The sequence below is a fragment of the Lepisma saccharinum genome, chromosome 3 (genome assembly GCF_977018435.1).
Source record: "Lepisma saccharinum chromosome 3, izLepSacc3.1, whole genome shotgun sequence".
Taxonomy (NCBI): Eukaryota; Metazoa; Arthropoda; class Insecta; order Zygentoma; family Lepismatidae; genus Lepisma; species Lepisma saccharinum.
The window spans coordinates 27,722,604-28,299,319 of NC_139231.1; the positions used below are offsets into that span (position 1 = coordinate 27,722,604).

The following is a 576,716-nucleotide window of genomic DNA, read 5'->3' on the forward strand; positions in this document are numbered from 1 at the left end:
TAGCAACGAAAAACAAAAGACAGTAGATCAATAAGTGAAAAAATATATGGACATTTTAAATAGTGACGTCCGAGTTTCATTGAAGTTATCAAAATCCTAATTGCTATTCGTAAAGTGAATACTAGAATGCTTCGTTGAAGTTCAAGTAAAAGGCTTGCTTCAAATGACAAGATTTGTTTTATTTCTATTTCCACCATTTCACACGTGAAAAAATCTGTTTTAAAGATACATGCACTTTCCTATGCAGTAATAAGCAGGGACGCCGACTTGTCAAAATTATTGGGGGGGCTCTGATCACTGAAATAAATGAATGAATGACTCACTCCCTCCCTTTTTTAAAAATAAAAATTACGTCTTCGTGTAGCAGTTTTTAAGCAGCTATTATATTCCTCATGCAAATGAATGTAACATGAAAAACGTTTAGAAAATGTTTCAAAGTCTCTTTATGTCTTTTGTGTCTGTTCATTTGTTTTTTAGATAACAATTAACATTTTTATTGAAAAGTATGTATTTTCATTAAGAGACCAACCTAACAGTTTTATGCCGGCCTCGGTAGTCGAGCGTGTTGGGTGGTCGACTCAACTCGCTTTGATCCAGAGGTCTCGGGTTCGAGTCCCGGCGAGGGCATGGGTCTGTTTTAATGTCCGCAACAGACATGTGATGGGTTGCAAATAACCATAGTGTTGACGTACCCATAAAATAACAAATATTTACAATATTTAACAGTTTTATTTAATTAATTACATAAATGCTAACACAAATAGCAGGAAAATAGTTTTACTTTTTTGTTCTTGCTACAATATTTAACTTTTTAAATTTAATTTTGCAATAATAAAAAAAATAGCATGTACACTAAGATATAAAGTGACATACACAACAAAAACATATGAACATGATTTCAAAATAAAGCAAAAGTTGCTCTACTTATTTTTTTATGAATTCATTAACGAGCGGTCTGAGGTCCAAATTATCAAGCACAGTTTGATGTGTGTGGAGTACTGCTAAGCTGCTTAGTCTCTTCTGCCTCATTGTAGATCTCAGATATGTCTTTAGTTGGGGAATAGCACTGAATGACCTTTCGGCTGTGGCTGTCGTCACCCGACACCCGAGACCTCTGGATCAAAGCGAGTTGAGTCGACCACCCAACACGTTCGGCTACCGAGGCCGGCATAAACCTGTTAGGTTGGCCTCTTAATGTAAATACATACTTTTCAATAAAAATGTTAATTGTTATCTAAAAAAACAAATGAGCAGACACAAAAGACATAACATTTTCTAAACGTTTTTCATGTTACATTTCATTTGCATGAGGAATATAATTGCTGCTTAAAAACTGCTATACGAAGACGTAATTTTTATTTTAAAAAAAGGGAGGGAGCGAGTCATTCATTTATTTCAGTGATCAGAGCCCCCCCCCAATAATTTTGACAAGTCGGCGCCCCTGCACAGCGATGTCGTTGAACCGTGGAAAATTCGGGCTACCCCAGCGAGACAATGCATGCAGTGGAGTCCAACCTCGCGTATCCATAATTTTTAATCCGATAGTACCGTGCGTTCAGTTCCTTGCGAGGCCAAGAGATCGGGAGAAGAGTGGCGGGCGGCGCTAGCGGAGATGCCAACATTTTTGACCAGTAACGTCCCGCTTAAGTATACCCTCGAAAGCGTTTTGCTTCGCTCGGAATCGTTTGGATGTTTCGAATTTGCAACACTGTATCAAGATTACGTGCAGACTAAACCGTTAAAAGTCAATGGTTTTCCTGAGCATTGTTTGCAATCTGAAAGCTCCGAGCTTGAGTTGTTCTTTCCTTCGCGACTATAGGTGCCCTGAACAGAGCTGCGAATGGAGTGAGAAACAGACCTTGAACCAAGAGCGTGTTAATTTCGTACTATGTGAAAGTGTGGTTTTTTGTTACTTGCCATGCTACTTGTTTTTGTAATTGAAGTGTGTGTGTGTTGTGTGGAAGTGAGGCGATTGAAATGCCAGCCAAAGTTCACGTTAGAACAAAGAATATTTATGTATGACACTTACTTGCGTGAAAACAGACTCATGGCGAGACGTGTGTAAGTAATTTGAAAGGAAATTCTCTAGCGTTTCACCTCCAGGTAGAGAGATGGTTAGGCATCTTGTCCTTACATTACGAGAAACTGGATCTTTAAATTTTAGAACCCCTAAGCAAAAACGACGGATTCTAACAAAAACCCTACGAAATCATTACTTGTGGGAAACTTTAAAAATTGAGTCTACCGAAATAACCCTCATAGTATCGCGACGAACTAAAAGACAATATAAGGGTAGAACTTGGAAGAATTGTGGAAGAAGAACCTTTGCGTGTGAATCAAAATTTCATCAAACGATGCTAGGAATGTGTGAATGTAGGTGGACATCACTTTGAACAACTTTTATAATACAGGTTAGTGCTCGTTTAATATAAATATCTGCATGATAACGATATGTCCATAAAAATAAGCGGGACGTTACTGGTCGAAAATGTCGGCATCTCTGCTAGCGCAGCCGGTCACACCTTTCCCGATCTCTCGGCCTCGCAAGAAACTCGACAAACTGTAGTACCGTACTTGTAATGACAAATTTTGTTACTTATAGAGCTACGAAATACGTTGAGCTCTTTTTAATTCAAAGTTTGATAATTCGAGGTATTCGGTAATTCGAACAGAAGTTTATTCCCATTGAAACTATCTTCAGTGACGAATGTTTTGGTTAATTCGAAGTTGGATAATTCGAGGTACATTCGGTATTTCGAACAGAAGCTAATTCCCATTGAAACCATCTTCAGTGAGACATGCTTTGGATAATTCTAATTTTGGATAGTTCAATTATTTTCGTGTTGCCCTGGAGTTTGAATTAAATCTAGTCCACTGTAGTAAATCAAACATAATCAATGCAATCTCTCTGGTCGCGAAAGACAACAAAAGATTAAAACCCACCGTCGATTTCTCGAAAACTATATAAAAAAACATTTCTCAATTGAAAGCATAGCCAATGCTAATTTAAAGTGACAAGTTGTTTCGATTTGCAGATCATCTGTAACTGAGAGTAAAATAAATGAGGCCAATTTTTTAAATGTTGCTCTACCTTCATAACCAGCAGAATCCGGTTCCATCTAGAAATGTAAAAAGTATTTAAATATTCAAAACTAATAAAATGTAAGACTGTGGCTTCCAATGCATTACATGCTTGTGTGTTCAGTACTGGAATCAGTTTGCTATCAACGATAAGGATCAGAGAAGAAGACTGATTGAGTGACTCAAAGTCAATTCATGTTGTTTTATTTTCCTATTATCACAATATTGTCTTTTTTGTCACTTCTGTTCATTTTTGTGCGGTCCCTATGCTATAACCTAGTATAACCTAGTGACAAATCCTCTCCATGGGTAGAACCAGTACTCAAAGTGAGTGAGGATGCAGGGAGATGGCACCCTCCCAGCTAGCAAAATTTTCGCAAGACATCGACCCTTAGTTGTAACGGGCGATTCACAGAAAACGAACACATTTCTTTTCTAATTTATTTCAACAACAATGTTGCAAAACACAATCTGTTATTCCACAAATGTAGAGTAACTTTGGGAGATAATTACCCTCTACAGCAAATGCTGAAAATATCCTCCCTGCTGCTCCAAGTCGGGGTTTGGTGCGCAGTCTCCGCACGGAGAGCAGAGGGACCAATTTTTTTTTCGAAGCGATTGTAAACACTGCAGATTACCAGTAGCGTAGGAACGTTTTTCATTTGGGGGGGGTACAAAATTCAGCCTCCCATATATATAAACACACGTACTACTGCACCTAGAAATACATGTCGGGGGGGTCAAACCAAGTGTTGCAATAATAATAATAATAATAATAATAATAATAATTATTATTATTATTATTATTATATTTAATTAAATTAAAATATTAATTAAATATGTAAGTTAATTAATATTGTATTGTTGTTATTACGTGAATAAGTAAAAGATAGTAAAATAATAGAGATATAACAGCATCTAGCTTGCATGTAGTTAAGATCGGCAAGATTTGCATAAAAACAACTGCCCTGCCAAGGAATTTAATGTCAAATAGAAAAATAATTGAATATTTATTGAATAACAAACTAAAAAAATTACAGAACTCAACATATCCTTGCTGGTTTACGCCTGCTATAGTGAAAAAATTAAAGCTAAATCTTACCACAGGTTAAAATGGAAGAAAAGTATTACAAACAAAGAATACCATAGGGAAAAATTCCTTCTGCTCCGCGCACAGGTTAAGAAAGACATAACTGTAGCTCACACTAATTACATAAAGCAGTCTGAAGACCAGATAAGTGCCGACCCTTCTCGATTCTGGTCCTATATCAAAAGTAAAAAATCCTATCAAAACTGCGAAGTTATTAAAATCGGCGCAGACATATTGACAGACGAAAATGACATCGCGAATGCCTTTGCAACTTTGCATATATAGTAAAAGGATGTTGCCATATTTTAAAATATCCCCTGCTGCAAATTTTTAACCTTTCCCTCGATACCAATACTTTTCCTTCAAGATGGAAAACATCGTTAGTCTGTCCTATCCCCAAGTCTCACCAAAGATCAAACTTAGAAAATTATAGACCGATAGCAATCCTTTCTAGTCTTGCTAAAATATTTGAACAAATCATTTACAAGAGAATGTTAGCACACGTCAATCCAGTTATCTCTTCTTATCAGCATGGATTTATTCCAAAGAGGTCCACCGTAACAAACTTAGTTAACTTTACCCATTACGCATGCAATGTACTAGATAACACAGGACAAGTCGATGCAATATACACCGATTTTACTAAGGCATTTGGCAAAATTGACCATGATATATTACTACAGAAAATTGCATCATTCAATATTTCACATAATAGTACTTTAAATTTCTTCGCTTCATATTTAGCCGATCGAACGCAAACTGTAATATACAGGAAAATCAAAAGTCGTCCCTTCACGCCACATTCTGGTGTTCCCCAAGGGTCCAATCTTGGACCGCTTTTGTTTTTATTACTTATCAACGACTTACCAAATTGCATACAAAATTCTCAAAAGTTGCTTTTCACCGACGATCTTAAGCTTTTCCACGAAATAAATACCTCTGACGACTGCTTGAAACCAGTGGCGGTCCCTCCATGGAACAGAGGGAACAGGCTGTTCCCTCCTACTTATCGCCCATTGAAGCTATTTTAATTATCTATATTAACATAATAAGAACACTTCTTTCTCCCGAAATCAACACGCCGAAGAAAACTTTCACCGTGATTAGACGTTTGTTTACTTCACCTACCCTCGTCGTTCCACCCTCTAGTGCCTGACGCCGAGTATTTCCGACCACGCGCGAAGGTAAACGATCCTCATCACACCTCCCCCACCACGGAAGCTGAACTCTATAGCTGTTCCCTACGAGAGACAGCGAATTCGTTTTCCTTCGAGTTTTTGCTATGTGCTAAAGTTTAATTGCGTCGTAGTGATAGTTTTGAGTGTAGCAAGTCTATAGTTTCCTAATCTCATTGCAAAATTGCGTCTGACATTCATAACGAACTGGAAAAATCTTCTACAGTTAATCGTCTGCTAAATGCCTTGGCTAAACGCTGCGAAATAGCTTCCGAGGGAACAGCTCGCATCCACCTGTTCCAACAGCCCAAAGACCAGGCGCACGCAGAGGCAGGACAAGAACGCAATGTTGCGAGCGTAGGGTTGAGATTGTTGTATGATCGACAGGCTGAAGACGAAGTTTTTAGTTCATTGAACTTTACAGAAAAGACAGCAAACCAGACCTACCCTAATCGAATTAAAAACAAAAACTAAATCGTACACAAGGCATTTTATAAAAAGTGTTGTCCTTGTTTGTTCCCGAGAAGGGAGTTTGGAACAGTTTGGGTTTTGTCACAATTTCTACAAATCTAGCGGACGTCATGAAAAAACTCGGCCATCTGAATGCCATTATTGCATTGAGGACGTTTGAATTACAAGAATGCTCAACTCTACAAAAAAGTCAACTTAATCTACAAATAGAGAGATGAAACAGGTTTCGACAAAACATTTTTTCTCTCTGATCACTCATAAATTGCTTTTATTATTATTTTGTTTGTTGCGTATCAACAATTTTGTTTTTAATGTTATTTTTACATTATAGGATCATATTTGCTTTAACACTGTTACTGCCCAAATTTTTACGGGCTTCATGTATGTTACTTCTGACAATTTGTAACATATGTATCGTATGTTTATTTGGTCAGGAGGAGTGCCAACAGGGGAGATTATGGCGCAGGTTGCGCTATCGAGATTTGGGGGGGTCCCTTCAAATAATATAAAATTCAACATTTATATCTTTTTCCAAAATATATGTAAAAATTTTACACCTTAAATGCACCAAATTTAATCCATTAGATGAAGAAAAGAAAGTGTTTAAGGGTATTATCGAAGTGGGGGGGGGGGGTGAGAAATATCCAACTCTTACATATTAGGCCTTAATTGACACGGGGGTTCTGGGGGGATTGTGAATTTAACTTTGGGGGGAACAGTATCCAATTCTAGGTCTTAGATTATTGCGAGTATTTTAGTTAGAGGGGATTGAGCCTTAAATTGAGGGCAATTATACAATTATTGTGTATTACTATTGTCTTAGACAGACTATTGCGGAAATTCTAGTGTGGAGACAGAATTAATTTTTTGGAGGAGTCATAATCCACTCTTCAATATCAACAGTAAGTCTAAAGTAAGGTCTAACTTTGGTGAAATCTCAGATTGTCAAGAGATTTCTGTAGTGGAGAGAGAGTTCGAAAATTAAATTTTGGAGACTGCATTTAGCGATATGATATCCACACGTTTTCGACCCCGAACGTGCCAAAGGGGAGGCTGGAAAAGATTAAATATCTCGGGATCTTAATAAAGTATTGACATCCCATTAAATTAATATTCTTGAAAGCCTGCAAAGGAAAGGATTTAAAGATTTTCTTGCTCGCTTCGATCTCAATGATAATATGTTACTAGGATGCGTGTTTGGCGCTTGAATGAGGTGAATGTGAACTTTATATATTATAGCTGCATTACAAGACAAGATATATTCTCGATTATGATGAACGATTTTAGGGATGGTCTTGAGTGATGGGCACCCCTGTTTAGGAAGGAGGGGCAGATCAAGTATAGTGTTCTGTAAAGCTAAGAAAGAAGTTACTTTCAGTAGACACGCTGTTGTAATTAAATATGTTGTGGGTATTACGATCAGTGGCGTAGCGTTATAGTACGCCCGTACGCCCGGCGTTCCCAGATTTAAAATTTCAAAAATGCGTAAATGCTGTAAATATAAAGTAAATCTTGACTAATTTCATATATGTCTGACCTTCATGGCATTATAATAGCTATTTTTTGCGATCCGCTTGCAATGCTCCACTAACAACACTCGTTCTAGCATTTTTTTCAATGCCTTTCCTGGCCGGACGCCGGGCAGGTTCGGCGTAAAGGACTCTATATTCCTTGCTGTCTATTTGGAGGGAAAGCTTGGATCTCTACAGCACGCGCGCAAATGCTCTCTCGTACGTCAGCGTATGGAGCAGAGGGCTACGGTGATTGGTTCATGTGACCCTTCCTGCCTTCTGAAGCAGACAACAGCGGTAGAATTCCTACCTTGTTCTTCGCGCTCGTGCCACTCGTGCTATGTGATGCTACAATACGCAATATTGACTGACGTAACTTTACCGAACTCAAATATACCACTTCTTAATGGCCACTGCATTGTATAATTTATCGCACGAACAGCGATGTGCATTAAAAACTAAAAGATCAACACAGTTTTTGTCAAATAAGTTGGTGAAGTCCTCGTGCAGAAGTTCAGCCTGTGGCTGCTCTACCACTTAACCCGCAAAACTATTCTTTCTTCTTATTATTATTATTATTTTTTCGTTAGTATCTGTCAATGGAAATGTTTAGCATTCATTTGAAAACTCTTAACATCGAATGATCTCTGGACAAAATTATTTTAAAATGTTTATGAACATTCTCAAGATGTAATAAACAGTGGCCTGAATTACTAATCGGCACTGTTACGTCAGTTGAGTGTATTATAGTTGAATCATCCACCCACTTCCGTGTCAGAGTGTTTTGCACAGCGTGCCAAGATGACAGAGGCCCTTGCTTCGAATCCCGGGGTCTACACGGGTGTTCTTTGTGAATGTCCCTTCTTCAATATCATCACTCATATTCATATTCGCGATTAACCAAAAGTGGTAGAAAAGCGAAGTAAAATAATTCAAATCAATCAGTAGTTGGATCACCCACAACAATGACGTCTACTGTTGTGCAGAGGCGCTTCTGATTCAGGTAGGTTTCTTAATGACTTGCGTCATGCAGAAAGGTATAAAAAGGTATAAAACACCAGAGTTCAAAACATTTGTGGCATAGTGAGGCATCTAATTTTCTAGCTAAAACATGCATGGATGATGTTTTATTGAAAACGAAGCTGACTTCACGCAAATAAACAATACCTGTGGCGGCTAATACCATAAGTAAATTATTAAGCAAGAAAGGGCCGGCTCTTCCTTCCTTCGTACTTGGCGTTCCCACCCGAAATGCCTATGCTACGCCACTGATTACGATATGGTTTAAGGGCACAAATTATATGATTTGGAGGGGATGCGCCATTGGCCTTGGGGAGGCACCCCTGTATTTAGTTCATTTCAATAAGGGTTGAATTTTACTTGGTAAAATTACGGGTATGGGAGGGGAGGGGGCAAGTGCAGGTCACCTGTTCCCCTGTCTGATTTAGCACCGCACGCCACTGCTTGAAACTACAGGAAGATGTAGACAGAGTGATTTCTTGCTGTAAAAATAACAAGTTGGATCTTAACCCAACAAAATGCAGCGTAGTCACTTACACAAAACGCAAAGCGCTTTGTGTGTTTCCATACCGTATTAAAAATGTACAAATCACGCGCAAAAATGAAATTAAAGACCTCGGAGTGACCTTCGACACCAAGCTCAAATTTAATAAGCATATTGAAACTGTTACTAACGACGCTTTCAGAAACTTAGGTTTTTTTAATCCGGTCAAGCCACGACTTCACGAAAATAGAACCAGTGAAAATACACCCTCGTACGGTCAAAACTAGAATATGCGTCAGTAATCTGGAATCCCACTCAAATAGACTTAATTCATAAACTAGAATGTATTAAGTCCAAGTTTCTTAGATATCTCAAATTTAAAGTCTGTGGAGAATATCCAACATTCGATTCATACGATAATCTAGTCTCAGAGACCAACTTCAGCAAACTAGCACTCCGACGACAAGTAAATGACCTGCTCTTTCTGTATAAAGTAATTAACGGTATAATAGACGATTCCAACTTATTATCAGCCATATCATTTAATGTTCCCAGTGACAAAACACGTCCCAAGCACAAAATCTTTCATTGCCAGAGAGCGAAAACATCAATTCTTTCTACCTCTCCGGTGCGGAGAGCGTGCAACTCTTTCAACACAATTTCATGTGTAAATAACACAATTGATATTTTTGCAATGGGTTCATACAATTTTCAAAATACTATTACTGGAACACTGAATCTATTGTAGTAATATTATCTAATTAGAGCACTACAATTGGGCTCAGCCTGTTGAGCTCTATCAATAAATAAATAAATAAATAAATAAATAAAAGTTAGATCCAATTAACGAAAAGTAAAGTTTCTGATTAATATTTTATGGATATTACCATTAGTTGTGTGCATAAATGTTTGGAACCTTTCATAGCCGTATGAGCCAAATTCCTTGCCTTTCAATAAGTTCAGCGGAAATAACCATCGATTATATAACAAATGCTAAACAATTATATTTTGATTATTTACTTGTATTTCTTGGTAAGTGTTTCGGGGAAGTGTCCGGATCCCCTCCTAAATACAATGTACATCCTTGATACTTACCTATAATGTGAAGCCATGGGAAATATTCTATTTTAGAACAGCACACACGGATATCCTGTTATTTAATGCAAAATTTGCATAACTATTTTTTTCTTTGTTTTTCTTAGAATTTATGTTTTTTTAAACAGATTTTAAAACCAGATAACAATTCTGAAACATATATAGCTCTGGACTTCGTTCTGGGCTTATTTGAATTTAACAGAACGAAAAATCAGGAGTTCGAAATGTGAAAATTGCGAACAAAGATACATCTATTCATTTTAATATAGGTTGAGATTAAAGGGGGTGAGGAGGATCTTGAGCCACCCCAACCAGGAATAATCATCTCCCACCCACTGGATACAGAAACCACATTATTGAATATATCATACGTATAGAGTTCCACTTCAGTTCATTCAAATTTTAAATTCCCATAGCTACGCATAAAAATATCTTTAAACAATTTTTGGCAGAAGTGTACCACATCCAATGTCTTTTAGAAGCCATGTATTTGGTATTTACTTAGCATCTGTAGGGCATTCTATTAAAAAAAAGAAAAAACTGAGTTGAGATGGTTACCGATCAACTCGTAAAAAGTCTAACTTTGAAATATTTGTGAAACATTTGACAAAGCATTTATTTGTTATATATTTAGCTGTACCTAATGACACTCTTCAAGCACTGAAAGTACTATCATTACATATACAAAACCGCAATCCTTCAGATGTCAGAGGAAGCAAGGAAAGGCTTACGCTCAAAAGTTGTTTTCTTTTCGTTTCAATCCTTGGTGGACAATATGAAGAACCGCCCAAGGTTTCTTTTCGTATAGAGTAGCATTAAATGAAGATACTATGACAAACTTTGTCATAAGACTCATGCTGGTGAGAATTAATTTGCTTTATACTCAAGTGAGTATTTGTAAGATATTTGATTCAGGACTACCAACCTCAAATTGCTTATTTAGCGTAACGAGTTATCTAATTTATTGTTTGCACGTGAGATGGCAGCAGTAGGCGGTAATACATTTTAAAGTTCTTTTGTAATACCAATTGTACTCAATAGATGTCCTCGGTTGACACTTTGTACAGAAATAGTCTTCTTTCTTACTTTTTTTTAGTCGATTGGTTATTAAAATACTCTTGTAAATTATAATTTAATTAAGTAATAACATTATGCAAATAAAGCAAATTGTACTATTAATATATTATCTGGGATTTATGCATTTATCTTGGGAAGAGTGAATGTGGTAGGGAGTACGGCAGAATCGGATTGTTTGGAAAACCCGAAAAAAGAGACTGAACGAAAAAAGATTCTGGAGGGAGAAGGAGAACAAATGGACGAGTAAATTGGACAAGATGAGTGAAATCGAGGGATATCCGCTCAATCATGGACGTACGAGTTGAACTGAATAGCACGATTTGAGCACGAAAGTTAACGTTTGATGTTTTGATAGGAATATGAAAACGATGGACGCTTTTACGAAAGATTCTTGTTCACGGTTTTGGATGCCGCATCCAGATACTTAGTTGTTTATCCAGTTGTAAATAGTAATGCTCAAATTGTCATCGCGAAATTGATAATTTATTTTGTTCATCTTAGCATACCTATGCAGGTATTTACAGATAACGGACCACAATTTAGGTCAAAGTTGTTTCAGGAGGCGATGGAGAAGCGGGGAGTAAAGGTTGCATATACTCCAACATATCATCCTTCCTCAAATATGGTAGAACGTTACCACAGTGAACTAAATAGGCTTATGAGGGTCTTATGTTTCGATAATCATGCGAAATGGCCTGAGAGGATTGAGCAAGCTCTCTTCCTTTTGAATAATTCAGTATCGTCACAAACAGGTTTCACTCCTGCTGAACTGAGACTGAATGTGAGTAGAAAATTTGTAGACTTTCATTCTATGCTTGATGATGTTGGGAATGGCACTTGGGATTCAAAATTGCTGACGGCAAGTTGGTCGAGTTCTTCTAAAAGACGAAATAAGCTGAATCAAAACAATGAGAGAAGATTCAACAGACCAGCTATTAAAATGGGGGATTTAGTATTTGTTAAAAACCATCAACTTGGCAACTTAAGTGACAAGATTATCAAAAAGTATTGTGAACTTTACTTAGGACCGTACTTATGTATAAAAAATACCAATGATTCTACGTTGAATTTGGTAGATTGCATAACTGGAGAAATATTGGAAAATCATTCCATTGAAAATTGTAAAGTGTGGAGTTGCACTGAGGAGAAATTAAGATATTGGTTGCAGAAGGTTATGTCTATGGGATTGGATATTATTACAGATATTAAGCCTAATCTTTTAGACTTTTGCAAAACTGATCATTCTAATAAAGATGTAGTTCAGTTGTAAGGGTTAGTGGCGAAGGAAGCTTCGTGGTTGCGACGGCCACGTGAGTTTATGCCAGCGGCTGACAGTCTTGTCAAGTGGGCATAATCTTACGACAGGTCAACATATGACTGAAGGGGGTATTCAGGAGTCAGTATCTATTAAGGTACTTCAGGAAAGGGTGACAAGTGCGAGCTTGGGCTTCTTACTCTCTGGTAGAAGGCATGCAACTTTATCTTGTAGCAAGATCAGATTCGTGTAAATAAGGTATATTATAATTCATAATTAGCTATTATGTAAATCTTGTGCAGTATGTCCAATGTCTGCGTGTGTACTTTGAAGTGAAATGTTTGTAAGATGTTGAATTTTAGTAAGAGCTGTTAGTGTAATGGGTTCAACCCTTGTTGGGCGCCATTTATGACAAACTTTGTCATTAGACTCATGCTGGTGAGAATTAATTTGCTTTATACTCAAGTGAGTATTTGTAAGATATTTGATTCAGGACTACCAACCTCAAATTGCTTATTTAGCGTAACGAGTTATCTAATTTATTGTTTGCACGTGAGATGGCAGCAGTAGGCGGTAATACATTTTAAAGTTCTTTTGTAATACCAATTGTACTCAATAGATGTCCTCGGTTGACACTTTGTACAGAAATAGTCTTCTTTCTTACTTTTTTTTTAGTCGCCTGGTTATTAAAATACTCTTGTAAATTATAATTTAATTAAGTAATAACATTATGCAAATAAAGTAAATTGTACTATTAATATATTTTCTGGGATTTATGCATTTATCTTGGGAAGAGTGAATGTACATAACATCTGAGGTAGGGAGTACGGCAGAATCGGATTGTTTGGAAAACCCGAAAAAAGAGACTGAACGAAAAAAGATTCTGGAGGGAGAAGGAGAACAAATGGACGAGTAAATTGGACAAGATGAGTGAAATCGAGGGATATCCGCTCAATCATGGACGTACGAGTTGAACTGAATAGCACGATTTGAGCACGAAAGTTAACGTTTGATGTTTTGATAGGAATATGAAAACGATGGACGCTTTTACGAAGGATAAGTGAATTTCTTTTCGGCTTGCAGGAATTTAGGATTGATATGCGCAGTGACTATGTAAGTACGTAAAATTCTTTATATTTAAGTGACTACCAGATGCTGATGTAAGGATAATTGAGAAAACCACCAATCATCGCATTCTGTATTATGCTAGCATTCGTGTGCAACGGGTTATGGCCATAACATATTCGCGTAACGCAATACCGCAAAACATGGTCGGTAACAAAAGATTCTCAGAGTAGCTACGTGAAAAGTATATCGTTGACTAGTCATAATAAACATTTATGAACAACATAGGTAATCTATTCATATTGTCTGTAAAAGAGTATTGATTTCTCATTCATTGGCTTGTATGTAGCGCAAAGGCGTAATTAGGTCAAGGTCACGTGACGCATGTTATCATATGATTTAGCTCTTATCAAAGTAGATGTTGAAATCTCAGTAAAAGTCGTTGTTTATGTAACCAACGTCTCATTTAAAAACAAAAGTCTTATGATAAGTTCATTTTGAATTCCGGCTGATGTTTATTATTTTTATTACGCATCCATAACTGTAAGAGATGCATAGAGTCGGGAAAGATTGAATCAAAGGTACACCGCCATCCTTTGAGTGCCATTAAAGTGTTGTCTGTCACAGATCGGTGTACTTCTAGAAAGTTTTGAGCAGTGTCAATTTAATTGTTTCATACAGACACGAGAAAAATGTAGGTAGTTGATATTAACATATGGCCTTTGTTCAGCGCTAAATGATAATTGTGAACCTTAATATACGAATTCTTTTTCATGTTAATTAATGAATAAAGTTCCTATTGTTAACTCGCGGTGTTGCAATTTAACCCATAGAGTATCTCAGTGTGTAGAATTTATTAGCATCTTGTGTACTAATACCAGTTTCTTTCCAGAAGGGGGAAGCCCACCTCCCACTTTTTTCATCCTGTGAATTGTCTGTAATAATGGAATTATGATGATTTCTAGGGGTATACATTACTGTTAACAAGTTAACCAGTTTTGGCTTGAATTTACATTTTCAATCTTCGGAATGAACAGTCCCATGGTAATTTCAAGGGAATCTTGTATGGTGGCATAGGCCTTAAGTAAAGTTCTAGTTTCATCTCTTGCGTGAATTGTCGGTGGTTTTGATCCCAGGTGGCATACCAGTTTAGTATAACTGGTCACTTTGAGAAATGAAATTTCAAAAGCATGAGATTCCGTATGAATAATCAGAGGGATTATTTAAGTTTGGTCTAACTCAGCATATAGGGTGTGCCTAAAGAAGGGGTACATTTTAGTTACATGAGAAAGTCAGATAGTGTTATGAAATTTGATAACTAACAACTTGAAGACTTAATCAAATTTGGCTTAACTTAACGTACAGGGTGTATCTAAAGGAAAGGTATAGTTTGTTAATAAATAAATGAAAGACTTTGTGAATTATTGTGGGAGTTAGGCTCCACATTACCTATAGCGAGCGTTTATTCGACAACGAAAGGTGGTTTCCGTAGGAAGTTTATTACATTTATTTGGAATCACATTATATGAACATAAGTTTCACTTGTGGTCCTCCAGTCATAGCTTCTAGCGCTACTGGCGAGACGAACAAGAACAGATTGAATGGTTAGGAATTTAGTTGGGAGTTTCGGGCAAGGTTGAAATATTAGTTGGAGGTTCTTGTCACGCGGTGGAATGTAGGGAAGACCCCTCCACTGGCGTATACGTCTCATATAAGATATGAGACTCAGTGGCTGAGTGGCTACAGTTGTAACTTTACAAAAAAAATTGAATTTTTGATTTTTTTTAATATAATTTTCCTTGAATTAAAATGGGTACTGAGAAGGAACCAGTAACTCTTGAGGCCCTCTTTGCTCTAGTTATGCAGAGCAAGAAAGAGACTCAAGAGAACCTTCTAAAATCAAACGAATCGCTCAGGTCTGAGTTACAAGCGAGTCATGAAAAGACTACAGAGCTACTCAGATCTGACCTGGCTCAAATGCAACGAGATACCGCGGTTCTTATTTCAAAGCTGAAATCTGAAACTGAAGAACTTCGGCTTTGCGTATCCCAGTATCGTGTGGAGTGTATGACCAGGGCAGAGGCGGTAGAGAAAAAAATATGATGCATTATCTAGCAGACTAGATGATGAGGTAGATCATGAAGTTTTGGATCGAATGAAAATAGGGCAGATGGAACAGTTTGAGATCTTGAAGGGTCAGATAGATGAGAAGATCAGAGATAGAGTACAGGATAGTAAAGGGGAAATGGTACAGGTGGCGCTGCGAACGCGGGAAGAGGTTGAAAGTCTAGTAGATCGCGTGAAGTCTGAGAAGATTGAATCATCTTCATCTCAATTGCTTGTTCAGGAAGACGCAACCCAGTATGGGGTGAAAAGTAATCTGGGTGGTGACATGATGTCAACAGAAATACTTTCTACCCTTAAATCATTAGATATGTCGATGGGAAAATTCAATCACATGATCACTTGTTTAGAAGATAGACGTTCTTTGGGGACGAATCAAGATAGAGTGGAAAATGAAAGGCATCTTTTGAAAGGGGGTTTGATCTCCCGAAAACGTGGGGTTGATAAGGCAACTTCGACGGAGGATTCGGATGCTGAGGTTAACCATGTTATGTTCAAACTTGGATCTCACCAAGTGAGGGGGCCAACAAGTAGAGATTCTTCGAGTAGTAACGTGGAAATAGGGGAAGGGGCTTCTTCTTGTATTAAAAGGAGATCTATGGAATCCCGCCACAGAAAATCTTTGAAGCATAAGGATAAGGTAGACCTAGGAGAGGGTGGTGATCAGGATAATTCAGGTGTTCGAGAGGTTCGTCGTTCGTCACCCAGGAATGTAGTTCAGGTTAAGCCGCAAGACTTACTGAAGTTTCCTAAATTCAATGGTATTATCACAGATGTCACTCCAACCGAGTTCTTAGAAAAGGTCGAGGAACTTTTGAGTTTGTACAATTTAGACGAAAATGAGTATCTTAATTATGTCCCAAAATTATTGCTAGATAGTGCTAAAGTATGGTACAATGGAAGAAAGGCTGACCTTCTTTCATACAAGCACTTTAAGGAGGAGTTTATTGGACATTATGAAAGTTCGAGGTGGCGTAGCTCTTGCCTAGCTAAGATCTTGAATTCCCCTTATGTTCGTTCTTCAGAGGAGAGTGTCTTGCAATTCTTCTCTAAGAACTATAAATTACTTAGATCAATTCAACCTAATGCTGAAGAAACACAAATCATTGCTCAGCTCAGTACGTTATTACCGTACAAATTGAGAGAACACTTTGTAATGGCTGACCTTTCTTCATTCTCTGATGCAATCCATGCAATCGAGAATTTCGAATCCTTAAAAGAGGTAAATTTGAAAAGGAAGCCGAATCCTTTCTCCAAGCCAAAGAGCAACAAGGTAGGGGTAAATAAGGTGTCTATAAATTCTCAGGATGCTGATGCTTCTCTTAAGTGTGAATCTCAAATTCAGAAAAGGTCACCGTTGGCGGTCAGGAAAGATGGGCGTACTAGTCCAAAGTCAAAAATTTTTCGAACTGGTACTACCTTCATTCCTGAGAACTCGTGGCAGGGAAACGAAGCAGATCTCACATCGTAGGGGGTGATGTGGGTGATCATAAAAGTAATCCTCCTATAAATACCAGCTCGTCCGTAAATAGGGGTGCGAGGGGTTCTGGGATTGACTTGTCTGGACCCATGTTGGAAGACAAACAGTTCATTGGTGATAGCATGTTTGTCAGATTAGCTCAAAAGTTTGGTGACCATCAAGTCAGTATTGATGAGGACGGTAACCGTCGAATCGGTTTGTCAGTAAGTGGTCAAACCTCCGAACAACTAAAAGCACGTATAAGGTCCGCTCCTAGATTGGCTGAATCTGTTGTGGTCATGATAGGCACAAATGATATTTTAAAATTTGGGCCTGGTGATGAAATTAAAAGAAATTTGAAGGAGATTGTTGATCTTTTAAAGGAAAGAGTTAAGGATATTACACTTCTTTGTCTTCCACCCATTCCGAAAGTTATGAAATCCAAAGATAGTATTGTCTGGCGTAAATGGCACGAAATTAACGAGTTCATTCGCTCTCTTAAGGAGGGTGATATTGTCAAGGTACATGACTTGAATTCGTTGTTTCTGATAGATAATGCTAATATTCGTGAGGAGCTGTTTGAAAGTTTCTTAGGCAATCCTTCTCATAGGAGAATAGATAAAGTGCATTGGAACCGATGGGGCATGTTACTAGCGCTACAGTATTTGAGACAAGTAGGGGTCTTACGGAGTTTAGGTAGGAGTCAACCTAATCGTGAAGCTCAACGCGTAGTGGAGTCAGGAGTCCAGTATGAGGGTGTGCAATCCCCGGAGTCAGTTGTTAGTAGAGGTTCGGAAAACGTCAGGGGAACTTTCGTCCATGCGCAGGGGGCGGGAGTGCAGTAACCATTCCTGCCATTCGATTTGTAAATATGTACAATAGTGATTCTGATTCAGATTTTTGTGATCAGATTAGTTCTAAAATACCGATTAATGTAGATTTTCATAATAAAGGTTCTGCCCTGATAAAGGTAAAAATTCTTGATAGGGAATTTAACGTGCTCAGTGATAGTGGGGCTGAACTGAGCTTGCTGTCCTATGATGCGTGGAAAGAATTGTCTTCCATTATTTCTAGGCCAAGATTAGAGCCTGCTTCACACATCAGGCTGTTTGATTATACTGGAACCAAATCAAAACCAGTAGATGGAATCACTAAGTTAATGATTAGTTTAGGCGGGCATGACGTATTTGTTCAATTAGTGGTAGTAAGGAGTTTAAGTGTACCACTGTTGTTGGGTTTAGATGTTATCTACAAAATTCACGGTGAACTAAATTTTGATTTAAATACCTTTTTTTATAATACACCCAATGGTAAAGTTTTCCTGAGGTTTACTCCACTAGAACAGGTCGATCCAAGTCCTCAAGATTTAAGTATAAGAGAAGTTTTTTGTTCACAAGGCTCCTCGAGCAAATGTTTTTTCTGAATTCGGCGACCAGATCAGACAATCCTTAGTTCTAAACGAATCTCGTTCTTCGCAATTAGTTGAAATGTTACAAGAGTTTAAAGACATGTTTACCGAAGTACAAGGTTTATGCAAGGATATGTGCATAGGATGGAGCTAGACACGAACGAACCCATTGTACGAAAAAACTACCCATTCCATATGCTTATCGCGCAAAGGCGAAGGAACAACTGAATCAGATGCTTGAATGGGACGTAACAGAACTTTCTGATTCAGAATACCATTCACCTTTGCTGGTTGTTCCAAAACCCAATGGTGCTATCAGGTTATGTGTTGATCTAAAAAAGATCAATTAGCATGTCAAACTCAAGCAACTTGCACCGCTGAAGATTAACGAGTTACTGACATCATTCCAGGGATGCAAATACTTCATATCCCTTGATTTGGGAAATGCCTATTGGCAGGTTCCCCTCGATCCAGACAGTAGAAAATTTACGGCCTTTTCGTTTGATGGGATTTTATACCATTTCAAGAGAGTGGTGTTTGGCTCAGTTATCAGTTATCAGTGTTTGTCGATGTGATGAACCGTGTTCTGGGATCCTTTAGCGACTTCACTGTTGTATATGTCGATGACATAATCATTAAATCCCAAGATTTCGAGTCCCATCTTGAACATGTAAGGTTAGTGCTGTCCAGATTGAAACGTGCAGGATTTACATTGAAAGTGGAAAAGTGCAAATTTGTGGTACAAGAGTTAAAGTTTCTTGGCCATGTCATATCCAATCAAGGCTATCATAAAGATCCAGGCTATGTGGTAAGCATAGAACAATTACCAAAGCCGGAGAACCTAAAACAATTACAGAGGATTCTGGGTTGCTTCAATTGGTTGAGCAAGTATATTGGTAACTATTCAATGTTGGCACACCCCCTTTATGAACTTCTCAAACAGAAAAGTAATTGGAAATGGAGTGTTGAAGCGGATGTAGCTTTTAAAGAATTAAAAGAGGTAGTCAAAAGGGAGGTTACTTTGTTTTATCCGGACTTTGAGAAAAAAAATTACATTCAGACCGATGCGTCTTTTGTGGGGATAGGGGGTTTCTGCTATCAGATGGTAGACGATCACATCAGACCCCTGGGGTTTGTAAGCAGGTTGCTGAAATTGTACGAAAAATCTTATACTTCGACTGAGATAGAAGTTTTGGCCATACTCTTTACGATATCAAAATTCTCCTCCTTTCTCAAAGGAAGGCAGTTTATAGTAATCACTGACCACAAGGCGCTTATCTGGCTCGAGACCGCTCATACCTGGAACGCCAGACTCACCCGATGGTTTATACAGATACAAGAATATTCTTTTGTGGTGCAGTACTGTAAGGGATCAGAAAACGTTGTGGCTGATACTCTTAGTCGTAGTTTTCCTGGTGGGACCCTCTCAGAGTTTAACGTTAATTGTTCAGGTGCTCTGTCCTTAGGTAGTTTAATCTTAACCAAGGAGGAATTGGTTTCGGCGCAAAGGGAAGATCCCTACTTGAAAGAAATTATCTCTCACGTATTGGGAGAGGTACAGTCCAGTGTGTCTCGCTCAAGGTCTTGGGGCCAAACTTATGTTGTAGAGGACGAAATTTTATATATCAAGGATTTTCATGATCCAAGTAAATTGAGGATATGTGTACCAATACAGTTGATCGGTAGGATCTTAATACATTGTCATGATAACTCGGGACATTTCGGCGTAGCTAAAACTCTCGCTCTGATTTTCAAAAGTTTTCATTGGAAGAACATGAAGAATGACATCAAAGATTTTGTCAGGGACTGTGATGTTTGCGAAAGAACGAAACCCAATAAACATCCGTCAAAATTTTTTTCAAGGTCTCATATAATTCATAGACCAGGCCATACTTTGTTTTTGGACTTACAAGGACCGTTCGCGTCGGGCATAAAAAGGAAAGATTCTTGTTCACGGTTTTGGATGCTGCATCCAGATACTTAGTTGCTTATCCAGTTGTAAATAGTAATGCTCAAACTGTCATCGCGAAATTGATAAAAATTTATTTTGTTCATCTTAGCATACCTATGAAGGTATTTACAGATAACGGACCATAATTTAGGTCAAAGTTGTTTCAGGAGGCGATGGAGAAGCGGGGAGTAAAGGTTGCATATACTCCAACATATCATCCTTCCTCAAATATGGTAGAACGTTACCATAGTGAACTAAATAGGCTTATGAGGGTCTTATGTTTCGATAATCATGCGAAATGGCCTGAGAGGATTGAACAAGCTCTCTTCCTTTTGAATAATTCAGTATCGTCACAAACAGGTTTCACTCCTGCTGAACTGAGACTGAATGTGAGTAGAAAATTTGTAGACTTTCATTCTATGCTTGATGATGTTGGGAATGGCACTTGGGATTCAAAATTGCTGATGGCAAGTTGGTCGAGTTCTTCTAAAAGACGAAATAAGCTGAATCAAAACAATGAGAGAAGATTCAACAGACCAGCTATTAAAATGGGGGATTTAGTATTTGTTAAAAACCATCAACTTGGCAACTTAAGTGACAAGATTATCAAAAAGTATTGTGAACTTTACTTAGGACCGTACTTATGTATAAAAAATACCAATGATTCTACGTTGAATTTGGTAGATTGCATAACTGGAGAAATATTGGGAAAACATTCTATTGAAAATTGTAAAGTGTGGAGTTGCACTGAGGAGAAATTAAGATATTGGTTGCAGAAGGTTATGTCTATGGGATTGGATATTATTACAGATATTAAGCCTAATCTTTTAGACTTTTGCAAAACTGATCATCCTAATAAAGATGTAGTTCAGTTGTAAGGGTTAGTGGCGAAGGAAGCTTCGTGGTTGCGACGGCCACGTGAGTTTATGCCAGCGGCGGACAGTCTTGTCAAGTGGGCATAATCTTACGACAGGTCAATATATGACTGAAGGGGGTATTCAGGAGTCAGTATCTATTAAGGTACTTCAGGAAAGGGTGACAAGTGCGAGCTTGGGCTTCTTACTCTCTGGTAGAAGGCATGCAACTTTATCTTGTAGCAAGATCAGATTCGTGTAAATAAGGTATATTATAATTCATAATTAGCTATTATGTAAACCTTGTGCAGTATATCCAATGTCTGCGTGTGTACTTTGAAGTGAAATGTTTGTAAGATGTTGAATTTTAGTAAGAGCTGTTAGTGTAATGGGTTCAACCCTTGTTGGGCGCCATTTATGACAAACTTTGTCATTAGACTCATGCTGGTGAGAATTAATTTGCTTTATACTCAAGTGAGTATTTGTAAGATATTTGATTCAGGACTACCAACCTCAAATTGCTTATTTAGCGTAACGAGTTATCTAATTTATTGTTTGCACGTGAGATGGCAGCAGTAGGCGGTAATACATTTTAAAGTTCTTTTGTAATACCAATTGTACTCAATAGATGTCCTCGGTTGACACTTTGTACAGAAATAGTCTTCTTTCTTACTTTTTTTTTAGTCGCCTGGTTATTAAAATACTCTTGTAAATTATAATTTAATTAAGTAATAACATTATGCAAATAAAGCAAATTGTACTATTAATATATTATCTGGGATTTATGCATTTATCTTGGGAAGAGTGAATGTGCATAACATCTGAGGTAGGGAGTACGGCAGAATCGGATTGTTTGGAAAACCCGAAAAAAGAGACTGAACGAAAAAAGATTCTGGAGGGAGAAGGAGAACAAATGGACGAGTAAATTGGACAAGATGAGTGAAATCGAGGGATATCCGCTCAATCATGGACGTACGAGTTGAACTGAATAGCACGATTTGAGCACGAAAGTTAACGTTTGATGTTTTGATAGGAATATGAAAACGATGGACGCTTTTACGAAGGATAAGTGAATTTCTTTTCGGCTTGCAGGAATTTAGGATTGATATGCGCAGTGACTATGTAAGTACGTAAAATTCTTTATATTTAAGTGACTACCAGATGCTGATGTAAGGATAATTGAGAAAACCACCAATCATCGCATTCTGTATTATGCTAGCATTCGTGTGCAACGGGTTATGGCCATAACATATTCGCGTAACGCAATACCGCAAAACATGGTCGGTAACAAAAGATTCTCAGAGTAGCTACGTGAAAAGTATATCGTTGACTAGTCATAATAAACATTTATGAACAACATAGGTAATCTATTCATATTGTCTGTAAAAGAGTATTGATTTCTCATTCATTGGCTTGTATGTAGCGCAAAGGCGTAATTAGGTCAAGGTCACGTGACGCATGTTATCATATGATTTAGCTCTTATCAAAGTAGATGTTGAAATCTCAGTAAAAGTCGTTGTTTATGTAACCAACGTCTCATTTAAAAACAAAAGTCTTATGATAAGTTCATTTTGAATTCCGGCTGATGTTTATTATTTTTATTACGCATCCATAACTGTAAGAGATGCATAGAGTCGGGAAAGATTGAATCAAAGGTACACCGCCATCCTTTGAGTGCCATTAAAGTGTTGTCTGTCACAGATCGGTGTACTTCTAGAAAGTTTTGAGCAGTGTCAATTTAATTGTTTCATACAGACACGAGAAAAATGTAGGTAGTTGATATTAACATATGGCCTTTGTTCAGCGCTAAATGATAATTGTGAACCTTAATATACGAATTCTTTTTCATGTTAATTAATGAATAAAGTTCCTATTGTTAACTCGCGGTGTTGCAATTTAACCCATAGAGTATCTCAGTGTGTAGAATTTATTAGCATCTTGTGTACTAATACCAGTTTCTTTCCAGAAGGGGGAAGCCCACCTCCCACTTTTTTCATCCTGTGAATTGTCTGTAATAATGGAATTATGATGATTTCTAGGGGTATACATTACTGTTAACAAGTTAACCAGTTTTGGCTTGAATTTACATTTTCAATCTTCGGAATGAACAGTCCCATGGTAATTTCAAGGGAATCTTGTATGGTGGCATAGGCCTTAAGTAAAGTTCTAGTTTCATCTCTTGCGTGAATTGTCGGTGGTTTTGATCCCAGGTGGCATACCAGTTTAGTATAACTGGTCACTTTGAGAAATGAAATTTCAAAAGCATGAGATTCCGTATGAATAATCAGAGGGATTATTTAAGTTTGGTCTAACTCAGCATATAGGGTGTGCCTAAAGAAGGGGTACATTTTAGTTACATGAGAAAGTCAGATAGTGTTATGAAATTTGATAACTAACAACTTGAAGACTTAATCAAATTTGGCTTAACTTAACGTACAGGGTGTATCTAAAGGAAAGGTATAGTTTGTTAATAAATAAATGAAAGACTTTGTGAATTATTGTGGGAGTTAGGCTCCACATTACCTATAGCGAGCGTTTATTCGACAACGAAAGGTGGTTTCCGTAGGAAGTTTATTACATTTATTTGGAATCACATTATATGAACATAAGTTTCACTTGTGGTCCTCCAGTCATAGCTTCTAGCGCTACTGGCGAGACGAACAAGAACAGATTGAATGGTTAGGAATTTAGTTGGGAGTTTCGGGCAAGGTTGAAATATTAGTTGGAGGAACAAACAACAAATGCTACAATGTCTTACGCACAGACAGTGCGTGTCACTGTACACCAACTGAAGATGTTACTTTCACAACACAAAGAGGGTGGGGAGCAATACCAAGAGTGTTCTCACTGGGATTTGCTGAGGGCGATAATCACAGACGGTTTTCAAAAATGTCTGCCGTTCACTTCTACGCAGAGATGACAGCGACGAATCAAGGATTGTCGAGTACGAGCAAACAAGCCAGGTGTATCTGCGGCGACGTTGATGCGAACAACGGGGTCCTCAGCTAATGTGACACGTGTTTCGTATACGAGGGTTTTCATTTCTCCCCAGAAGAAAAATCTAGAGGGTTAGAGATCTGGCGACCTCGGTGGCCAAGGCAGAGGCTCATCCCCACCAATGAACCTATTGCGAAACACGTCATGCAGGAAATCGTACATTACGATCGAAATGAGCTGGTGCCCCATCGTGTTGGTACCACATTTCTTGAAGCAGTGCCAAAGGTACGGTCTCCAACAGTTCAGGCAGAACCTCACTAAGAAATGCATGATACATGCGACCATTCAGGCAAACAGGGAGAATGTATGGTCCAATTAAATGATCATGCACTATTCCGCACCACACATTCACTGAAAACCTGTGCTGGTGATGGGCCACAAAAAGTGCATGTGGATTGTCAAAGTCCCAGACATGACTGTTTCTACTATTGAAGACATCCATCCTGGTGAAAATGGCTTCATCTGTCCACAATACCTTTGCCCCGAAGTGAGGGTTTGTGTCCAGCTGATGCAACAACCATTGGCAAAACTCCATACGAGGGCGAAAGTCATGAGGTAACAGTTCTTGTACTTTCTGCAGTTTAAAAGGGAGCATTCCTTCCTCTGACAACACTCGCTAAACATTCACATGGGACGTGTTTCGTGCTCGAGCGAGCACGCGCGTACTGGTGCCAGGATGTTCTGCGACCGCTGTTAACACATCTTCTGCAAACTGATGTGTGCGTACACTTCGGGGTCTTCCAACTTCCTGCCGCGGTGGTAACACTGACCCTGTTTCACGCAGTCGACTGTCCACTACCTGAAAGAAGGCGTGAGACGGTAAACGTCTATGTGGAAAGCGTTCTCCATAAAGACGCCTTGCCTCACGGCTATTACCACGTGCCGCTTCATACATGAGATGCATGTCTGCTAACTGCTGGGTCGTATACGCAGCCATCTGTGTAATAGGGAGCTGGAACTGCAAAGTATCGTTTTTGTTTAACACTGGCACACTGCACAAATTGGCCGTATCACCGTACGAACACCACAGACCAATTGTTGCGATACTTGACTTGCCCACTCCACCATGTCAAATTCTATCAATACTACATACGAGTACTCTTCAATGCGTATGACAACCTAGAGCGAACTGCTGATCATATCCCAGCACTTGCAACACGACTGGGACGACTGCCGGAGAAAACCAACCCTTCGAGCTCCTCTCGCGGGTACAGCAGTCATGAAGATCAAACGAGAGCCAGACTTGCCTACGCAGCGCTTCCAAAACTGGTCTCTTTTACGTCACAGTGATCGCGTGCGAACACTCTTGGTATTGCTCCCCACCCCCTTTGTGTGGTGAAAGTGACATCTTCAGTTGGTGTACAGTGACACGCACTGTCTGTGCGTAAGACATTGTAGCATTTGTTGTTTGTTGTGTGTGTATGTGTGTGTGTGTGGGGGGGGGGGTATTACGTAGTTGTCGCGTGTAAAAATACACGTTGTCGCAATCATCTGATATTGTGTTTTTCTTTCCCTTTTCCTGGTGGAGTAATGTGTCTCTCGTATGCCACATGACATGATTCGTTCATTCCTCGCGTGTAACTGGGGTATGCAACCGTGCTCAACTTTTTGGATCTTGTGTTCCGTGCTCATGTTTTGATGTTTGAGGTCGGGATGTGTTGTCTTTAAAACATTTCTCATTGTCACGGTCCTTCTTGCTGCGTTGCATACCCTTGCCATGCATTGTTCTTGCTGGAAATCCCCAATTCCTTTGAGGACTCCATTGCGCATGCGTGCAGTGAACTTTTCATAGTGACTTCCGGACTGAGCACATACGTTTCCTTTATGATTCCCTTGGAACCGCCTCTCTATCTGTGATAGTATTTGTCCCAGTTAGGTGTGACGTACACTTTGTCACCTTTCGAGGCTCCTATCTCGGAAACGAAGCCTCAGTCGTAAAAATGGAACTCACACATTTTGCTTGTTTTCGTGTGAGGAATCACCTCCCAAGTGTTGTAAATGACCTTTAGAAACACCCTGTATATATATAGCCCAAATCCCACCACTCACTGACATGAATGTTCTCCATGAAGAAAGCTCCGGAGGCGAAAAATGCCCAATTACGACCCCCCATGAAATCATCCCAAAAGGCCGAGAAAATTAAAACATCGCTCAATCAGCCCTTTCTTAAGGGTGAAAATGCCCTTTTTTCACGTCCTTAGCAACCGTTGCCACGGGCATTTCTTTTGCACACATTGATTCGTTCAATTCTTAATTGTCGAGATACATTATATTTCTCACAGATCACACACAGATGAGTGAACTTCCGGTTTTGAAAAGGTGCCTCAAACAAGGGTGACATCTACATAAGAAGAAGATTTAGTCCAGCCAGATACAATGGACATTTCCACTCAATTTTTTTTACAACAATTTTAAAAACTACACCCTGGAAAAATGACCCCTGCAAGTTCTCGCGTTTCTCTGCGTCCAGTTTAAGGCAGAAACGAGACTTCCAAAGTTGCGAGGCTAGCGTTGCGCTGAAAACACGCCGCCGCCATGTTACTACGTCACTCCTTAGGGAGAGCTCGCTTGTCGTCTGCTTCGAGCGTCCAGTTCCGGATGGGTAGCCCACGGTGAGCGAACACGTGCAGCAGTTTCACAAATCTGTACCGATTTAAATAATGGAAGAAGGAGCGATAGGAGAAAGGAAAGCTATGCTTTATAATGATCATTCTTCTATGAAATATCCCTGCTGCTCACGTGCAAAATAAATGAAAGGGTTCAGCTGCGTGTGTGTTCTCAGGCCATGCGAAAAATATTGCTTATAAAATTGGTTGCTGACCAGACACTCAAAAATATTTTTTAAACTTAAATTTATCGATATTTACCGTAACCTATGTAGTGCAAAATATGAATTTTCACATTCTTCAGTTTATTTATAAAGCCTATTTAACTTTCTTTTCCATAATGCAATTTCAGTTTGTGTTCCATTTCTGTTGCGCAAATTATGATCAAATATTTTTGTGCAGATAAGAGAAAATACACTGAGAAGATTACATTAGTTGCACAGCACATATCTATACTTAGTTTATGTATAATTATTACAAGAAAATAATGTGTATAACCATGGGCGTATATAAAGGGCATACTAAAATTGCCAGTTTCCTTATTCTATCCGCTTGTTCATAAAAAAATTCCGTCGGACTTATTTCATTCTCTTAAATTAGAGACGTATAGGACGGGATACGGATGGGAAGGAAATTTCGTAATTCCACACACCAGATGGGACTGCAGACCAATATCTGCAATTTCCTGATAGTCTCGGAATTTCTGCGATAAGAAACTACATTGAGACTGTCAAATCAGTTATTTTCTCCCCCTCGAATCATATTAAAGAAATTTGGTTCTTAAAAACGTAGTGACACAAGATGAACAGAAAAGTATCAATACTAATAAGTAGTGTGACTACATACACTGAAATGAAATACATATACTGAAATGGTACGATATAATTATTTTGAATTTTGTACTGCGAAAAAAGCCGCCTCATCTCGTTAACCCGAACGCATTAATTGGTTGGTTCACAACTTCGCCACTAAGGATCCTATCGAGACGACACATGGCAGCCTTGGTCTCGTTCTCGTTGACAGTAGTAAATGTCTGTCTCGTGTTTATTTGTAAATGTATCATTGATAGTGTCGTCTCAATTTATAAACATCCGTCTCGGGTTTTGGAGGGCAATTCTCGTTCTCGTCTCAAGTCTAGAAAAATATAGAATTAACAACGTACAGTAGTAATGGCAGCACTATGTTCCTACGCGTCAGCAAAATTCGATGCGACAGGTGTTATGTTACATCCGGTCGTAGCGGGCCACGAGCGATGTTATTGTTGAGTCAGCAGAACGTGTCTGATCACCTTGAAGACATCGGAAGCGGTGGGGGGAGGGGGTCAATGGATTTGTCACGTTGTTTCTTGATGTATGCTAACATAACACGTGCATATGTTTGTGTGTGTGTGTGTGTGTGGAGGAAATGCGCGCGCAACGATTGCGTATGATGGAAAGACATGAAGAAATGATTTAAAGATGGCGCCGAAGGTGCTTTACCCCGAAAGTTTAGCGGCTAAGGTTATTGCTCTGTAAAACAAGAGGCGTCGAGGGTTCGATTCCTGGTAGAGTCAATATTGATTGATTGATAGATTGAGTTAGTTTTTTTAAGTCCGTTTTATGCACGGCAAAACTAATCAGGAGTGGAGCTACAGTTGAAAAGTGGTGATTCGGACCACTATGTGCCTCCACCGAGTATCGAACCTGGGACCCTTTGATTACAAGGCGACGATGTCAATATTGAATGGTCTCGATTAGCCTGTGTGTAAATAAAGGCAACAAAATGGTTGAGTTCGAAAATCGAGTTGGGTTAGTGGTTAATGTTGTCAACTGGCAATGAAGAGGTCGCGGGTTCGATTTTCTAGGTAGTTAAATTAGGCCAATTGTTTAGTCCCGCCATTATAGGAAATAGGATGTTTATGCTGTAATGAAAAGGCCCCGGGTTCGATTCACAATGTCAAATTGGCTGATAATGATGTTGTTTTAAAAAAAAAAAAGAAGTGTGTTGAGTCCCCATTAGTATTTAGGCAGGAACAGATATTAAAAATCAAAACAAAATGCCTTTTGATTACAACGCAAAGACTTTACCGCTAATGTATAAAGATAAATTAGAATCTGTTGTTTTGCCGTGTGGGGCCCCAGTACCGATTAGCTTAAATGCATAAAGAGTAGGTAAAATAACCAAGATGGCTGTCACTATTGTTTTGTGATCAAAGAGGAGTCACAGGTTCGATTCAATCAAAGGAGGCAAGATTCTATGTTTCAATTCCATGTAAAAGTCTAAAGTTATGTTTCGATTAACCTCAATGCATAAAGAGGAATTAAACAAAAAACAAGCAAAATGGCGACAGATGTGATAAAAGAAAAATTGAATTAGTTTTTTATAGTGACAAGAAAAAATAGCGAATCATTGTTAGAAATAGAATGAAAATAAAGATACTTGCCTTTGCGTGTCCAGCGCTGTGCAGAAAAGCTCTCATGCTTTATCTCCGACAAGTCCACAATACACATTTTTTTTATTGTATAGTTAATTATTAATGTTGTTATCAACACAGATTCTTACCAGTGTGAAGAAAAGCTCTCATGCTTTATCTCCGACAAATCCACAATACACACTTTTTCATTATATAGTTAATTATTAATGTTGTTATTAACACCGAGTTTTACCAGTGTGAAGAAAAGCTCTCATGCTTTATCTTCGACAAGTCCACAATACACACTTTTTCATTATATAGTTAATTATTAATGTTGTTATTAACGATTGTTACCAGTAAAAATATAAACCATGAGGATTTTTAAAGGGGTGATAAGTGAAAAAAATCCAAGACATATATTTTATCCCTGTTTATTACCAATATTTACAAAATTCAAAAGAGCCGCACACACACACACACATACACACATACATATGTAAAATGTTTATATTGTGTCACCAGTTTATCAGCATGTTATTTAACAAGTTTTTATTCTTCAAGTTTGTTCACTCACCCACATAAGGAATTGTGTCACTATCATATCCATTTTCTGCTGCAACCACTGAATTAAAATGTTTCACTATTTTTTCCACAAGCATGTTCTCGCAAAAAACAAACACTTCTTTGGAAAGTATTTTTCCGTCGATGTTTTGTATAGACAAAGGCTCAGGTTTTGTACATCCATGTAGATGGGAAAGCACAAACTTCTCCTTATTACATGCATGGACAGGGGAAATATCTGTGCAACCGAAACATTGTTCGCGAAGGTCGAGAATGCAAGATTCCACACAGTTTCCAAAATATGATTTCAGATACGGCGACACTGTTTCACACATAACTTTCGCATGCTCGATGCACACAAATATCTTCATAAAGTTCCGCCACGAACTTTCTGCGATGAACACTATCTCCAGGGAACCGTAAGCTGGTTTCTTCCTTATAATGATCTGACGGCGATTGTACAGTGTGGTTATCAGCAATTCATGTTGCTCACTTAGTGGGTAGGAAACACGAGGCTGCTCACCTGGAATAGCGATGTAATTGTCGATTACTGGAAACAATTCCTGAAGAGCATGCCACTCCTGCAACTGTAGTTCAACACCGGCCGCCCCGCTTCTGTGTAGCCTGACCACAGGTTGGAAATCCAGATGAGAGGAAAGTCCGATTGAGATAACTTTTGTTTTCGAAGCATTCAAATAGTAGACGTGATCAAATAATATCGACTGGCGTATAAGACTAGTTACTTGTTTTTGTTCTTCAGGTAAATGCTGATCGCTCTCTTTCTGAAGAACCCCCTTGAAATTAGTGTACGGTTGAAATCTTTTTTTCAGCGGCATCGAAATAGAGGATTCCATGACTAAGAACTGCGAGATACTGCATGTCGCAGCGTGCAGGTATACATTTGAAGAAATGCGTGGGTGTGTTTTTGAGACGCATGCGCGCGTAGCAAACCAAGCATGTGCTGGACAAAAAAGGTGGAGGGGGCGGGGCATTACAAAGATCAATGGTGAGAGAAAAATCAGCAGAATATCATAAACGTCATATTGAGAAAATATTGGATAACAAATATTAATTAATTTAATTAAAACATCAACCGCATTGTCGATCTGAAATTAGGTTTATAGACAGGGGGCAAAATGGAAAATATCGACGATGTTCTAGTATTGGATTGTTTCTGTATTTCCATCGGTATAATCCTCCACCACATTTGAAGCATACTGTTTTATCCTCTTTTTGAATGTAAAATAATCCTGCTTCGGACAGAGCTTCTACAAACGGGAATTCTTTTGATTGCCAGTTTCTGAAAGAGGACAATCTAGCATTGAAAGATCCCATCTCTGGATATTGCGTCATTGTTCTGTAAAGACACAAAACAAGATAAATATTATAAGTAAGCTGTTGTAAACTGTAACGCTACAAAATTATTAATATACTATTAGGACTATATGTAACTTGTATAAAATTTCAAACAGTATTTACTGTCAATATTTTCTAGTATACGTACCGAGTATTATAAATTTAATTTACGAGTCAGCAAATAAGTTGATATAATATTGTCGTTTTTTATCGGTACTGGGAATAAAATTTGAAATTTATGCATGGGTTTACCAGAGGCTCTATGGAATAAATACAGAAAACAGTAATGCCCACAGTACACAGACCCGTAACTTTGTATCTGATGAGTGTTGTACGTATAGAATTTAGAGTTATTTTCCAAAAATCGCAAATGGTTATGCACATGTGGAGGTTTTCCGTAACTATCAAAAAATTCCCCCCGGGAGTTACTGTCTATGTAAATTGCTACCCAGTGCTTCCCGGGGCTATCTTTGGGATCTGTATTTACAATCAACGCTGCTGGTAGTTCCACATGTACAGGTAATTCATTAGCTGCGAAAACCCCAACATGATGATTGTCAAAGGCTCTATTTGATATTAACCCGTGAAGCAAATTTAAAGTCGACAGCATTGCTGGACACTAAATAGTAATATTGTGCAACTCACCTTTTTATACTTCAAAGTAGACGGTACACGTCACAGTAGATTCCAGAACCAATTTGATCTGGGTCACCAAGCTGTTTATCGTTGTTGAAACAATGGAGAGCTATCTAACACAACGCAGATGCTCGGAATATGTAGGCGGGGTTTACAAACGCGCATGCGTACAATGCTATCTGGCATTTGTTGTGCTGTTGTAAAATGAATTTTGTACTATAAGAAAATTGTCTGTATGTGTGTGTGTATATATATATATATATATATATATATATATATATACACACAGACACACACGCATATTTATTTATTGATGAAGTGTATATATATATATATATATATATATATATATATATTACAATATAATATATATATATGTAATTTGAAGATACAACATATCAGTAAAATCTAACAACTAGCAAAATATTCATAACATTCGACTTTTATATTATATGTAATTTAAAACATTCTTCACAGTTTGAGAAATGGAGTGCTTGTGGAAACACCCGTTCTCTGCAATATTGGCTGGTCCATCAGGATGTGGAAAGACATATTTTGTGAAGCATTTTCTCCAGTGTTTACCCCAAATGGTAAATGTAAAATTCAACAATATTTTGGTGTGCTACGGGGAATGGCAATCTGCATACAATGATTTCCCTGGTTTTGTACAATTTCGGGAAGGAATGCCTAATATTGACCAATTTGTGCCAAATTCTGGACCTCATCTTATTATTATCGATGATCAGATGAGGGAATGCGATCAAAGAGTCACAGATTTATTTACAAAAGGGTGTCATCATCGTGATATTAGTCTTTTCTTTATCACTCAAAATCTATTCCATCAGGGAAAAGGGAATAGGGATATATCTTTAAATAGTCATTATATTGTATGCTTCAAAAATCCAAGAGACAGAGCCCAAATTAATTATTTATCTAGACAAGTATACCCGGAGAATCCAAATTTTATAAAAGATGCATATTACAATGCCACCGCTGAACCCCATGGATATTTGCTGTTTGATCTGAAGCAGAACACTCCGGAAGAAGTACGTTTTCGGTCGCGGATATTTCCCGACGATGATATCAATTATGTATATATTCCTACAAAAAAAGCAAGCATAATCACTAGTCGTTTATTCTGTCATCATGGCTCCAAGAGTGAAACACGCTAAAGTGCTCCAAGTTTTGTCGGATGCTAAACCAGCTCTTCGCACAGCTATATTACAAGCTGCTGATTCTTCCTTAGTTAATTCAATCTGTGAGTGTTGTTACAATGTTCTAAAAGGGAATGTTCCTCTTTCAACACCTCAGAAAACAAGATTGAGCCGGTACAAGAAGGTGATACGTAATCTCTCTGCCAAAGGACACTCTACAAAGCAGAAGAAACAGATACTAGTGCAACACGGAGGATTTCTACCTGCGTTATTAGCCCCTTTAATAGGAGGTGTGTTATCAAGTTTATTTAAGTGAAAAAAAAATCTGAACATGGAGCATGCCAAAAAAATGGTTATAATACCTCAAGAATTTATGGATAACATGAGACATCCTGTTATGTCTGCACCGTCTACATCCTTATCGCAATTGGATCAGGATATGCAAGTAATTTTGAATCTCAAAGGTCTTTCGGATGATGAAAAATGGAATCGTTACAGTATTGTGCTCCAAAAATTTCTGTCTATTACTCGAAAACAAAGAGAACCTGTGTCGCTACCGATTACAGAATCTACTGAGAAGTTGACTGATATGAAAGAAGAAATTCTAGCTGCTACACCTAGCATGTATCGTAGAAAAGCCGAACTGTTGTATGAACGTCTTTTACATAATAGTAATATTGATTGGGATAAATATGGGGCAGTTTTTATTAACAATAATAAAATTGAAGGCTCAAATATTGTCGATCTAGTATCGGATATAATTCGACCACGAAAAACAAGCAATCCTGTTGGGTGGCAACTATTCAATAGAGCTCTGGCGTTATCTAATATTCCTCAAGAATATATTGGAAACCCCCGGAGACAGGAGTTTATTCAACAGATTGTTTTTGGCAACCCCGGACGCCATGTTCCGCTGTCCGGAGCTAACCAAGAAGAGGCACAAGAATTAACAGAAGCAGAAGAAGAAGAAGAAGAAAAGGAACCAATTTCTTTTGTATCATCATTTCCAGGGCACAAACGTAAACGTACTGTTCCAGTTTGGTCAAGATACAAACCATGAGCGAAAAAATATTAGAGAATATCTGGTACAATCCATCTCATCCAGCATCCTATTCTACAGCTTCAACACTATGGAAAGCTGTAAAAAAATCCATACCATTGTCAACAATCAAACATTGGTTGACAAAGCAAACTGCATACACTTTGCATAGACCTGTAAAGCGTCGATTTCCGAGAAACTTTTATTTTGTGCATAATATCGATGACCAATGGCAGGCTGACTTGAATGACATGCAGAGTTTGCGGAATCACAACAAAGGGTACAGATATATACTCACAGTTATCGATATTTTTAGCAGGCATGCTTGGGCTGTCCCTGTAAAAAATAAAACTGGTGTATGTATAAAAAAGGCTTTCCAGCAAATTTTCAAACAAAGCAAAAGAAAACCTTTGAAATTACAAACTGACAAAGGCCGTGAATTTACCAACAGTATTGTGCAGGAATATCTCAAAAAACAAAATGTAATTTATTTTACAACAAAGAATCCTGATATTAAAGCTAGTATTGTTGAAAGATTCAACAGAACTTTAAAGGAACGCATGTGGAAGTATTTTACTAAGCAAAGAACCAGCTGTTATGTTAATGTACTCCCAAAGCTTTTGAAAGCTTATAATCATAAAATTCACTCGAGTATTAAAATGGCACCAGCAGATGTTACTCCTGAGAAGGTTTTGAAAGTATGGCACAATATGTATGACAAAAAACTCAAATCTGATTCATCTCCACTATTGTCATTGAAGATGCCATTCAAAATAGGAGATACAGTGAGAATAACAAAAACCAAAAAACGCTTTGACAAAGGTTACATGGAAAATTGGACAAGAGAAATATTTGTGGTGGAACGTATTTTGAAAAGAAATCCTCAAGTGTATGAATTAAAAGATCTACAAGGACATAAAATCGATGGAACATTTTATACGGAAGAGTTGCAATTGGTCCGCTTACCGGATATGCATGAAATTGATAAAATCCTTGCGACCAAAGGTAAAGGAGCCAGTAAAAAGTTGTTAGTTCATTGGAAAGGTTACTCCAGATTATTTGACAGTTGGATTAGCGCATCGTTTTTGGAGTCAAAAAAAGAGAGAGAGAGGCATAATTTTTTGTAGGTATTCTCATCAGTGGTACAAATAACCTTCATAACACATCATGAGAAAAGCAAACGCTTTCTACCTTACTTTGCCTAGTAACAGTTCCATGAAATATTTCCCAAGTAATACTCTAACTAATTACACCACAAAGCTTCAGAACCGTGTGGAGTTGGACACCAACAAATGGGAGATGGCATTGGTAGAAGTGCATTATCCTTATTCAATACTAAACATTACAAGATTTAACAACTATATTCAATATAAATCTATGGATGATGTCAAATGGAACGAACTCCGAATATCCGAAGGCTATTACGCATCTATAAACAGCATTGTTGCAGAAATCAATAAATATTCTGAAACATTAAATTTTAGTCTCCGAAATCATCCTGCGTACAAACATGTGACTGTTGATATATCTACCAAGCAGAGAAACATAAATGTACGATTGTCACCTCAACTGGCTCGGATATTAGGTTTTAAACCGACCGATGATCTATCAGAAGTAAAAATTGGACGCTCGCCTCCAAATGTTGTGAGAGAAATTCCTTCCCAGATGTATATTTACACAGATATTGCGGAATCACATATGGTGGGAGATGCTGTCGCCCCTCTATTACGTATTATAAACATTAATCCTATGGAACATACTTTTGGAAGTGATGGTGTGCAAATTTTCGATTCACCACATTACATCCCAGTGCAGAAACATAATTTCGAACAAATAGAAATTGACTTAAGGGATAGCACTGGTGCACACATCCCATTCTCCTTCGGACTAGTGTGTTTGAAACTTCATTTTAGACGTTGTGGTGAAAAGCTCTGATTATGAATGACCCATATTTTCAATACTACCATCAACAAGCTGGATCTGGTGTGGGTAACATATATTACGGTGCTGCCTATCAAAAAGGGCATGGCATTGGAAGTTTTCTTGGAGGACTTTTTCGGTCAGCTTTGCCTCTTATCAAAAAAGGAGCGAAAGCTGTAGGGAAAGAAATGTTAAAAACAGGGGTAAATGTGTTAGGTGATGTTGTAGACAAAACACCCCTAAAACAGTCACTACAATCCAGAATTTCGGATGCCAGATCAAATCTTAAAAGAAAAGCTGAAACAAAGCTAAAGGAAATGATTGGTTCAGGTTATCAGGGGCATAAACATTTCAAAAGGAATCACTCTGCTTCGGGACAGCGAACTGGAAGGATCGCTCAGAGAAAGAAGAGATCCAGTGCCAATACAAACACCAAGAAAACAACCAAGCGCAACCGTAAGAAAATTCAAATAACATCAGATATTTTTGATTAGATATGGCGCTAATTAGGGAGAAATCATGTGAGTGTTTTAAAAGTGAATTGGATATTTTCTCGGTAAAACCTACTCAGACAAGCATCTTAGAACACCACACTATCGGATACAAACCTGTTAGTTCTCTGGCAGATAATGCCCCCACCGAGTTTGTAATACCTGGACATGGTGATGATTATATGGATTTAGCACACACAATGTTGAATATAGATGCCAGAATTGTAAAAGCGAATGGTCAGTTATTGCTACCCACAGATAAAACAATTGGACCTGTCAATGATTTTCTCAATGCAATGTTCAGCGAAGTACAAATCTACTTAAATAACAAACTCATCTCGTTTCCATCTCACATGCACCCATACAGGTCTTATTTTGAAAAAGCACTGAACTATGACATATCTGCAAAATCATCTCATCTCCAAAGTGCATTGTGGTACAAAGATACAGCAGGCGCTTTTGATAACGTTTCGGAAGACAACAAAGGCTTTACAAAACGTAACCAACTAACAAAACAGAGTAAAACATTTGATATGTTTGGTTACTTGCATTCTGATATTTTCAATCAAGAGAAGTTTTTGATCAATGGAGTGGAAATGCGAATAAAACTGATTCCTTCGAAAAACACTTTCTGCTTGATGGGATTAGATGACAGTGAAGGCAAAGTGGAAATTCTGGATGCTACACTATATGTGAGAAAAGTATCGGTCAGTTCATCCATCAAACTTAGTCACAATCGCATATTGCAAAAACATACAGCAAAATACCCTCTAACAAGAGTACAACTTAAAGCTGTAACTATTCCAAAAGATATTGTTTCAAAAACAATTGACAATGTGATACTTGGACGTCTTCCGAAACGATTAGTTGTGGGGTTTGTTACCAACGATGCATTCAACGGCACTCTGTCTACAAACCCATTCAATTTTCGACATTTCAATTACAACTTCTTTACTTTATATGTTGATGGAGTCCAAATTCCCGGCAAACCACTTCAACCAGACTTTGAAAACAACAAGTACATAACAGCATATCACACATTATTCTCTGGAACAGGGATACACTATATGGATGAAGGAAACAATATATCGCGTGAGGAATACCCCCAGGGATACGCATTACTTGTTTTCGATATAACACCAGACGCAGCTGCAAGTGCCATATCCCACTGCAGTCTTCAACGGCAAGGGGCTGTTAGCTTGGAAGTCCACTTCAAATCGGCTTTGGAATCTACTGTGACTTGTGTTATCTACTCTGAATTTGACGCTCTCATGGAAATTAATAATCAAAGAGATATTCATCTGGATTAATTGTATAACAAGGTGAGTTGCACAATATTACTATTTAGTGTCCAGTAATGCTGTCGACTTTAAATTTGCTTCACGGGTTAATATCAAATAGAGCCTTTGACAATCATCATGTTGGGGTTTTCGCAGCTAATGAATTACCTGTACATGTGGAACTACCAGCAGCGTTGATTGTAAATACAGATCCCAAAGATAGCCCCGGGAAGCACTGGGTAGCAATTTACATAGACAGTAACTCCCGGGGGGAATTTTTTGATAGTTACGGAAAACCTCCACATGTGCATAACCATTTGCGATTTTTGGAAAATAACTCTAAATTCTATACGTACAACACTCATCAGATACAAAGTTACGGGTCTGTGTACTGTGGGCATTACTGTTTTCTGTATTTATTCCATAGAGCCTCTGGTAAACCCATGCATAAATTTCAAATTTTATTCCCAGTACCGATAAAAAACGACAATATTATATCAACTTATTTGCTGACTCGTAAATTAAATTTATAATACTCGGTACGTATACTAGAAAATATTGACAGTAAATACTGTTTGAAATTTTATACAAGTTACATATAGTCCTAATAGTATATTAATAATTTTGTAGCGTTACAGTTTACAACAGCTTACTTATAATATTTATCTTGTTTTGTGTCTTTACAGAACAATGACGCAATATCCAGAGATGGGATCTTTCAATGCTAGATTGTCCTCTTTCAGAAACTGGCAATCAAAAGAATTCCCGTTTGTAGAAGCTCTGTCCGAAGCAGGATTATTTTACATTCAAAAAGAGGATAAAACAGTATGCTTCAAATGTGGTGGAGGATTATACCGATGGAAATACAGAAACAATCCAATACTAGAACATCGTCGATATTTTCCATTTTGCCCCCTGTCTATAAACCTAATTTCAGATCGACAATGCGGTTGATGTTTTAATTAAATTAATTAATATTTGTTATCCAATATTTTCTCAATATGACGTTTATGATATTCTGCTGATTTTTCTCTCACCATTGATCTTTGTAATGCCCCGCCCCCTCCACCTTTTTTGTCCAGCACATGCTTGGTTTGCTACGCGCGCATGCGTCTCAAAAACACACCCACGCATTTCTTCAAATGTATACCTGCACGCTGCGACATGCAGTATCTCGCAGTTCTTAGTCATGGAATCCTCTATTTCGATGCCGCTGAAAAAAAGATTTCAACCGTACACTAATTTCAAGGGGGTTCTTCAGAAAGAGAGCGATCAGCATTTACCTGAAGAACAAAAACAAGTAACTAGTCTTATACGCCAGTCGATATTATTTGATCACGTCTACTATTTGAATGCTTCGAAAACAAAAGTTATCTCAATCGGACTTTCCTCTCATCTGGATTTCCAACCTGTGGTCAGGCTACACAGAAGCGGGACGGCCGGTGTTGAACTACAGTTGCAGGAGTGGCACGCTCTTCAGGAATTGTTTCCAGTAATCGACAATTACATCGCTATTCCAGGTGAGCAGCCTCGTGTTTCCTACCCACTAAGTGAGCAACATGAATTGCTGATAACCACACTGTACAATCGCCGTCAGATCATTATAAGGAAGAAACCAGCTTACGGTTCCCTGGAGATAGTGTTCATCGCAGAAAGTTCGTGGCGGAACTTTATGAAGATATTTGTGTGCATCGAGCATGCGAAAGTTATGTGTGAAACAGTGTCGCCGTATCTGAAATCATATTTTGGAAACTGTGTGGAATCTTGCATTCTCGACCTTCGCGAACAATGTTTCGGTTGCACAGATATTTCCCCTGTCCATGCATGTAATAAGGAGAAGTTTGTGCTTTCCCATCTACATGGATGTACAAAACCTGAGCCTTTGTCTATACAAAACATCGACGGAAAAATACTTTCCAAAGAAGTGTTTGTTTTTTGCGAGAACATGCTTGTGGAAAAAATAGTGAAACATTTTAATTCAGTGGTTGCAGCAGAAAATGGATATGATAGTGACACAATTCCTTATGTGGGTGAGTGAACAAACTTGAAGAATAAAAACTTGTTAAATAACATGCTGATAAACTGGTGACACAATATAAACATTTTACATATGTATGTGTGTATGTGTGTGTGTGTGTGCGGCTCTTTTGAATTTTGTAAATATTGGTAATAAACAGGGATAAAATATATGTCTTGGATTTTTTTCACTTATCACCCCTTTAAAAATCCTCATGGTTTATATTTTTACTGGTAACAATCGTTAATAACAACATTAATAATTAACTATATAATGAAAAAGTGTGTATTGTGGACTTGTCGAAGATAAAGCATGAGAGCTTTTCTTCACACTGGTAAAACTCGGTGTTAATAACAACATTAATAATTAACTATATAATGAAAAAGTGTGTATTGTGGATTTGTCGGAGATAAAGCATGAGAGCTTTTCTTCACACTGGTAAGAATCTGTGTTGATAACAACATTAATAATTAACTATACAATAAAAAAAATGTGTATTGTGGACTTGTCGGAGATAAAGCATGAGAGCTTTTCTGCACAGCGCTGGACACGCAAAGGCAAGTATCTTTATTTTCATTCTATTTCTAACAATGATTCGCTATTTTTTCTTGTCACTATAAAAAACTAATTCAATTTTTCTTTTATCACATCTGTCGCCATTTTGCTTGTTTTTGTTTAATTCCTCTTTATGCATTGAGGTTAATCGAAACATAACTTTAGACTTTTACATGGAATTGAAACATAGAATCTTGCCTCCTTTGATTGAATCGAACCTGTGACTCCTCTTTGATCACAAAACAATAGTGACAGCCATCTTGGTTATTTTACCTACTCTTTATGCATTTAAGCTAATCGGTACTGGGGCCCCACACGGCAAAACAACAGATTCTAATTTATCTTTATACATTAGCGGTAAAGTCTTTGCGTTGTAATCAAAAGGCATTTTGTTTTGATTTTTAATATCTGTTCCTGCCTAAATACTAATGGGGACTCAACACACTTCTTTTTTTTTTTTAAAACAACATCATTATCAGCCAATTTGACATTGTGAATCGAACCCGGGGCCTTTTCATTACAGCATAAACATCCTATTTCCAATTAGTTCATTTTCTCTTTGTGCACAAAAAGCTAATCGGAACTTTTAAACAAATACAATTGAATATCCAATTTTCACCAACATTGGGAATCGAACCCTCAACCACTTGGTTGAAACATCTCGCGGAATAAAAAACACCCCCCGCGCCGCGCCGCCCCGCTCCGCCCCGCGCCGCGCCGCGCCCCGGTTCGCCGCCGCCGCCGCCGCTAAACACAAAACGCGGCCGCCATATTGATTTTATTCAAATACTATTTATGCACAGATGGACTAATCGGGACCTATAATGGCGGGACAAAACAATTGGCCTCATTTAACTACCTAGAAAATCGAACCCGCGACCTCTTCATTACCAGGCGACAACATTAACCACTACCCCAAGGCCGCCATATTGATTTTATTCAATCACTATTTATGCACAGATGGACTAATCGCGACCTATAATGGCGGGACTAAACAATTGGCCTAATTTAACTACCTAGAAAATCGAACCCGCGACCTCTTCATTGCCAGTTGACAACATTAACCACTAACCCAACTCGATTTTCGAACTCAACCATTTTGTTGCCTTTATTTACACACAGGCTAATCGAGACCATTCAATATTGACATCGTCGCCTTGTAATCAAAGGGTCCCAGGTTCGATACTCGGTGGAGGCACATAGTGGTCCGAATCACCACTTTTCAACTGTAGCTCCACTCCTGATTAGTTTTGCCGTGCATAAAACGGACTTAAAAAAACTAACTCAATCTATCAATCAATCAATATTGACTCTACCAGGAATCGAACCCTCGACGCCTCTTGTTTTACAGAGCAATAACCTTAGCCGCTAAACTTTCGGGGTAAAGCACCTTCGGCGCCATCTTTAAATCATTTCTTCATGTCTTTCCATCATACGCAATCGTTGCGCGCGCATTTCCTCCACACACACACACACACACAAACATATGCACGTGTTATGTTAGCATACATCAAGAAACAACGTGACAAATCCATTGACCCCCTCCCCCCACCGCTTCCGATGTCTTCAAGGTGATCAGACACGTTCTGCTGACTCAACAATAACATCGCTCGTGGCCCGCTACGACCGGATGTAACATAACACCTGTCGCATCGAATTTTGCTGACGCGTAGGAACATAGTGCTGCCATTACTACTCGTACGCAAAGGCTTATCATTATAAATACAAAAAAAACTTTCTTAATATTTTTTTTTTGTTCCTCGTTTCGACGGTACAGCCCTCAAAAACTAAATATTATTCTGCTTATATATGCAAACCAAACTGCAGGTTCAGAATTACCAGGAATGAACTGGCGTTGTAATTATTATACACAAAATTCATGATTTATCTGAGGAAGTCGCGTCGCATGTTCCAGGTTTAACTCGACCTGGGCATGACTGTTTCCTTGTGAGTGACATTTCATTGAACTGGAAATTGTTACATGGGAGGATGTGTGCTGGAGACTTTGGGGACAGTTAGGGGGATGCTTCTATTGTTAATGTTAGTGTTGTTCACGAGACGAGGCATGTTCCGTCTCGTCTCATAAAAGGAGATGGGACAAGTGAATGATTTTGAAATGAGATGGGACAGAAGAAAAAGTTCCTATCTTATCGTGGCTGGTTGGGTGATACTTAGATTGTGCAGTTGGTGGTAGTGTGTGTGTGTGGGGGGTGTACTCCTGCACCCCGACTTCGAATACTGCTTGTAGTTATTAATCTTCATTGTAGCGATTAGCCAAAAGTGGGAAGAAATGTGATGTTAAGAGATGATACATAATAAATTAACCATGCGTTCTCATCGTTGCGGTTAAACAAAGTGAACGGAAAAGCGACGTAAAAGTAGGCTAAATACAAAAATTTGCAATATATATTAACTGAAGAAAACTGTCATTTACTGTAGGAAATTTAAAAACTTACCGTACCTTTTTATACTGTATCACCTCTTATATTGCAGAAATTGGCATGTAAACCAGTGTGTTCTAAAAGTATTATCTTAAAATTTGTGAAGAAAATATTATGACGAAAATAATTGTAATTCCAGAAAAGGCATTCCTATAACATTAAGTTCTTGCCAGTCAGAACTAACCTATGTATTCGCAATGAACAAGGCTGTTCACGTGTTCAACCATTGACTGTTACAAGGTTTGCTTTGTCACCCTAATGGGAAAACCCTCCACCGAGTGGCTGAATTATAGTAAATACTACTATACTGCTAGGGCATAATTCATCTCCAAGAAATGGAGCACAGATTTTTGCACTGGAAGTTGTAAGATACTTGTTTTACACAGTAACAATTGAATTTTCTGTCGCTTCCGCGGCTCATGCTAAGTTGACGGGACGAGCAGAAGCCCCGCCTGCACGCATTTCTAAGTGATGACGTCAGAGGACCTCTTGTCTGTAGAGAGGACGTTTTCAAATCCGTGACGTAGGAGGTGAATTTCAGCGGTGTTTGAAGGCGTGTTTCTCGAGAACCGAAACAAATATCGCCGAGATATTTTGCACATCTCATGTTTGTGTCATTATCTGTAAAATGAATGGATATAAAACGTTTTTCATGTCAAAGTGGAAATGTCCATTACGTATATATTGGTATAATCAATGCGAAAATATCTACATCATGCTTGTTTCAACTTAACGTTTAGAGGTATAATAACAAACAATTCTTTAGAGCTTGCCGTGCTTGTTGTTGACCATGGAAACGGATGTTGCTAGGGAACTTAAAGTTTATTCTCACACCGAAAACTACTGTACGGGAATTATGCTAGACTTTTCGAATTTCAAAACATGACGGAAAACAATTATTTTTCAATTACGTTTAAAAATGCGAAAATGACAAGAGACATAAAATATTGCTTATCCGATTTAGTATCGCTATTGAATTCTTTTATACAAAACATCCTACTAACTATCTTGAAATGGATATTACTTACTTATTTTATTATTAAGAAAATAGACAATATTTGCAACATATTAAAAATAGACAATATTTGTAACATATTAGAGCCCAAACACACACAACATTACGTTGAAAACTTTTCAAATAAGCAAACTACGTTGGCGAGAGCAAAGTTACCTTGGGTGAGAGCGCGAGATGCTTGCTTAGGCTTTTTCAAAGGGTGCAAATGCCCGTTTCATACTCCCTAGCAACGTCTGTTTCCGTCTAGGGGCTTCAAATCCGCCATTTTTCCCTCATGGCTTTTACAACTTCTACATACAATAATTAAATTTGAAATTGACAAACCTTCTTTAAATATTTTTCTAATTACAAACGAAATTGGAAAATAGTTAATCATGGCCGCGGTGGCTCAGTCGGTAACGCGTCTGACTACCATGCTAGAGGTCCCAGGTTCGATCCCTGGCCGGTTCAAATCCGGGAACTTTTCTAACGATGGAAGCGGTCCCGGCGCCCACCCAGCATCGAATAACATGGGTACCTGGGGGGTAAAGGTGGTCAGGGGCATGATGCTGATCACATCACCCCCCCCTCACGACCGGATCAAGAAAGTGTGGGGCGTTACCCCCACATCCCCTATACGCCTTCATGGCGTGGTGCTATGCACAGGGGAGCACTTTACCTTTTTACCTTTTGATATCTAAAATATCAACAAATCTCCTGCATATGTTTCGATTTTTATGGATCGCACTGATTAATGTAAGCGCAGATGTTGCAATGCTAGACTAAAAATGTACACGGTCATATTCAACCGAGGCGACACATGGTGCCCAAGAAAATAATAACAATTAAAATAACATGCACTTTGTATCTTTTGGTGCTTAGTTGAGAGTTATTAATTAGTGCCTTCGAAAACTTTTTTTATTATCCTCGAGATAATCACCATCACATATGATTAAATTCCTAGTTACAAAACATGCATCAGACAAGAGTGACATCTATATAAGAAGATTTAGTCCAGAGATAACATAAACAGTCATGTATAACTTACTTAATTAGTACTCAAAATTCTATACATCATGGTTATTTTAATGAAATGTTTTAGACATGTAATACTGTCATGCTAGCCATGCCTGTAATTGAACTTGGAAACAGACGTTGAAAATAATACCTTAATGTCATATTTTTCAAGTAGTGAAGTCACGTAAAATATGACTCGTATCAACTGTCCATACCTTACGGAAAATAAATTTTGTTAGGGGAGTTGACTACCAGAAGAAAACTAAGAGTATGGCTGATGTTTAAAAATTATTCGATGCACAATAAGAGATTCCAACAATATACTGTAGAAAATTATGGGCTGAATCTGTCAGGTGAAGATAACATATTTCCTTAATTTTCTTCTTGAAAAAACAAATTAACATTGATGGATAGTAAGTTAGATATAACTAGATTTACCTTCACCGTAAGTTAGGTTTCAAGTTTTGTGCAGTATATATTTAGTGTGTTATCTTAAAAATGGATATTAGGGAACTTAAAGAAGGTTTATTTTCACCCCGGAAACTAGTCAGTGAATTATGCTACACTTTTCGGATTTCAAAATATGAGCATCAAAATTTATTGCAGAGGAGAGGTAGGAATTTGAGGGGAATGATGGAAAACAATTAATTTTCATTTACATTCAAAAATGTGAAAACGACAAGAGAATTTGCTTTTCTGATTTGGAGCGAATTGACAATACCAGAAGCCTCTCCGATTTTGTTAACATTTCGCGTACACACTAAATGAGACTTTGTAATCACGAATATGATGTTCATTTGGGGTTCACGTCTGGAAATTGTGAAATAAGTGAAATTTAGCTCTCCCTGATCCAAACACAAATTCTGGATTTTTCCACGAAAACAATGTTTATTGCAATATTTTACGTTTCAGAACGAAAAATATGTTCTTGATATTACCACGCCATAACCTAACCTAAACTAACCTAACCTTACCGTGAATATGCTAATCGCGATCACTTACAGATTGAAAAATTTTAATTTAGTAATACTATATCTTCAAGGAAGATGCCATTTTCGTAACTATCAAATTTGTATGCTCAATGCACTGTTGCCACACCTACTTTTCATCAAAGATTTAAGGATGTCGAATCGATCCCTCTTAAAATATGTTTGATACATCGTTGGAAAGTTTATGAATCAAGGATTCCATAAATGTAAAATTTAAGGTAAGGAAAGAATCGGAATTGGAAAAAAAGTACTATTAATTGCCCCCCCCCCCATTCCGGGCTCCGCCCCTGGGGTAATTGACCTCCTGCCCCCTACCCCTACCGTGGCCCCGCCTTTTTCTATAGAGTCCCTTTTAATGAAAACAGTGAGAAATACGAATGAAAACATGATTTTAAAAAAGTTGAATTCTATTTGAAATTCGTATATATATTTACGTTGAATCATAATTAGTCCTTGTCCATCCTCTTCCATACTCCATTTCACGATCTGTGATACATTAACAACTTTCTTACTCTTATCTTCTGCCATTCCTGCACGATCCATGATTTCCAAGTTTCAAGTCAACAGTCTTGCAACGCTGTAGACAGTGTAACCGATTGCGATTGTCAATTGTTTATGTCAACAAACATGGTTTACATACTTCTATATGGAGAATGAATGCCAAAATGAAGAAGCTTATTAGATAACTCCTACAGCTCAATAATTAATTTCATCACTGGGTAACGCGTCTGTCTACCATGCTAAAGGTCCCGGGTTTGATCCCCGGCCGGTTCAAATTCCGGGAACTTTTCTAATTATGGAAGCGGCCCCGGCGCCCACCCAGCGTCGAATAACATGGGTACCTGGGGGAAACCCTGGGGGGTAAAGGTGGTCAGGGGCGTGATGCTGATCACATCACCCCCACTCACGACCGGATCAAGAAAGTGTGGGGCGTTACCCCCACACCCCCTATAAGCCTTCATGGCGTGGTGCTAAGCACAGGGGAGCACTTTACCTTTTTTTACCTTTTTTACTTCACCCCAACATGTGAACATCAGAAAAATCACCATGACTAATTATTTAGTGAGTATCAGAAGTAGGATACAAATTATAGAGGCTTCCGGTATTGTCAGTTCTAGCCTCCTATTTAGTGTCGCTATTGAATTTGTGTATACAAAACATCTAACTAACTATCTTGAAGTGGATATTGGTTACCCAGTTTATTATTAAGAAAATAGACAATACTATTTTGAATGTTAGTACCATATTAGAGCCTGAACACACATAACGTTACGTTCAAAATTTTCCAAATCTACGAACCACATCGGCAAGTGCACGAAATGACGGAAAAAAATTAAATGTGAAAATGACAACTGACGTAAATACTGCTATTCCAATATAGTGCACCTAATAAATTCGTTTATATGAAATATCTAACTATTTTGAAACGGACAATATTTATCCAGCTTATTATTATGAAAACAGACAATAATATGTTGAATATTTGTACAATATGAGAGCACGTACACACATAAAGTTGCTTTCTAAGCTTTTCAAATAAGCGAACTTATACACATGTTCCCCTTCATCCAATACAACATGCAGACTTTTTCAGTCATTAAGATCTATGAAGAACCCCATCTATAATATGATTACGCCCACAACATGGCCGAAGGTCACGCATGTGAGCGTACAAGACGTGGCCGCCGAAAGTACGCGAGTCTTTTGATAATAATAATAATAATAATCTTTGACTCGAAAGCCCTGGAAGGGCCTGGGCCTATCTCCTGACTGCCAGTCTCCCTCCCACAATCCTACCTAGATGTGTGGAGTTCTTCAACCGGTAATGGAGTAACTCGGGGTCAGCACGTCGAGCTCTCAGCCGTTATAGGAGATTTCCGAGACCGGATTACGCTACTCACTCGTAGCTCTCCGATTGCCTCATGATGGTGGGTTGCCACCGGTCCTATACACAGGTTGAAAACCCAGAGACTGAACCCATAATGCCTTGCAGTCGGAGCAAAAAACACACTGCCTTCGACTGCAATGCCACAGAGGAGGACATAACATAAATTTTAAGCAATTGATAATCCAATATTACACAATTTTTCTTAATTAAGTTAGTTTTTGATTTTGTAATGATAAAATGTAATGGGATATTCTATCTGTATTTACAGCCTACAAATTTTTTGTGATAACAAGTTACACAAAATATGTTTCCATTCCACAATGCACTTACAAAATTGCCACAGAAGTTCCTGTTCGTGGCATTCCCTTCACTCGCACTTCTGTCAACTCTCATGCATAACAGCAGAGAAAGGGAGAAGATTGAGTCGGCAGAAGGAAGCGGTACACACTGCTGCAAATGCTGGTGACTGCAGTCGCCCCCCCCCCCTTCCACGTGTTCATTGGTGGAGCCGTTTCGCATCACTACATGCGAAGAGACTTGTTTTCGTTCACTTGTTACAGAGATATAGCTGGGACAGAGTATACATACTGATACGTACGTGGCTCAAATGACAAGTGATCTTAAAAATCCCATACTCGATTGCCAATAGAGCAGGGGCTGTAAAACTTGTTGTCGTTTCGTATTTTTTTAGATCCTTTCGTAGTGATTTCGATAATCAAGTGTTTGGCAATACTGGACTTGGATACAACTGAGGAAAATTAAAGTTCCTGATTAATGTGTTATGTATATTACAGGCCCGTACCCAAGAACTATATTTTGAGGGAGGGGCCAGACCCATAGCCAAATTTTCATAAATGTTCTCTCATATTATACACTATATATATATATATATGATATGATGATGATGAGTTGTCTGCCGGAAGGCAGGTCTTTTGACCGGAAGGTCGCTGGGCAAGGTGAACCCATGGTGGTTTGCCATTGCCTTCCATGGGATAAGGATGAAATGGACATTTACAAACAACCATGCATGAGCGGGATTCGAACCCGGGACCCCTAGCATCGCAGCACGATGTGGTAACCACTCGGCCATGGGGTCCGATATATATATATATATATATATATATATATATATATATATATAATATGTGTGTGTGGGGGTGTATGGGAGAAAGTGGTTAGAGAGAGTGGTTGTTTATATTGTGTAGTAGTTGTGGTGTGTTTGTGTTTATATTGTGTTATAGTTGTGTCTTGTGTAGTAGTTATGCTGTCTAATGTGTTTGTGTTCGTCTTGTGTAGTAATTGTGCTGTCTAATATGTTTGTGTTTGTCTTGTGTAGTAGTTCCTCCATTCATATTGGGGGTTAGGCATAGAGCTGACAACTCTGCACTGTAAGAAGACATGTCAAGAAACAGCAATATAAGGCCATGGATGTTCCCAAGGTAAAATATTCTGGAGGTAAAATAGTCCCCCGTTCGGATCTCCGGGTAGGGACTACTTTGGGAGGTCCCTGGACTAAGGATAAGATCTACATTAGGAATAAGGATATTAAATTAGGCACCTGGAATGTTCTGAGCCTTTACCGGCCTGGAGCATTTCAGTGTACAGTTAATGAGATACTTAAGTATAAATTAGATGTAGTAGCTGTCCAGGAAGTTAGGTGGCCAGGAGAAGGGAATTGTAAAACTAAAAATTATACTTTTTTCTATGGTGGTACTGAAAATCATAATTTTGGAACAGGCTTTTTCATAAATAATAGAATTATCTCGGCTCTTAAAACAGTAGAATTTATTAATGATAGGATATCATATGCAGTTTTACAGGGTAGGTGGTGTAAAATTATTTTAATAAACATACATGCACCAACGGAAGATAAAGATGATAATACTAAAGATGATTTTTATACAGAGTTAGAACAGGTCTTTGATAAATTTTCTCAGTATGATATGAAAATTCTGTTAGGTGACTGTAATGCACAGATTGGCAAAGAAGAGACATTTAAACCCACGATTGGTAAAGAAAGTCTTCATGAATTAAGTAATGATAATGGTATAAGATTGATTACTTTTGCAACCTCAAAGAATTTAATTGTGAAAAGTACCACTTTTAAACATAAAGATATCCATAAATATACTTGGTCTTCTCCAGATGGTAAAACTCATAATCAGATAGATCATATTCTCATTGATAAGAGAAGGCATACTAGTATAATTGACGTTCGTACACATAGAGGTGCTGACTGTGCCAGTGACCATTATTTAGTAATTGCTAAATTAAGAGAAAGACTCTCAGTGATACTGATACCATAAACCGAGAAAAAGCAATCCATGGTTTGATAATGATAATGAATGTCATAATCTAATAGAAATAAGAAATCAGGCTAGACTTAGGTGGTTAAATAACTCTCATGATACAAATCTAAACAATTATAACAGAATAAAGCGAGAAGTTAACCGCACGTTTAGAAGTAAAAAAAGAGATTACTTGAAAAGCAAAATTAACTAAATTGAAACAAACAGCAAAAATAAAAATATCAGAGATTTATATAAAGGTGTAAATGAGTTTAGAAAGGGGTGGCAACCTAAAGTAAACTTGATAAAAGATAAAGACGGTGATTTTCTAGTTGACCCAAGTGATATTCTAAACAGATGGAAGAACTACTTCAATGACCTTTTAAATGTCCATGTAGGAGATAAATCAGAAGTAAATGTAGTACACACAGCAGAACCTTTAATTCCAGAACCTAACTTGACTGAAGTTAAAGATGCTATTAAAAGGCTAAAGAATAAGAAAGCACCTGGCATTGATTTAATACCAGCTGAGTTAATTAAATATGGTGGAAATTCATTAATATGTCAAATTCATAAATTAATTTGTTTAATATGGAATAAAGAAGAAATCCCTCAACAGTGGAAAGAATCCATAATTGTTCCTGTGTTTAAAAAAGGTGATAAAATGAACTGCAATAATTACCATGGAATTTCTCTACTCTCAACAACATACAAAATATTGTCTAACATTCTTTTAACAAGACTAACACCATATGCTAATGAAATTACAGGTGATTATCAATGTGGATTTAAACGTAACAGATCAACTACAGATCAAATTTTTCACATCAGACAGACACTTGAAAAAAAGTGGGAATATAATCAAAATGTCCATCAGCTATTCATTGATTTCAATAAAGCATATGATTCGGTGAAAAGAGATAAATTATATAATATATTAGTAGAGTTTGGAATACCTAAGAAACTTGTTAGTATGGTAAAAATATGCACCAATGAAACAGAAAGTAAAATTCGTGTGGGTATTAATATGTCTGACAAATTTACAATTCAGGATGGGTTAAAACAAGGAGATGCATTATCTCCATTGCTCTTTAATTTTGCCTTAGAATATGCTGTTAGGAAGGTAAAAGAAACTAAAGAAGGACTAAAATTAAATGGTGTGATTCAGTTGTTAGCATATGCAGATGATGTAGACTTACTGGGGGATGATGTGAATACAATTAAGAATAATGTTAAATATTTTTCAAAACTGCTAAAGAGATAGGTTTGGAAGTTAACAAAGAGAAAACTAAATATATGCTTACAGGCTGAAACCAAGTGTTAGGTAATAACCAAAATCTAATTATTGATAAAAACTCGTTTGAACCAGTTTCCAAATTCAAATACTTAGGAGTAATATTAACAAATGAAAATTATATTAAAGAGGAAATAAAAAAGTAGGCTTAATTCAGGAAATGCATGTTATTTCTCTCTTCATAAACTTTTGTCTTCTGGTTTAATATCTAAGAAACTAAAAGTTCAAATATACAAAACAGTAATTTTGCCTGTAGTATTATATGAATGTGAAACTTGGTCCCTTACATTGAAAGAGGAACATAAATTGAGAGTATTTGAAAATAAGATCCTTAGTAAAATATTTGGGTCTAAAAGGGATGAGGAGACAGGTGAGTGGAGAAGGTTACATAATTTAGAACTACATAATTTGTATTCATGTCCAGACATTATTAGAATAATTAAGTCAAGAAGACTTAGGTGGGCAGGCCATGTGGCACGAATGGGAGAGGAAAGAGGAGTTTACAGGATTCTTGTTGGGAAACCTGATGGTAAGAGACCTGTAGGAAGGCCAAGATGAAGATGGAGGGACAACGTTGAGATGGACCTAAGGGAAATCGGTAGGGATGGAAAAGAGTATATAGATCTTGCTCAAGATAGGGAAAGATGGAAGGCCTGTGTTGCTGCAGCCATGAACCTTCGGGTTTAAGAAGGCTAGAGAGTTAGTTAGTTATCTGTACACTTAGTGTGTATATATTGAATTTATATCGAATTTTTCTTAATTGAAGTTATTTCGTGTATATAAATTTCTTCCTTTAAAAACTTTGAGTTATTGTAATTTAGTTTTAAGAATATTCAGATTATAACTACAACTTTTTAATGCTTTTATGGGCTTTACTTTTTCTTTGATTAGGTGAGAGCTTTGTTGAAGAATGTTAGAAAAATATACATAAGAAGTTTGTGTGACAGCTATTGATATATTTGTCAACTTTACAAAATTGATTTATTGATAACTGTTATAGATGTGAAATTTGACGAACTGAATCATTTACAGAATACAAATTCAATTCGTTATATTTTTTCTCAGAAACTGTTAGGTTTAGAAACAAAATTTTATACAATAAGATGTGATTTTGATTTTTGTTGTTTAATGTGATTTTACTGCCAGTTTCAGCTAATCGCGAAGATGACGATTGGAGATGAAACTGATGAAGGGACACTAAAGAAAGAACATTTATGCTCAGACCAGGTTTCTAACACGGGAACCCTGGAGTTGTAGCACTCTGTGCTAACCACTCCAGAAAGGTAATGTGATCTACAAAATCTTAATCAGTTACGGAAGCAGTATTAAAAGTCAAGGATCGACACGTGTTGAACTTCTAATATTCCAGAAGCTAGTAAAGCTGTAGGGAAGAGCGGGTCTGGTTGTAACGCGTCCTGGTTTAACAGAACTAATAATTTCTGTACTATTTGGTACATGGCGTTGATTTAGGCCAGGTTGTAACAAAAAGTGTGGGTCTGGGTTTAACATTGTAATTGAGTCAATTAGCTTATCTTGAGGCAAGGAACTTTCTAATATTCAACAAAACTCTTAATTTCTATCGTGAACTTAATTGTGTAGAGGTGTGATCGACCCGTGATCTATTTTAAAAGTTATTCTGCAAATCGTTCATCCCATTTTTATGTTAGGCATTGTATTGTGACATGTTTTTCTAGTATGTCAATTTTCTGTTGTTTCACTGTACTTTGATGTACATGGGCATAACTAAAAGTTTTTGTCATCTATATTCTGATATTTCTGTGTGTTCATCTATAAAGCAGGACATCACAACCAACCCCTTGGTGTAGTAGGTTGAAACAATTGCAAGGTGACTTTTGTATTTTAATTACTCACAAACGGCTCATAGTGAGGACAGTTGCCGCCCACGCCCCCTTAATTGCCACCTCTGGTTACAGACAAAGGAAAACATAGGTCAGACTGTGTCGCACTGTGCGAAGCACAGACAATGCATTGGACAACTGCTCTGTTTTGTAGTGTTATTACTGTTGTCATAGGCATGCGCAGGCCCTCTGATTAGGGTTTTATATCTCTGTTTTAGTTTCACTGCATTGATTTTTTAAAATTTTTTGGTGCCACCCTTACTTTCCACCCTGCCACTTTTAACCCAAACTTTCTCCCCTTCTCGTCCTCTTACTTTCCACTTTCCTCCAATAAAATAGAAGGCTGGGCAACCCTGTTTATGTCCTTGGTACATTTTCCCTTGTTGTGTCAAATACCAAAAGTTTTCCAATAACCTGTATTCTGTTCACTTGTACTCTTTGTTTATTTTAAATCTTGACAACAGACAATGTTATTCTAACATTTTGTCAACAATGGAGAATGCAAACTCAAGAATTTGAGGTGGAATCCGTTGATTTTATAAAAAAGTTATCCTCCCATTACATCATGCAATAATTTCGCAGTTTGAACAACAAGAGGACATTCGCATATCAGCACTTAAAAGAAAGTTTGGTAATCCTTTGTTTTGACACTAAAAATAAAACACATTTTGTATTGGAATTTTGCATTAAAATTAATGCCATGCAAGCCTAATGCCTTTTATGCAAAGCAAGTTGCTTGCTTTATCAAAATTACGCTTTTTCACAATTGTAAGTCCATATTTAATTCCATATTTTGATTAAAATAACTAAATATATGTTTACATATCTAACAGTTTGTTAGTACATGTAAATCCGTTCCCTGGTTATGACCGTCCATCCATGACAACTATCATTATCTCAACAAGAAAAATGTTTATGGACTGATAAGACTTTCAAATAGCAGCTCAGGACAGCATAAATTTACTTGATCGACTTAACGGGTCAAGAGACAACAATCAATATAAATAATTTAATAATACCTCAGAAACAAGTAAATATTATGATTTGGAAATGCCTACAATTAAATATATTGCAAACGGAACTTTTATGCGGAATAATTCTTTTATTCTCCTGTCCGTCTGTCTATTAAGTAGAAAAATTGCATTGCAGTTGAAAGTTTTTATGAACTAAGAAATTATTATAAAAATTCAGTTTATCCTTAGATGCCAACATGCATTTCCAAATGTGAGATGCAATTCCATGTCCCAGTTAATTTTGAGAACTCTGTTATAAATGCATAAAACTTAGTCTTAGCATATTAGAAACATGGTGCTAGATGGCATCTAATAAATTAATTACAATTTTTGGGTGCACCGGCACAAAAGGCTATTTTGTACTCTTTTAATATCCTCTTATCTAAAGCCTTATTTGAAACTTAAAAAAGGATTTAAAGAGCCCTTTGAGAAAGGTTAAAAATTCAAGATTATAAAGGACCGCACAGGACATTAAGGAGAGGCTAAAAACTTTCTCTGAAACAGTGTAAGAAGCCCGCTCATTTCAAAAAGCTAAAAACATCTGTTAAAACCTTGTCATCTCCTCCCACTATAGTATAGGATTGTTTCTTTTCCTTTTGTATGAGTCTCGTTCATTACAAAGATTAATTTGTGATATGCTGGGCCAGGCACGTATCCAGGCTCAACATCTTTTTTTAAAGGGGTATTGATATAACCTCACAATTGTATGTTTAAGGCCAGTGGTGGCAATTGGGTTACAAAATGGGGAGGGCAGTGCAAGGAAAGTTTACTTTATCTTGATAGACAAGGCTTAACATTAAGAGGCCATAATGTTGAGGCAAAAAAATTAGGAACAATTATCCCCTAAATCATCGTCACTATTGAAGGCTGTAATTTTAATCAGAACATTAAATCAAAACACTTTTTACCATTTGACTCCTCTGTTTCCATGCAATAATATTGTGTGCTGGAACGATCTGAGTATGTGTGTTTGTCCATTTCTTCTCATCAGGCATCAAAACATCTATAGTGTCTTTGAGAGTTTTTACGAAGTTGTTATATATAGATATCCACTCTACAATGTGAGATTCAAACTGTGGGCTGCGAACTAGACAGCAATTGAATAATTCTCTCTGATTCAAGCCTGAACACCACTAATGTGTCTTGTCCTCCCACGTTTGCAGCTCTTATAAAGCTGAAACCCACCAAATTGTTCACATTCATGCCTATGCACTGCAAGTGTTTAAAAATGTCTGTCACAGCTTCCGCTGTTTTGTCATATATCGGCACAAAACAAAGGAAATCTTCTCGAATACAGCTGGATCACGAAACAATTAATGCAGTGAAAAAACTTCTGTTCCCAACACATCTATTATTTCGTCTCCAAATATGATCAAATGCTTACTCAATTATCTCCAGTGACATGCCCAAGGCAGGGTTGGCAGGGTCATACAACCATTTGACCCAGTATTCCTTAAAAAAAGAACGTCAAAGACAGGAAAAGATGGCAAAATGAGGACTGACCACCAAAAATAGTATGTGTAACCCCTCCCCCTTCCGAAAATCCTGGGCATGCCACTCTTTATCTTGGACACATTTCTTAAAATCAACTCACCAGAAGTTTTTTATCATTTTGTATTGGAGACTGAAGTAAGATGATAACAGGGTGGCTGCAAACTAGCAGGAATGAAATTCCCTGACTTTTCCAGGTTTTCCAGGACAAAATTTACATTTTTCCCTGACAATTACAAACTAAACTAAATCGATGTTTTTGCAAATGGAAATAATAAACTTATACAGATCCACGTATGGTTTTGTTAAGAACCAATATTATCTTCTATGAAATTGACTTAATTTATCTATTCTCTATGATTTGAATTCAAACTGCAAAATAGTGAATTTGGAAAATTATTACAATTCACAAGCTAGGGAAGGATTACGAAAGTTTGTCAAAATAAAATACTTGATTATTTTTAAAGTTACGACTAAATGAGATAAGAGTGAAGAGTGATTGATTAAGAAATACAATTTGTAATTTATCAGTCTTCTTATACATTCTCGGTATTATATGTTGATATTTCCATTGAGGTTTGGAACCCTCTGCTTGCGAGAACCATGAGTGCGGACTCGTTTTTCAATGCATAAAGCTACTTCTCTCTTATCTGTAAAACAAAACACTTAACTCTTTCATATAAGTGAAACAACTGAATCGAACAAAATAAAGTGTCATATTTTCTTACATTATCAATAGGATTTCTGCTTCAGTACAGTATATCCAAGTGAAGTACTGTGAAACTGACAACATGCAGTTATACCATTAATGCTGACGAAAAGGGTATGTATGTATTAGAAATTTAATGCAAGGAATTTATAGAATTGCATTGTATAGGTACCTGATTTAGCTAACCAACACATTAAAACAGGAACACTCTAATAATAAAAGCTTCTGAAAGTTCATATACGAGGGGCATCCTGAAAAAAGCTGCAATGGTGCCTATACGCAGCACTAGTGGTCGGAAAGCGACACACACACATGCAGGCAGGAAGAAGTGGAAAATAGTTGTAATCTGGTACAGTTGCAATGCAGCCATTTTAGGACAGTTCTATGTTAAAGATTGCAGCTCTCATACAGTCTCCCACCGACTGCAATGTAGCCTACGTGTAGTAATCAGATTCTTGCATGCTCAAATTTGGCACAGAGCCACCAGCAATCGTGTGTGAGGTGTGCAGACCAGACGTCGTGAGTGATAGTATGGTCAGACAATGGTGCAGACAATTCACGGAAGGCCAATCGAATGTGCACAATGCCATACAGCTGAGTACACACGGGCCCTTTGCATCACTTCAGGTGAGATATCTTGGACCACTCCCTGTACAGTTGTGGCCATGAATGTACAGACTTTCATCTCTTTGTTTAACTGAAGAGGTTTCTGGCAGGGCAAGGATTTGACAGCTACACTGCGGTAGAGATAGTTCCAGTCTTTGCTGTCAGACACATATACCATGGGCATACACAGTTTAATGCCATGCTACGAAAAATGCCAGAACAACGGTGGTGATTATGCCGAAAATTAGGTTAGGACTCACTGTTACTAAAGCAATATATTACAACTGATATTCAATTAATTATAATAGTGGGCTAATAAAATTATTTATTGGACTTTTATTTTTATTTATGCCTAATCGGTAGGGACCTTGATATTTTGTAATTTTTTTCAAATTGGTGTATTTTCTTATTTTTTATTTTTTACTATACGGTGTTAATTTTCCCAAAATTCACATTTTCATTTTAGCGCATTTTCTGGCAAATATCTGAAATTATACCTTCATGGTGTTTTTAAGCTACTGTTTCAAATTGTAAGTCACATGTCTTATGCCTCTTTGTGGGAGTGTGATATCTTGAAAGTTATTTTCGGAAAGTTATTTTCCATACCCCTTTTTTAAATTTTTAGGTAAGGATTTTAGATAATGGAATTTTCCCTTTTTAAAATTTTTAGGTAAGGATTTTAGATAATGTAATTTCCCCGTATATACTGAAGGGTGCATAATGACCGTAAGTGGCGACGCACCCAAAAAATTAAAACCAATCATCTCACATGACAGATACCGATATATTATGGCACCAAACATTGGCATTATCTTTTTTTGACTTGTTAGTGTTACGTTTCCCAAAATTCACGTTTTTGTTTTAGAACATTTATCTGCCAAATATACCGAAACTTAATACTCCATTGTGCTTTTAAACTATTATTTTAAATTGTAGATCACATGGTCTACATATTTTCGTGACAGATTGATATGTTGGAACAGATTTTTGAGGAAGTAAAAGTAAAGTGCTCCCCTGCACATTTTCATGAAGGTGTATAGGGGTGTGGAGTTAGGGTCCCATACTTTCTTGATCACAGCTGAAGGTGGGGGTGATGTGATCAGCACCACGCTCCTGGCTACCTTTATCCCTCAAAGTGCCACGTCCTCTCACGTGAGCATCTACCAGCTTAGCACAGGGTAGAAACAATGAGATACCTCTGGGCACAGATCAGGGTGACTAACACTACGAATATATGGAAAGAAACAATAGATTTAACCCACTACAGAGGGTACAATTCGTAATATATTCTTGAATAATCATGTACAAATATTAGATAACTATGGAAATCTTTTCGTACATTATTTTTCTTCTATTTTTATTTCTTATTAATTGTAGCCAATCTTCTTCTTTGGGCTTTTTCTTCTTGTAATCGCTGAGGCTTCTTCTTCTTATAATTGCTAAGGCTTCTTCTTCTTGTAATTAATAAGGCATCTTCTTCTTATAACTACTAAGGCTTCATCTTCTTGTAATTACTAAGGCTTCTTCTTTTTGTAATTACTAATGCTTCTTCTTCTTGTAATTATTAGATATTGTGTATTTTTCTTCTTTGGGCTTCTTTGTCGCTCTTATCCAAATTGACGGAAATATTAAGAAAATCGATCTCCCAGACAAACAAAGAGAAAGAGGCTAGTTAAAGATCGCCACCTGGCCGGTGCTAACCTTAACTTGGAGCTGTAATAGATGTGCCTACCAAAAGTGCTTGGGTGCCTGCCGTGAAATAGTGCTACACCTGGGAAAAACAACCCAAATGCTGCACGAAACTCTTAGTTCATGGGAACCGATATAGACCCAGAATCGTACATACAATTTGACTTCTTTACTTTTATATAATGATCACTTATGCTATTACTGAATATTAATTACCCTTTCCACCTTATTTATATCCTGTTATTGTACTAAGTTCATTTATTTCTTTCATTATAATTAGTATTAATATCTACAATCATTATTTCACCACATAAGCGCTTTCCTTTTTCTCTTTTTACAATGGTAGACGTTTTCTTGAGTGCTGCCATCTCTGGCCCACTTTCTAGACTGCTTTATGCATCATCAAATATAAGAGTCGTTCTTTTTGCATGCTGCCATCTATGATCCTCTACCTCAAACAACAACAATGCAGTTTGTGTACGTGACACAAAATTCCCCTCCTTTGGGTAAAATTTTTCCTTCGTAGAAATTTCGTATGGAAGGAAAAATTTTCTGCAACATCCATTCTTACTATTCACTTCTCATTATGTGTTCTTTTCAACATTTGTTTAACGTCTTCCATACAATTATATCTTTTTACATTATCTAGATTTTCTCTTCTTACTTCCTTTGTCACCGTATCTTGTATAACTATAGTATTCCTAAACGTATCTAATACAATATACGGACCTTCATACTTGAAAAAAAGTTTTTTAATTGTGTGATCAATGGCCTTACTTATTGGGTGTGTTTTATAATAAACTATATCACCCTTTTCTACTTGTATCTTCTTTCCTTTCACTTCCTCCTTTGACGTCCTCTTCTTTCTTTTGTTATACAAGTCATTGAAAAATTCTTTCCTTGTTTCCCTTTCCATAACCTTCTTTGACCATTCTAAATCATCGAAAATCATCGGCTCTGCTTCATATCCCAAGAAAATCTCTATCGGGCTCATATTTGCCTCAGCTGATATAGAGTTATTTAATAATTGAACTATCCTGTTAATTACTGCACACCACCTTGTATGATGATCATGGCAGTACATTCTAAGTAATCTCACAATCTCTCCATTGTAACGCTCAATTGGATTGGAACTTGGATGATATCTTGTAACATTAATCAAACTTATCCCTTTGAAATATAGATACTCCTTGAAATATTCTGACGTAAATTGAGTCCCGTTGTCTGTCAGCATTTTCTTTTTGCTACCATAACGTTTGATGAATCCTTCATCCAACTTCTTGACTATTTCTTTGGCTGTAGCTTTCTTTAACGGATAGCACATGAAAAAACTTGCTACATACATCCACACACGTCAATATATACAAAAAACCCTTAGACCTAGGTAATGGTCCTATTAGATCTATAGAAACCATGTCTAATGGCCATTTAGCGATAATATGTAATTCTTCTCTCCTGAATTTTATCTTTGAGGATTTAGTTTGTACGCAAACTGTACAATTTCTGACATGGTTAACAACGTCACTCTTCATAATCTTTCATACGTAAAATCTCCTAGCTAATCTCAACGTTTTATCAACTCTGAAGTGGCCAGATCCTTCATGCACGACCTCAAATACTCTTCTTATCAAGGTTCGTGGTACACTTATTCTTACTTGGTTCGGATTCTCATAGCTAACTTGGAAAACAATGCCATTTATAGTTTTATATCTGCTCTTTATCTTAGACATCCTTCTTTTCTTGTTTCCTTCCTCTCCTTCCAACACCTTGATAATATCCCTTAATTCCTCATCTTCCTCTGTTCGAAATTGCCATTCCTCTTCTTTAATACCATTTACTTCTTCCTCAGCGATAGCATTGATTTCTAGCCTAATCACTTCCTCTGGTTCCTGATTTCTCTTCAAAGGTGCTCTGCTTAAAGTATCTGCAACATGGTTTTCCTTTCCTTTTATATCCATAACATCAAAACTGTACTGTTGCAGTAAAATCGCCCATCTCAACAGCCTTGCATTCCACTGTCTTGCAGAATTTAACCAAACTAGACTCTTATGATCACATACCACCTTGAATCTTCTGCCTTTCAGATATGCAGAGAACTGTTCTATTCCAAATATTATCACCAGACACTCTAGCTTGCTTATCGTATATGCTCTTTCGAAGTTCTTCAAGCTTCTGCTAGCATATTGTATCACATTCTCTTCGTTGGAGTCGTTTCTCTGAAATAGGTATGCTCCCAATCCAATGTTCGATGCATCTGTGCCTAAAAAGAACATTTTCCCAAAATCAGGTTGGCTTATGGCTGGTGCTTGTATAAGGTCTTGCTTAAGTCTTTGGAAAGCCTCCTCTTCGTCTCCTTCCCATTTCCATTTTATATGTTTTCTGAGAAGTTCATATAATGGCTTGGCTTTGCTTGCGAAATTGTGTATAAATTTCGATCGCCAATTACATACTCCAAGGAATCTTTGGAGTTGTTTCCTTCTGTTTGGCCTTGGGAACTTTCTTATCACGTCATTTATGTCTGGGCACATCTTTATTTCACCTCCAGATACTACATGACCTAGGAAACGTATTTCCTTTCTTGCAAAAGAGCATTTTTCCAATTTTACAGTCAATCCTGCTTCTGCCAATTTACTTAATATCCAATCTATTTTTTCTATATGTCTCTCCCAATCTTTCGTATGTATACACATATCATCCACATATATAGCAAGCCATTCTGTTGTTTCTATACTAAATATTCTGTTTAGAGCCATCATAAAAGCTGATACTGATGAATTTAGACCGTATGGGAGCCTTCTAAATTGAAATAACCTTGATCCATATCGAAACGCTGTATATTTTCTAGACTCTTCTTCTATTTCTACCTGAAAGTATCCCAAAGTCATATCAAATGATGTGAAGTATATGCTGCCTGAAAAAGTGTGTAGTAATTCATTTATTCTTTCTACTTGATTTCTGGGAAGTAGCACGTGTTTATTTAGCTCCCTTAATTCCAGTACGGGCCTCACACCTCCGTCCGAATTGTCTACCACGTGCATTGCGCTTACGTGTACGCTATTGGAGTTCTCTATTATCCCCCAACTTAACAATTTATTCAATTCCTTTTCTACAGCTTCTCTCTTTGCAAAGGGTATAGGATATTGCTTTGACACTATTGGACTCGCTGTGTCTACCTCAATCCTATAGGTGTATACATCCGTCACTCCTGGGTGTTGGCTAAATATTCCCCTATGTCTCAACAAAATATATCTTAAATTTTCTTTTTCATTTTCCGAGATCCAATGACACTCATCCACTTTGGCTTGTATTTCTTCTTTCGATGCCTTGTATTTATGGTCCTCTATTTCGACCTCTTTTTCATATTCACCTTTTATATTTTCATTTTCAATTATATCATCGTAGTCTTTCTTCTTATACACTGCATCATGTTTCTAATATATAAGACTTTGATTCCTAATGCCTATTTCGCTCTCGGAACCTTTTATTTCATCCTCCATAGGGATATCTACTTTCATGTTCTCCATTGATTCTAGATTTAGCCGTTTTTCTTTTATGTGTATGTGTCCATTGTAATTTTCTAAGAAAGGTACTCCTAGGATTATATAACACCTCAAACCCTTTATCACCAAAAAATTTACTTCGAAATTAGCTCCTCTGATGCTCATCATGATGCGTACCGTGCCCTGAATTTTGTATTCTTCATTTCCCGCAGCCATAACTAATCTGACTTTGTCCTTTTCAGAAGCGTCTAATTTTGCTTGTGGGTATTTCTCTTTAATTCTTTGCCAACATTTATAGCTCATTACTTCGACAACGCTCCCACAATCGATCAAGCATTTAACCTTAATTTCTATTATTTCGGCTTCCACATACAATGATCTTCCAGGTTTTAAGTTTTCAAAACTCGGCTCTCCAATTAAAAATAATTTCAGAATTCCTTCTTCATTTATCGTATATTCTCCCTTCATATATTCATCATTTTCCTTTGCTCTCACACCTGGGAGTTGCTGCGAGAGCTCTACAAGTTTAGCCTCTCGACCGATTCCACGTTCCTTGACTCCTCATTTACCTGCTGCCATCCAGCATTTCCTACTTCGTTCTCCCCTTGGCTTCTGACTAATTCCACTGCTTCTCTTCGCTCTTCATTTACCTCAGTATTTCCCCTCTCGTTCCTCTCATTGTAATTGTTTCCTCTAGGTTGCCTTTCTTCTATCTCCATCCTTCTTTCTGAGTTTCTTTGATTCACATTTTGCCAATAATCATTTCTTCCTCTCTGTCCGCGGTTTCCTCTCCACGGTCCTATATTCCTTCTATCATAATTTCTTTGCTCTTCCTGAACATAATTTCGCCTTCTGCTGTTTCCGTTATCTTCTAAGAATCCTCTTTCTCTGCCTCCATATGCATTTCTGACCTCTATATTCCTAATTCCGAATTCTTGTTTCCGGAATTTCTGCTCTGGACGTTGTTCCTCTTCAAGATGATGCCTCTTAGGATAATATCTACCTTCCTTTTCCTTATCCCATGACCTTTGAGTCTTTTTCAGCATGTCATCTGTTCTGAGGTAGCCTATCAAGTCTTCAACCTTCCTTATCTTTACTACAGCCACCGCTCTTTGTGTCCATATTGGTAGCGTTTGTATCACTTGTCTAACCAACTCTTCCTCGTTCCATTTTTCATTCAAATTTCAGAAGCTACTTAATGTTTCCCATGTGTGTGCTTCCAAACTCTCAACCTTGGACCAATCGATATATTTTCTTTTCAATGTATCCAGTTGCCTTTCCTTAATCTCCTCACTGCAATAATATTCCAAAAATCTTTTACTAAACTCTTCGAATGTTCCAAACTTGTGCTGATTTAACTGATACCAGCCTGCCGCAGACTTTTCAAAACATTCTTCGATAAGGTCTAGTATCATATTTCCTGGTATCCTCATTAGCTTCACGTTAGTTGTCAGTTCCTTCAGGAATTTTCGTGGACACTTATCAGATATATTTCCATTAAACTTGGGCAAGTGTTGTATTTCATTAGGCTTAGGGATTCTTGTCTTATATCTTTCCAGTTCCAAATTACTTCCATTTACTTTGTCCAACCATCTTCCATTGTTGCTCCCTTCTTCACTACTTTTCCATTTCCTTTTCTTCCTCTGATGATTTCTTTTACGCTTTATTTCCTCCTCTGTAGTAGATTCGTCGCTACTACTTTCCTTTTTTATTCCCCTCTTTTCATACCCTTCTTTTCCATCATTTCCTTCTCGATTGAAACCTATTGGTTTATCTTGTATTCTCATATCCTCTATTTTAGGGATTATTCCTCTCCATTGTACTTTATTCTCTTTCTTTCCTTTATCGATCTTACTTTCGAGGGTTTGCATCTTCTTATTACTCTCCTCTAATTCTTCCCTAACTTCTTGTCACTCTCTATCATTTCTCTAAATTTCAAAGTTTCTTTTACTATTGTTTCTTCTGTCACAATCTTCATTTCTTCTACTCTGTTTTCTACTTCATCTATTTTGGAAATGTTAATATCTATCTGCTTCTTATTTGCCAAAATTTTGTATTCTAAACTTGTACTCCTCTGCTTGCATTCTTCATTCACTCTTGAAGCTTCCTTTTCGATCTTTCTATTAGTTTCTTCATGTCTTTCATCTGACATCCTTATCATTTCTTCTATCTTTCTCTCAAATGCTTTCCTGTTTTCTTCACATACTTCTGCCATCTCTTCTATTTTTCGATTATTTTCTTCCAACCTTTCTTTAACTTCTTTGCTGTTTTCTTCTATTTTCTCTTCCAACCTTCTGCTGTTGATCTTGACTTTCTTTTAATTCCATCATCATTATCATCAATATCTCCATCGTGTTTTGTTCTTCTTTCTTTCCTTCCTTTTCCTTTAACATTGCTTTCCTGCATTCCTTGCATTCGTATCCTTCTCTCTTTTCACATATCTTCTCATATTTTTCTTTCTGGATTCCTTCACATAACCAGTGTTTCATTTCTTCACATACCTTACACTGTATTATTTCTTCCTTATTTCCTTCTTCGCCACAACATATATATTTTCCTTCTTCCATTTTTGCTTTACTTATCTTTCCAAATTCTTATTCTTCGCGTTATTTCAACCTCTGGTCTGTATCGTGCCCCACACGTTGGTCGCCATTAATCACTGCCACGTCCTCTCACGTGAGCATCTACCAGCTTAGCACAGGGTAGAAACAATGAGATACCTCTGGGCACAGATCAGGGTGACTAACACTACGAATATATTCTTGAATAATCATGTACAAATATTAGATAACTTTGGAAATCTTTTCATACAATATTTTTCTTCTATTTTTATTTCTTATTAATTGTAGCCAATTCTTTGGGCTTCTTCTTCTTGTAATCGCTGAGGCTTCTTCTTCTTATAATTGCTAAGGCTTCTTCTTCTTATAATTAATAAGGCATCTTTTTCTTATAACTACTAATGCTTCTTCTTCTTGTAATTATTAGATATTGTGTATTTTTCGTCTTTGGGCTTCTTTGTCGATCTTATCCAAATTGACGGAAATATTAAGAAAATTGATCTCCCAGACAAACAAAGAGAAAGGGGTTAGTTAAAGATGGCCGCCTGGCCGGCGCTAACCTTAACTTGGAGCTGCAATAGATGTGCCTACCAAAAGTGCTTGGGTGCCTGCCGTGAAATGGTGCTACACCTGGGAAAAACAACCCAAAAGCTGCACGAAACTCTTAGTTCGTGGGAACCGAAATAGACCCAGAATCGTATTTACAATTCAACTTCTTTATTTTTATATAATGATCACTTATGCTATTACTGAATTACTGAATATTAATTACCATTTCCACCTTATTTATATCCTGTTATTGTACTAAGTTCATTTATTTCTTTCATTATAATTAGTATTAATATCTACAATCATTATTTCACCACATAAGCGCTTTCCTTTTTCTCTTTTTACAATGGTAGACGTTTTCTTGAGTGCTGCCATCTTTGGCCCACTTTCTAGACTGCTTTATGCATCATCAAATATAAGCGTCGTTCTTTTTGCATGCTGCCATCTAATCCTCTACCTCAAACAACAACAATGCAGTTTGTGTACGTGACAAAAGTTTCCTCAAGGTACCAGCTTCATATGATGCTGGGTGGGTGCCGGAGCAGTTTGAATAGGTGGAAAAGATCCCAGTTCTCCCCCGCAGGGGATCGACCCCGGGTCTCTCGCATAGTCGTCAGACGCCCTAACGACTGAGCTCCATTATTACTCGCTCGACAAATGCCGATGGTGCGCACTTAGCTTGGTAATTCAAAACATATCTCGTGCGACAAATACGAAGATGTTGCTCCTGTGTGACGGTAGATACCCACTCAATCTCCTGTTAGAACCCTGACACTTTGCTCTGTGATGCAAATGGTTTTGATAGAAGTTGAAAAAATCGTGGGAAATACATGATTTAATGTGGCTATTAGAATTATTCCATGTACGTATAACTCTATAGTTTACTCTTGAGTAAAATGTTGGAAAACTTGCATGTTCTATGTACACAAACATGACCTAGAAAAGACAAGAATGTTGGATTTCATGGAATTTTCCGTTGTTTTAGGACATTTCTTTAAAAAAAATCGCTAAAAACACCAACAATTTGCATTTTATGCCAAATTTGCATTATTTCGATATTTCGAATGGGCGAAAAATGTGTCCAGACATCACTGCACATTCCTAAACATAACTTCGCAGCAATTACCATTTTTCACGGTTTTGGTGTTTGTGAAAAATCAATGTCCCTACTAATTGGAAATTACTTTCTGGCCACCTCTCGTATAAATCAGTAGATGGAAAGTGAAAATTTAGCAGGGCTGGCAGAGAAAAGTCAATTCTTGGAGAAAGTGATTTGCTTTTATGATTGGAGTAAATATGATATTAAAATATTTACGTATTTATTATTAGTATTTTATTTCATAATATTGGACATTAACCTTACTTAGGGAGAGATTAATGACCATCTCTCACGAGTTTAAACAGACAGGACAGAGAGTGGTGTTAATTTCATTGCAATACTAGTCTTGTAGTAAATTTGAAGTTGGGAGTATGCACTTGCCAATTTTTATAACGTTCACCAATGCAGATTTATGTTTCACTTTTTCGTGATAGTATTCAATATATATCCCGTTTGGTTGGATTCTTCTTGATATCTAAGAATAGTGCAATGTCATTGTAAACGTATGATAACTTGTGCGAAACCAGTAATACGTCAGGATGATGAAAGAAGACCTTCGTAAGCACTGCTACATTAAATAAGGTGAGGTGAGCCAGAAGAGTAATAAAATTCCAGCAGCATATTTGCAGTCTAAAGCTCTTCTTGTTTATGCATGCGATTTTTGTTGGATGTTGCAGTCCATGCAATTTCTGTCGCATGTTGTAGTGAGATAGTTTGTCGGGTGGCGATATTCGACAAAAATTGTATGCAATGGAACCTATTTGTTTCCATGTTCCTTCAGTTTGCCCAACAAAATGCCTTACTACTACGTTCGACAACTATTGGATGGCGCCACCCGCTCTTATCCCCTCCATCTGTTTACAAGTCCCCTTACTACTCCCATACGGACAAGATAATTCAATGCATTTTCCACGTAATATTTAGAGGCTTAACCTTTACTCCCCCCATGATACCATATGGTATCATGGTGCTGATTACGAAATGAATGTGCTTTTGGACCTTCATGTTTGGGTGGAAACTCTGACACAGGTCTGGAGAAAGCCTGGGAAATTCATACTGATGACCAACCTCCCTCCCCTCTCCGCAATATATTCATGCCACATTTCCGAACAGAGTTTCACATTTTGGCTCATTATTCAACTTTTGTGGAACCCAGAAACATGAAACATGTTTCAATCTCTTTGGAAACATCCATTCTTTAAAGAGCATACTAAGGTTTGCACCTTCTCCCTAAAATAGCGGGAGAAGAGGGGGAAAACTCCAGATTTTTGTTGTTTTTTTTATTGAAATTTGGGGGTTGCGCCCCCCAAGCCCCCTTCCTCGGTCCGGCATTCTGAATTGTACACGGTTGCATGCTATGATGTTTTATCTGAAAAACAAAAATTATCCGAAGTAGATTGCTCCCATAGTGACAGAGTTATAACAATTTACCTCCAAAAATGCAAATTACCTATTTTTCCTTAAACAAATCACATTTTGGCTTATTATTCAACTTGTATGGCACCCAAGAACATGAAACATGTTTCATTCTCTTGAGAAATGTCCATTCTTTGAAAAGAATACTAAAGTTCGCACCTTCTCCCAAAATAGCGGGAGAAGAGGGTGCAAACTCCAGATTTTTATGTTTTTTCCATTGAAATTTGGGGGACGTGCTGCCCCCCCCCCCTAAGCCCCCCTTCCTCAGTCCCGTGTTCTGAATTGTACACGGTTGCATGCGCTGATGTTTTAGCTGCAAAACAAAATTATCCGAAGTAGATTTCTCTCATACTGCTCGAGTTATAACAATTTTCCTGCAAGGAGTGTTCGAATTGAAAATTCCCGCCGAGAAGCCCGGGTGAGAGAAATTTCTTTCTCTTTCTCTCTCTCTCTCCCTCTCTCTCTCTCCCTCCCCTCCTGCCATCACTGGTTTCTGGGGCCGTGGTTGACCACAGAAGAAAAATTTCAGTTTTCTTCTTTCTCCTTTATTTTCTGTTTGTTCACTATACGGGCAACACTTTGACATACACAGGATATGTACTATGAAGATTTAGATTTTAGCAAAAAATCAGTCGAAGTCAAGGGTGGCTCGGTGGCTCAGTTGGTAGAACCCTGATTCAGGTCCTGGTAGAGCCTGCAATTTCTGCCTAAAATGTCAACATATGCAACATCTTCTTACTTTCTCTTCTCGACATTCATAAAAATTTTGGCTGTCTACGGTAGTTAAGTGTTTGAATGTGTTTCGAACCCAGTAGGCTTAAACAAAATATTTTTTTATAGCATGAAATTCTCAGACTGCAAATACGAAATTTGGTTCTGGCAAAATTAAATCATCACTCAAAACTTTCATTTTATCTATACAGCTTACTTCTGTTTTAATAAACCGCTCCAATACCCAGTACTGCTGAAATACTCACTTTAGAGGGAGAGAGACCTTCGATCTCTTCGGCCCTTGACCCAAACTAGCACTACACTGAGGACCCGGATGTTCCAGTTCCGCTGTCCTCAATGTCCTCAGCTTTGGACCTGCATTGGAACTAGTAGTAGACTTCGTTACTTTATGGTATTTAGTCCTTTTCATTTTTGAATCACTAGATCTTATAAAGCAACCAAAGGATGCTGACTGATCACTAATCGACTGTATGAATTGCCACACTTACCTCTGAAGTCTCATTAACAAATTCTGTTGTACAGATCAACTGGGAAATTGAATCCACGTATTTATATCCTCATTATATTCTAGAACGTTCTGCAGATAAAACGATTCATTAAAAATGTCAGTAGTTCAACTCCTTCTCTTATTCAAGAACATTCTCTCTGTGGCTTCCAGAGATTAGAAATTACAACGAATCACCCTATGTGTGGCGCTATTTTTGTTGTGCACCTTCCAAATGCTGACAAGTCTCTATATACTGCTCAAGTGCACTGCGACAATACCGAAACAGCAAGAAAAGTTTACGTGCAATATTATCAACAACAGGGTTATAGAATATTCTCCATCTTGCCCCCATAATTATCTATCTTCTTAAATCATCGTCACATCATCCAAGGAGTCAAAAACCTAATTTTATCTAGTGTAAACTGAAAAATTTCCTGGATGGAAGGGCTCTGAAGTCTCATTAACAAATTCTGTTGTACAGATCAACTGGGAAATTGAATCCACGTATTTATATCCTCATTATATTCTAGAACGTTCTGCAGATAAAACGATTCATTAAAAATGTCAGTAGTTCAACTCCTTCTCTTATTCAAGAACATTCTCTCTGTGGCTTCCAGAGATTAGAAATTACAACGAATCACCCTATGTGTGGCGCTATTTTTGTTGTGCACCTTCCAAATGCTGACAAGTCTCTATATACTGCTCAAGTGCACTGCGACAATACCGAAACAGCAAGAAAAGTTTACGTGCAATATTATCAACAACAGGGTTATAGAATATTCTCCATCTTGCCCCCATAATTATCTATCTTCTTAAATCATCGTCACATCATCCAAGGAGTCAAAAACCTAATTTTATCTAGTGTAAACTGAAAAATTTCCTGGATGGAAGGGGGGCTCGAGTCTCCTGATTCCCACCTTGGGTACGTGTTATTAACAATAATAGGGTTATAGAACATTCTCCGTCATGCCTCGATATTATTTCTCTTCTTAAATTATTGTCACATTATTCAAGAAGCCAACAACTTCATTTTATCCAATGTAGACTGAAAAATTTCCTGGGGGGGGGGGAGGTTGTGTCCCCTGTATCCCACTTTGGATACGTGCTATTTTTCAATAATAGGGCTACAGAACATTCTCAGTCTTGCCTAGATAATTATTTCTCTCCTTAAATTATCGTCACATTATTTTATTTCACACCACAAGAACCCAAAAACCTAATTTTATCTAGTGTAAACCTAAAACTTTTTGGGGGCTTGAGCCCCCTAAGCCCCCCCTTGGATACGTGCCTGTGCTGGGCAATGGAGCAGCCATCTTGAAGGCTCATCATAATCTCCTTATTGAACAGGACTTAAGCACATAACAATCAATAATATATCATTTTACTGCAACATAAGCAATTTATTTACACTCAAGAATGTGAGCTCATTAACAATTTCATACAGAAAAATATATAAAAACACACTAAATATAGGAACTTTCATAAATATAGCAATACTTGTGAAAGCAGTAGAATTATTTTATATCCCATTTACAGGTACACGAATAACAGTTTTTATAGTTGATTCTTGACACACTTACTTCAGCATACCTGTCAAGTACATATTATGACTTTCAAATTGCTCACTGTATGACTTTCAAATTGCTCATTGTAAGCATTATGAATTTATTCCAGGAACTAACACTCTGCTTTCAGAATAGAAAATAATTTAAGTGAATGTGAGAATTACAATAACTGGTCATTCACATGGTTGCCAATATCTATGGACACCAAACTTGTATCATTATAATCTTGTTTTTTTAACTAAAATACAAATAAAAAAATATTAAGAGCAAAAATATGTATATGAAACAATCACATTTACCTGCAATTGTACACAAGTTTTACAACTTATAAGCAAAAAATAGATGGTGTTCAAGTTCAAAGGTGCATTACAAAATTTCTATAAAATTTAATCCACTGGCAATACTTTATAAAATCACGCATAGTAACAAGGAACAACATACTTGAATGTCATGGTCTCCTCCACACAGCAAATTACAAATCTAAGTTAACAACATTTCAGTTAGTCTCTTGTGTGGTGAATTTGATCTAGAGCCAAGGTTCCCACCCGAGATATGTAGCCCCTAAGACCCTGAAGTCCATTGCCTGTTCTACTAGACACTCCACCTGCAAGAATAATAAAACAGAAATTACATAAAATAATGCTTCAAAATAATAATAACACAGAGAATCACTTCTTCTAGGGGTCTATGAGGTGGATTTTTTTTTTTTTTTGGATAGGACGAGAATTTTAAAAAAATCCTGATGCTTGGATAGGAAATGATCATATTTTTCTCAATAATTTTCTGAAAATTATGAATTGTACACAGTATTCTCCCTGAACTGATTTTTTTTTTCCTGGAATGAAAACTACCAATGCCAAGAAATTTTGATAACGTTCCTGAAATCATCACTGAAATCAGATTTTTTTTTCGAACCTGGTAGCAACATTTTGAGAACCCACACCCCCCATCAACTATATGAGGGATTATTTTTAGGACTGGTGCTATCATCTGGATAGTAGTTGCAGTAGCATAATGCAATGGCCAGTGTATAAAATTTCATGCAGGTGATTGAACATGTTGACTGTTTACATTGTGTATGCTGCGATTTTCAGATGTATCCGAAAAAGTAATGACGAGTGTAAATCAAATTTTGTGCAAAGCTCAGGAAAAGTGCAACCCTGACAATGATCGCAAAAGTGTTTGGGGAAGAAAGTATGAGCTGTACACAGGTGTTTGAAAGGCATGCTCAATTCAAGGACAGTTGGACATCTATTGAAGATGACAAAAACACAGGAAAGCCTCTCAGTTGAAAAACATCTGACATTGTTGACAAAGTTCAACAGCTCGTTCTTGAGGACCAACATCAACCCAGTGATTACCTGGCTATTGAGGTGGAAATGGTCATGGAACATGCCAACAGATCCTGATTGCTGAATTGAGCATATATCGTATCAGCGCCAATTTCCTGGCAGCTGATCAGAAGCAGCAGCATGTTTCTGCACAGTGCTTTCTTAGGTTGCCTTTGAAAATATGCCACTTTCTTGTCCATGGTTATCACTGGTGAAGTCCAAACTTACCAAGACCAGAAAAATCATGGGGATTGAGCACAGAGAAGTCATTCCAGCAGGTGTAATAGTCAATTTCACCTACTACTCTGGTGTTTCAAAGTGGCTGCATGAAAATAAAATGTGCAAATACATCAGACTGAACTTGGCGACAAAAGAACTGGCTTATGCATCACAATGCACCATCTCACACTTCCTTGTTCATCAAATAATCTAAAAAAAACAAAAAAACAGTGAGATCGTCACCTACCCGGCAACTTTTTTCTGTTTCCTGACTGAATTGATTGATTGATTTGGTGTTTTAAGTCCACTTTATGCACATTAAGGCTAATCAGGACTGGACCTACAGTTTAAAGTGGGATCCAAACCACTATGTTCCCTCACCGGGAAAAACCTGACACCCCTTGTTTACTGTTTCCTGACTGAAGATCATGTTGAAAGGTTTGTTGATATGGAACAGAAACATCCAAACAGAAACACAGGTAGTGCTGGGCACCCTCATAGGACACAACTTCTATGCTGTATCTTCTGCAAAATGGCAGAATTCCTGGGACTGGTGTTTACATGTAGAAGGGGACTATTTTAAAGGTTATGGTGGCCAATATGCCCAAGGTGAGTTTTTGACCTAATAAGAGCTCAAATCTAAAGAAATTTCTATAGTTCCTCATAATTATACACATCAGAGTGAAAAAAAAATATCGTAACGGTGCCCTTTTAACACATCTTATTACTAGACCTCTGACTTTTAGTTTCTAAAAACCTTAAATTAGGCTCAAAAAATCCTGAAATAGGTTGCAAAAAGACTTAATTTGGTAACAAAATTCCTGAAAAATACTGATTCGATTCAATCGTTAAAAACAAAATTTCATAAGAACCGTAATAACCAAATATTAATTTTCTAAACAAATTTTCATTTCTTTATATCATTTGCAAAATTATCTACAAATTATTATAAAACTGCACTTGTGCTGTTAGAAAAAGTTACTTGTGATATGAAAAATGAATTAAGTATGTATAACACTAGTCAACATGAAATTTGTTACAAGGAATGTGAATGGTGTTCTAAGGTAAGTCGATGGTGCTGAATTCGAAAATGAAATCAGTTTCTTCCTATCGGGCTCAGTTTTCTTGTTACACACTAACCTGTACCTAATGCAATTCATGAAAATTCTGCCTATTGGGCTGTGATTTAACCTATATATACTCTACAGATATTGTTGAATAACAGTCATTATATGACCATAGAATGACCAGCACGTTCATAAGGCCCTGGACCTTCCTCCAATTGCAACAAACCAAATCGTGAATAAGAGAGAGGCATGGCAACACTGTCGATGAGTCATGTCCGAACACATAGAATCACAGTGGTGTTTGTTGTCACGTGTGTCTCAGCATTGTTGAGTTCTGACGGAGTGGGAAGTGACTGCCTTTGATTAGGTTGTGATTCGAAGTTTCAGAAGTCGTGTGTAGTGTTAGTGCTTAAGAAAATGCCTCGTACCTGCGTAAATAGCCACAATTCGTTTTGTTATATATGTGGAGAGTTGACATTTAAGTCTCAAAATTGACGAATGACCCCTCTTATAAAGAAGTGATATGAACTTTATTTTGGGTGTAAAGTTGGGGACCAAGACAAAACATGGGCCCCCCACATATACTGTTTGACCTATGTTACACTTCTGAAAAACTGGTTAAAAGGATCACGTCACATGTCGTTTGCTGTTCCCATGGTTTGGAAGGAACCAACAGATCACACAACAGACTGTTATTTCTGTCTGACCAAAATAGCTGGAATCACGTCGAAAACAAGGAACACTGTGCAGTACCCAAATTTACTATCAGCCATAAGACCTGTATGTCACAATGAAGAATTGCCGGTACCAAAGCCTCCTGAGAATGTGACTGTGAGTGAAGATGATTGTCGTGACCAACACGGGGAAGAAAGTGCAAGAGGTGAAGAAACTGCTATTGTGGGAAAAAAATGGCCTCTTCGCAGTAAATTAGTGCCTGGACAGAAGAACATGGCGAACACTCCTCTTGTTGACCCCAAAAATGTGTATCTCCCTCCTCTGCACATAAAATAGGGACTAATAAAAAACTTTGTGAAAGCCATGGACAGAACTTCACTAGGATTCATGTACTTGCAACAGAAATTCCCAAGAATCAGCGATGCCAAAATTAAAGAAGGAATATTTGTAGGGCCTCAAATAAGGGAATTGATGAATGACGAGAATTTCATTCAACAATTAACAGATGTTGAATAAGTGGCATGGTTGTCTTTTACCTTTTACAAGTGTATGTAAAAACTTTTTAGGCAACCATAAAGCAGAGAAGTATCGCGATATTGTACATGGACTAATTAGATCATACCAACGAATTGGATGAAACATGTCTTTAAAATTACATTTCTTGAACATTTTTACAGGAAATCTGAGACCAATAGAGAAATTCTGAAATTAGATCTGCATTCAGGGGCCCAGCAACTTCTAGAAACAGCTTGTTTTGTTCTTGTAACATTCACAAATATTTTTTTTTGTAGACCAGTGATTTGCTGCACAATATCGGGGTGGCTACTCACTTGGAATTTCTCAAATTCCGGGAATTACGCGTGAATTATTGGCTCTGGAAATTATTCATGAATTTTGGCAAAACATGAAAAAGGTACAACTGGATGTTTTCTCTATTCCCATTTTTTCTCCGTAGATGTGAAAAATTGCAACGTTTATTAATCCAAATCCAATTAAATATAAACATGTTTATAAATGCCCTGAGGCAAGTTTCTCTCAGTTTAGCTTTCATTTTATTTTATTTTCTTTAGGAAGAAAAAGAAAGCTACATGGAAAATAAAACAAAATTTTCTCAACCCGTTAACATTGTTAGTGTCTTTTGCAGAACAATCTATCTGACAAATGGATGATTATTACAAAATAATATATCTTGAAGTTGATTAGGTAAATTTTTTGGTACATTGGAATCATACAAACCCTTTACATTGTTAATATTTTTTTGTGTGGAAGGGAGGGTGAGAGTTGGTAATACATAAGGTTGGAATAGAGAAAACATCTGCCTGTATCCTTGAATTTTTGGAAAGTTCGCCTTGAAAACAAGGATTTACACTTGAATTTTATCATGGTTCTAGTGACCACCATGAATACTTTTGCGTTATCCACACTCAAACTCCACCTTTTGTCTGTGAGGATCATTTCACGTGCTGAAAATTATCTTTCAACAAAAACATAGTGAGTACTGCAATTGTAATCAAGGGGTTCTGGGGTCAATACCTGGTGGAGGCACATAGTGGTTCGGATCCCACTTTAAACTGTAGGTCCAGTCCCGATTAGCCTTACCGTGCATAAAGTGGACTTAAAACACCAAAATCAATCAATTAATCAAAGCAAATTTGAATGCTAAAACATTACTTTGCAAGGCGTGAATGCCAAAAAGGACCAAACTGGCACGAGAGTGAGAAAGGCCACACAGATCAGAAGTTTGCACTTGGGACTGTGCAGTCAGTAGAGACAATTGGGTGCCAAGACTGAAAATGGAGAGGAGGGGTTTGTGGCAAGGACAGTTTACTTTATCTTAGTAGGCAAGGCTTAGCATGAAAAGTCTATAACAGGGGCAAAAAGTAGGGGGGAACTGTCCCCTTTTGCCACCACTGCCTGCAGGTAACAGTGACGTCAGACATTTTTTGTTTTGTTTAAGTTTTGATAAACATCATTTACTTGAAAGGAGAGAAATCCACAGAAACATGTTTCAAACATGCTAGTCATTGAATTATTTTGCCACCAAACCTAGCAAATACCTCTGTGAGATATGAAAATCCTGTAAAACCTAAAGAAATATATAAAAACCTAAAAACAAAGGTTTAATTTAGGCACGTAAACCTAAAATAGGTTCTAACAAGCAAAATAGGTTATTTTAGGCACCATAAAACTTCGTCAGTTGTTTCGTTTTTTTAATGAAAAGCTGATATCATTTGTTATTTCTTATTTACCTGCAAAGGAAAAAATAGGTTAAAAACCTAAAATCCGAGGTCTACTTATTACCCAAGAATAGAGTTCCTGTCTATAGCACTGAAACAGGTGGATGTGGCATTATATCTACACAAGATATTATAATTCTGTGTGAAATTAATTTTGGTTGGAAATAAGGCTAAGCAAATGACACTAAAAATACTTCTTTAGTCAATACTGTTTGGTTTCTATATTATTCATACTGGTGCATTTTAATAATTTAAAAGATTTTCTTACCAGTTATAAAGGTAAAGCACATACACGTTTTATTGTGTCAGTCTGCCAGAGAATGACTTTAAAATATATTTTTGATTCATTTATGTAATAAACAAGAGCTAGTGATAAAATCAGTAGGGAATCTGGCTACAACACAGGAGACCCAAGTTTGATTCGTCCCAGGGTGGGAATTTTTCGGGCAATGGAGCAGCTCTTCGGTAAACAGCATCTAACAAACGGGTACCTGGGGGAAAAAGTTGGAGGTGGCATCGTGTTGATCACATCATCTTCACAAACGGCAAGATTGTGATTGTGTGGGGCTCTACTAGTGATGGGCACCATCAACTAACTTACCCCATTGACTAATTAGGCTTTAGTCGAACTTTTAATTGACTTTTTTTTTCAGACTAATGTAAGTCGAAATATTTACTTATTTATTATTTTGAAATTTCTCAAGGGTACGTTATGATGAGGCAGGCTAAATGGGACTGAATCTGAAGTCATAAGATACAAACTATATTATAATATATTATGATGTATAAATTTGACTATATGATAGTTAACGCATGAAAGCCATCTTGAAGGCCCGACACATTAAGTTGTGGACTTACGATGTTGCCACCAAAGGTTCCGGCTTCAAATCCCGGACTAGACATGGCACGCCAATACACAGGATTTTTAAGCGTGTGCGTGTGTGTGCACGGGAAAGGGGAGAGGGGGAGGAAAATCGGAAAATGTAGAACAAAGAGAAGATGCAAAATGCTGTTTAGGTATCAGATGTGGCTGCCAATGTTATGGTGTTATTGCAGCTAGACATACAATTATAGATTTACTATATTATGATTCAAAGTAACGGAAGATATTCAACTCACTGACAGACACCCAAAGAGTTAGTAAAACAGTCTCTTACACACGCTGTACACACTTAGTGCTCACTGTTTACCATCAATTTTTAGAAATATTCTAAAATTACTATATTCCGTAAATTAATAATGTTTTTACCTGAGAAAATTTACTAGTGTGTTGTGAAATACGGACCCAAAAAGATTTAATGTTCAATGATCATGTGCTACCATAATTGGTTTTGTTATCTAATGCACCAATGCGATCATTAAGAGATGAAAAATTATAAACCAATTTTTGGACTTAAAAAACAGGGTGCGATGATCATGTGATTAAATACAATATGTTTTCTTAATGCTACGCCTTCAACACCAAAAAAAGTAAACTCTTTTTGCCCCCCCCCCACCCCTACCGTTTTCGCACCCAATCACCTACTGTTTACCAATATCACTAACCAACCATGATAATTCTATATATAGAAAATAATATATGTTTTTTAATTAAATGATATGTATCAGCAATGATTCTTGTAATGAACATGTCTGAATGTGAGTTAACCCAAAAAAATGATTTTTTTCATTGCGACTGCAGTTCGATGAAACTCGAGACAGGCATTAAAAAGAATAGACTGTTCCGACTAAATCTGGACCTCTGGTAAACTTGCATCAATAGTGATAAAACTAAAATTACCAAATATTGCAGACTGCAGTGTCCTGGAGCCTGCCTCTTTTCACAAACAACAACTGATTCATTTATGCAAGGACAAAATCAAATTTCTTGCAAAATCTTTCGTAGTTTTTTATAGCTTCACATTAAAACATTTCATAGTTCGAAGGGAGGAAATGGGCCAATTGCCCAGTTCTTAAGTCCATGGCTGGACATCAGGTGTTCCTTGTGAGTGTCCATTCACCAATTTCATAATCATCATTCAACCTCATCCTTTTGATTATCCAAAAGTGTCAGAAAAGCGATGCTAAATAATGAAAATACAAATTCAAATCACAGGGGCTTCAACGCAGCCTTTTTGAGGTGCCATTACTTCCTGGTACGAAAACAAGGGCTTCAAGTCAGATCATAATATATATGTGCTTATTTTGTGGAGTGAAACGTCGATAAGGGAACAATTTGAAAGACCAATACAGATCTCGATTGGGCTCTTAGTACACAGTGGTAAATACATACCTAAGAATTATTTGTCATTGCAGTGACATATCCTCTATCTTTCGTTATTATTTTCGTCATTTTACGCCGCTTTCCTGCCTCATTAGACTAACTGGGGTGATGAGAATGAATGGAGATTAAAGAAAATTGAAGAGTGGAAACTTACAAAGGAACACCCACGTGCACACCAGGATTCGAACCGGAGCCGTCAGTGGCGAGAATCTGAATCGACTCAGCCACCGAAGTTTGCTAGCAAATTTCTACCTCAGAGAAAAGGATAGTGAAAATCAACATAATATAGCGACTGATCAAGTGTGAGATTGTGCTGAACAGTGTAAATTTTAGTATTAATCCCACAAACATAAATAGCATTTATTTTTAATTAATGGATTTTATACTATGTTGAGAGCTTTGCGCTTTAAATATTGTGATGTCTTTCTTTCACCAACCACGATACATAGGGATGGTCACTTGCCTGTAAGTTCCAGGAAACTCTTGAAGTCTGAATGCATATCCCTTGAGAAAGTACAGCAAACAAAAATAGCGACATAAATGACCACAGCCATCACCCCCTGGAGGTAGGGTGATGTCACAGTACGGGCACCTTCCTTTTCTGTGGCACAGTACCCTGTGATGGAATTTTCCAGTCGCTGACCTTTCCAAGATATGCCCTCCTGCTCACTTCTCAACAATAAGCCCTCTGGCCACTACTTCAGTAGTCGATGGTTCATTTGAAATCTGAATGAGTCTTATTTGGTTTCGACTGAATCAGTCTGAAATGTAGTCAACGGATGGTTCGACCTCTGGTAAACTTGCATCAATAGTGATAAAACTAAAATTACCAAATATTGCAGACTGCAGAGTCCTGGAGCCTGCCTCTTTTCACAAACAACAACTGATTCATTTATGCAAGGACAAAATCAAATTTCTTGCAAAATAATCATCATTCATCCTCATCCTTTTGATTATCCAAAAGTGTCAGAAAAGCGATGCTAAATAATGAAAATACAAATTCAAATCACAGGGGCTTCAACGCAGCCTTTTTGAGGTGCCATTACTTCCTGGTACGAAAACAAGGGCTTCAAGTCAGATCATAATATATATGTGCTTATTTTGTGGAGTGAAACGTCGATAAGGGAACTGACTGAATTTAGTCTACTAATATTAGTCAAATGACTAATTTGACTAGACTACTTCGACTAATATTAGGCGACTAATTCTTTTAGTTGACTAAGTTCGATAAGGGAACAATTTGAAAGACCAATACAGATCTCGATTGGGCTCTTAGTACACAGTGGTAAATACATACCTAAGAATTATTTTTTTCATTAAAGTAATTATTCTACTGATAGTTAAGCAACATTTTTCTTCCAGTTTCTGTGTGATAAAACTATGATTAAACACAACTACTTTCCCAGATTTATAGCTATAAGTGGGTGGGACAGATGAAACATTGCCACTTTACTTAATAAGAAATTTATTTTAATTTCTGTGAATTGTCAAATGATGTAAAATAAATTATTTAAGACAAAGAGAGAAGGTAATTGAGCTTTGAATATTCTAGTGGAGTTTAGGGGAAATGTAACAGTTAAAGTAGAAATTTAATGTTTTTTGGTGTCACACATGGGACACAATAGAAAACAATAGTAAATAAAAAAAAGTCAAAATAAACGAACAATATGTAAAATATCTTCTACCTTCTAACCTAATTATGTATAACACCTGCATTTTTATGCAAATGACAATTTTAGATTTTTCACTCACAAGATGTGATAAAGTTACAGCACTGCATTTAATTTTAAAAATTGAGATTCAGGGGTACTTTGAGATAGAAATCCCCAACTGTATATTTAATAAATATCACTATTTGTCACATTTCTAATGTTCATGTTAAACAAACACTTTTCTGATTTACAACTACTACATTACCTGCTGCTGTGCTGTAAGAGTCTTCCCTTTCATTTGAGCTCTGAGGTCACCTGCAGAACCACTGACAATAGAACGGACTTTCCTGCAAAAGACCTTCTCTTTGCCATGACCCGCCTCGAGTTCTTCTTCCATAATTGAAGCAGGATTGTCTCCCTCAAATTTGCGTCTTGCAAGTTGTATTTTTTCGCGAGGGTACCACAAGTAATCACTCTCTTCTGAAATTACAGTTAGTATTAAATTACTACTTGCATTGTGAGGCATCGAAAGTAAAATACAGTGTCATTTTAAAACATGCAACCCTAATTTTGAATGCTTATAATAGAAAAGCTGGGAGAGAGATTTACACTGGGTTTTCAGCATTATGAAGCCTCATCCATCCAAATAATTTTAAAACCGGTGACCAGACATCCTCTTTTATCCGGACTTGTCCTTCTCCTTAGTTGTCTGTCCGGTGTCCGGGCGGATTTTTTAGAAATCACTAAATGTCCTCCTTTTTTGGAAAGAGTATAGGATTAACCACAGCAAAGCATCTGGGAACTGAACACTATCACTTTCCCGACTGAGTCATTAGTCAGGGGCGGATTGAAAGGCACTAAACACCTCTGAAATAGGCAGTCAAATAGGCTAGAATTTTGACTAGAATTTGAATTTAAAATTTTGGGAGTGTCAGCACTTTGGCTATTTTGCTCCCGTCACAGTATATGGGGGCCAGCCCCTTACCTATACAAATAACAACTCTAACGTTGCATAACTAAAAAATTTAAAATGTTCTGACTTGTTAAAAGCTGAGGCTGTAAAGGGGCACTCAGCACACATAAGGACAAAAGAACAGGACAATACAAACAAAATTATACTGGCCATGGGGCCAGTCGCCAGAGCCTCGTTAGTCTTAAGTCCAGGGTGCACTAACGTGGAAGTGAGGTTGACATTTGGGTGTACTACGTGGAAGATCACCCCTTACACCCCGCAGTCAAATAGGCACCAAAATGGTTAAAAAATAGGCACTTAAAATGGCACTGAAAAGGCACCTTAAAATTTAAAAAAAAAAGACATTAAAATAGGCAATGAATGTGAACTTATTTCATTTTTCGTCTTACAATGCACAGTTATACTGTATTATCACTTCAGTTTATACAAAGTGTGCTAACGGTTAACAAATTATTAATACTCTTTTGATCGAAATCACATTTGCAGGAATGTAATTTATTCTCACAAAAAGAGCTTGTGCTAATGACTGTGCGAATTTGAACAAATAATGAAAAAAAAATTGCACCACTGTAACAAATAAAAAAATAATAATTAAAACAATGTTCCAATTGAGACCCTCAAATCTGGCGAATACCAGATTCCAGTCAGTACAACATCAACAAAGCCTTACATCTTTCAATATAGGAGCGAAAGCCAAAGGCACGTAAGAAAAGCTGAAGTATGCAAAAATTGCAGAATAGACATTTTTGACACCATTAGGCAAAATAGGCATTTATAGGCACTATAAAAATGTGTTTTCGGACTAGAAACACCATGAAACGAACCTTAAACGTTAGGCCCTATGTTTTACTACAAAGGCATAAAAAAAGGCAAATAGCCAAAATTCCGCACCCTAGTCATTAGTATTATTCTAACTTGTTGCTTCGCATGTAGTCTGTGCAGTTCCTTTTCGATTGATTGATTTGGTTTATTTTACTTCGCTTTTCTGCCACTTTTGGCTAATCGTGAAGATGGGTATGAGTGATGATGATGATTTTGATGAAGGGACTCTCAGAAAGAACACCCATGTCCAGGCCGGGATCGCTGGCATTATGGCACGGTATGCTAACCACTCCACCACGGAGATCGACCAGTTCCTTTTCGAGTCATACATACGCGATACAGAAACGTGTAGTGAGAATTTTGATTGTTAAGTAATATTTACTTTCATGAAATAACGAAGCAAAAGTGTAAATTCAACAAAGATCTATCAAGAATATATCCAGCTGTAAAGGCTGGAAGAAACGAATATGGGGTAAAGTGTAAGGTGGCTGTCACTTTCCCCTGCTGTTGAAAGTGTATTAGGAATGCTCGTGGCATTAAAATCATATTCCTCTACCCAATCTAAATTACCTAAAATTTTAATTTGGTTTTTGGAAATAAATTAATGCGAATCTTACTTGTTGCATTTGCATTCTCTTGTGGGGATATTTCATTCTAATACCCAAGAATTAGAAGGAGTAATATTGTGTGCTTCAAAATCAAATTGTAGATATTCTTTGTCGTTTGTTAATAACAGATTAGGAGATTGCTTTCTTTGCTTAAAGGTAAGAGGAAGTTACTGAAAGAGATCACCTGAAAAGTATCTGTGAGCAAAATGTTGGTAAGATTTTTTTATATTGATTAAATTATGAGTAATGGCAAACGTGTTGACATTTTTTGCGGTGTCTCTTTTTCATGACTTTGTCCTCATTTTTCGCCATGCTCTGTCCTCTTTTTTGAATGTATGTGTATGGTCACCCTAATTTGGTTGCCAATGCAATCCAAATTAATGGATGGATCAAGCCAGGGGGATTGTTTCCCAGAATGTTAGAAAGGGATAAGAAACTCTTGAGGGGACTTAATTTGCAATTTCTTGACTGACACCTTAATCTGTAATTTGCAATCAGTAGGGGTCACATGCAGCACTTGATGGATTTAGAAATACTGAATTTATTGGAGCAGACACAGTCAACATGTACCCAAGTACTGATGATACAACCACATGAAAAATCATAGCATGGTGCATCTCTATATTTTACATGTATCCTTTAGATTTCCATTGTCATTGCATTAGAACAGTGGTTCCCAAACATTTTGACTTGTGGTGTACTTTTCCAGAGAGAAATTCACCATGAAGCACTATCGTTGGCCATCTGCATTCCTGACTGTATCTAACTGTATTTTTTCACATTGTTGGTTGAATTTTTGTTGAATTTCAAAATACTTAAATTATGATCTGAGTGGCCACGGTGGCTCAGTCGGTAACGCATCTGACTACCATGCTAAAGGTCCCGGGTTTGATCCCCGGCCGGTTGAAATCAGGGAACTTTTCTAACGTTGGAAGCGGCCCCGGCACCCACTTAGCATCGAATGACATGGGTACCTGTGGGGGGGGGGGGGGGGGTAAAGGTGGTCAGGGGCATGATGCTGATCACATCACCCCACTCATGACCGGATCAAGAAAGTGTGGGGCGTTACACCCCCTATATGCCTTCATGGCATGGTGCTAAGCACAGGGGACCACTTTACTTCTTTTTACTTTACCTAATTTTTCCATTTAAAGTCATTAAAAAGGGAGCTTTACACAGGGGTGCCCATCCCCCCTCAAATCATGTCATGCATCCCCCCCAACCCATGCCATAATGACCAGAAAGTATTTAATTACATTTCTACTGAAGGTAACTGTTTTATTAGCTTTACTTAACAGTACACCCCTCCCTCTAAACAGAGGTGCTAATCTCTCTGCAAGACCGTGGACGCATTATCCCCCAAAAATCGTTCATCCACCCAAAATACTCGTAGTTTGGATGAATATGTAATAACTGATTTACATTATAATATAATTTGAGTATTTAATACAAATTCTTGCACCAGTTAAGACATAAAATTCAACATAAGCAAGCCAAATAATGTGCTGTAGCTGTCTGTTAACCAAAGCTGGCTTATTTGTGTGTGACCGATTCAAATTTTGTTTCACGAAACATATACAGAACCCCAGATAGAAATTCTTACTGGGGCGAGAACATAATAAGGTGCCTCCTTCAAGGAACTCGCCTCCTCTGTTTGGGGAAAATATAATTATTCTAGTAATCCATTGCAATAATTACAGTGCAAATTTCCATTCCTAAAGTAAAATCATTCTGCGACAAGAAGTTAGAAATGAAAATTTGACATTATTTATTTTTCTGCTTTATCAGATAATGTGCAAGGTGTTACTATGAAGTACACTTAGTACAATTATTAAAGCACAGTTGTCAATAATACAATGTGATTGCTAACAGAACTACATCATCAAAACGATGCACCTATTTTAAATGAAGCCGTATACCAACACTAAGCTTTATGTTCTACGGAATCATATTATTAACCCCTAAGGCTGGAATTTTAATACCCAGAAGTCTAGCGCCTGGGCAGTAATTTTAAATTCTGAAACACTGTAGATTCGCAGAACATTGTTTAAAATGCTGAATCTTCGGAACCACTAATGCAATTCAATTGAAACTTTCAACATAAGTTGGGTTTATTTATGGGTTTATTAAACCTGCAAACGTTGTTCAGAAAGTATACATACAATAATACAATACAAAACAATAATTTAGTAATGTATAATATTGAATAGTCAGCACTCACATTATGTTGTTACTTTCCTGAGCATCAGTCCCTGTTTCATTCTTCTTTTGCCCTTAGAAGTCCAATTTTGTGTGAAACACCTTGAAGCATGTATCATTGCACAAACCAATATTACAGTCAACACACCAGTAAACCATGTCTCTTCGTTAGTTTTGTTGCCTGATAAGACTTGTCAATTTTTTTCCAATCCCACTTCACATCCAAAGCAGCAACAGGTGACAAATCTGTTTCGTCAGTAGCACTGTTTTCATTTGATTGTTGAGATTCCACTTCAGCGTGGTCTAAATCACTTTCCTCACTACCTGATAATAATCTAGAGGATGAATCATCACTTTCTTCAATAATTTCACGAATTTTATCGCTCACAAGACCCTTCAATCCACTGCTCCCCACCATCCTTTTTTTATGAAAAATTACTGCAAACAAGGGACAAACAAACGTAACTTTCGAAACATTTTCGCAAAATGACACTAAGTGGCAGTAAAATACAGTCTCACTAGCAAGCAGAAGAAAATTTGTTTCTTCATTTAGAGCCATGATGCGGACGTATGGTGTACGACAAACAGCCCATGGTAGAAATGTGTAGGTCAGTATGCTGTACGTCAAACCGGCCTTAGGTGTTAACCCATATTGAGAATATTGGTTATGTCTTGTACTGCAGCTACAGTATAATTCTTCACACGTATGTCATGAAAATGCCAAACACACACTTTGGTAACACATGATTACAAGCGAAGTGAGCAAGAAACATTTTTACATCTAATTCTTCGCAGGCTTTCAAGAATATTGTGTAATTGTGTAAGGTTTGATTCATTTCTTATCCACGGTAATGTTTAAGGACGATATATATAACCTCTATATGTATTTCTTTTTATATCTGAAATGTATACAAAAATTATTTTGGTGTGTATAAATCCTATGTAAGACATTTACTGTGCACTGTAAAAGGGCAGATGCCTGTTGTGCGCAGGATAATAAATAAATAAATAAATAAATATTAATTTAAAGTGCCAACAATTTCATAGGTTCCTGCAATATTTATTCTTTTACACCTTCTCTTTTTGCACGTTTGGTGCCGAAAACGTGTGCACATCATATCACTAAATTTCATCACCCCAAATTATTTTTTGAACCTTCCCCCCTCTACACAAATCTTTTGACAATCTAAGATTTAACACTTTATTAAAAGCTTCATATCTCCCACCCCACCCCTCAAATATAATACTTAATTCTCCAACCAAATTTTCCATGCCAATTTTAGACTTACTGCTGATATTGAAATTGACGAGTGGATATTGTTCCCACCAAAATAATTCTCAGATTCCACAACAGAATTTCTGCAACAGACTAAGCACATAATAGTAATATACAAGAGTTGAATCGGATATTGTTCCCCCCAAATTTAATGTTCAATTCACCACCAGATTTCACGTGTCAATTTGAGTTCTATTATGTAAAAGTTGGATATTTCACATTACCTGTTATAATTCCCTTCGTTATTTATATAGCAATAATGGTTAAAGGATAATGCAATTCAATTTGTGTTGAATTTCCATCACAACCTCCCTCCCCCCTAAGTTTGGCAAATGCACCATTCATCCAGAAACCCACCTGTGCGGACACATTTGCCTTAATACATCCTTTCCCTCATCTTAATGGATTAAATATGGTGCACCTAAGTTGTAAACTTTATTTTACATATATCTTAGAAAAATATATAAATTTTGAAGTTTGTATTATTTCAAGAAAAATCCCCCCCTCCAAATTTTGATAGCACAGTCTGAGCTGTAATCACTCCCCTGTGGGCACCCTGGCTTCACAAATTGTTTTCTCAAACATTAGTCTTGCACATGTGTGTTATTGACATAAAGGCAACGATACTTTTATCTAGTGCTTACAGAGATACTTTTTTTTTAAATTTTGAACTGTTGTTTTACATTAATTAATTAAATTAAATTAATGCACAGATAGGCTAATCGGGATGAATCTAAAGTTTAAAGTGGGATATGAACCACTGTGCAATGTGCTTCCACCAGGAATCAAACCTGGGATCCCTTGATTACAAGGTGGCAACATTATCACCACGCCATCTGGGAGACACCTTACACAGGTACTTAACCAAAAGACAAAATTATTATGATGGAAGGCATTTTAAAGCATTTGGGAATGTTCAACATCAAGTTCATGATTGCCAATATTCTTAATGTTTCGCGTGGGTAAACTCACTCAGGTTCATGATAATGCATGATCAGCGGTGCTGCATGAGTTTAAGAATTTGTACCCAGTACCTACCTATTCATACTGTGGCTGTACAAATTCACAATTTTGACATCTTGCATATTTATTTTATATTTTTTCCTATGTTTTTGCAGAGCACTTGGAGATTCTTTGTAGAACATAATTTAGGAACTGTTACTTTAGAAAGAACTGTAATGAAATGTAGGTACATACCTCCTGGTTTGCCAGTTTGTTGCACATGCTGTCTGTAGGCAAAATCCATCCAATCAACAGATGGCTCTTGAACGAAAACTTCCATAGTAGCCAGCAATACATCATGATTTGTTCGCAGTGCTTGAAGTGTATGAACCATGGTCTCTTTCAGCAAACCTGAAAAAAAGTTGCCAAGGAAAAAAATCTTTATGTTCCAGAAGTAAGCTCTAGGCTTAAAAAATGTTACCCTTTTAAATGTTTCTAGTTGTTGTACTGTTTGAGTTATACCTGCAGGGGACCAGTTAGTGGGACATCTGACATGTGAGAGTATTTGATTTGTTTTGCTTTAAATCACTTCTCTTTAGGGATGGAGCACATTAATAGGTACTCTATTAGCAGAGAATGGATTTATATGTAAATATATACCTTCATATGATGCTAAACTCAATGATGTTATTTTGTATTATCTTTGCGAATTGTGGAATGTAAGCTTGAAGAATACAATTTTTATTTTTCATATTTTAACTTTTAGCACATATTTTAGTTAAACTTACAATTTCTACATTATCAAACATTTTCTGATATACAGGGTGTCATTTTAATGGCACCCACGGACCACAGAAACGTGTAGAAGACATTAAAACAAACAACTTATCTCAGGAACATTTTTCTCTTTGGTGCGTCATTTCGGTGCTACAGTTATATAAAAAAAGGAAAAAAAAATGCCACCTGAATACTGGCAACCCAACAAAACATTTGATTGCATTTGAGACGTTATTTCCTGTCCTGAAGCGATGCATGCCAGGTTTGCCAGGAACACACATATTCTGTGAAAAATGACAGCTACAACCAGCCACATTATGTACCGTAAAACGAAGCGAGAGAATGCACTCTATAATGTAACCCAACAGGAAGTGAACCAACAATACGAAAAATGATAGAAAAACAACGTATTCAAAAGGAAGTGGTAATTCCGGATTTTGTCTCTCAGCCTACTTGCCAAATATTTGCAAAACTCGTTGCCAAGTTCACATCTACAGTTTAGTCTACCAACTTCGTCCTTCTGATACTGGTTCAGGGTGGTCACTCCAGAATCATGATAAAATTCAAGTATAATTCCCAGTTTTCAAGGCAAACTTTCCAAAAATTCAAGGCTACAAGTAGCAGTTTTCTCTATTTCAAACTTAGGTATTACCGTCTCTCACCATCCACACACACAAATATATTAACAATATAAAGGGTCTGTGCGATAACAGTGTATCCAAAAATTCTAATTAAATTCAATTTAATGGTATATACATATAATTTAAGGTGCGGAGTTTACATTTGCCATTTCGCATACCCATACCAGAAATACATCTACAAACACAAGTCACAAATGTTACGGGATATAGTAATCTACAAAAAAATGTTATTTGTATAAGAATCTCAAATTTTTCTAATCAACTTCAAGGTATTTTATCTTGTAAACATCTTCCGTCTGTCAGATACAATTGTCGTTTGTTCTGCAAAGGACACTAACGAAGCAAATGGATTGTGAGAATTCTTCTATTTTCAATTGGGCTATTTTCTTTTCCTTCCTCGATAAAAATAAAAGCTAAACTGTGTAAAAATAGTCCCAGGGCATTAATAAATATGTATAAATGTAATGTAATTGGAATTGTTAAAAAGATGCAATTTTTCACATCTACGGAGAAAAATTCAAGCAGAATTCAAACATATTTCCTGGAGCCAAAAATTCACGCATAATTCCTGGAATTCAATGAACTCCCGGTGAGTAGCCACCCTGTGGTTGTCTGTGACACACTGAACAGTTGACAAAATAAAAATGAAAGAACTCAAAGTTCCAAAGGTAAGTAACACACTACACATTCATATTCATGGCATTATGAGGATGGAAATACAGGTATATAAGTTGTAGTAAAACAAGCTTTCCGACGACTGAGTTTATCCACACAAAGGATACACATATAATAGTTTGCAACTGTGAATATGGCTATATATTTTCTGTTGATTAAATATTAGGTTGTTACTGTGGTTGTACGTGCTTTAGCCATAATGTAACAATGTGAACCTTGGACACTTCTGTTATCAGCACAAAAATACCACAATGCATGTATCACGACAAATGGATGTGTATATATAAACCTGTAGATATCAACCTTGCAACGAGATTTACAAATATTTGACATGTAGCTGGGCATAAACAACCATATGTAAGCTGTAAGTTCAATAAAGTTTGTTGTTGATAATAATATTTCACATATAGGCTGAGGGAAAAAATCCGATGTTACCACCTCATTTTGAATACACTGTTTCTCAACTACTTTTTGGATCATTGGTTCACTTTCCCGGATGACTGCTGGGCTTCTGGATGGTAGGCCATGTTATCCTGGATGTTCAGTCTACTGGATGCGTTCCTCCCTTAGTTTTACAGCTCATAATTTGTGTGTTCCTTGCAACACTGTCATGTGCTGTTTCACCACAGGGAATGTCGTCACAGATAAGATCAAATGTTGTGTTGGATTGCCAGCCTTCAGGCTGGAGGTTCACATTTCAGCATTCGAAGAAAGTTACATAATCCATTGTTTTGGTAACAAAAAAAGCACATTTTGTATTTGAATTTAGCATTACAATAATGCCATGTAAGCTTAATGCATTTTATTTAGTTAGCTGAGTCGCTTGCTTAATGAAAATTGCCATTTTTCACACTTGTACGTCCATATTTAATTCCATACTTTGATTAAAATAACTAAATAGATATTTACATATCTAACACTTCTTTGGTACATATAAATCCATTTCCTGTCTATTAGTATTAACCAGGACAGGCCTATCAATGTATTGACAAATCTATAATTAGCCTGTGATTTAGTGTAAAAAATGTTTTTACACTAAATTTTTGTATTTTTATGTATAATTCATATGCCTAAGTTTTGTAAAATGAATGTCTAAACAAATGGTTTCTTTCAAAAATAAAAAGCCATTGCAGTAATCTGTTACATATTTTAATTAAGGAAGTGAAAGAACCATCCACGATATTCAAGGAACTTCTGTAAATTTATACCGGATGGGTAGATCTTCAATATCAGTACTTCTGTACTTTATCAGCAAAAATTTCATATTAGTCCACCCCCCTTTTCTTGCATTTTTGGATAATTGCCACAATGAGGTTGAATAGTGATTAGATGTAATGAATGAAGGAGCAGGCACAAACACAGATGAACAGGACATACAACACAGAGTTTACAGAGGACTATAACATATCCTCGTTAGCCAGCAATAAGGCAGATTCCAGGGTGTACTTCATGACAGAGGCTGACATTTTAGTGCCTTCAGTAAAGGTCACCTTTTACACCCCTGGGCTCATTTCATGCAGTGGGTGATATTTGAAGGAAATTTTCCTGTTAATATTCTTACGGAAAGCAACACTGGGATTCAATCAGCTTCTACCAATGGGTAATTTGGGAGGAAAACATAGTTGGAGCATGGTGCTCATCACATCATCTCGAAGTGACACTGTGTCTTTGTGCACTGTACAATGCACATGGCGAAGGCTTTATATTAAAATAGAACAAATGCTTGTCAATCTCACTTTCTGTTAAGCTGTAAGATGTTATGTGTAAAGATCTGTCATTTAAATATGGGAGGTTTCAAGAGAAATCTGAAATATTCTGGTAGATGAAAGTATTGATGATTCCAAGCATAAAAGGCAGTATAAACATTGTCCTATTGCCAAGATAATGTATGTGAAACATACATTACATATGTCACCTTGCATAAGGCAAGGTAGAAATGACAGAAAAACACTACCCAAAAAACTCTCTTGACTGGTTTACTTTAGAATTAATACAGCGCCAAGTCTGGTACATCTTATAACTTACAACAAGTTTTCAAAAATGCCAGCATTTACATCAATGCACTTCTGAATTCATGTCAAAACAAGTCTGGTTGCTTGGCATTCCCTCATTTCAGTAAAAGCATCATCCATGATGCTTAGTGTGTCTATCGTCATCTAATAAAGCATGTCACACCACACGTTTACAGACAAAAATGGGTTTCTACAGTTCTATGTGGGTACCTGTTTTCCAGAGATGTCTATTTCTTGCATTGTTAATTTCATTCATGTGAACATAGTGTTATCTGTGAAAAGTATAAATTGCAGTACTACCTATTATGGTTAAACCAATGACAAAATTGAAGCCGTTCCTTGGGACAAGATGAAATGCAAAGAAACCATCTGCATGCAATGTGCACAATACACCCACATGAGGACACACATGGTATCCTGGTAGTCAGGCTCAGCTGTAGCTTGACAAAATTTGTTCCCCCATCATCAGCATTTTGTGCAGTTACACATTCCAATGACACAAACATTGTGTATATTCTGCATGTGTGAAGATGTGATGCATTTGAAAGGTCACCAACACTAATACAACTATCAACTGAACCTCCCTTATCTTTCTGACACATGTCCATATAAAAAACTAAATATGCTGACCAAGGCAGTAATTTATTTTATTAAAAACATAAACTAAACGTAACGTTTCAACCTTCTAGCAAGGTCTTCTTCAGTCTCTGTATCAAGTACAAAAGTAACAAGATACAAAAACAGGGCCTTATATATACACAAACATTACTCCCTCCAGACTATTTAGAAAGTTGTTTGGAACTTTCTAGGAGGTGACTTTCACTTTCACCAACTTTACTTTCACCTCAAAGGCTAAACTCAATTACTTCCATATAGAATGTGGTTGGATTTTTAATCTCATGATCTTTTCCCTTCATTTTTCTTCCTTCTCCTCTCCTCTTTCTCTCTTGTCCTTTCCACTCTTTCTAACAACTTCTTCCATTCTTTGTTTAACTTCAGTCCCCCATTCCAGTTCATTGTGTCTTCTTCACCTTTCTTCTCTATTTCCTTGGCTTCCTTCCATTTTCTCACTAGCATTCTCTTCTCCCTTCCTATCTGCTTAGCCTCATCCCACTCTATGTCATGTCCTGTTTCTCTCGTGTGTTTAAATATTGCATTTCTCTCTCTCTTAAGTCGTACATCATCCCTATGTTGTTCCAACCTGTCTTTCAGCCTTTTCTTCGTTTCTCCTATGTACACACTCTGACATTCTTTACATTTCACTTCGTAGATAATCCCTTCCTCTTCATCTTCTCTGTTTTCCTTATTCTTCTTAGCATTCCTCGCTATTCCTAAGATGCTTCTCCCTCCCTTCCTGTAAGTTTTAATTCCCGCCTTCCTAAGCACTTTGCATATCTTTTCTGTGGTCTTCCCCATACTCCTTATTCCAAACCTTCTCTCTTTTTCTTTCTCTTCCAATTCTTCAGGAAGGGAGGGAGAAGCATCTTAGGAATAGCGAGGAATGCTAAGAAGAATAAGGAAAACAGAGAAGATGAAGAGGAAGGGATTATCTACGAAGTGAAATGTAAAGAATGTCAGAGTGTGTACATAGGAGAAACGAAGAAAAGGCTGAAAGACAGGTTGAAACAACATAGGGATGATGTACGACTTAAGAGAGAGAGAAATGCAATATTTAAACACACGAGAGAAACAGGACATGACATAGAGTGGGATGAGGCTAAGCAGATAGGAAGGGAGAAGAGAATGCTAGTGAGAAAATGGAAGGAAGCCAAGGAAATAGAGAAGAAAGGTGAAGAAGACACAATGAACTGGAATGGGGGACTGAAGTTAAACAAAGAATGGAAGAAGTTGTTAGAAAGAGTGGAAAGGACAAGAGAGAAAGAGGAGAGGAGAAGGAAGAAAAATGAAGGGAAAAGATCATGAGATTAAAAATCCAACCACATTCTATATGGAAGTAATTGAGTTTAGCCTTTGAGGTGAAAGTAAAGTTGGTGAAAGTGAAAGTCACCTCCTAGAAAGTTCCAAACAACTTTCTAAATAGTCTGGAGGGAGTAATGTTTGTGTATATATAAGGCCCTGTTTTTGTATCTTGTTACTTTTGTACTTGATACAGAGACTGAAGAAGACCTTGCTAGAAGGTTGAAACGTTACGTTTAGTTTATGTTTTTAATAAAATAAATTACTGCCTTGGTCAGCATATTTAGTTTTTCATAATCATGGAAACAAGGCTTAATGGTGTTATAAATGTCCATATAACTTCTATTTTCTTAGAATCATCGATACTTTCACGCATCGGAATACTGAAGATTCCTCCAGAAACATCCTGCATTACTTTCTTTTTTTACATATTAATGCAAGCACCATTTGGATTGTTTTCCAAAGACATCTTTCAGTACATAGTTTCTTTTTCCTACAGTAAAATCTACCTGAGCTATCTGGTTATATAGATTTTATATTTCCTATTTCTACTTCTGGTTACCTTAACTTGTCTTGGGGTTAATTACACTGATTAAACAGATGACAGAACAAATGCGATGGCATGCTACTACATACAGGATCCGCACCAAGGACTATCTCATGGCATATTAAGCCAACCACTTCACCAGAGATCAGTATAATCACAGAGGTGAATATATCAGGGACTACGCAAGAACTTATAAAAACCTTTCTAGGTATTTATAGACATTGAAAAGAACACGAAATGAATTTGAATTTAAAATTTTGGGTGCATCAGCACTAAGGCTATTTTGCACCTGTCATGTTATATGGGGTCCAGCCCCTTACCAGAATTAAATTAACATAATTGCAATGTCGTACAACTAAAAATTAAAACATTCTGACTTTGATTAAAAGCTGAGCTGTAAAGGGGCACACATAAGGACAAAAAACAGGACAACACACAGAGTTATACTGGCCAAGGGCCAGATGCAACACGAAATGCATTTAAAACACTACAGCCTATTACTTTGCTGCTTAGGAATAAAATACACAAAACAGCCATTATATACCAGTATTATATAAAAGATGAGCATATTACCAGTTTCCATCAGTGGCTTCATCAGATTTACTATTTGTGGTGTTAAGCGAAATGGAATAAGTTCGGGAATGCCCAAGAACTGAGTGGCTGTTCCAAATGCATGGCCAAAATCAATTCCTATTACTTTTCCGGTCTTTTCTGACACTAGGAAGTTTGAGAGGTGACGGTCACCAATTCCTAGCAACCACTGAGAAATGCACACAACTGCATGACTTGTCAGAAAGTTTTGACGAAGCAACACAAATCCCTCAGGAGATGAACTTCTGCTGAGAAATGCTTTTCTGGAAGAAATAAGTAAAAAATTCTCATTGATTTGTACCGATTCTAATTACTGTTAAATAATAGCAAATTCCATATGATTAAGTATAAGAATATAGAGGTATGAAAACTCAAAGAAACTGTTATGCTTGAAAATAATTATGTAGAATTTCAGCAAAAAATGCAAGCTCGACCAAGACCCAAGACTCAAACCCCGGTCTTTGGCATACTATGCCATTTCTCTACCAACTGAGCTACTGAGCTGGCATCGCCCAATTTTCAGCTGCCGCTGTTTTACCTGTGTGAAATTGTCTCTGCCAGTGATACCGCAATGAGATCTGTTGCCTTTAAAACACTGTAAACATTGATAAAAAAAATTGTCTTACAAAACATTTGCTTGTAACAAATGCATATGAAGACTAACATCTTATTTTAAATTATTTTAGCAAACCAGTTTCGTTCATTACTGTTGAAAGGTAAAGAAAAGTAACTGTAAAAATATCTATTAATTGAAGGGCTCGGGTGTAAAACATGGTAAGTGACATTTTGGTCATTTCTGAGTTCATTAAGAAAAATGGTTGTTATAAGCTATTGATGAACGAAAAATGGTTGTTATAAGCTATTGATGAACGAATTGAGAGCATGAAAGGGAAAATATAAATTTTACTACAACATCGTCCTGAAGCTTGCCAGTTGAATGCTCATTCACACCAAATTCCACCGGATGCAGAGCCGAGCAACAAGAATTTTCCACTTGGCTCTGCACAGTCAGCAAGGCAACGGCCCTCGCCAGCGGTGAGTGCACCTCCAACTGTAACTTTCCACCTGCACCTAGGGATACCCCAGGTGAACAGTTTGAGGTGCAAAGTCCACCACGTCACCGCGAACTTTCTATGTATAAAAACCCCTGGAGATGGTAAATCGATCTCTTTCAATCTCCACAATTACTAGCAAGTCGATCGACGAGACCACGATATCTGCCAGTTGAAAGATCGCGACTTACGAGGTGGCAATGAGGAAACAGTTCAAGAAGCAGTCCGGACTACGGAGAATCATTAGCCTAAAAGCCAGCCCAAGTCCGGAGAATCAGTGCTCTGTCAGCCAAACTGCCAATAATCTCTCCAGCGGGCACCCGTCTCCATCTGACTGTTGCTCATGCCAGAAGCCGAGGGCCAGAACAACATGCAAGGGGGGTGAGTAGCGTTCAACGACTTAGGCTCCCAACAATCCTTCATCCACACCATTCAGGGTAGAGATGGTTCAGCTAGATCAATCTAAAAACCTATCTTATTTAACTGAGCTACGTCCCGGCATGACTCGATCCCGTGCCATACCCGACGTCACGCTACACTATACTGTAGATAAATTGTTTTCGTGTTGTGTTTACCAATTTGATAAGGCTTCGCTGAGTCCAATGCAAATTGTATAACATGACAATTCCACTCGAAAATTGAAGGATGGCACATTTTACTTTGTAACTCAAAAATTATCAAAAATGTCACTTACCATGTTTTACACCCAAGTCCTTCAATTATGTTACCCATCACCTGAAAAAGTTCCTGAGTTACAGTTACTTATTTCATAAAGTAACTATGGTGGAACCCCGATTATACCTTCCTGGATTTTATATTTTCCTGCATTATACACTCAATCTTGATGGTCCCAACATAGGAAAATGTTACAGATTTTTCCCTCGATTTTACATTTTCCCACATTTTAAGTTTTTTCAGCATGGTTCCCTGAAAAACATAAACTCAAGGTTCCACTGTAGTTACTTCGTATTTTGGGAAATGAGAGATGCAGTAGTAAATAGTTACAGAGAAACTTAGCACTCACTTTTCTGCGAAGCTGTTTTTAGTCGTTCTATTAATTTCGGTGGCCACTACCACCATGCTTGTTGGAACTTGTTGCACTATTGCTTGATGAGCCTTCTGTTGTTATCATTAGTTAACATTAATAACAACAACAACCCGTTGTGCAACAGTCCATCAGGGCCAGGACCTGCCTACCAACTGCAAGCCTCACTCCCACATTCCTCACCAGCTCATCAGAGGTGGGCGATCATCCAACCAGTTGCAGGGTGAAGTGTGGTCAGCATGACGAACCCCCAGTTGTCGTTGCAGGTTTTACATGACCGGGTTACACTACTCACTCATAGCTCCCCAATTTCCTGACGATGGTGGGTGGCCACCGGTCCCATACACAGGTCAAAATCTGAGGAGAAAATTTGTTATATGTCCCCCCCCCCACACCCCAACTTAAACCAGCGTGCATCCCATAGCTCAAGCCTAAAGCCTGATGCTTTAGACCACACAGATATAGTGCAGGACAACTAGTTACCATTACAGAACAGGAAAAAAATGCTATTTGGAACTGCATTGCAAGTAATTGTTACTTCCAAACATTACTCTTACAAAGTAATCATTATAAATGTCTTAAATACGAAGAAACTAGTACTCACTTTACTATGAACAATAGAAGCATGCCAAGAAACAGTACAACAAGTTCCAACGAGGATGGTGGCAGTGACCACTGAAATTAATAGAACAAAGAAGAAAAAACAGTTTCTCGGATAAAGTGAGTACTAGTTTCTCTGTATTATTCTACTACCACGTCTCTCCTCTCCTAGTTATGAATATTCATATTGATGCAGGTGCGACTTACTCACGTAGCATAAATTATCAGTACAATATAAAAAGAAAAAAATATTTTATAAAATACCTAAAAGTACTTACGTTTGTGAGTATATGATTTCCGTGAAACTACACTACCGACAAAAAGTTTAAGACCACCATGAAAAACGGCCAAAAAATCAGTATGGAGTGTTGTATGGAACTAACGGTTCCTGTCCAAGAAAGACGTGACGATGATACACATGGAAAATGCAATGTAGTCTAGTTTGAACCTCGCAAAATGTGAAACCAATTTTTTTCCGAATGTGTAGCATGTGGTTGGCAAAATGGAAAGTGACAAAAATGTTGCTGAAGCTGGCAACATTGCAGCTGTGTGCATGAAACCGGTCAGTACGGTAGCCAACCTCATGCGCATCCTTATCAGTGGCTCAGGGTCAGTTGCTGTTCATGCAGGCGACATTGCGACCCATTATTGTGTGTGAGGTGTGCAAGGTAAGTGGAGTTGTATGAAATGGCCCGTCATCGTGGGGAACAGGCGAATTCAGTTGAAAAGCGTGCTGTAATATGTGCACTGAAAAATGAAGGTTATTCGGAACGCGAAATAGCAAGAAAACTGAATATTTCCAAGACTGGTGTTCATTGTGAATTGGAAAGATACCGTAAAACCAACAGTCATGCTGACCGTGCACGTAGTGGAAGAGCTCGTGAAACGTCTGCAGCTGACGATATATATATATTACAGTAACTAGCAATTGGAAGAGGCGCCTAACAGCACCAGTCATCACTGCTTCCGTGAATAACAGAAGAGTGACGCCTGTGTCTGTGTCAGCGGTGAAGAATAGGTTGCGTGAAGAAGGGCTGCATGGCAGAGTAGCTGCTAGAAAGCCATTGTTACGACGTGTGAAAAAGACGAAACGATTAACCTGGGCTAAAATGCACCAAGGTTGGACTGTGGATAACTGGAAACGGGTACTCTGGACCGACGAATCCAAATATGAATTATTTGGCAGCAAAAGGCGAACCTTTGTGCGTTGAAAGGTCGGCGAGAGAATGAAAGAAGAGTGTCTTGTTCCCACAGTGAAACATGGGGATGGAAGTGTAAGGGTGCAGGGATGTTTTGCCGGAAACCAGATGGGGGACCTTCATAAAATTCAGGGAACATTGGTAATAGAAGGGTATCATCAGATATTGGTGCACCATGCCATCCCCTCTGGTCGTCGTTTTGTTGGTAATGGGTTTATTTTTCAACAAGATAATGATTCGAAACGTACATCCAAATTGTGCACGTGATATTTGGAACGCAAGGCAACAGAAGGGGCATTACTTCTCATGACGTGGCCACCACAGTCTGCTGATCTTTCACCAATTGAACTGCTATGGGACCAAATCGATAGGGACATCAGGAAGTAGGTACCCAGCAACACTCAACAGCTATGGGAATTCTTCATCAACGATGCCTGGCATCCATCAACCATTCAACCATCCTATCTGGAAAAACTATTGGAGCGCATGCCACGTGTTTGCGCTGCTGTCATTAAGGCCCATGGCGGACATATTGATGAAAACAAAATATGAGGTGACATTAGTATGTATAGTGGCTGTACCTATGTTTGTACATTGGCAAACAGAATCTTACATCTGTTTCTTGTACATTAATTACGAAATACATTCATTTCTACTGATTTTTGGCACTTTCTCCTGGTGGTCTTAAACTTTTTGTCGGTAGTGTACGTTTCGGAATGTAACTACTCCCTTCATCAGGCAGATAGGCTATGCCAATTTAATTATACCATTGGCTGTCTCTTGATCCATGTCTTGTATGACGCAGCCAATGGTATAATTAAATTGGCATAGTCTATCTACCTGATGAAGGGAGTAGGTACATCCCGAAACGTAGTTTCATGGAAATCATATACTCACCAACGTAAGTACTTTTAGGTATTTTATAAAAGATTTTTTTCTTTTTATATTGTACTGATAATTTCTAGTTTGGGAAAAACGAAAACATGCACACCAGCTTGCTGGTGAGTATTCAAGGATTGATCATTCAGCTATGTTGAAGATTTTAATCATGCTCATAACACAATGTGTTGTAAATCATATGTACTTACTACACTGAACAATGTATTTATTACCTTTTAAATATGCAGTACAAGGTGATGAACATCTTCCCAATTTAAAAACAATACCTAACCAGTTTATGGTTGGGGAATGTAGCCATGTGGGCATTGATTTTAAACCCTGAGACTAACATCCAAGTTTGCTGAGAGGAATAGTTTGATTTAGGTTATACCACTGTATGCAAAACTTAATTTAAACAGCGTTAATGCTGTTTTCTCTGTCTACTAGGCACTGTCTGCTGCTATACAAGCGACATTGGCAAAATAAGCATTAGTGGATATTCTGTTCAGTTTCTCATCAGAAGTATCACTTTTTCTCTAACAATACCATTTGCTTTTTTTAAAAAAATTAAAGCAAAACAACTGATTAAAATCTCTATGAATATCTATGCTTCATAGAATTAGGATGATGCAAGTGCTACAATTTTATCATGTTTGTGAAAGACATTCACAAAAAATGCATTCACAATTGGAAGTGGCTGTAGGAAGGCCAAGACGAAGATGGAGGGACAATGTTGAGATGGACCTAAGGGAAATCGGTATTGATGGAAAAGAGTATATAGATCTTGCTCAAGATAGGGACAGATGGAAGGCCTGTGTTGCTGCAGCCATGAACCTTCGGGTTTAAGATGGCTAGAGAGTTAGTTAGTTAGTTAGTTAGTAATTGGAAGTGCCAATAATTCCAGATGAGTCAGTAGACACCCTTGTACTGTTTAGTAAAATTTTTGAATGCATAAAAATTACAAAATCTTACATATAATGAAAAGTGTTACTTGAAGTTGAAATATTATGTTCGCTTTATACAATGAATGATAACCATTGGATTTCTATGTCAATGGAACATTAAAAATTGGTTTAATACAATTAATGTTGTTTCTTACCTGAGGAGATTCCAAGGAATCTGATTTACAAATCGACTAAAACGATTTGCTAATTCCTCTATCTTGCAGTCTTTAACAGCACATCTTCCTAATTCTTTTTCTGCACTGCAAAGTGATTAAAAAATAATAAAATTGCATAGCCAGTCAAATACAGTTAATCAAAAATCAAATACATGTAGAACGATCTAAAATGAATATACAAATAATGTAATCAAGGGTATCGGGAGGGAGGGAGGTTGAACCAATCCGTCGACACCCCTTGGAAATTGGCACCATTTATTTGAAGTTGCAAAAAAAGAAATGATTTTTTCTATTAATAACATAATAACCAAAGTAAAAATACAAGAAAGTTATTAACTTTATGTATACTTCATGTAGTTCCAACTTAATAACAGTAGAATAACTATGCATTGTAGTTCACCAACTGCATGAAATGTAAAAAGACAATAAAAAAAATTGTGCTGGTTATTTCACTTGTCTAATGGATCAAGTAGAAAAGTTTCCCCAATGATATAATATTATTATTAATAATAATTGGACTAAAATTGGTTTATTTTATTAATTATAATAGTTATAATTGTATATTAATACTCATAAGCATGATAATATTTATTAGTATTGTTATTATCTCCACTATTTTAGTTTTCTCAATGGCTTCATCCCCCTACAAAATTTTCTGGGGATGCCGATGATTGTAACAATTAAAAGTTATTGAAAATATTTATTATTATAATAAATGAAGCATTCCACGGCAATTATATGCATAAATTTTATCAGAGTCGTCTTGCTTAGAATACTCAAGAATTATGAGAGTAAACCAGAAAGTAAGTTCTGATGGCTATTTGGAATCAACAAGAATATATTTGCAAACCATTTATATTGCCACTTGATGTACATAGCACTACTCTTTTACGTAGTTCCCTCTATTTTACTGAGGCACTTGTCATAGCAGGATACCAGCTTTTGCATCACTCAATTGTAGAATGATGTGGCTGGCAATGCAAATCACGTGGTAACAGCTTCTCTGACCTTGCCACTGTGGAACCGCAGGCCACCAAGGAATAATGGATGAATGAGTTAAAATTTTTGGGTGTGTCCGCACTTAAGGCCATTCGGCACCCTTCAATATATTTGGGGAAATATCCCCTTACCTAAAATTCTGACTTGAGTGATTATAACAAGGGGTGTAAAAAGTCCCTTGGGAAAATTAAAAGTGCAAGGTTGTAAAAAGACCTGCGCAAGACAAACACAATACATTGAAAAGTCAGAAAAAAACTAAAAGCCTCCTTACAGACGGTGGAAGGGTCCAGCTCTTCACAAGAAACTAAAAACATTTGATAAAATACTGTTGTCTCAACCCAACAGGGATGACAAACAGCTGGAAAGGTTAAAAGTCTGGCGGAGGTATGCAAGATTGGCACATTCAACAAGAATATGTGGAATACTTAAAATTATTGCAAACACGACACAACGGAGGGTCCAGCCCTTGCAGCAAGTGACCATGGGTTAGACGGCTGTGTCCAATACACATTCCGGTTACAAGGACTTCTTCTCGGTGAGAGGGACGGGACGAGGAACGCCAAGCACCTATGGCGGGCTTAATAGTGTGAAGCTTGTTCCCCGTTTCCGTATCCCACTCGGCCTGCCAAGTGTCAAGAAGGAAACAACGAAGCAAATTCTGCAGGTCGCTAGCTGGCAAAAGGTGGACGAGAACGTCGCCATCTGCATCAGCAGACTTAGCGGTAGCATCAGCTGCTTCGTTCCCCTGAATGCCCATGTGGCTAGGGACCTAACAGAAGCATACATCGGCACTGGCAGATAAAGACACAAGCCATCTAAAAATGTGTTGCACTACCCGATGCCGGGAATACGGCGAATCCAGGGTCTGCAACACGCTGGTCGAATCACTGCACACAAGGGACTTTCTTCAGACCATTGACATCTTCAAAGTCCAGTGCCTTTAGAATGGCGTACAACTCTGCCGTATAGATGGAACAGGCAGGATGTAGCGAGTAACTGGTACTTTGAGAGTCTAGGACGAAGGCACAACCCACTGATTCGACTGTCTTGGACCCATCAGTATAGAACACATAAAAATTGGGATGCTTCGCACGAAGTTCTAAAAAACGTTGCTAGTATACGACCATTGGTGTTTCTGCCTTTCGAAGGGCAGTCAGAGAATAATCGATGGAAGGTGCAGGGAAGTCCCAGGTTGGGAGAGGCGGAATGAGAGGAGAGACGCCAGGAAGATCACTGTCAACACCAAGTGCTGACAGGATATCGTCTGCATGAACACCAAATGGTCTAGTGACATTAAGGTGGAGTCTGTACATTGCCAGCCTACTATCATCTGAGACAGTGTGATATGAAGGATGTGAGGGGATAGAGCAAAGATGGAGGAAATAGTTCACTATCAGTCGCTGTCTTCGCAAAGACAGCAACGGCTCGGATGCCTCGACATACAAACTGGTGACTGGACTGGTACGGAAAGCAGCAGAACACACATGAATACCAGCATGGTGGACTGTGTCTAGAATGCGTACTAGATAGATAAGTGGGCAGACGAATACACAACACATCCATAATCCAGATTCGACCTGATAAGTGAACGGTACAGGCGGAGCAGTACCGTTCTATCAGCACCCTAAGAAGTATGAGATAAACGCATAGAAGGTTGAGAACCCTCAGACAAGAGAACTTTAACTGGCGAAGGTGAGGTTGCCATGTTAATTTCTTGTCGAAAATGAGGTCGAGAAATCGGACCTCATTCACGAAACGTAGGGGAGCTTTCCCCATGTACAGGTCACGGTCAAAGTGGCATGTACGTTGACGACAGAAATGGACGTACACGGATTTCTCAGAGGAAAAGCTGAAACCAGTTTGGGAGGACCACTCAACCAAACGGTTTATCATCATTTGGAGTTGACGAGAAGCTGACGCGAGATTCCATGAGCAACAAAAGATCGTGAGGTTGCGTACATAGAGGAGACCATGTACAGGGGCAAGAATGTTTGCCATAACACTGTTCACTGCTATGGCAAACAGAGTCACACTAAGTACACTGCCCTGCGGAACAGCCGTTCTCTTGAAGATCCGAAAAGGAGTTCTTAACACATACGCAGAAAGAACGAGCGGATAAAAAAAATTGAATAAAGTATGCCATATGGCCACAGACACGCCAAGCATGAAGCTGCTTGATTATACCACGTTGTGTCATAGGTCGAAGAAAACTGCTACTAAATGTTCCTTCTTCAAGAAAGCATCCTGAAGGTGCATTTCCAGCTGAACCAGATGGTCTAGCGTGGAAAGGTTGGAGCAAAAACCAAATTGACCTGTAACTCGAAGCTGTGGTGCGTTCTTTGCCTGGTTTCAGGATGGGAACAATAATAGCCTCTTTCCAGGAGGAGGGAAAAGAGTTCTCCAACCAAAGCCTGTTGAACACCGTGAGAAGGAAATTTTTTGCTCTACTGGACAGATGACGTAGTATCTCGTAGTGGATCCTGTCCACTCTAGGAACTGTGTTTTTTCGAATCCCGAAGTGCCTGTATGGTTCAGTGTTAGGACTTTGAAAAACTAGAGGATGTTGTTCCTTCTCACGGCGGAAACAAGGTGTGTAATTTTCTGAGCTCGAAACATCAGAAAACTGCATGGCCAAAATATTTGCTAGGTCTCCGGATTCAGTGTACAACGTCCCGTCGTGCTCCAGAGCACTCAGAGGAGTGGATGCATCTCCTGGATGCGACGAACTTTGGTCCAAACAGCTTTCGACGAAGCCTGCTTCGTCACAGAAGACACATATTGGACCCAGCATGTCTTCGTACTGGCTCGAATTAGCAGACGGGCACGGGCATGCTTAATGCAAACTGCTCAAGGTTTGCAGCAGTGTGGTTCCTGTTGAACCGATCTAAGGCACGGTTGCAGTCCTTGTTGGCTGCACTGATCTCTGCAGTCCACCAGAGGACTGGGCGTCGCCTCGCACGTCCACTGGGATGTGGAAACCGTTAAGGTTCCATTGGAGACAATAAGCCATAGCTGTAGGTATGATAGTTACCTTTTAAGGCGTACTCTATTCTTAATCCCTGTCACCTTGATAAATTCTTCGTCCCGTATCATGTCCTCAGGTAAGGACACAGAGGGCGAAGGGGATGGGGAAGGGGCAGCTTTTAGCTGAGCTTTAAGTCTCAGGGTGGTGGATGCTGCCCTGACTGGAGAGCTAGTGGACTTCAACACCTTTACAACTATTCAATTGACAGTGAGGTTCAACCTGAACAGGAAAGTCGCCCAAGGTCTTAAGCTTAAGAAGGTTGCTAGTCTGGCGATCTATACTTGTCTGGATGAGGAGGCTTCAGTTTCGCAGTTTTTTGATGTCGAGGACATCACATCAGCATAATCCACTTGCTTTTTTATAAGAAATGGTGACAGGTCCTTTAATATTTTAGCTCCATTTTTCTTTGTGTTAGTAGACTCATCGTTACTATCTGTCAATTCAACTATGCTTATTACAAGATAACATGGCACTGTCGTGACGTTATTTGTCTTTTCCAAAAAAATTAAGCGGGCTCGAAGGCCGTGCTCATTTTGGGGGTTTTCCCCAATTTGAAGGTGATTTAGTTCCCATAAACTGTATGATTTATTATAAAGGGTTCGTAAATTGTTGCCTCAACATGCTCTCTATGCCGAGGAAGGCCTACCCCCAAAAATGAAGGCTACTCGAGGACCAAACCGAAATCTCCGACGCCACGTTCGCGACTCCAACTACCCCACTACCCCTGCAGCCAACACTGTCCCATCGGCACGTGCAACTCACACCTTGGGATAGTGTTTTTTTTATCGAGGTTATCTCCTCTAGCAGGAACCTTACTTAGTTACAGGGAGGTCAATGGGATGGAGATGAATGATGTGATGGAATGGTGAACTTGTGAGTTATGGATATGAAGGATGAATGAAATGAAGAGATCATAATAATGGCCTCCCTACTAAGCTCCCTAGCCCCGTCAAAGCAGTCTTACATGGAGGGGGCCACCAAGGAAGGAATTCAGATGCAGGAACACATGAAAATCACTTGAGGTATAATCAAACTGTTTTCAGTTAAATGCCATGATGAGATCATGCATTGTGATAGAATGATGCAGATGGGTACTGTTATGAATCGTCAGCCTGGCTAAGCATGTCACATCGCTTACTGTGGGTCGTTAAAGAGTCTCATTCATCTCTATACCATCAAATCAATCATGGCATGTTCTCCATCCATCTCACAAAGACAACGATAAATTTCAGCAGGTTGTAGCTTGATAGGCTATACTAAACTGTTAGCATTAGTGATATTCAAAAGTACAGTGGAAAAGAGTCTGAAGTAGGACCTGGCACAAGTGGTGTGACGAGAGAGATGGACAAGGAAAAGAACTAAAGTTCAAATCATAAACCCTGAGACCTTCTGTAAACAAAACCACCTGCATGCCGAAAGCATTGCAAACTCATAGAAGTAAAATAATCCACACGAAAATCCAGCGTTGTTACAGGATTCATTACGTAAGGTAAAACAATGGCCAATTTGTAGTATGGGATACGCTGCCGCAAATGACGTCTCACTTTAAACCCAATGCTCTTTCTTTTTTTTACTTATTGCTTCACCTTTATGGTTAACTCTTTGCACCAGTAATCACTTCCCATAAATTTTGGCTTCTTTCTTGCATGCGAATTGAATATATTTTACTTGCATTTTTTTAGACAAATTGATATAACATGGTAATGTATATTTCTAAGGATGATATAGATAGGAGTGTATTTGAAAAATGTTTGTAGATTGTATGTAAATTGTATCTTAGGTAAATGAAATATATAATGGGCATAAACAGCCATATGCAATGCTGTAAGTCCAATAAATATGTTGATGATGATGATCAAAACAAGACAAAGAAAGTTTGTAAATTTATTGCGGTTGGAAACTTTGACAAGCATCCTAATAACGATTTTTGTTCCGCCAAATGTAGTGCACTTCGTAAAATAACTTGGTGACATGGCAAGGCAAGATAAGTGTGAACATTTTGTAGTAATACGCATTGTAACTTTCAATGAGCTTAGAGATTTGTGTACATAATGATATTTTATAACATTGGTTATTTTCTAAAAATAATCATGTGAACAGCAAGGAAGTAGTGCAACTTAGTAATATTGCCTGACTTATCCTTAGAAAAATAACATGCCGAGTTCTATGCGTGCGGGAAGGTCTCCGTGTTCTCCGAGCTTGTTTTCAGAACACCAGCAAGGACAGCCTTTGAAAAGGGATGAGAAACAGATTCTACTCAATATTTATGTAACGTTCTGTCAGTGGTATCCTGAGAAACCAGTAAATGAAGTGGTTAAGTTGGTATCCCAGTGCAGTGGAGTGTCAGTGTCTGCAGTTTTAAGGGTTATGAAAGAGAGAATGACCAGGAGAGTAACAATGTACGTGGGTGCATATTCCTCTGATGTTTTGAGAGCGGGTTCTCACATTCAGAGGCTCTTATATAAAATGAATAGGTGCGGCGAACTATGAGTGTAACAGCAGATGATTGCGGTTATGAATCAGCTGACGCGGAGTGATACATCGAATCGGTGAGACCGTTTGTTTACAGAAGGTCTCAGGGTTGGTGATTTACACTTTAGTCTCCTCAGATTTCACACATCCTGCATGGTCCGCAAAATGCCACCATACACTTTAGTAGAAAATAAATATTTTTCTTTAAAATTTTGCACCAGTATGCGAAGCAAAACTGCATTTTGTGATTCAACTACAACTATTTTAATTATTCTGATTATTTCATGCATAAAATTCTGGATATTTTGAAAATAGAGCTCTAGTGGATTTATACAGATGATTATACCACCAGTGCTTTGGTAGTATAATGGTAAATAAAATCGCAAATTTGGTTCATGCTTATTACTCAAAAGTAAAAAACTCCATTCCAAGAGCACATTCAAAACCTTCAACAATGTGAAATGGAAGAAAGCATTCACAAATACCTTAATTTTCTCTGGTTTCAGAAAACAGGGCTAAAGTGAATGTTCAGTAGAGGGCTTCATTTAGTTATGCGATTAAACAAACATTCTGAGTATTTCTCAGTAAGTACAGCAAGCGATAGAAAAATCTGGTATTTTTTAATGATATTGGAGTTTCTTTAATTTAATTCATGTTTAAAGTCAATTTTCTCATCCCAAAATTTTGACACAGCATACCTTGAAGGATAATTCATTCTGGTAAATAAATTTTATATTCCATGTTTAAGAGTTAATTTCACATTATTCTTTGACTAAATATGGCAAGAAAATGTACCTTAAATCTTTAAATAACTCAAAAAATTAACATCATGGTGTACAATGTCACATTTCGTTCTTCCATCAAAAATGAAATACGCATGTCTCTACTTATTTATCAACATTTATAGTCTGAACTATGTGAAATTGTTTCAGCGTTCAGTATCAGTATCAGTGGGGAATTCATATTGGTTCAAATCATGTATCATATGTTTCAAGTAATACATAAAAAGATAACAGTTACTTACCGCTGATGTAAAACTCTCTCGTTACAGTCTATAAGCCTCTTGAGAGTTACAGTGTCATCAACCCATTCAATAAGACCAACACGTGTATTCAGTGGCATCACCTTAAAGAAATAAAAATAATAAACTATATTCCATGTATCTGTTCAGCAACTTCGAAAAGTAAATTAATTGTAGTAGAATTTAACATACAATTTCTTAGTTGTCTAAATAGTAAATATAAAGATTCCTGTTCAAGGAATTGACTGCAATGCCTCTGAAGGAAAACATGTGTCTTAGAAGTTGCGTTGTTTTTATTTCAATACACATTATTAATATAACACTAAACACACAATACAAATACAGTGGAACCTTGATATTATGTTTCTCAGGGTACCAATCTGTAAAAAAAATAATAATAATTAAAATGCAGGAAAACGTCAAATCTAGGAAAAATTTATAACATTTTGCTATGTTGGGACCATCAAGATTGAATGTATAATGTGGGAAAATGTAAAATTGGGGTTCCACTGAAAGAGTAAATGGTTAATGTTACAGTCTTCATTGTTGTTAACTTTTTTAGAACACCCTGCAGTCTATTGCCTTTGTAGAAATGGCCATTGCAGAGGAAGCAGTATTTACAATGTAACCATAATGTTCTCAACGGAAGTTACCACAAACTGGCAAATCAAAATTTCACTGATGCAGATTTTTGTCAAACTAATCAATCAGGTTAATATTTGCATAAACTAGTATAATAGGCTTATTCAGTTTTACAAATTTTATCACTGTATCTGTATTTTTCTGATTTTAGATCGCCTTTCTACCACTCTAACCCAATCCTAACAATGACAAGGAATGATGATTAGATGATACTGATGAAAGAACACTCACAAGAAACACCCATGACGTCACTATCTGTTCACAAGGACTAGCAAAAGTACTACCCAACATTATTAATTCAAGAAAGTACATCTAAGTGTAGGCAGTAAAATTGCAATTGTAACTATAAATATGTGAAAGAGAAAAGCTACACATTAAAACTGCCTAACTGGTATTTCCATCAATCTTTGTATACAATTCAATACATGGACCAAAGCTTTTATCAGTTTTACCTTGTATGTGAATATTGAAAGCTGTCTCTCATTACACACACTATCTTGCTCAAGAATATTATTCATTATGCCAAATAGCTGTTCAATTCTTTGATCCTGCCGCAAATCTTCACCTCGTTTTACTAAATACTTGTGCTCTTGACCATCATTCCCTAATATAGTTAGTCGTATAGGTTTCCGTATGGATTCCAACACAGTTACCTGCAAAAAATTCAACAGTTTACATTATTGAAGGTGCATTTCATGAAATTTCAAGAAATTTAAAAAAAAATATATCTTATTAAGTAATTTGCAATTAAAAAGCACTATGCAGAAACAAAAGGTTTTTACCTTTTGCACAAGTCATTAAAACTTCATGAAGGTGACCAAGTACAGTTTCTTATAAGGGGCACATTTATTTCCATTGTCAAAATGCTTTCAATTTCAATTTTCCTTTATGTTTATGAGTATTAGAAAAAGAGAACAATGAGTTCTAATTTACAGTTTTCTCCACAGTTGAACTTGTAAGCATATATTTAAGTGAATTATTAAGCTACACAAGGCTTATTAAAAATAGCATTAATAAATGTGTTTGACTTCCATGCATTATTTCCTATGGAGAATGAAAAAGCTCCCCCTTTAAGTTTTCAGGGTTCAGAGCAATGTTTTGCAGTTTTTTGTAGCTTATTTTTCTCATTTCTGTCCATGTGCTTTGTTCAGTTATCTGAAGTGACATGTTCCTAGAGAACTTTATAACGCAATTCTTCCATAATCCCCCATGCAAAATTCTAACTTCTGCCTTACAGCAGGTTACATAGATCTACCCTCTCATTAAGCTCCCAACACCCATCAACCTTAAATACAAGGAAAGCTCTTAAACTTTCCAACAAGAATCACCATGCAAGTTATGGAATAGAATGATAATGGGACCAAAGTTGCTGGAATCCCTCAAACTTGGTCATACTTCATCTAGGTTTGTGTTAGAGACGAATCTTCATTGTGGTAAATCTATTCATTGTGTTTTGCTAGCCATATGCATTGCCATCTTTTGGTAAAAAAAAAACAAATCACTGCGATTTTTTTACTATCGTGTAAGAATGAAGTTTTAGGCCCTTAAAGTCTTCCTAGAGCAACATTTCTTAACACATTTCAATTGCCGATAATATTCTCTCTTTAACACACTGGTTCACAGCCTAGCGAATTGTGCACGGAAGCGTAACTAAACACTACAGTATCAGTATTGCTTTCAGCATCAGCTCAGCATTATTTATTATATAAAAAATACAAGAAAAAAGAAAAATTAACAAAAACACTTACAGTCTGCCCAAATCCAGCGATGGTCACATGATACTGAGGTAGAGGTTTGGCTTCTCCAGTATATTGTCCAGGGATTTCAACACTGCTAGTGTACTTGAGCGATTGGAATTCACTAAGCCATTCACTGTACTCTTTTAGTGTGCATGCCTTAGCCATAGTTTTTCTAGCTTCCTTGAATTCTTGTACATCTTTATGGATGTGTTTCAGCTTATCCCTGGCCTGCACAAGATTTTTGGAAGATAAAACACTCTGGAATCTAGGCTTAAAATCTTTTAGTGCACCATGCTCCTTACCAATGATACATAAGCCATCAACTTTCTCGTTCCCATACATCTCCTCTATAGACGCGTTTACAGAAGCTTTCAGGTTCTCAAGGGTTGATTTTGGGCTCCTGATGGCTTTTCCCAAATTCTCCATTTGGCTGCTCAGAAGGGTCTCTGGTGCACAAACATAACCCAGAGCTTTCAACACTGTTTCCATCAGAGTTTCGCAGCAAATCACTGCTTTCAACCTGAAATAAAGAATTAAGATCACATGCAATGATATTCGTGACTTCCAAGTTGAATTTTACTCTGAATACTCAACAGTAGGGGTGTAACGATTTGAAATTTTAGCAGATACTAATAAAGTGCCAATGTATGAGGTATGACATCATCATCATCATTAAAAAAAAAAGCAAAAAAAAAAGCACTCCTACGTTCTGGTACTTACCGAATTAGTGTCTGTTGTGGCCATCACTTTCAAAGCAGTTCCCTTTGGCATTGACACACTTCTGCATTCGCTGCTGCCACTGTTGGTAACAATACTGGAAGTAATTTTGTGTGAGTTCACGTTTTCGTCTTGACTTCTTCAACTGAGTCAAAAAGTGTTCCCTTGAAGCCAGACTTTAGTTTCGGGAAAAGAAAAAAGTCACATGGTGCCAGATCCGGCAAGTAGGGGGAATGTTCTATGACAGTAATATTTTTACTCACCAAAAATTGCTTGACAGACAGAGCTTTATGGACCGGTGCGTTGTCCTGGTGCAAAATCCATCTGTTTTTCCACAATTGAGGCCTCTTTCTCCTCATTTTTTTGCGAAATCTGGTCAAAACCTCAATGTAGTAGTTCCAAACTTAAGTTTACTAGTTCAGCCACTGCATGCACACTCAATCTTCGGTCACTTCTGGTACTCTGTTCATGTTTGTGTCAGTAACTGAAGACCGCAGCCTGCCTGAATGATCCCTGTCTTCAGCACTTTCCCTCCCCTCCGAGAAATATTTATGCCACTGAAAGACTTGTACTCTGGACATACAAGTATCACCGTATGCCTCGGTCAGCATTCAGAATGTTTCTGCTGGCAACTTTTTAACTTTCACAAGAAACTTGATGTTAATCCTTTGTTCCACTTTCAAACTAGCCATTTTCCACCACAGCACGGTTACACGTGTTCAAGGAATTATGCCTCACTCGGAACTGCTAAGGTCGGGCGAGTCTACACTTCATTCAAACTAATTTACTGCAACTGCTTCCATTTATGAAATATATATTCAGCACGTTTTTTTCTTTTTTTGTGTCAGACCTCGTAAAATTAACTGATACTGATAACCGACATTCTATTGATGTGATATAAAATTGAAAATATGCTTCATGACTAACCTCAACAGTTCATCTACTCTTAATGTAACAAGTGACAGCAATAGGCTTTGTATTAGGAAATGAAAATTCATATTTAGACATTTACTTTACACAGCAAGGTATATGTATGCAGTCATAAATATAAAAACAAGATTGCAAAATTTTGCACCAACTTACAGGGTTTTTTATAGAAACATTAGATGGATGAAATTCCTGGACATATTATCGATAATGTGACAATCAATATTCAGCATACCAATTAATCTATCCCACCCCTGCACTAATAATTTAAACATTTTACACAAAGATATAATTTAAGAAAATCAATTTTCTTGCATAAATATAAGTCAATATTCCAAATGTTTGCATTATCATTGTTGTCAAACTTAAGTCTGAAACTTGACCATGGCAGTGTGACATTGCATTGCCTGTTACAATAATTTATATAATTGCCATAAGCTTCAACTTACTTTGCACTTTTAGCTTTCCATCTCTGCATATACCACATGTAAACTGAGAAAAATGGTATTTTAATTTACAACTAGTTTAAACACTTCAAATGCACTGTCATGTCTGTAACCCACATCCAAGAACCTCTTTTCTTTCTTAAATCTAAAGATATGTGATAAATGTACAACATGCACAAGGTTAATTTTTGTGAAGTTTGTCAATGCTGCTGACATCCCAAGTAACCACAACCATTGGGCCAATGTCAGTTTTTACGCGGGAAAGGTTGGCTTTACATTGGTAGCCAAATTTAAGTTGGTTTTACGTTGGGCCAACGTTTACCCAACAATGAAAAAAACGAGTCAAAATCAGTTTTAAAAACAACTTTCTCATGTTAAAACAACTTTCAGGAGTGTAAAATAAATGACATGTAGCAGTGTTTCTTTTCGAATATTTCAGTCACAGCACATACTGGAAATATAATATATTTTTAATGAAAGTAGAAGCTATTTTTAACTTTCAGTCACTCACCAGTCCTTTGTCAGCTGCCATGGATGAAAGATGTGTTGGAAATTTGTTATTGTTTGTCACTTTAGTTGTAGTAGAACAAGAACATTCTTACAGGTATTCTTGTGAAGGTGGTTAAGCAATGTTATTTGCAGACTAAAGTCCATGAAAGGTGGAAATCTAAGTAAACTCTAGAAAGTTTTTTGTGCTACCACTTGAAGGTATGGTGCCTTGAAAACAATGATACCATATGAATGAGAAAGTGCTGTGTATTTCTTTTATTTTCACAAATAATTTGTACTGTTATTTACATATGGCCTCACAATAAATTATGTATGTATCATAACACAAACCTATCTAAACTTTAGTTTTCAGTATGTTGGTAAAACTGGGCCAACGTTGGAACAACTGCTAAAATTAGCATTGCCCAACGGTATGTTTTACGTTTGGCCAACCATTTACAGTATGTTGACCCAACATTGGGCCAACCACTTTTGGTTTCTTGGGATAGGTAGTACCAAACGCCTGATCTTAGAAAACAACAAGACTTCAAATGTATTTAACAATGAAACAATAAGGCAGTGATGTGTAATGATTTTGTATAACTGTGGTTTGGAAGGTCATATGTATGAGTGTTGGGAATGACAGTTGATTTTTCAAAGTAATTTTTACATTGGAATATATGGGGTGTCTACCATGGAACTACAGTATTTTTAAAAGTCTATTATTCCTTAATTTCAATTCATATTGGATTTGGTACGTATTACTCACAATATTAAATATTAAAAAATATTTCTATTAAGAACACAATAAAAATATCATACAAAAGCTATTTTACTTACGTATTTGTGAGTCTACTCCTCGAGTTAGCTACGTTTTGGGGAAGGGACTGCCCCCTTCTTCAGGCGTTCTTTTAAGGAAATGCAGGGTAAAAGGGACATAGTTTTATCTGATAATTTTTTCCTCAATCCTACCCGTCCAACCTTTCCTTGTGTGAATTCGACGACGCAGCATGGCAGTATTGCATGCTTAAAGAACGCCTGAAGAAGGGGGCAGTCGCTTCCCCGAAACGTAGCTAACTCAAGGAGTAGACTCACAAATTCCTAAGTAAAACAGATTTTGTATGATATTTTTATTGTGTTCTTAATAGAAATAATCCTTAATTTCAAGTACTACAGGTCTTGTTCTGGACACAACAGAAGCAGTCACACAGTGAATCATTTTGAAAAATGGTGATTCTGGACTGGAAAGAGCAAGTTGTGTAGTAAGCAAAACAAAATGGGTCAGCCAAGAGTAACAAGACTTGAGTGTTCAAAGAACACCATGGCAAAAAATTTTCTCTAGTATCACAAAAAGACTGAAGCCTATTTCCAACACATATATTTCAATCACCTTTGTACTATGTTCTCAGCAACTTGTCCCCCTTTATCTGGCTGGAATTTATAGTTCTCACAGCTCAATTGGAAAGGAAAATACAGAGCTCTTGGGTAACTCTTAGCCAGACGGAGGATTAGCTCTTCAAGGCAGTTGGCTATTTGACTGTCCAAACATGCGAGTATCTGATTTGTCCATCCTAAAAACATCCATTCCGGTACAGTGGCACTCTGAAAATGAAAACAGATCATCAGTTAACAAAGAATACAATGAATATTAATTATACTTACGCATAAGTAGGATCTCATACTATCATACTTATTGTAATGTAATGTAAAAACTATCAGTTTGAATTAGGGCTGAACTGATGATAATGTACTGGCATCAGAAAGTACCAGTCACCGATACCAGCTACTTTCCACAATCTGAATGTTTTGCAAGATCAACAACAATGTCATGCGACACTGTTGTGGAGTCTAAATATCCTGGAAATTATGCAAAATGCATAATTTTCTATATTTATCCAACACTGTGGGGTAAATGAATGCTGTGATGAAATGATTATCTTGTGTGAAATTATGAATATTTTAGAGCTATACTCTAGTAAATTGATATTTCATAGTTCCAAGGGAAAGCTTATATATATTGCACTTTATAAATACTCTGAACTGTTACAGTTTTCGATCAGTGGGTAGTCGTGAGTTGTCTGATTGATTTGGTTTATTTTACTTTTCTTTTCTTTCACTTTTAGCTAATTGCAAAGATGAGGATGAGTGATGATGTGATGAAATTGATGAAGGGGCAGTCACAAAGAACACCCATGGCCAAGCCAGGACCCATGGTGTCATAGTATGTTGTGCTAACCACTTCACCACAGAGGTTGGCTTCAGCCCTAATCTGAATAAAATTACCAATAATAGATGTAACACTCGAGTCCAGGTATCCTGCATACTTTCATCCAGTTCAAATATCCTGACAATTATGCAAAATGGGAAATTATTCATTAACTATGACCAGATATTGGTGTGTCAAATGTGGATAGTTTAATTAAATGAGTTAAGTAAAAATCAGATCTTGAATGCCTTTAAATCGATATAATGTTCAATCATTGATATCAATAGTTAAGAGAAGTGGCATCACTATCAGAAAGCAGTATCAACTCTCAACCCTCCTATTGTATAGTAGGTACTTTGTTCTTCTATAGTTATCTTGGGGGGAAATAAAGAGCAGTGTCAGTTATAATGTGTAAAGTAAGGCCGAAACAGTCATCAAAACTCTATTGGCATTGGCGATAACATTATATTGATGAGGTAAACTATATCTGCTGCAGATAGAAATATATGCCTTGAAGGCACATGAGGGATGTGGAGTACAGTCCCACACATTCACAATTTTAGCCATTTGAGGAGGTGATGTGATATGCACCAAGCTCCAGCCACTTTTAACCCCTAGGTATCCAGTTATTAGAGGCTGGGTTACCCCCAGAGCTGCTTCACACAGGGACGCTGCTAGAAAAATGTCCACCTGAAATCACCCATCCTGGGAATTGAACCCATGTCTCCCATATGGATAATTGCATTGGTGAATCATTAAAATTTCGCAATGACTTTACCAATCTGATATTTCTATAAATAGCTCTTTTGTTATAATTTTCATGAATGTATGCATGTATAGCTTGGTTTTCCAAAGTAAATATCAAAATATGTGGTATTTTTTGTATGAACACCACTGTATTCACTTGATTACATATATTAACAAGATTCTAGTTGTTCATACAACAATTATCCGCCGGACCTCTCGCATGCCTGTAATTTCATTTACGCTAGAGCCATTTTAAGCGTGGGCTTTTCAAACTAGCCACGAAGTACAAAAAATATCATAACTCGAGAACTAATTACTGGGGAGTTCACTGCTCCTGTGTGCTATAGGGCCAACCGTGCCTGAATCAGACTGATACTTCTTGAGTAAAAAATTAAAACATTATATACAGCTGCAGTGTTGCCAGCTTCATGACAATGTCTGGAATTTTGCTTTTAGGTTGGCCCTATGGATGCTGGATAGATCAAATTTCGAGGGAAGCACGATAAAAGACCACACTATGAGGATATGTAATGCACGTGCCACAACTTTGAAAAATACCGAAAATTACGGGGTTCGAAAATTTTGCGTAATTACAGAAAATTTCTAACTTTGGGCCTTTGCCCCTGCTTTCCCCCTAGACCCTTTATTGTCGGATGTTACTAAAAATGTTGCTTTTTACTCACTCTTACATTTAGAATTCAAATTGTTCAAAAAAGATGTAGTGGTTTATCTCCAATTTATCCCATAGTAACAAAAGGGAAACAAAGGGTCTTTCCGAACGGTGCTTGTTAATAATAGTAACAATGGATGTATTGTTTTGTAATTCAAGTATACAACATCTTGAGGCATAAACTAATGAACAAAAAGACGGAACTGAAATCTAGTATATAGTTTACAAGAAATCACACGTTTATAGCTGCCATGTGCTAACACGTGGTCAGGGCAAATTTCGACAATCGAGCCTTTGTCCCCATGTCCCATCTGAATCTTTGTCGGGCATTGCTTAAAATCTTCTTTTTGACTCATTCTTGCTTGTAGACTTTAAATTTCTTAAAATGATGCAGTAGTTTTGAATACACAGCCACATTTAGAAATCTATCCCATAATAATATGGTGGTAACAAAGGACTTTTTCAAACTTCGCTTGATAATAGTAGTAACAATGGATGTATTGTTTTGTAATTCGAGTATATCATACCTTCATATGTATACTATAGATAAAAAAAAGACAGAACTGAAATATAGTGTATCGTTCTCAAGAAATGGCACATTAATTGTGCTCGTCAAAATATAGACCATTCAGCGTTAAAGGGTATACATGTGGAGGTCGAAATTTCCACCATCAGTCGGCTAAAGGTTAATATTGGATCGGTATATTTTATGTTCTTTATATTGGTATCAGCTAAAATTTGATATCAATCTATCTCTAGTGTACAGTAGACAGAAAAGTGATGAGAGTGCAAAGTTGCAAAAGTAGATAAAATGTTATACCTTGAACAATTACGTACAATAGAATGATTGTTGGATATGCCTAGTCAGCCCACAACAAATATAGTAGAACAGTACATATAAAAGTTTCACAACTAAAGATTTTTATTGAACAAAAATGTAGAATATTATACATCTATGCAGAGTAAAATATTATTCCACACTAAAAAAAATCACTACTTTTGCATGAAATCTTCCCATACTCACTTCTGTCTTGAATGTTTCAGATAAGTCTTCAGCTAACTCTGGTAGTTGAAGGAGAACAGAAAATAGCTGCCTAGCTTCCTGTGATCCATGCTTCATTGCATTCAAAATGGACTTTACAAACTGTCTACCATAGGTAACACGCTGATCTGTGTAAAATTGAAATACATTTTTTGTCAAAAATTTTCATGAGGGTAGAAATTTTTTTTAGAACTAAGTAAATAAAATTATTGTATAATATATTTATTTGCAATTTTACCAACGAGCTGTTATACATCTGACAAGCAGTTTGAAAATGAGTTTTGCAGTTCTCTTAGTGGAAGAAATGTCCATTCGGCTAGCAAATGGAATGATGCCAAGATAAAGACTAACCTATTTGACCTATTTTCAACATTGAGACATTTATTTTGCACACGTATAATCATGGACACTTGTGGGTTGTAATGATCCTATTGAAAGTCAATAGGTTTGTTAAAAGCCAGAAATGTCTGTGACTGTAGCAGGCTGAGGAGGGCTTCCTTGTAAAATCTTGTACCCACTTGTGCATAGATTAACAAAGTTGCTGGGTGCGATAAGATGAGATGGACATCAATCGTGAACACACGTGGGCAACACAACACAAGCCCGACAGAGGATGAGTCCAGGCGGCAGAGTCTCGCTTGCCTCCATGACTGCAGGTACCAGGGTCTACTACAGTACATGTAAGAGAGGCTGACATTTGCTGTTTCATCTTCAGGAAAGTCCATAACTGTTTTAAACTACAGTCGGCAGCATTTTCCCTCCAAATGGCACAATGAACTTCTTTTTCCCAAGCATATCTTATGCCCTGTGCCAACATATTCATGAATGTGAAAGTAGTCATCTTTCCAATTACTTTATTGTTTTTCATTGGTGCACAATTAATGTTTATTGCAATATCAGCACATCATCATATTAATCACCCTCATCAACTTCTCTAGTGAGACTGTTTGAAATATGGCGATAAAAATGAGCAGGTGCCAGAAAAAAAACAGTGAAGTGGGAAGATTATATTGTATTGCTTATTCATAAACTCCTATTTGCCTGAGGAAATGGTGTACTTTTACTCCATTAAAGCAAACACCGAATATGGATGAAACAATAGACCAAAGTTTCACACCTCAGCAAAATAAAAAAACAATAACTGAAAATGATGCACCTGATGTCCATTCTAGCAACCTTGTGATTGAATCTCAGTTGCCGAGGCACTGGCCGTGATGACACTTTTTGGAACAGATCATGTCTGATCCCCAATGCTGATTTGAGCTCCCCACAGTGACTAATTGGTTGACATGAACCAAGGCAACCTCATGCTGAACATTAACATCTGCTCAATGACTTTCCAGGTGCAACATGCCCATTCATAACTGATAACCACCAAAACTCTATCTTTGGTACACATCTGTTTGTCATGTCCACTGCAATAACATGGCCACAAGCTTTACAGTAATTGCTTGCTTCTGCCTTCTCATGCACATTTCCTGCATACACTTTGAAAGTCAAATGTCACACATTGGGAGCAGAAGACTGCCAGTAACTGTTGCAGCCATTGTTTTCCCTTCCTAAAACACATTCATGAATCACACCCATATAACTGTTACTTAATGTGTTCATTAGATAATTACCAAGAATTCCAACCAACTATATGAGCAATCAATTTTCTTAGGAATACACATGAAGCCTTTTAATAGCTTCAAACCCAAATTTCTAGAACTTTTTTCATTAAGAATACACACACCTCTAGATTCGCATCTTTCAAGAGCTCTTTTGCAATACTTGGCAAGCTGTAAGTGAGCACTGGCAAGGCAGGTCTCCATTCCAGGGGAGTCTGAATGCTGAGAAAACCCTTCTTCAGATGTTGTCACAGCTTTTTTGAGGCACTTAAATGCATATTCCTCCACTGCTTTCAATAGTTCCTCTGGGCTGAAAGAATCACAAAAAATAACAAAAGAACACCATACATTCAAGGATTGTGCAAGGAGAAATATTAAAATTCCATCTCTTGAAACGTGCAATTAGTCACTTTACTAAATCTAGATTTGAGTACAATTATGTTTTAGAGAGGATGGGACATATAGGTAAATTGGCTTATTAGTAACAGTACCTGTAATTTTACTGACTGACTTAAAATTGAGCAAAATTCTGCACTTGTTATTAATTTTATACATATCAACATGAGATTCATATGTTCCAGTGTTCCAGTTTTGTAAATATGCAGTTCCCTTTTAAAAGCAAAACCATTGCAGCCAGATGGTTACAAACAGTAATTGATTAAAATAGGTAACTAAGCGACTGCAATAGCATGGAAAAATATATTATATTTAGACACTAACTTTGCAAAAACCAGATATGTATATTTTGGATTCCATGGATTAATCGGTACTCCATGAGTATCATTACCTCGATATATCTATAAATATCTTAAAATTTAATGCAATATCCTGCCATTTTGTTGCAATTTTTATGGATATATTCTACATGCCTTGTAATGAAACGTGATATTTCTTCTAAATACACCTTTCATTACATATTGTATGTGAAGCATCTCTCATATAAGTGACGTGATTGTTGGTTCTGCCGCCAGATGGCAGGTATATCAAACAGCATTTGTTACTTGCTGCCCCTTGTGACAAAACTCTGTACTACCTTTGCAAGCTTACAGCAGCTGAAAATTCACTTTCACTTGGCACATAAACTACAACAGGGAAACATCGCATTCTTGATCGACGTGGCCCGTTAGGCCTACGTGACCATACAACAAGTTCCACGATATGTAGCATGCAGTCCGTTGATGCTCAGGGCACTATTTGAATTTTTACGAGCATGCACATGTACTTTCAAATTACTATACCTTGGATTGGATTATTAGAACAACTGTACCAGGTTCTTTTTAAGTGATATTTAGTGTAAATTACAGGTACGTGAGTTAGTTGTATATTGAACTTGTGATAAATGAACTGTGAACTAAATACACATCGTGTCACGTATGAACATTACAATCTCTCTCGCTGATCAATACTTTGCGATCGAAAAGAACTAAGAAGTGCCAATGATTTAATATGTGATGAAAGATTCATTGTTTCCCCTGAACTTCCAAGTTAACTATGCACCTCGTCAATTCAATCCCTTTTTCTACATTTGCATTGAAAATGTAAGAACGTGCTTGGTGTTTCATGCAAAACAGGCATAAAAAGTTGTAAAGCATTTTTGACTGTCAAAAATTGAGAAAATATAAGTGCTTGATATATTTTCGTCGACTAATAAATTGAGCTATAATTTCGTATACATCGCTTAGAATTAAAAGAAAGCAAATCACGTCAGTTAAACATTTACAAAAAAAACAAACAATTTTTTCAATCTTTTTATGCTTATTTCCATTCCCAGTAGCATTAATTTGAGATACTAATTTATAAATGAAAAGCATGATAAGATATATTCTCAAGCCATTGCATTAGTTCTTTGCTGTAGAATCTAGTCAAATTAAACGTACAATAAATAAAATGTAAAATAAACTGCATTTTAAAATGTGTGGATAATTGTATATAAATTTTGGTTCACGCATTGATCTGTGTTATGGAACAAGCATAAATGTTCTCATGTAAATATCTAACTTTGTGAAAGTATAATTGAATTTTTGAATTCGCTGAATGTTGTAAAATACTTTACGCAGTCAAAAGAATACTTGTTATGAATGACCATTTGTTATGAGAATTTAAAGAATAAAAATGCATGTTTAAAGGTTATGAACATTTGATATATTTTGCGTAGCAAAAATTTGTCTGAAATTTACAATTCATGATGGATTAAAAAAAGGAAGTGCATCATCTCCATTGCTCTTTAATTTTGCCTTAGAATATGCTGTTAGGAAGGTAAAAGAAACTAATGAAGGACTAAAATTAAATTGTGTGACGTAGTTGTTAGCATATGCAGATGATGTAGACTTATTAGGGGATGATATAATTACAATTAAGAATAATGCTAAAACATTTTTCAAAACTGTTAAAGAGATAGGTTTGGAAGTTAACAAAGAGAAAACTAAATATATGCTTACAGGCTGAAACCAAGTGTTAAGTAATAATCAAAATCTAATTATTGATAACAACTTGTTTGAACCAGTTTCCACATTCAAATACTTAGGAGTAATATTAACAAATGTAAATTATATTAAAGAGGAAATAAAAAGTAGGCTTAATTCAGGAAATGCATGTTATTTCTCTCTTCATAAACTTTTGTCTTCTGGTTTAATATCTAAGAAACTAAAAGTTAAAATATACAAAACAGTAATTTTGCCTGTAGTATTATATGAGTGTGAAACATGGTCCCTTACATTGAAAGAGGAACATAAATTGAGAGTATTTGAAAATAAGATGCTTAGGAAAATATTTGGACCTAAAAGGGATGAGGAGATAGGTGAGTGGAGAAGGTTACATAATTTAGAACTACATAATTTGTATTCATGTCCAGATATTATTAGAATAATTAAATCAAGAAGACTTAGGTGGGAGGGTCATGTGGCACGAATGGGAGAGGAAAGAGGAGTTTACAGGATGCTTGTTGGGAAACCTGATGGTAATAGACCTGTAGGAAGGCCAAGACGAAGATGGAGGGACAACGTTGAGATGGACCTAAAGGAAATTGGTAGGGATGGAAAAGAGTATATAGATCTTGCACAAGATAGGGACAGATGGAAGGTTTGTGTTGCTGCAGCCATGAACCTTCAGGTTTAAGAAGGCTAGAGAGTTAGTTAGTTATTGCCTCCCCGGTGGCGCAATGGTAGCATCGTCGCCTTGTAATCAAGGGGTCCCGGGTTCGATACCCGGTGGAGGCACGTAGTGGTTCGGATTCCACTTTAAACTGTAGGTCCAGTCCCGATTAGCCTTACTGTGCATAAAGTGGACTTAAAACACCAAATCAACCAACCAAATCAACCAACCAGTTAGTTAGTTAGTTGCGTAGCAATTAAAAAAACATCCTTGTTTCCCAGGTAAATAAGTGCTTTGCAAAAGATTGCAATACTTATGAAATAATAGTAGACTAGGAAAATTGCTATTCAAAAGGAACGCACATACTACTGCCATTTGCAAACAATGTTGCATACCGTTAGTGTTTGCGTCACTTACTGGTTATAGAATACCCAAGCTTGTAAGTGTGATTATTTCAAATTTGTGTTGCTAGTTTAATTGAAACAAAAGAACAAGGGAACCATTAACTAACCTTGACACTGTGAGGTCTAGTTCATGAACGGCATCACTTTTGTTAGATGATTTTTATAATTGTCTTTTCTTGAAAACACGTAAATAGAGGGGAAACTGAAGCCACTTGCCCCCACTTATTTTTGAAGCATTTAACCCCAGGCTATTATATTGTAGCTCCTAGTAGTTAAACAAATTACACACCATAATTTGCGATCATTCGGTTTAATTTTTAAATCGATTAACATCTTTTACCTATTCCGACACAACTTCCTTTAACATCCTCTGGGTACTTAGAATTTTTCAAGTAAATATCTAAATGTGCAGCTTCATTTGCATTGGTCATCTGCTAAACATATATTTATTAAGGATATGATAGGTCTTCAAGGGTCATTTGGAATATTTTAGCAGATTGGTAGAAAAATGAGTATCAGTAAATTTTATGTCAGTTCTTTATCAGTGTCTGCCCAAATTTTATCTGGCCCATCCCTACTTATAACTTGTTTAAGTTTATAAAAATTATAACAAAATAACAGAATTTCCACTATGTTGTATAGTATTTATTTAAATATTACATTGGCAGGGCCTCTACACTGCAAGGTAGAAGAGGATGGATTAAGTATGTAAATTGCATTGGTAGAAATACCAACAATTTTGTCAATAATCTGACACACTGTTATGTCTATACTGGCTGACACTGATACATTGATTAATTTGTTTTCTCCATAGTTTTTGCATCATAGTGACATCTTTAATGTACCATCGTTGCATATAGCAAATGTCTAAATATTAAGTTTATTTTTCATACCAAAACCTTTCGGAATAATTTAGTTACTACAATAATTAATGGGCTGAATGAATGATTGATTGATTGATTTAGTTTAGTTTACTTCTCGTTTTGTGCCTCTTGGCTGATTTCCGAAGATGGGGATGAGTGATGAAATGATGAAATTGATGAATGGACATTCACAAACAACCAAGCCTGAGCGGGATTCGAACCCAGGACCCTTGGCGTTGCAGTGCGATGTGCTAACCAGTCGGCCACAGGGTCCGGCTGAATGGTTTGACATGAAGACCCATAGCAAATGTGGAGTTACCATCCCACAAATTTCAACCTCTTGTCATATTGAAAGTGATGTGGTCAGCATCATGCTCACACCTTTACTCATCCAGTGTCCCCCCCCCCCCCGTTATCTAATTGGAGGCTGGATGAACACTAGAGTTACTTATAGAGGGACAATGTCAGAAAAATTCCCACTAGAGATAATGATTTCTGGGAATTCAACCTGGGTCTCCCACATGGCAGTCAGACACCCTACTGACTGGACCACAATGGCTCTAGTTCATCATTAACATTTGCAAGATAATGAACAATACGATTATCCGAATTTCATGGATAAATTTAAATATAACCTTAACAAATAGCAATGCTGTAACTGCGTACCAGTTTGTATGTCTCATCCATATATTATTGTGAATAAATACATATAAAAAAGGACTTACTCCTCACTAGAAACTTTCAATCTTTTTCTAATGCTTCCGTACTCCTTTGATGCACAATCCTTTGATTCTTTTGTATGAAGATAATCAGCTACCTTTCTTGTTACTTCATACAAACACTTTGTTAACTGGATATTCAAGAGAGGGTCTTCTATTTTTGGCATCTTCACAACAGGATCTACAATTACAAAGCCAAAATAGGGAAAGGACTGCAATATTTTATCACTATATATATAACTAAAAAATATATGAGAAAAAAAGTGGAAGGAAACAAAATAACAACAGGTTAGATATTTCCTGCACACGTGCAGATCAGTAACAAAAATAAGGACAGAGCTTGAGGAGTGTACAACAAAAGAGCTGCATTCAAATGTGCTTGATTTTTTCTTTTTTTGGCAAAAGGACTTCCTGCAAATGATATTCATAAAGTCAGTGATCAAAGCTAGGAAAACTTACACATAGGACCCCCCACCCCTTTCCCATTATCCCCATGTTAAAACAGGAGCACCACCTCAGCTAGCCTCAAGGCTCAAGCAAGCATCTCCCCACCTAACAATTTGCACTTCAAGCACTGTGTAACACAATGTTTTCTGCTTATTGTGAGAAGTGTTTGTCAGCTAAAGCTGCACACAACTGGGCTGATAAAATCTCAAATTACGAATTAAGTCTGGCCTGGTGATCTTCTTGCGATTGTGAAGGAAGCAAATATGTGAAGAGCAAGGATTCAAGCTGACAAGCAGGTAACAATTAGATGTGTACAACTGCAATAGGGAGCTCTCATGGTTTAGCCTACATTTGTTTCAAATTCTAACAAATGTGCTGATAATGGGTGCCAATATGACGAAGAGGCTGAAAGGTGTGAATTTGGCTGAGATAGCAGACTACAAAGTTTTAAGGAAGTTTCGAAAGGTGTGAATTTAGCTGAAATAGCAGACTACAGAGTTTTACGGAAGTTTCAAAAGGTGTGAATTTGGCTGAGAGAGCAGACTACAGAGTTTTACAGGAGTTTCGAAAGGTGTGAGTTTGGCTATAGCAGACTACAGAGTTTTAAGGAAGAACGAAAGGTGTGAATTTGGCTGAGAGAGCAGACTACAGAGTTTTACGGAAGTTTCGAAAGGTGTGAATTTGGCTGAGATAGCAGACTACTGAGTTTTACGGATGTTTCGAAAGGTGTGAATTTGGCTGAGATAGCAGACTACAGAGTTTTATGGAAGTTTCAGGACACTGGTAAAGCAATGACATGAATGCATCAATATAATGGGGATTACATTGAGAAATAAGGACATGTGCATGTGAAATAAGAAATCTATTTCAAGTTTATATTTATTTTAGTGATTTCACTATTTAACACACACATCTGAAAATAATAAACGATTTTCAAGTTTGTGTTTATTTTAGAATTTTTTTTATAGCCATTTCTGGCCTGCAAACTTCCTCTCATAATGGCCAATACTTATTTGTTACTATTAATTGGTAGGCAACCATCCTTCTGAGAAAAAAACAACTGCAATCATTTACGAAAAAGGCAAAAGTATTTGTTTTTGTTCACTTTTTCTTCCAGCTGCTATGTATTACGATTTTCAACTATCTGGTGATTCTATGTGGTTGAAGTTACGGATTAAGTTTGTCAAGATTGAAGATTTTAATTTGTTTTATTTGCATACATGTAGAAATGACACTGGAAAAGTATTAGGACTCAACTGATACCAGTGGTATCTGTATCAGAAAGTATCAGTTTGAATTTATTTACCTATACTAAACAATACTTTTCCTACATTTTATATTTGGTGGAGTCTGCAAAAATCAGGCACAGATCACATGGGGAGGGTGAAAGGGGTGATCGCCCTTACCAACTACCATGTCTTGGATATATTATTATGCCTAAAAATATTTAAGACTTATTCGTTCTGTCTTTTTTCATCACCAAGTTTAACAGGCTCAAGAAGTCCACTGTATGCTCATGATAGGTTAATCGGAACTGGACCTACAGTTTAAATTTGGATCACAACGAGTCTACAAGGTGCCTTAAAAGGGAATCGGACCTGAGACCACTGCAGAGAATGCATTTTTATTTCCTTGTTTATTCTCTTTACTCCTCATATCTGACCTTCAGTTTACCATGACAATGGGAGGAATTATGATAACAACAGAGACATAGCAAAGGGGTGGGTGAAGGGGCCTCGTGTCCCATGGGCTTATTATTATTTTTTTAATGTAACAAATAGAGGTGAGAAAAATAAATGGAAAGAGCAAATTTTTGTGGGCGATAAAACTACAACATTCAGTTTATTAACCGTTTATAATTCTAGTGAAACATTACAATTTGAATAAATACGTCAACTATTTCGTATTTTAAATAAACCGGGTGGTAGGAGTCTGATTTTAGAATATTCAGGAAGCCAAACAACAACAATGAAACATTCTCTTAGAAAGGTTGGTAAGTATAAACACAATTTTTGACTTCTCGTAATTTAGCAGTTCGAGAACATCGAGAAACATTATACACAGCAGAAACGACCAAAAATTCAGGAAAATTGACAGATTTGTTGAACTTCCTTTCGACATATGACCAATTACCACAAGAACATTTCAGACGTACACAATAAAATGAGATTCACAATAATTATCCACAGTCTGAAATTCAAAATAAACTGATACAGGTAAAGAGCAACAATGTCAAAATGGCTATATTGAAAAAGAAGTAAAATTAGCTAAGTCCAGAGATTTACTAACTTCACGTTCAGTTTCAATATTTCTTTCTTTAAGTTTGAAACTTCTTCTTTTACAATCTAGATTATTTTGTAAGTGAACCTGACCTAACACAAAACATGCACAACAATGTTTAACATGCAACAGTTATTGTTCGTTGTTGAAGCTCGTTACGGTAGCTATGAAACTACATCTAAAAACTGACGACCAGACACGCATAAGAATTATATTGTACTAAAGCTTCAGTATCGAATTTCTGTTCAAAAGTGGAGAGATGCTATCAGCTGCAGGATAGTATGTAAGTTTTTGAATTGTATTATTTTCAGTTGCTTTTTCTGTAATATCTGGCGAATAGCGACGATGCAAATTTAGTGATGATTGATTAAATTAAAGAAAGGACACCATGCCCCGATCGAGATTCAAACATGAGAACTCCTGTGACAAGATTGAAAATCTGCCACTTAACACCGAACTTGCAATTTTATGTTATTAATGCTACATTCATCTTGCTTATTTTACTTAGCTTTTATGTCACTTTTGGCTAGTCGCGAAGATGAAGATGGCAGAACACCCATTCCCAGGCCAGCATTCGAACCAGGGACCCTATTAATGCTGCACATGTTCAAAGGTGTTTGTCTGTAAAATAGATAAACCTGTGGCCAATAGGTCTTAGAGCTTAGTGTGCCAAAGCCTGCCAACCAGATTTCAGTTAGATGGTGCCCAGTGAACTCATACAATCCCATCCCCTCTGCTGTACACAGTTTGATAGATTAGATTGCAGAATGAATGCTAGTTATTCTCATTACCTGCTATTTTATCTACTAGTTATATCCTGTGTGTAATATCTTGTGCTAACAAAATATAACACACAGGATTTTGCTGAAGTAACTTGGATTCTTGCTGTAACACGATTATGCCTTGTTTCCATATTAAACACACTATAGTTGCTAACCAAGGCAGGCTTTTTAAGCACTTTACACGCTAAGTTTCCACCCTATATCTCATGGATTCTTGTTATTCGGATGGCAAAAAAAAACTGTAGGATCTCTCCCGATAAGGTTTTTCCCTACCGTTTGGTAGGAGACTTCGTGGAACCACCTAGGACAATGGACCTACCTCTGCATTGGTGGCCTTATACTACGTGTGATAGTACATGAGGATTTCCAAGCTAGTACGAGTGCGTCTGCTCTGCAATATTGCTGAGTCTGGAAGGTCCTATGTTTGCTCAGTATCCACTGTTGTTATGCTAGGGTGAACTTGGCCAGCTTGCCATAGTATAATTACAGTAATAACAGTAATCCCTGAGATTTTCCCTTGTCACTTCAGGAATGAAGTAAGTCTTGATAGCCAGTGTGTATGTAGGTATGCAGATAGTAGGTATATAATGTAAGGCCACTAACGGTTCTTCCTTTTGGGTCTGCGAAGTAATTCCTTAAGCTTGTACGTTAGGTTGAGCGATTTTTATTACCTTAGATTTAAACACGTCAGTATTTGCAAACTCAAAAGGAAGAATGGTGTATTACAAGAGATTGCTGTGGACATGAAAGTGAGATCTTGTTATACACAGATAAATTGACATTTATATCGAGAGAATTTTCCAAGCGATATATCAAGTCAATCGCAGTTGGTTCTCCGGCGCAAGGCTGTAAGGTACAAATGACCTTGCATCCCTCTTCCATCCCTCTTCCAACTGAAAAAAAGAGGCCCTCACAGATGGTAGAGATGTTGACAGCATTGTGAGGCTTTGAACTGACATCTACCTGTACCGATGCTAGTTGACCCCATCTTTTCAGAACCTTGAGAAACATAGATTGCCCACGAACCATATCAGATGAAAAGCACATCAGATGTCTAACTTCACGGCCTCAAAATCAACAATGCAAGGATCCATTCTAGGTCCCAAATTGTGAAATCTAAACTTGGAGTTATCTCTCAAAAAAATTAGGAAATATTTCGGAGATCAAAAGCACAACAGACTTTGAATATCACGTAATAATTGTTATGGAAGGTAATTCAAGAAAAGAGTTGGAAAGATAGACCAGTACTGCGATAAACTCTCTCTAGGACTTGTCTGATATGGAGAAATTGACGATTCAAAGTAACTGAATGTGCTACTGGAATGGGTGGATGGGTGTTAGTATTGTGTAATAAAACACCTTTTAAACTAGATTTGCTGGCATCTATGAACAACCTCCACTCTCCTGAATTGCAATTAATGTTGAAGAAATTCATGACTGCCAGAATGTCTAGACAATATACCAAACCGCCTTCATCTGCAAAAAACTGAACCAATTCTGCTTCTCGGTGCCTGTACCAGGAGAATCTCGTATTAGGACACAATAAATTCTTTGCATGAAGTTGTGATCCTAACAACTGTACTGCGCCTTAAGGTAAATTCAGATCCTGAACCAAATCATTCAGTTCATGCTGGGTAAATGGCACTTGGGTTTCATCCTCCATACTGTCCGGTTGGTACATTTCATCACTTGTATCACTGGCTGAACCGGTGTCTGTTGGGGGCCTGACATTGGATGGTGATGGCACAGGGATGGATTCACCATGGGGCAATGGTCTCATGGCAGATGGAATATTGGGATAGATAATGTTACGCTTACTGGTACTAGTATAGCCCACAATCTTCACTGTGATTTCTTTGCTTTGGGTACACCGAATGGCAGTGATTCCCTTTTCCAGTTTCTCAACCCCTCCTCACATGCACTTTGTGAGGAGCCTACGCTTTGTCCTGATCTCCTAGGTGCATCCTGAAGTATTGAATAAGCATTTTTCACGAAAGGCGTAATATTTTGCCTCTGTTTTCCTGTTGTATAACGGCCACATATGTAGCAAAATATATCTGGATGATTAACACAACCACGTGAAGCCATTGCACATGCCACAAAGAAACACCTGAACGGTCATGTACTCAATACAATGCACCTGGGATCAGTCCCTGCTTTGCACTGACTATACCGCATTTGTTACAACCTGAACCGCTTCCCAGCACTAGCTGATCGCTGGCTTTTCTAGCATAAACTAGGCAGCGTTGCTGCTGCAGACTGCGTGAACTCCGTGCTGGGGAAAGCCAAAGCCAGGCAGCACATTAAAATAGGCAACAGCGTCTACGTAAGCGCCTCTCTTCTGGCTTCCATTCGCTCCTCACCTGCCAGCAGATGACTTTTTCCTCATTTCTCATTGGCACCAAAACTGTCGAGCGATCGCTAGTGCGGGAAAAGGGACAGGTTCTAACAAGCGCGGTATAGTGGGTGTTATGGCAGGAATGGTGTCGCATGTGCGACCGTCATGTGACCCCTATAGAAAGAAGGGAGCGGTGGTGTACGGTATGAGTCAGTTTCATTCTTGTAATCAGCCACGTATTTATGTTTATTCCGTCCCTCCAGAGTACATTTTCCCACATTACAAATGTTGTCATATATCAATGTCATTAAAAAATTACGTTCTTTTACATTTTTGTGATTTGTGAAAAAACCTCACGTGCTATGGAATTTTGAGGTCATTTTCGGAATATGCAGAAAAAATCCATTCCGATATACCTCTTCATTTCAAAACAAGAAAACCTTGCATATTAGTGAAATTTACAGGACAACACAGAACAAGCCCCACAGAGGTTTATACTGGTTGCGAGTCCAGACGACAGAGACTTGCTAGTCTGCAAAATGCAGTACAGGGTGCACTACGTAAAGGGCCACTCCTCATACCCCTGATCATTAAGGAGATGTAGCCATGGAAAAGAGTAGTCACTTATCTGAAGAGTGACAGATTACCAAACAATTCTAATATCTCCTATTCTCCATTATTTCTGACAACACAGTTGCCTTGGTCACAGGTTTCATCCCTAGTGGGAGCACATTGCATAGTGGGTTGTAACTCATCTTAATTAGCCAACCATTGCATAAAGTGGACTTACAACACGTTTTGCCTTCTAGACTATCAACTTGGGAGGGATTTCTGAACCAAAAATGTGTGGCAGTACACCAGAGAAGAAATTAACCTCACCTAAACTTTCCCAGGCTCTTGTTATAGACTGCATTTTTTCTGCACCAGCTGCAACTGTGGCTCTGCATAAACAAGTGCTGCATAAACCTAGCTGCCACTGTACCTTTAGACTGGTGTCGTCACTTGCTTGCAGCTGAAACAAAACATGTGCATTACAACACAAATGAACCACGTATACATAGAAAGTTTAAAATTCTACGGGCAATTGCTTTGCATGTTCTAAAGGGTCTTCATAACAGCACTATCAAGTTGAAAACAGTAAAAAAATCAACAAATTAACCGTGCCAAAAAAAAAAAAAAGGTAAAGTGCTCCCCTGTGCATAGCACCATGCCATGAAGGCGTATAGGGGGTGTAGGGGTAACGCCCCACAGTTTATTTGATCCGGTCGTGGTTGGGGTAATGTGAACAGCATCACGCCCCTGACCACCTTTACACCCCAGGGTTTCCCCTAGGTACCCATGTTATTCGACGCTGGGTGGGCGCCGGGGCCGCTTCCAACGTTAGAAAAGTTCCCGGATTTGAACCGGCCGGGGATCGAACCCAGGAGCTTTAGCATGGTAGTCAGACGCGTTACCGACTGAGCCACAGCGGCCGTGCCAAAGGAATAAATATGTTATTTATTTATTGAATTTGTGTGCATGTGTGTGTACTATTCTCATTATGGTCCATTGCTTTTTTACTGTTTTTAACTTGGTACTACAAATACATAATACACTACATTGCAAGAATCAATGAGTTAATTATTTACACCTAATACTGAATATCAAGCATACAGTAATAAAACCACAACTGAAATTGATCAGACAGAAAAGTGGAAGAAGCTCAAAACATATTACAGGTTCACCATGTGTGTGTGGGCTGCTTGTGATCATCTATCCTTTTCTGTGGAGGGCATCCTGATTCTATGTAAGCTCACCTGCACTTACATAGTATGTTGTACATGCAGTTCTTGTTAGGTTGTACAGAGTTTTCTGATTTAGTGTTTGATAGTATACTTCTTAGCTGAATGATTTCCTAAGTTGGAATTTGAACAATTTCTACTTATTTTTTCTGATAACACAGGGAGGTATGTTATGCATATTAGGGATGGCCAAACGGATCTGGGTCTGAAAGTTTCGGATCTTGATCCGAAAGTTCCGGATCTGGATCCGGTTCCAAGAGTTCTGGATCTGGATCTGAATCCAAGAGTTCCGGATCCAAAAATTCCAGATCCGGATCAGGGTCCGAAAATTCCGGATCCAGGTCTGAAAGTTTTGGATCTGGATCCGGATCCGAGAGTTTTGTATCTCAATCCCATTATAATATTACCACACCTTAAAAGGTATCATCAGCTAACACACTCGTGCATAAAAATAATCTTACTTGTTTAACATAAAATGTCAGAGGTGATTTTGTAAATGCCATTGAAACGAATATGTATTCATTTGAATGTATTGGAAATGAAAACACACATAAATGTGAGACATTCCATTCCAGGATGAAACCTTTAACACATATAGCAAGATAGAAATGTTATACAAAAATTATACAATTGTTCTACAGTTACAGTTTTACAAATTAAAATAAAACATTATAATATATGCAGTGTTATATATTTACAAAGTGTAAGACTAACAAGGGAGGTTATCTAAGTGTCCCCCTCCGATTTCCACGAAACTTGGCAGGCGTATAGTCGGGTCCAAAGGAAGAAATACGTGTTTTTTTGTTTCAGCTAAAAAACGGTTTTAGGGGGCAAAACCCCCTAAAATGTCAAGATGAGGACAAATTGAAGTGAGGATCTGACCCCTGTGTCCCTCCGATTTCCATGAAACTTGGCAGGTGTATAGTATGGCCCAATGGAAGAAGTACGTGTTTTTTTGTTTAAGCTAAAAAACGGTTTTAGGAGGCAAAACCCCCTCAAATGTCCAGATGAGGACAAATGGAAGTGAGGATCTGACCCCTGTGTCCCTCCGATTTCCATGAAACTTGGCATGTGTATAGTGGGGCCCAATGGAAGAAATACGTGTTTTTTTTGTTTCAGCTAAAAAAACGGTTTTAGGGGGCAAAACCCCCTCAAATGTCAAGATGAGAACAAACTGAAGTGAGGATCTGACTCCTGTGTCCCCCTCCGATTTCCATGATAATTGGCAGGTGTGTGTATAAATGGGCCCAACTGAAGAAATACGTGTTTTTTTGTTTCGGCTAAAAACCTGTTTTAGGGGGCAAAATCCCCTCAAATGTCAAGATGAGGACAAATTGAAGTAAGGATCTGACCCCTGTGTCCCCCTCAGATTTTCATGAAACTTCGCAGGTGTATAGAGGGGCCCAAAGGAAGAAATACGTGTTCTTTTTGTTTCGGCTAAAAAACTGTTTTAGGGGGCAAAACCTGCCTCAAATGTCAAGATGAGGACAAATTGACGTGGGGATCATCTGACCCCTGTGTTCCCCTCCGATTCCCATGAAATTTGACAGTGTATAGAGAGGCCCTATGACCCCTGTTTCTTCCTATGCCATATTTACGTGGTTTCGGGGTCGGATCCCCACTTCAATTTCTCCTCATCTTGACATATGAGGAGGGGGGGCCTCTATACACCTGCCAAGTTTCATGGAAATCGGAGGGGGAAACTTCGACCTCCCTTGTAAGTGTATTAATTAATTACAAATTGCGCACGCGCGCACACACACTATATACGTGTATATATGTGTATGTATGTATATTATATATATATGTATATTAGCAGGTAACACTATGTTATAAAGCACATTCTTACTTTCCAAAGAAGCGCATGTGGGATGGCAAAATGGATCCGGATCCGTAAATTCCGGATCCAGATCCAAAAGTACCGGATCCGGATCTGAAAGTTCTGGATCTGGATCCCAAAGTACCAAAAAATTTAGGATCCGGAACCAACCGGATCCGCCAGGATCCGGATCTGGCCATCCCTAATGCATATTGTGCCTTTTGAGTCTGTCTTATCTCGCTGTTTGTCTGTGGATGGCTCTTTTATTTATGGTTGGTGGATACCCATTGAGTTTCATTGTTTCTATAATGCGTCCCTGTTTTTGTCGGAGCGTTGCCGGATTTGAGCACATTCTTCAGGCCCTTGATCTTAATGGATCATGACGTTCTTTGTATTCTTGGGAAGGTTTGATTTGTAGTGTTGGTATCTCCCAGTGTGAGTTGGCTTTCGATACACAGCTTTTGATATTTCATTTCTGGACTTATCTACTAGGACATCTAGTTGGTGCTTAATTTGTTATTTTACCATAGTAAACCTAATTGATGGATGCATACTATTCTGATGCTACCATTGCCACCAGCTTCATGGTTTCCAAATTCTTTAGCAAACAAAATATCCTTACACTTACATGCTCCATCATATGAGTCACGCATCTGTTTCTTCATTTCTTAATGTCCTTTTAATATGCACTTCACAAAAGCAGACTCACTGATCATGCCTTTGCTGTCAAGATCACAAGCATGAACCTTCTTCCTTTCTTTCCTCATCGTACTTTATTGCTAAAAATAGACTGACTCCTTGTTGCAAAATGTTGATTGTTGTAGTAACACAAGAAATTTGAAAGGGAGAATTTTTTTATCAATGTCAGTATATTTGGTAAAACATGGAGGAAAAACCTTGATTATTGAAATTGGCAAATACTTAATTCTATATTACACTAACACCATGGTATATTTAGGCATATATATTTGGATCCAAGATGCCACAGAATCCAAGGTACATTTAAATTTTCAGCATCTAAAACCTGAAAAAAAAGATGCACTTTTAGATTCGAAGAAATATGTTATGTCCCATTTTAGATGTTACAATTTACCTCACTTGTCTTCTGTATGTACTTCTTGGCCACATGGAAATTGTTAGATGACACTGCTAGCTCTACAAGGGACAACCACATGGAGACTTTGTCTTGCTTAATTCTAAGTAGGAGCTTTTTCTCTTCTCCAAACTGATCATCCTTAATTCCCGGTTGTATCTTTTTTTCCAGTTCCTTCTTCAAAAGATTCAAATATGCACTCCTGAAAAACAGATTTCAAAATTGTTCATAGATTCCAGCAAGTTTCTGTGATAAAAACATAATTCCTTTGCATGTTTGTAAACATTCTCACATTATCATCTTCATTGTTTTAATAAATGGTAAAGAGAGCTAAGTGGCACTTGGTTAGATAGGCATCACAATTAAAATATATTTATTTCCTATATGGGAAACATTCTTTTATACAGTGCCTTTTTTGGTCAAGTGCCCGTGGAACCGCAGCTAGGATGGTGGAAAGTAAGATCGCATCTGCTGACAAAGAGGATGTAATATCTGTGTAACTGGAGCTGCTAGGTATGTAATGAAAGAAGCTCGTACAATTACATTGACAGTTACAATTAAAATTAGGACGCACCTTGTTAATACATGAGGTATTGGAAATTATGTCCTCCTGCATCTACACATTTACGGCATTTTTAAAGGAAATTTTCACTAACACGTATCAGTTCCTCTTCCAAAATTACTGCAATTTCGCTCCTGATATTTTCTTTCAATTCTTCTAATATATGGCTTCAGGTTTGAAAGCTCGGTAGATCACCAAGCAGACATTATGAAAATGTCTGTTTCTTGTGCAAGGTGCCAGAGGGATCTGATCGCACTTCAAAGTCGTCTAGTATCTCCTCATTAAGCACACGCCTTACACACCCTTCGCTTCTTATCAATAACAGACCCTGATTACCTAAATTTGTTCACAAGTATCCGAACACTGTCTCTGTGTGAAACAGGAACATCTGGGAATTCTGCTGCAAAACATATTTTAACTTCCCTACAAGATTTTGTAATGACGTGCATAAAAATGCGTTGTTTCAAATTGTACAGATAGCATGGCACTATTAGACTGCAGAAAAGCACCAGTAATACGTAAACTAAAAGACAACAATCTAAAACACTTGTTAACACCTTAACACTTCACAAACACGTGCAAACTGGACACCAGCTATCTGGATAATGAAGCACTGGACACATCCAGTGCAAAAGTCAGCGTACAGCTGTGGGTCTAAATGCCGGCAGATGTGATATTACTTCCCGCTGGGATAGCTGCTGTTCCGCAGGCAACTCGACCAAAAAAGGCACTGTATTGGCAATTGTTTTCACATGAGTGTTTAAAAACTAGTTTTTCTCATTTACATAATTGTTATTTTGTAACAAGCTAAGAACTTCTCGAATACGTGCTCTTCCCACAAACCAAAGTAGGCAACGGGCACCTCGACACAAAACCTTTACATCATGCATTATTATTATTTTATCGGCAGAGAGCGGGAAGGGCTGCACTAACTTTTGGTGCAAATGGGTGCTTTCGATTTGAACCAACGTCATCAAGCGATAGATTTTCACCTATAAATGAAATTAAATAGGGATTGGACAGATCAATCAGTACTCTATCGTTATTGAACTGGTTTCAACCAGTTACCATTGGTGCAATAGGAAACTGTGAATAAGCTAACAAATACAAGTGTTCACTGGTGCTCAAGTTAACACCATTTAGAGCAAGTTTATAATGTGTCTAAATACTCAGGAATGCAATTCTGTTTTTGAACATTATTTCATGAAGATGTCTTACATGAAATATCAACACATATAGAATCACGGATATTTCTGGGTTGTAGCGACCCACTGATTAGCATCTAAGACTTGCAACAACTCCACATCATTTATCAAAATACCTCCAGAGCAACGCAGCAAAACATAGTACAAAATATGGCGAGACATGTTCTAAATGTATGCAGAGGGCACTTTTATACGATCCACAGTTGCAATGACCTCGCCAGTAACTACTAGTTTCAAATGTATAATGAAATTGTAAGAGCACATGCTTAGCTACCAATCTTTATGCTGAACTCCTGAAAAATGTAATAATCTAGAAGGTTCATTCACATAGACACTGTGATGAATGTGACAAATTGTAAGTTTGTTAATAATTCATATTGATATGTTTAAGAATATTGGATTTTAATGTATCGTTAATAATGTGTTGGTTTATCTGAATCCTGGACAATTAAAATATGAACTGTATTGTAAGTGTGTTATTTGGAAACCACATTAATGTATCTTGTCCAACACAAACTGATGAAAGTAAAATTCATCTGTTTTTCTACATACAGAGGAGAAAGTGTAAATTAAGGTGGTGTGGTTCCCTGCCTTAAAAGAAACCTGAGAAGTCCAATTAAGGAGAGAGAGACAAACTCTTATCAACCTTAGGATCTTTTCACCCAAGTCAGTAGGTGCATGTCACCGTCTACTATGAATTGTGGTGAAGTGCCTTTAATAATTTGTTAGTCTATTATGATATTACAGATTCACCCTGTGTACAAATTTACCTGTAAAACAGCCTTGTTTCCCAGTGGTTCAACGAATCAAGATGGCATGGCAAATTTCTAGATAGAAGTGTTATAAACATAGAGATATTCTTCAAGTGCTTTTGAGGATCCGTAATGGTTGCAACGGAAATGCAATTCTGGAATGCAATAATGATAAAAATTAAAAGCTATACCGTTATTCATGATTGGGAAAAGAGAGACGCGGTAGTATATAAATACGGAGAAACTAGTACTCACTTTTATCCGCGAAGCTGTTTTTTCTTCTTTTTCGATTAATTTCAGTGGCCACCCACTGAAATTAATCGAAAAAGAAGAAAAAACAGCTTCGCGGATAAAAGTGAGTACTAGTTTCTCCGTATTTATACCGTTATGTTTGGCACACAAAGATAATGTACTATGTAGAAATTACAACAAAAAAATGCAGGCTCGACCAGGAATCGAACATGGATCTCTCGCATACCATGGCATTGGTCTACCAACTGAGCTACTGCTGTTGCAACAGTAAAAAAATCAGGCAAATGCAGAGCTGGCTTGGTAGTTCAGTTGGTAGAGCAATGGCATGGTATGTCAGAGACCCAGATTGGAGTCCTGGCCAAAGCAGCATTTTTTGCTATTTCTACATTAAAAGCTATAGCAGCTTTAATTCTTAAATATGCAATGAAAGAGACAGTCCCCACTTAATATTTTACTATTGGGTACGAAATGAAGTTATTGGTGAAATAACCCTTTCTTTGACATCACAAACTTACAATTACTCTCCATATGTCCCAAAATTTTAATACAAACACACACACACACACACACACACACACACACACACACACACACACACACACACACACACACACACACACACACACACACACACACACACACACACACACACACACACACACACACACACACACACACACACACACACACACACACACACACACACACACACACACACACACACACACACACACACACACACACACACACACACACACACACACACACACACACACACACACACACACACACACACACACACACACACACACACACACACACACACACACACACACACACACACACACACACACACACACACACACACACACACACACACACACACACACACACACACACACACACACACACACACACACACACACACACACACACACACACACACACACACACACACACACACACACACACACACACACACACACACACACACACACACACACACACACACACACACACACACACACACACACACACACACACACACACACACACACACACACACACACACACGGTTAATTTAAGACTACTTTGCTTTTCTGCCAATTTTGAAAATTGCGAGGATGAGGATGTGTGGTGATATGATGAAATTGATGAAGGGGCATCACAAACAACATCTATGCTCAGGCTGGGATTCGAACGTGGGGCACCTGGCATCGTAGTGTGCTGTGATAACCACTTGGTGACAGAGGTCGGCTATTACAAATATAATACTGTTTATTGATGTTATACTTTCGGTTTGAAAGCGGCAAATGCTTATTTGCAGCTATAATGTGCAAAACTGTAAATGTCAACAATGGTAAACACTACTTTGTCAGTCTAGGTCTGGTATGAAAATTTTCAGGCTCATTGTTTCATATTAACATTGTTGACCATTTATCTTATTAGAAAGTTTCCGACACAAGATGTGATAAATATACATAAGGTTGTAAACCTAGTTTCAAGGACCAGATTGTTACGCACATCGTATGAAAATTTGCCTCCCTTGACTTAAAAAAAAATTATGGAATAATTTTGTATAGTTTTCCATAAATGGGGGAAACCCTGGGGGGTAAAGGCGGTCAGGGGCATGATGCTGATCACATCACCCCCACTCACGACCGGATCAAGAAAGTGTGGGGCGTTACCCCCACACCCCCTATACGCCTTCATGGCGTGGTGCTATGCACAGGGGAACACTTTACCTTTTTTTTTTTTTTCCATAAACGAAGAACAAGTTCGTTGTTACTCTTGATTTGGAGCTAGATATCAAGAATGATATATCCCTTGGCAGAAGGTTGACCAACACCTCCTTTCCCTTTGCACACACACAAAACTGACAATTTGGTTGTCCAGAAATATATGACCGTCAATAAGTCAGCTTTTTGTTTTAAAAATTTTAAATGATGCAACAGCTTGGAAAATAGATCGTTACAACCAGTGCTCATGGATCATATTAGTGGTTAGTCTTCCATTGCATTTTTTTCACTGGCTATAATTGTAATTTGGTTGTTTCGGTCAGATTTTTTCTTAAATTTATTTTACTCGGGTTCATGAAATTGCATATTTTGAGTGCTGTTTTACAAACAGAATTGAGAGGAAAATATTTTGGGATTTTTTTGCTTAATGCCGTCATCAATCAATTTTATCTATGCTCGTCTTTCTCTGTGTTTCAATAGGTCTTTGACTTCTGACCGCTCATTTTCTACGCACTAAACTGGGTTATGCATCCTCTGCAATGGGGTTGAAGACTGTTATTGAACCATGGGTTGAGTGTTACAGTACTTCACATCAACGATCAAGCTTCGGTCCAGTCAAGCTCCGCCCCGTTCACGCTTGTCAAATATTCTTTCCACTTGATCATCACCGGACCGCGAGCTGAGCATGTTCAGAGCAGACCTTGACCGAAATGTGAATGCTTCTATTTAAAAAATATTCAACAATATTTGACCGGACCGTGAGTGGAGGGTGATCTGAGTATTGATGTCCACTTATTAACAGAAGACACAAAACACAAAAGACCGTATTGAGAAATTTACCAAAAAATATTGAATAACATCTCTCTTACAATCAAAATGTCTTGTGCATGCCCTTCCCCCACTCCCTCCAGAATAATTTGATGGAACATTGTACAGCTGATGTCTTACCAGTGGCAGCCACAGATCATCTGCAAATACTTAAAGAATAGAAGATACCTTCTCCAACTGAAGAACCCCAAATGAGAAGAGGCTTCACAATTAACCATGGACATATCAAGAGGGCAATTGCCCTTTAGGCATCTAAACAATAATCAATTAATCCAAGTTAATAGTGATTACACTCAACCCTTCTGATGCTACAATCATGTGACCTTAATCATGTTAGGACATCTAAAACCTTTTAATACTGTATATCTTAAATGAGATTAGCAGGTGAACGAGTTATCTCCCCACCAACAGAGATAACAGTAAATATTTGCAAATTGTGTGTGCAGCCTTGCCTTAACTTACAAATATTATTATTAATGAGAACATTTTGTTTCTTCTGTGGCTAAACTTCAAATTACTCAATATTTACATGTAATACACATACATCAGTGCTCTTGAGAATGGTGTATGTGTCTATTGAAATGCTAGCAAATTAAAGTCGTTTACCCAGAGGGCAAAAAAGTAGTTCTTGCTAATGGTATTATTTGTGAGCAATTCAGGGGGGGGGGGGGATAGGCATATCTTGCAACACCCAAACAAATAAGGAACAAGATTATTAACTTGCTGCAGAATATAAGAGGAAGTGTTGGGGATGTATAAGAGTTTTACTTTCTAGCTGTCACCTATTATTTTATTTTTCTCCTGTCAAAAGAGGATCACCAACCTTATGGAAAAACTTAAAAATTCGAATGGTATGAAGGCATCATTATAGTGTCCATAGGAGAATATAGAAACAATTTTGAACCTTCATACATTATTATTTGCCCCCTTTAAAAAGATTATAGGCACTTACATGCACGATAGACTTTGTATGCAGCGATTGTTATACCCTGAAATGTTCTGGGATCTATTTGTTACATGTTGGAACCCATACATTTCCATTTTAACTTAGGTCCAGAGCTGCTGTTGTCCAGTCGGTAAGGCATCTGACTGCCTTGCAGGAGACCTGTGCTCAATTCCTGGGGTGGATGACATAAGGTTGGAATATAAAGATCTTGTGCTTGCATAAAACGTTCTCTGTGGTTCACCCAATCTCAAATAAATGGATATTTGGGGTCAACCTTGGGGAGTAAAGGTGGCCAGAGCATCATGCTGACCACCCTCTTAACAAAATCATGGAGCCCTGTCTCCACATCCCGCTATGTTCCTTCATGAAATGGTGTAATGAGCATTTAGAATGTTACCTACCTACTTTAACTTAGATTAGAAAAAAATGTTAGATCAAGAGGCACTCTTGAAAGTCAGTGGTGGCAGGTTTTACATAAACTAATACAATAATATAACTGTTACTTAAACGTGAGCAATAATTATCTACTACAAATTGCTTGTAGGATATCACTTACCTGCAGTTCAGCGACCCTTTGTAGTTTCTGAAGTTTAGATGCTCTGACTTTGTATGCCAGCCTGTTAAGGTAAGACCATTCTTCCAGAAACAGAGAGAAGTTCACATTAGTGTGATATTTAGCTAAATCGACAGTGCCATTTTTTATGCACAAGGCAGCCAGTTCTTCACTGAAGTGATTCTAAAATGGGAAGAAAATATATTCAAATTACAGTTTCTTAACAACAAAATAAGGGAATGAAATTAAATTATGTAAAAATTATTAAAGCTCTTCAATTAATTGTTTAGTGTACTATCTAATAAATATCACTTAGCAGCAATTGAAGAAGAGGGACTGACCATCATCTCAGGATAGAAACACAAGCAGAAACATGACGATAAAATGTTATACTACAGTCAACATTTCAAAACCATCATTTCTCAGCTAAATACTTGGCCAAACTAATTGATACTGGACCTACAATTTAAAACAGAATGTAGTCCACTGAACTGTGCCTGTACTGAAACTCAAATCTAGCATTTACCACTATGCAACAAGGGAAGCACAACAAAGATATGTAATGTTTTTGAAACTGTTGACTGCAAATTCAGTTTTAAAGTAGTGCTGTTTGTATGTTACCAAGTTGATGAACAGTTAGTGCTAGGGTTGAACAAAGACCACTTCGACCTAGCACAGATACTAATCCCAATACTTGGAAACTGAAACAATTTGAAGTATTGCACAGGTCCAGTTCCATACTTCCACATTGCAATGAAGAAATTCAGAACTTTACTTGTGCAATACTAAAACCACAATTAGTGCACTAACCATGAATTTCAATTTAAAGTAGTTCAAAATATATATTAATTTTAAAATAAAGTTTCTAATTGGAACTATCCTACATCTACCACAGTATTGCTCTAAAATATTCTGTACTTGCATATGAAATCACTATAAAAATAACCCTTAGTGTAACAGCCCATGAGGGGCCAGGGCCTACCTACCAACTACCATCCTCACTCCCACCAGAGGTAGATCATATAACCATTTATGGGTTGACATGTGGTCAGCATGACAACCCTGCAGTCATTGTTGTAGGTTATGCTACTCATTTGTAGCTCCCCAATTTCCTCACAATGGTGGGTGGCCACCAGTGACATATACAGGCCGGAAACTCAGGAAAACCTGTTAGCTTCCCCCAGGAGACTCGAACATGCATGTGTACTGAAGGTGGAGTCCAAAGCTTGCACAGCCACAGGGTGGGACATGAGATAACTATGCATTTTGCATAATTCCCAGGATATTGAACCTCCACAAATACCCTCCTTCGTATAGCCTGCGAAATTCCTGAACCCCCTAAAAGTATTGGCCAGTATCGGTTATCAAATGTGAATATACACTTTCTGATACAGATACATCAGCATCAGTATTTGCTCAGGCCTAATTAGTACTCTTGATTTTGGTGTATGTCTTGGATAAAAATAGGAACTGTTACTAACCTTTAAATGCTGCCTTTTCACTTCATCTTTCCAACATGTTTGCATGAAGTTGCAAAACTGATTGCTGTCCCTACCACCATTGTTCAGGAGCAGATGAATCTGGGTTGAAACCAACCATGGGAACAGAAAATCCTGTTTCCTATAATAGAAACAGATTGACTCCAAATAAAAAAAAAAAACAAAAAAAAAACAGATCGACTCCAAACAAACAAAGTGTGTTGTAATGATAGACGTAGCAATAAAAACATACGTATAAGGACAGAGCCGATACAAATTGACTAATATTTGTGGCACTGACATCATAATGTATTTGTTTGAAATTTATCACCAATACTTTTCAGGACTCAAGGTATTGGGCCGCAAAGAGTGCAACACCTTTTCATGGAGCTTATATCCTCAAAAATTATACACAATGAATAGTTTGTTGGTCACAGGTGAATTTTATGGTGAATATTAAATTTTGTAAATATTTTAAACAACTTCAAATTGTTACTGGGTCATTCCATACCATTTCGACCAATTTTGAATTAAATGTTGTATCACCATTTAAAAATATGAATAATTTAACCACTTATTTATAAATCATTGAAGTGTTCAAAATTGACATTGAAAATTACATTTTTTTACACATTTAGCTTCAATATATAGAAAATTGTTCATATATTATGCAAACTATGAAAACAAGCTTTTAAATTATTTACCGAACTTGAAGACTGGTTTATGTACGCCTCAACACATACTGCTGAGGACCATGTTTCCTTCCCGCTATCAGGAATATGCACACCCACCCAACCTGCTCCTCCCCCATGACAAGAAACCAAGCACGGGCCTTAAGAAGCATTCGCAAAAAAAGACTGCCTATGCATGCGAACAAGCGCCATTCCATGAAAGCAGACGACGAGACCGAGAACCGTCGAGTACAATGCTAAAACCCCAATGCACGGTAAAAGAAGGAAGCACTACACCCACATGAGAACGGCAGAAAGTGAAAGGACCACGTCAACTAGCACCGCCACAAGCACAAGAAGAAGGAACTACGCCGCTTGCAGCAAGACAGTACATGCCTGACGAAGCCACCAGATGGGTGGCGAAATAGATGGCGAGAAATATTTAAAAAATAGATGGCGAGAAATATTTAAGCAGAAAAATGAAAAGTAAGCTTATCAGAGTAAATTAACTATCTCCACGTAACCGCCAAACAGATATCTTTAGATAGAATGTGAATCATCCCCCTAACCTGGGGGAATGGTGGAAATACAAAAGTACAAAGCTCAAACTGCGCGCTCGTGAGCTCAATCTTTTGTTCCTTCAGAAGTGCTACAAACAAAGGGTGCTCTCCAACCTTCTTGCGTGGAAACATATATCTCGCTCCACGTCTGTGGCAAAGTGCAAAAAGCGGGCCAGTTTCATATGTTGCGTTCCCTAATAAACCAGATGCATAGTGCTCTTAGTGAAGTGTGTTACAAGTTGTGGTCCAGTTTATATGAGTTTAGCTACCACATGGGCTGCTCCTACTTCGATGAAATTTTGCACAGCAAGCTAAGAAAATTCACATATGACAAGCTCTACACCCTCAAAAGAAAATTCGCTAAGCTTGGTGGAACATGGAATCCATCCCCCACGACAACACCCTCCCCCTCATTTCACGGGCCAGACAACCACCCAAAGATCATAAAACTATCCAATTGTGAATTCCCCAGCGAGTTACAGGGTATCATAAAATTCGGCTTCAAGTTTGCACTACAAGAATCCCTCCCTGTGCCAGACATCGTAGCCTCTGTGGATAAAGCCACCTTCCTTGCTGGAACACCAGAAGAGGGGGCAAAACATAAGAAAATTGTGTGCAGCAGTGGCGTATGCTGGGTATAAAATCTGGGCTATCTCTTTTTATCATAATGTTCAAATGGGAGGCTCTTTTTCGTTCAATTTCTTGGATTTTAAGGTGATGTGACATTGCGATTAAAATACATACATTACAATTTACTAATAATTATTAAAATATCACTGTTTCATTAATATAAAAACAATAAGGAAAACATTTCAAATATCTCATGGTTATTTATAAAATATAGAGGCCCATATTGTGAAATATTTATGTAGGCCTATGTGTGAGAATAAAATATACGCGAATAATAAACTTCTTAACTTGAATATTTAATTTGGACAGGAACTCCATTCTTCCCTTGGCAACCTCTGTGGTAAAATGGTTATTAGCACAGCGCACTATGATGCCCGGGGTCCCGGGCTCAAATCCAGGCATGGACATTGGTATTCTTTGTGAATGACCCTTCATGAATTTCATCGTATCGTCACTCATTCTCATCGTCGCGATTAGCTAAAGTGGCAGAAGAGCAACGCAAAATAACAAATCAAATCCATTCTTCTCTTCTTTGCGATGCCAGAGGCCTGCATATCTTCACGATTTGAAGTTTATCCTCATGCAAAAGCAGAGTAAATTGTTTTGGCAATAGTTCGTTAATTATGTCATTCATTTTCGTTCACTACACGACGCAGCACAGATCATTCAAAACATATATATGTAATTCACTCACTCAATACACTTAAGAAAATCCACACAGTAAGAAACCTAATTTTCTTAAACTTCCTTCAACGCGATTTCCACTTGCAAAATTCCCTTTGTCATCTCCCGCCAGTCATAAACAAAGCAGCAAAGGGGTTGAAAACATCGTAAAGCGTGGTTGGTTGAAGGTCAGCGGCCTGTGAGTTCTGCATGTGTTCGATGGGACAGTGTTGTTTTGGCCTAGACGACAAATTCCCTATCACATGCCAGCCACTCTTTTCCCGTTCCTGTAATAGTAGTTTAGTTTGAAAATTTCCCTTAGCTGGGAAAATCCCATGCTAGTTAGCGCATTGGCATCGCTGTAAGGTTTTACCGCCGTTGTAAAATGAAGAGTTCCCTGTCTAAGAAGCCACTACAAATACGTAACTGAGCCTCCAGGAGCTGGTCGGGGAAGAATTTAACCACTGAAGTCTGGTGGCAGTTTTAAAGGAAAGGAGTCCATCCCCATGTATAGAGCGAGCACAAGGAAAACAAACCTTGGATGAAAAATTCCTGTGCAGCCTTTTCTTCCGTTCAGCTCGGGCCATAAGAAAGCATGGTCCACTCTCCCCCTCCTCCTCGAATGGAGTACGATGAACAGGAGTCGCAGGTTTTATACTATTATTTTTTTCCGTGGTCGTTGTTTGAGAGTGAAGCATCAGTAACATTTGATAGTCGATTATTTTCTGTATTTAATCTGGGCTTCAGCGATAGCCTAGGTAGCCTTGAATATACGTGCCTGGTGTGCAGCCATCCTTGAAGAGCACCTACGTGCCCCCCTGACTCCCGTGGTATGCATAAGCTACACTCCAAACTTAGCAACAAACTTCGGAAATTAAAAAAAATGGCTCTCCAAGAACATCCGGTGAATGCATGTGGACAAAGGAAACCAATACGTAATAATCACCAAGGAAGCTTATTCAGCAAAAATGAAGGAAAAACTCAATTCAGAAGGTTACAGTTTACTTGACTCCTCCCCCCTGAGCAAAATATGCCAAGAAATCGAAACAGCTCTCGACTCATCCCCCCTATTCACAGAGGAGGAGAGGAAAAAGTTAAGTTCACGACCCGGATATCCCTGTCGTCTACGACATCCCAAAAACCCTGGAACCCTCCTTCGTATAATAGTCACCGACTTCAAACACCCAGGAGACCACCTTGCTAAGTAGTTACAACAAAAGATCAGTGAACACAACCACCATCTGAAAACTGTGTCTGAAACAACCAGGAAATAAAAGAAATGGTCACTGGATACCTGGGGGCTGACAGAATAAAAATGACCAGCATAGATGTCCAGGAAAAGTATCCATCCATACCAAGAAGCCTTGCCATAAGTGATACCAGGAAGTAGCTATTAAATAACACAAAACGCCCGTATGAGACTGAACTAATCATATCCATGATGGTTGTGGTAAACGCGGTTTAAAATTACTTACGTGAAATTTATAAGATTTCGCACTTTTTGCACAATTGCACAATTTAATGGTTCAATCCTATTAATTTCGAAGATCCACTGTCTTCATTCACAAAAGGGTACGGCGTTTAAAGCGGAGATGGTACCACGTCACTGCATTGTTTGTTCCCGGGTGGCGGTAGTTGCGATTTCTCCCATTCGGCGGCACTGGCGTGCGCATCTTGGTTTGCGTTGTCTGCTTCCTGTTGTCAGGTGGCGTTGCCAGTTGGGGGTTGGGGGGCTGGGCCACGTGGCTGGAGGGGGGGTCGAGTATGTGCACCGCATCTTTTCTTTTTCAGGTCGGGGATCTTTCTGAGGACAGGGTGCCAAGTTGGGTGTGCCTGTCCAGGTTCAGTGCTGGTTTCTGTTGGATGATGGCATGGGTTTATTTGATAGTGTTTTCTATGACAGAGCCAGTTGGGTGAAGTATGGATATGGAGGAGATGGTGTGGTTAGTGGAGTGGAGGTGTTGGGAGAGGCCTGATTTTGGTGTGTCGTTTTTGGCATCTTTTACATGTTCGTTAATCCATTCTTAAACGGCACGGATGGTTCTGCCAATGTAGGTGTTGTGGCATTGGCATGTGGTCTTGTATCGGTATCGGTAAATTTTATATCGGTACTTTATCAATTGGCATCCCTAATTTTGCTTCTATGGATCACTTTATGAAGACTTTTATCTTAAAATATTCAAGAATTACATCAGGACATTAAAATTGACGTTATAAAATAAAAAATTCCAGTTGTTTTATATGACACAAAATAAATGGAAATTTCTAATTTTGCTTAGACTCCACTGAAGTGTCATGGGACATTTTTGCGGACCCTGTGAAATATCAAAATATCAAAGAGGTATGGGCTGGTACTGGTAAATAAATTCCAACCGATACTTTTCAATATCGATACCACTGATATCAGTTGATACAAATACATTGGCCTATCACCTCAGAACTAGTAAGAACACATTTGTACAGACATAGAAACTGAACAGAATTCAACACATCATTCATGATATTTATGCGAATGCATAAAAGTTCATGTTAAAAATTGTAATTATATTTGTCTCTCAAAACTTGCTTTTCTTTCTCACAAATTTTATGTCATTAATAATAATTCTAAATAATAATGTAAGGTGGTCCAATATGAAATGTTTCAGAGATACAGACATATATATTTCACCAATTCCAACAATTAAAAGTGTAACAAATATATGCAAAGGAAAACATTTGTTAAGAATCTGAAAGATTTATAGAACAGATTGGAAAAGCCTCTTACCATGAATCACTCCAAACTTCTTCAAAATTGTTGCTTATTTGGGTTTTGACAGTCTTGTCTAAATTTTCCCACTCAGAAAGGCTTGCCAAACTCTGAAAAATACAAGAAGCCCTCATATGTTAAAATCTTAACATATGTTTTCAACTACAACATGTTATAAATATGGAGAAACTAGTACTCACTTTATCCGCGAAACTGTTTATTCTTCTTTCGCCGATAAAGTGAGTACTGATTTCTCCGTATTTATTATACTACCATGTCTCTCTTTTCCCAATTATGAATACAACATATTGTTTAAAACTCACTTTGTGTTGATAAACTAATTGGGACTGGATCTACAGCTTTTAAGTAAAATCTGAATTGAGACCCCTTGAATACAAGGGAACAGCACTTGTCACTTGCCAATCGAGAAAGCCCTACACACAACACACACACCAACCACACATACCTACATAAATGTAACATTTTATCATGCATGGACTCGTAAGGAATCTTAATTCCATGACAAAACTGAATGATGAAAGAATCATTCTGTACTCTATTGTAAGTTATTTATAGGAATAATGAATTGTTAAACCAATAAACTGATATAACTATATCAGCTGATATTAATCACTTAATGTCACCTAACCCTACCTTATAGTAGGCCTCCGTATACTGGTCTTGCTCTATGTCAGTGAATTCTTCAGAGTCTTCAGCCATTTTTAGAACTTTTAGATAATTAGTTTTAGCTTCACTCCAGTTCCCTGCTGTTTCAGCATCTAATGCTCTTTTCACTTCATCAGGACAGTTCAATTTTTCATGGTATATTCCCCGAAGGACATCATATTCATCAATTGTTTTGTATAGCCTGAAGGAAAAATTAAAGATGAAAAACAGTAAGACAAAATTTACATTGGGCTCAAGGAATTCTAGTCAAATTATTTTCCTTACACTTAAACCTGAAAGCAGAAATGCTGGTAATGGTAAAAATCCACCACAGATGTTGCAGGAAAGGACATGGATGGTGGCTTTTGCCTGGGGAGAGCATCCACAGCCGTCAACCTCAGGACCAACAGAATCAAATAGTGCTATTCCACCCAAAACCTGGACTTCACTGTTGCCGTCCATATGAACAATCAAAATATCCCTTTCAACAACTGCTTCCAGGTAGTGACCATCCAACCCTGACACCAATTCACCAGCACTTCAGTATGAAAAGGATGAGAGAAGGCCTACATATCAGCAATGAGTGCAACCAAACCTCCTGGCCTGAATAATATACACACAAAACTGAAATTGAAGAAACCACAATTTCATTGCAGTGTAAATGTAAATTTTGAATAAAAACTGGAACATATTAACTACAATTCAAATATATTATGTCCAATCTATACATCCATGGACGTCTTAATTATTTACACACAATTTTTCAGTGATCTTGAACATTGTCATTTTAGTCCAGTTTTTTGTATTCTTGTTTATTTTATTATAAAATTATTGCAAAATGTTTACTGCAACAAGAGTATCAATCTGTTGAAACATACCCTTAAATATAGCACTGATGTGAATCTAGGTTAAATATACTGTTAATATGTTAAATATGGATCTACTTGACTACATCATAAATTGCAAAAACATACTTACTGTGCAAGGAGTAACCACAAATCTTTAGTTTCATCTGTGTTAATCTGCATTCTTGCTCTTTTGGAAGATTGAGGCTTCTCCTCCTGCTCACTCATCGCTTCTATAATTTGTTCTTCCAGCAAAATAATTCCTAAACTAGTGTGTCCACTTGTTTTTGAAACTGTAAAGAAGTTTCATAAATAATCTTTGAGAGCAATGACAGCTGAGAATTGCACTGTTACAAAAACTCAAAATGTGTTCTATCTTAATACAGTTCATTATTCTAGGAAAATGATTAAACAATACATCTGTGCCTGTTTCTATCAGTTCAATGTTTTACCTTGCAACTGCATGTCTTCCAGAGCTGAGTTGATACTACTTTGAACCTATACTGATACGAATGACAATACTCTTACAGATTCCCACAGATGACGATACTTTAAAATTGTAACATTTCACAACAGTTCAGAGTATTTATAAATTTTAATGTACAAGTTTTCCAATGGAACTACAGTGGAGCCCAGATCTTAAATTTTTTCCACATTATACATTCAATATTGATGGTCCCAACTTCCTTCCTTTTACATTTTCCAGCACTTTCAGTTTTTGCAGTTAGGTCCCCTGAAAAATGTAAAATCGATGTTCCACTGTATACTGTGCCAATCTACCAGTGTTTTGTTTTAAAATATTCATAATTTCACACGAGAGATAATTCTATATGAAAATCCATTTCTCTCCACAACGTAGAAAAATAAAGAAAATTATGATAATGCATAACTACCGGGATGTTTTAGACCTTGCAGTAGTGTAGTAGTTGCATTTTTGTGGAACCTACAAAACACTTGGACTTGGGAAAAGATCAGCTAATGACGATACATTGGTTTGATTTCTTGTTTCATAATTGTTTATTTTTCTTTTCCTAAGCTCACTTTATGCATAGATAGTCTAATTAGGACTCAAGCTACAGTTTCAAGTGGGACTTGAACCACTGTGCAATATACCTTCACAAAGTATTGGATCAGCCCTAAAGTATCCTTAAAAACATTGCTGATAATGACAAAAACATGATGATCATTAATTTCTTCAAAATGTCTTAACAATTGTTTTCAAATAATTTTATTCTGCCATTTCAGGGTTCCCACTTATCTTACCAAACTAAATTCCCTGTCTTTTCCAGCTATTTTCAAACAAATTTTCAGACCATTTTGCAATGCTAGTAACATATAAAAGTTCAATCTTCAACTTTCCATGCTGATCAAATGGCTTGAATTTATCCAACACTGTTGAAAATTGTTACATACCCAATGTGACCAACTCATGTAAACAGTTTGCCAAGGTGGAATAGAGAGCACAAGGTGGAAGATTGAAGATTAACACGAGATACGCGAATGGCAGTGTAAATAAGCGCAAAGTAATTTGGAAAGATGAACAACAATATAATCCATTATAAGAGGATGAAGAAAATATATAAAACAATAAATTAATGTAAATACTTAATAAATTAAATTGGTGCTCATATGTAAATATACCGGAAAACTAAAGAAGTGAAAACACTGGTACAAATTCGTGCCTTTTAACAGATCTTGAATCTGTTAGCTTGATTTACCATCCCCTTGGTGGAACTTTTGATTTATACCAGTGGCGGTGCGTTCCAGTCGCGAACCACATTACCTTTGGTTGAGCATCCCAGCCATTGCACCTACTTGGATGCACGTTTCAGTCGTCCGGCACTAAGTATACACTTTGTTGGACTTATTTAGCGTTGGTGTGTGCCAGTCAAGGGAGGAGAGTAGGATAGTGCCCAAAGCTTCAGGGAAAAGAGCTGGGAAAAGGATAAAGGAATTCCTCAATCCTCAAAGAACAGAAATAGGCGGCACAGACATCAACCCTCACCCTTGAACTCGTAACCTTCTAGGACTTGGGTGTTTGGTTTGAGTTGGTGTTTTAAGTCCACTTTATGCACAGTAAGGCTAATCGAGACTGGACCTACAGTTTAAAGTGGGATCCGAACCACTATGTGCCTCCACCGGGTATCGAACCCGAGACCCCTTGATTACAAGGCGACGACGCTACCACTGCGCCATCGGGGAGGCCCATAGGACTTGGTGTGAATGAAGAAAAAGTGAGGTGTTACCAGCTTGTGAAAATAGAACTTAGTGAAGAGGGAAAACATACATATAAAAATAACAGAGGAATTGGAATAAAGGATCCACGTTCCAGGGATTACATAAAAGTCCAGAAGGAAGTCCAGATCTGAATTCCCACAAAGAAGGAAGTCCAGATCCATAGTCCCACAAAGAAGGAAGTCCAGATCTGTATTCCCACAAAGAAGAAAGTACAGAAAGAAGTACAGAAGAAAGCATATACGAAAAAAAGATTATACAAATTAGAAAGAAGAAGTATATTTGTAAAATAATACAAACTGAATGTAAATTAGAATCAGAGAAATACGTCGCTCATTATGTAAATATCCAAATCCATGTATCCTTGTTTAGGTAATATAATCGTTTAAACATCTCCATTGGAAGGCTCCCTGTCTGGTTTCATTCTCAAAAAGAACCCTACCCTGAAGATATTGCTTGATTGATTTAGTTTATTTTACTTCGCGTTTTGTGCCTCTTGGCTAATTTGCGAAGATGGGGATGAGTGATGAAATGATGAAATCGATGATTGGACATTCACAAGCAACCAAGCCCGAGCGGGATTCGAACCCGGGACCCTTGGCATCGCAGTACGATGTGCTAACCACTCGGCCACAGGATCCAGCCTACCCTGAAGATATATTAGCAGTGGTTTAATATTAAGATTTATGTACCTTGCACAAATAGAGGTAGCAAAATGAAAAAAATATATAGAAATATTTCTTATTCAAATATATTCAATCAAGAATATTGTTAGACAAAAATGGGAAATGAGTTTTTTCAGTCTCTAATATTGATGAAAGCAATTTTACAGACTTTCCACATTTTTGAATGGTTTTACATTCCCAGATTTTTCGTGATTTATCTAGGTTTCAAAACCCTGTTTCTGATGAAGGCACTAGGTAATGTTGAAGATATTTGAAGAATATGATACAAGAGCTAAGGGACGTATTCAAGGAGGCAGGTGCTCAGGGGGCCAAATTTCGTGTATGTATTCAGACTTTTATTTAAGCCAACTGAGTTCGACACAGCTCAAGCATTTAACTACGACAAAAGGGCAGCCGAAAATTTTATGAATGTTGAGAAGAGAAAGCAAAGAAGATGATGCAAAGCAAGATGTTTCATATGCAGTGGCGGATTACCAAATAGGCCCACTAGGCACGTGCCTAGGGGCGGCAAATCTTTTTTCCAGAATATCAAAAATAATAAAAAGTGTCTTACGTACACAGTGACAATTTAGACCTATGAAACCAATGTTTCAAATCAATGGTTTGCAACACTATCGCTTCATATGAAAGAAACCTTGATGTATCGAATTTATGTGTTATGAAGAAATGTTTCATCTGCTCTGCCTCCTTCAGGCGTCAATCAATTTGTTTTTAACCCGTGCTGTGGCTTTTATCGCTTACAATGACAATGCAAGCCGACCAGCCTTTGTTGGTTTGTTTTTGTGAATACATACCCCCTCGATCTTCCACTAAGCGTTTGTTAATGACCAGGCAGGAAAGAAGACTGATTGTTTGAATCTCCCATCTGTAACAATGCCAGTCTAAAAAAAAAAAATAAACACATAAACACTGCTGATAAGTGAGTGATTGAGTGCAGCTTTCGCCTGGACCGCAACTAGTTTTTGTCTTACTGTATTCTCTGGCTGGTGCATTCAGTTTGTTGCTAGTGCGTTTACGATTTGGTGTTGTTTTTTTTATGCAGCAGGCAGAGTGAAGCGAAAGTTAAATTGGGCAGCTTATCGTAAACTTGCAAACAAAAAGCGTGAAAGAGAAGCAACCTTAAAGAAAAAGCTTGGTACAGTGGACACGTTTTTTAGGCGAAAGGAAAGTAGTATAAAATACCCTATTATAAACTCACGAAAGGAAGAGCTCCCCTCAAGCAGGTTTGGCTACACTTAAAACTAGCTCAACATGCCCATATGAGTTTTTTGCTCTAGTGTGGAACCCTGCCTAATCCAAGATTTTTGTAAAAATGCCCTCGGGAATTTTTTGTGAAAGGAAGAGCCTCCTCAGATTGATTTGCCTACACTTATAAAAGGCACTTCTGTGAGATTGTTGTCCATAATTCTGTCAAAAATATGCCCCTCTTGATATTGTTTTTGGCCACACTTAAAACTATGCCAAGATGCTCATAAGAGCCACCCACACACACACCCACACCCACCCACACCCACACATATTTACTTCCGGTTCACTTCCGGTTTACTTCCGGTCCACTTCCAGTTTGCCTACTTCCGGTCCACTTCCGGTCCACTTGTGGTCAAGTTGTGGCCTATTTCTGGTTTATTTATATTGCATCATGCTGTGCAACAAATTATTATGCAATAAATTATTAGATACGTGTTGTTTTCTGATTGGATGCTTATGACATAATGTGATGATGTGTTTTATTCTGATTGGCCTATTGTTTCAGATGTGTTGTTTTCTGATTGGTTGCTTATGACATAATTTGATGATGTGTTATATTCTGATTGGCTTATTGTTTCAATGCGGTCCGTGCCTAGGGTATATAAAGAGATTTTGTATTGCATATCAGCCAGTATTGTAAGAGCTGTTGAAGAGAAAGGTTGTGTTGTTGCAGTGCTGAACCCAACTGATATTTTTATCCAGCATAGAGATTTGATTTGAACCCCAAGAAATTTTATATAAATACCAAAGCCAAAAATATTAACACACATACACACATACACACACATATATATACACACACACAAATCACACTGCTGAACCCAACTGATATTTTTTATTCAGTATAAAGTTTTGAATTGAAACCCAGGAAATTGTATATAATAAACAACAGCAAAAATGCCAAATCAAAAATATTGCAATCAGTGCAATAAAAATATATTTAGCTCTAATTGGGCCAGACACCAAAAGATTTGTAACCCAGACAAATACAGAACTCCCACAAAAATTTGCCCCAAATGCAATAGAAAATACAGCATGCAATACTTCACATATACACATAAAAATACTTGCTCTGTACAGTCATCAACATTGCCCCAACAACCATCTACATCTGGTCTGAAAAGGAAGCATGAAGCACCTCTTAATGCCAGAGCAGCAAAGCAGCCACGCTATGCACCACCCATCCATAGCAGTTTTAATAGCCAATTAAGAGATTATCGGTTTGTATCAGAGCCAAGATGTGGTATTAAGAATTTTTTGAACACTATAAATCCTGATGTGCAGGCAATTCTAAATGCACAAAATGGCTCTTATAAGCTGTCCCTCAAATTGTTTACACAATATAAGAAACCAAATGGCACAAAATTTACACAGCCCCACATAACAGAAACTGTACCGGTATATTCAAATACAAATTCAGACAGAATAATAAGCAGGTTGATAGAACAATTGAATATTAAACACTCTGAATTTGCGGCAAAAGAGTCTGGATGGAGCCTATGCGGCTCTCCACACAAGTTATATGTTAATATTTCTGAATTCAGCCCATTGCAAGGATCTACATATCTGCCATTACCTGATAATATTAAAAACAGAAGAGCCGTGGTTAATATAGAAAATACCGACCAGAAATGCTTTTTGTGGTGTATATTAGCTGTTTTGTATCCAGTTTCAAGGCATCCTGAGAGAATAACTTATTACAAACAACATGAACACAAATTTGATGATGCAATGGAGGGTTTAGAATATCCAATATCTGTTCAGAATATTGATAAATTTGAAAAAAAGGCCAGGCATATCAATGGCAAACAATTATCTATTAATGTATTTATTTGTTCCACTGGCCGTGGCAATTGCTTGATAGAACCTCTCAGAATCAGTACATTTGATGATGATTCTGCTGTTCCGATCGATCTGCTCTTAATTGAAGAGGATGGCACATATCATTACACTCTGATACATAATCTTGAAGCTTTAGTGAGAAAGCAAATAGACAAATCCAATATAATATTCAAGTTGTGCAGAAGATGTTTAAGTGTATTTTATGGTCAAAAAATGGTGAAAGGGGTTCGTGAAGAGAGTGCAGAAATTGCAAAAAATAAGTTAATTGAGCATCTGAAATACTGTGGCAACCATAAACCTGTTCATATGGTGATGCCCAATCCAAGTGAAAATTGCAAATTCAAAAAGTTTGAAGCCTTGTTGGAACACCCAGTATATATTGTCTGTGATTTTGAATCAAACCTCAAACCCCTTGCATTCTGCAATCCAGATCCTGAAGAATCTTCATTTACACCATACCAGCTACATGAACCTTCCAGCTTTTATTATGTGGTTGTACAGGATGGTGTTGTTAGTAAAGAATATTCATACATGGGAGCAGATGCCATCAAAATATTTGCACATAGAATAGAAAATGAGTGCCATGACATAGCATCTAACATCTTATTAAAATCAAAACCCATGTTGCCTTTAACAGAGAAACAGATTGAAGATTTCAACAATGCAGAAAAATGCCCGGTATGTGATTCTGAATTTTCAGATACAAATATCAAGGTACATCACCATTCTCATACAGATGGTCGATATAAACAGGCCCTGTGTAATAGCTGTAATATTAAGATCAAGAGACCAAAATTTGTCCCCATATTTTGCCATGGAGCATCCAATTACGATTTTCATCATCTGATCAGATATGAGGGGTTTGACAAGCAGAATTTAAATATTTTAGCTGAAAATGATGAGAAATATATATCTATTAGCAAAATAATTAAAGTTAATGGTGTTTCTATTCACATAAGATTTCTTGATTCTTACAGAATTTTATCTGCTAGCCTGGCTACACTGGCCACTCAATTATCTGATGATCAATTCAAAATCACATGTGCATTGTTTCCAAATCAGGACCTGAAATTAATTAGGCGGAAGGGCGTATATCCATATGATTATGTTACAGATTTTTCTAAATTTGATGAGTGTTCCCTGCCACCACAAGAAGAGTTTTACAGCAAAATCAGAGGATCTGGAATCACTGATGAAGATTATCACCATGCCCAATTGATGTGGAACAATTTAAAATGCCAGACATTTGGTGATTATCACATGGCATATTTAAAACTTGATGTGACCCTCTTAGCTGATATAATGCAGGCATTCAGAAAATCTTCTATGCAAAATTATAAACTGGACCCAATATATTTTTTCAGTGCCCCGGGCCTAGCATGGTCTGCAATGTTTTTCAACACTAAAAAGCAATTGGATCTGATCCCAGATCAAAATATGTATCTGTTTATGGAGCAAGATATAAGAGGGGGGATGGTGCAATGTTCTCAGAGATATGCCAGAGCAAATAACAAATATATGCCTGATTATAATCCAGAATTGCCATCAAATTATATACTGTATGTAGATGCAAACAGCCTCTATGGTTCTGCCATGATGCAAAAACTGCCATATGCAGGGCTTGAATGGGTTGAAGATTTTAATATTGAAGATCTTCAGGACTTTGATGACAGTAATTATGGCCTCTTCTTAGAGGTTGATCTGACAATTCCTGATGATTTGCACAACAAATTTTCTGATCTGCCCCCAATTCCTGAGGTTCAGTGCTCACCTGGCTCTAAACAGAAGAAGCTCATGATGACTCTGGAGCCAAAACAAGGCTATGTCATATATTACAAAAACCTCCAGTTCCTGATGAAACATGGTGTTCAAGTGACCAAACTTGGCAAAGTTTTGAGGTTCAGGCACTCAGAATGGTTGAAACCATATATTGATACAAACACGGAGCTTCGAACATCTGCAAAAAGCCAATTTGATAAGGCCTTGTTTAAATTGATGGTCAATTCTGTGTATGGCAAAACAATTGAAAATGTCAGAAAACATACCGACGTTAAAATAATTACTGACCCCAGCCTGAGCAAAAAAATGGTTGCAAAGCCTAATTTCAATTACAGAAGAATTTATGATGAGCACATGGCACTCTTCAACATGAAAAAAAAAAAAATTAAGTTTGATAAACCTATTTATGTAGGGGCTGCAATATTGGAATTGGCCAAATTACATATGTTAATATTGTATTATGATGTGCTGAAACCTTTTTATGGTGATAATGTAAAATTGATGTACATGGACACGGATAGTTTTATTCTTGATATTAAAACAGAAGATGTTTATAAAGATATGACCCAGCCTGAATTGTTTAAATATTTTGACACCAGTGAATTGCCAGGCCATTTGAATATTCAACCCCACAACAAAAAGGTGCCTGGCAAGTTAAAAGATGAGACACTTGGTGATGTTATTGTGGAATTTGCTGGGTTAAGTGCCAAGATGTACAGTTTTAAAACATGTAGTGGTGTTGCTGCCAAAAAGGCCAAGGGTATTGGCAAAGTAACTGTTGAAAAAGAGCTCCAATTTGAAGATTATAAAAATTGCCTCAAATTCCAGAGTTTAATCAGAACATCAGAATCCAGAATTCAGAGTGTGGATCACTTATTGACTTCAAATGTTGTAAGAAAAGTGGCTCTGGACCCACATGATGATAAGAGATGCATTTTATCATGTGGCATACATACTTTACCATGGGGTCATTGTGATTTGAAAAATAGGAATCAATGCCCAATCACAGAGCATGATTTGAAATAAATAAACATGCCTATGAACTTATTTGGGTTCAAAAAACAGGCTATTATGGAGCTGCCAACACCACAACCCTCTTCTGATATGCTGTCTAAACTAAGTGGCTTGTTAATTATTCATCTGAACAGCATACTTACAGATGTTGATGATGAAACAGGTAAAACATTGTACATATTTAACAATAATTTAAATTATTACCAATTACCTGTAGGTGGACAATTGCAATTTATTACAACCCCTGAGGGTGATGTTAAAATTTCAATAGGGAGAAATATTTATAGAATTAAGCACTCAAACATGGTTTCTGGCACTGTTTATACTGTTTCTGCTGGTGACTGCTTATATATTGAGGTCCCGGGATCATATGACAAGCTTATACCCTTTTTTATAGAATTAAGAATTAGATACTCTATAATAAATAACCAATAAATCAAAATGCCCAATGATATATTTGGCCATACAAGACATGAAGATCACAGTGATGAGATTTTGATGCTTGATGTCAGAGTCAAGAAATTAAGAAGTGATTTACAAGCTTTACAAACTACACTCAATGCCAGTCTTCAATTAGAAATTACAAATTTGCAATCACAATGCATGGACCCTCTTCTTAAAATTGATTCTGAACTCAAATTATTGCTTCAGAAATATACTGATTTGGCCACATTGGATAATTTTCAAAATTTAGAAGAAGCTGTAGCAGCTCTTCAAGCCAAATTTAAGACCCAGGCTAACAACTCTGAGCAATTGAAACAACAATTGGAAGAGCAAATAAATAATGTCCAGGCACAGCTCCAAACAACTGTCAAAAGCATAAAATCACAAGAAGATTTTGATCTAGTGATTTCCACTCTAAAAGAACAGATTCAGTCACTCCAAATACCTAATCTGGACCCTCTGAACAATGCCATAGCCGAGGTTAAAGAAAAAATTGAGACACTTGAAAATTTTATGAACAACTTGCCATCTTCTGATGCTTTAAGTGCAATAACTCGGAGTGTGGCAAATATTAAGCTGCAACTTGAAACATATGAAGATTTTGGAAAAATTCAAAGTTCCATAACCCATCTTGAAGGTACAATAGCAGCAGTGCAAAGTGATTTGGCAAATGTATTAGAATCCAGATTGCCTGGGATTGTAGATACCCTTGTTAGTGCCCAGCAACAAATCACAAAGCTTGAAAACCTCAACACTGAATCTGAACTATCTCATTTTCATCACTTGATTGATGATATCCAAACAAAACTTGAAATTTTACAACAATCCACACCCTCTCAGGCAGATATAGCCCTGCTCCAAAATGCTATGCAAAATGTGGCTCATGCTTCTGAATTAAACAATGTGAAATTGGCACTTGAATCTTTGCAGAATACTGTATCAAATCTGCCTACATCACAGGAACTTAAAAATATTAAGAGAGCTGTGAATAGGATATTGAAATCAGAAGATATCAAGAATATCCAGACAGAGATCAAACAACTTACTCAGACAGTGGCCACTCTACCAACTAATCAACATATTAATGAACTGCATGCCCTGTTTGAGGATATCAGAAGACAGGTCCATGATCTTACTGCTCAAAATTCAAAATTGGCAATTGTTGAAAATTTACAGCAAATTGTAGCTAATATCAAGCAACAGCTAGGAAGCATGGAATCCAACCAAGCAAATGCTCTGTCTGTTTTTGCCACCCAGCTACAAGAAATTGTGCAACAATACAAGAAACTTGCTGTGGACATAAAAATTAAGCCAGGCCATGATGATGTTGTTAGAACTATCAATGAGCACCTTGAATCTGTAACAAGCAGATTGCTCACAGCAGAAAAAGAAATAACAGGCATAATCGAGAATCCAAAACATACAGTAATTCTTGAATTGAACAGCATCCCCAACAAAGAATATGATTCTCCATTTACACCAGGCGGAAAAATATATATGCTGTCCCCTGCACAATTTTATTACCAGTTTTTTGTTGGGGGCACACTGAGACCAATCAAGATCAAATATTGGCTTCAACCACAGGCACACCACTACCCTACCTTATCAATAACAAATGCTGAAAACAAAGTAAAAATCACCAGTGTAGAATTGGAGGATTTTACAGACCCCAATACATTAGAAACAGCCTATACTGAAGATGATGGCTCTTTGGAATTTAAAATACATATTGGAGACAAATTATATTTAGAAAATCCTGCAGTCTCAGCTGCTGAACACCCTATAGTTGCAATATTCTTGTTTACATATTATGTCTAGAAAAATTATTGTTGATGAATTACACAGACAAGCCAGACATAATTTTAAGAGGCTCCCAGTAGTCACAAAGGGCATAGATGATTTATGGCAGAGCGACTTGATTGAAATGGCAAGTGGACAGTTGAAAAACTTAGACAAAATCAACAAGGGCTACAAGTATCTACTCACTGTGATAGACACATTTTCAAAATTTGCCTGGGCTGTGCCACTCAAATCCAAGACTGGAAAATGTGTTACAGAAGCCCTCAGGACAATCATCAATCAGAGTGGAAGATCCCCGCGCTATTTGCAAACAGATAATGGCAAAGAATTTTATAATTCAGTGTTTCAACAATTTATTAAAAGCCAGGCAATAAAACATTATTCGAGTTACAGTGATCTCAAAGCCTCAATTGTAGAGAGATTCAACAGAACCTTAAAAAATCTTATGTATAAACAATTCACACTTCAAGGTAATTATAAATGGATTAATATTCTTCCAGAACTTCTACATAAATATAACAACTCGGTCCATTCCACAATCAACATGAAACCCTCTGAAGTAACTTCATCTGATGAGCAAAAATTGATCAGCACTGTTTATTATCCTAAATATCAGCCAACAACAAGAAAAGCCAAATACAGGGTGGGTGATCAAGTAAGAATCAGCAAATATAAGCACTTATTCAAAAGAGGTTTCACAAGAAACTGGAGCACAGAATTATTTACAGTGGTTCAAGTTAAACCTGGGACCCTTAATACATATATAATAAAGGATCACCGAGGAGAAATTCTCAAAGGCAGGTTCTATGAACAAGAGCTCAGCAAAACTAAACAGCCTGACACATATCTCATAGAAAAAATTATCCGCAGAAAAGGCAACAAGTTACTTGTTAAATGGTTAGGACTCCCAGAACACAGCTGGATCGATGCAAACAAAATAATAATATGAACACCTGGGATGTTATAAAAAGGCTGCCAGAACCTGAACAGCAGAACAAGAGAAATGGCAAATTGCTACCTGATAATATTAGGTGTCTTATTGTTGGGCCATCTGCTTGTGGTAAAACTACACTAATGGTTGATAATTTTTTATTGGCACCCAACTGGTTAGACTGGAAAAACAGGCACTTGTATATCTTCTCTAAGAGCTTGGAACAATTAAAATATCAGCAGCTGATGAAGCTATATGATGGATTGGATATAGCCACTTTTGAACCAGATGTTAAGCCACTTCATGAATGTCTCGATAATTCTGTTGTTGTGTTTGATGACATTATACTGGATAATCAAAACAAGGTTAGGAATTTCTTTACACAGGGCCGGCACAAAAACATTGATTGCTTCTACCTGGCACAGACTTTTTCTAAAATTCCGAAGCAGCTGATCCGAGACAACAGCAATTTTATATGTGTGTTTCATCAAGACCATACCAACCTCAAACACATACATGATGAATATGTAGGTGGGGACCTGAGCTACAATGATTTTTCCAAGATTTGCAGCAGGTGCTGGAACCAGGACAGTTATGGGTTTGTCACAATTGATATGACAAGAACACCTAATACTGGTAAATATAGAAATAAAATTAACAATTTTCTAGACATTGAAACATAAATAAATAACCATGAAAAGGCCAATTATTGACGATCTTAAATTAAGAGATTATCTTGTAAAAAGATTTAAAGGATGGAAATCAGAGAACCGAGGAATTTATGAAAAACACAAACAAACAGAACAGCCCATAATTGATGCTATTGGTGAATTAGGTAAAAATATCAAAACTGTTACAGAGCAAAATCAAAATTTGATCACAGAGCTTGTACCTGTAGCTGCAAGAAACATATTAGATTATCCATTCACCCCACTTTCCAGTATTCATACACCTAGTCCTATTGCTCCTAGAAGAATTGAAGCTACTCAGGATCCTATTGAATTGGGTCTTCTTGCTCAAAAATATTTAACCACACCTAAAGACAATAAAGATGAGGTGTTTGGCTTATATGCTGGCACAGAGCGTGATGGGAGCATCATACATAGAATTGGCAATTTCAAAGTAACATTTATGGGGGATGATCTGATTGTTTATTCAGAATCTCGTCTCGGAGAAAAAGGTGCTTTTGTTAAGTACCCCGGAACACCTGGATTGTGGGAATTGATGACTCGGAAAAGGCCTGGCAGCTATACAGATCAGGATTATGAGGATTACAAAGAAATATTAATAAAATCAGATGCTCTATACCAGAACAATGATCCCACCCAAAAAAGAGTCAAGTCGAGCAGTGGAGCAAAATACAATAATTTAATCAAGCCCATATGGTCACAGATCAAGACTGGCAGTGGAATCAAACAATACAACACCCTGCCTAAAGAATTTGTGTGGGTTGATGATGTCAGGAAACTTGTAGATAGGTTATTGGTGATAGCTGGGGAGGAAAATGCAGGGAACCACAATTTTTACAATGAAAAGGTTGGAATTATGGACATGATAAGCACAAAATTGTCTAATTTTATAGTAAATGACACTAAGGGGATTGGATATCTCATAAAAATTATTAATACTCTACCACCTAAATTTTGGAATATTTCTGAGGGTCGGGGCCTTGTTAATGACATTATAAACAAGCTGCCATTTGAACTACATATTCCAGGCTATCAGTATTGTGGTCCAGGCACAAAATTGGATCATAGATTAAACAGAGGTGATCCTGGTGTTAATCCTTTAGATGCTGCTTGTAGAGACCATGACATAGCATACAACACACATTCTGATCTTGACAAGAGACATGTTGCAGACAAGAAATTAGAAGAGGCTGCATTTGGCAGATTTGTAAGCAAAGATGCTTCTTTAAGTGAAAAAATAGCAGCATTGGGAACCACCATAGCTATGAGCACCAAACAAAAACTGGGGTGGGGGTTGTGAATATGTATATAATAAACCTACAATGAAGGCCAAGGGTGTTATGTATCAAATACCTTATGCAGGTCTCAAATCTCTTGGGCCTATTGACAGTCTTTTAACCAAAAAGCAGCGCAAGAAAAAAAATTCTTGTCTTGCAAAGGGGCATGGTATGAAATTGTTGCTTAGTACCCCCCAATTAAAAAAATTACAGCAATCTAGAAAAAAATCACATGTGGGTGGCTTCATATTTACCATCCCTGCCATCTTAGCTGCTCTCGGGGCTGTTGGGAGCTTGGCTGGGGGATCAGCTGCCATAGCAAAAACAGTAATAGATGCCAAGAAGAATAAGGCAGAATTAGATGAGCAGAAGCGCCATAACCTGGCAATGGAGAAACAAGGCAAAGGTGTTAAGAGAGCCATGAATAAGTTTAAAAAAAACAAGAGCCGCTTACAAACCAAGATATTGAAGCTTTAATCAAGCCACTGGGCATCAAACATTTTAGAGGTGTGTACATGTCTGATTCTTTACCGGAACAACCACTCAACAAAGAGTGTGGCATTGTTAATTTGGATAAGTACAAAAATCAGGGCACTCACTGGATTTGTTATCTTAAATATTTAAAAAATGAGGCATTTGTGTTTGATTCATTTGGAGGTGTTCCTCCTGAAAATTTAGTAAAATATCTAAAATCAACTAATCTCTATTACAATAATGCCCGTGTTCAAAATTTCAAAGATGTTAATTGCGGACATTTGTGTTTATCTGTTCTTAGATATATGTCTCAAATAAATAAACCATCAATTGAAGATTTTCAAAAAGCCTTGTGGTATCTGAAACATCATGGGGGTATTCCATCTCACCAGCCAAAATTCAATATTGAAACTCAAATTACATGATGATATAGTATATCCCAAAACAATAGCTCTCAGAGCATTTTACGGCATGTACTTGATCCCTAATATTACACACCACAACAACACAATTGCAGTTGGGGATCAAAAAATTGTCATTACTCCAGGGCAATATAATCTGTCCACTCTAAATGCTCAATTACCCAGAGGTGTAGTGTTAAGTCAAAATTCTGTCACTCACAGAGTAGAAATTGTATCTGCCACAGAAACAGTGAATCTGGGTACTATAGGAGAGCTGTTAGGCTTTGAGAACAACACAAAACTTGAACCAGGCATCAAACACACTGCTATGAATATACCTAAATTCTTAGCCATAGAAACTCTGAATATTCACTGTAATATAGCAGAGGGTATGATCACCAAATCAAATGGCATAGGCACTCACAAACAAACCGGCATCATTGCAACATTCAAGCCTAATTCTGAATTTATGGAGCCAATCATCTACAATCCATCCCCAACATTATATTTTCCTGTGTGTCATAATAGAATAGATTATATTGAATTGATGGTCACTAATGAAAAAGAAGAATTAGTTGATTTTGCTGGAGCCACAACAACTGCAATCATAGAGATTAATATTTAAATAAAAATACATACAAGAAAAAATGGAAAATATTGAGAGTTATGAGCTACAATCATTCCCCCCAAACAGGAGGACATTTGCAAATTTAAATCAACCCAACACAGAGATTGAGGTTGATCTTGATGTAGGGGATGGCTTTATACACCCCCACAGAGCAGATCTATACATCAAATTTGATGTTGTAAAGCTCGATGGAACAGATTATCCGGCAAATTCAAATATAAGATTGGTGGACAATTTTGTGCCACATCTATTCTCTGAAATTGAGGTCAGAAAGCATGGCGTTGTTATAAACAGAGTGGATTATCCCGGCATTACCTCCACAGCTTTGGCCACATTAAAATTATCCAAAACCGAGGCTTCATACTACAAAATCGGTGGATTTGAGGCTGGTGATAAAATATTATCTAAAAACCACACTGTGCTGTTCCCTATGCGCCTATTGCCAGGATTCTTCTCGGATTTCAAAGATATTATGTGGAAGGGTGGGTTAAGAATTACATTTAGAAGAGCTGCCAATGATTATAATGCTTTGATGAGGTACAGTACAATAAACCCTACAGGAGAAGCTCTGCCCAATACCCTACCTGATGCAGGCAAATGCATTATTCAGACTATGGAGTTAAGAATCCCTGTTGTTGAATATGAGGCTAGTTATGCTCTTAAATACAAAGCAGATATAATAAAAAATCCACAGATTCCTCTGCAATTTTATACATATCAATGTGTACAGAAGCCCGCAACTGGTACATATTATGAGTTTGATGCTACAAATTCATTCTCCAGTATACAATATGACATGCCAGATTTTGTGGTGGTATTGTTTCAGACTGGAAGACACAATAATCAAGAAAAAAATTCAAGTAAATTTGATAGCTGCAACATCAAGAACATATATCTTAAAAATGGCAGAAATGAGGTATTTCCTAGAGAAAATTACAATTTAGACATGTCCAAGGATGATTTCCTCAAATTATATGAAGCATTTACATCCTTCAAAAGGGTCACTACTGGCAATACTGACATGTATTACACACCAGATGAATTCAAAGCACAGAGACCCATGTTTGTAATCAACACTTCAAAAAGAAAACAAGTTGTGGTGAATGACAGGACAAATATTAAAATTATCTGTGAATTCCATGAGGCATTACCTGATGACACTATATGTAGTGTTATTCTCATAGGTGAAAAATCATATGTTTATGATGTGAGAAATGAGAGAGTCACGGAGCAATTCTAGAAGGCCTCTGCACAATGCATTGTCTTAGTACTAGATATGCAAGTTGGGCCTGGTGCCCAATTAAAATATTCGGGTTAACATATTAATACTCTGAACTTAAACCAGAAATAGGCCACAACTTGACCACAAGTGGACCGGAAGTAGGCAAACCGGAAGTGGACCGGAAGTAAACCGGAAGTAAACCGGAAGTAGACCGGAAGTGGACCGGAAGTAAATATGTGTGGGTGTGGGTGGGTGTGGGTGTGTGTGTGTGTGTGTGGGTAGGTGTATCATGGCCTAGTTTTAAGTGTGGCCAAAAAAAATATCAAATTTTGACAAATTTATGGACAACAATCTCACAGAAGTACCTTTTATAAGTGTAGGCAAATCAATCTGAGGAGGCTCTTCCTTTCACAAAAAATTCCCGAGGGCATTTTTACAAAAATCTTGGATTAGGCAGGATTCCACACTAGAGCAAAAAGCTCATATGCTCATGTTGAGCTTGTTTTAAGTATAGCCAAACCTGCTTGAGGGGGGCTCTTCCTTTCGTGGGTTTATAATACAGTCAATACTACTACTAAGGAACAAGTGATTTCCGAAAGCAGCTCAAAAATTGAAGTGGAAGAGGCTACATCGAGTGAACTCTGTGAAACGCAAAATGTCGAAAATATTGTGGGTTTAGTGGAGGAAGAAAGTGCACCTGAGGTAGTGTCCCCCCAGTTCGTAGGAGTTCCTGATTGTGACAGTGAGAGTGCAAATTTCGTTAGTGACGATCCTGCTGAGTGGTGTCTGAATGAGTCTACAATTGACATTCTTCTAAGACGTGGAATTAATCAGAATCCTGAAAACAATTTTTCTAAATCGCAAAGACTCATAGCAGGTAAGACAAGATTTTTAAATAATAGTGATTTTTTTCGTAAACTTGTAAATATCGAATACATTTTGCAGAATTATTTGGTATATTCGTGCAGCACTGGTGCCGTTTATTGTGCGTCATGCACGTTGTTCAAGGGCAAGACAAACATCGCAACTCACGGCATTTCAGACTGGAAAAACATTCTAGCATCACACGAAAATTCTGAAGAACACAAAAACTGCGAGTTGGCACTCTTAACAAGGCAGAAATCTTTTGGAACCTTGGAGAACTTCTTGTGTCATTTCTGAACGCGCAGCTAACCTTCAGGCTGCATATGAAACTGATCTGGAATCAACCTTTCCAAACGAATGTGTGCATTTTGCGGGGCTTCTGAAGACCAGAGGAATCTGTGACCGCCAGCAGAAATGTTAGCCTTTATACGGAAAGAAAAGCTGCAGTCTGTTTCCAAATGTGGACATTGCATTAAGAATATTTTTGTGTACTGCTGTAACAAACTGTTCAGCTGAATGTTCGTTTTCGGCCCTAAAAAGACTGAAGACTTATCTCCGTTCAACCATGTGTAATAAAAGACTGAACGAGTTATCTATTCTCCACATCGAAGCAGACATCTTGACTGATGGACACATCAACTTTGGAAGAACTTATACACGAGTGTGCAGCAACCAAAGTGAGGTGGAATCATTTATGACTGGTGAGTGGTGAATTTAATTTCTCAATACATTACATAATTTTAGGTATAGCACATACAGAAAATGAATTGTTTGTTATTGATTTTTATCCTTTGTTTTCTTATTTCAGTATGTTCACTAATTTTTATATTAGCCTGTAAAAATACTGCAAATAAGTTACTACTTTTCTTTTGAGAAGGGCGCACATTAAGTTTGCGCCTAGGGGCAGCGAGGAAGCTTAATCCGCCACTGTTCATATGTAGACATTTTAGCGGAAATTTCAGGCTCTGCCAGGACCTGAACCAGCTGTCTGCATCCACTTCGCAGCTCACAGTTTGAATCTCCCATTGCCAAGTGGATTGTCCTTCCCGTGCATGTGTAACAGCTTCGTAGAAACAGTCGGGACACCATAGATGTTTTGATGTCTCATGAGAAGAAACGGACAAACATGTTGTGATAAAAATGGCAGCCTTAAATGGTGGCTACGATTTAGGGGATAGTTGCTCCCCACTATGGCCTCTTAATGCTAGGCCTTCTCTACCAAGAGAAAATAAACTTTCCTTATTCAGCATTGTAACATTTGACTGGCTACACACTGTACCAAAAATTTGATGATTGTAATGACTGCTGGAATGCATTTCATGGAATAATGCATAGCTCTGATTCTAATGGGTTCTATTGGGTTCCACTGCAGGACCGGAACCTTTTTTCTCACAAAAATTAAATGAGGTCCAAGTTTCGTATTGTTACACTGAAAAAAGGTTCCTGGGCCGTATTTTAATTGTTACTGAAAAAAAGGTTCCTGTTGGTCCTGGGATAAAGGTTCCTGGACCGAATTTAAATTGGTTCGGAAAAAAGGTTCCCGGACCGTATTTAAATTCATCCGGAAAAAAGGTTCCTGGACCTTATTTAAATTGAATTTGGAATAAAGGTTCCTGGACCGTATTTAAATTGATCGGGAAAAAAGGTTCCTGGACCAAATTTAAATACTATACAGATAAAAAGGTTCTTTATGGTCTAGAACCCATTTACGCTTGCTGATTTTCTCCCCTGGACCGGAATTGAATTTATTTAAAATTCCTGGACCTTGAACAACCCTGGATTCAAGGACAGATTCTGGAACCTTTCGATGTGGATAAAGGTAACATTGATTCATATTTGGAGTGGTTTGAACAGATTTGTGTTGCTAATGATATTCCAAAGGAAAAGTAAATTAGTAATTTCATTTTATTTTATAGAGGAAATTTATATTATGTTTTAAGAGATTTAGTTACCCCAGATTCTGTTGCTAGTAAATCATATGAAGTAATAAAAGATGTATTGTTGAATTGCAGAAAGATACTGATTTCATTCATTTCATTTCATAACAAAGCCCAAACTTTCTCCTATAACGGAAATTGTCAAGAGACTGTTAAAAAAAAAAAAAAAATACAAAGTAAAACAAGCATAACTCACCTATGGTTACATGTTCTGGAGTCAAAGGAATTTTCCCCACATGGGCAATGCCTACTTCAAGGATGGCACCCATTACTGCTGGAGTGCAGTGTGATGTGTTTTCTAGTATCCTGTTCAGGCAGCCAGTTGCTTTGGACAAAAATTCACTTCTATTCTCTTCACTTGATACCTCTTCATAGATTCCATCAAATAAAGATACAAAAGCCTGTTTTGCAATACCAGCATCTCTCTGAAAATAATTTTAAAATTAACAAATAAGATCTTTCAGAACATCTCATAATAAAGGGTATGTAATTTATCGTAAGACTACTGAAAAACCATTAAATCTATTAGGTGTGTCAAAAGTACATTCTAGGAAAGGTCCGATATGAAATACATGTCAATACTGATAAAGTACAGATACAAAACTTGCCAATACTGATTTTCTAGCAATCAATATGAAAATGTAAACATTCTCTGGTCCCACATCATGGCTGTGGGGTCTAAGGTGTCATGCTTTGGGATCCTGATATTGGACACGTGCAGGTTTGAGTCTCCTGGGGTGAAGTGTAACAACTTTTCTCCTGAAATTTCGTAGGGAAATTGGGGAGCTACAAATGAGTAGTGTAAGCCAGTCATGGAAACAAACAACAATGACAGGGAAATCATCCTGCTGGCCACACATCACCTTGTAACTGGTTGTATGATCTCCCACCTTGGCAGGTTAGGGAGAGGTTCGCAATAAGTAGATAGGTCCTGGCCCACACGGGCTGTTGCATCACAGGTTATTGTTATAAACATTTTCTGAACATGAATCGTTCAATAAATTCTTTATGTAATGTATGTAAATCAGGTGACTGCAATGTGTTCTACTTTGAAAAAGAAAACTGCTCAGCTGCTTCATAAAATCCGGAGGTGTGAACTATATGTTTACATTCATAAAATTAACAACAAAATGGCAGAATTATGCTCTATATTACAGGCTATTTACAGATATATCAAATCAGTAAAATTATCGATAATTCTACAGACATAACAATATGATGATGTGCCTTTACTGACTGATAACACTTGTGTTGCAAGGTTTTTCTTTTGTGGAAAGTTATAGCCAATCTTGAAAGTATTTCTTCGCAAGGTAGGTTAGTTTTTGTACAGCAAATTTTAAATCTTTTATATTTCATCTGGACATTGATTGAATAACATAGCCAGATGTTGAGTACACCTGGTACTGCTCTCTGGCATGACCAATGTTACCAGTACACCTCGTAATTTCGAAAAACATACTTTTTTATGAACATGCCACAATTAACCCTCACCTGTACTGCATAAAAATGCTTAAGTATTTATTGTTATTATTATCAGTTTCATAAATACCCACACAAACCGTTGATACACATCGAAATTTTTTACAAGTGACTCCATGCTGTCTTTTATCCACATTTGTTTTTACTTCTTACAAAAACTTTTTTGCACCTTACTAACTTTTTTCGCATACTGAACGTTCACGTAGACCATGGTTTTCTTGTCCAATGTTTACAAAATATCCACATAGATGAAGTATACCGCGGTACTCAGTCATTAGGACGTCCGACTACCATGCAAGAGACCCGGGTTCAATCCCTGGCAGGGGAGTTCCGGGATTATTTCCACCTGTTCAAGCGGCTCCGGCACCCACCCAGCATCGTATAAAGTGGGTAACTGGAGGAAACTCGGGGGGGGGGGGGTAAAGGCAGCCAGGGGCATGGTGCTGATCACTTCACCCCCATCTTCGGCTGTGATCAATAAAGTGTGGGGTCCTAGGTCCACAGCTCCTATACGCCTTCATGGCATAGTGCATAACACAGGGGAGCTCTTTACAGTTTTCTTTTTACTTTACCACATAGATGAAGTCAATACCCAGTTTCATGTCGCTATCGGTTCTTATACAAAAGTTACATATGTTCAAAGTCTTGGTTATGTGACTTTTTGAACAGTCTGTAGTTGAATCTCGACATATACACATGTGCCATTATTCACACAGAATGGTTCGATGTTTGTAAATGGAAGAACATGTAAAATATATTACCTTCACAAGATTCTTCAGTGGTACAAGGATTGCTGAATGTGGGATTTCTATGTCTGGGAAATCTCCAATCCGATACTCTCTGCTGACATTAATTTGCCTTTCTCTCTGGATTTTCCTCTCCTGCTTTAACTCCTCTCTGCGAATTCCTCTCTTCACCTCTTGGCTGGCAAAGTAATATCGTCTCTTCTGCTCATCTTTGAGAAACCTTCTTTTCAATGGAGATGGAGTACTTGGCTGCAATGGTGTGTCTAAATAGAAGAAAATGAAATTTAGGTTAAATTATAGGTTTCTCATACATATTGGCAAAAAAGTTCTTTTTCTAGGTACTTTTATGAAATTCTAGACAACTATCTAGTGGTCTAGAACTTATTTCAACCTGCTTTCTAGAATGGGAAAATAAAAACACTCTTCTGTCATTTGATACAAGAACTAAAAGGAAAATATTACCGCTGAGTTGATACCAATGCTGATGTATAGTTATAGGAAAAATGTCAGTTGGATATTATTCACAGAAAATGGCCAATACTTTTCTGGAGTTTGGGTATTTTGTGAAGTCTGCAAAAATGTCACACAACACTTTAAAGGAGTCTGATTATCCTGGAAATTATGCAAAATGCAAAGTTTTAATTTGCTTTGCTCCAGTGTTAAATGAAATAATCGGTTTTATGATTAAATGACTGCTGATTTATATCACTGCACTGGACTCCTTATAAATTACTCCCTCTGTCCCATAATTATTGTTCGGTACACCTTTGTTGGTTGTCTCATAATATTTGCCCGATATTCAAACTGTGACATTGGTGTATACAGAAGAAGAACATGAAACACGGGAATGAGTCATACAACTTTATTACTCTGCAACGTCCACCCACGCAGTGCTCAGCACCACGGCGCAGGAGTACTGGTACTGGCTGCGTTCAACACGCTAAACACTGCAGTTGGATGGTCGGCAAAAGTTACCCATATGTGCTAACTGATTCAGTCGTAGTACAAGGACTCAGAAATATCTTAGGGCTTGCTAGGTGTAAAGAAAGACTAAAACAGGTTTATACATATATATGTAACAGTTTATTATAATCGTATCACAAAGATGTCCTTTAGCACACTTACTCAAGTGTCTTTACCTTTACCCTTACCACTCACTTGCATCAACAAATTGAACAGTATAAATGACAATAAAAATGGCTAACCATCTCATGTCATAAACATTCACACTGTACTCAGAATTTGAACTCCAGGCCTTTCTGCCAAGTACTTACTGATTTCAAAGAGTGCTTCTCGCTGAGCTAATTTACATTTTTTTCCATTTCACATTCCACTTTTCTGGTTTTTGACCTTTAATTATCATGTCCCAATAATTGATAACATTTACCAAATACCACGTCCACGCAGGGTCTAATCCTGAGCTAAGTTCATCAACGTAGAGGTGGACCCGTTAACATTTACAGAATACAGCGACCACGTAGGGTCAAATAAAAATAAGCGAAACTAATAACCGTAGAGGTGGATCCGTTAACACATTTAAACATTTAGCATGCATTATTCATCCATACCTTCCCAACAAAACACAATACTGCGACTTCGCAGGGCTGTTAAAAGTGGCGACCTCGCAGGGTCGTTACAACTCAAGGATGAGTACAAATTGTACTTTCCATCTGCCTCTTTGTCATTCCTGTACTACCATTTTGGCATACCAGACTATAATTATGGGACAGAGGGAGTAATATTAATCAATATTCTCAATAACTTGTAATCATTACAATGTTCAAATATTGGTATTGGTGACAATTGGGAAGAGTATTGGCATTGGTATTTGCTAAGGTGGTATTGGCTCAGCCCTAGTAAATATATAAAATATTAGTGAAACCAGTAATGACTCATACCTCTAAACAATTTACTGTCTCTGAGGAAAATGAAATTTCATGAAAAGAACAGTAAGAATAAGGTGTAATGTACAAGAATGATCCATAACTGTGTAAAAATAACCAAAAACGGATAATAAGGTGTAATGAACAAATATATAAATTTACACTTGAGGGACAACACAATGCAAGATTCATAGAATGACAAACACTTACGGAGATTTTACACCAAAATTACAAGCAACATAGGTCATGTGTAGAGCTCGGATTTGTATGTAATTAGATATTCCATACCTTTCTAGATACATACCTTGAATAGGAAAATGTCAACAAATTATATAACTGACATGATCTTGCACAAGCTTTATGTTACATATTTTTACGTCTGCCAGGATATTACATATTTTACATATTTGCTAATATACTTTACATAAAACAACATATTATGTTCAACGTCTGAAGCATGATGAAGAAAATTTTTGATGTCATATTTTCTAATCAATGAGATGCTAAGTGCTTACAGTCAGCTAAAATTGACTGCCAAGTCGAAAGACAGGCTTTAAAGAAAAAAAAATTACAGGAACTGTTATTCATCAAAAGATGCTGGAGTTTCTACCCCCTGCCCCCTTTTGTTTCACTTCTAGGTTTAGGAAAATACCTATAAACTTGGCATCGGCGAACAAGAAAGCTACTTCCTGTACATAGCAAGTTACAAAATAACCACTTTTGTACAAAAAGTACACAAGTAGCTATGTATTTTCACTAGATTGTTCTTTCTGTAGATGCTTCTTTTTACAATTTGTTTTGAAAGTTACAAAGAGTTCTCTTACATATTTACATCTTATATAATAATTTGCGATGTGAAAAGTAATTAATAGTTGAAAAAATTGATTTCTTAAATATGTACACGTTGCTGTGCTTTTCTGAGTTTATACATTTGACACAAATTTTAATTTGAACAACTTATGTCCTTAAAATTATGTTGAATATGTTCAAATAAAATAAATATCTAGCAGAATTCTTGAAATTGTTTGGATACTCGATTATTATTAATATTACATATTCTTTGATACTACATATTTAGATACATATCCTTTTCATAATACATATTTAGGTACATATTTTATCAATTATTGTTAGATATTTATGTACTTTGATGTTACATAAAAATCCGGGGTCTAGTCATGTGTCACTTGAAAAACAGCAAACTGAATGCACGCTTACAAAAAATGTCATGCTTCTACAGTGTGTAACGTAGTTATTGATTGGTTCATTCTCAAGCTGCATGTGTTGCATGTTATTAGTCACTTTGGTTTTAAATCTCCCTTAGATGCAGGTAAGGTAAGGTAAGGACAGGGAAAGTTCCCTGTGCATATAGCACCGTGCCATAAAGGCACATTTTTAGGGGATGTGGGGGTAGGGCCCCACACACTTTCGATCTAGGCCCTTTTGGAGGTGATGTCATCAGCACCATGCTCAAGTCACCTTTACCCCACTCCCAGGGTTGCTCCCAGCTACCCGTTGATTTGAGGCTGGGTGAGCTCACAGCCACCTTCTGAGGGGACAAGGCCGGAAAAAATTCGACCTTAGATCACCCACCACGAGTATCGAACCTGGGATTCCCGCATGGCAGTCAGTTGCCCTACCAACTCGACCACCACCCTTAGATACAGCATATTCATAATTTCATCTGGGACATGGTGCCAAGTTCTATGGTAGTCATACAATTTTTGTTAGCTTTGTTAATTAGCACATATACAAGACTTAGAATATCAGAATAGTTATTAATTTTTACACATGTACCCATAGAGTAAATTAAATACTATTATTATTCATGAAAATGAAAAATGAAGACTTGAACAGGAGTTGAATCTGGATCTCCAGCATACTGTTATTCTTCTACCAACTGAGCTAATGAGTACTGGTTTCGCCCGATATTTCAGTTCTGCTGTATTACCTGTGTAGAATTGTCACAGTAAGCAAGAGACCCTACTGAGTCCTGATTGAGCCAGCTTTTTCACTGAAATTTCTACATATTAAAATACGATAATTTGGAATTAAATTGGATCTCAGTTACCCATGTGATACAAGTCAAAACACATTAGCTAAAAGTGATGAATCATCACCCAACTTGAATAATAAATTGGGGAAATTCATGTTATGACAGATCAGGGTTGCTACGATTTTTTGATTATGAAATTCCCTGACATTTCCAGGTTTTAAAGTCTGAAAATTTAATTCTTCCAGACATGTTTATCATCATGATTTTTAGCATTTTGTAGGTTTGGTGCGTATTACTCACAATTCCAGAATATAAAAAGGACATTAAAAATTAGGGATGGGCCGATATGAAATTTTAGCCGATACCGATAAAGTGCCGATATAAAATTTACCGATACCGATAACCGATATTCTACCGATCCGATATAAAATTAGAAATGGTCCTTGAAGAACCTGAAATGATCATTGATCTCCTTAATAAATGTGTGTTTCAAGGTGACTGCAGTGAAAAAGAAGTTGAATATTTAGACATTTACTTTTTAGAAAGAAGGGCAGGGAGATTATCCATAAAAATTACAACAAAATGTTAGAATTTTGCACTAAATTATAAGATATTTATCGATATATCGGATCGGTAAAATAATCGGTAATTTTACCGATAAACCGATACACCGATATGCCTATATCGGCCGATACCGATAGAGTACCGATTAATCGGTCCCATCCCTATTAAAAATTAACGTTAAAAACTGTACTTACGTATGCGAGTATGTTGTTCCTATCTTCCTTTTTTAGAACTACGTTTTGGAGACTAACTATCCCCTTCTTCAGGTTCGTATGAAAAAACTAGGTACTTCACATAGTACCATGTCGAAATATAATAAAAGGATTGTGACAAGGGTTTGTGTGGATAAAGCCTGGAAAATTGCACCCAATATCGGTTTCCACATCACTCCGGAAGTTATCCAAGCTGCTCGAGAAGAACGAGAATTTACGTTGAATTTGTGACCCAATAAGGGGAAATAAGGAAATAAAGGGGAGAGGAAAGCATTCGTGGAGGAGTGACCTTCATGTGGATTAGGAAGCACATTCGAGCAAGTTGTATATTGTGACACACACAGGTTTTTTAGTTTTAACATGAGAATAGGTTAATTGTGCAAGTTTTTAGTGAACGATGGGCTTTTTATATACGTCTGGGGCAGGGATATAATATCTTAAATGTATCCACACCAACCCTTGTCCAGCTTTTATTACATTTCGACGTGGTACTATGTTAAGTACCTAGTTTTTTCATACAAACCTGAAGAAGGGGATGGTTAGTCTCCGAAACGTAGTTCTAAAGAAAGGAAGATAGGAACAACATACTCGAATACGTAAGTACAGTTTTTAATGTTAATTTTTAACGTCCTTTTTACATCATGATTTTTGCTTTTTGACCTTGTGTTTTTAAATTAAATATATAATCCGTTAATTATTATGAATATTCACTTTCACAAACTTTTCTTTACCAAATTTCATTCTACACACACAAGAAAACATGAAAATTCGAAGAGTAAAATGTAAAATTCCAAATGGCATCAAATGTATTGGGTGCTACAATCACGTGCATCTAGCCTTCAGGCTAAGGTAACAGGGTACATTATTTCACCATTAACAGATCTACACAATATAAAAACACAAGAAAAAGTTCATAAACCATACACAATTTTTCATTTTCTGGCAGATTTATAGTGTTGTGAAAATGGCTGCTGTCTTGCTTACATTTATAAGTACACAGCTTCTGCAGAAATTTTTGTTGCATATAGGAATTCTATAGGAAATGCCAACAAGACTAAGATCTATAAAATAATAGACAATAACCTCATCTTCACCAACCTTTCTGATAATTATGATCATACTGTCAATGTACTTTAGTTATCAATCAGATATCTGGACTGCAAGTTTTACTCGTACTTTGATATTCTTTCTAATATCTAGTATTATAAAAGCAAAAAATTATTACAGAAATTAGAAGGAACCATAATTTCGCACAAGACTGAGAATCATAAGAATGAAAGAAACAAGTTTCTGAAGTGAATCTCTTTTGGGAGTGGAATCACAAGAACCGAATCCAGAAGTGGAAGTGAACTACTTGTTCATCTTGCAACTTTTTCTCTTGCAGACTCCAAAATGCACGTAAATTCCAGATGATCTGCAAAATTTCCTAACATTTCCCTGATTTTTCCCTGACAAGCCAAATTCCCTGACATTTCCCTGTTTTCCAGATGCATAGCAACCCTGCAAATAGAAGTAGTATCACATTTGATAAGGATGTGTCGAATATGTAATATCAACTATTGTAGTGATATGGATATTATTTAAATGTAATTGTAAAGTTTTATAGTAATCTAGAGAAAACACATTGGTCAAGCATAAATTGTGAGCACATCAAAAATACCATTCTGACTAGAAAAAGTACCATAGAATTCTCGAATTAAAATTAATTTTAGATTTAGAACAATAAGATCACATCATTTACCTGCATTTGTGGATGTACCTGAAGCTGCATTTCTTGATGTGCTCCCTGCAAGTCTAGGTGTCTTGGACAAGCTACCCATAGTGAAAAGTAAACTTGACTTGTCTGCACTGAAGCTGGAGTCTCCGAAACTCATGTCGAGTGTATTTGCACTCCCCGAGACATCATCTGTAATAAAAGAATGAAGTGACATAAAGAATAAGCAGTGTTTGTAAGTGCATTACCTAATGATCATCAGGAGCAACAAATAATCACTAAACAAACAGAAAGAGATAAAGGTATTTATTACTGTTTTGCATATGTTTATTTCAATTTACATTGTATTCCTCAGGGTGTTTACAATTCCATAAAAACAAATTTCCCTGACTCTTCCAGGTTTTTACAGACCAAGAACCAAAATTTTCCAGGCTAAGTAATTAGGACAATTCATGTATCACAGATCACTACATTTAAGCTAACATCACACTTAGAACTCCACCAAGACTTTAGAATATTTACTTCACATGTAAAAGTGATAACAGCAGGATTGACTTACAGTTGTATAAATAAATCACAACAATTGTATAATACACATTTATAGTAAAATTTAGTCATACAATCTGTATTAATTCTAATGTCTATGACACACAATCCAAAAATTGCAACAAGTAATACAAAATTCCTTTAGCCACTTAATGTAGAAGATTTCTACATTAAAATAGTTCAAAACATGACCTTTTCCTAGAATATTTAATATACACTCCTCACAAAAAATTTGGAATATTGTTATATTAGGCACAAAATGTTTCGAATGTTGTTCTATTAGGCAATGGGTGATAAGCATGGTGGCATATGTCGGCAAAAACACGAGAACGTCCAGCAGACAGATGTCATGTGTTCTTGCATTCCAAGGCCGTGCTTATCACCAATTGCCTTATAAAACAATATTCTAGGGATGGGATCGTTAATCGGTACTCTATCGGTATCGGTCGATATCGGCATATCGGTGTATTGGTAAAATTACAGATTATTTTACCGATTCGATATATCGATAAATATCTTATAATTTAGTGCAAAATTCTGTCATTTTGTTGTAATTTTATGAGTAATCCCCATGCCCTACTTTATAAAAAAGTAAGTGTCTAAATATTCAACTTCTTTTGCACTGCAGTTACCTCGAAACACACATTTATTAAGGAGATCAATGAACATTTCAGGTTCTTCAAGGATCATTTCCAATTTTATATCGGATCCGTAGAATATCGGTTATCTGTATCGGTACCGTATTGGTATCGGCCAAAATTTCATACCAGCCCATCCCTACAATATTCCAAACTTTTTGTGAGGAGTGTATAATTTCTTGCTTGTTTTTTTCTTTGTTCAAAAACTTACTTTTAGTGCACTATTACAAAAATGTTGATTTTCCAAGACATACAGTAAATTTCCCTGACTTTTCCAGGCTTTCCAGACTGGCAGACACCCTGATTCTTACGTACTGTTAACACCAAAAATAGAAGGAAAATGCACACACAGGAAATATAAGGGTCCAGATTGAATAAGGTCTCTAACAGAAGAGAAACCCAGAGCACGCTAATTTTAAAGACTGGTGAAGCAATGGTGGTCAATCATGGGAAAGGATCAAAGGACGCAATACTGAACTTGTGGGAAATATATTTTTTCAAGTACAAAGAATAAGGCATGTTCAATATATAATAAGAATTTTGCAAAAAAACCTCTGTTAATAAGCCTATGAAGACAAAAACTAAGCATCCTTCTTCCACTTCAGACCCCTCTATTCATGGACGTCCGCAGGATTTTTTCCAGGGAGGGGCAAGGAAGGTATTTTTTTTCCAGGGGGGGCAAACAAGGTAAATTTTTCCCAATAATAGTGTTGTTTCCTCAAAAAACATTGCTTAAATTTGAATTTATCATATTCATGTAATAATAAAAACATATAATTGTGGCTGAAATGAAATTATGTGACAAATATATAATTTTTGGTTGACTTTCATTTTCCAGGGAAGGGGGCACGGCCCCCCCCCTTGCCCCCCCTTCCAGACGCCCATGCCTCTATTACTATCAGAAGCACCAAGAAGACGAAGCAAAATCCCAGTGTTAACTGCGGAAGCCCCATAATATACGACATCACTCATGGTGTGCAAGGAACAAGATGTGTTCAGTGATTTATTTCCTGCATGCTGAAGGGGGTGATTTTATTGGCTGCATAGTCACTGGGGATGAGTCTTGGATTTCACCCTGAAAGCAACAGAGTATCACCATCTTCTCCCAGGCCTAAGAATGCGAGATCGGAGCTGTCTGCAGGAAAAGTGATGTTGAATGCTGTTCAGGACAGGGACTACCTGACCAAAGACAAAACTGAATAGTGCTTTATTGAAGGATCATTTGAAATTGGCAAGAAGAAGAAAAGATCTTGGATGGGCATTTGCTTGCAACATGAGAATGCCCATCCTCATCTGCTGCTACAACTCCTCAGACCACTGTTGGCTTATGAATGGAAGTTATCACCCATCTTTCTTATTCTTTTTTTAAGTAAGATTAATATTAGATTAATTGGCACTCTATCAGTATTGACCGATATAGGCATATTGGATTATTACTTTATTGGTAAAATTACCGATAATTTATAATTTTACCAATCCGATATATATATATAAATCAAAGAAGGTAAAAGGAAACACTCACCGGACAGTAGAAAAATTCAAAATTTTCGCTAACTTCGTAGCATCATCAGTGTGAGGAGAAAGAGATGGAACCGGAAGTTGGGGCCCTGCAGAGTTGCCAGGTCCCCATCGAAGAAGAAGCGGTGCGTAGAACGAAAGAAACACTGTTTGGCTGGTTGGGGTAGGAGATGGATGATCGCTACCCGGAAGCAGTCGTTGAAACTGATGTTGTGGTGGTTGGTGTGCCAACACCTCTGTTTGCAAAACATGGGAGAGGACCTATATATTGGGCATGAGTGCAACCACTCCACCTGGCCTGAACAAGGCCACCCAGTAATGCCCATCCCATACCCACCTTCCCTCCCAAGCCATCCCATCCCTCCCGCCTTCCCTCCCAACTCATCCTACACACTCACAGTTTACGACGAGCCTGGTGACGAAACAGTGTTTCTTTCGTTCTACGCACCGCTTCTTCTTCGATGGGGACCTGGCAACTCTGCAGGGCCCCAACTTCCGGTTCCATCTCTTATTTATATAAATATATAAATATATGTGGTCGAGACGACCTACTATAACGGCTGGGGATACGTCGGGCTGACCCCCCGACTATTCCAATACTGGTTGAAGATCTCCACGCTTAGAGGTGACGAAGGAAAGTGTGGGAGGGAGACCGGCAGTCGGTAGGTAAGCCAAGGCCCTTCATGGGCTGTCGCGCTAAGGATTATTATTATTATTATATAAATATATATATATATATATTTATTTATTTATAACTTAGTACAATACTGTGTCTTTTTGTTGTGGTTTTTATGGATATAAACATATAATCTACATTTAATACTTTTTAAAAGCAAATGTCTAAATATGCAGCTTCTTTTGCAATTAATGTATTTAACCAGGTTCACTGTAATGGATTTTGTTTTGAAAAAGAATCATAGACATTTACTTTAAATAACTCAGGTATATGATTTATATTAGGGCTGAGCTGACACCGATTACCAAGGTATTAGCATCAGTTCTGGAAAGTATCAGTTGGAATTCATTTACCAATACTGGCCAATACTTTTTTGCCATTTTCGTCTTTCACAGGGTTTGCAAAAATGCATCGTAACACATTTGCAGAACCTAACTATCCTTCAAATAATGTAAAATTAGAAGTATCTGTTTATTTAGCACCAGTATTGTGTGAACAACTGGATTTTGTGATTATGTAACATGTATTTCTTGAATATTTTAAAGCAAAATTCTTGGTATATTTATGCACATAATTGGAGTGGATTGCCTACACACTAATACATAATCAATATTTTGAACAAATTTTAATTGTTACAACTTTCAAGAATTAGTATGAGTAGGAATCAGTGAGAATATCGGCACTGGTATGGATATTAGTTCAGAGTGGTTATCGGCTCAGCAATACTTTACATACATAAAACAGTAACAAAATGACATAAATTTTGCTCTAAATTATAGGCTGTTTATAGATATATTGGTAAATTAGCAGGACCAATATGCCTTAGCCTGCAATATTAATTGGACATTATCGATTGACTAATCCTTTAACTATACTTATTCTAACACTATGTTTCGAGAGAACATCTCTTCTCTCGTCTTCAGGTAAAATTTATTTTGCTGGTGATTGAAGTCGAACCTACGACAGATCTGTGGTTTTAATACAAATCCAGAGCTTTAACCAATTACTCCACAGCATCCCCTATGTTGGTCAATAATGATAAAGTACACAATGATCCATCCCATCCCTAGTATACTTCCATAAGAAAAGAACTAAGAACCCATTTCCTTGGCATAAGATTCATAAAAATTATAATATAAACAAATTGTACTCACTTAGAGCTGCAGTAGGTTGAAAAGCTAAACTTCTCTGTGTGGCTCTAAGCCTACCAGCAAATGACTGATCAGACTGACTGCCTGTAAGAGTGTCTGGTTGGCTCAACTGACTTGCTAGAGTCTCTGCAAACAAAGGTGCCATGGATGCATGCTGAGCTCGCCATGACGTCAGTAAATGGTATGGCTGTGGGTGAAGAAGTAATAAGATAAGAAATACATGTAATATTCACTAAACAAACTGCATTAAAAAGTTTTTTAATAACTTGTCTGAACTTTCAGTGACATCATGATTAATTGAATTGAAGATGTTTGGTGCGTCAGCACTTAGGCTTTTTGCACCCGTCATATTAAGTGGGTCCCGCCCCTTGGCATAACTAAAATCAACATCTGTCTTGGAGGACTAAAATATCCTTACCTAATTAGAAGCTGGGGGTGTAAAGGGGCACTTATCACATATAAGGACAAATACAGGACAACACAGCTCTACGGAAGATTATACTGGCCATAGGGCGAGATGCCAGAGCCTTGTTGGCCTGGATAACTTTGCAGTTACCAGGGTTTGGTACGTGGAAGTATGGTTGACTTTTGGGTGCCTTACCAGAAGGTCAGCCCTTACACACCTTTCAGTGACATCATATTTGTAAAATCTGGGACTAAAATGATATGTGATAATGTATGATGGACACTGGTGCTTTTTTACTGCAGAATGGATAAGCACAGACAATCTGCAAAGATCGGCATGTTATTAATTTATAATAATTGTTGTTATTGATTATCAACATTTTGACACTCTTACACAAACTCTTGGCAACATCCATGCTTGCAGCATAAAACTTATTTTTTAACATTATCATTTGCAACATTACAAAATTTTGTCAAAAGAAATATCCTGAAAAACATCTAAAGAAGCAGACACAAGAAAGTTTTTTTTTTCCCAGAAAAGATCACATACTGTCAACAGTACTTCCCCTACTACTCCTAAGACATGAATAGGAAAACATAATTTGGAGCTAGGTTTATGATGTTGTTACATTATTGTGTTTAAACTGTTACAAGCATTAGTAAATTTTCCTTCTTGCACATTTCCTGCACCACACGACATGAGTACAGAATAAAGTTAAACTTACTTCGAATTTACAGTCAATCAGAGGATGCTCAAATATCTTCCTTGTAAAATCTGGAGTTTTCTCAGCAGCTTCTAGTAAAATGCAAGTGCCGTAGCCAAGGAAATTCTGCTCTGTTGCAGGATGGTACATTTCACTGAGTATGGAGAGCAGGCGCTGAGAAGTGTCACTCGGAAGCTGATCTTTACTGCTAAAAAACTCATAAGTTTTATTTTGAAGCTCTTCGTTTGTATCAACAAGGCCTTCGAGTAAAGCTCTTCTGCTTTCCTCTTTCACTGCATGTGCTGCTTCCTCTTGCTCATCACAATCACTTGAAAAAATTAGTGAAAATAACTACCAATCATTTTTGTTAGAGATGGGTCAATATGAACATTTTGACAATTCAAATAAAATATTGGTACAAAGTTTTCTTTCAACATGTCTTTGTGAAAAAATTGCTTTATTTGCCTATTGATTTCAGTGACTCACTGTCACAATTTACAGAGGCTGCTGTTTGACTGTGGTGACAGTGAAGCACCAAAATCAATAGGCAGATAAAATAATATGTTGCAAGAGACACACAGAATTATTATATTTTTGTATAAGTAGAGAATTCAACCGTGTATGTGCTATGGATTGAAATTATTCTGATATAAAAATTACTGCTACTGATAACCAATATTCCTACCAATATAAAATTGTTAATATGACTCATTAAATAATGTCTGGAACTAGGTGATTGTGGTGGCCATTTTCATGGGGGGGAATAAACCTACATACGTTGACATTTGTTTTACAAAATCAGAGTGTACATGAAATAAACCTTTGATTTCTTAAACTAGTAACAAAATGGCAGAATTTTTCATTAAGTGACAGGGCAGTGTAGTATGTTCTCGTGTTACCTAGTTTACTGCTGGTAAATCAACTTTTTGCAGATAAATAGAAAATTGCCAGAAAACTTGAAGTTGTTTTTGTTTTACTTGCATTGGTGTTATATTTCTATCAGGGATGGGACGACATGAAATTTTGGTCGATACCAATGAAGTATTGATATACTAAATTTACCAATACTGATAACTGATATTCTACCGATCCGATATAAAATTTGAAGTAGTCCTTGAAGAGCTGGAATGCTTCACTGACCTCCGTAATAAATGTGTGGCTTGAGGTGACTACAGTGCAAAACAAGTTGCATATTTAGACATTTACTTTTTCAAAAGTAGGGCATTGAGATTATCCATAAAAATTATACAAAAGTGGCAGAATTTTGCACTAAATTATAAGATATTTACAGATATATTGGATTGGTAAAATAATTGGTAATTTTATCGATAAAATGATACACCGACATGCCTATATCGGCTGATACCGATAGAGTACTGATTAATCTGCCCCACCCTAATTTCTAATATATATAATTAATATAGAATAAATAAGAATTAATGCAGAGTAAACCAGGTCAAATTTTCAGAATATGACACTATGACAGGCTATATATATATATGGATATATTGGATTGGTAAAATTAGGTAATATTGCAATTGCCCCAAGTCATTGGCATTTACTGATAAATTGATGCATCACTGTGCTTGTATTGATTGATACCGTTCATTATGTCCCATTTCTAATTATTATTTCCATGTTAAATTCAATTCACAATTTGATTTCCAAGTATGGTGCAATTTTGGAGATAGGAAATGACAATTAAAGATCATGGTTTTCAGTCACTAATTAAACTTGACAGGAATTTTTTGTATGAGAAAGGCCACAGGTTTGAACACCTGCAGTCTGTCATTTGAACATTTCCACACTATCAACTTTAAAAGTATACTACTGGTTAGGACAAAATCTACATACCTGTACTTTTCATAACTCCACTTCAGTATATCATACATGATACTCCTGCAACTTACATTCTTGTGGGAAGTAAATTTACTCACTTCTTTCAATAAAACAAGAAACTGTTCTGGTGTCAGAGTTGGACCCAATTTATGAACTATTTGCAATGAAACCTCCTGGCTATCAACATCTCTGAAAATATTTCAAATGCATATTTAACAAGCTACACAAACATCTTCATAATACTGTGGAAAGTACATAACAATAAAAGCAAAAATCTTTCAAAGGAAATTACAAGGGAAAAAGTTCAGCAACACACAAAACACCCTTAACTGGTATGATCTAAATCAGTGATCGTAATCACTGCACTTCTGGTGCAGTTTCAATAGCTGCTCTTTTCTATTTCCTAGACACATGCACTATATAAACCAGAAACATGGGATGAACTATGTTGTGTTTGTGGTGGGGGATTCCTGATTTTATTCTTTCCTCTGCTGATAAATCCAATAATATATTTGAAACATTAGACATCAACAACCAAATACAAGTCTGCAAATTTTGACTTATTTTGCGTTACTTACATTCTTTATCTGGAGGCACTCACAGGAAAGTAATAATTAAAATTTGGGCTGAGCCGATACCAATGTATTAATTGAATTTTAATTAAAAATACCAGCTAATAATTTTCCGGCATTTGGTCTTCCACGGAGTGAACAAAAATGCAACGCAACCTAATTATCCTGGAAATTATGTAAATTTCGAAGTCTTCATTTATTTTGCACTAATATTGTGTTGAAAAAACTGTATTTCGTGACTACATAAGAGGTACTTTCATATTTTGACATAATTCTTGAATATTCTGAAGCATCGGTATCTGTGATAATCGCCAAGACTATCGACATCAGTGTCAGTATTGGCTCAAAGTGGAATTGGTCAGCCCTAATTAAAAACTAATCACCAAAACCAACTGATATCTTTCAAGAGTAAGTCTCACAAGGAGTCTGTAAATTGCCATGGAACATTTTAACTGAGTGTAAATATCCTGGAAATTATACAAAATACACAAATTTGATTAAATTTGCACAAACGTTGTTAGCAAATGGTTGGAATTACCTGTCGCAGCTCCACACTGGGACTTTTAACATGTCATTTTTCAAAAACCTGAGATGGCATTCCAATTCAGTCTTTTCCTGTTTATTTATACAGGGTGTCAAAAGCAGGGACCTGTAACGTAACCCCACTTGTAACGCTGTCAAGTTACGAACGGAACTATCGATATGCGTTACAATGGCATTAGCGTTCCACACAGTACCGGACAGATTGGACCTACCTACAACCTGGGTAAATTAGGCATACCGTTACTCAACGACCCATTCGCATCAGGTACTGAGTGGAACGGGTCTCGGATGGAACGGGTACGAACGTAACCGTACATACTGTACCAGAACGGTGGCTACTGGGTACGAAATGGAACCACTGGTTGGTAACAGGTACTGAAGCACTATGACCAGCACTTGTTATTAAAATACCGGTACATGGATAGAAATAGATGAAGCGGGTAACATTTGTAACTGGAGGTCACGGTACGTACCTTAACACATACTGAGCGTATCCGAATTAAGTTTACTGTCAATCAAAATTCCGCAGCAGCAAATGGAATACCGATAAAATTACACTCCTTTCTTCAAAAACTAATTACAATAACTTTATAAAAAAGTAATTCGTGGTCTTTCTGGATAATTATTTATCAGAAAAATATGTATAAATACTATGTAGTTTATCTTTTATTAATTTGTTAATAATGGTATCAGCTATGCAAAAATTTCGAAGACCGTCACTCTGGCAAACTATTAACAATAGAAAACATTAGATTTAACAAACTCATGTATAATATACTAATTACATCGACCTGCGCAGAAGGTCGATATTTGTCCTGCTGGCAAGCTGTTAATAGGAGGCATGTGCAGTAGGCACCATTAGGTAAACCTGCTCGTGTGAAATATAACAATTACGACGACCTGCGCAGAAGATGGATATTAGTATTTCTGGCAATCTATTAATAGGAGCCATGCGCACCACTAGGTAGGCACCATTAGGTTTAATATAAATAGAGAAGTGAAATTCGGTGTGACGGTAGCTTATGCTAATTAGAGCATGGCAAATCAACACTGTTGTGGAAAACCAAAAGTTAAAAGTTAATGGACGCCATATTGAAAACAGTTACGTTTTAAGAGAGAGAAGTGAAATTCGGTTTGATGGTAGCTTATGCTAATTAGAGCACAAAAAATCAACATGATTGTGGAAAACCGGAAGTTGATGGACGCCATATTGAAAAATGTTACTTTTTAAGATAGAGAAGTGAAACTCGGTTTGACGGTAGCTTACGCTAATTAAAGCATGACAAATCAACATGATAGTGGAAAACCGGAAGTTGATGGACGCCATATTGAAAAATGTTACTTTTTAAGATAGAGAAGTGAAATTCGCTTTGATGGTAGCTTATGCTAATTAGAGCATGAAAAATCAACATGATTGTGGAATACCGGAAGTTGATGGACGCCATATTGTAAAATTTTACCTTTTAAGATATAGAAGTGAAATTCGGTTTGATGGTAGCTTATGCTAATTAGAGCATGGCAAATCAACATGATTGTGAAAAACAGGAAATTGACGGACGCCATATTGAAAAATTTTATTTTCTAACACAGAGGAGCGAAATTCAGCTTGATGGTAGCTTATGGGAATTAGAACGTGGCAAATCAACGTGATTCAGGAAAACCTGAAGTTCATGGATGCTATATTGAAAAATGTAATTTCTTAATATAAGGGAGTGAAATTCGGTTTGATGTTAGCTTATGGAAATTAGAGCATGGCAAATAATATGATTCTTGAAAACTGGAAGTTGATGGTCGCCATATTGAAAAATGTTAATTCTTAAGATAGAGCAGTGAAATTCGGTTTGATGGTAGCTTATGGGAATTAAAGTATGGCAAATTAACATGATTCTGGAGAACCGAAAGCTGATGGATGCCATATTGAAAAATGTTGTTTCTTAAGATAGAGGAGTGAAATTCGGCTTGATGGTAGCTTATGGAAATTAGAGCATGGCAAATCAACATGATTGTGGAAAACCGGAGGTTGCTGGTCGCCATATTGAAAAACGTTAATTTGTAAGATAGAGACTTGAAACTCGGTTTGACAGTAGCTTATGCTAATTATAGCATTGGAAATTAACATGATTCCGCAAAACTGAAAGTTGATGGACGCCATATTCAAAAATGTTATTTTTTAAGGTATAGGAGTAAAATTCGGTTTGATGGTAGCTTATGGGAATTAAGAGCATGGCAAATCAACATGATTCTGGGAAACCGAAAGTTGATGGATGCCATATTGAAAAATATTATTTCTTACGATGGAGTGAAATTCGGTTTGATGGTAGCTTATGGGAATTAGACCATGACAAATCAACATGGTTTTGAGAAACCGAAAGTTGATGGACGCCATATTTAAAAATGTTATTTCTTCAGATAGAGGACTGAAATTCGGTTTGGTGATATTATGGATATTACTGCTATGGTAAACCTGACGTTAACGGAAAAGTTTTACTTTAATATTCTTCTTTTCCTTTGGTGATTGCTTATGGTAATTAGAACATGGTCAATTTATATGATATTATAATACCGGAAATCGATGGACGGCATAATGGAAAATGCAATTTATTAAGATGAAGAAGTGAAATTTGATTAGATTATTGCGCTTGGTAATTCGAACATGGACAATGCATATGCTGTTATAAAACTGGAAGTTGATAGACGCCATGTTGAAAAAGGAAGACTTTTGAGTGTCGATTTAAGTTTTATTTATTAAAATTAAATATGAATGAAATTAATTAAAAATTTCTGCAACTTTTACCAATCACGTCGACGATGATGAGTGATGATTAGATGAAATTCATGAATGTTAATTGACACTCACATAGAACACCTATGGCAAACCTGAGACTTTAACCCGGCAACTTCGTCAACTATAGCACTTTTACATTGATTGATGATAGTAGCCCTACATGTACAAATTGACATTTATATTTTACATCTAATCTCACACTTTTACTCGTTCGAATCGAGAAGTACAAGTTACATACAATTCAATGCTTTGTGACGTGTTAAAAATTTGGTGCTTACTTGTGTGTCACAAAGTATGCATTATCATAAGTCAATTAGTGGAGTTACAACAAAAAATAAATGATTTTCTTTACTACTGATGATATTTGTTCCAATGAATTAACGACACGAGTTTTCAATATTTGAAGTGTGAATATGTAAATCACTTGCAAGAACACGTGACTGATTATTTTATGCAATGAGGAAGGCTGATGATTACATGAAATTGAATAAGGGATATGTCAAGTTTGGACTCGAATCAAAAAGTTTGTTGGTATATATTGTTGAAAATCAATTCTCAGATGTTTTCAGCAAATTTACAATATTTTTTTAAAATAATGTAATTGCTTTTATTTGGATACATGCTAACATAAATTTATTAACCCAGTGATAGCGTACATGATTAGTTTAGTGCAGAAAACCTGGTGTAAATACCTCTTACGGTTTTCATGATATACATTTTCAAAGTTTGGGTTGTGCGACTTTTGAAACACACTGTAGTATGCACAATTGCTAGTACGTAGTTTCCTGGCACCTAGCTTTGAAGAAAAAAATTTGAGCACTGTATATATATATATATATATATATATACGTACGTACGCAATTTTCTACATAACGTTAGAGCAGAAATGGCATTGCAAATAGTTAGTCCAGTTCCCATATTATATTATCATAGCAAAACTCATGTCATGTGGTAATTTACTTTTTCACAAAAAAAAAAAAAAAAAAAAAAAAACTTTCAGTATTTTGATTTTGAATTTTAGAGTTGAAGAATGTTTCATAAATATATTCCTTAATATGGTTTTGCAAATGCTTTGAACAAGCTTTCAAATAAAAGAAACCTCAAGTCTCTACCATTTTTTGGTTTTCGATTTATAGTGATTTGAAAATTGCATTATTTCCCTTACGTAACTTTTTTTTTTTTTAGCAAATAGTGTCTTTCTTTGTGAACTTGTAACACTGTAACGAATCGACAGAAAATAAAATTATATTTTTTTGGACATGTATCATAGTCCAGGGGCATATGTCAATATTTCTATAGCCCGTGGGTTTTTGAATGAAGGGAATATATGACTACCAGTAATATGTTGCTAGTGTGGTACACAATAACGTACTAACAGGTGTTTTGCCCGTAATTTTGGCAGAAGGCCTGTGTGACGTCATAAATCCAAGATGGCTACCGCTTCATGCACTAACTAAGAAAATCCATCATAACTCCTTTAATAGTGGTTTTGGAATTTTTTTTAAAGATACATGTTTTGTTCAGAATTGAATAAGGAACAAAATTGATTCTTAGTTTTTTTCATATCTCGCACTGTTATAGAGATATATCTAGTGAAACTATTTCGTGCCCTTTTCTGCAAGGTTTCTATGCATATTTTACACTTTACTTGACATTCTGGCGTCATGCTACGTCGTTGCAAGGTTGTGTAGCTGTTAGGGATAACTTCATCCCATACAAGCCTCTTTTTTTTTTTTTCGTCAAGAAAGTATCTTCTATTTTCTTATTTTTTGCATGTGTGTCTTTGCACTAAAAGAATTTGTTAATTTCATGCATTTTACTCTATAGTATAGCTACCATATAACGTTTTGATTAATTTTCACTATGTTTTATGCAGTTCTGTCACTTTAATAATAAAACATTTTCTCATATCTTAGTTATGCTTAACTTTTGGACACTATTATAGTTATAACATTTATAATAATATTTTTCACTTTTTAAATAATAACAGAAAATGCCTGTGGAAAAATCTGATAATCAAATTCTAAATCAGGATATGGACAGTATGTGCAGAACCTCCAAGGTGGCCATCTTGGATTTGACGTCATGTATGTAATACATGATTGCATGCCTCCAAATGAAAGCATTCTTCATACACATGTCTTCCCTTCGTGTACAAACCCAACAAACTTACAAATGGTCGAAATTACTCCTAAAGGAGTTAAGGAGATTGGGTCGTTTTTGTTGGTTAATGTCTGCAGAGGCAGCCATCTTGTATGTATGATGTCACACAGCAATATGCCACAATAGTAGGCATCAACAAAATATCACAGGCAGTAATTTTCCCCCTTTATATGCCAGAATGTTAAGTAAAGTGTAAAATATGCATAGAAACCTTGCAGAAAAGGGCACGAAATAGTTTCACTAGATATATCTCTATAACAGTGCGAGATATGAAAAAAAAACTGTAAGAATCAATTTTGTTCCTTTTTCAATTCTGAACAAAACATGTATCTATATAAAAAAATTCCAAAACCTCTATTAAAGGTGTTATGATGGATTTTCTTAGTTAGTGCATGAAGCGGTAGCCATCTTGGATTTATGACGTCACACAGGCCTTTGGCCAAAATTACGGGCAAAACACCTGTTAGTACGTTATTGTGTACCACACTAGCAACATATTACTGGTAGTCATATACTCACTTCATTCAAAAACCCAAGGGATTACAAAAGCCCCTGGACTATCATGTGGTCCTTTAACATATATTTTTTTCAGCTGATTTTGAAATTCGAAGGTGACATTTATTACTTACACCACAATAGTAGGCATCAACAAAATATCACAGGCAGTAATTTTCCCCCTTTATATGCCAGAATGTCAAGTAAAGTGTAAAATATGCATAAAATCCTTGCAGAAAGGGCACGAAATAGTTTCACTAGATATATATCTCTATAACAGTGCAAGATATGAAAAAAACTGTAAGAATCAATTTTGTTCCTTTTTCAATTCTGAACAAAACATGTATCTTTAAAAAATTCCAAAACCTCTATTAAAGGCGTTATGATGGATTTTCTTAGTTAGTGCATGAAGCGGTAGCAATCTTGGATGTATGACGTCACACAGGTCTTCTGCCAAAATTACGGGCAAAACACCTGTTAGTACGTTATTGTGTACCACACTAGCAACATATTATTGGTAGTCATATACTCCCTTCATTCAAAAACCCACGGGATTACAAATGCCCCTGGACTATCATGTGGTCCTTTAACATATATCTTTTTCAGCTGATTTTGAAATTCGAAGGTGACATTTATCACTTACATGTATAATTTGAGATGAAATGGCCCAATATTGAAAATAAAGCAAATCTGATTAATTACATTTCAGAGTTAAAGTAACTAAGCTGATTATTTGCTGTCATTTTTCATTCCTTGAATACAAAAAATATATAATTATTTCATTTCCTATTCATTGTCGGTGTACAAAATATATACTCATTTTACGTAAGTAATAAATAAGAAAGAATATATATAAAAGTGAGTAAGTCACACAAACCTGAAGTATGAATTATGCATTTCAGAAGCAGTAAGTGTAAATCTTCCACAGAAATCAATAATTATTAAAACAGAAAGACACCATGAACCTTTCTATTTTAGTCACTTAGATCACTTTTCTGCTCCTACATTAATTTCTATGATGAGGAAGATATTAGACAAGGAACAAACCCAATGACTCAGCTGTGCAATATGTTTAATTATCCATCACAGAGGATGCAACGCAGGGACAGGTAATAGTAAAGTGCCATCTTCCCTTGACTGCTTTCCTGGTGTATTTCACATCACTTTTCTGCCATTTTTGGCCAATCATGGTGATGAGGATGAGTGATGATTAGATAAAGACAAAGAACTTCATGCACAAGCTGGAATGTAACCCTAAGAACTTGGATGGTGAGATTGCAAGTCGACCACTTAACGTGCTCAGCCACTGACTACGGTCAGTGACTACGGCTAGCTGACTACGGTCTAGAATGCCAGATAATAACTATCATGGGATTCCATTATGCAGACTACATGTCACCCAACAACAAGATGCTTGTCAAACTTTGGCTCTCAAAAGAGATTTTGCATCATGGAATTTAGCGTAGTTTCATCATGAAATTCAGTATAGTTTAACACATGAAAAATAGATTAAACGTCTCTTTAACAATAAAGGAAAGTTTGTGCAAATGGACATAATATAACATCAACTTGCTAAAATGTGTGGGTGATTGAATACATAAGGCTTTATGTCTATAATAGTATACAAACCTGTTAGAAATGAACTGTGTTAGCCCCTTGTCCATTAATTCTCTGTATATTTCAGGATGGGCCTCCACTCTAAGCAAAATTATTTTCAAACCCAACATTTGGTAGTATCCATACATCCTTGGAAGATCAAAGAGTACAGTATTCAGAAAGCTGAAAAAAACAACAGACAAATTACCCCAACAGGAAATTTATACTTCTATTTTGTAAGCAATGAGTCAAAAAAAGTAAATGCAAGTGTTAAGAATAATATGGGAAAAGAGTAGAATGAAATGGTACAGAAGAAGCAAGCGAAATATTGTGATTCAATTCTATTAGTAACTGAACCTCACATGTAATTATATCCATTACTTTAGAAGATAATTTTACTGATCCAATATTTACATGCATGCACAAATGGCATGTACATAGACATCCTCCCCCTTACTTACCCTTTATCTCCGGTAAATTGTTTGGTGATTATGACGGAATGGAACACACATGGAATTTTCATTTGCCATGGGAATGTCTATAAGTTTAAGGCTTCCAGATGGCAAGAAACAACTGCTCTTCGCTGGTGCTTTTGTATGCAGGAGGAAATTACAAAAATGGTGTTGTGAAGCTCACTTGATCAGTGTGGTAGCCTTGAGGTCATTTTGTAAATAAGAGTTGATACCTCATGTAAATTTGAGCTGTTTACAGTCGGTCCTGTAATTTTTGTTGGACTTTTTAAGGTTTCTTTCCACTCTCCCTCGTAATTTTAGTTCATTGTGGTCTCTGCACAGCCCTTGTTATGATACATAAAGACAAAATTAGCAAACAAGGATTTCAGATAATTTAAATGAAGCAGTTTTCTAATATATTTCTTCGTGCCTTTCATCTGTTAATAGTTATATTTAAGATGGAACAGATTGTAGTCAATTGGTCCTGACCAAAATAAGCATATTGGTGTATGAGTTGAATTACTGATAATTTTTACCTAGCTAATATTGTTATAAGTACCCTGTAATTTAGTGCACAATTATGACAATTTGTTATTATTGTTGACCTAAAATGTATAATTCATATGCTCTTGTTTCATAAGGTCTACATTAGGGCTGAAAAGATACCACATTTGAACCTATACCAACACCAATTATGATACTCTTACACATAGGCACACCCAGAAATTTTCTAAGGGGAGGGTTCAACCAAATAAAGAATGTGAAAAAACCTTGAGTGGTTCTTATTCTCAAGCAGCAACTTTGGATGAATTGCAAGTGATTAATAAATGCTGCTGTGCCATTCCAAACAGTGATCCTGTTATTTGAAAATGACGCAAGGATGAGAAATTATCTACTATAAAATTGTGGAAAAAAGTGATTTTCTGTATTACATGATGGCCCCAGGGTCGAAGGTGGGAGGGGCAGATTTGAAAATTGTAACAATTCATAGTTGTTCAGAATATAAAACCCAGTGTAAATATATCTTACGGATTTAATGTTACAGGTGACCAAATTTTGGGTTCCGCAACTTTTGAAACTCTCTTTTATTATGAAATTCTAATTTTGCAGTTTCTGGCTCAGCCATGTGGTACAGAACCGAACATCATCAATCAAGTAAAACAAAAAAAGTAGCTAAGATGACCTTTGAATTTAATACATTCATAAAGAATACAAAACACAGAAACAGTGTAATTTATGTAGCTTTTCACCAATTCTATTCCTTTTAATAATTTCAAAAAAGACAACATTGTTATATCTGCGTACTTTTGATCATTGTTGCTGTTGCTGTGCCACAATGAATTTTGTAAGACAGAAGAGGAAACAAGAAGCAAATATTTGGTACAACACAATGACAATATTCCTGAAATGTATACCTTACATGTGATTTCTACAGGGAAGCAGGTTGTACATTTTATATGATGATCATAGGCATTTAGATAAAAATAATACATACAAAATTTCTACGTGCAACTTAGTAAAACAATAATAATGAAGTTTTTAAAATTCAACATAATAATGAATCTATTAGGGTGGATCAAATGAAAACGGAACAGGGGCCACAGAATGAAATCAACAAGGATTATTTCAAAGGTAATCTCCAAAGTTACACAAGTACTTCTCCCATTCTTTCACCAAGCGGTGAATACCCTGCTCGTAGAACTCCTTTGGCTGAGATCGGAACCAGTTGCAAAGATTGCCCATGACTTCACTGTCCGAGTGGAAGCGCCGACCCTTCAATGCTCTTTTCAATGGACCAAAGATATGGAAGTAGCATGGCGACAGATCAGGCCTATATGGTGGGTGTTCCACCACTGTCCACACAAACATCGCCAATGACAAACATCGCCAATGTGTTCTTTGTAACAACTGACGTATGTGCCACACGTTGTCATGCAGCAAAACCACTCCAGAGGACATCAGGCCGGGCCGTTTGGCCTTGATTGCTGCTCGGATGATACTGCTGCCCGACCACCTACACATATCACGTGCTCATGCGTGACTATCTAGGACAAGTCCATTATGCAGTAAGGGTTTCCTTCCTTACCTCCCACTCTATCTCTACACAGGGTTGTCGCCACACACATACATAAATATAATCCAATACATCCACTGTTCTGTTTTCATTTGATCCACCCTCATAGAAATTCTAGAAATTGTTATTTTCTTGAAATAATTGTGTCAGTTTTTAAGACTCTGGGCTGAGTTGGTGTAGGGGCAGTAATGAGACTGTTAGCTGCTCATTGGTAGGATTCTGGTATCTAATAAAATTACTATGAAAGATACTTGACACTGCAATAAAAGCAATAATTGACAGTTTGAAAAGAATTTTCAGTCTGTCTATGCATTTGCTCTTAGGCAAACTATGAGAAAAAAATGATGACAACATTTACACTTTCCCCTTCTTCCCTGAATGCCAGTCAATTTCCCAACAGTAAAAGGTAGGACTGAACCGATACTGATGCTGATGTATTGGTATTGGAAAGTATCAGTTGGAATTCATTTACCAATGCCAGCCAATACTTCTCTGACATTTTGGTATTTCACAGAATCAGTAAAAATTCTGCGCGACACTTTTGCAGTCTCATTATACTGGGAATTATGCATAATTCAAAATTTATTTTTACTTTTCACCTATTTTGCATGAAAAACTGGATTTTGTGATTAGATAACATCTATTTTAATATACTGAATGTAATTTTTGAATATTCTAAAGCAAATTGATGCATGTAATTGAATATGAATATACACACACTGATACTGATCAATATTTTGAACAACTTTTATTCATTGCAATTTTCAAGTATCTGTGGAAATCGGTAAGAGTATCGGTATCGGTTCAGCCCTAGTAAAGAGTATGCAATGAACAGGTAAATTAGCATGGATGATTCTAATCCAGTAACAACTATTTTTCTTTTCCTCTTTACATCCCTAATTTCTGCCATTATCACACCCAAAGGTTTTCCATATACTATTGATGTCAGGTCATTAGTATTGGTCCAAAATTCCAGATATATGTACAGAATTGCGTAACAATTTCAATGCTTTAAGTGGGCATATTCTACCCCTCATTAAAAATCATTAATTGCCGGAGAATTTACGAAACTGACCATGTGACAATGCACTTAAAGGTCCACCAAAAACATGGTAACAGAATTATTAATTAATTTTACATTCTCCTAAATCATACACTTTACCTAACTGATTTTAAAAGAGTAACAAGTTGCAAAATTTTACAAGATTCTCCACTGTACATTCTTTATGCATAATTTCTTGAAAAACATATGAACAAGGTTCAACTTGGGTTCAACAATCAAAACTTATATGATTTGATAAAAAGAGATGAAACAAACCTGTCTCCTATGATGTTGTAATGCTTCTGTATCCCATACAGGCATGTGAAAAATTTATCTTTTGTTTTTTGTAATGATTTCAGAGCAGCTTTCACATTTTTTAAAAAGGTAGCATCTTCTTCATTGGTCAGCTCAATGCTCTCCTCTTTATCCAGGTATCTGCAAAGTACAAACATGAACAACAAATAAATTACAGTCAAACCCCAATTTTACGTTTTTCAGGGGCCTGTAAATAAAAAAACTTAAAATGCGGGAAACATAAAAAGCAGGAAAGCATAAGGGAAGGGTGAAACTCAAGTGTCAGTAAGAAATGACTACATAATATACTTTTTAGGGGGTATATTGTATCAAAAATTATTTAACAACAGGAAAGAAGTATGATAATGAATTTCTAAGGACAAAAGCAAGACATGCTGTGAAAGTCAATGACGGATTAGCGGGACCCACTTTCGAGGGTAGTGACGGTGGATGACTGCTTCTAACTGCTGCCTATTGGGTTCAGTTTATGCATCTGATCATGTGAGATCTCTTAGAAGTCCTGGGTAATTGGAGGGGGGGAGGATCATTTATAGCTGGACCCCAAGTATCTCTATATACTGTAATCAAAGTGTCCTGAAGACGTGCAGAATGGTTCACATGCCACTTTGAGCTGCATATGTATCCAGTCCCGATCAGCCAAACACCATGAAGTAAACAAAACAAGCTTTGTCAAACTTACGCATTTTTAGACATCACAATAAATTATCAGTGATGCACGCAGGATTTTCAAAAGGGGGAATGAGGTTATGTATACCTTTTATAGTAGTCAGCCCTCACTTTGCCATCTTTTCCTGCCTTTGACATTCCTTTTCTTTTTTTTAGAAATACTGGCCAGAGGGAGGGAGCTTATGACCCTTTGGGCATGCCACTGATTGTTATTTACATCCATGTCAATTGACGATTTATTATTGGATTTAGAAGTCTTGCGGAAGGCAAACACTCCTTTAAACAATAGTTTCCCAATAAAAAAACTTGTTTTTTTGTCTTCCCGTCAATGTTTAATATTGCGTGATTTATTTTCAGCACGTGAATGGTTCCGAAGAAAAGCAGCGATTATATTATTCTTAGCATCATGTGCATTTCCTTCCTGCACTGTTCTGTGTTCAAGGTGTTTATCAGAAGGAAGAACAAGAAAAAAAGAAAAAAAAGCTTTATTTTTTCTAACTCCTCGCTTTGTGTCTGGTACTCATGTTTCCTAATCGTGAAAACAAAACAACCTTTGGAGAGGAGATTCAAAACAATGCCGATTTTCTTCCCTTCAGAGTGGATGAGTCATATCTCTGGAGCCACGAGAAAAACATTTGGCACTGGTTGCCAGCTGCCTGTTGCTCGCAGACACACCTCCCACCGGTTTGTAATGTAAGGGAGGGAAGGGGGAGACAAACAGGTGGTTGAGCGGAGCTGAACAAGTCTTATCAGAAGTGTGCTTATTCCCGGCCAAGTTGCAGGATCACTGCTTCAAGCTCTCCCATGTTGTCAATGTCAATGCTTCAGACATATGAACAAGAGTTCCCATGCGGGGCATTAAAAAATTAGGTAAAAAAAGTTTAAGTGTTCCCCTGTGCATAGCACCACACCATGAAGGTGTATAGGGGGTGTGGGGGTAACGCCCCACTTACTTGATCCGGTCGTGAGTGGAGGTGATGTGATCAACATCACACCCCTGACTGCCTTTACCGCCCAGGGTTTCCCCCAGGTACCCATGTTATTCGACGCTGGGTGGGCGCCGGGGCCGCTTCCATCGTTAGAAAGGTGCTGAATCCTTCAATTACTGCATAGCTCTGCACAGTGGTCAAGTAATGACCTCATGTTGGGGAAGATGGGAGTCTTCTTTTTTTTCACTTGCAGTATGCTATGCTCGTTGAATGTGCGCATTCAGGTTGAACAACAACTGTATAATTTTAGATGTCAGAGGAAAGTCCTTTCGCCTTTATGTTAATTGGTTAAGTCGTCTCGTGTAAGGGTGCTCAGTTCCACAGGAACAAGAAAATCGGGGCAGATATTCTTGGCACTTTTCAGTAATTACAAGATTAGTGATTAATGATGGACAATATCGGAAATTTGATATTGCGATATATCGTCAAGAAAATATTGTCACAGACGATACAATACTATATTTTTTCATATCGTGATATCAGCAATATATTGTCTCCACGATATATATCGCTGACATGATATACATCGCTAAAATATTGTGATGATATATCGCCAACAACACAATATATATCACCAAATATGATGATATATTGCCAACACGATATATCACCAAAATATCGTAACGATATATCGAAGACACGATATATATCACTAAAATATCATGACAATATATTGCCAACATGATATATATTGCCAAAATATCATGACGATATATCACCAACATGATATATATCGCTAAAAGTGGATGATATTTTTTCAATATAGCGATATGTCATCTGGACGATATATCACACAACACTACTAGTGATGATACCATAGGGGGCATGAGAAAGTAAACACCCTCCCTGCAAATGAGAAAGAGGTGAAGGGACATGAGAGCAAATGCCCCTCCCCCTGTAAATGAGAAAAAGGTGAAGGTAAAGTTTCCCATGCACTTTGCACCATGCCGTGAATCATATATATATATATATATATATATATATATATATATACACACACACACAGGAATAGGGTAGAAATGGTGCCAGAAGGGCGGATAAATACAAATAATGAAGGAGACAGTAAACACTTACCACACGAATAGAAATAATTCAATATTTCGCGATCTGAGTCGCATTTTCAAGAAGGTAGATAAAAGATCGACGACACTTTGAGTAGAGGCACAGAATACTGACCGTAGCGTCTCTACGGTCAGTGTTGCCAGAAACAGTTCCTTTCAACTGTTTCTGGCAACACTGACCGTAGAGACGCTACGGTCAGTATTCTGTGCCTCTACTCAAAGTGTCGTCGATCTTTTATCTACCTTCTTGAAAATGCAACTCAGATCGCGAAATATTGAATTATTTCTATTCGTGTGGTAAGTGTTTACTGTCTCCTTCATTATTTGTGTATATATATATATATATATATATATATATATATATATATAAAAATCAAATAAGGTAAAAGGAAACACTCACCGGACAGTAGGAAAATTCAAAATTTTCGCTCATTTATAGCATCATCGGTGTGAGAAGAAACAGAAGACGGAACCGGAAGTTGGGGTCCTGCAGAGTTGCCAGGTCCCCATTGAAGAAGAAGCGGTGCGTAGAACGAAAAAAACACTGTTTTGTCACCAGGCTCGTCGTAAACTGTGAGTGTGTAGGATGAGTTGGGAGGGAGGGCGGGAGGGTGGGTGAGGGTTGGGCATTACTGGGTGGCCTTGTTCAGGCCAGGTGGAGTGGTTGCACTCATGGCCGATATATAGGCCCTCTCCCATCTTTTGCGAATAGAGGTGTTGGCTGGTTGGGGTAGGAGGTGGATGATCGCTACCCGGAAGCAGTCGTTGAAACTGATGTTGTGGTGGTTGGTGTGGACGGCGACAGTGAAGTCCAGGTTGTGGGTGGAGGAGCGGTAGTTATTGATGCGGAGGTTGAGGGCCGTTGATGTTTCCCCCAGGTAAAAATCACCACAGATGTTGCAGGTGAGGATGTAGATAAGGTTTGAGGCATGGCAGGTCCCTTTGGGATGGAGGGTAAATTTGCCAGTGGCCGTGTGCACCTGGAGGGTGTGAGAAGTGATGAGGATGGGACAGGTCTTGCACCTGGGTCGGTTGCATTTATGGGCAGGGGGGTGTTGGATGTGTGGTGAAGGAGTGTTGTGGACCAGGATGTTTTGGAGGTTAGGGGGGCGTTTGAAAACCACCCTGGGTTTGTCGGGAAATATGTTTTTGGTTTCGGGATCACTGTGGAGGATTGGGAGAAGAGAGTGCAGTGTGTGCCTGATTTTGTTGAGGTGGGGATGATATTGGGTGATGAGTGCAGGTGGGTTGGTGGCAGCAGGTTTCTTGGTGGTAGTGGTATGTGAGGCAGCTCGTGATATTTGCTTGGTGACCAGGATGGAGGGATATCCACGGTTAACCAGGGCCTGGTGTAGGCGGAGGTTATAATTCTGGCGGGAGGTGGGTGAAGTGTTCAGGCGCTGTCCCCTGAGGGCCAGAGAGAATGGAATTGCTTTTTTGGTGTGGAACGGGTGGGAGCTGGAGAAGTGTAGGTATTGCATGTGGTTGGTGGGTTTTATGTGGATGGAGGTAGTCAGGTGTCCTCAATCGATGTGCACGTCCACATCCAGGAAGGTGATCTGGTTGGGGGAGTGTGTCCAGGTGAATTTTAGGGAACGGAAGTGGTTAAGTTGGTCCAGGAAGGCTGACAAGGATGGTTCTCCATGTGTCCAGAGCATGAAGATGTCGTCGATGAAGCGGAAACATCAACGGCCCTCAACCTCCGCATCAATAACCACCGCTCCTCCACCCACAACCTGGATTTCACTGTCGCCGTCCACACCAACCACCACAACATCAGTTTCAACGACTGCTTCCGGGTAGCGATCATCCACCTCCTACCCCAACCAGCCAACACCTCTGTTCGCAAAAGATGGAAGAGGGCCTATATATCGGCCATGAGTGCAACCACTCCACCTGGCCTGAACAAGGCCACCCAGTAATGCCCAACCCTCACCCACCCTCCCGCCCAACTCATCCTACACACTCACAGTTTACGACGAGCCTGGTGACGAAACAGTTTTTTTTTCGTTCTACGCACCGCTTCTTCTTCAATGGGGACCTGGCAACTCTGCAGGACCCCAACTTCCGGTTCCGTCTTCTGTTTCTTCTCACACCGATGATGCTATAAATGAGCGAAAATTTTGAATTTTCCTACTGTCCGGTGAGTGTTTCCTTTTACCTTATTTGATTTTTACTTAGCCCTTTTGGCCCTCCTTGCTTTTATCCATATATATATATATAAAAAGAATGTAAAAGGAAACACTCACTGGACAGTAGAAAAATTCAAAATTTTCACTAATTTCATAGAATCATCGGTGTGAGGAGAAATAGACGGAACCAGAAGTTGGTGCCCTGCCGAGTTGCCAGGTCCCCATCGAAGAAGAAGCGGTGCGTAGAACGAAAAAACACTGTTTCGTCACCAGGCTCGTCGTAAACTGTGAGTGTGTAGGATGAGTTGGGAGGGAGGGCAGGAGGGTGGGTGAGGGTTGGGCATTACTGGGTGGCCATGTTCAGGCCAGGTGGAGTGGTTGCACATATGGTGCATATATATATATATATGGATAAAAGCAAGGAGGGCCAAAAGGGCTAAGTAAAAATCAAAGAAGGTAAAAGGAAACACTCACCGGACAGTAGTTCCAGTTCCGTCTCTTGCTCCTCACACCGATGATGCTACAAGTTAGCGAAAATTTTGAATTTTTCTACTGTCCGGTGAGTGTTTCTACCTTCTTTGATTTATATATATAAATCACTATGCTTGGGCAACCCCCTTGCTCTTTTGGCCCAAATACGCATTTTAATGACATTGTGCACTAAATTTGGCTACTCTCAGAAAATGTTCCCGCACATTTCATTTATTCAGTCATTTTTCCTGGCCCCATCACTTGACAACATAGGAGTCACACAATATGCAGAGAGAAAACATTCTTTGCCTCACGAAGAAGAATCATTTATCCCAACCTCGCTCCCCCCTCCCCCACACAATTGATTTGACACGAATTTTTTTCCGTCAGTGAGTAAAATATCGCTCTATCTGCCCATAGAAAAAAATGATCACTTTAGGTTGTGCATTTTCAGCTTCATTCTGATAACCAAATGATATAGCGTTCGTGAAAAAACTTCAGAATAAAAATAATCGAACTACATCCAATCATATTTCCTTAGGAATCTAAACAAATTTCCATTGAAGAAAAAGTGCAGTTATTCTCCAGTATGGCAAATCCTTAATTTTTTTCCATTTTCAATGTTGCAAACAAGAAGAAAGGAAAAGTTTTTACAAACAAGTTCCCGTCAACTATGAAGGATTCAGTAAATGTGTGGTCAAAGAAGCGAATGTTGATCGAGTCTCATTGTCAATTTTCCACCTGTGTTTTTGTGGAGGGGAAGGGAGAACAAAAACACCTCAGTCACACACATTCTGTCCAAACTCTAGGGAAGACAGCATTTAGAGAGAATCGGTTTGACAAGAGTGCGCTTGTTGTCTGAAGCTGCGGCAGAAGGATCGGCCCATTTCATCTTCACGGGGAATGCAAGAAGTGCCGTTTTCCCTTCCTGTCCCTCAAGGGAGGTATGACAAATTCAAGTTGTGCCCTGCCTCCCCCCCCCCCCCTCGCATTCCACTGATCATGCCTCTTCGCTCCCTAATCTCGCATGAAAGTGTAATATCTGGAAGTTCAAGGTCGCGTGGTGAATGAAACGGCTGCAAGAGCCAGGAGGAAGAAGTCGCGTAGTCAACAGAACAGGTTTCTGTCAAATTTAAGACAACGTCACGGCTCAAAAAATGTATAAGGTGGGAAACGGGGGTTAGAGCGAACATAAAATCTAGGTGAACACCCTATTATTTAACATGGCCTTTGCCGGGGCCTGACTGGATGAACGTATTAAGCAGGAAAACGTATAATGCGGGAACGTAAACTCGGGGTTTCACTGTACTCCATTGTAGAACCTTCAACTGTAAGTGAATGAGTTTAACAAATTACAATTAATGTTTCACCCTATATGTTTATACATTAGGAATGGGCCGATATGAATATTATTATGATACTGATAAATTAGCAATATAAAATTAAATGATACCAATATCAAACACACTACTGATCCAATATAAATTTGCAAATGTTCCTTAAAGAACATCAATGTTGCAATCACCTCATTAATTTATGTATGTGGCCAGATTACTGTAGTAGGTTTTGCTTTAGAAGAAGAAACTGCATATTCAGATATTTAACAAAATCAGGGTACGTGAATTTTACCTTTAAATTAGGGTTGAGGTACAATATACTCTTATCGGAAATTATCAGTCGGATTTTAATCCCATACTGGCTGGTACCCAGAGTTTTGAGTATTTTGCAGGGTCAACAAAAATGATGAACAACACTCTTGCAGAGTATAATTACCCTGGAAATTATGCAAATTCAAAAACTTTTTAAAATATTATATGAAAAATAGCTATGGTGATTAAATGCAGCTATTTTTATATTCTGATGCAACCCTTGAATATTTTAAAACAAAAATAGTGCTAAAGAGATGCAGTGAAATTACATATTACATAGTAATATTACTCAATATCTTGGTAACAATTTTATGATAAAAACATATAATTCATATACCCTAGTCTTCTGAAGTAAATGTCTAAATGAAAAGTTTATTTTTCAGAGGAAAAACCTATTTCAGTCAACTGGAGGTTAACAAACCAGTCCTGTTCTCCAAGGAACATTTGCAATGTTATATCTCATCAGTAGAATATCAATTATCAATATCTATATCGGAGGAAAAATAAAAGGTCCATCCTTACTAGAAACATACATGAAATGGGTTTCAACTGTATTATATTAAATATAGCATATTATACTCAGGCCAAGATATATTCCAGCATCCATTCACAGTGTAGAAAAGTTATGCTGATAAAAATCTGTGTTTCTTGCTGGCCACTTTGTACAAACAGGCAGAGACACACAGATCTAATCACCTGTTTGGCTGCAAGCATGGAATTAACTAATATTTAGGAATGTTATAAATTCACATAGCAAAACGAAAAATCAAGCACAAATCTAAAAAATTGCTAAGAATTTTCAACATTAAAATTATGCATAAAAACACCACATTGACATATAAAATAAATTTACATTGACACCATTTGTGTTAATCGAAAAATGGACATATCTTGTATAGATGATGAAATAAAAACTTGCTTCAAAAATAAAGTCATTCCTGAATGCAACACAAGAATTATGCTTCTTATATTTCTGTTCCATGCACTGAGTTAAATAACAATTTATATTAAAAGGGGGGGTCTGTGAATTCAAAAGTTTAGTTCTCTCCTTTAGAACATTTAGAAATTAATCCATTGATTAATTTTATTATTAAAAGTTACAATGGGTGATTCAGTACTGAGGCTATTTAGTTCTTACTCCTTTACTTAGTAAAATTAACTACTTTTGCGTAAGTGAATTGTAAATTACAACAAAACTTTGTGAATCCCAGTCACAATATTTCGTGCTGAAACAAAGAGCGACCCTCCTGTTGCTATGCTATTTATTAACATGATTATTAGGAAATAGGATGCTAGAAAACATACATACTACCTAATTTTTAATTTTATATACTGAGTGCTGATGAGAATGTCTCTGCTGAATTTTAGTGACCAAAATAAGTTCCACGGTATAATTATTCTTCTAACATGTACATTCTCATTTCTGTATATGTTACTTCTTAAAATATTTTTATTATTCATGACAGTAGTTCAATTGTGATCACATTGCAATTCAAATTTTCTTTTCTGGAACAGCATAACACTAGGGGTCACTTATGAACCATTTGCAAACGGTACTGTACACTATACTCCTCTTCCACTTACCATATTTTTCTGAATTGACAAGGATCAATTTCATCAGATCTACTAGCATATTCATGTTCCTAATGATTTACGAAAGTAACCAATAAATAAAGTAAAAGAACTTACTTCAGGATCATTCCAACAACTTCTGCTGCAGATAAATATACATCACTGGTTCCACTATCCAAGCATTTTAAAAGGACTTGTAGGAAACTATTTAAAAAAGAGTTAAAATAAAAATTAAACTATGCTAGTGGATAAATATATATGATATATTTATTTATCTTCTATTTTCCTTTAAGGTTCATTGTAGGAAAGTAATGAAATCAATAGCAAGAAAGCCCAATATGGAATAAGGTCAGGAACATATGCCATGAATAAGCATTAGGAGAAGTAGACAGATGCAAGAAAGTAAGAAAAATAAGTAAGGAGGTGCAACAACATCAGGTTCAATAGCACCTGAAATGTTTAACAAAGTGAAAGGTGAAAAAGGTAAGAAAGAGGAGGCAGTGGAGATGCAACAAAGTCAGAATCTTGTATAGCAGAGAGATATTAGAAATAGAAATAGGAGAGTGGTCACAAAGATTACCATCAGAAATATAGGAGAGGCACATGTGCAGGATCAGAAGCATGCAAGAAGCACAAGAAGAACAGGATCAGGAGCATGGGAGAGGCACAAAGACAGGATCAGGAGCATAGGATGGGTACAATTAGGACAAGACTAGGAACGTTAGATGGGCACAATGAGAACAGAATCAGGAGCATAAGAGAGGCACAAGGATGGGATCAGGAGAACAGAAGGAGTACAACAAGGACAGGATCAGGAGCATAGCCTTGGCACAATAAGGACAGAATCAGATAGGTGGGAAAGGTACAAGAACAGGATAAATACAGAGCGTCCCACTCGTAAGGGGCTCCGGAAAAAGTGTTATAAAAATCTTAATAAATGAGGATATGAAACCAAATTTGTACATGACATAACTTTATGGTTGAGAAATGAAGGTACATTACAAGAAGTGCTGGAAGTGACCTCCCCCCACCTGTATACACAGTTTAACACGGCGCTGCATGTTCGTGAATGTTGCTGCCAGAGTATTCTTATCTTTCCGCCTTATCGCTGAAAGGCCAGGGATATTGCAGTACACGTGGTACAGTGATGAAGCGTGGTTCCACTTGTCAGGATACGTGAACTCACAAAACACACGTTTATGGAGTAGTGACAACCAGCATGCAATCGTTGAGGAACACCTTCATTCACAGAAGGTGGGTGTGTTCTGTGCATTATCACAGCGGCACATCATCGGGCCAATTTTCTTTTACACTACTGTCAACAGTGATGTGTACCAGGTATTGTTTCATGAATTTGTGAACAAGTTGGATGACGAGGAACTGACACTTGGCTGGTACCATGCCACACGTCTGACACGAGTATGGCTGCGGTGGAATCATTTTTACCTGACAAGAGATATTTCGAAAGGATTATGGCCCCCAAGGTCACAGCACTTGACCCCCTCACTTTTTTCTGTGGGGTCACCTTAAAGGTAGACAAACCATGCACCATCGACAAGCTACATGAAATCCAGGCAGTCACGCCGAATACTCTGGCAGCAACATTCACAAACATGCAGTGCCGTGTTGAACTGTGTATACAGGTGGGGGGAGGTCACTTCCAGCACTTCTTGTAATGTACCTTCATTTCTCAACCATAAAGGTAAGTCATGCACAAATTTGGTTTCATATCCTCTTTTATTAAGATTTTTATAACACTTTTTCTGGGGCCCCTTACGAGTGGGACACCCTATAATAAAGTAGACAACAATCACGGTACCAGGAGCATAGGAAGGACATAAGAATGTGAGAAGGAATATATGAGAGGTACAACAAGAGGAGGATACGGAGCATGGGAGATGCTCAAGTGAGAATTAGGAATGAAGACACAAGGTCAGGACCAGGAGCATAGGGAAAGCACAATAAGTACATCATATAGAGTATAGGAGAGTCACAACAAGGACAGGATCAGGAGCATACGAAAGGCACAGCAGGAACACGAGCAGGAGTAAATGAGAGGTATGACAAGAACAGGATTGGGAGGATAGACGCAGCATGACAAGGACAGGATTGGCAGCATAGGAGAGTCCAACAAGGACAGGATCACATGGAGAGGAAAGGAACAACAAGAACAGGATAAGGAACTTAGGAAATGGTAAAATGCACACGAAAGGATGAGCAGAAGGACAGTATGGACACAACAAGGATAGGGTCAGGAGCACTGTATTGGCACAGCAAGAAAAAATCAGGAAGAAAAAAAAGGACATCTCCAGGAGCAGCACAATAAGAACAGGATAATGAGCACAGGAGGGCACAGAAAGGACAGGAACACAACAATAACAGAATGAGAAAAATAGGAACAGCATGACAGGAGAAGCACAAGGATAGAAGCAGGAGCATAGGTGGGGAACAAGGACTGGATCAGGAGTGCATGAGAAATAAAAAGAGAGCATATTGGTGGAGCAAGGACAGGATCAGGAGCATATTAGTAGAAAAAGGACAGGATCAAGAGCATAGTAGAGAAAGGACAGGATCAGGAACATATTATTGGAAAAAGGACAGGATCAGGAGCATATTATTGGAAAAAGGACAGGATCTGGAGCATATTATTGGAAAAAGGACAGGATCAGGAGCATATTAGTGGAACAAGGGCAGGATCAGAAGCATATTATTGGAAAAAGGACAGGATCTGGAGCATATTATTGGAAAAAGGACAGGATTAGGAGCATATTAGTGGAAGGAGGACAGGATAAGGAGCATATTAGTGGAAAAAGGACAGGATCAGCAGCATATTAGTGGAAAAAGGACAGGATCAGGAGCATATTAGTGGAAAAAGGGCAGGATCAGAAGCATATTAGTGGAAAAAGGACAGGATTAGCAGCATACAGAGGTTGTTCGCTTTATATCCGACCATTTTCGATTCGGTGCTGCCACCTGGCATTATCATGCTTGAACTATGGGTCTGCTGGCGGGAGAGTGTTGTGTCTGACCTTGTAGGTGCGCGAGTGTTGGTAGTGAATGTTATCAAATGGCGCCGAAAATCAACCGGTATTGAGAGGGTTACATAATGGCCCTTTTCCATGCTAAGTTTTCACACGTACGCATTGTGAAACAGTGTCGGGAGAATGGGTTAACACTCGGGGTGACTACTGCAAAAGGTATTGTGGCCCATTACACACAACAGGCTCTCCTTGCGAAACAATCACCCACAAAAACCACCAGGAGAAGGGCTGCAAGCAAAGTGTCACCCGCAGTGCGAAGGATGATCCGTCGATTGGCGTGCCAAGAAAACGTGATATGGCCCCGACTCAACGTGATATCGCCCACAGATTTCACCTCGCACCGTCAACTGTGAACAAAACAATTCGCAAGCGCCTCAGGTTGGAGTGTGTCCGGAAGGCCCATGTACACCACCTTCTACCGCATCACATTGCCGAACGGAAGACGAAATGCAGGAAACTGTATGAAAAGTACCTGGCGGGTGGTGGCGGCGCGGTATCTCTTAAGGTGAGTACCCGTCAAAAATGGTCAGATATAAAGCGAACAACCTTCTGTATTAGTGGAAAAAGGACAACATCAGCAGCATATTAGTGGAAAAGGGACAGGATGAGAAGCATATTAGTGGAACAAAACAAGGACAGGATCAGGAGCATAGGGGAGGTGCAAAGACAACACCAGGTAGGGAGGCACAGAGACAACACCAAGAGCATTGAGTAGGCACAACAAGGAGAGGAGGAGTATAGAATGGGCACAATAAACCAGGACCAGGAACACAGAAAATGCACAACGACAGGTTCTGGAGCATAGGATATGTTCATGAAGTTCAGGGTCAGAGTAGGTGAGGCACAATGAGAGGATCAGGAAAATAGGATGGGCACAATAAGGACAGGACCAAAACATGAGAAACAAAGGGGAGAGGGGGGTTATGAGTTTGAGACGAACAACGAGAACGGAATTAGGACCATAAAAAGGAACAAGGACAGAATCAGGAACATTCAAGATGAAAAACAATCATATTCGGGAAATAGGAGATGCTCAACAAGGACAGACCTGGGAATATAGGAGAGGAACAAAATGGACATAATCAGGAGGAAAGGAGATACAAAAGGTCATAATCAGGATTATACATGAGGAACAACAAGGGAAGACAGGGACTTATGAGATGCACAAGGAGTTCAGCAGCATTGTGAGCCACAACAGGGACAGGATCAAGAGATGCAGGAATAGTGGATCTGGATATTAGGAGAGGCACATCAAGAACAGGATCAAGGGTTTAGCAGAGGAGTATCAGATGAATGTCCAGAAAAAAAGAAGAGTTTCAATAGGAAAAGTACCAGGAGTATGGAAACGGTGGAACAAGGTCAGGATCAGATGTATACAAGAGGCTGAACTAACAGGAAGTAAAAGAGAAGAGTCGAAACTAAGAATATAGAGGGAGTACAACAAGGTCGGTAGAAGTGCAGCAAAGTCAGGATCACGAGTGTAGCAGAGTTGCAATAAGGTTAAGAATGGAAGTCATGAATCGAAGCCCTGCAACAGGTTAAGTTTTCAGCAGGTTTTATGTATTAATCCACGCGACAACAGGGCTCAGAATCTTCCCTGCCAATCTTGCTTCAACCGGCGAGCTGTTCATATCACAGACAATGAGAAAATCTGCAGTATTGCCAACTGCTCAACAGATGTAAAACCTGTATGTGTATGTCTAACAGAATGTATTTTTGCTTATTTTTGTTTCCTGAACCATTCAATTTTTAAAGGACTTTCTGTGCATAAGTTATGTAATAATTGTGTTCTGTCATTGCTTAATATAAATCGCGAAATATCTTCGAAACACGAGAGAGTGTGTGTGTGTGTGTATGTGTGTGTATGTATGTGTTGAGCACGGAAAAAAAAACGGGGAAAAATGTATAAGTAAACAACAGGCCCCTCTTGAATGTAATGGTGAGTTATTCTTTTTGCTTTAGAAATAAATACATTTGTGAGAAACTTGGTTGCTTCATTCGAAATATACCCGTTACTATAAGACACACGTACTTCAAGTTTACACAAAAAATAATGATTTTTTATTGGTGATATTACACAATGTAGTGTATTGTCTGCTATTACTCTGTTTGGTTTCAATTCATGAATCACTTTGCTAAAACAGGATTCAAATCTTGGTCTGTCCATTTCTTGGTAATAATCCACCCTTCCCTTTCTTTGCACACGGAACAGTAAACATGCATCTTCAACAAAGCCTTCATTACTGCCAATGTGTGAAAGTTTCCCCCTCCACCTTTCCCGTCGGTCAACCCAGTGCTCAGCCAGAAGGGTTCAGCCCTTCAAGGAGAGATTACCGGTGGTTTTGCAAGGTGGTATCCTCCCACGCTTTGTTCAATGTACGCCGCATTGATTGACAAATAATAAACATGTTTCTTCTCACGGCGATATCTTTTAATACTACGGAGATTCTTGTGTTGCCAAACAAATAACTGTTTCCTTATTCTGCAGTCAAACAAACCCCAAATAACACCCTAGACGCAGTTTCTGCGCACATTGACGACAAATCCCTCACTTGGCTGCGACATTTGAAAGTTCATTGCGGTGGAGTATAAACCACGTGCACTTTCTTCTAGTCCCATCTAGTAGTAGTTTTTATTGGGCTGATTTGAATACGTCAAAGTTGATAATATCCTTGTCGAAAAGTTGGTCGCATGTCCTCAAAAAAAAAAAAAAAAAAGCCACGCGCAACAAATTGTTATAGTACAAATGCGGGAGTATCAAATTCATTCACTTAATAATCAAAAGGATCTATTAAGTAAATATTGGTCAGGGTTCCAATTTGTGGTACTTTAATGACTTTTTTGGATAGTCTGTTTTAGTATGAATTTGGACTTAAAACGTCTGTGGTGTAATTAAATTATTGAAGCTGTAAGAACCTCGTTAGTGGTAATTCATTACACAATTTAAATTGCCGTTGTTTTTTGATGCAGGTCGTCTGAAGATTTAGTGATAGTTATATGAATGTTGTATTTGATTGAATTGATCACGGGCAATCTCTGTTGTGTAGTCAGTTGATAATAAATGACCAAAAAACTTTAAATTTATCTTATCTATGTATACCAAGAAACCAAATAGTTAATGTAGAATTAATTGGGTAGATAAACTTTGGGGGGGGGGGGGGTGTAATATTGTGGGCAAGAAAACGGGACTTGTGAGCATTAGTAACACAACTTTGGGAGAGAAAACTTAAATAAGTATTTTGAAGACTAAGTTTCTTTTGTTAATTTAATTAGTATTGTTTACAACGAGTTTCAAGTTCATTCTGCACGTACGTGTTAGGCTTGCGGATCCCATCTACGGGACTGAAGTGAGATGAACATTTCATTAACTTCACGCTCATTATTTTGTACGTTGGTCGGCGCAATATTAAATAAACAATTCCACTCCTCTGGGTCACCTTCCACTAAATTAGAATATTTGCATGAGCGCACCGATCACGTTACATGGGGTGTGCAACACTGATATCACTGATTCCACCTGCTATGCAACATGTTCCAGTCCCTCTCGACTCACATTTGACTTTAAGTGTTCCTTTCGCGCAAACCGACAGCCCAGTTGGAAGATCTGTGGTTCCAAGTTCGTCTGCTCAGTTATTGCAACCAATCATATGTATTATTTTGTCTATATATTGCAAATTAAATAACTGTTTTGTGGCAACTATACATCTCAACGGAATTATATTCTGTGCAAACGTTTGGGTTTACATGTGTAAAAACCTGCTGCAAAGTTAACTTGACACACAGCTTAGTGAAGTACATTAGTCATGTTTAGGATAATAAAAAAAGGACAAAAGGACAGGAGAGATACTATTATTGTTACCATTGGTTGAACAAGTAAATCAGAATCAGGTGTAGGAAGGTTATTATCATGAGTAGTGAAACAGTGCAAGAGTTAGGAGTATAAGTGGCCAAAAGGTGCAGCCTAGTTAAGAAGAGGAGTGGTGGAAAGGCATAAGAAGTTTGGTTTTGAAAGAGAAGTAGGATGAAGGTGCAACAAAACCAGATTCAGTAGCAGTGGTCAAGTGCAACCACAATCCTCAAATGCAACCACAATTAGGATTAGTAGTAGTGAAAAGTTGCAACTAGATAAGGATTAACAGGTACACATAGGTGACACACAGTTAATATGAGTGGTACTGGAAAGATGGAACAATAGTAGTACAAGGGGGATTAGTACAAAGGCTGTAAAGAGTTTCTACAAGATCAGACACAGGATTAGTGGGGGGAAAAAAAGATCAGTAATGGAAGTGGAAAAGAGGTGCAATAATATTACGTTCAGAAGCAGTAGAGGTGCATCAACCTCAGGATCACAAGTAAATAGGTGTAACGGTCACAATCAATGGTGGAGAGTTAAAAGAAGGTTGGGATTAGTGGAAGGTGTCACAAAGGGTATGATGGCAGTGAAAAATACACAAAATATCAACTTCAATTTTCTCTTATCACATGCTGTATTTATAAAATTTGCTGTTAGCTGCAACAACAAGAAAGATGTAAAATGGGTTTCATCAGTGGCGGCTCGTGGGGTCTGCAAGGTGTAGGGCACATTCAAAATATAGGTTACATCTTAGAACTAATAGAAGTCATACCAGCGGCATTTAATATATATCAAATTAAAAATATGTAATACTTTAGAAAAGTTTACCTTGTTATTTCATTTCTTGTATATCACAAGAAAAAGGGGGGGGGGGATTAGCTATTTTTTTGTTGTTATGTTCTGCTGTGTTTTTATCTTTGAACAATGAACACTTGATTTAGGCAACGCTGTGGTTTTGGTGTGCCTAATTCTCTGGCCAACAATCAGTCTTGGTGATTTAAAATTTGACTTTGTAATATCTCACTTGATAAACCTCGACAAGACTTCCCCACCGCCTCCTTCTTCTTCCAAAGTTCTTCCATTCCTTTCCTTTGGTATGCTACGGTAAATGGACCCAGCCACCATCTAGCGGGAAACCGAAAAACAATGCCCCAAGTGTGGGTCCTGGGTCTCAACAATATTGTGACCATTCGCAATGAAAACACCCATAAACCCCCGGACCTCCCCCACAGCTCAGAATGCAGGAATGATGTTAAAGCAGTGAGGCAGGAAGTCCACAGGAAGTAGTTTCGTCCAACTATTGTGGCCGTCCTTGCTCAGATAAAGAGTGCGTGCAGCAAAGGAAATAAAATACAAGCTTTGCAAACAAGTATAAATCATTATAATTGTAGTTCTTTTTAGATACATAAAGGATGGAGGGGAACGTGGCTGTGTGACCTAAGGGTTTCATTAAAAGTAACTTATTGAAAAATTAATGAAAAACTGTAGTTTGAGTAAAAATTAAAAGTAGAGGACACTGACATTCTGCCCTAGTTTTCAACCATCCAAATTCTTGTAGGAACACAATTTCTTGTAGGAATTGTAGCTTTCCGGGTGACGAGATTCGAACAAGTGTTCTCGGGTTACCAGTCAGGTTAATTCAATGTTAGCATCCAACGTTTCAAGTGCATACATAGCTCTCATCATCAAGAAATGTTTACTTGATTAGCAGTGTAACTTTAAATACAGGAGTATGAAGGGGCGAAGCTTAGACTCTGTCCTGTAATTGGTTCGCTCTGGATCTTGGGTGTTTTATTGGATGATGTCATACTTTTTCGGAGAAATGAGTTCCAGGAATGACTGAGCTGGAGTTGGAGGGTCATAGGATTTTATTTGCAGACACCAAGATCATAGCCAAATGTGTCAATTACTGGGACATAAGAGTAAAGGAAGCTATAGCCATTCCCTGGAAATGGGACTCCAGCTCAGGCATGCCTGGAACTCTTTTCCAAAAAAGCACGACATCTTAAAAAAAAAAAAAAAAAATTCCACAGCAAAGCAATAATAGGACCGAGTCTAAGCTTTGCCCCTTCACACTCACATATTTAACATTATACTGATAACCAATTCAACATTCCTGATGATGAGAGCAATGGACTCAAAACAAGGGATGTCAGTCAAGTCATATTAACCTGGCTAGTAACCTGAGTTTGAATTTCTTGTACTTAGATGTCTGTGAATGTCTACTTCAGACATATTGTAACTTTGAGTTGCTGTTGGTTGACTAGACATGTGACTAGTGTCATCCACCTCCAACTGAGACAACTAATTCAAACAGAAATGGTACTAAAAAGTCTTTTTAGAAAAAAGTCTTGACCTAAGATTCATTCCATGGCAGCACTCTACATTCTGAGCAGTCAAGTCAGTCTTCTTTCTCATACTAGTGAACTCACCGTGCTTTTCCTGTAGAGCTCCATGGTTCAATTTCATTTGCAACTAAAATTGCTGTAAACTGAATTGCAAGTTCATGGTCACGTTTGTTTGCACTTGGAGCATGTAGTTTATTAAAAAGAAGTTGATGAGGTACTTCCAGGCATGGCTTCCATACTTCAAGCAGTGTCCTAGAAGAAATGCCATTCAAAGTTCTTCCTTCATATACAAATTATAGTGCTACTGACTCACATATATGTCTTTTGTATCTCAACAAAGCTAATCCTCTAACACTTTCAGCTGCAAAAACACCAAATTTCATGTTTAGAAGTAATTTGTGACTGTCAATGAATCTAGAAATGAACATTCATAAGCAATTTATTCCTTAAACCTCAATATGGCTAATCTAGCTCCTAAGATTCTTACATAGATAACCTTCGTCAGAAAAGTTCCAGGACTGATATTGTAAAAAATAATATATTCAACTTACAAACTAATGGTCCTTGGTCCTGTCAAAGTAGTTCCTTCTGCTATCTCTACACAGTGAGCGTTTATGGAAGTCTCGGAAGCAAGCAGAGAAAGTCTCTTCTGGGATGCTTCACAGCACATTTTTTTTTTGGATTGCTGGAATATCATTATGCCACTTCCCTTTCAGAAACATTTTCACATGAGAAAGCCGAAAGAAAATGCATGGTGACAAATCAGGCAAATATGGAGGATGTGGAAAAGCAGGGATAAAATGTTTGGCCAAATATTCTTGATACAGCAGTATGGGGCCTTGCATTATCATGCAAGAGAAACTATTGCCCAGATACCCACAAGTCAGGTCAATGGTGCTGAATTGCCTCACACAAATGTTTCAGTACCTCAATGTAAAATTTGTGATTCATCGTCTGTCCTCGAGGCAGAAATTCAAGGTGAACCACACCTCTTGCGTCAATAAATGAGATCAACATAGTCTTTGTTTTTTATGATTGCCGCTTCACTTTCTTCAAGACTGGTGAACCATGACCTTGCAATTTGGCACTTGATTTGAGGGTTATATTCATAGCACCAGCTTTCATCTTTGGTAATAATGTTGTGTGCGAACATTGTTCTTCTGGTTTCCTTCTGATTCTCTGTCAGTGTGTTTGTGTGTTTCAATATTACAGTTTGAGAATTAAAAAATCAATCATTTAACTTTTCTGACAAAGGTTATATTTATCTATAGCTAGTATGCACCTTAAAAATTTGGCACATATGCACAAATGTATGTGTGCATGAGTGAGTGCACGCATGCATGTACACAGTTTTACATTTTCTCACATTTTAGGTTTTTAATCTTGGTTCCCTGAAAAACAGAAAATCGAGGTTCCACTGTATGTACCTTAGTGGAGACATGTGTAGCTACATGCAATTAAATACACTTGAATTTTGAAGTGAATGCCATATTTTTAGGTCTTTTCTGAGTCTTTAGGCTAATCAGGTCTTTTCTGAGTCTTTAGGCTAATGATGATAATGAGGATGAACAATGATCAATAGATAAAATTGATAAGAGGACACAGATAAAAGAACACCCATGCCTAGGCCAGCATTTAAAACTGTAACTTCGGTGACAAAATCATAAGACGACTGCCAGCACAATCCAAATTTTACATACATAAAACCATTTTCTATGCTAAAACCTCTCCCTTTTGTAGTTTAAAATAAACAACAAAAGACTTGCCCATATTTCTTTGTGTAGAACACAGCAATGAGATAGAATAATAAGGATAGACTGACAGTTGAAAGTACTCTGTATATCTAAACCAATGAAATTTTCATACAAGTAATCAAAGACGGAATCCTTCATTAGAAGGTCGAAATGTTAACATTACACTATTTGGGAGGCATGACTACAAATTCCTATTCTGGTTGTTTTACCTCGCTTTTCTATCTTTTGAATTAATTGTAAAAAAAAAAATGTTAGTGACCTGCAAGGTAAAAGGTAAAGCTATTGCCTGTAAAAGTTTGTTCAATTTGGAGTTGGGAGCCAGATATTGTCTGTTGACAGAGTATTGTGAATGCAGTCGTGAAGCTGCTGGAATGTAAGGAAAAAGTGATCTATTGTCCAAAAGGTCAGGAAATAATGGATTGGATTTGATTTATTTTACTTCGCTTCTTGTCCTACTTTTGGCTAATTTGCGAAGAAGGGGATGAGTGATGATATGATGAAATTGATGAATAGACATCACAAACGTCCATGCCCAAGCCAGGATTCGAACCCAGGACCGGGGAAATAATGGAAGATGACATACTGACTATGTAATCCACAAATAAAGTATGTCACAACAAGAATGCAAGATTTAATTTTGTAACTAAACACATCATTCATTTGCAAATTGCTTATACTTTTTAATCACAACAATTAGGAGTGGAATACAATAGCTGAAAAATATCCCCCATGACTCTGCTGGAAAACTCTTCTTCTTTAGATGAAAATTTCAATGATTATTCCACAGAATCATGTTCCTTCGTGCAGTGTTCCATGACTACTACTGTGTCTACATGACAGATTTGAAAGTTACAGTGCCGCAAAACTGACAGACTGAAAATGGTACCTGTGTTCATGTTGAGACACCCTACAGCTATGTTGAAGACCTAAAAACAAATAGGGTTAGCCAACCATGGACCTTAGGGTTTTGTTATTATTATTAATATGCATTAATCACATGTCAACACGTGGGAAATGCACTGAATTCTTTACTTACTTCATCAAGTCCAAATTATGTCTGAAAACATCTCTTCTATCATGACCAGCAGTTGCTACTAGAAAGGCCAGCAACTCACTGGCTAATTGCTTCTCAACTACAGAATTCACAGACGGAATGGACACCTCATGCCACGATAGCAACATCGATACCTGAAATTGTACAAGAGATGTTTCAAGTTCACTTTATGCTCAGATCTGCAGTTTAAAGTGAGATTTGAACTGAACCACTGAGTAATATCATCCACTGCGAATGAACTTGACCCCTTGATAAAAAAACAACAGTGTTACCACTAGGCCATCACAGAAGCCTTGAAGTTGTACAGAAGTAGTGAAAACATAGTTATAGAAACTAGGCTATCATTTTTACCTCCCCACTTTCATACACAGACACACACAAAAACTCCTAATTGTTTTATTTTTATTGAAGCAGTGTTGAATTGGAATAAAATATATGACCCAAGACACCCATTGATTTGAGGCTGGGTGATCACCCACCCCCATGAATTGAACCCGGGTCTCCAGCATGGCAGTTAAGACACCATATCAACTATACTACCACGGCTTTTAAATGACAGGCATAGAATATTAATTTTTGTTTCTCGTTATGGCTACATATCAAGCTATTACAAGGGCTAAGCCAATAATGATGCCTACTTTCCTGGGGTTTTGATATTTTCCAGAATCAGGAAAACTGCCATGTTACACTTGCCCAGTCAAATTATCATGGAAATTACACAAAAGAAAACATTTTCATTTATTTCGCACCAGTAATACATGAAAATGAATTTTATGAATAAATGATATCTATTTTAATATTTCCATGTAATTCTTGAATATTTTGAAGCAAATATGTCATAATTTGATCCACATAATTGCAGTGGAATACTTACATATTCATATTATTCCCAGTATGTATATTGAACAATCTTTTATTGTTATAATTCTCAAGCATCAATATTGACATTGGTGAGTATTTGGAAGAAACTAGTATTTATGTAACTAGTTGTTACATAAAAATTTGCAACAACTACACACACCGATCTTTCCACACATACTTACCATATCAGCAACAACATAGTTGATATCCTCTCCAAAGCATTTGTCCACAATGACCTGTGTAATGGGTATAAGCCAATGTTTAGCATAAGGTCGAAAAATATCTTGCACATTAAGGATCATCTTTGCAAGAAATACTTTTACATTCTTATGAGTGTTTACATTTTCAAAAACATCCTTTATGCTGTTCATCCATGCTGGTAAAGGAGGGTTCTGCAATGAAAATAAATATTACAAAAAAATCACCTTGAATATACACATTATGGTGTTGATATGGTTAGCAATGAACAATATCAATTGACATAAAAATTACAGTATCGAACGAAATCAGCTTCTTATATAAAATGGTAGTATTCCCTGTAATAAAACATATTAATATGATGCTCAACTGAGTTCTCACCATGTATTAAAGGTAACCAATGCAGGGTTCCCAAATGTATTTTCCCTGAGCTTTCCAGAATTCTCACATTTTTTTTCAGAGTACTAAATACCCAGTACATTACTATTTCATATATATATTTTACATTGACTTCTCTCATTTCCCCTCATAGCCATGCCATCCTCCCCTTCATTATTAGTATTACTGATCTGATATATTTATAAATAGACCATACATTAGTGCAATATTGCACCATTTTTTATTATTGTTATGAATAACAACATATAACTCATGTCATGGTTTTGTAATGTAAATGTCAAAATATGCAATCCTCTTCAAAAGCAAAACACACTGCAATCACTTCGTTACATACAGTAATTAAGGAGGGGAATGAACCACTTGTGGGATATTCAAGACTGCATCAGATCAGTAGAATATTGATTATCAGTAGGCCAATTAGTAAATTTTATTGTCGAGATGTGCACTGGACAACTGTACAAAGCACCTCAGAGGTGGAGTCAAATACGATAACATTTTGACAAACACAAGATGTTTTATCACAGAAATGTAGTGAAAAAATGAGTTAAACATGGGTGGGTCTCTGGCACACTGTGACATTGCTCCATGTACTCAGCCACACCTTGGTTATATCATGAAATTTGTTTTTGCTGTCAAACTGATAAAACCTGCCTAATGTATCCTATCTCAAATTCTTAGGCCCACACCAGAAATCCTGGTTTAAATTTATATTTTCTTATTATCAGGATGTACTGTACTGACAAATTACCTTCAGGAGAGATCTATGGGCCCCTCAAATAGCAAAAAAAATAGGTCCTGTGTACTGGCAACATCTGCACTCTTCCAATGAGAACACATTTCACTTTGAGGTCTCTAGTGATGTTCCAAGGCAACTCTGCACCTTAGCCTCTACCCCCTCTCTTATGTATTTGAATGAGGCTATCATGCATGCAAGTTGGTTGTCTCAGTTTCATGTCTTTCTCTCTCGTATATCATCATCTTTGTTACAAAGAACAATTAGCAAGTCTTGTTAATTAACACAAGTGTATGGAATGATAGGAAACAATTTAAATATTGTGACCAGTAAAGTCTCATTACAGGATTAACATACTGGGTGTTTTATAATTCCCTCTGGGATTTCGGAAGTCAGTTCCTCAGAGGCCAACTCACCCATGGGAATGACAGCATGTCAGTGAAGAGAGTAAATATCCAATTTTTTAACCCACCTTACAAATGTTCAATATGTCCTCCTTTGGTGACTTGATAGGTGTAAAACGAACAGATAAGGTGGGGCCATCACTTGAGACTGTGGACCGCATACGGGCAAGATTACAGATTTGACGCCTGTCGAGTTACCATGGGAGGACATGTTGAACATTTGTAAGGAGAGTTAAAAAATTGGATATTTATTCTCTTCACTGACATGTTCTCATCACCGTGTGCGAGTTCACCTCTAAGCATCCAACTTCTGAAATACCAGAGGGAATTATAAAACACCCTGTATGTTGGGACTGTACTAGGTGACAAATGTCAGTAATATTATGACTGTTGAATATTAGCTAAGGGATGGTATTGGAGCTGAGCTGATACCAATCCCATTGTAGAAATATCAGCGATGATGCCAGTGGAATCTGTATCAGAGAGTATTGGTTCAAATTTAATCACCGTTACCAGCTGGTACTTTTACAGAGCTTGGGGATCTTGTTGTAGGGTCTGTAAAAAATGCCACACAGTACTTTTGCAGAGTCCATATATTCTCGAAATTACACAAAATGCATATTTTTCATTATTTTGGTAACAGCATTGTGGGGAGAAGTGGATTTTGTGATTAAATAATTATCTAATGTGAAATTAGAAACATATTAATGCAAAACTCTAGTACATTGATATGTTATAGCTTCAATTAGTATCAATTTTCAAGAATCAGCACTGGTATCAGTACCTGGCCAGAGTGGTAACAGCTCACCCCATTGCAACTTACAAATCAGAAGATAATTCATTCTGTCAGCTTCTGTGGCAGAGTGGTTAGCACAGCACTGCAACGCCAAGAGACCCGGGTTTGAATTCCTTGGCATGTTCTTTGTAACTGCCCTTCATTAATTTCCTCATTTCATCACTCATCCTCATTTTCACGATTAGCCAAAATTGACTTATTGAAATTAAAATTGTAGGTACATCAGGACTATGATTTGCCTGATATTTCGCTGTCACTGTTTTTAGGGATACTGCAACAGGATCCATTGCCTTTGAAAGATTGATGATGTTGACAGTATCAGATGAATGGCCTGCAAGAACAGCACAAGCAACTGACTCATAATGTAGAACACAAATTAGCAACAGGAAAATTTACCTCCCCTTCGGATTTCTTGTAAATATTATTCTCCTCCATGTGTCTAATTACTCCGCAAATTGTTGCCATACATTCATGATTGTTGATGGAATCATCCTCTAATGTTACCTCAATCTGATGAACTGAATTCTGAAAGAAAAATTAATAACAATAATATTACAGCATTGTAGTGTACTGTAGGCTATACTCCTACTATTTCACATAAAACTTTCTACACTATTAAAGTATGAGCAAAGAATTTACTTTCTTCAAGAAATGTCAGTGCCTACAGAATACAACATACCGTATTTTTCAGATCATACAATGACTTTCTTTTCCTTCAAAATATGTCTAAAATTTAACAGTCACATCGTCTGAAAGTCTATCAATTCATGCCAAATTGAAAGCTAGTGAAATTTGGATTCCATCCCAATGTGAGGTTACAGGGGCAAATGTCCTTTAAGGAATGTTGAAGGCAGGAAAAGCTCGTTCTGCATTTACTAGTTCAGTGTTATATATTATCACAGTCGTTCAGTTGGAAAAAGACCAAAGGGAAATTTTCTCCTGATTAAAACAACTTTTACAGTAAATGTTTATGGTAGTTAACAGTTTTAAGCTATACAATTCTGCCTGCACAGAAAAGATTCTCATGCAGTGGCATATTTAATTTAAGTGACAAATTAAATGTAAGGTGTATTCCTTGACAATTCTGGGTTGTAATAACCCCATACGTTTCAATGGAACCATTACAATCCAGAAGTGTCTGTGACCGTACCAGTAAGTTACCTGTAGTTGAGAATAAAGTGTGGTACATTTCTATTATCAACTGGCATGTCAAAATTAAAGAGTGCATCTTACGGTAAACCTGTATATACACTTTGTAGTACAATTTGAAAGTTTTAGCATGTGTATTACTGTTACATCATCATCTCAGTGTAGAGGGTACAACATAAACTCTAATATACCAAGGTTCAGGGTACAACAAAAGCTGTATACACACACACAGCTATCCCCTTCAAGTCTTGACATGTGTATTACTGTTAGTAGGAGCCATGGTGGTCCAGTAGGTAGAGCACTTTGATTCCTCGGGTGGGGGGATTTAAGATTGGAATTTTTCTGGTCTTGTGCCTGATAAAGTGACTGAGTTCACCAAGCCTTGAGGTAATGGTGTACAGAGTGTTGTGCTAATCACATTACCTCCAAATGGTCGAGATCGAGAATCATCAACCTATGTGTAGAGGCATGAATATTTCGTTTTTGACGAAAACACAAAATGTGAAATAATACATTGTAATGTTAAATTTTCATGTTTCTGAAAGGTATGAGGTGCATTTTCCTACCCTGTTATGACGGTTTGGAGTCATAATTCCCTTGTTCATACCTAACCTATAGAGATTGTTCGTCCATTGAATGAATGCACTTAGTGGTTTGTAGAATTCATGAGAGATGGTGCCAGCATGCAGAACATAACTGCGTTAGATGATTTGTTTTTACTTCCGGAACACAATCGAAGTAAATTGTTTGATAGACAAATTTTGTATATTCGTTCATAAGAATTCGTTAATAGTGATTATTGATCCCACGCATCATTGTTGTACTCATTTTGCAACTTCATTATTAACATTGCCTTGGTTGTGATTAAGTTTTAAACAATTGGCCAGATGCGAGTCCGCGGTGATGGATAGCTCGGCAGACCATTGCATGAAAGTTGCATTCTGCTGATGCTACACCTTTATTAAAAAAGCATATCCTGCGCCGAGGTTCGATTGGAGATGGAAGTTATCGATTTCGATGCGCGGTGATCGAAAAGGACTTCCGGTGAAAAAAAATGGAGTGATGAAAGAGAAGACACTGCAGTTAAGGAAATTGTCATTGTTTCCAGTTGTTTCTGTATGAATCCGATGTCTGCTGTTATGATAAAACGGCGGATGAAAGCATGGAGTAGAAGTACAATGCAGAAAAACGTTGGAGGTGAGTCGAACTCTTGGCTCCCAGAGAGGAAAAGAGTGGACTCGTGCATGCCGGATTCTTCGTTCCCGAGACACAAGGTAAGGAAACTAAATTTCCTTAAGTGACATTGAGAAGAAGAAAATTCTCGCAAATCGTGGTACCTACGGATATGCAAAGTTCGTTAAAGAGATAGCTATCTCGCGTGTGTTGTAACTTATGTGACACGGTACTAGTACTCGCTACGAACCATGCGGTAATCACAAAATGGCCGTCGACGCCAGTCAGAAAAAGGTTGTGTGCACACATAAAACGAACTATTCTCGTTTGAGAAACGTCTAGTACATGCCAAAATAAATTAGGAACATGTTCCAGGATTAGTTTTACGTCTATTCTATGAAGCAATATGGGCTTTTGTAACCAACTTTATGTAACATAAAATGTGCATGCTAACACTTGTATGTCACGGGTCAATGTAAAAGACATATTGGCAACACTTTTTTTTTTTGTTAAGAGAAAACGCTTGGTAAAACGATTCGATCGTTAGCTCATTTTGAAAAGCAGCTCTTTATTTTTATTTCTTTAAAAAATTAATGTAATATTTATAATATTATGGTTGTTGGAAACGATCATGTAACCGTCCATACACGTTGGGTAAAAGTTTAAATTGGAAGGTAGTCAAACTGTGTTATAAGTGTATGTGGCCTAACGTTGAATTAGTTCAGACTGGATGATGTAAAATTAAATGTTTTAATGTACTGAACTTACATACTAAACAATGGTCACTATTTTATTTTTTTATTCTCTCATTTTTTATATATACAACAGTTTGAATGACCTTTAAGATTTAAGATCACACTACAGAATTTTGTGAGTAAACATTTCGTTTCTTGTAATAAACATAAGCTTAATATAACGTTCATGTGTTATAATTTCAACTGTTTGCAAATGAACTGTTCTATGTTAACAATAACACATAATTATGTATGCTAATTGCGATATTCCTTTTCAGTGGGGGACCTTCATGTGCATACTGATTGGGATTTGTCTTTGATATATTGTGGGGGTGGATCTGGTGAATTGACTATTAAAATTGAGTCATGTTTCTATGTCTATTAAAATAAGTGAGCATGTACGGAGGCTATTCAGTATCATGGTAAATTGAAGAAAAAGGGTGGAAATTTTTGTTGTAGCTTGGACACCTGATATACAATAAAATTTCTGGGGACCCAAAAATACTGTTTGCTGGAAAATGTTGATGGATATCCTGGTACATTAAAATTAGGCACAGGGTGTTGTAAAAGTTAAGTGACCAAACTTTGAATTTAATTTATTTGTTTGTACAAGTTTGAATTATCATACATATACTATTCTTTTCATTGCAAGTCATAGTACTGTGAAACTCCAAACAGCGTATCCGGCGTCACCGTACGGTAGTCATATGAAAATCTAATTGAGTCGAAATTTTGTGAAACTTGGGTGATTTTTGTTGGTTGAGGGTTGATGATAGGGTGTTCATATGATATGAAGGAGTGGGCTACCGCGCCAGGGGCGTACCGTTTTACTGTTTTGTCATGAAATGATGCAAAATGAACTGCAAAATGCAAATAGACTCAAACACGAAATTTAGTTTATTTACTGACGTGACACTTTCTGAAGTCAGAATTATCCTGCGAGTTATGCAATTCACAGAAAATGGATCCATTCTGTTGTAAATATTGAGAAGCAAAATGGACTTCATTACACAAGAATAAACTTAATATTTTGGTAAGGACATAACTGTGCTATTAGAAGGGTTATGTTTATTTTGTGTAATAGTGCAGTTTTTAAATTAAATTTGGGATTATATTCACATTTTAAAAACCAAAATGTCATTTTATATACTGCTTTTTCGCCGGTATAACAGTGAAATTTTATTTTATTTACCGCTTTTGAACCTGAAATTGACTGTGTTTTTGTACCGAAATTTTGTGTTTTTATTTACCAAAAATATGTGCCTCTACCTATGTGCCCTGATGAGCACAGGGAACTTTACCTTACCTACCTAATGTTTCAGACAGCACATTGAAATACATACTTTCATACACTTAACGTTTTAAAACTCAGAAGACATTTACATATTTTTAACAATTCAATACCATGACAAAGTAGAAACAACATACTATCAATGGGTATATTTTTTTCCTCTTCTTCAAAATCATCTAGATATAGATGTTATGTTGCCATCACACACTTCATACAATTGTACATTCCTGTTCACATAAAGTGGTACATTTTATAAGCTTGAGGTGTAAGGGGTGTTCCGTCCATGTAGTGCACCCAATAGTCAACCTCACTTCCACGTAGCACACCCTGAACTGCAGACTAACGAGGCTCTGGCGACTGGCCCCATGGCCAGTATAATTCTGGGTCGTCGTCCTGTGTTTTGTCCTTATTTGTGCTGAGCACCCTTTTTAGCCTCAGTTTTTAACCAAGGTAAGGAAATTTTAGTTTTCAGACATGCTTTTATTTTTGTTATGATAATGGGCTGGACCCCGTATAGTGTGATGCGTTCAAAATAGCCTCAGTGCTGATGCACCCAAAAAATTTTATAAGCTTGGACAGTTGAAGTATGAGCCCCATTATCTGAACAAGAGTCTACATACTCCTGAATAAACACTGACCACATACAGGCACCAAAAATTACCTTGCCATGAAATAGGACATCACATATCCCACCAACAGGAAAGTTTTGCTATTAGTGCATTAAAATATTTAACTTTCTCTCCTTGTGCATTTTAGAGATGGGCCTGATTAAATTGTTTTATTTATATTAGTATTTTTATTATTTAGCATCTTTTCTCTTTACATATTATCCATAGAGTTGGCAGAAATTTCATAACAATTCTTCCCTAATAAAATAAATATTGTGGCAAAATACATTAGTTTCGCATTATTAAAATTATATTGCTACATCCCTTATTAGTGCTACAATGAATGTGGCTGAAAAACACCATCAAGTAAATGTAATGCCTAAATTTGTTTTCATAGTTTATGAGAATTAACTCAAAATTTAATAACTGATAACACTCATGACTAGGACTTGGCTGATGTACAGGGCCGGATTAAGACTAAATTGGGCCTGATGCTTGAAATCTTTGGTGAACAATAAGCACAATGACGTTATAGTTACGTCACAATGCAAAGAATAATAGTAACTGTATAATAAGTAACGCTGTGTCTAGGCGTCCAAAATTGGGGCTATAAATTTAATTCTAAGATTTATTTTCAGGTTAATATAGCAAAAGAAAACTGTTCAGCTTTCAGAAAATTCTCGTCGGTTTTCATTTGGGACTATTTCAGGAATGGGCCTAATGCTGCACCATCAATAGCACCCTGCTGATGTATGGGTGTCAGCATCAGAAAGCATTCAATTAGTATTTAATCACTTGATACAAGCTGATACTTTTCTGGAGTCTGAATACCTAATCGGGCCCATAAAATGACTCACAACATTTTCATGGAGATAAAGCAAAATGCATAATATTTATTAGTTTTTCAACATTATTGTGTGAAATCTGAATTTGTGATTAAATAACAATTACTATATTATTACGATTATTTAACGTGTTAAGTATTGGATGGAATTTATTAACTGATACTTTGCTGGTGTCTGGGTGTTTTGCGGAATTTGCACTTTCACAATGAATTTTATGCAAAATGTATAATCTTCATTATTGTTTCAACAATATTGTGGATATAATGGATTTTGTGATTCAATACTTATCTTCTGGAAAATTATGAATAATTTAGAGCAAAACTGGTAATTGTTATGGTATAATTTCAATAAAAGCCTTATATATTAAAATATACAAATTTCTGAACTACCTTAAATTGTTACAATTTTCCAATGGCATATTCTGCCATGGTTTACTGCTGGTAAACCAATTCTTTTCATGTATATAGAAATTGCTGGAAAATTTGAAGTTGTCAGACTTCTGTTCTTGTTTTACTTGCATGCCTACATTGGTGTTTTATTTCTATTATATCCAATTAATATATAATAAACATATACAATAAATGAGAACTGTTGTGGTAAACCAGGTCAGAATAGGCCACTGCATTTTTCAGGTATTGGTGGGAGTATTGGCATTGGTACTGTGACGTTGCGATAAAATACGCAATCTCACAGCATATATCAAGAACTTGTGTTTAGCAACACCTAGTTCTCATTCACGCAGTCAGGTGGAGATCCTGCCTGACAGCTTCAAGTCATCCTGCCATCTTGTAGCAACTTCTAGAATTAACTCTGTAGTTCGTGTTCAGATATACGGGGAAAAACACTGTTACCTTCCTACAGCTGCATCGCCTTGTCCTGGTGCAGTCTCGTACAGCTTGACTTGTTCTCGATGTTTCGGAAGCGAGGATAAGATGCCATTGTGTATGGCGAACATCACCATGTGGTTGGATAACTTTCGATTTTACTATAAGTGGTAATGTAACAACGATTACTAATTACCACGTAGGTATAACATTTCAAGGTATGTAGGCTTAACCAGTGATACAAGAACGATATGAAAATAAGTTTAATACCAGTGCATTTTTCCTCACTTGCAATTGTCGACATACCTTGTGACCTAGTTATCGATGTTCGACAAAACTGTTAACATAAACAAACACGAGAACAATTGCACCTTGCTTAAGATTATTTCTGCAAACTATTTTCTTGTTGAACTTACTGATAATCAAGTGAATTCTGAACTTTGATATTTATTTATTCCCAAGAAATTTAACTAAAATAGTAAACATGACGTAACGAAAATGCATAAATTAAGATTGGATGTGCCTCATTCTTGCAATTGAACGTGAACTAAAACTGTGATTGAACAGAGCGAAGAACAAAAACTGAGCTTGCTATCAAGTAAATCAATTCCTCATTGATTTAACCTTAAACTCCCTTTGATTAACACATTTCCTTAAAGTAGCTCCAATTATTTAAGATTAACGAATTGTTATGGCACTATAGTTACTGCATAAGAAAGTTGTAGAAAGTATGCTTTTGTAAAAGTGTTCGCAAGGTGCATGTTTTAGTGCAAGAGTATTTAAGCTCGTTTCTGAATCACTCACATTATGCAATGCATGTGCTTGTTTGTTGTAATTGTAACCTAATTATGCATTACCTCGCTGGGCGAGTTTTTGTTGTGTTTGAATGAATGCATGCGTTAAAGCATATGAAATTATTGTTGTTGTGAAGTGAGTGCATTTATTCTGTAATTGTAACTGCATTTGGTGAAAGTGCACATTCCTTAAAGACAAGCAACGACGTGTTCAATTTATATCATATGTTGTACAAACAAGTATCTAAATGAATAAAAAGGTCACTTTGTTAATTAATTTGTGCCTGATTATTGAATAATTCTCTTGATTAATGATATGAGCAATAGCATACCAGAACCAATCTGGAAATTAGCAGTGGTTTAGTTTTTAAGGTTACATAAATAGTGCATGGTAGATGATAATGTTTAGTATTATGGTGTGCATATCGCTTGTTGCGTCTTACTATTTTCCTTGCATGTAAAAATCAAGACTACATGCATGCACAAGTGAACAAAGATCGTGTTTGCCTTGAATTACGATTAACAAAACGAGAACAGATTTGGCTGAGGATTATTCAAATTGCAGTGTTAATTAATGGATGCATTGAGCTTACTCCGTTCGGTCCCTAATATCAAAAAGGGCTTGCTTCCTTCTTGCTTGCATAACCTATTTCTTGCGGTACTGCATGAGATTTGTGCATAGTAAGGACGAAGCAAATTAATGATTGTGCATGCTTGTCCTGGTTTTTATAATTTTGTTGACGATTGAGATCTTATTTCCGACTGCACGCTTCCCAACATATATTATCGGAACGTTCAACATATTGAACCAAGGCTACATGTCACAGTACTAGTTCAAAATGATAATGTCTAAGTCCTAAAATTTATATAAAAAGGTGAAACACATTGAAGAAACAAACATGCTGCTTGCTTTACATATATGTCTAAGAAAAACGAACAAAAATTGTACCTGTTCCCCTCTTTCAGCAAGACTTTGTTCCCCACTCATCTGCTCAATTGGCAATCTCTTGACAAGGCTGTAGCTGAAGTCAAACTGTGTCACATCTTCATTTAATGTGCTGTTAAACAAGTACTGAGTGGGAATGTACTTCAAAGATGGATTTAGTACTTCACCCTCACTTTCTTCTTTCCGCAGATCCCTTGCGCCCCTCCGAAGTAACACAAATTTCTTTCTTCTTTCAGGTATCTCCTCAACAAGCACTGGAAACACGTAGGTGGTTGATGTATTGACAAATTTGTCCCAAGGAATCATTTTGAACAAAAACCCGACGTAGAACTTCTCTTCGTTCTTCATATTGCTCACTATTGCAGCACGGGCATTGTATGCCGAGCAAAAACATTTTCTGTACAGCTCCATTACATTATCATCATTCATCAATTCACTCGTTGTGTCAATACCAGTCTCGAATAATACCTTAACAGCCGAACACAAGTCCTTTACTAAATCATTAGATCCATAAGATTCCAAAACTTTACCCTTTCCTTCTGGCGTGAAGTGTTCTTTTGACAGCTTCGAGAAGAGCATTTCCAACATATTAAAGTTCCCTATTTTTGACACAAGCTGGTGCTGAAGCTTATGCTTGACTTTCCTTTCGCTGTTAGCTTTCAATGTTCTAATAATTGGTGACCCGATGATCTCAGCAAAAAATGACTCAACGACACTTGAATCAGCAGACCTTAACAAAGAAATGACAAATCGCTGCACAATTTCTAGTCTTGCTTCAGGCTGATTATCTTCATCTAGGAACTCTTTATAGATAACCTCGATGGATTTTAGTTGGTGGCTTGTGTTTAATCTGCAAGAAAAATAAGAGAAAAGTGGTAACCTATAATGAAAATACACCTGATATTGGAAAATTGCTGAGCATAAAACAAAGTACAGACATTTCTATGTGAACTTAAAAGAATAGTAAATAAAAAAGCATTGGATTGACTGTAATATGAAGGCACACAGAGGATGTGAAGATAGGCATTCTGTCTAAAGATATCTCTTTGGCAGTTATGTGGAGATAGGTAATTTACTCTAAAAAGTTCGAGTATCATTTTTCCACGCAGTTTTTGTTTGCGATCGATTTCGCCAGCTGTCTGGTGGTTTTGTCAGGCATGTACTGTCTTGCCGAGGGTGGTGTAGTTCCTTTTTCTCTCACTTGCAATCATGGGGGCACTAATTGATGTGAACCTTTCACTTTCTGCTGCTCCAGCATGGTACTTACTTCTTTTGCCATGCATCAGGATTTTGGTAATGTCCGTTGCCAGCCTCGTTGTCTGCATCTGTGGGAAGGCATTCATTTTCACTAGCATGCGCAGGCAAGCTTTTTTACAAGCACTAAGTTCCATGCTTGGTTTTTGAGGTTTTCGTGCAGGGATAATGGGTTGGGTGGGTATGCATATTTCTGATGGCAGGAAGCCAGGTTTCATTGAGGGCTCCAAGGTTGGTGTTGAGGTCGGTGAGAATGGTCACTGTAGTTTTTTTTTTTCGTGGATCTCACTTGCATAATTACTTTAGCACAGTTTATGTGAAAGGCCCACATCAACTAGCACCTCCATGAATGCGAGCAGAAGAAAAAGGAACCACACCACTCACGGCAAGACAGTACATGCCTGATGAAACCACCAGCACACAGGTGGCGAAATCTGTCGCGGACAAAAACTGCTTGGGAAAAATGAACTTTTTAGTGTGAAGATAGGGTTCACATCCTCATCATGGATATAATGACATGATTTGATCAGCACCAAGCTCCAACCACCTTTATTCTCTGGCCCTCCACCTCTCCCAACATGTACATATTGATATGAGGCTAATTTAGCCAGGGTGTTTCTTTTAGTAGGCAAAATTTATATTTATTCACCCATCACAGGAACTGGACTCTGATTTCCTACATGCCAGTCAGATGCACTGACTGAAGGCTCACCTTAAAATGTTATAAATCATTTTGAACATAAAAAAAAAGATTCTTCGGTCAAGTAGTTTAAAGATAAATGTACTTCTTACGTCAATTTTCAATTGTGATGATGTCAGTATGGTACCAGTATAACCTGGTTTCTTTTAAAAGTTGTTTACATGATTAGTAGTTGTAAAGTAAAGTGCTCCCCCTGTGCTTAGCACCACACCATGAAGGTGTATAAGGGGTTTGGGGTAACGCGCCACACTTTCTTCATCCGGTCGTGAGTAGGGGTGATATGATCAGCATCACACCCGACTGCCTTTACCCCCGCAAGGTTTCCCCCAGGTACCCATGCCATTCAACACTGGGTGGGTGCCGGGGCCGCTCCCAACATTAGAAAAGTTCCCGGATTTGAACCAGCCGGGGATCCAACCCAGGACTTTTAGCATGGTAGTCAGACGCGTTACCGACTGAGCCACCGTGGCCATAAATTAGTACCGTGCATCCATTTCGATCTTCAGCCGAGAGATCGGGAGAAGCGTGGCGGGCGGCGCTGACGGAGATGCCGACATTTGCAGCCTGTAATGACCGCTTATTTTTATGGACATATGCAGACATTTATATAAATATTGCAAAACAAGCACTAACCTGTGTTATAAGAGTTATTCAAACTGATGTCCACTTACATTCACACATTCCTGGCATCATTTGATGAAATTTTGATACACACACAAAAATTCTTCTTCCATAATTCTTCCAAGTTCTGCCCTTATATTGTCTTTTAGTTCGTCGATGCTATGAGGGTTATTTCGGTAGACTCTATTTTTTAAGGTTCCCCACAAATAAAAGTCACATATGGTAACATCTGGCGAACGTGAAGGCCATAAACCTCTAGAAATTATTGTCATCAAACACCTCCCTTATAGCATCCAAAGAATCAGCGGCAGTATGGGTTGTGGCCGAATCTTGTTGAAAATACCCATATTGTCTCTCATTATCTGATAACAACTGAAAAAATGGCGCGAGTATTTGTGTGCAGTATCTCTCTCAATTTATTGTCTTCAAACAATATAGGCCCTATTATTCTTTTTTTTTTTTTTTTTTTGCACTTACAGCACATACCAATTTTTGCATCATGTAACTGAACTTCGTGTATTATTCGGGGATTTTCAGTGCTCCAGTATCTATTGTTCTGTGAACAAACATGACCACGCAAGTGAAACCATGCATCTTCCGAAAAAAATATTAACTGTGGATCAACAATACCATCTACAATATTCTGCAAAACCCAATTACAGAAATTTACTCTACTTACGTTGTCAGGGGGCCATAATTCTTGCACTATAGAAACTCTGTTCGGTTTTAATTTTAATAGCTTAGTGGCTGTATGTGCTGATGATTTTGACACGCCCATCTCCTGTGAAACACGGCATAGAGGAGAACGTTCTAACACTGCACCAATTTCATCGAGTTTTGCTTCGGTTAGAATCCGTCGTTTTTGCTTAGGTGTTTTACAATTTAACGATCCCAGTTTCTCGTAATTTAAGGACAAGATGTCTAACCGTATCTCTATGTGGATGTGAAACGCCTGGGAATTTCTGTACAAATTGCCTACGCACGTCTCGACACAAGTCTGTTTTCACGTAAGTGTCATACATAAAAAATATTTGTTCTACGAGGGGGGGGGCTGATAAGTTCTCGGCCTGACCCCCCTTCCGCACATGTCATCCTGAAATCATACATTGCATTTGAACCATTGATCTTTTGGAAGTTTAAGTGCCAGCTGGGATGATCGTATCACTTCCTTTACAGGCCACTGATTGAAGCATGGAGCAGTCAAATGTGGAATTTAAAAAGGAGGAGTTGCGAAGTATCATGAAGTTCTTCTTCCTGTATCACAAGTCGCTGAAGGAAATCCATGGTGGCATGCTAGACACATTGGGTGTACATTGACCATCACACTCCACTGTGAAGAAATGGTGCTCAAACGTTAAGCGTGGTGATTTTTCCACAGAAGATGGTGAAATGTGTGGGAGGCCAGTGTCAGTGTCAACTCTGGAAAAAGTGGATGAGGTTCATGACCTGATTTTGAGTAACAGACGAATTTGTCTTCAAGCGATAGCTGAGACCTTGCACATATCCAAACAAAAGTGTCTCGTCTCACTGACACAACACACTGCAATAACACAAACAAGTAACGGCAAGTAACCAAGAATAACACTCTTGCGCACAGTACGAAATTAACACGCTCTTGGTTTACATCTGCTCGCCACTATATTCACAGCTCTGTCTTCATCTAGTCGCGAAGGAACAAAAAACTCGAGCTCGGAGATTTCGGATTGCAAGGAAGCTCACGCAAACCATTGACATTTGACGGTTTCGTCTGCAGCGTAATCTTGATACAGTGTTGCATATTCGAAACCTCCAAACGATCCCCATTTACACAAAACTCTTTCAAGGATATAAACTTAAGCAGGACGTTACTGGTCAAAACTATGATTAAAATGTTTTATTATCTGTGGCTCTTAACATAGTTTCTAAAGCGTATTTTTTGTGTATATAAGAGCAGAACTTGGATGAATTACAGATGATAAATTATAACACAGGTTAGTGTTCGTTTTGTCATATTTATATAAATGTATGCATATGTCAATAAAAATAAGCGGGCATTACAGGCCGCAAATGTCGGCATCTCCGTCAGCGCCGCCCACCACGCTTCACCCGATCTCTCGGCTGAAGATCGAAATGGACGCATTGTAGTTGCATATATCAAAATAAACAGCTAGAATAAAGATAGTTCAATACGGTGTTTATAAAGGTTTCATAGAGAATTATTTATATTTACCTGATGATTACAATGAAAACATTAAAAAAGAAAAAAAACATCATTAAAATTATGACATTTGGAACTATGTATATTATCTTATTAAAGTTGCAAAAAAATTTGTAACAGGTATACTACACTGACTGACAGCCTACCTTGGCTGCCTGAGTCCCTGCCTTGTAAAAATGAATGTAGCGATACACATGCATCAGAATTCAGATCTGTAGCCACATATGAAACCCTAACTGATAACAGATGGTGTATGATTGCATTTGTGCATTTAACATGGGTAGTTTTACCGCAAATACAAATCAAAGCATACAAAGGCATACTTGGCTTTTAAATTTAATGACTTTTCTGCACAAGAATTCTGAAACTCCTCTGTGAACAAATGGAGTCCACAGCTTACCTCTCACAGAAGACTAGGACAGGCTGGCTCTTCCCTTCAATGTGTTTGGCAGCCCTACTTCAGTGTTGGTTAGTGATTCTGTTTATTTTAGTAGACTATTTGATTAACAATAAATAGTATTAACATGGATGTAGATAGACTACACATAATGATATGCAATTAGCTCCAAAAATGGAACCATGTTTTCGGATGCATAAGATTGTTGAGTTTCTTTCAAAGATATGTTACAATTTCAAGATAAATTTTCGCACCACATATTATAACATATCTCACCACAGTTACAAAGTTCTTCACAGTGAACATTTTCAAAAAGTAATTGTCAATAATTCTGCTCTAATGTCACTGCCAAGTTAGATTGTTAACATGTATATGCGTGGGATGATCAAAACAAAGGTTTTTCTGATCTACTACAACCATGTGACAAATGGGGCAACAAAATACTAACTAATCAACATTTAATACAGGGTGTCCCATGAACGGCGCAACTGGGAATTAAGAGTGGCGTTACTTTGTAATCGAAAGCTGTACATACATAAGTCATAAACCAAATGTTAGCCCTGTCCAAGTAGATATTTTTAAACATAGAAACAACAAACGGGGTGCAGTGTTGTTCATGCAGTGTTGCCAAATGTAAGTGAAAGTGTAAATTTATTTTTCCACAAAGCATGGAAAATTGCATGTCAAACATTCGTACGGAAATTTGGATGTCAATTTTCACCTTGGGTAGGTGGACTATTTCGCCATCTATAGTTCAGAGAAGAAAACCGATCGTTTTCGCGTATAGCCAATCCTGAAATGCCTCGTAAAGGCGTACCGGTCCAAATGGGTGTTTTAAAAAAAATATGAGGTACAGTGGCAACACTGTTGATGTTTGAAGGCAACAAAAGGTGTGTTTAGTGATGGTCTATGACATGGAAATACTGGAAACAGGAAAAAAAGAAAATGAAAATTATGGTGAAAAAAGTGTTACTTACCTACTCCTGGCAACCATGCAATGTGCGTAACAGGCAGTGTAGCTTTACAAAAGATGTTGAAAATGACAACCATTTTCCCTGAGCCATTCATCAACACGTTTTATCATGTTGGAAGCAACTTTATGCAAGGTTGATTGGTTTATATTGTTAATGGCTGTGCAAATGTTTATTTTTAGATCATCAAGTGTTCTTGGGGTTATTAATGTAAACTGTTTGTTTCAAATAACCCCATAGATAAAAGTCTGGAGACCTCAGATCCGGGGAGCGACTGGGCCATAAGGTTTTGCTTATAATGTGATCGCCAAAAAACTCTGCCAACATGTCTAAAGTTTCATTAGACGTGTGACATGTTGCGGAGTCTTGTTGAAACCAACAATCACGTTCCAACAGAGAAATAAACTGTGTGATAAGGTCACGATAAACTATTCCTTCAACTGTTGTGTTGAAAAAGAATGGATCGATTATTTTTCTCCGCGAAATCGCGCACCACACACCGATCTTTTGTGGATGAAGTGATTGTTCATGTAACAAATGGGGATTGTTACTTGACCAGTGTCGAGAATTTTGACTGTTGACATATACATTTAAGTGGAACCATGCTTCATCCGTGAAAAAACCCTTATCCAAAATATTCACACTATTGTCTCTAATAAAATTTCTAAACCACTGGCAGTATCTTACACGTGCACCTTTGTCTGCTTCCTTCAGTTCTTGCACAGCCTGTACCTTATATGCACGTAGGTGCAATTGTTTTAACGCTCGGTGAGTTGTTGTTTTTGATACACCTGACTGTGCAGCAAGTTTACGAACAGATTTCCTGGGAGATTGTGATATTCTCTGCTCCACATCCTGCAGCACACCTTGTGTCAAAACTGGTGGTTGTCTGTGGTAGGGTTTGTCATTAACTGATCCTGTTTCACGAAATCTGGAAACAAGTCGATATATCGTCGAATTTTCTGGAACACTGTTATTCGGATATTTCTCGCGAAACACAGTTTTTACACTAGCGTATGATTTTGAACAAAAATAATATTCCACAATGAACATTCTCTCTTCCAAAGAGTACTTCATTTCACAGAACAATTCTAATCTTCCCCTACTAACAATGCGAAATGCACGGCTCAAACAGTTCTGAGTACACAACTAACTGATTCTTTTGTTCTCGTTCGGTGGGCGCTCTTATCGCATTGCATGGTTGCCAGGTTTCACCATAATTTTCATTTTATTTTTTCCTGTTTCCAGTATTTCCATGTCATAGACCATCACTAAACACACCTTTTGTTGTCTTCAAACATCAACAGTGTTGCCACTGTACCTCATAATTTTTTTAAAACACCCATTTGGACCGGTACGGCTTTACGAGGCATTTCAGGATTGGCTATACGCGAAAACGATCGGTTTTCTTCTCTGAACTATAGATGGCGAAATAGTCCACCTACCCAAGGTGAAAATTGACATCCAAATTTCCGTACGAATGTTTGACATGCAATTTTCCATGCTTTGTGGAAAAATAAATTTACACTTTCACTTACATTTGGCAACACTGCATGAACAACACTGCACCCCGTTTGTTGTTTCTATGTTTAAAAATATCTACTTGGACAGGGCTAACATTTGGTGTATGACTTATGTATGTACAGGTTTCGGTTAAAAAGTAACGCCACTCTTAATTCCCAGTTGCGCCGTTCATGGGACACCCTGTAGATACAGTTGTTCCACCTTGACGTAAGATAGTAGACATTTCCTCAGAAACAATTTGGCAAGTGCTAAATTTTGTATATATTTTTTAATATATTAGACATGGCACTAAGCATTGCTGAAAATACAGAAGATACATTTTACATAAAATATACGTAATAATCGCCAATACCTTTTCATATAATCAAGCAAATGTTTCTGGATTTCAGCCTCAAGACGATGTTCATTATCAGCAACAGAAATTAAAAGCAAAAATTTCAATAATATCCTACTCCCAGACATGGTCATTGATTCCAAGACCTTTGTAAATGCAGATAGATATTCTGAATACTCCAAACTTCCTAAAGGAAATTCTCTTGATGTTAGAGGTATATTCTGACTCTTCATACCATTTAGGGCAACCCTGAAATGAGAGAAGGAAAGCTGTAACATATGTCCCATAAGCAATTCCTCTCAAAAAGCAAGTTTCCTTTAAAATTGATTTGGAATCAAATTTCATACAAAAATAATAGAGAATTTATGCATTAAAAAGTACATAATTTTGTGTACATATACTCCAGTGCATGTATACTCACATGTGTGTATGGTTGTTTTAGGGTAGTGTAAATGTATGTTTAGGGCTAAAATACTCGTAAACTGAACTTGTGAAAATTTTTAGGTGGGGTGTTGGGAAAAATTTGGGGATTCTTGTGCATGTTGGATAAATCACTGATTCTACATTTGAGAAAGAACTATGACTTTGATAAATTTATTTGACAAAACCCTTGATTTATGATGCATGTATTTATAGTGTAACCTTGTATTGATAAAAAAAACTTACAGGAAAATGTAAAATCGGGATTCTGCTGTGAATTAAAAAATAATAACAAGAAGATGGTACAATTTTAGACTAAAGTGCTGCAAATTTGGAATTTATCTGTAATTAGCACTTGAAAACTGTTTTAAAACAAATAAATACTGATCTTTTCACTGACAAACCAATACAGGAAAACCTCGTTAATACGATATTGGTTAATACGAAGTACCCTTTAATCCGAAGTTCTTCCCATTCCCCAGCCGATAAGATAGGATTTACAATGTATTTCAGTACGGATAAATCGAAATACGGATAATTTTTAATACGAAGTTGTTTACAAGACCCTCGAAGTAGACACCTGCCTAAGTCGACAAGAGAAGATCGAATGTGGAGAGAGCTTGGACGTTATTTTAACTTGACCTTGACATGTTTCCTTGTCCTAAGAGCTGCTGACAACTCGAGGGAAGCAGCCCGAAATGCCCGCTGGACATTGACATTCTTTGTCAATGTGCATGGCAGGTCAAGCTCTTTCCCTGCTGATATTCACCAGTGCTAGATGAGAAATGCGAGATAAGATCGCAGGAATGTTCCAAAATACAAGACGCGTGGCGCCTGGAAGTCTCACCCATCTGTCTAGCTCTGAGCTCGAGATACAGCAATTTCCCGTGAGCGAGCAACTTTTGGCCTGGTAGCCGACAACTTCCGGCAACCACTTTTATTAAAAGCGTGTTCTTTGTGCCCTGTAGAACTTCATTAAAAAAAAGGGAAACTGTTACAGATAATCAAAGCAGCATAGGCCAACTAAAGATCATCAATCCGCTTAATGTGTTGTCATTTAGGTTTCCCGCAAAAATTGACGTCGATCTTACGTATGTTGCAACTCCAGTTTCCCGTTTCATACGTTTCCCAACTGTGCCGGTCATAAAATTTGCCAAAACAGTGTTTTGTTGTCTGAGTGACTTCTCCTCTTTTGCTATCAGCAAACGGAAGGGGGGGTCCATTGCTAATTGTTTCCGCCACAATTTTCTTGCTCGTGTGCGCACACGGGCTCCTTTCCTTTGGCGTCTAAAAAATAAAAACCAAAAAGTTCTGAATACCTTCTTCAAAACGAACAAAACCGCATGATAAGTAAAAGAAAAGTGACCCCCTTCCTTCTCCTACAACAGCTCATTATCCACCACTGGTGTGCATGGTAATGCGATAATTGCAGATTTCAGGTCCCTCTTTGTTGTTTGAATGCAGCTGTCTGGATAGGAAATATTGCCCCTATTATTGTCTGTTGCATGGTAAAAGGTAATACAAGGATCATTTTTTTTTTCACACTGCTGATAAAAGTTCGGTCTTCGACAACTGGACAACTGCGTTATCTTTAAAATGCCCATGATTTCCCTTCTGCCACCTGCTGCTCTAACTTCCAGCCGGTCTCATTGTGTTTACGCTGCAGCTGGCACCAGTGTTTAGTCTAGCGTCTGGAAAGCTCTCGCTTGCCCATAACTGCAATGACTCATCCAGTGATAAGCGTCATTGTTTTGAATCTCACAAAGCCATATAATCCCTGCTTTTCTTCAGAACCATTAGCGTACTGCTGTTAAAAAAAAAAAAAAAAAAAAAAAAACCCGCAATGCTCAATGTAGGAATACGAGAGGAAAAGTTTTGGCGGAGCGAGTGTTTGACCTCCAGAATACTCCTGAAACCTACAATAAATTGTCGATTAATCTGAAAATAGGCAAGTTTCGTAAAGCTTGTTTTTAGTTCATTTTATGCTGATGAGCTAAACGGCATTAAATATACAGTTTAAAGTGGGATCCAAACCAGAGTGATTATCGAGTGTGGCACTGTTTAACGTGTCCTAGGATACACATTGGGTGCAAACAGATCGCAAGTTGTGTGTGTACTTTTTCAGAGTGGATTACAATGCAAGTTGAGGAAGAGTTTGAACTGATCCCTGCAAAGGGGGAGGGGGCGAATATGAACTTAACTGAAGCAAAGAATACGTGACTTTTTTTACGATGTGTTTTAGACAGCCGAACCAGAATGAAATTTACAGCCCCGATTTTTTTGTTTTGTTTTTTGCCAGGGAAAGGTTGTGTTCTCTCCCAACAGAATCTTCTCTTACCAGTTAATCCTGTAACAGACAATGTTCTAGTGAACGCACATAAAATCCAATACTCATTCTGTCCGATTATCTCCCGTCTCTTGCTTGTGCCAGTGTGACTACCATCAAGATTCTTCCGAATTTCACTTCTTGCAATAACCGAGATTGTTTTCCTTTCCCTAGGTCTCCGTGCAAACGGGTTTCTTATGAATAAGCTCCGTGTTCTCATTCTGTGTAACATTTTTTACACTTTCTTTAAAATGTACAATATTATTATATTGTACATATAAAGCTTACTTTCTGAGCTACCACCAAGTATAAAACATCCTTTGTGGGGGGAATTTATACTCTACTTTATTTACACCTGAAAACAGGCGCCATCTTGAAAAGTTTGGATAACTCGAAGTCGTTTAATACGAACTTTACATTTTTTGGTCCCTTGAACTTCGTATTAACGAGGTTTTCCTGTACATTGATATGTACATATCAGCTGATACAAAATACAAATTTGTTTGTTGCACCTCTACTAAATGGATAATATTCTTTGATTCAAGTTTCTGAAATAATTTTTAGGATATCTATACACTTCTACTTACTCCAATGATGGATTTTGATCTTCTTCCCTGTTAGTTAAGAAAGGAAGCAGGTCAAGACATTTCTTCTTGAATCCAAGGTTGTAATGAGGATTAGCAATGAGCTTGAAAATCCACTGTTTGATTTTTTCATTTTCAGAAACTGCATTTCCTCTTATGCAAACAAGCTGACACACAAGATTTAGTAGTAGCATTCTCCGGTCTTCAGATCTCCCGCTCCAAACTTCAAGGTCCTTCCAGCAAGCCAGCACAGCTTTTACAATCCCATCCCCTTGACTGAAAATATATTCAACATTCAAAAGTATTTCACAATAGAGAAAGAGTTGGTAATCAAAAAGCAAGTGGAAAATTGGGCCCCAAACAGGCTAAACCTAGAAGCCTAAAATTCCACTATACTGTTTACAGCTAACAAATATGTCTATTCCAAGTATTGTAAAAAAACTAGGGATGTGATGAATCTGATTTTTTTTATGTATGAGTACCTAAAAGCATATTCATAGCCTTCAGCTATGTGAAATGCAAGAAAGCAAAACCCTTACACACCTTTATGGGCCGACAGGAAAAAACCCTTACACACCTTTATGGGCCGACAGGAAAGAACTGTATGCAGAAAATGAACATTGGATAGAAGCTCCAATTAAATCCTACAGCACTCAAACAAAATTGTAGGGTAATTCTTTTCCTTTAATGGAAAAATAAATCAAAAGGATTTATTTCTAAAGTAAAGCTGATATCAATGTGTATACTTTTATTGACTCCTGTGAATGTGGATGTTTGTATATTTTTCAACAATTAAAGTTAAGCTGAATAATAGTTACAGGGGAACCTCGATTTTATGTTTTTTACAGGGATTTGGGATTTGGTAGAAAAATAAAATGATGGAAAATCTAAAAATGTTATAGCATTTTGCTCTATTGGACCATGAAGATTAAATGTATAATATGGGAAAGCTAAAATCCAGGAGTACAAAATTGAGGTTCCAGCATATACATTAAAACATGGCACTTTACTATATCAAGTATAGTATAGTTTCATTCTAAAATACTTTAGATATATGTTGATTTTGTAATGTTATGTCAATTCATGATCAGGGTGGCTACTCTAGGACCATGATGAAATTCAAGTATAATTCAAGGATTTCAAGGCAAATTTTACAAAAATTCAAGGCTTCAAGCAGATGTTTTCTCTATTTCAAACTTATGTATTACCACCTCTCAACACACACACACACAAAAAAGTAACAACATAAAGAGTTTCTGATTCCAATGTAACAAAAAAATCTAATTCAATTTAATTAAGCAGTATATTGAAAACATTTAATTTGAGGTCCGTAGTTTACATTTACCATTTCACATACTTAGATTCGAAATACATCTACAAACACAAGTCACAAATATTATGGTATATATTCTAATCGGCAAGAAATTAATTGTCTAAGAATTTCAAACTCAAATCTACCTAATCATCTTCAAGATATCTTATCTTGCAATAATCTTCCTTCTGTCAGATTGTTTTACAAAGGACTCTAACCAAGTACAGTGGAACCCCGATTTTACGTTCCTCGGTTTTACATTTTCCCGCATTATGCACTCAATATTCACGGTCCCAAAAGAGCAAAATGCTATAAAATTTTCCTCGATTTTAAGTTTTTTCAGCTTGGTCCCCTGAAAAACGTAAAATCGAGGTTCCACTGTAAACGGATGAGGAGAATTCTGTTTTATTTTTCATACAGCAGTCGTTTCCTTCCTCGATAAAATTAAAAACTAAATTGTGAAAAACTCTGCTCAGGCCATTTATAAATATGTATAAATTGAATAGGATTTGGATTGATAAAAGTTGCAATTATTCACATCCATGGAGAAATTTTCAAGCAGAATTCACGCATAATTCCCGGAGCCAATAAATCACGTATAATTCCAGGAATTCAAAGAATTCCCAGTGAGTACCACCCTGATGATGTTTAAAGAAGCTGAATTTCCATGCTACAGAATTAATCAGTATTTCAGCATTTTCAATAACATCCAGGAAGACTTTGAGGCTCCAAAAAGTGTTGTGTGAATAAATAAACTTTAGATTTCATGTTTAAGAGTATATTTTGTATTATTTCATGACCAAATTTGGTAGAAAATGTACCTGCACTGTAATCTCACATTTTGTGTTTCCAGGGTGGCTACTCTAGGACCATGATAAAATTGAAGTATAATTTCCAGTTTTCAAGGCTAATTTTCAGAAAATTCAAGGTTACCAGAAGATGTTTTCTCTATTTCAACCTTGCCTCTCAACACCCATACACATGCACCAGAGGCGCAACCACGAACTTTTGTCTGAAGGGAGGGGGGGCAAGTACCAAGTACCTTTTCCTCCCAACAATTGTTCATGCATTTAAGACTAAATCCATTAAGAGAAGTCTTATTTCTGTCTCTGGCAATTTACAATGCATTACAGAAAACAATCATATTGCGAGGGCCTCCCCGATGGCGCAGTGGTAGCGTTGTTACCTTTCAAGGGGTCCCAGGTCCAATACCCGGTGGAAGCACAAGTGGTTCAGATCCCACTTTAAACTGCAGGTCCAGTCCCCATTATCCTTACTGTGCATAAAGTGGACTTAAAATAATAAATCAATAATAATAATAATCCATCATATTGCGAGTGAACCGAACAAGAAAATTTTTAATCTATTTTTTTGCAAACTGAAAACAATGTTGATTTAATAGGGTGCAAATCATTTCACGAGGTGCCATGGCATTCTCTCCCTTACAACTTTTATCATTTAGATTGTTCGGTGGCCAGGCTCCCGCCAGTCTCTAGCTATGGCTCTGAACTTGATGAGACTAAGAAAAGCAGGTATTGCAAGTGAAGTGAGCGAGAAAATTTTATAAAAAGTATTTTTATTTGCATAAAATTTTAAATCGAGGGGGATGATTGCCCCTCTGTGCCCTCTGCAGGTGTTTGCCCCCCCTTGACCTCCTAAGAATTGATTTCCATTCAAGGTTGGTAGGGGGGGTCCCCTGCTCACTGTGGTTGTGCCACTGATATGCACACACAAATATAGTAACAATATGAAGTATCTGTGTGATTCCAATGTATCCAAAAATTCTAATTTAATTTAATTAAGCGGTATATTGAAAACATTTAATTTGAGGTCCGTAGTTTGCTATTTCACATACTCAGACTCGAAATACATCTACAAACACAAGTCACACAAATGTTATGGTATATATTCTAACCTGTGAAAAATTGTTAATTGTGTAAGAAATTCAAACTCAAATCTACCTAATCATCTTCAAGAAATCTTATCTTGCAATAATCTTCGGTCTGTCAGATTCGTCTACAAAGGACACTAACAAAGTAACCAGATCGAGAGAATTCTGTTTTATTTTTCACACAACATTATTTCCTTTCCTCGATAAAAGTAAAAACTCAACTGTGAAAATCTCGCCTCAGGGCATTTATCAATATTTATAAATTCAATGGGATTTTGATTAATAAAAGTTGCAATTTTTCATGTCTACGGAGAAAAATTCAAGCAAAATTCACGCATAATTCCTGGAGCAAATAATTCACGCAGAATTCCTGGAATTCCCGGTGAGTAGCCACCCTGGTTTCCATCAAATATGAATTGTGCACGTCCTTAACTATGCTATTTGGTGTCCATAATCTAAGAAGATAAACATATTATAGGCAAACATCATTAAGTGCCTGTAAGCCAGAGTCTATATTTCTTCTTTTCTATGTCAACAAAGAAATTGGAGATTGGGAAAGAACATTAAGCATTGGACTACAAAAATACTACTTTTTAAAGCAACATCAAACTCTTAACCTTTTTTCTAAATATCACCTAGAGACACGATTGTTATTTCATCTAGAATACTTGAGACGCATGCATACCTTTTTCTCAGGTCTTTATTCTTTGCCAAATGTTGAACAAGAGAAGTAATGATGTCTAACTGTTGGGCATTTCCTGATATAGTTTTTTCCACAAGTAAAGGAATTGCCTTTTCGGGTGATTTAAGAAGATGTGTAAATATTGTTCTTTTAAATGTGCTCAACATATGGGCTCCATGTGTAACTGATGTTAATGTTCCTGTAGTTTTGAGCATTTTCTCATCTGTGATTAAATTTATTAGTAGTTCCACCTGAAAACAAAAAGGAGTTTAAGTTTAATTCCTGACTACATACAAAATTTAACTTTTTTTATTTACTTAGGATTCCAGATAATGTTGATGTGAGTGTAATAAACATCCTCAAAATATGAAAGTACAGTCCTGTGCCAATTAATTATTGGAAAACAACAATAACCAAACCCCCCTTCCCACACACACACACAGATATATACAAATGATGAAGGAGACAGTAAACACTTAACACACGAAGAGAAATAGTTCGACATTTCGCGACATATGTCGTATTTTCAATGGAGAAGAAAGATAGATCGGTGTCACATAGAGTAGAGGAGAGGCACAGAATACTGACCGTAGCGTCTCTACGTTCAGTGTTGCCAGAAATAGTAGATAGAAAACAAAAGTACTTTCACCAGTGTTTACTGCAAGGTGGGTGGGTAGTTTCGGGGAGGAGAGGAAAGGGTTACTGGTTGGCTAGGTTGAGTCTGGAAAGGGGGGGGTATACTGGCGTGCATGCCTGTTATATAGGCCCTTTCCCATCGCTTGCGGAAAGACGTGTCCGAGTGGGGGTAAAAGATGGATTATGGCAACATGGAAACAGTTGTTGAAGGTGGTATTATGGCTGTTGGTGTGGATGGTAACTGTGAAATCAGAGTTTTGGGTGGAGGAATGGTGATTATTGATCCTTAGATTCAAGGGAATGGAGGTTTCGCCCAGGTAGAAGTTGCAGCAGATTTGGCAGATGAGGGTATAAATCAGGTTGGATGAGTGGCAGGTGCACTTGGGGTGAAGGGTGAACTCACCTGGGACTGTGGGAATCAGGGGGGTGGGGGAGGTGATGAGTATGGGGCAGGTCTTGCACCTGGGTTTGTTGCACCTGTGAGCTGGGGGAGTGGTGTGGCAGGGGTGGGAGTGTTTTGGACCAAGATGTTCTTGAGGTTGGGTGGGCGACTGAAGACGACACTAGGTTTCCCTAGGTTTATCCCGAAAGATGTCCCTGGTGTCAGGGTTACTGTGGAGGATGGGAAGGAGGGAGTCGATGGTATGTCTGATTTTCGTGATGTGGGGGTGGTATTGGGTGATCAGAGCAGGGGGATTGGTTTTGGGTTGTTTGGTGCAGTTGTGGGAGATGGCTCTTGTGATCTGTTTGTTGATGAGGGTAGAGGGGTAGCCACGGTTGGTTAGGGCTTGGTGCAGGCGTAGGTGGTAGTTTTGGCGGGATGAGGGGGATGAGTTGAGTCGTTGGTCTCTGAGAGCTAGGGAAAAAGGGATGGCTTTTTTGGTGTGGTAGGGGTGTGAGCTGGAGTAGTGGAGATACTGGAGGTGGTGGCTGGTTGGTTTGATGTGTATGGAAGTTTCCAAGTGGTCTCCCGTAATGTGGATGTCCACATCTAGGAAGGTCGCTTGGTCTTTAGAGTGAAACCAGGTGAATTTGAGGGTAGTGAAGTTGTTCAATTGGTTTAGGAATGTAGTGACATCCATCGGGAATTGTGTGCAGTGTTCAGACGGACGATCTTGTGGAACGCGTTAACGAGAAAGTGAGTTCCAATCGCAGGTTTCCAGAAGTGTCTGCGAAAACAGTGCATCGAATTGTGACTGACAACCTGGGCTATCACAAATTGTGTGAGATGGGTACCAAAAATGCTGACAGACGCTCACAAAGAGCAAAGAAGGACAGCTGCACATGATTTTTTGACCTGCTGGAGGGAGGATGGGGATGACCTCTTCTCGCACATAGTGACGGGGGATGAAACGTGGATATTGTATGCCACTGGGGAGTCGAAGCAGCAGTCAATGCAATGGCGGCACTCTGGTTCTCCTAAAGCGAAGAAATTCAAACAAACACCATCAGTTCACAAAATCATGGCAACCCTGTTTTGGGACCAAAAGGGTGTGATTTTTGTGGAATTCTTGGAACCAGGACGAACAATTACAGCAGAGGTGTATTGTGAAACACTGAATAATCTGCGTCGTGCCATCCAAAATCGGCGGAGAGGAATGCTACACTCTGGAATTTTTCTGATCCATGACAACGCCCACCCATACACAGCTGCTCGTACTGTTGAGACAATTCAAAGATTTCGATGGGAACTATTCAATCATCCCCCTTACAGCCCCGACCTTGCCCCCATCGATTTCTTTATTTATCTTCACCTGAAAAAGTGGCTTGCATTGAAGCGTTTGAACTACAGTGACGTGTTCAAGACATCAGTTCTGGACTGGCTGCATTCTCAGGCGGCAGATTTTTATGCAGAGGGTATACGGAAGCTTGTGCCACACTATTAGAAATGTCTGGAGGTTAATGGTGACTACGTGGAAAAATAGCCAAGGTATGTACTTGTTTATCAATGACAATAAATTTCTTCTCCTATCATTTTCTTGTTTTTAAAAAATATCGGCCCTTTTTTTGACATATATTATTTGTTTGTTAGTGAGGATGTCTTTTACAACTTCTTAGTGAATAGTTCCAATAATGTATGCAGTTGTAAAAATACTATTGGTGTAAACTGCAGTCTGCATGTCATAACAACTGTACTAAATTTTCCTAATATCTCTTCAAAAAAGCTATGTCATTTAAAATAATACGTCGTGATGGTTTTTGGGCTCTTTCAAAGATCTTTCCAGGCAGCTTTTAAATAGCTAAAAGGTGTACAGGACGAGAGTACACGTCACTTAGAACAACAATAATAAATAAAGGTCTATGCTGCTTGGCATCGAGACATAACAATATACTTGGACGTCTTTGATCTTTGTCGGTAGTGGCTGCGTTCTCATATGCGACAATGACTCATTCAGAGTATTACAATAAACAAAATTTGCGAAACAAAAGGCAGCAATCCGGCTAGAGGGAATCAGAATTGACACTCTCATAACTTCACAAAAGCACTCATGCTATTCTAGTTTAGATGTAGCTACTACGAACTATACACTCACTTTGTGAGGACTATTGTATAGTCAACGTGCTTTTGATGAAGTTGTGTGTATCCGAAATTGTGTAATTACTGTATCCGAAATTGTGTAATTATTATAAGTGATGTCTTCCAAGAAACTTTCTGGGGCTTAAACCAGGAAAAGAAAGAAGATAACAGAGAAAGAGGACATTTTAAGTGCAACAATTTTATCGAAGTTTTTCAAGAAAAATGTTGAATCTACAGATGCTAACAAAGATTCTTCAGTGCCGAAAATAGAAACCACACGACTGTGAAGAGTCAATCAGCAACTAGGTGGTCTTCAAAAGCAAACACAGTACAATCTCTAAGTACCCAATTTCCGGATGTCTGTGCAGCTTTGGAGGAATTATGTGACCTCTCAAAAGAGTAACCCGAAACAGTACACGGTGCCAAATGCTTCCTACACAGCCTTAAGAAGTTTAACTGTCTTGTGTTCTTATTCTGCGGGGCTGATAGCCTTCGAGCTATTAACGACGTTAACCTATGGCTAGAAGAAAAGTCTGTTACAGTAGATATAGGTGTTAGTCATTTACAGGGACTGCAAAGCTTTCTGTCTGCCAATCAGGAAACAATTGTGACGAACGCTTTTGAGAAAAGCAAACAGATCTGCGAAGATATGAAAATTGCAAGTAGAGAACAGCGTCCCAAAAAGAAAACCAAGTTTTTCGATGAAGTTGCAGAAGATGAAAGTGTAGCCATAAATGAAAAACAAAAAAATTAGGAAGAGCTTATTTTATGCATTGGATTCAATTTTGTCACAAATAGGCGATCGATTCAAGCTAATGAAAGGAGTTTTGGAGGATTTTTCCGTAATTATTCCAAGCAACATGGCAGTTATGTCAGAAGAAACGTTGAGAAAGGGAGTCTTTGATCAGGCTTTATTATACCCCGAGGATATCATCGGAAGTGAGTTACTTCATGAACTGTTGTTCTTTAAACATCATGCGCAAGCATTTTTTTAAAACTTTCACTTGGAATGCTTGTCAGAATTGTCACCACTTGCTGCTCTCTCATTCATTCATAAAATATCATGTATTGAATTGTACCCAAATTTTGTCACTGCATTAAAAGTATTTTTAACTCTACCGTCATCTATTGCATCTTGTGAAAGGAGTTTTAGTAAGCTAAAGCTTATAAAGAATTACTTGCATTCTACCTTGAGTCAAGAAAAGCTGACTAACCTGGTTATTTTGTCTGTTGAGAAGTACAGAGTTCAATCGCTTGTGTTCGATGATGTTATTAATGACTTTGCTGCTCGAAAGGCAAAAAGGGTGAAACTGTAGCTAGTATGTTCGCACAGGAGAATTGTCAAATAATCATGTACTGATCGTAGTTCTTAATACGTTTCTGTTTTTATTGTTGTTGATTTCAGCTCATCAGTATAACATTTTGCAGTGTAAAGAGGTTTTACTTTATAAACATTACATTAATACTGAATGATTTTAGCTAGTTTGTACAATGACTTTGCAGGGTATTTGAAAGGGTTTCATGTATTTTAAAAAACATTACATTAATGATCTTTCTTAGAGATTCTTCTGCTACCTAAGAACATTGATACGGGCAACGAGGTCCTCGGCTGACATGACAGGTGTTCGTAAATGAGGCGTTTCATCTCTCCCCAGAGGAAGAAATCCAGGGGCGTAATATCAGGCGATCGAGGTGGCCATGGCACAGGTCCTCCCCTGCCAATGCACTGGTTGTGGAATACGGTATTGAGGAAATGGCGCACATTCCAATCGAAATGTGGGGGTGCACCGTCATGTTGAAACCACAGTCTTTGTCTCAGTGACAAGGGCACGTCCTCTAGTAGTTCAGGCAAAACCTCACTGAGAAATGCTTGATACGTGGGTTCACATAGGCGAACAGGGAGAATGTATGGTCCAATCAAATGGTCATGCAGTATCCCGCACCACACATTCACTGCAGATCTGTGCTGATGATGTGCCACTAGTAGTGCATGAGGATTTTCATGTTCCCACACATGACTGTTTTTACTATTGAACACACCAGTTTTCGTGAAGATAGCCTCATCAGTCCATAGTACCGTATTCTGAAAATTGGGGATAGTTTCAATTTGATGAACAAACCATTGGCAAAAGTCCTCACGTGGGCCAAAGTCCCGAGGTAAAAGGTCTTGTACTTCCTTCAATTTGTACGGGTGCATCCCCTCTTCTGCCAGGACTCGCCACACTTTCACATGGGAGATGTTTCGTTCGTGGGCTAGTGCGCTCGTACTGGTACCTGGATGATCCATCACTGCAGTTAGTACATCTTCCACAAACCATCGCGTTCGCACACTTCGCGGTCGTCCAACTTCTCGATGAGGTGGCAACACTGATCCTGTTTCCCGAAGTCGAGTGTCTAGTTTGAAATAAGGTGTGCGATGGTAACACCCTATTTGGAAAACGTGCCTCATACAGACGCCTTGCAGCACGGCTATTACCTCCAGCCTCCACATAAATCAGATGCATGTCCGCCAGCTCTTGGGACGTGTATGCAGCCATCCCTTACACCAGGCTACAAGTGTTTATGGCCGTTAACACTAGTACACTTCACAGAACACGATGGGCTGTGGCTAAGAATTAACACATAACACTGCTAGGTCAAATGTTTGCCCAACACTACTGTCCAAGAACCTTACGTCTTTCCATTCAACCATGAATGTTTAACAACCTGCTGCTGGCACAGCACCTTAAGCACGAATGGCACAGACACGTGCGCTCCTAGCAGGAAATGTGGTACTTAACGTCAGATCACACGGACACCCATCAGCCCTTCAGGGTTTGCAACCTATGAAAGTTCATTTTTTCATTTTTACATCATGGTGCCCTTCGCTCAGGAAATTTTTTGTTTTTTGGTGCCATTCAACACATGCCAATTTTCGTCGATACCAGCTCATGCAGAAAGCACACCCACCCCACTCCCGTCAACATCTTCAATCGCGTCCTTTTGGGAATCCCGACATTGCACAACATTGCCGCGTGATTTTTTGACAAGAGTGTACCCAATTTCTTAGTGGACCGCCCAACACCGACGACTTCTCTCCACCCGTTTTGCCATTATTCACTTCGGAAAATCATTTTCCCATGTTTTCAAACGTCAATAACTAGGCAACAAAGCAGTTTCCGGAATTTCGTTACATGAACTTTCCACCTTATTTTCACTCATACAATCAACTCCCAAGCGTTGTAAGCAAACTTACGAAACACCCTGTATATGCTATTCATATGGTAAGATGTATTTTTTTTTTTTGCATGGATTAGTTTCATTTCTAGGATTTTTTATAATCGCACACCCAGAGGTCAATAATGATCCTTGATTCAGAAGAATACGTGTGTGTATACGTACAAACAACTCGTTAGTTGTAATTGCTACAATTACATACAATTGCAACAATTATTAGCATAAATGAAACGTCAATTTGAATGAACGACATTATTTAAGTACGGCACAACAACAAATGCTTCTACCCCTCCCTTAAAAAAACAATGGAAGAAGTTCAACAAGGTGAGTGTAGGGGGGTGCCGAAATTTATTCTCGCCCAGGGCACAGAAATCTCTAGCTACAGCTCTGCCGCAGATGTAACATCTTCTTTTTTTTTACCACTCTCCTAAGTTCCATTCACCATAAATTTGTCCTATGTATAGGGTTTTGGATCATTACTGCTTTTCTGATTTCTCTCACTTTCAAATGTTGTACTCTGTGTAGTACTGTAGGTTCTAACTCCAACATTAGCAAAAATAAATCATTCACCTGAAGACAAGCTAAGAGGTGCCTGTTGAAATATAGTGTTGGCTGAGGTGTAAGTAGTGGAAGCACTAGACAATGGATGGTGTCCAATTAACAATGCATGGCAACTTTTAATGAATATTGGGACATCAGTTCAGTCATGGATCATTGTCATTAAAGAAATGAACTACTTGCTTGTGATTTTAACGTGCATGAATCAATATGTATTTGCAAACAACAACTGTATCAAACATTAATGATGGACATGCAAACTCACCTTATCATCCAGTAACAATGACAACTGCAAAAGTTTCTCTCCATACTTTTGTGCTAGAGGTTGTAGTTCTAATGCCTCCTCACAACTACTGCCAGCCAGTGCTTTAAATATATTTTCAATTAAGGTCTTTCCCTTTGAATCACCAAGCACAACCTCTATCTGTAACACAAAAGGAAAGAAATAAAAATAAATATTGAAATTGCCAAATATATTGGATAGGTTAAAACAATAAAGTTGCCAACTCAAATTCTAGATTACTTTGGATATTCAAATAGAAATAATTCTGACACAGTGTATCGACGGGGAGAAGTAAAAAATTATCTGCACTTTAGACATAACTTTCTTTAGTTTTGCTGCACTGTATTCAGTGACCGCTTGCTAAAAGGTGTATCTTTTGTGGTTACGTTACAGAAGTTGATCTTAATGGGCCACTCCGCTGGTAGTGTGCACCAAGGAAGAACAGAGATGAGATCAGTGATCCAAATTCTCTGGTCTGAAGGTGTGTTAGGGGCTGAAATTCATCACAGGTTTTCAGTACAATACGGGGACAGAGCTCTACCCCGTAGAAGTGTGTATGAGTGGATTGAGAGGTTTAAAAATGGCTGGACAAGCTATAAGCATGAAGCAGTAGCAGGACACCCATCAACCTCTACCATTAAGAGAAAGATTCAACAAGCTCAAGAGATGATTCTGATGAACCGACAGGTGGCCATCGATGAGGTAGCATATGCCTGTGATGAATTTCAGCCCCTGACACACCTTCAGACCAGACAAATAGGATCACTGATCTCTGTTCTTCCTTGGTGCATACTGCGAGTGGAGTGGCCATGTTTATTTGGTAACAAAATAAAGAAAAATGGAGCGATTAAGATCAAACCTCTGCCACATAACCACAAGAGTGCAACATTTTAGCATGCGGTGGTTGAAGGCAGTGCAGCCAACCTAAGAATGTTATGGCTAAAGTGCAGATAATTGACTTCCCCTCGTAACTGAATCATTTTTAACATAATAACTGTAATATGCATTTGAATATTCTTCTTTAGAAATGCTTAATTACAGCTGGTTGAGACACAATGTGCCTGAAATATTATTAATCTAAATATGTTTATAAATTAGGGTTGGGAAAGATTAATTAGTTCTCTCTTTGTGAGTTTTTATTATGATTATTTATTCAAGTTCTGTATTGGTATCAGCTGCTATAGGCATATCCGTTGATTTGTAAAATCATAGATAATGTTAGTAATCTGATGCATCTATAAATAGACTGTATATCAGTGACAGACTCTGCCTTTGTTATTATTGTTATGGATATAAACATGTTATATACTCTGATTTTGTAAAGTAAATGTCTAAATACACAGTTCCTTTTCTACAATAAAATCCATTGCAGAACCTTCATTACATATATTGAGGAGATTAATATGGAAAGAAAGATAAAAAAAGTATATCTCCAGTATAAATTTTACAAAAAAATGTACGCATTGCCTCTAAACCAAGAGGCCAAATCCACAGCTTACACTAAAATAAAGGGGAGAGGGAGAGAGTATAGTATGCAATATACCCTTTCTAATATAGGAAGGAATAAGTTACAAAATGATTTGTTTTATTATATATCTTAAATATTAGAGATGGGCTGATATGAAATTTTTCCTGACGATCAAATTTACTGATATTCTATTGGTCTGATATAAAAGTGCAAGTGCTCTTGAAGAACACAAATGCTTTATTAAACTCCTTATTAATATTCTAAAAAGAAGTACTCGCTTATCTGTGAAACTGTTTTTCTTTGCATTTTATTAATTTCGGTGGTCACTGCCACCATCGTATCAGTAAACTTGTGATATTGTTCCTCTACCTTTTCTTGTGTATGGTTTTGTGGCACACTGCTAGGCACGGTGTTGTTAACCGATCGTCTGTTGCTCCTTGGTAGCAGCTGCTCCAGCACAGAATGAAAAGAACAGTTCCGTTTTTGTTTAAGCCACTTTATGCACAGAGGGGCTAATGACGACTGGACCTACAGAATAAAGTGAGATCTGAACCACTGTGTGCTTCCACCGGGTATCGAACCTGGGACCCCATGATTACAATGGGCAATGTAACCACTATGACATCAGTGAGACCAAAAACAGTTTTGTGGATATGCGAGTACTTTCCTTCCCCAAAACACCTCAATTAATGAATGTAATCAGTAGACTGCAATGGTTTTTGTCTTTTGAAAGAGATTCTGCATGTTTAAATATTTACTTTACAAATACAGGACATGCAAATTATACGTTTATATATCTATAAAAATAATAACAAAATGCACTAAATTATTTGTTGATTTATTCCATTAGTAAAATTACTAGAAACTTTAATACATCAATGTGCTAATATTGGCCAATGCTAATGGAGTACCGATTAATCTGTCCCAACCATATTACATACAAACCATAGATAACCAACCTCAGCAATGTTCTCAAGCATCCCTGTCTTCTGAAGAATCTCACAGCCTTCAACAAAGAGGTTCTGCCTCAAAGATGAACCTTTCTTGAACATCACAGGCAAGTCCTTAAGAATCTGGCAATTTTCCTTAAAGAAGGAACTCAGCGAGTTGTAGAAGCCATACAGCCTGTGCGCCGGAACCTTCTCCTTCATTGATTTCAGAAGTTTCCTCATCTCACCAGGCAACTGCTGCATCAACTCCCGGTTCTTCATATTGAAACCCAGCTCTGTGGGCTGGAAGACACAGTCAACAATGATGGTCCATAGTTTTTCGCCCCACACTGAATCCAGCACCTGATTCAGTGCATCTGCATCGTTGTTGTTCATTACAACAACCAAGAAGTTAAACAGCCTTACAAGAATGGTGCATTTGAGTTCAATGAATTTCTCTTGCTCTCTCGGGGAATAAATAATATTTTTACTTGTCCCTTCTTCGTTGCTGCACAATTTCACTGCCGAGTCAATATCACTTCTGCTTAAAAAGTCTATAAAATACGGAACAGACTCGAGCAACTTATAGTGCTTTTCTTCTTTCAAGATGCGTGAAGATTTTATATATGTACGCTCAAAAAGCCAATGGTAAGAATCAAGAGCAGCCAACAGTAACTTCAACCAATACATAACTAGCACTATTCCACTACCATCCAGGTCTTGCAAAGTGACAATCTGTGCTATTCCCTTCCTGTGGCTGCTTCCACCAGCCTCAATTATGTTCAGAAGAGCATTCTCGCCATGCTCTTTAAGGTACAGTTCTATGAAATCTGTAACATGCTTGCAACCTGCAAAAGAGAAAAATGAAATAGGAAAATTCTATGATCAAGCTAATACAATGACCAATGTTGATACTCTGATTCCCACAGACACCTGAGGTGTTTAAAGTTGGTCAGAAACAACAAAAGATTAGGACTTGGTGTCAGAACCTGCGGTGCTGAAATCATGAGTTGAACACTCAATGTGGTTCACCACAAAGGAAGTTCAATCTGAACTTTTACACACACAATCTGAACCTTTACAGACACACAACCTGGTACTACAGTACCAATTTCATCCAACTGAGGTGATTAATAACTAGGACATGGATTCCTCTGTATTTACATATTTTTTTAAACACCTAGCAGACCTCTGCGAATTTGAATGCGCATTGCACCGATCATGTGTTTTGGGATCCCCTGACAAATCTTTCAGCACATAAAATTACATATTTAAGTTGTTTTCACATAACATCAAAGATTTCAATGCTAGAGCATGTTTAGTACATATTTTTCTTTCAAAATAACATAAAGCATGCCCTTCAGCTTTCAGAGGCCTCAGTTTAGCAAATCTGGGATTTACCTTTTTCTGACACACTCAACTTTACAGCACACTTACTTCAGTTTTATAAGTGCATATTTTCACTATTTCAGTGCATAAATACATAAATATTTTACATGTTTTTACCACATAAAAATCCGTGCCCTACTAATAAGAGTAAACAGTTAATATATCCTTCAGGTAATAAGTCTGGGTTAGTATATGCTTACAAATTGGACATGATCTGTCATTATCATTTGGTATGTATGGAAAGAAATTGCAGAGAAAACGTCACTTGACTGCTCAATCAAGTTTTACATGGGAGGTGGAAATCCTGTGCATCCTTGTTGGTCAGTGTAGGAGCACAAGAAAATAACGTAACATGTTCAATTTTCATCAATGACAATTTACCTTTTAACCAGAACTTAATACTACCGACTGATTGATTTGTTGTTTTAAGTCCACTTTATGCACAGTAAGGCTAATCGGGATGGGACCTACAGTTTAAAATGGGATCCGAACCACTGTGTGCCTCCACCGGGTCTTGAACCTGGGCCCCTTAATTACAAGGTGATGACGCTACCACTGTGCCATCGGGGAGGCCTATTAATGCTATTAATACCATGTAATATTACCTGAAAAATATTCAAACTGTTTTATGATGAAGACTAATGTTTACTACAGGTCTCGCGCCACAACTTGAGCTCTGAGGAGAAAGTATTAGAGTTGACCGCGGAGGCAGTGACAACCCTCATAATGAGTTCTCTGCCCTTCAAAAGCAGTGTTTGCAACCACACTAATTTCTTGCTATTCTCAATATATGTTACCAAGAGCATTTCTTAGCAAAGCTGTATATACACTATGTTCTCTAAATTGAAAAGAAAAGAGTATATCGACCTTAGAAAAGAGTATATCGACCTTAGAAAAAAGTATATCGACCTTCTAACTTATTATGGCCATATTTACTTTGTACACACTGCTGCCAGCTCCTCTCCCCCCTCATTTCCTTCTCTCTTTTTTTCGTATTAGAAGTTATTGGGTTAAAACGTCTGTCCATCCCTCTGACATCATCAATGTGTATATACGTCTCTTCTCTTCCACCATTGCCCCCAAACACCATCCTTGCCACCATCGATGTCACTTCCCTCTACACCAACATACCCCATGCCCATGGCCTCCGCTCCATAGAATTCTACCTCAATAGCAGACCCAAACCTTACAACTCCAGCAGCAACTTCCTGACCCACCTAGCCTACCTTGTCCTCACATGCAACAATTTCACCTTTGAAAACCAACATTTCCTACAGATCCGAGGTACAGCCATGGGCACCAGAATGGCCCCATCCTATGCAAACCTCTTCATGGGCAAACTTGAGCAAGAGTTCTTGGATACCCAACCCCTCCTCTGGCTCCGCTTCATCGACGACATCTTCATGCTCTGGACACATGGAGAACCATCCTTATCAGCTTTCCTGGACCAACTCAATCACTTCCGTTCCATAAAATTCACCTGGACATACTCCACCAACCAGATCACCTTCCTGGATGTGAACGTGCACATCGAGGGAGGACACCTGACTACCTCCATTCACATAAAACCCACCAACCACATGCAATACCTACACTTCTCCAGCTCCCACCCATTCCACACCAAAAAAGCCACTCCATTCTCTCTGGCCCTCAGGGGACAGCGATTGAACAATTCACCCACCTCCACCTACACCAAGACCTGGTCAACCGTGGATATCCCTCCATCCTGGTCACCAAACAAGTATCGCGAGCTGCCTCACACACCACTACCACCAAGAAACCTGCTGCCATCAACCTACCTGCACTCATCACCCAATATCATCCCAATCTCAACAAAATCAGGCCCACACTACACTCTCTTCTCGCCATTCTCCACAGTGATCCTGAAACCAAAAACATATTTCCCGACAAGCCCAGAGTGGTTTTCAAATGACCCCAACCTCCAAAACATCCTGGTTCACAACACTCCTTCACCACACAACCCCCCCCCCCCCAGAATATAAATGCAACTGCCCTAGGTGCAAAACCTGCCCCATTCTCATTACCTCTCACATCCTCCAGGTGCACAGGCCACTGGCAAATTTACCCTCCATCCCAAAGGTGCCTGCCATGCCTCAAATCTGATCTACATCCTCACTTGCAACATCTGTGGTGATTTTTACCTGAGGGAAACATTAACGGCCCTCAACCTCCGCATCAATAACCACCGCTCCTCCACCCACAACCTGGACTTCACTGTCGTTGTCCACACCAACCACCACAACATCCGTTTCAACGACTGCTTCCAGGTAGCGATCATCCATCTCCTACCCCAACCAGCAAAAACCTCTGTTCGCAAAAGACGGGAGAGGGTTTATATATTGGCCATGAGTGCTACCACTCACCCTGGCCTGAACAAGGCCAAACAGTAACATCCCCACCTCACCCCACCTTCCCTCCCAACCTATTTCATCCCTCCCTCCCAACACATCCGATGGGGACCTGGTAACTCTGCAGGACCCCAAATTCCAGTTCCGTCTCTTTCTTCTCACACCGAGGATGCTACTAAGGTAGCAAAAACTCTGAATTCTCCACTGCCCGGTGAGTGCTTCCTTTCCGCTTCTTTCATTTTTATTTAGCACTTTTGACCCTCCTTGCTTTTATCCATATATATAATATATATAATGGATAAAAGCAAGGAGGGCCAAAAGGGCTAAGTAAAAATCAAAGAAGGTAAAAGGAAACACTCACCGGACAGTAGAAAAATTCAAAATTTTCGCTAATTTCATAGCAACATCGGTGTGAGGAGAAAGAGATGGAACCGGAAGTTGGGGACCTGCAGAGTTGCCAGGTCCCCATCGAAGAAGCAGCGGTGCATAGAACGGAAAAAGACCTGTTTCGTCACCAGGCTCGTCGTAAACTGTGAGTGTGTAGGAAGAGTTGGGAGGGCAGGAGGGACGGGATGTTTGGGAGGGAAGGTGGGTGAGGGATGGGCATTACTGGGTGGCCTTGTTCAGGCCAGGTGGAGTGGTTGCACTCATGGCAGATATATAGGCCCTCTCCCATCTTTTGCGAACAGAGGTGTTGGCTGGTTTGGGTAGGAGATGGATGATCGCTACTCGGAAGCAGTCGTTGAAACTGATGTTGTGGTGGTTGGTGTGGACGGCGACAGTGAAGTCCAGGTTGTGGGTGGAGGAGCGGTGGTTATTGATGCGGAGGTTGAGGGCCGTTGATGTTTCCCCCAGGTAAAAATCACCACAGATGTTGCAGGTGAGGATGTAGATAAGGTTTGATGCATGGCAGGTCCCTTTGGGATGGAGGGTAAATTTGCCAGTGTCCGTGTGCACCTGGAGGGTAAAAAGCAAGGAGGGCCAAAAGGGCTAAGTAAAAATCAAAGAAGGTAAAAGGAAACACTCACCGGACAGTAGAAAAATTCAAAATTTCATATCGGCCCAACCCTAATATATATATATATATAAATATACACACTAATGATGAAGGAGACAGTAAACACTTACCACACGAAGAGAAATTATTCTATATTTCGCGATCTATGTCGCATTTTCAAGTTGAAGATGAAAGATCGGCGTTACTAAGAGAAGAGGCACAGAATACTGGTATATATACTGGTATTCTGTGCCTCTTCTCTTAGCAACGCCGATCTTTCTTCTTCAACTTGAAAATGCGACATAGATCGCGAAATATAGAATAATTTATCTTCGTGTGGTAAGTGTTTACTGTCTCCTTCATCATTAGTGTTTATCTGCCCTTCTGGCACCTTTTCTGATCCTATTCCTGTGTTTTATATATATATACAGCGTGTCCACAAAAACACTCCTCGATTTTATTTGGTTATAAAATGAAAACTTTGAGGAATATTGTGTTCATTTTTTGGGTAAACATGTAAAAACTCATAAAGTTTCATGTGATTGAATTTCATTACAGACACTCAATGTGTGCCCCACCTGTCACACAGCAAACATCTAGGCGATAATCAAGCTCATTCCAGACTCTGGAAAGCATATCGGGCGTGACTGTGTTTACAGCTTCTGTGATTCTGTCCTGCAGAATTTCAATGGATGCAGGTAGGGGAGGTACGAACACTATGTCTTTGATATACCCCCACAAGAAAAAATCGCAAACACTAAGGTCCGGTGACCTAGGAGGCCAGGGAAGAAACACCTGATCATGATGTCCAGCACAACCTATCCATCTGTTTGGCAGGACCTCATTGAGAAAGTTACGGACGTTACGATGCCAGTGCGGTGGTGCCCCATCTTGTTGGAAAAGGTAGTCACCTACATCAGTAAGTTGAGGCATCAACCAGTTTTGTAACACATCCAAGTAACTGTCGCCGGACACAGTTTCGCCTTCAAAGAAAAAAGGATCATAAACTCTCTGTTCAGATATGGCACAAAACACATTACACTTAGGAGAACCACGTTGTATCTCCAGCGTGGCGTGCGTGGGTGTTGGTTCCACACCAAATTTACGCCTGAACGAACGTTGGAACAGACACGACACTCTTTGTTTGTGTAATTCCAACACACACCAACTTCGTTGCTGTTTTGAAAGCGCCATCTAGAATTTACTGCCCTCTAGCGGAAAAATGGGTCAATTTCACAACCTGTAGGGAATAAATAACTGTAGGAGTTACTACAACTTCTGACACCATACTTACAAACATATTGCAAAAAGTTTTCATTTTATAACCAAATAAAATCGAGGAGTGTTTTTGTGGACACGCTGTATATTCACTAAGGGACCAAAATATTTTATGTGAAAGGCCACACGAAACTGTGCTATGACGATGGTTGCCATTAGAAGCCTCTCCTTCCTTTTCCACTTGTAGTGGTAAAGGCCTTACAACATCTTTGTCACACTGCCATGTTTTGGCACCGTATGATGTTCGTTTATGTATGTTTCGTCTAAATAGTACACAGCTCTTCCAGTGTTTGGGCAGTCATAAATATCTCTAAAGAAATCGGCACGGACAACAATAACATCTGGTTTCTCTATCAAAACCTCCTATTGGATTCAGTTCTTTAATAAGGAAACAAAGATCAAGTAAACATTTCCATAATGTAACCCAAAATTGAAAATTGATTTTTTTCTCGCAACTTCTTTGATAAGTGTAGATACAGTAATGCCCGCAACGTACGAATCTCTTAGAAGCCTTCTAATAATCCCTTTTTACGGTTTGTGGTGGAGTGGTTAGCACAGTGCGCATTGACGTCATAGGTCCCGGTTTCGAATCCTGGCCTGGGCATGGGTGTTCTTTGTGCTTGTCCCTTCGTCAGTTTCGTCTTATCATCAGTCATCCTGATCTTCGCGATTAGCCAAAAGTGGCAGAAAAGCGAAGTAAAATAAATAAAATCAATCAATGAATTAATAACCCCTTTACCCAAATTAGATTCATTGGTTTGGTTTATTTTACTTCGCTTTCTTGTAACTTTTGGCTAATAGCGAAGATAACGATGAGTGATGATATGATGATATTGATGAAGGGACACGCACAGAAACACTACCATGTACAGGCTGGAATTCAAACCTGGGTCTCCTCACATCGTAGCACACTGTGTAACCACTCCGCCACAAATCTTGGCGAGTATCTTGGGAAACGAGGTTTCTCCCACATTTCTTGCCTGGCTTTGTAATGCAGAACCCACTTTTTCCGAATTATGCAAATCTACATCTAAACTGAGTGACCAGTTAATTGTTTACATCTGTAGATGGCAACAGCCTGTCTTTTTCATGACAAAACCCATATGGCCCCCTCGGATTTCCACTCTCCCCAGAGCTCAAGTTGTAGCGCGAGACCTATAGTCAAAATATCAAGTGACTACAAAACATCAAAATGCAGTAATCCAGACAATTGTGAACAACTGGGGACAAACTTCCTATTGAGTACAGAATGACTGAAAAGGCAATTGTGAAATCCATGCTTTGATACTGAACTGGAACTACCTGCTATGCCAGCTGTACATCTTTAAAGCAAAGTACAAGTATAAGTACACAAATAGTTTCCACATAAGATAATTTCTTTTCTTGAATCATACATACCTTTGACATGCGGACCTAAACTATATACCATGGCCATGCATCTATGGCGGCACTCTGTCTCAACGGATCCACATTTTTCAAAAAGCCAGTTTACAGCATCTTTCAACACAACCCCATCAAATTCTGCTGGTTTCCTCCTAGCTCTGTTTGACTGTGCAAATGGAAAATTAATTTAAGAGTTCAGAAAGCATCTTAAATATTAATATACTTGCTCAAACAAAATTTGTATTTTTAGAAATTATTAGAGATCATACATACTGAATGGTGATAAAAGTCTGATAAACACTAAAAATTATTCTGCACTTTAAGAACACAGAATTGAAATACGCACTAAAATTTTTTAAATGATTTGTTATTATCAACAGGAAGGAAACAAATAATCACAATCATAACAGACAAGGTTTGAGCTTTCTCAATGGTCAAATAACAACAACAACAGCTACAGAAATAATTTCATTTAAAATAAGTAAGTCAAGCAACATGTACATAAAGAACAGGGAGGAGGAGTTAGATAATGAAGAACAAAGGAGAGGAGGTGGTGGTTTACAGCTTTAGCTATTCAGGAGACTCAACAGTATTTGTTATCTAACATGGGAGTTAGCAACAAGTCGTCAAAACATTGGAAAATATATATAAAAAAATTATCTGTACTGCATTTTTACAAGGAATTTTGTGTCAACAATGACAAATTTTCAGTATTGGAACAGCTAGGTAAAAATGGTTATGAAGTTTTTACAGATATTGAGTAAATATTGATACAATTTGTGGATTCTGAATAACTGATAGTGGGCTGATAGGAAATGACAAAACACTTTATGAATAATCTGACTGATTCATTCATCCCCCTCAATAAATATACAAGTTTTTTTTGTTTTTTTTATCAGAAACTTCATTACAAAATCATTCTGTAAGAATTAAACTATAATATTCATATAAATGGGTATCTATGGGGTAAAGTAGCCACAGGATAGTGCTTATCACATCACCACCAAAAATGGTCAAGATTAACAATGTGTGGGGTTCTATCTCCACATTCCATTATGTGGCATGATGCACTGTACGAGGGGAACTTTACCTTTACTTGTTGAGTGTTTAAACATTTTTAATTTGCTGATCATTTCAATCTACTATAGTAGGGATGAGTTCCAACATGAGTTTTGGTATTGACTAAAATACAAATTTTGAGATACTGGTTTATTAATGAAATTGGCTGTAAGTTTACCGATCCAATATTTCTGCAAATAATATATAGTTTAGTATACTACTCAGTTAATTTGTTGATTTTTTAAATGAAAATACAAGTTTTTTCATGTAAAATAATTATGCAAGTTAAATTATGGATTTTCGTCTGTTAGAGCAACACTTTTCAGACACAACAACTAATTAGATGATTTATTCAAGTTTGTTATGAAAAATCTGTTACAGTACAATTCTTCTCTACAATATATCATTACAAGTGTTTTGGATAAAGAAAAAGCATATACTGTCAAGAAAAAACAGAAAGAACTCTAAGGAAATATCTTACTACAAACCTTGTTAAACAAATCAGCCTTCTCTCTTAAAACTCGCTCAATATGATCCAAGGCTTGGGACACTTGTTCCTTTGTTCCAAGAGCAGAATCATCCTCTTCAGAAAGTGCAAGGCACTTTACAAAGTGATACAGAAGCTCAAACCAGAACTGATCTATAATTGATTGTTCCTCTCTCAATGTAGTGTACAAATTATTCAAGGCAAAAGCTGCACCTGTTATAGGAATAAAACACGAGTATGAACTGTATTCTCCTTTGCAATTATATCATAGCAATCTACCAGTTTTGCTTTAAATATTCATAATTCACTTGAGATGATAATTTAATCAAAAAACCCATTTCTTCTCACGGCATTGTTGCCAAAATAATGAAAATTATGCCTCCTGCATAATTTCCAGGATATTTAGACTGCAAAAGTGTCATATTTTGTGTCATTTTTGTATATTGCATGAGACACTATCTGTGATTAACCTCCAGTTGATGCTTTCCAATAGCTACATCACTGGTATTGGCTAATACTGATACATTGGTATTGGTTCAGTCCCAATAAACTTTTATGTACTTATTGAAAACTTAATTGCAACTCTATTCATATATAACTATTTCACAATATGTATTATTGCAACATAAAAATTAGGAATGGGACACATTAATCAGTACTCTATCAATATCAGCCGATATAGGTGTATCGGTTTATCAGCAAAATTACTTATCATTTTACCGATCGATATATCTATAAATATCTAATAATTTAGTGCAAAATTCTGCTGTTTTGTTACAATTTTTATGAATAATCTTCATACCCTACTTTTTTTAAAAAATAAGTGTCTAAATATGCACCTTCTTTTGCACTGCAGTCACCTGGAAAACAAATATTTATTAAGGAGGTCAAAGAACTATTCAGGTTCTTCAAGGACCATATGGAATTTTATGTCGGATTGGTTATCAGTATTGGTTAATTTTATATCGGTACTTTATTGGCATTGGCTCAAATTTCCTATCAGTCCATCTATAATAAAAATTAATAAAGAAAATATAAAATTTTGAAGGATCTTCATGATCAAACTACAAACCTTTGTGAATTGGCAAAGTTGTTCTATAGTTACCTATGCACAATACCAATTTACTAATACTGCCCATGGTAAGTGTGTCAGTATCAAAAAGGTTACTGGTCAAAGTCTAAATGTAACACAAGCTGCACAAGTTTAAATAACCTGAAACTAATCAATATCTATCAGTATCAGGCAATATCAATGTATTGGTTTATACATAGTGAATTTCTGATCTAATGCTTTTGATAGGACTAACAACCCCAAATGTCAGATCTGGAAGAGGAACTGCTGATCACTGGTTCCTTTCTTTCCATATTGCTTTTCTTTTCATGGCTTCTTGAGCATCCCATTGCTCAAGCTTCTTCATATCCCATTGGCAATTTGTGGACTGCTCAACAATGACCTGATACTGCTTATGTTCAAGAAGTTATCGAGCTACAGACAAAAAACAGTGGACTGCTGAATTTAATAGGAACAAAGAAGACCTCTCCCTCTGGTATACTAACCATACTTTATATGCTACATCATGAATGCTTCTTATATTCTAATAATATGAATAAAATACTAATAAATGTGTTAGATCACTAAGCTTGCTCATTGTAAAATGTACACATGATACAAAATTAAATTGTAGGGATGGACCAATATGAAATTTTTTCCGATAACAATAAAGCACCAATATAAAATGAATTGATAATGATAATCAAATTCTATCAATCCAATATGAAGTTCAAAATGTTCCTTGAAGAAAATTAATGGTTCATTAACCTCCTTTATTAATGAATGTATTGGGTGACTGTGCATTTAAACATTTACTTTACAAAACTGCTATAATGAATTACATGTTTTCAAACAAAAAGTAACAAAATGTTAGAATTGTGCACTAAATACACAGGATTGGAAAAATTATCAGAAATTTTACCAATATGCCTATATTGCGTGGGCGGGCATGACTCACTGCAAGAAGTTGAGTTGAGTTGGTGTTTTAAGTCCACTTTATGCACAGTAAGGCTAATCGGGACTGGACCTACAGTTTAAAGTGGGATCCGAACCACTTGTGCCTCCACAGGGTATCGAACCCGGGACCCCTTGATTACAAGGCAATGATGCTACCACTGCGCCATGGGGGAGGCCCTCACTGCACCCTCTCGATGTGCATTGCATGTTGAGCGGACACAGGCTGACGCAATCCCTGCCTGGTTCTTTGCTGGGCGGAATCCACAAATCAAGAACATTCATTATATGGATGTTAAATTACGAATTTGCCTACGTGGTAGAGTGGTTAGCACAGCGTGTTATGATGCCAGGGGTCTCAGGTTCGAATCCTGGCCTGGGCATAGGTGTTTCTTGTGAGTGTCCCTTCATCAGTTACCATATCATCACTCATCCTCATCATCGCGATTAGTCAAAAGTGGCAGAAAAACGACTCAATGAAAAATCAAATTAAATTGCATATTTATGAAAGAAAAAAGAATACTGCCTTTGAAGTATTTATTACAAAATGTACGAAGGGGAATATTTTGTTTAATAGATTTTAAGGTTGTCAGTAATTCAATCAACATGAAGTAGCCTGGATGTTACATAGGCTGTCTTGTGTAAATATCACAAGATAAAAGAGGCTATGAATTGGTATCTAATAAAACACGAAGTTAAGAGTTGAAATTCAACTTGGTTTAGGACCACGCTATAACCGCAGTGGAGACTTGTCCTGTTAAATTTGAATCCTACCATAACACCTTTGAATCTTAAATGAGAAAGTGGGTGGAGCAATACTACAATCCAACTTTGGGAAATTCATTTTCTGATATGGATAAGCACTTTCAAATGGGCACCCTAAACTATTTAGTACAGGCTAAGAATGCTTTCTATGCCCTTCATGTAATTGTAAAACCACAGACATCCAATTATATCTGACCTAGATTTGCCATTAACTATTAAAACATGGTTACCAGTCCTACACTATGTTCCCTGTTGTTTGAAATTAATAAACCTATCAAACGGGAAGTCATTTGACAGCCGTTCACATGTAACATTTTCGAGATTTTTCCTGAGCAGCCTTTTCGTGCAGTGACATTCAAAATTCGAACATTGTATTATCAGTTTTAACAATATTTTCCTGTAACAAAGTCAACCTATGTATAATAAGTGTTCCTGTATGCCCTGTCTGCCCCTGCTCCCGACACCCGTGCTCGCAGTGCAGTAGACGGCAGCAGTCATCGGCTGCTCGCCTGCTGTAAAATCACACTGGGTACTGATGAATGCAGGAAAACTTCCCCTTCAGGGTGGAAGTGGGCAGATATTTCTTCCCATTACAGCAGGCGGGCCGTGGGTGGGCAATGGATCATATTTGCAGACCTCAATTATCTTGGCAGATACTGTTATAGCACCAATTAATCTGCTTCATTCCTGTAATTTATAATTTACTCTTAATACAATCTATAATTTACTCCTATTACAATGCGAATGGATTGCATCCAAGTAACAATATTAACAGGTCTCACCATATCTTTTTGAAGGGCTAGGATGAAGACTAAAGGAGTAAATCCTTTTCAGTATACTTTTAATGTTTATTGGAGCTGCCTCAAGTTCTTTTGCAGACAACTGTTTGATTGACCAAGTTACAAACTCCTTGAGGCATTTTGCAGAAAAATCTCGAACAGCACTATCAGTGGGATGGGTAACTCCTTCCTGTAAAGGAAGAACAGAAAAGCAAATACCATAAGTACCATAAATTTGATATACTATAAACTTCTCAGGATAATAAGTTGCAGCACAAAAATAAATAAATAAATAAATAAATAAATACTACGGATTAATGATAATGGTCAGAAATGATAATAGAAAATTGATTTACTGGTAACAAGTGTGCATTATATTTCTAATAATAACTATCTGGTAGAATTGTACAGGTTGTGCTGTTGTTAGGTTATTTATTGAAAAGCATGCTGGAAGTCCTACAATGTACACCACATCCTGCGTTGAAAAAACACCTTTCATCACATATTGCTTCTTGATTTTTACCATTATCTGGACTGTTTTTCAAACTGGGATATAAAGGGTGTCCCAACAAGAACACTGGATTTAATAACATGAAAAAATATTTTAATTTCATGAAATGGCATATTTTCTACATCATTACAAAGGGTACATGTTGCCAGTTAGGTAGGCTTACCATATTTTTTTGGGTCCAACCCAGGACATATTTGCGATCAACTCATTACTGCTTAATTTAAATTATTTTTACAAAAATAAATAAAAAATAAATTGAAATTACTTAAAAGCCTTAACATTTTATTGGAACATTAAACTATTTTCAAATGTTTAATTGAATAATACATTTTCTGATGTTTAGAAACCTCTCTGTTTACTCAGTTGCACTTTTCACTAGACATGACTTTTTTCAGAAATGGCTCGTTTGTTTTAATAACATCATAAAATTCACAACATGAAAGTTCTGAATTAATTTTAACATTCAGCAGATGTTTAACAGTAGATACTAGAAGTCTACCTCTTTCTGCAGACCAAATGTTTCCCATAATTGAAAATACTCTCTCAACTGGAGCAGATGTTCCAGGCAAACACATAGCAAACCCAACCATTTTAGAAATGTTGGTACATGAAATATCAAACACCATAAAAATTGCTTACCACTTCTTTTCAATAGTATCTGGTACATTTTCAGAACTTGAACCCCAACCTACCTTTTGGTTTTGAATTACCTTGTTCAACAAGGTTCATCAAATAGGTCATCAATATTTATGGCATCTTTCACAATTGCATTATTAACTTGTGCACTCTCTTGTAAATCAGACCAGGCAATTTCAGTTTGTAAATTTATCCACTGAAACTTACCAACTTTATCAAAACTGTTTCTCCACAACTCTAAGTACTGAATATTAGAATTATAAAAATTGTCTACGCTTGAGAAGAATTTCTGTTCCTGAACATCATGATTTTCTTTTAGAGTGCATAGCAATTCTTTGGTAAAAGATGGTATAAATTTATGGTTGTTTTTTTTTCCTGAAGTTGACAAATTAATTAAGAATATGTCTGAAATGCTCCTGTTGCTGTGATAGAATTAGCTTCCAATTTCAAAACTACATTATTAAATAACTGTAGAGAACCATACAAAAATATCAAATACAATTCAGTTTCTAGATTTTCAAAAAAATCAAATAATAATTTTCGGCATTTGTCGAGACAGGAAGTATGATTTTAGCACATCAAAAATGGCAAGAATTCTTCCTGTTACAGACAACAAACTAAGGAACCTTGTGCTCCTATGGGAACAAATGAACATGTGAGAGGCAATGGGATTGCGTGGAGTGGGGGAAAGCAACTGCAGTTACCAGCCATCATATTAGCATGCACTGCTTCGCTCTGCTCACTCGAGCCCCCCCCCCTTCTTTTCTCTGCCGCTATGTGCAACCTTGTTCCACAGATTCTGGGGATAGTGTTTAGCTGAGGTTCCATAATAAATTGGTTCATAAACTAAATCTGATGGTGCAATAGTCCTTTGAGAATCACTGCTATCTGGTTCTCTGCACCAGAGTCATCTCCAATTTCTTTCAAGTATCTCTCCAGTCACTCACCAGTAGTGTTTCAATCATGATGGAGCTTTCCTGGCTTCTAAGTTGATATGCACTGGAATACCAATGAGTTAACTGAAGTACTAGTGGGTAGAAGAGCTGACGTACTACTTGGTCTGGATCACAACCCAACTTAATAACTGGCAATAACAGTTTTCCAAATATTTTAGATAGCTTGTCTGGGTTTTTCATTTCATCCCGATTAGCAATTTGTTCCTTTGCAAGCTGTACACCTAGAAAGGAAAATAATTTATTTATATTTATACCCTTCTTACTTTGCATTGCCTCTCTGTTAGTTTTACTAACCGTGAATATGAGGATATTAGATTAAATTGGTTACTTTTACTAACTGTGAAAATGAGGATATTAGATGAAATTGATGAAGGTACACTCTAGAGCTATGCCTAGATTGTGACTCAAACTTGAAACCTTTCATGGCAAGGTGAGTCAACGTTTCAACATGGAGGTGGCTGGAAAATATTTTAGTAGCACAACACAGCAAGAATTTGATTGGGATGATGAAGCACTGTAGTTTCCGAGATACAGGTCACATTAAAAAATTCTAGAGAATTCACTACTACATACAACAAATAACACTTATTGTAGATTAGGCACACACAGGAGATGTACAAAGTATGCCAGAGATCCGGGTTCGAGTCCTTGTCGAGCATGCATTTTACGCTGAAAATTTATACGTAGCAAATAACACTGTATATGAATATTTTTGGAGAGAATTATACATGTTATGGATTCAAATAAAATTTATACAACATGACTGCAAATGACTACCTGAATCAGAGTTTGTTATAATTTTTGGGTACAAAATGTCAGTTACATACGTTTTTACAACTAACTAATTACAGTTTTGAAGTTTTTGTGCTGGTCCATTTCCTATTTGTATCAGTGTTATTTTAGTTGCATTTCTGCAAATTTGAGCTAGGTGTGATGATTAGGTTGATTGGGCAACAGAAGAAATAGATGAAGAGACACTCATAAAGTAACACACATGCTCTTGTCAGGGCTAAATCTGGAACCTTCAGTGGCAAGATATACGAGTTGACTGCTCAGTTCACTCAATGCCATCTTTAATTGGTGTGCAAGGAGTGACTTTCTGCTAAGGCACCCAAAAGTCAACCTCACTTGCTCGTAGTACACCCTGGTAACTGCTTCTATGAGGCCAACAAGGTCAACGGGCAGTAAAATTATGTGTAGAGTTGTGTTGTCCTTTAGCTGTCCTTGTGTGTATCGAGTGCTTCATTACAGCCTCAGCTTTTAGCATGCAATATTAATTGGACATTATCCATTGTCTAGTGCTTTGAACTACAGTATTACAAGGCTCATTCAATACATAACTGGAAATATGTTGTAACAAATATTTATTACAAGCACCAAAAGAACTACAGTACTATGCACCCCCCCCCCCCCCCAGTTCAGAAAAAAAAATATTTTGGATGCCTGCGTAACCACTTATGCACCGCTGACTGGACTTCATCATTATTGTGGAACCTCAATCCACTTAGTCCATATTTCAGTGGGCCAAAGGTGTGGAAATCGGATGGTGCAAGATAAGGCAAATATGGAGGGTGGGGTAAGCACTCAAACTTTAGGTCCTCGATAGTAGACAATGTGACACTGGCAGTGTGTGGTCTTGCATTGTCATGGAGCAAAAGCACACCAGTGGACACCAGATCACATCATCTCTGCAGAATGGCTAGTTTCAGTTTTTCGCGCAAACAGTTGGAGTAGGTGGTACTGTTTACATTATGCTTCCATCTGGGAAGCAATTTCACTGACAGTAATATGCCGGTTCTCCCATATCAAGTCCACCACTTGCGCAATGTTGCTTTCCGTGACTGCAGTGACAGAGCAACCTGGACGAGGAGAATCTTCAACACCTGTTTGGACTTCTCAGCCCACTCGTACACTTGTGATAAACTCATACAGTTGTCATTGTACTGAACTGTCATGCGGCAATGGATTCGTATCGGTTTCACGCCTTCACTCAACAAAAATCTCACGACACTTCACTGCTCCAGCTTGGAGCACTCCTGTAAGGGTGCCGCCATCTTATGTAAGTGCTTCCTAGTATCCCGTGTGCGAGGCAGGCGTGCCAGCCCCAGCTATGAATAGCTTAGATATGTCTTCGCAAAATAACAATCACGGTCGTATTTTAGATTTTTTATGCTACTTTTCCGGTTATTTATTGAATGCACCTTGTACTTATATAATTTAAGCATGCAATGTTAATTGGACATTATTTATTGCCTACTGCTTTAAACTATACTTATAACTTATATAATAGGTATAGTTTAAAGAACTAGGCAATGGATAATGTCCAATTAACATTGCATGCTAATGTAGAACCATTGTCACTAACATTCAAAGAACTATTAGCTTTAGCTTTTAATAGGCAAGGATATTTTAGTCCTCAGAGACAGTATAGTTTTAGTTTTCTTAAGTAATGAATGAAGGATTTTTTTTAAAAAAAAATAGTTAGAAAGTGTTTAACAACCCTATTTTTTTCTTTCTTGCTCTTCTGTTTTAGTTAAGGGGTTATCCCTGTATTGCAAGACAGGAAAAAAATACTGTGTGCTGAAATGCCCATAATTTAAACATCAATTAATCAATCAACCATCTTTAACTGAGCAACAATAATGGCAGTAGTGGCTGAATTGATAAATGGAACACATCACAACAGAAATTGTATGACAATACAAAAGCTACAGTAAACTAGAAATCCAAAGTATGTCTCAGGATTAGAAAATTATAAAGTGTATTTTGGATAACCAGTAACGGACACATTACAACTATAAACTGTATGTACTTATCCCACTGTTAAAAGTAATGGTTATATTTTTCAAGTAACTGTAACTAGTAACAATGATTAACTGCAACTCAGTTTGTTTCTTTTTTCAGGTAACAAGTAATGAAATACACAATTAATTGTATGTATACTTTAAGGCATTTTTCGGTAATGCATCGAGATCAAAGTGACATCTATGGAGAGACGTTCGTATGCCATTGCACATTATTTTAATCGGATACATCCATGAAGAGCTGTGCATTATGAATGGTTGTCGCGAACAATTTACAGTGTGACGCTTCCATTGAATTAAAAGTCCTTCACAGTGACAAGGCTAATGTTTATGTTCATAAGGAAGTTTATAAACAGAATATGTGACCCTTGTCATCTGATAACTAACTTTGGACAAAAACTGGTTCATAACCTTCCCATAAGTGTTCTGGTGTTCTTCCCTTTTGAAAAAACTCTGTAAAAAGTACCTTCTTCCATAAGCAAGGATAAAAAAAACTGTTTATTTAACAAATCCAAGTAGCCCTAAGCATTTAAGGTTCTGTTGATGGAAAATTGACTAACCAATCGTGTTCCACACAGCACACCACACCATTAACTTACCAACACTAACCATTCAGCTTTGATCTGTCGAAAATGGGTTATCAGATAAAAATCATCGAATATTCTGTTTATGAACTTCCTTATGACCATAAACATTAGCCTTGTCACTGTGAAGGACTTTTAATTCAATGGAAGCATCACACTGTAAATTGTTCGCGACAACCATTCATAATGCACAGCTCTTCATGGATGTATCCGATTAAAATAATGTGCAATCAGGCACGTATCCAGAAATTCTTTTCAGGGGGGGGCTAAACATAATTTTTGCAGGGGTATAGATAACCTCGCACGGTCGATAGTGGCGATTCAGTTCCAAAACAGTGGGGGGGGGCAAGAAAAGTTTACTTTCTCTTCGTCGACAAATGTTAGCATTAAAAGCCATACTGAGGGGGCCAAAAATGGAGAGCAACTGTCTCCTAAATCTGCCACTGTTGAAGCTGCTGTTTTTATTTATTTATTTATTTATTTTTTTTCAGAACGTGATATCGGGACATTTTTATCACTCGACTCCTTTGTTGCAATATATGGACATTGGGTTTGTGCCGAAACGATCTCAGTATGAGTATGTGTGTTCGTTTCACGAAGCTGTTATGCAATGGACAATCCATTTGAATGTGTTCTCCCAGGTTTTCATATGATCCTTTGTGGTGTTATCGCCTGCCTTCGAAACGTAACCTTAACAAAAATCCTAATTTTCCATCCATGTGACTTGGATCTTCAAGATTTAGGAAGAATTTAGACCGAAGGCACACACACGTTGTTTGCAATTACCCAAACAACATAAACACCGTAGCAGCACGACAGGCTGCACAAGCCTGTGTTCGATTTATGAAATCCTCAAGCGTCACGCATAGCTTGTAGCTTCGGTGTGAAACCTCGCTCGGTGGGTCAATCTCATTGTCACCTTGAAACGGCAGCTCGTGTTGACGACAGAAGAATAATATCTCCTCAACCGGTGGGAATTCCCCTTAATTTTATTCTATCTCCTTTCTCTGTGCTTGTTAATTAAACAGGCAACATCTTACGGTTACGCCATCGAGATTTTTTTTTGGGGGGGGGGGGATTTTTTTCAAATAATATAAAATTTAACATTTATATCTTTTTCATATATTTTCATACATTTCATTTTTACAGTATATGTAAAAATTTTATACCTTAAATGCACCATATTTAATCTATTAGATGAAGAAAAGAAAGCGTTTAAGGGTATTATCGAAGGGATGGTGGGGGTGGAGAAATATCCAACTCTTACATATTAGGCCTTAATTGACACGTGGGTTCTGGGGGAGATTCTGAAATAAACTTTGGGGGACAGTATCCAACTCTAGGTCTTAGATTATGGCGGGTAGTTAGTTAGAGGGGAATTGAGCATTAAATTCAAGTGGGGTATCCAGTTCTTGTGTATTATTATTGTCTTAGACTTTTGCGGAAATTCTGGTGTGGAGACTGAGAATTATTTTTTTTGGAGGAGGCAATATCCACTCTTCAATATCAAAGTAAATCTAAAATTGGCACGGAAATTTTGGTGGTAGGATTGAGTGTTACATTTAAAGAGGGAGATAGAAAGCTCTTAATAGTGTGTTAAATCTTAAATTGTCAAGGTATTTCTGTAGTGGAAAGAGAATTCGAACCTTACATTTTTGAGTCTGCATTTAGCGATATGGTATCCAAACATTTTCGACCCCAAACGTGCCAAAGGCGAAGCTGGAAAAGGGTAAATATCTCGGGATCCTAAGAAAGTATTGACGCCCCATTAAATTAATATTCTTGAAAGAAATGGATGTAAAAATTTTCTTGCTCGCTTCGCTCGCAGTATCTTTGGCGCTTTAATGAAGTGTATGTAAAATTTTTATACTATAGCTGCATTACAAGACAAGCGATATTCTCAATTATGATGAACTATTTTAGGGATGGTCATGAGTGATGGACACCACTGTTTAGGGAGGAGATCAGATCAAGTATAGTGTTCATTCAGTAAAGCTAAGTAAAAGCTAACTTTCGGAAGACACGCTGTGGTAATTAAATAATTTGTGGGAATTACGATATGGTTTGAAGGCGCGAATGATATGATTTGGTGGGGGGGGGGGGAGCGAATGACATGATTTTGGGGGAATATGCCATTGGCCATGGGGGAATAAGCTCCCCTGTTTTGGGCTCATGGTCGAGCTTGCTTTTTCCGCTAAAATTTCCACATATGCAACATCTTCCTTTCTCTTCTCGACATTCATAAAATTTTCGGCCTTTATGGCGGCCTCATTGTGGTAGTTAAGTGTTTGTGTGTTTCCAAAACAGTTAAGTCCTTTTTAACACATGAAACTCTCGGACTACATACACGAAACTTGGTCCGGTCACTAATAAATAGTCACTCAAAACTTAGATTTTCAGTCGATCTGTGCAGCTTATTTCTTTTTTTAAAAAAATGATGCTCCAATGCCCATTACTTCTGAAATATTCTCTTTAGAGACCTTCGATCTCTTCGGCTCATGACCCGAAACTAGCACTACACTGAGGCTCCACTGTCGGCAATGTCTTCAGCTTTGGATCCGAACTTGTACTAGTAGTAGACTTCAGAACTTTCCAGGAAACTGTGTCACTAGTCCCCCCCCCCCCTCGAATCTCTACATCTTATAAAACTGTCAATAGACACTGACTGATCACTAATCGACTGTCACACTTACTTCTGAAGTCTTATTGAATGATTCTATTGTAAAGGCGTTATATTCTGGAATGTTCCGCATATAAAATGTTTAGTTAATACTGGCAGTAGTTCGACCCCACCTCCTATTCAAGAACGTTCCCTCTCGAGTTTTCAGAGAATTAGTAATCCAACGAATCGCACGACTCATGGTGTTACCTTCAACAGTGCTTTGTTATGCAACTTCCAAATGCTGACAAATCTTTAAATAATGCTCAAGTTCGTTGCGACAACACCGAGAGAGCAAGAAAAGTTTGCATACGATATTATCAATAACAGGGTTATCCTTCAGGGTTCTAGAACATTCTCCGCCTTTCCTCGATAATTATATCTCTTCTTAAATTATAATCACAATATTTTATTTAACCTCACAAGCCAGAAACCTAATTTTATCTAGTGTAAACCGAAAAATTTCGGAGGGGGCTCGAGCCCCTGGTTAAAGATACGTCGAAAAAACCTTCACCATTGCATTTCTCGTGAAATTCTAGCCCATTTTGATATGTCGCACGACCCCCTTCCCATTTAAAATTCTGTAGTTGAATTCAAAATGGCGGACATCAAGATGGCCACCGACCATTTTGGTGGCGTCAATGTGGTTCCCCCTTGGCCAGATAACGATTGGTCATCGCCAATTTCAAATTCCATGCCGCAGTGGCCTTGTACTGAGGGTGTTAAGTGACTTATTGAGCCACCCTGTATAACTGAGGGACTTTTCAAAATGAGCATTTGTGATGTTAACAGTGTTACTTTTCAAAAGTAACTTCCTGAAGACTGACTTACGTACAGTGTTTGTCTTCACAGAAAATTAAGCAAAAAATGCAGGCTCTACCAGGACTTGAACCCTGGTTTCTGGCACATTGTGGTATTGCTCTATCAACTGAGCTACAACTAAGACAGCCCTGGTATATATAGCTCCAAGTTGGGAGATATTAGACACTGTTAATGTCATCAGTGTTTTAAAGGGAACAGATTCTGCTGTGGTATCAATGACAGAGACAACTTCACACAGGTAAAACAGTGTCAGCAAAAAAATATAGGCAAAACCATGGCTAGCTTAGTAGCTCAGCTGGTAGAGCAATAGTATGCCACAGACGTGGGATTGAATTCTAGTTGAGTTTGCATTTTCCACTTAAATATCTATGAAGTGCATCTCCTGTGTGTGCCACATCATAAGGTAGCATTCATCTTGTTGTATGAATATGTAAGTACTTGAGATGTTAAATTAAATTATTTGTAATTTTCTATAACTCAAATGATAATTCCAACTTCAGAAAGTGCTGTGTCTGTAAATAAACCCTAATTTTGTGTTTTAAGGGTTTATTTCACATTTTGCAGTTCATTTTGCATGATTTCATGACAAAATATAACGTGTTACTTCACATTTCATTTTTCCAGTTTAAAAAAAATCATATTTCTGGGAATTTACACTAATGGATACGTGTGGTGAAATTGCGTGGTGCTTGAACATGAAATCTGAACATGAAGGGCAATGTGCACTTCCTACATAAAATATTAAGTTCCTTTGTTCATCTGAGCAACGGTTACAACTCTAATAAATAAAACATATTGTTTCCTTACCTGTGCCCAACATGAACATCACAACTGCATGAAGCAGCTCACATGCTGACACTCGAGTTCGCCTATCACTGGAATTGAGAGCTAATTCAACAATTCTTGGCAAAAATTTATCTGTAAGAAAAGAATTTGTATATATTTAGACTGGTGCATATAAAGCTGTTATCACATAACTTATAATCACATTGTGAAGAATATACACATAATATAAAACGTAAGCGAGTTACTAAAGATATATCCTCGAAACTTACTTGTAAATGTTCTATTAATTTTGGTGGCCTCTGTCACCAGCGAGTTACTAAAGATATATCTGCAAAACTTACTTGTAACTTGCTTACGTCTTATATTATCAACCACGTTGTTCATTCCCCTCAACATGAATACACATAATAATTTGCACAGTTAATTATATCGCTGAAATCAGAATACACATGTATGAATTATGTTCTCCTACCACTCTATAGTACAAAACAAAACAACACTGCATATTTTTTCTTATATGTATGCATTGCTTGCATTGTAGAATTATTTCTCTTGTAGCCTACAGTTGTTACAAGAACAAAAACACAGTTTTTGTTGAGACATTTGAAAAGAAAACACGTTCTGAAATGTCACACCAAAAACTGTTTTTAAGATTGTAACAACTGTAGGCTACAAGAGAGAACAACATTGGCTCACTAACGCCTTCAACTAAAACACCATCAAAGAAGCAACAATGAAAAACAATGCACTCTAGATGTCAACCTAAAGATATTGTATAACAAAAGGATCATGGTAAAATATAAATGCCCTCTCTTCTGGTTAATTTTAATCTTTCTTATACTTCATCTGAGTAAGAATTTGTGTACTACCTTGTTCAGAGGTCTTTATCCTCAGTTTTCCTCCTCTTAATTTTGATTTCATTAAACTCTTTTCCTATGAAGGTATAATTATTGCAAGCATATGCTGCTCAAATTTTACTTTTACTTGTTTCTTTCCATAAAACTTAATTTCAATTATCTGTATTGGATATAAGGACTTTATGGATATCCTATTTAACAAATAAAGTAGTTTTTTTAAAAAACATGACCTGAAGCTTAAATGGCGATGTGATGCAAAAAAGTACTCTTTGGAGATCAGCCAGGCTAAATCAGCACTTACATAATATTGAAAGTACTCTCCTGAGAAAAATTGCTTGACTGGATTCCAAGCTAATTGAAAATGTACAATCGAAACAAAAGTCACATTCTTAAGCACCTCTGCAAAACTTACCAAGATAAATACTAGGCTTTATGTCCGTGAAAGGAACTGAGAACTTCAGATGAGTGTTTGAATCCCATGCCACTGCTTCTTCCGAAATACTCTGCATGTCCACTTTAAGCATTGACAGGCACATTTGATTACTGAGATTTCCAAGAAAACATATGATTTTGTTCTGCAATTTTGACAACTGTGTGTCTTTATTCTGAATTTCTTTCAACTTTTTCCTAGCAACTTTTCTTGTGCCACGTCTTGACCTCTCTTTTGTCATTTGAATATTGACATCAGGATCGCCACTAAAACCTGTAATATAAAATGTATACACTGTGTTATTATTATGATATCAACATATCTCTATTAGCATATAAGTTATAAACAATACATCTTATTGCTACACTGAACTGATACACATACCAAATGCTGATACTCTTAACCAGCCTGTCAAACTCAATTCGTAAGCAAGGTCGCATGATGATATCAAAACTCTCCGAACTACACCTCAAACCCAGACTCCTTGAAATCCAAAATTAAAGAGTTTGCCCCCTCCCCCAGAGACTTCTAAATATTCAGTGAACATGTGGGTAACAGTTAACAACACAAGAAAGCTTGACTTCCCCCTTATTCAGCATCGGCATATTATATAAATTATATACAGAGATTCATCCACCCCCAATGTCAAAAATTAGCAACTGGAGAGGGATGCAGGAGCCAGAGGGGGTAATTCCCCCTCATGCCCTTCAAATACCATCCTGCTTAGACCTGAATGATTGATTACATACGTGTGTGCGTGTGTGTGATTGTAATGAAAAATATTCTAATTATAAACCTTAAACAGTGGAACCGCAATTTTAGGTTCCCGCATTATACCTTTTCCCACTTCATATGCTCAGAAATCCAGGCCCCAGTAAAAGGCTGTGTTAAATAATGGGATGTTCACTTCGATCTTATGTTTGGCCTAACTCCTGTTTTATACACTATCTACCAAAAAGTAATTGGGCACCTATGATGGTGGTTAATTTAGTATCTAATTTCAATCATTTAGTATCATTTAGTGGGACCACTGGTGGTTGTTCGTGGCACAATGAACTCGCAGCCATACTGTACAATACTAGACAATGAAATGCTCCCAACCTTGTGGCGTTTTTACGGAATGGACCCCTGTTACTTCCAGGATGACAATGTTAGGTGGCATGTTTCGGAGGCTACTATGCAGTGGTATGCCGACAACAATGTTCACCGATTGGTCTGGCTTGCACAGAGTCCTCATCTCAATCCCATAGAACACCTTTGGGAGGCAATGGACTGGCGGGTGAGGTCTCGGGAGATGCAGCCAAATTCCATTGTCCAACTGAGTGAGATCTTGCAAGAGGAATGGCGACACATTCCAATGGACGTCCTCCACAAACTAGTCGAGAGCATGCCTGACAGAGTGGCTGCTGTTATTGCAGCAAGAGGTGTCTCCACGAGGTTCTAACAGGGTTCGCACCACCAGACAACCATTTTGTACACGTGCCCAATTACTTTTTGGTAGATAGTGGACATTTTCCAAGCTGTACCATGTCATAAAATTTTGCCAAAAGGCTATTCTGTTGGCTGAGCTACGTACTTCTCTCACCTTTTCCTTGCTTTCACAGCTGTTTCATTCGCCACACAACCTTAAACTTCCAGTGACTAGGCTTTTCATGCAAGAGGAGGGAGCGAAGAGGCATGGCTGAGTAGGGTGGAGGGTGCACATATTGCATTTGTCACACTTTCCTTGATGGACAGGAAAGGGGAAAAAAGATACTTCTTGCATTCCCCATCAAGATGAAATTGGTCGATCCTTCTGCCTCACGATTGGAGGACATGTGCACTGATGCCAAACCGATTGTTACTAAATGGTGCTTTCCTAGATTTTGGACACAATGTAAGTGTGTGACTGGGGTGTGTTTGTTTGCCCTAACCCCTCCACAAAAATGACAGTGGAAAATTGACAACAGGCCTCGGTTACCATTCGCTTCTTTGCCCAAACTTTTACGGAATCCTTCCTAGTTAATGGGGAGGAAAGGGAGGGGAGCGGGACTTATTACTTGTTTAGGTTTACACATGACATGACAAGAACATGAAATTAGGTGCCACTTACTTACGAAATTCCTTTATACATCATAGTGACATATAATTAATTCAAATAGCCCATTTTATATCATTTTCAGGATACTAAGATCCCGCAAAAATTTTGCATGGCATTTTGTGAACCCCATATTATATCAGCTGATAGAAATACCAACATTAGTATCAGTATTGGCTCATCTCTAATGTAGATGAATGCATACTAGGTACATACCTCTGCTGCAAAGGAATGCATCAAGAGAAGGCAGCACCTCTTTCAGCAAAGGGGAGAAAGTATCCTGGGGTATAGAAGTGTTCCACTTTTCCAAGGCATCAATTCCCAACAGAGCAATGGGGATATAACTCCTCCCAATACTAAAAACTTCCTACATGTAAAAAAAACAGTAATATCAAATAGAAGCAGTGTAAGAACAAAATTACAAAATCAGAAATGTAGTTGTGAAAATAAAAACTATAAATTCTGAGAAACCTACTATAAAATTTGTACTATTAAGATACCTACAGATACTTATCAATTTAATGGAAACACCTGGAGGTGGAAACACGTCAGATGTCTGGGTTGGCAACGGGCAGGAGGCGACCGCAGCAGCGGGCTGTATGTGGTGGTGTGGTAGGGCAACCTCCGTACTATGTCGAGGAGCAGTAGAACAGCAGTGTGCAGTGAACTGAGCTGACGGTTATAGTGAAAAATGGGCGACCTCTCTCATTTCCAAAGAGGGCAAATTGTTGACGCTCGGTTATTTGGTGCGAGCGTTACAAAAGTGGCAAGGGTGTTGGGTGTGTCGCAAGGAACAGTGTCCAAGGTGATGATGGCCTACACAACTCATGGCAAAACCACATCAGCGCAGAGGAACAGTGGTCAGAAGAAAACCCTGAGTGACAGGCCACTACGAACTGTTGTGCGACTGTGGTGTAAGAGATGGGAGGAACTCAATCAGCACCTCCCACAGTCTGTGTCGACATTCACAGTCCGCCGCGAATTACATGACATGGACATACGGGGTCAGGTTGCATGGGGGGAAACCAGTGATAAGGGACCATATCGCGTTAGCTCGACGCAAATGGTGCCGCGAATATGCAACATGGACCGCTGATGACTGAAAAAGTGTGATATGGTCGGATGAGTCAGCATTCACCTTATTTCAAACCACGGGTCACGTTTATGTCTGGTGGATTCCCACAGAAGTGTATGATCCCCAGTGTCTCCTCTCAACCATGAAACATGGCGGCGGCTCTGTGATGCTGTGGCCCGCAATATCCTGGTTTTCAGTGGTTCCCGAGATGATGCTAACCGGTCACGTCACTGCCCGTGATTAAGTCACCATTTTAGGGGATCACGTTCATCGGATGTTGTTTCCGGGCAATGACACCATATTCCAGGATGATAATACGCTCATTCACACAGCTGGAGCTGTTGAGGAGTGGTTTGAGGAATATCGGGAGAAAGTTGAACACCTCCCCTGGCCTGCCCAACCCCCGGACCTGAACATAATTGAACATCTGTGGTCCGTTTTGGAGACACGAATCCGGCGCAGATGTCCTCCTCCATCCTATTCTCACGGAACTGAGTGCTGCACTGCATGAGGAATAGTGTAATATTTCGCTTGCTAGCATTCACGACCTCTATGACTCCATTCCACATCACATCAGAGCTGTTCTGAGGGCGAAAGGTGGTCCAATGCCATATTAATCTGGTCAGTTGCACTTTTTTCAGGTGTTTCCATTATATTGATAAGTATCTGTATTCATAATCTCTCTTGTAGTCAAGGTTATTACAAGCATAAAAACACAGTTTTAATAATATATAATAATTCTACAATGCAAGAAATAAAAAACAAAGAACAATCTATGTTATTACATGAAATATAATTTATGTTGAGTTAAAATGTGACTTTCACTTTGTTCCAACTTGTTTTATATTAAATAATAACTAGGGCTGAGCAAGGAACTTATTCACAAGATTCATTTATTTGCACAATATTTTGACAGTTTCAGTCTTCATCAGAGAGTAATAGCAAGGATGCTAGGTTAGAAGTTAAGAATTAAAATATTAGGACTTATCATCTGGCATAGCATTCTAGTTATTATTTACCTGACAAAGCCTGAAAGTCATAATGTTGTGTCAAAAACAAATATTGTAAGTGTTATGATATATTTATTATTGTAAATAAATTCAGCTGTTTGCTAGTTCAATTAATGTTAATACTGACAATTAATTTGCATTAAGAAATTTTCTTGGATTCTGAATGGAGAGTTAGGAAAATGGTTTCCACACTATCGAGAGAAATATCACTCTCGTCTTCTGGGATTGGAGTGCAGTGGAAAGGGTGATGCAATACACATTAACATCTAAGATGAGAGTGACATTAGCTCTCAAAAGCTCAACATTTTCAAGAACTCAACTAATCGATATCTTGAGAAAATCTCTTGAGTCAGTACCAATGCTGATGTATGATATGGGCTGATATAGGTATTTTAATATTCTGATGTAATTTTTGAATATTTTAAAGGAAAACTCTGGTTGATACTTATAATTATAGTTGAATACTCACTCAATATATGGTATTAATCAATATTTAAAAAAATGTTTAATTCAATTTTCAAGAATCAGTATCGGTATTGGTGAGAATCGGTAAAAGAATGGAAATCGGTTCAAAGTAGTATCGGCTCAGCCCTAATAAAAACACATTACACAATGATGAAATAAAACTGCAAAGTCTTCATTTCATTGCATCAGTCTCTTTCTAAACATTCATATATACTTTTAGTCCTCTTCCATTAGCATAATTGAAATTCAGGTTGGAAAACCACGTAACAGGTTTTCATTTCGAAACAATTTTTAAAAAAAATTCTTTCCCTGTTCTTTAATAAGTAAGTGCAACAAGTCTAGTGCAATTAGTTTACCCTTTAGTTTGGACAATCTCGGAAGGGTTTCAGGAGTTATACACTTATGTTTGAACAGGATTTTCTTGGTTCAGTTACCTACTTATCTTCAGTTACCAAAAAAAACAGAAATGGGTCATTCCACGCCAAATCAACAAAGAAAAAAAAAGTGTAATTTCTGACCCGACCATCTCGGATTTGTCTGAAATTCTACTATTTGTTCATGAAGATATGAATTCTGAGAAATTGTAGCTTCCTGTGTGGTGTAGTGATAGAGTTTTGGGGGCTCGAAAATACAAAAAATTGTCGATTTTTAGTCTGTGCTCGAGACTTTCATGAATAATTGCTCTTACCCTAATTGACATAGAGAGCTGGTTGTAGTCTTGTTTGAAAGGACATGAAATAAGCTTTCCAACGGTGTATCACATCACTATATTTAGAATAAAATATTTTCAAGGTCATCCACTTTGATCTTGAACTTTTGAAGATGCATATCTGCGATATCCTTGGAACTGAAATATATTGTTAACACAAGGTTACACTATAACATAACCAAATTTGAAGTTGGGACTATTATGGGATAATTAAAGAAAAACAATTTAATTAGTATAAGAGTATTTTTCAGCCGGTCATTTCTAGTGGGAGTTTGCAACACTGCACTCCTGCATTGCAGACTTGCTAATCTGCAATACTTCTGCAACTAGAAAGTGAAGAATGTGTGCAGCAGTGTTGTTTGAAACAAGTGTGGTAGAATGTTGAATAGACAGTGTGTTTAGTGTGACAGTTTTAATTTGAGTTGACTTTTTTTAAGTAAGATATCTTGATCACCAGCATCATGGCATCATCCAGATTAGAAAGCCTTGAAGATTTTGAGATCTGTGGAAACCTTGATAGTCCACATTTTGAAATTAATAAGTATCACCTGCAAATTAACACCAAAGCAGGAACAAACAGTGGATATCCACAGACAGATCAAGACTTGAAACATCAATGAAGTCTGCCGAATTCATAGAAATTCTAGTCGAAAAAATGCACACCTGATCGGAAATTCTTTCATGCCAACAAGTTTAATTTCTGAAGCATTTAAAAGAAACAGTTCTTGATAGGCACAACATTGTACTTTGTGATTTTGCAGAAAATTACTCCTGTGTGATGCAAGATGCCTTGCAAGGTTTTCACTGGGAGAATGGTCAAGCAACAACAATACATCCATTCACTATTTATTATGGAAATCTCAATACTTCGACAATCATAACTCAAAATTTGGTTGCCATATCAGATAGCATGATAAAGCATTAGTTCACTTACTCCAGAAAGTACTTATTACATTTTTGAAGGATAAATTTGGTTCTGACAACCTGGTCAAGATATTTTACTTTTCTGATGGAGCAGCAGCACTCTACAAAAATTGCAAAAACTTCATCAATGTTGCCTACCATGAGGATGATTTTTCTATGTTGTGTGACTGATTTGCTAAAGTTAATTCCATTCCAGGAATCAAAAAGGTTCATGCAGTAGTTCCTTTTACAAAAGATGTCATACATATGAAACGTTATTCTGCATGTGATGAATTTATAGAATATCGTTTCATAATATGTTAAAATGCCTTAGAATTCACAGACATTACTGGATATTTTACTTGTGTATATAATAATAACTGGTGGCTAGTGTGTGTTCATAAAGTGTCTGAACACACCGGTGATTTACAAATTAACTTTCTTCGACCTCACGGACCATCAGGATCATTTTTATGTCCCTATTTGGTTTAATTGGACATTTGTTGGGTCCCAACGTGCAATGTTCTAACAAAAGTGGATCCTTCCACTGCTACAAGAAGAATGTACACTTTAACAACGGATGAACGCCAGCTAGCCATGCAAAGACTGAATGAATGAATGAATGAATACTGAAGAACAACCTGTGAACTATGGTGCATGTAAGTTATTTCTCAGGAAACAAACATTCTTGTCCATTTTTCACTACTGTAGATAATCATATTATTCTTAAAAGTAAATAACAACAGTGTTGCAAACTCCCACTAGAAATGACCGACTGAAAAATACACTTATACTAATTAAATTGTTTTTCTTTAATTATCCCATAATAGTCCCAACTTCAAATTTGGTTATGTTATAGTGTAACCTTGTGTTAACAATATATTTCAGTTCCAAGGAAATCGCAGATATGCATCTTTAAAAGTTCAAGGTCCAAAGGTCAAAGTGGATGACCTTGAAAAGATTTTATTCTAAATATAGTGATGTGATACACCGTTGGAAAGCTTATTTCATGTCCTTTCAAACAAGACTACAACCAGCTCTCTACGTCAATTAGGGTAAGAGCAATTATCCAGGAAAGTCTCGAGCGCAGACTAAAAATCGACAATTTTTTGTATTTTTGAGCCCCCAAAACTCCATAACTACGCCACACAGGAAGCTACAATTTCTCAGAATTTCATATCTTCATGAAGACTACCAAATAGTAGAGTTTCAGAAAATTCTGAGATGGTCGGGTTGTGAACTTTGTTGATTTGGCATGGAATGACCCAAATATCTAAAAATATAACTCCCAGGCTACTTTACGCAGCCACATGTCTCCATGTGGTGTTCTCTGATTAGCAGCAAATATTCTATGGAAGACCCGCTGGTATCCAAAATAAATTTCAGCCTGTAAAACCGATAGTGGAGGAGAGCTTAGCAGATTTTGTACCTAGAAATGAAAACTAGACCTTTCTCATTTGGACAGACATATTTATTGGCCATTAACAGACATTATGGAAATTTCACAGGCACAAACAAACATGTATACACTTTTTACAATTGCAACACTTACACAAAATTACACTTTCATACTTACAAAATCGGGAAACCAGCCGACGGATGCACAAAGGAACCATTTATCTTATCTAGGGGCTTTGTTTCACGACAACACTCACTAAGCTTGGCAACGGCTCATTTTTTGGAGAAAAATGACTTTGATGGCACACAAGCACATGTTTCTGGACATTCTACAGCCTCTCCTGACTGTCATGGGAATTATAGGTGTTGGATGTGTCCTGCAGGCTTGGATAAATATGGATTCACTTCACCATGTATCCGATAGTTCAGCTAACACAACTACGTGGCCATATGCGAAGTGATCAAGAATCGTAAACTACGCATTTTCCCGATTAAGCACTTTTCAGGACACCTGAGTCCCGATTTTGGTGCATAGATAGATTTTCCAACTATTATCTGCACTGTTGGCCTATACTAGGCACTCGAGGGATCTTGTCTCACTATAACGCCAGTTAATAGGAAGTTTGGGGCCATTGTGCCCACTCGCGTATATCAAAAATGGCACACTCGTTTCTAGAGATCTTGCTCGGTCGAAATCTAACACACAAGAGAGTGAGAGACAACCTCGCACCATAATAAAGAAATTTGCTACTTTCCTCGTGACATCACAGCTTGGAATACCTCCCATTGGCTGGCTGAGGTCACATGTAGCTTGGATCAAGTAGTTACAAGTCTGGCCACCAGGTGTCAGACTTGTACAGTAAAGTTCTAAGTTCCTGGAGGTATTTATAAAAAAAACATAGATTTTTAGGGTGTTTTAGGCATATTTATGCTAGCTGACTTAAATGAATGGTATTTTCAAGATAAGGGGGACATTCTGCACCTGCACAAATGTTATCTTAAAAAGGTGTGAACAAATAAAAATTTTGTCTAACATGCAAGTTAGAGCGCATGATGTTCATGAATGAAAAATGGATTTTGCATTGTGATAATGACTTACTTTGCTGAGAATTGCAGCTTTTACTTGCTTTTAAGCTGGTTCTCATGGTTTTTGGGCATTACCTTTGATTTCCGCTTGTAGTAATAATAAACAAATTGGCTTCCCATGGCATTGTGGTCATGGTAGCAATGAGCCTTGTACTTGAGTGGAGTAGTGTGGTGTTTTGTGTGTATGCCCAATCCTTGATTGGTCATAAATCAATAAGTGAAATACAGTAACCCATAGTTAACTACTCACAATATGTTTAATTAATTTTAAATTAGGGCTGAATAAATATCGGTCACATATCATCATTGGAAAGTAACAGTTTGGAGTTTATTCACCAATACTGGCCAACTCTTTTCCAGTGTTTAGCTGTTTCACAGAGTCCACAAAAATGCCATATGACACTTTTCCAGTCTAAATATCTTGGAAATTATGCAAAATTCAACATTTTCATTCATATTGCACAGTATTGTAACCGATCCAATATACAGCATGTTTTAAAAGTCCTGCAGGATCCTGAAAAGCAAGATTCTGCCATTTTGCTGTAATTTTTATGGATAATCTCAATGCCCTACTTTTTAAAAAAAGTAAATGTGTAAATATGCAACTTCTCTTGCACTGCGGTCACCTCAAAACATGCATTTATTAAGGAGGTCAACGATCCATTCAGGTTCTTCAAGGACCATTTGGAATTTTAAATCGGATCGGTAGAACATCAGTTATCGATATCAGTAAATTTTATATCGGAACTTTATCGGTATTGGCCAATTTTCCATTTTGGCTCTTCGTTAAAAAAATAATCTTGTGATAAAGATACAGCTAATTTAACATGATGGAATTACTTTTTAATCGTTCTATTAATTTTGGTGGCCCCTGTCTTGTTGCTATGCTGCTACACATGCATATTAAGACATCTTTGAACATTATAATACACAGTGTGTATACAAAGTTTTTAGACTGGCTTAATAAAAAGTGTAAATATGTGAGACTTGCCATAAGCCTTGGTTACTCTTCGATGTACATCCCTCCTAAGTCCACACACTTAGTTGCATGGCTGTACAATTGTTGGATACCCCTGCGAATATCTTCTTTTGGGATTGTGTTCAAGTGCCTCGTCACAGCTTCTTCAATTTCCAAAATGGTGTCAAAACGTTGGCGCTTCAGGAGGGATTTCAATTTGGGGAATTAAAAGTAGTCAGCCAGTGACAAGTCTGGCAAATAAGGCAGGTAGTTTAACACAATCACTTGTTTCTCTGCCAAAAACTGTTGGACAATAATTGCCTTATGGTTTGGCACATTGCCATGCTGCAGGAACCAAGCACCGGATTCAACCAGCTCAGGTCTCACTCATCGTTATCTCTTTTCTATCTCTTGTTTATTGCAAGGGAACTCGAAAAATCTTGACAGCATCACACTGGCGCCAGCAAAAGTCGGGAGATAATCGGACAGAATGAATGTTGAAATTTATATGGGTTTACTACAGCATTGTCTGTTACAGAATTCACTGGAAAGATATGATCTCTTGGGAGACACAACACAACCTTTCTCGGCACCAGACTAAAAAAAAAAATCTGGGTTGTAACTTTCATTCTGATTCAGCTGTCTACAAATACACCATAAAAAAGTCACATTTTCTTTGCTTCAGCCAACTTCATATTCATCCCCCACTCCCCCTTTCCAGGGAGCAATCCAAACTCTTCCTCAACTTGCATCTTAATCTGCCCTGAAAAAGGAAACACGCAACTTGTGATCTGTTTGCACCGAATGTGGATCCAAGGATACATTAAACAGCGCTGCACTTGATAATCACTTGGGTTTGGATTCCACTCTAAACTGTATATTTTGACACGATTAGTCCATCAACATAAAATGAACTCAAAACAAGCCTTATGAAACTTGCACATTTTCAGATATCAAAATGAGGGATTGTTATTTACTCTCACGTTAATCAACGATTTATTGTTGGAATTAGGAGTATTCTGGTGGTCAAACACTCGCTCTGCCAGAACTTTACCTCTTGAAAAACTTTTTCTCTTTATCTGTTTCAGCATCCATTCTTACATTGGGCATTGTGGGATTTATTATTTTATATCACGTGAATGGTTCCAAAGAACAGAGGCGATTATATTAGATATCGAACTGTGTGTGCATCATCAAGTTGTTTTAACTCTTGTTAATCATTCTGGATATCTAATTTCCTTATCGTCAAATCAAAACAGCATTGCAAGATTCAAAACAATGACAAATTTTTTTCGTGCTGGATGAGTCATTGCTGTTATCAGCAAGTGACAGCTTTGCAGATGTTAGATGAAGAAACACTGGTGCCAACTGCAGCGTAAACACAATGAGACCGGCTGGAAGTTTGAGCAACAGGTGGCTGAAGAGAAAATACTCCGCATGTCAAAGATAATGCAAGTGTTGAAGACCGAACTTCAATCAACAGTGTGAAGAAGAAAGAAATGATCCTTGCTTTACATTTTACCATGCCAAACAAGAAAGAGTAACCTGAATTTCTGCAATTATCGCATTGCAGTGGCAGAGAATGAGCTGTTGTAGAAGGGAGGGGGGTTCCTTTTTCCTCTTTTTTGATTTGGTATTGTAAGTCCACTTTATGCACAATGAGGCTAATCAGGACTGGACCTACAGTTTAAAGTGGGATCTGAACCACTATGTGCCTCCACTGGGTATCAAACACATGACACCTTTATTACAAGGCAGTGATGCTACCATTGCGCCATCAGGGAGGCCCACTCTTTTTTTTTATCCTACGGTTTTTGCATTTTGAAGAATGCATTCAGAACTGGTTGCTTTACTTTAGACACCAAAGGAAAGCAGCCTTGCCCGGAATCTGCCTGTGTGTGCACACAAGCAAGAAAATCATGGCCATAACAATTAGCATTGGCCTCCCCCTTGCCCAGTTTGCTGACAGGAAAACAGGGAGAAGGCACTTAGCCAAGATACCACTTTTTGGCAAATTTTATAACATCGGTACAGTTGGGAAATGGGAGTTACGACATACGTAACATCGAGGTAAAATTTTGCATATACCTAGATGACAACGTGTTAAGCAGGTTGACTATCATTAGTTGGCCTATGTGGCTTTATTATCTGTAACAGTTTCCCTTTTATATAAAGTGCTACAGGATACAAAGAAAATGCTTTGAATGAAAATGGTTGCCGGAAGTTGTAGGCTACCAGGCCAAGAGTTGCTCGCTCACGGAAAATTGCTGAATCTCAAGATCAGAGCTAGGCAGATGGGTGAGACTTCCAGGTGTCACGGGTCTTTATTTTGGAACATTCCTGCGATCTTATCTCACATTTCTCATCTGGCACTGGTGAATTTTTCCAAAGTGGCACATTCAGCGGTGAAGGAGCTTGACCTGCCATGCACATTGACAAAGAATGCAAGTCCAATGGGCCTTTAAGGCAGCTCCCCCCGAGTTGTCAGCAGCTCTTAGGACAAGGAAACATGTCAAGGTCAAGTTAAAGTAACATCCAAGCTCTCTCCACATTCGATCTTCTATTGTTGACTTATGCAGGTGTGTACTTCGAATTAAGCAAGACCAGTTTTCTTGAAGAGTAATGTAAACAACTTTGTATTAAAAATTATCCATATTTCACTTATATGTACCAAAATACATTAAAAATCCTATCTTATTAGCTGGGAAGGAGGTTTTCCTGTACATAGTTTTACAAGCAAACTTCCAAAAATTTTCACATGAACATAATACTTGAAAAGAACACATGTGAAATTGTGCCAAAATGAGTAATAGATAGTTTAGTCAATAAAAGGAAAAGAATACTTCTAATTAGTGCTACTATGAATGTGACTGACTACAGTGACAATCTATGCACATTTAAAACTAGTACTGTGAGGGTCTGGGGGGGAAGGTCTCTGGCAAGGCAATCAGCATGAAAGCTCAGAAGAGGCCATTGACGACACTGTGACATGGAGAGAAAATGATGCCTTCAAATAAGCACTGCCCCTGCTGTTTTTGATTGATTGATTTGGTTTATTTTACTTCGCTTTTGTGCCACTTATGGCTCATTTGTGAAGATTAGGATGAATGATGACATGATGAAATTCATTAAACACTCACAAACATCCATGCCCAGGCCAGGATTCGAACCCAGGCCACCTGGCATCGTAGTGCGATGTGCTAACCAATCCAGCACAGGGACCAGCTGCCCATGCTGTTTTAAAGGGAGCTTCGGAATCTCCAAAGCTAAAGTAAAGAAAAGAAAGGGTAGGGGGAGACCCATATTCATGATGAAGCCAATCTCTATAGGACAGATAATCCAACATTGAAAAGCCCTGGTACAGGGTGTCTACCAAAATAACAAGTCCAAAATTCTCTACTTTTATATGACTTTTTCTAAATTATTTTTCGTTTTCCTTAATCTTTATACAACTCCAACTTAGGAAAATTTGGAAATTAGCACTTAAGAAAATAAATATTTATTTAAGGAAAAAACCCTACCAAAAGGAGAAAAGCCCATTGACAACACTGTAACATGGAGAGAAAATGATGCCATCAAATAATTTGGAAATTAGCACTTAAGAAAATAAGTATTTATTTAATGAAAAAACACTCCCAAAAAAGAAAAACCCATTGACAACACTGTGACATGGAGGCCAGCTAAGATGAAAACTGAAGCTGTATTTATCTATTAACCCTTAAATGCATGAATTATTTTTTGTCAATGTTTTTCTTGTTTTGAATCTAATATCTGTTGTTATGTACTAATAAGTGATTTGGAATCATTTTTTAAAAGTTTTCATTCTCCCTTTTCAAATTTTGCCCCGTTACCATATGGTAACGCTATGCATTCACCCCTATGAATTGATTTATTATTAAAAACTTAGAATTATTTGAATTTACCTTAAAATTACTTTCAAAATTTGATTATTTTTTAAAATAATAAAAATATTATAGATCGATTGTACATTAATCTCACATTTTCTGAGCTAAAGCAGCTCAGGTATCTATTTAGTACATAATGATTACTCTATATTCACATATTGTTTATCATTCTTGAATATTCACTTGTCATAGAAACTTTGTATTGAGTTGAATTGAAGTTTTTAAGTCCACTTTATGCACAGAATAGCTAATCGGGACTGAACCTACAATTTAAAGTTAGATTGAAACCAATGTGCCATGTACCTCCACCGTGTATCGAACCCGGGACCCCTTGAGTACAAGGCGACGACGTTACCACTACGCCTTGTCATAGAAATGTATGAAACATGGAACGTGAAGTTCAACCACATATTTCATATGTCCAATGCGAACACTACTGGTGGACCACCAGCATACCACACATCTTTCAAAACCTTCCTTTGTGTTGTAATGGGCCACCAAGCTCTCTTAGGTGCAACACGAAATGATGTCATATAGTTTTGAGCGATATCCATCCAAATTCAAGCTGGGAGAATTTTTGTCTCGGGAAATTCATGTAGCATATGGATGAGAGTAGCTGCAGTCTTTCTAAATTTGTTCTCAATGTCAATGGAATCTTCATATACTATTCTGTTGATAGATATCAAAACTAAAGAGGTATCCACGGAAGGTATTCAAGCACCAGGCAGGCTTTGTAACCAAATCTTATAGGTTTACCTGTAATAAATAGCTTGCACGAATGTTTTCCATAATACGGAATCACAGACTCAAGAAGGCTGAGCTACTGAACAGGCACAAAATGTTCCATGAAATAGTAATCTATTATTAGTATTATTTTATTATATTTATTATTATTATTTATATTATTATTAAAATAAATTATAAATTATAAGCAATAGAAATAAATAAACCATGCAATAGACGAGAAAATCCTATACAACTTAAATTTCTTGCTTTACGTGCAATAATAAAATAATAAATAAAGTAATTCTTGAAAAGGCCTGTAGCTACTGTATCTGCATAGCGTTACCAAATGGTAACGCCACCGTTATGAGCAAAAATCGAGCAAGTGATGCAAATTCTTGACCAGAAAACTTCATAAGTTTTTAATTACATGTGTTTACTAAATGCTGAAAACATTCAGAACTACATAATGAAAGACAATCAGAAAAAAAAAAACTATATTTACTTTCAAGTGTATGACATATTGAATAAAAAATCGAAGGTCAAAACAAATACATCCTCTCGCAACAATGCCATTACCTGGACCAAAACAAATGGTCTCAAATGCAAGCTTTATGCTTTCTAGAGCGACTTCTGGCACTAGGTTTGCCTACACACTCAATACAGACAAGCCTCTAGCACGAAAGTCTGCGAATGTTGAGCGTTACCATATGGTAATGCTATGTGTTTAAGGGTTAAAACATCCTGGACTGCATTTGGCAGAACAGCGTGGCTCTGGTGTCTGGACTCACAGCCAGTATAATTTTATGTGGGGCTGGTGTTGTCGTCCCTATATATTTGATTGTCCCTTCATCCGTCTTATTTTACTACCATTCATCCTCATCTTAGCAATTAGCCAAAGGGGCAGAAAAGTGAAGCAAAATAAACAATATCAATCAATCAGTCATTGTGATAGCAAATATTCTTGACCACAAGTATAATTTCATGAATTTTTATTGACTTCTTGACCTACTTGTTGATTTCTTTACTTTTTCTTGACTTTCACAACTTTCTTGACTGGTACACACACCTTACGGTATTCCAAGGAAAGGTGTGGGAGTTGACTGATAGGCCAGCACCTTAACACTGCAAAAATTTTAATTGCTAAAAAGTCTCAACATCCGCATGGCTTCTAAAATGTTCAAATATTACTGCTACCCTACTTAAAATGCAATTTGCTTACACCTACTGACAAAATGTACACAATAAGAAAGCCTTACCTTCAGAGCTGGAGTGACCAGAGGAAGTAGTGGGATAACCAGTTCTACTGGAGCAGCAAGGACAACTTTCAAACAAGAAAGAAGCAGGTCACGATTTTTGTACTGTTTCAATCTAACCAATAGTTCTTGCATAAACTTCAAGTGCACTTCAAAGCACTGCTGCCTTCTATCTGATGTTATATTGCCTTCACCTCCAATTACACCATCATCCAATCCCTGTAAATATTTGTGAATCAGTATTTTGAAAAGAGTACTGTTACTTTTTCAGTACATTTCAACAATAATAAACAAAATTATGGGTTGCTAAAGATATATATGAATAAAATTTAAATCTTCATGTATATATTTATTGCATGCTAAAGTTTTAAGTACAGTTGAGCCAATACAACTTTGAACCAATAGTAATACCAATACTTGAGAATTGTGACAATTTAAAGTGGGTCAGAAACTTATAAATTTTAATAAGATTTCCTATCAATCTAAAAGAGTTTTGCTTTAAAATATTCATAATTTCACCTAAGATAAATACTTAATCACGATATTTGTATCTCGAAACAACATGGTGTCAAAAATAACGAACGTCATGCATTCGCACAACTTTTAGAATAATTAGACTCCACAAAAGTGTCTTGAGCAATTTTGTAAACCTCCACGAGGCATCTGCACTCTAGAAAGTATTAAATGAATAAATTTTAACCAAATCCTTCTGATACCGATATATACGCTCAACTCTAGCTTAATTTTTTTAATTTCTAACTCAGGATTAATGTAATATAGAAAACCCGTGTAAAGTATTCTATGTTCAAGATAGAAACAAGAAAAAAAGTGCTTTTATTGGATATCGGCATGGAATGCAAAAAAAAATTTGGGATCAAGTTCCAGACAAAGTAATGAAGCTTTACCAGGATTTTGAGCTCTGAAGTCATGTAATTAAATCCTAAATATCATGTTCTGTTTACATTTAAAATAAAATTGATGTGGATAATGGCTAAATCATAAATTCTTCAACTTCCAAGCATCAAACATATACAGGGTGTTTCGTAAGTTCGTTTACAACGCTTGGGAGGTGATTGTACGAGTGAAAATAAGGTGGAAAGTTCATGTAACGAAATTCCGGAAACTGCTTTGTTGCCGAGTTATTGACGTTTGAAAACGTGGGAAAATGATTTTCCGAATTGAATAATGGCAAAACGGGTGGAGAAGTTGTCGGTGTTGGGCGGTCCACTAAGAAATTGGGTACGCTCTTGTCAAAAAATCACATGGCAATGTTGTGCAATGTCGGCGCAAGGGATTCCCCAAAGGACACGAACGAAGATGTTGACGGGAGTGGGGTGGGTGTGCATTCTGCGTGAGCTGGTATCGACGAAAATTGGCATGTGTTGAATGGCACCAAAAAACAAAGAAAATTTCCTGAGCGAAGGGCACCATGACGTAAAAATGAAAAAAATGAACTGTCATAGGTTGCATACCCTGAAGGAAACACAGTATGCTTAATGGAGATGTGAAGGGAAAATCATCACAGACTGTTTTCAAAGTGTCCACCATGTACTTCCAAGCAGAGGCGACAACGGTGAATCAAGGATTGTCTAGTGCAACCAAACAACCCCGGCGTTTCTGCTATCGATGCTGCAGCTACATTGATACGGGCAACGAGGTCCTTGGCTGACACAACAGGTGTTTCGTAAACGAGGCATTTCATCTCTCCCCAGAGGAAGAAATCCAGGGGCGTAATATCAGGCGATCGAGGTGGCCATGGCACAGGCCCTCCCCTGCCAATGCACTGGTTGTGGAATACGGTACTGGGGAAATGGCGCACATTCCAATCGAAATGTGGGGGTGCACCATCATGTTAGAACCACAGTCTTTGTCTCAGTGCGAAGGGCACGTCCTCTAGTACAGGGTGTCCCACAAACTGCGCAACTGGGAATTAAGAGTGGCGTTACTTTGTAACCGAAACCTGTACATACATAAGTCATACACCAAACGTTAGCCCTGTCCAAGTAGATATTTTTAAACATAGAAACAACAAACGGGGTGCAGTGCTGTTCATGCAGTGTTGCCAAATGTAAGTGAAAGTGTAAATTTATTTTTCCACAAAGCATTAAAAATTGCATGTCAAACATTCGTACGGAAATTTGGACGTCAATTTCCACCTTGGGTAGGTGGACTATTACGCCATCTATAGTTCAGAGAAGAAAACCGATCGTTTTCGCGTATAGCCAATCCTGAAATGCCTCGTCAAGGCGTACCGGTCCAAATGGGTGTTTTAAAAAATTATGAGGTACAGTGGCAACACTGTTGATGTTTGAAGGCTACAAAAGGTGTGTTTAGTGATGATCTATGACATGGAAATACTGGAAACAGGAAAAAAAGAAAATGAAAATTATGGTGAAAAAAGTGTTACTTACCTACTCCTGGCAACCATGCAATGCGATAAGAGCGCCCACTGAACGAGAACAAAAGAATCAGTTAGTTGTATACTCAGAACTGTTTGAGCCGTGCATTTCGCATTGTTCGTAGGGGAAGATTAGAATTGTTCTGTGAAATGAAGTACTCTTTGGAAGAGAGGGTGTTCATTGTGGAACATTATTTTTGTTCAAAATCGTACGCTAGTGTAAAAACTGTGTTTCGTGAGAAATATCCGAATAACAGTGTGCCAGAAAATTCGACGATATATCAACTTGTTTCCAGATTTCGTGAAACAGGATCAGTTAATGACAAACCCTACCACAGACAACCACCAGTTTTGACACAAGGTGTGCTGCAGGATGTGGAGCAGAGAATATCACAATCTCCCAGGAAATCTGTTCGTAAACTTGCTGCACAGTCAGGTGTATCAAAAACAACAACTCACCGAGCGTTAAAACAATTGCACCTACGTGCATATAAGGTACAGGCTGTGCAAGAACTGAAGGAAGCAGACAAAGGTGCACATGTAAGATAATGCCAGTGGTTTAGAAATTTTATTAGAGACAATGGTGTGAATATTTTGGATAAGGTTTTTTTTTCACGGATGAAGCATGGTTCCACTTAAATGGATATGTCAACAGTCAAAATTCTCGACACTGGTCAAGTAACAATCCCCATTTGTTACATGAACATCACTTCATCCACAAAAGATCGGTGTGTGGTGCGCGATTTCGCGGAGAAAAATAATCGGTCCATTCTTTTTCAACACAACAGTTGACGGAATAGTTTATCGTGACCTTATCACACAGTTTATTTCTCTGTTGGAACGTGATTGTTGGTTTCAACAAGACTCCGCAACATGTCACACGTCTAATGAAACTTTAGACATGTTGGCAGAGTTTTTTGGCGATCACATTATAAGCAAAAACTTATGGCCCAGTCGCTCCCCGAATCTGACGTCTCCAGACTTTTATCTGTGGGGTTATTTGAAACAAACAGTTTACATTAATAACCCCAAGAACACTTGATGATCTAAAAATAAACATTTGCACAGCCATTAACAATATAAACCAATCAACCTTGCATAAAGTTGCTTCCAACATGATAAAACGTGTTGATGAATGCCTCAGGAAAAATGGTTGTCATTTTCAACATCTTTTGTAAAGCTACACTGCCTGTTACGCACATTGCATGGTTGCCAGGAGTAGGTAAGTAACAATTTTTTTCACCATAATTTTCATTTTATTTTTTCCTGTTTCCAGTATTTCCATGTCATAGACCATCACTAAACACACCTTTTGTTGTCTTCAAACATCAACAGTGTTGCCACTGTACCTCATAATTTTTTTAAAACACCCATTTGGACCAGTACGGCTTTACGAGGCATTTCAGGATTGGCTATACGCGAAAACGATCGGTTTTCTTCTCTGAACTATAGATGGTGAAATAGTCCACCTACCCAAGGTGGAAATTGACGTCCAAATTTCCATACGAATGTTTGACATGCAATTTTCCCTGCTTTGTGGAAAAATAAATTTACACTTTCACTTACATTTGGCAACACTGCATGAACAACACTGCACCCCGTTTGTTGTTCCTATGTTTAAAAATATCTACTTGGACAGGGCTAACATTTGGTGTATGACTTATGTATGTACAGGTTTCGGTTACAAAGCAACGCCACTCTTAATTCCCAGTTGTGCCGTTCGTGGGACACCCTGTAGTTCAGGCAAAACCTCACTGAGAAATGCTTGATAAATGGGTCCACATAGGCGAACAGGGAGAATGTACGGTCCAATCAAATGGTCATGCATTATCCCGCACCACACATTCACTGCAAATCTGTGCTGATGATGTGCCACTAGCAGTGCATGAGGATTTTCATGTTCCCACACATGACTGTTTTTACTATTGAACACACCAGTTTTCGTGAAGATAGCCTCATCAGTCCATAGTACTGTATTCTGAAAATTGGGGATAGTTTCAATTTGATGAACAAACCATTGGCAAAAGTCCTCACGTGGGGCAAAGTCCCGAGGTAAAAGGTCTTGCACTTTCTTCAATTTGAACGGGTGCATCCCCTCTTCTGCCAGGACTCGCCACACTTTCACAAGGGAGATGTTTCGTTCGTGGGCTAGTGCACGCGTACTGGTGCCTGGATGATCCATCACTGCAGTTAGTACATCTTCCACAAACCATCGTGGACGTCCAACTTCTCGACAAGGTGGCAACACTGATCCTGTTTCCCGAAGTCGAGTGTCTAGAGTTTGAAATAAGGTGTGCGATGGTAACACCCTATTTGGAAAACGTGCCCCATACAGACGCCTTGCAGCACGGCTATTACCTCCAGCCTCCACATAAATCAGATGCATGTCCGCCAGCTCTTGGGACGTGTATGCAGCCATCCCTTACACCAGGCTACAAGTGTTTATGGCCGTTAACACTAGTACACTTCACAGAACACGATGGGCTGTGGCTAAGAATTAACACGTAACACTGCTAGGTCAAATGTTTGCCCAACACTACTGTCCAAGAACCTTACGTCTTTCCATTCAACCGTGAATGTTTAACAAGCTACTGCTGGCACAGCACCTGAAGCATGAATGGCACAGACACGTGCGCTCCTAGCAGGAAATGTGGTACTTAACGTCAGATCACACGGACACCCATCAGCCCTTCAGGGTTTGCAACCTATGACAGTTCATTTTTTTCATTTTTACGTCATGGTGCCCTTCGCTCAGGAAATTTTCTTTGTTTTTTGGTGCCATTCAACACATGCCAATTTTCGTCGATACCAGCTCACGCAGAACGCACACCCACCCCACTCCCGTCAACATCTTCGTTCGCATCCTTTGGGGAATCCCTTGCGCCGACATTGCACAACATTGCCATGTGATTTTTTGACAAGAGCGTACCCAATTTCTTTGTGGACCGCCCAACACCGACGACTTCTCTCCACCCGTTTTGCCATTATTCACTTCGGAAAATTATTTTCCCACGTTTTCAAATGTCAATAACTCGGCAACAAAGCAGTTTCCGGAATTTCGTTACATGAACTTTCCACCTTATTTTCACTCGTACAATCACCTCCCAAGCATTACGAAACACCCTGTATAATGGAGTATCATTTTAATGTGACAATGTAAAATGTCCGCCTTGATAGTTTCAGCCCATAATCATCTAATTCATTTTCATATATCACTGAGTGTATGTAAGATAGACCAAACTACATTTTAACATAGAGATGATGACTATGTTCACTCAAATTTCAATTTCACTGCATCTTTCACTTCATGATCCATATTTAAGGGCCCACAACCACAGACAAATTATGGTTATACATAGTACCACTGGCCTTCGGGTGTATACGGCTTGTTTTGCCTGTTCAAGCAATATTCGCTCGAGCGAAGACACTCTCAATTCTGTACGCTATATAGCATCTTCAAAAATACTAATCTAAAAATGTTCATAAAGGTAACAAATTAGTTTCAAGTTATTATAACAATAAATTACAATATCAGTGAAAAATTAGCATTGTACATACCTTGAAATATTTCAACCTTCTGCAGATTTCAAGACTAATGCACAGTAGCTTGTAAAAGCCACTCACAATTGGTTTCTCAGAGGAATGCTTAATAATTATGTAACTGAAATGTTGGACCCACTTCTCAAATAACTCTATGTTTGCCTTTGGAAGAACCTCACTGCAAAAATCCACCAAGTTGATGAAAACCTGGAAATCTTTTGGGGTTATTGCTTGCATAGTTGATTCAGGGTCTGAAGATGTAATGGTTATCTCAAAACCACCATCACCAATATTTTCCTGGAAGAATTAAATAAAAGCAGGTTGTGATTCCTTTAGAATTGGCATGCATCTCTGATCTGTGAAAAAGGTCTTGGAATTTTGGTTATGTTTGTATTGTTTATTAGAAAATTGAGCTTCTCAGAAGGTTTAAAAGCTAAAAGCTGTTATAATATCCTTTATACTTGCAATTACGAAGAACAATCACAAAGTAAGTTCTCTTTGCAAGTATAGTGGAACATCGATTTTACATTTTTCAGGGGACCAAACCAGAAGGACTTAAAGTGGAGGAAAATGTAAAATCGATGGAAATTTTTTAACATTATTGCTATGATGGGACTATCACTATTGAATGTATAATACGGCAAAATGTAAAATCTGGGAACGTAAAATTGGTGTTCCACTGTATTACCAGAACACTGTACTATGCGCAGAAAGATATTAGTGGTACAGGGTCTGGGAGACCCAGGTGAACAGATAGAGGTATAAGCTCCTAATTAATATGTGTGACCAGGTGACTGCAGCGAGTTTTCCCTTGGAAAAGGAAACTGCATCTTTAGATATTTACTTTAGAAAAAATAAGGCATAAGAATTACACATTTATATTCGTAAAAATAAAAACAGTAAAGCAGAATTTTGCACCAAATTGCAAGACAGTTGTAGGACATATCTGATCAGTATGATAGTGGTAGAGATTAATATGTCCCATCCCCAGTCAATAATATAATTCACAATGTTATCTTCATGTATCAAGAGACAAGTATTATCCATTTAGAGCAAGGACAAAGTAATAACATATAATCTGAGTTCATATTTTATGTAATCTTGAAGTACTCAGCATTAAAAATGAAAACTTCAATACAAGGTTCCTAACATTTCACAAAAGTTCCCATTTGCATCTTCAGGAAATGAAGGACTTACATCAAAAGGTTACCCAGTTCATTATCAGTGAGAATTGTAGAAAAGATACAAAGCAACTTTTCATTTAAAAGGCTGAACAATTGACAATTTATGACCCGGTAACAGAATAAATACTTCATTTTTACCACTGGTTTGTGGTACCCTGTTTGCACCAATGAATGGATTGGATTACCTTCAAACATATATCCTTCGACCCCTGAAGATGCAAAAGAAAGTTTATGAAAAATTAGGAAACCTTTGATAAGTATTTATATTTATAGTCATTATTTCAAGATTGTAACAAATAGAAAGCAAAATTATGAAAATGGCCCAGAAAAAAAAATAAAGCAACCTGAACAGAAAAATCAAGATGAATGTAGCAATAGTAATAACATAAAAATGAAATATCTTTAAAGAATACAGCCAGAAAATGGGAACAACTAGTGTTGGGTACTTACAGGACAATCCACTACTCTTGTCCTCAGATCAAGTTTCTCAATGATTAATAGAACAGATGATATGAAGTGGTCATATAATTTTACTGTAACTGCTTGTCTCATAGCTGTTGGGAATGCTGTAATATAAGGAAACAAGGTTGAATATTATTAAAATATATAATTATTGTTATTAACTTCACTCCAAGACAAACATCAGGCAGCATTAAAAAAAAATATAGTGAAAACCCAATTTTACATTCCTACATTGCACATTTTTCTGCTTTATACATTCAATCTTTATGCTCTTATTGGAACAAAGCGTAATAGAATTTTCTGGATTTTACATACTTGTGCATGTGTGATATTTCATTAGAACAGTTATTTTAATACTCCTTTAGGTTAGGGTCTGATACCATGGATGATACTCTGATTCCCACAGATAATGATACTTGAAAATCGTAATGATTCAAAGTGGGTTAGAATATATTTATAAATTTAATATGTAAATTGTCTACTGGAACTATATTGTAGAAATATACCAGAGTTTTGCTCTTTTTTTAAAAAAAAAAATCACAATTTCACATGTGATAATCATTTCAATCCACATCCTTCCATTTCCACAAAAAATAATTACTGATACCAATGCATTAGTATTGGCTCAACCCTACTTATTACATACAGGAAAACCTAGTTAATATGAAGTTCAAGGGAACAAAAATGTCAACTTCGAAATAATGACTTCGAGTTATCCAAACTTTTCAAGATGGCCCCTGTTTTCCAGGTGTAAATACATTACAGTATAAATTATCCCATAACGGATGTTTTATACTTGGTAATAGCTTGCAAAATAAGCTTTATATGCACTGTATAATAATCTTGTAAGTTTTAAAGAAATTGTAAAAAAATGTTACAAAAAATGAGGGCATGGAGCTTATGCGGACACAGAGATTCCTAGGAGACGGTAACACCATTTATCCGGTGTAGTTATGCAACCTGTTATGCACAGGATGCACGTTGTGGGTAGGAAAATAGAACATGAAAAAGTTTTCACCAAAAAAATAATTAAAAAACTGTATTTTATTTTAATTGTGCACAGTTGTTGATCTTCCATGAAATTCTTACAATTCTGGTTCATGAAAAACAAATTTGCACCGAGACCTATCGAAATGAAAACAATGTCTCGTTTATTGCAAGCAAAACTTGAAGAATCTTGACAGCAATCACACAGGCACCAGCAAAAGTCGGGAGATAATCAGACAGAACGATCGTTGGATTTTATATGGGTTTACTAGAGCGTTGTCCCTTACAGGATTAACTGGCAAGATAAGATCTCTTGGGTTCTTGGGAGAGACAACACATCATTTCTTGGCACCAGAAAAATAAATAAATAAATAAAGCAAGCAGCAGGGCTGTAAATTTCATCCTGGTCTGGCTGTCTAAAATACATTGGTAAAAAAAAGTCAAGTTTTCTTTGTTTCAGCCAACTTCATATTCATCCCACCCCCCTCTCCCTTTCCAGGGAGCAGTCCAAACAAACTCTTCCTCGACTTGCATTTTAATCCATCCTGAAAAAGGAAACATGTAACTCGCGATCTCTTTAAACCAAATGTGGATCCGAGGACACATTAAACAGCGCAGCACTCAATAATCACTCTCATCTGGTATGAATTCCACTTTAAACTCTATATTTAGTCCTGATTAGTCCATCAGCATAAAATGAACTCAAGACAAGCTTTATGAAACCTGCACATTTTCAGATATCAAAATGGGAGATTGTAATTTACTCTCACGTTAATCGATGATTTATTGTTGGTTTCAGGAGTATTCTGGAGGTCAAACACACGATCTGCCAAAACTTTACCTCTTGAATAACTACTTTTTTTTTATCGGAGTCAGCTTCCATTTCTAAATTGAGCATTGTCGGATTATTTTTTTATAGCACGCAAATGTTTCTGAAGAAAAGCAGCGATTATATTATATCGAACTTTGTGTGCATAATGAAGTTGTTTTAACTCTTGTTTCTCTTTCTGGAGATCGAATTTCATTATCATCAAATCAAAACAGCCATGCGAGGTTTAAAACAATGACTTATTTTCTTCCCACTGGATGAGCGACAACTTTGCAGACACTAGACGAAACACTGGCACCAGCTGCAGCGTAAACACAATGAGACCGACTGGAAGTTAGAGCAACAGGTGGCATAAGGGAAAATCCTAGGCATTTTAAAGATAAGAACAAACTTATATCAGCAGAGTGAAGAAGAAAGAAATGATCCTTGCTTTAAGTTTTACCATGCAACAGACAATAATACGGGCAATATTTACTATGCAGACAGCTGCATTCACGCAAGAAGGACCTGAATTCTGCAATTATCGCATTGCCGTGCAGACCAGTGGCAAAGAATGAGCTGTTGTAGGGGAAGAGAGGGGAGGGGGTCACTTTTTTATCCTACATTTTTTTGTTTGTTTTGAAGAATGTATTCAGAACTGGTTGCTTCACTTTAGATGCCAAAGGAAAGGAGGAGGGATCCACTTCCACCCTTGCCTGTGTGCGCACACAAGCACGAAAATCGTGGCCGAAACAATTAGCATCGACCCCTCCCCTTCCCCCTTTTGCTGACAGGAAAAGAGGGAGAAGGCACTCAGCCAACGGAACACCTCTTTGGCAAATTTTATGACATGGCACTGTTGGGAAATGTATGAAGTGGGAAACAGGAGTTATGACGCACAGTTGGGAAATGTATGAAACTGGAATTATGACATACTCGTACGTAAGACTGAGATAAACTTTTGCGTAAACCTAGATGACAACACATTAGGCAGGTTGACGATCTTTAGTTGGCCCACGTGGCTTGGACCAGTTTCCATTTTTTTATGAAATGCTACAGGGCACAAAGTGTTACCAGAAGTTGTCGGCTAACAGGTCAAAAGTTGCTCGCTCACGGGAAACTGCTGAAACTCGAGCTCAGAGCTAGACAGATGGACGAGACTTCCAGGCACCACGCGTCTTGTATTTTGGAACATTCCTGCGATCTTATCTCACATTTCTCATCTGGCACTGGTGAATATTTCCAAGGTGGCACATTCAGCGGTGAAAGAGCTTGACCTGCCATGCACATTGACAAAGAATGCAAGTCCAGCAGGTATTTCGGGCTGCTTTACCCCCAAGTTGTCAGCAGCTCTTAGGACAAGGAAACATGTCAACGAAAAGTTAAATTAACATCCACGCTCTCTCCACATTCGATCTTTTCTTGTTGACTTACGCAAGGTGTCTACTTCGAATTAAGCGAAACCAGTTTTGCCGAAGGGTCTTGTAAACAACTTTGTATTAAAAATTATCCACATTTTGATTTATCCGTACTGAAATACATTGAAAATCCTATCTTATCGGCTGGGGAAAGGGAAGAACTTCAGATTAAAGAGTAATTTGTATTAACCAATATCATATTAACGAGGTTTTCCTTTAATATGTAAATCTGTGACAATATTTATGCAAAATTCTAGTACCAGGTGGGCATAATTAAAATTGCCCTTTTCAGGGTCTTTTGGAGTCTGTTCAAAGCATCAGATTGCAGCAAAATTTGGTAGAAAGGCTATGGTATCCTGGGGAAGCAATTACTGATGAAAAAAAAAAGTTCCAATTTTCACTACCAGGTGCAAATGTAGAACTATATTAACAACCACCAGAAGTCAGACACGCAGACCTTTTTTTTTTTTTTGGTTTATGTCATTACAGAAGTCTTTCATATGTGTCAATATCAATGTCTGTTTGGAAGCATAAGACAGCGAGATCAATGATTTATCAGCAAGATGTTGTTCACTGTGTGTCCTCCTCCGTGGCTGTGTGGTCTAAGGCACCTTGCTTTGGATGGCGACTGCGGGACGGCATGGGTTCGATCCCGGGTTCAGTCTCGGGAAATTTCAACCTGTGTATAGGGCCGGTGGCAGCCCACCATCGTGAGGAAATTGGGGAGCTTCTAATGAGTAAGCATAATCTGGTCGCGGAGAACTACTATAACGGCTAGGGATATGTCGGGCTAACCCGCCTGACTATTTCAATACTGGTTCAAGATCTCCACGCTTAGAGGTGATGAAGAAAAGCGTGGGAGGGAGACCGGCAGTCGGTAGGTAAGCCAAGGCCCTTCATGGGCTGCAGCCCAAAGGATTATTATTATTATTATGTTGTCCACTGTGTACCATATATATAATGTCACATTTGCACCTGGTGGTAAAAATATGAACATTTTTTCATAAGCATTTGATTTCTTATGCAGTCTAGCACTCTAGGACCATGATAAAATTCAAGTATAATTCCCGGTATTCAAGGCACAACTTTCCAAAAATTCAGGGTTCAAGCAGATGTTTTCTCTATTTCAACTTTACACAAATATAGTAACAATATAAAGGGTCTGTGTGATTCCCATGTATCCAAAAATTTTAATTCAATTCAATTAAATGGTATGTATATTCAAAATATTCAATTTTAGGTGCAGAGTACATTTACCATTTCACATACTCAGACTCGAAATACATCTACAAACACGTCACAAATGTTACAGGATATACAAATCTTCGAAAAATTGTTAATTGTATAAGAATTTCAAACTCAAATTTATCTAATCAACTCCAAGATACTTTATCTTGCAATAAACTTCCGTCTGTCAGATAGATTGTTCTGCAAAGGACACTAACAAAGTAAATGGATTGAGAGAATTTTGTTATAATTTTCCACGGAACTTCATTTTTTTTCCTTCCTCGATAAAAATAAAAGCTAAACTTTGACACACTTGCCTCCTCAAGGCATTAATAAATATGTATAAATTCAATGGGATTTGAATTAATAAGTCCCAATTATTCACGCAAAATTCCAGGAGCCAATAATTCACACACAACTCCCAGAATTCAAGGAATTCCTGGTGGGTAGCCACCCTGTTATGGTCTCCAGAGCCTTTATACCAAATTTCACCACAATCCGTTGCTTCCAAAGGGCTCCAGTGGATTCTGAATAGGACAACTATTATCTGTTCATAGTAGTGTAAACTCGACATTAACGATAATAATATAGGACAAAAGAAAAATAATACAATACTTACGGTATTGAGCACCTTCAGTAGGACGCAACAGTGTATTCCACAGCGACAAATAACCCTTATAAGTTTCTATTTTTCTGTCAGGGTTTGTATCCACCATTTGCTCCTTTTGCAATTCCACATCATCAACAGGAGGGTGAGAACAGGTACGAATGATTCCTTGGTACACTGTGAATATGATATATGCATTAATTTTTCAGAATACTCTGTATTTTGAGACAATATATTGATTGATTGATTGAGTTGGTGCTTTAAGTCCACTTTATGCACAGTAAGGCTAATTGGGATTGGACCTAAAGTTTAAAGTGGGATCCAAACCACTGGGTTATCAAACATGGGACTCCTTGATTACAAGGTGACAACGCTTCCACTGCGGCATCGGGGAAGCCCTTGAGACAATATATGTTCATTTTGCTCAAGAATAAGACTAAGGATGCAACGAAGGGAGTATATACAGAAATTGGCACAAGCATTGAACTTGGGAACCCTTGGGGAAGCCCTATTCTTAGTTTCAGAAAAATAAGTTTGTAATCACATACAACTGAATACAATTCTGAGTAAAAAGATGTTAGGTGGCAGAACAATGCTCTCTTATGAAGGATAACTGAATTGAATTGAACCTGCTATCGTAGCAGAACCAAAGGAACATAACTCTGAAAATGTGGAGCTCTATTTGGAGTCAGATCCACTACTAATCGTTAGCAGTAAGGTGGAGTCATGTGCATCGCCAATTTACGGACTCTTTTTAAGAGTCAAGACATATTCCTAAGAATACATTGTTTCCTCTCCTGTAAATTTGATAAACTGGAGTTACGTCCCTCTGGTTCTCACATGATGCTATGACAGTAGTAGAAACTTATGGTATCAACTGTATTCAAATAAGATTCAAGGAAAACCTTCAAGTTCAGTGCTGATAGCCTTTGTGCACACAATGGGCTCTTAATATATTTTTTGAAACACTCACTTTGTAGTGGTGTGGTCAGCAAAATTTTCTACAAACCCTGGTTAAGGGTTGGATGGATCATTCTATTTGTACTGTCAGCTAGTTCACCATTCAATCTTGTCGCAATTCATAAAAGAGGTAGAACAACAACATAAAATAGATGAAATAGAAATAAACAACATGAGTTGCACAGGGCAAATTACACTTACCTACACCTTCTAGGAAGTTATCCAAAAATGTCCCACTTTTACCAAGATTATAACATGTCAAGAGCAATGCACGGTAACACGCAAAATGGTAGTAATATGTTACTCTTGGAAATTTTTCTATTAAGAGTACAGCAAGACGTTGCAGTGAAATAATTTGTTCTTCTGTAATGATTTCAAGATGGCTCATAATAGTTCCCAATGATTCAATGTAATTCGGAAGTTGATTCAGCATACTTTCCGATATATCAACAGACCTAAAAACAATAATAATAAAAATAGGATAAAATACTTATTATTACACACAATACACAATAAAAAAATAGATAAAAATCGATGGAATAGTTTACCCCATCATAACTAGCCAGTGTAGGCATATTGGTGCATTACTTTACTGGTAATTTTACCATTCCACTATATATATAAAGTGTCTGTAATTTAGTGCAAATTTCTGCAAATTTTGTTACTAAACACCCACATACACATAAAAAAGGAAGGAATGGAGCCAGAAAGGCAGATAAATAAAAATAGAAGGATACAATTAACACTTTCTTCACACAAAATGAACATATATTTTGTGGCCTGGCTGCATGTTCACTGGAGGGGAAAACAGATGGCATCCTATTGCAGTATATCCAGTTCATGAGGGAAGACAGCAATGGGCATTAGAGAGAAAGGCACTTTCAACAGTGTTTGATTGCTGGATGGTGGATGCATGGTTACTGAGCAATTAGGGTGACTAGCACACATAAATGCTATGTAGGATCTCTCCCAGCATTTCTAAGGAGATGTGTTACTTGTTGGTAGATACAGGTTATTCGGAAACAGTTGTCGAAGTTAGTGGCCACTGTCGTGGGTGGCAATGGGGACATTGACATTTTGGTTGGATGAACCTGATTGTTGATTCTGAGGAACAGGTGGGTTGAGATTTCACCCAGGGGAAAATCAACAATAAATCTGGTACATATACCAGGTTTTAAAAGTGGCAAGTACCTTTGTGGTAGAGGGTGAAGTTGCCTGTGGTAGTGTAGATATGAAGGGTGGAGAAAGTGATTAAACTCAGCAAGGCCTTGCACTTCACTTTTCTTTTATTTTTATGAGGGGCAGGGTGTGGAGGTATGGTTGGGCATATTTCAGGCCAAGATGTTTCTGAGGTTGGGTACCTACCTGCTAGTACCTAAATTTCGACCTGCTATTGTTGCCACTTTTTCACAACCAATAAAATCAAAAGTCATAAATCCATGAAATTCTGCACATGATCAATATTGGTTGCAAATGACAGATTGACTTGGCATCAGTCATCAGACGTCTAATTATGACACTCTGATAATTAAGGCACTCAGAATAATAACGACAGATCCCAACCAAAGTTCATTTTCACAAAAATGACTTTTTCTGTTTAATTTCAAAACTCGGGAAATTTTTAACATTATGACGTAATTTTTTTAAGTTCTTTTAAATATGGTTTTTCAAGTTTATATGCAAATTCTTGAACCATTGTGGTTAATAATTTCACAGATTTTGTGCTGTTTACTAGCAAAAAAAATATACACAAGTGAAAGAATAGGGTAAAACTTATTTATTGAGTTTACTTTTATTTAACATGTTGTATTAATCCAGTTCCATTAACAGATTTTTACATTCCTCTTCAACATCTACACCATCATGAACAAGATTTTTTATAAAAATCATGATAGACGGGTAGTATATATTTCAATAGTTGCATCAGGTCATTTTATTTTACTTTCTTCATTTTTCTCTGTTAACTGTACTTCTGCTGTAACTTAAACAATGAAACATCTAAAGTTTCACCTCTTTTCCTAAAATTAACTGTTTGATGCACGTCAATGTCAGAATAAGATAAACTAAATTTTACAATATCAGGATTATCATGTTCCACAATAATGGAAGTTGATTGATTGATTGGCTTTATTTTACTTCGCTTCTTGTGCCACTTTTGGCTAATTTGCAAAGATGGGAATGAGTGAAGATATGATGAAATTAATGAATGGAAACTCACAAACTTCCATGCCCAGGCCAGAATTTGAAGCCGGGACCATTGGTGTTGTAGTGCAATGTGCCACGGGGGACGGCAATGGAAGAAACTTTACGTAAAAGCAGAGGAGCACCATCAACACCTTTTTTTCTGATGACAAAGTTTGAATTAACAATGTTTTAACTGTTTCTGCATAACTTCAGTTTGTTTATTATCCATTCACTTGAGTTTTTCACTCGTTTTTTTACCTCTTTTCAGAGATTCTGGCATAACAACACACTCAGTCATGGACGCTGTCATATTGTATACAACGGCACCGAACTCGTAGCGGACATAAACAAAAACACACACAGTTGGGATATGTCATTATTTCACTGATAATATTTTCATTTTCCTTACGAACGAATTTTAAAGGTGGAATATGAGAGTTTTGGCATATCCCAATTCTTTTGATACTTCAGCATATGAAAGGTAGGTGGCAGCAGTATACCGTCATACTTGTATCTCAAAATTCGAGGTCGGTTGGGATCTGCAGTCATTATTCTGAGCACCTCAATTTCTTACATAGTTTTCTCACTCAAAAGTGCATTTCTGTAATAATTTTAACGCTGCCTTCTGTCAGTTATTAAAAAAAAGGTAAAGTGCTCCCCTGTGCTTAGCACCACGCCATGAAGGCATATAGGGGGTGTGGGGGTAACGCCCCACACTTTCTTGATCCGGTCGTGAGTGGGGGTGATGTGATCAGCATCACGCCCCTGACCACCTTTACCCCCCAGGGTTTCCCTCAGGTACCCATGTCATTCGATGCTGGATGGGTGCTGGAGCCGCTTCCGTTAGAAAAGTTCTCGGATTTGAACCGGCTGGCATGCGTTACTGACTGAGCCACCGCGGTATTAATTTATTTAATTTTCTGTGTGGAATAAATTGATAATGTTAAGCATTTAAAAATATCTCAATGGATGAGGCTTTATAATGCAGCAAACTCATTGTAAATATTCGGTAAATTTTATATCGTTACTTTATCGGTATTACGAATTGTTTTAACTTTCCAAGCCATGAAGAAAACTCTTACGGTTTTCGTGGTGTATAAATTTTCAAAGTCTAGGTTGCATGACTTTTGAAACACTCTGTAGTTGATCTGAGATGTGGTGGAGAAATGGAGGTGGTTTGTAGGTTTTATGTGATAGAGAATGTGAACTGACCTCCAGCAATGTACATGTCTACATCCAGAAAGATGACTTGGCTGGCAGGATAGGACCAGGTGAGTTTGAAGTTGTTGAGCGGAATGGGTTAATTCAAGACGATAAAATCTGAGACACAGGAGTGGTTTCAGGGGTTGTATGTCCACGAACTCTTTCTTGATCAGGTCTGCCCATAAAAAGGTTGGCATATGAGAGAATTCTGGTGCCCATGTCTGTGCTGTGTATTTGCAGGAAGGCCATGGGCATGAGGAATATTGGTGTAGAGAGAGGTGGTGTCAGTACTGGTGTTACGGAGATAGGAGAGAATTCATGACTTGCAAGAAATATTTAAAATTTTACATCAGATGGTTAGAATATTTGTTATTGCTATTGGACACCATGAAAAACACGGAGTATGGGGAGCCCCATAGGAATGGTGAAATCAATCTCCCTAGGGGGAGACAACCCAAAATAGAAAATCCCTGGCTGAGAGGCTGGTCCACAGGCACTTTAACCCTTTCGAGGTGAAGCCTCCAGATGACAAAAGTAACTGAAGGACGGTTGACGAATATTTTGGCAATCACATATCTTCGTAATAAATGTTCAATAAACAGGAAACCGAAAAAAAAGAAAAAAAAACACTGAATCTTTTTGGCTTTAATCTCCAAGCATCCACCTCACATCTGCCATCATCGCCGGGTAGACTCTGACGTCATTGTCATGTCACCAGGCAGATTGTTAAAAGACACACAAAAAAAGCCCACGTGTTTTTCAATGCTTTATGAGTTAAAGGGCTCCGTCTTTCAAGTTCTAAACAAGCGTCATTTCTACGCAGTAAATTTGGCTCTGGAAGGAAGAAAGGGATTAGAGATTGTTTGTCCTGTGTTTTCCACTTAGCAATAGGTGGGGAAGTGGGAGGAAGCCTTTCCGTATAGCGTTTCTCGAGAGTTAGCGGCATCTGTGCAGCACAGGTGGCTACGTTCTTCGCGGGAAGGGAGAGGCATGGGTGAAATGTAATACGCACTTGCAGGCAAGGAGTTTGGCTGCACAAATCATTCTCTTGTTATTGGACTATGAACGTGAGTGCTTCTGAAACCTTGTCGTGAGAAGAAAGAGTCTTTTGTGATTGCATCTCTTCGACCAGGAGAAATTAGTGACTTGTTGGAAGCGGGGTTTGACACGGGGGATGAAACAGAAGTTGAATATATACAGGGTGGTTCAGAAGATGATATGCAGGGAGGTTCAGATGATATACAAGGTGTATATCGAGAAGAACCAGAAGAGGAAGAGGGGGGGAGATGAAGAAGAATTACAGGAGAATGAAGATAGTGGTGATGCGAGTGTGGTGCATTGGGAAGAAGTGAAGAGGGGGATAGACATCGGGGGGGGGGGGATGTTTTTCCTTTCTCTGGACAGCCAGGTGTAAGAGTTCGTGCCCTTGCGAACAATCCTACTCCTTTTCAAGCTTTCAGTTCGGTATTTACCAGTGAAATATTTGATATTCTTTCATTTTTATATATATATTTACTATTTGTACTATCATTTTGATACTACGTATTCGTCACTATATAATTGATTGATATTATTTTACTTCATGTTTTGTGCCTCTTGGCTAATTTGCAAAGATGGGGATAAGTTATGAAATGATAAAATTGATGAATGGGAATTCACAAACAACCATGCTGTAGCGTGAATTGAACCCGGGACTCCTTGAGTTGCAGCGCTATTTGCAAACCACTCAGCCACAGAGTCCGGATCGCCTTTATTATATAACTTGGTTGCAATCAGCAACTACTGGCGATTTGTCCAGATCAATGGGCAAATTTCTGATGGAGTTTCCGGTCAGTTGTAATAAACATTCTCCTTGACCTTGAGTTTTCTTTTTTTTTTTAAAAAAAATTACTATTTGTATTATCGTTTTGATACTATGCATTCGCCATTACATAACTTGAGGCAATCAGCGACAAGTGTGGTTTGTCCAGATCAATGAGTGCTACCAGATGGGAGCTAGCCAAACTTTGAAAAAAAAAAAAAAATTCCTGTCTGTTGCTTCCAAAAATGGGTACACATCGACATGTTTACCTTACTGAACGAAAGCCTTGGAAATTCTGAATAAAACGAGCCCTCATTGGCATTTATCGTGTTATTACAACTTTTTTAAAAAAAAAAAATTTCAAATGTTACATTTTGCTTAAAATGATCCCTGTCCTTGAGGAATTTCCATGCATGACGAATATTTCATCATCCGCCTCGAAAGAGTTAAAAACTATTATTACAAACTCTCAACAAGGAAAGGCTGGACAGGTTTATGGATGCGGAACTAAGCATGTACCAAGAGCACTCTACACACACAGGAAAGTGGAATGTTATGACTACTAAAACCCAGTAAAATGCAAGAATTATTTGAAGAGAAATATGAAAAATATAAATTAATTGGTTCTGTAACAGGAAATTAACTCACATCATAAAAGACTGTTCTGACCTCTGCATCATCAAGGAAAACATATGTGATACCTCAGAGACCTTCATGTGAACTTTACAAGCAGCCGAAAACAGACCAAATCCTTTAATTGCATAGCCAAGTTCATATGGTTTAACTTCTGTCTTCTCCATGCAGTTTTTGAAATCTGTTACAAAGTACTGAAATTAAAAAAATGTAAATTTACATTCACAGTACAAACAAGGTTAAAATTCACTTCTTAAACAAATATACTGCAATTCCATGTAATTTGATGTGTCACCAAAATGGATAAACAAATAAATTATGTTTTTTCACAAGTTGCACAGAATTATGGTATATTTGTGTAACTTACCAAGTGAAGCAGGCTGAATTTATCATTTCATTTATACATGAATCTTTCCATGTCAGGTGGCCTAAATTCAGATATGGTTCCTGATCGACCCTCTTCAATTTTAATGGAACTTCTACAGGTTGTGCAAATGTATCCCACATACATACAACTGTTGTGATGAATTCACCCCAAACTTTAGTAAGCTGTAACTACTGAATAAATTACTTTGCAAGGCTGGCATTTCTCCAGTTCATGGGCTATGGGGGTCTAGGACATTTTGGTTCTGGGACATTTTGATGCCACACACACTATGGTGCCTGGGCATTTTTGTGCTTAACATTTGGTACCTTTATCTTTACACACACTTTCACCTCTGAAGTCTGGCATTCACTTTCACTTTTCAGTGACTATAAATACTGAATGTGAGTTACTTCCTCATCGTTTAGAAAATGGCTTCATTAGTGAATAGCTCTCATGGTGGAAAGAAACTAATTCTTAATGGATTTTCGTACTTAAACTCTTAATTCATTTTACTGTATTATGTCATTTTAAAAATCATCAGGCTTTTCTGCCCCACCCTGTATTTGAAACGAACACCAGCCCAAAACTTAACAAGAATTCTTCAAGATGGTTTGCAGATGGGACATTTAAGGTTGCACCTACTTTACTTTATCAGCTGCATACTATCAACGTGCAGATAGAGCACTTGGTACTTCCAGAGTTATACGTCTTGATGGCAAACATAGGGTAGGATGAACATATTATAGGCAAACAAGTAGGTGGAATTTCTGCCTTCTAGCTTGTGAAAATGAGGATGTGCATATTGAATCTTATTGTCAACCATGCCACTTTTAAGACTATTTGACATCTCCTCCGACTCTTTTATATCTTTTCCTTAACTCATGAAAATTAGGATTCTCGTGAAAGTGAGGATTTGGACTTGTGAAAATGACCCTAATCTTTCATACCCTTTTACAGCTTCAATAAAATAATAATAAATGAAACAAAATGCCCCGACACCATAGTGTCAGGCACCAAAATGTCTCGACTCCCGGGCTATGGGTGTATCGTAAAGCTGTTTAAATGGTGTCCAGCATGCTCAGATATTATTTACAGCACTCAAATTATAAAAAAAAGGAAACTGAAATCTGTTCATAAATAGTTGAGAAACAAGCCAAATAAAAATATGGATTCCACCATTTTCAATCCGATATGGTGGATAGATGCCAAAATGAAATACAAGGTTTTTAGCCAACTTGGATGTGCTCTCTCCAGTGATCAAATTAGAAACCTCAGTTTTGAGATATAGGCTTCTGAAATTGGGTTCAAATTTATGAACTAAATTGTGAATTATGGGGGAAGGGGGTTAAGCATGGATAACTCAATAAATATTTGAGCAGGCTGGACACCATTTAAACAGCTTTACAACACACCCATAGCTCATAAACTGGAGAAATGCCTGCCTCTCACAGCAATTTATTCAGTAGTTACAGCTTGCTGAAGTTTGGGGCGAATTCATCGCAACATTTGTATTTGCCGCAGCATTGAAAAAATGGCCTTCACAGCAGCAGCCCTAGTGCCCAAACAAAACTACTTATGAATCTGAACTTTGCAGGTTTCCATGTAGGATACATATGCAGAACCTGTAGAAGTTCCATCAAAATTGAGAAGGTCGCGTAGGGAGCATATCTGAATTTAGGCCACTTGACATGGACTCATATGTATTAGTAAATATTAAAGTACTATATCATGATCTTCATATGTGCTTGTGCAATAAGAGACAAAAGTGTATTGTATGTACACTCCAGTTCAGATAAAGTGGGTCATTCTTCAATTGTTCAACCCTACAAAAAGTGCCACTTCACTTGAACAGGAGTGTGCAAAACAAAACTAGAGTTTCCAAAATAATTACTTTTTGTCATTGTAATCATTCCATTAATGGACAAAAGATTTGTATCACTGAGCTAATTAAAATAAGATAAATTAACATCATATAAGAAATTAATTTGTGTTGGTATTAATGTGTGTGACAAATTTACAATTCATGATGGGTTAAAACAAGGAGATGCATTATCACAATTGCTCTTTAATTTTGCCTAAGAATATGCTGTTAGGAAGGTACAAGAAACTAACGAAGGACTAAAATTAAAAGGTGTGACTCGGTTGTTAGCATATGCAGATGATGTAGACTTATTAGGGGATGCTATAAATAGAATTAAGAATAATGCTAAAATATTATTCAAAACTGCTAAAGAGATAGGTTCGGAAGTTAGCAAAGAGAAAACTAAATATATGCTTACAGGCCGAAACCAAGTGTTAGGTGATAATCAAAATCTATTTATTGATAACAACTCATTTGAACCAGTTTCCAAATTCAAATACTTAGGAGTAATATTAACAAATGAAAATTATATTAAAGAGGAAATAAAAAGTAGGCTTAATTCAGGAAATGCATGTCACTTTCCTATTCATAAACTTTTGTCTTCTCGTTTAATATCTAAGAAACTAAAAGTTAAAATATTCAAAACAGTAATTTTGCCTGTAGTATTATATGGGTGTGAAACTTTGGTTCCTTACATTGAAAGAAGAACATAACTTGAGAGTATTTGAAAATAAGATCCTTAGGAAAATATTTGGACCTAAAAGGGATGAGGAGACAGGTGAGTGGAGAAGGTTACATAATTTAGAAGTACATAATTTTATTCATGTCCAGATATTATTAGAATAATTAAATCAAGAAGACTTAGGTGGGCAGGCCATGTGGCACGAATGGGAGAGGAAAGAGGAGTTTACAGGATTCTTGTTGGGAAACCTGATAGTAAGAGACCTGTAGGAAGGCCAAGACGAAGATGGAGGGACAACGTTGAGATGGACCTAAAGGAAATCAGTAGGGATGGAAAAGAGTATATAGATCTTGCTCAGGATAGGGACAGATGGAAGGACTGTGTTGCTGCAGCCATGGACCTTCAGGTTTAAGAAGGCTAGAGAGTTAGTTAGTTAGTTAAGAAATTACAATCCACCTTTGGTCCTGACTGTAACATTAGTATGAACTAACGCACAGAATACCTTATTTAAAATTTATCAATACTGGCAATTTGATTTTGATTTGATTTTTGTTATTTAGAATTGTTTTTCTTCTACTCTAGACTAATCACAACGATGAGGATGAGTGGTAATAAGATGAAATTGATGAAGAGATGCTCACAAAGAACACCCATGTTCAGGCCGGGATTTGGACCTGGGACCCCTGGCATCGTAGCATGTTTTGCTAGCCACTCTGCTATGGAGGTCGACCAATACTGATCAATGATGATGATCTCATGTAAAATGGTAGACATCTGTTACATAACATGAAGATATGCATCATTTACTTTTTCAAACCATGTGAAAAGCTTCTTTAACCAATTTGAAAAATATGAATCAATACTGATTCTATGGTTGGCACAAAAAACTTTATCTTACTACTGTACTATACGAATTATCCATTTTTCTCCTCCCACATTTATTTACCATAGACTGTTTGAAGTACTCAAAATATTGTATAAAAAACAAAAAAAATATGACAAATGCCAATAACACAAGTAAGTGTAAGATACTTATATTATTTATCATAAATTAGAAATTCAGTCAACAAACTTCAAAGAACCTATCCATTTCCTTAGCATACCAGAAAATTTGCTTGGTCAGCTACTTCATTCCTTTCTGTCAATTTCTGTGCAACAATTCTTAAAAATGCGTACAAAGCACCAACTCCAGCTCTATGATCATCTCTATTGGAGAACTCTGCCCATTGCTTCAGGTACTTAAACCAAAGCCTACAATCTGAATAGAGCCGATCTGCTAATTGGTCACAGTGTTGGGTGATAAGATCCAGAGCAGCTGAAAGGCAATGAAAACATTATATTTCTGATGAAAAAAAAAAAGAATTGTCGGCCTCTATTTCATACTGTATTTGGTTATTTAACATCACTGTTCTACCTCTCTTAGTTTAATTATCTCAACAAAGATGTACGTTTATAAGGTGACATACAGTATTGCCGGAGATAAATTATACCAAAAGTTGGCAACACTTCACATACATAGTTGGTATTGTGTGATACATAGGTTCTTACAAAGAACAGCTACAGTGAAAGGCAATCCACAATGGTCTTGAGTATTGGACAGAAGTGGTCTGTTGTCGAGCATTATTTCTGTTCATGAGGAAGCAGCTGTTGAGGTGGGTCACTACCACACTGTGCCCTTTCTTGGAGATTTCTGGAAATCATGCTCGAAAGTTGACTACACGTGAAAATCCTCCCTAGTGCATTAAGAAAATTGCGGTAATGTTTGCAAACTTGCAGGTTCATATTCAAATGTTTTGTGTACAGTATCTGTTGTTGTGTTGAAACATACAAGCAGTGATTCAGATGTTATGTTGATACAAGTACCATTTTTCATTAAACTTACAAAATAAAATAAAACAGTACATGCCCTGTATTTTGGAACACTTTATTTCTGGCCATACTGAAGATAAGAGAACAGATTCAATTAATAACCCATGATTTGCTCAGGATTTGTCCAATAACCTTCAGAAATTATAGTGTGTACACAAAGTATCGGACACATTTTAATTATTAATAAATCAGAAACTAATAAAGATACAAAGAAGCTGGTGGTAATGATAGATAACCTTAAAAAGCTTTATGTCCTATATCAGTACGCTTTGGTATGTGATCTTTTTGTCGCACGGAGCTTTATTTTCATCACTTTTCCCCTTTGGGGATATGTGGCAGACATTTTAATAAGGCAAAAGTGATGCACATATGAACTGAAAACCAGAATAAACAACGCGATAGCTACTGTGGATGTCGACATGCTGACCTGAACATGAGAAGAAATCAATTATCATCTTGACATTCTCCATGTGACAAAAGAAGCACATATAGAAGTGTACTGATACAGGACATAAACTTTTTGAGTTTATTTATCTACCATTGCCACCAATTTATTTGTATCTTCATTAGTTTCTGATTTATTAATAATTAAAATGTGTTGCACACTTTGTGTACACTCTGTACAAATCATGAAAGATCACACAATGCACTTGGCTACAGAACACAAACAAGGAAAAAAAATGCAAGCAGTAGTAGTCACCATATAGTGCACAAGTTACGGGCTCTTCATTCGGCTATCACTACACAAAAAACAAGATAGCCATAAATTAGTGCTGAGTCAATTCCTGAGTATCAGTTGAAAGTAGAGTTATCAGTATTGGAAAGTATCAGTCCAAAATTTAATCACAAATACTAGCATATACTTTCCAGAGCCTAGAAATTCAATGGGTATGGAAAACCATGGTAGGCACTTTCCAGGATCAGTAAACCTGGGAATTTAAAACAAATTCTCAATTTTTAAGAAGTCCATTGTAGAATGATGCAAGACTATTGTGTAGACACATACTATTTAAATAGAGCCAAATTTATCTTCAGAGTATCCAAACAGGGTGACTACTCTAGGACCACGATAAAATTCAAGTATAATTCCTGGTTCTCAAGGCAAACTTTCCAAAAATTCAAGGTTACAAGCGCATGTTTTCTCTATTTCAACTTAAGTATTACCGCCTCTCACCACCCGCACACATACACATGCAAATATATTAAAAATACAAAGAGCGTGTGTGATTCCAATATATCCAAAAATTCTAATTAAATTAAATTAAACAGTATATACAGGGTGTCGCAAAACTCTTTCAACAACGCTTGGGTGCTGGTAGATATCATAAAAACAAGTAACTTTTCCCTATAAAGTTTACCTCGAAAGCGCTTAGTTTCTGCGCTATAAGCGCTTAAAATCTATCCTGTATGTATGCAACCCAACACAGCAAACGTTTGCTCTAACATAACTACCAGGGGCGCGTGGTAGGGTTGCCACTAGCTTTCCTCGTTAAGAGAGACGACTTGAAAACAACAACTTGGGAGTCTTGCCTGAGCAAAACCCAAAACATTAATGATACTTGCGATGTTGTAAGAAGCATTGACAGTATTTATAAACTCACCAAGACAAATGATGGACAGACTGAAATAAATTCAAGATTACTCATTCTAAAATATCTCCATAATTGATTGATTGATTTGGTTTATTTTAATTCGCTTTTCTGCCACCTTTGGCTAATCACGAAGATAAGGATGATATGATGAAATAACAAATGACACTAATGTCTAGGCCAAGATTTAAACCCGAGCTACCTGGCGCCGTAGCGAGCTGTGCTAACCACATCACCACGGAGTGTATCGTGTGTCATGCAATATCAACAATTCCAAGGGACACGTGAGATAGGGGAAATCCACGAACGAACAAATGTAAACTTGATCAGGGTGGCTACAAACAAGCAGAAATGAAATTCCCTGACTTTTCCAGGTTTTCCAGGACAAAATTTACATTTTTCCCTGACAATTACAAACTAACTAAATCGATATTTTTGCAAATGGATATAATAAACTCATATAGATCCACGTATGGTTTTGCTAAGTACCAATATTATCTTCTATGAAATTGACTTCATTTCTCTATGATTTGAATTCAAACTGCAAAATAGTGAATTTGGAAAATTATTACAATTCACAAGCTAGGGAAGGATTACGGAATTTTGTCACATTCAGTAAGTTTAAAATAAAATACTTGATTATTTTTAAAGTTACGACTAAATGAGATAAGAGTGAAGAGTGATTGATTAAGAAATACAATTTGTAATTTATCAGTCTCCTTAAACATTCTCGGTATTATATGTTGATATTTCCACTGAGGTTTGGAACCCTCTGCTTGCAAGAACCATGAGAGCGGACTCATTTTTCAATGCATAAAGCTACTTCTCTCTTCTCTGTAAAGGAAAAACCTTAACTCTTGCATATGAGTGAAACAATTGAATCAAACAAAATAAAGTGTCATATTTCCTTACATTATCAATGGGATTTCTGCTTCAGTACAGTATATCCAAGTGAAGTACTGTGAAACTGACAACATGCAGTTATACCATTATTGCTGACGAAAGGGTTTGTAGGTATTAGAAATTTAACGAAAGGAATTTATAGAATTGCATTGTATAGGTACCTGATTTAGTTAACCACACATTAAAACAGGAACACACTAATAATAAAAGCTTCTGAAGGTTCATATACGAGGGGCATCCTGAAAAAAGCTCCAATGGTGCCTATACGCAGCACTAGTGGTCGGAGAGTGACAGACACACATGCACTGCAGCCGTTTTAGGACAGTTCTAGGTTAAAGATTGCAGATCTCATACAGTCTCCCACCGACTGCAATGTAGCCTACATTGCACGCTCAGAATTTGGTACAGAGCCACCAGCAATTATGTGAGGTGTGCAGATCGGACGTCATGAGTGATAGTATGGTCAGACGATGGTGCAGACAATTCACGGAAGGCCAATCGAATGTGCACAATCCTATACAGCTGAGTACACACGGGCCCTTTGCATCACTTCAGGCACTTTGGACCACTCCCTGTACAGCGCTGGCCTTGAATGTACAGTCTTTCATCTCTTTGTTTAACTGAAGAGGTTTCTGGCAGGGAAAGGATTTGACAGCTACACTGCGGTAGAGATAGTTCCAGTCTTTGATGTCAGACACATATAACATGGGCATAGAAAATTTAGTGCCATGCTACGACAAATGCCAGAACAACGGTGGTGATTATCCCAAAACATAGATTAGGACTCACTGTTACTAATGCAATAAATTACAACTGGTATTCTTGTTTTATTTATGCCTAATCGGTAGGGACCTTGATATTTTGTTATTTTTTTTAAAAAATTGGTGTATTTTCTTATTTTTTATTTTTTACTATACAGTGTTATTTTTCCCAAAATTCACATTTTCATTTTAGCACATCTGGCAAATATCTGAAATTATACCTTCATGGTGTTTTTAAACTACTGTTTCAAATTGTAAGTCACATGGCTTATGCCTCTTAGTGAGAGTTTGATATCTTGAAAGTTATTTTGGGAAAGTTATTTTTCATACCCCTTTTTTAATTTTAAGGTAATTAATTTTTAGATAATGGAATTTTCCCCGTTTATACTGAAGGGTGCATAATGACCATAAGTGGCGACGCACCCAAAAAATTAAAATCAATCAATCTCACGTGACAGATACCGATATATTATGGCACCAAAAATTGGCATTATCTTTTTTTTGACTTGTTAGTGTTACGTTTCCCAAAATTTGCGTTTTTGTTTTAGAACATTTATCTGCCAAATATACAGAAACATAATACTCCATTGTGCTTTTAAACTATTATTTTAAATTGTAGGTCACATGGTCTACGTATTTTCGTGACAGTTTGATGTGTTGGAACAGATTTTTGAGAAGTAAAAGTAAAGTACTCCCCTGCACTTTTCCATGAAGGTGTATAGGGGTGTGGAGTTAGGGCCCCACACTTTCTTGATCACGGCTGAAGGTGGGGGTGATGTGATCAGCACCATGCTCCTGGCTACCTTTATCCCTCAAAGTTTCCTCAAGGTACCAGCTTCATATGATGCTGGGTGGGTGCCGGAGCAGTTTGAATAGGTGGAAAACCTCACTGTTCTCCCCCGCAGGGGATCGACCCCGGGTCTCTCGCATAGTAGTCACATGCCCTAACGACTGAGCTCCATTATTACTCACTCGACAAATGCCGATGGTGACCACTTAGCTTGGTAATTCAAAACATATCTCGTGCAACAAATACGAAGATGTGGCTCCCGTGTGACGGTAGATACGCACTCAATATCCTGTTAGAACCCTGACACTTTGCTCTGTGATGCAAATGGTTTTGATAGAAGTTGAAAAAATCGTGGGAAATACATGATTTAATGTGGCTGTTGGAATTATTCCATGTACGTATAGTTTACTCTTGAGTAAAATGTTGGAAAACTTGCATGTTCTATGTACACAAACATGGCCTAGAAAAGACAAGAATGTTGGATTTCATGGAATTTTTTGTTGTTTTAGGACATTTTTTTAAAAAAAAATCGCTAAAAATGCCAACAATTCGCATTTTATGCCAAATTCGCATTATTTCGATATTTCGAACGGGCGAAAAATGTGTCCAGACATCACTGCACATTCCTAAACATAACTTAGCAGTTATTGCCATTTTTCACGGTTTTGGCGTTTGCGAAAAATCAATGTTCCTACTAATTGGAAATTACTTTCTGGGCACCTCTCGTATAAATCAGTAGATGGAAAGTGAAAATTTAGTAGGGCTGGCAGAGAAAAGTCAATTCTTCAAAAAAGTGATTTGCTTTCATGATTGAATGATTCGAATAAATATGATATTAAAATATTTACGTATTTATTATTAGTATTTTATTTCATAATATTGGACATTAACCTTACTCAGGGAGAGATTAATGACCATCTCTCACGAGCTTAAACAGACAGGACAGAGTGTGGCGTTAATTTCATCGCAATACTAGTGTTGCAGTAAATTTGAGGTTGGGAGCATGCACTTGCCAATTTTTATAACGTTCACTAATGCAGATTTATGTTTCACTTTTTCGTGATAGTATTCAATATATATTCCGTTTGGTTGGATTCTTCTTGATATCTAAGAATAGTGCAATGTCATTGTAAACGTATGTTAACTTGTGCAAAACCAGTAATACGTCAGGATGATGAAAGAAAACCTTTGTAAGCACTGCTACATTAAATAAGGTGAAGTGAGCCAGAAGAGTATTAAAATTCCAGCAGCATATTTGCAGTCTAAAGCTCTTCTTGTTTATGGATGCGATTTTTGTTGGATGTTGCAGTCCTTGCAATTTCTGTCACATATTGTAGTGAGATACTTTGTCGGGTGGCGATATTCGACAAAAATCGTATGTATCAATGGAACCTATTTGTTTCCATGTTCCTTCAGTTTGCCCAACAAAATGCCTACGACGTCCGACAACTATCGGACGGCGCCACCCGCTCTTATCCCCTCCTTCTGTTGACAAGTTCCCTTACTACTCCCATACGGAGAAGAAAAAATGATAATTCAATGCATTTTCCACGTAATATTTAGAGGCTTAACCTTTACTCCCCCGATGATACCATGAGTAAGGTCGTACTGGCTCGATGATCCCATATGGTATCATGGTGCTGATTACGAAATGAATGTGCTTTTTGAACCTTCATACTCTTATGTTTGGGTGGAAACTCTGACACAGATCTAGAGCAAGCCTGGGAAATTCATATTGATGACCAACCTCCCCCTCCCCGCAACATATCCATGCCACATTTCCGAACAGTTTCACATTTTGGCTCATTATTCAACTTGTATGGCACCCAGGAACATGAAACATGTTTCAATCTCTTTGGAAACGTCCATTCTTTGAAGAGAATACTAAGGTTTGCGCCAGATTTTTATGTTTTTTTCATTGAAATTCGAGGGTCACGCCCCCAAACCCCCCTTCCTCGGTTTGGCGTTCTGAATTATACATGGTTGCATGCTCTGATGTTTTAGCTGCAAAACAAAACTCATCCGAAGTAGATTGCTCCTATAGTGCCCGACTTAACAATTTTCTGAGCAATATGCAAATTACCTATTTTTCGTAAAAAACAGTGTTTCACATTTTGGCTTATTATTAAACTTGTATGGCACCCAAGAACATGAAACATGTTTCATTCTCTTTGGAAACGTCCATTCTTTGAAGAGAATACTAAGGTTTTCGGCTTCTCCCCAAAAAAGCAGAAGAAGAGGGGGCAAACTCCAGATTTTTATGTTCTTTTTCAAGGAAATTCGGGGGTCGCGCCCCCAAGCCCCCTCCCTCGGTCCGGCGTTCTGAATTGTACACGGTTGCATGCTCTGATGTTCTAGCTGCAAAACAAAACTTATCCGAAGTAGATTGCTCCCGTAGTGCCCGAGTTATAACAATTTACCTCCAAAAATGCAAATTACCTATTTTTTTATAAAAAAACAGTTTCACATTTTGGCTTTTTATTCAACTTGTATGGCACCCAAGAACATGAAACATGTTTCATTCTCTTGAGAAATGTCCATTCTTTGAAAAGAATACTAAAGTTCGCGCCTTCTCCCCAAAATAGTTGGAGAAGAGGGGGCAAACTCCAGAATTTTGTTTTTTTTTTCCATTAAAATTCAGGGGTCGTGCCCCCCAAACCCCCTTCCACGGTTCGGCGTTCTGAATTGTGCACGGTTGCATGCTCTGATGTTTTAGCTGAGAAACAAAACTTATGCGAAGTAGATTGCTCCCATAGTGCCAGAGTTATAACAATTTTCCTCCAAAGAGTGTTCGAATTCCCGCCGAGAAGCTAGGGCGAGAGAAATTTCTCTCTCTGTCTCTCCTGCTATCACTCGTTTCTGTCGCCATGGTTGTGTTCCGCATAAAATGGGCCTAAACGTTGAGGCCGAAACTTACGAATGAGATTTCCTGTTCTTGTGCAGAGTTCCATAACGATATATTTAAATAAATAAATTTAAAAAAAAAAGTCAATGAAGACTAAATTCCCTGACATTTCCCTGACTTTTTTTGACACCTCAAATTCCCTGACTTTCCCGGTTTTCCAGGTTATCCTGGTCTGTCGCCACCCTGTTGATGTGTTTGCTGCCTCATTTCGAACACGCAGACTGTTATGTTATTACAATTTATTAGAAAATTATTCCTATCTGTGCTTTCGTTATTGCTAATTGTGTGCCTCTCATAAGGAAATAATTGCAATGCTCTTTTAATTTAATGATTGATTGATTGACTGATTTATTTCCTTTATTTTACTTCTCTTTTTGTGCCACTTTTTGCTAATTTCCGAAGATGGGGATGAGTGATGATATGATGAAATTGATGTATGGACACTCAAACATCCATACCCAAGCAGGGATTCGAATCCAAGACTCCTGGAATTCTATCGCGATGTGTAACCACTCCGCCACGGACCCCGACTTCCAATTTAATGAAAAATGTTGTTTAGACATTAATAAATTCACACATTAAAACTAGTGCTTATTGAAAACCAAAGCCAAGAAATGCATACTTATATCAAGCGCTGAACTGTAAAGGGCACTCGTATTGCACATTTGCGTATTATTTACATTTGTTCGTTCGTGGATTTCCCCTATCTCACGTGTCCCTTGCAATTGTTGATATTGAATGACACACGAAACACTCCGTGGTGATGTGGTTAGCACAGCTCGCTACGGCACCAGGTGTGTCTGGTTTAAATCCTGGCCTAGACATTGGTGTCATTTGTTATTTCATCATATCATCCTTATCTTTGCGATTAGCCAAAGGTGGCAGAAAAGCAAATTAAAATAAACCAAATCAATCAATCAATTATGGAGATATTTTAGAATGAGTAATCTTGAATTTATTTCAGTCTGTCCATCATTTGTCTTGGTGAGTTTATAAATACTGTCAATGCTTCTTACAACATCGCAAGTATCATTAATGTTTTGGGTTTTGCTCAGGCAAGACTCCCAAGTTGTTGTTTTCAAGTCGTCTCTCTTAACGAGGAAAGCTAGTGGCAACCCTACCACGTGCCCCTGGTAGTTATGTTAGAGCAAGCGTTTGCTGTGTTGGGTTGCATACATACAGGATAGATTTTAAGCGCTTATAGCGCAGAAACTAAGCGCTTTCGAGGTAAACTTTATAGGAAAAAGTTACTTGTTTTTATGATATCTACCAGCACCCATGCATTGTTGAAAGAGTTTTGCGACACCCTGTATATTTAAAATATTTAATTTAAGGTGCGGAGTTTACATTCGCCAATTCACATACTCAGACTTGAAATACATCTACAAACACAAGTCACAAATGTTACAGTTTCTATACTAATCTACGAAAAATTGTTAATTGTATAAGAATTTCATACCAAAATTTATTTAATCATTTCAAGAAATCTTATCTTCCGTCTGTCCGATATTGTTCTGCAAAGAACATTGACAAAGTAAACGGATTGAGAGAATTGTGTTTCATTTTCCACGCAGCTTTCTTTTCCGTCCTCGATAAAAATAAAAACTAAACAGTGAAAAACGTGACTCAGGGCATTTATAAATATGTATAAATTCAATGGGATTTGGATTAATAAAAGTTGCAAATTTTCACATCTCTGGAGAAAAATTCAAGCAGAATTCACGCATAATTTCTGGAGCCAATAATTCACTCAAAATTCCCAGTGAATAGCCACCCTGTGGAAGAAATAAAATCTGCACGCAGGTTAAAACTTGAAAAGCTTGAAGGGAAAAATTTTGTGGAACCCTGATTTCACGTTCCTGGATTTTACATTCTCATGCATTATACAATTCAATCTTATTGGTCCCAACTGAATAAAATGCAATAACATTTTTCTCGATTTTACACTTTATTGCATTTTGAGTTTTCTCATCCTGGTCCCTTCATAAACATAAAATTTTTTCACTCTAGAAATAACACACTATTTTTGTAATACAAGGTGAGACCATTGGACTTGTTATTGTATATTTGATTGAAGTTTGGTTGATTTAAACACACACACAGCGGATGTTTATTATTATTATTATTATTATTATTTCATTGCATCTTATTGATGTGTTAAACTTTTCTCCTGAGATTTCAGCCATCATGAAGAAATTGGGGACCTACGAACGAGTAGCGAATCCCGATCACGGAAACCTAAAACAACTGGGGGTTCTTCGTGCTGACCACGTGTCAATTCATAACTGCAAAAGATATTCATTCCCTGGCTCCCATAGGCTGTTGCACCACGGGTTGTGTGTTTTAATTCGCTTTATGTATAGATAGGATAGGGACTAAACATGCAGTTTGAAAAGGGATCCGAACCACTATGAAACTCCACCAGCTATCAAACCTGGGACTCATTGACATAAACACCCTGCCCTGAAGTATTTTTCATTTATGATTCTGATGACAGGGGTCATGAAGCTTTACCCTGTTAAAAATTTGAAGCCATTAGTCAAGCTTGATACTGCATATGCATAATGATTAATACGCCGAACTGCGCCGAACTGAACATAAGAAGTTTTATTTCCCTTCTTAGAAGTCACACAGACACAATACGATTGAACAAAAAAGAATTAAGTCACTTCACAGACTATCTCATACTATGAAAAATTAACGTGGACATATTTGAGTATGACAATGTTTGGAAACAAAACATTTTAACACTTCCCCTTACTCAAATATGCATACATACATATGACCATATACATATGACCATAATTATTTTAAACCTAACTGATACATAATTGTCATGCACAATTTTAGATACATGTTTTGTTTATAAATCTGCAATCATATCATTCGTTGGTTGATAAACCAAATGAAAATCTCCTTGTTGAACAGCATCCCTAATATAATGAAGTCGTACATCAATGTGTTTTGTATGCCTATGGTGCTGAGAATTTTCAACAATTTCATGAGCACTTAAATTATCATTAAAAATTGTAATTGGCACCTTAATATCAATTATCTGTGATAACAAATTTTTCATGAATTGTGCCTCTTTGGCAGTATCACCCAAACTATAATACCCTGCCTCGGTACTTAAGTAAGCAACAATTCGTTGTTTCCTCGATTCCTAATTTACAATTGAACATCCAAATTTTACAAGACCACTGTATGATTTACGATCTACCAAATCATTAGCCCAGTCAGCATCTGTGTACACTTTTACTTCATTTCCACCTTTTTGAAACTTAAGTTTATAATCTAGTGTACCTGCCAAATATCTCAAAACTCTTTTTGCTGCAACCCAATATCTTACATCATAACAATTATTGAATTGACTGAGTTTACTACAAGCAAAAGCAATATCTGGTCGCGTACAAACTGCCAGATACATGAGACTACCTACCAATTGCTGATAGGGAAATTTGGTTTCACATTTCTCAGCTTTTTCTAATTTTACATTTAGCTCCATGGGAGTTGAAACTGTTTTAAAATTATTCATACCAAAATGTGTAAGCAACTGTTTAGTATACTTCTTCTGAGATAAAGTCAGAGTATTCAGTTTCTTATTCCTGTCAACCTCCATTCCTAGACAATGTCTTACTGGTCCCAGTAGTTTGACATCAATTTTTTTTTCAGTACATTGATCAACATTTTGTTTCACATGCATCTTCACTAAATACAAAAATATCATCAACATATAATGCTACAATCATCTTTTTACCCTTTATAAAAGTAAAGTAAAGTAAAGTGTTCCCCTGTGCATAGCACCACGCCATGAAGGCATATAGCGGGTGTGGGGTTACGCCCCACACTTTCTTGATCCGGTCGTGAGTATGGGTGATGTGATCAGCATCACGCCCCTGACCGCCTTTACCCCCCAGGGTTTCCCCCAGGTACCCATGTTATTTGATGCTGGGTGGGCACCGGGGCTGCTTCCAACGTTAGAAAAGTTCCCGGATTTGAACCAGCTGGGGATCGAACCCGGGACCTTTAGCATGGTAGTCAGACACGTTACCGACTGAGCCATACTTTAATATCAACCTGATAATCTTGTGGTTATTCCATATAAATTGTCTCATTTAAATCATTATTCAGGAACGCAGTACTTATATCAATATGCTCTATGTCCATATGGTATTCCACACCAATAGCAAACAAAAGTCTGAGAGTAGAGTGTCTTCCAACAGGTGCAAACGTCTCTTCATAATCGATACCGTATCATTGCGTAAAGCCCCGTGCTACTAATCTAGCTTTGTATCTATCTACATCTCCATTTACATCTCTTTTTACTTTATATACCCCTTTACTTTTAACAACACTCTGGTCCTTTGGATGATCTACTAATTCCCAAACTTCATTTTTCAAGAGTGATTTATATTCATCATTCATCCCTCTCTTACATTTGGAATTTTCTTTGCATGTTGTGGCATCTTCAAAACTTACAGGTTCTTCAAAACTGATAAAAGATGTGTCAGACAAATAATAATCCCCTATCCAAATTGGTAATTGTTATTTCTAACAGGTCTACTATTTTCTTGTTCTACATTTTGAGATCAATTACTATCTACATTTGAACATTCAGCAGTTTCTGAATCTGTTACTTCTGATAATTCACTGACATTACTATCTACAACATTTTGACTGTCACTGTTTTTAACTTGTGATCCATTAAATGGTATCTGTACAGTCAGAGGTAAAATTACATCGGAAGGCATGTCAGTGTTTTTGCCATTCCCTTTGGAAAAAATGCAGTTTTCTGCTTCCCCTCAATGCAAGAAATACATAGTTTTGGAGTGTCATCCTGAAAACATATTCCATCAGCTAAATTATCTCTCAATGATATCATTCCTCTTAGACTCAAATGACCTAAACGTTTATGCCATACTTCTTGTGAAGCATTAACTGACAACATAGCTACTGTCTCTTCACAATGTTCAAGAGAATTTACAGTAGCATTGTTTAAATTCATCATGGACAAATTTTCAGCCTGGTCTAACTTATAAATACCACCTACCTTTGTTGCTGTAAATTTTGGAGTAGCCTTAATCTCAATATCAGATACATTGTAACCACTACACCTTTGGTTATCAAAAAGCATAACATAACCTTTTTCAGTAACTTTGTTAACAGACAACAAATTACTATCTGGAACATACATCACTTCAGATATTAACTTCTGCACATTATTTTTGAGATTTACTTTCACATCACCAATTCCATTACTTATCAACTTTTGATTATTTGCAATGGTAATTTCACATGATTTAGAATTTGAATAATTAACAAACCAATCTTTACATTTACTCATATGTGAAGTACACCCTGAATCTAGTAACCAGTCATCATCATTAAACATTTTACTGGCATAAGCACTGCGGGTAGTCAACAACAATGAACTATTGTGTTGCGAAGAACTTGGTCCTTGCTTCGTAACTGTAGTTTTCTTCATCCACTTCTTAAGACTTCTGTAGTTGAGGACATCTTGGCTTCATATGGCCTTCCTTCTTGCAATGATGGCAAATAGGCACAATTGGACCCTTCTTCTTATCTGAAGCTAAATATGCAGAATCCTTGGAAATATTTTCACTTCGTTGAAAATCACCCTGCATGAGCCGTGACTTCACAAACTCGCTTGTAAGTTTCGTCTGGGTTCATTCAATACCCATTACCAAAGGATTAAACTCTTCAGGCAATCCAATCAACATAATTTCGACAATTTCTTCATCATCGATGCTGCATCCCACGTCCGCTAACTCTTGTTGCAACGAGATGATTTAACCCTTGTCCGCTAACTCTTGTTGCAATGAGATGATTTCACCGAGGTAAGAGTCCATTGAAGGAAAATCTTCATAACACACTCTGGCTAGTCTTCTTTTAATTGGTAAGCACCTACTTATACCCTGGTTTTCGTAAGCTGCCTTCAGATTATCCCATGCTGCCTTCGCACTATGCACATTTTTAACATGTGGGTAACAAGGAGAATGTACGCACAAACAAATCTTGGCATATGCTTTCTGGTCTCAAACTGGATCCACTGGAGTAGTACTTTCGACGCAGTCCCATAAACCACAATCGATCAGAGTTAATTTCATTAAGAATTTCCACGTGGCGTAATTCTTAACACCTTCCAGTTTCTCGATGTTTGGCTGTCCACCACTATTAATCACGATTGGAGTCGTAATATTTTTACAGTGTATGTTTCAATATTCTTGTCACCGTAATTTCAGTACAAGAAAAATCACATAGCACACATTTCGATTCAAAGCTTCAAAAGCACTACATGCATTATCATATCATGTGATCAGTCATAAGTATATCACAAAATTTACGATAAAATTTTCCACTGTGACTAAAACACTCGAAAGTACATTGCAGCACAGTTCTTAAACACCTGGGCTGGGCCCATAACCTATCCACTGCATTGTGCAACTTAATTGAATGTTACAAATGTATTTCTATACAACAAATGGAAGAAATTAAAAACAAATAAGGCAAACCTTTGGTTAGTTGATATTCCGAATTTTTGGATCACCTTGATCCTTCTTCAGGAGTGGAAGATGTGAGTAAAAAATTTTTAGAAAAATGATTATGGTAACTGCAGAAAACTGCTGGCCATTTCACTGACATGATCATGGGATATAAGTTTCTGTACCTTTAACCTCTTTTAAGTCATTTTTAACCATGCTTTTAACCTTCTCTCCACATCTTGTACTCATCTCCCATCCCTGAAGAAGAATCAAAAACAGTCCAAAAATTAAGAATACTGACAAAACAAAGCTATTATTGTGACTTGGTCTCAGTTGTTTTTAACATGTTGACGAAATTCAACATGAAATATTACGAGTTCATTCTCTAAACATTAAGAAATATGAAAATTAAATAATGTAAATAGAGCAAATCATTCAAATCTGACATAATTAAACAGATAAATTTAACTTGAATTCACTTACCTCTCTGAGCAACTCTGTGAGTTGCTCTGGTTTCAGGGTCACACAGTATTTTTAGTGCCGTGTAAATTTTTTCATTATTCTCAGCACTGTCTTCTGGACTCTGACTAAACCCAAACATAAATGCAGTTAATCCTTTCACACAACCAGCTATGATAGGGAAGGACACCACTTTTGCACTTTGAGTCTGTAAAGTAAAAAAATAACTTATTTATGCTGCTTAAACAGGTAAAATACAAGGGGCATGTAAAAAAAAAAGGGGCCGATTGGTTATTACAGAGAATAAAATCAAGCGAGAAAATTGTTATTTTGATGCTATACAAGTGCATACCCTGGCTACTTTTCTACATAGTCACCATGACACTCCAAGCATTTCTGGTACCGTGGAACAAGTTTACGTAGACCCTCTCCATAGAAATCTGCCACCTGGGATCTCAGAACTGATGTCTTGAGAACTTCACTATCATCGAAACGTTGCGAAGCAAGCAACTTTTTAAGATGAAGGAACAAAAAGTAATCACTTGGGGCAAGATCGGGACTGTATGGTGGGTGATTAAAATGTTCCCATCGGAATTTTTGAATTGTCGCAACAGCAGACGTTGTCATGAATAAGCAGAATTCCAGACCGTAACATTCCTCTTTGTTGGTTTTGGATGCCACGTCGCAGATTAGACAGTGTTTGACAATGCACATCTGCTGTGATGGTTCATCCCGGTTCCAGGAATTCCGCGAGGATTACACCTTTTTGGTCCCAAAACACAGTTGCCATGATTTTGCGATGTGATGGTGTTTGCTTGAATATCTTCGGTTTCGGTGAACTGGAGTGACACCATTGCATGGATTGCTGCTTTGACTCACCAGTGACGTATGATATCCAGGTTTCGTCTCCAGTCACTATGTGAGAAAACAAGTCATCCCCATCCTTCTCCCAGCGGTCCAAAAAATCACGTGCTGATTTCATTCTTTCATCGTGAGTGTTTGTCAACATTTTTGGCACCCACCGCGCACACAGATTGCGATAACCAAGATTGTCCGTTCAAAATTCTGTGCAATGTTTTATCAGAAACTTCAGGAAAATCCTTGCCTAGATCAGTAATGGTGAAACGGCGATTGGATCACACATTCTCATGAACACGTTGCACAAGGTCATCCATCTGAACACTAGGCCTGCCGCTCTGCTTCTCATCATGAACATTTGGACGTCCTTCCCGAAAAGCACGTCTCACCTTTCCTTCACTCATTATTGCTGGTCCGTAAATTGCACACAATTCCCGATGAATGTCAGCTGCACTCAGTCCTTTTGCACTGAGAAATCTAATCACCGACCTCACCTCAAATTTGGTTGGGATTTTCTATTACAGCAGCCATTTCAACTTCCTGCTACTCGCATGTACGCACCTCCACACTGAGAAATATACCTCCGTTGCAGGCACCGAATACTAAAGCATGCTTCCGTGCACGGGCAGCTTCGTCAGTGTTGCTAGTCCCAAGTAAAAAATTATCGGCTCTTTTTTTTTTTTTGCATGTGCCTCATAGTTAGGCTGAGCCTGCCGATGTATTGAAAAGTTTCAGTTGTATTTTATTTACTGATAATGGCTGATATTTCTGTGAGCATTTTGATCATTCATGGGGTCCCCAAAAAATTTAGAACAACACTTTTGAGCAGTATAAGTACCCTGAAAGTTGTGCAAAATTTGAAGTTTCCTTTGATTTTGTACCAATTATATGTGCAAAACTATATTTTGTGAGTACAACTCTGGTAAATTGATGCTTATAATTGTACTGGAATACTCACTCAGTAGTATCAATCAATATCTTGAACAAATGTTAACTAATTAAATTTTCAATCCTTGGTATCGGTGGCAACCAGTAAGAGCATCAATTCAAAGTGGTATCGACTCAGCCCTAATAGATAGCATGATCAACATGGTGAAAACAAAATATACTAATGCCTAAGGACATGGAGATTTCACTTTTTACAGAAACACAAAATATTAGATTACACACTGTAATATTCACCTCCGATGTTTTTGGAAGGTGTGGGGTATGTTTTCCTACTATGTTTTATCACAAAATGATGGAACATTAATTTATTCTGCTGCAAATTTTTGGGATGAAAAAACTGACTTCTCTTAACAGGAATAAACTTAATATGTATTCCAATAACTACATAAAAATGTTTTATTACAATGGGGATTTTTAAATTTATATGTGTATAGTGCAATACAGTAATAAGTACAGGTTTCAAATCAAATTTGGGATTTCAATCGGCATTTTAACACTGAAATCTCACTGTAGATACCACTTTTGACTGAAAATGTGCTCAGCTATTGTACCAAACCTTGACCTCTTATTCACCATAAATATGTGTCCCTACTAATCCCAATCCAGCTAAAAAAATATAGAAATGCCAATTCTCTCTTAATCATAATAATGGAGGTAGTGTAATATAATAAACAAAATGACCCCTTCCTGATTAATACAAAGAACAAATAGAAGCTTATTTGTTACGATAGACAGAGTTATTTTTACTGACACTAAAAAGTAACATATTATTATAAATCCGGTACTTTAGTATTATACAGACAGTCTATTCCCCTGTGCTTTTTAGCGATTACTTAAGATTTTGTTCAATATATGCTTCCGTGGTTAGGTTAGGCAGTCAACTTTGGTTCTCTTAGCATTAAAATAAAGGGTACTGTCTTTTGGTTTCCCAGAAAACAGACGGTCTGAAATGAGGTAGTCTGTGTAATACTAAAGTATCATAAACCCTTGTATGTTTGAGAAAATGCAGTTTTTTCATATATTCTTCACAATCTTCACATCACTTGATTAACTCCAATACAAATACAAATTTAAAAATCATCTTCTTCTCCTTCTTCTTCCTCTTTCCCCTTTTGCCTCATAGCGTCGGGGTTGCCTCTATCCACTACTTCCATCTCTCCCGTTCCTTTGCCATCCTCTTCAATTCTCTTACTCCTTTTCCTTTCCTTTGTCCTATTATTTCTATTCCTTTTTCGAATGTCTTCCAGGGTCTACCCCTTTTTCTAGCTTCCATAAATTGTTTTGCTTTTCTATCTTCGTCCATTCTTACCACATGTCTGAACCATTTTAACCTTTTGAGTCCCAAGGCCATTTTCACATGTAAGCCTCTCTGTCCCGAGCAGATTTTGAGCAAAATGCAGAGTTTCAATTAAATAAGTGTAGATCAGAGACTAATTGCCCTAGAGAGATGAGTGATATACCGTTGTACGCAGAATGAATCACAGATTCAGAAGATATATAATTTATGCACATTCGGCGTATATATGGAGGGGGAAAGGGGGGAAATCCCCTGAAAATACTTTTTTCTTTAAAAAAAAAATGGGGTTTCTCCCCCCTGTCACCCCCCGAAAAAAAGGATATGAAAAGTTCAAAATGCACATAGAAATTATCGCTGACATGTAAGGAACACAAAAATATTTGCATTATAATCATATGACCAATGTAACTTGAGTTGTACCCCCAAAAGGAATGGTCGGCACGCCACTGATTCAAGCTTCAAAATGCAGAGTTACATTGAAATGACTATAGCTCAGAAACTAAATGCTCTAGAGATATGAAAGATATACCGTTGTATGCAGAATGAATCACAGATTCAGACGATATATAATTTATGCACATTCGGCGTACATATGAAGGGGGAAAGGGGGGAAATCCCCTCAAAAATACTTTTCTTAAAAAAAATGTCAAAATGCAAAATTTATGCAAATTTGGTGTATATATGGAGGGGAAAGGGAGAAAACCCCCAAAAGTTATTTTAAAAAATTGTCACTTCACCCAAAAAATGTCCTCGCACTTGGGCACAAAACGACACCTATGCACAACATTCACGGACGAAAAGCTAGAACGTAGTGAAAATTGAGCGCCAATTCTTGCAGCTGCTTGAAATTCTATTTTTAGACAATACAGGGTAACCCCTGTTGCCACTTGTGGACACTTGTGCTAAAAAAAACAAAGGTTTCCTTCAGTGCGCTTCGAAATTCCATTCTCACAACGCAGATTCAACAACCAGTCTTCCCCCTCCCCCCTGCTTGCGCCCTCACGGAAAACTTTCATTTTGACATCGGATACTGATAAACAAGCTTCCTTCGAATGCACTTAACAGGAGAGAGTGAAAAGCATTGCTTTAGAACAACAAAGCCGGTCTTCCTTTGTCGGCAAAAATTTGACCTTGAAAAGAGACGCAAAAGAGAAGTCCCTTTTCCCGCCTTTCCCCCTCCATTTTCATGAAGACAAAAAAAAAATGCAAAAAAACATTTCTGTTAAATACATGTGTTAGGAACAATATAAAAAAAATCGAAATTCTAGCCAAAAATAGAAAAGTTAGAACGTAAAAACTACGACCTTGACACAGCGTCTCGATCGAGACGCTTGGGACAGTGAGGGTTACATTTGGGTATCTCGATTGAGATGCTTGGGACACAAAAGGTTAATTGTCTTTGTGACAGTTTCTCTTCTATTGGCTTCTGATTTAATTCTTCTTTGGTGGTTCTTTCATTATGTACTCTATCTCTTCTCGTCTAACCAACTATTCTACGGAAGCATTTCATCTCAACTGTCATTATTTGTCTTACTTCTTTTCCTCTTACTGGCAAGCTTTCACTTCCGTATAGTAGAATTGGTTCCACTACTGATTTATACACTTGTAGTTTAGTTTTGGTGTCTATTTCCCTTTTTCCAAAAATGGTCTGGCTTAAATGGTAGTATGCATTATTATATTTCCTTACTCTATTCATCACTTCCTGGTTTATGATTGTTCCCAGGTACTCTTATCTTTCTGTCTGCTCCAGTTCTATTCCATCGCATATTATATGTATTCTTTCTATTACCTCTTCCGTTCTTCCTATTTTGCATCACTTTGTTCTTATTTGCGTTTACAGTTATTATTTTAGCCTTTAGCACTTCTGCCCATTCTGTAACCGCCTCTTGTATCTTGTTCTCTGTATCTCCTTCAGTACTATGTCATCTGCATATACTAATGCTTGCAATGTATCGGTCTCATATTACAATTACCCACTTTTGTTCTTGCTGTTCTTCTTTTGCATATCTTTAGAACTTCATCCATAAATACTATAAAGAGTAGCGGGGTCAAACTATCTCCCTGTTTCACACCTTTCTCCAACTTAAATGTGTATGACATCTTTCCATCCAATCCATCCAATTCCTTCCACTCTTTTATTTTATTACTCAAATGAGTTTTCTGGAATTTTCTTTTCTCTAATATTGCCCATATTTCTTCTCTGTATACAGAGTCAAAAGCAGCCTTTAGATCTAAAAATGCTACGTTCATCTTTTTTCCTTTTTCTAAGTATTTATCACATATTGTTCAGATGGAATATATGTGATCTTGTGTTTGTATCCCAGAACGAAAAGCAGCCTGTTCTTCTTCCATATCCCTTTCTATCTCTTTTCTTAGCCTTACTTCCAATATTCTTGAGTACACCTTAAGTGCCACGGTGGATAGACATATTGCACAATAGTTCTCACAGTTGGTTGACTCTCCTTTCTTATACAGTGGTATAATAATGTTATTTTCCCATTCTAGTGGTAATTTCTCCTCTCTCCAGATCTTCTGATACAGTTTAGTCATTGCCTCCAAGAGTGTATTTCCTTCATATTTTATATATTCTGGAGCTATTTCATCTATTCCTGCTGCCTTTCCGTTTCTTACTCTTTTCACTGCTTCATATACTTCTCCTATTTCAATTTCCTTTACTAGCTCTCCTATCTCATTGTCATCCTCTTCCTTATTCTGCTCTTGTATTCTTCTTCTACTCCTTCCTGTTTTTTGTCTATTTTGTTCTCCAATCCTCTCATGTGATGTTCCTATGCCTTCCTTTTCAAATTTTCTTCAAAGTATTCTTTCCATGTTTTCAACACATTTTCAATTCTCATTTCTAGAATATTTGATTTGTTTCTTACACTTCTTACTCTTCTTTCACCTTTCCTCTTATTCCTTTTATTATGTACCAAAATTCTTTCTTATTTTTTTCTATTGTGATTCCACTTCTCCAAATTCTTTCCATGATTTCCTCTTTGCTTCTCTCACTATTCTTCTAGCTGTGTTTCTTTTTTCTAAATAATCTAATTGGTCTTCATCTCTTCTTGTATTGCTATATTTTTTCCTTCTCCTGTACTGCCTTTTTCACCTCTTCATTCCAGCATCTTGTTCTTTTCCTTCCTGTATTTACTATTTTCTTCCCACATACCTCTTCCGCTGACTTGAGTATTATATCTTTGATCTTTTGCCACATTTCGTCTATATCTTCATCTTCAAATGTTTCTTGGTTTAGTCGTTCTCCTCCTTTATTCAGATATTCTTGTTTTTTTTTTTTTTCTTTAACTCTTCTGTTTTTATTTTGTAATGGGTCTTTTTATTTTCCTTTTTCATCCCTGTGTAAAACCTTGTTTCTGCTAACAGCAGCCTGTGGTCAGTTCCAAGTTCTGCTCCTCTTATTACTTTTATGTCTCGGATATGTGGTCTTATTTGTTGTGGGTATATTATATAATCTATAATGCTTTTGGCACATCTTCCTTCGCCTTCAAACGTTACTTGACGTATTGTTTTATGTTTGTAGAATGAGTTTCCTATCAGCATTGCATTTTCTATGCAAAAGTCTATGATTCTCTGTCCATTTCCGTTTTTAATAATTTCTCCACCATACTTTCCTAGTGTTCCGAATCCACTCAAGTTATCATTTCCCACTCTTCCATTTAATTATAACTTTTCTTCCTCCTCTCTTTTTCCACTTTTGATTGTAATTCTGTATAGAATTCTTCATTGTCTCTCACATTAGCATCTTCAGTTGGTGCATATACTTGAATCAGTGTAATATTTTCTTCTAAGTCTATGTCTAGTTATTATTCTTGAATTTACTGGATCCCAGCTGATTACTCTTCTGTTACTATAATTCTTACTCCCTCTTTTGCTCTGTTTCCAAATAGGACTCCTGAATATTTCAATACTTTCCCTCCTTCAAGCATTTTTTCCCCATTTCCTTTCTTCTTTAATTCGCTTATTCCAAGTATTTTTATTTTGTATCTTTCCATTTGCTTGATTACTTCTACTTCTTTACCATTTAATGTTTTGATATTCCAGGTTCCAATTCTCGTTTCCTTATTCTTGTGTTGTAGTCTTTGTGAGATCTGTCCGGGGTTCCTGAGGCATTCATTTCTTCCCTGAATCATCATCTACCCCTATGCGGGTGATTAGCCCAGCGATAGGGGGCCTTTTGGTTGTTTAGTCCTCTCAGCCTCAAGGCCATGGCTGGTTTTCTGTCAGGGTTTTCTCCCTTAGTCTTCTGAGGATTTCTCCTCGCCACTAGACAGTGGTTTTCCCAATTTTAACTACTTAGTACCATACCAAAGGACTCCTTTTCTGCCGCATCTGCCGTTGGGGTCTTCGCTGTTACCCTGGCTAGGGGCCCTTACGATGTGCTACCATCTGGAGCCAGATGGACCAAGGTTTTTTTTTAGAGAGGTGTTACTCCTCTAGGTTTTCAACCTGCGCCGCTGTTGAGATGACCATCCATCTTCTTTCGCCTTTGGAGCCGTTAACCTGCTCGGGGTCCCATGGACGCCAATCCACGTACTTACTAATAGTAAGGCCCCTGGGGGGAAATACTTATGGTACACAAATAATTTGTAACAATACATTGAAAAGTTAGCTAAAATCAAAAGTTTGAACCTTAGTACCTACTGAAATCTGCACCCTACTTTCAAAGCATCTTCAAGTAAAAAGTTTCACTAACTTTAAATATTAAATACATGTATAATCTGAAAAATGGTTATGTATACACATACCTGTGATTTAAGGTCACTTAGAAACAACCTTAGAATCTTTTCCTGGTATTTTAGCATGCACTCTGGATATTTTTTAGCTAAAACTCCTAAGAGATGATACAGCTTTTCACGCACTGTTAAGAACAAGAGTAGAATCATAAATAAAGCAAATAAAGATACTGACATCATGTGGACAAGGTTTTCACTATAAATATGACTGAATAAGGATTAAAACTGTTAGTATTTATTTATTTCATTAAAAAACTTAAAAAATGTATATACAGTGGCACCTCTCAGAGAACTTCTGCTAAAGAACTTCAAATGTGAGAAAATGAAAAAAAAATAGAGAGAATAATTGTAATATGTTAATATATTGGGGTCTGGAAAATTACATGTAATATGGGAAAATGTGGGAACGTAAAATCAGGTTCCACTGTATAAGCTTTACATACATAATCCCTATAGAGTAAAATTAATACTAAAAAGTGTAATGCATAAAAAATGCATACATGTTTGAAAAATATTAAATTTATCTACATGACCATATGAGTTAAATTACATATGAAGTACAGAAATTGTGAAAATATGTCCAGGAGTATGTTCTTCTCTAACAAGCTATTATATGAATGATTTTAAGTCCACTTTATGCACAGATAGGCTAATGAGGACTAGACCTACAGTTTAAAGTGGGAACCAAACCTCCACCGGGAATCGAACCTGGGACCCTTATATTACAAGGAGATGACGCTACCACTGCAACATCGGGTAGGGCTGCCATTATATGAGCCCCACAAAATTTGCAGGAAGGCCATTGATGCAGATTTCGTAGGGGTGTGAGCAATTGCAGAGTTACTCTCTTCATTGTAGTTTGGGATAGGGAACATACATATATATATAAATATATATATTGGAAAGTAGAGATTAAGAATCCAATTTGTTGTTAAGAAAAAAAAAGTAGCTGATGTACTGTTCTTCTCAGCAGGGACAGTGCTACAGGGGAGGAGGGGGGGGGGGTTTGCAGCCCCCACAAAACAGTTCTGAGCCCCATGTAGCCACCCTAGATTTTTGTGGCACGGTAAGATGCATTTCGACCGAAAACTTAAAAAGTAGTAGTTTACATTTTCCATTATAAAACTTCTCTTGGGGCAAGTACAATGTTGAAGTATATTTTCTAGTTCAGTTAGATCGAAAGATTATTTTGTTACAATGTGTTCAAAAATCATGGGGGCTGTTCCAGATATGCCTGGAAACAGTGCCACTGATCACTTGATACTACGTTATTGGCCAATTATAAGTTGCTAAACTTGCTACAAAATCTGCTGCCTGCCTGGTGGATGGACGTATTCAGTTGCTGTGAAATTGTTATTTGATTGTTGGCATACACAGCTTAATGTATACAATTATTAGTTTATATAAATCGTATCACTATATTTTGGAGTAGGTCTAACAGGTATGACAAATGGATTTTTGTAAGTAGGACGACAATCAAAATCAAAAGAAGCACTGTGTTTCTTTTCTGTTTGTTACTTCCTTATTCGACTCCTGAAAAGTGCACAAGTGTTAGCGATGTTCTATCTTTGGTTTCATTGTTATTTGATTTTTTCTAACTATTCTTATCACTGCAAGTATTCGAGAAGAAATACGATATTAAAGAATCAGAGTACACAAACTATTGCTCACAGTCCTCATCCTACATGTTAATTAATTAGCATTTATGAGGTTAGAAAATAATTTTCTCAGTACCAAATTTGATTTGTGCAGAAGAAATCTACCTTTGAAGCACATCTAAAACTATTGATCCAATTCTGATCAGCATTTGTGCATAATATATTCTGAAATAAATTATAATCTTCAGCAGTTTCTTCACTAATTAAAATATCCAGTGCAAGAGTTGCAACTATGTCCATTGCTTTTATGTCACTTCCTAGTAGAAGTGAATTTGTAGTGAAAATATGTTTGTTCCTTGAGAGTAGCACCTCCTACGTGGACAGTCATATTTCTCGCACCCTTCCCATTGTTTGCCCTAAGTTCTGAATTCCAGTTGTTGAACAAGAAAATGTAAGATCATCATGGCAGAGAAATTCGTATCATTAACACACTTTCTATTTGAAACCTACTTTACTAAGCTAGTGCCACTTTTATGAAGCATGAAAAGCTACGATCTTTCGCCGCTCCCTACTGTTGTGATTTGGACAGTTTAGAGTTATGGCATGCGATGGGGCAGAAAGACCCTTCAGCAGCAGCTGCTTGAAAAGGTTGAAACATTTAAAATTGCCTTAAAAACAATCGAGGAATAACACTAATGTGCCACTCAGCAAAGGTGTATGAGAAAATATTACCAAGATGTCGGTGGAAAGAGCAGATAGCGGAGAGTGTTAGGAGAAGAGGACAAGATTGGAATACCATGGAAAGAGAGGAGTGGTGGAAGGCCAGGAAAAAAAAAGGAGAGGTTTGACTTCTATGTCGGTCCAGCCAGAGGCAGGAAACGGCAAAGGATGATGATGATGATAATGTTATTGAAATGTGCATACCACCATCAATGGCTGCTTGGGGCAAATCAAGTATTACCTTCGTAATCGAATTGGTAACAAGAGGTTCAGTGAACGAAAGATCTATTCTGTCATTTGAGAAAGAACTTTTAAAATCTTTGGATTTAGCTGCTCATAAAAACAGCTGTATCTTCTTATAGTTTCTTGCCGTAGTTCATTTTATTATTTTAGCAAAAAAAGTACTCGCACACTTCACATAGAAGTCGTGTTATGTGTAGTATTTATACGTATATCCAGCGAACTGATAATGAGTGAAGTTTTTATGGTATATTTTGTACTGTTCAAATGAATAGTAAGTCTGTGGTAGTATTCCACTCAATAATGGCTAAGGAAAGAAGCAATATAATTACTGAATTTTATTTGACATAAAAGATTCATGCCAAAAGTACTTTTGAATATGATGGAACGAAATGCAACACCTCTGTAATTTATCTTTGGATCTCACTGTAAAATATGTCACTGGTAAAATTGTACTGCAGTAAAGTATTAATTAAATACCTTTTAGCAGGTATTATTTAGCCCCCCCCCCGAGAATTTGACTCCGAAATATGTAGCCCCCCATTCAACTTATTTCAGGCTGGTGCCGTCACTGCTTCTCAGCATGAAACAAATAGCTAGGGATAGCTTACTTGGTACTCTTACCACCAGACTCACATTAATGTATCAGTAGTAAACTTGCTAATAATTGCTCCAAGCTATTTCTGTAAACAGATTGTAATTGAGTGCAATTGTTTTACATTTTGTTATTGCATTTATGGGTTTAAGGTTTAATTCATGTACCTTGGTATTGTAAATTTACAAATGTAACAGTTTCCATCTCTATTCAGGTATTATCATCAATAAATATTCAGTACAGTACTACTACTTACCCTTAGGGGAAGGCTTGCTACTGACTTGCTTTAAAAATACCTCTGTCATGTTGGCAACTTGCAAGTCTGAGTTGTTATGGTGGCAGTTTTCCAGCAATGCCAGGAGGACATCAAAAGCCTGTTCTCTGTCTTGAGAAGCTCCATCTGTACCTATGTACTTCAAGCACAATTGCTGAAGAAAAAAAAAACATTTCTATTACTCAGCTAGCCAAACCAAATTAAAAGAAAGAATGACTCCATTTGATTTGATTTTTGTTATTTAGCATCACATTTCTGTCACTTTTGACTAACTGCAATGACGAAAATAGGTGATGATACAATGATATTGATGAAGGGACACTAGCAAAGAATATCCATGCCCTGCTGTGATTTGAACCCGAAACACTATAAACAAAAAGCATCCTCCCCTTCCAACACACATGGATTTATGCAAAATGTATGCTGGAAAGAACATTTTGATTAAATGACTACCGTTTCATGTGGCAACTTGATTCTACTTTAACAGTAGCTTACATAAGAGGGTGGGGGAGGGGCTGTCAGGACCAACACCAAAATTTTTTTGATTCTTCAACTGTGAAATCTTTTATAAAAAATTGAAAATAAATTATTGTTCCCTACGGTGTTCTCAATATTTCTGTATTACTTTTGTTCATAAGAACATAAATGTAATGTAAATAGGAGGCAAAATGCACTTGGTGGGCCTATTAGGTGCAATCTTTGAATGTGTTTTATTCGAGACACTCGTGCCAGTGGCATTGCACAATTGGTTGGTAATGATGGTAATTTTTGTAATTTTTATAATTAATAAACAACTGCCCCTCTACAAACAAAAAAGCATTAATAAAATATTATTATGGTTTTTGTGAGTTTTAGCAAATGGTAAAATTTGTGTGGGACACTCATGCAAGAATTAGTTATTATTTTTTGTAATTATTATAGTTAATAAATAACTGTACATATATAATCAACAATAGAAGCAGTGATTCAATAACAAAATGATTTCTTGAAAATTAGTGATCAAGAAAAGTGTGGGCCTGTGAGCAAACACCCCTCCCAGGTAAATAAATTTTTCACACGGCATGGGAAAGCTAGGGTTCATATAAAAACCAAGTCAAGATTAGAAAGTATTGTTCAAATTTAATTACCAATTCTATTCAATACTTTGTTTTCCAGCCCAGTTTTACAATGGTGAATACAAAACCAACCGACACTTCATTATGTCTAAATATTCTGGCAATTTTGCAATATGCACAACTTTAATTCATTCTTTGATGATACTGTATACGAGGTCTGACACAAAAAAAATAGTACTGAATTTAAATTTTATAAATGGAAGCAGTTACAGTAAATTGGTTAGTGTTGTGTTGAAGCACCATACCTCCCCTCCGTCTGTATGAAGTGTGAACTTGCCAAACCTTAGCAGTTCCAAATGAGGTTGTGAACTTGCCCGACCTTAGCAGTTCCAAGTGAGGTGTCATTCAGTGAACACGTGTAACCATGCTGTGGCGGAAAATTGCTAGTATGAAATCTGTGTCAAGGTTGTGCCTCAAAATCTGTCGCAGGAACAAAAAGAGTGCTGTCAAGAATTGTGTGCGAACATGTTACAACGCATCGAAAATGAACCAGACTTGTAGACTTGTTGGAATCTGTAATCAGTGTTGACGAAACATGGATTTTTACCTACGACCCGGATTCTAAGCGGCAATCCATGCAGTGGAAGTGCCCTGGTTCCCCAAGACCAAAAAAACACGCATGTCACGCTCAAAATTTAAGGCAATGCTGCTTGTGTTCTTTGACATTCATGGAATTGTAATGTTTGAGTGGGTTCCTACTGGGGGTACAGTTGATCAGCACTACTACATTTAGATTTTGACCAGACTTCGCGAAAAAGTGAGGAGAAAGGGGCCTTAACTGAGGAAAAATGGATTGATTTTGCACCAGGACAATGCACCGGTCCATTAGGCTCTGTCTGTCGAGCAATTTTTGGTGAGTAAAAATATTACTGTCATGGAACATCCCCCTACTTGCCAGATCTGGCACCATGTGACTTTCTCCTTTCCCGAAACTAAAGTCTGACCTCAAGGGAACATGTTTTGACTCAGTTGAAGAAGTCAAGTCGAAAACGGCAGACCTCCTACACAGGGTTGGCCTGGGTGAGCCCAGCCCTGTTTTCCCCAACACGTTTTTTCAGAAAAACCCAGTCAAAATGTGGGTTTTTTCAGAAAAAGTTGTAAATTATTGCTTTAAATACTTGTGAGGTTCTATGATTGTCAAATGTTTTTGTAAAACTTATCAGAGCTCATAATACTAAAAATAGTGAATGTAGACAAGTCATAGTGGTTTTTTTCAGGTTGTTTTCCTCAAATCATGCTAGAAATAAACATAAAACACAAATAAAAAGATCATATATCCAAGAAACAAAAAACAATTAGATAAATCGTTTGCATTTATTGATGCAGCATACTTGAACAAAGCTTATAATTTTGATATGTGAGAGTACTTTGATTATCAGTCAGTTCCTTATGTGGGAGAAACCATGGTGGCACATCATAGTTTCAGCTGTGATGATCAATTGATACAATAAATGTTTGCATGTTTAAACATTACATGGTAGAATTGAGTACATTTTATTGAAATGTCGATAATTGTGACATGATTAAATTGGAACACCCTTTAAATGATTCTTGTCATTTCTCATTCTAATGGGTTGCTTGCCTATGCAGTAAAATGTTATTTTATGTCTGGTTAGGAGCTGTGTAGCCATTTAAGTCATGCATCTTTACAATTACTACAATGTCAGCTTTGTGCACAAAACTTACAGCAGCATTATGTACTTGCACTATAATTTGACAATAAAATTATCATAATATAGTGCATGATTTAGGGTGGATGGGCAGAGAGGGATAAGTCATCTATTTAATGATGATGATAACTGCTGTAAATTTAGAATCATTTAGGTAAAATTATTTCTGCAAAATTGAACAATTTGTTTCAAGATGGTGGATGAAAAACTAATTTTCCATATGTTGCAGGCAGGCTCTATGTTATCCAGTGTTTGGAAGTAACTAGTTACAAGTAACAGTTACTTTTTTGAGAAAATGTAACTGTAACTAGTTACTTTTAAAAGTGAGTAACTGTAACTGAGTTACTATTTTACGATAGAAGTAACATTTTAACAGTTACTTCTACAGTTACTTTTACAGTTACAGTTGCTTTGCAACACTTAAATTGCTATGTAAGTGTCATACATTATTGGCGATTTAGGACTCAAAGTGAGCTGGAATTTTGTTTCTGCTGTGATATAAAAGCCCATCTTTGATACATTAATTCTTGCAAACAATAGATGAAGAGGAAAAGGGAAAGTAGTTGTAGTAAATCTGTCTCAGTCGGTAGACTCCAGCCAGGTGCCAGGAATTTCAAGGTTTATCGTATGTTTCATCTTTCGTTTGGTAGACCTGAATTCCCAAGCGATGTACACACCTCGGAAGAGCGGTGGATTTTCCAGAAGCGGGAAGATAAGCCTCTAGGAGGAGAATTCCTTCCTATTGCGGACAGTTTGCAATTGTCAGTTGTGTACTGTGAAGTGTCTCTTGTTTCTGTAGTTTGTTCCTCAGTGACCTTATACCTTCCCCCTTCTGTAAGCAGCATCTGATAGTTTCTTCATTTGCTATAATATCGGATTAAGCTGAAAAGGGACGTACTGCAATATTTTAGTGTTCAGAATTCAACAATACTGGTAGTAGGAATGAAAAAACTTGAAGAAGACTAGAGCAATGGAAAACAATCTAATTGTTTCCATGCGAGTTCATTCAACTCAGTTCCTGATAATTTAAAAATGAAAGTGAAAATATTTCCAGTTAGAATTCACTTATTTACGATTATTCAGAATTTCTGGACACTTTGAAAAAAGTAATATATTTTGGTAAGTGTGATTCGTTTAATTATTATTGATACAACAGTGAATTAAAACACTCAAGTGGCAAACTAACAAATCAGGATGACCCTACCCATCATTCTTGCTAGTTTATGTAATCCTCTCAGAGAGAACTGAAGGCGTAAGTTTAAAATGCTATTTTCACCTTCACTGATAACGCACAATTATAGGGTACTACATTCTAATTATTATCATTTTCTGGTTCAAAAGCACTTGAAATTATACAACAAATTAATTTCTCTCTGACATGCCCTCTATGTGAAACAGACCTCCCTTCTTAGATATATTCTAGTTCGTTTCGGACATGGATGTTTGTTTGTTCCAATGAGAATACAGAAAACAGAAAACTGACATACGTAAAAATTGAGATGTGAATAACGGGGGATACTACCACATAGGGTATTCCTTTAAAAAAAAAAAAAAAAAGTCGTTTGGGGGCCTGACTAACATGCGAGAGAACCTGGGTTCGGTCCTTGGTGGGGGAGAATCGAGATTTTTTTCCCACCTGTTGAAGCGGCTCCAGCGCCCACCCAGCATCGTATAAAGTGGGTATCTGGAGGAAATTTTGGAAAGGGGGGGGGCAAAGGATGCCAGGGTCATGGTGCTCATCACATCAGCCCCACCTTTGATCAAAAAAGTGTGGGGCTCTAACTCCACACCCCCTATATGCCATCATGGAATCGCGCAAAGCACAGGAGAGCACTTTATTTTGTAATAAATACAAATATACGAAGACTTATATTATGTACCAGTAACGTAAGTAAAAGATATGTTAGTCTTCACAAAATATGTTACTTAATATGGATTGGTGTAATTTGGTTGCAAGAAAATTGTCAGCAGAAAGTAACTGTAAAAGTAACTTACAGTTACTTTTTAAGTACATGTAACTGTAACCAAGTTACTTTTTAAAATGAGTAACTGTAACTGTTAATTTTTTAAGAAAGTAACTGTTACTGTAACTAGTTATCTTTCTAAAAGTAACTTTTCGAAAACTGATGCTATCCTCTTCAATGTTTTTTTTTTTTAATGGTCTACAATACATTTTCAAGAGTATATTGAATTAAATTGAGTAATTTTAGATATATAATTGATCAGCGATTTTGCAGTAAAACTTACAAAATAATATTTCATAGTTTAGGAGAGGAGTGTAAAATCACACACGTTCTATTTTTGATAACCGCCATAAATGCAAAGCTTTTGAGTTGCAAGATAACTTGAAGGATTGATCTCACATTGTATTTGAGAAATATTGGTCATGTTTAAATATAGTACACGACAGACTGGTTTAACATGTCTTGTGAAAACTTTAAATTATGCTTATAAGTTGACTTGGTTATATTTTCGTAGATTAAGAAACAAGTCTCAGCAATGTTACGGCAGCATCACAAAACTCTGTAATGTAGTGTGTGTTTTAGGAAGGTTAGGGGTAAGTCACCAATTTTGAGACCAAAATAACTGCAGCAAATTTAGAGGTTTTTAGTTGAAATTAATCACATCTAGATACACTTCGGGAATGATTTTGTTTTTCATTTGTTCAAAGTATTTCAAGATTGTAGATAAAAAAATGATTTTTCTTATGCTGAGGTACGTACATTCCAAATTCTGATGAAACTTTCAAATCTTGGCTTAAGGCTCCTTCATACATTTGACGAAAGTCGAATCTGAGGAAGAAGGAAAAAAAAAGGGTCACGTGGGTTGGTTTTTGTGTGTCTTACTCTGTAACGTACCTCGGACGTAACCGAGTACGTCACGAGATTGGCAGTCTTCACAGTTTGCTTGGGTCTCAGCTTCTACTGCCTCGTAGAGTTCCGACATGGTAAATAGTCCCTAACGAACCTACACAAGTTATGTTAAAGAAACAGCGAAATTATTTTTAAAAAAGTATAAAAGATTACCTACACATGGAAACAGATCTTCATATGAGATCGTTGAAGGTAGGCATTCGCTGTTTACTATTCACGGCTGACGGGAGAGCAGTTGGGGTGGGGTGGGTACCTCAGGGGAAACAAACACAATCGCTTGCAAGGGTGGGAGGACGAAAATTTGTTTGTTGTGAAGCAGTTGACCATCTGGCGCGTAGGCGAGCGAAGAAAGCAAACATGAATTATCGTTCTTTTAACACGTAATGAATTTTTCATGGATAGTAAAACCGTAATTTGATGACAGAAGATTCTCAAACATTTATGAAATGGAAGATAGTAAACACAGCCGCGCTTTCATGTCTTGAATCTTGGATATATCATTATGTGGGAGAGGCAGGGAGGGGAAAAGGCACTTTCTCTCTCTCTCTCTTTCACTTTTTAATCTTCCATAAAGAGCAATGAAAGAAAAACCGAAAACTGTTCCTATTTTGTACCTACAGTTCCTAAATAGAAATTACAATTTTTGTAACTATAATTGGCTTAAGCAGAATTTTCTTGCGAGGTGTTTCAAGTTTGTTTCGATTTTAGTAGTTATAGTAACAATAACAATACATTGTTTTCTGATTGATTGATTGATTGATTTGCTTTATTTTACTTCGCCTTTTGTGCCACTTTTGGCTAATTTGCAAAGATGGTGATGAGTGATGATATGATGATATGATGAAATTGATGAATGAACATACATACAACCATGCCCAGGCCAGGATTCAGGGGCGCCGACTAGTCAAAATTATTGGGGGCTCTGATCACTGAAATAAATGAACAGGGTGGATACAAACAAGCAGAAATGAAATTCCCTGACTTTTCCAGGTTTTCCAGGACAAAATTTACATTTTTCCTTACAATCACAAAGTAAACTAAATAGATCTTTTTGCAAATAGAAATAATAAACTCACACAGATCCACGTATGGTTTTGTTAAGTACCAATATTATCTTCTATGAAATTGACTTAATTTCTATGATTTGAATTCAAACTGCAAAATAGTGAATTTGGAAAATTATTACAATTCACAAGCTAGGGAAGGATTACGGAATTTTTCATATGCAGTAAGTTTAAAATAAAATACTTGATTATTTTTAAAGTTACGACTAAATGAGATAAGAGTGAAGAGTGATTGATTAAGAAATACAATTTGTAATTTATCAGTCTCCTTAAACATTCTCGGTATTATATGTTGATATTTCCACTGAGGTTTGGAACCCTCTGCTTGCAAGAACCATGAGAGCGGACTCATTTTTCAATGCATAAAGCTACTTCTCTCTTCTCTGTAAAGCAAACAACTTAACTCTTGCATATAAGTGAAACAATTGAATCAAACAAAATAAAGTGTCATATTTCCTTACATTATCAATGGGATTTCTGCTTCAGTACAATATATCCAAGTGAAGTACTGTGAAACTGACAGTATGCAGTTATACCATTAATACTGACGAAAAGGGTATGTAGGTATTACAAATTGAACGCAAGGAATTTATAGAATTGCATTGTATAGGTACCTGATTTAGCTAATTACACATTAAAACAGGAACACTAATAATAAAAGCTTCTGAAAGTTCATATACGAGGGGCATCCTGAAAAAAGCTCCTCCAAAGGTGCCAATACGCAGCACTAGTGGTCGGAGAGCGACACACACACATGCAGGCAGGAAGAAGTGGCATGTAGCTGTAATCTGGTACAGTTGCAATGCAGCCGTTTTAGGACAGTTCTAGGTTAAAGATTGCAGCTCTCATACAATCTCCCACCGACTGCGATGTAGCCTACATTGCACGCTCAGAATTTGGCACAGAGCCACCAGCAATCGTGTCAGGTGTGCAGACCGGACGTCGTGAGTGATAGTAAGGTCAGACGATGGTGCAGACAATTCACGGAAGGCCAATCGAATGTGCACAACCCCATACAGCTGAGTACACACGGGTACTTTGCATCACTTCGGGCGAGAGATCTTGGACAACTCCCTGTACAGCCCTGGCCTTGAATGTACCGACTTTCATCTCTTTGTTTAACTGAAGAGGTTTCTGGCAGGGCGAGGATTTGACAGCTACACTGCGGTAGAGATAGTTCCAGTCTTTGCTGTCAGACACATATATCATGGGCATACAAAATTTAGTGCCATCCTACGACAAATGCCAGAACAACGGTGGTGATTATGCCGAAAATTAGGTTAGGACTCTCTGTTACTAATGTAATAAAGTGCAACTGATATTCTTGTTTTATTTATGCCTAATCAGTAGGGACCTTGATATTTTGTTATTTTTTTTTTTTTTAAATTGGTGTATTTTCTTATTTTTTATTTTTTACTACACGGTGTTATTTTCCCATTTTCATTTTAGCGCATTTTCTGGCAAATATCTGAAATTATAGCTTCGTGGTGTTTTTAAACTACTGTTTCAAAGTAAGTCAAATGGCTTACGCCTCTTCGTGAGAGTTTGATATCTTGAAAGTTATTTCGGGAAAGTTATTTTCCATACCTCTTTTTTAATTTTAAGGTAAGGATTTTAGATAATGGAATTTTCCCCGTATATACTGAAGGGTGCATAATGACCATAAGTGGCGACGCACCCAAGAAATTAAAATCAATCAATCTCACGTGACAGATACCGATATATTATGGCACCAAAAATTGGCATTATCTTCTTTTCACTTGTTAATTCCATGTACGTATAACTCTATAGTTTACTCTTGAGTAAAATGTTGGAAACCTTGCATGTTCTATGTACACAAACATGGCCTACAAAAGACAAGAACGTTGGATTTCATGGAATTTTTCGTTGTTTTAGGACATCTCTTTTAAAAAAAATCGCTAAAAACGCCAACAATTCGCATTTTATGCCAAATTCACATTATTTCGAATGGGTGAAAAATGTGTCCAGACATCATCACTGCACATTCCTAAACATAACTTCGCAGCAATTACCATTTTTCACACTTTTCGCGTTTGCGAAAAATCAATGTCCCTACTAATTGGAAATTACTTTCTGGCCACCCCTCGTATAAATCAGTAGATGGAAAGTGAAAATTTAGCAGGGCTGGCAGAGAAAAGTCAATTCCTGAGGAAAGTGATTTGCTTTTATGATTGTATGATTCGAGTAAATATGATATTCAAATATTTACGTATCTATTATTAGTATTTTATTTCATAATATTGGACATTAACCTTACTCAGTGAGAGATTAATGACCATCTCTCATGAGTTTAGACAGGAATTTACAGTGTTGCAGTAAATTTGAGGTTGGGAGCATGCACTTGCCAATTTTTATAACGTTCACTAATGCAGATTTATGTTTCACTTTTTCGTGATAGTATTCAATATATATTCCATTTGGTTGGATTCTTCTTGATATCTAAGAATAGTGCAATGTCATTGTAAACGTATGTTAACTTGTGCAAAACCAGTAATACGTCAGGATGATGAAAGAAAACCTTCGTAAGCACTGCTACATTAAATAAGGTGAAGTCAGCCAGAAGAGTAATAAAATTCCAGCAGCATATTTGCAGTCTAAAGCTCTTCTTGTTTATGCATTCGGTTTTGTTGGATGTTGCAGTCCATGCAATTTCTGTCGCATGTTGTAGTGAGATACTTTGTCGGGTGGCGATATTCGACAAAAATCGTATGTATCAATGGAACCTATTTGTTTCCATGTTCCTTCAGTTTGACCAACAAAATGCCTTACTACGACGTCCGACAACTATCGGACGGCGCCACCTGCTCTTATCCCCTCCATCTGTTGACAAGTCCCCTTACTACTCCCATACGGACAAGGAAAAAAAAATGATAAATCAATGCATTTTCCACGTAATATTTAGAGGCTTAACATTTACTCCCACGATGATACCATATGGTATCATCAGTGTAAGGTCGTACTCGCCCGATGATACCATATGGTATCATGGTGCTGATTACGAAATGAATGTGCTTTTTGGACCTTCATACACTTATGTTTGGGTGGAAACTCTGACACAGGTCTGGAGCAAGCCTGGGAAATTCATATTGATGACCAACCTCCTCCTCCCCCCCTCCGCAACATATCCATGCCACATTTCCGAACAGAGTTTCACATTTTGGCTCATTATTCAACTTGTATGGTACCCAGGAACATGAAATATGTTTCAATCTCTTTGAAAACGTCAATTCTTTGAGGGAGAATACTAAGGTTTGCGCCTTCTCCCCAAAATAGCGGCAGAAGAGGGGGCAAACTCGAGATTCTTGTTTTTTTTTCATGGAAAATCGGTGATCGCGCCCCCAAACGCCCCTTCCTCGGTTCGGCATTCTGAATTATACACGGTTGCATGCTATGATGTTTTATCTGAAAAACAAAACTTATCTGAAGTAGATTGCTCCCATAGTGCCAGAGTTATAACAATTTTCCTCCAAAAATGCAAGTTACATATTTTTCGTAAAAATAAAAAATCACATTTTGACTTATTATTCAACTTGTATGGCACCCAAGAACATGAAACATGTTTCATTCTCTTGAGAAATGTCCATTATTTGAAAAGAATACTAAAGTTCGTGCCTTCTTCACAAAATAGTGGGAGAAGAGGGGGAAAACTTCAGATTTTTGTTTTTTTTTCTATTGAAATTCGCGGGTCGCGCCCCCCCTAACCCCGTTCCTCGGGCCGGCGTTCTGAATTGTACACGGTTGCATGCTATGATGTTTTATCTGAAAAACAAAACTTATCTGAAGTAGATTGCTCCCATAGTGCCCGAGTTATAATAATTTTCCTCCAAAAATGCAAATTACATATTTTTCGTAAAAAAAAAATATCACATTTTGGCTTATTATTCAACTTGTATGGCACCCAAGAACATGAAACATGTTTCATTCTCTTGATAAATGTCCATTCTTTGAAAAGAATACTAAATTTCGCGCCTTCTCCCCAAAATAGTGGGAGAAGAGTGGAACAAACTTCAGATTTTTGTTTTTTCTATTAAAATTCGGGGGTCGCGCCCCCCAAACCCCCTTCCTCGGTCCGGCGTTCTGAATTGTACACGATTGCATGCTATGATATTTTATCTGAAAAACAAAACTTATCTGAAGTAGATTGCTCCCATAGTGCCAGAGTTATAACAATTTTCCTCCAAAAATGCAAGTTACATATTTTTCGTAAAAATAAAAAATCACATTTTGACTTATTCTTCTACTTGTATGGCACCCAAGAACGTGAAACATGTTTCATTCTCTTGAGAAATGTCCATTCTTTGAAAAGAATACTAAAGTTTGCGCCTTCATCCCAAAATAGTGGGAGAAGAGGGGCAAACTTCAGAGTTTTGTTTTTTCTATTGAAATTCGGGGGTCGCGCCCCCCAAACCCCCTTCCTCGGTCCGGCGTTCTGAATTGTACACGATTGCATGCTATGATATTTTATCTGAAAAACAAAACTTATCTGAAGTAGATTGCTCCCATAGTGCCAGAGTTATAACAATTTTCCTCCAAAAATGCAAGTTACATATTTTTCGTAAAAATAAAAAATCACATTTTGACTTATTCTTCTACTTGTATGGCACCCAAGAACGTGAAACATGTTTCATTCTCTTGAGAAATGTCCATTCTTTGAAAAGAATACTAAAGTTTGCGCCTTCATCCCAAAATAGTGGGAGAAGAGGGGCAAACTTCAGAGTTTTGTTTTTTTTCTATTGAAATTCGGGGGTCGCGCCCCCCAAACCCCCTTCCTCGGTCCGGCGTTCTGAATTGTACACGGTTGCATGCTATGATGTTTTAGCTGCAAAACAAAACTTATCCAAAGTAGATTGCTCCCATAGTGCCCGAGTTATAATAATTTTCCTCCAAAAATGCAAATTACATATATTTTTCGTAAAAAAAATATCACATTTTGGCTTATTATTCAACTTGTATGGCACCCAAGACCATGAAACATGTTTCATTCTCTTGAGAAATGTCCATTCTTTAAAAAGAATACTAAATTTCGCGCCTTCTCCCCAAAATAGTGCGAGAAGAGGGGGCAAACTTCAGATTTTTATGTTTCTTTCATTGAAATTCGGGGGTCGGGCTCCCCCAAACCCCCTTCCTTGGTCAGGCGTTCTGAATTGTACACGGTTGCATGTGCTGATGTTTTAGCTGCAAAAAAAAACTTATCCGAAGTAGATTGCTCCCATAGTGCCCGAGTTATAACAATGTTCTGTTCCCGTGCAGAGTTCCATAACGATATCTTTAAATTAAATAAATAAAAAAAAGTCAATGAAGACGAAATTCCCTGACATTTCCCTGACTATTTTTGACACCTCAAATTCCCTGACTTTTCCCGGTTTTCCAGGTCTGTCGCCACCCTGAATGAATGAATGAATGACTCACTCCCTCCCTTTTTTAAAAATAAAAATTACGTCTTCGTATACCAGTTTTTAAGCAGCTATTATATTCCTCATGCAAATGAAATGTAACATGAAAAACGTTTAGAAAATGTATAAGACTTTTTATGTCTTTTGTGTCTGTTCATTTGTTTTTTAGATAACAATTTACATTTTTATTGAAAAGTATGTATTTACATAAGAGACCAACCTAACAGTTTTATGCCGGCCTCTGTAGCTGAGCGTGTTGGGTGGTCATCTCAACTCGCTTTGATCCAGAGGTCTCGGATTCGAGTCCCGGCGAGGGAATGGGTGTGTTTCAATGTCCGCAACAGACATGTGATGGGTTACAAATAATTTTAGTGTTGACGTACCCATAAAAATAACGAATATTTACAATATTTAACAATTTTTTTTAATTATTTACATAAATGCTAACACAAATCACAGGAAAATAGTTTACTTTTTGTTCTTGCTACAATATTTAACTTTTTAAATATAATTTTGCAATAAAAAAAATAGGATGTACACTAAGATATAAAGTGACATACACAACAAAAACATATGAACATGATTTAAAAATAAAGCAAAAGTTGCTCTACGCAGTGGGTTATTTTTTTATGAACTCATTAACGAGCGGCCTCAGGTCCAAATTATCAAGCCCAGTTTGATGTATGTGGAGTACCGTTGAGCTGCTTAGTCTCTTCTGCCTCATTGTAGATCTCAAATATGTCTTTAGTCGGCGAATAGCACTGAATGACCTTTCGGCTGTGGTTGTCGTCAGTGGCACAGCACGGAGGACCATCATGAATTTGGCAACTTCAGGCAGAAGCTCCTGGAGGGTGCTGTCTTCCAAAAGAAACTTCCTTATGTCACGCATGGTAGTTAGAACCACTTTCTTCTGTTTGGCGATATCACCAAGCATGGACATGTGTATACCGTGTTTGCTATAAGGAGAGCCTATCGGCATCCAAATCTTGGCGAAAGAATTCTCGCGTTTGCTGAAAGTTTGTTGTGCAACTGTTCACAGTTGAGATGCATTCTTTCTCTACGGCTGTTATTTTTTGTAGTCCTGTAGATTCATGTCCTTGTTTAACACATGATTTTGCTGTGTCACACATGTCAGTGTATAATGATTTAAATACTATTTTGGAGTGTAGAACTTGTGATGTTTGGCAGCATCAGGATTTTCAAGTCTCTTAGGGACGTGACGTTGCCGGGGCAATTCTGGCTCATCAACTAGGCTCGGTTTGCTCTCTGTGCATTTCAGTCAGAACTGCTCAAAACACATTCGCCTTTCTTGAAAGATGTCAGTCAAGTATTTTAGTTTTGATTCCACTTCTGTAGCACCAATGCGTGGAGACTGAATCTTACAGTTTACCTCTTCTATTGGACCCATTACATGGCAGTAGAGGGAGAGAAAGAAAAATGTCTTGAAGTGAAGCACATTTTGATGCTGCGTCAGTAGAATCTTCTTCAGAAAATTTCTCAAGAAAATTGAGAAGGTTTTCATAGTTCCTTAAGATCTGTTGCACACTGGAGGCTCTCAACGTCCACCGACGAGGGCAAAGTGGTCGCAGTCCAGTATGGCCAGCCTTCTCATTCACATCAATAATACTATTAAATATTTGCATTCTTTTAGGGGATTCCCAAACAGTCTTTAACAAGTCGTTGGCTAATTTGATTCTGTCATTGATTAATATATGTATAATAGTAAATAATAATTATATACTTAGTATATATTAATAAGTCATGTGTTTTGCTGTCTCCGATCATAGCACCCCAAAGTTGATGATTTAGCGGTCTCAGCCCCCACAAAGTTGATGGTCTAGAATATTTCAAATGTGTATTTAAAGTTAAGTTCATGTGACACAATTCAGAGAACTTTACAAAAGAAGAAAAATAATACATTAGATCCTCTTAGGCAAAATTATTTGGGGGGCTCTGCTCCACATCATTAACATTGGGGGGGCTCGAGCCCCCTAAGCCCCATGGAGTCGGTGCCTATGCCAGGATTCGAACCCGGAACCCCTGGTGTCGTAGAACGATGTGCTAACCACTCCGCCACGGGGGGCCGGCAATACATTGTTTTTATTATAACATTTATTAACAATAGTAATCTAATAATATAAACTGTTTATATTTTCGCTGGATGTGACACTAATTAGTTTAAAACAGAGCACGAATTAAACATTTCTTCAGTTTGCCCAGTCAGTGATCACAACAGGTTCATTGAATGGACAGTGTTCCATAAGATATACACATATCATTCTGATCATGTACAATTAACTACACGTATGCTAAAATTGTAGTTTTAGAACTTTGCTTTTACAATGAACAACGCTCACACTGGAAGAGCAAAGTTGTGCGTTACTGAATTAGTAGTCTTCCTGTATTATTTTCTGCAGATAAAGTATATTTCGTGGTGAAGAGTAATGAATGGGATGATGAGAACAGACATTGCCATCTACACCGCAGGGAACGGGGTAGACTGGTTTTTCTCGAGGTACATTTTTATTTTTCTTGCTTAAGTAACAGTTTCTTATGTAGATATACCGGGTGGGCCAGACTCAATTAGGCAGCTTTTGATTAGATGTTATTTTTATTTTTTATTTTTTATTGACAAATGTTAACAATTCCAATGGCTACAAAATTGTTACAAAAATGGAATCACACACACGTAAGTCATTGATTTTTAAGATAGTGGTCGACCTGGGCACCATCTAAGTCAACACAGGCTTGTAGACGCAAAGCAACATTTTCACACGCCTTCCTACACATGTTAACCGGAACATTCTTGAACTCGTGAACAATTACCTCACGCATATGTTGCTCACTGTCAACGGGATTAGCGTACACCTTGTATTTGAGGTAGTGGCCGCGGTGGCTCAGTCGGTAACGCATCTGACTACCATGCTAAAGGTCCCGGGTTCGATCCCCGGCCGGTTCAAATCCGGGAACTTTTCTAACGTTGGAAGCGGCCCCGGCGCCCACCCTGTATTCTATTCCAATTTTTGCTTATTTGAAGTACAAATAACAAGAAAAGAAAAAAATTCTGACAAACAGGTAGAAAATTACTGGGCTACAAAAAATCATACACGGACACAAACAATGAGCTTCTTAAAAATTCATGAACAGCAGTGCACGTAGATACACTATGTAATACAATAAGAACAAATACATGACAACGAAACTCTCACAATAACTGGAAAGCGCCCTGTTTCTGTACATTACGTTACATAAGCTAATAATACTTTGCGAACAATTTATATGACAAAATCAGTCTCAAAGGTAAACATATTCTCTGTTGCTATACAAGATGCCTCCTGTGCACTGCAATACATAAATAAGATCAAATTCATGAAGAAAGTAGCTTCTAAATACTTACAAAAGTGAAATCTGTTGCTGTATGTTATGTGTAGGCCTCCCAGAAATAACTACTTCCAACTATGCCACAAACAGTGCATACGTTACATACAAAGGTTACCTCGTTTAGAAAGATTCTCCTTCTTGATCAGTTTGCCGGTGATTTTTTCTTCCCATCTGACGTCTTCGCCTTCCTTCTGTTTTGGGCTTGGATTATTCTCGTGGGATTTCGAATCTGCATTGAGCGTGTGTGCCATGGATAGACAAGTTCTGGTAGTAGACACTCAACATAGAATTGTTGTAGCTGCATTTCCATATTCTTCTTCCAGAATTGATCATATCTCTGGATGTATTATATTTTAACACCTTTCTGTGTCCACAGACACAAGATACAGTACCTTCTCAGTGTAATAATTACTATTAGCCTACACTTGGTAATAGTAATTATGTGTGGTGTTCACGATATTGGCATTAAGCTCTTCGTCAAATTTCCAGAAAGTTACTTTCTTCGTCTTGATGGCATGTGCAGGTGTTACATGTTTGTCAGAAAAGGGACACTTAATTTCGATAATTGCATAACGAAATAAATGTTAGATACAGTGAAGTTTCTGATTAATATTGTACACATATTGTTATGAGTTGTTGTATGCATAAACCTTATTTGCAATATCATTCAAAGCCTTACGATCCCAATATAATCCTTGCCTTCCAATAAGTTCATTAATGCTAAACGAGTATTGTTACTCCCTCTGTCCCATAATTATTGTCCGGTACACCTTTGTTTGTTGTCTCATAATGATTGCCCGATATTCAAACTGTGACATTGGTGTATACAGAAGAACATGAAACACGGGAATGAGTCATACAACTTTATTACTCAAGGATCAGTACAAATTGTGCTTTCCATCTGCCTCTTCGTCTGTCATTCCTGTACTACAATTTTGGCATACCGGACTATAATTATGGGACAGAGGGAGTATTATTTTATTGGTAATCTTTTCGTTTGGGGGAGGGGTCCAGACGCCCTAAATAAATCCTTTATGTCTTTCAAAGCCGTATGATGTCAATCCTATTCATTGCCTTTCAGAGTTAAAATAGTAGTACTTGAGAAGTATTTCGGGTGCTATACTTCAAAGCCGTATCATATTTATAGCTATAATCCTTCCCTCCAATACGCGTTCAGAGGAAATTATCCATCGAATATGCAAAAATTGCTAAAGAAGTATATTTACATTATTTAATTTTAGTACTTCATAATACTTTCGGGGGGTCCTGGCCCCCAGCAAACTTGTTCTACGTATTATAGCGTAATATTTGCCAAGGAGACCGGTTTAATTGAATTACTCACAATAACGTTACTGGTTTACGTACGTACAATGTAAACGTCTAATGGGAAGCGATAAACACTTCCCCATTTGATGATGTATAAATGGATAGGTTTTATTTATATTTCATTCTTAACCCTTCCACAATACGTGAACGTCTGTGTAGTTATTTTGCCGGCGATTTTGTAGCGCTTGAAACTTCATTGTTGTTTCTGCCGCAGACGATTTTCTCGGAGCCCACATCTTATGCCAAACACACTTGCTGCCGTCACCCATATTTTGCAATTGAACACGTCCAGTTGACGCATGCACACTTCCCTGTCTCTTGCGATCGTGTTTTGTCTTCACGAGCTTTTTTGTTGTATCCCTCCGTGTTCTACTGTGGGTGGGGTTTAGAACGCTTCTAACTATCTGCACGAGATGTCGCTACAGTGCAGGGACACTTTTACGTATTGCAAGGGTTTCATTTTCCTCAAACAGTCTCAAAATAGGAAAACTGACTTCTAGAGTGATTATGTTAATGTCAAGTACAATGAACATTGCATGACCCCAACAAAACAGTTTTCCATAATCTTGTGTATTAACGAGATAATTGCATGTGAAAATCACGGTTTTTCCCATATTTATGCCCAATTTACTTATTAAGCAGGGTCTTTTTCAAAATTTGGGCTTTGTAGGAATTACGCAGCCATATTTTCTGAAGGATAGAAAACAAACCCCGAGGTCCTATCTTTGCTCGTAACTGAAAAATCTGTACAAAACGGAACGTCTGCACTGCACGTTTTCATCAATGTATGAAGGAGCCTTAACCCATCCGCTTACCTAGTCGTCGAATCGACGGCCTGACTGGACGTTCACTTCCCATACCTAGTCGTCGAATCGACGGGTTCCTGATTTTCATCACGTAGTTTCTTTTTCATTCAATAGATGGCAGAGGTTGTATGATCTTTCAAATCTATGACGTGTATGTTTGTGCTGCTAAGTTTTTCATACCATTTCAAGCATGTTTTGTTCAGTCATTTCTCATGTAAACAAACCTTCATTTGTTACGTCTTGCAAACATGTTGCATATGAATGTTGTAGAAGATTCTGCAATTGAAAAGTTTCTTTTCGATAGCGATGAAGAGGAAAATGTGGAATTTGGAAGTGGAGATGAACACAGGGGTTCATTTTGTGTTAGTGAAATTGAAGAATGTTGTGAAAGTGAGGAAGAGGTGGCTCTGGCAGAAAAAATATAAAAGGTTGAGGAATGGAAATGGAATGCAAAGATGTGTGTGATCAAATTTATTAGGTGAGTTTCTAATTATCTTTCAATTAAACTGCATATGTGCATACTTATTACTATACTTAAACTTCAATATATAAAATTTTCACGTAAATTGCTTGGATAGTTTTCACAATATTTGACATCTTGTCTTGTTGTGCAACCTTCACGGGAGATAACCAAATTTAAATGGTATTTCATGGCAAAAAAATTGGCATTTAAATGGTATGCGGATGGGTTAAACTACATTTTTGGAGATTAAGAAAAGACACACTAGAATTTTAGGGCTTCACTTACGCTATAATTTGACAATAAATGTTTTGAAATATAGTGCACGTTTGAGGATCGTTGTGGATCAAATTGGAGGTCACCTATGTTTTGACCATGGAAATTGTCATTCTCATAGCAGCCAGATATTTTCAAAGATGTATTCCATTTAGATGAAATCAGTCAGACAATACAGAAAACTTATAATTTGGCATGGTTAATACATGGAGGTATTTTTGCTTCAAACACCCAGAAAAAATAAATTGGAAAACAGTAAACACAAATGTGATAAAATGTGAACAAACTGTATTGAAAGAGATTTAAAACATTGTGTTACATAGTATTTTTGAATTATTTAATGGTCTATGGCATATGAAATAAATGAGACAAAAAACGAGTTTGTAGCTTTAGCATAATTCATTCCAACATAGGCACAACACTGCATTCACAAAATAATTTGTTTTGTTTCATAAACTGAAGTTCAGAATGGTTTTGATTGATTTGCTTTATTTTACTTCGCTTTTTGTGCCACTTTTGGGCAATTTGCGAAGATGGGGATGAGTGATGATGATATGATGAAATTGATGAATGGACACTCACAAACATCCATGCCCTGGCTGGGATCTGAACCCAGAAACCATTGCATCATAGTGCAATGTGCTAACTGCTAACCTCTCTGCCACGGGGGTTTGTGAAGTTCAAAATGTAATATTCACTAATCATATTAACTAAAAATGTGCTTAATCTTGAAAAACAAACTTTAACATGTCTAAATTTGACTATCATTATGTAGGAAGAAGGTAGCAAACCTGATTGATAAAATTAAGTCTGTAAAAAGTTACAGTTATTGCTTTTTCTTCTAGGAAGAAAGGTTCAGGCACTATTTAAGTTCATATGTTACCGTGTTGTTTGTTAATGTGTTCATCATAAAAACTATTCAAAATTGTTATTATGTTCATAAACGATGATGCATCCAAGCATACACACGCACACATCATTTCTCTTTCGTTTCACTGGTTGATTGGTTGATTTGCTTTATTTTACTCCTCTTTTCTGCAACATTTGGCTAATCGCAAAGATGAGAACAAGTGATGATATGATGAAGGGACACAAAGAATACCCATGCCCAAACTGGGATTCGAACCCAGGACTTCTGGGATTGTAGGTATTTCTCTTGTTAAAATAAAATGTTACTAGTCCTCACCTATAATAAGATGCCAGTATGGAGTACCATTGTTGACTACCAGGAAAAAAAGAACACTGGTCATAACACATTTTGTACCCCCACCCTCTGTAGACTGATTCTTGGATATGCCAAAGTGTATGTGCCTCCTCAGGGAATGCAACCCTGAAAACTGATCACAAAGCAACAGCATTAAGTATCTCCTGGAAGAATAGAACAAACTGTTGGACGAATATTTTAGAACAGATTATGTTAACAGAATTGTTAAATAGTTTTTGATTCAATCAACTATTCCCTGTCACAGTTATTTCTGAAGCAGGGTGTGCATAGCATCACAGAAGGGGAGGAAATAGAGTGGGCAGAGCGAAGCAGTACATGCTGCTATGAAGGCTGGTAACTGCAGTCGTTTGCCCCCTCCAGGCAATCATTTCTCTCTCTGGTGTTCATTGGTGGAGCCATCTCGCATTAATACTTGCGCAGAGACTTGTTTTCATTCGCTTGTTCCAGAGATAGTGCCGAAGGGAACTACTTTGAAGGTGATTGGCAGAACTTATGAGTCCAGCACGTTTTTATTTTTGTCGCACCTCGTATTAAACAGAAATTCCTCAAACGACACATTTATCTTAATATTCTAATTATGTACGTGACTAAATGTTAACTCTCAATCAATCCATTAATATAGTAATTACATCACATTCTAAAGATAATATCCTGCTCTGGGAATCTGACATTAAGGTTTGATTGATTTATTCATTTGAAAATTGTGGGTGTGTCAGCACTTAGGCTAATTTGCACATGTCGCATTATACAGGGCCCAGCCCCTTACCATAACTCAAAGATGCACACAACTGAGGGCTAAAATATCCCTACCTGGGTTAAAAGCTGAGGATGTAAAGGGGCACTCAGAAAATAAAACACACACAGCCCTATAGATGATTATACTGGCCGTTGGTCCAGATGCTAGTGTCATTGGCCTGCAAAAAACAGTTCCTGGGGTTGTACTACATGAAAGTGAGATTGACATTTGGGTGCCTTACCAGATCATCCTCAGAAAATGAAGAGTCTGTTTGCATGGAACCACAGGGTAATGCATTCATGGAGGCAAGGCGGTTTTCATTTAATTGATGATAATGGGTACTTTCTTATTTTCCAATTCCTTTATCTCGATGCCTAGTATTAATTACAAGGCAACGACCTTACCATTATACACATCTCGTTGTGATGCCAGAGGTCCCGGGTTGAACCACTATATGTCTCCACTGCACGCTGTTGTCAAGGCACGATAGTACAGATCCCACTTTAAAGTGTAGAACAAGTGCCAATTTGCATACGTAAGCATACAGTGGGCCTAAAACGAAACTTTGTCATAGCGAAATAACATATCCCACTAAACAATCCAGTGCAATGCTGCACGAAACAGTGAGCACTAACAGTGTGGAGGGACCCTAACATGGAGTTTCTACGATACAAGTGCAAAGAAAAACCACCAAACTTTCTATGAGTAATTCCAATGTTTTCCTACCTGTATAAAACCAGGTGTGTAAATAGAAAACACCACACAAATAATTAAAAGGCCATCATATTGCCAACATTATCAAGGTAAACAATGACTAAAAACAGTTAAGATGGAGAGAGGAAGCAGTACATTGGTTGCCAGTGTAAGAGTGTTTGCACACGCACCGATAAAATCGGTTTGATTTTGTGTTTTAAGTTCACATTATGCACAGATAGGCTAATTGGAACTGGACCTACAGTTTAAAGTGGGATCCGATCCATTATGTGCCTCCACCAATAAAATTAGTATTGACACTGATATTGTCAGCACAAGAAATCAACGGTGGTTAGTGGCACAGCCGCACATGTGGCCCTGCACAATACATTTTCCGGAACGACCATTTACAGCTCGGTGTGCAATGGAAGCTCCCCTCAACAAATGGGCAGTCAGACCAACCCCTGCTGAACTTCAGTTAATGGACAAGAGGACACAGACCCCCCCAGTCATAACTTTTAGCTATCTCAAGGAGGAACTTGTTTTGTAAAGTGGAGGCAGGTCCATCTGTGCTTTCAGGCTTCATCGATCACTTCATGTGCCCCTCCAAGGTATCGGCGAGAACACTGATTGTATCGGTGCATGTGCAAATTTTGTGTTGGTGCCATCAAGTATAACGACTCCCTATAAAACACTGGCACATGTGCAAGCGCTCTAAGCATGAAACAAAAAGAAGATTAACCTGGTCATGATCATTAAGCCTCATTCTGACACAGGAAGAGGATGAAATTTGAAAAACATTAATTCACACTGCTATCTCTTTCAGTAACAATTACAATATTAATGATGTACCTAACAAGCACAATTGTTTAGCACAATACTTCTTAAATGTACACTTGCCTTGATTTCAACTACATATTGGTCTAGCTTTGTTGATTGTTTTGCAATCAAGCTATTAATAAGTTTGAAAGCTTCACTTTTAGCATCTTTGCATTGCTTATCATAGATTGTCTTCTCCAGGTATTTCAGAACACCTTTGTCTTTATCAAACACTGAACTCACAGCAAATTCTGAAAAGAAAAAATGGTACAAAAGAATAAACAAAAATTACAAGCTTATTGAATATTAGAAATGCAATCATCTTAAAACAAATAAAGATAAATAAAGAAATTCTGATTATAAATTTGTAAATAAAATGCTATAATGATATTGATTTTTTTAGTATAAGTATTTGTCTTATTTTTTTATGTTGCTATTTACAACTAATCATGGCTACAAAGATGAATGATGATTAGATGAAATGGATGAAGAGACTCCCCAAGACACACTAAAATGCAGGCCACAACTTGAACCTGGAACATATTGTCGCAAGATCGTGAGTCAATTGGTAAATGAGCTCAGCCATCAATGCTGCTGTATAATGACATTACACATACCCACACTTCCCAAGGTGTTGGTAACCCTCCATACAACCATGAGAAAGTGGATTTTAACATGGTTCATGATGAGTGTCTCTCATATGAATATCTGTCATCATTTTTAGCTCACGGAGATGTGTTAAAACCAAGTAATTATTAATTTTATGTGGCATCATTTATGTCATCAACTCATTATGATGTTGCCAACACCGAGAGATGTGTACAACTGCATGTGGAGAGTTACTTGTTCAGTGTCAGGGACGGCGCCAGAAATTTTCGACACGGTGGGCAGAAGCTCCTTATTGATAGATTAGGGTGGGCAGTATAAATGTAAGACCACATATAGTATATATGTGTATGTATCCCCCTCTCTCTTACACTCCCGATTTTTCTCTTACTTCTTTTCGCTTTCCATTTCTTGTTTTCCTCTTTATCTTTTCTAATCTATTGTCGCATCTTGTTCCATTTCCTTTCGCTTTGTCTCTGATGGACACAATTATTTCAAGGAAGTGTTTACCCATGCACAGCTATACATTCTAATCACATTATTTCATGCATGTTAATACAGTTAAATAAATATGAATTAGGTTCAAGCTTGTGTTGCAAATACAAGGCACATACTTGATTTTATGTATTCGGCGACAATGATAGAAAGTGCGATGGTAGACAATCGTGAAGTTTCTCGTAATTTAAATGCATGTTCCTGAGCATAGTATTTTCATCATATGAGTTCTTGACTGAAAGGGTTTTCTTACTCCTTGAGGGTCACTTTTCTTAGCATACAAGGTTTGTACAACTGACAAATTTATCTGAATGTTTGTACGAGGGATGATTGGAAAAAAGGTTACAAAGCATATAACTTTTGTTTTATTCACTGTAACATAACGAAAATTTATGTGTAAATTAATAACATGTTTGTCTTGTTGCGAGTTTGAGGACTTCGGATTCTGACCATGTATACCCGAGAAGCAGACATTTAAAATGGTGACTCGTCTAGAAAATTGGTCAAGAGTAGAAGTGAGGGCAGTGGTGCGGTTTCTGTGGGCCAAAAACACTACACTGCTGACATTCATAGGCAGATTGTGGAGGTGTATGGGGAGGGGACAATTTCAAGGCAACATGTAGCGAAGTGGTGTCGTGCCTTCAAAGAAGGACGGACCAGTATTGTTAATGACAACCCTGGACACATCGGTAGGCCCAGTACCTCAACCACTGACGTGAACTGTGCTCTTGTGGATGAGTGTATTCGTGAGGACAGAAGAAGAACATTTCGCTCAATATCAGCTGAGCTGGGACTACCATTTGGTTGGCTGGCCACCATTATCTGACATGTGATGATGTCAAAAGAGCTGCCTCACGGTGGCTACAAGAACTTGACGCGGATTTCTGTGCAACCGGTATGGAAAACCTCATCTACCGTTGTGACAAGTGCTTGAACAAAAAAGGTGATTACATCGAGGACTAGTGTTGAGTGCCCTCCATCATCAGGTGTGTTGATCTTCCAGCTATGTCTAACACATATGCCATAATAGGCTTTGTAACCTTTTTTTCCGATCATCCCTCGTAGTAGCAGCGAATTGGGTGGCAACATTTGAGGGGCAAGAACAATATACTTTATTTTGGTAGAAAAGGCTTAGTGTAAAGAGGCCATAGTGTGGGGGCAAAAAGTGGCAAAATGTGACGGGGGAACTGCATCGCCCACTTCCTGGTCCTTCTAATCGCCGGCACTGAATGTTTGGATTAAAATAAACGTCTTATTATGAATTATTTAAAACACAGAAGGAAAACAAATTCTTTGTTCATTGTCCATGAAGTATTCCTAGGCTATTTTGACAAAATATCACTCATAAATAATAAACAAGTAAGATTGAAAAATCTGTTCAGAATTGAAGAGATTATTAGCTAAGTTGCTATTCATTTTCTGAACTGTCATGTTACTAATGCGGGAGAAACAATACACGTATGGTTACATGAACATATTTTTTGAGGTAACAAAATTATTTAGGACACAAGGAATTCATCAAAGTTGATCACCGTGACAGTAACAATTCATCTATTTTTCATAGATGACTTGGGTTGTAAGGTGTGACCATTTTGAACAGACTAGAATGTCAACCTCTACCCTGTGCAGCATACACTGGAAACTTTCTTTCAGGGCAACGAGTCCCTGACGCTTGGAACCACTGTCGAAGTAATAATTTATGAGGGTTTGTATTTTGACTGTCAGCATGTGTTTGTTTTCGCCCCTTCGTTACTTTCATCTAATCACCATCGTCGTCATTATCAAAATTAGCAGAAAAATGACTTAAAATGAAACAAATCAACCACAACTTACTCTTCCAAAAATGGAGTTTCATTAGTCCATAGCTCTTAGAAAGTTGAGGTGGTAGTTTCAATGCACCGCGATTCATTAGTGGATCAAGGCAGCTAATTATGTGAACAATGACGTTTTCCGAAAGTCTCAAATATTTGTCTCAGGCAATCACACCCTTAAAATGGACGCATCTTCTGTGGTGATAAAATGCCACGTTTGGTGCGAGTTCTTTCTATATATTTTCCCCCAATGGCATAACGCTGTCGCATTATAATGAAGAGGTCCTGTGTGGAAGCACAACGCACACAGATTCGAACTATACAAGTTAAACCGTAGGTTTAGTCCCGATTAGCTTATCTGAGCATAAAACTGGGCTTAAAAACAAACTAACAAAATAGTCTTCTGGATACTTCGAGCCATATTTTTTTTTTCTTTACTTCAACTGCATCTACAGTCTGTTGATATTTTCGGTTGATTAATGTGGCAAAATTTGTGTGGGACGAGGATTTCTAAATAGGATAAGCCACTCATTAGTAATTCAATAATTCTGTAGGTTTTTCCATACATAACTGGTTTATTAAAATTTATTCACTTCAGTATTGTAGTGATTATTGTGATTCCTTCTTATTAGTAGAATGAATATAAAGTTGATATTTCTCATACCATATTGATATTTGAAGATAACAGGTATATAAACATTGTAATGAAATAAAAAAAGGGACACTTCTGGAATTTCAATGCAGAGCTAATTAAAACTATATTATACTCTCTAATACTTAAACCTGAAGGTTTATGGTTGCAGCAACACAAGACATCCATCTGTCCCTATTTGGGGCAAGATCAATCCAATCTTTCCCATCCTTACCGATTTCTTTTAGGTCCATCTCAACGTTATCCCTCCATCCTCGTCTTGGCCTTCCTACTGGTCTCTTACCATCAGGTTTCCCAACAAGAATCCTGTAAACCATTCTTTCCTCTGCCATATTTGTGTCACATGGCCTGCCCATCTAAGTCTTCTTCTTTAAATTATTCTAATAATAATTAAAAAGTCGAAATAATGTATTGTGTTGCCGAAGGAAGTTACGCTAAGATGTTCTTATTTGTTTATTTAGAGATTATTTTAAAAATCCCCAGGCTGGGACCTAATCTATCAATATGGAGCTTCTGCCCACACTGTCGAAAATTTCTGGCACCGCCCCTGGGCGTGAATTAATGTTTTAGAAAATAAAGCAATGGTACTAGTTTACTATCCTTCGGACAGATTTCTACAGACGAAACTACTTATCGTAATAAGTTCCTGTAGTATTGTCTAACATCAGGAAGGTGTTTTGTGTGAAATTCAGGTAAGTTTTCCATATCCTGGAAACGGATTTCTTAAACTTTAAAAGTTTGGGTCTCATTTGGGGGTAGGTGACTCCGGCCAATTTCTAACATGCCTTAAACAGGGAGTCTATAGAAAAAGACGGGGAGCCGGAGCGGAGGCAGGGCCACGTTAGCGGTTGGGGGCAGTAGGTCAATTACCCCAGGGGCGGAGCCCGGAATTGGTGGGAAATTTTAGTCAAACATTTGAAACGAAAATAATTTTTTGGTTTAAATTTTGCACCTATTCCGGGATGGATAGCCCCAGAAACCATTCACGGAATGTTCCGCGAAGCAGATAGGTAAGTACAAATGTCAAAAATTGACGAAACTCAGAAGTTATAGGTGTCCGAAAGATAGTAAACATTTACCAAAGCAATTTTCTTACATGTATAGTGGTGCACAACTGAAGCAGAGCATGTTAGTTACGCTCCTGATGCAGAAGTAATGGTGCAGCCAGAGTTTCAGGTTCAAGCCCTGAACACTGTGAGCAAACAATATCATAATTACAATGCTAAGGTGTAAGGACGTCGGTGATGTTACCACTGAATTGAAATCGGAAGTAAGTGACATGAACGTGTCTAACCTACTCAAATAATTTGCACGAAGGACATAGTAATCAGAAAACCTGTTCTACATGTTCTTATAGACATGTAAAGAATTTCATTCGTGTAGAAAACATACACGTTTAGTAACAATACCTGAATTAAAACATTCGGAATTTGGATTACCCAATCCCCTTGTCGATTACAATGTGCGCCAAGTTGATTTAAAAAATAAAAAATACATTCTAGATTCTTACCAAGCTGTGCATTCGTGACTTCATATTCAAAATATTTGGCTATGTTAGAGATGTGATATTTGGCATCAAGATAATTACAGTTCCTATTATCATGTTTGCGAATGACTTCTTCTAAGTTCAAAACGCAGCTCTCTAGTTCACTCATGTTTCTAGCTATGAGGGTTTTGCTTGAATTTACTCGTTATGCACAATTCTCAGATATATATTTACTGCATCTCCTCTTGCCATGCCAAACGCTGCCATCACTCGATCGAATGGATAACAAAGCATTTCTAACATCAATGAATCACAAAAATATCGCCATCTCTCCGATTTTCCCGGCCCGAACGAATTATGACGTAATCTATGAAGGGGAATGCCTTCGTAGTTGGTGCTGTATAAAATATTTGAACAAATTGATAGAACGGTAATTTTTTTGTGAAAATAATTCGTTGCTTAAATTTATTGATCAATGGCAAAATTTGGCATGTATTTCGAAAAATAATGAAGAATATATTCTTTCTTAAAGCATGATTGCATATTGAATGAATTTTAATTCTGAACACGCTGTGTATAGTCATAGAATAGTTAGGTAATAGAAGTGGAAGCTACATTTAAACCTCGCTGCGCTTTGAAATTGCATTTCCATCGGTGGCCAGTAGATGGCGCGGCCGTCTTCTTTTGCTGCTCGCAGTAAATAGGGGGGGAGATTCATTGTCCCACTGGAGTGTCCTTCACCACAGAAAGGACAGGGGTGGGTTGTGAAACAGGTTTTCTGAAAACGAGGGGGAATATATGTCTTTTTCTGATTTCATGCAGTTCGTGAATTTACGGAATGAGGACTTTGCCAGGCAGCTACATACCCTACCATGGCGCGAAATCATTGAAGATTGATTTTTTTTCAGGGGGGGGGGCGCAAGAAGATTGTGGTCTACACAGACATACACAAACTATACATATATATTATGTATGTGCATGAAACTTTTCAAATTTTCTACCAAGCATCTGAGAAGAAAGAGCCTATATGATTAATATTTATAATGTTATTAAATATAAATTTAAATTACTAAACATGTAAAAATACATTAGTATTTAATACATATAAGGGAATTTATTTGATATTTTTTATGTATCAGATATTTATAACTGCCTTCTCGATTGCGCCGTGAATACGTTTTCGCCTTGCAATCAAGGAGTCCCGGGTTCGATACCTGGTGGACAGGCACGTATCCAAGGAGGGGGCTTAGGGGGCTCGAGCCCCCCCCCCCCCGAAAGTTTTCAGTTTACCCTAGATAAAATGAGGTTTTTGGTTCCTTGTGGTGTGAAATAAAATAAAATAAGGATAATTTAAGAAGATAATTAATTATGGAAGAAAGACGGAGAATGTTCTGTAACTATATTATTGATAATAGCTCGTATCCAAGTTGGGAATCAGGGGGATCGAGCCTCCTTCCCCAGGAAATTTTCAGTTTACACTAGATAAAATTAGGTTTTTGGCTTCTTGAATAATGTGACAATTATTTAAGGAGAGAAATAATTATCGAGGCAAGACGGGGAATGTTCTATAACCCTGTTAATAGCGCGTATCCAAGGTGGGGATCATGGGCTCGAGCCCCCTTCCCAGGAAATTTTTTAGTTTACACTAGATAAAATTAGGCTATTGGCTTTTTGGATTATGTGACGATAATTTGAGGAGAAAAATAATTATCGAGGCAAGACTGAGAACGTTCTATAACATTGTTATTGTTAATAGCACGTATCCAAGATGGGGATCAGCGGGCTCGAGCCCCCGTCAGTAAAATTTTTCACATTTCGTTAGGTTATTGGAGATTTAATAATATGATGATAATTTAAGAGTAATAATTATAGAGGCAAGACGGAGAATGTTCTATAACCTTATTATTGTTAATATCATGTATCCAAGGTGGGGATCAGAGGGCTCGAGCCGGCCCTTAAGGAAATTTTTCAGTTTACACTGCATAAAATTATGTTTTTGTCTTCTTGAATAATGTGACGATTCAAGGAGATACATAATTATAAAGACAAGACGGAGAATGTTCTATAACCCTGTTATTGTCAATTGCATGTATCCAAGGTGGGGATCAGGGTACTTGAGCCCCCCTCCCACACACATACACACAAACAGGAAATGTTCAGTTTACACTACATAAAATTATGTTTTTGTATTCTTGAATACTGTGACGATAATTGAAGGAGATTCTTAATTATAAAGACGGAGAATGTTCTATATAACCCTTTTGTTGATAATATTGCACGTAAACCATTCTTGTGCTTTTGGTGTTGTCGCAGCAAACTTTTTGGAAGCTGCACAACAAAGGTAGCTCCACACGTAGGACGATTCGTTGTAATTTTTAATCTCTGGAAAGCACGAGAGGGAACGTTCTTGAATAAGAGGAGTCGAACTACTGGCCATATTAACGAATCGTTTTATCTGCGGAACGTTCTAGAATATAATGAGGATATAAATATGCGGCTTCAATTTACCAGTTGATTTGTACAACAGAATCGGTTAATGAGACTTCAGAATTTCCAGAGTATGGCAATTCATACAGTCGATTAGTGATCTGTGAGTGTCCATTGCTTGCTTTGTAAGATCTAGTGATTCGAAAATAAAAAAGACTGAATATCGTAAAGTAACGAAGTCTACTAGTGCGGGTACAAAGCTGAAGACATTGACGACAGCGGAACTTTCGGAGCCTCAGTGTAGTGCAGCTAGTTCAGGTCGAGGGCCGAAGAGATCGAAGGTGTCTCTCTCTCTAAAGCGAATATTTCAGAGGTTTATTAAAACAGAAATATGCTTCACAGATCAACTGAAAATCAAAGTTTTGAGTGATGATTTAGTTGTGCCCGAACAAAATTTCATGTATGCAGTCCGAGAATTTCATGGCATAAAAGAAATAAATTTGTTTAAGCCTACTGGGTTCACACACACACAAATACTTAACTACCATGAAGGGACAGCCGAAAATTTCATGAATGTCGAGAAGAGAAACAAGAAGATGTTGCCTATGTAGTTATTTTAAGGGAAATTGCAGGCTCTACCAGTACCCGAATCAGGGCTCTGGCACACCATGCCATTGCTCTACCAACTGATCCACGAGCCACCCTTGACTTCGACTGAGCTTGCGCTAAAATGTATAGGCTACATAGTACATGTTCTGTGTATGTCAAATTGTAAGATGTTACCTGTTTTATTAACAAGCACAGAAAATAAAGGAGAAAGAAGAAAACTGATGGGCATTCCCACCGGTTGAGGAGACATTTTTCTTCGGTGGTCAACACGAGCTGCTGCTCGTGGCCTATTGATGGAGTTTTCACACTGTGTTGCCCGAGGATTTCACAAGTCGAACGTTGGTTTGTGAGGCCTTTTGTGTCGCTACGGTGTGAAACGTTTTGTTCATTGGCTCATTCCATACGTCATGTATCGCGTATCACTTCGGTCTGAAATCTACTCAAGTCGTGAAGATCCAAGTCACAAGGATGGAAAATTAGGGCTTTGTTAAGGTTAGGTACGAAGGCAGGCGAAAGCACTCTAAAGGATAAAATCCAAACCTGCAGGAAGACTTTACTTAAGTCTCGAATACGAAATGATAAAAACTTCTGGTGAGTTGATTTTTAAAAAAATGTGTCCGAGATAAAGAATGGCGTTCCCAGGATTATCGGTAGGGAGAAGGGTTACGAATACTATTTTTGGTAGTCAGTCCTCATTTTGCCATCCTTTCCTGTCTTTGAAGTTTTTTTTTTTTGTTTTTTTTTTGTTTTAAGGAATACTGGATCAAATGGGGTTATGACCCCACCAATGCTCCCTTCGGCACGTCAATAGAAATAAATAAGTAAGCATTTGATCATATTGGGAGACGAAACATTAGATGTGTTGGGAACGGACTGTTTTTTAGAGGCCTGAATATGAACAATTTAGTGGGGTTCGGCTTTTATAAGAGCTGCAAACATGGGAGGACAAGACACAGTAGTGGTGTTCAGGCTCGAATCAGAGAGAAATATTCGAGAACTGTCTGCGTCCAACTCGCAGCCCACAGTTTCAATCTTGCATTGTCGAGTGGATTGTCCATCCCGTGCATGTGTAACGGCTTCTTAAAAACACTCAGGCACCATAGATGTGTTGATGCCTGATGAGAAGAACTGGACAAACACACACACTCAGATGGTACTGGTACACAATGTTAATGCATGGAAAGAGGGGAGTCGAGTGGTAAAAAACGTTCCGATTTCACGTTGATTAAAATGGCAGCCTTAAACAGTGGCAACCATTTACTGGATAGTTGCTCCCCATTTTTTTGCCTCTTATTCCTAGGCCTTGTCTACCAAGAGAAAGTAAACTTTCCTTGCACCCCCCCCCTCCGTTTTGGAACCCAATCGCCACCACAGGCCTTAAACATACAATTGTGAGGTTCTATCTATATATCTTAAAGAGATGATGTTCAGCCCCCCCCGAAAGGAATTCCTGGATACGTGCCTGCTGGTGGAGGCACATAGTGATTCGGATCCCACTTTAAACTATCGTTTGATTGACTTGTTATTGATTTTTAGTTTTGGTTATTATGTATAGGTTTTCTACCTACCTGTGGGTGATCGCGGCGATAGGGTTGAAATAAAACATTATCTCTTATGCCTTTAGAATCGGTTTGGATGGAAGGGGGAAGGGTGCGTGGTATTCGCATTAACACAAGGTTAGTCGAGCAACTGTGCAGAATAAGGTTGACTAACAATGGCAGTGAGCCTAAAGTATCCAAAGTAAACATATATTGCTTAAATATGTCTGCATTATACAGTGACTCAACTACAGGGGGGACAGGGGCTAATGTGAGCAATTACCCCTTCGATTTCAAATTTTATGCAAATAAAAATTCATTTTGTAAAATTTTCTTCCTTGTTTCGCTCGCATTATCTGCTATTCTTGTTTTCATCAAGTTCAGAGGGGCGGCGGGAGCCAGCCATTGGGCACGAATGATCTAAAAAAAGTTGTAAAAGAGAGAATGCCATGGCGTCCAGGGAAATTAATTGCGCACTAATAAATCAATATTGTTTTCAATTGCACAAATTGGATCTAAAAATTTTTGAGGTATCTATCTGCATTTTTACGGACCTTCTCATCGGACTAAAATGTATGATATAAAGTAATCCCCTCACATTAGCCTTCTAATACTAATAGTAACTAATGTATTCAACAATGTGCTCATTTCTGTTTTGGGGGTTGAACTGGACCTCTAGATTTCTAGTGTTAACCCAGCATCACAAGTTCAATTGAAATCTAGTAGAAGGAAATATGGCGGAACTCCAGCCTTGAAAGACGGGTAATAGGGCGGTGATGGGACTTCATTCACTGAAAATTCGTCACTCAATGAAAGTCGATCGGAAAGACTGAATTCCGAAAAGGATTTCAATTTTAATAATAGTGGACATTATTAATAATAATTTCAACAATAGCATTTCTTTTCGATATATTTCATGAAACAAGACCTTTTTATATTAATAATAGATCATCAGTGTGGAGAAGGAGTGCAGAGGGGTGCTTTTCCCCCAGTTATGTACATTTCCATTAACCATCGCCTCCTGCTAGGATAATTTGCATAAGCATCCCCCACTTCTTCATTGTCTCCATGCTGATCTACACAAAGACCCTCCTCGACCAAGAGGCCTCCCTGATGGCGCAGTGGTAGCGTCGTCGCCTTGTAATCAAGGGGTCCCGGGTTCGATACCCGGTGGAGGCACAAGTGGTTCGGATCCCACTTTAAACTGTAGGTCCACTCCCGATTAGCCTTACTGTGCATAAAGTGGACTTAAAACACCAAATCAATCCAATCCTCCTCGTCCAAGCATACCAGCTATAGGAGTATCCACTTCGAGCACTGTAGATCATAAAATAAAAACACACTGGAAAGAAGGAAATGTCCACAGAATTTCAATATGGAAGAAAAATGAACTTCACAAAATGCCCACCAATTAATGGTAACATTTAACACATACGCTGTGAACCCTTAGGGCAAAGGGATAATTCGACTCCACATCAAACTGAGTTTTGGGACCACTTTGAAGTAACATGGAACAGGTGTAAACTATTTTAGAGTTTTTTTCAGCTCTTATTTGAATATAAAAAGGCTTAGAGCCATCTTGAAAATATTTGATGTGAAGTTACATTCAAATACCACACGTAAAATTAAAATTAGTGATAAAACTTCATGATTTATCAAATTTAATTCTTTATATTGTGCAGCAACAAAGCAACGACTGGTTGAGTAACTGGATCTTTTTATACTGGATTCATGCAAGAAATAATAAGTTATGTCAGCGTTTCGTTAAAAAACGCAACAAAAGTTTTTTAGTGCCTAAAAACCTTTTTTGCTTGTTAGAACCTATTTTAGGTTACACTGTGACCTGTGCAATACAAAGTGGTCTGATCTGTGTGGTCTTGCTCACTTTGGCGTCACTTCCATGCTTTGTGGCATTCACGCCTTGCAAACTAACATTTCAGCATTGAAGTTTGTACCACTCACTATATTTTTGTTGTAAGATTTTCAGAATATAAGATGATCTTCACAGACAAAATTGCGGAGTTTTACTGTGGATAACATGAAAACAGATTGGTGCCTAACTATACGGCGATGAGTGGATTTTAATAGCAAATTTCCAATGTTGAGTTCTGCCATCGCCGTAGGGTTAGGCAACACACATAACGTTATGCAAGATAGTGCATATTTCAGGATATATGTGTCCCATTTTCATTGCCGGTGACTATACCTAATCAGCAGTATTCAGAAATTTTGAACTATTTTAAGTTTTTTTTTTAACCTACTTCAGGATTTTTCGAGTCTAACTTAAGATTTTTAGGACCTATTTCAGGATTTTTAGCAGTGACGTGCACTGAGGAGTAGCTAGTCTAGCAGAGATAGATCAATCAATCTCAAATCTCTAATTATTTTCAAATCACAATATTTATTGTTTTGTTGAAGCCACAGTTTATATGCAACACTTTTTTCACGCGCTTCTCGTCCCTCGGTGCGTTCAGCGGCTTAGCTCGCTCTTTTTCCGCCTCACAGTTCCAGGTAGAAACGGGTTTTCGAAAGGGAAGATTTCTGCCTCTACCTCCCTTGCCCCCTCGCCCCCGCTGCAATGGTTGAAAGCCTGTGCTTTCAGGTCCTCCAGTCTATCTCCTATAGGACAGATAGGGGATTGGTTTCCCTTCGATGTCTTTGAAATCCTCTAAAGAACTAAGGGGAATTTTTCCTGCAGTACTTCTGTCTTCTGTATTTACACTACTTTTTACACGTTGTACAATATGTATGTATACTATGGGATGTGCTTTTATCATTTATGAAATTGGAACGTCTTCTGTGCAGACAAAATTTTATGCTTTTTTTTAAAATATGGAATATATAATGGTTAAATAACAAATATGTGCTCACACTCTCTCTTGATCTCGTTTTAGTAGTGTTTTATTAAAATATACAAATCTCTTGGCCTCCAATAAAAAAATGGATAAGCTAAACAATCATAAATACGGATTTATTTATTTGGGAAAGTGAACGCTCGTTCTAATTCTTGTTGTTGGTTTATTTTACTTCGCTTTTCTGTCACATTTGGTTATAGCGAAAATGAGGATGAGTGATGATATAATGAAATTGATGAAGGGACCTCGCAAAGAACAATTCAGGCCGGGATTCGTGACGAGCGTGCATTCTTGTTCTTATGTGTTGTACTCTGCCTGCAGTGGATAATGAGAAAATTAGAAATGAAAAATGTATCCCAGAACTCAAAAAGCCAAATGAATATCATTGAAGAAAGTAGAAAAATGGTTTGTTTAAAGTTGTGTTTTGTTACCCATCGCTTTTTCTAGCTGTATAGATTTAATCGGAATAAGTAGCTAAGAGCTTGGAAAGTCGTGAGGGACAATCATAAACAGAGAATTCTAGGCTCCTGATTTCACAGTACCCTGCAGATGCACTGGGAGGAAATTATTTGTATTTTCTTCTCTCTTCCGTTGCTTTTCCTAATTTCTGCCATGACGATGAACGTTGATTAAATTAAACGAGTGAAGAGTGGTTGCAAATAAACACTCATGCACAGGCCAGGGCTCGAGCCCGGATCCTTCAGTAACGAGATCGTGAGAAATTATGGAAATCAAGCAATGCAAATTTTTTTAAAAAACGAAAGATGGTATTTAAAAAATTCAACTGAAAATTACTACTCAGGAAAAATGCAGTTTGCTTTACCGTACCCACGTATCCGAATGGTTAGCGCCTTCGTCACATGTTTGTTGTCGGCCGACCGGATCTGTACCCGATGGAGGCCTATAGTGGTTCGTATCCCACATTAAACTATAGGTCTAGTCCCGATTAGCCTTTCTGTGTGTAAAGTGGACTTAAAACGTCAAATCAACCATCAAATCAACCAACCGTGGGGGAGTGGTTACCACAGCGCGCTACAACACCAGGAGTTCCTGGTTCGAACCCCTACCTGGACATGGGTGTCATTAATTTTGTCGCATCATCTTCGCGATTAAACAAATGTATAAAAAAGCGAATCAAATCAAATCATTGATTGATTGATTGTTTGATTTAGTTTATTTTACTTCGCTTTCCGCCATATTTGGCTAATCGCGAAGACGATATGATAAAATTGATGAAGGGCAAGGGACACACAAAGATCACCCATTGCCAAGCCAAGTTTCAAACCCGGCATCTCTGGCTCAGTAGTCAAATCAAATCGTTTTTGATTTTCGAAAGTGGGTGGAAGTTATGTGTACAATTTTTTGTAGTCATTCCTAACTTTGCAATTTTTCCTGTATTTGACGTTCTTCTTTTAGGAATACCGGGCCCTAAAAAGGGGGGGGGATTATGACCCGTTGGGCACGCCACTCATTGCTACCCCAAGTGTCGACGTCACTGCACGTCACTGATTTTTAGAACCTATTTTAGGGTTTTTCGAACCTATTTTAGGATTTTTCGAGCCTAACTTAAGATTTTTAGGACCTATTTCAGGATTTTTAGAATCTAAAAATCCGAGGTCTAGTTATGAGATATGGGATTTTTCCTATAGATGTCCACCTGCGAGCAAGGAAGTTAATTCTGCATTTCGGAGGGGGACATATGTTAAGTTAGCCGGGCCCCTTTGGCCGAACCAGAACGCCCCTGCTTATTATCGAAGATGTCGTATCATATGTTACTGGAAACCAGATTTCTGTCTTGTAAATTAAATTATTTCATAAGCGACACTTCCTGTTGAATTTCTAAGCTATATAAAATTTCAGAAGCAGAGAGAGATAAAGAATATTGCGGGGCTGGTTCTACACCTCGCCACACCCTGCATTGTCGGGCGGCCACTACGCCACTGTCTCTAATTATCATGATCAATTGAGCTTTCGTGGCTGCCTTCAGTAGCTGTTATGTCAATCTTCGCAGGTTTCAGATTCAAATCTTCTGTGGAAAAATAGCGACGCATTGGCTTCGAGGAGGAGAGGGGGGGTAACCTTGAGTTAGGACTCACTCACTGTCGTAATGTTCCCAAGTTTACGACCGCAACCATTACCCCCCCCCCCCCCATGCCCAAACTGCTCGCGGATCTGATTCAGGTTTGGCCCGCTTTTGAAGGTCCTACAGGCATTTTCTTCCCCCAACTCTCGTGTTTACAATCCCGCCAGAGCCAGTTTCTCTGTGACGCAGGCCCGTAGCCAGGAATTTTTAGTAGGGGGGCGAAGTCAATCCTAGAGGGAGCAAATTTTTAATATATTGTGTTGCATTGGAAGATGCCCCCCTCCCCCTCCTCCAAAAGTGATAAGTAACAGGAAAGGGATGATATCTTGAAACTCCAACGAACAAAAAAAGTTCGAGCAACATCAAATAACAATATTTCGATAATGACATTTTCGGACTACCAAAGAATACAAAGATAAAGTTTAACATAAATAGGCTAATCGGGACTGTATCTACGTTACATTTACAGGTCAATAATGTTAATACACGATTAATATGTACCAACAGCTTTGGGCTTCTCTGCAGAACTGATTAAGGAAGACGTTTATAAATCGTGCTTCATAATGTTTTCCTCTAGTTTCCAGTATGCAAGATTTTTACGCTCATAGGAATCTAACGAGAATCCAAGAACACCATTGTGTTGTGTTAGGCAAGAAAAATAGAATTAATTAAATAATAATGGTTACATATTATCTACACTTTGATGAATTGTGTAAACATTTACATTTTTTTTAGGCCTACTTGCTAAAACATTAAAATGGGTCCCTTAGTCCACCATGGATTCTATTTGCTTCAAATGAAAGACTCTTGCATCACTTCAGACAATCTTTGCCTACGTTAACCATTTTGCAAAATATTGTGTTGACACCTGACAAACCAATAGGAATCCCTTGATTGATCAGCGACTTCTTGGATTACACTGTCATCATTAATATTTCATATTTTTATCAAGTTTTATCGAGGGAAATGCTGTATCCTCTTTACATTTTGAAAAATACCTTCCTTAATGACTATGGTACGAAACCGAAAGATATAAGGGGCCTCCTTCGCTTTACCCCACTTCCGCGGCACGAAGTCTCTGAGCAGCTTATCGTCACCACTTTTTGAGCAGAAGAGTACAAACCCCAAATATCAGGGATTTTTATTCTGATACTAATTTTTACCAGTCACACAATGGCTTAAGATATATGAATAAAATTAGGAGAATCCACTACATAGCAGAAGAGTTGACATAATTATTTGTCAAAAAATTAGGTTGTGCCTGAGGTAGGTTTAACAGACAACTTCTGCTACAGACACAATTTATTATTATAAATATAAGAAAATAAATAGAATGTAATTTGAGAGATTTTCAATCGTATTTATTTCACTGCAGCTTTTTTCTACTTGTCATTTTCTTGAACCTATATTCATAAGGTGCCGCCTGATAACATCGACAACTTTCACAGTGTGTGCAGGACATCAATGCAAGCAACTTTTCTCAGTCACTATTTGCGCCTCTAATTCAACTTTCGATGTTACAAGGAATCAAAATAGGCATCTTCTGTCCTTAATGAATGCAATCCCATTGTAAGCTTCGTAGTTGCAAATGTCATTTATTTTTACTGCCGTTTAAAATTCTGAGAGCAATATATAACATGCTATTGAAACGATATCATGCAAACAGTCAGGGTTAAAACTTAACTTTTCCTTTATAAAATGGATATCATAACACACACCTATGTTGCTTACCATATTTGATGCGTTTGCATAGAGAAATGATTCATAAGATTTGAAATTGATATTTACATTCCATAAGATGCTTAGTGTAACCCTATCGAACTACAAATTTTATCGCTTTCTAACCGAAATAATAATTGTGAAACACTATCACATTTTCATCGTGTTTGATAATAATTTGAGCCAGTAAGCTGTCCTACATCTTTCACTAGCCGACCTACATGGTAGGATGGTTACATAACGCGCTGCGAAGCCAGGGGTTCCAGGTTCGAGCCTGGGCATGAGTCTTCTTTGTGAGCAGAGGCGAAACCACAATTTTTTATCTGGAGAGGGGGGTCAAGTACCAGGACAAACGTGCTAATAATAATAATAGTAATATAGTGGTGGTAATGGTAGTAATAATAGTAGCATTACAAGACGTTATTATCGTCGTAAATCATGCAAAAGGGGATAGAAGTCGGTGTTAAAGCATTTGTGTTTGAACAAATTATTTGAATATATTTTTCCAACACGTTCAATTTCATATTAGCTAATAATGGAAAACAAGCACACAAACCGTATTTTTCAAGGACAGAATAATTACGAACATTATTATTTTGTACATATGACAAGTATAACTTTCATGTATACAACATATATTTTAAACATATGTAACATAGAGGGACATAAAATAAGAAAACACATATGCAACATGTTAACGCTAAATTGTGTACGTATTCAAAGTTTCCTATATATATATATATATATATATATATATATATATATATATATATATATATATATAAAATTTAAATACATTACATGGTCAATTCATCCGCCAAATTGTGTCTCAAATGTGAACGCTCCATTTCCTCAAAAGAATTGTTCATGCATTTAAGCAGCAACAGTCTGAAGTATATATATCTGGCCTTACCTCTCTCTCGGGTAATTTAGAATGCATTACAGAAAATAATCATATTGGGATCGAAGCGAGCAGGAAAATCTTTATTATCAAATATTTGCAAACTGAAAACAATATTTATTTAATAGGGCGCAACAAATTTCACGGCGAACATGGCTTTCTCTTTAACATTTTTTTATTTAGATCGTTTTGGCTCCCAGGGCTGATTCCCGCCGTCCCCTAGCTATAGCTCTGAACGTGGGACTATAAGAATAGTAGATATCGAAAATTTTACGAAATGTACTTTTATTTGTAAACAAAAATTGAAATCGAGGGAGCAATTGCCCCTCTTTGTCCCCTGCAAGTGCCCTTGGCCGTCTGGAGGAAAATAGCAAGAAACACTTGAAAACTAATTCCAACTTGAGTATCCATTTTGTTCTACTATACTTAGATTCTGCTAGTCATGTTTCTTTACTTCAATGTTTGCCCCCTCCCAGATTGGACTTCCGTTCAAGATTGGGGGGGACAATGCCCCTACCCCCCTGTGGTTGCAGCACTGTTTGTGAGTGTCTCTTCATCAATTTCACGTCACTCCCTCTCTCTATCACATGAATCGCTATTACCAAAAGGTAGACTTGGGAAACAAAAAATGATGATGTTCAAACTTCTTAGCAACACATCCAAGAAAAACGTCCAAATACATTAGGCACTTTTAATACAAGACTACTCAAAATATCACAACTGTTCTACATACAGAAAATTGATAAATCATTTCCCGAAGTTTGAATCTGGAAGAGATTTTATTCCCCAAATCCTGATCCGACATTATACGGAATCCCACACACCTTCATGAATCACAAAATCAATAAATGTCTTTGTTATGTTGCTAGAGTAATACAGGATCAAATTGTAAAGATTAGTGAGAATTCCAGGTAGATATGTATTCTGTATTTTTTACAGGGGGGGGGCAGTTGCCCCTCTGCTCCGTATAGCTACAGGCCTGCTGTGACGTCACCTACGTAGGTGAAACTTCTTCCGAGGGTCGCCATTTCAGCAACGAAAACATGTTGATTTGAAGAAGATTTATGTCAGGCTCACACAAAGCATTTGTGGGGGGGGGGGGGGGCAGATTCGAAAGTGTTGAATGCTCAATTGATTGAATTAGGTTATTTACGTCGTTTTCTGCCACTTTGGCTAATCACGGCGATGAGGATGAGTGATGATATGATGAAATTTATATGAGAAAGCTTATGAAAAGTCTGTATTGCGAAAGCGGGAACGGCTATGATCAAGGGCATTATTGCTAAAGCACGGCGTGCTATGTGTTTATTTATTATTGCAAAATTAAATTTAAAAAGTAAAATATTGTAGCAAGAACAAAAAAGTAAAACTATTTGCCTCCGATTTGTGTTAGCATTTATGTAAATAATTAAATAAAACTGTTAAATATTGTAAATATTCGCTATTTTTATGGGTACGTCAACACTAAGGTTCTTTGCACCCGTCACATGTCCTTTCTTTACAAGTCTGTTGCGGACATTAAAACACACCCATGCCCTCGCCGGGACTCGAATCCGACACCTCCGGATCAAAGCGAGTTGAGCCGACCACCCAACACGCTCGGCTACCGAGGCCGGCATAAAACTGTTATGTTGGCCTCTTAATTTAAATACATAGCCTACTTTTAAATAAAAATGTTAACTGTTATCTAAAAAACAAAAACACACGTTTTTCATGTAACATTTCATTTGCATGAGGAATATAATAGCTGCTTAAATCTGCTATACGAAGACGTAATTTTTATTTTTAAAAAAGGGAGGGAGTGAGTCATTCATTCATTTATTTCAGTGATCAGAGCCACCCCAATAATTTTGACAAGTCGGCGCCCCTGGGCACCCAGGGCACGGTGTTATATGCACGGGAAAATTTACATTACCTCTACCTATGGAACTCACCAGAATACATGTTGCTAAATTCCACTGAGTCTATTTTTGCGTTCAAAAGTAAATTTTAAAAAATTGCAACGCATTAATCACTTCTAGGCTATTCAGAAAGCACTTCATCAACATTATTTACTGATGTAGATGTAGATTCAGTACCACTTGAGAGTTCACAAGGGGATACGTAATCAATACCGGGAAGAACGTTCGCAATAACGACGACCCAATGCGACGAGGCAAGGAATTTTCACAATTCTGGCAAGAGTCACCGCGTGACTTTTTTGGGGGGGGCGGGGAGCGGGAATGCAAAATTGGATTTTGCGGTGGCGGTAGCTTACATGGTTTAGACATATCAAAAGTTCTCAAACGACACTGTAAAGATTTGTGATAAACCTCCAATACCGCTCTCCAAATTTTCCATTATATAATCAAAGCTCAAGAATGGGTTTAAACTAGGGATGGCCAAACGGATCCGGATCCGAAAAATCCGGATCTATTCGGATCCGGATCCAAAAGTTACGGACCTGAATCCGGATCCGAAAATTCCGGATCCGGGTCTGAAAGTTTCGGATCTGGATCCGGATCCGAAAGTTCCGGATCTGGATCCGGATCCGAGGATTTCGTATCTCAATCCCATTATAATATTACCACACCTTAAAAGGTATTATGATCTTCGATTACAAAGAAATTTTTCATTAGTTAGTCCTACAAGAATTTTTTTCAAGTGTTGTTCCTAAAATACTTTGCTACGCATCGGCTAACACACTCGTGCAGAAAAATAATCTTACTTGTTTAACATAAAATGTCAGAGGTGATTTTGTAAATGCCATTGAAACGAATATGTATTCATTCGAATGTATTGGAAATGAAAACACACATAAATGTGAGCCATTCCATTCCAGGATGAAACCTTTAACACATATAACAAGATAGAAATGTTATACAAAAATTATACAATTGTTCTACAGTTACAGTTTTACAAATTAAAATAAAACATTATAATATCTGCAGTGTTATATAATTACGAAGTGTAAGACTAACAAGGGAGGTTATCTAAGTGTCCCCCTCCGATTTCCATGAAACTAGGCAGGCGTATAGTGGGGCCCAAATGAAGAAATACGTGTTTTTTTGTATCGGCTAAAAATCTGTTTTAGGGGGCAACCTCACCTCAAATGTCAAGATGAGGACAAATTGAAGTGGGGATATGACCCCTGTGTTCCCCTCCGATTTCCATGAAACGTGGTAGGTGTATAGAGGTTCCCAAAGGAAGAAATACGTGTTTTTTTGTTTCAGCTAAAAACTGTTTTAGGGGGCAAAATCCCCTCAAATGTCAATTGATTGATTTATTTTTTTATTTTACTTCAAGTTTTGTGCCTCTTGGCTTTTTTGCGAAGATGGGGATGAGTGATGATATGATGAAAGTGATGAATGGACATTCACAAACAACCGTGCCCGAGCGGGATTCGAACCCGGGGCGCCTGAGGTTGCAGCGCGATTTGCTAACCACTCAGCCACAGGGTCCGGCCCTCAAATGTCAAGATGAGGACAAATTGACGTGGGGATCATCTGACCCGTGTGTTCCCCTCCGATTTCCATGAAATTTGGCAGGTGTATAGAGAGGCCCTATGCACCCTGTTTCTTCCTATGTCATATTTACGTGGTTTCAGGGTCAGATCCCCACTTCAATTTCTCCTCATCTTGACATTTGAGGGGGGGTGCCTCTATACACCTGCCAAGTTTCATGGAAATCGGAGGGAGATACTTAGACCTCCCTTGTAAGTGTATTAATTAATTACAAATCGCGCACGCGCGCACACACACTATATATATGTGTATGTATGTATATTATATATATATGTATATTAGCAGGTAACAATATGTTATAAGCACATTCTTACTTTCCAAAGAAGCGCATGTGGGATGGCAAAACGGATCCGGATCCGGATCCAAAAGTACCGGATCCGGATCCGAAAAATTTTAAGATCCGGATCCTAAGGATCCGGAACCAACCGGATCCGGATTTCGGATCCGCCAGGATCCGGATCTGGCCATCCCTAGTTTAAACTCGGTACACTCAGTACACTCCACTGATGTTTTTATTTCTATACGCTTCCACGTGAACACATCACAGGAAGGCAAGTTCTTCAAGCCGATGTGACGATGACGTCACAGAATTTTCAGACCGCGAGGGTTGACAAAATCCCATTCATTCTCTTTGCAAAAGGGGATGAGGCCGTGCTCGAAAAAGGTTTTATATCCCTGCAAAAGGAGACCTTCAGGCAGTGGGCAGAGAACACAACGTAACTTGACTGCGGGACAGAAGGGATGCCTTCTTGCGAGGCATAGAGGACCAGTCGTCCTTGAGCGAGGGAAGGTTGGGGGAGAGACGGATCCATTGACCATAGTTTGATGTCGTGCGTCAACGATTTCTTTAAAAACAACCCGCAAACTCCGTGCTGTGACTTCCTGCGTGATGTAGGCTTTGTCTTGGTTGGGACCAGAGGCGCAAACACGAATTTTTGTCTGGGGGGAGGCAAGTACCAGGATAATCGTACCAATAATAATAATAATAATGTTAATAAAATAATGTTAATAATAATGTTGCTAATAATGTTATTGTAACATTATTATTATTATTATTATTATTGATTTACTTTATTTTACTTCTCTTCTTGTGCCGATCACCACTACTAGTTAGCAGTCTTAAAAATATTCCCGAATCAAACGATAGTATTATATATATTGTAATATTGGGCAATGTTTGTTAGAAGTTTTAATTTAAATTTTAGATTAACTGAATACTTAAGAAGAAATGATGCCTCTCGCTCAGGGTTGGCAAAATTTGTTTTTTTTTTAAAGAACAAAACAAACTGTTTTTTTTTTGTTTAAAACATGTTTTTTTTGTTTTAAACATAGTTTTAAACATGAGTTTTAAAAAACAAGTTTTAAACATGTGTTTTAAACAAAAGAAAGTCAACTTTTCCCAGTAAATTATAGTTAAAGTCGTTAAAGAAAAAAATAGGGGTGTGCGGAATCCCGAAGAGTCGGGACCGGGATCTGGAAAAAAATTTCCCGACTTTTCGGGTTCCCGAGCAGTTAGTTTTTGTACCAGAAGTGCAAAACAAGTACTTAAGATGAAAATTACGTGTAGAATTCGAGATTTTTAGAGCTTCGGGAAATTTCGATCATTTCCCGTCCCGAAAATTTCCTGACTTTGTCGGGAAATGTCAAATATTTCCCGTCCCGAATGTCGTGATTTAAAAAAAAATTCCTGTCCCGATCCCGTCCCGACCAAAAACATTCTGTCTCGCACACCTATAGAAAAAATACTCATTTTTATGAATCTATATTACTGAAGTACAGTGGCTGCAAGGACAGTTTATATCCCTTTGCAGAAAAGGTTTACCATACTGTAGGATAGGGGTGTGCGGGACAGAATTTTTAGGTCGGGACGGGAAATTCTTTAAATCCCGACATTCGGGACGGGATATGTTCTAAATTTCCCGAAGCTCTTGTAATCGCGAATTCTACACGTAATTTTCATCTTAAGTGTTTGTTTTTGCACTTCTGGAACAAAAACTAACAATTTCCGATACGTTCCAGACATACATTTACATTGAAGAAAATGTTCAGAATTGGCGACTTTTTAAAATGACCATTCTGTATTTCCCTACTGCTTGGGACCTCAAAAAGTGGGGATTCGGACGGGAATTTCTTTTCCCGATCCCGGTGCCGACTCTTCGGGATCCCGCACACCTCTACTGAGGGACAAAAGTAGGGAGTAATACCCCCATTTTCCGCCACTGCTGAAGTAGATTAGGATTCATATTCATCTAAATCTCAAGAAACTAAATATTATAGAATTACTATCTTCGTCGTGGAAAAATCAGTGTGAAATAGTTCCTGCTGCCTGAACAGTTTATATAGGAGAAAACAACCTGCAGTGTCATAATAGATTCTCCAGATCAATTTATCTATCCAAAGTACAAAATTGTGTTACCAAAAGTAAGCGTCTGTGCTTTATTCAGTTATACAAACGAATGAATCCTATCGCAAGAGAAAAAAGTCACATCATCATCAAAATCACGCATTGTGTATTCAGATACTTCCACCAGTCTCAAACTTACAGGACGGTACGAAACAAAGAACTGAGAAGTTTCCATTTCTACAGTAAAGTACGGGCCCTTCTTGTCGCAAAACAGTTTTTCTACCTTGTGCATACATAGCTAGCCTGCCTAACCAACGTAGCCCGTGATGTCAGAACATAAGGTTGGTCAAGTGTTGTGCGATAAGTGAGACCCGTAAAGCACGGATTAATTGACACTGATTCAATGAAAAGACAGGGTTGCCAAACAAAAAAATTATCACAGACTATAAAATATCAAGTACCAAATTGTGTTTTAAACACTTCTAAAAAAACATGTTTAAAACACATTGTTTTAAAGTTTAAAACATTTGTAAAAAACAAAGCCGTGTGTTTTAAACGTTTAAAACAAAGTGTTTTAAACACTTTTGTTTTAAACATGCCAACCCTGCTCTCGCTCGAGCGCGTTCGTCTCCCGAGTTTTCCCCGTTTACTTCTGAAAGAAGTAATCAATTCCACTTCTCCGTAACTATTGGACTTATGACCTTCAAATTTTTATGGGACACTTTTCAAAGGTTTATTTCATAATCCATTCATTCAAATTTTCATTCTCACAAATGGTTTGATATTTGGTTTTATTTACATTAAATTTGGCAATGTTCATTCCAAATGCCATAAACAGGCGAAGTCAAAATCGACCCTTTACACGGAACGGGGTCTTTCCCGGCGGTTGGAGTTTTTTCCCCCTCATTTCGGCAGGACCGCGAAGGAAGGGAGGGGTGCTGCTAATGGCCCGCCTGCTTTTGACCACGGAATGCTTGAACCTCCTTTCAGTGTGTTTACGAAGCAACAGGAGTTTGTGTTATTTGTAACAAGTGCCAAACCTTCGTTGGAAGAGTAAACCTTCAAGAAATAGAAGATCGAAGAGAGAAAAGGCGCAGAATACCACATTCAAAGGTTCCAAAGAAGAAATCTCGGCAGGGTGCTCTTCTTCGGAATTAATGGAAAAATCACAATTAATCTCTTTTCATTTAGATCGTTCGGCGCCCAAGGCCGACTCTCGCCACCCCCAGCTACGGTTCGGAACTTGATAATACTAAGAAAATCAGGTACTGCTAGCGAAGCGAGGAAGAAAATTTTACGAAAAGTATTTTTATTTACATAAAATTTCACAATATTTTTTATTAGCTTTATTTTTACTTCAACTTTTGTTCACTTTTTGGCTAATTTGCGAAGACGGGGATGAGTGATTATATGACGAAATTGATGAATGGACACTCACAAACATCCATGCCCAGGCCGGGAACCCGAGACCCCTGGCGTTGGAACGCAATGTGCTAACCACTCCGCCACGGGAGCCGGCTGAGTTCACAATGAAAATTGTTTGCATGTCCGGGTAAAAACAAATATTTAATTTCGATTTTGTGGTTTGATTGAATTGGTTTATTTTATTTGCTTTTCTGCCACTTTTAGCTAATCGTGAAGATGAGGATGATTGATGTTCTGATGAACCGACACTCACAAAGAACAACCATGCAAAGCCCTGGCTTCGAACCTTGAATCCCTGGCATTGTTGCGCACAGTGCTAACCACAGCGTCATGTAGGTCGGCGATTTGGTGTATTAAAAATAAACAGAGAATCCTTGTGTATTAAATCATTCTTAAGCGAAGTGATAGCAAAGGACACCAGATCACCAAAAATAAAAAAAAATAAAGACAAAATGAAATAAAAATAAAGAATACGGCTTCGGTAGTCTACTCGGTAGGGCGTCTGACTGCCACGTGGGAGACACAGTTTCGATTCTGGAGGTGGGCCTTGTCCCCTCATAAAGCAGCTCTGAGGCTCACCTAGCCTCTAATCAATGTGTATCTGGGGGCAACCCTTGGGATAAAGGCGGCCGGATCGTGGTGCTGATCACATGACCGAGACCGAGAATGTGTGGGGCCCTACCTCACATCCCCTAAATGTGTGTTATGGCACGGTGCTATATGCACGGGGAACTTTGCTTTACCTTACCTGTGAAAGTAATGACGTCCTATACAGAAATTTATCCACGCACCCCTAACAACTACAAAATTTCCCAACTCTCACCTAAAATTTTTCACTGAAGTCAAATTTATGATTATTTCGGCTCTAAATTTACCCTTACACTTCTGTAAAATTCTAGGTTGACCCCTGGTCATATAAAATCAGTATCGTTCGGCTTGCAATTGCAAAACAGTGATAGACTTTTTGCTAGCTTCCTAGTAGAACCATATCAAATTCTTACTTATTATACTTGGAAAATATTTCTACTTAGTAACAACTTTTCTCCCGAAAATTTTGGCCAGGGTATGAGGCCGGAGGCCACTCACCATCGTGAGCAAATTGGGGAGCTACGAACGATTAGCGTAATCAGGTCGTGGAAACCTATAACAACAACTGAGGGTTCGTCGTGCTAATCACACGTCATCCCGTAACTGGTAGCATGACAGAGGCGGAACCACTATTTTTTTTAATTTTTTGTCTGGAGTACCATAATAAACGTACCAATAATAATAATGTTATTATTATTGATTTTCTTTATTTTACTTTGCTTCTTGTGCCACTTTTGACTTATTTGCGAAGATGGGGATGAATGATATGATGAAATTGATGAAATGACACTCAAGCCGGGATTCGAACCCGGGACCAACATTATTATTATTATTATTGGTAGTAGCAGTAGTAGCGGTAGTAGTAGTAGTATCAAAGACGTTATTACCCTCGTAAATTATGCAAAAAGGGGTAGAAGTTGGTGCTAAAGTATTTGTTTTCGAACAAACGATCTAAATTATTTTTTCAACACGTTCTATTTCACATTAATAATGGAAAACAAGTACTCAAACTATTTTTGAAAGATAGTAATGCTTGATAAATGCATTCCAAATATAATTCCCTTTTACATTAACATGTATAACACATGCACGATATATGTTTCGCACATATGCAACATGGAGCGACGTGGACACTAAATTGTGTACGTATAAAAAGTTTCTTTAATGCATATTATATACAATATAATATATTATTTAAATACATTACACATTAAATTCATCCACCTCACAATAAACCAACAGCAAAAATTACATAAATTGTGCACGCTCCTTTTCCTCAACAATTGCTCATACATTTAAAACAAAATCAATGAATAAAAGTGTTACTCTCTCTCTGGTAATTTACAATGCATTACAGAAAACAACCTGCGAGCAAGAATATTTTTAGATCCATTTTTTTTTAATTTAATAGGGCGCAAATAATTTCACGGGACGCCAACGCATTCTCTCTTTTACAACTTTTTAGCCTCCCCGATGGCGTAGTGGTAACGTCGTCACCTTTTGATGGAGTCCCGGGCTCGATACCCGGCGGAGGCACATGACAGTGCTTCGGATCCCACTTTAAACTGTATGTCCAGTCCCTATTAGCCTTTCTGTGCGTAAAGTGGACTTAAAACCACAATTCATCTCTTTTCATTTAGATCGTTCGGCGCCCAAGGCCGACTTTCGCCATCCCCAGCTATGTTTCGGGACTTGATAATACTAAGAAAAGCAGGTACTGCAAGCGAAGCGAGGAAGAAAATTTTACGAAAAGCATTTTTATTTACATAAAATTTGAAGTTGTGGGCGGTAATTGCCCCTTGCAGATGCACTTGGCCGTCAATGTTCCCCCCCCCAGAACTCATTTCCGTCCAAGGCTGGGGTGGGGGGCAATGCCCCCCCCCCGTAGTTGCGCCACTGTTGCATGATCTCCCTCTGCTGAGGCATGTGGGAGTGATGCCGGCAGTATCTTGACCTGCTGGGACCTTTGCGCCATGGGTTATAATTATAATTATTGTTTACACGGAGAGAGAAATTGTATTGTATATGCTTCATCATCCTCATCGTCGCGATTAAACTAAGAGTTATAAAAGCAACGAAAATAATAAATACAGTCAGTTTATGTGAATTATAGGACTGTGTTTTCCATAAAGACCTCGTATGCTTTTTTCAATTTACTTTATCTTGAAACTTTTTCCCATCAAATTTGATCTAACGGTGAGGTGAATATAAGTGTAATAAACTTAAATATATTGCTCTTTATATCATTAGATTAAGAAAGACGAGATGGGGGAATAAAAATATGAAACTGGGAGGAAGAGCCTCCATTATGGTACCATCTTTGAATTTATCCGGAGGGATTAAGTACAAACTGATACACGTACCTATATTTTCTACATTTAATGGACAGCCTGAGTGGCCAAATGATTTGAGTTATCGACTCAAAATCTCACGGCCGAAGATTCCAGGTTCGAACATCGCCCTGGGTAATGTACACGTTTTCTTGAAAATTCTATTAATGTTTGAATTAGTAAGATTTTCGGACAGATTTCATTAGTGTATATCCCACGACATATATTGATCGCTGATCATATAAATTAGAAACTATCTGTTGAAAATATAAATTACAAATTTGCGCTGTCTGGGTGTCGTTCAATTTGTCTTTCAAACATGGATTCGTTAAATTGTACGCAATTGAGGCTTTTCAAATCTCATTTCACAGTGGATGTTTTTTTTTATGTGGAAGCAATTCTGTGAAGACGGGACTAAATATAATCTAAAAACTAATTTCTGACATAAGCACAGAAATAAGCGTAATATTTCTAATGACGCCTTCTTTGACGAGATCCCAAGAGAAGAAATGGAGGACCTCTTCAACCTGGACATTAACGATAGGTTAATTATCATCTCTTAAACATGTAATTCAATTTCTGTAACAGTGCATTAATTATTATAATAGGCCCGAACCCGAAGTGACATTGGAACATGCTCTTCACAGGAATATTAGAAAATGGAATCCAAGAAGTTAAATGAAGATAGAAGTGTTTTAGTGTTCCAAGGTAAAAACCTGCAATTTTTTGACTGTCTTCGTTTCGATATCACTTTAATTCATTCCTGAATTAACAAACTTGCGGACAGAAAACGGCAGCAAAAGTTTCACTAGAATAACTTACAAAAAAAGCTCAGTTGTAATAAAATAAGCCAACTATTTTTTTCAGCGAGTTTGCAGATTCAAAATAAAATACCAGGCTGTCCCAGAAGACCTGCACCATACAAGAACGAAAATGAAACACAGAATATCAGAAACAAAGACAGACTTTATTCAGCAAAGTACAGGCCTCCATGTTCAATTACCTTCACCCACCTCTGCGACAACAGTTCAATCTGATGGCGATACCAGGTGGCAGGTTTAGAATTGAAAACCTCACGACAGGCAGAATTTTCCTCATCATATGAACTGAAGTGCCGACCGCACAGGAAATGAGAGAGAGCGAAACAAACCGTAATCCGATGGTGCAACTTCCAGACTATAGGCGGGATGAGGTAACAACTCAAATCCGTCAAGCTCAGCTAGTGTGTTGGTCACTCTTCGAGACCGGTGACTGGGAGCATTGTCATTTTGCAGCAGTAACCTCTTCCTCCTCGTTAATGCCGGGTATTTCCCGTCCAGAATGGCATACACTCGGCGTAATCGTTCAGAATACATTTCACCTGTTACAGCATGACCTTCTGGAACAAACTCATAATGGACAATCCCGTCAATATTCCACCACACACTCAGCATGAGCTTTTTCCCAAATCTGTCCTGTTTCACATGGGCGATGGCCTCCTGTCTTCTTTTCACCCACTGTTTACGTGTATCGGGGTTTTCAGAAACACCCACTTCTCGTCTCCTGTCACAATTCTCCTCCAAAAACGAAGATCATGCGGGTTTTGTAGCAATGTCTGGCAAATTGTAACTCTACGCTGGGCCTGCACCTCTGTCAGCTCGTGTGGACTTTGTCGATACTGTTTATTGGTGTAATCCATGTCATGCAAGCGAAGTTTTACTGTCGATTTGGATGCCCCAACCACTCTGGCTAACACGTGTGCTGGATTGTGGTGTAGCATGCACAGCATCCTGCAGAGACTCGTTAATGTCCATCGGAGGTCACCTAGTGCGGGCCTTGTCCGCGAGGCGTAGATCACCCGAAGCGAATTTTTTAAACCAACGGGAAGCTGTCCATCGATTCACCACTTCTTCGTTCTCCACAAGACAAATTTCCTCCGCTGCCGCTTTTGCTGTTGGACATTTTTTCCATAAAAAAGCTAGCACTGCACGAAGTGCAATTTGGTCCTCACTCATCGTGCCCACTTTAATTTCAAAGGAACACTCGCTACACATGCTGCGCGTGCCTTCACTTGATCCCACGAACCTGTCCTCTATGCCTGCCAACAGCCTTTCACCCATGGCGCCACCTACCCTCGCAAACTTCATCTCTTGGGGCTCAGTGTGCTGATGGTGCAGGACTTCTGGGACAGCCTGGTATTAGTGTTGAACTAGTGTTTATTGACTAAATTATATATTTTACGCATGTACATATTTGTTGTGTGTATATGATAGGACAGGGTTTCGCCGATAAGCTGTCATTCTTCTGCTGGCTTCCTGCTTAATTGACATCTATAGTGAGTACAGTTTTAATTAAAATTATTGATTTGATTTGCTATCTTTTACTTCGCTTTTTGTGCCATTTTTGTCTAATTTGCGAGGATGGTGATGAGGAATGATATGATGAAATTGATAAATGGACACCCACAAACATCCATGCCCAGGCCGGAATTCGAGCCCAGGACCCCTGTCGTCGTAGCGCGATGTGCTAAGCACTCCGCCACGGGGGCCGGCAGTTTTAATTACACAATTAAAATCAATCAATTTAATAATACAATAATTAATTTTATACGGAATAATATTATATATTTTTTATCAGAAAGGGGTTTGTCAATAATAATGAACAGAAATTAATTTAATGATGATGGCTTGAGGAACTTATATGCTATAATATTGCATTGGTCCAGTGATTGGTAACTAATTTAAATTTATATTTGTCAGTCTTTATGATTATACCACACTTTCCAATTGTTAGTATAAACTATAAAAAAAATTGAAAAGTATTTACGAATAAATTTGTTGGGATTGGGCATCGTACTATAAAATAAAAAAATGGCCGAGTCTGCTGCCACTCACGTGTCAGCAGTAAGAATAAGCATCAAATTTGCTGCTGCCACGTAATTCGTCTGCTAAGAGGATGTTACAAATCTTAAGAACAGATTAAGACGAGAGAAATGCAAGTTTATGATTTGTGGGAATGAATGTTCAGGTAATTTAGAACCTTTTTCTTTAGAGAGCATTTAGCGATATTATTTTAATGCTAATAGAACTTAACCTGACTACCAGAGCATTTAGGTTTATTATTAGAAGAATGCTGAGGGACCTAATCTTAAAACATTTTTGTGAAAGTAATCGCTACAACTTGACAGTATGTGTTACAGACGTAATTGCATACATAGCATGATGAAATCACGATAAAACAAAGACCGAGTCTACTGCCACGCGCATCTTTTTTGAGGTTCCAGCAGAAAAAGAACGTGGCAGCAGACACTGCCTAAAAAATACTAGGCCGAGGTCTCGAAAAGGTTGAGAACCACTGGGATAGAAGTAAATACTTATTTATTTTCTTATTTACTTCTATCCCAGTGGTTCTCAACCTTTTCGAGACCTCGGCCTAGTATTTTTTAGGCAGTGTCTGCTGCCACGTTCTTTTTCTGCTGGAACCTCAAAAAAGATGCGCGTGGCAGTAGACTCGGTCTTTGTTTTATCGTGATTTCATCATGCTATGTATGCAATTACGTCTGTAACACATACTGTCAAGTTGTAGCGATTACTTTCACAAAATTGTTTTAAGATTACGTCCCTCAGCATTCTTCTAATAATAAACCTATAACCAACCTACCATCTCCTCTGTGTTCCTATGGACACAAGCAAGTGGAGAATAGAAGCTGCTGCAAATTTTGTCACGCTGCCCCTGCCCATGGCTATGGTAAAAGGCCGAGGCTATTTATTCTGGATGAGGCAGTTCACTCCCCCCTCCCCTCTCTCCCAATCCCTCCCATCGGGCGAAACACTAGAAACCTGCCCTCTAGGTCCCGTCGATTCTCGAAACCTGTTTTGTTTACCCTCGCTGAAAATGAGGAAGAAAACGGAATCGGAAAGTGAGAAGCCGACCATTTAGTGAGGCAATTGTACGCTGTTACCAAACTCAATATAATTAAAATCAAGTATGAAATCGTTATTGCTACAGAGAATTTGAGTGAATAGATTATGAAATAAACCTTTAAAAAGTGCCCCATAAAAATATGAAGGTCGTAAGTCCAATAGTTACGGAGGACTGGAATTGATTACTTCTTTTACAAATAAACGGGGAAAACTCGTCTTTCTAGGAAAGGGAGGGGGAGACGGTCGCGCTCGGGCGAGGGGCATGATTTCCTCTTAAAATACTATTTTTATATTTATAAAGTTGCTGGACAAATGACAGTTATACAAAATTTTATTGCTTGAGACCTCAATTCGAGATGTTGGAATGAGCTCTAATTTATATGACTGAAAATGTAAGAACATAACCATCAACACAATTTTCAATATGCAGTTATTCTCACAAAATACTTTAAAAATGAGTATTTCACAAAATAATCGTTTATTTTTTAAAAATAGATTTATTGATTTAGTGTGAAAGTTTATACTATTTGGAGCACTTCTGAGAAAACCAGACATTCATAGGCGTCACCGTTCCCGAGAAATATCAAACCAAAATAAATCTAATACGGTGGACTATTTTGAACATGGGAGGCATCGGCACGCACATAGCGATTGGCTCCTCGACTGAAAATTCCTTAAATGGCATAACAATTATACTACCAAGTCTCTTGCTTTTATCAAAAAGTGTAACAATTCGTCAATCATTAGGGACTTAGCCGCTGGACAGTGATCAAGATGGTGGGTACGAGTCCTCTATTTGGAGATACATCTTATGGCGATTCTTTGATTAAATACATTAAAACTTATATCAGTTTAACGCTTATAAAGTAGGCTATAATTTTTATTCCAAATAATATTCTGTCGCATAATTTATTTGATAGTTACAATCGAGAAAATTCTAAAAGTGCAGGAAGACTTGTGTCCATTTTACAGGGGAAGACAAGACTTGTCTTTATTTTAAAAGATGATTTCTTACATAACGCGAAAACCACTTACATTCGTATCATTGCCTATCCTTCCAATTTTCATTTATTTCGAATTGAAATAAATGAATATCCCTCATCTATCACCACGTGGGATCGTACTACGGGTAATGTAGCTCATTCATTATTCATCACCCCAACTATTGGCATACTCGCTGTTCATGGCAAACCTGATGGTAAGGTGCAAGTGGTACTGACTAAACACATACGTGTGGCTAGGGTTAGCAGATCGCTGTAAGGGAAATGTAGGACATGCTGTCCCAAAATGTAGGTAGGACACAAAACATTCTCAATAAATAATAGATATTTCTATAGAACACTTTAGAAAGTAGTTGAAAAGTGACACTTTTCAGTTTTAAAAAAATGAATTCTTAATGAATTTTTAAATGCAAAATTTCAAAACTTGCAATCATACTAATCAATGCACCTCTCACTACATGATTTAAGCGGTACTTCTCAGAGGAGACAATCTTTATCAAAATTTCAGGTTTAGTCAAACTATATTTATGTTAGAGTGGACAGTCAAACTCTTTGAAATTATAGGGACCAGTACCAAACAAACATTTTACAGACTTCATGAAAAAATAATTTCTCTCGTGAGTCTGTTGTGCTGATGGTAATGAAAGTACTCTCTCAACATTTGAATTATGACCTGTAATGGCAAACAAATATTCAGCAGTTACCGTAATTGAAAATGGTTCGAGAAGTTTCATCTTGAGTAGTGTCCAGGGTGTCTACCAAAATAACACATCCAGAATTCTTGACTTTTTCTGGACTTTTCTATACCTTTTTCCGTTTTTCTTAATGTCTATTTATTCCACCCCTACTTAGGTAAAGTTGAAAATTAGTAATTAAGAAAATAAATATTTATTTAATGAAAAACCCTACTAAAGAGCCTGAACTGTGTTTGGCAGATAAGCGAGGCTTTGGCGTCTACTCACAGCCAGTATAAACTTATGTCGGGCTTGTGTCGGTTGTCCCTATATGTTTGTGACTGTCCCTTCATCCATCTTATCTTACCACCATTCATCCTCATCTTCGCGATTAGCCAAAGGGACAGAAAAAAGTGAAGTAAAATAAACTAAATCAACCAATCAGTCATTATGATAGCAAAAATTCTTGACCACAAGAATAATTTATTGCCTTTTTATTGACTTCTTGACCTACTTGTTAATTTCTTTACTTTTTCTTGAGTACCATGACTTTCTTGACTGGCAGACACCATGAATAATTTTGTTATCTATACCCCTGCTTTACAATCAAATTGTATTGAATATTGAATCAGAATAGGCAAAACCTTGTTCCATCAGTATAAACCCTAAGGCAAGAAATTCTGCTCAGGCATTGAACAGTGACGTTATCAGAAAGTGGTCCCAAAACTTTGTTCATTAAGTGCTTCCGTTTTCCTGTTTGTTTAATAGCAGGACAAACTCTTTGGGGGGGGGGGGGCAATGACTCATGGCAGCGTTCACCAACGCCGATTATTTCGAAGTTCAGATGAACGAGATCAATTTTAATCCACAATAAATGAACTTGGTTTAAGGATTTGCATTGCACCAACGAAAAACGACGTTCAGGAGATTCCGTTCAACTGATCCGAGATTAATTTGTAAGGCTATACCTGATTGGTTGGCTAACACAAATTACAACCAAGAACCCCATAGAGTAATGTGATGTGGTAAAGTATCAACATGTAGGAGAAGAAGATAATTCGGGCTGCAAACCTCTCTGAATTTGAGAGATGTACTAATCAACCTTGTCAATATGTACAAGGATGTAGTGGAGTGTAAAGAAATAATGATATTAAAAAAGAACTGACGGTACAACACAAAAGGAGGAGAAAGCATGGAACCTTCTTCTACGGGACTTAAATGCCTTACGAAATACATTCGATTTTGAGAGAACAGTGTACGCTGAACCTCGCCCGCAATAAATATATATTATTATTATTATTTCTATTATTACTCTACTGTGGTAACTATTTGAATTTTTCATTTCTTAATTCTTATATATTTATATTGTCGTGTCGTGTAAATAGCCAGTAACATGTATTTTTGTAAATTTATACAATCATATTTCCAACACCATGTAGCAATATCGTAAACATTGCTGTGTTCTAATTTACCTTGCACGTAATATATGACATTTATAAATGTTTTGTGTTCTGGGATAGAAAGTACAGTATTTATAAACATTACAACTTTGCACCACAGAACCACAAATTATTATTATTATTTTGGCAGTTTTTAGTTTACATAGTTCTCGAATTATCAGCATTGTACATCCAACATCTCTAGCGTTTGCACGCCCTCGATATCACTTTCCGCTCTTTTTATATTAAAAAACAACTGCCTGCAGTCGAAGCGTCAGTATCGTGAACCAGGATCACACACCAAAACGGTCGCGAATGGCCGATCAGAAGATAAACAAGTGTTGAACCGTCTTCGTGCAATGGAATTTTCCAGTGATCCTTTCCCGATCAGAGTTTAAAATTTGATCTTCGTTGGTGCACACGGACATCAATGACTGAAGCAAAATAAATTTCACTATTGAGTTTGGAAGCGTAGTCCATAGACTTGTAACTTGCATGATTTCTTTCTGTTACCTATTTTCCTAATTAATATTTTGTGACGCTCAAAATGTAGGACTTTTATGATATTTTTCAAATTCCTCCCGGACGCCGGACATAAGGCTAAAATGTAGGACATGTCCGGGAAAAACCGGACGTCTGGTAACCCTACGTGTGGCAAGACACACCACTTGAGTTTTAAACCCCCAAAGACTGGATCAACATGGCTTATTGGAAAGGGTATACTTGTCTCTGCACTACAGCTGAAGATATGCGATGAGAGGTTACGCTCGAGACTATACAAAGAGTCTGACTTGCGACTCGTCTCGACACGGTCCCCCCAAGGCGTCCTCTTATCTCTCTTCGTAATCCTCGTACTCGCTCCTCGATTGACTGACTTAGAACTGACCACTGACCTCTCCCCTTCCAGACATTTATTCCAATCGAATTTACTCAGTAATGCCGACTCAGTTATCTGTAGACTCTTCCTTGATTGCGATCGTTTACACCTGTTTGCAAGGATGACGATCAAGGAAGTTCGGCAATGTCTGACAAGACATTCATTCCTTAGATGGTTCTAGCAATTTCCTGATTTGAAACGTGATGGCTAAATGTCTGGGATTTTAGAGTTCGTTGTATGTTACATTTAAAAGATTCTACAGATCGTTACGATGCCCCTCTCCGGAAAATAATTCCTTTGAATTCGTCTTTATATGTGATCCAATCTTATAGGGGTATCGTTCATTACCAAAACATAAAATCCTACAGATCGTTACGCATTATTGAACAACGAAACATTACCTTTTCTTCAGTCTATCTAATGAGGATCAAAAGTTTAATAGAAAAATAACTGCTTAGATATAATCCAGTAACTAAGAGTCTGTGAATCCGATGCTTGAGGGGAAGCACAGGGGAGAAGGACGTGAACTTTTGAGATTTTTTTCTTCTAGTAGAGGTCTAACAACTGACCAAAATCCATATTTTACGGAATCATTCCCAACATTCGTCGTTTTCAACTTAAATTTTTTTTTTTTTTTTGGCTAACACAGAAGTTTTCACAACACTCCCGCATCTCGTCACCATGAACGCGGCTAAAAATATGAAAACAGTAACGTATAAATTAGCAATAACAGCACAAAATAAAGGCAATTATCAAGAGGAATATCATCTGTCTCTGAACAGTACGTATGTATATCCTCTAGCGCGACACAAATGAAAAGTCTCATTATAGCTCAGTTCATTGCTGATGCAGGACAAATTTCAAATTCATTTTTCTCTCTTATATAAAAAAAACCCTCGATAAAACTTTATTAGTATGAAGAGTAAGGATGGTAGTTAAAAATATTCAAAAATGAGAAAAATCGATGGGGGGATGTTTTGAGCTGTTCAAACTTGAAATTTGAACATTTGAACAGTGTGTTCAAATTTTACAAAGTTTCAAAATTTTATCATCTCATAATATGCAACCGTTTTTCCCCTTTACAACGAGCTCAAGAACGCTTCTGTATCTTCGTTCGTTCCCGAGATATACTTAATTGAAAAGAGCATGTTGTTCAAAAATGACATTTTGAACAACCCTCATATAATTCGTAATAATCATATTTCAGCAAAATCCTTTCACAGGTTTTGGAGCAAAGCAAAGCTGTGTCCGAAATATCATCAACATCGTGACTATGAGGGTCAACTCCTGCCTGATTTGACATAGAATGAATGACCCGACCCATATTTATATATATAATGTCATTAAATGTCTCAAATTATTTTATAAAATATACAATATATTATATCGATTGTCTTTCATTCAAAATGTATAATTGCAAATAGATGAACAATGATGTGCATAAGGGAGGAGGGATAAAAATAAGATATATTAAGATGATAATAGTTTCATGTATAAAATTCACATATAAATGCTATTACGTGTTTTATTAATATATCTATGTACTTCGTGGTTGCTAACGAAAGACGATGAGAAATGGAGAAGAAGTAACAAGTCGGTCTAATTTCTGTGTTCTGGGGATTGCTGGGTTTAGTGTCCTTAGAGGTGAGGCTCTTTGTTGTCCGTTCTTTTTGTATGTTCTCGATATTATTCCAGTCATGTATATTCGAATCTCAAACTAATTGTTTTATTTGTTATTAAAACAAAAACTCTTCCCCCGTTGGAAGAATTTTGTGGGGGGAGGGGGGAATTTCAAGACAAGATCGTTGGTGGGAGGAATTCCCCCCGTCCCCCCGGGATTCCGCACCCTGGTTTGGAACATTTATGTTACATATTATGCTGTTCATTAAATCACATTTTTGTAATCTGTAATTTTAAGGCAGCATATTCTTTGAAATAAAATATTCCAAACCATTTCAAAGGTAGAATTACAAGTATTGTCAACTGACCCCAAACATATCGTCAACTCACTCCACATACAAGTTGAATTGATAATTGTCACTCTTCAAAAAAAATAAAAAAATAACATAAAATAAAAAAGCAATAATTTTACAATTTTTTTGGAGCATGGTGAATTAAAAATTTGTAGTGGTTGAGGAAAATACAAATATTGCTCGTAGGATTTCATCAATAGTATATCTTAATTTTTAAAAGCTGCAAAAATGTAAACATAAAAACATGGTCAAGTACGATTTGATGTTGCTCTTAAAGTAGGGTGATCATAATATTTTGACCCAAAGGTCACTTTACTCCCTCCTGAAAAATTGGTTAGGCCTAATTAGCTATAAAATTATTGTCATTAACGTATTATTATTATTATTTATAGTAACCGCTGTAGCTCAGTCGGTGGTCGGCCTCCGTGGAGGAGTGGTTAGCATAGTGGTCCCGGCTAGGACTTGGATGTTTGTGTTGTCCGTAAATTTAGAAAACCGAGAATATAGAGAAAAACTGATATGTACGAATGATGAGAAAATGTGTGTGAATGACGGGGGATACCACCGAATAGGGGTATTTCTTTATTTTATATATAAAAAAGTCGGTATGGCGTCTGACTACCATGCGAGAGGCCCGGGTTCGATCCCGGCTGAGAGAACCGGGACTTTTTCCACCTGTTTATGCGGCTCCGGCGCTCGCCCAGTGTTGTATAAAGTGGATACCTGGAGGAAACTCTGGGAGGTAAATGCGGCCAGGGGCGTGGTGCTGATCACATCACTTCAAGCTTCGGCCGAGATACGCCTTCATGGCGTGGTGGAAAGCACAGGGGAGCACTTTACCTTTTTTATTATTTATTATAGTATGGATCACATAAATGATACATCATGAACAATATCTATGTAAAATATGATCTCTCGTTGTCAAGAGCTATTAATTTTTATAATCTCGGTATGACTACTATGCCAGAAGTATTTTGCAGAAGGACCAATATTCTTGAGAACAACTTTATTCTTTACTAACCGTTAATAAAGCTCCCCGAAAAAGTTGCATCACATATTAATATCTAACACAAAACGAGGGATTTGACATTTGAATTTCCGCCAAGACACAGAAAGTCATTCTTTTTAAGAATCTCTCAAATTTAGACTTGGTTTTCAAGCTAATTCCTAGACTTTTAAAAAACTGGACAAATAGTGTTTCTTGTATAATATCGACGGGACAACTGGGACACGCCTATGAAACGGGACTCTCCCGGTCAAAACGAGACGAATGGTCACCCTATCTTAAAGAAACGATTTTATTTCGAGCAAAGTGAAACAAAAATTATTTGAATTTCACGTTATTCAGTTCATTTTCATTTCTTGTGCAGCGAGGTCGAGTAAAGATTGTTGCAGTCAAGAAATGATTGTTGCGCCGGTGCATGGAATTCGCCGCCCCCAGTTTGTACTTCAGTTATGAGTTATTATTTTTTTCTTTTTGCTCAGGCCAATCGGGACTAGACCTACAGTTTAAAGTGGGATCCGAACCACTTGTAGCTCCACCGAGTATCGAACCCGGAACCCCTTGATTACAAGGCGACGACGCTACCACTGCGCCATCGGGGAGGCCCACACACTGTACTCGTTATTTCAAAAGTGGTGATGGAAATTTCCACAAGCAAAGTTGAAATATTTTTTAAAAAAAAGTTTTTTGAGAACTGAATTTGAAAATTCAGGCGCCAGTTGAAAATGCCTACATTTTACATTCCCAATTTCGCCTTCAAATAAACACTCAAAGAATCTGTTAATTGCATAGGAAAGGCAACCTTACTTTCGAGTAAAAGATTCCGAAGAACTTTGCGGTGGCGGAAACGCATCACCTATCCCATCTCTTCACCCCACCCCTAACAGCGGTGCTTGGAAGGGAACCAGCGAAAAAGAAAGCCCTTGCCATTGGTAACAGCCTTACTGGGATACAAGAGATCTGACCAATAAGGACGTTTGAAACCCACGTGACTGTGACCGAAAGAGCTCTCCCCCCAATTTGTGCTGGAAACAGCAAAAGAAGACGGCCGCGCCATCTACTGGCCACCGATGGAAATGCAATTTCAAAGCGCAGCGAGGTTTAAATGTAGCTTCCACTTCTATTCCCTAACTTTTCTATGGTATAGTATACAATGTCTAATTTTTTGTTCTAATTTAATTTGTCTTATATAATTCATCATATTTTCCCATATAATTATCTTAAATTAACACATAAAATAGCACAGAGAAATAAAATGCTCTCAGGTACAAGTAAACCAAAGCGTAACAAGATTTTTGGTTCTTTCGGGTATCTAAAATTATCCATTCACGGAATATGTAGTAAATTATTCAGGTACGAGGAAATTGTACTCATCAGAAAAAAATAAAACTCAGTAAAATTATATTATCAAGTTAAAATTGTAAATATTAGAATTAAACTCAATTTCTAGATAACTCTAGTTAACTATTTACAGATATTGACATCGCATGTTGATAATTTGCAGACACTTCAGTAAACAGGCGGCAACTTGTACACAGTTTGACTGCAGTTACAGTACTTGTGTTTAATTTGTGTGTTTTCGTACTAAATCTGTGGTGCTTTGATTGATTTTAACTATGGCAAGTTGATGTTAATTACTGCGTCTTTTTAGTAGTAATATTGATGAAAGATAAATTTTGGTACCAACTTCTTATGCAAATTAACTACAATTTTCTTCCTTGCACTTTCCGTCTGCTGAATATAAAATACATTTGAACTTACATTCAATATCTGTAGAAACGGAAGTGTTGAGTATAGTGTAAGCTGAATTCATTTCACTTAGGATATTACTTTATTAATAAACTGACCAGAGAAAATTGATCGATTTGAATAATGAAAAAAATAGGGTGACCAGACGTCCTCTTTTATCCGGACATGTCCTTCTTTTTAGGTGTCTGTCCGGCGTCCGGGAGGATTTTTTAGAATTTTGTAAATGTCCTCCTCTTCTGGAAAGAGCATAGCATCGACCATACGAAATGTGCTGCCTAGAGAATGCTCATCATATCACTTGAGGCTCATTAAGTATTCGAGCTATGCTAACCTAGCATCTGTGAGCTGAACACTATTACTTTCCCGACTGAGTCATTAGTAGGGGTGTGCGGGATCCTGAAAAGGCAGTACCGGATCGGTATATTATATTATATTATTATTATTTAAAAAAAAAAAATCGGTAAATTTCTCGTATCGGACAAACGGCTGAAATTTGCTAGTTCATTTAATTTGAATATTCGTACTTACGTATTCTGCATTGAGAAACATTGCTGAAGGTGGCATTTTGCTTATTTCACGGAAATATGCTCTATTTGCGACCAGTAGCGTACGCAGGATTTTATCAAGGGGGGTGTTATTTCGAAAACTTTCTACAAATTCACATTACCATTGTTTTATTATACTTTAATTATTAATAATAATAAATTAATTAATAATTATTATAATTAATTAATTATATAGTTTAATTACTACTAATAATTACTACTAATGCTGCTGCTATTTATGAAAAAAAAATAGAACAAAATTACATTTCTTTTGTTTCTTGGTTACAAAATAATTGTCTAGTCAACGGTTGTATATGATAAGTGAGACATTTTAAGTGTGAAGAAAATCCATAAAAACAAGGAAATATAGTAAATTTATTGAAATAATCAAAATATGAAACTCATCCAAGGACAAGTCTGGTCTAGTCTGACAACTTCGTGGGATATCCGGGTTCGATTCCCGGAATTAGTTGGAATTTATCCAGCCTTGTCTCCGCACCCAGCCTCATAGCAATGAGTGGGTACCTGAGAGCAACCCTGGGGGATGAAGGCTGCCGGAGCATAGTGCTGATCACATCACCTGCAAAATAGTTCGAGATCGAGAATCTTTGGGGCCCACCACACCACTACGTGTGCCTTCATGGCACGGTGCTGTATGCACGGGGGAATTTACATTAGCTTTACCTATGGAACTCGCCCAGGATGATGATGAAGCGCGAGAATACATGTTGCTAAATTCCACTGAGTCTATGTTTTCGTTGAAAAGTAAGTTTATAGACATTCCAACACATTTATCACTTCTAGGTGATTCACAAAGCACTTCTTCAACATTATTTAATGATGTGGATCTAGACTCAGCATCACTTGAGAGTTCACAAGGGGATGTGAAATCAGTACCGGGAAGAACGTTTACAATAAGGTCGGCACACTGCGACGAAGCAAGGAATTTTCACAATTCTCGCGAGAGTCACTGCGCGACTTTTTGCAAAACAAATTGCAAAATTGAACTTTGCGGCCGCTTAGATTGTGTTTGGAATGTTGTGTTTTTCTTCATGCTGCATGGGAATAATAATTCAAATTATTATTATTATTATTACTGTCGCACATCTTTGACTGTGATAAATTAGCCATTTTTAATTTTTTCTACAGCATTTTCCATAATATTTCAAAAGCTCAAGGGGGGGGGGGGTTTAAACCCGGTAACCCCCCCCTTGCGTACGCCACTGTTTGCGACATATCGAGTAAGTTTTCTTAGTTTCTTTTTGCCTTCGGTAACACGCAAAATGGCGGTCATAGTTTCACTACCGTACTCGGCATGCACCCAAAAATACCTACGTAGCCCCACAAACCATTGACGCATAGCCCCACGAACCATTTCCGGTAAGGTTAGGTTAGGTAGGGTCACGTATAGGTTACAATAGTTAAAAATTGGTTTCGAAAAAAATATGCGTAGCCCCACATGCCATTCTCGCATAGCCCCACGAACCATTGACACATAGCCCCACGAACCATTGACACATAGCCCCACAAACCATTGACACATAGGCCCACAAACCATTTGTGGAAACGTACCTTCTTCAGTTACACATGTTTGGAAACACTGATCAGGATTACGTCATCACACACAGGCTACATCCACCTGGAAGTAAATGGATGCAAGAGCTTTCGTGCATTGGTTACACATTTATATCGAGAAATAGATGATTTACCGGCAAAATTCAATGAACGATGCGAGAAAACACTTCCCCGAACTTCCACAAGTCTAAAGAAACTGCATTCGGTAAGTAATTTCTCCTGTAAATTTGAAGAAATCAGTTCGTCCGATACGACAAATTTACCAAAAAATCCCGTCCCGAAATTATTTCCAGACTTTTCGGGATCTCTAGTAGTCCGGAACCTCCAAATGGTCATTTTAAAAGTGGTTAATTCTTGATGTTTTCTGCATTGAAAGTGTCTTGACACTTCTCGGATATAGTTAGCTTTTATTTCAGAAATTTCAAGGGTGAAAAACTTAAGGAAAAATGACGTGTAAAATTAGTGATTTCCACAGCTGAAAATTTCTCGGCTTTGTCTGGGAATTGTGAATTTTTCCCGTCCCGACGAAAAAAGTTCTATCCCGCACACCCCTAGTCATTAGTTCCTATTATTCTAACTTGTTGCTTCGCAATCTGAGACTTTTAAAACATATAGTATAATCTGAGCAGTTCCTTTTCGATTGATTGATATGGCTTATTTTAATTCACTTTTTTGCCACTTTTGACTAATCGCAAAGATGAGGATGAGCTATGATATGATGATTTTCATGAAGGGACACTCACAAAAAACATCCATGCCCAGGTTGGGATTCGAACGCGGGACCTCTGGCGTTGTGGCATGGTGTGCTAACCACTCTGCCACAGAGGGCAGCCAGTTCATTTTCGAGTCATACACCCGCGATACAGAAACACGTAGTGAGAATTTTGATTATGAAGTAAGGTATAAATTTACTATCCTTCAGACACTTATAACTTCTTCGTTTCGTCAATTTTTGACATTCGTACTTACCTATCTGCTTCGTGGAACATTCCTTAAGGTGTATTGACATTTTTTTTCATCAAAGTAATTGCAATTTTTCACATTACGAGTACTTCTTTCTCGTATCTTTTCGCTTCCCTGAGACACAATATGGCACGTACACCTTCCTACATAATCGCGCGTCGTGCTTGTGTTTTGTCGATTTTCATTCGTTGTGCAGTGTTTCAACCTTCGGAACCCAAGAAATACCCATGAACAAAGCTCATCTGATTTTTTTTTTTTTCCCGCATTGTTTTATGAGGAAATTTCTAATGTTTCGTGGTGCTATCCGTGAATGGTTTTTGGGGCTATCCGTCCCGGAATCAGGGGGAAATTTAAACTAAAAAACTATTTTCGTTTGAAATTTTTGAGTCCAAATTTCCCACCGATTCCGGGCTCTGCCCCTGGGGTGGTTCACCTACCGCTACCGCAGCCCCGCAATTACTCTGACTACCCGGCTTTCTCTATAGAGTCCCTGTTAAAGGCATGTTAGAAATTGGCTGGAGTCACCTGCCCCCAAATGAGCCCCAAACTTTCAAATTTGAAGATGTCCATTTCCAGGATATGGAAAACTTGCCTGAATTTCACCACACATCCACGACACGTCATATTAGGCATATACCCACAGCCCATTCCTTCTAAAGAGTAGCTTACATTTACTGCCACATTTTCGACATTCCTTTCCTTTCTTCACGATCCCGTGTTCAATTAAATTAAAAAATCCACTGGATCTTCCACACCCAGTACGAATTTCACCACGCATCCACGATACGTCATGTTTCTAACTTTCGTTGCAAACACAGACAGTTCGAAACACTGGATATCCAATGAACATGAACAAAACACAATCACGACATGTGATGATGTACGAAGGTGTACGTGCCAAAGGCTATTGTCCGTCGGAGAATTAATTTTCAACAAAGAACATGAATTTCCCCTATCATACATTCCCACATCACACAAAACACCTTCCCAATGTTAGACAATACTACAGGAACTTATTACGGTAAGTAGTTTCTTCTGTAGAAATGAAGAAATCTGTCTGAACAATAGTAAACTAGTACCCAGCTTTTAAAGGATGGAAGAGACGAATATGAGGTAAAGTGTATGGTGGATCTCACTTTCCCTGCTGTTGAAAGAGTGCTAGAAATGTGCCTGGCATTAAAATCATATTTCTTGACCCAATCTAAACTACCTAAAATTTAAATTCGGTTTTTGGAAATAAGTTAAAGCAAAGCTTACCTATTACATTTGCATTCAGTTATGAGGATATTGCAGTCTAATATCCAAGAATTGGAAAACGAGTAACATTCTGTGCTTTAAAATATAGATATTCTTATTTTTGATTGTCATGTGTTAAATAGTAGATTAGGAGTTTGCTTTCGTTGCTTAAAGGTAAGAGGAAATTATTGAGAAAATCATCAGATATATCTGTGTGCAAAGTGTTGGTATTTTTTTAATTGGTATTTTTTTTAATATTGATTAAATTGTAAGTAATGGCGAAATGAGTATCCATTTTTTGCGGTGTCCTCTTTTCTATGTCTTTGTCCTCTTTTTCGAATGTGTGTGTCTGGTCACCCTAACATGCATGTCATTAAGGCAGCAGCTGCCTTAATACTTAGGATGACCATACGTCCCGTTTTGACCGGGACAGTCCCGTTTCAGAAGCATGTCCCGGTCATCTCGTGGATATTATTAAAATACCACTGTTTGTCCCATTTTATAAAAGTCTAGAGGTTAACTTAGAAACGAAGTCTAAATTTCAGAGACATTTCTAGCTTTAAAAAATGTTGAAATTTTTAAACTTGCATGATGGCAGCACTGTGGCAAACCAACTGGACTGCGTTTCGAGCACTTCATAATAATCAAAATGTTCCATTGTCATCGAAAACGTTCGAGCAGACAGCAGTTTAGCTACTGCTTAAGTCGCCTCGCGTCGCAGGTTGTATTGTTTTGTGTGTGTTCCGTAATTTACAGAGCAGTGCATTATCTTGTACAGTCACGGACACTTCTGCATTGTAACAATGCCATTAACTTTCAAAGTGATTGTTACAACGCAGCAGTGCCCATGACTGTACATGTAGTTTCAGTACAACAAGTATTTAAATTCCTGCATCTTGACACAAACTCAAAAGGCAAATGCTTCTGGCATTCATCAAGTTAAGCATAGGACTAACACCAAAGATTGATCAGAAGGGAGATGGAGATTATAATAATTATTAATACCTTTTGACTACGGGAGATCATATTTCATTTATTGTTTATGCTGTACCATTTATATGATCCATACTTAAATAATAATATTAATAATAATAATATGTTAATAATAACAATTTTATAATTAGGCCTAACAGATTTTTCAGGAAGGGGGGGGGGGGGGGATAAACTGATCTCTTTCAGATGTCCCGTTTTGGGGTCAAAATATTATGGTCAGTCTATTAATACTACTGGAATACACAGAAGAAAAATAATAAGTTGTATATTCTAGTTTGTCAAATGATTTTATGTGTAAGACTGATGGACGGTTTTCACATTATTTACAAGTATCTGTTTCTGGGATATAGTTTTGCACTGGTCAATAATATGAATTCCATTTTACAGAATTTGGCAATGCCCTCACCGCTTCTGCAATGTTTTTCTCACATTTTGATCCCTTTTTGTGTCTTTATATTTCATTGTTCCACAACAATTGGTGAGCATGTGTACCATAATTTGTTTGAAATTAAACAATCTGAACTTGTCCCAGATTTTTAGAAAGTAAAGGAGTGGAAGTTACCCTAGTTTAATACTGGTACATAATTTTCTGGAGCCGTTTATCCACTATACCCCCTCGAGAATTATGTTGATTTTTTTTATAATCAACAGATTTCAATGTTTTATGTTTCATAAAATTGGTTCCAGAAAACACAAATATTGGAAATATTTGATCCCAAAGTATGGCTCGTGTATGTAAAACTCTAAGGGCCAGTTTTTCAATGTCCTGTTAATCTCTCTGTTAACTAACTGCCAGTTGGAGATAACAGCCAGTCTTAAACAGCACCGGGTTTTTCAATGTGAAAGTAACTGCCAGTTAACTAAACCATGGTTCGTTCTCCGAAACAGTGTGTTGGCAATTCTGAAGCACGGAAATTACAGGAAATCAATCTGCGCGCCATCTGTTAGTATAGATTCAAACCGCGTCGACTGGCACACAGCCTGGCGTTTAAATATAGAGCTACAAGCATGCTGCGCTCGAAAGCACGTTATTGCATTTGAAACTATAGGAACAATGGCTGCGTATCCATTTTCTATGCTTACGAAATAAATTAACGAAAGACAGAACTACAAATTTGGTTTTCTTCTAATAAAGGCCAATTCCAACGTGGGAGAAATGATGTTATGAGGTGCAAGCGCAGATACTTTCTTGTAGAAGAAGCGTGAAGAACTCGAAAGTCGAGACATTAATAATACTTGTTTGTTGATATAAACACTATTATTATTATTAACATGTAAATATTGTACATTTGACTGCATGCTTTGTATCTCTCTATGCATGTTGTTGAGCGGAAAAACAACATGTTAATAGTAAGCGAGCTTTCTAAACTTCTAAAAATATGAAGGTACGAGTAAAAATAATTTTAAAATTTACAGTATTATTTATCCGAGAAGATCATTCAACAATAAAGCGTGAATTGAATGCAACACACGTAATAAATAATTGACAAGAAAAAAAAATACCCGTGACCAGGACTCGAACTCGTATTACAAAACACAACACGCTCCGAAAGGTGGTGCCGCTAACTATTACACCACATTACTGTTTGGAGATTGTCCCACCTGGTAGACCGGATATCCTGGTCACAAATTCTCTAACACAACCTTGCCAAGCGAATTCTAGCAACTACGCTGCTTAATTTCCATATTTGTATGGATGTTGGTAAGCTCTGCCAAACAAAATAAGTCTTTTTCTGTACGAATTTAAAAGTTTTATGAATCATATCTTGTTTAATCTGACAGTGAAGTTGCGAGTGTGGAACTTGCATCCCTGTTGCTTCGTAACTTCCAGTTAGGCTGGTAACTGCAAGAAGAAGTACCAGTAAAGATAATCGCCACCAGAGTTCCAGTTACGAGCTAACTGTACATTGAAAAACCAAAATTTTCACTAACTTCCAGTTACGTGCTAACATGAACATTGAAAAACCGGCCCTAAGTACTTTTGCTGATTTTTATTAGCCAAACTCATTGGTATGCACATTAAAATAGTGAAGGAACACGTCTGAATTTGCTATCAGCTCCTAACCTAACAACGTAAAATTATAGCTACCATTGTGGATTGCCATGTTGGGTGCTATATTCACTTGCACGAAGCCTTTGCGCTGTTCCTTCACAGTAATGTATCAGACATGCATTCCTTCACAATAACACATTTCTGAAAGCTAAAAACAACTGAAAATGTTCACAAACATGTATTTGGTACGGTCAATAAATAACCGGAATGAATGTTGTACGGACTTACCATTTAATACTGGTCGTTATACTCCCCTGCGTTGTTGAGGCAGGCATCCCACTGCTTCACCAGATTTTTGATGCCCCTGTCCCAGAAGTCCTGTGGCTGCTGTGAGCATCAATGGAGGACCGCCCCTGCAGTTTGTGTCCGAGGCAAAGGGGATTCCACATAGGATGCCCTTCAGTAGGCTAAAGACATGAAAGTCACACTGGAATAGGTCAGGGATGTAGGGGGGATGATCTAAGTATTCCCAACCCATTTGATCGATGATGTCCATAGTGTGTCCAGCAACGTGAGGACATGCATTGTCTTGCAGTAGGATGACACCTCGTGATAAGAAGCTGCGCCACTTGTGCCTGATTGCATCCTCGTTTTGCAAGATGTCAGAGTACAGAGTAGCATTCACTTTCTCACCCTGCTGGAGGAAGCGACCGAGAAGTGGACCACAATGATCAAAGAGAAACACAAACATCACCTTGCGAACAAAGTTGACTTGTCTGTTTTTCTTGGGTCGTGGGGACGAGGGGTGTTTCCACTCCTTGCTGTCGTGTTTACTCTTTGGCGTATATGGGCTGAGCAAGATCTCGTCCATTGCCACAATGCGCTCCAGGAAACCCTCTGTCGAGTGAGTACCGCAGGAGATGCACGAGACTCTTTCCCATCCGTGTAGCCTTTTGCTCCTCTGTGAGCATCTTTGGCACCCAGGCTGCACACACCTTCCGGTATTGAAGGTGTTCATGAACAATAGTGTATGCTGTACCATGACTAATGCCCTTCTGCTCCTACTCTTATTTTGTTAGCTCAGTAAACGGTAAAACACCATCTGACCTTATCTCATTTCTCCCGAAATAAGTGCTCTATCAATATGGTAAAGTAGACGATTTAAGGTATCTACAAGAGATCTACTGACTTGCTGTTGCAAAAATGCATATCTTTGACATTGTAAAGAATAAAAACAATAAAGGGGAGCTATTGTGAAATTGCAAGCACACTAGAAAGAAATGATGATAATAATAATCCATGGTGTAACAGCCCGTCAAGGCCAGTGCCGGCATCACTCTCACCAGAGGTGGGAAATCATCCAACCAGGTATAGGGTGACGTGTGGTCAGCATGATGAACCCCCAGATATTTCCATGCTGTAGGTTTCCATGACCAGGTTATGCTACTCATTCGTAGCTTCCCAATTTGCTCATGGTGGGTAGCCACCGGTCTCATACACAAGCTGAAATCTCAGGAAAAGATGTTGTGCTTCCCCAAGGAGAATTGATCTATATATATATATATATATATATATATATATATATATATATATATATCACTCACTCACTCACTCACTCACTCACTCACTCACTCACTCACTCACTCTCTCTCTCTCTCTCTCTCTCTCTCTCTCTCTCTCTCACTCACTCACTCACTCACTCACACGTCCCATAGTTAAAACCTAAAGCTTGCACCTTAGGCTGCACGACCACAGTGTGGAACACACTAGAAAGAATTATATGTAAAATTTTCATGGATTCTAAATTTTGTTTCTGAAATTTCCAACAAGAAATTCCAAACTTGTATGTCAATAATATTAAAGCACTTAGCACTTTCATACAACCTTTGTCCAGAAAGTTTCAAGACTGGTAAAATAACTACAAAAATATTGTACTCACCAATTATTTGTCCTGGGTATTACCTTCAAAGTAGGGATGGCCAAATCTGGATGGTAAAAAAGGAGAATCCAGATTGCCTCCGAAATCTGGATTCCAGATATTTTTGGCCATCCCTACTTCAACGTAGTCCCCTCTGGAATTGACACACATCTGCCAACGGTTCTGCAGGTTCTGGTAGCAAGTAGAGAATGCCTCTTATGGGATGCTGTGTAGCTCAACTGTTGTAGTCGCCTGGATAGTTTCTATGCCAAGTCCCCTTTAGTGCCCTTTTCAACTGTGGAAAGAGGAACGTATCACACAGAGACATATCAGGGGAGTATGGAGGGTGTGGACGAGCTGTAATTTTATGTTTTGCCATAATTTCATGGACAAACACTGCGGCGTGTGGTTGTGTGTTGTCATGCAAAGGAAACCATTGTTCTGAAGCCCATAGGTCAGGTCATTGGAGAAATCAATCAACAATATTTTGTTTTTCGATGTTTGCCTCATGATCTTTTTTTATGCTGGCAACCCGGAACCTCGCCATTCAGTGCTTTGTTACTTTTTTCCTGGGTTTAATTAATAACACCATGTTTCATCCTCGGCAATGCTGTGCCACACAAAGGTGTTATCGCTTTCAGCCCTTTGCAACAGCTCTGCAGGCACTGATGCTCGGTGTTCCTTCTGCTCTTTTGTGAGCGAGTGAGGGACAATTTGTGAGTTCAGTTTCCTTTTCCCTAAATCATACTGTAAAATCTCATGGCATGTCATCTTGCTGATACCCAATTCATCGGCTAGCATGGTCCTCACGTAGTCTGTTCCTTATGTGCTCTACATTGTCATCAGTATGGGTTGTTGATGGCCACACGGAGCGAGGCTCATCTTCCACCGACTCCCTGCCATTCACAAAACTCTTGTGCCACTCAAACACTCGTGCAGTTGACATCAACTGCTCACTATTCACCTGCTGGATAAGATTCCAAGTTTACGTGGCTGTCTTTCCTAAATTCACACAAAACTTTATGTTCGCACGAAGCTTGATTTCCACATCAGTGTCCCATCATCACCAAGAACACAATACTACTGAAGCGAAGACACACTGTGTTACTATGTGCTGTCCTATCTCATGGAAATTCTTTCAAGGAGAGAGAGCTGCAATGAACTGTACTGATTTCTAATTAATTCTAATTCTGCATCCAATTATAGCCTCTGTCTTGAATCTTTCTGGACAAAGGTTGTATGTTGTGTATCAGTGTGGATAAAAATCAGGATTTTTATTTAAGAAATCATTTTTTGATGATTTTTTTAATTTAAATTATTTTTTTAAAAAACACTTAAAATTGCTTGTGTGGTTTTTGGCACCATACATATATATTTTTTTATATATAGAAAGGCTTTTCCTGGTAAACGACCTTGTAAAATATTTGAACAGTTTGATTCAATTAACGAATTTTATGTAAATATAAATTTTTCTGTTTCTAGTATATGTGAGTTTACTATGAAAATGTTTGTTGGGTGTGTTAATGAAACTATAATAGTTTAAGTACCTTTTCTTCTAGTGAAAATATAACATTCTGCATGTACTATATAATTGTAACTTAAAAATATTTTTATAGTCTTTGTAGCTGAATTTTGGAGATTTTTTAATGATAGTTTGCAAAATATCATTTGTCATGTTTTTTTACAGTTTAATGATAATGACACTATTTACTTTTTAACATGATTAGTATTTTGTATATTATTCTACACAAAATGTTTCCTTTTTTTGCCTCTAAAATTATCGAATTTTAAATCAAGATAAATTTAAGGGTGTTTACTGTTTACATATTACATTTCCTTTCGTATGAGCTTCACCCCATCAGTACATGTATTTTCCTTCCTTTCTTTTTCTTTCTTAGAGCCTAAGATGATTAAGAGATTAATGTAATTCACCAAAAGTGATTCTGATACCTACAAAATCCTTATGTACATTACTGTATTCTATAAATTATTTTATTCAAGCAATTTAAATCTGTGGATTTTTTAAAAAAAATCACCTGATTTAAATCAGCTTGATTTAATCAATCCTTCTTGTCGTGTATAGATTCATTATTGAAACACAAACAAATAAATATTTTGTTTTACAAATCAAGTTTTCTCAGAATCCTGAGTATTATTTTCTCAAATAGCAGATGCTTCTCAATCATGGACATTTTTATGTTACACATCAATACCAATTATAGAGAAATTCCACTGTATAAATAATGTTCTTTACAGCATGTAGTGTAAAAGTGTATTTGACAGTATTTCCACATTAAGAAATATTGTGCACATGATAGGACAGGAAAGAAAGTGTGGAAAAGTTAAGGCAACCAAACCTGTCATAACCTGAACAAATATTCTATTCATTAGGTCCTCTACTAAAGCTCTTTTCAGTTCTTACGGTGGGCGCTCTAGAAGCTGGCAGGGGAAGTGCGGAGTGGGGATTACGCAACAGACCAACCAGACAACAGAAGTGGCGCAGAGAGACACGACGCGGCCGGAAAAAGTACTACGTGAAACTCATTCTACTGGCCGCTACGCTTCTTATCGTGCTGGATTGGTCGTGTCCCCGCTCCCCACTTCCCCTGCCAGCTTCTAGAATGCCCGCCATAAGAACTGAAAAGAGCTATAGTTGAACATCGTCAACACTTTCATAACATAAGATCATTATACATGGAGTACAAGGGTTGGATAAAAAGTAATGGCAACACTGGTATAATTGGTACTTGACTGTATTGGCAGAGGAGCACGTGTTACATTCCTTCAAAGTAATCACCCCTCATCTCTACGACCTTCTGTCACACGTATGGAAGGCGTCGTACACCGTCAGCGCGTCCATCTCTGTCGATGTCCCGCAGTGACCGCCCTATAGCACGTATGATGGCTTCGCGCGTGTCGTAGTGCTTCCCGCCCAGTGGTTCCTTCATTTTGACAAAACGGTCGTAATCACACGGTCTCATACCGGTGAATACGGCGGATGTTCCAGTACCTCCCACTACCAGTTATGCAGGAGCACCGTCACATTGTTCGCAGTGTGACACCTTGCATTGTCAAGCAGGATGATGGGACACCGTGCCGTCGCTTCCTTCTTAATGCGAGACGAAGGTGGTGTTGCAAGAAGGTGCAGAAGTAGGCTGCGTTGACCGTCTGCCTGAGAGACGTTGTTCTTCTTGCCTAAACATATTGTTAGGGCGCTTGCACTCTCGTCCTCTGCTTCAGAGCACTGCTGTTTTTGACTGAATAACATACAATCGCTCCCACTCACTATACTTCCTCGTCTGACATTCCTTTATCAGCCACGAAACGCTTGTGGCGCTGTGACTCACCCCTTTCACGGGACAGTAGTGTTGCCATTACTTTTTATCCAACCCTTGTATTTTCTTATTTCTTCATGGTGTGTTTTTGTTGACAATAGTTAAGACAATATTTCTACTGCATGCCAGTGACATATTGTTTTTATAATTTTCATGCATTTTCTTTCAGTGAATTTGATTGCTGATTGTGTGCATATTCTGGAAGAAGTATCATATTGAAGGTTGCATCCTGTTTGAGCAGAATGGCACAAACATTAAATAATTCTGAGAAGCCACCCGGTGTCAATCCTGAAGTAAGAAAAGTCAATCAGGCAGCGTTGCTTAAGATGGAAACTCTTTTGAACAGCATTACCCTAAAGAAAGCAACAGAAGTTCATTTCAAAGCCAAAGTGATTGAAAGTAAGTGTTGCATGATATTAAATATGAGAAATTCACCAACATCAAGGACTAATTAATCTGTATTCAATGTTAACCAATAATGGTTTATGATTTTTAAAAGTTGATAACTTGACTCATTTGATGTTTCTATTCATAGCCTATAAATAGAATTTATATATTTTCTGATTAATATTAATGTGCATTATTGGACTTATGCATACTAAAATTCAGTTTTCTTTTGGGGGAGGGGGAGCAGCTGACAAATTTTCCATCACAACCATACTGGTGGTGATGTGATCAGATTGTGACCACAGTTGACCCCTCCTTTCCAGAGTTGACCCCAACTAACCATTGCTTGGAGGCTGGGTGAATTCCAGAGCCAGAAAAAATCCACCCCTAGTCCACTGTAGCTTTCCAAATTAACTATAGGGGCTATCCACTGGAAGGAAGGTCTTCACACATACACCATAGTTTTAGCACGACTATTTCCAGTTCATAGGCTCACAATATGTCGCTAAAGGGAGTTAAGATGGAATGGAACGAATGGGAGTACGGCAGTAGTATGTAAACTGAGATCGGGGCTAAATAATCTTTCACAAATATCTCTTCATCCATTTCCTCAAGGTCTGAGGCACTGAAATTATTGGGTGGAAGCTGTTAGGTGTGAAAATTGGAAGCTGACAAGCAGCAGTAGACTTTGCAGTAATCACTTAATTGCAGAGAGGTGAAATCACTGAAAGCTCGATTTTCTCCTTCTGCTTTAGGAATAAGATAAAGCAAAATTGTTACTTGTAATTTTAAATTTAATATATATATATATATATATATATGTGTGTGTGTGTGTGTGTGTGTGTGTATATATACACACACACAAGAAGAGAGGGAGTTCACCTTGGAATGGTGCGGTTTACGATCGTAAGAGGGGAACGCTGGAGGGGAAATTTCACCTTCCACGCAGGATAGGAGGGCATACAGTCCATGTGTTCTACCCAACACTGACGGAAGTCACTAGGGGACTTTAATGGGTCTTCGATTTTTATTTGTTTTAGTTGTGGTTTTTATTTTTAACATAGGGAATTTTTAACCACCGTAGACTTCCATCGGAGTTTTTATGCTGTCACCGTAAGTTTTTTTACCTTTTCTATCCTCAACCTGAATCCTCAACTTACGATTTAACAACGCGATACCATGTTTGGCACCTAAAGTTTTTTATTTTATTACCTGATGAAGGGAGTAGTACAGACTTCCGAAACGTCGTTCTGAAACATTCCTACTCACTCACGTAAGTTATTTATATATTTTTATTTGAATTCTTTGAAATTATACTGAACTGCAGTAACAAACTTTTTACAGACTTTTTGAGGAAAAAAAATCTCATGACTTTGTTGTGCTGATGGTAATAAAAGTACTCTCTCATAATGATCTGGAATGGCAAACAAATATTTATCAGCAATTATCGTAACTGGTTCCAGATGTTTCATCTAGGGTAGTTTCTAGTTCAATAACTTTGTTCTATATACCCCCTGCTTCGCAATATTGAATAACAATGGGAAACACCTTGTTCCATCAGTATAAACCCCAATGCAAGAAATAAATTCCACTCAGGCACTGAACAGTGACATCATCAGAATGTGTTTTCTCTCGTGGGTTTTGCTACATTATCTTGGGAACTATTGGGGCTCCAATGATTATATTATATCATTTTATAGTTCTTGTTCTGCTCTACAAAATGAGACTATAGAATTTTATGTAGCTGCTCAAGAAGGATGAAAATCATTTATTTCTCTGTCCAAATTTTTAACAAAACATGAAAGAAAAGGTAGAAAAAAGGTGCTGAAGCATGAAAGAGGGGGTAAAAGGAGGATATATGTGCTAATCTCACGAAAAGGTGCAACAAAGTGTGTTTATTTTACTTGATTTCATGTCCGAAAATACATATCTAAAACAATCTGTATGAAAACAGCTATATTTTTGGAAAAGTGCTGACCTTAAAATCCGTTCCCTAGTAATGACTGAATCAAAGTAAATTTTACTATTGAGTTTGGGAGTGTAGTCCATAGACTTGTAACTTGCATGATTTCTCTTTGTTTAACTGAAACATATATTTTCCTAATTAATATTATGTGACGCTCAAAATGTAGGACATTTATGATATTTTTCAAATTCCTCCCGGACGCCGGATATAAGGCTAAAATGTAGGACTTGTCCAAGAAAAACCGGACGTCTGGTAACCCTAGTTAAGTTACACGTTACGTTCTCAAAGAACATATGAACTGTAATAAGAGCTTCCCCGGTGGCACAGTGGTAGCATCGTGGCCTTGTAATCAAGGGGTCCCGGGTTACAAATTCAATTACAATTTCTTCTTCTAATTGTGCCTGTATCAAGATGTAATGCCAACATTGTAATTCATGTGTGAACACTCATGGCATCCCATTATCATTCTGTAAATTTTTTAAATTTCCATGCGGTTAAAAAGCCTGCGCTTTAAAACTCTTAATCAATCAAAAAGAAAACCTACTTTTGAAGATTTTCCAATACTTCTATTGCATTGAAAATCGAGTATGTCATATCTTCTTTATGTGTGTGTGTATATGAACAAAAAATAGACAACTTAAATATCATCTCTCATATTTTTTAAATGATATGTTAGATATAGATTACACTGGGACAAGTGGAATCAGAGCCATCCTCAAGAGGTTATTCAAAAGCCACACATCTGGTCTATACATTATAGATACTTAGAATGAGGGAAAATGTACAATGGGGAAATTTTTATAACATCTTGCTATGTTGGGGCCACCAAGATTGAATGTATAATGCAGGGAAATGGAAAATTGATATGCCACTGTATTAGCAAAATGAGAGAAATATAATTCAGCATCTGTTTTAAAAATTAATCATTTCATAGTAAATTGGTGAATTTCATTAATAAATGTGTGGCCATGTGTTGTCTGAAAAATAAATTGCAAGCCAGACTTTGCTTGGCTCTTGATTATTGCAAGTTTAGTGGAACCTTTATTGTACATTTGTCAGAGGACTGGCCAAATACTAACAATAATGCAGGTAAAGATAAAATCAGGAAATTAAGTTGTGGTTCCACTGTAACTGTTTAATATATTTTTGAAACATTTTAATGTACTTAATTCTTAATTTAGATCAAAACAGTAAAGAAATAGGCCCGGATGATGATGAGGTAATTTCCACATTGCTGGAAAAAGATGAGCCACTGTTTCTGGAACAGAAGACCATTATTAAGAGGCTCCAACAAGTATCAATCATGAATCAATTTCTGAATGGAACTCTAAACATCCCTCCTCCTCCTCCACAGGATGGAGGCACTGATATCTTCAGTAATTTTTATGAGTAAGTAGTATATGATATGATATCCACAGTGATGGAAATTAGCATAAAGGCACTAGTGTGTTGTGGGAAAACAAGGTTATTTATTGTTTCCTATGCATGTTGCTACCTTAGCTTTGGTAGAAATTCGATACAATTTACAGACAAGTCATATCAAATTAATTTTTGTCATTTTTCGTGGGAAACACCACATGAAAACTGAAAAACACTCTTTTAAGTGTGGAAATTGTTATAAAGGCACCCTTGTATTTTAACAAAATAAACGAAAAATTATCAGAAAACATTCCACAACAAAGTTCTAGTATTTAGTGGAACCAGCATTATTCTTAATAACCTTGAAAATTCTCTTAGGCATGGACTGGATGAGGGTGTGTATGTCTTCCTCTGAGATTGCTGTCCACTCTGACAAATCACATATTTCAGCTCAGCTACAGTCTTAAACTGCCATCCATTGCGATGCACACGCCTTGCTAGGATCCCCCATAGATTCTCAATTGGGTTTAAATCTTGACTTCCTGCTGGCAACTCAGAACTTTTATTCCTTTCTCCTGAAACCACTGTCTCGAGTTAGCAGACATGTGATTGGCAGCGTTATCTTGTTGAAAACTTAGATTATCATAACTTAGATTATCATCACCAAATTCTTCGTACATCCTATTCAACTCAGCCTCGAGCATCTTCAAGTAGACATCCGAATTCATCATGGTGTGCCACTATGCTGTGTTTGATGTACCTGTGGTGCAGAATGCTGCTCATATCATAATGCTTGCACCACCAAAATTTCTACTCATCCGAACTTGGGTCTTCTTTATGGACATTGTGCCAATAACACTGAAAGCCATCTGGTCCATCCAAATAAAACTTCTTGTTATCGCTGAAAATCACTCGATTGCATTCTGAGGTTCACGACATGTGTTCTTCAGCAAATGCCATTCTAGACTTCTTATGGGATTCACTTAAAGGTGATTTTCTCTAAGCGATTTTCTGAGTAGTTTCTTGAATGCGTATCATGCCGAATCCGGGACCCTGGGTGCCATAGTCCGATAGTCGAATCATTTCATAAAAAGGGCCCGAGTATGAAAGAAGCTGGAAAGAGCTTCTTTCAAGCAAATGACACCTGCGATCTTCAGCGGATGTAAATATCCGGTGATACAAATTCTTCCGGAATCGCAGGAAAGATAATGCAAACACAGCTTCACGCTGAAAGCACTGTTATTGAGAGACTCGGTTTCTCAACGGCCGAAAGTTCGAATTTCATTTAAATAGCTCGAGAGAATATTTCTCCCCCCAGTAGGTATCTGAAATCTATTGCGTGCACAGTCGGTTCCTCGGAATTATACAAACAGTTGAACTAAGAAAGTTATGACGTGAATAATTGTTGCCTCCGGCTTATAGTCAGATTATTGACCGGCGCTAAAGGAGTTACAGTGAGGAGTAGTACGCTATCGGAAAGGAGTTATATTTCAGGAGAGTTCATCCGAGTTTCATCAACGAACCAGCGAGTCGATCATCACTTCAAGTTCTACAGGGAATGAACATTCCTCTATCCTTGTCTTTCATTCTCTCACACCCCTGCCAGACCAGTCAATTGAAGTGTTTAAATTTAATCGTGAGTGTTGTTCTTATTTCACGGGGCAAGCCCCTTATGTGGTAGTGTTGACGTTGCTTCTCAGAGCTATAACCCCCTCTTACGATACACCACTCGCAGCCAATTAACATCGAATATCAGGCTTTCAGATAGCCTATCTACGATCCCTTAATCTAAACAAACGGGTGTTTGTACGAATTCAAGGTTATTGTCTCCTGCCAGAATTTGTCGCTCTTGTCTGGCAGTGACTGGAACATGCATATCTGCTTTGATTTGAGAGGAAAATTACCATATTTTCCATATTGTTCATACTGTGCACCCAGTTTGATAAAATTGTCAACAATTCAACTTGAACACTTTAATTTATTAGCGATTTGATGATCAAAGAGTCCCATCTCCTTGTAAGCAGTAATACTTGCTTTCTTGTCACCTGACAGATGTGTTTCACGAGGCATGTTGCACCAGCTACTACCTGATGCTTGCACACACTTCTCTTCCACTAGCAACGTCAACACAGCAGCTACACCAGCAGTGGTGTTGCCTTTATAGCAATTTCCACCCCGACAGAGTTTTGTTGGTTCTTATGCAGTGCAGCCACCTACACGCTGACACATTTAGTGTGATATGCTGTTCCTCATAATTGTACGCAAAACACGTCACTAATATGGTAGAAACATTCCTATGAATGAATACTAAGTTCCAGTACTATATTCATCCATACATATACACAAACAAATATTTAATCAGATTGTAGTTAAAGTGGGAGTGCTAAAATTGTCTCTTGTGTAATACTTCCACTTTGAAGACAAACTTCAACAACCAGATACACACATTTTAATTAGGGCTGATCCTATACCAATGTCTTGGCTCAAATTTAATCACCAATTGTGACTGATAACTTTCCAGTGTCTTGAATGTCTCACAGAATTTGCAGAAATGTCACACGTCACTTTCACAGAATGTAAATATGGAAATTTTGCCTTATGCATATTTTTCATTACTTTTTCAATAGCATTGCAGAGACAGATATATTTTGCAATTGAATGATTATCCCATGTGAAATTATTAATATTTTGAAGCAAAACTCTGGTAAATTGCTATGATCTAGATTAGTATATTAAAAGTAATACTAGACTACTTTGAATTTACAATTTTCAAGTAAGAGTATTAGCAGTGGTATTGGTATCAGCGCTAATTGTAATTTGGCAAACTTTACATCCATTATTTTTAAAATTATTAGATGTAACATATGCAGGATGTAGCTGTACAAGACCGAAAAACTTTTTCTGCATGTAACCTATATGAAGGTGAGCAACTCTTACTGTTTTGTTGATTGACCCCTCAAACAATGGCATTTTCTATCCTGTGGCCATGCAACCATGCAGTATGATTCATGATTGCCACTGACATTTATTTTTATCTTAGAAACTATACTCCACGTGATATTACATATAATACCAGTGTCATATGCGCCAGCAGGCTAAAATCATGCAACTTTTTTTTTTCCATTACACAAGGGCTTTGTATTTTTGGCCGTTCACATTCACACTTCAGAGGGTGTACTAAATTTTTTGTATTTTCCAGTTGGAAATCCATGTCAGTGACAACCATGATGAACAGAATAAAAAAAAGCAAGTCCCAGCAAACAAAAGATCACTAAGAAAAGTTGTTCACCTGGATATCCTGTAGATGCTGTGAAATTATGTACATGTCACATTATGCATGTGTCACATAAAGGTATTCAGAAATGAATACAAAGTTTTTCACAGATAAATAATGCATTTTCTTAGGTTTTGTAGACTAGCAGATCTCTGGTGACCAGATTTTCATTTTCCATGTAGAAGGGAAATCTCCTTATTTTCTCTCTTAAGTGAATATATTTTTTTTCATTTTGCAAGAATTTTTTCTTCATGAGTGTAGTATCAGTTCAATAAATCCTACAAAGTGAATGTTGCAATGTGGTTGGCAAGTGAAGTGCTACAGTAAGTTAAAACATGCACTTGTTGTTACTTCCACCTCTCCCCTCCCATCTCCACCTGTGCTGGAGATTCAGACTATAACGGTACAGGGATACCACAGGTCGAACAGTTCTTTAAGTCGCAGCAGCTGCTGATTTGCAAACTGCCTTTAAAACATCATCTGTAAATATAATGCACAAGTATAAGGACTTCTGGATATACCCTGTAACAAAGGAACTGTGCTTTCTACATGAGAGTCCCTTCTGCACAACTTAAAGATTAAATCATTTCTATTCCACAGTCGCAAAACATGTGAGATTTTGTGTACATCATTTTTTCTTTTCTTGTCAACAGGCAATTAACAAAATACATGGAGGACCTCCTGAAATGGAATATGGTTAGTACTCAAAACATAAATAAATATGATTTGCTTCACAGTGAAATTCTAATGAAGAGGCAGGAAGTATTAAAAAGACAAATTGCTCTTAAAGAAAATTTATCAACCAAGAAGGCAGAAGAGAGCCACTTTCCTCCAGAGTATCTTAAGTAAGTGCTTTGTTTACTACTTATATTTTAGTTACATGAGATTTACATGTAGTTTTTCATGTCCATCGTAAAAAGAAGAAAAATATATATGGAAAAACTTAATTAGGGCCGAGTCAGTAGCACCGTGCCAGGTTCAACTAATATCAGTGGTATTGGATGCAATTAAACTGCTCATATACGGTAATCCAAATTTAATTCTAATTATGCCTTACTTGGTGGGCTTCGGGCAGTTGCTCAAATTTCTTATGAGGTAAGTTTAGTTTTGATTTTGTTATCTTTTATTTTTTTTAATTGGTGGTTATAATTTACTTTTATTTAAAATTTTTCAATGTTAATCCAGAGTTATGGTTTAAAGCAAACTTATATTGCTAATATAAATACATAGGATTGAACCAATACTTTTCTTTAGGTCTCTAGATTTTCATATTTTGTAGGATCTGCAAACAATGCAATCTGAATATACTGGAAATTTTTGCACCGGTATTGTGACAAAAGTAGATTTCACAAGATATACGAACAGTTCTGTTGTTTTGGTAGTTGAATGTATGAACCTATGAATATTTTAGATCAAAACGTATGTTTTAGTTGCAAAGGAATATTTGCATGTATGTGTCTTGAAATTTATAAATATTCTGAACAAACAACTTTAAATGGTTAATTTTCGAGCAATTGGTAAGTATTGAATCAAATTACCCCTGCATGTTCTAGAGTTGATTGCATTCAGTTTAAGGCAAAACGAGACTTCCAAAGTTGCGAGGCTAGAGTTACGTTCAAAACACACACTGCCATGTTAATACGATACTACTTAGAGCTCGATTGCTGTCTTCTTGTTTTAAGTCCACTTTATGTAGTGTATGGCTAATCAGGACTGGACCTACAGTTTGAAGTGGGATCCGAACCACTATGCGACTCCACCGGGTATCGAACCTGGAACCCCTTGATTACAAAAAGCACACTGCTCCTCATACCACTGCTCCATAGCAACTGAAATGGCATTGTCTACACAACATTGCCAAATTTAACAATGACCTTGTACTACGTGACTCAAAAATCTCCCACTTCAGCGTGCCACCCTGTACCATAAGCGTTTTTTCTTAACTGGCTAAATGCTTGTTAACTTTTGCTTTAAACTAATAGTGCTTATTCAGTACAATATGTGTGTTTTTAATTAGTTTAAAGCAAGACTCAATAAGTAAAGTGAAATGTAATTTTAAGCAAAAATTTGATTGATTTGGCTTAATTACAATTTAATACTTAGAAACTAATATTTTAAAATTATTTTGAACATTTTATTTTGATAAAACTTTCAGGTAATTTCAACATTGGTATTGCTGCAAGGTGGTATTGGCTCAGCCCTAATAGTAACATATTTACGTATTGTGCGAGTTACTCACTGTATAATATAATCTATACAAAATTTGCATAAAATAGTCTTACTTACATGAGTGAGTATAGAATTTCGAAACTACTTTTCGGGGTTCGACTGCCCCCTTCCGCAGGTTCTTTTTCCTCTAGGCACAAATCATTTTATGCTGCGTCAAGAGTGTTAAAAGGATTAGGTTAAAAGGTTTGGTTAAAAATCACTTGTTAAAAACAGGTCACAGTTTCTTTAAAAAAAACAGTTAAAAATCCTTCTTTAAGGTGTTCCCCATTCTCCATAAGACCTCTTTTCCCGGGATCCTATTAAATTGACTAAACAGACTGCTTGGTCTCTTTGATTTGTGCCTAGAGGAAAAAGAACCTGAGGAAGGGGGTAGTCGAACCCCAAAACATAGTTTCGAAATTCTATACTCACTCATGTAAGTAAGACTATTTTATGCAAATTTTGTATAGATTATACCTAATAGTAAATACGGAGAAACTAGTACTCACTTTTATCTGCAAAGCTGTTTTTTTTTTTTTTCGATTAATTTCAGTGGCCACTGCCAACATCCTCGTTGGAACTTGCTGTACTGTTGCTTGGTGTGCGTCTTTTGTTTGTAGTTCTCTGGCTGCCGCTAGGTGCGCTGTTGTTAACTGTGCGTCTCGGTCTGTGTCGTCTGCTACTTCCGGGCTATAACTGTTGTAGTAGGGGAATCCAAGTGTGGTGCGCTTGCCCGCTATCGATGTTTAGCTCGTGCGGGAAGTGCATTATCGTGTGCGTTTCCTTGATTTTGGTGTCTACGAGCATGTGGGCAGTGTATTTGACTTGAACCTTTTGAATTTTATGGCTATTGTATTTGATATGTTTAGCAAGACAAGTGGGTTGGGCTTTTTTCGCATCATTTAGATGCTGTTGGATTCTTTCATTGACAGATCTGATGGACCTGCCGATGTAATGTGGCTTGCATTCACACTCAGCATCATATACACCTGGGTTATCAAAGGGGGAGAGGAAGTACCATTTGTGTTTGTTCAGTTTATCAGCTATTTTGGAATTGGGTTTGTGCGCTACTTTGATGCTATATGGGAGAAGGTCTTTGGATATGCGGTTGGAAGTGGTGGGATGGTAGGGAAGGCAAACCATTTATATTGGCCGCTGGAGGTTGATTGTGGCTGGGTTGTTTGCGGATGGGTTGATTGTGGTTGGTTAGGGTGTCTGACCTATATTTCTGCTTTACTGTACCAAGTGTAAAGTTGTGATTCAGTGTAGCCATGTTTCAGGGCTATTTCAGTGATGGTGGCTGTCTCCTCTAGTAGATCCTCTTCTCTGCAACAGTAGGAGAAGGCTCTTCGATAAAAGTTCAGCCACACATTGGCTTTGTATGTACTGGTTGCCTGCATCCGGTTTTCTGTAGACAGTGGTTGTGAATTTGTTAAGTGCACGGCTGATGGTGATGTCCAGGAACTTGATTTTACCATGTTTTTCTTGTTCTATGGTGAAGTTGAGCCTGGGGTGGATGCTATTTAGCTTGTTCACTAGAAGGTTGAGTTCTTCTGTCTTTTTTGTATAGGACTTTTGTGTCGTCCGCGTACCTTCCATATCGGATGTATTGTAATTCTGGAGTGTGGAGTATCTCTTTTTCAGCCAGGTGCATGACGATGTTGGCTAAAGGAGCTGATAGCGGATTGCCCATTGCAAGGCCCTCGGATTGATTGTAGAATTTACCCTCAAACTGAAAGTAATTGTGTTTTAGACAAATTTCCAATAGCCTGGTTATCTCTTGTACCTCTAGAGCAGGGATTCTGTTTGTTGTCAGCCATCTTTCAACTGAACTCAGCACTAGGTCTATGGCGATTGAACTGTACATCTCGACTATGTCAATGCTAGCTAATTTTGCACTGTCAGCTTGCACTATTGAAGTCACCAGATTTTTAGCATCGGCACTGTTGCGGAACACATATGTTGGTTTGTGGTTGAATTGAGATATTTTGTTTTTTAGCCAGTTTGTTAGGTGGACGGTGGGGTAATTGAAGCCAGCTATTATAAGGTGCATGGGGATTCCAGGTTTATGAGTTTTGGGAATGCCATAGGCAATGGCAGGTGAAGGGTGGGGGGTTGAAAAGGAATTTGTGGTCTTGTTCACTGAGTATGACACTAAATTTCACTGCATTTTTCACAATTCTATTGTACCTGTCTGTGGGGTCCTTTTTGTCTATTGCTTTTGTAGAGTAATTGCCCTTGTGCATGATTACAAACTGGTTCGTTTTGTCAGATTTTAGACACCAAACTGTCCTTGCTGGAAATGCTGCTGAAATACCCTTTGCGCTGCAGTCACACTATCACCATTCTTATAAAAAGCTTTCACAGCGAAAGCACACTCTGAACCATTCCAATGCTGCATCATTACTAAATGGCAAAGCCTCCTCAATGATGTAGCATCGGTCCCGAACAAATGCCGGCGCTACAATGTTGCCAATCCCACATTCAAATTTTGCCGTTTCTCTGCGCCATCCTGTACTAGTAGCGGACTCCATACTTGAGAGCCAGAAAACAGGGGCATTGGACTTGATGTGCAGAGCATGCATCATCCCATGAAGGGTCCTGGCCCTCTTGCATCACAGTGTTTATTACACACTCATCAGTGGACTATGTCAATACAATTAGAAATTACATATTGTTGTAATCACATCTTTACCAGGGATCTGAGGTCACAGGGATGCTTCAATAACACATTTATGTAGAGCTTAATTATACTTGTGAGTTGAACCTGCTCCGACTAAGAGAAAGGAGATATGGAAGATTGAATTTAAGGTTATTTACGCTTGTTCATACCTGGCAGGCGAATGATGTTCTTGTCCAGATGCTTCTAGCAGACCGAATCGTGACTGATGGCAAGGTTCGATACTGTGACCCTTGCCTCACTATTCTGAGCAATCCCACGCAAATTGCTGCATGCTTATGCAGCCGTAAACTTCGTACACCGTCCTCGTAGTTTAGTTCGTTGTATTTTGTACTAGTAATATAAGAGTAATGAGAGCCACCTCTGGGGGAGAGCTTGCTTTTATAATCTTTTGCTTCGAAAGGTTATTACACCTTTCAAACATGCTGGATCATGTTAGATCCACGTATTTGCCTCTCAGTCATTGCTTGGAGGAATTTACGAAGTTTGCACATTCTTGAGATTGCTCGTTGGTCGGACAATTCCAGTGAATAAACAAGCGTAAAATAATCTCTTGACGAGGTTTTCTCGTATTTTTAATCACCATATCTCTACAATATAGATGCGGAATCACACACACACATCTCTTTTCAGTTGAAAGTAATATTTTGAGAAATTTACAACAGTTGCTTGAGTGATTAGTACTCTTGTAGTACCAAATTGGATTTCTAATATGAAAGAAAATATAAAAAGCTTGGCTGCGTAGTCTGCCAAGCAATATTTCATCAGGTTATATTTTGAATAGTGAAAGGGTAAAACTACATAGAAGGAATTTTGCTGCAAGATAAAACTGGGTAAACTTGCCACTAATTTTCACAAAATATACCCAAATATTTTAGAACCAAAGATTAAAAATGCCGCATGAATTGCTTCATTCTTTCCATGATAATTATGTGAAAGTACCAGTACGGTGGCCACTGAAGTTACCGAGTTCAAATCCCATTGTGAGTGTCCCTTCATCAATTTTATCCAATCACTCATCCTTATCACGGTGATTAGTCAAAAGTGGCGTAGTGGTAGCGTCATAGTGGTTCGATCCCACTTTAAACTGTAGGTCCAGTCCCGATTATCCTTACTGTGCATAAAGTGGATTTAAAACACACCAAATCAAACCAAACCAAAAGTGGCAGAAAAGCAACACTAAATATCAAAATGATTGATTGATTTGCTTTATTTTACTTCGCTTCTTGTTCCACTTTTTGGCTAATTTGCAAAGATGGGGATGTGTGATATGATGAAATTAATAAATGTACACTCGTAAACATCCATGCCCAGGCCAGGATTCGAATCCTGGTATCGTAGCATGACGTGCTAACCACTCTGCCACGGGGGCCGGTGCTAAATATAAAAAATATGAATATGAGAAAGTAGCTTCAAGAATTAAGTAAACTTGCAAAATTATAAATATACTTTGAGTAGAGTCTGCCAATACATTCTCAAAAACAATATCAATAACATAGTGCATGTAAAAAGTGTTGTAGGGCCTGTATAATTTTTGTATAATAACCAAATTTAAGAACTTGAAAACAACCCTTATGCATGTAAAAGTAACCCTTACATGATTCTTTAGTATTTTTTTAACTACTATTTTGATTTGCTTGCAGACTAAAAGAGCTACTTACAACAAAAATAGAGAAGATAAATCTTATGAAGATGCTCATTATCAACCTGATTGTTGGAAGCAGAATAAATCTACTTAAACAATCACATTATGCCAGTTTCCTTGTGAAACATGGCAAATGTCTGAATATGGATTATTATCAAGAAGTTCTTTCTTCTGATGAAGAATAATTATTGTATATATATCAGATGTACACAGTATAAATACTATGAAGAGAGAAATCAAATTGCTGTGCATGAACAAATGTTGTGCACACTGAAAAATAGACTTATCTTGTTGAAACACATTTCCCAAATTTCTTGAGTCAGTTTCATCAAATTATATAAATATTGTGTGTTGAAAATGCCCAATGTCGATGAACATCACACACTTGGCATTCTTTGTTTTAAATATGTTTATGAATTCAGATCTGTGTTTTGATACTAATTCCATTTTATCATTGATATTTTAATAAATAAAATGCATACTTAAATTATTTTGTGAGATTTTTTAGACCATGTGGTGTAATGCAAGAACATCTATTGAGGTTTTACTTCTGGATATGGTTAAATATTTGGGGTAGTGTTTGGGAAGTAACATTTGAAAATAACTTAGTTACAATCTTGCCAAGAAGAGAAAGCTTGTAGCCAACTTGAGACTCAAGTGGACAGTCATGTTTCCTCCTCTTGCAGCACCAAGACAAAAATGTTTCCCTTCATTTGTGCCCAAGTGCTCCTTTGAACAAAGAACTACAGGAGCTATATCAGCAGCCAGATATTGTGAATGAAATCAAGAGGATGAGATTAAGATGGTTAGGACATATGGAAAGGATGGAGGGAAAGAGAATTAATGTATGAAAGACCAGAGGGAAGAATGGGAAGGGCAGGAAGGCAAAGGAAGAGGTGGCTGGAGGAGACTGAGGAAGATCTAAGGATGCTGGGAGTGAGAGGATGGAGAAAGAAAAGAGTGGTCATTGGCAGTCCATTGTGGAGGAGGCCAATGCCCTACAGGGGCTGAAGAGCCATAGGGTAAGGTAAGTAAGGAATCATGGGGCTGTTTTTTGTGGTGTTGATCCCCAGGTTTTGGCCATTTCACAATAGTAGGCAACTCTGTGCTCTCCACGTTGCGGCAACAGTTCAGAAGTGGCCCTTTTCATTTCCAGCATAAAAACGAACCCACCCATAAAGCTAGGGCCATAATTGAGTGGTCTGACAACATGGAAATGAGTTAAGAGTGTCAAACTGGCCAACACCACCACTGGGCTGTTCACCATTTTGCAGGAGGAATGGAAGCAATTACTGGCTGACATTTACAACATTTACCTGGTGGAGAGTCTTACTTGAAGAGTAGAGGCTGTGATGGTGGCAAATGGTGGACCTACCTCGTACTGACACCAGACCAGCTCTAGGTATGTGCAATATAGTGTAGCTACCACTCATCACCGATGGTGGTGAACATAGCTGCCGCTAGTCTGCTAAAGGTTAATTGTTTTTATTCAAAATGCTGACTACAAAAACACCAGCACAATAAGGCGCACAGTAATTTCATTATAACTAAGTTGTGAATGTGGTAGTACAGACAATTGTGAATCATTTTAGAAACAAATTAAAATAAGTTTTAAGTGGGGAGAGACTGTGAATACTGCAATTAAAAACTACATAACTCATAAAATAAATTGATCATTTAAGGATACCTCATTAATTTAATGAAAAGAAACACATGGAAATATATTTACAGTTTATTTTAATCCAGGCACTCTGTATAAAAACTCTCCAGAATCATTATAGAAACAGTCTTCTACTTTGTAAGTACCTCCCTCTTTCCATTTCTCTTCAGGAATTGTTATCTTCATTGGTATATCTTTCGTCTGACTGTATAGTTTCTGAAAAACATACATACGTGTATATCAACACTAAAAAATAAATTACATATCTTATCCTTATTAACAAGTTTGTAAAAAAATTCAGTCTTCACCAAAGAATGAACTTGGATATTTGGTATTCTTGGCAATTCTCCACCATTAAACTACCAAGCCAGCCCCAGACTTTAACTCCAAATTTTATGATTACAAGTATGTCTGTATATGCATTTTATCAGGTCCAATTTTCTAGCTCTTTACAATTTAGCCAAGCTTGAATCTATAACAAACTCAGACTAGTTTGCCCATAGTTAAACTAGGTTGAACTAGTGGCACTAGTAACACTAATTTCACTCTGTTGACCCCAGCTCTGACACAGGAGCCTCAGCCCTGGCATTCTGTTCTCATCACTAATTTATTTCAATTGTCTTTTGTTTTGCACTCTCATTCAGGTCATCAAAGGTAGTCTGCCCCACTACTAGACAAGGTGGAGACTTGGCCAAAACTAAATAATCCTCACAGGCATTAACATTCATACTGACTGCTTTCTACAATATATCCTGTGTTCAGGGTACATGTACATATGATTGCATAATAACTACCTAAGACACAGAGACATAACAAATATCTGAAACTGGTACATAAAAGAACAAAGTTTAGTGGTTAAAAATGTAACAATTCAACAAGAATCACTTCACAACCACCACTGATCAGTACAAAGAAGAAACTGTCTTACGCCTTGTGTTGGAAAATGCATTATCCACCATATATATTTAAACATACAGCACCTTTATTATTTTTTAACAAGTAAGGTTTCAAAAACTTTTCATTTACATCATCAGACCCAGGATAGTTAGAAGAAAACCACTTGTATTTCATACTACACTGTTTGTTGAATCAGATCCAAGATGGTCAATTATTCATTGTTGACAAAACACTTGATCTAATTGTTGCCAGTTCTTACGCTTATAGATTTGATGATGCAAATGATGTTTTAAGTTCACTTTATTCACAGTAAGGCTAATCGGGACTGGACCTACAGTTTAAAGTGGGATCCGAACCACTATGTGCCTCCACCGGGTATTGAACCTGGGACCCCTTGATTAAAATGCGACAATACTACCACTGTGCCATCGGGAGGCCTGATGATGGAAATGAGGAGTTTATGAAACATACACCTGTTGCAAATAACCAATGTGAATGGTGAATTATAATGGAATTGTTTATTTCTTACTTGCAAAAAATATTACATATTTTTATTCAACTGTCAATATTGATGATTTGGACCAAAACAACCTTCTGTGAATGGCAGCAACCACATTTTCATAAACTTCTCTATTACAATGAAAGGTGCTCAATTTGGCAGTTGTTAGGTTGTAACTATATTTCACCAAGTTCAATTGGCTTCATAGGAGCATAGGCAAGTTGAAATGGTTATAGTACTACGGCAACAAGAACAGCAAAAGTGGGTGGAAGGCAGTGTATTTAATTTTCAGTATCCCAGGTTTGTATGCTGTGATGTACAAATAAACTGACATGGAGCATTTTTGTTACTTAGTTGTTCTATAATTCTAAATATGCACAGAAATTTTAGTTCTCATGCAGGCAACCTCTATGCAGGTTGGCAAACCATTATATAATAGCTCAACTGCCTTCCTGATTGACAGGGTTCTAAGTAGTCCCTTTATTTTCTTCTTGTTACCAACAGGGAGTCTGAAATGTCCCCCTCCCCCAATCTACCATGCATCTTCAGGAGGGATGGAAACAAGTCTCCTATGTTGCATTTTCCTTTCTCCTTAGATTAGAAAGGAGTAAACATACTTCCATTTCCTTTACAGCATGTCCCTTCCTTTACAGTTGAAAGCTTTTCCTCCTGTCACATGAAAAGCCTACCTCATGAAGTTCAAGGATGCTTGGGGAATGAAACAAATGTGAAAGGGAAAAAGAGAAAAAGTTTGCAGCCAACAGCAGATCTTTGGCAAATTTTATCACATCTTTAGATCAAGGTTAATGTTCTATTACTTAACATAACCTTTTGCTAGAACCTGGCTGACTGAATGTATTAAATGGGAAAACATAAAATTGGAGTTCCGCTGCATATGTAAAAGAGTAAGTTTACCTGCGGTATTACATGGCTGTGAAAAATGATCCATAACACTGAACAAAGAACTACAAGTCCTTAGTAAAAGAATTGGAATTAGAAAGGATGAAGAAACAGGTAAGTAAAGAATATTCTTGAAATAATTTATATTTATCTTCTAATATCATTGGAATAATTGAATAAGATAATGGCATATGACATACATGGAAGATGGCAGAAGAATATACATGATCCTCTTTGAGGAACTTGGTAAGAGAACCTGCAGGCAGGCCAAGATGAAAGTGGAAAGCCATGCTGAGCGAGACCAGAAGGAAATTGATACAGGTGGAATTTGATTTGCACAGGATAGGGACATAACGGAAAGCTTGCAATAAACCTTCAAGTTGAGGAATACCACAAAGTTAGTTAACATGGAATTATATTTATATTACAAGTTATTTTTTTAGCCATGTTTGTGCTATGTATATAAATTGCATTGGGCAGTTAGACATAACAATTATGATACACCATTTAGTTTTAGGATTGGATGGGGGGGGGGAGCATCCAGCTTCTAATACTTTGAGAAAATTGGTTTCTCAAATATGTTGATAGCACAAAACGTAACCCTCCTAACCAACTTACATGCATTACTTTCACAATTAGAATTCTAATAATGCCTAATGCCAGGTTTAGGGCTGTTAGCATCTCATTTTCGCAATGTGTTAGCAGCTGGATGTGCCAAGCACCCAATGGATTTAGTTTTACACCTCGTCACTGAAATACTGTTTCCACTAGGCCAAATTATGTTTCCATTAACTTTAAGGCATAACATATCAATATATTTACCTGATATCCAAATGTTGTATCATATCTATACACGTCCTTACTTTCTGCATCCTTAGGACTTTCTAGTGTAAATGACACTTCATCCTCATACTTCTGGGGAAGGTCACGTGATATATCTGGATTCACTTCATTGTTATCTAAGTCCTGACTCTCTTCACCTCCACACTTAAGAGACATTTTCTCATGAAGGGATTGTAACAATTCTCTCTCTTCAAGATCTTGCACTGACTCCATTTGATGTGCGATTTTGTTTTTGTAGCTGTCCAGTGTAAGGTGAGGTCCTTGTCTTCTTTTACTGCCCACAATGTAAGATTCACTCAAAGGATCCGCAGTTTCAGTTTTTACAGGTGGCAATTCTATGTTACAAGGAATTACAACTTCTTCACTATCACTAGCTGTATCCGATTTTATCTTTCTCATATAATTTGTAATTATACTACCAAATTCACCAGTTGCCAAACCAACGGATGAAGTTTCTGCTGAATGGGGTGCTACTACCAGTTTTTTCGAATCTGAAAATTTAGAATTGAATTTTAAATTAAAGAAGAAAAAGTATGGCTCTTAAAAAAATAATACAAAAAAAAAACATATCTATATATGAGGGAGTATTACCAGCATAAGACAGAAGAGGTGGAAATATTTGTTCACAATATGAACTTGCGTCAAATTTGATGAGCTTCAAGTACATGGTCTCTCACTGTACATGAAACAACTCCAAGTTCAACAAGTTTCTGTAATGATATGTTCCCAGGCACATCTCACAATGCAGAAATTGAGTCAGACAAATCACGAGGTGCTCAAACATAAACCTTACTCTCTACATCTAGCCCCAATAACACTATTAAATTACCAAAATTGAAAATGCACTTGAACACCACGTTTCCTTGACAATGATGGTGGTTGGTCTCAGTAGAAAGACAAGGGTTGCACTTTTTCCAGAACTGTTGTAAGAATTGCATTGGCGTTTGGGAGGGATTGTGCTAAATAAAGTAGTGTCAATATTGCCTGCATGAATTTTTCCTATTAGGCTGGGTATAGCCCACAACCTCTGAATGTCTGACCACACTAAAAAATAAGCAATTATAAATTTTCTCAAGACTTATAAATGCTAGAATAAATATAATATTGTTACGATGTTACTTAGAGAGGCCTGTCAACCTTTGTGGTGGAGTGGTTAGCACAGCATGCTATGATGCCAGGGGTCTTGGGTTTGAATCTGAGCCTGGGCATGGGTGTTCTTTGTGAGTGTCCCTCCATATATTTCATGATACCAATCACTCCTCATCTTCGCAATTACCCAAAACTGGCAGAAAAGTGAAGTCCAATAAAACAAATGAATAAATCAATAAACAATGATAAAGAGGCCTAAGTTTGAATGAATTTATTCTTTAGATACATGAAGTGTAGAGTGACTAGCCATGTGAGGTTCTGTTATTGTATGTATATCTTAGTGTAGCTCTACCATCTTTACCAAAAATGTTATCATTTGTAATTCTTATTATTTTTATATATGTATCAATATTGCAACAATGAGGATGAACAGTGAATTAATGAAAGAGACGAAGCAACAAACACAATAAAACATTCATGCCTTGCCCAGGATTTGGAAGCTAGAATCTGATGCTTCACAGCCAAGGATGTATTTAGGGGGGGGGGGTCCACGAATCCCCCAAAAAATACTAATTGCAAAAATTAAATAATGAAATAATAAAATAACTAAAATTAAATAATAAAAATATACTTGTTCCTTAATCAATGTTTATTTACTTCCGCCAAACTCCACTCTTTTGATTGATTGAGTTGGTGTTTTAAGTCTACTTTATGCACAGTAAGGTTAATTGGGACTGGACCTACAGTTTAAAGTGGGATCCGAACCACTATGATCCTCCACCAGGTATCGAACCCGGGACCCCTTGATTTCAAGGGGAGACCCTCAAACTTCACTCTTGGAAGGTGATTTGATTGGTGGAGTGAGTGCAGGTGAACTTAATGGAACTCAAGTTGTTGTGTTGGTCTAGAAAAGTGGATACAGATTGTGCACATTGAGGAAGGTGAACCGGGATTTTTTTGGAGATTAGAGGACATTGTTAGATCCGTTGACGAAAAGTAAAGTTCCTGGTGATATTTTATGAATGTTATGTTATAAGTAGCAATAAATATTGCATAAATCTTCCTTGGTACTGTTTGAAAGTTGTATGAGGCAACTCAGGATATTGTTTAGTGACCAAGGTGGAAGGATAAACACAGTTTACCAAGCCTTGGTGTAGATGGAAGTTGGTGTTCTGTCAGATGGTGGATGAGGTGTTGTCCTCCGAAGGCTACGGAGAGTGAGACTGCTTTCTTGGTGTGAAAGGGGTGAGAACTGAAGGAGTGTAAGAACCATGTTTATCCATACCAGCTATATCTTCAATCTGGACCTGGCTACTTTGCAGGTTGCAGGTCAAACACTCACTTCCGTTTCTATCAATTATTTTTCTATAACTGAAGGTGATGCTTGTGTCCAACAAAATGTTTAATTTCTCCAGTGCCTGGTAAGTGTTTCCTATTTCGTTGCTCATTTGCTATTAAGCCCTCCTGGCCCTCTTTCCTTTCAATCTCTACACACAGAAAAGGCATGATTTTTTCACTACAATTTTTTTTTTTTTTTGTTTTTTTCAAAACATTTGAAACAACAACTCACCTGTGTTTTCTTTAGATGGTACCAGCTTCTTGCGGTTGGCAAACTGCATTACGTGTTTCTTTAAATTCTCATCCAGCTTACACTTTCCTCTGGTTAGAAGTTCCCAATTTCTCTTAACTGCAGCATCATGCTTCACTATTTTGCTAGAACTGCTAGGTTTCCATTGCGACTTCAGTACTTTCTAAATCAATAAGAACATGAAAGAAAGCATATTTTCAATTTATACCTTCATATTTTTCCACTTCCAGCTACTCTACATAATAGATAATTTTTAATGCTGGATGCTACACCACACAAAGAAATATGCTGGCTTCTTCCACATAACTGCGATCCTGGTTTTCTTACAAAAATACATTGAAATTACACAATTTCCTAGGCTGGAATTCTAACCTGGGACCTCTGGTATCATGGCACATTGTGCTAACCGCTCTGTCACGGAGGCTGGCATTAACCAGTAACAGATTAATGAGTCTCTCATGGATATGTAATTGTGAATGAGTGCTCGCTCACCTATGCATGTGTGAACTGCACATGATTTTATTTTTACCCATACAGTCTGACACTTTTTTCGGCATTTTGGTCTTTCACTGATCCCACAAAAATATCCCGCAATGCTTTTGCGGAGCCTTATTATCCTGGAAGTTATGCAAAAATTTGGGTTCACGCCAATATTGTGTGGAAAACTGTATTTTGTATTCACATAACATATATTTTAATGATCTAATTCTTGGACATTTTGAACCATAAATCAGGCAGAATGATGCTTATAATTATACTAATCAATAATATTAATAAATATTTTAAACAACTTTAAATTGTTACCATTTTCAAATATCTGTATCAGTATTGGTTGGAATCTGTAAAATTACTGGCATTGGACCAAAGTGGCTCATCCCTAATTTTAAACTAAGTCTGTGGTAGATTTGTATGCAAAGATTCAATGGAAGAGTAATAATACACAGTGTTCATAAATTATTGGCCAATTTCGTGACACCATAATCTGAATTGGAAATGTCCCAAGGATCATGAAATTCCTGTCGATTACACACTGTGAATATAGCCCTAGTACTACACTGTCATCTAGCAAGAAAAAGCATACATCAGTGTCAAAGAAAATGGCTGCATTACCAACAAAACGCAGTTGGTGTGTCCTGAAATATGCATGAAGTAACACTGCTGTGGCAGTTTAACCCATCCACATACCATTTAAATGCCAATTTTTTTTTGCTATGAAATACCATTTAAATTTGGCCATCTCCCGTGATGGTTGCACAGCAAGACAAGGTGTCAAATATTATAAAAACTAAGCAAGCAATTTATGTGAAAATTGTATATATTGAAGTGAAAGTACAGTAATAAGTATGAACATATGCAGTTTACTTGAAAAATAAATAGAAACTCACCTAATAGTTCAGTTTCGTATGGTACTCCTTAAAACATTCCAGCATATGTAGTGCTTTTCACACTCCCAACGGCTGCTCGACTTCTTGTGTGTTGTACATACCTTACCTTGTCTTCAGGGATTCTGCTTGATAGGATTTGGAGGGATTTGTTGGGGGAAATGTGCCCAATTGCCACACTGCAGTCGTAGGGGTGAATCACTGAAAGGGCAGCCTCTCTGGACATATGCAGGTAATACGAATTCCTCCAGCATTTGCTCAATCACCAAAAGTCTGAATTGATTGAACTTGAGTCCTTTATCAGATGACCTAATTTTCTTATACATTACATAGGCATTATAAATGCCAAATCCAACATGTAGAAGAAGAGTTTCTTGTATGCTTTCAGGTAGCGAAGCATAATGGGAAACGATGCGAGTTGCTGATCCATTCTATCCACCCCACCCATCCCCTTGTATTGGATCATTGCTTGAGGTTTCTGAATGAATTCCTCTGTTCTTTGCTGTGTTTGTCATGTGTATATTATCATGTATAGTTGATAACATTGAAACTGGCTTCCTATCCATCTACTTGATGGCTATGATGTTATGACTAAACATGGCTATGGCCTCACCTTTGTATCATGATAAACACCGCTACGGTGACACCATGAGAAATGGCGACTCAGCATCAGCTGAACCCACGTAGTACGCGTGCCATCAATGTTGTTTATAATCCAGCATGTTTAGATATTTAAGTGCATGATTTTTGGTTGTGTGTAAAATTTATTTTTCCTTACACCCACCCTTGTATAATAGTAATTTTTTTTGGGGTTGGTGTAAATAAATTGTCTTCTAGAATTGACTGGTATGGCCGGGCTCGCATTTCAAAAAATTAACTTCCCTGTGTGAATCGAATTTTTTGCCCCAGGCAGGTGTGTCGTATCATGCCGAAGGCATGACTCGAATCCGGGACCCCAGGCTCCATAGTCCGATAATCTAATTATTTCATAAAAAGGGCCCGAGTATGAAAGAAGCTGGAAAGATCTTCTTTCAAGCAAATGCCACCTGCGATCTTCAGCGGATGTAAAAAATCGCTGATACGAATTCTTCCGGAATCGCAGGAAAGATAATGCAAACACAGCTTTACGCTGAAAGCACCGTTATTGATAGACACGTTCTCTCAACGGCCGAAGTTCGAATTTCGTTTAAATAGCTCGGGAGAATATTTCTTCAAACAGTCAGTATCTGAAATCTATCGCGTGCACAGTCGGTGCCTCGGAATTATACAAACAGTTGAACTAAGAAAGTTATGGCGTGAATAGTTGTTGCCTCCGACTTAAAGTCGGATTACCGAACGTTACAAAAGGAGTTACAGCAAGGAGTCATACGCTATCAGAAAGGAGTTTTATTTCAGGAGAGTTTCATCAACAAACCAGCGAGTCAATCATCACTTCGAGATCTACAGGTAACGAACGTTCCTCTATCCTTGTCTTTCATTCTCTCACACCCCTGCCAGACCAGTCAATTGTAGTGTTTAAAGTTAATCGTGAGTGTTGTCCTTATTTCACGGGGCTAGCCCCCTTGCTTGGTTAAGTGTAGACGTAGCTCTTCGGAGCTATACCTCCCCCTCTCACGATACACCTCTCGCAGCCAAATAACTTCGAATATCAGGTTTCACATAGCCTATCTACGATCCCTTAATCTGAAACAATCGGGTGTTTGTACGCCTTTTTTCAGTTTCTTATTTTTTAAGTCTTTTGGCATTTGTTTCCTGGTAAAACGGACAGTGCCCACATTTGTTTTTGCCTCTAATAGTTTAGTGCACAAGACAGGAGATGTGTACCAACTATCAATGAACAATGTGTAACCATTATGAAGGAAAGGTTCCATTAGTTGAAGAACAACCGATTCATGTTCAGATACCCTTTCATTTGTAACTTTCTTGCCTGTGTATATTCTGAACTGGTGGCAGTAGCCAGTGGAAGCTTCACATAATTTGTAATATTTAACACCAAATCTAGCCCTCTTGCTTGGATCAAATTGAATAAATGAAAGTCTACCCCTACATTTCACAAGGCTTTCATCAATAGCAATGTCCTGCTCTGGTGTGTAAATTTGCTGAAACCTACTGTTTATGTATTCCAAGGGTTGCCTGATCTTTGCTAGCTTATCTTGTGTATTCACAGTGTCATTATTTACAAAATGTAAATACCTCATAATGCTCACAAATCTTTTGAATGGCATCACAGTGGCAAAGAATGGAGTTTCTGTGAGTTTTCTAATACTCCAGTAACTTTGAAGGCTTTCCTTCTTCACTTGAGATTGAAGAAAAAACAAACAAATAAAGGCTTTTATTTCATCTGGTGTTGCTTCAAGCCATTTTGATTCATTACTGCTAGAGTCTACATTACCATCACCTTCCAAAGTGTTAATTTGGCTCTTGGCACACATATTGGGTTTCATTGCAAATGGATTCCCAAAACTCGTATGTCACATGCTCTGGGATTATCCCCCAACGAACGTAGAACAATGTTATTGAAACCAGGTTTACCTGAGAATACTATTTTCCTAGGAATTTCGTTTTGATCACACACATCTGTCCATTTCCATTCCTCAACCTTTTGTTATTTTCCTACCACAGCCACATCTTCCTCACTTTCACTACATTCTTCACTTTCACTAACACAAAACGAATCACTGTGTTTATCTCCACTTTCAAAATCCACATTTTCCTCTTCATCGCTATCGAAAAGCAACTTTTCAATTGCAGAATCTTCTACAACATTCTTACGCGACATGATTGCAAGACGTAACAAATGAAGGTTTGTTTACATGACAAATTACTGAACAAAACACGCTTGAAATGGTATGAAAAACTTAGCAGCACAAACATACATATCATAGATTCGAAAGATCATACAACCTCTGCCATCTATTGGCAGAAAAAGAAATTACATGATGAAAATCGGGAACCCGTCAATTTGACAACTTGGTATGGCAAGTGAATGTCCAGACAGGCTGTCGATTCAACGATTACGTATGCAGATGGGTTAATGAGCATTCAGACGGCAATTTGGACATCATTTTCCTCCCACATTGTCAATATGAAGGTTGTATGAACAATTTTGTAACAGAGGATGCATCTGTCATCAAGGAAAAGGTCGTGTGGGGAGGCCAAGTGTTATCAAAGGAACGACTGACAGGGCTTGAAAGTATTGTTCAGAGCCCTAGGAAATCTCTATTGATAGTATAGATATATATATATATAGTATAGATATATATAGAATTGCAGATTCCAATGTCCACAGCCACGTAAACAATTGTAGTTATGCCTATACAAATTGCAACTGGTACAAAAACTCCAGCCTGATGATCCATTCAAGTGGCTGAAGTTTTGTGAGAATTTCCTGGCCATGATGGAAATGGATGAGGGTTTGTCGGAATGGATCATTTTTGGTGATGAAGTGACATATATTGAATGCAATTAAGATGTGCTTAAAACTTCAAGTATTCCTATTTCAAATGGTGCTAATATCTTGTATTTCTGTTCATTATTGGTAAAAACATAGTCTTACAAAATCGACCAATAATTTTTGAACACCCGTTATATTAAAATGCATAAATACTCTGAACGACTTTGAATTGTTACAAATTTTGAAGTATTGGTATCAATATCATTGAGAATCGGTAAGAGTGTTGGCATCAGTATGGGTATTGGTTCAAAGTGGGATCAATGCAGCCCTGAGTTAGGTGGTAGAGCAGCCCTAGGCTGAACCTCGCTCAGTAGAAAATAACTATAACAAAATTCTATTCTATTCTAGTTTTTATATCAGTGGTAAAGTAGACAAGATTACAGTCTCATACGAGGGTGGTTTGAAAAGTTCTCGGAATCACCACCAGATGTCAGTGCTAGGACAACGAGGTTCCCGCATAGTAATAGGCCATCCTTTATTAATAAAAACGTGGCGCGTCAGTGTTCTGGGTAGAGATCTGTGGTGCAGACGTCACTTTGTAGTTGTTACCGTGCAGTGCTATGTGAAGATGGAAAAAATCGAGATTCGAGTGGTGATTAAGTACTTCGTAAAGAAAGGTATGAAAGCAAAGGAAATTCATGCCGATTTTCTGAACACACTGGGGGACTCTGCTTCTTCATATTCAACTGTTGCAAAGTGGACAAACGAGTTTAAATTTGGTCGGGACAGCTTAGAAGATGATCCTCGTAGTGGTCGCCCAAAATGTGCTACTACCCCAGAAATTATTGAAAAAGTGCATAAATTGGTCATGGAGGATCGCCGACTGAAAGTGCGTGAAATTGCTGAAGCTATAGGAATGTCATCCGAATGGGCGTATCACATTTTAACAGTTGAATTGGATGAGAAAATTATCTGCAAGATGGGTGCCGCGACTTTTAACACAGGACCATAAACGCATCAGAGTGGACATTTCTGAACAATGTTTGACTCGTTTTAAGAGAAACCAAACAGATTTTTTGCGCCGGTTTGTGACAACAGATGAAACGTGGGTCCACTACTATACCCCAGAGACAAAACAACAGTCAAAGCAGTGGAAACATGTTGATTCACCACCACCAAAGAAAGCAAAGGCAATACGGTCGGCCGGAAAGGTAATGGTGTCAGTGTTTTGGGATGCGAAAGGGATTCTGTTGATCGATTATCTTCCCACTGGTCAAACAATTACGGGACAATACTACGCTAATCTCCTCGACCAACTAAAGCATAAGATACGGGAAAAGAGGCCAGCTTTGGCAAGAAAGAAAATCATCTTGCATCAGGACAATGCACGCCCTCACACAAGTGTCGTTGCCATGGCAAAAATTCATGAACGTGGTTACGAATTGTTGCCACATCCGCCTTATTCGCCTGATTTGGCTCCCTCAGACTTCCATCTTTTCCCCAAACTCAAAAGTTTCCTCGGTGGACGGAGATTCTCTTCAAAGGAAGAACTAATAGCCGAAGTTGACACGTATTTCACAGGCCTGGAGGAATCTAATTTTCGAGATGGGATCAAGGCATTGGAACATCGCTGGACCAAGTGCATTAGTGTACAGGGAGACTACATTGAAAAATAAAAAAAAAATCACTGTTGTAAGTGATATATATTATAGCAGTTTAGATTATGCTCCAAACTGCACACCTGATTACCCTCTTCATAAATTTAAGATGACCATATATATTCACTGGTATTCTACTAACCTGTATAGTTGTAACTGAAGCTGGAAAACTCTCTGCCAGCCTTTCTGGAGTCCACTCCTTGGAGTTCAGCTGCTGCAGATAGTGAATCTGTTCCTTTTCGGCCCATGTCAAAAGGTTCAGTTGCTGAGGGGGCTTAAAGTACTTTCTCTCAACAATTTTTTGCCGAAGTACTTTTTTCTTAATGTGCTGCTCACTATTGTAAAACAAGAATGTTGTCCTATAATATATTATCTACAGTATAAGCCAATAAAGCAGATCAATGTATTAGTTTATAAGTAAATTTTCTGATATTAGCAATCTAATATTCCTACATTAGTTTAGAACAAAATTTTGCTATTTTTATGAATACACACTATAATTCTTGTATGCATGTATTGCTTGTATTGAATGTATCATAAGGAAACTTGAGTCAAAACCATGAACAACACTGGAAAGAGGATGGTCAGAAATGAATATGGAGGGGTCGGTCACAAGTGGGTTGTAATTCAAAGAATGAAACCTGATTAGCAAGAATTTCATGAATTCTAAATTTTTTTAAATTCTTGTTTGAACATGTCAAGGAAGGGTTTGTTCTCTCAGTATTGTCTCCTTCTTGTATGAGGGTCAGTCAGTGGAAAACAGGCCACCTCGTATATCTCGACGTGTAGATGCCGTGGTTCCACGAAACTCCTACCACTGGAAGGGGGTTCCGTTGTCACCCGGTAGATGGCAGTCACGTTGCAGGCTTGTGTGAAGCAGGGCGAGTGTGAGCCATGTAAAGTGCAGATGTGTTGGGACATGCCATCCAGCATATCATGGAGGCCAGTAAGGAAGAGTAGTGAGCAGTCGTGTTTCCTGGTAGCGGAAGGTGCTAGTACATGAAACATTTGAATGACGGCAGTGTATGGGGAACATTGTTGGTCCGTACTGCAGTGATTCTTCTTTCGCGAAACCTCCGCCACCACTCCTTCACCTGCGACAGATACAAGCAATGTTCCCCATACACTGGTGTCATTCAACGGTGAATGTCTGGCATATTTGAACCTTCCGCCACCAGGAAACGCATGACTGCTCACTGTTCTTCATTCCTGGTCTCCATGATATGCTGGTTGGCAAGTTCAAGCACATCTGCACTTCACATGGCTCACACTCATCCTGCTTCACACAAGCCTGTGATGTGATTGCCATCTAGCAGGTGACAATGGAACCCCCTTCCAGTGGCGGGAGTTTCATGGAGCCATGGCATCTACACGTCGAGATATACGAGTGGCCTGTTTTCCACTGACTATCCCTATATTTTTGTAAAGCTTTGAATAAGAACTTGAAAATGAGTTGCCCACTTTGTTTACTGAACCTACATTAATCCAACATGGTAGAAGTAAATAGTTATTTTTTCAGGAGAGGAAGTGGGGGTGGGGATCCACCTTCAAATATAACCATGGTTTGCTAACATAAGAGAGATGTCACTGCATATATTCTAAATCAGTGGATCTCAACCTTCATGAGCCCGCAGCCTGGTAACTTTGTTTTACTAAAAGTCAATTCCCTGAACCCAACAATTTTACTCATTAATAGCTTTCTATTTTTTAACTTTTGTATGTTAATATATATGTACCCTTGGAATTTAATATTAATGAATGAATTATGGCATAATCATAGAGTATTAGTTCGATTGTGTCTAGGCTTGTTGACAGATATAAAATTCAGTTTAAATTAGTTAAGTGATTGGATCTAATGGAATCTTTTATTTTCCTCCAGCCAATATCATTAAATTAGTTTTGTAGGTGCTGATTTTCATTGGCATGTTCAATTTCGGACACCAAAAACTTACAGTAAATCAGAATATTTCCACTACAATATAAATGTCAATGAAAATTGCTGTCCAAACTAAATTCACTATGGTACCCCTCTGTCATCCTCCAAATTTGGAGGCGGGAAATGTGTCCCCCTGTTAGATCGTTTGATCACTCACCACTCCTGTTGCAAAAGCATCTTCTTTTATCACAGGTGAACTCAAACCCAAACGAAAGGTCATCATTCTAGGAGGTTGCCAGCTTGGGCTACAAGTCACTTTACCTTCCGGCTCTAACTCAAGAAAGACCCAAATTTCAAATTGCAAATTTCAAGGTTGTTGCCAGCTTGGGCTGCAAGTTGCAAACTTAAAAAAAAAAACCTCTCGTGGCTCGGTATAATATATGCCAGTGCCCGGCTGTTGAGAAACACTGGTTTACATCACAACTGGAGATCTGCAGTGGAAATGTCTTACTTTCCAAGCTCATCCATACTTAATTGCAAGCAGCCTTCGGTCTGATCACTTCTAGTGGGAACTCTTTAAGATTTTGATGTTGTCCCAGTATCGCGAGGACAACTGAGGAGCAATTAAAAAAAAAAAATACAGTATATAGTTCGGTAGCAGAAAATAGCACCAATGCCATCTAATGAAAAGCTACTTGGCAGGTCTTGGTCCTCAGAGAGGCAACTTAGTTTGCAAGTGCTTGCTTTCCAGATGTGGCTTGTAGTAAGGTATGATAAATATTATAACATTTTGCTGTAAAAATACAGATTTCAGTTGGCAAATTTAAATACTGTTTTTTTTTTTTGTCGAACAACCTTCATATTCAAGTTGCTTTGAGAGACATCTCTACAATCAAATTTCCACACAAACATGGTTCAAGTGGCATTACTTACCTTTCATGCACATCATACATTTTATCAGCATGCATAAAATCTGATTCCAAATTGTCCATATCAATATCTTCTGGATCAAGGTTTCCCACATCTTCATGCTTCATCCCCATGATTTTAAACTGATTGGCCAATCCTGAAAAAAAATCAAAAATTCTTGGCAACAGTACATACTGATTACACATTATTCTTTTCTACATCAGTAAAACTTTGTAGAAAATCAATATTAAATAACTAAGTTAGGGATGAGCCAATATCAATGCCAATACTCTTACAAATTTCAACTGATACTAATACTGAAAATTGTAATAACTGAAAGTGGTTTACAATATTTAAAATATGCAAGTTTTCCATTGGACCTAGACCACAGCAATCTGCCAGAGTTTTGCATCAAAATAAAAGTTCACATGAGATAATCATTTAACTTTTAGCCCTTAGTACGCCGCACGGTCTGACGAAAGTAAGCCCAGTGTCGCCGAGGCTTTGAGCGGGAAATTTGAATTCGTATACATAATGGAGAAAAATCGTAACAACTCTGGCAATATGGGACCAATCTACTTCGGATAACTTTTGTTTTGCAGGCAATACATTGGTGCATGCAACCATGTAAAATTTGGATGCACCAACCGTGGGGGGGGGGGTTACGGGCGGGGGCTGCATCCCCCCAATTTCAATGAAAAAATCATAAAAATATGGAGTTTGCCCCCTCTTCTCCAGCTACTTTGGGGAGAAAACCGGAACTTTTGCTTTTTTTTTTCAAAGAATGGACCTTCCGCAACAGAATGAAACTTGATTCATGTTCGTGGGTGCAATACAATTTGAATAATAAGGCAAAACGTAAAACTCTAGCGAATTTTAGCCAATTTGCATATTATTCATAAAATTGTTATAACTGACACTATGGGACCAATCTACTTCGGATAACTTTTGTTTTGCAGGCAGAACATCAGTGCATGCAACCATGTAAAATTTGGATGCCCCAACCGCGGGGGGCTTACGGGCGGGGGGTGCATCCCCCCCAATTTCAATGAAAAAATCATAAAAATATGGAGTTTGCCCCCTCTTCTCCAGCTATTTTGGGGAGAAAACCGGAACTTTTGCTTTTTTTTAAAAGAATGGACCTTCCACAACAGAATGAAACTTGATTCATGTTCGTGGGTGCAATACAATTTGAATAATAAGGCAAAACGTAAAACTCTAGCGAATTTTAGCCAATTTGCATATTATTCATAAAATTGTTATAATTGACACTATGGGACCAATCTACTTCGGATAACTTTTGTTTTGCAGGCAGAACATCAGTGCATGCAACCATGTAAAATTTGGATGCCCCAACCGTGGGGGGGGGGGTTACGGGCGGGGCTGCATCCCCCGAATTTCAATGAAAAAATCATAAAAATGTGGAGTTTGCCCCCTCTTCTCCAGCTGCTTTGGGGAGAAAACCCGAAATTTTGCTTTTTTCGTTCGCACTTGCATCTTGTGTAGCTACTGTGAATCTATTTCTCCCTTTTGACTCGGCTCTTTGTGGAAATATGTCCGGAAGGAAACGTTTGTGCATTAGGGAAATCGATGAGCTGTTATATGATACGAAGTGTTTATGGTGAGGCGTTTGTTAGTCCTAACAGAGGAGGGACGGAGCCTTTGCAATCCTTTCTTTTGTCTATACTTCTGGATAGACGCACGCTATAGACTCATGCTTTTGGCCTCTGGCTATCGTCAAGCTTCATTGCATTTCTAACATAGAGGCGACAGAAAGCTGACAATGCCAAACCTCATCCAATCCCCTCTCTCCTTCCCCTACCCCCTAATCCCCGCCACTACTTCAGCTCGATCACCAGGTCTAAACACAAAGAAGAATGTGTGCCTTATCAGTACTAAATCACAGCGTTGGAAGCTTGGAGGAAAACAGCATCGTAAATACCAAGCATTTATTGCGTCTGTCAACTGAAGAGCGAACACGTGTTTGGGTGAGCCCAAACACGTGACATATTCCGAGAAAGGAGGGGGTGGGGGGATTTGGAATTTTCGAAACATGATTGCAAAACATGTTCCCGAACGAACTGTCAGTGTTTCAACCTCAATATACAAATATAAGTGTGGCAAACCCTCGATAATTGTATCTAAAGCTGTTTGTAGCATATGTGTTACAGCGGCTACAAGGGACATACTTTTTTTGTAACATATGTGTTACAGCGGCAAACTAAGGGTTAATGGATGATGGTTGGTTTAAAATTAAACAAACCAAAAAATGTACTTCGGGATGTGACAGCAATTGGCACAATTTCTTGAAAACTACAGACCATATATCTGTCCTCTTTGCTCATTTACATACATGTGAAGGTGTGACATACTGGAATGAGAAAACAATATATTTGTTGTTACTATTTTTAACAAACATATTTTGATAATGTCTATTTTTTCCAAGAAAAATTATGGAATGTAATTTAAAACATAATATATAACTAACTAACTAACTCCCTAGCCTTCTTAAACCCGAAGGTTCATGGCTGCAGCAACACATGCCTTCCATCTTTCCCTATCTTGAGCAAGTTCTATATACTCTTTTCCATCCCTACCGATTTCCCTTAGGTCCATCTCAACGTTGTCCCTCCATCTTCGTCTTGGCCTTCCTACAGGTCTATTACCATCAGGTTTCCCAACAAGAATCCTGTAAACTCCTCTTTCCTCTCCCATTCGAGCCACATGGCCTGCCCACCTAAGTCTTCTTGATTTAATTATTCTAATAATATCTGGACATGAATACAAATTATGTAGTTCTAAATTATGTAACCTTCTCCACTCACCTGTCTCCTCATCCCTTTTAGGTCCAAACATTTTCCTAAGGATCTTATTTTCAAATACTCTCAATTTATGTTCCTCTTTCAATGTAAGGGACCAAGTTTCACATCCATATAATACTACAGGCAAAATTACGGTTTTGTATATTTTAACTTTTAGTTTCTTAGATATTAAACGAGAAGACAAAAGTTTATGAAGAGAGAAGTAACATGCATTTCCTGAATTAAGCCTACTTTTTATTTCCTCTTTAATATCATTTTCATTTGTTAATATTACTCCTAAGTATTTGAATTTGGAAACTGGTTCAAACGAGTTGTTATCAGTAATTAGATTTTGATTATTACCTAACACTTGGTTTCGGCCTGTAAGCATATATTTAGTTTTCTCTTTGTTAACTTCCAAACCTATCTCTTTAGCAGTTTTGAAAAATATTTTAGCATTATTCTTAATTGTATTCACATCATCCCCCAGTAAGTCTACATCATCTGCATATGCTAACAACTGAGTCACACCATTTAATTTTAGTCCTTCTTTAGTTTCTTTTACCTTCCTAACAGCATATTCTAAGGCAAAATTAAAGAGCAATGGAGATAATGCATCTCCTTGTTTTAACCCATCATGAATTGTAAATTTGTCACACATATTAATACCCACACGAATTTTACTTTCTGTTTCACTGGTGCATACTTTTATCATACTAACAAGCTTCTTAGGTATTCCAAACTCGACTATTCGAGTCAAACACACTGCCCACACGCTCATAGACACCAAAATCAAGGAAACGCACGCCATAATGCACTTCCCGCACGAACTAAACATCGATAGCGGGCAAGCGCACCATACTTGGATTCCACTACTGCAGCAGTTATCGCCCGGAAATAGCAGACGACGCACCAAGACGCACAGCGCACCTAACGGCGGCCAGAGAACTACGAACAAAAGACGCACGCCAAGCAACAGCGCAGCAAGTTCCAACGAGGATGGTGGCAGTGGCCACTGAAATTAATCGAAAAAGAAGAAAAAACAGCTTCGCGGATAAAAGTGAGTACTAGTTTCTCCGTATTTATATACTACCGCGTCTCTCTTTCCCCAATCATGAATACATTATATAATTTATCTCTTTTGACCGAATCATATGCTTTTTTGAAATCAATGAATAGCTGATGGACGTTTTGATTATATTCCCACTTTTTTCCCGAGTGTCTGTCTAATTTGAAAAAAAATGATCTGTAGTTGATCTGTTACGTTTAAAACCACATTGATGATCACCTATAATTTCATTAGCATATGGGGTTAGTCTTGTTAAAAGAATGTTAGATAATATTTTATATGTTGTTGAGAGTAGAGAAATTCCACGGTAATTATTGCAGTTCATTTTATCACCTTTTTTAAACACAGGAACAATTATGGATTCTTTCCACTGTTGAGGGATTACTTCTTTATTCCATACTAAACAAATTAATTTAATAATTTGACATATTAATGAATTTCCACCATATTTAATTAACTCAGCTGGTATTAAATCAATGCCAGGTGCTTTGTTATTCTTTAGCCTTTTAATAGCATCTTTAACTTCAGTCAAGTTAGGTTCTGGAACTAAAGGTTCTGCTGTGTGGACTTCACTTACTTCTGATTTATCTCCTACATGGACATTTAAAAGGTCATTAAAGTAGTTCTTCCATCTATTTAGAATATCGCTTGGGTCAGCTAGAAAATCACCGTCTTTATCTTTTATCAAGTTTACTTTAGGTTGCCACCCCTTTCTAAACTCATTTACACCTTTATTCTTTTCATGATTGGGAAAAGAGAGACGCGGTAGTATACAAATACGGAGAAACTAGTACTCACTTTTATCCGCGAAGCTGTTTTTTCTTCTTTTTCGATTAATTTCAGTGGCCACTGCCACCATCCTCGTTGGAACTTGCTGCGCTGTTGCTTGGCGTGCGTCTTTTGTTCGTAGTTCTCTGGCTGCCGTTAGGTGCGCTGCTAGGTGTGCTGTGCATCTTGGTGCGTCGTCTGCTATTTCCGGGTGATAACTGCTGCAGTAGTGGAATCCAAGTGTGGTGCGCTTGCCCGCTATCGATGTTTAGTTCGTGCGGGAAATGCATTATGGCGTGCGTTTCCTTGATTTTGGTGTCTATGAGCGTGTGGGCAGTGTGTTTGACTCGAACCTTTTGAATTTTATGGCTATTGTATTTGATATGTCTAGCAAGACCAGTAGTGGGTTGGGCTTTTTTCGCATCTGCTAGGTGCTGTTGGATTCTTTCATTGACAGATCTGATGGACCTGCCGATGTAATGAGCCTTGCATTCACACTCTGCATCGTATACACCTGGGTTGTCAAGGGGGGAGAGGAAGTACCGTTTGTGCTTGTTCAGTTTATCAGTTATTTTGGAGTTGGGTTTGTGCACTACTTTGATGCCAAATGGGAGAAGGACTTTGGCTATGCGGTTGGAAGTGGTGGGATGGTAGGGGAAGGCAAACCATTTATATTGGTCGCTGGGGAGATAGCCACCATCACAAAAATAGCCCTGAAACATTGCTACACGGAATCACAACTTTCCACTTGGTGCAGTGAGGCGGAAATACAGGTCAGACACCCTAACCTACCACAATCAACCCATCCACAAGCATCCCAGCCACAACCAACCCCCAGCGACCAATATAAATGGTTTGCCTTCCCCTACCATCCCACCACTTCCAACCGCATAGCCAAAGCCCTTCTCCCATTTGGCATCAAAGTAGCACACAAACCCAACTCCAAAATAACTGATAAACTGAACAAGCACAAACGGTACTTCCTCTCCCCCCTTGACAACCCAGGTGTATACGATGCAGAGTGTGAATGCAAGGCTCATTACATCGGCAGGTCCATCAGATCTGTCAATGAAAGAATCCAACAGCACCTAGCAGATGCGAAAAAAGCCCAACCCACTACTGGTCTTGCTAGACATATCAAATACAATAGCCATAAAATTCAAAAGGTTCGAGTCAAACACACTGCCCACACGCTCATAGACACCAAAATCAAGGAAACGCACGCCATAATGCATTTCCCGCACGAACTAAACATCGATAGCGGGCAAGCGCACCACACTTGGATTCCACTACTGCAGCAGTTATCGCCCGGAAATAGCAGACGACGCACCAAGATGCACAGCACACCTAACGGCAGCCAGAGAACTACGAACAAAAGACGCACGCCAAGCAACAGCGCAGCAAGTTCCAACGAGGATGGTGGCAGTGGCCACTGAAATTAATCGAAAAAGAAGAAAAAACAGCTTCGCGGATAAAAGTGAGTACTAGTTTCTCCGTATTTACACCTTTATATAAATCTCTGATATTTTTATTTTTGCTGTTTGTTTCAATTTCGTTAATTTTGCTTTTCAAGTAATCTCTTTTTTTACTTCTAAACGTGCCGTAACTTCTCGCTTTATTCTATTATAATTGTTTAGATTTGTATAATCAGAGTTATTTAACCACCTAAGTCTAGCCTGATTTCTTATTTCTATTAGATTATGACATTCATTATCAAACCATGGCTTACTTTTTCTCAGTTTATGGTATCCTATACTTTCTTTAGCTGCTGATTCTATTGCATTACGTATGTGCTCCCAATTCTTATTTACGTCTGTTTCATTTATATTTTCATCATCATTTAAATCCTGCAAAACTTCAAATCTATTTGACAGTTTAATTTGGTAATCTTTCTTAATTCTTTCATCAGTAAACTTTCCTGTATCAAATTTTAGAACTTTTAGATTTTGTTGCTTATGATTTATCACTGCGAGTCTTTCTCTTAATTTAGCAATTAATAAATAATGGTCACTGGCACAGTCAGAACCTCTATGTGTACGAACATCAATTATACTAGTATGCCTTCTCTTATCAATGAGAATATGATCTATCTGATTACGAGTTTTACCATCTGGAGAAGACCAGGTATATTTATGGATATCTTTATGTTTAAAAGTGGTACTTTTCACAATTAAATTCTTTGAGGTTGCAAAAATAATCAATCTTATACCATTATCATTACTTAATTCATGAAGACTTTCTTTACCAATCGTGGGTTTAAATGTCTCTTCTTTGCCAATCTGTGCATTACAGTCACCTAACAGAATTTTCATATCATACTGAGAAAATTTATCAAAGACCTGTTCTAACTCTGTATAAAAATCATCTTTAGTATTATCATCTTTATCTTCCGTTGGTGCATGTATGTTTATTAAAATAATTTTACACCACCTACCCTGTAAAACTGCATATGATATCCTATCATTAATAAATTCTACTGTTTTAAGAGCCGAGATAATTCTATTATTTATAAAAATGCCTGTTCCAAAATTATGATTTTCAGTACCACCATAGAAAAAAGTATAATTTTTAGTTTTACAATTCCCTTCTCCTGGCCACCTAACTTCCTGGACAGCTACTACATCTAATTTATACTTAACTATCTCACTAACTGTACACTGAAATGCCCCAGGCCGGTAAAGGCTCAAAACATTCCAGGTGCCTAATTTAATATCCTTATTCCTAACGTAGATCTTATCCTTAGTCCAGGGACCTCCCAAAGTAGTCCCCACCCGGAGATCCGAACAGGGGACTATTTTACCTCCGGAATATTTTACCTTGGGAACATCCATGGCCTTATATTGCTGTTTCTTGACATTGTTTTTTACAGTGCAGAATTGTCAGCTCTACGCCTAACCCCCAATATGAATGGAGGAATTACTGCACAAGACAAACACAAACACATTAGACAGCATAACTACTACACAAGACACACACAAACACATCACAACTATAACACAATATAAACACAAACACACCACAACTACTACACAATATAAACATAAACAAACTACACACCACAACTACTACACAAGACAAACACAAACATACTAGACAGCACAACTACAACAAGTGTATTTATATATATATATATATAAAGTAAATTGTTCACTCATTAATCATTCTCATTATTAAAAAAGCATCAGAACAGTGATCCAAATAGGAAGGAAAATTAGGGCCAAGTTTAATTCTGCCACTCAAAATTAGGCCCAGTTTGATTCTACGCCCTCAAAATTATGACCAAGTTTAATTCTGTCCACTCAAAATTCCACTCCTATGTACGACATCAATGGAATTCAATTTCCCTTCTGTCAAGTTACACATTGCCAATAGAGAATAATCTATCATAGGCCGAAAATAATTCTTTTAAAATAAAAGCATAACTCGAGGATGACATCCTCACTGAGTATTTGCTATTGCTTTGAACAAATTAAACACTTTTTCTGATTTGACTTGTATTTCTTTAATTTGGTCCTTCCAAATTAGTTTTTCATCCAAGATGATACCTAAATATTTTACTCTGGATGTAATGGGAATTCTTGTTTTTCGAGACATTGAGTGAATTATTGGAGGTGTTTCCTTTTTACTAAAAATTGTAATATTAGATTTTCCCATTGAAATCGGAAGTTTTTTACTTTCAAGCCACTTTTGCACTTCCAATATTTGTTCCTCTAAAACAGGAAAATCAGTATGAATTTGTGTCGTGGATACATAGATACAGATATTATCTGCATATTGAAGATAATTGACTGTTGGAATTAATTTCCTTTTTATCCCGATCATATATATGTTGAATAACAAAGGTGCAGTCCACTAGCGCACAAAAATGTGAAAGTGTGCGCTCGTGGTATATGAAAGGTGCGACGAGCGCACAACATCCAATGCTGCGTTGCCACATCTATGATTGTGTAATGGCGGCCTGTGTATAGGATCATTTAATTGCATAAAAAGTCAAATATCAAGAAGTATTACACATGTGGACCTTGTGTCTAGTGTTCCTATTTCCTAATCCTCAAAGCAAAACGACCTTGCAAGTCTACAGATTTAAAATACCATTTTTCTCCTTTATCTTGGATGAGTCATTGCTGTTACGAGGGTTTTTTGGCAAGTGAGCACTTTGGAGCAACCACACAAAACACTGGCACCAGCAGCAGTCTTGAGGCAATTTGACTGGTGGGGATGGAGGGGAGGTGAAGTTGGAGGAACATGTGGTGGAATGAAAGGTACTGGGAGTTTTAAGGTAATGCAGTTGTTGAAGACAGAGAAGCTGAACTATAGTACTCATTCTTTATCAGCAGCGTACTAATTCCTGAAGCGAGTAGCAGACAAAAAGGGGAGTATTGCTTGGTTTTCCCACACTGTCAATGCTGTGGACATATAAGCAATATGTCTGAACACCATTGGCAGATTAATGAGCTCCTGTGGTGAAAGGTTGAAGACTTTTTTACTTGTCACATGGTATGTTCACTGAATGCTTATTGTTAGTTTCAAACTACATACAGCCTTTTATCCTTATTCTAATTGCTTCAGAATGCAATTGACGGGGAATGCACAAGAAGTGCATTTTCTTCTTTCCTGTCCATCAAGGACAGTTTGTGCACCCTTCCCTTCCTTTCCAACTCAGCCATGCCTCTTAGCTCCCTCCTCTTGTAAGAAAAGTCTAACCACAGGAAATCAAAGTTTTATGCAAAAGCAAGGAAAAGAGGAGAGTTGTGTAGTCAAAGTAAGAGCAAATTTGATGCCATCCACATGGCTTGGAAAATGTATAAAGTGGGGAAATGGGAGTTGTGACAAATGTAAGATCGAGGTGAACATCCTATTATTTAACATGGCCTCTTGCTGGGACCTGAATGGCTGAACATATTAAGCAGGAAAAATGTTTGTTTCTTGTCAATGCCTTATTCTACTATTTCTTTCTTATATTTTCATTCTCAGTTTATTCTGATCTCTCTTAATGTAACTTTTTTCTCTTTGTTACTTATTCTATTTCCCGATCTCTCTTTTCCTCTCACATTCTTTCTTCCTGTGTTTGTCTCTCTCCTCCTTTCTGTTTTTCCTTTTCTTGCTCTGTGCCTCGTTCCTTCCATCACACTATTCCCCTATGTGTGTGTGTGCGTGACACTCAATTTTAAGTGATCCTTAAAATTTCTAATGTAAACTTCATGCGTTGGCCAGGACTATTCTACGGTGGGCCTCACGCACCCTATGACTTCTTCGACGGAAGCACATATGCGGAGCGTGGAGGAAGTGATTGGAGTAGACGTGCGTAGTGTTTCGAAATTGGAATTGCGTGTTCTCGCGTTTCAATCTACGTATAAAACGTGATCGCTCGAATCTCAGATATAAGCTCATGGTGGGTGATTTACGTCTGTTAAAACATAATATATGAATGAGATATTCCTTTTCAACCACTGTTTCTTGCCGACATGCTTTACATTTACACGTGTAAAATTCAAGCAATGTTTACTACGGGCATGGTATCATTACAACACTGGCAGACTGGGTGTCAGTGACCTTGACTTCCAAACAACAATGTGCAAGTTCGCATCTTGCTGAGAAAACTGCAACTACTCATGCCTTAGATCTTGTCATCTGATTCCCATGAGGGTGGGGATTTATCCAGCATTTCTCAGAAACTCTACATGGGACTTCTTGTGCTGGCCTTTCAACCTGCGAATGAACCTTTGAAAAGGACAAATGTTGGCAGATGAGTTATTGTTCTTGGCGGTGTTTCTAGCCACTCAAAATCATTGGTATTGGATGATATTGATGAAAACAATTCAACCAATACTTACCGATACTGATAATGAAGTATACCCCTGGTATCAAACGATACTGATACATTGGTATCGGTTCAGCACTACTATATTTTGATGTTGATAAGGGGAGTACTAATGCAGTTAGCATCTCAGTTCCAATCCATGCAGATTGATTGATTTAGTTTATTTTACTTCGCATTTTGTGCCTCTTGGCTAATTTGCGAAGATGGGGATGAGTGATGAAATGATGAAATTGATGAATGGACATTCACAAACAACCAAGTCCGAGAGGGATTCGAACCCGGGACCCTTGGTGTCGCAGTGTGATGTGCTAACCACTCGGCCACAGGGTCCGGCCAATCCATTCAGAAAAGTAATAATTAAATTATTTTTGTACAGAGTGATTCACTAAAGTGTAGACTGCCATGTTAGTGTTTGCACTTAAGCAAGCGAGGTGCTCACAGCCATACGTCAGCACTGTACACTGTCCACGAATCAAGAGCGCAAGTTTCTGTAACTAGTTTAAAGAAGTGATCTATTTACTTACCAATTTATGAAAGAAGGTGATGAAACAGGCCACCTTCATTGTCCACACATTTTTGACACCTCATGATGAAGTTACCCATAACTGACTGCAGTTCCTGTTGATTGACGTTGGTAATTTCTTTGCGGATGTTACGTTTCAGTTCTTCCACGATGTGAATTTGACTTGTATGCAGCATTTTTTAATATACCCGAGAGATAAAAATCACATGTAACTTTTTTTACACCCCGGAGTTAAAACAGTGGTCTATACAAAATTGTTTATTATATTTTTTGTTATTGTGTTTAATAAATAGAACCTATTAATCTTGTTTCAAATCGCTTTTTAACTTTACATGTCAATTGAGTTGACACACATGAATCATAAAGAAATATATTCTGTACAGTAGAAAACATTTGCTGAGCCAAACACACTTTGCGGTTGAATATATCAGACAAAACACAATACGTAACAAGCACCATATCACTTCACACTCGCCAGACTAATAAATAGGCCATACAATACAAAACCAGGACCCTGATCACTTTTGCCTAATTCCAGAACCTCCGTAAAAACTGCTTTCTAGGTACCCTCATCAGCTTAAGTTAGTGAGTATCTTAATTAAGATATATCAAAAATGTGTGTGCACCGAATGCGACAAGTTTGAACACTTCCTTTTATAAATCTGCTAAGGTATCAAAAATGTGTGCGCATCGAAGGTGACAAGTTTGAACACTTCCTTTTATAAATCTGGTAAGTAAATCACTTTCTAAAATAATTACGGAAACTGATGTGTGTTTGCTTCATCGACACACTACAATGCCAAAGAACGGCCGCAAGTGACTCGATTGCTGATAGTGCAAACATCAATGCGGCGGTCTATACTTCAATAGATCGCATTGTATTATGCTTATACTTAGGGCCCAGATTTTTATTTTCTCTTTTTTTGTATGATCAAGAAAAAATTACAAATGTTGGCAAATTATACATAAGAGACTACATATTTTTACAAAAAATGCAGTATTTGATCAATTTTTTTAGTTTTCATGCAGTATTTGATATATATTCACTAGGGTGTTTCATTTTTCCAAAGATGTGATTTTCATATGACTTTGCTTATGCCCTGAGTCTCAGTGATGTAAAAGATATATATGCCAAATTTGAAGAAGATTGGATAATATTTAGGGGTTGCACACATTGATCACTTTTATCTCAAACTAGTGAAATTTCTAATATTGAAGTGCTTTGTACTAATGGGCTTCTCATGTATTTCTTTCATCTTTTGCAGGTAATTGAACTTTAAAATAGGAACCAAAAGAGGAATTTGGCTGCTAGAAAAGGTGCCTAGTGGTGAGTTTTTAGGAGCTCGGCTCCCTTCAAAGGAACAAGTACTTTTAGTTTTTATTTACCATCACAAGGAAATGAAAGAAACACTTTCGGATGCTGCTGAATCTACCAGTACTAAACTACAGGAAGTGTGGAGGAAAGCAAATATCCGTGTTAAGACGGAGGAGAATATCCATGCAGGTATACAGAAGCTGTACAAAGAATACCAAAATCTGGTAAAGAGAAATCGAGAAACACAGATAAATCAAATGTGAAACGGCAGATTTGGAAAGGTGATCTCGTCGAGTTATTTGACATTTCGCAGCAAAATGTGATGGACATGACTAGAGAAGATCGTATGAGTTCGTCAATGAGTGGAGTAGTCAAGGTTTTCGCCTCGAAAATAAGAACTAAGTGTACAAAAGAAGACAAAAATGATTCACATAAGAATAAACATTACAAAGCTATCGCTGAAATCAATGAGACAGTTATACTGGAAGACTCATCTCCATCATCATCAGCACCTAGTGACGAAGAGGCTGAGTTTTCGCCTCCAGCAACGAAAAAATTACGTTCAAGTCCTAGATTAAAACCTCTTGATCAGACACTCAGGTCTACTTGGGATCGAGAACAGCTCTCTATTCGACAAGCAAGTACTTCATTTATAGCAACTGCAAAGAGCCTTGGTCACGATGTTTCAAAAATTTCCTTATCTCCAGCTACCGTTTACCAAGCTCGGGCGATCAATAGAAGTAAAATGGCAAAGAAAATCGAAGAGTCACTCTTTGAAAATCCTCCTCATTTGGTCTTGCATTGCGATAGTAAACTGTTGCCCTGAGTTGCCCATGGGAGTGTCAAAACTTTGGAAGATAGAGTTGCAGTTCTAGTGACTGGCAAAGATTTTGAGCATTTTCTTGGCGAACCTGTTGCCCTGAAAAGCACTGGTGAGCAGATGGCTGAAGTAGTTATTCGGGAAGTGGACCGATTTGGGCTACGTGACAATATCATCGGTATGTGTTTTGATACTACAGCATCTAATACAGAACTGATCCAAGGGGCATGTACCACAATTGAAAGGAAATTCGGACGAACATTGTTGTGGTTGGCTTGCCGTCATCACACCCATGAACTAATATTGAAAGGAGTGTTTGAGGAGTGTTGTGGCGTACCATCAAGTGGTCCTGACATCCAGATTTTTCGGAAGTTCCAAAGTCTGTGAGCTTCACTTGATAAGAAGTCATATACGACAATGCTGGATGAAAAAAGTCCCGTTGAAGGCTTTCTAGAAGAACAAGGAGTGAAAATGGTAAACTACATCCAAAATGTCCTAAGAGACGGAAGTCATCCAAGAGAAGACTACAAAGAGTTATTACAACTCTCACTCCTGTACCTAGGAGGTTGGTCTCAAACGACTTCAGTTTCAGGATACCAGGCAGATAAGGAAAATTAGACAAAAATTTAGAAACCAAACCTGCAAAGAAAAAGGAAATGAAACGATTAGAGGGTAAAAACCTAGTTTTTGAAGGAAAAGACCTGAGCCATTTCGTTACTAATAAAACAAAGACGTTATTTGAATTGTTTGGGATCCAAGACGTGACAGAATACTGCAGTGATTCTCTAAGAAGCCATGTGAACGCTCTTAGGTGGTCAATGATACCGCAGAAAGAGAAATTGCTCTGATAAAAAAGTTTAACGAATCGGTCAGGGACGAACAAGAAAAACTATTCTTGTTGAGGATAATCGAGCATCACAGAAAAGTCGTCACCAAGGGAACAAAAGAAGGGATTTCATCGTTCAAAGTTGATTAATATAACACATGTTTTGCCTATCATACTACCTATTAATTTAGTGTATAGTTTTAATATTATTTTAAGTTTGTGATTTCTAGTTTTCCCAATAAAAGTAATTAACATTAAAAAATCGTATTCTTTGCCTACTTTTACAAAACTGATCAAAGTGTGCAACCTCTAAATATTATCCAATCTTCTTGAAATTTGGCATATATATCATTTACATCACTGAGACTCGGGGCGTAAGCAAAGTCTGTAAAAATTTTAAATTTTATTTTTTGCCTTACAAAATGAAACACCCTAATATTCACGGCACAAACATTTGATTTATCTAAATATTCAGTATTGTTATCGATCATGTGAGACCTGCCACTGTACTTTCACTCAATATTTTGCCAAGCCCTGGAAATCAAGATTCTGTACTTTGTTGTTCACTACTTGGTGGCTCTGACAGAATTCAGTTGAAGTTACAAAAATAGCAGGAAATCTCCGCCAACTATGAAAAATATTACTCCCTCTGTCCCATAATTATAGTCCGGTATGCCAAAATGGTAACTTTTTATTTATGTTCTTTTGGATACTTGATCGGCCAATTTGTACTGATCCTTGAGTAATAACGTTGTATGACTAATTCCGGTGTTTCATTTCCTTCTTCTGTATACACAAGTGTCACAGTTTGAATATCGGACAAGTATTATGTGACAACAAACAGGGTCTTCCTCAGGTGAAGAACTAGGAGTTGCCTTGGTCAGCAACTTAGTGTTTTTTTCAAACAAGTTGGACTAAATTGTGGTGGATGAGCGGTTAAGGCATTATTTTGGTGCCCATTGAATCATTCTGACCAAGAATTTTTCCATAGTTTTCATCTGTCACCTCTAGACCATTTTTGAAAAAGACATTGAAATTAAATGTGTGATATTAGTTCAATATATATACTCCAGCTACTTACCTGGATTTATTTTTTGTTTGTACTTTCTTTTCCTTGCACTGGTACTGCTTTTATATGTTGCAGCAGCATTCTTGAAGCAGTCACATAAATATCTTTGTCTTCCATACAGGATCCAACAGGGAGATAACCCTTGTTGCCACATTGCACTGTATATTGTTCTGAAAGTCAAGTGAAAAAAAAGTGGTCTATTATAAAGAAATTGAAGTTATCACAATTGGGTGTTATCCTTTCCATCCTAAATCGATGTTAAAAGTCCTTGTTAACATTTCTGATCACTTTAGTGTTTAATGTTAACCAAATTGGTATGTAGGACATTCTAACTATTTTTACCACATTTCATCCTTCCTCAACACAGAAATATGTGGGATGAACTGTGAATACCACTGATATCAGTTGGAATTTAATCACACACAAGAGCAGATACTTTTCCGGAGTCTTAGTGTCTCATCAAGTACACAAAACACCATGCAACACATATATATATCCTGGAAATTATGCAAAATGCATAATGTTCAATATTTTAGCAATGAGATTGTGGGGAGAAATTAATTTTACAGGAATATAATTTAACATTAACCCTTTCATGCCGGTAGACGAAATATTCATCACGCATGGAAATCCCCCAAGGACAGGGCTCATTTGAAGCAAAATGTAACATGTTGGAAAATGTTTTGTTAAAAACGTTGTAATAACACGAAACATACAAATGAGGACTCGTTTCATTCTGAATTTCCAAGCCTTTCGTTTTGTAAAGTAAACATGTCGATGTGTACCTATTTTCGGAAGCAATGGACAGAGGAATTTCCAAATTTCGTTTTCTTGAATTTTTTTTTTCAATATTTGGCTAGCTCCCATCCGCTAGCACCCACTGATCTGGGCAAACAACTGGCCGCAGACACGTCATCAGAAATGCACACATCGATCAGGGCAAACCACCACTAGTCGCTGATTGCTCCAAGTTATATAAAGGCGAATGAATGCGATAGTACAAATAGTACAATAAAAAAAAATGAAAGAAAGAACGAACTCAAAATCAAGATTATTTATTTACCTTCATCCAGTACATCTGCCTCTTCCCGCCTGGAAATAACATCTTGATCTTGTTTATTGTTTCTTGTGGTAAAGTTTCATGCATGGGTACGCACACAACGGGACTTTACACACCTCACACAAATTTGGTATCTTTTCTTTTCTCTTGCGAGAAGCAGACTTTGCACCTTCCCCATTTATCACAAAGTGAGGACCAGTGGTTTGACTGGGAAGGTGAATATCGAACACTGGCTGCAGAGTTGGAAGATCGACTGGAAACAGGAGTTTGAAGAACTGATGAGGGTCCCGCAGAGGCCTGGCAAGAAAGTTCATCCAGTGGTGTAATGAGTTCATACCTGAATTTCCTGTGGTCCACATTTGGTTGGAAATGACGCAGCAGGATAAGTGTGTTTACTACTGAGGCATCATCAAGTAGATGAAATAACATCTTGTTCGTCCATTTTCTACTTTTCCTCCAAATGCTGTAGCTGTTTGGCATCTGATCAGCCTTATCAGCACACCCTATATGCTTATTGTAGTCCTCAATGATCAGAGGCTTGTTCATCAATAAAATTTCCAGTTCCAGGATGCGGATGGGTGTTTATGAGGACATACACTACCCTTTTATCCTTCCAGCACACTGCAATGTCACCTTTCTCAAGTTTGTTTATTTGGAGCGAAATCAGATGGCATACCACGTCGACAAGCCCTAACAGTTCCGCAACATTGAATTCCATGTTGGTATAATTCATTGTATAGACGAGGAGAACTGAAATAATTGTACATGTACAGTTTATGTCCAGCATTTCTCACCTTTTTTGCCAGATTCACTACCACATCGTGGTATTCACTGCCCCAAGACTCTTTTTACCTAAATACACCTCCATCTTCTATGTATAACCAAGGGAATCACAAACCTGGAAGATTTTAATACCAAATCTCTTCCGTTTCTTGGGAATATATTGTTTAAATATTACCCTCCCCTTGAATAAAACCATTACCTCATCTATGGCAAGATGTTCTTTAGGGTTGTAACAACTAGAGAAATTGTTGTTGAGTATTTCAAAAACACACCTTATCTTCCACATTCGGTCGTAATTTGGAGCTGTTTTGTCTGGAGGATTCGAGTTGTGTCGAAATGCTAATCATATTTTGCAATGGATGGTATTCAATTTGGCATCAGTGGTGCAGGGTACGATGGGACATCTGGCCGAAACGAAATGAGGTCCAGCAACCTACAGCAAGAATGTAGCGAAACAAATATTGCATACACAAATATACACCAAGTGTTTATCACTTTCGGTGGTCTTATTGAAGTGGAGACTTTAAAATGAAGTTTCCTTTTGGTGAATTAATGCACTGTGTGAAAGAAGATCATAACTTCATGCAGTTTTGTTGTTAGCATGATGTCTCTAATCCAGAGCGAAATATGAATCATCTTTGAAAGGCAAGTACTGTATTTACAGCTAGCTTTATATTGGGGATGGGCCGATATGAAATTTTGGCTGATACCAATAAAGTATCAATATAAAATTTACCGATACCAATAACTGATATTCTACCGATCCGATATAAAATTAGAAATGGTCCTTGAAGAACCTGAAAGGTTCATTGACCTCCTTAATAAATGTGTGTTTCAAGTGACTGCAGTGAAAAAGAAATTGCATATTCAGACATTTACATTTTTAGAAAGTAGGGCATGGAGATTATCCATAAAAATTACAACAAAATGGCAGAATTTTGCACTAAATTATAAGATATTTATCGATATATCGGATCGGTAAAATAATCGGTAATTTTACTGATAAACTGATATGCCTATATCGGCCGATACCGATAGAGTACCGATTAATCGGTCCCATCCCTACTTTATATAAATGTTATGCTATTCTTTACATCCTTATACTTCTCAACACCTGTGGGTGCTCCATTATCTTAAATAATGTGCACACAAATTAGTTGAAAAAAGTAAAGTAAAAAGTGCTCCCCTGTGCATAGCACCATGCCATGAAGGCATATAGGGGGTGTGGGGGTAACGCCCCACACTTTCTTGATCCGGTCGTGAGTGGGGGTGATGTGATCAGCATCACGCCCCTGACCACCTTTACCCCCCAGGGTTTCCCCCAGGTACCCATGTTATTCGACGCTGGGTGGGCGCCGGGGCCGCTTCCATAGTTAGAAAAGTTTCCAGATTTGAACCGGCCGGGGATCGAACCCGGGACCTTAAGCATGGTAGTCAGACACGTTACCGACTGAGCCACCACGGCCACCCAAAATAGTTGAAGTTAATGTTTATCAATCAGTAGATATATTCTCATTATTCTTGTATTCACATACAGTTTTCAGATATCTTATATGCCAATCTCAATAACACATACAAAAAGTTATATGTTACTGTATTTAAAAATGTACACAATTTTCGTCTTCGAAATATATATCTCTGACTGATCATATTCATGAGACAAAATTTGGTTTAATTAATAATTAAACACTTTATGCTCAGATGGACTAATCGGTACTAATAAAACTAACTCTGGACCCCTCAATTACAAGGCAGCAGCATTAGCATTTACTCCATTGGAGAGGCCAATTTCAACTACCTTGTTCTATATTTCTCTCTTGACGTTACCTACCTTTATGCAATGTTGTTTTATGGATAATAACATATTTTAAGATACTCTGGTCATTGTTATACTTGTACCTTGAATCACTGCCAGAGAGACTAAGTGCAATGCTTATCAAGAATGTTTACAACACTCTCAAAAATGATTGCCAGAATCATAGCAGTGGGCATGATTTCGCACAATGAATTTTGGGGTAACTTGTTCACTGAGTATCAACTATTTGTTACCAAAATTCGAGTAAGCTGACAAGTTGTCATCATGGGACAATTGTCAACAGAATATATTTAAATCAGCTATTCGAATATGTACACAGAAAGGAAAATTCTTTGGATAAATTTACAAAAAATATCCATGTTTTAATTGCAGAAAAAATTACTAAGTTCCCACTGCAATCAAATAGTTGATAATGTGGCACCTGAATGTATTACAATGATTTCCATGAGTATCAAACCAGACACAGCAGAATATAGAAAAGGAAAGTTAAAAATTGTACTTACGTATGTGAGTATAGTGCTCTTATTGTAGAACGACGTTTCAGAGATTGACTATCTCTTTCCTCAGGTTCGTATAAAAACTAAGTACTTGGCATAGTACTGCGTCAAAAATGTAATATGAGGATTGTGGTTAAGGGTTGGTTAGGGTACATTTAAAATATTAAGTTTTTGCTATTAGAAGTACATAAAAACCAAGCCGTTCCCTAATAAAACTTGTACAGTAAACCTATTCACAGGTAAAAAAGTTAAAAAAGTTAAAATTCTAAAAACCCTGCATAATCACAATGCGACCTGCAGGTTTGGTCTTTCCTACCCAACTGTGCTTATCTATCCACATGAAGGTCAATTCTCAACGAATATTTCCCCTCCCCTTAATTTTCTCGTTTCCCCTTATTACGTCACAAATCCAACGTGAATTCACGTTCCTCTCTTGCAGCTTGCATAACTTCCGGAGTGACGTGGAAACCGATATTGGGTTCAATCTTCCAGGCTTTATCCCATTTTTTGAGGAAATTGATCCACCCTTCTTCCAAATTTCCTTCGTCCCTATTAAGATTATTCTCCCCCCCCCCTACAAATACTCGCTGTTTCATACACGTTTCTTCCTAATTTCCTCCCCTCTTTTCTGATTACCTCTTTTTTTGCGATTCTATGCCCACTTTCCAAAATATGTTCTGAGAGACCCGTTTTGGGAACTTTTTCCCTTATGTCCTTTTCATGCTCGCTCCATCTTTTACCCATATTTCGGCCCGTCTGTCCTATGTACTCCTTCCCGCATTGGCATTCTATTCGATAAACCCCCTTCTGTTTTTCCGGTATTTCCCTAGTTGTCTTTCCTTTCTTATAATCGGTGAAGTATTTTTCTACATTCTTTGGTGCTTTCATCCCGCAGACGATTCCAAAATCTCTCGTTATTTTTCCAATTTTTTCCGATACGGATTGATGGTAAGGGATGCCAACGTACTTTACCCTCCTATTTTCGATTTTTTCCCCTTCTTTTTGATCCCCTTCTTTCCTAATAATTTTCCGTGCTCTCTCCGCAATCTTATCCATTTCTCTATTTGTGTATCCGTTTTTTAATCCTGTTTTTCTTATCCACCGAATTTCGTTGTCTTTTTCTTTTTCATTATTGCATAGTCTACCGGCCCTAATAAAAAAATTAAGGAATACGTTTTTCTTTGTTATTTCGGGGTGCGCCGATTCCTTGTTAATATATAAGTTCCCCGATAGGGGTTTATGATGTACTCCTGTTCTAATCCTATTCCCTTCTTTCAAGATACTAAGATCCAGGAAATTGATTTTTCCATCGCTTAAGTTTTCCCTAGTGAAGTTTATTCTTTCGTCTTGTTTTTCTAATTCTTCAAAAACCCTGTTCAGTGCTAACCCCTTTCCTATAATCAAGATATCATCAACGTATCTCCCATAATATTTAATACCCATTCCTGTTTTTTCCAAAGCTGCCTTCTCAATGAAGTGCATAAAAATGCTCGCTACTATACCCGAAATGGGGTTTCCCATCGCCAAGCCTTCTTTTTGTCTATAAATACTGTCATTGACATAGAAAAAGTTATATTCCGTTACAAGGTTATACCATCGTACATATTCCCAAGCAGTTAGAATGTCTATTCCTTTTTCTAACAGCCACCTTAGTAAACAATCTCCCGCCCGCCCCCTCGGTACACTTGGGTATAAGTTAACAACATCAAAACTACTTATTGTATCCTCGTCATCAATTTCCAGATTTTCTATACATTCTTTAACTTCTACGGCATTCCTAACGCTATATTGGGTGTTCTCATTAACCTTCCTTATTCTTTTTACCAGCAATTTTGCTAGCCCATATCCCGGATGTTCGTATGTTGGTATAATAGGTCTAAGTGGTATGCCTTGTTTGTGTGTCTTAGGTATTCCAAAAGCAATTGGTATGTTGCCAACTTTAATTTCCTTAATAAGGATTTTCTTTTCGCTTGTGCCTAATGTAATGCTTGTCTCTACCCCTTTTTTGATCTCTCTTCTAATCTTATTAATAGGGTATAACCTTGTAACGGAATATAACTTTTTCTATGTCAATGACAGTATTTATAGACAAAAAGAAGGCTTGGCGATGGGAAACCCCATTTCGGGTATAGTAGCGAGCATTTTTATGCACTTCATTGAGAAGGCAGCTTTGGAAAAAACAGGAATGGGTATTAAATATTATGGGAGATACGTTGATGATATCTTGATTATAGGAAAGGGGTTAGCACTGAACAGGGTTTTTGAAGAATTAGAAAAACAAGACGAAAGAATAAACTTCACTAGGGAAAACTTAAGCGATGGAAAAATCAATTTCCTGGATCTTAGTATCTTGAAAGAAGGGAATAGGATTAGAACAGGAGTACATCATAAACCCCTATCGGGGAACTTATATATTAACAAGGAATCGGCGCACCCCGAAATAACAAAGAAAAACGTATTCCTTAATTTTTTTATTAGGGCCGGTAGACTATGCAATAATGAAAAAGAAAAAGACAACGAAATTCGGTGGATAAGAAAAACAGGATTAAAAAACGGATACACAAATAGAGAAATGGATAAGATTGCGGAGAGAGCACGGAAAATTATTAGGAAAGAAGGGGATCAAAAAGAAGGGGAAAAAATCGAAAATAGGAGGGTAAAGTACGTTGGCATCCCTTACCATCAATCCGTATCGGAAAAAATCGGAAAAATAACGAGAGATTTTGGAATCGTCTGCGGGATGAAAGCACCAAAGAATGTAGAAAAATACTTCACCGATTATAAGAAAGGAAAGACAACTAGGGAAATACCGGAAAAACAGAAGGGGGTTTATCGAATAGAATGCCAATGCGGGAAGGAGTACATAGGACAGACGGGCCGAAATATGGGTAAAAGATGGAGCGAGCATGAAAAGGACATAAGGGAAAAAGTTCCCAAAACGGGTCTCTCAGAACATATTTTGGAAAGTGGGCATAGAATCGCAAAAAAAGAGGTAATCAGAAAAGAGGGGAGGAAATTAGGAAGAAACGTGTATGAAACAGCGAGTATTTGTAGGGGGGGGAGAATAATCTTAATAGGGACGAAGGAAATTTGGAAGAAGGGTGGATCAATTTCCTCAAAAAATGGGATAAAGCCTGGAAGATTGAACCCAATATCGGTTTCCACGTCACTCCGGAAGTTATGCAAGCTGCAAGAGAGGAACGTGAATTCACGTTGGATTTGTGACGTAATAAGGGGAAACGAGAAAATTAAGGGGAGGGGAAATATTCGTTGAGAATTGACCTTCATGTGGATAGATAAGCACAGTTGGGTAGGAAAGACCAAACCTGCAGGTCGCATTGTGATTATGCAGGGTTTTTAGAATTTTAACTTTTTTAACTTTTTTACCTGTGAATAGGTTTACTGTACAAGTTTTATTAGGGAACGGCTTGGTTTTTATGTACTTCTAATAGCAAAAACTTAATATTTTAAATGTACCCTAACCAACCCTTAACCACAATCCTCATATTACATTTTTGACGCAGTACTATGCCAAGTACTTAGTTTTTATACGAACCTGAGGAAAGAGATAGTCAATCTCTGAAACGTCGTTCTACAATAAGAGCACTATACTCACATACGTAAGTACAATTTTTAACTTTCCTTTTCTATATTCTGGATTTGTGAGTAACACGCGACAAACCTATAAAATGCTACAGACACACCAGTATGATGAAAATAATCAGGAAATTGTGCATGGAACCTGTGTTAAGTAGAAATTCCCAGCCTTTTCCAGGACAAATTTTGCATTTTATCCCGGATATAAATCCACATATGCAAATAATAAACTCATACAGCTTTCAGGTATTGATTATATCAAGAATCTTTTAGTTTATGAGAACATAGACTTCATTTCTCCTTGATTTATATTCAAATTGGAAAATTATTACAATTAACAAGATAGCGGGGATTTTTACAGGGATTTTTCATATGCAGGCAGTTCAAAATAAAATATTTGATTAATTTTAAAGTTAAGACTAAAGAAGAATGTTAATTCAATTAAGGTGACCAGACTTCCTTATTTTCACAGGACTGTCCTTTGTTTGAGGGTCATTGATTGATTGATTGATTTGGTGTTTGAAGTCCACTTTATACACAGTAAGGCTAATAGGGACTGGACCTACAGTTTAAAGTGGGATCAGAACCATTATGTGCTTCCACCAGGTATCGAACCCAGGACCCCTCGTGTTTGAGGGTCATGTCCTGCTACTCTAAAAAACAAAATATGTCCTATTTTTCAATACCATCTTGTGAAATGTCCTGAAAAACATCCAGACAAATTGTTTACCTCTGTGAAACAGTTAATGTCTTTTCAATTAATAGTATTATTAGTTTACAAACAAATACTTGCAGAATTAAACATTTTCAAGATCGTTTCGTATGCAGCCTTATTCTTACTGTAAAGTTTATATATATTTATTGCTTAGAAGCAGATATTGCATGCAGTCTGTTCATGATATGATATGAAAGGTACCAAGTGATGACTAAAAGTATATGCAGGGGAGCTTTGAAAATTGAAAATAGCTCAATTCTGGGGATTTGCATGTTTGATGCATTGATGAGTTGATTACTACAGGTGCGGCAAGAGAAAAATATATTCTCAGTATTGATTAATATTTTAATATTGTTTCAAAATGTATTAATGTTTTATGGTAAGAAAGTAAGGAAACACAAAAAGAACAGTAAGAACAAGAGAGATATGAAGGTTAATCTGTAAAATTAAAAAGATAAGCACGAGGAGGAACAAAAAAAGAGAGAAATGAAAAGGGAAATATATACAGGAATGGATCTTCCAATTCTGGTCCCTAACCCTTACCGTCCTCCTTCCACCATGTGCCAATGTACCCTATCAGGATCCTAAGGCACCACAAAACTGTATTCCTGTGAAAGAGGTGGAGTGGTTGAACACTAGGATTCCAGGGGTCCTAGGATCGAATCCCGGTCTGGGAATGGATGTTCTTTGTGAATGTCCATTTATGAATTTAATTATATCATCACTCATATTCATTGTTGCAATTAGCCAAAAGAAAAGCGATGTTAAATAACAAAAAATAAATCAAGAAGAAAACAGAATAAAGAGAATTGTGTAATATTTCAGGAGACATGTAAGTAGAATGACTTCTCCTTTGCCAAAGAGCAAAGGAAGTGCAGTTAACCTGTGCTCCTTTAGTTATAGCTGTACAACTGCAATCCCCCCTCTCCCCACAACTCGTACACATCTGTGGATGCCCCACTTTTCGTACCAGAAAATCTGGTCACCCTAAATCCAATCCATTTTTTCAGTGAACAATGCACATATAATTAGTGTGTTTTTATCTTTTCTCCTGTTTGTGTATATTCATTCAGTGTAAAGTGATTATTATATTATGTGGGAGCAAAAAATCTGTGCATGTGTGCTAGTAAAAAACTGCTGAACCTCCTGCAGACGTTAAGAATGGGAACTTACACCCACACGTGAAATTCGGGAATGTCCCAAGAGCTGAGCCTGCACAAACGTATGGGCGTTGGCGAGAAGTCGTCGTAAGGAAGTATTCGTGTAAAGAACTGTGATACTCGCACGTGGTTACAAGTGCGCTGTAGATAGACATTCCACTGCCGAATTGACGGTATTTCATGTTTATTGTGTAGTCCATAGTCTATTTGTATTGTAGTAATTTTATATCTGTATATATCGTCTCTGTGCGCCTCAGGCACCGTGCAGGAACCAACAAATTACAGATAATTTGGGGTCAGGGTGGAGTGCAGCCAGTTAGCAAAAGTTGTGAGAGGCTTTCTGCAAACTGATACTCAACATATGGTCCTCCGGAATGGATTGCGTCAAAATTGTCATGTTCGGGACGTATTCCGGTAGTTCGTCGTCGGGAATAAACAAGCCAGAAGCAGAGCCAACGTGCCACACCCTTGGTCAACCATATTCGTTTTGTGTCTCTTGTATGGAGAGTCATGATGGAGCAGTTGCAGGCGTCCAAAACAGTCCTCAATCGGGAAGTTACGCAGATTGAAAATAAGTCAGTTTCACCTATGCTAGACAGTGTGACGACTCATGTGTACATAGACAAACAGCTCATTGCAGACTGCAGTGTATTACTCGTTAACCTCGCAAAACAGAGTTCTCCAAGTATTACGACGAACTCAGTATGGTTCAAGATACCTTAGTTGATGGGCTCTCTGTAACAGAAGCAAACCATTTCTCTAGTTATCACGGGAACAGTGATGCAAATAGTGGCAGGCGGTTACCGAAACTAAATTTGTCAGTTTTCAGCGGTGATATTCATCAGTGGTTGTCATTTCGGGACCTATTCGTGGCATCAGCGCACAACACCACAGCTCACTGGCACTCAGAAGCTGCAATACTTGAAATCGCCATCAAAGGGTGAACCTGCATTGTTAGTCCAGTCCTTCGCAATAACGGATGTAAACTACGAGGAAGCGTGGAATCTGCTCGACCAAAATAGAAGGAAAATTGTGAAAATTATGATTAAACGCCTATAGACTGTCTCAACCTTAAAAGTCAGTATGGAAGTAAATGGATTACTTCCCTCTCTATCTAATACATGCGTTTTGCCAATAGCTCTGTATAGATCTGTCCTTCTCTACGACCGCTGCATTGCCAGATGTTACAAAATTTACAAAATGTAAAAGTCATTAATTTCAGTGATCAGTGAAATCATTATCCTGTAGAGTTTTTTATGCTCTATTTACTGACGACATTATATAATCTGTCATAAATTCATATGATCTGAAATTTCCATAATTATGCAATTTTGCAAAATGCTTAAATTTTTTTCTAGTAAATACTTCAAAAGCCATAGATATCAAACTGCTTAAGCCACTTCGCCCCTTTTATCTCTATGGGATCTATGGTGTTTGTAGATATGATATTCTTTGCCTGAGTGAGCTAATTTGCTTACGAAGAGAGTTATATATATTTACATTGGATATTTTGTATAAATCATCAAACTGTAACACGAAAAAGTTGTTAGTGATAAACTTTTTGGTTTGTCACGATACACGTGCAGACCAAGCGAGAAAAGTGTTGACCATTGTTTGAAGTTATTTTTAGAATGCATTGTTACTTCACAGCACTGTTCTTTTTTGCACAATTGTAGTTTATTTACGTGGGCTTTCTCGCGTATCAAATTTATTGCATGCCGCGCCACCGAGGTTACAATTCAGTTGCAGGCAGGTGCCCCGGTTCATAGGAAGTGTAGTGTGCTGGGTGATAATTGTGGATTGCATGTAAGTTACATATTTCGTTTAATAATGGATAGAGAAGCTGGAAAAAGATGCAGTATTGGTAAACTTCGAGGTAAAGAACGCATAATAGTTATGTGCGTGTTAAATCGCTTCTTCAAGTCAATGAATATCAGTTACGGAGTGTTCTGAATGTCTTATACTGAATGCGCCTCTGTTTGTTGATCTGGCAAGGCCTCTTTCCATTTAACCCATACTGACTTTTAAGGTTGAGATGCACTATAGTGATTCGACCTTGTGTGCCAGTAAACTCGGTCACAGGTAACTCACCAACTTTAATTCTGCGTGTTGCATGTACTAAATGAGTTGGACATTCCTGTGGAAGCATGGGATGCCATTTTGGTCTTCCACACCACCGAGAAATTGGATGTAGAGTCTCGTCAACAGTAGGAACTTTCACTGAAAAACACAGAACTGCCTACGATCCTGATTTCATTCCTGGATGTATGTGGCAGAGGTCTTGCAGCGTCTACAGTGCCCTCCAGCTTCCCAAGGTCCAACAAACTCCTTCCCAAATCCAGTGAACAATCGGTGAGGAAGAATGTAAATTTGTATCATACAGGTGCTGAAACTGTGTGTTAAGTGCCACAGACAACACAGGTTGCATACATGTCAGGAGTATTAATAAATGTCCGTGAAAGATTGGTATTACTTTGTAAAAAAACAACGGTGTGTGTTACAACTGTTTGAAGACTATTTGTAGCGTCAGAAAATGCACTTCGCACTCGTGTACAAGGTGTTCAAGAAAACATCACACATCGCTTCACTTCAATACTATCGAAAATACCTGTCCTCCCAATCATACGCAGCAAGTATCGTCCTACATTGCCCACAAAAAGAAAGCCATTCCAGTGCAGGTAGTTCTCTTGTGTACAGCCTCGTGGGAGTCAGAGATAGACACAACATTCTGCAGTTTTGTGCCCTCCTGGACACAGATTCGGAGTGCACATTTGTCACGGAGAACTGCAGTCAACAATTAGGCCTTTGGAAGGAAAACATCAGTGTTGGCATATCAGGTATTTCTGTAACATGTATCGGTACTTCATGTTCTATGGTGGACCTACAGTTTCAGTCAAAAACAGGTGACAAAACGTACACCACCAAAGCCATCATTGTGAAAAAGATCACAAATGGTTAGCCCAAACAGCAATTCACCTTTGATAACTAGTGGACACATTTACATAACCTTGACCTTGCCAACCCGTCCTTCAATAAACCAGGCAAAATTGACATTTTATTTCATGCGGATATTGTTCCCTTACTATTAAGACCTGAGAAACTTGCAGGTCCAGTAGGTGCACCAACGAATTACGTCACTCGGATAGATTCTAATGGGCAGAATCAACGAGCAGTGTCATCTCATTACGTGTGCAGAGAAGAGAAGAAAGCTCATCTTGGGACAAGGGGAATTTCTGCCTCAACCCTGCTCGAACGTGATATTTATTTTTCAGCCCACATTGGTTATGTCATCAGCCCTTCCTTCCTACATGCACGGACAAGGAGGCAGAAACAGCTGAGGTGTAGAGAGAAAGAAAAAGGGTCTTCTCGTGTTACAGTCTTCCGTCGAGGTGGAGGAGTTATTGGTAAACAAGTACTCAACCTTTTCAAAGCTCCAACGAAGAGTAGCTTGGTGCTTCAGATTTATGCACAACACCAAGGGTAGTGTTAATGAACATCAGTTTGGACCTCTCTCTGCACAAGGAATTAATCATGTGTTGCTCCTGCTAGTGAAACAAGCACAAATCACAGCATTGCCTTCAGAAATGAAGCATTTGAAAGAAGGGAATCCCTTGCCTTCGAACAGCCCCTTACTCCGTTTGACTCCTTTCTTGGATCAGGAGGGAATTTTGAGAGTAGGACGATGCTTACACAATGCACAATTCATAAGAAAACATCCCATCCTGTTACCTCGTGAACATAAACTTAGAGAGCTCATTATAAAACATGAACATTTGAAACATTTGCATGTGGTTTCACAATTGCTTCTTGCTGTCCTACAGCAACATTTTGGGGAACTATTATAGTATGGGGGAGACACCTATAATTCATATATTTCGGACTTTTTTACATTGCTAACGTACTATTTTGGAATGCGGAACATTTTCTAAGGTGAAATAATGCATTTCTAAGATAATGTCCATTTCTTACATTTACGAGTACTTACTGTTACTTGTTATTTCAATTCTGTAACACATTATGGGGGGGGGGGCGATAGCGTACTAGTTCAGGGCATGTTGTGCGAGTGTTTTGTCGATTTATGAAGTGTTGCAACCTCGCTCAACGGAAAATACCTACTTTCGTGCCCGGATTTGAAATTCTGCTAATACCTCACAAACCATTGACGTTAGCCCCACAAACCATTGACATTAGCCTCAAAAACCATTGACGTTAGCCCCAAAAACCATTTTCCGTAAGGTTAGGTTAGGCAAGCATAGTTAAAACAAAAAAAAATACTCGACACGTCATGTTCTAGTGAAAACACTCACTATGCGATTACATCATCTAACACACGGAACATTGTGCTCTCATGCAGAAAACAAATGACGGCAGAAACAGCATGTCCGACAGAGATTTTCGCATGAAACAACATGTATTCGCATTAAAATGGATCAAAACTACATTCACGAACTTCCACAACGTTACAGAAAATGATTTCCGTAAGTACTTTTTCCTGTAAATTTGAAGAAATCCGTCTGCCTTATATTATAATGTTACCCATTTTTGGATTGTACAAGGGCGAGACTTAATCAGAAAAAATTGTATTCAAGTTGTAACATGCACATTTTGCATGTACATAGATCCAGTGAACTTAGTCACCTTAGATGGGTGCGGTTCACAACAGGAAGCATTGTGGATTGCATCATCGAAATTCATCACTGGCTATGTGCATTCTATATAACCTTGCCAGAAGTAAGGTCAGTAACGAGAGGAAGCTGTGGTCTCTACCGAAGGTTGTTGCAGCTGTTATCATGAGCGATGTGACTCCCTGTGGCCGTGAGCTCAGCTGTTACTATGAGTGATGTCACTCCCTCCAGCCTTGAGCACTCAATGCCAAGGCCACCTGATACGATCGTCTAACCTTGGCCTTCCAGACTTCCTGAGGCTGACCTTAGAATCGACGAGTAAAAATACCTAGGCTGATGCAAGATGAGGACAGTAGCCCTGAACAAGGTTACAAAGACCACACCCGACATATAAATACCCTAGTTGCAAGACCAGAGGTGTGGAAGTCCAGTGATAGATCTGAGGTGTAGCCGGAGGTGCTGCCAGTCCATTCTCCACACCTAGATGGCTAACCACCCAGCCGTGTCCAGACTGTCTACATGCTAATGGAAGATGGAACTGGTCTACAACTTATAAGTATCGCTAATCTCTTATCCCTTTCTTCCAAGTGATTCCTTGCCTTTAACTCTTAGGTTGAGATTTCCTCCATCATATCAAGTACGCTCTTTTATATTTATAAACCATTGTTATTATTTATAAGGTGTTTCATTGTGTCTACGCCTTACAGGTATCACCACTTTAGAATTAAGGCTTTACCTTAGAACCTAATATGTTCTCTTACAGCAAAACCCCCTACGTCTGAGCTACGCTACCCTAACGGTTGACTTGGGGACCTTCAAACCCCATCTGAACGATACATAATGGTGGAGGTGCGGGGCACTGCATTTTCATGGCATTCCGCCTTTTCACGACAGAGGTTCGATCCCAGTATTTTTCACCATATTCCATAGCGTTACATACATTGTACAAGGGCGAGACTTAATCAGAAAAAATTGTATTCAAGTGCAAAGAACGTTTCAAGGAAAAGCAGTTGACAGCAACTCAACTCATGGATTCCTTGCCAGCCCCTCACGTCAACCCAGGCCAAGTACTTGCAAATACAGGTGTAGATTACTGCTGCCCATTTTCAACTAAGAGTTACCAACTCAGATCTTCAAAAAATCACCAGAGGATACGTCGCTCTTCTTGCGTGTCTTGCAACAAAAGCAATTCACTTGGAAGTGGTAAATGATGCATTAACGCCTACATTTATCACTGCATTACGAAGATTTGCCAGACACGGCAAGCCTAATCAGATCTTGAGTGACTGTGCAATGAACCTCCTAGGGGCAAACAGAGAATTGAAAAAAACCACAATTCTTGTAACAAAAAGGGCACATTCAATTAGTGTCAGATGTTACGGCCTCACAAGGAATACAATGGAAATTCAATCCACCTGGAGCAGCACACTGGGCTGGAATACGGGAAATTTCTGTGAAAGCAGTGAAATATCACTTGAAAAAAGTTATGGGATCAACATTAGTAACTTATGAACAGTTCATCAGATTACTGACACAAATCATGGCATGTCTAAACTCGAAGCCATTAATGGTGTTAAGTACTGAACCAAATGACTTAAACGGCGATTCGGTACTGGTTGTACCACAGGCAGAATTTACGTCATCCACGTCCAATTGTTTGTCAAAATGGCAGTTGATCCAAAAAATGATCCAACATTTTTGGAAACAGTGGGCAACAGAGTACTTGTCAAGGATTCAGCAGCGGCCCAAATACATGCAGAAAAAGGAGACTCTACACATAGATGATCTCGTGTTGTTGAAAGAATCTACCCCTCCACAGCAATAGAGGCTAGGAAGAGTAGTGGAAATTCATCCAGAACCAGATAAGTTAGTAAGAGATGTAACAGTGAGAACAGCTGATGGACAATACAGACATCCAATTGTGAAACTTGCTCCTCCCCCCTATTGTAAGGAGACATAAGTGTAGGGGAGAGTGGGGAGCTTTGAGACACTTCTTGGAAAACACTATTTTACAACTTGACTTTAAAGGCATAAGTAAAAACTGTTATTTCATGTGATACCTCATAGTTTATTGGATATACTGATACAAAATGTTGTGCTGTAGTGGAATTAGTATTTGAGCCTAATTTGTGTAATTGGAGGCTTGCACAATGTCTCAAACCTCCCTTATTTAGGGAGCAATGAGACAGTGCTTGAGGTGGAATGAAACAATCATTTCATCTTTGCCAGATTGAAATAAACCATTAGATGCTCAGGTAAATGCAGATTTAAACTTTCAAATTTTTCAGCCATGGCCTATGTAAAAAACACATTTTTTCTTAGAAGCAAATTACGCTACCACATAATCACCCATTCAAATTGTGTCATCTTCAATAACATTTTGGGAATGTTATCAGAATATGAAACATCACAAGGAAGAACTTCTGCTGGATTTACGTATATTGTAAATCTTAAATCACAACTTACAAAATGCAAAACATTATGAATTAAGCCTATACTGCAAACAGTGCAACACTTCTCGTGTCCCAAAATTGTTGAAATAGTAACACAAGGAAACCTAAACTTATATGATATCATTTTCCATTTCATATTGAACTCAATTATTTAAATATTTTTATATCTGGTCAATGTGTATGTACTTTGGAGGAATGAGACACTGTCTCCAACCTCCCCAATGGCAGTCTCAAAGTTCCCCTACTCACCATCTTTGAAATATCATGTAACTACTTGTTTAACATTATTCCCAAACAATTAATTAATGTACTCTATTAAAACTCAATATAATAATAGTAACACAAAATTAAAGTCACCTGTTTATGACAGATATCTTCAGAGAAACAACAGCACAAAGACAGATTCCAATTTTTACTTTTGATGCATGAAAACAGATCTTCATCTATTGATATCACACCACACAAGTTTTCCCTCCAAATGAGGCACAGTTTAAATTACTTGCTTGGTTTCATCAATGGCCTTCACCTGTCTTGGTGACTTTTGGCCAGTTTGAGACTCTCACTTTTCTTCTTACATCAGTTTTTTTCGATCTAAATTATGTGTTGGGTAGTTCTGTTAGTTGATTCTAGACACACTATTTGGGAATGTTAGTACACAGTTAAATATTTACTATTCTTCACTCCTTCGAGGCACACCGAGGAGTCTACTTACCGGGCAGGCATCTTGTGCACAGGTTAAATTACCTATCACTAAGTGGATCTAGCATCACATAACATCAGTGTTGCCATACCCAGTGGAGAAAATTATCATGTCTCATACTTCCCAATGTCGCATTGGTCGCCAGTATCCCGTACTACATTCTGCATTCCTTAGGAATCTTGAAGGTGGCATTTCGTTTTTTTCATGCAAATAATCTCAATTTTCGACATATCGAGTACTTCTTGTTTGTTCGTTTTCGCTTGCGTTATAAGCAATATGGTGGAAAAATCTTGACTAGCGTTGTCAATGATCAGTGGTTATGCAGTGTTGCAACCTTCCTCATCGAAAAATACCTACTTTCGTGTTACTTATTTTGTATTTTTTCCAGGTTTGAAAACCCCATGAACCATGCAGGTAGCCCCACAAACCATGCACGGATAGCCCCACGAAGCATTCACGGATAGCCCCACGAACCAAGCATAGCAAGGTTAGGCAAACATAGTTAAAATTGTCATGTCCTTGGAAAACAACGGTGTGGTTGGAAACACTGACCGGGGTTTCCTTCATCGAATGCATGCAACATTTGATTTATGTAGTGGAAGGACATAAGAGGCAACAGCTTTTGTGCATTGGAGAGACATTAATCTTCAAAAATACATGATTTACTGGCGAAATAAATTAACCAATGGGTAAAAACACTTCCACGACCTTTCAAAAGTGTATGGAAAGTCAATTCGGTAAGTACTTTCGGTACTAATCTGATATTCCCCGGACAGATTTCTTCATTTTTACAGAAGAAACTACTTACGGTAATAAGTTCCTGTAGCATTGTCTAACATCTGAAAGGTGTTTTGTGTGATGTGGGAATGTTTCATAGCGGAAATTCAACCATTGACTCATAGCCCCACGAACCATTTCCTGTAAGGTTAGGATAGGTAAGGTCACATATAGGTTACAATAGTTAAAAATTGGTTTCGAAAAAGATATGCGTAGCCCCACACACCATTTTCGCATAGCCCCACGAACCATTGACACATAGCCCTACAAACCGTTTGCGGAAATGTATGTTCTTCAGTTACAAAAACACTTTTTTTAAAAAAAAATGCAATTACTTTCATCAAAAAAACGTGAATGCACCTTCAAGAATGTTCCGCAAAGCAGATCAGTTAAGTACGAATGTCAAAAATTCACAAAACGAAAAAGTTATAGGTGTCCGGGGACTATCAGATTTTTATCGTACTTTCTCCTGTAAAATTGAAGAAATATGTTTTGCAGATACGAAAATTTTACCAATATTTCAATGGGGGGGAGTGTTTGGCAAATGTTTACTATCCTTCGGACACCTATTTCTGAGTTTCGTCAATTCTTGACATTCGTACTTACCTATCTGCTTCACGGAACACTCTGTGAATGGTTTTTGGGGCTATCCTTCCCGGAATCAGTGCGAAATTTAAACCAAAAAATTATTTTAGTTTGAAATTTTTGACTCAAATTTCCCACCGATTCCCGGCTCCACCCTTGGGGTAATTGACTTACCGACCCCAACCGCTAACGCGGCCCCGCCTCCGCTCCGGCTCCCCGGCTTTTTCTATAGATTCCCTGTTAAAGGCATGTTGGAAATTGGCCGGAGTCAAGTGCCCCCAAAGTTCTAAATTTGAAGAAATTCGTTTCCAGGATAGGGAAAACTTACCTGAATTTCACACAAAACACCTTCCCGATGTTAGACAATACTACAGGAACTTATTACGGTAAGTAGTTTCTTCTGTAGAAATCTGTCCGAAGGTTAGTAAACTAGTACCTAAAGTGATTTTTATATTATGTTGGAGTAAAAAACTGCTGAACCTCCCTCAACAATAAAACATTTGTCAAGACAAAATTCCCCGACTTTTCGCAGGTTTGTCGCCACCCTGTTTTAACCACTCTTCGAACGGTTTCACTCGCAATAAATTTGTAAACGACATTTTGAGTTGGTACATCTAACTGTATTGCACTTTCACGACAAAGGTTTACACAATCACAATCATCAATTTGCCCAATGTTTCATTTGTTATTTTACCCTTCAGAATATATATCGACGAAGGTTGTAAACCTTTGAGAAACTCATTTCCGTAAGTAGTTTCTTGTGTAAAATTGAAGAAATGTGTCTCCGATGCATGAAACTGTTACCATCAATCATCAATTTGCCTAATGTTTCATTTGTTATTTTTCATTACCTGATGTCAGATTCTGTTTCAAATACAAGGCAGGTTGATGCACATCTAAAATTTGCAGTAGAAATAAGAATGTTTTAACTGTAAATGTCACACCACGTCCTCATTTCACACCGCAGATTTACTCAAAAAGATATCCACAATACTTCACTTAATACATTATTAATTAATTCACTATGTTATGTTCATCAATGGAAAAATTGCAGCAGACCAAGGGAATACACTAGACCAACCTGTTATATGTCCAGTGCCGCAACACAACAATAACGACCACGTATTTTCTTGTCCTTCATTTATCTTTGCACATCATCCCATGCCATTATTTAATTATGCTGAGAACATGTTGAGTTAAGTATTATATACCTTCTTGGTAAAAAGACATTTATGCTCATCGATCTACCAAAATGTTGTGCGCTATTGGACAATTACCAAGACCCGCTTCATTGAATCACGCCAAGGCGTTTCCAGTATGTCAAATCGTTGATGCAATAGAGAAAAAAGCTTTGAGAACTCGATACTTTGAACATGGTTAATTGGAATTTTCCTGCAAAGCCGTTTATCGCGCTCTGCCTTGCTACGCGTAAAAATAAACAGCACCAAATCAGGTATCATATCCTACTCTCGAATCATTTCTATGTGAAAAATGATAATGCTTCTCCTCGAACTATGTGAGATCAGCTGTGACATGTTTGATGCTGTAGGATAGGATGTAGCACAGGTTTTGCGTTGGCCCTAAAGTACATGTTATAACTGATCGCACCCTTCTAGGCTTTATGAATACTATTTATTCTGAGACCTAAACCAAACAAGCCTCTCCTAACAACGAAAATATTTTGTCCACCTTCAGAAGGAGAAGTGCCGGGCTTGAACCAAAAGTTATTTTTGAAATGTGCGATAAGTAAGTCTTGGAAGACTATTGGGCCCGTTCCGAAAGTCGCACGAGTTTAACGCGTTAAACGAGTTATGGTAACTGGCCGTTCCATAAGTGCTTCCGTGCGTTTCATTATGCTGTCCCAAAAGTCGCATTCCGTGCGTTTCGTGCAAGAACGAGATTCACCAAACGCACGGGCCAGGATGCTGGTTTGTTCCGTGAAAATCGTCTGCTCCTTGCATACAAAGCGCGTGCTGATGGATTCAAAGTGCACTAGTTCGGAAAATGTATTATAATTTTAACAGATAGCGATATGAAGCAACATGCACAAGATAAGTATGCCTTGACCGTTCTTAGAATGTGATTAAAATGAATAACAGTAGCCATAATAGAGTTTATTTTTGCCATAAGGACATTCCTTATGCTGACGCCATGCGGAAACTTTGCCTAAACAAAACGCTGCGCCTGCGCTTTCGCCTAGAGTGTCCCATAAGTCCGTAAAATAACTGGTTTCACCAGATTCACGAGCCCAGTTATTTTCGTTGAATGCGTTCGTTTCGTTAAGACTTTCGGAACGCACCCAATATCATGCTATTATCGATATGCGCTGTACAGTGGGATCCACGAGTATTACCGTGCAAATTGTTATATTTTCATTAATTTTTCTCTTTCATCCTTCGTGTTTCTAAGCGATGGACTTTTATGTATACTGGTGCAGAAGTTGTCAACAGGTTGTTTTGAGTTTTCTTTTAATTCTTGATATTGTGTTAAATAAAGTGCACGAACATGATGGACAATTTGTATGGTAATACTCATGGATCCCACTGTACCATAAGTTCGACGTGTGATGTTTGTGCTTATTAACCCTTTTGTCTGCGATGTAAGCAGCCCGGCGGTTGAGGCAAGAGTGGCACGGAAGATTCTGAGCTCAGTTCTCGCGGATTGATACATAAGACCTGCTTCAAACTTAGCTTGACGCTTGGCTTAGATCGAGTGCACTTTTATCGTTAGTTTTATATGACATTTGCGGGGGCGAGCGATGGAAAGCCATTTAAAGTTATGTCAGATGACGATTCATTATTGGCTCCAGCAGGAAGATCGCATACATTTAGACGTAAAGGGGAGCGATGTTATATGACTAAAGGGGTAGGGGAAGCCACGTTTATCTCTTTTTCACCACGGACTTACGGAACGTTGCAAATGAACTAGCATGGAAGGCTGGTACATTATGAAAACTGATTTTTCGGTGGCCTGTTCAAGCGTAAACGCAGTGGTAGCGTCGTCGCCTTGTAATCAAGGGGCTCGGGTTCGATACCAAGTGAAGGCACATAGTGGTTCAGATCCCACTTTAAACTGTAGATCCAGTCCCGATTAGCCTTACTGTGCATATTCAATCAAAAACCTTTGGGGGAGACAGTTGATACCCCTAATGACTCAAAGAACAACATTGCACAAGAGACATGTGGGCGTTTTCTAAATTTTCCAGACTTAGGAAAGAAGATATGACGGAGAACACTGGCGTACGCAGAGGGGAGGGGGGGCTGATCGGGCTACAGCCCCTCCGGAAATTTTGAGAAATTCAAAATTTTCAAATGTAAGCAGTAAAGAACTCGGAGGGGGGGGGGGCAAAGTGATAACTAAAACCCCCTCCTTAAAATGGCCCCGATTACATATTTTTGGTCTTTGAACAACATTTAAGGCTAAGACAATTCCAACCCCTTCCTAAAATAAAATTCCCTCAGGAAACTCATCCAGCACTTCTAAAATAGCGTGCATATTAGACTGTGTAATGCTTTTTGTCACAGCATCTGTGTTAAAAGTCGCAAATCCAAAGCTTGCAAGGTAATTCTCCGGTGGTCCAAACCTGTAAATACTTAGGTATCCATTTCGACCGTAAATTAACTTGGCAACCGCATCTTCAATATTTGCACACAAGAGGGAAAAAATTGATCAACATTTTGAAAGGGCTGGCCACTACCAAATGGGGGGGCCACCCCTCCATTATGCTATTATTTTATAAGAATTGCTTTCGCTCACTTTTTGACTATTCGGCACCCGTATTGGGAGGGATGCCTGATCGCTGGCTCCAAAAAATGGATATCTTACAACGTCAGGCACTCCGCCTTTGCCTCGGATTAATGGCATCCAGTCCCAATGTAAGCGTTTATGGAGAAAGTACTGAACCGCCGCTCTCATTCCGATATCAATACAATACCACGAAATACATATTGAAAACATGGGAACGACACTCTCATCCCTTCAATACCGAGTTCGCTATTCAACGCCAACTGGAAGCAAATTTAACTCTCGATCGCTCTCGCCCTCGGCTTTTCTTTTTATTTTGTTATAATATTGATCGCGACGCCTACCATCTCAGCTTTACATTTACATCCCCTTTGATATACACTTTACCAATACTCACCGCCCCTCTCCCCAATATTAACTTTACTGATTTCGGTCGACACGAATATTACAAAGAACTCTGGCCCGACCATACTTTTATCTACACAGACGGGTCCAAGAATGCCGACCGCGTTGGATGTGCCTTCTATGTCCCTCAATACAATGTTGTACGACAATTTTCATTATCATCAGAAGCGTCTATTTACTCGGCAGAGTGCTATGCCATTTATCAGGCCTTGATCCATGCCCGTGAAGCACAATACACGCAAACTTTAATTCTCACAGATGCCCTCAGCGTCTTACTCACGATCGCTCGTTGTGGTAAGGATGCTTACCGGTTGCAACTCTTTCCCGTCTTAATTTTACAAGAGTATTTTCACCTCCAAAACAAAGCCCAACGCGTACAGTTTACCTATGTCAAAGCTCATAGCAATCTTAATCCCCATCAAGACCTTGTGGATCATTATGCCAAAACAGCTGTGGACGTCCCTCTCCCCTCTCCTATACGACTTGCCTATACTGATCTTCTCCCACGGGTCAAAAAAAAAATTCACTCTCAGTGGGAAAATTGGGTCCATGACGCAGTGGCAAAAACCACTACTTACAAATGGTTCTATGATAAACTCCCTATTCGACCCTGGTTTCATCATTTAAAAATGCCTCGTGAAGTGATCACCTGTATCCTACGCCTAAGAACGGGACACGTGACCACAAACGAACATCTGGCACGAATACATCAAACTCCTTCCCCCAATTGCACATGCGGAGAACATAAACAAACCCCCACCCACTTATTTTTCCAATGCCCGCTATGGAACACCCAACGACAGGCACTCCTCCACAGACTCCTTCGACACAAGGTTGCTTTCCCCTTCTCCTTGCCCACTCTACTTTCATCTCCTTCCCCCTCTATAATGTGGATTCTCTATGGATTTACCCGACAGTGCGACCTTCGCTTTTGACTCCATCCCTCATCATTACTGTATTATAGTGACAGTGAAGTGAAGTGTGAACCAATATAGTGCAGTTTATATTAGTGTGCGAACTTCTAGCCCTCAAAGTTCTCAGACCGTTGCCCAAGACTGCTACCATTCCAGCGGTGAGGGGCATGAAGAAGAAGAAGAAAAGAAGAAGCAAGGTAATTCAAAACAAAAGTATTTCCAGATGCGATCCCACCTGTGAGTAATATCATCTGTCCGCCGCTTGGAGAAAGCTTATCTATATGTGACAACTTTTCAAATATAAGCTCATCATTCTTAATAATAAGCATAACAGAGTGACGTATCCCAGCGATGTAGAAGAATCCCACATCTTGATAGGAATGGGCAAAGTGAACTATTGTAGGTGGCAGCAGCCCTGTTGTGTCCCCACGCTTTTGATCGGCATTTATTCTCCCATTTAAATACATGGGAAATTTGATGCCGAACGTGCTGCTATTACATTAAATTGCAAGTTTAATATCATCTTAACCTCGGATATGATGTCTGAACGTGATAGTTGACTAATCGGTGCTGTGAAAATAAGACTTTTGAAAAGACGATCGTAAACAACAGAAAAGATATCGGAACTCAAAAAAAACTTAAAATTTGCACATCACTTTTTTACGTCACTTGCAATTTTCACAATTTAAGTGATCTATTGTTGAGAATCCGGTAAAAAATAACGTATAATAATTTCGCGCGACTGAAACTTTTATTTTTATAGTTGTTTTTAATAACTGACTTTTTTCACGTGATATTATACTTTTTCACGTAGCTAGTAAATATGGTAATTTGTTTTATATACACACATTTACCGTCAAGAATAGTTATTACAAGAAATATTTTTTCGTCTGTTTCATGTCTCGCAATCTCTAGGGCTAAAAATTGTTGTTACCAAAAAAATGAAGGACGAAAATACGAAGGGAGAATATCTGCTTAATACAATGAAAACATACGTTATATTAAATTATCGGAATGGGCATAGTGTATAATAATATATATCATGCGTTTACGCACTATCTTTATAATTTTGCGACTTTCTTCGATTCCTACCCGCCGTTGAATTAGACATGCTCGCAACCAGAAAAAAAGCAAAGCATAGTGTAAAAAATTAAATTTTTGTATTTCCGACCCACGACAGCTAGAGACGACCCAATTTACTGTTCTTTGTGCATAAACGTACTATATTTAGCTCATTTTCGCAACCATTCCGTTGCACTTTAATATATTAATTCTTAGGTTCAGGAGAAAGTAATTTTCGGAAACTTATGACTGGCTACATAATCTTTAAGCTTTGCTAAACCCATTTTTATTATCGATTTACAGGAGAAATTCTTACCTTCATTGAAAATAACGTTTGAATAGCCATCCCATCGTGCTCCAATGTAAAGCTTAGGCAACAAAATGACGAACGAAATTATTTAGGGATACAACAGGGGTGGCGCCGCCACCGGAAAAGTTTGGCAATGAACAGCCCCATTGCTTTGTCATTTCGCAGTGCCAGTCTCGAGCAGTGTTGCCAGGTCTACTGATTTCGCAGGAGATTTCCTGATTTTCAGCACGATCTACTGATCTCCTGACAAGTTGCAGGAAAATGTGGAAATCTCCTGATTTTTTGCTTCCTAAAATATTTATAATGAACAATTATTAAAAAAAAAAATCGAAAGTTGATTTAAAATTTACATATTCAGCTGATGGAATGCAAAGACCCATGAATATTCCGCAGAGAGAGAGAGAGAGAAAGAGAGAGAGAGAGAGAGAGAGAGAGAGAGGGGTGGGGGTGGGGGATGAGGGTTATACCAGGCTTGATGACACTAGGAAAGACGCGCGGCTTCTTGAGCCCTTTGTGCATTGGGAAGGGAAGTCCAAGGCTGGTGTCCTAACTTTCCCCATCTGGTGAGGTTTTTGTCAAAGGGGAGGCAACTAGAAACTGGTTACAACTAAATACCAATGTTTCCACCCACACATGCGAACAAGTATTCAGTTTTATGGCAATGTTTATTGCAAATGCTAGATACAGGTTCAGGATTTTAACTCTGATAAAAAAGGGAGTCCACATTACGAATGCAGCCAAAGGTTATGGTTACAAAACCTCTTAGTAAACTGTCGATTGATTGATTTGGTTTATTTCACTTCGCATTTCACTTCACTGCCACTTTTGGCTAATCGCGAAGACGAGGATGAGTGATGATATGATGCAATTGATGAAGGGACAAACATGCCCAGGCCGAGATTCGATCCCGAGACGGGATCCCTGATGTCATAGCTCTGTGCTAACCACTCAGCCACGAAGGTCGGCTTAGTAAACAGCTGTTGCAGACTTATACTACAGTTATATGTCGCAGTTTTACTTTTCTTAATCATCTCTTAACTTGGAAATAATAGTTCATGTTTTTATAGCATTGTTTTTTTTTTAAGCTATTTCTGAGCCCTTATACTCAATCAATACTGTGGCGGTAGAAATTCTCTTTCTCGCTTTTGTACCAGGTAATCCTCGAATGCAAAAAGCTGATTTAATTAACATTTACATGTCTGGAGTGACTGGGAGAAAAGTTGAAGAAAAAACCTGTGACTTGCCCTATACTGGGTCCCGGGTTCGAATCCCGGACTGGGCATGGATGCTCTTTGTGAGTGTCCCTTCATCAATTTCACATATTTATGATTAGACAAATATGGCAGATGCGAAGTAAAATAGATCAAATCAATCAATCAATCTGTCTAATACTGGTTGGTTACCTTCCGTGATTGAAAGAAAAGTTTTAATTCAAGATATTTCAGAGTTAAGGCATTATAGCCCTTCTCCATTACCATTAATGCGAGTATGCGTTGAACGTGTTGTTAAAAAAAGTGTGGGCTTTCTTACATCCTGTAACTTTGGCTAGTTTTAAATAAAAGCAATCTACGGTGTTATCGGGTAGAGTATTTAAAAAATATATCCCCGAATGCGTAGTGGCTGAAGCTCTAGTCTTAGTTAACATAAAAATCACGAAATGTTTTCATAAACTTTTAAACGCCAAGTACATAAATCCACGCACGGTCACAACCATTTATTTTAGAATATTTGTCAGATGAACAGAAAAACGAGGTCGGATTTTTTCCAGGAATGTCACTGCTTTTTGCAATGTGTAAAGGCAATGCCGGCGATTATGGGGAGGCAATCCTTGCACTCCTTCAGTTTTGGCACCCGATCGTCGCCACTGGTTGGGGGAAACTGTACCTTTACCTTATGTGAATTAAGAGGTTGGGGTTATCGTGCCCCTTGAAGTGCAAATTCATAATAACATTTGTATTAACATAACAGTAATAAATTTATCTTTTGACATCTAAAATGAATAATTAATGTTCAATAATGATAGTGGAAAGCTTTTCCCACTCTACCCCCCCCCCCAGAACGTTGATAATCCGCTATTATTAGTTCTTCTTATTTTTTAAGCAGATCTCCTGATTTTTCAGGGTACGATCTCCCGATTTTTTAAAATCTGACCTGGCAACGCTGCCCTTTATTGAAAGCCACGCCCTCTTCCTAGGAAAGAGGAGAGAATATGTGCACATATGCGTCTTATCTGTCAGTGCCAAGTGTCAGATGAGGAAATTTCACAACGTTTCGAAATCGAATGATATATAATCCACGAGGCCAAGCGGAAATTATTTGCAGCATATACAAGATTTACAGAAGAATATACAAAGTAACTGACACGTAAGAGCATGGTAGAAATTAGTAAAGGAAATAATAGGAAGCAGATGCTTATGATTCATCTGTTAGTGAATTATTTCAATGGTGCCACATTTGTTACGAATGTTATATTGTTGCCTCCTTCACAATTTAGCGCTATGGTAAAATACCTGAACGAACAAGCAAATGTTTTGCAATTGATCATCAGACTGACCAGAAAACTCCCCACCCGGCAAAATTTCCCTTGTACTTGAAACACTTAAGGATATTACAAGTTTTACCATCTTCACGTAAATGTAATATCGTAGTGTCGCCACCAAATATTGATTATTTTTGCGTTAAAAGAAGATATTCTGTCGCGTAGAATTTGTGATCCGCTATGTACTATTAATAACAGGCGGCACATGGGAAGTACAGCACAAGCTTTTATCGCATGGGTATTGAACCCAAGAAACAGAGGTGGGCCCAAGTTCCTTTTGTTTTATTGTGATTTCATCATGCTACGAATGCAATTTTTACATGGTTCGATTTTGATGTAAGTCTGTTAAGACATACTGCGGAGATTTAGCAATTACTTTAGGTTTTGTTCAATATATGCTTTCCTGCTTAGGTTAGGCAGGTTAGGTTCGGTTCCCTTAGCATTAAAATAAAGTCCCTACATGGATTCTACTAAGGTTCCGATTTACTTCTACATTCATTCCCACGCTTCTACGATATTTACTGTCGCTTGTTGACTGAGAATATCTTGTCCATGAGAAGTGCGTAAGGTAATTTTCAAGTGTTTTTTTTTTTCAACATAAATAACGTTTTTCGAGTCCAAACACTGCTCATTACTTTAACCTTCGAGCGGGCGCGGTTAATAATTTATTAACCAGCGGGCGCGTGACACATGTTTACAACAGTGATATTCATGCAGAAAACCTAAATGTTACAAGTATATATGCACAAACACTTTACATTCCAAGTTCAAGAACTTGAAGGATACGCTGAATATCATTCACGTCTACGTTCTGTCGACTCATTTTCAACAATGACCTGACGAAAAAATTGCAGAACAGGAGCAGGTGCGGAGCGCAAACTTTACGGCACGGGTGTTCTGATCTCAAATAAACAACAATTGAAAGAGTATAACATATGGATTAGTAACAAATATTCAACACAAAAGACCTCCTTGAAAAGTACATAAAAAGCATAGGTCACAGAATTCAAAGGAAACAAAAAAATTAAAGAACATTACTTTTGTCATAAATTTTGCGCAGGCGCGTCCGCTCGAAGGTTAAGGAAGGTTCAAATTTCGTGTTACAATTATTTCCAAAATTCTACGATAACACTGTGTAACAAAGGTTTTCTTTCCTGGATGGTATGTAGTGACCATAATACCCCTTGGTACCTTGATGTAGGAGCACTAGTGCATTTGTTTGTATCAGCCTCCATTTTCCTGCAAATGGGAAAATAGGGATTTTTAAAATACGAAATTTCCCTCTTTCAAGATGGCAACACTTCCCCTTGTGGAGTTGCAACACTGCGTGAAAATCCGTATCAGAAGCCAGTGGTACATTATTGAGTGTGTTTTTGTGTGTTGTTATTTATTGTTGTTCTGGATGTTTGTCTGTTCCGAGAACTCTTCTATGAGTTCACACAGTGTTAATGTACTGCTCAGAAGGTACTGTGCGGCTGGAGTTGCAGCACAAAGATTTCAGTTTGTTGCTATGTGTGACTGTTCGGATGTGACAAGTATCTCCGGTTCTGACAGTATGTGTGTTTGATGTATCTTTACTGTAAATCATGCCAAGAAGTTGTGTAAATAACAGAAGCAAGTTCTCTTACATATGTGGTAGAGTGACTGTTAAGTCCAATGTTACTCACCTGACACCTGCTGTGAAAAAGGCGTATGAATTGTACTTTTCCTGCAAAGTCTGGGACCAGGATAACAAATGGGCTCTGCAGGTGTGTTGTAAATCCTGTGCTGTGAACCATCGGGGATGGTTGAATGGAACACACAAGGAATGCCATTTGCCTTGCCAGTGGTGTGGGCATATATGCCAATCCCACTCAGTTCAGCATAGGCGATTTGATTCTCCTCTCCGATTGGCTGATTTTGCGGATGTGACGTCACACCAAAACAAAAAACAATTGATAATGCGAATTGATAAACAACAAACATGCGTGTGTGCATTAAAAATATATATATATTAATGTAACAACGGTGGAAATTGTGTGTAGTGTGTACAAAGAAAAAAGCCACTTCCGTACTGTAAACAGGAGATATAACAAACTATAGTGCTAGTTGAGATTTTTAACATAATAGTTTACAATAATGACGAAAGGTGTTTGTCGATTGTTTGGAAAAATTGCAACATATATCAGTTTAAAAAAAATCAATACAAGCGAAAACGTAGACATTTGAAGTGAACCATGAAATTCTTTATCACCTGCTAAATTTTAGTTTCATACAGCAGAGAAATATTGTAATGGTGTAATGTGCAGAAAATAAAAACACGTTAAGTACGAAGCAGTATTCTTGATAACTTTAATTTTATCCTTTAAATATTTTTTTCTTGCTATTTTTACACTAAAATGCGTCCAAGTTTTGACTGTGTAATCATTTTAACAATTTGTATAGAAGGGTGGAAAATGCATTTAGATAGGTCGCGACTATTTTCACCAGGTTGTGAGGATAGCATGTGGAGCTATTTTCACCAGTTTCTGAGAATAACATATGGGACAGTGGAAAGTGCTGAATACCACAAATCACATTATGATTATCAGGTATGGGAAGCATTTACAGAAGTATTTTTAACTCTAAACCTGACCTGTCTAACCTAACAACAAAAGCATTTGGGAATGTGTTAAGTACACGTTCGTACCTATGTCAAGTGACATAGCAGTAGCAGTGAATGTTGGAACACCTTGTGGTAATTTTTCCAAACCCATGGTGTGCAGAAGTAGTAGTACTTGTCACCCAAACGAAAATAAATGCAAACTGACGTTAGCTTGATACATGCTAACAACTAAAGAGTACACTTATGCATATAACAGGCCAGGTTAGGTAGATTATGTACATGTGCAGCTTAGAAACCTGGTCACTTCATTTAGAATATTGGAAATGTGTGCAGGGTACTACTTTACTATACTAGAGACAATGATTTATTTCGCAATTTTTTACATTGCTAACGTACTATTCTGCATTGCGGAACATTTCTTTAGGTGAAATAATGAATTTCTAACGAAAATAATGTCTGTTTCTTACATTAACGAGTACTTACTGTTGTTCGTTATTTCCCACAAACCATCCACGGGTAGCCCCAAAAACCATTGATGTTAGCCCAAAAATTCACGATAGCCCCACGAACCATTACAGGGACGAGGTATGCCTACTAGGTTAGGTTAGGCCTGTTAGGTTAGGTTCCATTAGCACTCCTTTCGTTCAATTTAGCATATACGGACAACATCGGCTGTTAGCAGAAGCAATAGCGCGTATTGTGCTCTCCTGCAGAAAGCAAATTGCGGCAGCAGCAATAGCATGTCGGAAATAGATTTTCGTAGAAAACCACATTCGCATTAAAATGGATCAAAACTACATTCCCGAACATCAACAACGCTACAGAAAATGATTTGCGTAAGTACTTTCTCCTGTAAATTTGAAGAAATCCATCTCTGGTATAGTAAAGTGTTACCGTGTGCAGAAGTAAGCTTCAAGTTTGGAAAAAGCAATTTGCTAATTTGTTCAGTATATGCCTGTTTAACTGATAGGTGGTTTTAGCTTCAGTTCATGCATGTGTGTTGGGAGCTTTGTTATTTAATTCTAAGTAAAAAAAATAAACATCACTGTTGTGTTTTGATGTGAAAAAATTGTACATGGAAAGTTCTTCTGATACACAGTGTAGCACACTATGTAGAAGTGTAGAATGGCTAGCCACGTGTGTGTGTTTATTAAATTTTGATGTAAGCTTGAAAACATTCTGGGAAGCTAGATGAAACATTGCAGGAAAAATAAAAACCACTAAAAAATTTAATTCTAAGTAAAAAAAAAACATCACTGTTGTGTTTTGATGTGAAAACATTGTACATGGAAAGTTCTTCTGATGCTCAGTGTAGCACACTATGTAGAAGTGTAGAATGGCTAGCCATGTGTGTGTGTTTATTTAATTTTGATGTTAGCTTGAAAAAGTTCTGGGAAACCAGACGAAACATTGCATGAAAAATAAAAACCACTAAAAAATGTTATATTTTTATGCCTAGACAATGCCCATTCATGTTGTGTGCATGTCTACAATGTGAAACACCATGAAATGGTGCATAATAAGAGTTTAAGTTTAATGGTGCGCTACCAAATCACATTAGGCGATTGTTTCTTTTACTGTGGGCTGTGAAGCCAGGAATTCTTCCTTACAATTCTCAACAAATATAAGACATGATTGTTTCTTAATGTGTGTTCATTGTATATTTCAGTATTTAACATTTATTGGTCACAGTCACAATACAGATAGGGAACATAAATGCATTGTAGTTTTATTTTTCTCACTTGACAATGATTTTCTGTCGCTTTTGGCTAATAGTGGTGATGAAGATGAAATGGTGATGACATGAAATAGATTAAGGAATACAAAGTAACTTCCATTTGCAGGCTAGATCTCGAGCAAGGGAAGTTTGGTGGCGAGGCTGTGTTTTGACTGCTCACCATGCATAGCCACCTAGGTGGTAGGAAATATAAAGTACAAAGTATAAAATAGGATTAAGGTTTAAACAGCATTCCATTCATGTTACCATAGCCATTGCCAGATAAACTGCCGCAAAGGATATATTTATTCTATCCATTATCTGTTTTAACACTGTGGTATTCAAGTCTGGTTTCAATTTCTAAATTAGGCATGCTCTTAATTTTGAATATTATGGTTAAATATATCATACCAAACTAACATTAGAACAAGAATGGTATTTTGTTTACAAACGATGTTATAAATTGTGCAAATAAAAAAGCAGTCATTGGAAAAACTAATCTATTTCCAAATATATACAAACTACATTTGACAGATCTCATTAAATCCAGTCAATATTTTTAAATTAACAAAGACAAGAACTTTAATTTTCAATAAACTTCTGATTTTTTTTCTGATTTCATTTGGTATGCATTTGCCGAGTGAAGAAATTTGTTATTGCAAACCAAACAATTAAACTTCACAATATGTTATAACAGGTATGTATTTCCAGGAGTTTGTTTTTGTGTCATGCATATGTGTTTGTGATGATCCCTTCATCACTCTCATCTTATCATCATTCATCTCCACCTTCATGATTAGCCAAAGTTGCGGATAAAAGTGTCGTAAAATAAACAAAGTTAAACCAAATCAAGAAATAAAGATAAACTACAGGGGGTCATGTATGCAAAGTCCAATAAACCAGTTAAAGGGCTCCATCTTGTGTTCTTTGGGTGTGTTAATTAGGATGGTAATTTCTCAAGGGGTGGATAAAATGTTAATATTTCAGCTGCTTTGGTGATTGTGTCTATGTCTGTTAGAATTTTAGTATAAATGTATATCTAACTTAAAATGCTAATTTTTGTCACCTTGAAATTTCTTACGTTCGCACTTTGATAAATATAACCCAATAAAATAATTAATTCCCCATACCCTTATTCCAATTTACACTAACAAAAATAAAAAAAAAACAACCAAAAATAAGTGCAACCTAAAGTGTGCTACTCTTGAGACTTTCACTTATGCATAAAATGTACATCCACTCTTCTTAAACATTATAATATTTTTGGGGAAAAGTTTACTTAGTTATACATCTTTTTGTTCTTTGCTTATATAGTATGTGGTCGCAGCTGGTAGATTGTGACTAGCGATTCATATACATTACATGTACAGTCAACGGCAAAGATAATGCTAGGCAAATTGTCCACTGCCATTTTCATTTTCTTCTTTATTCTACATCCTGTGTTGTTTGAAGGAATGAAACTACGTTGGTTCGAAGCAGGCATTGTTCTCTGCTTATTGAAGTCATTATTTCAATTCGTTTTCATCACATTGTGTAATTCAGACTGAATTAAAATGATGGTGGACAATTCGCCTACTGTTTCCTTCGCCGTTGGGTGTACATATATATGTGTTCTGTATAGGATGCCGAATTAGAAAATTAAATAAAAATAGGGAAAATATCATGAAAATAGTTATACACTAGACTCTTGCTAATCCGGCCCTCAATAGACCGGCCTCTCAGTAGTCCGGCCCACATCCGGCCTGTAGTCACTCAAGCAGAAATGACACCCACAACAATGAATTATCGTGTTCAACAATGTTGTTAGTTAAAAATGTTAAACAATGCTATACATACGTACAGTATTTGAAATTGTGACTTTCTTACAGTAAAGTTCAGTAGGTCAGTACATACTATGGCTTCTAAAAGGAAACACGTAAAGTACAGCCGGTATAGTCCCTATGTGTTTAAACTACATAGTAGTACGGAATTTCCGACCCTCTCAATAATCCGGCACTTCCGCCAATCAGGCACCCATATGTGCAAGGAATGGCCGAATTAGCGAGAAGTCTAGTGTATTTCCCATTTATGTATGAAAAACAATGTCGGGCATATGTCCACCCCTACTGAGTATGGATGCCTTTATACTCACCACAAAATTATTGATAACCCTCTCGCAGATGTCTGTCCTGATGCCTCCAATCACCCATATGATTTCCGCCTTCAGTTCCAAAAGGTTTTGTGGTTTGTTGGCGTACACCTGTGATTTCACAAACCGTCATAAGAAGAAATCACATGACTTTGCCGGCCATTCCTGGGCACCGTGCAAAGAGATCACTCGTTGCGGGAATTTTTCATGGAGTTCCATATCGTAACCAGAAGAAACGAGTCAGAACATTGAGGCTACATTAATCTGCATAACAACAGATACCAACATTGGTAAGAACAGGTCTGACAACATCGAAACAAAACAATAGCACTCGATTCAAATTCGGCATCCTATACGGAACACCCTTTATTATCTTCAAATTATTGTTGTATTGTTATTTAATTTCTCTTCTTGTGTCATTTTGGCTAATCATGATGAGGTTAAGTGATTATTGGATGAAATTGATGGAGACACACCAACGAAGAACATCTATGAACAGGTTGGGACTCAAACCTGGGAATTTCAGTGACACTTTTGAAATGTGATCACCTAATATATTCAGCAATCAAATCGACTATAAATTGCCTTTCATTCTAATTCATAATAATTGTAATCATAGAAACAAAGATTGATGGAAAATAAGATAGAAAATATCTTGCCACTAGTGGTCTCCCTATCATCAATGCTTGAAGTGGAAATTCCTAGCTGGGCTGGTGGAATGCTTGGGGGTAGGAGGGTGCTTGTATGAACCAACATGGAAACAATGCAGTAGGTGGGAAGATGCCTGTGCAAATTATACAAACTGAGGGATGCTTTATGGAAAATTTTCCATGTTACCCGTCACTTTGATCACTTGTAACAATTATATACACAAGTTATCCTGGATTAAATATATCCATGCAACAGTCTTGTTAGGTTGTAAATGAAACTAGTGCAAATGCTCCTCTTTTGTATTGAGATACAGAAACATGTGTTTTTCTTACTTAAGTATAATGCTTCAAATTTGAAACCAATGATGGATGCATACAAATCTAGAAAGTCCTTTACAATGCCATGTCATGAACAGGGCTCAAAGTGAGCTGGAACTCCGTTCTGGTACTTTTGTGCCAGAACTCAGTTCCTGCCGGTCATCCATTTTATTTACTACACTACAAAAGTCTGTCCATTGTTACATTATTTTTTGCAAACAATAGATGAAGAGAAAGTTCTTGTACTAAATTTGTCTCTTGTCAGTGAGCAGTGCGGAAATTTTGAAAAAAAATACTATACTTGAGCAAGTGCTCTTTTTATAATCCAAATGACAACTTAAATTTTCTGAAATGGTAAGAGTCTAGTTTACATCCTTTTCCTAAGGAATACGTGTCATATATCGTTGGAAAGGTTATTGTATAAGGAATTCAACAAACTAAATCCCAAGGCGAGGAGAAAATCGAGAAAAACCGATGTTGTCCGGATATGCATGATTGAACGTACTGAGGACATTTATCGATGATGAAGCACATATTTAGGGGTGAAATGAGTGCTAATGGAACCTAACCTAACCTCGTAGGCATACCTCGTTCCCGTGAATGGTTGTCTGGTACCCTAAGAGGTGCCGGCTCTCTGCTAGCATGGTTTTGAACGTTGCACTGAATTATCACTGGGGATAAACGTATTTTACACTGTCTAGAAGTTTTTGGAACCTGTTGTTCTTTAACACGCATTCACAACGCAGACACAAAGACGAGCATGCAGTGTTGTTAACTCCCATCGGTTACCACCAAAAGGCAAGAAGGATGTAAACTAGACTCTAGCCTTCTGAAATAACAGATGTGATAGTTTATGTTTATATTTACTTTGTATGCAATAATAATAATAATGCCAATCACCATTATTATTGTCATCATTAGTAGTAGTACTCATGTTAATTCATTTGTGGTTGACATTCTGGCTACTGACTGAAACCACTTAAAGCACTGGTCATGAAGGTATGTCTACAAGCAGCACTAGAAATCAATGCAATAAAAGAGCAAGCAGTTAAACAATACATAAGTTTGTAATACCAACAAATTGTATTTGGCATGCTGTTTCTTCTATTCTGCACTGTGAAACCAGGGATGCTGACTTTCAATCATGGACAAGGCATGCATGTTTCTTCTGGTTTGCAGGAGATGTAGAAAATAAATATAGATACCAACTTTCTGTGTGTGTGTGTCGACCTTGCGGAAGAGAATATTCACGACTAGGAGATGATGTGCTTTGAGATGGGCACTATGGGCTTTTAGGTTACTGCCCTGTGGAAAAGGGCATTCAGGATGGATAGGCATTGTTCCTTGTGATAGAAGCTACGGACTGGTATGGGGAATTTATTTCAGAAAGGTTGTATTTTACATCACATATTAACACCATAAAAACAACCAAGACAAAGTTGGTTGTGACTTTGCATTGCTTGTTTTTTTAGGGATATTTTTTATACTGAAGCAACATGTGTCAATTGAGGATGAGGCAATCCAATGGTGGCTTTTGCAGTGGATCAGTGTGAATTGTTGCTATTCATTCCAAGTGATACATCATTTTAGTGTGAAGTCTCTCTTTAGTTTCCATATGTACCAATGTTTCAGAAACTGGTTCTGCTTCCGTTTTCTGGGTAGTGTACTGTATTTGCTTCCATCTTGTCCCATGTAAGAGTGAGACAGAACCAGTCTCTGAAACATAGGCACATACAAACACTAAAGTCAGTGGTTACATGTAGAAACAATTCAACATGCCACTCCTGACCACTTGACTGGATCGTTTGGTGGTGAGATCATGAGTCAACTTAACTTTGCTTCATGAAGATTGTATAATGAAGTTTATTGGTCTGTACAGCATGTTATCTTTTGAGGTTTCTTTATATAAAATCTTCTGTGCTCTCCATCCTCATGCCTTTTCTGCATGGCTTAGTATTTCAAGATGTTCATCATTAACACACACATTATATTACCATCGAAAAAAATGCAATTTCTTTACTATTATCTTTTTTAAACTTTAGGTGGGAGTTTTTCAGTTAATGAACAAGTATAAAAAATAAAATATAGTGAAGACAGCAGAACCACTTGAAGTATTGCATTAAAATCCATCATTTTTATCCAAGATAAGAATCATTTCTAAGTTCACATCTATGAAGCAGGATATTTGAATATTAACATTTGTTACCATTAGCATACTTCTTTCCATGGTATTATTTGTTCACCAATTAGATTCTGTATAAGACTCCATATCAGTTTTTTTATTCACGAACAAAAATTTATGAAGTGCGAAGGTAATAAACCTCCAGTACTTGTGGACAAGGAAATTATATAGTTGCAGTTGCAAACTAGAAATCAACAGTGGCATGTCAGACACTCTGGAGAAACCATTCTCAAATCTTGGTATGTAATGTAATGGTCACTGGTATGTTGAACAATAAAAATAAATAAATAACAAGCTATAACATGGATACATTTACAGGGTGGCTACTCTAGGTACATGATAAAATTCAATTATAATTGCCAGTTTTCAAGACGAACTTTCAAAAAATTTAGGGATATACAGGTATTTCCATCTTACGTATTACTGCCTCTCACCATCCACACATATATACAAAGAGTCCGTGTGATTCAAACTTATCCAAAAAGTCTAATTCAATTAAATTGTGTATATACATTTAAAATAATTTAAGGTGCATAATTTACCACTGCACCATTGTGAAATGTTAAATTTGTTTACAATTGTGTGGGAAATGCTATTTAATACATATTTATTTATTTACTGACTAAATTTTAGATACAGCATGGATAGCCATTTTACGCTGAAATTGTCAACAATTTAAAGAGCAAAATTAAGAATATCATAAAAATGATTGACAAATTATCAAAAAATAAGTAACACTACTTGATTATTTACAAGCATGTCATGTGATGGAAGACCAAAAGGTATACCTAGTGTAGGTTTTTCTGTGCAAAATATATTTGTGATATGTCCTATGTGCATAGGCACTCGAAAGTGGAATTCCTGAAGATGTGTGTTGCAAGGAATTTTGCCATTAACAATTTTATATAGATAATTGATGTCATTCCGCAAATGGTGCTGATAGGGAGTCTCTAAGTTTAAACACAAGAAGAGATGCAGTGTTGAAAGATTGTGTAATGAGGGAACCCTGTAACGAACTATAGCTACATAAAAGTGAATCGATTCAAAAGGTTGTGGGGGTAGCATATGATGCTGAGATGTTAACGTATCATCATTACATATTTGGAGGAAGATGCCTGACATGATCGTGATTGCACATGAAGCAAAGGTGTAACAAAAATTATTCATTCTAAGAGCACTGTTCAATGTGCTTGTTCACATATGAACAAATTAGTTTGCTTAAAAACCCTCTACAAGTAATTACAAAGTATTAATACAAAAATTCTTCCACATATGTTTGTTTTAAGACACATTTTCTCTTTTAAATTTTGTTTTCTATGAAGTGTACATGCCATATCATGATTAATTATTATTGATATTCTGATTTGGATATTGAACGATAATATCTCAGTGGATAGGAATATCATTACTTGTAGGGATGTGACGAAGCTGAAAATTTACTGATGCCGATGTACTCACCGATAATTTTTGGAATCGATACCGATGCCGATATTTAACCGATTCCGATACATAAGATTATTAAACAGAAATGGGATGGTATTTTCTGCATGACAAAAATAAATTTGGTATGTACATTTCTATTGCATATCCTATGTATATACATATATATTCTCAAGAGATGCGAATGTACATTTGCATCTACAAAAGGTTATGTGAACCTAGAGCTTTAACATTAGTACACAAGCAGTTCTTTGAAATGCAAAATGATTTCCTGTTCTGCCAGATTCAACTTCAGAAATACGAGATTTGGAAGCACTTCAGGAAGTAACCTACTTCTTCTCTTATCGCAAATCTGTTCAGCAACACTGAACACTCAATCACTGAATACTGATGCAGCAGGTATGCTCAAGTATTTTCTCAGCACTTGCTTCAGGTTTGAATAATCATTTTTGAATTTCCAATACAACAGCAGAACCTGGTTCAGCAATGTACTGTTTTATTTCTGATTTATAGTTAGGTTGATCCTCTGAATGAGAGTTTGCAATAGTTTTATTACAAAAACTCTACAATAATGACGAATCATATCCAAATTTTCAATAAATCTTACAAAACTAGAATATAAAACTTATTACAAGGTAAAACTCTAGTATAATCTGTACCGGTTTAAATATCGGATTTTTGCCGATGCCGATATGTCTATTTCTGCCGATTTTCATACATCTGTAATTGGCTTTGGCACATCCCTAATTACTTGATATTTGGGCAGGCTATTATTTCATGTTGGAAACCATAATGATGTTTGTGTTTGCTAACATATTATGCTATGTCATTCTTAGGACAACTAATAGATATGTGTAGTAATCCCAGGTAAGATTCCTGTACCAGGTACAGGGCCTCCCTGATGGTGCAGTGGTAGCGTCGCCACCTGGTAGTAAAGGGGTCCTGATTTCGATACCCAGTGGAGGCACATAGTGGTTCGGATTCCACTTTAAACTGTAGGTCCAGTCCCGATTAGCCTTACTGTGCATAAAGTGGACTTAAAACAACAATTCAATTCAATGTACTAGATACATTGCACACTAGTACTTAAAGGTTCGAAAAGGAATGGTAATTTCAGTGCCGATTAGCCTGTCTGAGCATAAAATCAATGTTTGAAAACTCTTAGGGTTGCTGCAAGTTTTTAATTAATACAAAGTTGTGAAAAAACACAAACTGAAAAGTGAAATCATGTAGATAACATCTTGAAAATATTCACACTGAATTTTCGTATTTATTTATTTATTTATTAGCGTTCAGGTCATACGTCTAACAGGCTGATCTTTCTCATTTATTACCAAGAAAAGGTTTTAAATTTACTAGCATCTTTGTAATTTTATTATTAACATTAATATGTCGCCTTCCTTTGACATGCTCATTTTTAATTCATTTGGAATTTGTTGTTTTACATATATCACTTTCAAGAATAAATAGCCTATAAGTAGTCAGATGCATGTGTAAGATTTCTCCTGCAAATGAAACATACTACTTATGAGCTATGTTCATTTGCATTTGATAGTTTTTATCCATTGTGTACAAATTCTGAATAAGAATTCACTAAATAAACTTCATTAAATTTTAGGAACATTTTTATACAAGGTTTCTATAAATATTTTGAAGCCGCTGATTTTTTTCCTGAATAAATGTACAAATAATTATGTACCATCTCACGATTTACATTGAACCTTGTAATCAATTGATTTCCTTTAGGTGTCTTGGCATGGGAATTGCAAATTATTCAAATTTGCCAGAAGCAGGCATTATTCCAGTAATTTACAGTACTACTCATTGATAAAATATTCCAAGTATATCTATGTTGCTTTCCCTCTCGCAGATAAAAAAATGAAACGAAAATCAAAGGACGTACAAGAATTATTTTGCTTACAAAGCTGGAAAAATTTAGATTCATTTTACGATTTAAATGAATGGATTTTATTTTCTACTAGCTACAGTTACCTTCCGATGAACGTACCATCAGAATAAAAATACTTATTTTCATTATTTTTTTAGAAAATAGTGTACATTTTACAATTCTCATTAGGCTACATTTTCAACAAATATATCATGTGGCTACAGCATACGTGTCTTGCTTTCAAAATACCAGCAGAAGACAAGTGTTAGGTCACTTCCGCTAAGTCGACCAATCAGGAGCAAGAATTGTTCCTCCTATGCTGAACTGAGTGGGATCCGTAAATATGCTGTGGCGTGAGCCACGATTCCACACCACAGACTTTTATTTTGGAGTGATTTTACAATACCGGACCCTTCTCCAATTTCATTCATATTTTGCATACTCACTAAATTAGGGCTCCTAATCACGAATCTGAAGTTAAAATTTGGCGCTCACGTGTCAAACTTGCAAAATAAAAGGGTCAGTCATCGCAACGGACAATGCACAATTGCTCATTATTTATCGCAAGATTTTCCGTTTCGAATACTTAAAGAATGAAATATATATCTATTCCTGTTATTACTACGACCCTAAAATTTAACTATGTTTCCTAACCTAACCACATGCCAATGGTTCATGGGGCTAGCGCCAATGGTTCGTGGGGCTAGCGAAAATTGTTCGTGGGGCTAGCGTCAATGGTTCGCAATTATTTTGCAATTTCTAAATCCTGATAATACCACGACACGAAATTTTAACTATGTTTGCCTAACCTAACTGAAACTAACCTAACCACACGTCAATGGTTCGTGGGGCTAGCGTCAATGGTTCACAATTATTTTGTAATTTCTAGAAGTTTCCGACAAGTTTTAACTTCAGATTCATTATTAACAGGCCTCAATTAGTAAGTATGCCAAATATGAAGAAAATCAGAGAGGAAATGGCTTTTTCCAAAGCAAGACTTACGGAAAAATGGACATTACTTCCTTCCTTCAAAAGACACCATCTTCCTCACATGAACAACTGACGAACTGAAGGTCTCACTTATCGCACAACACTTTATCAACCTTCTTGTGTACTGAACGCAACGTAGCGAATAACTGGTCTCACTTATCACACAACACTTTAGCAACCTTCTGAATGCAACGTAACAAGTTGCGAACGTCACTTGTTCACATGAGAAAAAATGGCTTCTTCGTTGTTTATGTATCGACAATCACCATGGTAATTCACAACACTCTTTTACAATTTCTACACGTGACCACCAAATCTTAACTGCAGATACGTGATCAGGACTCCATAATTAGTGAGTATTAGAATTATTAACGAAATTATGCCTTTTTTTGGTGTTGTAAAATCACAACCTTCTACACGTTATTTTGAAACTTCCACATGAGAGCGCCAGATTTTAACTGCAGATTCGTGATTAGGAGCCCTAAATTAGTCAGTATGCGAAATATAGACTAAATTGGAGAAGGGTCCGGTATTGTAAAATCATACCGTTATTTTTGTTTAACAAACATTCGTGGAATAACCTTAAAAACAAACAAGTCAATCAACTATCCATGTGTACCTTCTGCTATTAGGCCTGTTCCACACTGTAATGAGTTACCTGTTCCTGTGCCACCAAATGCTTGGATGTTGAGTGACTGTGATACTGAACATGAATCCGAAAGTGAAGGAAGTGAAGATCCTGTGTATGTGTGGAACGCAAGGGAACTGCATATAATATGCCAAGCAGAACTAAATGATGTCATGAGAGATCTGCAATTGTCCAAATTACAGGCTGAACTACCAGGTAACCAAGAAAGTTCATGCGGTTTTTACAACTGCCCGTAGTTTTCGTGGGGTAGTACGCAGTTCAGCCACCAGGGGACATGTATGTGTGATTGGCGGAAAGCTCATTCCTTGGCACGTTGGCTAACGTAGATAACAGTATCGCAGTCGATAGTTCGGGAGCAAGTATTCGCAGTGAACCATGGCTGTGTCGAATGCAGTAATCAGGGTGTGTTTGCTGTATGAGTACAAGTTGGGCACAAAAGGAGCGGAAGCAGCAAGAAAAATATGTGCAGCATTTGGAAAAGGTACAATTAGTGAACGGACGGCGCAAAAGTGGTTTCAGACCTTCTCAAGTGGCGATGAGACACTGGCAGACAAACCTCGATCGGGCAGACCGAAATCTCTCGATGTGGACCAACTGAAGGCAGCAATTGAAGAGGATTCACGTCAAACGTGTCAAGAACTCGCTCAACGATTTGCGGTAAGTGCTGAAACAATTCGTGTGCACTTGCATGAGCTTGGCAAATCATGGAAACTGAGTAAGTGGGTCCCGCATGAGCTGACTGCTGCGAACCGTCTCCAACGACTGAACATTTGCGCTTCCTTGCTCACTAGGAACAACAACTGTCCAATTTTGGACCGCATTTTGACGTGTGATGAAAAGTGGGTAATGTACGATAACAAGAAACGCTCATACCATTGGCTATCGTCAAATGACACCATACCTTTAACTGCAAAACCTGCTCTTCATCAGCGGATGGTGATGCTGTGTGTCTGGTGGACTACGGCTGGGATTGTGCATTATGAGTTCTTGGAAAGTGGTAAAACCATCAACAAAGAGGTGTACTCCGTGCAATTGCAAAGAGTGGCCGAACAGCTTGCAAAAAAACAACCTGCATTAGTGAATAGGAAGCGTGTTCTTTTCCACCAAGACAACACTAAACCGCATACAGCAAAGATGACCCTGGAGGTGATTTCTTCTCTCGGCTGGGAACTTCTGCCACATCCAGCGTATTCACCCGACATCGCTCCATCAGACTACCATCTTTTTTTGTCTATGGACAACCATATGTGCAATCGACATTTCCAAACTCGCGAGGAGGTTGAAAACGCGGTGGTGCAGTTTTTTGCGGCCCTACACAAAGACTTTTTCAAACATGGCATCTACAGGCTTGTACAAAGATGGGAGAAGGTTGTAGAAGCGGATGGTGGATATTTTGCAGAATAAATACAAGGTAAACACATTTGTTTTGGACCTTTTCTTCTTTGTACTAAAACAGCACATGAACTTTCTTGGTTACCTGGTATTAGCTTCCAGACTACAAGGTTGGAACCTTTTGGAAAAGGACACGAAAGTGACAATGTATCACTGTCGTGGAAGTGATCTAGTGATTTTTTCCAGCTGTCAGGAAGGTTTGGTGCACTGTACAGATGTGTGTGGACTTACGTCTGCATTAAACATTGAGTATGACATGAATCAATGGCATTTATTTATTAATTCTTCGAAATTCAGTCTTAAAGCTGTGTTATTACACAATGGCAATAGTCACCCTGCTATTCCAGTCGCCTATGCTGTAGGTATGAAAGAATCATACCAAAATATGAAGCTCTTGCTTGACAGAATGAAGTATGCGGATCATCCTTGGCACATTTGTGCTGATTTTAAGGTTCTTGCTCTGGTTTGGCAGGGTGGCGACAGACCTGGAAAACCTGGAAAACCGGGAAAAGTCAGGGAATTTGAGGTGTCAAAAAAAGTCAGGGAAATGTCAGGGAATTTTGTCTTCGTTGACTTTTTTAAATTTTTTTATTTAAAGATATCGTTAGGGAACTCTGCATGGGAACAGAAAATTGTTATAACTCGGGCACTATGGGAGCAATCTACTTCGGATAAGTTTTGTTTTGCAGCTAAAACATAAGCGCATGCAACCGTGTACAATTCAGAACGCCGGACCAAGGAAGGGGGTTTGGGGGGCTCGACCCCCGAATTTCAATAGAAAAAACAAAAATCTGAAGTTTGCCCCCTCTTGTCCCACTATTTTGGGGAGAAGGCGCAAACTTTAGTATTCTTTTCAAAGAATGGACATTTCTTAAGAGAATGAAACATGTTTCATGTTCTTGGGTGCGATACAAGTAGAATAATAAGCCAAAATGTGATTTTTTTTTTTAAATGAAAAATATGTAATTTGCATTTTTGGAGGAAAATTGTTATAACTCTGGTACTGTGGGAGCAATCTACTTCGGATAAGTTTTGTTTTGCAGCTAAAACATCATAGCATGCAACCGTGTACAATTCAGAACGCCGAAACGAGGAAGGGGGTTTGGGGAGGGCGCAACCCCCGAATTTCAATAGAAAAAACAAAAATCTCCCACTATTTTGGGTAGAAGGCGCAAACTTTAGTATTCTTCTCAAAGAATGGACATTTCTCAAGAGAATGAAACATGTTTCATGTTCTTGGGTGCCATACAAGTAGAATAATAAGCCAAAATGTGATTTTTTTAAATGAAAAATATGTAACTTGCATTTTTGGAGGAAAATTGTTATAACTCGGGCACTATAAGAGCAATCTCTTCAGATAAGTTTTGTATTTCAGATAAAACATCTGCATGTAACCGTGTACAACTCAGAACGCCGGACCGAGGAAGAGGGGCTGGGGGCACGACCCCCGATTTTCAATGGGAAAAAAATGAATTTTGCCCCTAGTTCCCCCGCTATTTTGGGTAGAGGGCACGAATTTTATTATTGTTTTCAAAGAATGGACATTTCTCGAGATAACGTAACATGTTTCATGTTCTTGGGTGCCATACAAGTTGAATAATAAGCCAAAATGTGATTTTTTTTAACGAAAAATATGTAATTTGCATTTTTGGAGGTAAATTGTTATAACTCTGGCACTATGGGAGCAATCTACTTCAGATAAGTTTTGTTTTTCAGATAGAACATCACAGCATACAACCGTGTACAATTCAGAACGCCTGACCGAGGAAGGGAATTTGGGGGAGACCGACCCCGAATTTCATTGAAAAATACATAAAAATCTGAAGTTTGCCCCCTCTTCTCCCGCTATTTTGGGGATAAGGTGCAAACCTTAGTATTCTCTTCAAAGAATGGACGTTTCCGAAGAGAATGAAACATGTTTCATGTTCTTGGGTGCCATAAGCCAAAATGTGAAACACTGTTTTTTTACTAAAAATAGGTAATTTGCATATTACTCAGAAAATTGTTATAACTCTGGCACTATGGGAGCAATCTACTTCAGATAAGTTTTGTTTTGCGGCTAAAACATCATAGCATGCAACCGTGTACAATTCAGAACGCCGAACTGAGGAAGGGGGCGAGTTTGGGGGGCGCGACCCCCAAATTTTAATGAAAAACTATAAAAATCTGGAGTTTGCCCCCTCTTCTCCCGCTATTTGGGACGAAGGCACGAAGTTTAGTATTCTTTTCAAAGAATGGACATTTCTCAAGAGAATGAAACATGTTTCATCTTCTTGGCTGCTATACAAGTTGAATAATAAGCCAAAATGTGATTATTTTTTTTACGAAAAATAGGTAATTTGCATTTTTGGAGGACAATTGTTATAACTCGGGCACTATGGGAGCAATCTACTTCAGATAAGTTTTGTTTTACAGATAAAACATCAGAGCATGCAACCGTGTACAATTCGGATCGCTGAACGGAGGAAGGGAGGTTTGTGGGCGTGACCACCGAATTTCAATGAAAAAAAACCATAAAAATCTGAAGTTTGCCCCCTCTTCTCCCACTATTTTAGTGAAAAGGCGCAAACCTTAGTATTCTCTTCAAAGAATGGTCGTTTCCAAAGAGATTGAAACATATTTCATGTTCCTGGGTGCCATACAAATTGAATAATGAGCCAAAATGTGAAACTCTGTTGGGAAATGTGGCATGGATATATTGCGGAGAGGGGGGAGGTTGGTCATCAATATGAATTTCCCAGGCTTGCTCCAGGCCTGTGTCAGAGTTTCCACCCAAACATAAGAGTATGAACGTCCAAAAAGCACATTCATTTCGTAATCATCACCATTATACCATATGGTATCATCAGGCCAGTACGACCTTACTCTGATGATAACATATAATATCATTGGGGGAGTAAAGGTTAAGCCTCTAAATATTACGTGGAAAATGCATTGAATTATCATTTTTTCTTGTCCATATGGGAGTAGTAAGGGGACTTGTCACGTAGTAAGGCATTTTGTTGGGCAAACTGAAGGAACATGGAAACAAATAGGTTCCATTGATAAATACGATTTTTGTTGAATATCGCCACCTGACAAAGTATCTCACTACAACATGCGACAGAAATTGCATGGACTGCAAATATGCTGCTGGAATTTAATTACTCTTCTGGCTCACTTCACCTTATTTAATGTAGCAGTGCTTATGTAGGTCTTCTTTCATCATCCTGACGTATTACTGGTTTCGCACAAGTTAACATACGTTTACAATGACATTGCACTATTCTTAGATATCAAGAAGAATTCAACCAAACGGGGATATATATTGAACACTATCACGAAAAAGTGAAACATAAACTGCATTGGTGAACGTTATAAAAATTGGCAAGAGCATGCTCCCAACCTCAAATTTACTGTTAAACTAGTATTGCATTGAAATTAACGCCACTCTCTGTCCTGTCTGTTTAAACTCGTGAGAGATGGTCATTAATCTCTCACAGGGTAAGGTTAATATCCAATATTTTGAAACAAAATACTAATAATAAATACGTAAATATTTTAATATCATATTTACTCGATTCATTCAGTCATAAAAGCAAATCCCTTTCTTCAAGGATTGACTTTTCTCTGCCAGCCCTGCAAAATTTTCACTTTCCATCTACTGATTTATATGAGGGGTGGCCAGAAAGTAATTTCCAATTAGTAGGGACATTGATTTTTCGCAAACGCCAAAACCGTGAAAAATGGTAATTGCTGCAAAGTTATGTTTAGGAATGTGCAGTGATGTCTGGACACATTTTTCGCCCCTTCGAAATATCGAAATAATGCGAATTGTTGGCGTTTTTAACGATTTTTTTAAAAAGAAATGTCCTAAAAGAACGAAAAATTCCATGAAATCCAACATTCTTGTCTTTTCTAGGCCATGTTTATGTACATAGAACATGCAACATTTTACTCAAGAGTAAATTGTAGAGTTATACGTACATGGAATAATTCCGACAGAACACATTAAATCATGTATTTCCCACAATTTTTTCAACTTCTATCAAAACCATTTGCATCACAGAGCAAAGTGGCAGGGTTCTAACAGGAGATTGAGTGTATATCTACCGTCACACGGGAGCCACATCTTCATATTTGTCACAGAAGATATGTTTTGAATTACCAAGCTAAGTGTGCACCATCGGCATTTGTCGAGCGAGTAATAATGGAGCTCAGTCATTAGGGCGTCTGACTAATATGCGAGAGACCGGGGGTCGATCCCCTGCGGGGGAGAACCGGGATGTTTTCCACATATTCAAACTGCTCCGGTGCCCACCCAGCATAATATGAAGCTGGTACCTTGAGGAAACTTTGAGGGATAAAGGTAGCCAGAAGCGTGGTGCTGATCACATCACCAGCCACCTTCAGCCGTGATCAAGAAAGTTTGGGACCCTAACTCCACACCCCTATACACCTTCATGGAAAAGTGCAGGGGAGCACTTTACTTTTACTTCCTCAAAAATCAGTTCCAACATATCAAACTGTCACGAAAATACGTAGACCATGTGACCTACAATTTAAAATAATAGTTTAAAAGCACAATGAAGTATTAAGTTTCGGTATATTTGGCAGATAAATGTTCTAAAACAAAAACGCTAATTTTGGGAAACTTAACGCTAACAAGTCAAAAAAGATAATGCCAATTTTTGGTGCTATAATATATCGGTATCTGTCACGTGAGATTGATTGATTAAAATTTTTTTGGTGCATCGCCACTTATGGTCATTATGCACCCTTCAGTATATACGGGGAAAATTCCATTATCTAAAATCCTTACCTTAAAATTAAAAAAATGGGTATGGAAAATAACTTTCCCAAAACAAATTTCAACATATCAAACTCTCATGAAGATGTGTAGGCCATGTGAAACAGAAGTTTAAGAACACCGTTAAGGTATAATTTCAGATATTTGCCAGAAAATGCGCTAAAATGAAAATGTGAATTTTCGGAAAGATAACACCGTATAGTAAAAACTAAAAAAATAAGAAAATACACCAATTTAGAAAAAAACAACAAAATATCAAAGAGTCTGCCGATTAGGCATAAAAAAAAACAAGAATATCAGTTGTAATTTATTGCATTAGTAACAGTGAGTCCTAACTTAATTTTCGGCATAATCACCACCGTTGTTCTGGCATTTGTCGAAGCATGTCACTAAATTTTGTATGCCCATGGTATATGTGTCTGACAAACAAAGACTGGAACTATCTCTACCGCAGTGTAGCTGTCAAATTCTTGCCCTGCCAGAAACCTCTTCAGTTAAACCAGGAGATGAAAGTCGGTACATTAAAGGGCTGGGCTGTACAGGGAGTGGTCCAAGATCTCTCATCTGAAGTGATGCAAAGGGCCTGTGTTGTTCTGTATGGGGTTGTGCACATTCGATTGGCCTTCCGTGAATTGTCTGCAACATCGTCTGACCATACTATCGTTCACGACGTCCGGTCTGCACACCTCACACAATTGCTGGTGGCTCTGTGCCAAATTCCGAGCGTGCAATGTAGGTTACATCGCAGTCTGTGGGAGACTGTATGAGAGCTACAATCTTTAACCTAGAACTCTCCTAAAATGGCTGCATTACGACTGTACCATTTACAGCTAAATGCCACTTCTTCCTGACTGCATGTGTGTGTGTGTCCCTCTCCGACCACTAGTGCTGCGTATAGGCACCATTGGAGCTTTTTTCAGGATTTCCCTCGTATATGAACTTTCAGAAGCTTTTATTGTTAGTGTTTTAATGTGTGGTTAGCTAAATCAAGTACCTATACAATGCAATTCTATAAATTCCTTGCGTTAAATTTCTAATACCTACATACCCTTTTCGTCAGCATTAATGGTATAACTGCATGTTGTCAATTTCACAGTACTTGACTTGGATATACTGTACTGAAGCAGAAATCCCTTTGATAATGTAAGGAAATATGACACTTTATTTTGTTCGATTCAATTGTTTTACTTATATGAAAGAGTTAAGTTATTTGCTTTACAGAGAAGAGAGAAGTAGCTTTATGCATTGAAAATTGAGTCCGCACTCATGGTTCTTGCAAGCAGAGGGTTCCAAACTTCAGTGGAAATATCAACATATAATACCGAGAATGGATAAGGAGACTGATAAATTACAAATTGTATTTCTTAGTCATTCACTCTTCACTTTTATCTCATTTAGTCGTAACTTTAAAAATAATCAAGTATTTTATTTTAAACTTACTGCGTATGACAAAATTCCGTAATCCTTCCCTAGCTTGTGAATTGTAATAATTTTCCAAATTCACTATTTTGCAGTTTGAATTCAAATCATAGAAAATAGAGGAATTAAGTCAATTTCATTGAAGATAATATTGGTGCTTAACAAATCCATGCCTGGATCTGTATGAGTTTATTATTTCAATTTACAAAAACATTGCTTTAGTTTAGTTTGTAATTGTCAGGGAAAAATGTAAATTTTGTCCTGGAAAACCTGGAAAAGTCAGGGAATTTCATTTTTGCTTGTTTGTAGCCACCCTGGTTTGGGGAATGTAGTCAGGATATACAAAACACTGTTGTTTTCTGTGTGAATGGGATAGCAGGGCGAAAGAGAAACACTATCGTGTGGAACACTGGCCCACAAGAAAGTCGATGGTTTTTGGACAGAAAAGTGTTAATTACACGCATCTTGTTGATTCAAAAAATGTGTACTTACCACCATTACACATAAAATTAGGATTAATGAAGGTGTTTGTGAAGGCACTAGATAAAAAGGGTGGTGGTTTCCAGTAACTAAAGACAATATTTCCACATATCACAGATGCAGAGTTAAAGGAAGGAAACTTCGTCGGACCACAGGTTAGAGAACTCATTAAACATTCAACATTCGACGAAATCCTGCATAAAAACGAGAAAAGAGCATGGGTTGCACTGAAGAATGTGATAACAAATTTCCTTGGAAACCGAAAATCTGAACATTATGCCGAACTTGTAGAAGAACTGCTACTGAGCTTTCATGCAATGGGTTGTCACATGTCCCTAAAGCTTCATTATCTACAGTCACTTAGACTTCTTTCCAGAAAACTTAGGTGCAGTATCAGATGAACATTGTGAACGATTCCATCAGACCATTCATGTCTTGGAAGAAAGGTACAAGGGAAAGTGTGGGATTACTATGTTAGCTGACTATTGTTGGAGCTTGAAACGAGAGAACGAGGGTGCTCAGTACAAACGGAAGCGCCGATAAGACTACCTTGAACATCTTTTTCATTCTTTCACATTCCATGAAGTTAGAAACCCTAAACCAGTAATATAATACGCAATTAAACAAAAATCGTAAATTGGAAATAGAAATGTTGATTTTTTTTAAGACTATTTGTTCTGAAATAGAAAATAGGGGAATTTATGTGCAGTTGGAAACACTGAACTTGTTCTCCACCACCGGGAGAGAATTGAAATCACATATCAATGCACCCCTGATTCTTTTTTTTATTGTTATTTACGTAGTACGAAGTGTTGTAATAATGTAATATAAGATGACATTAAATCACTGTAAATATTTATGCGATGCATACCTCGGAAATGTTTCTACTCATCTTCTTGATTTCTCAGTGATTGGCAGGATTTTTGGCAAGACCTTTCTTTTAATTTAGCTGTCAAAAGCTATGTTAACACACATTAAGAATTAATATATCATAAATACATGTTCTTAAACAGCATGTTGTAATCAAGATGTCCCCGTTTTAATATCGGGTGGAGGCCATTGCACAGTGGTTAGGATCCCACTGTAAACTGTAGGTCCAGTCCCGATTAGCTTTACTGTGCATAAAGTTGACTTGAAACACCAAATCAACCAATACATCTCCTTTCAGAGTGGGCCTTCTACGATACTGCAGTCGGCCAGTATCCGAAAATACAGTTCTGCTTCGCGTACACCAGAGTATAATTTCATTTAATATTGTGACTAATTTTACTTTAAAACCACAGATTGAAGTGATAATAGTGTCCAGAGAAAGAACCTCAAAGTAGTCTTCACACAAAGTATTTTAATCCATTGCCAAACATTTCAGTTAAGAATAATATAACGCTTTTCCATTGACCGTATTTTCGATTCATAGTGAATTTGCTAAAAGGACCATGTCAAGAAATCTAAATATGTAAGTTTTACTAGTAAATGTATTTAAAATGCACGAAACAACAGGGGAGGAGAAAAATAAACCTCAAAAATAAGTAAAAAAGTGCAACAAAAACTGTTAAGAATACTGACAAATAAACTAAAAGCCAAAAAAGGCTGAAAAATGCAAAAGAATTGTAAAATAGAAAGTGTTTTCAGACTCTAACTGAAGGGAAACGGACATATCAAGTTAGGCATTGTTTTTAAGGGTCAGAAAAAAAATTGATTTTTCCTCAACTTCCGGATGCTAATTACTAATTATTACCATTGAAAAAGTTGGAGGGAAGGAGTCGGCTTACTTAAATTTTTCTTGCTGAGGGATCTTATCGTCCCATATCTCCACTTTCTAATACAGAAAAAAATCAAGTTCATATTTCGAAAATGACTTGCAGTTTTCCACCACGAAATTATGTTTTCATAGTTTGAAGTTCATTAGTATTATCTTGCAGGGTTTCCGTTGTTTTATTTTCACACATATTTTATATTTCATACATTGAATATCCCTTTCCTCTCTCTTTTCATACAGTCTTTGGAATAAAGCTGAAGTTTCTTGGCAACCGGGTTCTGGTTCAAATTACTCCTTTTTGCTCTCCTGTTCCTACCTTAAACAAATAAAAAAAGACAATAACTAAACAATTGCTTGTTCAAAACACTGAATTTTTACACAATTTACAAAATAAGACAACACCAATAGACATGTTCATCATCTTTCCCTTTCATAGTTTCTCGATTTTTTCTGAATTCCTTTCCTCGTGAAATTTTCTATGAGGAAATTATAGACATGACATTAAGTGTGAATTTGTTTCTTCAAACTGGTAGCTAATCATAATATGACCTACCTAGAGGAAAGTTAGCTTGCTTGATTCTCACGAGGGAGGTCGTAGGTTCGATTTTCCACCTAGGCAGGATTTTTATCAGGAGTTTATCGTTGGATGTAAAGTTTATCCACCATGCTAAGAAGTTAACATTGGTCTCTGTATTTCACGAGGTGAAAGGAAATAATAAGAGAAAGTTGTTTCGATGATAGGAGGAAGTCGCATGCCACGTGGAATGCACATAATCAAGTTACATAGAGCTAAGTCTGTAATGGTGGTATCGAATATTGCAAAGTTAGTGGGGAAAGTTTGTTATATCTGATACTCGTACTTTCTGTTCAAAGAAAACAAACATTTTAGATACAAAGGCAGTGATGAATTAAGGATCATTATGAGGTTTTGAATTTTTTGTTTGTCACTCACTATATAAATACTTATTAGTAGTTTCTTATCGAATCGGCCTCCATCGCAATAACCATTTACTTATGTTAATTGGCGATTTACTATTATTTTTAGATGCATGCTAAGATGGTGGTTAGGGGATTGACAACAGTCATTACGAAGGAACGGACATAAAATTACCAATCTTAGCAATTTGAACTCATTAAACGCTCTCCTTCGTTACAGTAATGCACTACATCACTACTTAACATAACTGTATATGTTTGTTTTAGTATATCGAAATCAAATAATCAATATTTTAGGTGTCAGTAAAGAACAAACAATACATAACTTAAATAACATAACATTTTGCATCCTGAATACATATATGTGATTTGTGAATTAATCATGTGTGTGTTGACACAACATATGAACAATAACTAAAAAAAAAATTGTAACTTTAAAAACTGGAAATCTGCAACTTCTAAGGGGAAATAAGCGCAGAAGGGACGTCTCTCAAGTGTGCATCGGATTCATTTTTTAAATATTCTAATATCAACTGTCTCTGTTCAGCAAAAAAAAAAAAAAAATAAATAAATAAATTAGGAGAGGGTGGGATTTGAACCCGCGACCTTTCACGATTGACGAAAAATAAGGCAAGCAGGGCATAACCAACTGCTCTACGTTAACTTCATTACGTAATAACCTTAAAAACATGTTGACGTTTATGAAGACTCCCACCTTCCTGTGTTCCAAGCACATTTTCTTGACAAGTCGTGAAAAATATTATTTTTTGAGAACTGTTCGATATTTTGCAAGCTATTGTAAATAAAATGTCGCATTAACTCCTCACAAATTTGCATCTTTCTGCACAAACTTGTTGGCGATCTCCTCCAGATGGAGAAGAACTCTATTCAGTGTTTCAAACCCCTCTAATTTCAAGTCGAGCAAGCAGAATCGTAAATATTCCTCAAGGTTCTTTTTCCAATTTATTATTTCTGTTTGATTGTGTATTATTATAGCGGTTTATAGTTTCTAAGTTCATGGAAAGTGCGAAATTGAAAACCTCTCACCGCAGCGTTTTTTGTCTAGTGGAAGGACCAACTCAAAGTTGGCTACTCTCACTTGGAACCGAAGTGCAATGTTGCTAAGTTTACGAATTCGGGACTTAGAATTCTTTCGGGGCGGTCAAATAAGATGTTGCAAAGTGTACCTTTGGCTCAAGGTGGAATAAGGGAGCAGCTAGGGATGTGGGGCAGGGTATATATTTCGGTACCGGTACTGGTATTTATGCAGATCGATAGCATTGTCGTCATGTAATCTTTGCTTCTTGTACTGTGTAATTTCAAAAACTAATTACTTTTAGTTTCATTATTCGCTACATCCCATGTCCTGCAGTGCTTCAAATAGCATAGCATTTACATTACATAATAAAATTTTCAACTATTATTTCTCAAAATCGGAGGCTGATACAGGAATTCAGTTAGACCACTGTAATCAGCGTGACAAGTTCTATCGAAAAAAGTTGCATTTATTTCGGAAAGAGAAACAAGGTGTAAATTTGATTCACAGTGATAATTGGTCTTTGTGCTAGGAGAATACATAAAACAATCTGAACTGTTACCACTATTTTCAACCGAAAACCCTAATAATCCTTCCGGCCCAAGTTCCATTTGTTTTATTCCGATTTCATCATGCTACGAATGCAATTTTTACATGGTTCAATTTCGATTTATGTCTGTTAACACATACTGCGGAGTTTTAGTGATCACTTAATATTTTGTTCAATATATGCTGTCATGGTTATGTTAGGCAGCTTAGGTTGGGTTCCCTTAGCATTGATATAAAGTCCCTAAATGCATTCTACTAAGGTTCCGATTTACTTCTACATTCATTCCCACGCTTCTACGATATTTACTGTCGCTTGTCGACGGAGAATATCTTGTCAATGAGAAGTTTTTAAGGTAATTTCAAGTGTTTTTTTTTTTTATCTTAACAGCGCTCATTACTTTAAGGAAGGTTCAAATTTCGTGTGACAATGATTTCCAAAATTCTACGATAATTAACCTTTGTGCTAGGAGAAATCGGTAAGACTCTAGTTTACGTCCTTTTCCTAAGGAACACGTGCCATTTATTGTTGGAAAGCTTATTTCATAAGGAATTCAACATCGTAAATCCCAAAGCGAGGAAAAATTTTGTGGAGGAGTAAATCGAGAAAAACCGATGTTGTCCGGATATGCGTAATTGAATGTACTGAGGAATTTTTTTGATGATGAAGCACATATTTAGGTGTGAAATGAATGCAAATGGAACCTAACCTAACCTCGTAGGCATACCTCGTCCCCGTGAATGGTTAGTGGGGCTATCGTTAACAGAAAGTGTAAAAAGAAAAAGTTACTTACCCGAAGAGAGGCCGGCTGCTGCACCACGAACGTGCACCGCGAACTCAAAGAAGCAATCAGCATGCAGATAAGGCCGTAAAGTAGAGTCTAGCCGAGAAATTATAAAACAATCTGAACCGTTACCATATATGTATTTTTTTTCATCTTCTTGCAAAAGAACAACATGGTTGGAAACACTGACAGGGGGTTACATCATCAAATGTACGCAACATCCGCTTCACTTAGAGAAAGCAAATAAAAGCAATGGCAATTGTGCGTCGGAGAGATATTTTTCATCAAAATACATCAATTCCCGGTCAAATAGATTCCACGATGGAATAAAATACCTTCCTGAACTTTGATGCTACAGAAACTCATTTCCGTAAGTTGTTTCTTGTATAAAAATGAAGAAATCCGTTCCGTGGAGATCGAACAGTTACAAATTAATTCATTGATCCTATATAGCGACAAACAAAAGAATCTTTGGCGAAAAGTCTCTGCGCACCTCCCCCCTCCCTCCATCTGGCCATAAGGAAGCATGCTCCACTCTGCCCCTTGCCTCCATGTCGGAGTACGGTACACAGAGTCGCGGCTCTGCACAGGCTTTTTTGCTTGTGGTTCCGCTATAATCTGAAAGGGAAGCTGCATTTACTTTCCACACAGACAGCAAGTTTGTTGAATGACCAGCGACTGCTGTCTTCAGTCAGTATTGTAGTTGAGAATTGTTTCTGCTTTTGTTTATTCAGGTGGTTTGTTTGTGATTTTTGATAATTGCCTCTAGGCCAGTGTGAGGTGCTTTTTTATTTTACAACATTATTGATAAGAAATGGTTTTATTTTCCACCTACATGATTTTGTAATATTTTGTGTTATTTTCTTTTTCTAATAGAAGAACTTCAGGTTGCATAGTAATCTTCTTTATGCTGCGCAAACAAATTTAACACTCAGTTAGCTACTTTCTTGTTTTCACCTGTATAACGTATTTTACATTTCATCAATAACTGAAGTTTGTCTAATGAAGATTGCATTTTAGATTCTTAGAATGCGATCACAACTGTCATTATAACTAGAGATTAATTTTGCTATCTAAAATGCACAACACTTGTAATATTGATATGAAGTAGAACGAAATATCAGAGCTCAGTACACCAATACGAAGGTTAAACTTTATTAAGAAGTTACATACACCTATATTAAGCTGTAGATGTACCTAAGCTATCAGTAAAGCTGTAAATAAAAGTCAGTGAACTCGGATCTGAAGTCAGTTTCTCTGTAACTACTATCGTTGATGCACTACAGTTAAATGAAGAAAGCTATGCAAATGAAAATATGACAGTACCGTCTAAACACAATGTTGTTTAGATTTAGGGGATCGTAGATAGGCTATGTAAAAGCCTCATATTCGAAGTTTATTGGCAGCGAGAGGTGCATTGTAAGAGTAAGGGGGTACAGCTCTGAAGAGCAACGTCAACACTCAAAGTAGCAAGGGGGCTTGCCCCTTGAAATAAGAACACACACACATTCAGTTTGACACTTCACTTGACTGAACAGGCGAGGTGAGGAAAAACTTAGGAATGTTCGTTACCTGTAGTCCTGTTGGAAAATCTTGTCCTTGCAGTCCTCGCTTCGACGTGGACTCCCAACTTTGCCCTACGTTGTCTCGAAATTCTAAGCGATCACTTATTAAATGGAATTCTCTCCTTTTCCTTTGACTTCGATTATTTAGGGACTCAGTTACTGTGACTTAACTTGGATGTGAAACAGAAAGCAACTAAGCACGACTCTGGAGCTCACCAGCAATTACTGTATTCGATGTAGATCTAAAAGCAACTAAAAACAAGATTTTCTCACGTGGACTATTTATTTGGAATTTGAACATCTGATTGGTAAATCCGTTGACTTGAGCGCGTCCTTTGGCAACGGCGATTCTGAAGAAAATTCTGATTTCCTGATATTCATTTTCTGCCGGCCTACTGCAATGTCAACGGAGTTTTTCCAACTCCGCTGAAGGTTGCTGGCATGATTACCTCTTAAGAAGCTCTTTTCCAATACTTCAGTGGGACCCCATTTTATAACATGATTAGCTTATTTATTTATGATGCCCGGGTCTTAGGTGCGGCGTGATACGATACAGTGACCTCGGATGCAAGCACAGCACTAATATTATCCAACGACCTTTTGCTTGTTTGTTTTGCATGTTGGTTTAGTTCCTATTGGTCAGACTGAATTAGGATCCAGCGAGAAGCCTTGACTAGGGTGACCAGACATCCTCTTTTATCTGGACATGTCCTCCTTTTTAGGTGTCTGTCCGGCATCCGGGCAGATTTTTTAGAATTCTGTAAATGCCCTCCTCTTCTGGAAAGAGCATAGCATCGACCATACGAAATGTGCTGCCTAGAGAATGCTTCCACACATAACAATCATCATATCAATTGGGGCGCATTAAGTATTCGAGCAATGTTCACCTAGCATCTGGGAGCTGAACACTATTAATTTCTCGACTGAGTCATTAGTAGGGGTGTGCGAGATCCTGAAATGTCAGTACCGGGATCGGTAAAAAAAAAAGAAAAAATCCCAGCCTGAAATGATTTCCAGACTTTTCGGGATCTCGAGCAGTCTGGAACCTCCAAATGGTCATTTTTAAAATTGGTTAATTCTTAATGTTTTCTGCATTGAAAGTGTCTTGACACTTCTCGGATATTGTTAGCTTTTATTTCAGAAATTTCAGAGGTCAAAAACTTATGGAAAAATGACGTGTAAAATTAGTGATTTCCACAGCTGAAAATTTTTCTGCTTTGTCTGGGAATTGCGAATTTTTCCCATCCTGACGAAAAAAAGTTCTGTCCCCCACACCCCTAGTCATTAGTTCGTACTATTATTCTAACTCCTTGCTTCGCAATCTGAGACTTTTAAAACATATAGTATAACCTGAGCAGTTGCTTTTCGATTGATTGATATGGCTTATTTTAATTAACTTTTTTGCCACTTTTGACGGTACCAGTTAGATAAGCCGGAGACACATTTAACTCGTTTATTTTCAAATAAAATTCATTTCTACTTTGGATCACTTTTTTTTCCATGAAAAAAGTTTTCTTTTTAACATTATAATTATTTATTGGTCGTTGCTAATTCGGGGCAAATCTTGACTCACGTTGTCTATCGTCAGCTGATGTGCAGTGTTTCCAAACTATTCACAAAAGGTTTTTAAGCGAAAATTGATCCACAAACCATTCACGGAAGGTTAGGTTTGGTTAAGTTAGGTTAGGCAAACATAGAAAATTGAATAGGAAAAAAAAAAAATGCTCACACGTCACCTTGTAAAACTACCGCGTGGTTGTTACACTAACACTTATTAACTGAAAAATTATTGTTATTAATCCACAAACCATTCACGGAAGGTTAGGTTAGGTTCAGTTAGGTTAGGCAAACATAGAAAATTAAATTGGGAAAAAAAATTCCTGCTTACACGTCATCTTGTAAAACTACCGCATGGTTGCTGCACTGACAGGAGGTTACGTAATCGAACGCATGGAACATTCGATTCACGTAGTCGATGGTAATGGTGGCACGAGCTATCGTGCAACGGAGATGCCTTACTTACAGGCCAAATAAGTTCCAACGATTTGAAAAAACAATTTCCGCGGCTTCAGAAAGTCCACAAGAACTCAATTCTGTAAGTACTTTCTCGTCTTTTCTCCTGTAAATTTCAAGAAATGTGTCTCCGGCTTATCTAATCGTTACCCTTTTGACTAATAGCGAAGATGAGGATGAGCTATGTATGATATGATGATTTTCATGAAGGGACTCACAAAAAACACCCATTCCTGGGCTGTGATTCAAATGCGGGACCTCTGGCATTGTGGCATGGTGTGCTAACCACTCTGCCTCAGAGGGCAGCCAGTTCCTTTTCGAGTCATACACACGCGATACAGAAACGCGTAGTGAGAATTTTGATTAAGTAATATTTACTTTTATTAAATAATGAAGCAAAAACTTAAATTCAACAATGATCTCGCAAGAATATATCGAGCTTTTAAGGGATGGAAGAAACGAATATGAGGTAAAGTGTATGGTGGCTCTCACTTTCCCTGCTGTTGAAAGAGTGCTAGAAATATTCCTTTCATTAAAATCATATTTCTTGGCCCAATCTAAACTACCTAAAATTGAAATTCGGTTTTTGGAAATAAGTTAAAGCAAAGCTTACCTGTTACATTTACATTCAGTTATTGTAAGTAATGGCAAAATGAGTTGCCATTTTTTGCACTGTCCTCTTTTCTATAACTTTGTCCTCCTTTTTCACTATGCTCTGTCCTCTTTTTTGAATGTATGTGCCTAGTCACCCTAGCCTTGACAAAGTGATGTTGCATCCTAGAGTACAGTATCTTACCTGTCATAGGCAAATTCATGGGAAAGGGGGGAAGCACAGAATATGCACAAGCCCAGAAAATTCATTATATTATCAGGTGTAACATTGGAAATGTAATGTGTACACTTTCTACATATTAAATGCAACCTACATCCATACCATGCTATATAGCGAGTTTTTGGCAAAAGAAAGATAAAGTTTGGATAAGTTTGTTTTAGGCCCACTTGGCATTCAGACAAGCTAATCGAGACTGGACTTGCATTTTAAAGTGTGACCCACTCCACTGTGACATGTACCTCCACTGGAAATTGAGCCTGGAATCTCTTGGTTACATGGCGACAATATTAGCAGTTATTGAGAAGCAGAAGCAGTTCTACAGTACTTGTATTAACAATGGTTTAAGAATGAAAGTTGAGAATGCACTGTCTAGGGCAAAACTGCCACATACATCAGAAGGATGTGTGTGTTTATGTGGGTTGGGACCTTCTATAATAGATATTTCTTTTTATTTCCATTAGTGTAAATTTCAGTCTCCATACTTTATCCTTTGAAGGTTTCTCCAGTTGCATAGTATTAATGTGATAGTTTTATAATAAAGATGTCCTAAATTCGATTTCTGGTGGGATCACATACCAGTGTCCAGCTAAACCACTTCCCATTAGTGCTATTTTGTGCTAAATTTTGGTTTTATTGTTATTATGGAGGAACGCCTCATGTTCCTAGGATATATATATATTTTTTGTTTGTTCAGTTTTTAGCTTTTTATGAAGAGCTGGTCTCTTCCACTGTGTGTGAGGAAGCTGTTAGTTTATTCTTACTTTTTAATGTGTTGTGTTTTTTATGTGCAGGTCCTTTTACAACCTTGCACCTTTAACCTTTCTCAAGGAGCTTTGTACAGCTTCTTTTAAACTATTTAGATAAGGGGATATTCTCCATGTACATTGAAATAAACTTTTTAGATAAGGGGATATTCTTAATGTACATTGAAATAAACTTTTTAGATAAGGGGATATTCTCCATGTACATTGAAGAGTGCAAATTGGCTATATGTTCCAATGCACCCACCAATTTTAAATCAATTAATCAACAATATTTAATTACTTTCCATAACATTTAATGTTTTGTTTTGATAGGAGCATATGCCTCTCCTGCTAAATCCGCCAATACGTAAGTTCTCATTGTCTTTCAGGTGTGTAATAATCCCAACGAGAGAGGAATAAAAGATGGCACCTTACGTAGAGCCATGTATCTGTGGATTGTTCAATTTTCTAACTATAAATGAGAAACATCCAGCACCTATACCTCTGCAAGGAGTCAGTGTGTCAGTCAAGGTTGTAGATTTTGTGGCAGAAGTTACAATAGAGCAACAATATAAAAACAAAGAGGAGAAACCAATTGAAGCTATCTACATATTTCCACTTGATCATGACTCTGCAGTTCACACTTTTGAAGCAGACATAGATGGAAGACAGCTGGTGGGAGTGGTCAAGGAGAAAGAGGAAGCAAAGAAAGAATATGAAGAGGCATTGGAACGTGGGGATACAGCTGTTATGCTGCAACAGGTTAAGAGAGAAATTTTCAAGGTAATCATATTTTTTTCTCAACTTACTAATGTACTTAATTTGTGGGCTTCTTTCATTGGGAAAATATAATAGTAATGCTTTACTGAATCTTCATAAAATTTTGAAAGGTAAAAACTCATGCATGTAGCACTGGTCAAGTGAAAGAAGTCTCCACTCCATTATGTAATGGTCTTGATTAAGTTAATGGTACCACAAATACTGCAATAGGCTAATCACTTTTATAAATGTAAATCTAAAAACTCTTTATGGTGGACACGGTGTTATCCTTTTTCATTTGTCAACCTTTAAGTCCAAAACCCAAATTTTGACTATTTTGTAGGTAGTTTTGAATCCCAAACAAGAAGGTTTAAATCACCTTGAGCTTTCACTTGTGGTTCACAGGAACAAGTAGGCATACTTTCTTCTAAACTATGATCATACATGATAAAAAAAAAATATTTTGAAAAATGTTGGGAAACTCAAGGCAGATGGGAAAAATTCTGACAAACATTTAAAATCAGCATGAAATTTTCTATTACGAACATCCTCTCTGCTCATGTGTCAAACATTTTGCTGACCAGTGTAATCTAAATTTTATGTTATATGTTATCAACATTGATCACATGTAGATGACCTAAATATTCTTAAAACATGACCTATGTAATGTTAGAAAATGCTGTAAAATTTTTAATTTTTGTTTTAAAGTGCAAACCTAATTTTTTTTCCAAAACAAAAAAAATGTATTTCTGAAGGTACCTGAATAAATCAACACAATTTACTTTACTGACAATATACTTAAGAAGTGTGAAAAAAAGATGAGACATGCAGTCAAGAAGTGATAGATATTGGATACTAATCACTAAGCTCAAGACAAGTTCTTGTATTGACAGATCTGAAGATCATATGGTGTTTTCTTATATTTCAAGGCTCGAATTGGCAACATACCTCCTGGAAAAAATGCAAGTGTAAAGGTAGCCTACTATACAGAACTCCTACCTGATGAGTCTGCTGTTCGGTTCTACCTACCAACCACCATAGCACCAAGATATCGCCCTGCATCTGATACAAGTGAAGGAGCTAAGGAGATCTCCAGTATTACGTACACTGAGTAAGTCCTTTACATTTTTTAAAAAATAAACACTTCTTGGATATATGTGTGTTTGTGTGTGTGTGTGTTATTTTTAAGTGAATGAAATGAAAAGAGGTCCAGAAGGGCTAAATAACAAATGAGAAATATAGAAACACTCATCAGACAGTGGAAAACTTTAAATTTTTCTGGCTAAAGGATGCATCCTCAGTTCTAGCATAATAGATGGAAGAATAGCAAAATAGATGGCAGAAACGGAAATAAATGTTTTACCAGCAAAATTACCATGTTCAGAGTGAAGATATAGAGTATGTTTAAGAAATACGCACATAGCATAGATTATATCTCTGCTCTGGACCTGGCAACTGTGCAAGTTAAACACTCACTTCCATTCTTCCATCTTTTTTTCTAGAGACCAGCGGCTGCAAAAATTTAGTTTCATAATACCTTTTCATTTACTATGTGTGTGCATGTGTTGTCCATTCTTTTAATACTTCATCAAGGTCTTTTCTCTTTTTTTAAAAAAAATTCTAAACCATGCTTTAAACTTTAACCACTTTTATTGATATAATTTCTGGTAATCCCTGAAGAAGAGACTGGAGGGATTGAAATATTAAAATTTAACCACCTCCCTTTTTATGTTTTTATGAGAAGTTTTTGTGTTTGTAGATACCAAATTTAAAAAAAAATCCAAGTACTGAATATACGTAAATGTTACTGCATTACACATTTTATTTCAGAAAATACTGTTACTATTTCTAAAGGATATGTTATGCATGTTCTGCATATTTCAAGTTTCCATTTTATTTTCAAAACAAATTTCCAGGAGAGGATTGTGTTTTTACAAACCTTACATTGAGGTTTTTAAATCCAGTGTTGATTCTATTTTATTTTTAAAAAACTTAGTTAAATGTCACTGTTTTTTAAGTCATACATATTTTTTTTCCTTTCAGTTTTACACCAGCACCTTTGAAAGTTGAAGTGAAATTTGAAATGAAATCCAAAATCATTAGAATAGAATCTCCAACACATCAGATAAAAACAACAATAGAAGCAACAGAAAATGTAAGTCATATTTCAATTGCGTCTTAATATAATTGTGTTCTCCTATCCTGCTCACATCTTAAACAATTAGTAGTACAATACATGTTTTTTCTACTTGCATAAAACCAGGATCGTAAAATGACATGCTAAGGTAGTTGGCAGGTTTTCCGCAGTAAAAATAGGTAAGGATGAAAGAAGGAACAGAAGTGCAATTTACATGTTGCGGTACTGTACACTTCTTATTTTGTTTTATACAAGTATAAGTATTAAGTTTCTTTTTTTGTTCGTTCATCATATGCTGTAACACTACTAACTACTATTTGATATTCAGTGATACTTAACGTGGGTGGGGTCGTCCAAGCTTTGTTTTAGCCAGTCGTTGCCTGAATGCTGTTTTGGCATATCTCCACTTCTCATCGGAGATGAGTTGATGACTGTCAAGTGGTGTGAATTATCAACATTAATGAAATGTTTGTGCAAATACGTTGAACTTCAATCAGCTCTTCTGAAGAGTTAGTGCAGATGGGCATACGACAACATAGTCTTCAGCCAATGAAGGCTTGAAAGATTCCACTTTTGCATAGCAGTTGTACTTTACACTAGGAGGATGGACCCAACATTTGTTGGGTTACTTTTATTTTTATTGTAATTTGGCAATGTTAAGTGTAATCCTTGGCTTCAATGTTCTGTGACTTTTAATAAATATTAGTTCTCCACACTTCTAGAAAGAGTTAAACTTTAATCCCATCTCTGAAGGATACTACAATTATCACTACCTATAAGTACGATCTGTCATTTTGACGTGTACAGTTTTTTGGGTATATATATCTGTAAGCAATAGCCCATTCAAAGTGCAACTGAAGCTATGTTAATTATTTCTCAGTATTGATCGTCTAATGAATATATTTTCAAGTTGATTGTTGGTTCAGATCAAAGTGCAAGTCGACATACTTCATCAAATGACGTGCCTCTATATGGTGAAGTTCTGATGCAGAAGATGGTCGATGATGCATGTGTTATTCAATGTTTTGGATATCAAAGACACTCAGAAATTTTCTCTCCGAGGGTTTTTTTGTTCTTTCTTTCTTAAATTATGAGAAGAATTGGCTCCACCTTATTTGGCAAAAAGAAAAGTGATCGTTTCCAGGCCAATCAGTGCACCCCAAAGCAGCGACACCCACAAGACTTGCCAGACAGGAGGCTGTGAGGGGAAGAATAAATCCAGAAACCTCTGTATAAACAGAAACCTCTGTATAAAATGTATGTGTAACTTGTTCTGAACAGGTGTACTGTATACTTGTGTTTGATGCCTCTGGTGGTTCGGATTAATTAAAATCCAATGATTTTCATCTATGATTTATGTGAATATGAATAACACAGTCTTTCTGACCTGAGTGTTAGTGTCTTCTATAGGCCCTATATTATACACTGCAGAAGGCAGCATTTGTAAGAAATTGCTATAATGATGTGAAAAAAGATAAATAAACACAATTGTTCTTTTACTCTCAGAATAGCTGGAGGCACTTGCCACAGTGGTTCGGATCTCACTTTAAACTGTAGGTCCAGTTCCGATTAGCCTTACTGTGCATAAAGTGGAGTTAAACCACCAAATGAATAACAATAACACTCAGAATACCAAGAGTGGAACATATTGCAAGGAAATACTCTGTCAAAATGACAGGTTAGTCATAAGTGGTAGCTTGGAAATCAGTCCTCCTAGTGTCAAGAATAGTAAGTCAAAATTTATCGGAATTCTAAAGAAGAATTTTGAAGCAAACATTTCCAGTCAATAAATGATTTTTTTAAAAGTGAGGACTGAGTAAAGATGTTCAAAGCTGGTCCTCCCGATTGTTACTATTATTAACAAGTACAATTTGAAAATGTCTTTCTATTTCCTCACAGTCTTATGGGATACATCTTGCATAACCACAACTTTTTGCTGATATATTTCACTTTCACATGTAATAATGAGAAAAAAAGAACACATTTCACTGGGAAATGCAAATTTTCACAATTTTCCAAAAATTACAACTTTAAAAAACTGAAATTATGCAACATTTTAAAAATGTCTTGGTATGCTTCTCTGGAAATTTTACCCATCCAGCATCTATAGGAAGGTCAGTGGAAGGAAATTTCTGGATTCTTTTCTGTAAGCAGCACTGGCACTTTTATATTTTATTTTTTTCTGCAAGAAGTATCAGCATATTTTCAATGCAATTTTGCATAGTAGTAGGAATTTACCAGTGCTATGTACTACATTTTTGCATTCACTTTGGTGTACTGTGGTGGCCATAGTGGTGTGCTAAATACCATATTTTTTTATTATTTTTTTTTGTAAAATTTCGATTTTCTTCCTCCTTTAACTTTCATCATTGATAGGTTTCAAATATAAATTTCACCTCTTCTAAAAGTCCTGTTATTAAATAAAGAATCATCTCTCTACAACAATGTAGCTATGATTTTTTTTTGTACTTTATGGTACTTTATGCAAAGTTTGAAAACCTCGTGCCTGGAAAGAGCTCATCCGGAGATGCTATACATAAGAGAGGGGCTATTGTGTGCTAAATGTTATCAAAACTATGAGATTCCTTGTTTACTTTGTTGTTTTTAAAGATCTATTGGCATGTATCAAAATTGTTGAACTGGTCTCTTCATAGAAAGAAACTTAATATATTTTGCCACTTTCCTGCTGACATTGTCAAGGGTAGATTGGAGTTAAAAGAAAATCGCAACATGCAGTTGGAGGAGCAGGAATGAAACCTCACCATCTTGGGGTCCTGGTACAAATACAACAGCAGGTCTCCTGAAAATCATAATTCCTTGTATCACACACAGATCTGTACCTAGAGATTTCTGGACCCTGGGAAAGAGTAGATTCTGGAGCTTCCCCTTTGGGACATATATTTTCTTCTCAACTTAAATTTCATTTTAATGTTCACAAACAAACAACTTATTCACCTGTTATCAGTAGAAATAATAATAAAACATGCATGCTCTTTTACAACAAGGATATTTTTTTCTTTATGTTGCAAAACTCATTCAGCCTAAAGGTTGGAAATACATATTTAGCATTATTTATTTCTGTTCTGTGGATAGTTTACTGTTGCTGCAGTATATTGAGCACAATTATTACGACATAAAGAGAAGCTAATACCCTAGTATTTCCAATAGAACACCATCTAGAAATGGTCCACCTGTGCTTTAACTATAATAGAACAGCATGGCAAGGTATCTTTTTCGTAGGTAGGTGCACGTTGCAAGGCATTGACAATCAAATTCGTTTTTGCAATTTGGGGTGGCCACATGTAAAATTTACTATTGATTAATGTTCTCCCAATCAGATTTAAAATAAATGTTTCTTGAAGAACATGAATAGTTCTTTAATCTCCTTAATGTGTGCAAACAGGGGGCTGCAATGGAGTTTCGCTTTAAAAAGAAACTCAAAACTCCAAAAGCAGAGGATATGCATTTTAAGCTTATATTGATAAAAACAAGAAAATTGCATAATTTTGCTCTGAATTTGTATACCAGTATGCACATATCAGCCAATACTGATTAATCTCTCCTATCATTAAAGTTGTCCATAAAGTTATTTTACATGATACATGCAATTCTTTTATCTATAAGGTATTCCATTGTCACAGGTGGGACACGGAGACTACATTTTTTATATTAAAGTGACTATTCTACTGATAGTTAAGCAACATTTTTCTTACAGTTTCTGTTCAATGAAATATGAAACTTAACACTGATCATTGAACATAACTGCTCTTAAAATACTTTGCAAGATGTGTAGCTTTTAGTGAAGAATTTTGTGCCACAGGTGGGAGAGATGAAACACTGCCTCTTTACTTAATAATAAATTTATTTTAATTTGTGAATTGCCAAATGATGAAAGAGAAATAATTTAAGGCAAACAGACCAGGTAATTAACCTTTTAATATTCTAGTGGAGTTGAGGGGGAAATGTAACAGTTAAAGGAGAAATTTATTGTTTCTTTGGTATCACTAGTGGGACAGAATGGAAAACACAAGTAAATAAAAAAGCTTAAATAAATTAATAATATGTCAAATTTAAGACAATTTTAGATTGTTCACTTACAAAATAGGATAAAGTTACAGCATTGCATTTAAAAAATGAGGTTCTGGGGCACTTTCACATGGAATGCTCCTAATATACAATTTTGCTTACACACAATATTTTATCATTTTTATGTGCAAATTTTATGTATTTATATATTCAGAATAATAATAAAACAACAATCATGCCAAAGGCAATGGCAGAGTATTGTATAATTTGCCCTTTTATCAGTATAGTACGAGGATTGTCAGGAAAGTAAAGATACAAACACATTTGCACGTTAGGGGAAAAATGTGTACCAAAGTTGGCAACACTGGCAGTAACCTTGATCCATAATATGAGGATTGGGGGTGAGTCGTCATTGCTGCGCTGAGTCTTGTGCAAGGAACACGCGTTGGAAATGGCAGCAGCAGTACCGAATCCCGCCAGGTGTGAAGTGCGTGCCGTGATCAGGTTTTTGCAGGCACATGGAAAGTGTCCATCGGAGATCCATCGATAAATAGTGTAACGAACCTGAGAGTTTAAGATTTTATATTTGTAAGATGTTAAGATTTTTAAAATGTTTGTTATTTCAAATAATGTGCAAGTTGTCACAGATAATTATAGTTAGATTGATACAGTTATTGTTTGGAATTTGTGTAGATGTTTATAAATATGTCAAAATCTGTTCGTGTTGAAGTCACTTTCTAATCTCAGCCGAGGAAGTGAACTAACCTGAATGTTTCTCACCTGACGACAGACTGAGTTTGAAAAAGAATTGAAGGTGAAGAATAATAAGAACTGGGAAACGGAGAGAATTGAAGTATAGATTTTGGTTTTTCGAGTTTTCTTCTTGCCGATAAGTTCAAAGTAAACAATTAATTATGTTCTTTGACTTTCGCTTTATGTGAGGGAATTGCCCAACGTTAGTATTGAATGTTCTAGTGTTGTACTGGTAAGTGATTATGAAATATACGCGTTTATAAAACTGCGTTTTAACTTTGAAAACAGTGTTGTGTTTCTTTTCTACCCAGCAAGCCCTCATGATTTGCAGATTCTCATGTTCCCGACTAAAGGAGTAGCGAACTAACTTTGTGACGACTGGTGTACAACCGGGGGGGACGTTGCAATAGTGACTGTGTATGGGAACGTAATGAATCGGCAAAATGTGGCGAAGTGGTGCCGTGCCTTCGCAGAAGGTCTGTGTGATATTCATGATGAAGAGAGGAGCGGGAGGCCGTCCGTGATCTCTGACAACATTTGCAATCGCATTGAAGCAGAGGTTAGTGCAAACAGGCGGGTGACAATTAGAGAATTGTGTGTGATGTTTCACGAAACACTATTCATGAAGTTGTGAGTGGGTTCAGAAAGTTGTGTACAGGCTGTGTCCCAAAAAAGTTTACTGACAAACACAAAACCAAACGACTGGGATACGCACTGGACTTCCTTACGACGCGCTACGCAGAAGAGGGAGACGAATTCTTGGACTCCATAGTGACAGGTGATGAAACATGGGTGTTCCACCATATGCCTGAATCCAAGCAGCAGTCACTGCAGTGTTGCCATACCCATTCTCCAAAAGCCAAAAAATTCAAAACCTCACTTTCAATCTGCAAGCTGATGGCAACCGTTTTCTGGGATCATCACGGCATCCTACTGGTGGAATTCAGGCCTCCTGGAAGAACGATTAATGCTGAAACCTACTGCCAGACTTTGAAACATCTTCGACGTGCAATTCAAAACAAATGGCGGGGCATATTGTCACGTGTGGAATCCGCTTTAACCATGACAACGCTCGGCCCCATTCAGCGAATGTCACCAAGGATCTGCTTGCACATTTTCAGTTGGACGTCCTTGAACATCTGTCATACAGCCCTGACCTCACACCCAGCGATTACTTTCCTGACAAGCCTCGTTATACACCATTAAACACGATCCCTAGACTAGAGATTGATAAGATAGTACTGTTGTCATTGTGTTTAACATTGGTAGTAATTTGAAGAAAGAAAATGTTTTCTAATACATGTGGTAGATTTTTATGAATAAGTTGATTAAAGCTGCATTAGAATATTTACACTATTCATTTACGTTTTGTAATATGAATTTGTAAAATTGTATCTAGCTAAATATGATTAAAATTTTTACCTTTTTTTTCTTAAGTTTTGTACTAATAAGTATAATGAATTACTTTGAAGGCTCACAAGATGTTTGGAGCTACAGCCACACTTGCTGCAGAGACTACTGATATGGATAAGGATTTTGTTGTTCTTGTCAGCACAGAGAATCCACATGTTCCTAGAATTTGTTTAGAGGTAAGTAGAAATGCGAGGATGTTTAACGATGGTCCTTTATCTGAAGTGAGGTGCCTAACCCTCTCGTTGCCTAAAGACCCAACCCTCAAATCATACTTATGCCCAATCTTTCCTAAAACCACAATCAAACTGGAATTCCAACGACCACCATGCGCCAGCGAGAGTTACGCTGCTTGTAGTTCCACAGTACAGACTACTCACAAAATTTTGAACGTTAATTCCAAAATAATTTTTTTAAAAAAACTATCACTATATCTGTAAATTGCCAATCAATAAAAGGTAAATGAAGACCAACTATTTCGAAACACCCTGTAATGGAATTTCCTGAGAATATCTATGTTGGCTATCAAGAATTCCCGTTATACATGGGAGGACCCCATAATCTGTGGAATCACAAACCAAGCAAAACATTAGCCACTAATTTTATGCTCACCAGATATAACTGTAGTATGTACAAAACATGAGTTTACATTAACAATCCCATATCCAAACGATAGGCGTGCTTTTATTTGTACTAAAAAAAAATAATTTTGTCAACCTTTTTTTACTTTATTTGAAAACTACTTGAAATTGTATGAAGATATTAATGTTATAACCTTATGTGTTTGTGTACTCAGTACAGAATGCAGTATATTAGCTTCAATTGTTCTCAGCACTTTAATAATGAATAAAGAGATACCTGATCTAATTTTTTAAAGAAAAAAAAAAGGTTCTTGTGGAACGTCACAAGAAACAATTCAGCCATGGGTCCAAGTACAAAATCGGCTGAAGCTAATATACTTCATTCTGTACTGAGTACACAAACACATAAGGTTATAACATTAATATCTTCATACAATTTCAAGTAGTTTTCAAATAAAGTAAAAAAAGGTCACAGATTACGGGGTCCTCCCATGTATAACGGGAATTCTTGATAGCCAACATAGATATTCTCAGGAAATTCCATTACAGGGTGTTTCGAAATAGTTGGTCTTCATTTACCTTTTAAACTTTTCTAACGATGGAAGCGGCCCCGGCGCCCACCCAGCGTCGAATAACATGTGTACCTGGGGAAAACCCGGGGGGGATTAAGGTGGTCAGGGGCGTGATGCTGATCACATCACCCCACCCACGACCGGATCAAGAAAGTGTGGGGCGTTACCCCCACACCCCCTATACGCCTTCAGGGCATGGTGCTATGCACAGGGGAGCACTTTACTTTTTTTTACTTTTAAGAGAGATGCACAGCGTGAGGAGCGGAATTCACCACGCTACTTGATACATACTAAACGTATTACACGATCACATGCAATATCCCAGGATACCATACATCCAAACATGCACATGGCCGCCCATCTGTTGAAAGACAGAAAAGAACAATTACGTGTGTCAACATAAGGCAATTATATGTTCACAATAGGTACCAAAGTGAATAACATTAAGTCTGAATATTTACGGCATTTATTACATGCAAAAAACAAGATAATATGATTCAACCTTTACAGCAGGTACCACAGGCCTTGGTATTTAAACTTTCATTAATCTTTCTAACATGTGCTTGTACACTCAAACCAAATCAAATATATTGATTAGTAATACAAATAGACTTTCTTTGCATCACAATGTACAATGCTTATGACAAAACAGTCTTTCCTGATCTGTACTCTACAGATAAATGTTCTACAATTATATTATTCATACGTGCAATAATTGCCTCTTCCGATAATTTCAAAATTATCTTCCGATAACTAGTTTCCTATATTTTAATGCCTGAGAACCTGGTGCACTTTACATCTTGCAGTATGACAGATTTTACTTCGATTCCAACTGCTATATCAAATAATGACATCGAATAATTTCTGACGTGACCCTGAGGTCGAATGATGTGTGCTCCGTGAGAATCACGTGATCGCCACATGCATAATGTCAAGAGGTATGATAATACATGAAATGCATTGTTTCTCATACTTCGCAAACAAGACGTGAAGACACTATTATTTTTGTAAATATTGAGTGGAGCATTAATAATGTAAATTCCACACGTGCACTGCTAACTACACCATGTAGTTTTGCTGGTTACAAGCGTAAATTCTCGCCTTACCTTGGGTCGAGATAGCTGTTGAATCCTGCTACGATGCGGCCAACACTTTTCCCACTCAGCCGGAAACACATCGAATGTGCTGTAAACCACATTCCAATTGAGCAGGAGTAAACTAGGATTAGGTTAACACACCCACTTCCATTTGAAACATACTGCAACCATCATAATCTTGCAGATTTTTCGGCTAGCTTCTTTATTTACACCAACACCATGATGTCCGAAGTGCGCAACCACTTTTTGTTTTTCTCTGCCCTGCCCTTCCGCGCCACATGTAGCATCTTTCTTTTATTTGAAATTGGACGAATTGTTTACATACCGACTCTCAAATGAGTGTTAAGGATCTATCATCTAACCAGGTATAACAATATCGAGAATCATGACACTGCACCATTAAAGGAAAGAGGGAAACACTGGATTAATTTTTGACAAACCTACGCCGAACTCTTTTTTTATACTTTCCTCCTGCGTTCTGCCGATTACAGTGCATCAAATGAGAAGCAACTGAACAGTTTGATATTCACAACAACGAGTAAAGATTTCTAGTCCTATTTGTGGAAAATTTTAAACACAACTTTGAACTCTATAACCATTAAATATTGAAGCCTCTGTTAAATTTTGAATAATGACTCTCCTTGCCATACCGAATTAAACCTTTCAAACAACATTTTAAATTTTGTATACTGACGACTAATCTCCGCTCATTGCTACGTGTCTGATAATCGAGGCATTTCTTATCCCGAGTACATTCGAGAAAAAATAATTATGCTAACATTTAAGGGCCTATGACCTTTACATCATAATAGTAAGTACTAGGAATCTAAAATTGACTTAAGTAACCATCTGACTAGAATTCACTGAGAAGTTATGTAACCATCTGACTAAAATTGACTTAAGAAGTTAATTAATCATCTGAAAAATTGACAAAGGTACAAGGGGTGTATCATAATGATTTACAATTTCGAATGCCCCACTTCCCATGGTTAACCATTGGGCTTGCTATTGCAGTCACAGGTAACTATACCCTGCCACATGAGAACGGCACTCACAATCTTCCGTGCCAGTCTTGCCTCACATCAAAACCTGTACATGCATGTCAAGCAGAATGTTCCCCCCCCCCCTTTCTTTATGTCTTATGAACCATACGATTTTTAAAGGACTGTGCATAAATTATACAATAAATGTGTCATTGCTTAATATAAATCATGGAATATATTCAAAACATGAGGTTTTGTGTGTATGTGTCAAGCACGAAAAATTTTTTCATTTTTGACAGCCCCCTCTTGAATTTAATGGTCAGTTATTGTTTTTGGTTTAGTAAGAAATAAATGTATGAAAATCTTGGTTGTTTTGTCCACAATACACCCATTACTATGACACACACACTTCAAGTTTATACCACCAAAAAAAAAGCATGGTTTGTTATTGGTGAAATATACAATGTAGTGTGTGTGTTCTGCTACTATTACTCTGGTTTCAATTTATGAATCATTTGACTAAACCAGGATTCAAAACTTGGTATGTTCATTTCTTGCTGATAATCACCCTTCCCTTTCTTTGCACTGAACAGTAAACATGCATCTTCAACAAAGCCTTCATTACTGCCAATGTGTGAATAATAAGCCTCCCCTTCCACCTTTCCCCATCGATTGCTTCAACCCAGTGTTCAGCCCTTCAATGAAAGCCTGTCGGTGGTTTTGCACTGTGATATCCTCCCACGCTTTATTCAATATACGCACATCTTGTTCAAATAATAAGCATGTTTCTTCTCATGGCGATATCTTTTAATACCGTGGAGATTCTTTTGTCGTCAAACAACAAACAATCGGTTCCTCTTTCCTCTCTGGATGATGTGATGCTCAAAATAACACACTGGTAAAATCACTCGCTGAATAGGAGACCTCGATTCAGTCATTCTTGCCGCTGTATAGCACAATAAACGTTGAGTTAAAACAGTGGGGTGTGCAATGGTAGGAATGAGGCACCTACACACGTTTAGCAGCCTTAAATCACATTTTAACCTTTTTATCCATTTTTACCATACATCTTGATCAAAGTCTTACTTGACGCAGCCAATGTCATAATTAAATTGGCATGGTTTATCTACCTGATGAAGGGAGTAGGTACATCCCGAAACATCGTTTTACAGAAATCATATACTCACCAACGTAAGTACTTTTAGGTATTTTATAAAAGATTTTTCTTTTTGTATTGTACTGATAATTTATACTCAAGGAATGGACTCATACCTGCCTCCATATTTGAACCTTGCAGACACAAAGATACAAGTCTTGTCAGTTCATGAATAGATCTTTGAAATTAATTCCACATTTTTCATATTTTTTAATTTTTTTTTTTAGATTAAAACTAATATTTAGTTTATTTCACTATTTTTTACAGACCAACAGTGAGCATGACACAACTGCAGCTGTACTAACTGTTGTTCCCAAATTTGAACTTCACGATCAAAAAGTTGAACTAATTTTTGTGATAGATCGTTCAGGATCCATGCATGGGGAGAGTATTGCAAAGGCCAAAGAAGCTCTAAAGGTAAGAATTTCTGCTAAATGTCATTGTGTGAAACTAATACAAAACACTTTCTGCTTTATTAATTTTTGATTTAAAAGTTTCACCAAATTGTATTCTTAATTTCTCAACATTTGATGAATCCATGTAACAGATAAGTCATCCTAAAGAAACTCATCAATTATTTCATCAAAAACACGTTTAATATCAGTAACACTTGTAACAATTTAAGTATCTTTATCGTTCAGATTTTTAAAGCCTTTAAATCTGCAAATATATTAAACAGTTTTCACTTCTCCACTTTCTTTTTTTTTAAAACTTTGTCAAATCATGACATACATACTAGAACTTGCAGAAAGTTGAGCTAAATATGTATGTGAGAGAATGATTCTATCAGTGAATGTCTTAAGTTAGCAAGGGATAGGTTAATGAATTAATATTTGATTGAGTAATTATAATTGGAAGGGAATGAGTATGTTTTTGAGTTTTGGTGGGAGTGATGAAGAGAAAAAAAATTCATCTTATATAATTTTTCATGTTATGAAAGATAGATCTTTTTTTTAACATTTAAAAAATCTGTCAAGGTTTTTTTTTGCAAATTCCAGCCATTGTCCAGTAACTTGATTATGGAGAATGTATGCACAATTAATTTTAAAACTCACATACAGCGCATGTTTAGTATGATTCCCAACATGATACGAATTACCTTCTTTATTTTTAACTCGTGTTAATTTTTACTGCTTTTAGATTAATTGTACCTCTTTTTAATTTACTTGGATTTTTTTTTAATCGTATGTACAATATATTATGTGTACCTTTCTCTACTGTTCCATTAGTTGTTCCTTCATTCCTTACCTGTGGATTGCTATGTGAATATAGTGGGGTTTGGATCTTCTTACGAAGTGTTGTTTAAAAATGGAAGCAAGAAATATGATGATGTAGTTTTGAAAGAGTGCAGTATGCATGCTTCATGTAAGTAAAAGACAATATGAATGTAACTATGAAATCATCAAGTACAGTAGAGTACAGTTGTATTTAAAAATATTTATTTCAGTTCTCAGTTTAATCTTGTAGCAACAGATGTTTTTTTAGAAACAGATTTAATTTAACACTCCATAATTTAAAACTGTTGTACCATATTTTTTGATTGTTGGTTTTAGTTCTATCAGAAAAGTATGAGAACCATGTTAGTTTGTCTAAAAACAAGAAGGCCATGCCATTCTAAACCCTTACAGAACTTGCCAGAAATTTTCTGGAATATCATTGAGAATAATGCAACAATTTAGAACTTTTTAGAATGTACAACAACATTATGAATTCATAATTGGGAAAAGAGAGACACAGTAGTATATAAATACGGAGAAACTAGTACTCACTTTTGTCCACGAAGCGGTTTTTTCTTTTTCGATTAATTTCAGTGGCCACTGCCACCATCCTCGTTGGAAGTTGCTGTACTGTTGCTTGGTGTGCGTCTTTTGTTTGTAGTTCTCTGGCTGCCGCTAGGTGCGCTGTTGTTAACTGTGCATCTCGGTCTGGGTTGTCTGCTATTTCCGGGCGATAAGTGTTGTAGTAGGGGAATCAAAGTGTGGTGTGCTTGCTCGCTATCGATGTTTAGCTCATGCGGGAAGTGCATTATGGCATGCGTTTCCTTGATTTTGGTGTATACGAGTGTGTGGTCAGTGTGTTTGATTTGAACCTTTTGAATTTTATGGCTATTGTATTTGATATGTTTAGCAAGACCAGTAGTGGGTTGGTTTTTTTTCACATCTGCTAGGTGCTGTTGGATTCTTTCATTGACAGATGTGATGGACCTGTCAATGTAATGTGCCTTGGATTCACACTCCGCATCGTATACACCTGGGTTATCAAGGGGGGGAGAGGAAGTACCATTTGTGTTTGTTCAGTTTATCAGCTATTTTGGAATTGGGTTTGTACGCTACTTTGATGCTATATGGGAGAAGGTCTTTGGATATGCGGTTGGAAGTGGTGGGATGGTAGGGGAAGGCAAAGCATTTATATTGGCCGCTGGAGGTTGATTGTGGCTGGGTTGCTTGCGGATGGGTTGATTGTGGTTGGTTAGGGTGTCTGACCTGTATTTCAGCTTTACTGCACCAAGTGTAAAGTTGTGCTTCAGTGTAGCCATGTTTCAGGGCTATTTCAGTGATGGTGGCTGTCTCCTCTTGTAAATCCTCTTCTCTGCAACAGTAGGAGAAGGCTCTTTGATAAAAGTTCAGCCACACATTGGCTTTTTGCTTGGGGGGGATGGCTAGAGAGAGCATGTATGTACTGGTTGCCTGCATCCGGGTTTCTGTAGACAGTGGTTGTGAATTTGTTAAGTGCACGGTTGATGGTGATGTTCAGGAAGTTGATTTTACCATGTTTTTCTTGTTCTACGCTGAAGTTGAGCCTGGGGTGGATGCTATTTAGCTTGTTCACTAGAAGGTTGAGTTCTTCTGTCTTTTTGTATACGACTATTGTGTCGTCCACGTACCTTCCATATTGGATGTATTGTAATTCTGGAGTGTGGAGTATCTCTTTTTCAACCAGGTGCATGACGATGTTGGCTAAAGGAGCTGATAGCAGATTGCCCATCGCAAGGCCTTCGGATTGATTGTAGAATTTATCCTCAAACTGAAAGTAATTGTGTTTTAGACAAACTTCCAATAGCCTGGTTATCTCTTGTACCTCTAGAGCAGGGATTCTGTTTGTTGTCAGCCATCTTTCAACTGAATGCAGTGCTAGGTCTATGGGGATTGAACTGTCCATATCTATTATGTCAATGCTGGCTAATTTTTCACTGTCAGCTTGTACTATTGAAGTCACGAGATTTTTAGCATCGGCACTGTTGCGGATCACACATGTTAGTTTGTGGTTGAATTGAGATATTTTGTCTTTTAACCAGTTTGTTAAACCTTCTTGACATGTATTTATGTCTTGCACAACTGACAAAGTGAGACCACAGCTTGGGAAAGTGAGTTTCGGATGGTACTTCGTGTAGTGGTAAGGTACCCTGTAGGGCCCATATTTATGGTGAATTAAAAAAATAGTATTTCAGTACAAAACCTAGGCACATTTCAGGATTATAAGCAGTATATAAAATGTCATTTCAGTGTTAAAATGGTGAATAAAATCACAAATTTAATTCTAAAAACTACCCTTATTACCCAAAATAAACATTTCCTTTCTAGTAGCACATTTATGCATAATTGAGTTCATTCCTGTGCAAAGGAGTCCAGTTTTGCTTCTCAAATATTTATAGTAGAATTAATCAGTTTCTTGTGATTTGCATAATTCCCAGGATAATTTAGACTGCAGAAATTGTCACATCTGTAATTAAACTAAATTTCATGTTTAAGAGTTTATTTATCATTATTCAAGGCATTTTGCATCATTTCGTGGCAAGACATAGTAGGAAAATGCACCTCACACCATTCAAAAACATGAAAAATTAACATTACAGTGTGTTATTTCATGTTTCTGTCAAAAACTAAATATCTATGACTACCGATGGGTATTGATATGTGTAGGTGCGAGCATGCTCTAGCCAGCCATTTCTGAGAAGAAGCACTTCAAAGTTTTGAAGGCTTACAAGCATGCCTTATGAGGCAAATATATTGTCGGACTGCTAGGTGATACAGTGGCCCCATGATAAAGTACTAAACTAAGTTTGTAATCTGAAATTTCACATCTTAATTCATGACAACTTACTATGAATTCTGCATTGTTTTTTTTTTTTTTCAAATATTAAAATATATGTCAAACTTAATTAGAAATTTAATCAAGTTCAAACTGATGTTTATTGCTAGTGTATTTTAGCTACCTTAAGAAGTGATCGTTGTTTTTATTGTTAACTCTATAACTAGTTTTTCATAATTTTTATTGTGTTGAAAACTTCAAATTTACTTGTGACAACATAATCTGTGAACGATAAAACATAAAGAAAAGTATAAATTTGTTGTGTTGATTGTTCATTAAATCAAGCAGGAAATTTTTATCTCATTACAAAATGTATTTTTTCATTTTCTATAGCTTTGGATGCTGAACTTGGTGGAACTGAAATTCTTGAGCCTTTATGTGAGGTTTTGGATTGGAAACCCATTGAAGGCTATCTACGCCAGGTTTTTATCCTGACTGATGGAGAGGTATTAAAAACTTATTGTAATTTTATTTTACTTGTGTGTTTGCCTGTTTTTAGAATATGTTAGCATAGAATGAAGATTCCAATATTGAAAGTAGATCTTTTACTAAATAGTGTATTTTTTTAAAGCTACTAATGTAACTTTTTTCACAGCTACTCACACTATTTATTGTAAGCATCTTTAAATAGTAAATATTATGCAGCAGTTTATATAATTAAGAAGTAGTAAACATAAAATTGTAATGTCAGTTACTTCATTTGAATTAATAGCTCTTTATCTAAAAATAACACAACCCTAAGTTTGATCAATTTGAAGACATAAACAGATTCATTTTTTTGTAACCTCATATGTTGTACATTTTGATTCTTTATTGAGAAACCTTAGAGGAAATTTATGAATCTTTTAATTTTTATTCTAAATGCTAAAATATATGAAAATAGATACAGGAAAAACCTCATTAATACAGTATTTTTTAATTCAAAGTTCCCTTTATTTTAAAGTTGTTTGCATTTCCCAGCCAATAAGATAGAGTTTTTCATATCTTTCAGTCTAGATAAATCAAGGTACGGAAATTTTTTAATTCAAAGTTATTTTCAAGATTATTTAGCAAAATTAGTTTCATTTAATTCTAAGTGCACAGCCACAGAAGTCAAGAAGAAAAGACTTGAGAGTGCTTGGATGTTATTTTAGCTTTACCTTGACTTGTTGCCTTGTCCTAATATGTGTGTAACATATGCACTTCCATTCTTCGTTACTCTGCTAGGCAGGGCAAGTACTTTTGTAATTGAAAACACTGCTTTTGTGACAGTCATATGTGCCACATGGAATATACAAGATAAGATCATAGGAATCTTCCAAAAATACATACATGCATCATCTGGAAGTCTTGTTTACCAAATCCCAGGTTTGATACCTAGTGGATGCACATTGCACAGTGGTTTGGATCCAACTTTAAACCATAGGCAGAGTCCCAATTAGCCTATCTGTACATAAAGTAGACTTAAAATATCAATTCAATCTTGCCTATCGGTCTGTTTCTGAACTCAAATTGCAGCAGTTTTGAAAGTGAGCAACTGTTAGCCTTGTTGCTGCTATAGCTTTGTATGCTGTACCAACTTTTATTCAAAACATATCTTCGAAGAGTGTGTCACTTTTGTCAGAAAGGATAAATATAAATTAATAAAATGTAATTAATGGATGTTACTGATTTTGAATAGCACTAGAGATTTTCTCAGTGACATTAATAGCTGGTAACTTTTAGTGTACGATAGCCTCTCCCACCTGTAAGTCTCTACAGATGGGACCTATTCATATACATTATTTTTAAATGTGTTGTGGTGTAGTAAATTAATCATAGCAGGAGAACTATTTCTCATAGAGAGGTAAGGATTTTCTTCTCGCTGAATGACCAGGCTCATGGAAAATGTAATTTATAAATTTTTCCTTTAGCTACAACAATAAACTAAACTTAATAAAAAATAATAGTAATTAGTTTTAATATGTTCTTACAATCATGTAGAGTTCAAGTTGAAAATCGTTATGCACTTCTTTAGGAAAATAATGCAAATATATAAAGTAGGATATCAATGTTACTGATATATTTCCGAACATCAGTTGTGGCACTGGTTCTGTGGGCAATTATGTCTTGAAATTTGCAATAGATTACACTTTGAAGATGTACCACTTTTGTTCTCAACTTTTGAATAAGAAAGCAATTTTTTTAAAAAATAATAATTTTCAGGAATTTTTAAAAATCAGGCCTCTTCTGCAGGATCTCTGATTGCCAGACTGAATAAAAAAGTAACAACTTGTACTAGTTCTGGTTTAGTGAGATATCGGCTTATTTGCTTTTCAAACACTCACCTGTGAAAAGTTGAAATTGCTTTTAGCTAGAGATAAACTTCTTACAAGTCAAGCTCACTGACACACAGCTATAATGATGACCCTCCCTAGTACACATGTTGCTGGCACTTGTATTTTCAGGTGCCATAGTTGACATTTACAAAACTTTTGACTAAAATAAAATTATAATACAATGTACATATTTGAAAAACAGTGAGTGCATTGCAAACATTTCTTCACTTTTTTTACATTTTATTCATTATTTTATGTACAAGTAAAGCATCAGAATAAATGCTGGTTGATAGGTAATAAACCATTCATATTTTTACTAGGGATGGGACCAAATAATCGGTACTATATCGGTATCAGCCGATATAGGCATATCGGCTGTATCGGTTTATCGGTAAAATTACTGATTATTTTACCGATCCGATATATCGATAAATATATGATAATTTAGTGCAAAATTCTGCCATTTTGTTGTAATTTGTATGGATAATATCCGTGCCCTACTTTCTAAAAAAGTAAATGTCTAAATATGCAACTCCTTTTGCACTGCAGTCACCTTGAAGCACACATATATTAAGGAGGCCAATGAATCTTTCAGGTTCTTCAAGGACCATTTGTAAATTTATATCGGTATCGGTAAATTTTATATCTGTATTTGATCTGTATCGGCCAAAATTTCGTATCGCCCCATCCCTAATTTTTACTAACATTGCATAAATACATTTATTTAAAAAGAACTTGTTTAAAGAAATTAACAATTAACATTTTGTTTTACAATTTAAGTGTGTTGGACCCTGATATGTATATGAAGTAAAGAAAACAACTGAAATATCATCTTTGCTTGTTGAGAAATTGCATGTTAATTGCATTTATGCAGTGCTGGTCTCTTAACTAATGATCAGGCCTCTAGGGCATATGCCCCACCCTGTGGCCGAGTGGTTAGCACATCACGCTCCGATGCCAAGGGTCCCGGGTTCGAATCCCGGTCGGGCTTGGTTGTTTGTGAATGTCCATTCATCAATTTCATCATTTCATTAGCCAAGAGGCACAAAACGCGAAGTAAAATAAACTAAATCAAATCAAATAAAAAAAATCAAATCTAGGGCATACATCATGTGGCTGCCTCATCGACTGTCGGATATCTAACGGTTAAAGAATTTATTTATTTTGCATCTAATGCTAACAGATGTGTGACCCTAATTACTTTGTAATTGAAGGTGATGTGGAAAATGTACCCCAATTACACATGTAATATTGCCCAAAAATCCTGTTGCATATTAACCCGTTTCTGCCCAAATTATTTTTTTTCTGAGTACTTGCATTTATATTTGATATTTACTTAGAACATAAGTGTCTGAAATGATTTATTTTTTTTATTTTTTAGTGTATAGTTTGTGAGAAAACGGATGTCGACATTTGTCGACAATGGTTACAAGTGACCCCAGTATAGATTCCCTATAGCATGTCGACAATGGGCATGAAATGTATCATCTAAAATTAATAGAAATAATACATATAGTGTTTTGTTATCTTGTATTTATTATCTAATGACATAAATATAAATTGTTTTCTTACACTTGAACTCCACACAATATCGTACAATCCAACAAATAATAAGGACTTTCTAATAAGGATGTTCTCATAGAAATAATGAAAATATCTTAGTTCTTTCCGTCAAAATTGTTTGTTTTTTTTTGTTTTTTTTTACCTTGTATGAAACTCCTCGCTGCAATTCACATGGCAGCCAACTTGACATATCTGACACTTCTTACGTGTAGCTTTTCCGCAGAACCCACACCTCACTTGCATCACACATGTTTGAAGGTAGTGTCTGTGGCCTAAAATTGTACTTCATCAGGTACCAGTTTGTCAACTTCTATGGTTGGCCTACCAGCTGCAGGATGCTGTTTCGTGTACATAACTAAGTATGCCCTGACAACATAAATCATAAATCCCAGCAAGTCCAATTTTTCTGAAGACACTTTATAAGTTAAACGATATAATTGCCATGCGTTATTCATTGTAACGTTAAGTATGTAGGCAATCATTGGCCAGTACCACTTCTTATTCCTGATATTAATGCGATACTATGCAATATTTTGGTCAAGTCGATCAACTCCCCCCATGAATGTATTGTACATGACAACACAAGCTGGTTGAGGGACAAACATATGCTTTTTGTGTGCACTTGACCACCTTTTAACTTTACAGATTGGGTCCGTACCACAAGCTGTAGAAATTACAGTTATGACACTGTTGTCATTGTACTGAACAAATGTAATACCACTTTTTTGATCTGACACTTGAGAGTGGCTGCCTCGAGGAAGATTTTTAAATTGTTTTGGGTCTGGTAGCAGTGCTCGTTCAACCCTGTTATTTTGTATAGTTCCCGTTGCAAGATGTCCTTTTTCTCTCAGGTATTCTAGCAATTGAACTGAAGAAAGAAATTGTCAAATGTAAGTATCAATGGTATTTCCTGTGGTAGTTCCGATATAAGGTCCATAACCACTGATCCACCAACACCAAGTTCAGGGATTGTCTTCCCTGTTGAAGCAACCTGGTAAGGTTCTCCTTGAACGAGATAGCCCCTTCTGGTAGCTATTGCCCACACTTTGTAACTGAACGGTATCAGCTTACCATGCATGTGCTGTTTAGCACTGTGATGCCCAAAATACGGAACCATGGATTAGTCTACGGAAAGATATGGATCCCCAGGGAAGTAGTTAAGCCAGTGCTCATTTAACATACACCACACTGGTCTTATCTTGCTAAACCTGTCCCTTTCATCTATTTCAGAATTGTTGCAAAAGTGTAAATTTTTCAATTTCTTCAAACCGGTTTCTGGACATACCTTTTGACACTGCATCATGATGGAAATCTTCCGCTATTTCCCAGTACATTCTGGTTTGGGGAAGATCATTATAACCTGACAGGAAAAGGATGGCAAAGAACAGACTGAGTTCATCATTCGACAAAGTAAAAGACATCTTCCTGTTTTCTTTAACGTATTGTACTGTACAGTTAACGATGAATTCTATAATGTCATTGTCAAAAAACATCTGAAACAAATCTACAGGTGTGAAATCTCTGTCAAGAAATGGTGGACGTTGATATTCCCTTTGGGACCTATCTGGAATATCACCTTCTTTCCAATTAGGCTTTTTTTGCAGATAGTTTTGTTTTTTCTGTCCCAGACCCTCCCTGGAATGTCAAGTTTTCCAATTGGTCACTGTACATCGGGTTAAGAATAGTCTTCATTGTCATTGATATTTGGTTCCTCTGCTGTATCATCAACACTCGTGGAACATAAATTAGGATCTTCTGACCGGAAATCTAAATCACCTAACTTCCAGGTCTCAGCATAACCAGATCTAGACTGCAACATTCCTTCTTTTGTTACTTTCGTAAACACCAGCTCTGCTGTTGCTCGAAGCTGATTGCCTGATAAGCTGTTCAGATCACCTGACGAGTCCTCTTCATCACTCACGGCTGCATTTTCTGGAATTTCCATGTACACTTTAGCCACCAAAATACCTTCAGTCTACTCATATTCTTCTAAAATGGAAGCTATCTCCTCCACTTTCAAACTGAAACCAAAAGAAAAAATGTTAGATTTATGAAAAAAGAGTAGTCTATATTAGAGCGGCTGTTTTACACTTGTACGTAAGACTTTCTTCCTGTCGTATATTCTATTGGTTTCTTTCGCTAGTTCCCACGACCCTTCACCCTTAGGCGAGCACATAATTGCATATCAGAACAACATCGTTATCAACTCGAGAAGTGAAAGTGTGAATGCCATGCATTCTCATTCCGTGACCATTGTCGACAAATGTCTACACAAAAAACTGTGTCAAAATATTACCATGCTCTTCAATGAATAACATGGAAGTCACTCAACATTATTAAAACTACATGTTTTTAGAAGCTTATTATTGACTTACTAAGGAAAAGTAATTTAATAACAAACAGAAATGCTCTTACTTGTTACACAGCGACATTGCACCTTCTGCACACCTGTAAAACTCCATACACAATACACCCCACGAGGCAGCAGGAGGGGAGTGGCTGGCGTCATCATACGCAGTGATACCAACAGACACTACATAAAATGCTGTACCACTCACAGCGATAATTATTTGTGTTTCAGAGCTGCCCGAATGTTACTTCGACAAATGTCGACAATGGGCAGAAACGGGTTAAGGTATAATCAAATATTACTTTGAATCACTGATGTTAAATTATTTTCCCAAATCTTGTGTTAGATGCTAATATTTCTTTTCTTCTTCAGGTTTCAAATACAGAACAGGTAATTCAATATGTTCGTCAGAATGCCCACAAAACAAGGGTTTTCAGTCTTGGCATAGGGGACTGTGCTTCCCACGAACTCGTGGAAGGGATTTCAAGAGCAGGCAATGGAACCTCTGAATTTGTATCATACAATGAAAATCTCAAATCCAAAGTTATTAAGCAGTTGAAACATGCTTTGCAACCTGCACTGTCCAGTAAGTACATATTGTTAATAGAGATTGAACTAATCAATTGCTAGACAGTAAATCAGAAAAAAATTGCATGTTAAAAAATACTCTGCATTTGAAGGTGTAAAGGCAAATCTGCAATCCTAGATTTCAAATTTTATACAAATTAAAATACATTTCGTGAAATTTTCTTGCTCGCTTCGCTTGCAATGTCTGCTTTTCTTAGTCTTGTCAAGTTCAGACCTGTAGCTAGGAGTATGTATGTATGTATGTATGTATGTATGTATGTATGTATGTATGTATGTATGTATGTGTGTCTGTCTGTCTGTCTGTCTGTCTGTCTGTCTGTCTGTCTGTCTGTCTGTCTGTCTGTCTGTCTGTCTGTCTGTCTGTCTGTCTGTCTGTCTGTCTGTCTGTCTGTCTGTCTGTCTGTCTGTCTGTCTGTCTGTCTGTCTGTCTGTCTGTCTGTCTGTCTGTCTGTCTGTCTGTCTGTCTGTCTGTCTGTCTGTCTGTCTGTCTGTCTGTCTGTCTGTCTGTCTGTCTGTCTGTCTGTCTGTCTGTCTGTCTGTCTGTCTGTCTGTCTGTCTGTCTGTCTGTCTGTCTGTCTGTCTGTCTGTCTGTCTGTCTGTCTGTCTGTCTGTCTGTCTGTCTGTCTGTCTGTCTGTCTGTCTGTCTGTCTGTCTGTCTGTCTGTCTGTCTGTCTGTCTGTCTGTCTGTCTGTCTGTCTGTCTGTCTGTCTGTCTGTCTGTCTGTCTGTCTGTCTGTCTGTCTGTCTGTCTGTCTGTCTGTCTGTCTGTCTGTCTGTCTGTCTGTCTGTCTGTCTGTCTGTCTGTCTGTCTGTCTGTCTGTCTGTCTGTCTGTCTGTCTGTCTGTCTGTCTGTCTGTCTGTCTGTCTGTCTGTCTGTCTGTCTGTCTGTCTGTCTGTCTGTCTGTCTGTCTGTCTGTCTGTCTGTCTGTCTGTCTGTCTGTCTGTCTGTCTGTCTGTCTGTCTGTCTGTCTGTCTGTCTGTCTGTCTGTCTGTCTGTCTGTCTGTCTGTCTGTCTGTCTGTCTGTCTGTCTGTCTGTCTGTCTGTCTGTCTGTCTGTCTGTCTGTCTGTCTGTCTGTCTGTCTGTCTGTCTGTCTGTCTGTCTGTCTGTCTGTCTGTCTGTCTGTCTGTCTGTCTGTCTGTCTGTCTGTCTGTCTGTCTGTCTGTCTGTCTGTCTGTCTGTCTGTCTGTCTGTCTGTCTGTCTGTCTGTCTGTCTGTCTGTCTGTCTGTCTGTCTGTCTGTCTGTCTGTCTGTCTGTCTGTCTGTCTGTCTGTCTGTCTGTCTGTCTGTCTGTCTGTCTGTCTGTCTGTCTGTCTGTCTGTCTGTCTGTCTGTCTGTCTGTCTGTCTGTCTGTCTGTGTGTGTGTATATACACATATATATATACTAATGATGGAGACAGTAAACACTTAAAACACGAAGAGAAATTATTCTATATTTCGCGATCCGAGTCTCATTTTCAAGTTAGGAGGAGAAAGATCGGCATTACTTGGTATATATATACAGGGTGGCTCAATAAGTCACTTAACACCCCCAGTACAAGGCCACTGCGGCATGGAACGTGAAAATGGCGATGACCAATCGTTGACTGGCCAAGGGGGAACCACATTGACGTCACCCGCATGGTCGGCAGCCATCTTGATGTCCGCCATCTTGAATTCAACTTCAGAAATTTAAATGGGAAGGGGGTCGTGCGACATATCAAAATGGACTAGAATTTCACCAGGAAAACAACTGTGACATTTGTTTTCACCTAACTTTAATTGTTGCAGAGTTAACAATACCACAAAGTTATAACACATGCTCAATATGACGTCCCTCTTGCGCAACACACACGTGTAATCGTCTCTCCCATGACCTTACCACATTCTGAAGAACCTCAGGGGTTATTGCAGCACAGGCATCCACAATGTGTGTGCGCAAGTGGACCAGATCCCTGATTTTCGTAGCATACACCTTTGCTTTCAGGTGTCCCCAGAGGTAAAAGTCCAATGGTGTCAGGTCAGGTGAGCGTGCAGGCCATTCCACAGTCCCTCGGCGACCAATCCAGTGGTGAGGGAATTGTTGATCCAGGTACTGACGGACTATCATCCCATAGTGCGGTGGAGCATCATCTTGCTGGAACCATTCAGGATAGCTCCCATCCTCAGACAGTAAGGATGGTAAGATCAGCTCCCGTAGCAGAAGCAAGTAGCCCTCTGCATTTAAGTTGCCCTCAATGAAAAATGGACCAACAAGTCGGGAACCCCAAGTACCACACCACACCATTAGCTTCCCGCCTCCTGTCACCTTGCTGGAATCTGTCCAATGTGGATTTTCGGGTGACCAGTACCGCAGATTTTGCTTATTCACCTCTCCCGACACATAAAAATTAGCCTCATCACTGAACAGAATCTTGCTACCGACGGCAGGGTCACGTTGCAGTTGTGCTATAGCCCACTCACAAAACTGCAAACGCCTGTCTGGATCGTCCTCACTAAAGTGCTGCTGCAGCTGTATCTTATACGGATGCCAGTGGTGGTCACGCACAATCCTTTGAATTGAACCCCTGCTGACACCGCTTTCCAGCGCCAGTCTCCATGTGCTACGGGTTGGGGACTTTGCAAATGATGCCAACACCGCTACAGCAGTACCCTCATCCGTGGCTGTTTTCGGACGTCCATATCGCGGCTTGTCGTACACAGATCCAGTATCTTGAAACTTTGTCAGCAACTGGCTGAAGGCCACATGTGACACCGGTTGTCTTGCAGGAATGCGGTTATTGAAGTCTGCGGCAATGTCACGCGTACTTCTCTCCCCTGACATCAATATGATGGCAATCCGTTCCTCACGTGTTAGTGGCATTTTCGTTCAGATCAGTGAAAAAGGAAATATGCTATTCTTGACACGATCAATTCACATCATCACTCTTTTAAACTTTTATGTAAAGACAAAACACAATCGTAATTCCCATGCCAACCAATACTACAAGATATGTACATACCGGTAAGTCAATATCCAGACATTTTCAGTGATTGGTCTAACAATAAATACCACGTAATCACATACTAACGATTATTTGAACAATAAACATTTAAGCAAAAAGGAAAGGACGTGTCACTCTCCCATGCGGAAATCGCCCTTAAATTTAAAGTTAGGTGAAAACAAATGTCACAGTTGTTTTCCTGGTGAAATTCTAGCCCATTTTGATATGTCGCACGACCCCCTTCCCATTTAAATTTCTGAAGTTGAATTCAAGATGGCGGACATCAAGATGGCTGCCGACCATGCGGGTGACGTCAATGTGGTTCCCCCTTGGCCAGTCAACGATTGGTCATCGCCATTTTCACGTTCCATGCCGCAGTGGCCTTGTACTGGGGGTGTTAAGTGACTTATTGAGCCATAACTTTGTGGTATTGTTAACTCTGCAACAATTAAAGTTAGGTGAAAACAAATGTCACAGTTGTTTTCCTGGTGAAATTCTAGCCCATTTTGATATGTCGCACGACCCCCTTCCCATTTAAATTTGTGAAGTTGAATTCAAGATGGCAGACATCAAGATGGCTGCCGACCATGCGGGTGACGTCAATGTGGTTCCCCCTTGGCCAGTCAACGATTGGTCATCGCCATTTTCACGTTCCATGCCGCAGTGGCCTTGTACTGGGGGTGTTAAGTGACTTATTGAGCCACCCTGTATATTAATGATGAAGGAGACAGTAAACACTTACCACAGGAAGAGAAATTATTCTATATTTCGCGATCTGAGTCGCATTTTCAAGTTGAAGGAGAAAGATCGGCGTTACTTAGAGAACAGGCACAGAATACTGGCCGTAGCGTCTCTACGATCAGTGTTGCCAGAAACAGTTGATTGATGACGAGAAGTACTTTCACCAGTGTTTACTGTAAGGTGGGTGGGTAATTTTGGGGAGGAGAGGAAAGGGTTACTGGTTGGCTAGGTTGAGTCCAGGGGGTATAGTGGCATGCATGCCCATTATGTAGGCCCTTTCCCATCGCCTGCAGAAAGATGTGTCAGAGCGGGGGGCTAAAAGATGGATGATGGCAACATGGAAGCAGTTATTGAAGGTGGTGTTATGGCTGTTGGTGTGGATGACAACTGTGAAATCGGAGTTTTGGGTGGAGGAAGGGTGATTATTGATCCTTAGATTCAAGTGGGTGGAGGTTTCGCCTAAGTAGAAGTTGCCGCAGATTTGGCAGATGAGGGTGTAAATTAGGAAGGGTGAACTCACCTGCCGCTGTGGGGATCAGGAGAGTGGGGGAAGTGATGAGTATGGGGCAGGTCTTGCATCTGGGTTTGTTGCACCTGTGAGCTGGGGGGAGTGGTGTGGGAGTGTTTCGGACCAAGATGTTTTGGAGGTTGGGGGGGCGACAGAAGACAACCCTTGGTTTATATCCCAAAAGATGTCCCTGGTATCAGGATCACTGTGCAGGATGGGGAGGAGGGAGTGGAGGTTATGTCTGATTTCCGTAATGTGGGGGTGGTATTGGGTGATCAGAGTTGGAGGGTTGGTTTTGGGTTGTTTGTTGCGGTTGTGGGAGTTCATTCTAGTGATTTATTTGTTGATGAGGGTGGAGGGGTAGCCACGGTTGGTTAGGGGTTGGTGCAGGCATAGGTTGTAGTTTTGGCAGGATGAGGGGGATGAGTTGAGGTGCTGGCCTCTGAGGGCAAGGGAAAAAGGGATGGCTTTTTTGGTGTGGTAGGGGTGTGAGCTGGAGTAGTGGAGATACTGGAGCTGGTTGGTCGGTTTGATGTGTATGGAAGTTTCCAAGTGGTCTCCCGCAATGTGGATGTCCACATCTAGGAAGGTCACTTGGTCTTTGGAGTGGAACAGGTGAATTTGAGGCTAGTGAACTCGTTCAGTTGGTTTAGGAATGTAGTGAGGGAGGGTTCGCCATGTGTCCAGAGAAGAAAAATGTCATCTATGAATCTTAGCCAGAGGAGTGGTTTCAGTTGCTGGGAGTCAAGGAATTCCTGTTCCAGCCTGCCCATGAACAGTAAACACTGGTTAAAGTACTTTTCATTATCTATCAACTGTTTCTGGCAACAGTGATCGTAGAGATGCTACGGTCAGTATTCTGTGCCTCTTCTCCTAGTGACGCCGATCTTTTTTCCTTCTATCTTGAAAATGCGACTCAGATCACGAAATATAGAATTATTTCTCTTCGTGTGGTAAGTGTTGACTGTCTCCTTCATCATTTGTATATATATATATGGAGTGTATATATACATACACACCCATCAATACAATCAAACTTAAAATATAAAATTAGGTTTTTCTTTCCTGACTGAACTTTCATCAAGGCTTTTGCCCCCCCCCCCCTACCCCCCATCAGAGGGTCTGTGCATGCCTATGAGAGAATGGTACTGATGACACCACTTACGGTATAGCCAAGTATGACAGTATGTGGAGCTATGCCTTCACACACCCCTTCATGGCATTATGCAATACTTTACTTTGAACTTTAGAATACCAATTATCAATGTCAGTACATTATTAGCACCTGTTACATTTTCAAATTGCTTCAGCCCTAAATTTTATATATGTTAAATTACATATTATTGTACTCCAGTTAGTTATCTACGGTCTTGTTTCCCTCCAATAGTTACACATTGTGTCATAAGAGAAACCTATGAAATCCTTTGCAACTGCCCAAAGCTAAACACAGGCCCAAGGACAGGCCCACCAACTGTGGCAACAAATTTCAAAGAATTAAACAACCAAGGAACAACAACATATACACAAGTAATGCCTGGTGAACCAGACTGAAATCAAGATACACTGCAATAGGCAAAAATAGTCATGTACTTTGTTGTTCTTGAACTGTTATAAAATGGAATACTTGTAAGTTTATGTTATTTGTAACTCATTGAACAATCATGAGGACCCATTTTGTCATTGTTATGAACATTCTTTCAAATTATTCCCAACCATTGACATTGTACCATTATTCAAAATATGTTTGAACTGAACATGACGGCTATTGTTACAAAACATACCTTTTTCGTATACATTATTCAGTTTCTAAATACAAATCATTTTCTGATTTTGCCATAAACCTGGAATTGATATTATATCTCCATTGTACAGAGGTGTCTGTGAAGTGGGGAGATTTGGAAGCTGAATCATCGGTTGTGGAAATAAACAAAGTAAAGACACTACTAGGTTATGGAACACCCAAGAAAGTGCCTCCAAAAACTACTCTCATGCAAGCTCCATACATAGTGAGTATTTCTTTCAATTTCTTGTTATTAAACTAAATTATCCTTTAAACAATAAGTTTCATACAAAATTATGTTCCTGTTGATAACCCACCATCAAACCTTTTTTGAGAAATAGGCATGTGTGGTATTTAAATGTTTAATAAATAAAGTCCAGTATTATTCAAAATATACAATATATAATACAATAATTATAATAATAATAAAAATAACATGGTATTATAATATTGCTTGTGAGATTTTACACATTTGAATTTGTTAACCTGTTCTGGGAGCCAGAATGGTAATTATAATTAATTTTGTTAATATAAGGATATGATTAATCATAGGTTAGTTAATAGGGTTTAATTTTTATTAGTATTATATAATTAATTAGAAGTTAGTAAACATATGTAAGTGAAGAATTAGTAATAATGAGTTATTTATATGCTTCTTTATATTATTTTTTTTTGATTTGTGAATTAGTTATGGAAAAATTGAATGTATTGCATAAACTTTGAAATGTGCGATATATGTTAACCATGATAATAATGATGAAAATTCTAATGATTGATTTCTGTAATTTTCTATTCTGATAAACCAGAGCAGATTTGCTATAGTACATTTCCTAAGGTGAAGTTTGGTAAAATGTACTAAAGTTCACCATTATGTATTCTGTTTTCCTTAAACACGCAAATATGTTCCCCTCCTGATTCTGGGGGCCAGAACAGGGCCCTATTGCCTGGCTGCAACAAGCTAAACTACGTATTTGAAACAGGAACAGTTATTCGCTGCCATTAAGGTTTTTAACCTCTTGTAATTCCGCCATTGCCTCGTGTAGTGATATGTTCGAAACACTATGCTGATAGGAATTCTGCATCAGCATTCTTTCTTGGTGGAGAAATGACTGCAGCTGTACAAGGTGCAATGCCCGCATATAGAATGTCGCTGCTGCAGCTCTGGGAGTTTCTCGCATTTAAAGTTTGTCTTATAAGTGCGCTGGAAAATAAGATGTTAGTTACATATTATATAAATACATGTATAAAAGTTAAGATAGAAATTAAAATATGATTTCCTGTATTCCATATTTTTTCAAAATTTATTTAGAAAGAAACATGCTAGGTTAGTATTTAGAATGAGACTATAATTAAAGGTAAAGTCCTAGGTTAATAGGATTATATAGTTAGCTACGATATAATGATCCATTATATTACAGTCACTTAAGTAATATACAATAAGAGATCATTATATTACAGTCACTTAAGTAATATACAATAAGAGATTATAGACAAGGTAATAATGATGATTTTAATGAAATATAATTAATGTTTGAGTTATAGTTATTAATTGTGCGGACATATGCACATAAAGTGAAATAAAATTGTAATTAGGTGAAAAATGTGGAGTTTAATTTTGAATTTAAAATTAAGACTATAACACCATTAAGCCTTGTTTCCATGATTATGAAAAACTAAATATGCTGACCAAGGCAGTAATTTATTTTATTAAAAACATAAACTAAATGTAACGTTTCAACCTTCTAGCAAGGTCTTCTTCAGACTCTGTATCAAGTACAAAAGCAACAAGATACTTTTTTTTTTTTTTTTTTTTTATGACCAAGCGTGGTCAGGACGTCATCTTTTGTGACCTGCATCTTGTACTTTATTACTCATTAACAGGTATCTAATATCGATTTATTAACAATAATAGTGGTTTTACTATCTACAAATACATTTCCCTCTGCAACTGTCGCTAGAGGTACGGTCATACAGTGTTCCCCAAAATTTACCCAAACATATACACAAAAGGACGACACAGGACAGTACGTGGTACCTTATGGCACCAGAGTGTCGACGAGGTTGGTAAGTACCCGATGCCGAGTCGAACGATCCGGTGCCTGCCGAATCTGTAGCAAACCTTGGAGTAGGGTAATCAGCCCTGTTAAGATGTCGGGTTGTGCGAGTTTTTGAAGCAAGTCCAGGAGGGTCTCTTGAGGACTGGTCGAAGTTGTGGTAGCTGCTGGGCTAGTAGCCGGTCGAGGTGCCGGAGTGCTGGGACCTCTCCTGCTTGGTGGCGGCTGCTGATTGGCCGGTCTCTGCAGTGGTGCTGGTCTTGGAGCCGTGGCGAATGACGTCACTGGAACTTCCTGTCGAAGTGGCCGGGTTGGAGCTCGGCGTCGGTGGTCAGATTGGGTTTTCCTCTCTGCTTTTATCTTTTTGAAGAGCGGGCAGCCTCTATAGCTGGCGTAGTGCTGTTGATTGCAGTTCATGCATCTTGGTAGTGTGGCCCGGTCTTTTTCCGGGCAGTCAGCAAAGCGATGAGCCCCCGCGCACTTAACACAGCGGGGCGGAGCGAAGCAATGCCGCTGACCGTGCCCGACCCTCTGGCACGCGTGGCATTGGAGTATTTGTGTAGAGCGATATTTTTCAACCCTCAGCGAATATTCTCCTAATTCATGTAGCTTGTAGATCTCATACGACTTCGGAACATTCGGTAAGACAACCATTATCAGAGGTAATGGGCGTCTGGACGGAGTGGGACCAGGGATGACGTGGTCCACATCAGTAGCTGGTAAGGAGCGTCTAGATGGAGCTTGGAGGCGACTGGAACTGTGGACGGTAAATCCATGTACCCTGGTCAAGAATGAGGCGACTTCCTCGGGGGTCAAATCGTCCGGGAGGTGTCGAAGGATAACCTTTAATTTTGCAGCTGCTGAAGAGCCGTAGGCATATCCAATCTTTCTGCTGTTCAGGAATTCACAAACCATTGAGAAATCCCATTGGTCTTCCGTTATAACTCTGCAACACCCTCTTTTAAAGGTGAATCTGGCGCGTTTATTTACAACTTTCGAAATTAGGTAGGAGAGTTCCTTACCAGTCGTGCTGAAAATAGATATGCAGGGTGGTCTGCGTGTCGTAGTTGGTTTTGAGGAAACCGGCTTGTTGCCTCGTGACGAATTGCTTGGCTGCGACTCGGGCTGACGGTCGCTGTCGTACTCGCTGCTGGTAGAGTTCTCAGCTTCATCTTCTATTGTATGTCGTTGCTTGCGGACTCTCTTCTTTGGTTTCCCCTTGTCCATGGCCGGGGATTACCAGGATCGAGCGTGTCTCCTCTCTACCTCTGCTGGGCTGATCAAGCGAAGTACTACGGCTTCGTGCCTGTCATTTCTGCAGTGCACGTACGTGGATTCGAAAGATGAGAATGGAAAGATACAAAAACAGGGTATTATATATACACAAACATTACTCCCTCCAGACTATTTAGAAAGTTGTTTGGAACTTTCTAGCAGGTGACTTTCACTTTACTTTCACCTAAAAGGCTAAACACAATTACTTCCATATAGAATGTGGTTGGACTTTTAATCTCACGCTCTTTTCCCTTCATTTTTCTTCCTTCTCCTCTCCTCTTTCTCTCTTGTCCTTTCCACTCTTTCTAACATCTTCTTCCATTCTTTGTTTAACTTCAGTCCCTCATTCCAGTTCATTGTGTCTTCTTCACCTTTCTTCTCTATTTCCTTGGCTTCCTTCCATTTTCTCACTAGCATTCTCTTCTCCCTTCCTATCTGCTTGGCCTCATCCCACTCTATGTCATGTCCTGTTTCTCTCGTGTGTTTAAATATTGCATTTCTCTCTCTCTTAAGTCGTACATCATCCCTATGTTGTTTCAACCTGTCTTTCAGCCTTTTTTTTTTTCGTTTCTCCTATGTACACACTCTGACATTCTTTACATTTCACTTCGTAGATAATCCCTTCCTCTTCCTCTTCTCTGTTCTCCTTTTTCTTGCTTGCATTCTTCGCTATTCCTAAGATGCTTCTCCCTCCCTTCCTGTAAGTTTTAATTCCCGCTTTCCTAAGCACTTTGCATATCTTTTCTGTGGTCTTCCCCATACTCCTTATTCCAAACCTTCTCTCTTTTTCTTTCTCTTAAGCTTTAAAATATAATGTAATTTATCATGAATTTTACATATACAAATGAAATCACCTGGGAGGTCACTGGTATCCAGTGTTGTGGTGTTTACATAATTTTTTGCATCTGTAGTTTTGGTTATGTGCCCTACACTGCCAATTTAATTACTTCAGGAGTGAATCCCTGGAAAAAGAAGAAAGAAAAATATGTATATAACTTTTATGTGAGGGTCACATAATTGATTTGTTTTTACTTCTTAATTTCAATTTACTTAATTGTTCAATTTCTCCCAGGGACTTACGTATCTAATTTAGTATTTTTTGACAGTATTTAATTCATTCATTTATTATTATTCTTTAAAAAACAATTATTATCTATTTAACGATTCTATTTATCTTCTGGAAATCCTCTTCATTGTCGGCATCCCGACGCTCCTCCTGGTGCTTCCTCCTCTTCTTCCTGTTGTGGTCCTGTAGTGGTGGGGGTGGTTCCCTGGCCAGATTCCGGTCTCTTAATCTTTCACTTCTTCCGAGCACTTGTGGGGTGTGGTCACAGAGTCTCGGTTTCCATCAGATAAGTCCGCAACTCAGTTTCCAACACTAAATTGGCAAGGTAGTTTAATTCTTTTTTGCCATCACCTCATAATAGCTGAAATATGTTACCATTGGGTAGATACTTTCTTGCTGAGATGAGCTCCTCACTTGAGAGGCAGGGCAAAAAAGCACTCGATGTTCTGGTGTGTCGATCTCTGTCCTGCAAGCTTTGCACAGATCACTATTCCTTTAGCCTATTTTCTTCAAGTAGCTTCCATAAGGGCCTGTCCCTATTTATCTTTGCTTTTATATCCTGGACAGTGGGGTGGAACCCCCTCCCCCATTTGCTCCATCACTTGCCTTTCGTTCCCTTTCTTGAAACGATAAAGCACAGCCTTAACTTGATCTGCTAGTCAATACGCAGGGTCCCCATTATGACAAACAGTGCCTGTGATGATGTTTTAAAGGCTCCTGTTATTCTAAAAATAACCTTTCTATAAGAAGATCTTAATTTTTTTACGTAAGATGTTTTATGCAGCGAGGAGGCCCACATGTATGCCCCGTAAGTAATAATCGAGAAATAAATATATACCAGGTATTCCTTTATGACTGAAGGGGGAAGTCTGTAGTTGTTGTTTCGACAGATCAAAGCTGAATGGTTAGTGCTGTAAGTTAATGGTGTGGCATGCTGTGTGGAACACGATTGGTTAGTCAATTTTCCATCAACGGAACCTTAAATGCTTAGGGCTACTTGGATTTGTTAAATAAACAGTTTTTTTTCATCCTTGCTTATGGAAGAAGGTACTTTTTACAGAGTTTTTTCAATAGGGAAAAACACCAGAACACTTATGGGAACGTTATGAACCTGTTTCTGTCCAAAGTTAGTTATCAGATGACAAGGGTCACATATTCTGTTTATGAACTTCCTTATGAACATAAACATTAGCCTTGTCACTGTGAAGGACTTTTAATTCAATGGAAGCGTCACACTGTAAATTGTTCGCGACAACCATTCATAATGCGCAGCTCTTCATGGATGTATCCGATTAAAATTGTGTGCAATGGCATGCGAACTTCTCTCCCTAGATGTCACTTTGATCTCGATGCATTACCGATGCGCTAAACAAATTTTAAGGCATTTTTCTAACACCTCGAAAAGGAGCAAATTGGTACAAGAATTCAGTCATAACTTTTTACTGGTTAAAGATACGTCGAAAAAACCTTCACCATTGCATTTCTCGTGAAATTCTAGCCCATTTTGATATGTCGCACGACCCCCTTCCCATTTAAAATTCTGAAGTTGAATTCAAGATGGCGGACATCAAGATGGCCGCCGACTGTGTGGGTGGCGTCAATGTGGTTCCCCCTTGGCCAGGCAATGATTGGTCATCGCCATTTTCACATTCCATGCCGCAGTGGCCTTGTACTGAGGGTGTTAAGTGACTTATTGAGCCACCCTGTATGTTAAAGCTATATTGACAGTAACTGTTGATCAATATGAACGAGAATTTTTCTAATGAGATTTGTGCGATGTTAATTGTGTCTTAGAAAATTTGCTCTATTTTTGTAGGAACTGTTTCCCTATTTAGTATTACCATAGTTGCCTTTGTATTTACGTTGTGCTGGATAATGTTTACCCCAATCGGTGCAAATGGGATTTTATTTTAGTATGTGAATGGTTCTTGTAATGCTAAAATGTCAATTTTTTTATATTTGACAAAATGAAATGTTTCCTTAGCGGCCAGTTTTGCGCCGTTGAGGTTTACCTGTGGAACTCTTATGTATTGATTGTCTATGGGAGTCTTTTGCTACCTGGAAGCACTGTGGGCATTCTTTATTATGAATGAAAACCACTCTCCCGTGTGCTTTTGCAAAGTCAGCATAAATCTCATGCATGTCGAGGTACTCACATGTCGCTGAGTAAACACAGTTTCCAATTACACTGGTAACTCATTTATGTCAGTTGGAATGTTGTTTGACTTGAGGATGATTTTATCCACCACCTCGGGGTACGAAAATGTAATTGATCTTCCCTTTTCGTGTGTGTTTCTTTTTAAGAGTCGCAGGGCCGTAACTAAGTTGTCCTTCTCTTCCAATCTACCCAGTCTTAAAGTTTTCTCGATGTTGTAGATGTTTTTCAGAGTTATGTTTTGGCTCTCTTCTCCTCCTAAACCTGAAGGCGGGTCAAGGTGCTGTGACATAGATGAAGGGTGAAGTAGCTGAGGGTGGCTGAAGTTGCTGTAATCTCGTGTTGGGAAGAAGGCTCATGCATCGGGATTCAATTCCGTCATTTGGTGCTCTGGGGTGGTGGAGTAGGCAGGAAAAAGGTAGCTTGCTTTGAGATCTTGGTGTCCTTCTGAGGCAGTTTCTGTTTTTTCTTCATCTTTCCGGCTTTTAATTCAGTCTTGCTGTGGGATGGTATGTTCAGTTGATGTGTGACAACTGAAGAGGCTTTCGTATAAAAATATAACAAACATAAGTATGTGCATTCCAACAACCTAACTTCTATATTCAGAGCCATATGCCATGTATCTGGAAGACAGTGGGCATCATCACAAGATGCTGATGTATTGGTTGAAATTGAGTCAGAAATTCAGATTCTTTCTAGAGTCTTGCTATATTACATGGTCTGCAGAAGTGCAGCACAACACTTTTGCAGACTCAGTTATTTTCTGAATTATACATGTGCATAGTTTTATTTAATTTTGCATGGACAGTGTGGCAAGGAGAAGTTACGAATTATATAACAACTATTTTATATTCTGATGTTCTTGTAAGGTAATTCTTTAAAGCATAGTCTGGCATATTGATGCATTTTAATTGCAATTGCATCACGTATGAGTCAATACAACTTTGAACTGATACTGATACAACTGCCAATACTCCTACCAATTCACCTACAGATACCAATACTTGGAAACTGTAACAATACAAGTAGTTCAGAATATGTATAAATATTAAGATATAATATTGAGGCTCTCACAGAGGCTCATACCCATGTTCAACCACAACAGTGCATGCTATGTTGACAATTCAAGCTCTGTAGGTTGAAAATCAAACTCGCCACTTTCCATTTTTCGCTATGTGCGCAAAGAACTGAGTTGCCTATGGGACCAGAATTTTGAATCACCCTGTATTTCTAAGAACTGCAGAATGTAAATATCAGCTTCATGTATGTAGTTCAAACAAGGTTGTGTTTGTATTTAATTTTTATTTGTCGGTACTTTTACTAATTTGTTTATCAAAATATGTTCTCGTGCATTATCTAACCTAAATCTAACATAACTCCGGATCCCATTGGCATTCCATTTTTAAATTTTGTAGTTATTTATTAATAGTGTATGTATGACATTCATTTTTTTTAAAAAAATAAAGATACCTGTTTATGAGAAAATAGCTATCAAAATTTTGATTACACCAACTTTAAATTGTTTTTTACCCTGACATAGCATGTACTATCTTGTGTGAATGAGCTCTTCAAGACCTTTCCAGTGCCATCTGAATCACTTCTACAGGTGACCTGATTGCTGAAATTTTCCAATTTAAAGTTCACAAGACGTTCGAAAAAATTGTCAAAATAGCACAATTTGAACCCCTGTAATTTTAGAAATATTAAAGATATGGATCAGCAACTTTGCATAGTTTCCCACACCAGGTGCCCCTTTTAATATGACAAAATTTAAATGAACTAAAATACGTAAGGTTGAAAAGTGCCTCTTCATTTGTTAATTTCACATGGAATGACCCATTTGTAATTTTGTATCATATCTGTTATTAGTGTCAATTAATTTTACAATGGTACGTAATCAGTATCATCAGGAATTTCCATTTCAGTCCACCCCATTATCAGTAGAATGTATTTATTTTTCACAATTTGTTTACGAACTTATATGGTGTTCAATTTGTTTGTAAATTGTTTTATATTATTGTAGATACCGCCTGTATTCAATGGTACCAGAACACTTGTTTACTGCATTTTTGAAAAGGCAAATGTTCCTAAGCAAGTAATACTGACAGCTGAGTCACCTGATGGTCCTTTGAGCGTTACTTTGGAAGTCAAAGATGAGGAAATCTACGAAGGGAAGATACTTCACAGGTAATGAGGATTTGTACATGAACACAAATTTTTAGTGAAATATGAAATAACCCAATATTTTATTAATTGGATACTTTAGTAGATGTTATGCCGAAGCACTCTAAATATAGATAAGGGTAAAATTTGTGGTTTTTGTTGAACATTCAGGGTAGCACCATATATTTTCAGTGTAACATCTTTATTCTTGGTAAGATTGTATGAGAGTTGTGTTTTAATGCAATCATTGAAGAATGTAAAAATTGTCTTGAATGGATCACATGTTTGACATGACTGCTGTTTTGCTACACAGCATCTTTACGACTATCATTGTGAGTCTGACAGCTCCTGGAAATTGTAAGATAACGCCCAGCAGAACTGAATGACATTTTCAGGTTACTTTTGGAACACCTTCTCTTGGAGAAAATCCTGCAGAAAGAAGTCAGTTGGATTTATGTGTGTGTGTAGGAGGAGACCACATTTTGTCACCTTTGTGGCATTTCGGAAACTGCTTTAACATTACAGGGTGATTATAAAGGCACTATACATTTCTGCAAGAACAGGCTTTATTTCACAAAATACAATATGTACTTAAATATACATCACAGTAGGACACAGAATCAGTATAACTCGATGTGACCACCCCTCAAGCCTTGGCACAAATGCCAACAATCCTCCACAGCATGAAACACCTTCTCCACCATAGCTGGTGTAATCGAAGCAACTGCGGCCGTAAATCATTGCTTCAACTGGGCAATGCTATGGGTTTTCACCACTTACACCTTTTACTTGATAAAGCCCCAAATGAAAACATCTAAATGGTTTTGTTCAAGGGGGAGGGAGCAACTTGCCGTTGCTTGACCAATCTATCTACCGGTGAATTAGTTTAAGTGATCATGAACGATGATGGCAAAATGGAGTGGTCCCCCATCCTGTTGGTGCATAGTAAGAAGCTTGGTGCGCCCCAATCCACCGTGCTATTAACCTCAGTTGGTAGATAATGGGATTATGGATACTTAGTCTCCTGGTCGATGCTTGGGGTTACGTGTGATCGCGCCCTGTACACTTTGTACAATTTGTGTTGTCATGGCTGGCCTACTAGGGCATTCTTCATTTACAACACTACCAGTTCGCTTGAATTTGTTGACGAGGTCCTGGTGGGACCTGGTTTTCTGAATTTCCAGGCGAAGTCTGTCTGCACCTGGTCATACGTCATTCCACTCAGATGAGCAAAAACAACGGCTGTTCTTTCTTCTATGGTCAGCAATGCTTCACATAACATGCAAAACAAATGCATTTTTTCACGATATCACTATAATGTATAGAGACTTTATAATCACCATGTATAAAGATAAATTGTTTAATGCTGGAAATTCAGAACAAGGTTAGCAGTGTGCGGATGTACTCCATTGTACATCTATCATTTCTAAGAGCTTGGGGGATTAATTTGAAATTTGTCTCCCTACAGGACCATAGTCCATGTAGTCCACCATTTCAAGAAATTCAGTTGAAACCTGATTTTACGTTCTCGATTTTACATTTTCCCACATTTTATATTCCTTCACCTTGGTCCCTTGAAAAAATCTAAAATGAAGGTTTCACTGTAGCATGCTTGCCTTCACCACCAATCATGGATTACAGTATTTGCCCACACTGTTGAAAAATATACATATATTTTCATTAACCCCTTTCATGCGGCGACGTTGAAGTAAATTAGTTTAATTGTAAATGATGTAACTACAAAAGGACCTGCCATATTGTGAAGCTAAGGCAAACAATATATATATATATAGGCTCTGCTGTATAATGAACCTAGGAAAGCAATCCATACATAGACTCTGCCACAAATTGTAAAATGAAGGAAAACACTCATCACAAAAAAAAAAAAGAGCAATGGATTTTTTGCCTAAATAGACAAAAGCACAATAAATCTGTCTAAAAATGACTTGCCGCAATACAACAACAGTTAATTTTGAAATGTCATCTATATATAGACACTGTTAAAAAAAGACAATTTTTAGAGTAATGGGTTAATTAGCATTCCTTTTCTGCCATTTTTGGCTAATCGTGACATTAGGATGAGTAATGATATGATGAAAATGATAGAGGGACATTGACAAATTTTACACATGCCCGTACTGATATTTGAACTCAAAACATTGGTGGTGAGATTGAATGTCGACCACTTAACATGCTAATAATATATTATCAGTACTGTCAGATAAAAGTAATGTCTGAATCATAAAGTACTAGTTCAGATTTAATCACAAATTCCAGCAGATACTCTCTTGTGAATGCTACTTTTACTGGGCGAATATATTGTATCTAAAGATATCGGTTGGGCAGTTTCGTGGAGATAGGTAATACACTCATGATAAGTTCACGATCGATTTTGCCACCTGTGTGGAGGCTTCATCAGGCATGTACTGTCTTGTTGCAGGTGGTGTGGTTCCTTCTTCTTCCCTTGTGTTCATGACAGTGCTAGTTGACGCAGTCCTTTCACTTTCTGTTGTTCCGACAGTGTTGGTTCTCTATATCGTCATCTGCATCTGTGGAAAGGAGTTTGTTTTCCTTCGCATGCGTAGGCGGGCTTTTTTGCAAGTGCTTAAGGTCCATGCTTGCTTTCTTGTGCAGGGGGAGTGGGTTGGGTCGGTATGCATATTCCTTATGGAAGCCAGATTCTATTGAGGGCCCCAGGGTTGATGTTGGCAGGAGTGGTAAATATTGTGTAGTTTTCTTTTGGTAGTCTTTCCAAGGTGGATTTTTCTTGCATTGCTATTTTGGCAGAGTTTATGCTATGCTATATATACCTGGTATGATGCAAAAAGTAAAAATGTGATTAAATATGTACCAAAAATGTCTGGGAAAGTGGGGAGAGCAAAATATTTTGTTTTGTTAAGTAACAAATATCATATTATTACTAGGCATGCACGAGTCTTGAAATGACTATATTGAAACCAGGAAAAATATTTCCCATCCCATTGCCAACATCAAGAATTTACTTCCCAAATTATCAGAAATTTTGAATTGTCTTGTGTTGAAAGTGCTTAATTCTCATAGCTTTTCTGCATGAAAAGGCTTGGAAATTTTTTAGAATTGGCAGTTTCCCTTCTAGAATTTGAAAGTGATCACTTCAGCCAGCAATAGTGTGTAGAATTCAAACATTTTCCTGTTCCAAAACATTCACCATCCAAAATTTCAGAATTCACACAAAGTGTAGTTTTAAGTTAGCACACAACTAATGTGAACAATTTCAAAATTCTACAATATTCATATATTGGTGTCAGCAGGAGTTTATATCAGTGTAAGAATCAATATCGTAACCAAGTTCTATTGGTTCAAGTCTAGTATGTTTAAGCCTTTATCACTGCAATTGGGGGGGGGGGGGGGACTGGTGTCATGGTTATTTGTCTCGGTAGTTTTGTTTCTCTATATTGCTACATTCGATAATAAAATGAAGTTTTCAGTAGAAATCTTTTCAAGAGATCAGTTAACAGTTAAAGTCCTTCATGATAGTGTTTTTATTCAAAATTGAACAATTCTTTAAATCTACAAATTTCAAGGTCAGATTATTCAAAACTGGAACAAGGTAAGAATGTGAAATTTTCGCTGTAGATAATAATAATAGTGCTTAAACAATCCAGTGTGTTTAATTTTGTGGTTCACACTGATGTAAGTTTTATAGGATCTCAAATTCCTGTATAAAAAAAAAAACCTGCAAAACCAACAACCAACGTACGAAAAGTTTCGAGTTTCAGCATTACAGAAATTGATAGTTTTTTCCGATTAATTTTGAAGGCTCACTGCTTTCATTCGTATATTTGGTTGCTTACAATCTTTCTCATTTATTAGGCTTGCAGCAAGGAAATTAATCAGAGATTTGGAAGATGGAGTAAGTTGGTTGGGAAGTTCTTCTACGGATGAAGTGAAGAAGGAAGTAATACGCCTGGGGTGCAAATATGGTAAGTACCAGAACATTTCATTCCATAATGTCTTATGTACAGATGACAATGTCACTTTTTATGAGAATGTCTTTGGATATAGAATCAAAAGAAATAAGTGCTGCTTCAAATCTGAACAGAGAAGTTTTATTATTTATTTTTCATACATATATATTTTTTATAAAAATTTAGATCATAACATTTAATTCCAAACCACATACACTATTTTAGAGGAATAGTTTCATACATTATACTTCAATCAGATTTGGAAGGTGACAGTTTCAAATCCTATGGCTGACAGCTAGACTAAAATTGTTATGATGTTCCTCGCTATGTCCAGGTAAATGCTAGAATTATATCTTCAGCAAAGGACATGGATGCTTCTCATGTCCTTGTCCCTTTTCTTCCCTTAACCTCTCATCTCTCACATATCAATTATATATTTATAGTAATGAACAAGAACAATAACATGTAAGTAGTGGCACAATTGTGCATTTAGTTACAGACTCTGGCTAGTATTGAATTGGTCAAGTTATGTACACTGCTCCAAATGTTGCCCACCCTGTAAAAATTCTGTCCATAAATCTTCAGTGTTGCAACACAGTGAGAATGCTCAAGTTGCTGACAGTGAATCTATGAAGGATGTAAATTATAGGGAGGCTTGGCACAGATCGTGCAAATATAAATGTTACAAGTGTGCACATTGTTGTATATGCATCCCTATTAACATTTCACCAAGACTCCTGTTATTTTTTTTTTTTACTGTCAAAACTTGAGAGCAAATTCTTTGGAGTTGAAACAATACCCATTAGTGATTCAAAGTTTGCACAATTTCCCACATCTTTCATCTTGAACATCCAGCTTGATCAAGACTATATGTTCTGTTATGTATCACCAATATTTGAAACTTATTTCTTAAAGCTTACATGTGCTGATGATGTTACCTACCAATACTGATACCAATGCTCGAAATAATTCTGAGTTCCCCTCCCCTATGTTTTGCATACACAATTATCAGAATATTAAATAAACTAGCTGTTGTTTAATCATGATATCCAATTTTGTTCTGCAATTCCTTTTCACTGTGTGAAAAATAGTTGGGAACCATTTTAGAGACCTGATATAATATCTAGACTCTGTAAAACTATCGAAGACAGAATTTAAAGAAGTACTCTCCAATTTTAATGGCTTTAGTATCGGATGATACCAACATCTAGTCAGCTGTATTTTTATATGTTCATTAGATTCACTGGAACATAGATCCTTCCATCTGGTAAATGGATTAGTCTGTAGGTTGACAACCTGCAGTAGCATTACTGCTGTGTTGCAGATTTCTGGACTTCCAGTTCATGTGGCAGCCAAGTAACAATTGGAAAAGTGTACCCAACATGCCCTTAGCAGCCATACTTATAGGAAACTATAATTAAAATGTTCAAACAGTTGAGTAATGTGGTAAGTGTTCTTTCGTTCCAGGTGTTGCCTCTTCATACACTTCATTCATTGCAGTAGACAAAAGCACAAATGCAGGCGTCGGTAAAGCGTTCGAAATAGTAGCTCGCGAGGTCCCAAGCCAAATGGCTTTTGGATGGGGTGGTGGGTTTACATCAGTGGCATTTTCCTGCCCTTCACCAATGCGTATGCGAATGGGTATGCCAATGGCATTGTGTGCACCTATGCCCCATCAACTGAAAATGGGTGCCTTTAATAAAAGTTCTTCCCAGGTTAAGGTTAAGAGAAGGTGTAAGTCGAATTATGTCAGTCGTGAAGCATTCAGTCAAGATGATATCAGTGATGAAGCAGTCAGTCAAGAAGAAATTGCAGAAAGTGATCCTCTTGCTGCCTTAATAGAACTGCAGCAGTTTGATGGCCAATTCCGTGCTGATACTTCGATGCCTTCTTTAATTAGCTCCAGTGAGAATGCCATTATTGAAGGTAGGATATGACTGGTACTAATCTGCTTTATTATTTATAAGATATGTTGTGATGGGTTCAGATTTCTGCACATGCAACAGTGTTAATGTAATTACACTTTTAATCACTGTTCAATTTAGGCTGTTTGCTAGATTTAAATGTAAACAGAAAGTACCTACATATTTAAAAGAAAATTCACTCAGAGATGGACATCATCTTCATAATCATTATTATAATTATTACTAGCTGATTGCCCGGCATTGCCAGAGTATTTATTTATCCCAATCTTCTATTAGACAGGAAAATAATGAATTCTAACTATAGTGTAAAATGAACTTTTAGTTGAACGGCATTAAAGTGTCAGTATTCATCTTAGCGACTCCGAAAACTATATATTCCACACTAATATAGATCGTTTAACGTGTCACCCCCCTTTCCCACCCCCCACCCCTAGGGGTGCCAGGGGTGTTTTGTAGTTGAACAGCATTGGGAATGTCACTATCCATCTTAGCAACCCCGAAAACTATTAATTCCACACTAATATCGGTTGTTTTCGATTATTTTTACGTCGCCCCCTTCCCACCCCCACAGTATTTCTTTCCAGATTGTGATACGTGTACCAAGTTTGGTTGAAATTGCAAGTTTGGTTGAAATCGCTCCAGGCATTCAAGAGTTATGCCCGAACAAACACACACATCCATTTTTATATATTTAGATATGTAGATAGATTAGTAGTAGTAGTAATTAAAATATTACAGTAATAACTGGCTTAGTGCAAGAACTCATTATGTGGTTGACTTTTCATCTTGCCACTGAAGTTCCTAGGTTTGAGTCTCAGCCTCGCTGTGGGTGTTTTGTGTGCACCCCTTCGTCATTTTCACCTAATCTTCACTCATCCCCATGATTACTCAAAAGTGGCAAAAAAGTGATGCAAAGTGACAATAAATACAGTATAATTACAACAATATAAAAATAACCCAAGTTACAGACATGGATGCTGACAGTGGTCACCAAATTTATTAAATGAAATAAACTGTTACATGGATACGTAAGTACATTTAGCATGTGTATATATATTAAGGAAAAATATACTTAATGAATCATTAATTTCCTCATGCATATTCCTTTCCTGTAGATAGATTTACTGTTTCAGCATTGTGGATTTGCATTTTTATCATCATTGCATTCCAGAACATGTATATTAGTCTTTTCTTATTCTACAAAAACTGTATCTGCATTTTTTTATAGAACCAATAGCAAATAATTAACATTTGCTGAATATTTATGTAAGAACTAAAGATAACATTTCATCGATTCTGTATTGGAGTGCAAGGATTTAATTTATAAATGAAAGCCTGGCTGTAAATATCTTGCATTGAATTTATTTTATTTTTTAGCCAAATGCAACACACAAAATTTTAATGTCAGTTTTACATTATTCATAGATATTGAACAGTGAAATTTGCATAACCTAAGGTATACTTACCAGCATCAGTTGTTTTAGTTTATTTTTAAATCAACTTTATGCACTTTGAGTTTATTTTTAAATCAACTTTATGCACTTTGAGTTCATTTTTAAATCAACTTAATGCACAGAAAGGCTTATTGGGACTGGACCTACAGTTTAAAGTTGAATCTAAACTACTATCTGCCTCAACTGGGTATTGAACCTGGGTCATCAGTTATTAAATTATATACTGGTACCACTGATAATTCATGATTGGTATCTGCAGTCTCTCTCTGTAGTTTATCTTGTTTAACCTTCAAGGATGGGAGGTTTCCAAGTGCATGCTTTTCAAAGGAAACTTAATCACCATAGACAGTTGTAGATGGTTTTGTTATTTTTAGTTTCAAAATCTTGAAAGAAAGTAGATAAAGGAGAGCCACACAGCCTAAATAACAAGTAATCTTTGTGCTCTGAAAATAGGGAGAACCGTCCCTATCCACCTTCCTAGACCAACTTAACCACTCCTGCTCCATTAAGTTCACCTGAACCCATTCCACCAACTAAATAGCCTTTCTAGATGTGGATGTGCACATGAAGGAAGGTAATTTGGAAACTTCCATCCACATCAAACCTACCAACCATATGCAGTACGTACGCTTCTCCAGCTCCCATCCATTCCACACCAAGAAAGTCATCCCATTCCCTCTGGCCCTCAAGAAACACCACCTCACCCACCTCTCGACAGACCTACAACCTCTGCTTACACCAAGCCTTGGTCAACCATGAATATCCTTCCACCCTGCACACATCCTGAACTGCTTCATACACCTTCACCAAGAAACCTGTCACCAGCCCCCCTGCCCCCCCTTGTACTTGTCACCCAATATCGCCCCCACCCCAACAAAATCAGAAATATTCTATGTTCCCTCCTTCCCATCCTCCACAATGATCCTGACAACAGAAACCTCTTCCCCAACAAGCCCAGAGTTGCACCCCCCAACCTCCAAAACACCCTAATCGACAATACCCACAACCAACTCCCCCCCCCCCACACACACAAAATGCAACCACCCAATTTGTAAAACCTGCCCCATTTTTGTCACTTCCTGCACTCTTCAGATCCACACTGCCACTGGCAAATATCCCCTTCAGTGAGTGCTATCAACCACCCTGTACCGCAATTCACCAACACGTTAGTACCCAACACATTAGTACATAAAAGATGGGGAGGGCCTACATATCAGCCATGAGTTCACCAGACCCCCTAGCCTGGACAAGAACATCCAGTAATGTGCCCCACACTCAACCCCTTTTGCCATGTACCGAAAATATTATATTTTTCTGTAATTTGTAACCAGATTCCAGTATAGTATTATAATTAAATTGAACTAGATATTTTCAGATATCTATTCCATGGATATCTATCTGAATCAATATACTGATATCAGTTCAGCCCTAGGTTATGCAATTTTCCCATTTGTCATAGAAAGGAATAACTAATGCAAGAACTTGATTCAAATCGAATTAGCATTGCAGCATGCAAAATGTTAGATGTGCATCCAGCTTAGAATTTGTGATGGTAGCAAACAATACAAGGGTATTCCATGCCATTCCAACGAGGTCATGTGACCCTATGTCTCTAATGTTGATGAAATTTGATGTACACCCTTCCCTTATGGTTGAAAGGGCGAAATTTCATAAAAATCTGTTTCACTCTTGAGATCCTTAGCACAAGGTACCCTTGCTTACATTTTGTTTTTTCTCCTTAACCAATGATCAGGGCTCTTGAAATTTTACACAAAAGTCAATGAAATAATGAGGATTTCAGAAAGAAATATATCGGCTCTCAAAAAATTTATAAAAACCTAAAAAAAGTATATAATTGTTACCTAACTTTTGTGGTGGAAACACTAAGTTACAAAAGAATGAAATTTATGTTCTTTTAGTCCTTCTAACAAAAATTTTACATTTTTTTGGACATGGCGGAAAAAAAATAGCTGCTGGGTTGCCATTTTGTACAATACTCCTGCAGAAAAAATATTTTAAAAATTTTAATTTTCTTGGTGTAACACCTGTGCAAGGGTAGTTCAAAACAGGCATTCTTTTTCTAAAACTTCACTTCATTGTTTGAAGATGGCAGCCATTTTTGTTTCAAGACTTGCTCCATTTTTTGGTCTTTCGGTGTAGTTTCGATAATTATGATACTCAGCTAAGAAAAATGATAAAAAGATGGGGTGAAAACATTGTTTTCAGTACATTTCAATCTACATAGATTTTATGTTTTTTACTCTTTTCACCATCTCTAATGCAAATGGCTGAAATTTAGGTCAAAGTTTTAGCAGAAAATATTTGATCTCTGTGTCTGGTTTCTGCTGAAAACTATCCTTTTGATTTTTTTTTCTTTTTTCAAAATTTGGCTTCCAATATCAGGTGGAAAGCCAAATAAAAATTTAAATATTTATCATAGATATTCGCAAGTGTCTGCAAAGACTAAAAATGCTGCCAGTCTTGAAACAAAAATGGCCATTTTCAAATGATGTCAAGTTTTAGAAAAATAATGCCTGTTTTGAACTGAATTACCCTTGCATGGTGGTTACATTTCAAGGTGAACAACTTTGTTACGTTTATTTTTTCTGCAGGAATATTGTACAAAATAGCTACCCAGGAGCTATTTTTTTAACAATGTTATAATACGTAAAATTTTTGTTAGGAGTAAACAAATATATATTCTTTGTAGAGAAAGAGGATGTCTTTGCAATAATTTTCAACATAAAAAACATGCCCACATACTGAAAATTCAGGTGTTTGTAGCTAGTTTTTCCAACAAAAATTGTGCTACAAGTCCATTATTAAGTATTTTTTAGCCTTTTATAAAATATTTTGAGTGCTGAAATCCTCATTATTTCATTAAGTTTTGTGTAAAATTTGAGAGAGATCTGGTCATTGCTTAAGGAGAAAAAAATAAAATTTATGCAAGGGTATCTTGTGCTGTGGGTCTCAAGAGTTAAAGGCAACCAAGATTTAGTGAAATTTCGAAGATCTGTAAAATGAAAACCATTTAAGATACAGTGAAAAAAGGTCAGGGGTTTTCTTTCAACCATAAGGGAAGAGTGTACACCAAGTTTCATTGAAATCTGAGATGGTGGGTGACAAAATCGTTGTTTTTTAAAAATTTTTTTATGTGGAATGGCCCACAAATTAGTGCCTCAACATGGCTTTACTTTACAACTATTTTTAATATGCAAGATAGTATTATATATATTGTGTTGCATCTGAGCCCATATTGCTGTTATCTTTAGAGAGCCATACTACACAAATACGGTAAGCAGTATTTGAATGTTATGTATCAATTTAGTATGTCATGCGTAGGTATTTGAAGCTAGGAATATGTACCAATTAACTAAAATAATGTTGCATGTCATGAGACAGCATTTTGAAATGAATGTTTACTTCTCAGCATCTTTTCCTATTCTTTGGCAAACTTTGGTAAGTGGCTTTTCTTTTACTTGTTAACGATCATAATATAATTATGTACAGATTATAAATAATATAGCAGTAATATTTTTTGTGGTAGCAATAACTACCGGCATTAATTTTTGCAAGAAGTGAAAGAAACACAACGTGTGAAGAATTCATACAATTTGTAGGATCCTGCAAATACAGGCATCCGCAGTGATAAAATATGCACAAAATTTGCATGTGAAGAAATGTGGAATGCCTGTTTTTTTTTTCATTAAATATATCGTTGTGCTAAAATATTACTGAATTAGATCAGAAACATACAAAACATGGCAAAAACATGGAGGCAGCATGTTTGCATTACTAATTTGTGTCTGAATGAGTGAATATCAATAACATTTATTTCCCTGTCCCTCCAATCTCTATTACTGCCAGATTAAGATGGAAGCACTCCATGAATGTACAGAATGGTTGCCCTAAAATAGATTTGTTGGCAAAAATTTGTTCTCCACTGTAACATACCATTAATCTACTTTTTTTTTTACATCTTTCATCAATTTTTTTTTAATTTACCATAAATTTGTGTCCCTTCCAATGACCATAGCCATTCACAAGTCTATATATATATATACACACACAAGGATTATGACAGACGCATCAGCTTTATCACTCAAGACACTATGGTGAAACAGTTGTTACACTTAATAGCAGTTATTCATTCTTTTATTTTGGAGCTAACGAATGAATAACTTCTATTAAGTATAGCTTGTTTTGGGAATAAGTACTACATTCCAGTTAAATTAGTACCTCAACAATTATTATTTCCAACTTTCGATCAGCTTGTCTTGTTTGTGCTGTTGTCTACAGTAGTACATGAAGAAGCAACACCTCTGCAAATCAAAGTCTAGAATGTTACGGATTTTTCAGTAATTGTAGTACAAATGGTTTATATGGAAAGGTGAGCAGAATATTGCATACTAGGCCGTAGTCAACACTGGTAGATATTTTTCCAAGGTCTGGAGATCTTGCAGAATCCATTAAAAATGCCACATAACACTTTAGCAGTTTCAGAGTGTAAATATCCTGGAAGTTATGCAAAATTTCTCATTACTTTCCTATCAGCTTTGTGGGGGAAAATGGATTTTGTGGCTCAATAATTATCTTATGCGATATTGTGAATAGATTAATGCAAAGGTAGATTGATATGGAATAGTTTCAGGTAGTAACTGTACATTTAAAAATTATACATATTTTGAACTATTCTAAATTTCCAAACTTATTGGAAGGTATTTGCAAGAGTATTGGCATTGGTATCAGTATCAGGTCAGAGTGGTATCATATCAACCTATTGTGTACTAAACCCTGGAGAGGTGGTTTATGAGTGAATTGGGACCCGATACCAAAGGTCATGCTTGATCCCACCTCCCCAGTACCTCTCATCATCCTCTTTATCATCTCATAGTAACACTTTCTATTCCTGGAACCATGGGTACAGGAATTTCCTGCCATTTTTTTTCTTGTCTGGTATTTTCCACCCATTGTGCCACTACTTGCATAATGTTCTGTACTAAAGTGACATTTTGTTTTCATGCTTACGGTCTCTGAATTTGTCACACAACTCTTAGACTAATATAGTAGTAGTGTCATAAGAGACATGTTTTTTAGAATCTCATGTGATTTTTCCATGAAGGTTATGTCTCCTGATACCCACGTTTATAAAAAATCATGACTTTTCAGAACATTTCTTTTTCATTCTATTCTACACACACTAAATCCAAAATCAATCATTTTCATCATATTCCTCTGTTTGGTAAGACATTATTCTTAGCCAACTAGAGTGAAAAATGTATTTTCAAAGTTTTTTAAAAATTATCTTTAACATTTTTTTTTCAATTAATAGAAAACATGGACATTTTTACTCTGAACAGAAATTATTACTTAAAAAGAGAATATGTTTTGGATAATGAGGATGTATGGTAAACCTGATTTTACCAATTCTGATACCTGATATTGTACTAATTCAGTATGTAACCGTATATGTTCCATGAAAAACCTGAATGGTTCATTCACCACCTCAACTAATTTATGTACAAAGGTCGGTCAAAAAGTAATGCACAATCCACTGTAGCTTAGAAATGGTAAGGACTAGGAAAATTAAATTTTGTAGGTAGAAGCCTAACCAACACCTAAATAACATAATCACAAACAAAGAGGCCAGAGTTACGCGCAACGGACATAAAGTTGCATCACAATACCGCATGTTGCAATCATGACGGTTCATGATCATGCAATCATCTAGGATGGACATTGGTGCCGCAACCCCCCATACAGTCCTGACCTAGTGCCATAAGATTTCGATCTGTTTGGGTGACTGAAGGCTCATCTGCGTGGAAAACAAGTTTGGAGATGACGAGCTCATTGCGTGTGTGAAAAAGTGGTGTAAAAACCAACCTCAAGAGTTTTACGAACATGCATTCATGTCATGGAAACAAAGATGGCCGCAGTGCAGTGAAGCACATGGATCATGCATTGAGTGACATATCCAAAGGACCAAAAGACCAATTCTTCTGCCTACAAAATTTCATTTCCCTAGTCATTATTATTCCCAAGCTACAGTGGATTGTGCATTACTTTTTGACAGACCTTTTTAACTAGGACACTGAAACATGATATCCCTTGGAAGCAAGAAACTGCATCAAGACATTTTCTTTACCAAACACATCGGTAGAATTTTACACTAAGTAGCAGTCTCTAGAGAAATGGCAGGTCTGTAAAATTATCAGCTTTTGCCTCGATCAGTAAATACCAATTGGTACTAGTTGAACTTTTATTTTAAGCTGGTATCTATGGCAGAGTGGTCAGTGCAACATGCTACAAACCCAGGAGTTCTCATTTCAAACCCTGGGTAAGACACTTCAGTCTTTCATGTTATATACAGTAGTTCATAATTCATCATTGCCGCAGTTGCAGGGTGGCTACTCACCGGGAATTCCTTGAATTCTGGGAATTCTGTGTGAATTATTGGGTCAGGGAATTCTGCATGAATTCTACGTAAATTTTTTGCCGTACGTAGACGTGAAAAATTGCGGCAACTTTTATTAATCCAAGTCCCATTTAATTTATACATATGTATTTATAAATGCTCTGGTTTTTCACAGTATAGCTTTTATTTTTATTGAGGAAGGAAAAGAAAGCCGCAGGGAAAATAAAACAGAATTCTCTCAATCTGTTAGCTTTGTTACTGTCATTTGCAGAACAGTCTATCTGACAGATGAAAGATTATTACAAGATAAGAGAAGTTCTTGTACAATTAACAAATTTTCGTAGATTAGTATATCCCGTAACATCTGTTACTTGTGTTTGAAGATGTATTTCGAATCTGAATGTGTGGAATTGCAAATGTAAACTCCGTGCTTAAAGTAAATATTGTAAATATATGTACAGTTTAATTGAATTGACTCAGAATATTTTGATACATTGGAATCAGACAGACTCTTTATATTGTTAATATATTTGTGTGTGCATGTGTGTTGATGGTGAGATTCGTAATATGTTTATATAGAGGAAACCTCTGCTTGTATACCCTTGAATTTTTGGAAAGTTCACCTTGAAAACCGGGAATTATACTTGAATTTTATTATGGTCCTAGAGTGGCCACCCTGAGTTAGCATAAGACGTAAAAGAGAGACATGAATACCCAAAATAGAAAGTGATTATTTTAATCTCCTTTGTATTAATATAATAATATAGATTTGTAAAGAATCTGTACAGTCCCAAATAAGTAAAGAAAATGCATGATTAGAATAGTAGAAGTAATAGTTAAGGCTGATCTCAAACCACCTTTACCCAATACCCATGCCAGTACTATTACAATACTAACATGAATGCATGAAATAGATAAATACAGCTGTTCAAATTATAGCCATAAATTTGCCAGAGCTTTCCTTTAATATATCCCAAAACAGGGTGGCTACTCTAGGACCATGATAAAATTTAAGGATACAAGCAGATGTTTTCACTATTTCAACCTTATGTATTACTGCCTCTCACCTAGGGTGACCAGACGTCCTCTTTTATCCGGACATGTCCTCCTTTTTAGGTGTCTGTCCGGCATCCAGGCAGATTTCTTGGAAATCGGTAACTGTCTTCATTTTTTTGGAAAGAGTATAGCATCGACCATAGCAAATGTGCTACATAGAGAATGCTTCCACACATAACAATCATCATTTAAGGCATATCACTTGGGGTGCATTGAGTATTTGAGCAATGCTCACCTAGCATCTGGGAGCTGAACACTATCACTTTTCCAACTGAGTCATTAGTAGGGTGCGGATTTATAGGC

At 37.6% G+C, this 576,716-nt stretch overlaps 5 protein-coding genes and 1 pseudogene across 11 annotated transcripts in view; 3 read left to right on the top strand and 3 right to left on the bottom strand.

Annotated features, from left to right (window-relative positions):
* Positions 1-70,645: 70,645 nt before the first annotated feature.
* On the bottom strand, positions 70,646-312,563 carry LOC145984947 (DNA-dependent protein kinase catalytic subunit-like). Of its 2 annotated transcripts, XM_083118376.1 has the most exons (52): positions 312,385-312,563; positions 306,750-307,003; positions 305,601-305,765; positions 300,530-300,645; positions 298,914-299,192; positions 292,961-293,176; positions 279,686-279,836; positions 277,375-277,665; positions 276,127-276,237; positions 268,442-268,671; positions 266,351-266,537; positions 262,800-263,011; positions 261,268-261,418; positions 253,867-254,684; positions 251,422-251,580; positions 244,232-244,479; positions 240,347-240,619; positions 237,032-237,262; positions 229,019-229,865; positions 221,048-221,176; positions 218,304-218,513; positions 217,243-217,394; positions 214,537-214,704; positions 205,328-205,414; positions 196,632-196,790; positions 192,821-192,970; positions 184,649-184,822; positions 182,816-183,122; positions 181,689-181,872; positions 177,184-177,348; positions 170,803-171,050; positions 168,759-168,987; positions 149,225-149,384; positions 148,235-148,448; positions 147,599-147,690; positions 142,314-142,452; positions 140,836-141,015; positions 136,533-136,669; positions 133,996-134,197; positions 130,182-130,314; positions 123,462-123,636; positions 118,505-118,689; positions 116,752-116,897; positions 113,495-113,706; positions 109,535-110,045; positions 108,239-108,439; positions 107,148-107,248; positions 99,607-99,711; positions 93,715-93,995; positions 86,828-86,983; positions 80,018-80,232; positions 70,646-70,912 (listed from the first exon to the last, which is right to left on the bottom strand). In XM_083118376.1, the coding sequence occupies exons 1-52, from the start codon at positions 312,534-312,536 to the stop codon at positions 70,835-70,837; spliced, it is 11,076 nt and encodes a 3,691-aa protein (XP_082974502.1). In that variant the 5' UTR covers positions 312,537-312,563; the 3' UTR covers positions 70,646-70,834. The 2 variants fall into 2 exon arrangements, with proteins under 2 accessions (XP_082974502.1, XP_082974503.1); XM_083118377.1 differs by lacking the exon at positions 99,607-99,711.
* A 3,810-nt stretch (positions 312,564-316,373) lies between these two features.
* On the bottom strand, positions 316,374-369,604 carry LOC145985498 (DNA-dependent protein kinase catalytic subunit-like). Its single transcript, XM_083119568.1, has 6 exons — positions 369,272-369,604; positions 364,279-364,448; positions 342,322-342,493; positions 338,925-339,037; positions 331,083-331,266; positions 316,374-316,594 (listed from the first exon to the last, which is right to left on the bottom strand). The coding sequence occupies exons 1-6, from the start codon at positions 369,414-369,416 to the stop codon at positions 316,374-316,376; spliced, it is 1,005 nt and encodes a 334-aa protein (XP_082975694.1). The 5' UTR covers positions 369,417-369,604.
* Positions 369,605-403,958: 34,354 nt separating this feature from the next.
* LOC145985731 (uncharacterized) lies at positions 403,959-430,745 on the top strand. Its single transcript, XM_083119787.1, has 5 exons — positions 403,959-404,057; positions 416,915-417,144; positions 420,280-420,487; positions 424,385-424,576; positions 430,263-430,745. Exons 2-5 carry the CDS (start codon positions 416,988-416,990, stop codon positions 430,447-430,449), a joined length of 744 nt encoding a protein of 247 aa, XP_082975913.1. The 5' UTR covers positions 403,959-404,057; positions 416,915-416,987; the 3' UTR covers positions 430,450-430,745.
* Positions 430,746-431,989: 1,244 nt separating this feature from the next.
* Positions 431,990-481,955, bottom strand: LOC145985732 (uncharacterized). 2 transcript variants are annotated; one of them, XM_083119789.1, is made up of 7 exons: positions 481,821-481,955; positions 461,984-462,141; positions 446,984-447,116; positions 444,317-444,509; positions 437,723-437,903; positions 435,043-435,554; positions 431,990-432,140 (listed from the first exon to the last, which is right to left on the bottom strand). In XM_083119789.1, exons 2-7 carry the CDS (start codon positions 462,123-462,125, stop codon positions 431,997-431,999), a joined length of 1,305 nt encoding a protein of 434 aa, XP_082975915.1. In that variant the 5' UTR covers positions 462,126-462,141; positions 481,821-481,955; the 3' UTR covers positions 431,990-431,996. The 2 variants fall into 2 exon arrangements, with proteins under 2 accessions (XP_082975915.1, XP_082975914.1); XM_083119788.1 differs by lacking the exon at positions 481,821-481,955 and adding an exon at positions 481,591-481,684.
* Positions 481,956-489,369: 7,414 nt separating this feature from the next.
* Positions 489,370-576,716, top strand: part of LOC145984948 (von Willebrand factor A domain-containing protein 5A-like) — a 124,639-nt gene continuing 37,292 nt past the window's right edge. For 3 of the 5 annotated variants that reach the window (XR_014441380.1, XR_014441379.1, XR_014441381.1), the window contains exons 1-12: positions 489,370-489,527; positions 522,941-523,334; positions 524,240-524,421; positions 525,354-525,465; positions 531,699-531,815; positions 536,293-536,442; positions 537,255-537,390; positions 540,448-540,560; positions 546,697-546,910; positions 552,996-553,129; positions 561,477-561,640; positions 565,469-565,578. Coding sequence is in view for 1 of the 5 variants with exons in the window: in XM_083118378.1 (XP_082974504.1) it covers positions 522,975-523,334; positions 524,240-524,421; positions 525,354-525,465; positions 531,699-531,815; positions 536,293-536,442; positions 537,255-537,390; positions 540,448-540,560; positions 546,697-546,910; positions 552,996-553,129; positions 561,477-561,640; positions 565,469-565,578; positions 567,031-567,489 (2,251 nt within the window). In the remaining 4 variants the exon portion in view is untranslated. Of the gene's footprint in view, positions 489,528-522,940; positions 523,335-524,239; positions 524,422-525,353; positions 525,466-531,698; positions 531,816-536,292; positions 536,443-537,254; positions 537,391-540,447; positions 540,561-546,696; positions 546,911-552,995; positions 553,130-561,476; positions 561,641-565,468; positions 565,579-567,030; positions 567,490-576,716 lie in introns of all 5 variants that reach the window. The other 2 variants (XR_014441378.1, XM_083118378.1) reach the window with 1 other exon arrangement.
* Positions 504,635-505,663, top strand: LOC145985500 (histone-lysine N-methyltransferase SETMAR pseudogene; annotated as a pseudogene).

Bases quoted from the DNA above. Each gene is read 5' to 3' on its own strand.
- LOC145985731 (XM_083119787.1), top strand. From the start codon at position 416,988: ATGGCACAAACATTAAATAATTCTGAGAAGCCACCCGGTGTCAATCCT. The intron at 417,145-420,279 runs GTAAGTGTTGCA...TTCTTAATTTAG, and splicing joins CAAAGCCAAAGTGATTGAAA to ATCAAAACAGTAAAGAAATA. The intron at 424,577-430,262 runs GTAAGTGCTTTG...ATTTGCTTGCAG, and splicing joins TTTCCTCCAGAGTATCTTAA to ACTAAAAGAGCTACTTACAA.
- LOC145985498 (XM_083119568.1), bottom strand. From the start codon at position 369,416: ATGAGTGAACTAGAGAGCTGCGTTTTGAACTTAGAAGAAGTCATTCGC. The intron at 364,449-369,271 runs GTAAGAATCTAG...TTTTCTTTTCAG, and splicing joins AGTCACGAATGCACAGCTTG to AATTTGCTGTGAGTTCAGTG. The intron at 331,267-338,924 runs GTATGTGTATAC...TTTACTTTACAG, and splicing joins TAAGTGACCTTAAATCACAG to ACTCAAAGTGCAAAAGTGGT.
- LOC145985732 (XM_083119789.1), bottom strand. From the start codon at position 462,125: ATGTGGCAACAAGGGTTATCTCCCTGTTGGATCCTGTATGGAAGACAA. The intron at 437,904-444,316 runs GTTAGTAGAATA...TTATTGATTTAG, and splicing joins CTTCAGTTACAACTATACAG to AAAGTACTGAAGTCGCAATG. The intron at 435,555-437,722 runs GTGAGTTGTTGT...CTAAATTTTCAG, and splicing joins ACCATCTAAAGAAAACACAG to ATTCGAAAAAACTGGTAGTA.
- LOC145984947 (XM_083118376.1), bottom strand. From the start codon at position 312,536: ATGGAGAAGACAGAAGTTAAACCATATGAACTTGGCTATGCAATTAAA. The intron at 307,004-312,384 runs GTGAGTTAATTT...TATTGTTTTTAG, and splicing joins TCAGAACAGTCTTTTATGAT to GTCTGTTGATATATCGGAAA. The intron at 141,016-142,313 runs GTTAGTAACAGT...TTCCCATTTTAG, and splicing joins TGAAAAGGCAGCATTTAAAG to AATCACTTCAGTGAAGAACT.